Genomic DNA, 516563 nt, shown 5'->3' on the forward strand with positions numbered 1-516563 from the left:
TTGCCAGTGGTTTCTTCCCAAATCAGGAGGTAGGAATGTTTCTATTCCTCTGCTGGTTTCAACAGCAGTGAGTGGTAAGGTAGAGTGAAAATCTATATAGTTGCAAACATTACATAGGCTGTGAAAGACAAGATTAAAATTCAGGATGACCTTGGTAAGCAATGGAAGTCATTTGAAATGGTAAAAGGAAGTTCAGTGATGAGCAGGACAAACTGGGATGCTTAGGGAGCAAAAATTATTTGACAAACACATGGCAGCAAGAGGCATCAGAATTGACAAGGGGGCAATTGCAAAAAGATACTGATGATACTGTGCTTTATTCTTGGACATCGGGATGCTTTGTCTGAGGAAACATGTTCATTTTGTGTCCTACATTTTAAATGAAAATAACTGAAGAAAGCTCAGAGAGGAGCTAAAAAAGTGCTTAGTTTAGAAAAAATTGTTAAGGCTGTAACTCTGAAAGAACTGCTATCTGGTACTCACAAAAGATTTTAAGTGCTACGATGTAATTGTATGCTAAGAGTCTAATGATATATTGATACCAGGAGATCATTACACAAAAGAGCAATAAGAATTTTTAGATTTTTGCTGAGCACAAGGCAAATAGTACCTTTCTTCTCTTGTGTCAGAAAGACTCAGTTATATAGCAAGGATTGTTTTTATTATTTACAGTCATAATTTTTGTTACAGAAGTTACAGAATATCCTGTGTTGGAAAGGACCCCAAAAGGATCATTAAATCCAGCTGTATAGTGAATGGCCAGTATGGGGATTGAACCTACAGCCCTGGCCTTATTAGGATTATGCTCTCAATAGACCAGAACTGGCTATGGGGAGGTTGTAGAATTTGTGTTGCTGAGGAATTAAAGAGTCATCTGTCAAGAATGTTCAAGTTACTGTTAGTCCTGCATCAGTGAAAGGGAACAGACTGGAGACAAGTGTGCCTGGAATGTGACCAACACCTGAATCACCTCGATGTGTCTCTTCACAGAAGGTAGGGGGGCAGTATTATGCAGTGCACAGATTCTGATTTAGCTACTCCAGAGTTAAGTGGGAAGATATTTTTAGGCATTTGACTCTAGCTTATCATGAAGATCTTTGCATTGCTCTCTTATGTTTATCATATTCCCCATTTCACATTCGTGAGGAGCATTTGGCACAGCCCCATCAGCCTTTTTGCAGATTTGCTATGGGCTTGGTGCTGACTGCCTTTTTCTCTAAAGCAAAGGCAGCTGCAGGAGGGCTTGCTTTCATTCCACTCTGCCTTTATCTGCAATATCTTGCTCTCAGATATATCACTGGGGAAACTATTCCAGGTCAAAAGTAAGAGGTTTTTATTATTGGTGTTATTTAGGAATTTTTGCTATTTACTTGCCTTTTGCATACTCCAACAACCTTCAGTTTGGGCAGCATAGAGAGGGATCCTTGTACGTGTGAGTTTCTGACATAAGCAAGCTGCCAAGAGCGTAACACAAAATCTTACTCTTTACTTGTCAGCTTGGGTCACTAAAGCCTTTACAAGACCTTTTTCTTACCAAAGACTTCATTTGACTGTACAGGAAGATATCAGTACAATTCCAATGCCTAGTAGAATGTCATAATGTTGTCTTTGCTGATGCTCAGCGCAGCCTTGGGTTAACACAAGTGTTCTGGGTGTGTGAGAAACGAAGCAGAGTAACAAGATGTGGTGAAGGACCCTCTGGTTGATTCCTCACCAGTTTGTGACCCAGATACGGACGCCCCAGGTGCTTTGAACCCTCCTTTCTGTGCTCCCTTGGGAGCCACTGCAGCGCTGTCGGGAGTCCCGGCTTTCACCTGTGATGCCTACAGGCTCAGGAGACCCGCAGGACGCCTGAGCAAACCAGTTTTGCGCGGTATTTCTTGCACTATTTTTACTCAGAGGGGCCGCAGGAGCGATCCCGGCACGCCGGGAGCCGGGAGCGCTCCTTCGCGCCCAGCCACCGCAGGCCAATGTGGCACCTCTGCAGTCCTCTCCGGGGTGGAGGACCCCTGCCAGGCCACTTCCGACCAAAATCAACTTCTCTTTGCTCTCTGAAGTAGGAGCTGGTTTATTTCAGATGGTGATTACATTTCAGTGGGAGAGCACTTAAGCTAATTGCTCGGCATTGTTAGTTCTGTGCCAACATTCCTCCGAAGCTTTAGTTCAAAGGCCTCTGTTGCAATCAAAAGACTTTGTTGTTTGGCACAGATATACCCGGAGTTCATCAGCTGAAAGAGAATGACTGCATTGTGCGGACGCTGTGAACAGTATTGTCAAGGGAGCAGGTAACCAGGAGTGAGATCTGAGGGTGAGATTTCCTGTCTGGGTTCTGAGGATGAGTAACTGAGGAGCCCTTTTCCTTCAGCTGGTGCTGTACCAAAACGCCATCCACGACCTACCTTCTCATCAGCAAAATTTACTTTATTGCTCAATTTCACATCTTGATAAAAGCAGTGGAGATACTTATATCCAGTTCACTTGTTCAGCTTGATAAGCCATACAGAAGCAGTGAGGCTGTTTCATTTGACTGAATTCCCACTGTTCTGTAAAATGCAAAATATCTGCGAACCCAGTCATTTTGCTATTTACAACACATGCTGTGGCTTTTTGCTCTGAAATATTTTGACATCTGTCAACAAAGGTTAGCGCAGACAATTTCTTGGGAAAATATGTAAGGAGTATGAAATACACAGACCACATACAGAGGGAGTATGGGTGGAAAGACTTTCTAGAAAGACCATAGTCCATGAATCTTTGTAGAGAAAACAATGAGAAAATAGTTAAAAGTGTGCGTTTTTCCGATTTTCCCTCTTCTATTAAAATACAATTTACTTATTGTGGTGGGCTTTTTCTACTAAAACATAGCTTCCCTGTGGACCATGCCTTGTAAGTGCATTTGGTAATGTGTTCATCTGTACGTGTGTATTTAAACACAGATGTTTCAACATATAGCACCTCTTTGACTGATGACTTCCTCTTCCATCCAGGTAAAATCTGAAGTTCTTTTCAATCTTTAAAACGGATTGGAGAGCCTTTTTGCTGGCATGTGTAATTGCTTTGCCCATTTTTACAGGGAAGCTGTTTAGCATGCAGCTATGTTGCACAGTAGTTTAGAATCCTAGAGCCAAATGAAATTATGGTAGGAGTTTTTAGCAGACAGGCTGTAATTATTCAGTTTGGAATTTGACCAGAGTGAAATAGAAGCTTGCCTACCAATAAACATACTTCAAGTACCACGTTTTTGAAGTTTTTAAACAAAGAAGCTTGCTTGAATGGCGTAAGTGCAAGATGGGAATCAGAAAATCTGTGCTGCTGTGGCATACATTTAGGACCTATACTGGGAATTATTTAAGATCTCCCTCACCCTTTTTTGTTTGTTTGTTTGTTTTTGTTTTTATTTTTGTATTCCATCAGAAAACAACAATGGAGTGGGGCCTTACTTGTTCTATTCATTTTTACCCTGTATTACCTTGGAAATGATGATGAGGTTGGCAGGAGTATCTTTTAACTTGTTTTATTTGGTGCTTACTGGGTTTTCACCTGTGACTCCAGAGTGGCCTTGTCTCTACTAATTTATTACTGTGGCAAGGACGATTGTGAGAGTGTTTGTCTGGAGTGACTCCGCCCTGTGGAATTGTCTATAATTTCAGCAATTATTTCATTTTCAAAGTAGGATTGACATTACTTTTTTGTTTCAACAGAGTATTTTCCCATGGCAAGTTAGCCTATGGTGGCTGTGAGCAGCTCCGTGTAGACAACCTGCTTGCTTAGGATTTTCCTATTGTCTCGCAGATCTGCTTGTAAACCTCTAGGAAGAACGAACGGTGTAAGGCAGCTAACTGTGGAACAGCAATCCAAAGCAATGTTTCAACTCTGAAAAAACATGTGAAAGTGAGGTTTTGTTTTCCTGTTGAAGTTTTGACCACAATTTTTGCACCAATATGCTTCACATGATTTTTGAAACATTCAAATTTTGTTGTCCATTACTTAGTCTGTTAGTTTTGGCTTATGCAAGAAAGGGAGAGAGATTCAGCAATGCACAGGATGAACCAATGTACATGCATATACTTGTAGTGAGGCAGGGCAGAGGTGACAAAAGATTGATTTGCTCAGAGCTGACCTCAATTACTGGTCTGCTGCGCGGCATATTCTGGGCTAATTTTGCCATAAGTGTCATGGCATGTGAAAATGGCAGTATGGGATGGATGAAGTGACACCATGGTATGCAGGTTTGGATAACTAATGGGAAGATATGAAAGAGTGAAGAGTGTACAGAGGCAAACCCTCTAGCCACTCAGGCTCAGCATCTGGATATATTTCAAAAAACCTCTGGAACTCAGTAAAGGTGAAGCACTTGAAACTATACTCAGCATAATTAGTTTTGTGAAAAAAATCAAATGCTTTTCTAAATTATTGGTATTTATTGCAAATCTTACCATGTTAGAAGGATTGGATCTTCACTGGTATTGTCTTCATTCATGAATCTCCCTGGAGACAGGCTCAGGAGGTGTCAGGACACAGGCAACAGCTCTCTATCCATGCATTGTGCTGTAGTCAGGCTTAGCACAGGAGCTCCCTCTGATGCTACCTTCTCTGTGATGAGAGTCTTCTGAATCATCTAGAGAAAAGCATAAATTCTAGCCGTGGACTTAATGTAAATGAGTCAAAACCAGTCCTGATAAGATGGAGCAGATTTATAACTTTTGTGAAGTGGAACAAACTTGTGATGTTGGAGCCACACAGCTAAAAACACACTTGAATTCTTGTAGTCACCCTGAGAACATACCATACACACTTTCACACAAACAAAAAACTAGACATATAACCTTTTCCCCTTGAATTTCTTCATTTTTCCCTACTATTTCACAAACTAGCTCTGTTTTCATTACAGACAAAGAATGTTGTGAATTTATCACTCAGCTCAGCAAATTGTCATTCTTGTGCTGCTTTCAACTTAGTACTTCTGCTTTTTATTTTAATGGGATATTATGTAAGGTTGAATTCTGGTCTTGGTTACTGTGGTAGATTTCCGAAGGCTTGCCACTGGCTGCAGCTTGCATTCACAGATAATCAGGCAGCATTGTGCTTCTAAATTTTAAATTTGACCACCCAGACTCAGATGTCTGATTTTATCAGTTAAAGAAACTACATAATTCACATTTGCTGTCCAAGTGGTAGCAACAGTAGCTCCCCAAAGTATTGGCTGAGGGAAGACTGGGCTTCACACAGCTGAGCACTGATTTACTTTGCCATATATCCCACTATTCTCTTGGACTGCATAACAGTGTCTAGCCACCCTGTCTGTTCTTAAAGCTTTTTAAGATCTGTGTTGCTGGTATTAATTCTGTTTATATTTACAGCACAACTGGGTCTTCTATTTGCTTAAAGCAGTAAGAAAGCAATAGTCTATCTGTTAAAAAGGAACACACAGTACAAAGAGTTCAGCTGCTGCTTGAAACATTCCAATTATCAGAAGTGCTGCTAATTTAGGTAGGCAATAAATACATCAATTGAGAATATTTATGAAGGCTTGTTTGGGCAGATGGACAAAGACAATAAGAGAATGGTATTTCCTTACTACATAAGGAGCTGGTGGTTATCACATGCCAGTTTGGCAGGTATTTACATTTCCTTTCAGCATTTACATTTAGATCTCTAAGTTAGGGGCCTTGACCTGGTTTTGTCTCATTCAATTTAAGCATTTAACTAAGCTGGGCTAGTCAAATCAGAGGTGTCCTTGTTCAATTAAACAATCAAAGTGAGGATAGGGAATGGGGGGGTGAGCTGGGGAAAGTGAAAGGAAAAGGGATAGGGAAAGGAAAGGAAAGGAAAGGAAAGGAAAGGAAAGGAAAGGAAAGGAAAGGAAAGGAAAGGAAAGGAAAGGAAAGGAAAGGAAAGGAAAGGAAAGGAAAGGAAAGGAAAGGAAAGGAAAAGAAAGGAAAGGAAAGGAAAGGAAAGGAAAGGAAAGGAAAGGAAAGGAGTTGTAGGAGAGGGAGAGAAACCCTTCTGAGAAAAAGCTTTTGAAACCCTACAATCCAAGTTGCCTTCTGGAGAAGAGATGCCTAATTCTCTACTGATCACGGTGATTTAGTTAAGTAAGTGCCTGAAGTCATGTGGAGCATATTTACATCGTCTGGTAGAGTAGCCCTCTCTGTCTACTTACTAAACGTGTAAAATGGTCTCCTAACTTAGTAGTTTGGAACCTGATGATGAAAGGAAGTTGCATGAATAATCCTCTCCAGGATTACCATTAACTGGTAAGGGGGAAATTGTTTTGAGGGTTATCCTCACCTCTAGGCTGTTTGGCCCAGGGGAAGAAAAATGTGGTAGATTTTGGACTTCCTGATCCCAGTCCTGTTCTTTCATTAAAAGGACCTTCATATGGCTTAGGAGAGGTAATTATGAGAAAAGCACTCTTAAACCACATGTGTGTGATTCAGGTTCATCTACTTGGAGAGGCCTTCCCACTGTGAGCCGGTACAACCAGAGTAACCTGCAAAGCAGTAGGAAACACATTTTCTGCTGCTTCATAGTTACCTACACGGGATACCTTCCGGGACAAGAAGTTCAAGGAAGTCTTGTGTGTCTGATCATCCTTCCATTATTATTTCCAAAATGGTGTATCTCGTTGCAAAATATTATTGGTCACAATAAAAGCTAAATCAGGCCACAGAACCCTCAGCACTATGTTATTCCTAAGATATCAAATGCTCTTTCATAGGAGTCAATTGGCAAAAGAACTTTCAGTGCTGCCCAAGGGTTTAAAATCAACCTTGCTTAGATAACATTGCGATTTCATTATGGCCTTTTGTAGATGCATTGAGTTTGACTATAACAGTTCTATCCTTCCATCACCATATATTTTTGGACAAATCATCCTTATTCTGCCTGTGATTTTTCTTTTTCTCCACAGGCAAATCTGGTGTTGTCCAGCATTCCTATTCTTCATTAACCACCCTCATAACAGCTCCATCAACCAAGCTGTACAACATGGTACATCTCCCAATCCAGCTTCTGTTTTGGAAGGCTGCAGATACTCAGAAGATGTACACACTCTATACACACTGTTATGCCATTAAATACAATTTTATTCTATCTTTCTCACATTGGTTTTCTAAATAAAAAGCCCACTTTCACTTAACCTGGAGAAAGGTCATGAAGAGATGATTTATAATGTAATTTATGAATGTTTATAAAGTTCTGCTCTTAGTACTCAGGGGAAGGGTACTGTCAATTTACTGTACTCTAGTTGATAGTCTACAGGCCAGATTTGGTCTGTGGTGTGCTTCCATCTGAGCAGAGAAGATGACTGTTCTTTTTTCTTTAGTGCCAAATTGAATGTTTTCAGTCCTCCACCCTTTCTTTCTCAGATTTGGGAAAAAAACCTACCCTATGCAAAGGTTTCACTCAAGTTGTTAACAATATCTGTCCTGAGGATGAAATAAACTACAAACCCCTAAACCTTAAAAAGTCTTAGCAAATGATTTTGCTCTCTTCCCCATTACTCATGTGATGGGCTGAAACTGAAGTTGAAGGAAATGGAAATGAGAGTCAGGATTGTGCAGAAATTGAGTGCAGTGAGTGATTCAAAAGGAAAATGGATTAGGCTCAGATTTTGTTTTGACAGTATTTTAGGTAAAATTTTGATTTAATGGGGATTACAAGAACATTGACTTTCTGTTCCTTGTGTTGTCTTAACACAATGTCAAAGAAAGCAATCACAAAGTTGCCTCATGAACAAAGGCTGGTATAAAATGCAGAAGTCATCATTTGTTCAAGTGAAAGTTAATTCAGAAACAATTTCTGGTATTTTTGTTTCTCTCTTGGGTAGTGGTTAGCAACACATTAGAAATGGAGGAGGAATCATTGTACAACTATGCTGAAAAGAGACAACAACCAGTGCAGCTCAAGGCAAACTACATTCAGTGCCATGCAGGCTGATGCATCTTTAACCTCCCTTATTGTTCCTGACACTGTTCACAATCGTATGAATGCCACATGCATGTGACAGCATCACGAATGCACACTTATCTGCAACCTAATTTCTCTAAATCACTTTACAAATCTATTATTACTAGATATATGTGGTTTTTTTCCCCAGTAGTAATTTTCTGGTTATCATTTCAATGTATTCTTTGTCCCAGTTAATAAAAGCCTTGTAAGGGTATGTTAATCTCTATGCGTTAATGCTTTGTGAAAGATACAGGTCTGGTTGTTCTAAAAATTAAGTCTTTTTTTAACTCTGAGAAAGAATAGCAGAAAATGAGTGTTTTGATGTACCAAACGACACAGATCCTGACCTAAAAGGAAGTTCAGACTCATTCCCCCATAAGGCTTTTTTTGACTGAATTCCAGCTGGCAAATATGGGGAGGTTTTTTTTTTAACCTGTCAAGAGTAAATGGCTTGAGACTACTCCTTTACTTCACATAAGCTGCTACTTAGAACTGCCTCAAAATGCATTAAATAACAAACACATGAATGAGCTGGAACAGAGTAGGTGCCCTGGCATGTACTGCAAAACCACATCAGAGATAAAAATGAGGTATCAACAGCAAGCAACTCTCAGGTATGCACTAATTCCCCCCGCCCCCCCAAAAGTTAAAAGTATCATACACTGAATCATAGAATAATAGAATCATAAAATGGAAGGGACTTTAAAGATCATTTAGTTCCAATCCATCTGCCATAGGACACCTTCCACTAGAACAGGTTGCCCAAAGCTCCATCCAGCCTGACCTTGAACCTGGTGTTACATCACACCACCTTTTAAATTGTGGCTTCTTTTTGAATAATATGAATAATGTTCTTGCTCTTTGGCTTTCTTTGCACTAAATGGATTTGTGGTTACAGAGCAGAGGACTCAAAAGCGTATCTACTTGACAAGTAGTTGAAGGAATGGATAAGATCTGAACAACCTTAAGACTCTATATTTTTTTCCACTCAAGATCTCATAGAGTTTCAGACCCTTATCAATACTCTGCTCATATACTCCTAGGAACAGTGATCTGAAAATGGAATAATGCTTAAACCAAAACACTGATAATTGTCATTAAAATTACTTGTCATCATTGGTATTATTTGCTAGGTGAACACTACAGTGCCAATCCACCCCTCAGAGGAAGAGTGCTGCTTGTTACAGAAAGACAGTAGGCTAATTGGGCTTTATGACTCTTTCTCTTGAGCATGTAGTGTTTGATGCACTCACTGATTACTTATTGTTTGTGTTACCTAGATTGGATGGTACACATAATACATGCAACCACCACACTCTAGGCAGCACTGTGTACAAACATTGAATGGTCATAACCAAATCATGCTCAGCCTTCTCTTCAATGCCAGAGTGTGGAGTTTTCCCAGATGGCACATTCTTTGACCAAGAACTCTCTATGCTGATCACCAGCAGATGTGGGAGGGAGTTTTTTAAGTAAAGGCTGTGGGATCAAGCCAACAGTACTCACAGGAGAGCTGGAACCAGCTGGAAATATGCTGCCTTTCACTGGTTAGCATGGCTACCTCCTCACTTCTTCAGTCTCTTTGAGTCTCACCTTCCCACAGTCCATTCTTCTTTCCCTGTTGCTCAGTCATCCTATGCTGTCCTTCCTTTCCCATTTTCAGCTGTGGGATGATATGTATATTTTTTTTATTTCTTTCCTGGGTCCCAATTTTTTCTGTTACTGACTGCTCCAGCCAGCCTTTCCCTGAACTGTATCATTTCAGACGTTCCTTGCAAGTCTCTGGTTTGCCATCATTCTCTTTCTAGTTTACGCACTCTTAGTTTTATGCTTCCTTGCTCAAACTGAAAAAAACAAACCATAGAGATGCAAAAATTTTAACTATTATAGCTTCTTACTGTTTGTTTCTGTTTGTGTTTCTGTAATCTTTATCGCTTCTATTTTTTTAGCACAAAGGAAGAACTACATTGAAGATACATAAACTATTTCAGCATTAAATGACTTACAAAAATGTTTATTACTTTGTATAGTCTTCTGACATTCATGGAATCTTAAACAAAATTTCTCAGTCCTTTCTTATATTACATCTGTGTACTTCCCAAGGAAGCAAATAATATTTTCAGTTGATGAAGGTCCTAAGTGAATAACATTTTGTCAAGAACAAGGGGCAATTAAAAAAGTACAAAATTACAGTAGATGGGACTATAAGAAGAGGTAATAATTCAGGGAAATAAGGAAAAGTAGAAGAAGATGCATAAATAAGGTGGCTGCATACTATGTTAGGACAAGCTCACCTAAATGTAAAAGTCTTTAAAAGGTCTCAGTTTCTAGAGGTAAGATTTTTGCTTGGTTTTGCTAGCCTCCCAAAACCCCATCCCAAAACCACATCCCAAAATGTTGGGTGTTTTAGAAAACTTATTTTTTGAATAGACTAAAAATAAAAGAACATACTATTTCACCATTTTTTTCACTGAATTATACCTTATACTTGGTGAAGGCTGTTATAGGAAAAGAGAAAAATTAAAATATTTTATTCAGCCCAGGAAGAATTAATGGTTTAAACTAAAGAGGAAGATTATTTCCTACAAATATCTATCTCATGAAATGTTCAACTTTAATAATGACAACTTTTCACAAAAGCCGGGCTTCTATAGTGGACATGTTCCTACATGTATTTGAAGCTGCAATTGTAGTAGGTGAATGGAAAAAAAGGACTCAGTAAAATATGGCACAAACTTTGCTTTCCAGTCTTGTGTCATATTGTTGAGACCTCTGACTTCCACAGCTGCCTCTTCTCACCTTAGCTGTGAGCCTGAGTCTGTTTTTAACACAAGCAAAACCTTCACAGATGCCAAGCTCAGCAATGAATTTTGAACTTGATGATTTTGCAAGATTTTCTAGTTTGTGTGTTTATAGTAAACTTTTCCCACTCTGTAACATGCTGGTAATTTCTACAAGAAATAACAACAAAAAAAGCACATACCCCATTATGCTTCTAAGGGTACAGTATGGTATGTCAAGAAGTGTCATCTCACACCGTACAATCTTCTTTTAGTAAACTTAGATGATTAGGAAGGATTCAGCAAGAAATGAAATTAGATTGTCAAACTGATTTCATAAACAGGAAACAAAAGTGCAAATACATTAAGTGAGGTTATTTTTGCCTGCTTTCAATGATCCATAGAAAAGTAACATGTTATCAGTGATTTGATTTCCTGACCTATTTTGTAAGATTTTACAGGAAGCTTCTGTAGATGCTGAATCATATTCTTTCAGATGAAATTGTTGGTTTTTTTTTTCTGTGTGCATAAATACTGAAGTATGGTAATCATGTACACACACAAAGGCTGAATCAACTCCAATCTATGGCAAACTTAGTAATGCAAGATCTGGCCCTTGGCTATTGGTAGAAATGTCTACAGTGACGGTGTTATAAGCAAAAGGGAGCAAAAGCTTTGGCAGAGTCTAATATAATAGCTGTTTTTATTCTTCTCCTGATAAAGCTTCTCCTGTCCTGGGATGGAAACTGCTGCCCCTTACCTCACATCTGCCCAAAATCTGATAATTCCAACCTTCATGCCTAACTTTAGCTTTAGTGATATGATTTTCTGTAAGATTATTTCTGAGAAAGAAGGACTCATTATTTTACTGTAGAAAAGTTAAATACAGAAAATTTGAGTAGCTTCTTCACAGGCCCAAAGGGAGTTTATTTTAGCGCAGATGTTTGAAGCTAGGCTAGTGCTTTAAATACTAGGTCACTGCTGGACTCCTGCTTGCCACATATCCACAGCTGTGTGGGTTGAAGAAATCACTGTATTTTTCCCCTGGAGCAGTGTATGACAGTAATATCCAGACTTATACACGAGGCAGGAAACTAACAAAAATCTACTGAAGCCATAGCATAACAGGCAAAATTAATAATTTAAAAAAAGGGAACATCTCTTAAATTTCTGTCTATTACAGTAATATAAGGTACTGCTTAGAGCAAGAATTAACACTGGATATGATAGGAATTAAAGATAGCATTGGAAATGCAATTCGCAAGTAGATTGTGTATCATGACAGTACAGTACTCTTCCACCTTTCCAATGGTCCTTTCTAGAAGAATCTACACAAACCAGTTCATTCACTCAGCAGTCTTCTCAGGGAAAAATTCATAGGCTGGCCTTGCTGTCTGTCAAACACCTCAAGAGCTCCAATATAAGTACCTTGTAATCTATTTTTAATTACAAAAGAATAAATAAATAAATAAAGCCTTCTTTCACACCACTCAGCCCTTCAGAGTCAAGTTCTTATCTTTCCTGGCAAAGCCAGAAGTTATCTGTCTCCCCATTTTCTGATGCAGAAGTCTAGAATTCAGAAGCTTGAACTTGGTTGTCTGGGCTGTGTCCTGATCCCTGTCTGTAGTTTCTTTAAGAAGGACCCTCTGCTCTTCTAGAGCTATGTAAGGTTGATGGACTCCCATATGTCATCCGGGTCATCATATAGACTCTTCTGCAAACACAGTCTTCTACGACCCATTTGGAAGGCTTCATAGGATATTTGTCTAATCCATCACCACAAAATGTGTACCAGGGCACTACAACAAATCACAAACAACAAACAAAACAATAACAATAACAATAACAACAAAAAATAAAGCAAATTGTTCAAGTGCTGCAACAATGGATCAGATACAGAGCATGAAAAGATTCTAAACCAGAAAGGTAAGCTGTGTGTTTCCATTACTTGACTGCTGCCTCGGCTATATTTTTCTTGGTTTTTTTCCTTCTGTAAATAGAAGGATGCTACTAACATATATCTCATTCTGGTTTATGACCTAGCAGGGAAAGTCAGCTCTAACAATTTATAGCTCAAAAGCAGAATATTTTTTGCATGTGGTTCTGTTATGTTGATTATCTGTGGTATAAGAACCATAAATCAATATCTAGTAAAGCTTAAAACATTTCAAGTTTAACAATTAAACATTATTTCCCTCTTCAAGAAACCAAAATATGTCAGAAATTCCTCTGCATCGGATCTCCAAGGCATTCAAGTTTAACATCAATAAACATAGAGGAATGTCTTCAGTTTAGACATTCTGATTTATATAGCTTTATGTACATGCATGCATATGGGTTTGCGTGTATATATATTCAAAATAGGAACACAGTCTCATTTTGCTTTATTGGCATCTATAACGGAAGATAATTGCCAGGGAAAAAAGATAAGGTAACAGTGTGAAACAAAATGTAAAGACTATAAGCTTTGAAAATATATAATTTCTGGTAAGGTCATTTTAGATTAGAAGAGACAGTGTACCTTCCCAAACTCTCCGGAGGTTCAGTGTAAAACAAATCATTTCCATGGATCCACCAGGCAATTAACAATTCCATAATGTCATCTCTCCAACATGGTTACGTGTGTAAAGTCTGAATGTATTTACAGAGCAGTCACGAAGATGAGACCACATCGCCTGCTGGTGTGAAAGGAGCAAAGACAGCTACCAGCTCATGTTCTAGGCTCCTGAAGCAAGCTCACAGAGCAGATCAGATGATACAAAGACATATCTTGCAATGTCTTCTAGGACATCACTTTTTGCTTTGCTTGCCCCCAGAGAGCAAAGAGCTTGACATAACATGTAAATGATAGGTTACATATGATTTAAGCATATACTTAGGTGAGAATGTGAGATAAAAAATCAATTTGGCAATTGATTTTATGTTTCAAAATACATTTAGCTTTTACAAGGAGAAAGAAGGTTTCCTGGAAGACAAGCAAATGTGTTATATTTGTAATAAATTCTGCATTCTTTACCCAGAAAGTATTCACAGCCTTGCAGAACAGGTCATAGGTCAGCAACGGATCTTAATGGACAAGAACTCTAAAATAATATGCTTACGAGGAGGGTGGCTGCCATTTCCATCTATTTACCTCTTTGCTAGCCTGGAAAATAACACTTTTCTTTTTCAGGCTTTCTTGGCTTTTACAAATGCTCTAGTAAACACTGAATGACAACTTCAAGCTGTTTACCAAGAATAGCCAAATGGTTGGCATAATGGTGGCTGTCACAACAGTGGGAAGTACTGTATTACCTTATTATTTCTGTTAATAAACTCATGTCCTCTTAAAAGAAAACAGCAGTACAAGAAGAGAAATCAGCAGAAAAATATGTAAAATAATACATGTTATTACCTAAAAAAGGCTAACACCAAACTGTAAACCCTGCAGTTAATCAGGTGATTGAATGTGAGTAAAATCAGAAACCATAAGAGCAAACAAACAAAAACCCCAAACCAATTAGATCAACATCAGCATTTTGTAGAAACATTTCTGATGACCTGAGGAAATGTTGTCTCTACGGAGTTAGTTGCTACAAAAATGCTGTGTTGGTACTGTGGAAATGCTCCCATGTTACTTGTGCTCTCACTAGTCTGGAAAAATAAAGAAATTAATATTATCTGTAGGATATTCTACAAAGAAAGAATGCTTCTTTTCAATATGTGTGTGAGTTATTACCAAAGCTTTATAAAATAAATAATAGGTATTGATAGAAAGTTGGGCATTGATCTCAGGCATGAACTTAATGAAGAAGCACAAGGAAATATTCCAGCTTTGTGGAGAAATAAGTATGAAAACCTGTTTGGACTACCTAGTTTTGCTGCTGAGGCCAGATAACAAGCCATGAACAGCAGCCATGGCAATGTCACTATAAGAGACAGAGAATTTTAGGTTTAGCTCTTGATCATATCCTGGAGAGCCAGGATATGAAACTGAGGAGACAGAGAGAGAGAGGGAGAACAGAGTGCAGAGCTCCACAGCCACAGATATTCAAGTAACAGCAGGAGATTTTGGAAGCCTGCTAATATTAGAAGATAAATGACATAAATTATAAGGAAGCTGAAATCCTGTAGTGACGATTCATATTTTTTTCTGCTACAAAGCTGAGATATGCTCTAATACATTACCACATTTCAGATTCTAATAAAAGCTATGGTTTCTGTGGTTTCAAATCTCGTGGTTCCACTTCCCCATTTCTAATTCATTTTGAACATATTCCGGATTTCCGGAATATGTAGGATGTGCCTACCACACTAAAGCTTGCAAAGAGATAGGAAGAAGAGAGGAAGGTATGTTTGCATTAAGCAGCACTAAGAACATTTGAGGCACTTGAGGAAATGTGCTCATTTTCTGGGAAGTGGTGAAGAAGAAGGTCTCAGCATTATTCAGTGCAGGAAGAGTACAAGTCTGGTAAAGGGAATCATTACAGATTTGGGACCTCTTGGCTCCCCAGGCCTAAGCCACATCCCTGCCTCATGCTGGGGCAATGATGTCGTTGTCAGCCATTGGTGTCTGACAGGGAACGGCCGGGAACTCCTCACACAGCCCCTGATCTGGACAGCTGGAGGAGCATTATTCAAAAAGACAGGAGTGTGTCCCAGCTGGTCCTCTAGACACAGTTTGAAGTGCCAGGCAACAGTTACAGCCGAATGAGCTCTCTGTCTGGCAATATCAGGAGTGCTCTGCTGATATCCCAAAAATATTTCAATCATCCTTCTTGGAAGAGAAATTACAAAATTGCACTGAAATACAGCTTGACTGACAAATGTCAGCATTCAGCTCAATAGATGCAAACTTCATAAACTATGTCCACCAGAAAAATGTCGTTGTATCCCAAGTCATTGTTTTTGCAAATGGAGATCAAGAGAGACTGCATATCTATGTATATGCCTCACCTACACATTTACAGGCATTTCAATATTATGCTGAAACCTCATGTGTAAGAGCAACAAAGAGGGGAAATCCATATGAGAAACAGCAACAGATGTATGGCAGGATTTATCTCACCTATCTTTAGACATCCAGAGTGTAGGCGTTTCCATCTGAGCTAGCCAGCCTGTGCTCCTTTTATAGTCAGTGGAAAGAAATAGGCATTTTCAGGGTCTGATTTGTCTGCTTTATTTTAGATCACATCTACATTACAATGAGATGAGATGTGATGCATCCTAGAAATGCCATTTTCTTTCTATAGACTCTGAAAGGACTTTGAGGCATCTAATTTAAACATAGATTTGAATGCTGGCTAAACGAAGAACTAAAAAGCCCCTCTTTTTTTTTTTTTTTTTTTTTTAGGGATTTTTTAAATGCTAGCCTTGTTTCCTGTTCAGTTATCACATGGTGCCATAAAACAGTGCTGTTCACAAGCAAGTGATGAGGCCAATGAGGCCAGAACTGTCTTAAACCATGTTGCTACAGAACTATTTTGTTCCTGAAACTGAACAGTGATGTTAATCCCACACAGTGTTTTTAAACCTTTAGAAAATGAAGATTGACTAGATTAACTAATCAAACAAGGCAGAGGTTTATTTAGCTCAATATGCACAGATCTGGTCAATCTACACCACGGTTACCCATGACATGGGAGTGGTTATCCAACTGACCAGCAGACCCCAAGGGCCGAATATCTGGTGTGGTTATTGGGTTTACATGGCCAGGCTTTGGCAGCAGGGGGGATACAGCAGTGGTTTCTGTGAGAAAGTGCCAGAAGTTTCCTTTGTGTCTGGCAGAGCCAATCCCCAGCAGCTCCAAAGGTGGACATGCCACTGGCCAAGGCCAGGCCAACTAGAAGTGGTGATAATGCCTCTGAGGTAACATTTAAGAAGAATTAAAAAAAATGCTATTGCACAGTTGTAATTGCAGCCAGTGAAGACTGGAGTGAGAACATGTGAGATGAACAACCATGCACACACCAAGGTCAGTGAAGAAGGAGGGGCAGGAGGTGCTCCAGCTACCAGAGCCAAGATTCCCCTGCAGCCCATGGTGCAGACCATGGTGAGGCAGCTGTGACCCTGCAGCCCATGGGGGAGCCCCACACAGGAGCAGGTGAGTGCCTAGAGGAGGCTAAGGTCCTGTGGGAGACCCACAGAGAGATGGCTCCATTCTGGAGCAGCCTGTCCTTAAAGGACCGCACCCCATGGGAGAGTGACCCATGCAGCAGCAGTCTGAGGGGTGCTGTTTCCCGTGGGGTGGACACACATTGCAGCAGTTTGCAGAGAGGTATTGCACATGAGATGGACCCACACTGGAGAAATTCATGGAGAGCTGTCTCCCATGGGAGGGACCCCACGGTGCAGCAGTTGAATGATGACTCCTCTCCCTGAGCAGCAGGAAAAACAAAGTGTGATGAATTGACCATAACTCCCATTCCCATCTGACTGAACCATTCCCCTCTCCCTGTGTTGTTGGGGTAGGCAGTAGAGCTGGGAAGGAGGGAGGGGTGGGGGGAAGGTGTTTTTCAGATCTCATTTTACTTCTCTTTATCCTGCTCTGATTGATACATTCAATTAATATCTCAATCTCAACCCATGAACCCTTTGTTATACTTTCTCTCCCTTATCCAGCTGCCGAGGGGAGGAGTGAGAGGCCTTAGTGGGTGTCTGGCATCCAGCCAGTGTCAACTCACTACACCTAGAGTGGAATGGGTATATCTGGCTAATATATACATTGGCTCTTAAGGACTGTGTTTCTAACAGTGATAGCCATGGGTGTAAAACATCTGAGAAAAAAAAGAAAAAAAATCTTATCTCTAATAACTCTGATTTTAAGACAGAACCATGTGACTCTTCCCACATCCATGTATTATGAGAGATGACTATGAGAAACTTCCTGTACATTTCAATGTGTCCTTAGAAAAGTTTTGCTGTAGGAGGATTAAAGTGTCCATTTAATCACCTTCTGCTTTCTTGTGTGTTTTTGTTTGTCCTCTCTCAGGAAGAGTTTTGATACACTTTCTTGTTCCGACAGGCAAGGTATATGCTTGCCCACTGAATGCCCTTCCTGCCCGGCTCATCCAGCCCCATCCATCAGCTGATCTGGGATACCCGGAGCAGTACAAAGTTGGTTTGCTGCAGCATGAGCCTCATGGTTCTTCTCTTACAATCTGTATTGTGAGGCAGATACAGGAGCTCATTTCCTTTAAGCTTCTTACTTTAGCTGATTTACTAATCTGATTTCTAAATTAAATATATGACAATGTGTGTGTTGTAGCAATCTAATTGCAGAACTAGAGAAACACAAGAAAATTCTCATTATTCAATACTTTTATTCACATTCTCACACATGAAAGTCTACTTTTCCATTGATACATTTTCCTACCTTTCATTATCAATAATTCAATGCCCAAGTTATTTATAGAATTATGGGATGTTTTGTGTTCAAATGTGCCTTTAAAGATCATCTGGTTTCAACCCTGGTGAGAGAAAGACCAGGGTGTGAGCCTAAAGCAGAGAAAGAACAAAGTTTGGGCCACAAATTATCTCTTGATGGCAAGTCATTTTAAGAGGATTATTTTTTCTGGTTTCTCTCAGTTTTGTCTCCTCTTTCTTGTAGTAGGAGCTGATGCCACAGCAGCTGGGCACATTTTTTAACATGACTTCCCTGTAAAATAGACTTCTGAAAAGATTAATCTTAAAAGCATCATTTACCCCGTACTCCCTCCAACAGCACCCTGGATCTGCCGTAATAAAACTATGTAAGTCCAGCCTGATTTTCCAGGTCCATGATTAGTAAGGCCGAAGTCCTTCTAGTAAACCCACCCAGCCATCATTTTACCTGTAAACTGAGCACATCTTAGAACTGAATGCAGAGAAACCAATGATGGAGAGTAACTGCAGGTTCCTACAATGTTGGATTACAAGATCATTTTACTTTCTACCACACCTGAAATAGTTTTTGTTTTAACAGCATAATTTAAAACTTGCTTGAGGTGCATCAAGTGAATAATAGACTGGCAGCCAAAATATGCCAAAGGTATTAAAATTTACATTAAACAGAGATTTGCAGGAAGCTCTGGACTATAAAATCTTTCAGATTAAAGTGAGAGTCTGGGCTGAAAAGTGTGTATGAGAAAATGAAATACAGCACCTGTTTGATGTTTACTCTAGAGATTTAGAATTTTCACTATAGCTTTGTTCTTTCTTCTGCTGCAAAGCTTTCTCAGGTACAGAGGAATTATTTGGTTTTCTTTGCTTTCCTTTAGCCTATTATTAATTCAGTGTTAAATGTAGGGATTGTTCTGTCATCTGAATTTTTGTTGGTGTTTGTGTGTACTATTTACAACTATTATATACTTATTAGCACCTTGGTTAGGTGCTAATAATCAAGTATCATGATCAGGTTCCAGTCTCTGCCTGGGAGACCTCATATTTAAACAGACAACATAGACATAGGGAAATCAGAAACATAAGAAAATGAAATAATTTTCCTAATGTCTGGCAAGTGGGGGCAAGAGGGCCAGAGCAGGAATAACAATCAGGATATCTGACCCCAGCTCCAAGTCTCATTCAATGAAAAATACAGTCTTCTGAGGATATTTAACAAGAAATAGTCCCTGACCAAAACAGTTACAATCTAAGCACAATATGAAAAAAACCAACTTGTAGGTTGGAAGGAAACACTAAGGCTGCAGTGTTATGCATTGACCAGCAATTTGCTTAGGGTGGTCTTTCCTGCTGTATCCTATAATTTCTTATTCTTTTCCTTCTCCCATCCTCTTCCGACATCCTGACCACCTGGTGGCACAGTGTGTCCCACTCCCTTGGGATCTTCTCACCTTCCAGGAGAGCAATACAGTCTGCCAGGAGGGCAGAGCTCTGTTTTCCATGGACACCTTCCAGGCAGGAGGGTGAATGAACTGCCTCACTGAGAGGCAGAGATGGTGCAAGAGACATGGGCAAAATAAACCTTCAGCAGAAGAGCCTAGAAAGGCCAGCAGCTGAAAGCTGTTAGAGCAACTCTGTCTTCCCTGTCAAACAGCACCCAAGTGATGGCATTAATTAATTTTTACTTCTCCAGTATTACTATTATTAATGAAGATTGCTATTGCCACTACTCAGGAGAGCAATGAGAATGCCCAGAAGTCTTTTCCAACATCTATCATCAGTCTTGCAGAAATCCCTTCCTTGCTAACAATTGTCACTGCTTGTGATGTTGTGAGCAAGAAAAATACCAGACTTTACTTTCCAGTCCCAGGTGAGCTTTGTAGAGATGCAAGATCATTAAATCACTTTGTGAATGGAGCCTGTTTGATTCCAAAGTCATTCATATATGCTTTCATTAAACCACAAAGTATGATTGGTACAATCTTTCAAAGTTTAGTATTTCTATAGATATCTGCAACTATTATGAAGGATTCTATGCAGAGGGAAACCCATGAACAAAACAATGGACATTTACTAGTTTGGATAATTATCAGTGTTGTTGTTGTGCTCAGATTAAACTTGTTGCTCAAGACAGTAACAGTAAAAACTGTCCTGCTTAGAAGGCAACTGAGAAACTTTATTGAAGTGACAAACTGTGACAGCTAAGGAAATAGGCTTTTATGCACAGGGAAACAAGTGTTAAAGTCAAAACCACACAAGGCTTATTAAAATCGTGTTGAGTGTTGGCAGTGAATAAGTGCAGATGGCTTTCTGAAAGCAGCTTCCTGATGGTTAAAAGAATTGGAAATAAAAACAAAACAAAAAACAATTAACAAATTGCCCTCATTGTTGAGGTAGAGATGGGGGAAGATGGACAAAAGAAATTACTGAGTGTCAGGGCAAATTTGCTAACTGGCAATGATGTTGCTTAAAAATTAAGTAGGTGAATGCACATTTAAAAGTTCTCAGCTGTCAGCTGCCAGGAATGAAAGTCTCACATCTGGCTAATAAAATGGATTTTTTTCTTGATTGCTTAGTTTCCAGTGGTGCTAGCTAAAGATGCAAAGCTTTAAAAGAAAGAAAAAGAAGGTCTTATCCCTGAGGACTATTTTCTGTAACACAGAAAAACATTAATCTTCCTGTGTCTATGCCATATCCTCTGGTATTTCCCTGTACATTTCATTGCATCCATAGGAGGATTAGTGTACCTGTTTAGAGGCCTTCCGTTTTCTTTTGTTTTGGTTCTTGGCCCTATCGTCTAGGGAGATTTTTGATACACTCTATTGCACAAGCCAGTGAGGAACATACTGTTCCTGTACCTGCTGAAGGTTCTTGCCGCCCTGCCTGCCTGGCACCTTCCATCAGCTGATCTGTGATACCTGGAACAGTGGAAAGCTGACATGCTCTGGTTACCCTGTGGCTTCCAGATAAAGTTGTGGGGCAGGGAGGATAAGGAGCACTGGGTTGAGAAAGTAGGGTAAAGGGTGGAAAGAGAAGAAAAAAAAGGGAAGAAAAAAAAGGGCTGAGATTCTGAGAAGGTGCAGAAAAATATGAGATCAAGATTGTAACACTGGGATGAAGGTCCTGGCTTAAAACTGAAGGATGTGTGGTAAATAAATATAGATAGATGACATTGTCTATCAGATATTTTGATAATTCCTATTCCAATTTATGATTCCCAGTGATATAACATTTAAAAGCTTATGACAGGTGATCTGATTCTTCTTTCAGTTACATGAAATAGCTCCACCCCCCCCTCAGTCCTGGCATATTCTTTATTCTTTTGTGCCCAAACAGTTCACTCTGACAGCCTATTTATCACTCTTGAGACTCCGAAGTCAGGGTATTGCAAGTCCCAGAGTTGTCAATAAACTCACTCATGTATCTATGAACTACTTTTTGTTTCCTCTCACAGGCTCAGGCATTCACTATTGACTTAATACCATTTTGACAGTACTTTTTAGTGAGGTTAGAAGTTGAACAGTTTTACTGCTGTTGGGCTGCAGCCAATGATGCTTCCATCTCAGCTGGGAGATAAAAAACCCAGAAAGTATAATAAATGTGTTTTTACTTCATTTTTCTATGTCAATCACAGCTGTTACAATTACAGAATAGCACAAGGCCACACAGCCTTCTGGGCCACATGTGACTCACAAAGAGCTCCAGTATGACTCCCAGGCTGGGGATGCATTTCATAACCAAAGGTTATACTCATGTAATCTCTGTCTCAGGCAGGAAGAGAGTTGAAGGAACTGCTGAAACTCAGATAGAAGGTTTGTAGTTGTAGCTTGGATGGGCACAGTTGTTGTGATGCAAACGTGCTTTACAGGGAGTCCAGAGCTGCAGTGCAGTTTATCTTGATTTTGGTCTGGATTCATACTTCTTGGCTTAGAGCTTAGTAAGTGAACAAGAATTTTTTGTACCTCATCTGCTTGCTGGAGAAAGGTAGGGACACTTAGGGGGCTGTGGAGTCCATTTATGCGCTGAATTATTGCTTAGTAAGGTGACTATAGATACAAGCCCTAGGCCTGAGCAGATATGAAGCATGACAGCATTAACGGGACACTGCTACCTTTAATTATTAGACATCTTTAGTGATGAAGAATGCTGTGATAAAACCCAGTGAAAGTAAAGACTTCAGTGTGTCAAGGAAGCATTGAGCATACCATTGTCTTTCATAACATAACACAAATATTAGATGGATTTTTGTAACATGTTGACCATCAAAGGTGTAATTAGTAAACATTACCAGCTTCAGGGTCATCTTTCACAGTCCCACTTCTGACTCAGGAATTGTTGATATGACAGTCAGCCACTTCAGTAAAGCTGGAAAAGACATCGAGGATCCGTGTGCATGTAAAAAGAAGAAAGAAGACTCTCACAGACTATTAGGTCTTCATTCTTTTCTCTACATTACAGTACTCTTACACCCAGTTGGTTCATTCACATGAAATTAATTTCTTTACACACAGTCAGTGATTTGATACTCTTGAAAAACAAGGGATATGATATCAGCAGCTGAAGGTGAATGGTGCCTGTCCTGAGAATCTCCAAAAAGTCCTGATGAACAGAAGATATCCTTTTGCAAGATGTTGGAAGCTAAAGAAACTGAAGGACAAAACTCTGTCAGAGTGCCCAACTGTGTCAAGACACCCTTCGCACAAAATTCTGCACTGAGTAAAGGAAAGTCACGAATGAGCCTCAGCATGCTCGCTGTCAAACTCAAGGCAGTGACAAGATTGGGAAACAGACAGAGAATGCCAGTCAAAGAGCAGGAGGAATGGTAAACAAATGAGACCACACAACAGTAGCCTAAAGCAGAGAGGTGAGGACTTCCCTGACTGGTAACATAGCTATCAATCACTTCAGCTGGCATACAAACTCCCCTGATGCCCATTTTTTTAAGGTCTGGCCCCCATTTGGAGATTTCTGAGGCTGCTTTTTAGGGAGGAGTGGGACTGTGACAGATGCCCACCTCCATTCAGGCTCTGGTGAGACGCTAGATCACAGTACTGGAAGGATACTTTGGAAGTATCCAGCTCCAGACCATCAAATAGGCCAGGTAAATATTAAGGAGACTGTAGCTCTGTAAACATTGCCCTATACAGCACAGCCGAGGTGAATAATGTGATATTGTTGTATCCACACAACTATGTATCCTTGTTTTCCACATTAGGTTCTCTAGTCTCATTGACGCTTGATGTATTACCCACTGTTCCCATGCTAGTGTTTATTACGTTTCCCTTTTCCTTGTGATAAAGCTCTGTGGTTTAACACTTTGGATCAAGTGACTGAGGGATGTCAGATATGGTTCAAGAGTCCCTTAACCACACTGCTGTTTTCTAGATTTGTGTGTGAGAATTGAAGCTAGTTTTGCCTAGAGAGTGGTATCCCCAGGGGAGAAGAAAACACCTGCTTGATGCCCTGGGAAACGCCTTTCTAGGTACAGTAATCAAGAGGCTCACTCATGCTCCCTCCCAAGCATGCAAATCATTACTAAAAAGTTCCTCATTCTGTGTATTACCATAGGTTGATTTTTGGTGCAGGAATTTTAATATTCCTATCATTCTCCCCTATTGCACCCTTCCCTCAGACCCCGCTTTAACTCCTCCCCACACTGGGATGCATAAACCCCCCTGTCTGACCCTGGACCCTGCCTTTTGCCTTTGGCCTCTTGTTACTGCCTTTTACAGTTCACTCCATATACAGTGTATGCCTTCTTGTTTGTTATTTTGCCATTTTTAAATTCCATTTCTGGACAATTGGATCAAGGCTGCCTCTCTCTATCAAGTCACCATCAGGGCAGAGTCCTGAGGAAACTCAAAGGGGTCTGATCGTCTGGGCTTGGACCCCCAGGAGTTTCACCTAAGTTTTGAGAAGCCCTTACTTTCAATACGTAATCCTCTCCCTTGCTTAGCTGTTTCTTGCAGAGTAATTACGTAAACATGTCTTGAGAATCTGCCAGGGTGTAATGTCTCTTTTGTTGTGCTTCTTGAGATAGCAGAATTAAGCAGGAATATAATAAACTTCTTATTTAATATTCTATTACACCTCATAAAAACAATACCATCTTGGGCATAACAAGAATGGTAACTATTGAATTTTATTAAGTTGTTTGGCAGCTAAGAAACCAACAACTCTCCCTAGATTTTAGATGCAGGTTTTGAAGAGAATTTAGATGAATATCCTTTATGATTTGCCAGAAGGGGCAGAATGGGTGCTGTGTAGCGATGATGAAAATGAGTAGCTTAATCATTAGCTACTACAATTCACATCTGGTTTAGGTACATAACCTAAAGTCAGTGGCATTTTAAGCTACTTCACTGGCTGTGAACTGCAGCAGTTAAAAATCTGATTCATGATCCCTGGTGGATTATTCTGTGACAGCTACTGCTCCAGCTATTGGGGGGAGGTCACCTCTCTAGCCGGTTGAAGCTAAATATGACAAAGAAAATAAATCAAAGCTGTAAGGCATTATCTCATTTGGAGAGAGCTTTTTTGTAAGGCTTTCTGTTATGCAATAAGCCTTGTGCATACCTTGCAGCAGTTTGCTAGGCTCCATTCAGTATCAGCCACTCAGCATTCAGTGTTTCTTTTGCATCCTGCTGATCAAATTTGAGTGTTATAAAAGTTTCATCCAGCTCCAGGTAGGTGTATATGTCTTGTGTTCCTAGTGAATGAAAGTGTCTGTGGCTTTCACCCATGCCTGTCTACCTTGTTGACTTCCATCATTGTTCAAAACATGTGACTTACTTCTGAACACACAGTTTATTCAAAGAAAATTGGCAGAGCTAGTTGAAGTATACTTGCTGAGGATTTTGGTCTTGGTATACACGTTGTATATTCTACCTCTAATATCTGTAATAATTAACATACATTCAAATAGCTAAAACAGCAAGCTCTAAGGTGAGTGTATCTCTTGATATCAAACATGCATCTGTGCTGACTGGATCACCAGAACCCCAAATGTTTTCCTCCCAAGCACAGCTTTCCCTTCTCTTCCTTCTTTGAAGCATTCTAATTCAGTGTTACCAGTTTTAATGACTGACTTGCTTTTGCCACATAGAATTTCAATTTCTAGCTAAATCTTGCAGAAGTCACTGGTATCTGTGATCTGAAAGTCTGCTTTTCAGTACACATTGGATATCTCGATTATGTCCACATTTCTCAAAGACTGATAGTGTATATTCTCTGGCCCCTCTGAAAAGAAGAAAAAAGAGCAACTACTGGCATTTGTAATTTTTATTGCATAATTTGCTCCGAAACTGAAATATATATGGCTCTTTAGGTCTTCGTGTGTTTTTGTAGTGCACAAGCACCTGCCAGCTTGCTTTTATTCATTGCTTCAGGTCAGAGTGCCTCGGAGGGCAGTTCAGTTCATCTAACTGAATCCTTGGAGTAATTAATCCAGGTTCTTTTAAAGTCAGTTTTAAGAAAAAACACTTCCAATGTATGATTCAGTTCATCCTAATATAGATATCCAAAATAGGTCAAGTGTATGCATTCTAGAAATGCCTGAAGTTAGAAAAGCTGAATCTCTTCCCAGGTGTCCCAAGAACTGCAGTCAACTGCAATTCTGCCAGAGGGACTTCTATTTATTTCCCTGGTGTTGCTGATCATAACACTTGGTGTCATTGCTCTCTGTTGCAAATTCCTCAAAGCTGTCTCCACATTAATACACTGGAATGCGATGCATCCATTTGGATTTCCATGAATTTTAACAGCCCCTATTGCTGGTTAAACTGATATTCTTCCTATGTAAATTGATTCCTAACCATGCTCCCAAGCATCTATAACTACCTGATACTATGCAATATTAAGCAATGTACCCATTCACTTCTGTAATTCCTGTCTTTGGCAACAATAACACAGAGCAGGCAGGTCATGTTTAATTTAGCTGAAAGCACATGAGAACAGTGCTTAAGTATACGTCAATATGCAGAGTAACTAAGCGCAGTTTAGCTAAGTTTAGCAGTAATGCTTCCTTTTCTCACTCACTTTATTATTTCTATATATTTTTCCTCATATCAAAATGACAGGTATGAGACAATAGTGTGGTTGGTGAATTGTTTTTAACATTTGTTTTTAACAATTTTTTTATTTCCTGAGCAAATTATGTTTGGGAGATATCCCAGTCTTCATATGGAACTAGCTACAAGAATGCTGCAGTATATTACCAGGACACATTTAATGTATAAATTACTTGTTCCCCATATAGTTTAAATATGTTCATAATTAATTTATTTCAGTGGGGTTTTCTGTATCTGTAATATTAGGCATTCTTCTCCTTGGGACTCTGTCTCCCTGGTGTAGGCTGTTTTAAATCAGTGTAGCCATGGCCTGTGATGTTCCAAACAGGGAAGCTGCATCAGAAAACTGCCAGTTTCCCCTGGACTATTCTGGTAAATGTACAGCCACATTCAGACAATCTGTGGAAGATATTTATACCTCTGAGAAAAAACACTGACTCACTTTACTTATACTGCAATGACTCTTAGGCTGTAACCCAACTTACTACCAACTGAAAGCTGCACCCTTTCTCAGGGAACAGCACAAGAACTGCTCCATGTTTTTCCAGAACCCATTGAATGGCTCAAGAACCTTGGACTGAATTTAAAACTCTGCTTACAGTTTTCAATATCCAAGTAATGGTGCATATAATTTTAACTAGCCTTTGCTGTTTGCCATTCCATTTTGAAATCTGTAATGTTATGGAAGTCTTTGTAACCTGCTGGCATATTCACTAATGCCTCATTGCCTATTCATTATTTAGTTTTTGGTTTGCTCTGTGCTTCTGCCTTGTCTTTGCATTTCTGATACAGCATTCAGGCATTATTTTTTTCCTCTGCTGATAGTGTGCTCTCTCATCAAACCTTTCCCAAAAGTATTTTCCCTATATTTAGCCATGCAGCATCTGCCATCCTCTCTTTCTCTTTTTGTGTTTATAATATAGACAGCAATACCAAAACAATGCTTACTATTCATGATGCAGTGGTGTGTAGCATTGAGCAAGAGCTGCTTCATGTTTTGTAGGTAAATGGTCACAGCTTGATATCTCTGGGCAAATATTTAGATTCCTTGTGTAGCTCTGAGAGGGGAAGATGGGGAATTTTTACTTCTCCTTTGTAGAAGAAAAGTCTTATTTACAGTATCTTCGGATTCTCTCCCTTATTAAGGAAATATATGTATTTTCCTTCCTCTATCCTTTTATGCTTATATATTAAAAAACCGAGGCAGAAAATAAAGGCAAGATTTCTCCATTTAAATTAGCATTTTGATTTGAAGTGGTACAACAGTTCTGAAGAGAAATATCTGATCACCATCACTTGCTGTACTGCTTTAGTTTGCAAAGCCAGGCTGGTGTGTGTCAGCTAGAGCACTTTTAGAGAAAACTAACCACGAAAGTCTGCTTGAGATCTCTATCTAATGGAATCAGCACTGCAATGGGAACCCAAAGATCAAAACTGATTTATAAGTCTTAGGACAGCCTTAAGTCACAGGGATGTTTGGAACATTTGGTTATGAATGTAGTCATCTCTGTCCAAAACCTTGTAACATGTAGCCGCGTTGGTCACTGCATTAACTGCTTTGATCTACTAATCTTCTTCTATTGTGATAAATTATTTGGTGATACAGATAAATCTTGGGCTGTTTAAAAAGACAATAAAATAAATATGATCAACATGGCCTCAACTTCGCTTGTACTATGTTAGTATTTGTACTTGCTAACAAACAAGTTAAAAAAATCCATTAGAAACAATCTCCTCCAGCTGTGGTCTGAGAACATTGATTTTGAAACTAGAAAGTTTCGAATCAGATGGTTGCATGTGGACTTCCCACAAAAATGTTCTAACTTTTAGGACTGCTGTGATCAATTTCACTCGAAATGCTCTTGGTTATTACAGCTAGCAGCACATATCCTAGCAAAGCTAATCAATAAGCACTAACATGCAGATTAATACCATCCTCTGTCAGGCAGTTAGAAAGTTAATGTATTTGCAGAACAGGACTCTGGGAGTGAAAAAAAAAGAAAAAGTACTAGTTTATTGATTGTGCTCCTCTGACCCATTTCCTATACTTTTTTAATCCATTTGTCACAATGCAGCTGGGATAACCATACACATGGCTGCGCACCATCCCATAGCAAACTAACAGCTCTGCACTTAATAAATTTGACTTAATAAAATATTAACACCAGAAGCTTGTAACCTAATCAGATATAATACCAATATTTAGAGAGATACTCAACATACTTTGTCAACAAGGGCTAGCCACAAGCTAGATTGGAATGTTTTGCCTTCAGTGGTTATAATGGCAAATGTGTTCCATTACAGAATTTTTGAAATGGAAAAAGGAATTTGTTTTGTTTACTGTTTTCATTGTTCAAGGAGATAAAACCATTTTTACTGAAAATGAGAACAAATGGACCTTTAGACAGGCTCTTTTTGTTACCACTGGAAGCTCTCTGGAAAAATGAGTTTCATCTTTGCTTCCATCTTCATCCACATGAAATAAATTCCATTGGAACGGGAAAAATACAGATATAAAGTAGTATTTTTTTCCTGATACTAGAAGCCTTTAATGCCCTTTATGTCCTTGATGACCCTTAATTAACTTAGGCAAAGGAGATTAATTCTGACCCTTTACAGAAATACAGACAATACTATCCTCCATATGAAACTGAGAGACAAGAAATGTGTTTTCAAAGCAATGGTACAAGAATTGAATTAAATTAAATTGGAGAAGAATGTGAATACTGACTTCTCAATTTTCTGAGGAGCTAACAGAATTCCTGAGGAATTTAAGAATGCCTGTCATCTATAGCAAAGATATAAACTGGGTCAGTCAAATGAACTCTCTTGACAGCATGGAAAAAAATGACCTCTCAGGAGAAACCGTTTTGTTTATGTTGTCCAAGGATGAAGTCTGCTCATTCTAAATCACCTATACTCCTTCTAAACTGCTATTTTAATTGTGCAAATGGAGCTTTGTACTAGAAAATATGATAACTGGATAAGAAGCTATGCTTATTAATGCTTTCTATCCCAGAATGAATAGATTGGACATATAAAAGACTGTAAATGGATATGATATTTGGATTTCAACCTCTAATCCCTAATCTCTATTATTTTCAGTATGACTGGCTCATAACCCATGAACCACAGTTTGCCTACTGCAGGTATTGTGTTTAATATAAAGATAAGATTTAGAATTCTTGCTGCTTTTGAAGATGATGTAAAAAGTGTTTCGGATTCACTGAAAAAAAAGCAGACAGGAAAAGCTGAAGAAATGTACTGAAAGGAGTTTCACTAAGATTAGCTGTTACAGTGCTATGAATATGTTGCAGTCACATCTCTGATAGGAGTCTGGCTGCAGGCAGTCGTGTTTTTCTGAGGCTGTAAAGAACTACCTCTGAAATTAAGCCAGTATCTTCTCTACCTTCCACAACAGGAGAGATAAGGTGCCTAACCTTGCTTATTTGCACTAGAAAGCTTGTTAACTGGCCACAACTGGAACAAGTAAAGCTGGTTGTGCCTTAAAATGTAACAGGTGACAGGTCAAATAGACCTGGACACAGCCAGGCCAGACATTCATAAGTTGTGGGACACCTGGGTCAGAGTCAATTGGCAAAAATTAAGCATTTGGTGCTGCCTGTGCATATCCTGCCCTGCCTCCAGTGAAGGTCTCATTTTAGACCCGTCATGCTGTCAGTGCGACAGAAGAGAATAGAACAGAATCAATAGAATAGTACAGAATAGAATAGAACAGAATACAATCATTTCAGTTGGAAGGGCCTACAATGATCACCTGGTTCACTGACACATCTTGGTTGCCTTAGGGAATCTCAAGATGGCATGATGTGAGTGAGTCTGCTAAGCAGCAGATTCCTGAGCCTAGTATCCAAACAGCACCAGGCACTCCTGAAGTTAAGTAATTAGTTTTATTACATTGAGCCAGTAAGGTGCCCACCCAAAGAAGTTCTAAACCCAAAATGGTGCTTTGGCTGTTCAGTGTCAATTATGTCTGGGAATAAAGACATGGTATTTGGAACTTTCAGATGCAATAGGTTAACTTTGAAGACAGAAGGATGGATTGAAGATCTTGATGTTCTGTTACATGCTTATAACTAATGTCTGAATAAAAGTTATCTTTTCTCAGAGAGTTGGGCCTACTTGCAACTTTTGTGCTAACTAAATCAAAAAGAAATGGCAGAACTTCATAAAATAATGGGATGGAGAAGAAAAAAAAAGGATGAGTGAAGATCCTCCAGGAAAACTGAAGTACAAAGAATGATCATGACTGGCCTTTGTTCAGAAGAAGAACTTCGTTAGTTTGTAATAGAAAACTGGAAACTCTCATTTTTAAGGCTTTGCTTGGGCTAACTTCTTTCCTATATTGAAGAACTAGCAGTGATGTACAAACATGGTGATTTCTCAGATCTTTCTTAACTGACAGAAAGCACAAATATGGAGGGTCCTGTGAATAAGGAGGAAGCATGTGATGAATACTGGAATTGTGAAACAAGAGTTCAAAGTGAAATCACCATTACCCTATTAAACCCTAGACCCTGTGAGTTCTTAGAACAGACTTTTACTTTTCATGTTGACATATTTGTCTGCAAAACTATTCCTGGCATTATAGAATTCTAGAATCATTTAGGTTGGAAAAGACTTTTAAGATCCCTGAGTTGACCTGTAGGACTAACACCGCCAAGTCCACCATGAGACTGTGTCCCTAAATGCCACATCTACAAAGCTTTTAATTATATCCAGAGATGGTGACTCAGCCACTTCACTGGGCAGCCTGTTCCTATGTTCAATAACTATTTGGTGAAGATTCAATCTAAACTTCTCCTGGTGCAACTTGAGGCCATTTCTTTTTTTCTATTACTTGTTACTTGGGAAAAAAGACTGACCCCAACCTGGCTTCAGCCTCTTTTCAGGTAGTTGTGGAGAATGAATAAGGTCTTCTCTGAACCTCAAACCAACCCCAGCTCCCTCAGCTCCTTATAGGACTTGTTCTCCAGACCATTCTCCAGCTTTGCTGCACTTTTTTGGATGCATTATAATTTAAATGGCAATATATCTGAGTGATATCAAGGCTAATGTTCTCTAGGGTGTTCTCTAGTGGCAACAAGATATGGACAGATTTTATCAGGTATCCGTACTCCTGCTCATCTTAAGGTGAATTAATATTACTCAGTTTGGTTTCTTTGCCAGTAGATGTATTTATCTAGCCATCTGATCTTAAAAACTGTGATGTCCATTGCTGTGTAAACATGACTCATAGTACGGATTTTTAATTTTGACTTGATGTTGCTATTTAATTTTTTCTTATTCATGCTTCTATCTTTTGAAGTCTGACTTCCACCATAAAAGAACTTCACATGACAGAAGTGCTGAATCAACAGACATTGCTCCCCAATCCCAAACCTGTAACAAACTGGCAGTTTATAGTAATAATTTGTTAGAAATATAGTAATACTTTCCATTTTCCCATTTAAATCCTTATTTTCCTAGATAAAAGATTTCCCATCATACTGCAAAGAATTTTTACAGCTTGCTGGTTTTTATTCAATTTACATTATTTTTCCTCTGTTTGCTATTTTTATACTCGAATAAGCAACTGTGTTCTACTTTAAAAGAAAGTAGGAAGTGCAAAGTGAGAGCCACATCAGCAAGTACAAAATAAGATCGTGCTGGCACGGCTGGCTTGTGTTTTTTGACTTGTCTGCAAGTCAGTCTGCTGGGACACAGGGAAAACAACACCCTTAAAATCTATCTGCATAAAACACAGGTGACTAACTTTCTAAGTAGGAAGCAGATACCGGATCTGTTGAAATCAGTGGGAGGCTGGGTCCTGAAATATCCTCATGCATCTGTTACTTAAGGATATATTTAGACAGCATAAGTTCTACCTATATCCAAATGTCTTGTCAGCAGAGGAATGTTTCAAATTCACTCACATATTATTATAAGAGCTAGACAAGGTACCAATTGATATGGAACTTTAGACACAAGAATTTAGAATTTAAGCTCATGAACTGTGGAGACCCTGCTATTTCCATGGCACGGATACCTATAGGGTATTCGTTTTCAGTGACTCAATTATCTATCTCCGCATAAAGCAGCAGTCTTTGGATACAGATGATCAGCTGAAGGAGATCTGCATTACAATTCTGTTAGAGGAAAGTGTGTTTTAAGGTAGAGCTGAGCTGAATCTGCAATTCCAGTAAGAAGGCTCCAGGAATTAAAAACCTGTAGAAAGATTTCAAATACTAGTGCAGGGAGATCTGGTAAGGGAAGCCATGAAATTTCGGAAGCTCAAGTAACACAAAACTACTAATGCAAGCTGAGTCAGTTAAGGTAAGTCTTGAGAAAGAAGCTGAAACCAGTAATTCTAGGACTGTTCCAGAACTAAAACTGGGGGCCCCCATCCTCAAAAAGTTTTAGCCAACTACCCAAACCCTCATTATGTATTTGTCTTCATGCTGACAGTTCATTCTGAGGTAAGGTTCACAGTGAGAGGGACTCAAAAGCAGTACTAGAGTACATGGGGATTCTCCCTAAATCAGACATTTAATTAGCTGGTTTATGGGCAAAGAAAAAAAAAAAAAAAGTATTTATAGGCAAAATTGTATAAACCCATAAAAAATGGGGAATCTTCCCACTTTCTCCATGAGAGGTGAACATTCTGTTTTCAGCCTTGTATGCACAGTCTGTGGGAAATAAATGATGTGTCAGTACTCAAATGTGCCAAGAGAATGCTGATATATTGTGTATTTCACTCTCAATTATCCATGGACTCTTTATCCATGTTGCCAATTAACCATGTCATGGATGTAAGAAAATGGAGCTGGCTCTCTGCACAGCTGGTTGGTTTTGGCTTTGATTACTCAGGTGCAGTTGAAGCATTTAATCTGTTTTTATGTGGTATAAACCCAATACCAAAAACTCACATAAACCTGATCTGCTACATGCAGACTTGGTGTGGGTGTCTCTTTTTTCTATCATCTTCTGTGAAGTGCCAATTCTCATCTGGATTGGCTTTGGTCAAATTGGAATTCTTAGCTCCTGTTCAGAGCTGATACTACTGGACCTAAGAGTAGTTTCGCAAAACCTTACAGCCTCCGATTTTGAGAGGGCTTGTCAGAGTGAACTCCGAAGCATGACAGTGCTAGGGCAAATCTGATGATGTGTCTGAGTTGAGAAGCCTCCCTGAGACAGCAGCACTGGAGAGTGGAGTTCACATGCACCAAGTTCATATGCCTGGGTAGAGCCACCAGAATACATCAGTTAAATGCTTCCCAGGTTGCACGGTCTGGGGTGACCCCAGACTCTGCTTCTGTGACAGAAAGTTTTTGTAATTTTATTTGGTAACAGAGTGACCAAACAAAGTCCTTATTTAATGGAAAACATTAAAGCCACAGTATAAGCTAACATGAGTCACTTCAGATTGTCTTCAGATACTCTGCTTGGCTCCTCTCACTTTTCATTGCTCTCTGTTTGTTGTTAGTATAAGCCAAATAACTTCAATTTTCCTATATCAGCAAAAGTCTCAATTCTGTCTGTGTTCAGCTAAAATAAGCTTCTTACTTCTCAGCCTTCTGTCCTCTCTTCAGTTGGGGAATATGGGACAGATTTATTTCCGGGGTCATTGGCACTGTATGTGAGGCATATACTTGGCAGCATAGTTGCTAGTATATCATCCATGATGAGTATATTCTCTCTCTTTCTTTCCCTAGCAGGTGGCTGTTCCAGGCTGTCCATTTTCATGCCTACACAGTAGTGCTTTCTCCCTCATTTGAAATCAAAGACTCAGTGACAGCAGGGCTGAGTCTTGAAGTTTATGTTCATTAGAATGGACCCTTTCAGTCCTTCCTCTGTGCTGTAAGAGGCTGGTGCCACAGCGTGCTATGAGCAGAGCTGCTGAGGTGAATGCATGGAATAGATTATTTGGAGGGAAGAATGACACAACTGCAAGTTTTTGTAGAGCTGTAGCAATTGCATAGATCTTTTTTTTTTGGTTTTCAATCAGCTTAATTTGAGGAAAATTCCATAGAAAAAGGTACTAAATGCAAGCTCAGGAAATGATCCCATACTCTTTTCCTATTTTTTAGAGAGAATGGAAGCTCCAGTCCTCCATTTTATAAAACAAGGTAAAGTTCCCATGAATATTTCTTTCAGAGACTGACTAGAGTCCTAGCAGCTGTTGGATAACTACCAAGAGGGTAGCTTGTTCTGGAGGCCAGCTCTTCCTCACTGATTCCTTCCTCTGTCCCCTCCCTCAGCAAGGGTAATCATGCCTGCAGGAAAATTGATCAGATCCAGTCTGCCTGGATCTGGATCCTTCAGGGAATTTTTATGGCAGCAATCAACTTCTTCTCTGCAGCCAAATGTCTTCTGTCCATAGCTGGAAGATACTACTTTTGATTGCAGAGTCATTTAGCCAGTTTATGTGACTGAAATTATTGATGGCTGACAAAAGAAAGAAAGGATGAGTATGACCACATAGGAAACTTCACAATCATAATGATTCTACAGAGAGCGTGGGCCAAGGCATCCCAGATTTGTACTTACACTATTCGGCTCAAAGCTCCAAAAACTTGTCTCTTGACAGAGATTTCCTACATAGAAGGAGAACTGATTAATGCATAAAAGTTTAGGACTCAGGCTTCCAGACAAGATACTGTGTTTCAGTGGCTTACTGTGCTGAAGTGAGCTGCGGTAACTGTGTGAATGCTGCTGAAGCTGTATGACTTCACATACCACTTTGGCAATGCAGGCTGGCTGCCTTGTATGCCTGCTGAGCAGAAGTTGTTAGGCCACAGAAACCTGATCAGGAGTAACTTGGTGCAATTATTACTAAGTTTTCAGTTGACATTATGGATCAGATTCCTTCTATTTTTTAAAGTAAAAATGTGAAATTGACTTGGTGCACAACATCTGACATGAGGAAGAGAAGGCAGGAAAGACACATTGTCTTCTCTGAACTGAGCTGGTCTAAAGTTCAAGTCTGAGGAACTATTTGTGTGGCACAGATGCTTTCAGGACCGACTGTTTTTCATCAAAAACTGTTGGAGATTTGGAGAGTTATAAATAGCACCTACTTCATTAGCCAAGACCTCAAAGACTTCAAGCACAGGTGCAGGGATTTCTACAGGGATAAGAGAGGAAAGATGACTCTCAGAGAAACTGCTGTGTCCTTGAGAGTGAAAAATGACAGGTCTTTCCTTTTCTTTTTTTTTTGCTGCTGAATAGAATATAACACATAAACTGATATAGGCCACAGAAAAAGAATTAAAATAGATCAAAAGTTGATTCTAGTATTACATCCTTGGATTACGCTTAGTTTTGAAATTATTTGAACAGAAGCTACTGTTAAATTGCTAACATCTTGTGAAAATGTGTGATCATTGGCTCCCATAAACAGTGGGAAAAATGGATTAATGGAAAGTATGGTAACTGATCAGAACGTTAATAATCTCTGTGCCTTGTACATTAGACCACAAGACAGTTAAAAAAAATTATCTCTTTCATGAACATCTGTTACCAGTCAAGCAAATGCTAACAGCAGTAAGCAGCCTTTCTTTCATCCTGTGCAGAGGTTCATCATTACACATCCACAAGTTCAAAATGAAGGTCAGACTGGAAAGGTGAGAAACTGAGAGTTTTACAGCACATACTCCAAAAAAACCCCAAGGTTATAGCTCTGAGCTCTCCTCCTGAGTACCACTCTGATCCACAGCTTGCAGAGATGTTGTCTTTGTAGTACAAGCAGGAAGAGACAGCATAGCAACAAAAACATAACAGCGTCTGAGCAATGGTTTTAATGAAGAAGAGGACAATAACAAGACTTCAGCTACTGGCAACAGAAGAGGAAAATAGAACAGACAAGGAGCTTTTTAGCTTTGAGAATTTGAACTTTCTTTTTTTCTGTCTGAACTGAAACTTTTAAACATCTATTGAAGCCTATCAGTATGTCATAAGTTATTAAAAATAAGTCAGTCATTGAAACCTATAATAAATGAAATGTTTTGACTAAGAATATTACACATGTATCTGAAGATGGGGACCTATGCAAAAATAGGTCAAGATTCTTATGGTATTAAATAGATTGAGATTTTTATAGCCCTGAGATGTAATTTAGAATTGTAGTTATTTCATATCTGCACAGCTCTATCCAGATGCCTGAAAATTTGTGACACAAGGGCTATGCTATTTTTATGTTTATACAGTTTTTTCCTCTGTTTGTGGTCAGAAAGCTAAGCAAAAATAATTTCTTTAACACATATATCTGAAATTAAGATCGAGTTATTTTTTAGAATCCTTCACATCAAGACTCTCAGCCTTAGATCTATTATCAATAAAGCTCACTTCCCTATATAGTCATGTCCCTAATATCTAGAAATATCAGATAAAAAACATGTCTAAACATATCAAAAAAGCTCATAATTTTGGGAGTGATGCTGGTAGACTGGATATGTGAATTAAAATAAATCTTGAAGGTATTGTGTGAAACAACTAACTGGACTTGGCAGAAAGGAAACCACATTGCAGTGATGAATGACAAAGCAAGTAAATATTTCAGCTGAATCACTTAGGTTATGGTGTTAGTACAATAAACTTAATTTAAAATTGTTTGTTTGTTTGTTTGTTTATGCTTTTTACCTGCATTGTTGTTTTGTACTCCTTTGGGATTTCCATCATAATGGTCAGAATACTTCAACTCTCTGAAAATTCACTGACTTATAAGAATTGGAAAGCTGCATTAAATTCCATTAGAATCCACTTAAAACTAAGTTACATTTTTGACAGGAAAAAAAGAAGAGGAAAGGGGAAAAGAATTTGGGAGGTTACATTCACTCAGGCACTTCTGGATAGTTGCATAACATAATGAAATTCAAATGCTATGTAAAACTAAGTATGATTTATTTTGTCCCTTGCTAATCTTCTGAAAGTTAGGTCATCTACACACATACATTCACATATATTTCGTGCCCAATGCAAGTCCCTCTTGCAGCTCTATTTATAGCTCTGTTTCTAAGATCTGAAGCAACTTGGTAGAATTTCTCTCACACTATGAGCTTGTCATTCTGCAACACAGTTGATCAGTACAGTACATAGTACTCAAAGTTACAAAATTTATTTGGTGACCTTAAGATTTTTCTGTTTATTTTTCTGGAAGTACTTCCTGTTATGTCTTAGGTTCTTAGCCCTCTCTGTGCAAACAAATCAGAGGCCTCAGCTGATTAGCTAGGCATCTCAGTTCATATCCTCCCAATCACAAAGTTCTTCCCATTTATAGCACAAAAATTTTGTTATCGCTCTGTAGCTGCAGCATTTAGAAACATCAACTGCTATTCAATTACTGTTTTAAAAAAGTCTTCAAGGTTGTCTGATGTTGCATAAAAACAGGATACTTCTCTGTATGGCAGAGGCTTCCCCATTCTGCATCACTAATCAAGTTCTTAGAAAAAAACTCCTAAGTTTTTCTTTCCTTCAACTTCTATAAGAAATTATACCTTTCATTTTGCATTCTGAAGTACTGTCATAGATGAAAACTGATGATACTTCATGTAGTTTTCATAGTTTTCTAAGAAACTGAGATGGTTATGATTTCTTTTTGGTTTATTAAAATTTATATAAATGGGGTTTTCTTCTTGTAATTTGCCAAAACTTATTCTGCCACATTCTCCCTTTAAATGTCCTATGTTTGAAGACATCATTTTACTCTAGTACTCTTCTCTCTGTCACCACAGTTCTGCATTCCTTGTGGACTCTTCTTCCTTCTGATCTTTTCCACAGTACTTGTTATGTTATCCTTCTGCTTTCTGATCTTGCCATACTTTTGCTTTTTTTTCACATGGACTTGAAAACTTCAGTAACTACCATGAAATTTTAAATTACTGAATGTATTCTTCAACCAAGATACCCACCTAATGGGACACTTGTGTAACTTGTTCCAGCATGAAAGATAATTAATTTATTCTTCCAGCTTTACCAGAAGTGTCTATAATATTACAGTTTCATCTAATTTATATTCTTACTAAACGCTTCCTTACAAGCAACACATTTTCTGCTGGATCTGCTCAAATCTACAATTTCTTAGCCAGGACTCTTGAGTAATGAAAACCTGCATCTTCACTATGATTTTAAAAGGCTTCAGTTCTGTATTCTCTCTGTCCTATCTTGGAGTCATGTTTCCTTCTCCTCCTCAGCATCTTGGAAATTGTGGTGTTTCTTTATGAGACCAGATGACCGCCGATGGCAAAAGGAAAGAGCCTGCTCTTTGTCCGGGGGCGGGGGGCGGAAATATTGCTTTATTTGCCCAGGAGCTAGTTTTAGCTCCTTTCCCGTCCATGCCAGCAGCAGAGGGAAAGCAAGCCCCCTCGTCCCAGGGCTTTTTCCCTGGGGGGGATGGGCCCAGAGGCAGGGACAAGCCACTGCCCAATCAGGGATAAAGTGGGAGTGGAACAGAGTTGGGTTACATTCCAGTGTGGGGGATGGATGGGGCGGAGCAGAGACAAACCACGTGATACAGTAAAAGGGGAGCAGGGAAAAAACATTACAAATCCGATGAAATCCAATATAAACCAAATTAATGCATTACAACAGGAAATAATTTATATTTCCCTTGGCCTCTCAGTCCTGGCCTTTTTTTGTTTTAGTGAAAACAGTTTTTCTTTTTTCATTGCCATCTTGCCTTTTCTGTTCATTTTCTAGTGGAGCAAGTCTGTGTATCAAACTCTCTTGCTCTTGCCCCTGTCCCCATGATCTTATGTTACCTCCTTCACTTATTTCTATACTTCAGATTTTGCCAAATACAGGTTTGAAAATCTGAAGTTTGTGCTTCGGGGGTTCTTCCTACAGTCAGACTCAGGTATGAGTTGATCACTGCCTACATTGTAGCACTCGGGTCTTCTCTGGGAGTCCCATCCATTTATACTTCATGAGTTAACAGACACCATGAAGGTTCCACGGATGGACAGTGTAGATGCTAAACTCCCCACATCCAGTAATCCTGATGGTCTCAGCAAAACTTAAAATTTTTGTGGCTAAATGCTTTGCCACATGTCACCCTGGTTTTTCTGAGTTTTTTTAAAGCCTTTTGATTGTTCATAAAATGGAGTCAGACTTTTTAGCTACTGTACAATATTAGGAGCAGTTTCTACCTTTTCCCACACACGTAATATAAACAAATCCTTTGTTTTTCATTCTCTGTCCTTTGTTTGCATATTTCTAACCTGAAAGCAATTGTAACTGACAGTTGGTCTGGCCATTTGGCTAGGAGGTGAAAACTCCAGAAGCCAATCCACAGCCAGACCCACAAATGTATAAAAAGTAAGAAATAAACAGGCAGAGGGGCTCTGGGTTTGGCTCAGCCTTGAGCTCGCTCGGAAGAACCCTCTGCCCTGCGAAAATTTCTCATCTCCGTGTGATTGCTTTGTGTATCCTGGTCACGGCCACCATTACTGTCTTTTCCTTATAGGATTAATATTATAGGATTAATATTTCTTAGTCCATCACAAACACCTTTGCTCAAATCTACACACAAACTAAAACAATCATCTCCCCAAATGCGTATCTTTCCCATGATTTAAAGTTCACTGCTTTAAAGAAACAAAAAAAACCTTCTTCTGGTTTAGCCTTCATGCTTCCATCTTCATGCCTGTATAAGCTTTTGTCTAGGTCAATGCTGTCAGCTCACTGAAACTCAGCAGTTAGCTATTTTTTCAGCCGTGATCAGTCAAAAGCAGGAAGATCTCTTAACGCCAGCTGCAATGCCTAATTCTTACTCATGAAAGAAAGTTGTGATGTGGGAAGCTGGGTATATTAAAAAACAAAACAAAACAAAACAAACAAACAAACAAGCCAAAATAAAAACAAAAAAAACCCCAACCAAACAAAAAACACCCAGAAAAGAGAGGTTTAAGCATATTACCTGAGAGGGACAAAAGCCAGCAAGTGAATAAAAAGCAAAATAGTCTGAAATATTCTACTAATTCAATCATAACATTTCCAAAACTGTCTAGTGGTGAATAATCTTTCATAAATTAATGAGAACATTAGAGTGTGGATTTTTGGCACAAGGATTTTTAATATTTTTTCTTATTTTTTAAGCCACTAAATTTAATGTTCCAGTTCCCATAATTTTTTTTTTCTTTTTTTTTTTTGTGGTAGATCAGTGAGTTTTTAGGTGGAAGCTGAAGCTTTGGTTGGATTATAATCACTGCTGTTTGCCTTATGTAAGCAAAAACATGCAAATACATTTTTGTAAAGGCAAAAGTACATTACATACCAATGTCACTATCTTTTTGCTGAACTCCAGAGATTTTATTACTGCATCATTTTTCAGCTATGATATATATCAAAAGAGCTCTGGGTGTCCTCTGACAGAACAACTACATGGATCATTTTCATTATTCTATTTCCTTTTATGCCCAAACTCCCTAATCCTCTCTTTTGTAGTGCCACCACAACCTGCATCCCCTTTGGCAAAAGAGGAAACAAAGGAATCTCCATATACTTACTTCACAATTGATTTTTTTTTTTTTTTCCCCAGAGCAGAACTCTGCTTTTCTAAGGACTCTCCCATCACCTATCTCCTTTTTTCCTCTTATATGGAAGATCATTAATTATCTTCAGTTACCTTTAAACACTGTGTGTGGATGCACTTCCTTAGAACACAGGGGAATTTTTGGTTTTAATCCAAAGTGAAAAGCAAGAGGACAGACAAATTCCCTCTTCAGAGCCCTCCTGGAAAGTTCTGGCACGTTTTCAACTTTTTGTCTTTAGCTAAACACAAAATGACCATAAATGATATTGCTAGTTTGTCTTTTCATCTTTATCAACTGTCATAGTTTTAATTTCAAACTGGGCAGAAACACTAATTAATGTAGTGGTTTCACATTCACTAAATTTTAGTCTTGGTACTTACTCTTTCCGTGGGAGAGAGACTAGGAGAAAAACAAAGCAGGCTCAACCTTAAAATTAACAAATAGTTTTATTAACATACACTAAAAGAATAGAAAAAAGAAAGTTGGAAAAAAACTAAAATAGAATGAAACTTCAAAAACACTCTTCCCTCCCCTTACAAACTGTTCACTTTCTTACAAAGCAACATAAAGAGACAAAACTTGTAATTTTCAGTCAGTTTCACTATCTGACAATAGTCTTTCATCAATTCATTAGGGGAAGAGTATCCTTTTGAGTCATGGATCCCACTGACAACTTAGAACAGTTCTCTTGTAGGTTTTAAGCTGTCACAAAACCAACCGCCTGGAGAAACCTGCCTTTGTGACCCTCCCAGGAGCAGTTTCCCAAGCTGCTTATGGGTCATGGGTCTTAGACTTTTGCATGCTGGGGTGTCACTTTTTAAAGATTAATAACTCTGAAACAAAGGATTCTTCACCTCAAGGTACAGAGATATCTTCTCACTTCTTCACTGGCACAGAGAGCTTCTCATCTTTATCTCTGTTCAAGCATCTTATAGGATTAATATTACTTAGTCCATCACAAACACCTTTGCTCAAATCTACACACAAATTAAAACAATCATCTCCCCAAATACATATCTTTCCCATGATTTAAAGGAATTATCTAAATATAGAGTTCATTTCCATGGCTCAAGTAAGAATAGAACAACCAACTCTTCAACCCTCTGTCCCAATAGTCTTTTCACTCTTGCTCTACTGACTTCATGCTGTTGTTCTTTATGTTCACTCTGTCTCTTTTTACTCTCTCAGAGAAGGGCTAAGCTCTGGAAGCTTCATATTGCTACAAAAGAATTAAATCTGCTCGCAGTCTTTGTTTCTCCCTCTGTAGCTCATGGTGTTAGATGTTCAAGGCCGAGCTCATGAGGGAGGAAGAACTCACAGAAACATCAGAGATCAGAGCACTCAGGCAGTCCAGAATCACAAAAAAAACCAGGCAGGATCATAAATGCCTTCTCAGCCACCCCTCAGTGTAAATCGGGGTGGCCTCAGCCCAAATGGTGCCCATAGCTCTCATCAGGGGCCCAGCAGAGATTTCTCCCTGCTCTAGAATAGTCTGAAGAAAGCAGCTGTTGCAAAAGAGCAACTTCTCCTTCCTTCTCCCCTTCACCCGGGAGCCGATGGAATCCGGCCAGGCCTCAGGCCAGATCCCCCCCAAAAGGGGGGAGCCGCAGGCCCAGCTCGATGTTACCTGTCTCTCTCTGGCCAACGGAAAGAAGAAAAAGGACCCACCTACAGGAAATTCACAGCGTTTTATATGTTACTTCCCAAAGTCGCAGCTGACAATTTCAGTGGTTAGAACAGAAGCCAATATTCCAACTAACCCTCTGATAGGTCTCTGTCTCTTCCAAAGCAATTCCCAGGTCCTGACCTGGACAATTATTCTACATTCTTCTATAACTAGAAAACCAAACTGTACTGACCCATGACATCAACTTTTTGCTTATAAGAATAGAAATATTCCTTCCTCCCAAGAGTATTGTTTTTTACAGCTCAAGACAAATACAAGTTTAGGATTATGAAATCCCTCAGAGGAGTAATATGACTGCAACAAATGTCATGAAGGAAGATGAATAACAAAACCAAATGAATGGATTCAACCATTTCAAAAGGCACTTTCAGCTTGATCTCGGGTAGGAATGGTAACATATTGTTTTGTCAGGAAAACTACCAGAAGTCATAGTAGGCTAGGGATAAATCTTTCTGCAATTTGGGTGCAATTTGGGGGTTCATTACTTAAATGAAATGACACCAGTGTATGTAACTGGAAGAATCAGTATGTTAGAGTATCTTTCAAATAGTAGCTTAATAGAACTGGAAATATTATGTGGAGAGAAGACAGGATGTATCAAAGACATGACAATGACATCAGATTTATTTAATTAATTGCTCCTTTGGTTTATTCTGCTTTGGGGTTTTGTTTGTTTCTTTGTTTAAATTTTGTTTTATTTTACTTTGTTTTATTTGGAATTTTTTAATATGTGGTAGAGTCTCAGGAAAACCATTTAGAGGATTAGATGATTCATTATATTGCTGTTTCCAGAGCCCTCTAAGTTTCTTGCATCCAGCAAGAAATAGGAGGAATTGAAGGGCAGAATGACCAGCATTTGCAACAAAGAAATACTACCAAAAGATGCTGCAGATTATTACTTTCTTTACTCCTGAAGAGATGACCTGTTGTCCAGTCATGGCAGCTGCAAAGAGATGCAATCATTCATTTAGCTCTAAACTCAAATGCTTCTGTGTTGCTGTGTGTTATTTGGTTTCATATTGTATTTCATTTTTATATTGGGTTTTATAATGGTTTCTTCCATACCCCGCCATTCCCCTGGAAAATGTATTATCCCGAAGTTTGTCCCTGCCCATCTCCCACATTGTCCCCTTCCTGGAACATAATCCAACCCTGTTTCACTCCCACCTTATCCCTGATTGGGTAGTGGCTTGCCCCCAGCTTTAGCCCCTTCCCTGGATATAAGCTGAAGCCGCATGTGGTTCAGCCTCTTGGTTCAGGGGGTGGGAAGGGCTCCTGGGAAGGGTTCCTGACCCAGGCTGGGGCAGCACCACAGAACAAAGACTGAATAAAGCCCTGGTTTCACCCTCGGATCAAGTGCAGACCTCCTTCCTTTGCCATCTATGGGGTGTTGCTCCCTCTGCTAAGGGAAAGGTTCTCAGCTGCTCCTGGGTTTTGGGACCCTGAGGAAATCCTTCCAACTGCGGTTTGTCCCTCGAGCTAGCTGGGTGAGAACGGAGCCATGAGAAAGACAAGCATGTCCTCAGGCACATGATGTATTTGTTGGGGTTGTCCTGTCCAGGATGGGGATCCTTGTGTATCCCTTCCAACTAAGGATATTTTATGATTCTATGCCAAAACTAAGTGTATGGCTATGAAATGGATTTTAGAGGTATAACATTCCTTTAGGTATTCTAGGGCTCCAAAGAAGTCCAAGAAGTAGGTACTGTTGCAAAGCAAAAACATGGGAGAGTTGCAAAATGCCTTCTTTCTTCAGCAGAATATCCATGAAGCCCTGCTCAGCATGTACAACTGCCTCTAACTGGGGTACAAGTCCCTGTAATGAATAAGTGCTATAAAAATCCAGTCTTACATCATTGATACCAGAAGGTACAATTCAGCTAGACTGATTGTAGCTCAGAAAGTAAAGGCCAGACTGAGACTCAGATATCTATTCATATCAAAATGAATAGATATTCAAAGAAAGTACTGGACAAAAAGCTGGTCATATGCTCTGTATGATGGAGGTTCCATGGCAGAGTATGCATATTTCTTTCAGGTACTTTTGCACATGAACTGTTGATGCTCAGTTTTTTTTTCTGCATAACTGCTTGGAAACGTCCCAGACTGCTTGATAAAGCCCAGATGGTAACCAGATGGCTACATGTGACTCTTTGGAAATGCTGCTACAGACGGGGACTAAGAAACTGAAGTAAGACTTACAAATACCTCCTTCTCTTTTCCATGACTTCCATTAATAGGGAGAGAATATTACAATACTATATCCCCTCTGGTAAATAATGTCAGATGTTGTGGGCATTTGCAGATCGTTTTCCCATTTTAGGAAAAGCAATTAAAAAAAGGCTGACCCAGAGTCAAGGCATTTTCCAATGATGACTAGTTTACTTACTTTATCTATCCTACAGTGCCAAACATGGGACAGTTTAAAGTTGAAATTACTATGAAAATCCATAAATATTACACAATCTTCAAGAATACAGCAAAATCTGCTCTAGCTACTTCCTTTCTAAGAGCTCTTCCTTAGATCAATTTAGCAGCTACCACTCTGTTTCCTAAAGGGAGAGGTACACTCTCGCATCCCTAACAGATGACATACAGCCTGTACTCGTCTTTAAATCACCCCACTCTTTTCTAAACATAACAGAAAACTCTCTTATTATACAGATTTAGCATAACCTGTAATACCATACATCATTCTCTGTCTCTCCCACATTGTTCTAGTTTGCTGTTAATGAAAATAAGCTGATGTGAAGATTTAAAGATACAAATGGGGCCTGGAGTATTTAAGCATAGTTAGTCTAATATTGCTACAATGTCACGGAGAGTTAACATATCCCACTTTCTACCTTCATGGAAGTGCTATGCTTTTACATGAATTTCTTTTGGGAAATTCCTCATAGGGATTTATTTGGCTCCAGATGGATTGTGTCTGCTCACTCTATAAATAATTTCCTAGTGTTGGTCAGTGATTTACTGTAAAGTTTCTGCTTTACCCTCATTTTACCCCTTCTGGTTTACCCTAGTGCAATCATCCCTTCTGTGTGATAAAACACAGTAACATATCTTCATAATGATACCTGACAAGAACTTTTCAATATATCAGAGCTCATGGTACCAAAGCTTCTTGGCATCAAACTCTATGTAATCAGTGAGTAATAAATTAAATAATTTTCATCTCTATAGGCAAAGCACACGCTATGCTGGTTTGTAGCTAAGCACATTAGATATTTATTGGGACAAAAACAATTAGATAATGCATGTAATTTGATAGGAAAATATTCATGCATAACTTGTAAGACAAAGAAGTAAATGGATAGAAGGGATACATCTGTGGTGGTAAATACATTTAAAGGCAGGAAATATTACCACTCAGAATCAGAACAAAGATGTTCTTTTAAAATATCATAGTTGTCATTTTGATGTGAGAAGCCTCTCATTGCAATTACATTCATTGCAGCTGAAAGATTTGATAGGAATTCTCCAGGATCTAGTTTATGCTAATATTTTTCTGATTTGGTATTTTTAACTGTTAATGAACGTCTGTCAGAAGGCTCATTATTTCACCATTACTCTATTTTAAATAAGAAAAAATTAATTTCAGAGTGATTTTTTCACTCTTCTGGAATATTTACTCTCTGGGTGTTCTTCATTGCCCACCGTTCTGTGCTTCAAACTGTTCAGTCTTATTGAACAGAATGCAATAAAATGAATAGAGAAGAGCCAGCGGCGCTCTGGAAAGTCTCCACTGAAGGGTTTGTTTTATGCTTTCATGCTGCCATCTTGAGTACAAATATTAAAACTACACTTATTATGCACCCAAATAACCAAGGCCTTTGCTTTCTTCTCGTCTTGAGTGCTTGAATGCGGGTTTCAAATATGTCCAAATTAAATCAACTGTGCACTTTATATGCAGTGAGTGTAGGTAACCAGGTCATTTGTGATACCAAAACATCATATTGAATGAACAGAAACTGGTACCAGACATTAGGATGTTTGTTTGCCGTATTTGTTTTCACCAAAACCCAGGAAATACAATATTTAAGCATTATTTGTTTTCTTTTTCAACATAAAAAATTTCTGTAGGTCTCCGAACTCCAGGAATGTGACGAGAGAATACTGGTTGGTAAGTACTGAACATTCATTCCACCTTATTTTCACAATCTCACATTTTACATAACACTCTGTTCTGGTCCTTATCTGTCCCTTTCATCAAGAATTGAAGATTAACCCCACAATATCTAGCTTCCATTGTCCAAATTGGTTCATGATTTTGAGACTAACATGACCTAATTCTCAGGAAGTTTTTAACCACTTGCTCTGCCTTCCTGCTACCTTCAGGACAGCCAGAATGCTGGCTGAGGAGGCTGAGATGGTGGCTTAGTTAATTACTGCTTATAATCTGAATCTTGTTGCTCATAAGGGCCCATTGAAGTAGTTGATCCTGTGTTTACAAGGACTCTTTCAGTGTAGCATGATAATGGTGGTTCATTGATAGATGTATATAAGCATAAAGGCTTACAGTTCTTATTTCTCAAATGCCTGGCTGATGTGTATCACCTGACATACATGAATCAAGATCTTCAGAGATTTCCAGCTCTAAAATAGGAATAAGGCCTATATTCTCTATGGTTATAGTGATTTAATAAAGCTTTTTGCCCTTCAAGAAGCAGTATTCATAAACAGATAATCCCTTTCAGGAAAAAAACAAAAATCAAACAACTTAGCTATATTAAAGGAAAGGCTTGTGTACAAGGAAAAGCCATATTTTAGGACTGAAAAGAATAGAAGATTTCACCTGGCAAGATCCCTGTTTTTTTCCAGCCAAATATAATGAGGGCTTTTAGAGAATGATTGTGTTTTGTGGTCATTCTGACTTTGTAATAGAGAATAGATGAACAGATATATTTTCTTCATCAGTTCTTCTTTGCTTAAGTGATACACAAAACTCAAAATTATATTCCTGTCTGCCTATTTTATGTGTGATTGTGCTTGAGGCAGGCACAAAACTATGATTAGACTTTACACATATAATCAGACAATACTTGACTGAGTGGGCAGAAGAGACAGATAGATTATATAATTATATCCTTACCCTTATATATCCTTATCACCAAAAAGAAAATAAGAATAGAAAAGTAATTTGATTACAGGTACCATAGGGACCATTGAAAAAGCTTCCCAAAAGAAGATCACAGGCATTGTCCTAAAAATATGTGGTGTCAGGTTCACAGCAATGGGTCAGATTTAGGCACATTTCACTGTACCTCAGAATCTGTGGCACACCTTCAAATACTCTTGTCATTAATCCTTTAATTTCAAAACCACCTATCTTTTTTTCATTTTCCTACTTTTTTTTTTTTTTTTTTTCTGCTAAAAGTTTACTTAAAAGTAAACCAATTCTCTCAAATGCCTGTACTCGAGAGTCCAAAGAAGATAAAGATGCTTAGAAATGGAATGTGAAGGAAGTGGTATAATTAAATCTAAGGAAGAAAAATCAAATGGATCAAATGAAGACTGTCAAAATAGTCTTCCACTGTGTAAAACAGATTTTTGTAGAGAATATAATAAAAATAAAATAATTTTTATTCTACTGACACAACCAACTAGTAATAAAGCACAGGAGCCCAAGAATGCTATGAAGTCTCCAGCATCTGGATAAAAGAATCCCTCCTAACCCTTTCTCTTATCTAATTCTGTGATGTCTAGTTGAGGACACACCAAACTCAGTAATTTTCAGACCATTTGATTTACTATCCAGCAATTTAAGTTTGGACAAAACGTTAAGTTGTCCGTATATAAATGCATTGCATGTGCGTGGCAGGTTTTGGCAGGGGCAGGCCATAGGTGTGAGAAGCTGCTGGAAGCTTCCCACACGTCCAACAGAACCAAGAGGCTCCAAAACAGACCTGCTGGATGAGGCTGAGGCCTTCAGCACCTCAGGGATAACAGAGCTAAGGGAGGGAAAAAACCCACCTGCTCAGCTACAGCTGGAGAGAGGAGTGAGAATATGTGAGAGAAACTGCCCTGCAGACACCAAGGTCAGTGAAGAAAGAGGGGCAGGAGGTGCTCCAGGCACCGGAGCTGAGATTCCCCTGCAGCCCGTGGTGCAGCCCATGGTGAGGCAGCTTTGACCCTGCAGCCCATGGAGGAGCACGGGGAACAGAAATCCACCTGTAGCCCCTGGAGGCCCCAACACCAGAGCAGCTGGATGACCAAAGGAGTCTGTGACACACAAGAAAAGCCTGTGATGGAGCAGGCTCCTGTCAAGTTCTTTGGACCAATGGAGAGAGAAGCCCACAGTGGAGCAGGTTTGCCAGCAGGATTTGTGATGCCATGGTGGGGTTCATCCTGGAGCAGTCTGCCCCTGAAAGACTGCAACTTGTGGGAGGGACCCACACCGGAGCAGTTCAGGAAGAACAGCAGCCCATGGGAAAGACTCACATTGGAGAAGATCACGGAGTCTGTTTCCTCCTGGAGGAGGAAAGGAAGGTGAAATATCCTCCCCTAGAGGAGGAAGGAGCAGCAGAGACACAACGTGTGATGAACTGACCACAGCTCATGTTCCCTTGTCGCCGTCTGCTGCTGCAGGGGAAGAGATAGGCAACTCAGGAATAAAATTAAACCTGGAAAGAAGAGAGGGGTGAGGAGAAAGTGTTTTAGTTTTATTTCTTATTATCCTATTCTGATTTGATTGGTAATAGATTTTCTCCCTTTTGCTCATGACTGTAATTGATGAGTGATCTCTTCCTGTTCTAACCTTGACCCATAAACCTTCTGCTATATTTTCCCTCCCCATACAGCTGAAGAGGCAAGTGACAGAACAGCTTTGATGGACACCTGGCAACCAGCAAGGGTCAACCCAAACCTTAGAATGAAGGGAGGAGGTGCAATTCAAGAGGAAGGTTAGAGATGTCCATTTAAATAATCTATATATCTGTTTTCAGCATGAGCTGCAAATTCAAACCCGAACATTAAGGTCAAATTAGTGAAACATCAGGAGGAGTGTGTAATCTGCACTGAAAACAGTGGCAATTTCCTCTCTGCTGAGAGTTGGTGAGAAAGAGAATCCAGCTAACCCCCAAGAAAACTGCCAGGCTGTGTAGGATCAAGTCAAGGCCTAGACTTCTACTTAAACATAGTGACTCCTAAGTGACCCAACAAAGCTGCTACAAAGATTCTTTCATAATATTTTTCCCCTGTGGAAAGACAGAGGCTTGGAAGTTTTGGAAAGGGCAGTCACATTAAGACACACTGTCTGAAATGTTCTGAATTACTTTGCTCAGTATTATTCATTTCCAAGAGTAAAAGAGCAGTATCACACGTTACCAAGTAAAAAGGAAAATGGAGCTAACAAAACCCAAACACTAAGCAGTATCCAAATCCTTCAAACAGAGGGGAGCAAGGGAATAATGCTCTACAGGGCACCAATGGGTAGACTTCCATAGGGAAATAAATAAATAAATAAATAAATAAATAAACACACAAATATTCAAGCCATAAGTGTCTGCAGGAAATCATGGAAAGGTCAGTGGTGAAAATGCAGGTAGACATGATTTGAGATTGCATTATCTGCTCTTTATTGATATGCTCTTAACTTTCATTTTTGATGTGGAAATGGATATAGATAATGGGGAAGTGAAAAAGAACAATAATTTTAAAAATCACCTGTCTAATTAGGCTATATGCAATTCAAATATTGTTTTATATGAAACTAGTTTACTTAGAAGTAGTTATCTTTCTTTACAAATATGAGGAATAAGCTCGCTGGTGTTTTTGCTCGAAGAACAATGTTTTCCGAATCTGTCATAGGAGAGGAGCTGCCAAACACGAATGCTTTCTTGAGGTAAAGTCTCATGTGGCGTTGAAGAGCCGCTCGATTCCTGGAGACCCGGTAGCGCTGCTCCGGGCTCGCCTCTCGCTGTGCTGCGGCGCACGGACACTTGGTGGCGCTGTTGTACCCGAGGAGAAGCAGCTGCGGCTCTGCGGCGGCGCCGCGGCGGGAGAGCCGCGAGTCCCCGGGCTCCTTCGCCTCACGGCTGGCGCTGCTCTGATCAATACGCTGACCAACACTCATGCTACAGACCCCGCTGGAACACGGAACAGTTTAGGCTTAGTTTGAAGTCGTTTAACAAATCCACTACCAGGAGTGCAACCCCAGTCAGCTGGACGTGGCTTCAGATTAGGGCATCTCAGGTATCGTAGTGCACTGGTAACTGATGCTTAAAAAAGTGCAGGTCCTGGGAGAAGCAGCTCCTGTAAAATCTCACTGGAAATTGCTTCTTCTCTGTGTCTAGTCTGCAAGATGACAAGATCCATAACTTTTCTAAGTCATTGCCACCCTGCTAAGATTTTTTTCACATTGGGGAGTAAAGAAAGTGAGCAATGATTTAAAGCAGAACACACAGGTACTCAAACGGCCACCTCTGGTGTTTTGCATAATATCTACTATGTTCTTGTGTTGCGATCCCAGTCTGCACATGCACAGAGGTCAGACGCAGGTGTCTGAACGTTTATGGATGCTCTGTCTTCCACTGAACCGATCTCCACTTCCTCCTAGGGGGTCTAATGCTCCATCTCGTCTGCTTCTGCTGGTCATGCTGAGTGTAACCTCAACATTGGTTTAAACAGATCTAGCTGCAAGTTGCTGCCAAAATGGGATGTTCTACCCTTGTTATTAGTTGTGCACTTGTGTGCAAGCTGACAAGTAAAATAGTGTTCATTAACCGTGCTGTGTAGGTGAATGGTTATTCAGAAGTTTAATAAAAAATGTTATTTGGTTCTGGTGCATACAGAAGCATTTTATATTCTCACAAAGGACTTTTCTGTTCATACCTTTTTCAGACAAGATGGCCTGAGGAATAATAGAATCAAAGAATGGTTTGGGTTGGAAGGGACCTTAAAAATCATCTAGGTCCAACAACCCTGCCAAGAGCAGGGACACTTTTCACTAAACTGTGTTGCTCAAAGCCCCATCCCACCCAGGCATGACCTGGTCCAGGGATAGGATGTCAACAACTTCTCTGGGATATCTGTTCCAGTACCTCACCATTCTATTTTTCCCAATATCAAATCTTAATCTACTTTCTTTCAGAGGTAGAGGTCAGAGGACATCTCAAGTTGCAGTGTCGGGGAGCATGGAAATACTTCAGTGAATACCTTTCCAGGTTAAACTATCATGGGAATATATTAAGAGTGGGGCATTTAGCCATCAGGCAGGGACAGGAGCTGATGCTTGGCAGGATGTCTCCATAGATACTTGACTCTGGTCCTCTGTTCAGCATTAACTGCCAGTCTCTCAGCACCCAAGTCAGCCAATACATTTTAACTGCAGCCAATATGTTTTGACTTAACCGGAGAACCTTATTGAATGCATGTTCTCACTCTTTGTTGAAGAAATGTGGTGAGCGTAAGGTATAGGAGGTTATGTATGACAGGAAGAACAAGAGTCTCAAGTTTTATAAGACAGCTGATGTCTTATTTGTGGAGACCGGAAGTAAAGACTATTAATATAATAGTACATTGCTAAAGGTACTATTAGATACTATTAGATACTAAAAGTACTATTAGATTAGGTACTATTTAGGATCAAAATGTGCTGCCGAGTTCTTTGCAACGTGCAAATAGAACTCTGCCTACCGCCAGTATATTGGTTTTGCAATTGTAGCAAGGGAAAACATTTGCAAGGACTGATAGATACTGCACCCAAAGGCATCGGAGTATTGAGTTTACACGGACTCTGGATTAGTTAATCAGCCAGTGCTGTCTGAGGGCAGATTGAACTCAAGGTATTTTACTCTGACCTATAAGCATAATTAACAATTAAACAGGAAGGCAACCATCCAAATATGGAGCTTTATCAACATCCTCATCCTATGCACATTAGACAGGACTGCAGGAGTAGAAATGCCTGTGAAATTACTCTTATCTGGCATAAACCATAATATTGCACTGCTAATGTAGGCACTGAATTATTTTTGAATTAAAAAATATTATTTATATTTCCTCCCTTAAGGATCACTAATCATGATTTGAAATGAAACATTTATGAATGTTTGAGGAGTATCTGCATTCACCAACAATTTTCAGCGTGCTCAAGGGTTTATGACAAAACAACTCATGTGTTTCTTGGCAATCAGAATGTAGTGCAAGGTAAATGATGAAATTGATATTTATGGCTTGAGAGTAGAGCAGTAGAGCCTTTGACCAGTCAGATCTGAACTGGCTGATATATTGATTTGTTTCAGTCACATTGGTTATTATAAAAACTAGATTAGGAGTCTGACCCATAGAAACTTCCATATTTGCAGAATGTTTTAACATCCCAAAATGAAAATAATTTTTTTCACACTAATTAGTAAATTGTCAGTGAAAAAAATAGAAGTAATCCAATTTTGGTTAGCAACTTCACAAGTCATCATTAATATGTAAATGAATATGAGCAAAAAGGTACCTGGTTTATTTCACCAGCAGTTCAATTGCTGGTATATTGCCCCTAATCAGAGCTCTAGACCTGAGCAGGTATGAATACCCTCTGCATTTAATATGTAATTGTTAGTAAGGCCTGGACTACGGTTGTCAGACTAAAGCTTAATCCAGGTAAAAGTGAAGATAAAGTGAAATTGTGACAAGATAATGAAAAATCTGGAAAGAATTTATATGATTTTATGATATAGCAGTATATTACTTTTTTTGAATACTAAGTGGAGTTTTGGTCATTCTTAGATGGCTTTAGATGACAAAAGATTCTCTTAAGACCTCTTTCTAACTTCCTGGCTACTTTTGGAGTAAATTATATTCCATAATATGTTGTAATTAAAGCAAACCCAAGAAATACTGCGGGCTGTTTAGTCAGAAAGTCTGTGATTTACTAAACTGGATCTTTTGTTTGAGGGCACATTTAAATTACTTTAAATATTTTTCTGTACCAAAAGCTGCAGTTGTGAGGTAGAGCTAGCACCAGATTTGTTGGCAGGTCAGACTTTTAACCTCTTTCTGCACTAGCCAAACACAGAGTTTATATGCCCCATCAATTTCAATCTGCAATTCCTACAGTGTTGTGTGTTGTGTAGTAGGTCTGTATTGTAAAACACAACTCTTGTGAATGGTGTGGTTTACACTTTCAGTCTTAAACTGTAGCCAGTTAAATTTTCACACATTGCCAAAAGAAGCCACCACAATGGAAATAAATTCCCAGCAGCAGCACCCTATATAGACAAGATTGCCTTTGCTGCTTTAAGCACAAATAAACTTCCATAGTAGACACTTTAATTTACTGGAGTCCAATATCTAATTCTAGCAGCAGCCACTAGGAAATATTTCAAGGCATCAAGAATCCCATTTTGTGAATTACTGCAGAGAAAGAAAGTAAACTTGTAGTCCAAATTCTTTTAGAGACTTTCCCTCAGAGAATGCCTTATTGTCCAGAGGGCAGTCAGGGAATCAAACAATCAAACTAAAAACCAAAGAGCACCCAAGGGAGACAGAAAGGGAATACCCTTCCTAACCCCACTTCCCCTTTCTTTTATAATCCATCCCCCAACTATCAGGACAGACCTCTGGGTCCTAGCAACCCTCTACAAACCGAATGCTGTTACCCTCTATGTTGCCCAGAGAGGAAGTTTCTTTTCAATTGTAAAGATCCTTTACAGTCATTAACTTTTTTAGCTTTCCTATAATTCTATTATTGGATTTAGATAAAAATACTCTCTTTATTTAAATCTAATGAGCATAAAAAGCTCATTTTCCTCAATCTGCTTTCTTTTGTTCACATCACTAAACCTTTTTTTCAGGCTTGACTTGATCCCACCTGACTCTTTTCCCACCTTTCCTTTAAACCCCTTCCTGACCAGGGCTTTGCAATGAAGACAGAAAATAAGTAATGGATAATAAAAACCCTCTGATCAGTTACATAAATGTCGAGTTTTACAGCTTATGAGGAAATGGTTCCATGTACTACAAAGTTTGTACAGAAATATTTGCAGCATCAATGACATTGGTGATTTAGTAGATTGCTGGGGAAAAAAACAATACAGCAACCTTTTTCTTTAATTTGACCTAGCTGTGTCTAGAGCCTTTACTTATTGTATACTTGGAAAGAAAAGGAGTGTTTTTTTTTTTTTTAAATTAAAAAATATAGAGGGGAAAAAAAAAAAAAAGTAAATCATCCTCAATTTATTGGCATAGAGTATCTCTTCATTATTAGCTAAGTAAATATACCCAAATGTAAGTATATAAGTACAGGGCCAGGACTCCTTCTGCCCTTATATTAAAAAGATTTTCAGTTCTATTGCTATAAAATGGACTGAAATTCTTCTGAAGATAAACTACAAGTGTGTGAATACTAATTAATAATTACAGTAAGTGTAGTTTAATATCATAATAATGAAATGCACAAACCACAGCTGTCAAGATTAGGTAATAAGTGAGAGGTTCCATTGGCATGTTTTCTTGTGCCATTGCCCTGGTTTAGCCTTTACTTAGGTTTCCAGCAGATTTCTCTAGCTCTCCTTTTCTTTCTGTTATATTGGATTTTTCCCTTGCCCCCATCTGTGGATGAAAAGCAGTCTCAGAAAGATGCCTGCTTAGCCCCAGGTTAGAGCTGCAACTCTCATCTGCAGAAACAGAAATCCCTCAAAAGACACTGCCAGGAAATTGGAGCTGTTATCAGCACTGATGTTTCACCTCCCCAGATGTACGACTTGCTGGTGGCTGTTTCCTTCAGCTGCTGGCCTTGCTAGACAGGGCTCAGCATATAGCACACATCATATAACACCGGATTCCGTGATTCTGTGATTTACAATTCATTTGATTTTGCTGATGGGTTTAAATTTGGTCAAGAAACAAGGGGCGGTGAAGCTGCATGCCCCAAGACCCCAACGGCTCTGTGGTGCCAAACAGAGGCAGCAGCAGCTGGCTTTGCTCACATTGGTCTCTTGGACAGAGTAAGAAAGACATGGAGAGAGGAAAGGGCAAACCTCTCATGATTTCAATTCTCCCAGAGGTGCAGGAAGGTGGCTGCCCTTTTATGTAAAGCAGTTTGCAAAAAGGCCAGGACCAGGTGATGAGGGCTGTCAATGTGCCCTGGTGGTATCAGCCTCAGTGCAAACCGTAGGTTGTTGCTACCCCATAAAAGCTTTATCAGGCAGTTGAATTAAAAGGTATGTAAACAGCTGAGTAAACAGCTGTAGTGGCAAGGAGAGGCTGTAGGCTTTCCTTCCCTGTAGACCCCTAGTTAGAAAAATCTCAATTTCTTAAATGACAACCCTCTCACAGCAGCTTTACCTTTGTTACAGTATATTGCTTTATTGGGGGGCAGGGCTGCACCTCCCTTTCCAAAATCTGTTTGAGTTTATGCTTTAGGCTGGTTTTTGAAAAACAAAAGATAGATTTCAGAAAGTGTTTAGGCCTTCTTTCATTTAATTACCAAAAAATCCCACAAAAACCCAAACAACAACAACAACAACAAAGAAAAAAAACCCAACCAAACAAACACCAACCCAAACCAAAACCAACAAAAAAGCCAACCCCAAAACCCCAACAAAAGAAACAACTAATGTTCTCAACCCCAACAAAAGAAACAACTAATGTTCTCACAAGGAGAGTTTATCACAGATTTCAAGAGAAAGCAGAGGCAGGACAAGTGTAAATGCTTCTGAAAACCTGTATGAATATTCTGGTACTTGCTGCATGTGTCTGCCCTGCACCATTCAGGGGATGTTCACACTCAGGGCTGCTGTCTCTGTAAGAAAAGTGAGAAATAATGGGAGCACCTGAAACTATATTGATGCAGTGACAAAGCATGGAGTGTCATTTCCTTGTGCCTGAGATCTGTCAGCCAGAACTGCAGCTGGGGAAAGATCTGTTGTCCAATCTTATACAATAAAATCCAATTTCACTTTGGAAATTGCTCCATTTTAGAAAGCTTGGAGAACAGATTTTTTGTTATATGCTTGCAGCAGCTGGGTGTTTTTTCCCAAATTACCCTGGCCTGTAGAAAATGGTACTGAATGTGTGTGAAGGGTAAGTCATATGTGTCCAGACCTTCTGCGTCTGTATTTGATGTATGCCTATACAGATTGAATCAGCACCATGAACACAGACTCTGGCTGGAATGGCTCATTGCTGACACATGTCAGGAAAGAATTCTCCGTATACTTTTCAACTGATGTGGTTGAGACTTCTTTAAACTTGTGTAGGGAAATCCAATGTCTTCCCCAAATGTTCTGAGTAAGCACAAACCAGTGTCTTCCCAGTGTTACAGATACTCTTTGCTGCTATTCATTTCATCCTGCCTAAATAAATGGCTTTCTCTGTGAAGCTTTTATAGGCTGGAAGTTTACTGATGGCAAAGATCTGGAAACAAAAATACTATTTAGGTTAAGTTTTTGCTAGTTTAAGGTGGGAGGGGCATGGAGAAGTTAATTTATTTATGTGGGAGCATACACAATCTTCAGTTATGGTGTATATTTCCAGAGACCTAGGTAAAACCTGGGGAAAAAAAAGTAAAATGCAGTCCCTTTGCATTTACAAGGTCCGTGAATCGTAATGCTTAGTCTTGTATGCCTGGACATGTGCTTTCGCAGGTTGATTGAGCCCTTTGAAGTGTTATTGCTACTGCTGGCTAAAGCTGAGCTTCACCTGTTGCCCTCAACGCAGTGAGATGTCAGCTGAATCCTTCTTTGGCCCCACCTTGCCTCTTTGGTAGCGTCCTGTGGTCCACAAGAACTTCCTGGGTAAGAAAGGGTGTAAGGGAAATAATTCAGGAAATACCTAGACATTTGACTTCCTTTCATTTTTCATGTTGAAAACCAGATGTGCTAAGAAGCTCACTCCAGTGATGAAGGTTGCAGTATGGCAAATAAGACACTGCCTGAAGAGTTGGAAAGGATCTTGTGCTGCCCCAATGGAGCCTCTGGAAAAGTGGGTGGCTGGCTGAAAGCAGCCTCAAATATTACCATACATTTCTCTAGGGGTGTTGAAATAAGGAGTTAGTGCAAAGCAGCAAATATAATGAAATTCATACCAACTCTTGAATTCTGCCAACTATCCTATGTAAAGAGGTCCCAAGATTATTACATATAAAGTTCAAAGAATAGGTCATAAGAAGTTGTTACAATGTAAAATGTGCCCAAAGGATGTATTCTATCACCATCTACATGAAATGTTGAAACTGAGTTGTGCACCACTGTTTCCCATGCCTCCTCCCTCCAGACTATCTTCTGTTAATGGCCCATCAATGCCTTCCTGCATGACTCATAGGTAACTCCCTCCAGGAGCTATCTCTGTTTAATGGACAATCAAGGACTCATTGCATGACTCATAAAATGATATCAGCCCATTGTGAGATGCTCCGCCCAGGGGGAGGAGCCAAGCATTCCCACCGGGATATAATCTGGCATCTGGGACAGCACAGGCAGCCTTACCCACTGGATTCCCAGAGGACAAGAGCTACCAGACCTTTCTGCAGGAACACTGCTTCAACAAGACCACTTCATCTGGACTGCTACCACCACAGTTTCAGGTTGTATTCTGACTCTGTCAGTGATCTTTTGTACCATTGCATGTGTTTTATTTTATTTTACTTTTTTTTCTTCCTCTCCTATTAAATTGTTTTTTCTGACTTGGAGTCTCTTGCTGGTTTTGCCTCCAAGCCAGCACAGAAGTATAAGCACCAAAAAATGTTTGACTGATTCCCATGTCTAATTAAATCATTGGTGGATAAAACTGCCCTGTCTGTAACCTCAGCTAAAGAAAGAAAAAACCAAACTGGGGAAAAAAAGCCCCCCAAAACAGCAAAACAAAGATTTTTTCTTTTAAAATACTGCCTATTTTCTGTTCAGTCAATGAGAAGAACATAGAAATTTATCACAATCTTGTAAAACAGACAGGTGAAATTGAGGTAGATACTGCCCCAGACTGGTGAATCAAAATCAAAAGCTGTTGTGTGACCAAAGTGCTGGTAAGTCATCTTTTTGTTTCTTGCTCCTAGAAATAGAAAGAAGTTTTTCTAAGGAGTGTCTGCATAAATTCTTTCAGATGCTTAGTTCAGTACCAGTTCTGGTAATTACCAGTACTGTGGTTTTCATGGATGACATGAGGAGCAGAAGTGTGTTACTTCTTTCTAATGGAAACTTCTCATTTAATTTTTCCATCCACATAAAATTGGTGCTTTAAATTTTTGTGCTGTCCTCTAAGAACCTGGGGAAGTACCAGCTGTTAAATGCATGTAGCTGTGCCTGAAATTAGGTACTCTGTGGGAGCTTTGCAAATATGGTCGCTTCTTTTGGCCAGAGGAGTCAAAAGCCATCACTACCTTTGTTAGAGAAGAGTTGAGTCAAGAAATACGTCTATAAATTGTAATACATTTACGATAAGTTTCCAGAAAAAGATTATTGAAAAAACAAATTCAAAGCTGCAGAAATTATCCTCACAATTCTCAACAATCACATGTGTTCAAGAAGTATTTAAGTGAAATATTTAAGGAAGTACAACTGAGGGACTGAGGCAGAAAGATTTAAACTGATTTTGTTGGCCCCACCTGTGAAGCAAGAACTGTTCACAGATTAGCTAGTACACTACCAGGCCTCATTGTGCTGGATTTTTTTGCAATTTTGCTTCCAAATTTGACATCTTCATAAGAGGATTAAGTAATGGGTGGATAGTGGGGTGGAGAATAATAGGATTAGGATAGGGAAAAGACAATCCTTTTCTGCAGTCTGTTATAATGGAAGAAGTGCAGCTGTAATCTCTCACCTTATTTTAGCTCTATTTCATCATATTCCTTTTTCTGCTTAACTGGTGCAGTGATTTTTTGATTCTGCTAAAGCACCATCCATTCTCTGCTCATCCTCCTTTTACCTTATCAGTTTGCCTTGTGTTTTGCGCAATATATTTCCAGGAGAACCCCAAATGGCATATTCCAACTCCCAGGTTGACTGAACACATTTGTCTCAGGCCATTTTAACACAGCAGTCAAGAAAGACAAGGAAGTACCAGAGAGTCCATCAGAGGGCTATGAAGATGATCAGGTGTCCTGGTTCCTTCCCATGTCAGTGTAAGAGGGTGTGACCAAGACACTGTGTTATTATCACCTTACATAATTGCCAGAGGTGGGGAAAAGGGACTCCCACTCTCGCTTCCAGGAGGAAGGACATCCCTTTCTGGTGGAGCAAAGCGTGGTGGGTTGGAGAACCCATCAGCCATGGTTCATTGTCTCGGGGTCATGCTGTGTGGGGTTGGGCTTGGTGAGCATTTTTCACATAAATCATCTTCTAGCCGTACACTTCTTGAGTTAGTACTGATGGTCTCACTGTTTATTTTCTTGTCTCATGGCTGTTTCCAGTAAGCTGTTCTTGTGTCCACCTGTGATCTCTGTTTTTCGTCTTTCCCATTGAAGGGGGGAGGGGAACAGCCTATAGTTGTCTTTTTAATGGGAGTAACGAATTGGGGAATACCATTCCTAAATCATGACATTAGACCTCTTTATGAGGAAAGACTGAGGGAGTTTGGCTTTAAGTTTAGCCTAGGGAAGAGATGACTGAGAGGGAACCTTATCAATGTACACAAATATCTTCAGGGGAGGTGTCAAGAGGATGGAGCCAGGCTTTTTTCAGTGGTGCTCAGTGACAGTACGAGGGACAAGAGGCACAAACTGAAACACAGGAGATTCCATTGGAATATGAGGAAAAGTTTATTTACTTTGAGAGTAACAGGGTTCTGGAAGAGGCGGCCCAGAAGGACTGTGAAATCTCTTTCTCTGCAGTTATTCAAAACCCTCCTGGATGTGATCCTGTACAGACTGCTCTAGGTGCTTCAGCAGGGAGCTTGAACTATGTGACCTCCACAGGTCCTTCCCGAGCTCAAGCATTCTTTGATTCTATTGTCTCTGGATATTATTTCCTGCTACCCTGGGCTGGAAGCTTTTCTCTGAAATCTTCTGAACAACATGGTAAACATACAAATGGTGAAATCAAAACAAGATTTGGAAGTGGACGTGAGTGTTCAGTGATAAATATATTGTGTCTGTTAATAAGATTACCAACAATTACTGATATCTTACACATCAAAATGTTTGTTTGTGAAACTCTAAGATGCTTATTTCTCTGCTGCAGGTTTATCTGAAAAAAAGTGTTCTTATGACTTAATTTCTGCTAGAAGAAGGATTAATTTCTGATTGTTAATACTGAGGGAAAACTATATAATGTTGTTACAAATCTTTCACTGACAGGGATTTCACTAATGAGAGACTTACGAAAACCCAGTCTAAGGAAATAACAGCACTTATAAACCTTGAAATCTAATATTCTCACACTGAAAACAGCAAAGGAAAGAAAAAAAGAAAGTGCACCTGTGGGACAGATATTAAGTGTCTCAAGCTCAGACTGAGTTTAATGCTTAAAGGCTTTGGATCCTGGAAGAGTGTGAAACAACTGTGAAAATTGTTTGGTCTGAACCATTTTTTTCCTGTATGACATTATAATTCCACAGATTTTGATGAAGTTATTCCAGATTTGCATAAATGTGATGTTAGAACGTGGCCTATAACTATCCATTCTTCGGTATTCTGTTATTCAGATTGAAAATACGGCAGTTTAAACTGGATTGAACTGATTAGAAATGTCTGTAACTCATATGAATGGGAGTAAATTAGGTAGAAACTTGAAACTGCTGAGATCAGTAAAGTTCTGGTTGACTTCAGTCTGTTCCAAACACACAAAATAGAAACAATTTCAATATGCAAGAAAAACACACCTCTGTAGAAGATGCATTGGCTAGTAAAGGCTAGCCAAGACTGTATTTCAGCATGGACACACTCGCTGCTGCAAAGTGGGGTTTTTAGAGGTGGTCCAAGGTAATGATCTCTGCAGGTGACGTAATTGGGAGCTGTGTTTTGTTTCCAGATTAGGCAGCCTCCTCTGGGAATATTTACAGCCTGATTCAGTTAACGGGACTTCATTGTTGGGAATTAAGGAGTGATTAGACACTTCCAGGACTAGGCAAAAAATCCTAAGCATGTGCTTAAAGATCTTTATGTCTAAAATAGATATTGTCATAGAAAATTGGATACCTAAAAGTGTTTCTGGATCTAGTCATGAGTACCTGATTCTACAAACCTAGTGTAATAATCCATCTCTTATGGGAAAGATGTATCTGTGATAAATATTAATTGAAGTTATTTTTTGAGGACAAAGCAGCTCATTTAAAGTAGTTTTCTATATATCACTCTGTACAAAGTCCCAAACACTTAATTTTGACTGATTTTGACTTCTGGCATTTATTTCCATTGAGTAGGTGAAATTATATGCATATGTATACATCTGACAGGTTTTTAACAGCTCAAACTGTGTCTCTAATTGCATATGTATTATTTTGCAGTCTAACTGCATGCTTTTTTAAAAAATGGACACCCTTGAAATACATAACTAATTTTACATTAACTTTTGCTCTTTTTCCTAAGATTACAAATAATGGCTTTCATAATTATGAATTAAAACAAAGTTTGTATGCTAGTGAATTAATATTTACAAATCTACATTTATTACACAGATTGTTGAGGCCTTTTGTCTCAGCTGGGGCTATTTCTGTCTTCACAGGAACACTTTCTTGCTGCATGGTATTTATTACTGACACTACACAAACATTCCATAAAATAGAAGTAAACAAATACAACAGCTATATTAAAAGGGTACTGCTCAAGTATCTAAACCCCATTGAAAGTGGCAAACAAAAGCATCCAGTCAGCTCCATCCTACAGCAGATGAGTATAATATTAGTTGCAGATGCTCAGCTTTTCAGCGTCTCTCTCAGCCTGATGTGTCCTTTAAGAGGCAATGGCACACATTGCTGCACATGTTCAGTTGCTCTACCTTTGTGCTGCAGTTCTTTACTCTGTAAAATGTTCTTCTCAGTACACAAAAGCAGCTGCTGAAGAAACCGTTTCAGACCGAGGGTGAGAGAACTGATGGCAGGATCACTAAGCCAACTCCAGTAGAGACTGAGAGAACGAGACGGTGCAGAGACACCAAAGGAGCTTCCGTGAAAAACAAAAATATCAGCATTATTGCCTGTCATCGAACCCCAGGTGAGATTGAAAAGCCACTAGAGCCTTTTTGGCTGTAGATCTATGGACTTGAATTATGCGTGACTCAAAATGGTTCACCTTAGATTAAGAAAAAAAGATATTTTGCAGAAATTATACCAAAAGCTTTTTCTATATTTTTTGCTTCATTAGTGATGATTTTTTACCCTAGAAAAAAAATAGTCATGGAGGGACTTATCTGTATCTTTTGAAAGTTTCAGTGCTCAATGTTTTATTAATTAAATAAAAATTCCAATTGACAGAGACTCCAGGAATGTCTATAGCTGGCTAAATTATCCAAGTACTACATCAGTGCCTCCTGAAAATGGTGGCAGAAAGCCAAATGGACAAAAATGGATGCTTGGCTACTTAATTTACTTACGTTAAAAAACATTTTACTGTAATCATTTGTAGTGAGTGATTTACCCTGGAAGAGCCCCAAAAGCTTCATGTGAAACATGCACAGCTATTTCTGTTACTGCTTTATTTCACGCAAGAAATTTTGCATTGCTCTAGCCATGCAGCGATCTGTAAAGGGAACCTACTCTGATACAGTTTGAAAAGTGCATTTTGTACTTGGCTCTCCCTTTGATCGAATTAATCTGGTCTTTTTTGTAGTTCTAAATGAGGCCTATGGGCTGACAATGTAGCTGTTTAAAGGGGATTTTAGGGGATAATAGCCAATGCAAATAGTGCCATGAGAATGGCAACTTGCTTTTGCACTTTCAATCACATAATAACAGCAAAGAAAGCTTTTAAAATGAATTGAAATTTTGTGGCTTGCCATCTGGGATTATTTGGGGAAACAGTTCTGAATACTATGGTTGTGTAAAAGAATGGTACTATAGGACACTCTTAAGCTGACATGTTTCAGATGGCACCCTTATGCTAACTGCTGCAAAGTTGGCTAGCATTTTTTTTTTTATTATTTTCTTTCTTCTGGATTATCTGCAAAAAATTCCCTTTGCTGGTATTTGGGGCTGAAAAACTTTTCTATTGTTAAAGAATTCAATTCAAACCCCTTGCAGCTGCTGATCCCTTTATTGTTCCAAACTTTATGTATACGCGTCTCAGATGAATGTAGCCAAGCCTTTTAGTGCTTTAATAGGTGTCTGTATAAAGGTCATTTATTCTGCAGTACTTGTTTTAACAAAAGTTTATACACAAACAACAACTACAGCTAAAACATTCACATTAATCAATGCTCTTTGCAGTGTAAAATGCAGAGAGAAAAAGCCTAAGTGGAGAAAGTATGTCCAAACATGAGAACTCTTTCTGTGTTTAACTCTGAAGCAGCATGTATTTTAGACTCCATCATCAAAAAATGACAGAAAAATAGTTTCAACACTATTCTGAGCAAGTGTTGATAATTCCAGAATTTTCAGGACAAGTGTAGTTTTGATGAGGTCATGAGGTCACTGAAAGTTATAATACACAGGAACTAGAGGACATGTGGTGTGTATATATATATATCTATGTATGTATGTATGACTTCTCCTTTCCAATTAGTTTTGGAACTGCACTTTAGGCTAGCCAGCACCTTGACATTTCAGTTGGCATGGTTGCCGTCTTTTCTCTTCCTATTCCTTTTGTCTTATCTCCAACTGGCTGCCCTTATGAATGGTCCTTGAGGAATTAGGGTGCGTATCAGATGTTTCAGATGAGAAGAACTGAGTACACTTCTCTGGCACAGAAGATTTTTCTTTTTATAGAAATATTAAAATACCATCTGTAAGTTTTAGGAATGTAGGTCATGTCCATGGAGAGTTTCAGTTTGAGGTTATGACAGATGTTGGATGGTAAATTAAATATTTGGCTCCAAGTCTGTAAATCAACTTGGTTCCATCGACTTCCCTGGAGTTAGTTCTGCTGACACACATGTAATGAGATCAGATTTTGACTATCTAACTACTCAGTTGAGCTCAGCAAAATATAAATCCATCCGTGAGATGAGGGATGAGGCTTGTCAGGAAAATAATGTGCAAGCTATGGTGGGGACACATGAAGAGTAGGACTAGAGAAGCCCAGCTGCTCGATCTCCGATAGAAGAAAATATAAGAAAAAATAGAGAAAGCTGTATTTCCTTGTTTGTTGTCTAGTATTTTTTCATCGTTCTTTGGAATAATAGATTTTTGCTCTGATCTCTTAATATGGGATTTTTAAATGTATAACAATGAACTTACTAGTGTTGCTATTAGGGTCATTAGTGTATACCACTCCACAAGTCTGCGTCAAGATTTATACATGGATTGCAGTTACTCTGTACTAAAAACTTAAAAATCAATTGTTACAGCAGAGGTTTGTGAAAAAATTACATGTATTCCACTGTGCTGATCATTTGATCCACTGCTGTGGGCTCTGCTAGATAGGTGACGACTGCTCTGTCAAGGATTGTAGTGAGACTGCCCTATGTCTCCCGTCTCAGATTTCAAGCTAGCACAGCTCAGCTGCTCTAAAATGGTACCTCTGCCACAGAGACAGGCTGCCACATGACTTGAGAGAGTGTCACTTCCACTTTGCAGCCATTTAAAAGTAGGTAGAAAGTTCAGTGTTGGGAAAGTTGTACTGTGTGCCTCTGAGCCAAGACTGTTAATCTCGTGGATAACTACGTACTGCTCTAGCAGAAGCTTCCAGGTGGTCTTCAAATCAGCCACACGTATAAATGTATTGTAATAATCCCGTTTGGCAGCAGCACAGACACAGCTAACTGCGGCTAGGTCCTCATCCAAGCAAAATGACTGCAATTTTGCCAGAGAAGACAAGGTGCCAATGCACTTGACTAGCGTGATGACTGGTCAAAATCCCATATCAGAAAATGCAAATCCTTCTTTCTTTGGCAGGTAAATCCTATTGCTAAAAATATTCTAAATATTTCATAATAACAGCACAGTGATTCTGTGGGAGAGATACAGTGTAGCCACTGCAGAATCCACTACAGGAATAGCAGGATGGATAGGGAATGCCATTATCAGAAGGGAGGGAAAAATTTCCTTCTTACAGTAAATATAGCCTTAATAAGACTATAAAACATAAGGAACTAATAAATAAACCCAAGCAGAATGTGCTGTCAGTCACAGAGGCATGTTTCCTATATGAGAAAGAGATTTTTCTGCTAAGTTCATTCCACCCTGAAAGGTGAGGAGCAGTGGGCGGTGTCCATTACGGAAGAAGGAGACCACTAATCAGCTGCTTGGCTGATCAGTGCTCTGTTGCACTGAGCAATAGCAGGCGCTGGGCAGCGAAGCTGCTGCTGCGTGCAGAAACTCTGGGAAGGCAGCACCTTGCACCAGCTTCTTGAGGACATTCTAAACGAGGTTGTTTTGCCTGAGAACAGGAAGAAATCCAACACTATGCTTTAGGTTGACATGATCATGCCATTTGATAAACATTATTCATCTATTTTAAGTCAGGCAATGGCTCCATCAACACTGTTAATGATATTCATTGTTCTGGATAGCTTAATATAAGAGTATCCGCAAGATAATCTGATTTTTCTGAAAAAGGTTAGATGTTTGTAGGGTACTATTATGCCTGTATCAGGTCCAGTTTAATAAAATGAGGAATCAGTCAAATATCTAAATGGCTTTTGTAATGCATCTGCAGCCAAGCCTTTAGCTGGTTAATATCCTTTTACCTTGTACTTCAAATTGCAGACCTGATCTTATGAATCTCAGATAATCACTCTTCAAATTTTTCCCCCTGCTTTTTAAGAAATTCTCTTGCTTCAATTTCTACCGTAACCATGACTGCAAAGTATGTGCAAAATAGGTGTTTGCATCAAATTAGTGATTAATATTGCATGATGCAGCAGTGTAAGGACAAAATGCATTTCTGTTACCCCTGAACCACACCTATAGTCCTTCAGCTTGCTTCTCACTAAATCATCTATAAGAGGCTTTGTAGCAACAAAAACCCAATATTGACATTTAATATTATATTCTGAAATAATGATTCTGACTTAAAGGCTGGAGTGACCACTAACAAAAACAAACAAACAATGACAACAACAACAACAACAACAAGCATGGATCATGAAGAAAGCTGTTCATTGATCAAAAGTTTAAAATAAGTCAGAAACATGAGTTTACTGATTGGTGACAGGCAACTTTTTGATTTGCTGGACCATCTACAGCAAGGAAGTTACATTCCTGTGTATCAACTCACACGACATTCTTAATCTTTGAATGCACTCTATTCTTCCTGATGCAGCAAAGCTAGTAATTATAATATAAAAATAGCTAAATACTCAGGATATATATAATTATTTTGTCACTCACAACTCAATTATTTTAGTTCAATATGAACTATGCGTTTTGCATTTAATACAGTACTTGCATAATTCCTTTACCAAAACCCCATAACCTCAAATTCAAAACCCTGTGGTAGTAAATGTGATGAAAATGTGGTGAACTCTTACACAAAATCACAGAATCACAGAATGCCTAGTTTGGAAGAAACCTTCAAGATCATCAAGTCCAACCCATCTCTAATACCTCTACTAGATCATGGCATCAAGTGCCACATCCAGTCTTTTTCTAAACACATCCAGGGATGGTGACTCCACCACCTCCCCAGGCAGACTATTCCAGACTTTATCACTCTTTCTGTGAAAAACTTTTTCCTAATGTCCAACCTGTATTTCCCTTGACGCAGCCTGAGACTGTGTCCTCTCGTTCCGTCAGTTGCTGCCTGGAAAAAGAGACCAACCCCCAGCTGTCTACAACCACCCTTCAGGCAGTTGTAGAGAGTGATAAGGTCACCTCTGAGTCTCCTTTTCTCCAGGCTAAACAACCCCAGCTCCCTCTGTCGTTCTTCATATGGCTTGTGTTCCAAGTTCTTCACCAGCCTCGTTGCCCTCCTCTGGATGCAGTCAAGCATCTCAACGTCCTTCCTAAACTGAGGGGCCCAGAACTGGACACAGCACTCGAGGTGTGGCCTCACCAGTGCCGAGTACAGGGGAAGAATGACCTCCCTGCTCCTGCTGGCCACACTATTCTTGATACAGACCAGGTGCCATTGGCCCTCTTGGCCACCTGGGCACACTGCTGGCTCATGGTCAGCTGCTGTCACCAGCACCCCCAGGTCCCTTTCCTCCTGGGCACTGTCCAGCCACACCGTCCCCAGCCTATAACGCTGCAGGGGGTTATTGTGGCCAAAGTGCAGGACTCGGCACTTGGACTTATTAAACTTCATCTTACTGGACCCTGCCCATCCATCCAACCATTCCAGATCTCTCTGCAGAGCCCTCCTACCTTCTAACAGATTGACACACGCTCTTAGCCGAGTGTCATCCACAAATATACTAATCAAAGATTCAATACCCTCATCCATGTCATCAATAAAAATATTGAACAGAGCTGGCCCCAGCACAGACTCCTGAGGGACACCACTGGTGACTGGCACCAGCTGGATGCAGCACCATTCACCACCACTCTCCAGCCAGTTCCTAACCCAGTGAGGAGTGCTCCTGCCCAAGCCACGGGCTGCCAGCTTAATCCAGGAGTGTGCTGTGGGAAACAGTGCCAAAAGCCTTGCTGAAGTCCAAATAGACAACATCCACAGCCCTTCCTGCAACCACCAGGTGGGTCACCTGGTCATAAAAGGAGATTGGGTTGGTCAAACATGACCTACCTCTCCTAAACCCGTGCTGGCTGGGTCTGAGGCCCTGGCCATCCTGTAAGTGCTACATGAAGATCAGTATAAACTATCCCAAGATACTATATTCAGTATCTTGCCAGGTACTGAGGTCAGGCTGACTGGTCTATAATTACCAGGATCCTCCCACCCATCTTTTTTGTGAATGGCCAGCTTCCAGTCATCTGGAACCTTGACAGTGCACCAGAACTGGTGGTAAATGATGGAGAGTGGCTTCACAAGTTCATCTGCCAGCTCCCTCATCACCCTGGGATGGATCCCACCTGGGCCCATAGATTTATGGATATCCAAGCATCTCAGAAATTCTCTGACTGCCTCCTCTTGGATAATGGGGGGACCATTCTGTTCCCTGACACCATCAACCAACCCAAGAGAACAGTCGTCTTGAAGGAAAGTTGTCTTCCCACTGAAAACTGAGGCAAAGAATGCATTAAGCACTTCTGCCTTCTCCTCATCTGCAGTTACTATGTTCCCTCCCTCATCCAACAGAGAACAAAGGTTGGCCTTACCTTTCCTTTTACCATTAATATATTTGTAGAAACATTTTTTATTATCCCTTGCAGAAGTCACCATTTAAATTTCAAACTGAGCTTTGGCCTTCCTAATTTTTTTCCTACATGCTCTAGCAGCCCCCCTAAATACTTTCTGGGAGACCTGACCCTCCTTCCAAAAATGGTACATCCTCCTTTTATTCCCAAGTTCCTCCAAAACCTCCTTGACCATCCAGGCTGGATGTTTATCTCGTTGACTCATCTTTCGGCACACAGGGACAGTCTGTTCCTGTGCCCTCAAAATCTCTGTTTTGAAGCATGCCCAGCTTTCCTGAACTCCTTTGTTTTTAAGGGCTGCTTCCCAAGGAACTCTCTGAATAAGTCTCCTAAACAGGCCAAAGTCTGCCTTCTGGAAATCCAGTGTAAGAGTCTTATTGGTGTTCCTCCTGATTTCACCAAATATGGAGAACTCAATAATTTCATTATCACTCTGCCCCAGTCGGCCTCCAACCACCACATCTCCCACCAGTCCATCTTTATTTGCAAACAACAGATCTAAGATAGTCCTTCCCCTGGTGGGCTCACCCACCAGCTGCAACAAAAAGTTGTCCTCCATGCACTCTAAAAATTTCCTGGACTGCCTCTTTTCTGCAGCATTATGTTTCCAGCAGATGTCTGGCAGGTTGAAGTCACTGACAAGAACAGGGGCTGATGATCCTGAAACATTCTCCAGCTGCTTATAGAATAAGTTGTCCACCTCTTCCTCCTGGGTGGGCGGACTATAACAGATTCCCAGTAGGATGTCAGCCTTGTTGGCTTTCCCCTTAATTCTTACCCATAGGTATGTAACTTACACCAATTTGTTTGTAGTATTTTGGAGGAGTTGACAGGCTGTGCAAGAACTGCAGAAGTGCTGGGACTTAATAGTGTCACTGGTTTAATCTCCAGATTCTCTGATTAGATCTGTAGATAAATTATGGTTGTAGCTGTTTCACAAATATGTAGGAATACATGCTCTCAGAACTGATGAGTGTAAAACTCTGCTAATGTTGTCAGTGTGTGTGAGGGTGTTTTCTCAGCACATAGTCCACTAGTACTTTTCAAGGGAGATGTTACCAGCTGGGTGGAGATTTTTCAGTCTTTCCCCAGTTTCATTTGAAATGTTTATTCTCCTGTCAATAAAGCTTTTTTTTTTTTTTGTTTTAATAGGCAAGGTGAAAGTAACAGAGAGTTTAAAGTTACTGACTCCTGTGATTTGGTGCAGGAATGCCATGTTCCCTTGTGGCTCAGAGCATCATGCTGGATCCATATTAATCAGAATATACTTCCAGTAAAGACATAAACCACAAAAGTGCTTACGCCATTTCTCTCTCACCCTTCTACCTAACAAAACTCAGCATTTTCTTTGTCTCATGTATCATTCACAGATACTATACTCCAGAACTCTGAAACAGACTGAACCACAACAAAGAAAGTCTTATTTTAAGTCTTAATTACCTTGAATTCAGGTGAATCTTAGCCATTTTGTGCTTCCTATCTCAGACACAAATGACTGGCACAGACAATTACCTCAGAATAAATCATGACATAGCTGGGAGGGGAAGAGCCCTGTGAGATAATCAGGCTTAGATATTACACTGAATACACTTCAGTTTGGCTAATCATGGTCTGCCAATCTAACTTGCTTTCTGCAGATTTGAATATCTAGGATGATCCTATCCCTTGTTTTCTTTCCTGTAAACACTGGCATAACAGTAGTGCACAAAGCACATAGTTGAGTTAGTAAAGTGTTGAAGAGATGCAGTAATGTTCTTTGATCAAGACATCATTCCTCAGAACAAAGAAGGGCACACAGGTCACGGGGAGAATGCTGAAGCCCATACATGGCACAAACTGGGAACTGGAACATTTTTTGAACTCTTCTTTACATTGGAAGAGGAAATGTTTTTTAATGTGCTGAAGGCTGAAATATTTAATTGTTGAAAAGGAGCCTACCAATCACCAGACAAGTAAAGACGAGACTATTGTGACCTTGAATGACTACAGGATATGCTGCCAGTTCAGTTTAGTGTTCAATTTGTTGCTGATGTTGCTTCTTTCCAAAAATGCTGGAAGCATTCAGTAGAAAACACAGGGCACATACTGAAATATTGCTTCTTAGGTCTGCAGGAGTTTAGATGGCTGTTACTAATGTGCCACTTTGCTTTGCTAAATACACTCTGGAACAGGGTCATGAAAGTTGGCTTTGTCATTAGATGCTGAACTTGGAAAGCCTCAGTTCTCTAACCACAGATCTTTGTTCTGGAGTGTAATTATAGTAGCTGATTATAGTAGTAAGTCTTTGTTATCTGTGAGGGAAACCAGTAGGGTGGTAGAGAAGCTTGTTGTTATGCTAAAAAGCAAGCAGATCCAGTTGCCTCTTGGTTTATTTGTTTTTCTGTAAATCTTGTCTCCTCTTGTAGTAATTCCTCATAAACAAAGCTTAGCCCACTGTTAGCATAGGAGGAATGCTGCAGTACAACTTCACTCTTCACTCATCTCATTTTTTTGCAGGAAGGGAGAAATGGAAAAGATACCACATTGCTAGTTTGTTCTTAGACAGCTTTCATTGAAGCTGCTCTTGTCCTGAAGACTGGTATTTCATTTCCAGCTTACATCTTACCCTTAGAGCGATCCAGATGGAAAAGCCTCTGTGTTTAAATTACACCGAGTCTATCAGTGCTTTGCAGGATACACTGCTTACTCTGGCTGACATGCAGATCTGAGGTAAGTCTCTAGACATGCAGATGTGCTGGTGTGTATTTATTTGTTAGGATAATGCTGCACATGGTCACCAGCAGATATGGATATCTACTTCCAGAAAGACTGGGCATCAAATATTCACTCTTTGTCTCACATTTAGTTTTTCATATCCAGGTGACTTACACGTGGAGATGTAGGTGTATTAACTTAGATTGAACTCTTGGATCTTCTGAAAATGTAGGACTGTAAAGATGCTGTCTGTCACAGTTTGGCACGCTTGTCACCAACAGGTGTCAGTGTAGTAGTGTGTTTTTATTGCCCGGGGTCTGCTTCTGCTCTGCTTTGCCAGAGTAGCTTTGCTTCAGATGCTTCGGTAACACACCACACACACTCATGCACATATGGCTTTGGCACATCCTGTCCTCAAGAACTGCTACAAAAAGGAGTACTTTTTTCCTGGTTGTGCATGGTAATGAAGGCTATTTGAAGAATGTTTCATACTGAAGGTTGAAAAAACTAAAAAACTAAAAAAACCCTAAATTTTACAAAGCTCATCTAGTGATACAGTAATAGATAGTGACAGTGTTTGGGAAGCGAAAGGAAGGATATAAAGCACTGTAAGTCTAGTTGATGGCAAAGAAATTTGCAGTACTGGCAGCTACTCCCTTCTTAAATAAGTGTTAATTATCTATAGTCCCTTGGTTTGATCCATCAAAGGAAAATGGTTAAGTATGTTTATGGAAATGCTTTAATATGCTTTAAGATGTTTATGGAAAGAAAACTTTTCCTTCTTTTCTGTACAGCAACAAGTAAATATACATATTTTTCTTTTATTGATAGTGACAAGAAGAATATAGTCAAAGAGTGAAATTAAGGCTACGTGTGACAGGACTAAGATTTGCTGGATCATTTTCAAACATTAAAGCAAAAATATTTTAATTAAAGATCTGCATTCACAGTTAAGCCCATAGATAACAGATTTATAAAGAGTCTAGATCTCTTCCTCACAAATATTCACCTTACTGAGTCTTCATACAACTCATAGAGCCTGTGGTTTGTACCAGAAACCTGGTTTGGTACGTACATTTCTGCAAGACAAGAGCAGGTAAATTCCCATATTAGCTAAGCAGAACAGCTCAGCATCTATTTCTGTCCAGAGACCTGCGGAATTCACACACTGGGTCTTGATATGTCACCCTGCCTGGCAGGGATGTTCTGAGCATATCTAGCCCACAGTGGCGTCACTGAAAACAAGAGATAAGAGATTTCTGTTTTATCTTCTTTCATTTTCAGGGACAAAAGAATTTTCTCCTTACTTCAGCATCATATTGAGACACCTTTCCTCATTTTTAATCCCATCTGCTATGACCTATCAAGCATTAAACAACCTTCTGTCTGGATGAGTGAGGGTTCTATTCATTTTTCAAGCTTTATTACTTGCTGAGGGTATCGTTCTGAAAAAGAAATTGAAACCCAAAACGTGGGGACAGATTTCTTTAGGATATTAAAGACTGACTTTGGAAAATCCTAGGTGTGGTAAAAAATTGGGAAGTTTCATTTGGTGTTGTGCATAAAGGCAATATTTTTTGGTGCTATAATTTTGTGAACCTGGGGAGTGTGAAAGCTATATATAAGAGAGTGTGTGACTCAGAAAAAGAAAAAATAAAAATGTTTATGTGTAATAGATTATAATCTGAGAAATGATTCATTTGTCACTAAGTCTTCCTGATTTATGCAGTTGTGTGATGCAGGACTGTCAGTCTCAGTTGTTCAAATACTAGAAGCTGAGCTCCCAAAGCCTTGTCTTAAAATTGTGATTTAAAAGATAATGGTTTTGTCGTGCTTTTAAGCCCAGCTGGAGATGAAACACCATGCAGCTGCTCACTCACTCCCCCTTTTCCTCCCACCCTGGTGGAATGGGGAGGAGAATCAAAGTAAACCTTTTATGTTGCGATAAGAACAATTTATTAATTGAAAATAAAGTAAAATACAGTAATAAATGTAAATAATAATGATAATAAAAAGGAAAAAGTTTGCTCACAACCCACTGACTGATCCCTGACCTCCTTCCTGAACCCAGACTGGCCACACTTGAGGGTAACAGGGTAACTCCCCCGGTTTATATTCTGGGCATGATGGTCTAGGGTGTTGAATATCATTTTGGTCAGTTAGGATCACCTGTCCCACAGTGCAGCTATGCTTCCTCCCAGGTTGTTTTTTTTATTTGCATGTCTCCTCACTGACAGAGCATGAGACAAGGAAAAAAAAAGTGCTCAACTTAGAATAAAGATGAATTAGCAAAACCCCAAAACATCAATGTGTTATCAGCAACATTCCCACTATAAATCCAAAACATAGCACTGTAACAGCTTGTGACAAGAAATTTACCCTAGCTGAAGCCAGGACAGAATTATATTAGCTAAGTTATTAAAGCTTTTCTTTGTCTTTTTGAAAAAACATGATTAAAACAGCACAGTGCAAAGCAGAAAAGAAACCTTATTTCCCTCCAGAAGTGCATAAATGCACAAGAGTAAGATGGTGGACATCTAGTTAAAATTGCCTTTTTCAGGAAAACTATCATATTTGGGAACTAAGTAATTACTACTGCCCAAGAGTTACCTGCTGCAATGTGCTGACTAGCTGCTGAATACAATAGTTATAAGGAAGTAAAAAGCACCTGATAGTTAAATGTAACAAAACATGTAAATACTACATGTGCAGAGTGCACTGTTGTGTTGGCTGCTTGGAAGGGAAAGGTAGACATCCTGTTGCATGTTTGTGTAAAGTAAATGAATAAATAACTCTGAATCAGTGCTACAGAACATGTGAAAAACCTGAACTAGAGAACATAAGTTGATAGCAAAGGATTTTTATTACATTGTTTAGTGTAGATGCTTGTGAATAAATATGTGAAATAAGCAGGTTTATATTGCTACTGCTGATGCAGAGCATATTTGCATTGTATGCATTAAAGAAACCATTCAACAGAAGTTAGCTCATGAGAGTTTAACACTGTTGCTAAGTTTAGCAAGAAATCAGTCACAGAAATGCTGGCTTTGTGACACACCTGCAAGTGTCTTACTGAGCTTATATAATGGCAGCTGTTGCTGTTTTATGTTGTTGATAGAGGCGAAGTCAGGGTTGAACTAAGCCCAGTATCAGAGTTGCTCTGGCTTAGGTGATAATCACAAAGCTTATGCAGCGGGTGGACCCTCGCCAGCAACTGAGAACCCACTAACCTGTTGTTCACTCCCCTTTCCCCCTAGTATGAGGAGAAATTAGACACTGAAAATACTCACTAATTGAGATGAAAACAATATAAGAGTTGAAGCAAAATCTGAATATGCAAGGAAAGAAAAAAAAGGCTTTTATACATTACTTTTCAGTGCTTGGAAAGCAGAAACTCAGCATGTGTAGCACCATAAATACGTCACCCCTTGTCTTTCCTTGAGATTTTGTTGCTGAAAACAATTTCATGTAGGATCGACTATCCCTTTGGCCAACTCAGGTTGGCTGTCCTGGCTTAGTCCCCTCTCTGCTTCTCTACTTACCAGTAGCCAATTCACGGTGCAGGAGGTGTTCAGCCAAAAGTGGGACACTGTTGTGTCATCGACGCTGGTTTAGTCAGAGATCCAAAATGCACCAGCATATAGGCTGCTATGAAGACAGATAACTCTATCACAGCCAGACCCAATATAGATTATTAAGACAGAAAATGTGGAACATGATTAATTAGAAATGTGTCATCATTTCTCCCCCTGCCTCCCCCTCCCCTTATTGTCTGCTGCTTAAAAAAGTAGTGGTCTGGAGAAAAAAAAGCATGTTCCTCATCAAAACCTGTCACACTTCTCTTACAGAAAGTGACAGAGGGTCGTATATTGGTTTGTTGTAGCAAGACATCCTGTTTGCAGTCATCTAAATTCTTTCTGCAATATCACATGTCACAGCTCTTCTGAAGAAGAATAGTAATTCCAAAGGACATGCTGAAGCAAATTAAGCAGGAGTGTAGGTTCAACTTTAATAAAAATGATGGCAACAGTGCTTGCAGTGTGTCACATTTTATGCGGTGTATGAAAGAAAATCAAATGCCATCCATAACCCCAGTCTTAATCATGTCACTAGAAGTTACAGACACAAACTTGCATAAGCTTAGCGAAAGTAAAATGCATCAGTTACTTTATTATATTAGTATAAAAGATGATTGGCATGACATTAATTATTTTTATAAATGATTCACATTAAAACAAAAAATGTTTTGATGGCTCTGCTGGGAAATGGAATATGATGTTATTGCCAGTGTAACGTGAGGGACTAAATTTCCTTTCTCAGAGTTGGCTGTGCCACCTAGGGCTTCCCTGATGGCACAGTACTCACCATAGCCTTGCCCTGTTCCTAGAGTCTACCATTGGGCCTTCCTCCCCAACATGTACCATTGGGTATATGTTCCTCTGAGGTTTTAAAATTCATCCTCCAAACAGAAACAGAGCTGATCGCCTGAAATTCACATTCTAGAAAACATTTTCCTTTTTTTCTCATATTAGCAATTAAATTAACTAGTTAGAATTCACGTGAAGACACAAGATCACAAGGCAATTTGCCGATTGGTGGTTCCTGGCCCCTGACATCATTGAAGTTTCAAACTTACAGTGAGGTCTGTGAAGCGCTGCTTCTTAAAGCAGAGATCACCTCCCTCACAATAACCCTCAAGTGTCTAAACAGTGTCTCCTGAAACCAGAACTCTCTGGATGTGAGTAGCCAGGAGCTTTGTGCTTTCACAGACACCTCCTTCAAGGTGCTACCCATGAGAGTTAGAGTGGTTCTGTGGGTAATTGCCTTTGGGATCAGTGCAATGCATTCCTAACTCCTGTTCTGTTGTGTCCACATGCTGGCCTTGAATGATGTCAAGTAGAGACCCTGATCTGTCCCCTTCATCTAGCTCTGTTTGAAAAGCTGCCAGGTCACAGCATTGTTTCTGGTCAGCAATCTGTTAATGTGAACTAGTTTGATTTTTATTTCTTGTTTTAGCTACCTTAAAAAGGTTGTAATCAGCTACTTCGGCCAGGTAAAAATTAAATGAAACATAGAGGTGAAGATAATAGATCAAAGGCAAAATGAGCTGGCTGCAGAGGAGTACAAGGGAAAAGGCAAGAAATTAACTTTAAATGTCAAGGGCAATGCCCTGAAAGGAGGATTTTAAAGTCTTTCAAGATAACAGTTTAAAATAACTCAGAATCATTGCTAGTGAGGGGCAGTAAGCAGTTGCTAGATAATACCTCTAAGTCCAGCACTGGGCACAGAAACCATGGCTTAACCCCCGTTCAGTTGCAGAGTCTACCTTTCAGCACCCAAAGCCTCCACCAAAACCTTTTTCTTCTCTTACCTGCTGACATTGAATCTAAATGTTTTTAATGGCTAGGCTGCTGAATCTGCAATGTCAGTGGTGGTGCTCCAAAGGCAATACTACACATGCAGCTCTCAGAGCAAGCACAGCTCACCTGCTAATTGCAAGAATGCAAAAGGTCATTGGATGTGCGTTATATGAACAAGAGTGATGTGAAACATGAAGCTGAGGTGCTAGGAAATGAGCTATATTCCAAACAGTCTAAACTGAAATTTGTACTGGCACAAATTCAAGTAAGTAGAGTTAATGCAACTGAAGAAATAACTGTTCATTCTCCAGTAAGTTACTTCTCTTCACAATTCACTGACCATGAGCTTTTAGTCTATTATAGTGGCAAGAAAAATGGTTTATTTAAATTTAAATGCAATCCTTATAGATTAAACTGTCACCTGAATAGGTCACAGCCTTTAGAGACTTTCATCAGATGAGATATATTTTAAAGATTAATTTTCTTGCTGAAAGAAGGTAACGGTACTACTATTTTAAAAACCTAGTTATAATTGAGATGCTTTCTTTCCTATGTATCTTGGTTAATATCATTTTCTTGACAAGTCTTTTCATCTTGACTATTTTTAGAGTGTATAATCCTCTGTAAGTCATGCAATAACTTTCTTTTCATGGCTAAAGATTGTGACATAACAAACTAGATACTGTGCCTTTAATGTCCATAATCTGATGAAACATATGCTTTGAAGCAGAGAGCTGCTAATTAAAAATGCAGAATAGAAAAAATAAATTAACCTGAGAACCAAAAAAACCCTTCTTCACTTATAAGGAAATAAAAGCTTTTTTTTTCTACAATAAAACATTTTTTTCTACCATAATCAAATATTTTTCAAAAGGAGGAAAGCCAGGAGGCAGACATAACAAGTTCCCAGATAAAAAGTGCTCAAGCTCACAAGATGTCACCAGAGCTTTTCTTGAGACTTTCTTTTCTTTTCGTGATGAAATTGGAATACATGATTCTCCCTTTAATTTTGCTGGGCATGTATTTTAGCTTAAAGAACAGAATCTGAAGGGAAATCAGTCTTGTGGTACATAAAAGATAAATTGTAAAATAAGTGATAAGGAAAGGAGGAAAGCATTCTCCATATTCATTGGAGATAAGAAATACCCATAAATGCTAGCAAGGGAAATTTGGATTTAGCATGGAGAAATTTTTAGCAGTCAGAACAAATAAACCCTCAGAAAGCTGGCCAAAGGCACTTGTGGTGTTAGGAATTTTTAAGTATGGGCTAGGTAAGAGGTTTAAAGAAGTTAAACAAAATTTTAAAGACTAGGTTCAACAGTTGTAAGAAATTATTTTGATGCAGTTCATTCTGCTGAAAGAACTAAGTTGAGTAGGTGGCCAATTTGAGTCTAAAATTATTTGTTGAAAACACTTCCAGACAGGCCTGTTCTGTCTACTGCTTTGCCCTTCCAGGACAAGACTTAATCAGAGGTGCATTTTCTCCAGGCTAAGGACTGGCCCTGGAAATCCCTGTCTCCCTAAAAAAAGGCAAAATGGGGATATTTTTGTGCTATGTCTTTGACCCAAGAGAGCTCAGCAAAATGTAAACCAGAATATGGGACAGAGTTATAAAGAAATGTGTTTAATCTATAATGTATTATAGGTTAAACCTACCAAAATTAAATATGTTTAACCTGTACTGCATTATTTCTTTGAGTCTGAGAATTTGCACTGTAGGAAAGAAAATGGTCTTTGTCTCTCACCTTTGATTCTGCACAACCAACTTGCATGTTTGGGTATTGAGAAATAGAGTCACCCACAATGTGAAAATTTTCAGCATCAAAATTTTGCTTTACTTTTTTGTTGCTATGACTTTTAGAGGAATAGGAGACCTTGGAGCCTGGTAGCCCAAGAGCTGAACATCTGTGGTTTTTTCTGAACTTTTGTGTACTCATAGTGAGGAACAGAAAGTTCAGTGAGCTAAAACTCCTGTCTACTCCCTCTGAGGATATTTTTTGAGCAAATGAAAATAAAAGTTACAGCAGTTTGAACATTCCTTGACTTAAATGACTTCCTTTTCTCCAGGCTGAGATTTGCTGCTTGTGAATTTACTCTTCCTGGGCAGGTGGTGTGATTGCATGGAGCAGAATAAATCATACCATGGGAGTGTAAACCTCAATTTCATCTTTTCTGTGAGGCTGCCAACAGTTCAATTTTAGCAATGATCTTGCCACTGGTAGATGACTTAGTTGAAACACACTCCCAGAATTTTTCTGGAGAATAATATGGAAGTGAGGTAAATTCTACTTTTTTGTATTACTTTTCCTTAGTCTTCTAAGGCTAACTGTTCATTCCTTGGTAGCTTGGTGCTGAATTTATTTTTCTTTTTCTAATGACATTATTCTAGGTATTACTCCTACTCTTATCACACATGGATAATTCTGGAAAAGAAAATGAGAAAAGGAAAAGGACAATTGAAAAAAAAATTATCCTCATAGACAATAGATTTTTCCTTGTGATACCATAATCATATTAAGTCTGGTTCCTTTCTTGGGCTTCACCCACATTTCTGATTTTCTTTGACGAAGACCTAAGATCTGTCTTGCTTCAAGGAGAAAGGGTTTTAATTTTAAATTCAAACATTTAACTTTGAAAATAATGCAAACTTAAAAATGCATATTTTCCCGCTTTCAGAAATTTTACAAACTTTCCATTCCTAAATGTAGGGTACATCATGTACTCTTGAAGAAGATGGCACCTGAAAGCATAAAAAAAAATTTGTAGGAGGTAAAAACTATATAATTTTAATTGTCAAAGCACTGCATTTGCGTGCTTCAGGATTTATCTGTGTCTACAGTGTACAGAAGGTGAGTGCAGGGAAAACAGATCATTGCCCATATATTTTCACATTATTTATATGCCTTTTTTCACTTAAAATTTAGCATTTGATTTCAACAAATATCTTAGATTTAATCCATAAATATATGTTGAAAGTAAAGGGTGGAAAAAATTACAAATTTTTTGTTGCTGCTGCCTTGGGATTATTCCCTGTAGTCTTGTAAAGGCAGGAATGTTCATAGAAATGTTGTTAGAGAACATCTGATCAATCTATGTTTTGAATTTGTACGTAAATCTTCACATCACATCCTGGATTCTAAGAACAATATTCGCACTTGCACGAGTCAGATCCAATCACACACGATCTACATAAGCAATGAAATCTAATTGAAGCTTTTAAAATTGCAGATGTTGATATGATCTGCTTGCAGGAATCTTCAGAGCAAATCTGGTTCATCTAATTATCCACTGTGTGACTCTGAGCAACAAATATATAATTAAAGAAACTGCAAGCTACTCTTCAATAAGTCTTGAACAGAAACAAGATTGATCTGTCCAGCTATTCACAATGTATTTGTTCAGCTGTAATTGAAGTGGTATCTGCAGAGGTTCCTTGCAGCAAATTATATCACCCCTTGCCTGCTAGCTTTATTAATGTGAAACTTCTAATATTTAGCATGTCCAGAGAAGGGCATCAAAGCCAATGAAGGGTCTAGAGAGTAAGTCATGTGAGGAGTGGCTGAGGGAGCTGTGGGTGTTTAGCCTGGAGAAAAGGAGGCTGAAGGGAGACCTTATTGCTTTCTACAACTGCCCTAAAGGATATTGTAGGAAGGGAGGTGTTGGTCTCTTCTCCCGGGCAACAAGTGACAGGACAGGAGGAAATGGCCTGAAGCTGTGCCAGAGGAGGTTCAGATCAGACATCAGGAGGACTTCACTGAAACAATGGTCTGGCATTGAAATAGGCTGCCCAGAGAGGCAGCGGAGTCACCATTCCTAGTAGTGATGACTGGACATGTAAATTATTGCTATGGTTTAGTTGACATGGTGGGTGTGTTTGGTCAAAGGTTTGGTCAAAGGAACTAAATGATCTTGGATTTTTTTCCAACCTAAATGATTCCATGATTCTGTGATCTCCTAATGTCTACAGAATGTTGAAGCCGAGGCTGGGGTCTCAGGTGTTGTGGCTGTGATGGAGATGTGCAGAAAAGTTGGCCATGTCTATTGCTGCACAGCTTTTTGTGTCCATAAACACAAATAGAGTTTATGTTCAGTGACAGATTATCAGGCCTTTCTACAGTGTGCGCTTCACTATTACAAAGATTATGAAGGTTCTTCTCCTTGAAATGTTTTCATATTTCCTTTTTTGATTCTTTAATTATGTTATATATTTAGCACAGGCATATGGGAAGTTCTTGTGCTTTTAACAGGTGATTTATGAGCAATAAGTCCAATCTTTGAGATCTTCAGGCCTGGATGGCATGCTCAGCACACTTGGGCCATGTGGATCCACTTCTGTAGGGATCCGTATGTAGGTTGTTTCATTCTTGGTTCCTGAATGTTCTAGGTCTGTCAGCAGGAGTAAATCTGCTCCAGCTCCAAATGATGGAGTTGGTGTGGGCCCTATCAACTTTTTGACATTTTCTATCATATCAGAAATGCACTTCATGCTTTCATATTTCACTCTAGTGGTATTCATTCTGGCTGATAAAAGTTTAGATCAGATAACCATATAATTTTCTTCTTATTTCAAGATAACATACATCAACTTGTTTTCTCATTGCTCTCCTTGGTTATATGGTCTGGCATCATGATCTGAAGCCTGGTATTTACCTTCGTTATTTCTGCCCGGTAATTCCCAATTATTTTTATTGTGCCACCATTTGAATGAAAGTTACATTACCCTGAGAAGACAAGAGGCTACCCAGGTTGGCAGTAGAAGACATTACTAATTCTGAAAACTCTGAGTTGTCCTAGGTGCAGGTGCCCAGTCTTTGGCCATAGGGGCTGTGGAGTGATGTTTGTGAGGAGAGGCGGTGGCTGTGCTGTGATGGACACAGTTTCAGGTGCCTCCAACTGATTCATGCATGGCACAGCTGAGCCTCTCAGCCATACTGGCAGTGTCTCTGGAAAAATGTGTTTTAAAAAGGGGAAAACACTTTGTGGCAATGAGGAGTGAGGGGAAAAGTGTGATGTACGGCCCTATGACATCATGGTCAAAGAAGGAGGAGGGAAGGAAGTCCTTCAGGTGCTGGAGTACTTTGCAGCCTGTGGAGGAACACTGTGGAGCAGGTGGATATTTCCTGAAGGAATGCATCTTCTGGAGAGCCCACATGGGAGTAGACATTTCTGAAGGAGCCCCTCAGAAGGACCTACATTGAAACGGGAAAAGTGTGAGGAATAAGGATTGGCAAAGAGGAGCTGTTCAGGATTGACTGCGACCAGAGCCCCCAATTCTCCATTTCTCTGTGCAGCTTGAAGGTTAAGATGGATGGAAGAATTGGGAATAAAGGAATGAAACTGGACATAGGAAAAAGGTATGGGTGGGGGGTAAGGTGCTGGTTTAATTTTTTTTTCTAATCAAATCAAACTTAATTGGCAATAAACTAAATTTCCCCCAAGTAAAATGTTACTTGGTAAGTGATCTCTCTGTCCTTATATAGACTCATAAAGCTTCTTTTTTCCACTTATTTTCTTCCCTTGTCCTGCTGAGAAGGAGGAGGCTGAGAGCATATGGATGAGTGTTTGTTAGGCAGCCCAAGTCAACTCACCACACACGTAACTTCATGAAGCCAAAGAACTTGCAATTATTTATATATAATATAAGGGGTTTTAGATAAGTAACACTGAGAGTAAAATGATGACTGCTATTTTCAAAATATAAAAAAATATTCATACATCTAGAATCTCCTATGGATTGGATGGATCGTCCAGGTTTTCACTTTCCACTATATTCTACCTCTTGAGTTATCAGAGGTCTTCAAATTTATAATGCTACTTATAAAAGAATTGCAAATTGTTACTGTATGAATCCCTCCTCCCCTGGTCCTACCAATGATTATTTGAGGATCCGCTTTCAAATTAAAAAAACAGTTGGCAAACAAAGGCATGCATTTCCACTATAAAATCTACGTGACTTTTCTTCATTGAATATTGCAACACGGGGTTTGCTGCATTCTACTGACAAGAAAATTTCCATGTTGAAAATCTCCCTATGATGTCAACAAAAGCAAGAACTATGAAGAAAGATTTGTTTTCCTGGTGCAGGAAAGTAAAAGAAAGCAGGAACAAGAGACCAGGTCCGTTAACTCTGAATACTGAGTCAAGGTATTTTAAGAACAACTGCTGTAGGCCTAATTCATGAGGTAGGTGGTCCATTCTTTAATCTGTATGGCACTTTTTTTTAATGTTTGTAATTCTTGATTTCTATTTCTGTTTCTCGTTTTAGATACCTTTTGTAATAAAGAAGAAAGGAATGGGAAAGTGAGGAGATGCATGACCGCCCTGTGAAAAACACATTTGGGAAAGGAGGAAGAGAAATCCTGAGCCTGCTGGAGACTTGAACATATATAACATGAATATGTAATTTCATATGATTTATGCCAACTAAGCAACAATTAGTAAGGTCTTCTCTTCAAATAGTGAAAAACTTGATGACACATCATAGACTTTTAAAATATGCTACAGGGCTACCACAGAAATATGTAACTTATGTGATATGTTACATATGTAATATGTAGTATATTTAATATGCAGTCCTCACAAAGACTGATTTAAACAACAGTTTTACAGATCTAGTATTCCAGTGGTAGAAGTAGCATAATTGCAGGTATAAATAATGGAAGTATTGGCCTTGAAACTTTTATTTCAAAGCTTTATTGTTCTTTTGGACATGGAATCTTTCATTAAAAAATTAAATCCTACCTGACTGACTTCCTTTTATTTTGCGCCAAGGCCATTTTTGGATAGAATTACAAATGCTTCTCTGTGTGGTTTATTAATTAAAGGGCTGGAGGATATGTGACAAAAGACATGCTTTATAAAAAAGCTAATTGTTCATATTCAGAAATATAAAGTATGATATAGTATAAGCTTATTGTCAGAAATGCAAAGTACCACTGAATCTTTCCCTCTGGAGTCTGAAAAATGCTACAGTTTAATAAAAAGCTCATCAGTTGAGAAGGTGGGATACAGGCTGTTACAAATAATGTAATTCTGCTTTTTCACTCAGCCTGCAAACTCCTTAGTGTGACACCAGTAGTGGCTTTGTTCATATTAAACTGAAGCCATTTATACTGTAAGGAAGAATTCTTACCTCTGGTGAACTGCTGCAGACAGCTCATCCTACTGGAGCTAGGGAAACTGATCAGATTCGCACACAGGGTGTACCTAGCTCCTAGTTTAACTAACTTTCCATGACTAAGCATTTCATTTGGTTTTAGTCCTGCGAGTCATGTTAAAGCTTCTAAACAGTAAAGCCTATGAATAATGTTTAAAAAAATCTCTAATAAAAAATATTATCCTTTGGAAGAAAGGTTTTACTCAAAATTTACACGCTGTTTATAATACACACTATTTACACGGTGTTTATAATCACTAGTGAATTCCCACCCCACCTTTCCTTGGTAACACCAAATCATCCTTGTCACTTAGGTTTGGGAAACAGTCTGGATGGACTCTTGAGAGGCATTACAGTCCTTAGATTTGTAATGATTATCATCAATAGCACTGAGGTAAAAATGTTGACAACTTGTGTCAAAACAGTTGAGTGATGCTGTAGCTGTACCTTTGTGCTGCTGTATAAATAGAAGGGATGTCGAGAGACGTGCTCATTGTTTTATATACTATAGATGTTGTCTGTGCACATTTGAGAAGTATTTATGACAAATATTGGTATTTAATAGTCCCTGATACTTCCCTATGTGGCCCTTTCTCTTTTTAAATTCAGGAATGTAGTGTACAGCTCTATATTGATAAAGAACGCAGGATTAAGAGTATCTTAGCTGTGGTATATGTATTTACAGATGTGCTCCCTAAAGCTGTCAGCTCTCCCTGTATTTATTTCATAAAAGAAGTTCCACAGTGCTAGAGGAAATGGAATTTAAGGGTGGAAATGTCTCATATGTTTAAAAAAATTAATTGAGTTTTTCTTCATATTCAGAATGAGGGATAGCAATTTGGATACTGTGCAGGATTATTTTCTGTAAATCTCTTGCAATAGTGGCTTTTCAAAGGATGTTGACATTTTTCAAAAATTAAAGATAATACAATCCAAGGAGACCTAAAGTTTTATGAAAGCTTTCTTACCTGGGAGTTGAACAGGGGCTAAACTGCCCTAGGAACACAATATGTTTTGTCCACAATACACCACAACAAATATCTTTAGGAGATGCATGTTTTTCAGAAATACAGCACCAAATCAGATAATAATCCTTAAAAATTGTGCAATCACGTAAAAAAAAATATACATATGACTGGCTCGAATTCAGCTGGGAATTTATATGAGAAGTAAACATAAACTTGTACAGGATTCAGTGTAAGAACACATTATATAATTTTGAAGAGCTATAATATCCTGTATCTTTCAAAATGTTACAGTTCCATTTGCACAGAATAAAAGCACAGAGCGTTATAAGCTTTACGTATGCTTATTTTATGCAAACAGCTTTTTGAGAATAGCATTTCTATGTTAGATTGATCTTAAAAATTAGACAGGACTATCTACAGATAGACCTGAGATGTAGGTGCTAGTAAATCAAAAGTAAATCAAAATTACTGTTGAAGAAGTAATTTGGGGATTTTTTCAGGTAAAATCAGTGAAGGGCCTTTCAGTAAGGAACTACTAAGAAAACCCTTTAAAGATACTAAAGATATTTTCCTAGATGAGAGCAGCAAGCATGTGTGCTGGTTTTGTCTGGGATAGAGTTAATTTTCTCCGAGTATGTAGTATGAGGCTGTGGTTAGGATTTGTGCTGGAAAGAGTGTTGATAACACAGGAATGTTTTTCTGTTTTTTATCGCTGAGCAGAGCTTACACAGAGTCAAGGCCTTTTTCTGCTGCTCACCCAGCCCCACCAGCAAGGAGGCTGGGCATGCAGAGGGAGCTGGGAGGGGGCACAGCCGGGCCAGGTGATCCCAATTGACCCAAGATATTTTCCAGCCCGTGGTGTCACGCTCAGCATACAGAGCTGGGGGGAGAAGAAAGAAGGAGAGGACGTTTGAAGTGATGTTATTTGTCTCCCCAAGTAATCACTAGGTGTCATGGAGCCGCGCTTCCTGGGAATGGCCCGACACCTGCCTGCCCATGGGAAGCAGTGAATGAATTCCTTGTTTTGCTTTGTGTGCAGCTTTTGCTTCACCTATTAAACTGTCTTTATCTCAACACACAAGCTTCCTCACTTTCACCCTCCTGATTGAGTCCCCCACCCCACTGGGGGAGTGAGTGAGGGGCTGCGTGGGGCTCAGCTGCCAGCTGGGTTAAACCACGCCACAGCGGAATACATCAAGACCTGGCAATGCTAAGTGTAAGAGTTTATGCTCCATAAATTTCAAATTATGCTTGACTTCTCAGTCCTGATTCATGGACTCATATGGAAGGTGTCCTTTTGGCTTCCACCAGAGAATGACTTTGGCTCCTGCAGTGGATATACACAAAATGTGGCCAGCTGGCCTGGAGTCATGTTGTGTCTCATATTGTCTGAGCCCTGCACATTGCACACTGTGGTAGGGGAAAAGAGGCTGCTTGCAGACAGAAACAATCAGTGGATTGTCTTTGAACTTCAGGCCCTTTCTTGCAGAATGGAAAACATTTTTTTGATTCTCATTGCAATTAGAAAGCATTGAAGAAACTCAGCACCTCATACAGTGTATTATGAGAAATTGCAAGAGAAATTTTATAAATTAAAGTAGTAAACGAGAAGTTAGCATGGAACATGTAGAGTATTTCTCAGGTACCTCCTATGGCTAAGCTGGTCTCTTTCTCCCTGTCTCTAGGTTTGCTTGGATTCCAGGTTCTTCCCTTTATTGGAGCCATTGGCAGGAGCCATCCAGGCCAATGCATCCTCTCCCCTACACATCTTGCTGACACTTTGTTTTCTCCACTGTCCTTGTACAAATCAGGATACCAGATGTATCTGTGGTGACATCCCTCCTCCGGTGAAGGAAATTCTAAGGTCTAAACAAATCCTTCAAACTGTGGCTATATATTAATATACCAGGTTGCAGCAAAAGATAACAATTTTTATTAGATCAATAAATAAAATTTAATACAAATTGATTGGAAATACCCAGGCATTTTTTCAAAATCAAAGGAGGATGACACTTCACTCTACACTTTAGAGACTCTTTTTTATGTTTAGGATGTCACAACTATTGTTTCTGCTTCTTGCTCTCTATGCCTACTACTATAATGTCTTCTACACTTGAAACAATCCTAACATGACCTGCTTATGATCTAGACTGAACTTTAAAAAATTACATAGGTTTCAGAAGGTACATATATCACACACAGAATATATGTTGTGCTAATTCTTGATATTAGGTAAATTTAATCAGATATTCATTACATTTGTTTGAAAACCTCAAGACTCTAAATACAGCCACAAAGGGGCAGCAGACATTTGTATTCAAATGTTAGGATGCTCATATGCTTTCCTCGCCAGTTCTGTTTCCTGTTTAAGAAAACAACTCCAACAATCTGGGGAAATTGTGAGGCTAGGCTTTTCTTTTGGGAAACAATCTCCACTTTCTTCCTGAAAATATGCATACTTGCAGGCAAAACCCTTTATTTTTTTAGTGCTTTTTTCAGCCAATTTTTTCAAGGAGGTATTAGGAGGAGATGCCTAATATTCAAGTCTAGACCTATTATGTTACCCCCTTATCTTTTGATTTTCAGAGATAAGGTTAAAAGAACACACAAGAAATTACTGATCCTCACTAAGATTGCTAGCTTTTGTTGTTTCTGCGCTAAAGGGTTCAAACAAGAGCTCTGAAAACACCTGGAACAAGCAATTTCCCCTATGGCAGATAGTTTTTACTATTGATCAGATTGAATGGCAGTTCTAATATAAGCCTTTTACAATGCAAAAAAACATAACAAAACCCCACATTTCTGAACAACACTGCCTATTTGCTGATTTTCAGAAACTTGCAGATATTTTGGTAAACATCTTGCACACAGATACACATGAAATTTAATTTTTATTATGTGCTTTCTGTAATTTTTATGGTGATTTTTTTGTTTTGCTGTAGAAACTTCTATTTTCATTAGTGGGCATGCAACTAAGAGGTAATTTTAAAGAATTTTAGAGAATTGTACCTCCATTTAAAAACAGTAGTGTATGTACAGTTGTATATGGAAGTATCAGTAGTCTAACTTGATAGGATCTTATCATAAACCTCAAGTAGTATAGCAGCTTGCATGTCCTTTTATGAAAGAGAACCACTCGAAATAGCAGTCCTGCAATTTTTTTTAAAATGTGATTTATTACAAATTTTGTGTTGCAGTTACAGACCTCTGAATAAAAGCACCCTGGAATTTTAGTCTTTAATTTTCTGTATTTTTTCCAGAATGTGACTATATAAGGTAAAATTATCACATTTATTCCCTCAGATATGCATATTTCTCCAAAGTTAAAAGGAAATACATTCAGTTTATTTTTAATGATCTGAATATTGTGAAAAACTTTCAGTTACCATATTTACAGAAAATTGTTCAGTTGTTTTTTCTCCTGGGTAACTCAGAAATATGTAAAATGCAATTCTTCAAACTTTTCCTGTACAAAAGTTCTGAGCTGAATTATGAGGTTTACTGAATTTAAACTGATGTGCAAACCCCTTCAAACTCTGTGTTTCCAATACCTGCATCTAACACATTCCACGCACTCAGTATGTAGTTTTCTACTAATATCTTCAGATTTTGATTCTGCAGGCACTGATACCCACATATTGATGCATGACAGAATCATATCTGTGCACAGAGAGGCAAATAGTAAGCTTATTACTGTGCCTGAGCAGCTTGGCTGGTAGAGTTCTTGTAGGAGGTACTGCTCTTCTCTTAGCATCAGAATTACAGCATAGGTGTTTCCCCAACAGCTTGAACTGTCCTCATTTTTCTGTTCTCCATATATATCCTTTCCAAGCTGGGAAAAAAGAAAGACTTACTAAGAAGGACTTTCACTCTGTTTAAATTCTGAGGATGCTGACAAAGATACTGATAAAAGGAAGCAAAGATTCCTTTTCCAATAGCCAGCTGTGCTGAAGGTTGTTTCTGACTTTTTCCCCTCTATTTTTTTAATACAAAAATTACACTACTCTTCCAATGTGATATTGTACCACAAATTAAAAGACAATGAAAATTCACACGATGCATTTCCCCTGACCTGCTTCAGAAGGTTTGTTTTAAGGTTTATTTTTGCTGAAAGAGTCAGTTCAGGTTAACTTTCTTCTTCCAGGCAGCTTACCTACTCTGAGTAAGGAGCAGTGACCTACACCAGCTTGTTAAAGTAAGAGTCATCACATTTTGTGATGATGCAACTAAAAACAATCATTTGATTAGCAGCTCAAAAATCTTAGCAGATGGATTCAACTAGCCCCTGCTGGTCCAGCTCCAGTACGTGCATTCATATGGACTGACTGTGCGCCTATTCCTCTGCAGTATATCCATGAAATGATTTCCCACGCTATGCTGGTTTCTCACTTGTGCTGCGATTAGGATTTTTTGGTTCTCATGGTAAAACAGACTAGTGCATTGAATAGCTGTGCTTCCTGCCAAATTGTATTTCAATTACATCAGTGAAACAGTCCGGTTCTCCACACAGCCTTACAAAACATTGGGTCAGCACAACGAAGATGGTAAATAAATGTCTAAGGCTGGTGAAAATGATTCTGCAAGGCCTCATTGCTGCAAGAAAAAGGTGCATGCGGTCAAGATCTAAATGAACATTAAGAACATCAAAAAGCTGCCAGTCAAATCCCATCAAGGTTATGGCACTAATGGACACATACATTGATGTATAAAAATGGAGCAAATCACATTTGTGGCAGCTGCTTAAAATAAAGCTGTGCATCTGAAAGCATGAGGAATAAACTGTCTGTGTATTTAGAGGCATACAATTAAAACATCACAAAATTACCTCTGATTTATCCAAAGGTACATTTGTCACTCCTAAAGCAGGGCCATATTGCTTCTAGAGGTGGAATCTTGCTTGTGGCTTTTAAAAATTTGGACAGCTAAAAATACTAGTTAACCCATTCACATGTTTATGGCTTCTGCTGGATCTGTGGAGGGTGCATTCACTGTAGGAATCTAAACTACTGTTAAGGTAGCCTAGCCCAGGTGCTTTCATTTCTCAGGGAATTCAGCTAGTGATTCTGTGGAAGCTATTCAGCTAAATGCATATCCAGCAATTTTTGCTATTATTGTTAATACATGAATAAGCATCTAACAAAAGGAGAAATCACTTGCAGGTAAAAATAAATGGGGGAGAAGAGGCCCTCAGAAATGGAGGGATAAAGGAAATATTACAGAAAACTATGAAGGAAGTACAAGTGACTCCATATATTATGACTTGTGAAGAAACTTTAATACTCACTTAAAATACTTCCAATGAAGGAATTCAGTTCGAAGCCCACAGTTCTTATGCATTGGTATTCAGAATGAGTAGAACCAGAGGAGAGGTTTGCACAGACAGAACTACAGTGGTAATAGAGGATCTCACAGGCCTAAAAAAATTGGGGTAAGAACAGGAGCATGCTTTCTGCAAATGCATATTGGTCACGAGTAGGACATGCAAGTGGGCTCACTAGCTTGAGGACCTCTGCTGAATCAGAAATGGTAAAAACGGTGCTAGTGTAGATGATGTGCATTTGTTACTGAATCACTTGACATCCTCTCAGTTAATATATACATGCTGTTTACCAAATGGCTTGGATAAAAAGATTTTATTGTGTCTTGTTAATAACCTATTCAAACATTTGTTGTTAATTGCTTAATGTTTGTGAAAAACAGATTTTTTGTTACTGTGCCACAATATATTTGTAACTTTACTTTTATGCTAGCATATCAGTTATGAAGAACATTTTTTTGCCTATAACAAGTTCTTACCAGGAACAGCAATTTCTCAGACACTGCCATGAGCAAAACTCCCTTTCTGTAGCTGCTAAGAAACAGTTAATAACTAGGGGCACTAAAAGCATCACAAAATCCAAATGTTTGGAATTTAGATAAGACTCATGAATACTGCCTTACTAAATGCCATGCCACATTTATGACTTCAGGGCAAAATATATGAACATCAGACAATGCGGACATATTAATTAATGCTAATTACATCTCTGCAGTACAGATGGATTCTATTCTCCTGACATGAGTATGTAATATGTTTGGCATAAATGTCAGTTAACATATTTATGCAGAAAAAAGTCTGTAGTTTGCAAATACACAATCAGCTGTCTTTTAATTGTGAAGACATTTTGTGCTACAGCCCATACACGTTGACCTGTAATGTGAACAGTGCAGATCTTCACCATCAATGGCTCCGGCGAATCCTTGGGCTTTTTGCTGTTCCTGCTCTGTGACTACTAGTCACATGCAATATAGGCATGTGCATCCAACACAGCCTCCTCTGTGTCACATAGCTGAGGATGGAGGAGAGGAAAGGTTTTCTCCTTTAAAATCCACTCTGAAATCCACACCTGGTACACATACTAAGAGTAACTCAGCACTACTTCTATTGATCTGAGTGTATGTTCCTATACTATAGGCACAGCTCTTTGTGCCAGCTGGTTATACTCAGTGGTGTGGAGAGGAGGTGGGATTTCTGCCTCCATTCCTCTCCATCCCTCTGGACTTCTGAGCATCACCATTACTAACCTAAACACAGAACCACAGAATCATACCGCAGTTTGTGTTGGAAGGGTCATTTGGAGGTCATCTAATCTAACACTCCATGCAGTAAGCCAGGGACATCTTTGGTTAGATGAAGTCATTCAGAGCTCTGTCCAACAGGACCTTGAATGTTTCTAGGAATGGGACCTCTACCACCTCTCTGGGCAACCAGTTCCAGGGCTTCATCATATAAAATGTCTGAATAAACCTTCTTAAAGTCTAAAACAATTTCCCCCTGTCCACTTGCTACAGGCCATACTTAAAAGTCTGTCCCCATCTTTTAAGCCACATTTTAGTACTAAAAGGCTGCAATAAGATCTTCCCCAAATCTTCTCTCTAGGCAGAATAACCCCCATTCCCTCAGCCTTCCTACATACAGGAGGTGTTCAGCCTATGTCCTGATGTTCTTCCTGATGTCCTTCATTGTAGGAGAGGTATTCCATCCCTCTGTTCAGTTTTATGGCCTCCGCTGGACTCAGTCCAACAGGTCGGTGTCCTTCCTGTGCTGGGGACCCCAGAGCCGGATGCAGCACTGCAGGTGCGGTGTCACCAGAGCAGAGGGACAGAATCACTTCCCTTGCCCTGCTGGTCACGCTGCTTTTGATGCAGCAGCCCAGGACACTGTTGGCTTTCTGGGCTGCGAGTGCTCATTGCCAGGTTGTGTCCGGCCTCTCATCCACCAGTACCTCCCAGTTCTTCTCAGCAGGGCGGTTCTCAATCCCTCTACCCCCAGCTTGTATTGATATTGGGGCTTGCCCTGACCCACATGCAGGATCTTCCACTTGCCCTTGTTCAATCTCATAAGGTTCAGATGGACTCGCTTTTGGAGCTTGTTCTCTCTGGATGGCACCCCATCCTTTGGGAGTGTCAGCTGCATCACTCAGCTAAACGTCATCTGTTCAGTGGATCTGTCTGTTCAGAGGATCAGGGCCTGTAGATTTTTGCAGCTGGTACAGTAATTTTCATGCAGATACAGTGCAGTTAAAAGGTACCTGAAAATGAATTTAAATAAAGGCCAAGCAAAACAAAGGCCATTTTTACACTTTACTCATATTTTCCATGGTTTGGGATTAGGCGGCTACTTACCATGTCACTGAGGGAACTGACCTTCACCATTCTTCCAAGTCCTACCATAAGAGCATATTCTAATTGTCCAAGCTAGTGCACACCAAAGAGAAACACCTTGTTCATGAGGCAGAGGCAACGGGTTCTTGTCCCTCATACACCACCTCCCTCCTCAGCTCCTTGTTAGGTCACTCCAAAGTTCTTGCATAGTCCTGGAATTTGTCTAAAGATTTCCAGTGGGGAAACACCACTTCCCAGCTCAGTGAAAGAAGACAAAGAGGCAAAACCTCATGGGATTAGGGAAGTTCCTGCCTCTGTAATGATGGGGTAAATGCAGCGCCTCCCATTGCTCCAATATTATTGTCTGAAGTTTTCCAGCTTATAACATCCAAGTTTTATTTCTCTATCACATTGCAAGTATTAACTGCTCAGGCTCAAATTCTTAAATTTTGTTGCCTAAGACTGACTAATAAAAATCTTACATTATCAGAGGAAGAAACCTTTTGTTACAGGTGTTCCTTCAAGCCCTTGGTGTGGTGAGAAACAAAACCAGGATAATTATTGCTGTAACCTAATTCAGACCCATTCTGCAATGCAATGGAATCCTTAGCTGTTATTACATCTTGCCTGTCAGTCATCCCCGAGTTCTACAAGCATTGTTACTCAGCCACTCTTGGCTTTCAGTTTAAGGAATCCAAAAGTTTGGTTATTCTTGCAGTAAATGGTAGAGAATAAATAATCAGCAGTGGGAAACAGTGCAGGAAAGAGAAAGAAGGAGAAACTGAACTGGTCTGATGGGCCAATCTTAGGAAGTTACTTTTGCTTTCTCTCTCTGTCACATAATTAAATCTTATCCAAGGCTTCTCTTATCTTACACAATCATCAATTTTGCATTTGCTTTCTGGATATTGGACTTGAAACACTGCAATTTCATTTGAGAGAGTGCCCATAGCAACCTCTGAAATTAACAAATGCACTTAAAAATTAATGAAGTCAGTATTCTGCTGCTTACACTACAAAATCACATCAGAGAGTCTCAAAATGACTAGTGAAAATTAGTAAGCACCTTTGACCTTAATGTCTCTGTATGTTTAATAGTTGGTAAAAGGAGAGTAGTAATCTCTAATCTCATTTGTGAAAATAAATGTTTGAGAAGTATTCAACTGCTATACTGCTATTATACTGGTATATGTATGGTATTATGGAAGAAAGAAAATTATTAATTCAGAGCAGGAATTGAATTTGGTACAATAAATAGGGCACAAATTACACTGCACAAGGAGGAGAAAACAGTTTATTGGAGAATTGGTTGTTAAAAGAGCTCAGTGCATTACAGGCACTGAGTGCACACGAGCTTTGCAACTTCATTGTTCTGCAAATGTAGTTTTTATGTTTAATATCTTCAGCAGTAGTCTGTAGTACTTCTAGCAGAATTAAGCTCAGGGTTTTAGAAGATGATATTTAGAATCTAATTTTTAAGAGTAGAATAATTTTAGGTTACAGAAATGATGGAAGATAATTTTATGACCTGTTTTACTGTATGGAAAATGCTATTTTATACTGTAAAAACAATTTCTGAAATCTCTCTTATTGTCTGTATTTTAGAGTTTTGTGATCTGTGCAGAAAACCAAAGGTATTCCTTTCTCTTAAAAATAATTTTCTGAAAATTTTCTTAGTTTCAGCTACAGAGACTTGAAAGTGGAATTACAATAATAGGTGAGAAAAAGTTAAACAGCCACAAAGCAAAGGAGCATTTTTGTTTCTATTTGTTTATCTTACTTTTTTAATCTTATTATTTACTAATCCCCATTTTCATAGCTCCAATAACAAAAACAGACTTCAGGGGAAGGTTTGATGCCTTTTTACATCCTCTGTATTCTACAGCAGGATCAGAGAACACCAGGACTGATATTTATATTACTAGTGTTATAAATAAATCGACCAGATTCGATGTATCAAAAATTTAGAATTTTATTGTGAGACAAAATATCAGTCTCAGAAAGCCACAATTAAAAGGACAGCGTCGAGCCCGGGATCACCGCTGGGTGAACACGGATATCAGTCTCTGCCAGCCTGGTATCCCCCCAAGTTCACAATTTTGGTCTCCAGCCACCTTTTTTTATACACTAGATCGTGGAGTGAAGTCCGAGATTCTGACGTTATCCTCTCCGAGGTGTCTTCATTAATTATGCAAGTCCCGGTATCGGGAGTCTGAATGGACCGGTAGGGTGGAACAATGCAGCTGATGGCCGAGCCCGGGTGTGTCGTGGATATGTTAATTTCGGCGGAGACGAGTAGAGATATCCATCTGAAGTGATTATCTTGGTCTCCGGACTTGTATCTCCGTTTTCCGTTGTCCTTTGTCTCTTTTCAGGGATTCCCAGCAGCGATAGTTTCAAGGCCCCCTCTCTGGTAATTCCAATCATACTTTCCTCGTGTCCCTCCTGTGCTTCCCAAGCTGAGGAAATTTTTCCATTTTGGTTTCTACATTTTACCTTTACCTATGTTAGTTTGAGCACATCTTTAACACTCATATTTATACAGTTAACATTTACCCTTTATAATTTGATAACACGAGTTAACTTTAACACATATATTACACTAGTCTGTCAAAATCACATAAAATTAAACAATAACAAATGTAGTTAAAAACATTTCAGGACTAACAGGGAGAAAACACAATAAAAATATTTATTACCTTTGAGAATCAATGGGAAAGAGTGGCTTTGAGTAGATGTATACAGATACACTTTTCCTGGGCATACATGAAAAGAATCAGAGGCCTGCATGGGACAGCTCTTTAAGAATACTGTGTTTCAGTGGTTACAGGGTTTGCTACTGCAGCCAAGGAACGAAGGAAGGGGTGCCATAAAACCATATGGGTCATCTACAAGAATTCTAAATGAAAGATTTATTTTTTTAAAAGGGGTGAAAACATTAGGGTTAAATAAACCCAGCTTCAGAGAATCAAAGAGAAAACAGTCAAAGACCTTGATCATAGCTACCTGCATCAAGGGAACAAATTACAAAAAACTTTAAACCTCTTCTGGCACAACAGTATCACTGCCAATCACCAAAAAGCATAAACAGCATGTATAATCAAGGAACATTAAGCATGTCAAAGGATTATGTACATTGAGAGGGATGACTATAAAAGAAGTCCTGCTAATTCCCTAGTATGGAGATAGTGATGGAGATCACTTCAAGGTGAAATGATAAAAAGTTTCATGTTTGATGGCTCATTTCTGATACTGATGCAGTTAGCCTTGATTACTCTTGGTCTAATTGATCCCTTGTAGCTATTTTGCCCTCATTTGCTGCATCTGGGCTTATTCTAAGGGGAAGCATGAAGTGACACAGATCTCTGAACTCTGTTGTAGTTCAATGTGCTAGTAGAGTATGTGTCTTCCTACTTTTGTTTCTAGGAGGTGACTTTGTCCCAAGCCATCTGAAGGTTTTGTCCAATTATGAAGATATATGACTTTAGAAACACTTTGAAATATAACAGGTATGGAGCTGTTATCCACCCAATAGTTCTGCACCAAAATATAACCTTGTGGGCTTAAATGACAGTTTGTAAAACTGACATGGCTCGTACAGGCCTTTAATCTGCAGGCAGGTCTGAGTGAATAGATGCTTGTTCTTTTGAATAATAGTCAAGATTGTAATATATATGGATAATTTGTTTTTTTTAAGATTTTCAGAAAGCAGGGAATACCTTTGAAAAACTCATCCCCTTTAAGGGCCTTGCATCCAAATGAAATAGCTGATATTGAAGATTCTAGGTCACCTCAGGTTTTCTTCTGCGAAAGAAGGCAGGAGATGCATTTCCTCCTCAGATGAAATGTAGGGCTTGCTTCTGCTGCTGGACTTTTGTACCCTTATGTTTGCTGATACAAGTAATAGGAAGTAGACTCCTGGAGCCTCCTGTGTGCTCTTCTCTAGTGATCCACAACGCACAAAAAATTCTACCTGTTCCAGTGTGCATGTGTGGGCATACAGAACATTGTGAATACCAGCTTGCTGTGTTCTCAAAACCCAGTCAGTATTTCATTTGCAAGCAAGCATTTAATTAAATGTGGACACAGGTTTTAGAGCTTTCTGGAAGAAAAAATCTGGTGCCTGTTCAGGACCTCCTTGCCTGCTCAGGCTCTGCCTGCATGGGCTGGCTCAGCCCTGGGCAGAGAAGAATGTTCCCCTGTGGAATCACAGTGCCAAGAGAGTGCAGGGTCTGCTGTGGTACAACCACAGACGGCAGTTGCCAGGGTCAGGGATAAAGAAACACATATGAATCTTTGTCATCTTGGCTCTTCGTTCCTTGCCTCATCCTCAACCCTAACCTTAGAGCACAAATGCTCCCAACACATTGCACTAAATTTAAATAAAGGAGTATTTCTCCCCCAAGCATGATTAAGCAAAATATTTGGGCAACTTGACCTGAGCTTTTTACCAAAGGAAAAAATATTTGCTGAGAGAATACATTGAATCAGGGGATGGTATTGAGCTTAGTATAACATGCTCAATTGTTACATATCATGCTTTTAAAAATAAATAAGTAAAAAGAAATTTGAAATTGTCCTTATAAAAATGAGAACAAATTACCACTGGCTGTTTGAAAAATGAGCTAGGCAAATGTGACAAAACACAGGGAATAACACTAAACAGTAAGTGTCAAACCAATGGAGAGGAATTTGACTGTGAGAAACAATTGCTGAGCATGTAAATAAAATTATAGATGATTAGAGATGGAGTGAGAAAGAAAATAAATATACGCAAAGACAGCGTGAATAGCTGCATGCCAGCGTGCAGTAAAAATAATATAAATTGATCACACACATTTCAGACAAGCCATTCCTCAAATGTCAGAAAAAAAAAAGAATCTAATGAATGTAGAACGCATATAGCCCACTTACTGCATTCAAACTGTAAAGATATGAGTCTAACTGATGTCTTAAAACACAAGGATGATAGAGATGCTACACATCCTTAGGCAATCTACATCAGTATTTGGAATCTTCATGTTAAAAAATCCTCTGTGTGGTCTAGCTCAAATCTTCTTTGCAGCAACTTTCTACATTTTATTCTTCATTCTTTCTAGGTCATTCTTATGACCTAGTAAACATTTTTTCTTCCTTCTTTGATTCTACCTAATACATATTGAAAATTTTCAGTATACATAAAAGATCTACAATGCTTTTCATGTTTCTTATAGGTCACATTCCTTAGACTATTTTTATGCTTACAGGTTTTTCTTTTTCCTGGATAATTTTGCTTGAAACACAATGCCAAAACCTGGCCAGTTTTGCAGCTAGTGATTTACCAAAGTTGAAGAGAAACATTCCTTCAAATTCATGTCTTTACTTCACCATTTGATACTTTCCATTTTCTCTCTGACATTTTTGACACTTGCTCTGCTTGGCATATACTGTAACCCGAAGAATCTTTTCTGCAGGACGTCTGTGTAGAATATCACAAGCATTTCATAAGAACCTGTGGCCTTTTGTGCTTGTCTGAAAGGCAGTACAACCCAGAACCATATTCAAAACTGAAGCCAGAATGCAAAACTGCTAAGAAAAGTGTAACAGTAATCCTACTTGTTATGTCTTCTCAGTCAAAGAGCTTCCTGGACTGAAGGCCATAATATTTTAGAGCTACAAATGGAGTTTTCTGCATCCATTTATCCATCAATCCATCACTTTTGGAACTCATTTCTCCTTTTAGTTTCCAGAGTATTCCAAAGTATGTGACAATGAGACCCACAATTTACTTATGTAATATATTAAGATTTTGTAATGTTTACATTGCTCCCTGATACTTTCCTTGAGGGCTTGATAGTTTTTGTGAGCTTAGAAATAATTAATAAACACACCTTATTAATCTTATTCAAACTATTTACAGTTTTATAGTTCTATATCATATCCCTCTCTATCTTCTCTAATCCTGGAAAGTCTTGGCACTATTTCGTCTCCCTTGTACAGACGAGACATTGAAAACTGATATAGTCATGGACAAAAACCCTCTAACTAATTAAAGTTAGAAAGTGGTATGTTTATCCACTGGCAGACAGCACAGGAGTCATCTCCAAAAGGTGTGGCCGCCCTGAACAAGGTTCTTTGCTCTCTATTTATTTTCTGAGACCTTACACACAATACATATGCATAACCCCAGCACCTCCCATCCCCGCTCTGTATTAAAATGAGGCTATCAGTCCTTCATGCATGCCCAGTTCTCTTGAATTGGGTCGGTGGTCTCAAATTGGGTCAGTGGTCTCAAAGGATGAAGTCAGGAGAGTCTTCATCAGGTCTCTGTGACCCTCTGGAATGATCCAAGGTCCCCTGCTTCGTGATTGATTGATACCAAGTCCAGGTGCTGACATTGTTCTTAGTGGTTTCAATCTGCTCTTATGACGGTTCACTTACTCCACTTTTTCTATAAACAAGCTCATAATATTACAGTTAGCTCTAGCTTGGGCATCTAATAATCATTAACCTACCATTTACTAATCTAACTTACATCTTGAGCAATATAAATTGCTTCTAACCCTTAGCTAAAATCTTAACTCTTTAAAATCATGTTTCACAGAAGCTGCTGCTTTTCTCAGTAACTGTCCCTTTTTTTTTTTTTTTTTTTTATATTATTAAAAAAAAAATCTAATACCTCTTTTCAAAACACCTTATACGTATGGAGTGTTCAAAAGGAGGACCAGGATGAGCTGACAGTGATAAATGTGATTTTCTGTTTTGTTCTCCCTACATCTAGTAATTTCTAACATTCTCTTTATTGCTTTTCCCCCACCTCTAGCAGTTTTGAATCTCTGTCTGAAAGATAATAGATACCACACTTTGAGACAGCTGTTATATATTTATAATTAAGGTATTTTTACCTCATGCGCATGTTATTATACCTGTCACAATTTTGTTTGGTTTCTTTTCACTGAACAGACCTTCAGTATTTTGAGATCTCTGTAGATTTCTTTGCAGTCAGTTTTATGTTTGTCTAGCATGCATAATACCTCATCATCTGAAAATTTTGTTCTTTCACAATTCCCTCCTTTTCTATATGGTTATGACTATTTTACACACCAAATATTTCAACTCAGATTCTTAGGGGGATCTCCTCTCACAGTTTCTTCTCATTGTAAAATCTGATTATTTAACTTTATTATCATTATTATTACTATTACTATTACTATTACTATTACTATTACTATTACTATTACTATTATTATTATTATTATCTTATGTATAACACTGTAAGTTATTTAGGCACCTTGGATATCTATGAAAAAAAATTTAAACAGATGACAGGTATCTTATTTCCTTCAGAGATCTGTAACAGATGGTAAAGCATGACTCCCAAACAGAAGTTCTGCTGGTTGTCTGTCAGTACATTGCATTTATCTATGTATCTACTTGTATAATATTTAATTAAACAGGCTGATTCAAACCACAGGTTATATATTTCAATACTACTGCTCAGCAATATCATGTTTGAATTTCTTTGAAACTCTGGGTTGATAACCATCTTGTCCTTTTTAGTTAGAATAGTTAAGTGGTTTGTTCTAAACACTTTTTTGTTAATATTTGAATTGAGACAGTTCCTCAAATTAATCACTCAAAGAGGGGTGCTAAGAAGTGATGTGACCTTCTCTTCAGTGAAAACTGATGTAAAGTATTAGTTTAGCTTTTTCTGATATTGTTTATGTTTGTTTAGTGCTTGCTGTAACAGATCTGTTACACTAATGGTCTGGTCAGCTGCTTCTTTTCAATGTGGTTAAGATGGCTGTGAACATTTATCTAGAGCTTCAAAATAGTATTTTTTTACTTTTCTGTGATTATACCTTTAGCATCATAGAGATTCTTCATCTTGTTTTTTTCTCCCTCTTTTGGACATGACTACATTTTTAAGTTATTTCTGTATTTTAGTATCTTTCTTTGGAATTGAATCACAGGAGTGTTACTTTAGTTTGGCTTTTAATGCTTTTGATGTCATTCTAGTAGTGGGTATTTACTGACATTTGGTGGCTAGCATGATATTTTCATAGTCTCCAATCCAATGTAAACTTTTTATAACTTCTTCCTTCAAATTTTTCTTTACTTTTAAAAATTAGAATGTTACTGTTGTAGAAGTCTTGTCTCATTTTCTCCGTAGCCTTTACAATCTCCAGATAGGCTATTCACTCCTGATTGCTGGAAATCTTAACAGCATGACAGCAGATAATTGAAGACTGTCATTATTATAATTTTTGACGTCAGTTATAATTTCTTCATCAGTTTGTGGTAATTGTTACCAGTCTGGTAATATGATAGACTGCAGCACTAATATTGTACTTCTTTTTGGGAATATAATTCATAGAGGTTTATATACACACATACTCTGTAGCATTCTTTCCTAATTCCTCAGCATTATTTATTGATTACTAATGCCTGCATGCCACTCACACAGTGTCTATTCTTAGCCGAGAGTGGAATTTCATATTTCCAAACTTGAAATACGCCTAGTGTCAAGAGGATGGAGCCAGGTTCTTCTCAATGGTGCCAAGCAATAAAACAGGCAACAGGCAGAAACGTCTGCACAGTAAGTCCCACCTGAACACGAGGAGCAACTTATCTACTGTGTGGGTGATTGACCATTGGAACAGATTGACCTCTCCTCCCAGAGAGGTTGTGGAGTCTCCCTCACTGGATATACTCAAGACACAATCCTGTGCCATTCTGGGATGAGCTGCTTTACCAGGAAGGCTAGAGCAGATGAACTACCGTGGTCCCTTCCAACATGACCCATTCTGTGATTCTGTGGTTCTTTTTGTGGACTGCTCTTTGAATAAATCAAAATAATTTTCAATTCTCATGCTGACCTTCTGCATGCTTGCAGATCCTTTAACTTGAAATCATCTATAAATTGAACAAACACACCCAGTTATGAATAAACATATTTAATGGCATTCAACCAGGACGGAGTTTTAAAATATTTTTCTAGTTTGATAGCAAATCACTGATATATTCTCTTTGCATGTGGTTTTCTAATCACATTAGTTTGCCTATGAATGAGAATCCCACATAAATAAACATCAAAAGCCTTCCTGAAATCCTGCTAGATTCCACTTCTCAGTTTCTTGAGGCCTATTGCTCATTAAGAAGGAAATGAGGTGACCTGTTAAGATTAGCACTCGTCAGGTATAAGTTGGCTTTTACATATCCCCTTTATATTCTAAATGCTTAATAATAGTGTCTTTCACTACTTGCTTCATTTTCTAGGGGGAACCAAAAGTAAACTGTCAGGTTTGTTAAATTCTTCTCATCTTTTCCTCTTTTTAAAAATATAAATAGTGAGTTTACGCTATTCCAGTGCTTGTATCTTATAATACCGAATGAATTAACATCAATAATGAATTAATATAATCCAACTATTCTTTTTCTGAGCAATAGCCCAGGGCTACCACAATCCTCTATGGGCTTGTTCCTTTGCACATAACAAACTGAACTCACTAGCTGTCTAGGATGAAGTCTGTGCTACACAGTCTAAGCAGCAGTACAAACTGTAAGACAAAAATGTTTACCAGACTAGTGATAAGACCAAATTCACATGGTTTTCATAACCATTCTCTAATATCTATACTACTTAATACTATAGGATTACTAACTCTGAGTTGTTCAAGGAGATATGTTACAAAGTAAATGACAACTCACCTGAGAGGCAGCTGGCATGGTGCTTGGACAATATATTTTCAGTGGCAAATTAAGTATCACATATTAAGTTAGCTTGAAGGAAATAACAGAAAAGCTTGCCAGCTGATGAATAAAAAATTTTCTTTAACACATTAACTTTTTCTTTAACACATTAAAAAATACAATTAGTAGAAGTTGCAGGATAAGAAGTTTTAACAAGAGTCATGATTAACAAAATATCCTCTGCCAACCTCAGTTCAGTTCAGTTTAATTAGCAAAAATTTCATTCATTCAAGTACTGCCAAAATATGGAAGAGAAACCCAGTAGGTCAGCATCAGAGCAGATCTGTCCTGCTCATTACAGGGATTGATTCTCTGTTTGTGGTTTGATTCCTTGGGACTATTTGTCATTGCCATCCATATTCAACTTGAATGGAGGTTGCTGAAATATATTGACACTGATATAACTGCTCTCTTTTATTGCTGAATAGCATTTATGGGAATATACTGAATAATATACTGAATACTATTTATGTAATCACTTAATAATCTTCTGATTCCTGATCTTTTAGTGCATATCTGTCTTACACATTTGTGGATTTTGAACACTGAAATAGGAGCAGCCTTGTCTCACAATCTTGTCTGTCACATTTGCTGCACATTTTCTTTTACCCAGAATTGTGTTGTGCCTTGTATGTCCCAATTTGTACCTTTAGTTAACTGTGTTGTGCATTGGACTTCCCATTTGTACCTTTAGGTTATTGTCATTGACTTTATTTTGATGAATGTGTCCTTTATTTTGGACCATAAGTCCAAATTAGGCATATCATGTTCTGCCATCCAAGAAGCAAATCTAATTTGCAGTGCAAATGTAAACTGCATTTAGCTTTAATGTAGTAGCAATCAACAGGCTGTCTATTTAATTTTCCTTTTCTACAGGTTTCGCTTCCCTTCCTAAGGAAGCAAAATTTATTCTGTTGCACATTCTGTCAGTGTAAATCTTGCAACAAGCTTTGGAACCTTGAAAATTTCGACTGGTTTTGACAGTGCTCAAGGTCTCAATGTTACAACATTCCCACAAACTGAGTAGAGCCAGGCAGAGTGCAGAAACCCAATCAGTCTCCCACTGAGGGCAGAGCAGCACCACAATTTATTTACATAGATATTTTCTGCCTTAGAAAGTGTAGACTAGCTCATTAGCTGCCTATCACCAGTTTCTCTAGGCTATGAACCTTCCATTTTTCTTTCAGTTCATTCTGTGATTTATCATCTGTAGTCCTTTTTATGAAACAGTAATTTTATGCTGATTGGGTCAATTGTACATTGCATTTCTACAAATACTTGTTCTTGGTAATTTTTACGGTATTATTTCTGAAATTGAGCTTGCAGCTTTTTTTGTTGTTTTTTTTTTTTTGTTGTTTGTTTTTGTTTTCATGGCTTGTCCTCAGACATCTTGAAATATTTGTGTATGTTCCTTGATGTGCAGTAATATCTTGCAAGTTTGCTGCTGGAATCATAGTATCTCAATGTTTGAAAGGTTCCTATTGCTCTGCAATATAGGACTTGATTTACATAATGACACATATATAAAAGAGCTTACAAAAATACTTGCTTCCTTTTCAATAGAAATGTTCTTATGTCTGGATTTTCTAAGCACTTTTGCTCTGATTACACCCAGGATCTGGATGTTTATGTTTATGCTTCCTTGGTTTTACTACAAAACCTAAGAAAATGGTCAGCAAACAGGAGATAATCTCATTGCAAGTCATAGAACCCCAGGAAACCTGGCTTAACTAATTCTATTGCTTGTTCTTTCTTTCTTGACTTCCTATTTCTTTCTCTCCTTTTCTGCTATGCTTCTTGCATTCAGTCTTGCTTGCCTGCATTACTTTTAAGCTACTGCACTTTACTGCATCCTTTCATTCTGAATCTTTCCTGTGCCTTCCTTCTCCCTTCTTCTCATGAATCTCTGTCATTCTCCCTTTCTTTGCCTAAGCCTCCTTCCAGATATATTTCTCTCACCCTCCTATTTCTCTCACCGCTCACTCTACTGCTTCCCTCCCCATGCTATATCCACACAACTGTGTGCAGACATGCACCACATATGTACACACAGAGAAAGAGAAGTCCTTGTCCACTTTACTGCAGGACTTTCCCCTCACCAGCACATTTTGAGCTAAGTCTAGGAACATGGTCCTTTATATTTTCCTCTGAAAGACTTAGAAATTCTTACATCTTCCCTTTACGCCTGTCTCTTCTGTCTAGATCCTTTGTCACTACCTACATAAGAAAGAGACAGCTGGCAACACTTTAAACCTCACTAGATTCATAATTAGGAGTAAGTTTTTAATACACTGTTTGGTAGAGAACATCCACCTTGTGAATCAGCATGCTAGACCAGGTCTGCATTGGCCTCAATTTGCTTATCCAGATGCATTATCCTCCATTTCCTAGTGCACATCACAAAGCCTTAGAATATATATGCCTCAATTAAATTAGTTTTTGAAAGCATGAGACTCATTTTGTTGCATATCTGTATGTATTTTGTATTAATCAGATTAATCAAGGATGAGAACATGAATTAAATTAACTTTATGTTCACTCTGCAGGAAGAGTGTACAGGAAAAAATCACTGGACTGGAAGAAAACAACGTGGTAAGAAGATGCAAATTCGTTATATAATACTGTAAGCAAATCATTCATTTTTCTTTATATATTTTACCAGATTAATTATTTTGTTTTGTAAACTATCTGTCCTGTGAGAAACATTTTTTTTTTAACCTAGCAAGGCAGGCAAGCAGAAAGGTGAGAATATTTACACAGAATAATGCCTTTCTTAAGGAAAAGTATGTAAGATGAATTATTTTAAAGTGGGAAGTCATTACTTGTTAGTGATCTATGAGAAGGAAAGAATACTTGAACTTGGCTTGTTGAAATTGAGTTCCCAACAGCACAATTGCCAAATCCAACAAAACACCCAAACTATGTCATCAATTCAGTCAGACCTTTTCTTCCCTGTCTCTTGTAGGACAGGGTTACTGACCACACTGATCTGATGATGCAGAACGTATACTTGGGGCAGTACAATGGTCATTTCTTGTCACCTCTGTTGTTTCCATATGCACAGATTTTTTCTCAAAAAGAGGATTTACTCTGTATGCTCTCTAACTCTCCTGCCAGAAGGTGAAGCACTGAAATGAGTAGGCTGGATTCCAGCCCCCAAGCAGCCTTGCTGATGACTGAACCACCACATCATACTTTCCACAGAACTGCTGTAATCACAAGCTAAATACTTTTAGGCCAGAAAATTTTTCTTGCCTCTGTGTGAAGCTGTGTCACTGTGCAACCAGGAATCAGAGCTGAAGGGTGTAAAGGGAAAACAACAGAATAGGTTGAATCCACGATCAAATGATGACAAGGACCTCCAGGGGAGAGATGCAATGCAAATTGTTCCCCTTGCTAAACTTTATAGTTGTGCACCAGAAAGCACAGAAGGGAACTAGACCTCATGAGAAGTCTAATTAATTATGAGTTTTAATAACTTTGTAAATAAATGAATTATGGGTAAGACAATGCACAAAGCAGGGGGGTTTTTCATCCCAAAAGGGTAATGAAGCTTTATGTTAATTGGGGAACAGAGCATGAAGATGCAGCTGCTTGTTAGACTGGAATACACATTGACTAAGATTCAGAATTATTCTAGCCCAGGGATTTTCTGTAAGATACTGTCAAGGCTAAGATATAAGAATAGTGAAAACATTGCAATTATGCAAATGTGGATTTGATGCAAATATAACTGAATTTAATTTTCAGATTTCGCCAAAAACATGAGGCATGTAAGTATGCACAGTTTAAATACTGTAAGCAAGTTGCATTGGATTATAAAATCATATCATGATAACCAGGTCACATAATTTCATTTGTAGAAAACTTTTAATGTACTTTTTCGAGGTGACTGATACAGGAAAAAGCAACACAGAATTGCCTGAGTGATCTCATCTTTATCTGCAAGTTAATATATCTGTGCTCTAAAGACTAGTTGATTAATTTCCTATTAATGCATCTTTGTATATAAATAAATAATCAGCATTGGGAATTTCAGCTGGAACTCAATATTGTTTTTCCCCTTCCTCAAGTTAAGCTCACTCTCAATGCTATCAGGTTGTCTTTGTTAATTTCACTACAGTTCTCCATCTCTTGAATTCCTGATTTAACTGTGACTTGTGCTTAAAAGGGGTCTCTAACTTGTAGTTTAGGATTTTGAAATCAAGGTGTTCTACTTCCTTGGCAAGTGTTCTACCCATTTGGCCATCATGGTCAGACTCTAAAAGAGGAGCCTTAATGTGCCCAAATGAATCATAGAATCATAGAATATGCTGAGTTGGAAGGGACCCATCAGGTTGATTGAGTCTAAATCCAATCTCTGCATAGGACACCCCAAGAATCACATCATCTGTCTGAGGGTGTTGGCCAAACACTTCTTGAACTTTGTCAGTCTTGGTGTTGTGGCCACTTCCCTAGGAGCCTGTTCCAGTGCCCAACCACTCTCTTGGTGAAAAACTTCCCTGATATCCAACCTAAATCTCCTCCAACTCAGCTTCATGCCATCCTCTCAAGTCCTGTTCACTATTTACAAGAGTGAAGAGATCAGCGTCTGTCCGTCCACTTCCCTTCATGAGCTTGTTGAAGACCACAATGAGGACACCCCTCAGTCTCCTCCAGGCTGAACAGACCAAGAGGTCTCAGCAGCTCATCTGGCTTCCCCCTCAGAACCTTCACCATCCTTGAGCCCCACTTTGGATGCTCTCTGATAACTAAGCATATTTTTTTAAATGTGGTGCCCAAAACTGCCCCCAGCCCTGGAGGTGAGGCTGCCCCAGTGCAGAGCAGAGCAGGACAATCCCCTCCCTTGCCCAGCTGGTGATGCTGTGCCTGATGCACCCCAGGACACAGTTGGCCCTCCTGGCTGCCAGGGCACTGCTGACTCATTCAATTTGCATCGACCAGGACCCCCAGGTCCCTTTCTGTGGCACTGCTCCCCAGCCTCCTGTTCCTGTTCCCCAGCCCATGCACACAACCAGAATTGCCCTCTCTCAGGTGCAGATTCCAGCACTCACGCTTGTTAAACTTCATACAGTTGCTGATTGTCCATCTCTCTTAATTTGTTGAGGTCTCTCTGCAGGGTCTCTCTGCCCTTCAAGGAGTCTGAATTTCTCTCAGGCTTCTACATCTAAAATTTGTTTAATATGGAGTTTCTGAATATACAGTTTTCATGAGATGCTTTCAGCAAGGGCATTATATGAAGCCACATCAAATCAGTAAATATACTAAGAGTGATATATTAAGGAATGCTGGAATATCTGTATTTGCAGTGAAACACTTTATGAATATGATTTGTGATACTTCTTGATTAGCACATATTACACATGAGATCCTTCAGGGTTAATGCAACTTTACCTTCACCTCTGCAGAAATGAACTCTGTTCAGTGCAGCATTAATTCAATCCGACTTACAATTATTTTCTCCTGGGAAAAATGACTGTGAAACCAGGTGCTTCATTCAAAATGCATCCCAAATACAGAAAAAATGTTAGTGGTCATAGCATATGAGGAAAAGTTTAGTAATAAAATCTTACAGCTCTTAGACGTATAAACAGATGGCAAGGCATCTCAGCAGCTGTTACTACCAGCCCTTTGGCAAGACAAAACCTCTCAGTGGATACTAAACCTACTATCACAACTGTTTGAGACAATGCTTCAATATCCTCTACCAAAAACATACCTCCCTTGCTAGAATACTTAATATATTTTGGAAGCACAATCCAGTAACTAAGAGAAATTGTTCTGAATTTTGCATTTTTCAAACTCATACTCACAACTGAGAAACAATTAAAAAATAATTTGATCATCAGATTGTAACAGAAGCCTTAGTTCAAAACTTCTCACCAGCTCCCATCATCTAGAACACAATGAATAAATAAAGATTCTGCTTCAAACTCTGCTGGTTATGTGGAGAACATTAGCCAGAGAATGAAAGCTAAACTCAAATGCTTTCCCTTATAATGTATTTTATGCCTAGAATTTACATGAAATGGATCAAAAGTATTTTCATCCTAACCATTATTAAATGCATCCTGTACATTTTACACTGTATTGCATTTCACTGTGAATTTCCATGTTCCCAGGATACAAGCTAATTATGGATTGTATGAAGAATTATGCATTGTCCTAAAAATCTTTTTCACTTTCATTGAATCCTATCTCTATAAAACAAAAAGAAAGTTATTATAAATTTCAATTATTGTTCATATTTTACAGAGGAATATTCTGTTTTTCTAAGTCAGGCAACATCATACGGTTGTTCTTTTTTTACACAATGAAACTCAAATTGGATCCAAGTTCCAGTTTGACCTCTTGGATGAACAGCTGCAGCAGTGTGTTGTGAAGTGAACTTTACTGCAATCTTTGCTACCCTCATCCAAATTCGTCTTATTCAATGGCCAGCTACTGGCTGAAAGGACTCCACTCTGCAAGCACCCTCCTGAAGGCACCTTTGGCTAGGTCAGGTGGAACTACCGGGCAGCATTTATCAGTCCCAGAGACAGTTTGCACTTGACTGGCTGACTGGTCAAAATTTGGGTGTGGTTGTTTACCCATGTTACTAATTAGTTACATTGTAAACTACAGGAGGAGTTAACAGCAATATAGAGATTAGGGTCTTTCACCCACAAACAGGTTACAAGCTAAATTACTAAAATTTACACATGCATCCAACGCCCATTTAAGGTCTTCAGTGTGGAACACAAAAGTGATGAAAATGCATTTAAGATAGAAATAAGATTTCAGTTGCTGTTTAGCCATCTTCCAAAAACATGCATTTCCACCTCCTAAAAAATACATCATTAGAGAACTTGACCTTACTTGAAATTTCTAAAATTGAAGACGGGGAAGGCAGAAAGGTACCTTTTGTATAACCCACGTCATGGTCTTTTATAATGAAATGAGTGGCTGAAACCAGGGACTCTCTGACATACAGAACAGGATTGCTCTATGAGGACACCTTGAACAAGCTGGAGAACATCCTGGCAGGATAAAGCCTTGCACCCAGGGCAAAAAGCCCCTAGCAACGGTATAGGCTGAGGACAGTCTAATGAGACAGCAGCCCAGCAAAAAGAACCTGTGGGTCCCAGTTAAGCGAAATGAGGGTCAACACTGTAGCTTTCGGTAATTAAGCTAAACACCAATACTGCGCCACATCAACATCAAAGCCGGAGATGATTATTCTCAACTCTCCGTTTCAGGGGCCACATCTGCAACACTGTGTCCAGTTTGGGCTCCTAAGTATGCAAGGAATACTTAGAAGATGACAGGTATCCAGAAGAAGGTAGTCAACGTGGTTCCGGGGTTGAAGCATGTGACAGAGGGAGATTCTTTACCTTGAAGAGAACATTGAGAGGACATAATTTCAATGCTTCAGTGAATGGGAGGTTATTAAGAAGGAGGAACTTCTCATTTTTTTGAAGGTGAATAGGAAAAGGACAAGAAAGAATGGCCACTGACATTGTCTAGATGCCAGTTGCCCTCCAAAGCTGCTCCATCCCTTCCCTCCTCAACTGGACAGGAGAAGGAAAATATAATGCAATCTCATGAGCTAAGGATGAGGAGAGATCTGTCACTGTTGCGGCAAAACAGACCCAGCTTGGAGAAATCAATTGAGCACAATCAAAATTAGAATTGGATAATGAGAAGTAAAATGAATTTTAAAAACACATTTTCCCCACTTCTCCCTCCTTCCAGGGATTAACTTTATTCCCAAATCTTTACCTCTGACCCCCCGTGGTGCACGGGGACAGGTGATCATTGTTATAGTCAGTTCATCACATTATTTCTGCTGCTGCTTCCTTCTCAGGGAGATGAGTCCTTCCCAGAGGCTGCAGTTCTTCCTGAACTGCTTCAGTGTGGGTCCTTTTTTAAAATGGAGGGGAAAACCTTCAGGAACAAACTGTCCCAGCATGGGTACCCCCATGGGATCACAAGTCCTGCCAGCAAATCTGCTGTAGCGTGGGCTCCTTTCTCCACAGACCACAGGTCCTGCCAGGAACCTGCCCCAGGGTGAGCTTTCCACAGGGTCACAGACTCCTTTGGTCGTCCAGCTGCTCTGGTGTTGGGGCCTCCAGGGGCTACAGGTGGATTTCTGTTCCCCGTGCTCCTCCATGGGCTGCAGGGTCACAGCTGCCTCACCATGGGCTGCACCACGGGCTGCAGGGGAATTTCAGCTCCGGTGCCTGGAGCACCTCCTGCCCCTCTTTCTTCACGGACCTTGGTGTCTGCAGGGCAGTTTCTCTCATGTATTCTCACTCCTCTCTTCTCTGGCCACAATTACTTCTGTGCAGTAGCTTTTTGTTTTCCTTAAACATGTTATCACAGAGATTTTACTACCATCATTGACTGACTCTGCCTTGGCCAGTGGTGGGTCCATCATGGATCTGGCTGGCATTTGCTCTGCAACATGAGGGAAGCTTCTGGAAGCTTCTCAGACAAGCCACTCTTATAGGCCAGTCACTACCAAAATCTTGCCATGCAAGCACTATATAGGCCATAAGTTGTAAAAAGAGAAACTTTCATTGGATTAGAAGAAGGAAAAAAGATCCTGTTGAGAGTGCCTAAACACAGAAACCCAAATACCAAAAAATTCTAAATTTCCATTGCTGGCTTATGATTTGCTGGTTTTTGATTTTTCCTTTCTCACTTTTTGATCACTGAGTAAAATTATATTGGTGACAAGGCCACCAATGTTCATAGTAAATGTTCAAGATGCAAAGTTAAACAGCTACAACTCTACTATTTCAATATTTCTAGTGCAGTGCCATCAGTGAGAATGTAAGATGATCTTTGAGCCTGATTCCCACATCTGGAAGGTAGGGAATGTTAATTCTCTAAGTTCAATACTTCTCAGGCAAGTACAACAGTCAGTAGGCTGTTTTGCAGAACTGGAGCTGACAGTTGTGTTCCTTGCACTTTGCTACCCGTGAGCTCTACAGTTTTACCCCAGTTCTCTCTATATGGGCTGAACACAACTGCATGGCTGGTAGAGATTATGACTCTTCCACTGTGTGCCTAAAACACAGCAGAGCTCAGGATGTAGCTAAACTCAAGGTGAGAGCACTTCTGGACATACACAATGACCTGTGTTTGGCTGTCTGACACAAAGGTTTCAATTGACTTCTGCTGTACTTCAGAGTTAAGATGCTATTTGGCACTCAGCTGTTTGAATTGTTCTCTGACACTTAAGGGGCTTCCAGTTTATTAACCAAAATCCAAATGCAGCTGATGGAGTTTGAATTTGGTCTCATGTTGCGTTGGAAAAAGAAGAGTTATTGATTAAATCAATGTCTATATTTTAACAGAAGACATTATTGTGTACAAATTGATGGCCACAGATGGTAAGCTCTCCCCATGTCTGATATGAGAAAGTGTGAGACATCTTACTCTTGAACAGACTGTAATGTGACTTGGAACTTTGTCTGAAACCATCAGTCCTCTCTCTATTAAGTGATGCTATTACAATCCAGAGCTTGACAGATTGTTTCTGTGTTAGTATCATCACTTGGCATTTTTCCAGTAATGATGTGCTTATTCCTGACATTCCTTATAGATTTTTCTTCAACGACAGAAGTTTTTCCTTAAGTGTATGAAGACCTAGTCTTACTTTTTCCTTCGGCAAAAGCCAAGTACCACCTTCTCAACAACCCGAGGTGCCTACAGAAGCACACTAAGAGCACGGGACTAAGCAGGACCCTGCAGAAACGTATCCGGAGCCACCGGCTGCCCTGCCACTCACTGCATTGCACCGAAGTCCTGTGGCCGGTATTTGCTACAGAGATCATACAATTCTCTTTCAGAACACGAGTTTTTCCTTCAGGTGTTCAAAACATTAATCTATCTTTTTCCTTGGTAGGTCTGTTAGAACAAGTGGTGGTTTGGGTCATATTTTTTCACACTGTAATGGCACAGACCAGGCTAAAAGGGGGCAGAAATGCCAGCTCCAGGGACGTTGGCTGCTCCCACTTGTGTCCGGGCACCGGTGCCGTCAGGGCAGCGCTGCGCATCACGGCGTGCTCGGCGGTCAGCGCGGGCCTTTCTCCCCGCCGGGACAAAGGCGGCGCCGGTTCCCGGCCGGCGGGTCGGTCCTGTGGCAGGCGCCGCGCCTCAGCCCGCCCGGGGCTCCTGCGCTGTCCCGCCACAGCCCCGCGGGCCGGTCGGTCCCGGCCGCCCCCGGCCCGTCCCGCGGCCGCCGCCCGGCACCTGTGCGGCCGGGCCGGGGAGCGGCGAGCGCGGCGCCTGCGCACTGGGCGGGCGCTCGCCGCCAGGACCGCAGTCACTTCCTGCCCCCGTGCCCATCCGGCTCCGGGGTCAGCGGCCGCCGCTCTGGCGGGACGGGGGCGAATAAAGTTAAATTCGGGGAGGGGGAAGCCGCTCGTCCTCTCCAGGTAGGGCCGGCCCGCAGCACCCGCCCGTCGCGCCCGCCCCGTCGTCGGCGCCCGCTGTCACCTGCGGCCGCGCGCCCCTCCCGCCCGGGCTGCGCGTGGCGGGCGGCGCGCGCCCCGCTCCGGCTCCGGCAGCGCCGCGTGAGCGCCCGGCCCGGCGGCGGGCGCGCTGCAGCCCGGGGCCGTCGGGGACGCGGCTTTCCCCGCGGGCATCCGGGAACGCCGTCCCATCGGCGGGGCCGCGGGACGAGGCTGCGAGGTGGGGGACGGAACGCGGCGGGGCCGCCCGCGGAGGGGGCGCGGGGCCGTGCGGCCGGGCCGGGCTCGGTGGGGAGGGCGGCGGCCGGGGGCTCTCCCCGCCGGCCGAGGCGCAGGTGGCGGCGGGGCGGGAGCGGGGCCGTGCTCGCCGCGGCCGTTGCAGAGCGCGTCGTGAGACCTGCCGAAAACAATGGGAACTTTCTCCTGCGCCAGCGGTGCCGCTGCCTCCGGCCTGCCTGGCCCTGCTGCCCTAGGAAGTGGGTGTGCGGGGTTGGCGCGCTCCTCAGCCGCCTGTGCTTCGGCGGTGACAGCTAATTTGCTTATTTTAGCAGAAAAGAGCTGCTGGATGTAGAAGGAAAGTAGGTCGTGCGCACGGAAAATGCCTCTAAGGGACAAGTGTTGTCAGACTGACCACCATCACCATGGATGCTGTGAACCAGGTGTGTGATGCTTCGGCTGTTTTGCGTATCTCCTCCATTAAAAGTTTGCAGAAACTGTTGTGAAGGTTGGGTATGTATATCATTAGCGTCGGCTCTAGGTATAAAAAGTTTCAGAATTTTGTTTGGAAATGGTGGGTTTTTTTTGTATCCTTGAGCTGTTGCCTTAAAATCATTTCAGGAAGAGAATATTTTGCATCCTGGATGTAGGATAATCCTCAGGCATTACAAGGGCATTGTATGCAGTGACCAGAGGAAGGCAAGGAGTTGTGTAAAACAACTGGCCATTTCGTTTCCAAAAAGTGCAGTTTTCACAGGGTTTTTTGTAAAATGGTGTTTCTGGCAATCATTTGCATTTGTTGTTTATATTTTTACTCTGTCTTCTCTGGTGAACTCTGGTGAACTTGAAGATCTTAGTCTAAGAGGAGAAAAACCCCCACCAAGTCCTACAGCAACCCTTTACATTCCATGCCTGAGTGATATGAAAGATGCCATCAGTGGAAACTGTAATGAATATTTTGAAGGTTCAGACAACCTATTAGATGTTTTTGATATTATTCTGCTTTCACTTACATTTTTGAAAGAAAGCTGCTATTTGGATGCTTTCGCTTTTGTTTTCAGAAGAAAGGCATCGGTTTGGGGAATTAACAGATGTAAGTGTGAGCAGAGTGACTTTGATTATGCCCCTTTTTAGTGCAATGTAATTTGAGAGTAGATATTGTTCAGTTAGTAGAAACATTTTTTTGTGTTGACGGTGAAATGGTTTTGAGTTGTTCTAATGCTTTAAAGAAACAAAAATATTTTTCTTGCCTGACAAATTAACAGTGATGTGTTACGTCTCTTTCACCTGTGTTAACTCTGCTTGATGTCAGTAGGTGTTGTACATGCATATTAGAGGCTGTAAACAAAATGTTTTGTTTTGAAGTGTAGGGAGTAGGCTAGTAGACTACAATATGTCATTGTGTTAGAGATCCCCAAATAATTAGCTGATTTGTCATGGTTGTTATGGGTTTGTATATATAATAGTGTATTATGGGACCAGGATAGTTGTGTGGAGTGTTCATTCTGTTGTCCTTCTTTTCAGTGCTTTGTTTCCTGATATTCTTTTCAGCTAGAATTTATTTATAACCTTTTATCTTTTAGCTCAGTGTTCCTGTCATAATTTGTTTGGTCTTTTTGCACTTATTATCTCTAAATAGTTTTATACTATGCCTCAACTGGCCTTTATTAAAAATAAATTTCTTAGAGATCTCAGTGCCTCATTTAGAAATGAAAACCTTAAAATGGGGTTAAAATCAAACCAAATGGTTAAGTGGGAGACAGTTTATGAAGTGCAAGGATGGCTGTTTAGTCAATAAGAAATATAGAAGAAGACCTAACTAATGATTTTGCAAACGCATGCTTCAAGAAGTGTTCTTATTCCTGTAAATCTGGGGTTCGCTCTGGACAAAGCTTAATTGCCTTATCTATATATAGCAGTGGAGTGCTATTAATTTTCACATGCATAAATACTGTATATTGGAATGGCTAAAAATTCTGATGAATATATATTTTAGTTTCAATAGCTTTTGCAAAGAATATGATGTGGAATGAAACATCAGAAAGAAAGTATTCTCTCAGCAGTTTATTTGAACCTGAAGAGTTTATTGAATGTAGTTTTCATGGTTAAAAACATTATGATAGGGTTTTTTTAGTGTGTATGTTGTGTAGCTATGCTTGTGCTTTTTTTTCATGATCATTGCTACTTTAAATCTGGCTTCAGTGTTTAGGTCCGTATTGGCAACACTGAAGTCATGTAGTCTGCTGTGAAGTATTTGGTAATGCTGGTAATACAGTATTTGGTAATGCTCTTTTGTCCGTGTCGTTTGGTTTTAACTTTGGGAGTCAAGTAGATTGTTCTGGGGAGTTACTTTAATTGGTGGACATTTCTAGTGAGTTAGTTTGGTATTATATATTTATCACCTGAGTGTTTTCTAATGGTTTATTATCCTTTTATATATTTCAGCGCATCTGTTGGAACCTGGTGATCCTCCATTATTGCAGCAGCCTCTGCAAACATCAAAATCTGGTATTCAGCAAATCATTGAGTGTTTTCGATCAGGTAGGAAACCATACCTGACCCTTAAGAAGTTCATTATCTTGTTAAAAGAGTTATGTTTATTCAATGTATGGAAAAAACCAGCACCCGACTTTATGCATATTTGCAAAATATTTGTAGATTTTTTGAATTAGGTGTTCCTTTTAATAAGGTTTTTCATAGAAAGTAATGAAGATACAGATCTTGCTGTATAGTTGTCCTTCAAAAACCTTAAAAATTAAGTTTGTTGTTCTGTTTGTGTCATTTCTGCTGCTATTATTAATGAGTTTATCATAAAACTCCTGAGGTGAAGAAATAACTTTATCTTGGATGTCTTAAATTGCTTTATCATATTACTCTTAAAGTGTTCCTTGATTGATTTTGGAAGTTGCAATACATAGCAATGGACAGCTAAGCGTTTGGGGAGGCATGCCAGGGATGATTGAAACCTTCAATGTTTTGAAGCTGTTTCTACACTTCCGATGTGGCAAACCAAACATTTTATTTTCACAACTCTTGGTCTTAAGTGCTATTATCTATGTGTTCCTAGATTTTTTCACATAGAGCTTTTAAGTATATGAAATATGTCACGTATAAAATCACTGCTGCTGCACAATGAGATGCAGGCCTGGTCTGAACCTTGTAAAAGGGCACAGTATTTAAGTTGTCCACTAATGTTTCAATAACTTAATACAAAAGCAGGGTGTGAGATTATTCATTAGTAACCTTTCTGAGTTTGCTTGAGATTGCTTGAGGCCTCACATATGCGTGACAGGCTTCTTTTGCTTGAGGCAGATTAATGGAACATCTACTGGTAATAGCATAAGCTAGTTGCAGGTACTTTGTCGCTGAGCTACTTCCAGATCCTCACCAGCAGGTGTTAAACTGATAGTTTACTTTGATATCATCAGTCACCTGCATCAGGGAGGTTGGACAGAAGACAGAAGGACTTAGAGATTTTTCTGGTTAGTTTTGAACAAGGAACATTTCATTCTGGGAAGAGAGTATTTGATCCTTGTGGTGAAGGAATTGAAGTTTAAGACAGAGTATTGTACATAACCGTTTGAGTAATTTTATCAAAAGCTTCTGTCATTCAAAGCATTAAGATTAAAAAGTGAATTTGAATCTATTTTTTTTTCTAAAAAAGAAACTACTTGCAAAAGGCATAAATTTAGGTTTTTCTGATAGAGATATTTATGACTGGTGTTCTCTTCTGATTTCTTATGACTTTGATGTTATTCTAACATCAACATTTACAAATATTAACAGAATTTGACAAGGTATCACCTGCATTACCATCACAATATACAAGTAGATGTAACTACAAAATAGAGAAGACTTACTGAAGTCTTCTCCAGTAAACTGGAGGCAGCATATGCTGGCAGAAGATTGACTTTTTGCCACAATCTGCAGTTGAAGAATAAGGAGATAATTTTTTTTCCTCTGCCTGCTGTGTCCACAAAGCCAGTGGATGTTTTAATTTTTTTTTTGCTGTTTCCAGAAGTTTCTGAATGTCTGCAGTTTAATTTGTAAGGACCAACTATTTTTCTTTACTCCTACCTTTGAAAAGTTTCACAGATGCATGAGGATGATTTGAAGCCAGAGTACCATGACTACCATGTCATATAGTATGATCTCCAATGTGTCACAAATCCTTTGATCTCATCTAGTAATTCTTAAATCCAGTCATTTGTATTGGACAAAACCATTTCAGTCCTGAATGGGAAACTGAATACCAATATAACGGGAGAGAATGAGGAACTTGTATGACCCTTGTTTGGGTAACAGTGGAGATGTTTGTTTTCTTTTTTTTTTTTTTTTTTTTCTTTCTTTTGAGACTTGAGGTTAGTTGTTAGGGCATGCATGGAATTTTATCTACATGGAGCATCTTCAGTTTTGTTCAGCTGGATTTTCCTTATATGCAGAAATTCAAATATTGGTAGGTGAGATCTGAGTAAATAACTTGCTTTTGGGGAGAACTCTGTACAATTTTTATTTGTTGCTATATCTAAATATTTGTCCAGCAGTCTGTTTGTAAAAATGCAGGTCAAATGAAGGTGAGTAAGTAACACTCAAAGATCAGTGGATATGGCTTGGGAAGGCACAGGAGCAGACAGAAACTGTGGTAGCCTCAGGTGGTCAAGTTTGGATACCATTTTTAAGGAAATGTTGAAGAAGACACTGTGCTTTGCTGAAACTCAGATTTAAAAGGCTTTATAGTACTACTATTGCACCAAGAAATAAGTTTTCTTGGGAAGGCCTGTTTGTATTGAAGAACTAATGCCCATTGTGGAATTATTAATATTTGAATGATTTTAATTTAGAAAATAGTTCTGCAGTGTGACTCTGAGTTTGATCTTTGAAAGGAATTCTTAAGAGAAATGTGATGGGATGACAGAACACTTGACCTTGTAGTTCAGCTTGGAGAATGTCTTGCAGCTGCTGTTCCATAGGTGTTTGGTATTATTTATTCATGGTCCAAGTTTGTTATATATTTGCTTGTTTGATTAGTTTTGAGTAATTAAATTCTAAGAAAAAGCAAGACAGATAAAGTAGCTGAATTTTGTTAGTGCTCCTTTCTAATTTGGGCTGGGTGGGTAAGGATCATTTAGTAATCTATTGCTAATTTTAGGCTTTACATTCGTAATTTTCATGAGATGAGAAATGAAGGAGTAAGTTTGAAGTGTAAAAAAATGACAAGAGTTGGAATACTTCAACAATGCTAGATCTAACTATCTTTGTATACAATGTGTGATAGTCTGGGAAGCTGGCATATTTTATCACAGTCTCTATGTTTTAATAAAGATCTTTCAGATTTAAGTTGTACATATTTTCCTTTCATCAGGCTGAAAATATGCCTACGTTTCTACTATCTTGCCTAAGTGTCATCATCTTGGACTTGGGTCAGATATCCACATGTAGTAACATTTTTTGACTTGTTAGTTGTTCTCTTTGGTCTATTTTATGCTTTAGTTTTTACCTTACCAGGTGCCATTTCTGTGTGAAATAGCTGTTTGTTTCGTGTTTTCTTCGCACTGTAGGATAACCCTAAAAAAGAAATACTACAGGCTTCTTTAAATGCTCTAGGTGCTTATTCTTTCCTGTTGGGCAGTTGTATTGCAACAACCAAGTACCATAGTAGTAAGAACTGTTTCTTAGTGTTAGGTGTTAGTTTTGATTGTAAATGATTGCACTTTCACTGTAAAATATAATGTGTGTAACCCTTGAGGGGTTTTTTTTCATCCTAGTCTTGTCTTCATAGTGAAATTTGAAACATGTATCATAAACTTACAGTCCAAATGAAGTTGCATTAACAAAAGATAAAATGCTGTTATAATTATTCATGGTCTAAAATATTTCCACTTTTGTGGGATGATGTGAATTAAGAGATGAATATAAAGCCTTCCTTAAGTGTAATATTTCTTTTATTACAGGAACAAAACAACTTAAACATATCTTGTTAAAAGATGTGGACACCATTTTTGAGTGTAAATTGTGCCGGAGTCTCTTCAGAGGATTACCAAATTTAATTACTCATAAGAAGTTTTATTGTCCTCCAAGTCTTCAGATGGATGATAGTAAGTCTTACTGATTTAAGTGTTTAATAAACCTATGTGAAGTTGAAAAACTTTCCTTTCTTTACCATTTACGCAAACATACCTGAAACAAAAATGCAAAAAAAAGAGGTGGATCTAAATTTCTGTAATAACATATGTAGATGACTTTTATGTTATTGAAGGAGCTATAGCAATGACTTTATGTGACTTAACAACCAGGAGCCATGCCAATATCATAGTTAGATAGCTAGTTTATACATCTAGACTTTTAATTAAGCATCACTCTTAACACTTTCTGTTCCTTCTTCCCCTTTTTCTTTCCCATCTGTCCTTTACTGTGAAAGATGCCAAAAGCATGTCAAAAGACTGGGAAACTAATCTTGTGGGAAGCAGTGGTTCTTACAGGGTGTTTCAGTTTTAGGCTATCATAGCTCTGATGGACTTTGACTGCTCCTGTGAAGTGACCTGGGTCAATATTCTTAATATTATTTATATTCTCCTGTACTGAGGAAGGCCTTACAATGCTTGTGTCATGGATGCAGTCTTTTGGTCTTAGTCAGTATGAAACACAGACTAAATGTTCACCCTTTTATTTAAGGATCTGTGCTTGAGTGATGCTGTCTCTTCTCCTCTGCTTCACTTCACTGTATGCTGCTTTAACATATTCTATGTGATCATGAATAGCCCAACATCTTTGTAGAAAATAAACTTTATTATTAAAAGAGGTACCTTAAATTGGAGGTGAGGAAAAAGCCAAGAACTATATTTTTTATGGAAAAAGAAATTGGTTATAATGTCATTCCTGTGATGACTTTTTGTTAATCTGAGTAAAGGTAGTGTCAGCTGAAAGGAGAAGGTGAAAAGGCTGATACTGTCACCTTCTTTAAATGAGCTTGCCTGGCTAGCTGGAGAGTCACAGAGCTTCTCTGTGAGAGGGTGTTTCAAAGCAAAGCTAGAAGTGCATGTGACCTTGGATGCAACAGTTTCTAAGCAAAGTAAGGTTACCCTGAGGAAAGACTTCATCTCCAGTTCCTGGCATTCTAGCCTTCATTTAACTTTCTGATTAACTTTGATATGTTAATATGAAATATCATGTAAGTAACATACAAATAAAATAACTTCCATTGTTTACTATGAGAGGTGCAAATAAAAGGAATAATACTACTCTCTCTGAATTAGACTGTATAAGTACTTGTGCTTTATATAAAATTGAGTTTAGTAATTGAAGTAAGTGGGAGTTTTTTCAATAAGTAAAAGATAGTGAACAAGAGGCAGGAATAAAAGTTCAGCACACCATGGTGAAAAGTTCATGCACTCAGTATAGTCATGAAGTAGTCTTAAATGATGCTATGAAATAGGAAGGACTTTTTACTCATGGTAAAAATTATATAGGTAGGCTTATTTGAAACTGACTGTAAAAGCTGTTAAAAATTCAGTGTTAAAAAACGGGTTTGGAGCAACAAAACAGCCTATTTTTTGTACTAACACTTTCCATGTATTGCTGGGTGTGTGGAAGGAATAACTCTGACTGTGGGTTTTTAATTAGCTGTTACCAGGACTCACATCTTTAAAATTATCCACAGTAATTTGAACTGTGTCATCTCAGTGCCTCACCTTTTTGCTGTAGGACCCTGGCTTCCTAGTTGTGCCATTGCAGATGCTTTGAGTGTCACACTGGGAACTAGAGCACTGAAATAATTTGGCATTTCAAAAGAGAGTATTACTGAGACCTGTAAAATATTATCTGCTTATATCTTCAGGTTACACAGATGTTTCATTCTTTGGTAAGGATTGTTCAGAATTCAGAGAGAAGAGCTTATTTCCAGAATTAGGTTTCTTTATTAAGAGTGCCTGTGTCCCACAGTAGGAAAATCGGTTTTTAATGATACTTCAGGCTTAGTTGTACACCTGCAGAACAAGCTCAGTCGAACAATGTTGTTTTTGCAATTGATACAGGTTTTTAAAGACCAGCTTAATTCCAGTCATACAAATTTTTAGTTCAGGTGGCTTTCACATTAGCACGCCAGGAGGGTTATTTCCGATGTTGGCCTTTAATAAAAAGGCAACTTGTAATGATTACTCAAAGCCTTTGAGTGTTCAGAGAGTACAAAAGAGGATTTGTGGAAATTTGGTGACTGAATTCATGTAGCAGTTAAAAGCTACTTTGAAATTTAAATACTTGGAATTTACCAAATCATTAAAAAAATGCCTTTTCCTCTTTTCACAGACCTCCCAGATACAAAAGATAAGCAGAGTCAAGCCATAAATGACCTTCTTGAAGCAATCTATCCAAGGGTAGATAAACAAGAATATATCATTACATTAGAACCTATAGAAAGTAATCAAAATGCTGTATTTCAATATGTGTCAAGGACTGATAGCCCAGATGAGAGCACAGAAAGTAGCCATACCCTCGATCAAACTCCAATACAAATACAGGAACCCAGCACTGAGCAACCCAAGGCTGTTTCAGCTCCAGCCCCAGTCCCATCTGGGGAGACTGTAGAATTACCTCCTGCTGATCCTGTTACAAACAAGGTGATACCTACTCCTGAAGAACAGCCACCAGCAGTAAATCCTGACTTGGACTCTCTGGATAATTCTGATTATGGCCACCAGTTGATTTGTTGCCTCTGTAGGAAGGAATTTCATTCAAGACGCAGTGTACGCCGGCACATTCGAAAAGTACACAAAAAAAAAGATGGAAGAGCTAAAGAAGTACATAGAAACAAAAAAGAAACTAAACCAGTGCTCTGCGAAAGGACGAAATAAGAATGTTCTTGTAACATTAGGCAGAAGTTGTCCTGTGTGTTATAAATCATTTGCCACAAAAGCCAATGTAAGAAGGCATTTTGATGAAGTTCATAGAGGATTAAGAAGGGATTCCATTACTCCTGATATAGCTACAAAGCCTGGGCAACCTTTGTTCTTGGATACAGTTTCTGCTAAAAAATCTTTTAAGACCAGAAAACAAAAGTCGTCTTCAAAGGCTGAATACAATTTAAGTGCATGCAAATGCCTTCTGTGCAAGAGAAAATATAGTTCACAAATAATGCTGAAAAGGCATATGCAAATTGTTCACAAGATAACTCTTTCTGGAAAGAACTCTAAAAGAGAGAAAGGACCCAACAATACTACCAATGGCACAGAAATAAAAGTTGAACCAGCAGATTCTGTAGAACCTTCACCCCCTTCCATTGCGCTTTCTCCACAGAATGAATTAAAGGGAACAAATCATTCAAATGAGAAAAAGAACACACCATCAGCACAGAAAAATAAGGTCAAACAGGACTCTGAAAACCCTAAATCAACTTCTAAATCAACCAGTAAATCAACTTGCAAATCAACCACTAAATCAACCCCTAAATCAACCAATGCATCTGCTGCAGGTGGCCAGCAAAAATCCAGGAAGCCAAAACTTTCAGCTGGCTTTGACTTCAAGCAGCTTTACTGTAAACTCTGTAAGCGCCAATTTACTTCTAAACAGAATTTAACAAAACACATTGAGTTACACACAGATGGAAATAATATTTATGTTAAATACTACAGGTGTCCACTCTGCTCTTACGAAACACGTCGCAAGCGTGATGTGATAAGACACATAACTGTGGTGCATAAAAAGTCGCCTCGCTACCTTGGGAAAATAACTGCAAGTTTAGAAATAAGAGCAATAAAGAAGCCAATTGATCTTGTTCTAAATAAGGTGACAAAAAGAGGCTCTCAGAGGGATGAAACAAAACAGATTGGTTCAAAACAGGATGTCACCTCTAATTCTCCCAATAAAAAGTATGAAGGAGCTGATGTTGGCATTGAAGTGAAAGTAACAAAAAACTTTTCTCTGCACCGATGCAATAAATGTGGGAAAGCATTTGCCAGAAAAGCTTTTCTAGAACATCATAAGAAAACCCACAAAGCAAACGTATCTCATTCACCTGAAGAAAGTAAAACCAAAGGCAGAAGTACAAGATCTAAAGCTGTTGTCTGGTGAGGAAAAAGAAAGTGTTTTGTCATGGGTTTTTTTGTTTTTCTTTTGGTTGTTTTTTTTTTTTTTTTTTTTTTTTTTTTCTTTTTTTCTTTTTTTTTTTAAGAAAACCCCAACAATACCACTGCATTTCTTTTGCTGTTGTTGATTTTTTGCCGAAAACATGCCTTCCCATAGATTTTATGGTTTAGTGGCTTAAATGCAAAAGTAGATGTCGAAATGTGTTTTTGGTTTTTTTTTATCATTTTGGAAAAGTGTTTAAACTTGTCATTGTAGAAAGATGGAATGTAGATTAAAGTGTACTAAGTCAATTCTTTAAACTGTCGTAAGGCATCTCTTGTAATCAAGCTAATATGCGTACATTTTAAAAATAGTAATTTTTTTAAATTAACAATAACTTTGGTGTGAATAACTTAACTCAATTAACTTTGCTGTGGCTGCTTGAAGAAGTATTAAAAGTACTAAAGTAAAGATGATAACAGAAAAAAATCTCTGTGAACTTACTGGAATTAGCACTTGTGAATTTAAATTTTTGTTTTAATGAGTATTGCTTACACACTGTCAAGAAAAGTGCATAGAACAAATTTCTTTTGTGTAATTTGGTTGCTTAGTCACTTTGATGTAAAATCATTATGGGTTAGGCGCCTGCAAATACTTTTGAAGTCATCAAATTTAGAGTTTCATTCTTTTAATGCTTATTTTTATAAGGCCAGGTTTGGAGACTTGTGGTCATTTAGTTTTTTTAATTGTTAAAATCTTATCAAAGTTTTTTGCTTTAAGCATCTATTTGTATTGAAGTCTGGCCTAGAATTTTCTAAGCTTCTGCTTATGTGGTACTCTGGGAACTTTCTACACTTGGAGGGGTTGTATTTGTAGTTACTCAGTTTTCCATAGCCTTCATGTTAAAGATGGTCTATTTTTTGAGGACCTTTTTAAAAAGAAAATATTTGTGTGCAGTCACTTTGTATATTAAAATGACCAACTGATTGCTGAAGGTTGGGGATTGTACAAAAATATGATGAAGAGAGACTGTAGTGATACTTGCAGGAGTATTTAACATCCTTATTCAGAATCATCTTTCTAGCATATTTGGTAAAAAGAAAACTTAAGTATATGTGCCTTGTTCTATATTTCAACTCTGAAATGCTATTTTCCGGGAGGTGATTTGATTTGAGTTAAGCTTTCACAGTGAATAGCCACCTACTTAATGTTAAATTGTCATTTTGTGACTTTCTAATAAATCCTGACCAAATTAGGCAGAACTTCAAAAATGAACTGAGTCAAACCCTGAATTATGCTGAATTCTAGAGGGGACGTGACTGCTGCATTTTGAATAAGAATTAAAAATTTAACCTTATAAATTATTTGTGTTACGTAGTTTAAAACAGAATTATATGGGTAAACTCAAAGTATTAATTTATTCCCATTTCTCTTCAGATAGGTTCAAGTGATGTTCGGAAAGGTTGAAGTTCATTTGAATGAAAAAGACTTTAGTTTGTTGTTGGAACTGCTAATTCTTGATAAGGGTACTATCATAAGCTGGTTTTTTTCTTATGTTAATAATCATTCTGACTGCTTGTAGGACAGTACCACTTCCCAACACACTGAAGTAGCTGAAGTGAAAAGCACATGCTTCTAAATTAGCAGTTTTCTCTATGCAGTTGTAGTTTGACCCAGTATAGAACAAGCTTCCTGAAATTGAAAAAGAGTGTACCAGAGACAAGTTAATGAGCAGCAGCTTTGGAAGAAGGTGGTTTTTCTGCATTTAGGAAATCTTCAGAAAACTCACCGTGCATACTGGTCCTCCCTGGTCATGATAATTGATGGACAGCTCAAACTTTGATGTGATATCCTACTTTGGTAAATTCTGTGTTATATACTGTTTTAAATTTATTACAAATGAATGTATGAGAGCAAACAGTGTAGTCTTTATTGGCTGAATTCTACTAATTTTTAGTATTTGCCATAAATTCAGTTTGTTCATATTGACTAATTTTGCAGTTCAAGGACAGTCTGAATTTCACTGTGCTGAATTTGCTTCAAAGACCTCAATTCTATTTCTGTATGTGGTTCATAGGAAAAATTTGGAAGGTTCATAGAAAAATCTAGGAAGTTTACAAGAATATCCACATTCCTCTATTCTTTAATTTTTTAAAAAAAATATACACAAGCACTTTAATGATAGTTGCAGTTTATTTTTTCAGTTTATTTTCAAAAGATCAACACACTAATATTAATATGAAGGTAGTGAATGCTTGCTGATGTATTATAGACAATCTGTGCACAACCACTTACAATGTTAGCTTATTTCATTAAATGTTAATAAAAAAGGGAGGATAGTTTGGGAGAAACTCAAAAACTATTTTCTCTCAAAATCGTGAATGACCACTATGGGTAGCACTTGACTTTGTGTAATTGGAAAATGTTTTAGATACCTTTTCTTAACCTTTTAATCAAGATTGTAGTAAAACATTTGCATGCCTACCATTATGAAGGTCTTGGCAGGTTTCATGCAATCATGGGGGTTTGTTTGTTTGTTTGTTTTGTTTGCTTTGTGGGGTTTTTTTTTGGTGGATTTTTGTTTCTTTGTTTGGGGTTTTTTGTTTGTTTATTTTTTATTTTTTACTTTTTAGAAAATATTTTGTTTAGTGATTTGTGTCAAATTGCTACAATTTGAAAGGTATTGTACATCAGAAGAAATACCATGTTTTTTATATTGGCTCACTCCCTTACTTAGGGAGGTGCCTCATGTTCATATATACTTTTTTTGTATAAAATATATCTAAATGTTGATCACAAGATCAGGAGTAAAAATGCTTTTATGGATAGAGAACTGTTTGGCCCTGTTAGTGCATTGCACTAAAAATACTGTGAATGGGAACTAAGATTGTAGCTTTGCTCAAAATGTTCTATATTGAATGTACATGCTTTTGTTTGGATAAATGTACTGTATTTGATGGAAAATAAAGCAGACTGGAAATGATTTTTAAGTGGGCATAAACAAAAAGATGATGTGTTTGTAAACTTGGGATATCTCACTCCACAATTGGAAATTACATTGTTTGCATTTTGTAAAGTTTTATTTGTTGATCATTGAAGCTAGTAGTTTGTAATATTCTGTTGTAAATTTTTTTTTTTTTAAATTAAAAACTTGGCACTTGTGGAGTGAACACTTCACACTGGTGGTCAACCCTTGCTGTATTTTTGAAAAACACTGCTCATACTGGCCTTTTGTTCCTTATAAAGGTATCTTTTTCTTCCTGTTGTTACCCTTTTAGAACAAAATATTGAGGAAGATAGGATATCCTGAGGGGTTTCTTTTTTTTTTTTTTTTTTTTAAAAAAACCAAGAAAATAGGATTACCTCGTTTTCCATTGGAAAGAACATTGATGGCTGCTGAAGGTTCCTTGTTTTCATGGTTAGATATAAAAAGGAAGTGCCATAACCATTGTTTATACTTTTATACAAGAAGACATTAGGCTATTAATGTAAGTGCATTTTAAGTCATGTTCCTGAGTGCCTGCAGGTTAAGATTGGGAAGTTAAAATGCAAACATAGGGATAGAATAACTGTTCATTTCTCAATTTATCCTTGTGGTTTCTGCTGTCCTGGGTAAGTGTCTGCATCTTGAAATACATGAAGATAAAGTTACTCCTATATCAAAGGTATGTTTCTGCTCACCAGCACACTGGATATGAGTTTTTAATTAAGATGCAGTCTTGCATCACTGATGGGACACATTGGTTTGGCTCATTTCACTTACACTAGCCAAAGACAAATGTAGCCTCTTTTAGTGGACATTCAGAATTAATGCTGAGTCTTGTTGAAAGAGTTTTTTATTTAGAGTGAATGTGAGATACTTTACAGAAAACTTTTGGGATGAACCAAACATTTTGTATGCAAGTCTGTCTTTTTTTTTGAAGTGATACATGTCTTCTAATTCTGTCACTTCAGGGACATTTCCCAACAAGGGAATGTCACTGATGTCGTGGCACCAGGCTTGCTAAAGTCTAATACGCTGATGTGTGTCTCAGAATCATCTTTTCTTTAATTGTATCAGCTGAGGTTGTTGGTCTTCCTGGTTTTACTTTATTGGTCTTTATTTCTAGAGTGGTTTCTGGTTTTATGTTTTACCTGTCTTTTCTGTCTGAAATGTTAGGTTTCTTTGTAAGATGTCTGAAATGTTAGTCTTGAAGTCTTTGTAGTGCTTGGTTTCTTCTGTTCTGTAGGAGAATAAAGAAGTCTAGCTTAGATGGTTGATGGTCATTACCACCATTTGTTTTTGATTGGATTCTCTTGGGATGAATTTAAATCTACTGTGTGAAAGATTTGTGTAACTGGTCAGGTGCTTGAAGTACTTAGAAAATGAGGTCAGTTCTGAGTGGTGGCTGAAAGAATTGTGGGTGGGTATTTTACATCATTCCCTTTTGCTTAACAGTAAGGTACAACAGTTGCTTAACCAAAGGTAGAGCAGTGTGTTGTTTGGAGCATGATGGGTAGAGAAGAATGGGCCCTCAATGGTTTTATTAATGGAGAAGCTGTGGTGTTTGTACTAATGAGGAGACTTGCAAGAGGGACTCCTGTCTGGATGTAAATGGTCTCTGCTCATCTTGAAAAGGGCAGCAGAAGGGAAGCTTTAGTTCCCTTTTCTAGGGAGCTTGCTTCACAGTATCCGTCAGTTACAGTGTTAAAGTAGTAATTTCATAGACACAAAGTGGAATGTAGACTGAAAATCTAGTTGTTTGTGTTCATTCATTCATTTGGGTGTTATCAAGATACTGGTAATCTTAATAGAAATGTATACTTGAAATAATGTCTCAAATTAGGAAACAGTATCATTGACGTTGAAAGAATTAGTGGGAAATGATCACCTGAGCCTTTGATAGCATGGAGACCAAATAAATTTTTCTGCAAAACAGATGAAACTATATTTTGTTTCACCACATTGCCATGAACAGTACTGTCATGGTTGTTTCAAAGTCTGGATGGGGGAGGAGAATGTGCTTTTTCAACTTGCTGTAATATTACTCTTCAGAAGCAGATGTTACGGTGTTTTTGCCTCAGTTACAGATAGGATTGAGGTTCTCTGTGTCAATAATCCACTGCACTAAATTTGTTAGTATCCGATAATACTGGTATTTTTTGTTTTGATGCTTTCCTGCTGTTTCAGTCTAAGGCAATGCGGATGTACCTGGTCCGTGTTCTCAGCACAAGCTTATCCACTGCTAGCTGGTTCAGCTGCCTTGGCTGAGCTGGATTTGCTCTTTCACGCTGCTTAGGTGCTTTGAGCCTGAGAATCAGTTCCTTTATTAGGGGTGAAACTGTCTGCTTTGATGATCTTCTACCGCTGCTGCTGTTATCTGAAAGAGTTGAGTGGGCTAGGTGGCAAAGCAGAGACCAAAAAGCACAGGGTTTGCAGCAGATCTTATGTGCACGTGTGCTTACATTTTTTTCACTCTGTTGCTCAGATGTTTTCTTCTCCAGGATGTTGTGGTTTTACAGTTCTCAGCTTGTGACTTTCTGCAGCAGACAAAGGGATTGTTTGAAGTTACTGTCTTGTGGCAAGGCAGGTGGTGTGAATCTCAGACTGAAATGTGTAAATTGTAATCAATTTCCTTCATAATGTACATCTAGATTTCAACTGCTACTTGCTCTTTAAAGAAACAACTACCTAGGAATGAACAGGCCTAAAATTGGAGGCATCATCCTTTAAAACTGTGTAAAACTGGATTTTCCATCAAAAATATATTTATTACTTTGACAGATAAGGAGATCAATAATTTGTCTAGGTATAAAAGTGGTAATAGATTTACAAATTCAGTGAGACATTTCTCTGCAGGGTGTCAAACTCATAGTAGATTAGGTGGTGGCTAGGTTGACAAGGATTAGGATCGGATGTCTGTGCTGATCCAGAGTACTTGTTTCCATTAGTATAAGCGAGGAAAGCAAGGTGCATGACTTTGTTGGCCATGCTCAGAACACAACAGATTGTGACTTTGGTCTTACTTATTAAATGTCTGTACATAAATATTGCTATTTGCTTCCTCAAGGAACACTTGCATATGTGAACAAATTAGGCATTGTAAAAATGGTATTTGATGCTGAAAACATCGGGACTGGTTTCCTAAGTGTCAATAATGTCCTGAAGCTCGGGCTGGAATTGGTTCACTTTGTGTAAGTCACTGTTTTTGTAGTATAGCAACATATAAACACCTCATCAATTGTACTTCATCTAGCATTTGCTATTCTGAGTTACTGTTTAATTATCATTATTTCATGATTTTAACTCCAGAATTTGCTTTCCTGCTATTCGAGGTGATACTGGAGATAATCCACTAAGAAGAGTTATATTCAAATTTTTGTTTTCAGTAAGCTGTCTTTCAGATTAGAGTTACCTTATCTAGGTGCGGTGGTAGGATGTTTGCTTTCCTTGTTTTCTCTCCCTGTAAATGTTAAGGTAAGTAACTGAGAGCAGCAATGCAGAGTAAGGTACTTGCTTATGTTTTGACTGAGACTTTCAGAAAGAGATTTCGTCTTGTTGAAATGTACTGAGAAATGTGGAGGATGCCTTTGAAACGCGTGAGTGCCTGCTCAGCTGTGGACTGACCCACAATGGTTGGAAATGGCCAGCACACTTATTAGCATTCTTGGCTTCAGAACAGACTAAGACATGTCTGCATCTTGAGGAGCAGAAAAAAAAAGGTTTTATATCTTGGAGCTAATTTTCTCATCTTAGTAGATTGTTTGCCTACACTAGTATAATGCAGGGCAATAGAATCCAAAAGTAGTAGAATTCCTAACATATTTTTAAACATTTTTGAGGGATAAGGCTTAATATGTGAGCAAGGTTCTGTTAAAGAAGGAAAGGATAAAAATATGTCACTTTGATAGCTACATTAGCACAGCTACAAGTCAGTTTTCTTATTCTTTCATAAAAAGCCTCTTTCCTTGTGGAAGGTGCTTGCTGTCATTTTTGTTTCCATTACTCACCTGTGTAGTTCCCAGTTCAGTTTTTAATATTTTACTGTACGGCTGTGGTTGAATTATCTCGAATTACCTATCATGTTAGCTTCTTTAAATCCTTAATTTTTGAAGTATAATTTTTTGCTTGTTTCTGTTTTGAAAGCTGTTTTAAAAACTCTTGGCATTTAATATTGTTGGGTCAGTTTTTTTGTTTGTTTGTTTTTTTTTCCGTGGAGTATGGGGTAATCCAAACACAACCGATTTGGGCATTCAGATTTTGGTTATGGAGTCTTCTAGAAGGTGATTTTGTAAAAGATAAGAAGGGATCCAGACAGGAACAATGTGAATCCTCTTATATTTATGCCTTTAAAAATAGATTAGAGAAACAACTGCCAGAAGTAATATTTCTCTCCTTGCACTAGGCACCTGATAAATGGCTTGAGAACTTCATGCCCTGTCTAGCTCTATTTTCTCACTATTTCTGTGTGCTTGAATTAGAAGTGAAGTGTTTATTTTTCTCTTATGGTCCTTTTACATTTTTTTTTTCTTTTTCATTTGCAGTGTGGTGTTCGTGGATTGTTTTCTCCTTAGTCATTAAATTGTTGTTTGGAGAGGTTGAAGGTAACATATAACTAAATTCAAATCATTAACCAAATCCTGATTTCCCTGCTCATAAGGGGCTTGCTGCCTTTGGAGCTACACTTTCTAACTTTGGAGCAAAAAAAAAGAAATAAAAAAAAAAAATCAATAAATAAAATTAATAAGAGTAACAAGGTAACTATGGCAAGACTCATGAAAGCACTTGAGGCTGCTGCTTTTGTATTGAACTGCATTATACTAGGTGCATTTGAGAGGAACAGGGTAATTCCTACAGCATTCACTGCCTTAAAAAACAGTTCTTGTATTTGCCTTGGTATAAAGAGTGAAATGCTTTGGGTGAGTGTTTTGCGTGTGGACAGGAAGGGCAGTAGGGCTATAGTTATTATTAGGCTGTGACTGTACCCCGCCATAATGCCACATCCTCCTCCCTGGAACAGGGAGACTTTGGAAGAGGAGTCAGAAGACCATGAGCCTGGAAGAAATCTCACCTTTGGAGTGATGGATGCGAGTGGAGCCACAGAAGGAAAATCTCTCTGTGGGGGCAGCTCAGGTTTGGTGAGGAATAAGGCTTTTCAGGTCTACGCTGGCTTTTGAGGAAGAGAGCCTGAATACCGGTCGGGGGTCAGTGCCAAGGAAACCCACCAATGCCTGGAGCACGCCTTGGTCCTTTTCTGGGATGGAAAGGGTGAGGTGGGCAGTCACCCTGCGCCGCCTGAGCTGCTGCTGCTGCTGTTCTGACTGTGGGAGAACAGCGTTATAACAGACGGGTGATTTCAGTTAGTATGGCGGCTGTTTTCCGTGGAGGCCTTTCCGTGTGCGCGCCTGCCGATGCTGGGTGTGGGGCGCAGCGGCCGCCAGGTGGCAGCAGGCGGCCGGGGCCCGCCGGGCCCGCGCGTGCTCCCAGAGCGGCCCCTTGGCGGAAGCACAGCCTCAGGAAAACAGGTGGGCGTTCAGAAAGCGAAGATAGGCTGCTGTGGAAGGTTGGCCTTAGGCCTTTGACGCGGGAAGGAGTCATTAATCTGTAGGCAGTTCCTAGGTTGTGACATTTGAAATTCTTCAATGATGTTTGTAAGGACGCGGACTTAAGGTTTGCTTGATTGCACTTGCTCTTTGTCCCCAAGGCTCTGGAATAGGTGGGGACAATACATTGTAGCAGAGTTAGGTGTAATCTACCAAGATGCTCTCTCAAAATTAGCACATCGAAAACCTGTGCAGCTCAACAGCACTTAAGATCCTTTTTTGTTACTTAGTCCCTTACTGAATATCAAGAGAGGAATTGTAATTTTCCAATGTCTTTCACCTTCTTTAAGCTTCATTTAACCTACCTTTATATTTAAAAAGCAAAATGCTGAACACAAAATTACCTCCAGCTTTTAAAATGCAGAAACTTTATCTTGGGAATGGTGGAAGACATATTGTAAAAAGAAATTTCTGCACTGTTACGTTATTTAGCATCTGTTAACATGTTATTTTCAGACCTGAAATCCCGTTCTATTCCCAGACTCACTGTTTGGAAAGGAGAAACATGGGCCATGTCTACAGATAGATACCATCTCTTTTATACTTTTGGTATAGACAACCACCTAATTTCAAGTTAACGCTGCTTCTGCCAAAAGAAAGAGAATAATATTACTTGAAAAGCAGTTAATGTGTTTTCCAAATGAGCATTTGTGTGGTTCTGGTGTATTATTTTTTCTTGAGGTGGTGGTGGATGCTGTTATTGTTGCTGTTTTTTTGTTTGTTTGTTCTTCTTCAGAATGGAAAATACCTCACTATCTCATATTCTGACCAGTAACTGCAGGGAATACAGTGCTACATTGGTAGCTATAATGGGGCATATAAAGGTCAGTATACAGTAGAGTGACTATTCTGTGTCTTGGATGATGGCTAAAGCCAGTAGTGCCACATCAGAGCCCCTCTCGAAAAAGCTGTGAAAACAGCTTCTAATTCTACCTTTAAAGAAATGTGTATGTGAACTAATTAAAACATCTGCAGTGAACTGTTTTTTCTGGTCCTACACAGTCAAATCAGACCTCTTCAGGATATACATGATTTAGTGTGAGGTGGCAGTCTGTTGTCTGTGGACCCATTTACATGTGCAAGCATTCTGTAGCCCTTTGTGTCAGATTTATTGGGTTCACACTTAGTACAGTTTAATGTTTATGTGAAATTATGAGTTTGCTGCAAATGAGCTCTCTGCAGTGATTATATCTGCAATTCTGAACATCCAGAAGTCCTGAATGCCTAAACTGCACACCAAAACTTAGTACTGCATGAGTACTGTGAGAGTGCATTGAATCAAAGGGGAGGCTGCCTAGCTCACTGGTGTCATGATCACTCTAGGACCCAGCTTCTCCTGTGCTGCTCCCTGGGGTATTCCTGCAGTACCCCAGCTCTTCACAGCACCTGCAACGAATGCAATATCTTAGCCAGCTTCCTTGACACCGTGACCCTTTCCAAGAAAAAGGAAAGCTTTTTTGTGTTATTTGCTAATCCCAGGAATGCCTTTCCTCTTTTGGCCTTTTGTTTATGTTTGCTTGGAGACAGCCCCTTTCAACCAGGTCATATCTATTGCTCTTTTTATAGCAACATTGCTTGAAGGCATGCAGGTAGCTCAAGCTTCATCTCCATAAAGAGTATGCTCCAAGCTCAGAAGAATTTTAGATCATTCAATCCTCATATCCATCCCTTCTTTGTTCCTGTGCAGCTGATACAACTACAGCATACACCCAGCAACCAGATGTCTCTAACAGACATTTGACGGCATAGCAAGGTGTTTGAGTTGCATCAATGCTAGATTAGTTCATTGTTTTCTCACTGCAGTCTATGTATTCTTAAGGTGAGTGAAATGCTACCAGTACCACCGTGAACTTTCAGTCCTTTCTGTTCGCTTGGGATTTTCAGATCTTTCTGTTTTAGCTGAAAACAGCAGTTGAGTACTATCTATCTTACAGATAAGTGGTACCCTGCAATTTTTAACAAAGACTACACTATTCCATTAAATTCTGTTTTGTCTGAAAAGAGAATTGATATGAGAATAAGCTCTTCTTTTGGGGCTATTGTGATTATGGTGATATCAGTTGTAATATCAGTGATGGCCAGAGAGAATGATTAGGGAGAAGCTATTCATCCAACATACAGACTATTTTTGTCTGCTGCGGAGATGAACTAACAGGATGCTGCACCTGCCAGATTGACTGTCATGTTTTCATTGTCAGCTGATCCACTAGATTAGTCACTGTCCTTAAGGAACTGTTAGGTTTTGATGATCCCTGAGAAGCTTTGTGGTGTCAGCTTTCCCTCCAGTCACTGAGAGCACATGTGCCGTGGTGAGGTGCACAAGAGCGCCAGTTTTTGGATGTGGTCTGTCATGGAGCTACAGGCAGATAAATCCACCCAAGGTGTTTCAGGAGCGATACAATATGCTCGTCAGTGTGGTTCACATTTGCATCTTTCAATCAAAATGCATTTTCAAGTAGATCTGATATGTAATGTAGTGTCAGTGCTCATGACAGGACCTTTGACAACTCTAGCAGTACATGTCAATGGACCTGGGACCCCCTGAAACTTACTGACCTTCTAATGAGTTCATACCTCTCTTTTTTGACCCTTCCTAATCCTGTAGTAACCTCTGCAAGGGAAGACTTCAGATACATGCCAACTTTTGTGCGGACAGAAGTAAGCCAGTTAAGATGCATTGCAGTTTATCATAGGGCAAAAGGCCTGGCTGTATGAGTAAGTTGAGACTTCCACCTCCATCTGATTGTGCTGGAATATAGCTTGTTAGATGCACTTAGTCAGAATTGTGCAACTTTTATGGCTTTTAAATAATGCTCCAGTGCTAGAAATCTGTATGAGAAGATAATATGTTACAAACCCAGCGTTACCCTAAGATAAGAGAGTCAAAGAGGATGATCATTTTGGCAGAGTTGTCCTGTAGTCTTTTTTTCAGAAAGATGCCAAGCATCTCCCTATGAGACGTAGCACTTACTATGAAGACTGATAGAGGGAAAGATACTTGGCTAGAGATGTCAAGAATAAAACGTTAGTGTCTTTTATATATGCCTTTTGCTATCATGATAAGCTAAGGGTTTCAATTCAATTTAGATTTCAACCTTTCCTTGATTTTGTGCTTAATATTTACTTTTGTCTCCATACATGTGTAATTTAGAGTTGAGGGTGGAAAGGACCATTATGATCAGGTAATCTGACCTGAGCAGAGTCCATAGGCTTTTGCCTAAGCTTGTGCCTACGTTACAGTTATCCCCTCTGGCTGCCTTCCGACAGGTTACTGAAAAAGATCTCCAGTTGCAATTTAATATTAACCTTCTGTTGCTCATTCTCTCCTTCTCTCCCCTCCTTTGGTTATATCCTGTGTTACTTGTCTCCTGCTCCTTTTGGCAATTTCTATCATGCTTCATACAGATGGAGCCCCTTTAATCTTTAGTTAATTGCTTTCCTGTTCTTCTGATAAAGCCTGAAGACTCCTTTTTCAGTAAAGGAAAAAGAATTTTGTGTTAATTAGCCTCTGCATATGGTTAGAGAAAAAATACTAATGTTTTTGTGTGGTGGGACAGTAGGAGTCTAGAATCTAATCTGTGCTGTATGTCAAGGATTCATGAAGCTGTTACATACCATAATTAATTTCAACTTTTATTTTTCATAGCAGGAGCTGTGCTTTCATTATAACCTGAGAAATGAGAACTAGTTTTTTTAAAATAGTGACCCAGCTTTAGAAGAAACTGTTTTTTGATTTCTGATCCAATTATCTGCTTGATACCTAGTGTCCCTGCCTGCTGAAATAATAATAATCTAAAAAAAACCCACTTTGAATTATCACTTTTCTCCATGAGAGCTACACATGGAGTCTGCAATGCTGCCTCTTGAACATATTTAAGGTTTACTGAGCTGTGATGCTTGGGAAGTATCTTGCCCAGCTGTCTCCTGTTGTATTACCCCATGAGACTAGACGACCGCCGATGGCAAAAGTAAAAGAGTCTGCTCTCTCTCACGGGGTGGGATTTTACAGCTTTTATTCTCGAGTCCTGCCCTGCTTGGCTGGAGCCCGTTCTGATGGCTCGCCGGTGCCAGAGAGAGCTCAGCCCCGCCCCACCCCGCCGTGGCTTTTTCCCCAGGGGACGGGCCCAGAGGCACCACCCAGTCAGGGAGAAGCGGGAGGGAAACAGGGTTGGGTTACATTTCAGTGTGGGGGAGGGGTACTGCTGGGCAAGGACAGATCGCATGATACATAGAAAAAACATTACAAATCCGATGAAATATAAACCCAATTGATGCATTACAACAGTCCCCCCATTTTATGTTTCAATGACAAGCAATAGAGTGTCAGGACTCCTAAAGGTGGTCCTAAATTCCCTATTTGGTCAGCAAAAGTGGGTGGTTTTGGCGGCTTTTAGAGAAATCTTTGTCCTAAGTTTGGACATTTAAGTCATCCACAAAGTGCAGTCAGACACCTTTCCAGACAGGCAACACAGCGATGCGGAGTTGGGACATAATTTTACCAAGTGAAAATAGATGTTTAATTGGAGAACAAGACTGCTTAGTGTAATGCACAGGAGTGGTGATTAGACTTTATATTCTTTATATGTTAGGAAAATTAGAGGCTTAGGTTTTCCTTGAAATAATTGTTCAGAGTCTCAGAAGAAAACCCCAAGTTTTTGATGTAATCTTTTCCCGTAAGTGGGAGCCAGTAGGTATTTCACAGGCAGGCTGGGTTTTTGAAGTGTGCAAAACTTGCTTATAAATGCTAGATCCTTGTTTTATCACTTAATTTACATAACCACCATATGGCAACAGTCCATCTACCACATACTGGCTGTAACTAATTTTAACATTATTATTCATTTTTTTTTCCAACAACAGAAGGAAAGAACTTCAGCCATTTGGAATTGTATACATTACCTAACGTGTAGTAAAATGGTGTGTTCTTCCTTAGATGAGATGCAGTCTCATCATTGCAGAGCTGAAAACTGGAAAACAGAACACACAGAGCTGTAATATAGGACTAATTCCTGAATCATTTCTGAGTCTTTAAAGACAATTTGTTTTGATTAAGGTTTCTCTGCTTACCCATTGGTAATGTGATGGAGATGATCTGTTGAGTAAAGTGGTGCAACTTGCAAATAGTTGTCTGAATAGGGGATTGATAATGGAGAAAAATGACTGAAAGCAGCGGAGATGTTGAGCTGAATATTCAGTCTGTCTCCTGGAAAAAGCAGAAGAGAGCTGGCCAAGGTCTAGATTAGCTGACTGATCTATAAGATGTAGTTTCCTAGCCAAATCATTAAGCCTTGAAAGGTAGCTATTAATCATCCATAAAGGCTTTTGTGTCCTCTCTAGAGCATTGCTCAGGGAAAGCAGAGACAGCCCGGGCACGTGCCCAGGGTACTGGAGAGGGGAGGCAGCTGCTCCGGACCAGGTACAGCCTATGTGCTGATCTGGGGAAGGTGAGAAACAGGAACTCAACAAGACATAGTTATTTAATCTGTGGAAGAGGCTAGCTGGTCATAATGAAGAGATTGCTTTTAAAGATGCAGGATGTTAACTCTTTTTCTGACAGTATTTAGGCAAGGTGAGAATGATGGGGGTGCAAGGAAGATGTGGAATCTATGGTAAGGTCAGTTGACTTTTTCGAGGAAGGTTTGTCTGGCCTCCTTCTCAGGCAGTTCATTCTTACATTTTGTTACTCTTGCCAGCAGAAAATTCTCTTGGCTTGAGGTGGAAACCTTGCTGTTAAAATCTAAGCCTGTTACTTTTTTCCTTCTCCTGGATGAATGTAGGAAACTAACTGCTCAATCTCTCCCTGCAGCAGTGTTTTATGTGCTCGGGTGCTGCTAGCATGTCATGTTTTAGTCCTAAGTCGTTTGGAGTCAAAAATTCACTGCTCTGTGTTTCCTCCAGGGTTGTGTTTCCTGGAACTGTTCTTGCAACTCTCCCATGCATTCCTTCCAGTTGGCCCACTTGGATTTTTACTTACTTATTTATTTTTGTGTTGTGAGAACAAGACAGTATCACAGCTATGTCTTGCAGGGCAGAGAGCTTTTACAGATTTTGTGTTCTGTATTCTGGCTCATGCATAATTCTGTTGGTCCCTTAAGTAACCTGTTATAGCTTGATGTTGACTTCTATTTGGATTCTCTTTTATATCATTCAAGGTCCTTTTCTACACAACTGATTTCTAATTGGCTGTGTCATGTTCCGTATTTACGTGGTTCATTTGCTCTGACAATATCTTGAACTTGTCCCTGTTGGGGTGCATTCTGTTTTCCCTGGACATTATTTCCTTCTTTTGTCTGCAATATTTTTTCCTTTGCAGTAGGTTCATTTTCTTCTAGGTTCTTGCCATCTGTAAATTTAATATGCACTCTCTGAATCATGGAGTAAATGCAGTGTGTTGCAGCCAGGACAGAACCCTAGTGAACCCTATGTAACACATCCTTCTGTTCTGATGCTTGCTCATACATAGCAATGCTCTGGGAGAAAAAGCAAACCTAGATTCCTAATTTGAGAATTTTTTGGCCACATGACTATAATTTTTACTTTCTCCTGGCTTTATGTATTTTATTAATGACATTCCCTCTACTTAATTTTGGGAAATATGTGTAACAGTAAGGTCATCGAAAACAATACAGAAGTTGAAAACTGTGACTTGCTATTGCCTGTTGTTCAGATCTTTTTGCAGAGGAAATATTGGCTGATATACTGGAAGAAAAGGAAAGAAAGACTGTGATGATGTACTTCCCCCACCCCCAGCCCCCCAGACTATAATGTCCTTTTTGAGGTACAATTTATCTCAGCTGGCAGCAGGCCCTGCAAACTTAAATGAAGACAAACTTTGGGATTAAAGAAAAAGGCAGTTGTGACTCTTTTTTTGGTATAAACTAATAAAATCAGAGCTGTACCAACAACTGTGTTTACAGCATTGGCCCATTCTAACTTTTGCTTTTCATGGGGAGATGAGAGGTATTAGAAACTACTTTTTAAGAAGCACTTCTCATTTCCATGCTGAGGGTTAAGAAGGAGTTGAGCATTTATGCTATTTTTTTTTTTTTAAATACAATTTTTCAGGACACACTTTTTTTTACTATTTCCAATTGCAGTGGAACATTTTTCTCCATCTTTTGTCACTTGTCTTGGGTGTTCTCATGTCATCTCATGCAAGCAATACCTGTCTCACTGCTCTGAGACTCAGTATCACAATCACTGATGGACTCAGTTTAGGATGACTGAGTTGCCTGGATGATGGGAAGGAAAGACCATCTTGTGTAGTTGTCTTACTCTGTTTTTTCTTTTGCTACCAGCAATGTCATGATTCCCAGCTTTCCTTTATCCTTCATTTCACTTTTGACTGCTCTTTGCTTTTCCTCCTCATTCTCTTTTGTCTGTTCTCTTTTGCACCTGTCTTCCCTGCAGGAGGACATTTGGTGTGTGGGGAGGTGAGGAGGCCTGTTACCAGTCAAAATATCTTGTAATTTTCCGCTCCTTTACTTGTTTCACACTTCCTGCTCCACTTCTGACAGCAGTGAAGCTTCCCAGTGTGAAAGTCTCCCTCCTTGCTATCATGGTGGGGACAGCACTAAGGGCAGTCATCTTTCCATCCCTGATGGGACTCTGCATCAGGCACTCTCTTTTTTTAATATTATGTTGTATTCTAACTAAAGTTAGGCTAAAGTTGATTTTTTTTTTTTTTTTTTTAAATTTCAAACAAGGCAAACTTCATTTGAATAAAAACTAGAAAATTAAGTTTCTACATTGAGCAAATTTAGAACTCTTACAAAAGGCAAACATGAACTTAGAAAATCCCAACAGTTTCTGTTCTTTCGGGTTAGTCCTTGCTTTAACCGATTCAGTAACTTCCTGAGTTATGGCAAACTCTATCCAGGCTCCTCATGCCTGGAAAGTTCTTTTTGTTCTTCCCTGAGCTGGCAGGCTCCTTGGTGCTCCTTGGCATGTTCTCTTTCCATTGCTTCATCTGTTGCCTTAAGCATCCCGTAATCACAATGAGCAACTCTCCAAAGATGTTCTTCCCTCCTAAATTCTGGCTGATGCTGTGTTTTCAAAAGAAAGTAACAAGAACTTAGAAGCTGTAAATAGGAAAGAAGCTATCCCACAGCATTTGGGCAAGAGGGATTGTCTTGAGCATTGGTGAGTGCATGGGGAAGGAGTAGATGAACAGGGCATGTATGCTTACCGTTGTTTTGTTAGAAGAAAACTCCTGATAAAATAAGATAAATGTAAAGGAGGATGCTGAATACCATTACTCATCTGGGATTTTGGTAGAGGACCTTTACAGTTAAATCAGAGTATAGTTTTATTTAAGTGTCCCTAGTGACTATGATGTCATTATTTATTTATGCCAGTGCCCACACTTAGCTGACCACTTTCTACTTTCAGGAAAAGACAGTCCCTGGCCTGAGAAATTGCAGTCTAAGGCTGGAGAGAGGTGAATATGTACAGATTAGCTATATTTGTTGAATTCCTAATAAATCAGGATGTCTGCTTATCTGATACTAATGGAAAAATATTGCTTTTGATTGATCTATATGATCTAAGAAGAGGTTTTTTTTAACCTAGATTAAGAAAGATTTTTTTTATACTGTAATGCAATTTGATGATTTGATTTGTATTTACTTATGGGTCTGCTTTCCTGAAACATGAGTTATGCAAAGATTAGCAATGTGCTAAAATGTGTATCTTAATCTGAAGCTCTGAGGTAAAGCCATTATTGCTATGGATTTAAGAGGAAAAATTTATCAGGTAGGTGTGATATTTAAAAAAGCTAAGGTTGCAGTTACACTTGCAGAAAGACTGACTGGCAGGAAGGAAAACGAAGGTGCTGGTGATTTGTATGGAAGAGGTCTTTCTTGTGATGTCAATTGTTCAGTGTTTTGAGAAGAGGGTGTGTTTTGGTTCTTACCCTTTTAGATCTCTGCACTTCAGGTTTTAGCTTTTCCTCTGCTTCCCCAGAGACATTATTGAGTTGTGAACTGAAATATTTTCAGCCATTGGGTCCTGTTCAGACAAGTTTCTATATAATCTGATTTATTACCATTAAAAAAATCTGCTGATCTTTTGATCTTTTTTTCTAACACTTGCATAGAAAGGTTAGGTTAGGTTTGCCCATAGTATGGTAGGTGGTATGGCTGTGCTTGTTTCACAGTATCTCCTTCTGTGCATATCATGTCTTGTCTTCTGTGAGTGCTTCACACTGCAGACCATGGCCCTTTTCCTCCCTGTCAGACCCTTTGATGAGTGATGTTCATTCTTGCAAACGTGTATTGGTTACAGAAGGCAGCTGCCTAAGCACAGCAGCGACTTGGGTGCTGCTTTTTTTCTTTTCCTGTGCTCATAGGCTTAAACCCAGCAGCTGTGAGAACCTCCTGCGCAGTATGAGCTGCAGGACATCCCTGCAGAAATTCAGTAGAGTCCCATGTTTGTAACTGAGCTGCAAGCATGCCTTCTAGGAAAGTATGTCATCTGAGAGGCTGCAAAAAATTACTGACTTACAGTAAACCCAGTTTAGTTGTTCCAATGGGTAATAAATATTCCCTTAATTTTAATTAGAATTCCTTTGGCTAGTGATTTTCATGTTAGGTTTTCTTGTACTTCTGTTGGTCTAATAAGCTAAGAAAAGATACAAACCCTTGTTTTCAAACTGTATTTTTAAGAAATGCAATTCTGGAACCTTCTTGTGGTTTATTTATAGCATTTCTTGGCTTTCTATATTCTTAAATACTGACATTGGACTCAGGTTCCAATATCTGAATAACAATCTCAGCTGACGAGTTATAGATTTTCAGAAATTCTCTCTCCTAAAACAGAATAGAAAGAGAAGACATTGACTATTTCTATAACTATAGGTTCAAAAGTAATCTTACAGAAAACTTGAGACATTTCATTACAGTTTGACTTTAAATAGGTTTTATTTTTAAAAAATTTAATATGATGTGATGTCACCAAGGATGCAAAAAGCATATTACATTTAAAACCAGATAATGTATATTTAAAAACACAAGAGAGGTGTCATGAAAATCAAAACATCTCCATCTTCTGTTCTAAAATTCTTATTTAAACTTCATCTCTGATAATGTTGAATTTTCTGATGAAGAGTATCAGGAAAAAAATCCCAATTTGCTGATATCAATTGGGCGGTATGCAATTGTCCTACTTGTAACAGATTCATTCTTATTTACACATCTGAAGATCATATTATCCCTCATAATCACAGAGTCATGTTATGAGCTTTTTTTTTCATTGGCGGTTTCCCTTAAACCAGAGTTCTTCTCTAAGTCATTGATTTACAGGATACTGCTCTTCCAGATCTGGATGTTTGACCTATATTCTTTGTTTGAAGGAAACCAACACTTCAAGAATCAAAGCCTCTCTGTGGAACTAACTCATTCTTATAATTTCTGACATGCTGCTGGAGTTTGTGCACTAGTTGCAGCGACTCTTTTGTATTCAGTTCAATAATAAAGGTATTTCTTTTAGTTGAGCCAAGAATAGAAACTCTGTGCAACACCATTTGATATATTTCTGTTTAGAAATGTACAAACCAAATTTTCAGTTGAAATCCACTTTATATTCAAGAATCTCCAAGTGGGTGATGAACTAGATACTCATATGGAGTTTTTAATCTTTTTTTCCTAGAACTCTATACTTGTTTTTAAACAGGGCCTTCACCATGAGGTAAAACAGTTTGTCAAAGCCTGTTATGTCAGTATAATTTACTTTATCACTTACACTTCTAATCTCTTGCAGTAATGATATTTGTGTGACAAAGCCCATTCTATATAATTCTTACTGAATGACCTTAATTTTGCTACCATACTCATGGCAAATGACCTCCCTATCAGCCTTCCATCATTTTGTGAGTCATCAATACCAGTCTATTCTTTTGGGTCATCCCTTTTAACCTTCTTAATATCTAATTAGCTGGTTGCCGTTTTTCCTTCTTTCCACATTATACCAATATTTCTTAAAAATCAATATTAATCTTCTCCCCAGCTTTCTTGTTTTTTGAAGAAACTCAAGGACAAGGCTCTTCTAGCTCCTGTGAAATGCTGAGGCTCTCTGAACCATTCACATATCCTATTCTCAGATGTTGGGAGGCTGTTTGACCTAAAGTTGTGTTACACCTGGACATACACAATGGAGAAAGGTGTTTCAGGTGAAACTTTATACTTGTTTGACTGTAATTTGGAGAAACAGGTTAGACTGAAACCCCTGTAAAGTCTCAGAGTGGTCGTGGTGAGACCTTACATGTTTGCCTCTCATGTTTGATGACAGGTGCTGGACAGAAGGGTAAAGCAGCATTAAAGGCAGCGTGTGGTAAGTTCCTGAGCATGGCCCCAAGTTGGGAAACAAGAACTGTCCTGTGTCCCAGCTCACTCTGCCATGCCTGTTCTGTGGGACTTTGTGTACCTTGCAGGTAACAAACTTGCTGCTTCCTTTTCTGAAAAACAGAGGATGGCATCTGTGCTTGTTTGTTATATATCAAATAGCTTAAAATTTTATAAATAATTTTGCAAACAATTTTACAGTTTAAAAATTGTAAAGTTGTATGTCTACCTCTTCAGTATGGTTAGGCTTCTGAGCTACAGCCTACTACCTCAGCTACTGTAGGAAAATAGGGAAAACATGCAGTCACTAAATGTGTGTGCCTGCTTGGAGAACCTGGTTGAGTATTCTTTCACAACAAAGGCATGAAGACAGTAGGGGAGAGGAATTTCCTTTACTTTGAGTTTTAATAAACTTTTTGATACTTTTCCGCCTTAAATTTCATTTGACCCACTGCAGCAAGGACCTTTGCTGTGGTAAATTAAGGTATACTCACTGTCACCTGTAATTTGAAATTGGTAAGAAGATGACACTAAAAAGATAAGTAGCTGATGGCCCTATTAGACTCAAGTACCAGAATGGATATGTTATTATATAAAAGCCAAACATTTACAGCATGAAGTCAGCACATGGGAGAAATGTACAATAATTTTCCAGTTTTCTTACTGTTTCTATGAGCCATATATATACAGGCTTCTTAATCTCCTCTGGCCGGAGGAACTGGACTTGTGACTTGTAAAAACTACAAACAAGAAAGTCTGTTAAGTAAAACAAACCCATTTTTAGTCACAAGTATCTGAATTGATTGTAGTGTCATTTATTGCACATGACAAAGCGTGATTGCCCAGATAAAGATTGTATGCTATGCTTTGGACTTCAGAATGTGCATAAAATGTTGTCTTTACAATGCCCAGGATTTAAATGTTCAGATCTTCAAATGTTCAGTATTCCTGAAGCACATGGGATTAAATCATTATTTTAGTAAACTGATCCTCTTGAAGACCACAGAAAAAAAAAGCCTTAAGCTAGTTGGCCAAGTTTCTATTGATTTCCAGCTGGCAAGTTGATATCATCTCCTTCTTCCTGCTTACATAATGCAGTTGCTAAAAAATGCTTGCTTTCTGTTTTATGATTGAATTTGATTTCTCTGAGAGTCTGTTGTAGCAAATGTGTGCAATATCAGTCTTCATGACATTAAAAAAAAAATTCAATTTTCTATGTATAAAATCAGATATAATTTCATCTTTGACTTCACTACATCTAATGCATATCTTTGAAAGAAATGTGAGATCCTTTTGATACTTTGAGGGCAATAGTATGCAAAGCCATCACTGTCACACTCAATTTCAACTTGTTTTCTTATACTCTAGTCTTCCGCAGCCCATTTTGTATCAGCTCTGGAACTGTGTGTGTTGTCTGGCTTGGGAATATTGGGAATATATTTGCTGTGACTACACTTGCCATGGGGTTTGCCAAGCTAAACAGAAATTGGCAAAAGCCTTCTCCATCCTGTGCCCAAAACAAACAGCCTGCTGTGGTAAGCACTTAAGTCATGTCATTGTTTAGATGCTTATTTTGCTTACAAATCTCATTGGATGGGCTTTCACTCTAAAACTAGTAGATTTTCTCGGAAGGACCCATGAACAGATTTCTCTGTCCGTACAGCTGTAAAGCAGTGTATGGTCTGATTGACCTTAAAAAGAGAGTGAATTTGGAGGCAGCCACATCTAACTTTATTCTATTCCCACTTCCCACAGGCTTCACAATGTGCAGCTGCAGAACTAGATCTGTGCTTTGGTGTGGAATGTTTTCCATAACATTTTATTAATGTAATAGAATATATAGGTGAACTCATGAACTGGTTGTCACCTCTAACTAATTGGTGTTTACTGCTGCTGACACTATCTTCTCAGTGTGCCAAAATCAAAAAGCAAGGAAAAAGTTTGCTCTTCCTAATGTGGGATTTGGTTATTATATAGGTTTATTTTAATTGCTAAAACCTTGGTCACCTCTTTCCATTTAAGGTGCTACAGTCTACCTGCTGGCCTCTTGCTGCCACTCCAGAGAAGTGAATGTCTCCCATGTGGCCAGTGATGATCTCCCATCTGCACCCTCCTTGGACAGGACAAACATTCCTAAACACCTTTTGCAGTTGAATAAATGGACTGAGCTCTTGGTGCCTTTTATCCAAACATCCTGCCCAATGGCTGCTTAACCTTGAAGGTTTCTAAATGTCTTCAGAGATCTTCATCTACTCAGTCTGCTATGCTGCCTCCCTACCAAAGCTTCAGTGGATCCCAAAAGTAGGCAGAAGAGCATGCAAAATCCCTTTAAATGAGCCTGCCTGGCTCACTGCCAAAACTGTGTCAAATCCTAGTGATAATTATATGTAAAGTGTTTCTAATGGATGTCTTATACCTGTAGCACTCACCCAGGAGGCAGAGACATGCACTGGATTCTCCTCCACCTGAGGGACTTCAGGTTCACAGCACCTCTGCTGTAGCAAAGCACTGTAGCCATGGGGCAGCCTGAAGTCTCCTGGTGAAACCAGGAGGGTGTGGCTCAGCAGCCTCCTAAGGATTTAGTTGAGAAGAGGCAGGATGCAGTGGAATGGGGGGAGTAGGGTTCTCACTGCTGTTCAGGAGTCTTCTTCCCACTGAGTGACCTATATCAAGTTATGGAAGGAACTCAGGTGTCTGACTCTGAATTTCATTCTGGAAGTCAGCCTAAAAGTGAGGTGTTGGCACCTCTAAATCTTTCACTGGGTCTAAACCAAAAAGGTAGAAAAAATATCTGAACAGGTCTTCTATACTTCTAGTGATTTCATAGGTATCTTTGCAATTGTTCACCCTGTAATGTTGATGGGTAAATGTCAGTGCTGACAGCTCTTGTGATTTGGACCATAACTCCTGTGAAATATGTGACCATTTGTAAAGACCTGGAAGGTGGATGAAAACCAGGATGCACTGTTTCCATTAAAAAAATAAAATAAAAATAAATTTTTCTTTAGTTGGTATAAAAACCCTGAGAATTTGTCTTCAGTGGAAAGCTGAGGCCCAGAAGATAAATATGACTCCAAGTGTAATAAATGACCAACATTCCTAATTTCAGCTAATACAACTCTGAGCCCTGACATGACTTTTTGATTGAATTGTAGCTGCAGAACTGAACCTGGCAGAGTTATAGAACAGTCTGCTGAACATTAGAAGCGGTAACTGGATGGCGTGGGTATCGGACTGATCAGGCTCGAAAACAAGAAATCTCTCAGGTCATCCCCAAATAGATCAATTATTCATTCACCTGGCATTACAGATCACTTAATCATATATAAACTACTGTCTAGAAAACTTTTAAATGAGGCTTTATTACAAGCCTATAAGGCCTGTTAACATTTTCAACTCTAAGAGAATATTTCAGGATGATTTTTGCAAGGAGTTAACGTCCACAGAAAAGTTTTCTGCTTTTTCCCACACTGTTTTGCATAATTTTCATTTCATGCTTTTTTCTACTGAAGAATTGTTGTGTTACATGGCATATACAGGCACTGTGATATCAAATAACAATGCATCAGGATCCAGTAGTCTTGTACCAAGTATGTCCTCAATAGCTGCTGATGACTGCATAACTTTTAAATTTCAAAAAATTGGAAAACCCCTCTAGTCTTTATGCAAGCAAGTAGTATCAGCCGATTAAAACATGTTCTTTTAGCAAAGCCATTTCTCAGAGCAAGGTTGTTAATGGATGCGAATGTGATAACCTGGGGCTTAAGTTTTTAATAAGTTGCATGTGTTCTAAATACTCATTGAAGGCAGTGATATTTTGAAGGGGTGATTGTTAAGAAAAAAATCTTTAAGCAAACATCAAATGTATGAGCGGAAAAAATCTGAATGTCTTTATTAGCTGTTCATTTAATCCCAAAATTAAAATTGGCTCCACTGAGAATGAGCTTTGAAAATTACCTACATTATCCAAATTAACTTCTCTGGAGATTTTAAATTTAATTGTAAAAGCATATTATTAATTGGAAAATACCAGATTAATTTTTTTTTTTTTTTTTAGCAAATGTGGATATATTTTAGTCTTAACTTCCTTTCAGTCAATTAAACTCTTTTAGTGGCAGATGTGACAACTTTATATATTTCAGTTCAGAAGCGTTTCAGAATCCCAGTGAGGTGTGCTTGAGTCAAACGTTCCTCCTCAAGGCTGCTGTTATGAGTGTTAAGCATTAAAATCCTTTTTATCCAGTAGCTAGTTCATGAGATACAGCTGTATTGCACTGAGAAACCTGGACCAAATGGATCCTCTTCTGGGAATCTTCTAAAGAATATAGATGTGTTGTACACCAGCACAAGCTTGCTTCAATTTCAGATTCCTTTCTGGAAGGTGTTGTGCAAGATTTTCATGGCCCCTGTGGGCTTGCAGGAAGAAACACTCATGTGCTGAATTAGGGCAAAACCCTGTTTCCAATTAAGTTTTGTGTCGGTGTTTCCTTTCCTCAGAGTATGAGGCAGCAGAGCTCCTCTATTTCAGCTGTGTGAGTATGAATATATCTGTGCTGACAGTGATCTAGATTAGGCAGAGGCTGGATTTAGGTGGAAGTGGTCAGATAAGATGCCCACACTGGCACAGACACTTAGGCTGTGTAATCAGGGCACTCACAGCTCACCTGCACAGTGACAGCCCCAATACCCACTGAGTCCCTCTTGCTGGAATGTGCTCCCTGCACTGAGAGGATGGGTGTTCCCCATGTATGGTCCTGGGTGGTGGTGTGAGACTGCTTTCCTCTTCCTTCTCAAGCTCCTGGAGGAGAGACAGGCCTTTCACACGAAGAGGCAGAGAGCAGGAGCATCTGAGCTCTCTGTTCTGAGGTTATGGATGGGGACACTGAGGGCAATGAGGTCTAGTCTAAAGCTAATGCCCCCCTTTTTAGTCTCCTGAGACTCCCTCTGTAGTGAATGGAGAGAGACTATGACATCTATGAATCCATTTACCACCTCTTAAAGTCACCTGTTTCAGGATGGAGTGGTGATGAAGTTGGTCTGGAGAGGACTATTTCTCCTCCTGTTTCTTAAAAAAAGCTTAGGGTTACTGTTATATGCCTAATGCAATGGGGCACATGAATCTTGGCTCCTGAACTTCCTGGAGGATCACTTTCAAGCTCCAAAACTTGTCACAGATCACGGTGTACTATTCAGCTTAGTGATAAATACATTTACCATCTCATCACCTGTGACCCCAGCCTGAAAACCACTGGTGTAACCATCACGTGCCAGTTAGATGTTGTAAAACCAGTTATTTTGTAATATGGACAAGCTCATTCAATGTGTGCTAAACCTACTGAAGTTTATTTTTGCTCATTGCTTCATGTGTTTGAAATTTCAAACAAGAGTCTGTGCTACAGTTTTAAAATCTCATAAATAATTAAGATACATTAACATTCTTAGCATATTTTAATCCAATCTTATTGCATTTTAAAATGAGCATGAAGCATTGCATGTTGCAGTGCTAATTTTGTAGAAGTGTAACCAGATTTTAGTGAGTACAGTTTACACTTATACTGGAATACAGTACATGTCCAGGGGAAAAAAAATTTTAAAAAAAAAGTAATTTTTAAGTCTTTGACTTGTAAATCCATTGAAATTAAATGATTAATAGTGTTTCTGTTGATCAACAAACTAGTGTTTTTATAAACCATCATGTACTGTTTATATGGTTTCCCCTCTGATATTGGGAAATAGAAGTGGCAGAAGTGATTTGCAGCAATTTCTTCTATGGGCTCTCATCCAACACTTAGCAATAGTGCTTATGTGGATCTATCCTCACAAACAAAATATTGATATAGTAAAAGTTTTTTTTTCTTTTTTTAAAAATTTTATTTCTGATTTAGAATGAATACAAGATTTTAAATTTTTCTGTGAAGCAAAAATAATGAAAAGAGATGCTAAAGACTCCTCAGTATATAATTATTACAAGACAAAATATCTCTCCTGGCCTGAAACTGGTTTAAATCTTTATTATTTTCTCAATGTTTATGGAGCATATCTGCAACTGAAGGGAACGGGGGCATTATCACTGCAGCCTCCTGAGCTGCTTGAGCAAGAGACAGAATATTGCCCCCACTCAGCACATCTGTTTGGGCTCTTTCTTGAACACACTCTCTGCCCCAGTGGGTGTTTTTTGACCTCAAGCAGGAGACTGCACTAGAGAGGGAGAAAAGATGTGTAGAGCAAGTCATTTAGCACAACAGGAGCAGATCCTCAGTGTGGGCACTAGGGCCCTGCGTCCACACAGTCCTTGCTCCAGGGGCATCACCTGGGACTAGGACTGGTCTGGTGATGAGATCTGGCTGTCCAATGGAGCTGGGGCATAGCTCGTGTTTTGGCTTCATCCGAGAGGTTGATCCTGTTGGTTTGGTCCAGGACAGCTCTGTGGTCCAATCTGAGAGGTGTGAGCAGTGGTGGAAAAGAGGCTTGCATCAAAATAACAGTGCTAAGCTAAGATGCAAATATAGACATGGGCAATGAAACCCATCCTGCTGCATGTTTGAAATTAGGGCATTTTCTTGATGTCAGGGAGTGCTGGTTTCAATCGTTGGGTGCAAGGAGTCAGGAAAAGGATGCCTTTGTGTGCTTCTGTCATGACAAATGAATAGCGTAGCTACAGGGCTGAAGCTCCCATCAGTTTCTCCTCTTATGTAACTCTAGCCCTTTATTTGCAAATTTCCTTTTTTTTAAAGTGTTGAATACAAAATAAAAAAACCAAAACAAAATAGCAAACAACCCAAACCAACAAAACCAATAGAGCAGTGTAATAGCACTTAGGGTAAGAAATATAATGAAGAAGAAATATTTTCTGTCTGATCCCCAGTTATTTATTTTATGTTTATGTCATTCATTGCTTATTTCATCTTACTTCAAATGTTCCAGCATTTCTAATTTAGTCTGCCAAATAAGATTTAGATTATGGACTTTCCAACTAGATCATCCTCAGTCTAAATACAGAGATACTATGTTCCCAGAGGGATGTTTTATTTCATTAAAGCTCTCTTGGCTAGATATTTGAATTAATTCTTCTACTGAGGGAAAGAGCTTCAGTTTGAGTTCAAAAGCTTTTTCCTCAATTTTACCTGTTTTACTGGGCAATAGGCCCAGTATTTTTGTAGTAACACTCTTGTGGGCATTGAGAGTTAATACTGAGGGGAGGCACAAGGCAATATGGGAGAAGCAGCTAGAGACATGAATAAATACACAATTTTTTTGTCAAGTTTTACAAGTATAGTTGCTGTAGTAGTTGTATTTCACGCTGAAACAGCTCTATGCCATTCCTGTTCCTGCTGAACAAAACCAATGAGTAGTATTTAAGAACTGGAAATGCTTCTGCTGCAGAAGCATTATCAGTGTTTGGTACAATACTCACCTAATTATACCAATAGTGGTTACCTGTCTTCAAGTCAGAGTTAAGCAATGAAGCACAGGAAAATAAATCATTAACCCTAATACCAATGACATGACTAAGCGGCTTTTAGATATCCTAGTTTATTTTTTTAATACAAGAAAATGCCATTATCATAAGAGTTCATTACAACTGGTCTGTCTTGATTGAACTACTAGCATTCACTGTTTTGTACTTAAAGTTTAAACAATGTTTAAAACAAAGTTTAAACAAAGTTTAAACAAGTTTTATTAAGATGACCTGATCACTGACAAATTAATGCAATTTCCAAATTAGAAATGCAGAGCAGAACACTGGATGCATGTTGTGTCACTGTACACTTCATCTTCCTCTCAACAACATTGATAGCGAGTTTGTTGGTTTAGTTGCACAGAACCTACAGCAAATACGGTTACGCACAAGTTTTCTGATCCTCCAGTGTATTAAAAAAGCTCTGCTTTCAGTCTATAAACACAAGATAGAATTGTGTACGTTATATGCAGCTGGTAACTATTAAATGAAGTATGAAACTTCCCTGTGAAACATGCCATGCATCATGCTAGCCTTTAATTAGTTACGAGGTCTAGCTCTCATAGCTTCAGTGCAGTCTTTCTGCTCTGGCCCTCAGGGCAATACTGGGACAGTTTTCAAGACTGTAACCTCAATCTGGCACGGGCTATATTTATCTGAGCAAGCCACATGGGCCTGCACATGTCTACAGAGCAAAATATTTGGTGCTGATGAGTTGATGTCCACATCACACCTGGGTCACCTCAGATTAGCTCTAGCTTGGTCTGCCAGTGATTGCAATGCTTTGGGTGCAGTCCTGGAGTGCAACTTCAGCTTCTGTATTTCCTTGAGAGGACTCTAGTCCATGAGCCCTTAGACTGCTCTGTTACATTAACCAAAGCGCATCATAAGAAGGGACGACTGGAAGGTTTACTTCAAAAGTGGGCTCATGATGAAGAGTTTGTGTTAATGTGAACTCCCCCACAAAGTACTGTGTGGATGTAAAAAGTCATCACGTGTGAATCTTGCACGGCATCTTAACTACATCTTATTCATGTAAAGGTCAGCAAAAAACTGAACCCTGACTTTTTTTCACAGGCAATTAATTAAAATTATTGCTTAATTTTGTACCAATTAAGTTTTAGGAAAAAAAAAAGCAGAATTCTTTTCTTATAAATATACAACTTCTTAATAAATACATTTTCTTGCTAAATATTTTCCACTTTTAAATACTTAGCACCGAGTTGATTGAATTCCATTTGATGAAGACCATTTTGAATATTTGTCAGCAACTCACAGCGGGAAGGGTAGAGGAAGGACTCATTAATGCTGGAACATTAGCTACCACCAGAACAGACACAATGAGAAGCTAGTCATGAACAGGTGGTTTGTGCTCTCAGACCCTGAGCGTGACGTGTTTGACTGTCCACACCTTCCCATGCTCCAGTGGTGGATATTCTTCACTTTGCTTTGATCCTCTACACTGCAGACATTTGCATCTGAGCCAGTTGTTTAGACTCTTTTTATAGTTTATGGAGAGAAAAAGACATTTCTGAGGCAGATTTACATGTTCTATTTAGATGTCTATGCTAATATCAGGTGACTCACTGCCTGGAAATGAGCTATTTCTTTCAATTTCCATATTTTTCTTTTACACGGGGAGCCTAGAGAAATGTTTTAAATACAGAAGTTTACATCTTAAATGTTTGAGAATCTCTCCTGAAGACCTGTGTACTTTTCCCAAGAAAAGTCAACTCTGAGAACCCAAAAATGTATTTATATGATTCTTGCAGAAAGAATTCAAGAGAAATTGGCTAATAGGGCATGCTCATGGGCTTATTCTGATGGATCTGGGCACATGAAGTGACATCATAATGTACCTAACATCAACCTTGTGAATTTGCATATCCACTCAGAGAATAGCTTCAGGCCAAATGCTGGGCTGGGCACATATCTGCTGTCTATATGGACACTATGTGGAAGCAGTGGTTTTAGGGGAATTCTCAGAGCCTCATCAAAAATGCTCTCCCTGCTGCATGAGGGTGGGTCTTGCAACATATAAACTTATATTTGAAAAAAGGATTTTTTGCTTCAGTTGAATCTTCATGATTTTGATGATTCCTAGAGCTACAATTCTGTTGCTTTTGCAACATGAAAAGAAATGGCTGTGCAAAATAACGCCTTGAAGTCTAGACAATGGATTAATGGTTTGTTTTCTGGTTGTCTAATAGGCAGTATTAAAAGTAGAATCAAGGTTTACTTTATATCAAGCCTTGAGTATTTTTTTAAATCTAGGGAGTACACAGAGATTTTGTACACTTAGTTTGTAAAAGTCTTCTGCCAGATTCTGCTGTCCACGAAAATGATAGGAATACCAGAATTGAAAATTAGCTATTTCCGTGCATTACTAACTGAGAGGATTTTGCCAAAAGCCAACAAGGAGGCTGGAACAAGGCAGAGCCTGACCAGCTCCACTTGCCTTTTGGCAAATGACATTGTATGCAAATAACTTATTTGGAAGGGTATATATATTTTTTTTTTACAGTTATGTAAAATAGCTGTATCCATCTGCTGTCATTTAAGAGGAAAGGTTATGGCTCATATGTTGAAAAGGCAATGTGGCTTGGCTTTCTGATTTATAAACCTTTTTTGTACCTCACCTCAAAGATCTCAGCATTTCAAAGGCTGGTGAAGTAATCACTATATATAGCTTTTTATCAGTTTTTCTAAAGTGGCTTACAGTGAAAGGCACTCTTAAACTTGATTTCATGTTTCCTTTACTGAAGGAAAAAATGAAAGACTAGGGATTTAGAGGCAGCTGAATTTAGTACCTCTATAGACACTTAATCAATGTAAAACCATACAGTCATTATACTAGAGGACATGCTAGTGGAGATTGTCCCCATTATAACAGTGTAAGAATGGATAACTCCCTTTGGGGATGTTGTAATTTTTAGTTAATTAGCATCAAGTCTCTTCTCTTTAGGAAATGTTTTGCTTCACAACCCTCATTGCTGATTTCAGTGTTCTGGCTGGTGTGGGAGAGTATTTTACAGACTCATCATGCACTTGTATTTTGGAAACACTGTATTTGATTCATAAAGATGTTATATCTTTCACTTAAATGTAGTATGTGTCCACCATTTTGACTTCCAGATGTGTCTCCTTCATATTTCAGTCACGAGGCAAATTCTTATACTGTGCCTGAAGAAAATCTGTCAAATATTATGACATGTTTGGGATAGACGTGTCACTGTCATCCTCTAGCTCTGTGCAGAAAAAGGAGATGTAAGAGAATATGACACAAGACTGACCAGTATACAAATAAGGGCCAAGAGCTCTACTTTGCTCCCATGGCTTTGGCAGCCAGTGATTGAGGCAACTCAGACATGATGCAATGGTGTGACCCTGGATGACGCTGCTGAGGAGAGAGCTTTTTGAGAAAGCTGTAAGAAATCTCCTTTGGGCTCCCCAGAGCTTTTTTAAGCCCTGATATTCCTTCTTTGCCGTTCACAGAGCTGTTTCAGCCATGCTTGTGCCTTGCCATGTACCCCTCTAATGAAGATTCTGATTTTCCAGGTTGGCTTCCTGGCTTGACCTCAGACTTGCCTCAGCATTGGGACTTGTCTAGCAATCTCTGGGATGTTCTGACTTCGGTTGCTGCCACCAAATCTGCTCTGCTCTGCTCCATAGTTTGGCTGTGGTGGGACTTAGTGTTCTGCTGTTTCACCATTTACCAAACAGTGTTCATGTGTTGCTCCTTCCAGCAGAACAATGGCTTCCAACTGTTAAAATCCTCTAGCATACTGGAATTTGTTAGACAGATTTGGAAATTAGAAACTAAAAATATTCTAATTCTGAAAATATCTTGCCTGGAAACCAGGTTGCTTTTCCTACATGATGGCTATCTTTCTTTTTAAAATTTAAGCTTTTACATCTCCTGTTCACTGCTAAAACATTTATATAAAATAAGCCACAGTTGGGGCCTTCTAAAGGTATATTCTATTTAACAGATGGTTGCACACTGTCTTTGGCCTCTAGATAATGCTTTCTGAAATAGTTTCTGATGTGAAATGCCTTTCCACCACCTTTTCTTTTTTCTCCACATAATATAATTTGTAAAAAAAATTAGTCTTAAAGAAGTACATTCAAAGCACCCAAGTTTCAAGTTATTTTCTTTAATGATTATGTTTCTTGAAAAATTCAAACACGCTTTTTCTGCAGCATCTTGTATCTCAGAACCCAGTAATATCCACTATCACTTTAATGGAAGTCAATGACTTTGTGGTTCTGTGTTCTTCAATGGCTATTAATCAGCAGGCTTTTGCTGAAGAGTGATTATTCAAGAGGTTTTATTGCCTTTGTGGTTTAATTCCCATGTTTGAATAAATCAGAAAGTCACATTTCTCACCTAAGTAACAACAAAAACCTCATCCAGAACTCGGAGTGTCTTGCTTCACAGCATTTCAAAGTTAAAAAAAATCAGTTCCATTTGAATGTCATTAAAAACTTTACTGGTGATTTTAGTTATGGAAGAGGCCTTTGGAACATGAGTTACTTTGCTGAAATCACTGCTTGGATACACAGAGGTTCAACATCTTCTGTGGAAGAGAGAAAGAGGCACAGAGATGGACTTATGCATTTGGTTTTGCTTGTCTTTAAAGAGATGTTTACAGTAAGCATTTATTCCAGGCAGTAGTTAAACCTGCAGCCTCTCAGGCTGTGCCTCTATGATCCATTTTAGCATGGCTCTGCCAGTCTCATAACATGTCAGATGCTGCCTATGATGGTCAGGAGTTCACAAATAATAATAAAAAAAGATAATTTAAGATCTCCTTTATGACAGCTTGGTCTCCAGAACTGGATTTCTTGCCTTCTAAGTCACTTGTGCAAGTAGTAGTTGTCACCAGCCCTGACATTAGCCTTCTGTGCAAACGGACATTAGCTACTGTTGGGTTTGAATCAGAAGGAATCCCGCTCAGAGAATCATGGACGTGTTTCACCTTTCTCCTGTGTCATCTATCCTCATGGAATGGCCATTTTCATGTGAAGCTTCTTATTATCTTCCCTTGCCCTCAATTAATTTTCTCTGTTTGCATTTAGTTAAAACACAGCAAGCTTCAGTTATGCATTTATTTATCATACTCCCACCAAAAAGTCATCGTGATACTCACTGTAAATATATGTAAAAGATATACCCTCAATGCCCTCAAAATGGTGCTATAGAAAAGATGTAGCTAGAAGAAATAGGGAGAGGCATCAGGTTACATTCAGGTTGGTGACCAAGTTGGAAGCACATTGGAGGTTTCTGTACCCCAGTCTTTTGACCTCAGCCTGTTGCTCCAACTGTAAGATTAACACAAGAGTTCAGGCATCACCTGTGCTCTCAGGACATCACTTGGTTTTGCTTCGCTGAACTTTCTGTTAAGCTGCTGGAGAGGCAAAATATAGATGCACTTGGAAATTTGTTTATCCAACACTGATGATAACTCACACATGGCTAATTTTCCTGATGGGAGTAAAGGAGGATATCTGCTTTTAAATGGAGTTTTGTTTATGGTTGAACATCAGGACGTAGAGTCACCTATATGACTATACTCCTGATTTTTGAGATGGCGCATTGAAACAACATGTCCTCCATCTTCTGTCATAGAAGGTTTTGAGAAAAAACAAATGCAAACATGAGATAATATATCCTGCCTAAGACCTGGCTGTTTTCCCAGTGCCATTTTGCAATTTTAAAAGACATTTTCCATAAGAGAAGATACAGGCTTGAACGACTAGCATTGTCTGAGTCCCGTGGTTTGCCTGAGGCAGACCTTTAACATAAACACAAGCAGTAACACACAACAAAGATGATCATGGAAGCATTGGTTGGACATATTTGAGCACTCTTGGAATTCCTCCTTCCAGCAGTGATGTTCTAGGTAAGTGAGACAGCCTTGGGCAAAGCAAAGAAAAATGCTATTCCTTTTACGGAAAGTAGTTCAGACTAGCGTGAAATGGGAAGATGGAAAAGATCCGGTTGATGTCAGTAGCCTGACGAACCGGCCATCCTGCCCGTGGGGTTTGGAGCCCCGTCCTACTGCCGGGGCCGGGGGCTGGGCCGGCGCCGCGGCTGCAGTTGCGGGCAGCGCCCTCGAGGTGGAACCTTCTCACCGAGGCTGAGCGGCGCTCCCGGGCGGGCGGCGCGGCCCCGCCGGGGCTGCGCTCCCGGGGCCGGCCCGGGCACTCCCGCCTGCGGCGTGGGGCATCCCTGTGCGATGGTCGTGTGGTGGGCAGAGCCTTTAGGAGCCGAGCAAACTTCCAGAGCCTTCCGGCGAGGTGCTCCCAGCTGTGTTCCTTACCCTCTGGGATGGCCGTGGCTCCGCGCTACCGAAACCTCCCTGGTGTCGGGGGATAAATGGGAACTCCGCCATCCGGCATCCGAGCTGCGAGCCAAAACCGGGGACGGGACAAAGAGCGTCGGGAAACTTATTCTGTGTCATCGATCCTATGGTGGGGGACACGACTCCGCCGCCCGCGGAAGGCGGGATGTGGAAGGAGGCTCCGCACCCTGGGGGAGACCGCATTAGACAGACCTGGCCAGCGCCGGTGACCCCCTTTTTGTCCCCCTCCATGTTCCCGCTCCCCCACCGCCACAGCCTCAGCCTTTACTGGCTTCCGCTGCCCAGAAATCCCGCGGCACGCGTTTGCCGGGCACCGCGCCCCGGGCGGAGCGGGTGTGCCGCGGAGGGCGGTGCCGACCGCGGGCGGGCGGGCCCGGAGCCGCAGCCCGCGGCCGGCTGGGGATTCGCGCGGAGCCGTGCCGTGCCGTGCCGTGCCGTGCCCTGTCCGGTCCTGTCCTGCCGCGGAGCGTCTCCTCCTTCAGCACCAAGAACAGCTACAAGTGTGGCTAGGAGCCAGCCGAGCCAGCCGAGCCGAGCCGAGCCCCGCCGGGCTGAGCTGTTCCGTGCCGTGCCCGTCCCGCCAGAGCAGCGGTAAGCACCGGCGGCGTGGTGCCGCTGCCGCCGGCAGCCGGAGGCTCCCAACCGTGGGCTCCTGGCGCGGAGCGCTCCGCCGGCGCGGGGGGCCGGGCCGGGGGCCGGGCCGGGGGCGGGAGTGTTTTCCTGCTTGGCTGTGAACGGCTCGGCCGGGCCGGTGCGTGCGTCCGCCGCTGCGACTGAGCGGCAAGGCAGCGCAGGGTTGGTATAGTCACGGGGGCTGAGCCACTGACCCCAAAAAGTTACCTCGTGGATTGTGGTGGTGTTGGAGGATTATTATTATTATTATTATTATTACTACTACTACTACTACTACTACTATTATTATTATTACTACTATTATTATTATTATTATTATTATTATTATTTAGGCGAGGGGAGGAGAAGTGAGGAAGGAGTCAGTGGAGCAGGTTCGGCTTGGCTGTTCGCGAGTGTGAAACAGTGCGACTGAAAGCGCTCTCCTGGATACCTGTCCCAGGCAGAGCTCTCCCATATTAAGCTGACGCTGCTGAAGGAAGCTGTCTGAGACGAGGCTTGTACAGAAATTCTCATGCTATTCCCGATCGACACCGAGTATAATTCCAGGGACCTCCACAGTAACATGGATATGCAACTCTTTTCGATCAAGGTATTGTGTATGTGTGTGTCGTCTTTACTTTTAATTTTAAGCAGACAGGAGAAGGCAAATAATGCGCGTTTTGCCTCAGTTCAGATTTTGGGCTGGGAATCCCGGGCAATCCTCTCCGCCTGCTTCGTGGCGCCGGGAGCTTTTATTTTTTTTTGGCGTTAATTATTTATCATTTTTATTGTCGATATCCTCCCCCAATCAGATCTAACGAAAGAGATCCCGGACACGGTGCCGTCACAGCAGAGAGCAAAAAGGGAGAATCTCGGAGCCCCCGAGCAGTGAGGTCTCCCCCTGGCCGTCTTAGCCGAGTCCTCTCCCACCCTCAGGGGAGGGAGGCACAGGGATTTCCCCCGCACTCCCCGCCACCTTGTTCACGTTTCGCTGGCCAGGAGGGAAGAGGGCTCTGCCGCCGCTCGGGGGGCACGGGCCAGCCCTGCCCGCCGCAGCCAAATTCTCCGGGGCAAGGGTCGGGCGAGGTGCCGGCAGCCCGCCCATACCTTGCCGAGTGGGCTCCGCTTCCTTGGCTCCGCCGGGGACATCCCCTCGTCCTTGGGGAGAGAAGGGGCAGGAGGATCCCCGCCGAGCTCCGGGGGCTTATTCCCCCGAGGAAGAAGGCGAGAGGCTGTACTGGCACGAGGCAAGGCTTAATTGTCCTCGGCGTGGAGCGGCATCCCCAGCGCTGGCATGTGCTCGTTGCAGGAATGCGAAGTGTTGGCAGGTGAATGTATGACACGGTTAAAAAATCGAAACCAAACAAACCAAGCAACAACAACAAAACCCAGAGAAATAGGAAAACCAAACACAAAACCCATACAAAGCAACTCAAGTTAAAAAAAAAAAAAAAAAAAAAAAAATCAGTGACCCAAAGTGCGTGGAAATCCGGCGTTGGTGTTTTGGAGTTCGCGACCTTCCGACCTCTGGGACCAGGGATTCATTAAAAGAGACTTAGGTTTGCATCGAGGGCGGAGCAGAAGCGCATTAAAGCTGACCAGTTGATATAAGGAGAGGAAGGAATCACCGGCGGCTGGAAGTAAAAGGCGACGCTTGATTTTGCGTCGCCGCTGACGGAGGTGCAGCGCTCCCGGCCGGGGACCAGGGCTCGGAGGGGCCCGGCGGAGCCCTGGCTGCAGCCGGGAGATCCGCATGTGCCCTCCGTCCCCCGCCCACGGGCCGCCTCGGCTGCAAGGCCGCGACGGGCGGCAGCTCAGACCCGTCCTACGGCCGCTCGCTGGAAGGAGCGAGGCTGCGAGGAGAGAGCCGCTGTGCCGGAATCCCTCCACAGCACAAGCCAGCCGGGGTACGGATAAGCCTGGAAAGAGACAAAAAATAATAAATCGCTCGGCTAAGTAAAGTAGAGAACAATAGGGGGCTCCCTTCACGGGAGAAGCGCAGCAGCGATGGGCGATGGTCGCGGAGTTGCGCGGGGAGAGCCGGCTCGCCCAGCCCGGGGGCGCTCCCCGGGCCCCTCCGCTGGGCGGGGCCGGCCTGGCTGCGGTAGCGCTTCCTCGGGCCGGGAAAGGTGCCGAGCACGCGATGAGCCGGGAGAGCACGGAGGAGCCGCGCTGAAAGCCGGTGCGTGGCCGGCTGTCGGCTCCCGGCGGTGCGCGCCGGAGGCGGGCGGAGAGGGGCGGCGGGGCAGAGAGCGGCGCGGAGCGCTGTGCGGAGCGCTGTGCGGAGCGCCGGGCGCGGTGCCGTGCGCGGTGCGGTGCAGGGTCCGCGGAGTTAGCCGCTGTGTGCGGTGAGGAGGGCGCGGGTGCGGTTCGCGGAGTGCTGTTCGGAGTGCTGTGGGGAACGCACGGGCGCCGTGCGCCGGAGAGCGGGCTACGGAGAGCGGGATGCGGAGAGCTGCTCGCCGGGGGCGCTCGCCCGGGGGACTCGCCCGCTCGCTGGGGCTGCCGCCGGGGTCGGGCGTGGACACAGTGCGGGACTTTTCCTGCAAGGCGCCCCGGGACGATTTCGGCGGACCGGCTGCGTTTCTGGGGGGCAGAGCCGTTCTTGCAGAGCACCGGACTGCACCAGCAGCGCGTGTTCTGAACACAGCTGCGCGGACTGGGGAGCGGGAGTCTAGTGGGAAGAGGGTCAAATGAAAGCAGAAACAACAGAGAAAGCTGTTGTTATTGGGTGTCTGGGAAAATCTTGATCATCATTTGCTAGCCCAGAGGTGAAACCTTTTCTGAAGGTGCTAATACTGATGGGGTTCATTAAGTTTTAAATCCAGCCAAGGGCAGAGGAAAATATTCAATGAAGTTTCCTTTTTAAAAATTGTAGGCTCCTCTTAGTCTCATCCCAGCAGAAGGACCTGTGTTGCATTTTCACACAGTAGCTTGTTTGGTAAATGGTTATTTGCAGAGTAGGGAGTGGAGGCAGGTGTCCTGGGGTGTTTGAAAAGGGGCTGTTCAGGCTGAGGGTACATATCAGACTTCACAGGGAAGAAATAGTTCCTGTAAACGAGATGCTGAGAGTGATTCGCCTTGAAGTCCTGATTATTGTGTAAAGGTTACCTCTGTGGCAGGGGCACAGCAAACCATTACAGAAGAGCTGAGGTAGATAAGACTGCTCACATCAGTGAAGAATTCTCTTGCAAGTTAGGAGTTGCAATGTCAAGGCCAAAGGTTTTCCAAATTCCCCTTTGTTGTCAGCAAAACCCATTAATCTTCTATATGTGTTGGGCTACTGTGTGCAGGTGGCAACTCTTTACCTGTTCTGTGTGGAAATTCAGCTATTTGCTTGTTGTGGAATGCTGACCAGGAGAAAGAAGCAACTTTTGTGAACATTGAAATGAACGTTAGTAAGAGAATTCTTTCATATTTCAGAGGTTTCAGTAGTAAAACATCAAAATAATCAAATTTGGTTTTGTTTTTGATTTTTTTTCCTCCTCAGAACTTAATAATGGAAACTGCCATTGTTTTGTTTTCATTCAGTGAAACTAGATCAGTTTTGTATCTACTGGACAATCTGATCTTTTGTGAATGGGTTTTCACTCTAGAACTCCTCGTATCTTAATTTACATAATATTTGCTTTGTTTTATCTTAGTGCAGTTCTAACCATGCTTTAAATACAATAACACATTAGTTTCTTTGGCTTGAACAAAATTTTAAACATTTTTTCTGAGGTATTTTTTCTCCTCACTTGATAGCTTGTTTTGTCCCTCAGTGAAGGGTTCATATATGCCTGTCTAGCAGTGTCAGCTCTAAAATGTCCATCCTGCCTATGCTGCAGAGAGTATTCCTTGCTCCTGCTGCTGTCTGTAAATGTGAGATTTTTAAAAACCGTACTTCCTGATGAACATATTGAGTCTTTCTACATGTTTTCAGCGAAAACTTCAATGCCAGCTGAAGAGGGCTCTTTCAGCAACCTTGTTAAAGAAATAGAAACATTTCCTGTGTTTATTTAAGTATTTATCTGTCACTCAACTCATTATTTGGACCTTTTCATTAACATAAAGAGGTTCCATAATGAGCCTGTCGTTTAGTGCAATGAATCTGTGGTTGGAGCAATGACTGGTCTGGGTTCATTCTGATGCACTGGTTCTGGCAGTATGGTACAAAAATACACAACCTTGAGCACCAAATATCTGATAAAGCTGAATGATTTTATGAAGGAAGTAATTTCAGAACCAGACGCTACATGCAGAAGTTTCTATCACCCCTGTCTTGCAGTACTCCGCCTCCTTAGATTTAAAAATAAATATATATTCTAGCAGAACAAGTGGAGGTTTGTACTGAAATACTGACTTTAAAAATAGCAATATGTTCTGCTAATGCCAGATATTTTAAATGAAATAAACCCAAGAAAAACATGTATTGCAAGGTGACTGGAAGAGACGCTTTGTGGTGCACTTACTCTCGAACTGTGCTGGGGAAATATATGAATTTCTTCTCTGAACTCAAGTTTCTAATGAACACCAACTACTACAGTGGGGAACCTGGTAAATCAAGAATATATTTGCATTAATTCAATCTTTTATGGTCATTTGGAAATGGACAGCATTTTATTTCAAATGAAATCTCTGCACATGAGAAAAGTTCATTCAGGCTTTGTAGCCCAGAGGCCTGTGCTTTTTCACTAAAATTCATTGATAAAAATGGAATTAATTTAGATCATATGCTTTCTGCTTAGCTACACAGACTTGAAATGTTCTGTAAAAGGTAATGTTAATCAATATATAAAAAGCAGTGTGCCACGAATAAATTAGGCAGTATAATAGAAGCTTTTATTTCTTAGGTAACATTAAAAAAGGACTAAAAGGTCTTAAATTTTTAAAAAGAACACTTTAAAATTTTATTTCTGTTTTATAGACAAGCAGTGGACACTTGCAGCTAAGAAACATACTTTTTCAGGAAACCATGCAAGCTGAGGCAAAGCAATTAATGCTTAGGAAGACTATAATGTTGAAAAATGCTAATTATCAATTCATTTGATTTTCAGTCAGTTCGAGATAAAGTATTAGACTGATGACTTTGGGCTCACTGTAGCTTCTCTATTGTTAGAATTTGGGTTGCAATAGCTGAATTCATCACTATTTGTTTGCATGAACACTGACACTTGCTTTAATTTCTGGGCATTCTTTGGCCATTCTTTGTAAGGAATTAACCTGCAGCTGAGAAAGAGAGAAAGCATCATTTTTTTCCTTCAGGAATATTTTCCCTTTTTCAGTGGTACTTTCTTGTTCTCCATATAGTGTTAAATAAGAGTAACCTTATCTTTTATTCCCTTAGTGAATTTCTCCCTGCCTGGTTTGTACATACATCCATGGACTAATGAGTTCATTGTGGAACCATACAACAAATTGCTTCCATACCTATTTTAGGTCTACTCTTTCCTATTTTGAAAAAAAAGCTGTGTTTTTTCTACTAAGGCAATCAAAATAACAGATAATTGTGGCTAGTTAGTAGTTCAATCTTTTCTCTATAGTGTGGACCATATGAGAAACATCCCATGGGCCTGGATCACATCACACTGTAGTGTGAGTCAAGTTGTTCAGTTTGTGAACAGCTCTGAGTTTGGCTCACAGGGCTGAAGCCTAGGCAGCTTTGTAACCAGTGTGCCTAAAAAGAACCAAGGGAGAATTATGGGATTATCACAAAACAGCACAGATTTTATAACACTTGGATTGAACCCTGAGCCAAATTCAAGCAAATCTAAATGCCAAGAGGCACGAAAAGTCCTGTGTGCTGTTCTCAATTGCAGTGATTTTATTCATACCCATCAAATGTTTCATTTTCAACTGGTTCTATTACCAGATCACAGTGAGATAGTTTAGCATTCAGTAAAAGACTTCCCATTGTGAATTTTTTTCTAGGGTCTTCAAATAGCCATCATTTGAAGACTCTACTTCAATTTTTGTGAGCTTAGTGTTTTCATGTAAGGAAGTCATTTAACAAAATTAATGTAAAAAGAGGATTATCAATTTAAAGCATTATCAAAGTGCATTTTGAGTTTTGTTACCACATGATACATAAAAGTTTTGTGGTTTTGTCTGTAGTTGTCTTTCAGTGTGGCCATGTTTTTGGTAGGAACCAGTCAAACCACTAAGGACAAAGTAGATATTTACAGATGAGCCTGATGCCTGGGTTTTCTGTACTGGCAGTGGTATAGGCACTTGTTAAGTGTGATCAATTTCATGGTAAGTAAAACTTTTGTAAAGAAAAGGATAAGGTAAAATGTGCCCTAGGATGTCCACTGCTCTCCAGAGCCTGTAACAGATGTATTGAGAGACTGGTTCAGCTGCAATTGCCCACAGTGTGCCTATCTAGTATCAGGCAAAACAACTTCTCCCTTTCTTGTCCTCAGAGGTTAAAAAATTTATACAGGTATGTATAATTTTGTTAAGAATTGAAATAAATAAATGCCTTCACTTGAGAATTAAAGTGTGGGCAATTAGGAGATACTTATAACAGTCAGTCAGGTGTTTAGATATGTAGGCTGAAATCCTCATCTCGTTAGAATCAGTGGGATCTCTCCAAATGTCAGTGCAGGCACAACATTGTTCCTACTTAATGCGGTCCAAATGCAAGCAGAAAATAGAGACCTTGTTTATATTAAACCTCAGCTCAAGTCAAATGTTGGAAAAGGAATGTTGGATGTTCAGCTGGTTTCCTAACATAATATATTGTTCTCTTTTTACTTGAGAAATCAGCTACCTTTTCATAAAAATAATTTAGTGTTAGATGTGATCTTGAAGGAGATTTAGATATATAGTTATCCCCTCCCCGCCCCTGCCAAGTGAATTCCATTGGAGAAATAATCAGTTTAACATCCAAATGAATTGAATGTGCTTGTACTGCATTGGCTGAAGGGTGTACTTAAATTCAGGCACCCTGATTACTCCATTGTCATAAATGAGACCTCTCCAGGAGTGAGAGTGTAAGTGATTATTGCACTTCTGTCGGCTGGAGGTGAATAATAAAGTTGAACAGAATAATGGAGGGAAACAGAAAATACAGTGTGTTATGGATCAGCTCTGTTTCTGGGTGTCACGCAACATGAAGGTAAATATGAGTTACGGTTCAGGATCTGAACACCAAGCTAAGTTTAGTTCCCCTGATTCGGCTGTTGCTCTGCTGGCATCATCAATTTCCTGGCTTATAGTATAGTGCAGCCAGGTGTTCAAATTCACTGAAGGCCAAGATTTGCTAACTTAAAGAACATTGGAAGTAAAACTTAGGTGACGTAACTGCTGTTCAAAAGTAAATATACTCTCTGACAAGTATAAAACTGCTGAAGTAAATGGTATTTCTCACTGTTTTTTAAATTTTTTTTTTTTTTTTTTCAGAAGTACCTCAGCTGTAGGGCAAAATACAAGGACATAAGCTACTGACCTCCTTTTAGCATCAGGACCACATACCACCCTACTTCTCACCATCAATTAAGAGCAACTGAAAAACCGCCTCAGAAAAGCTGGTCAACCTGTTCCATCAGTGGGCACCTTTTGTAAAACACATTTTATGTACTTCTGCTGAGATCTTTTTTTCTACCGACCTACCGCATGGTTCTATATTACTTACTGGGCACTGATGGTAGCCCCCAGAAAGTGCAGTTTCAAACGGTCAGCCTCATCCTTTAGCAAGAAGAAAACCTGGATACTGGATAGCAACAACGTCTTCAGAGAAAATGGTATACGAAGGCAAACGATTGGTTTCCTGCCATTGTTTCTTCCTGTTAACAGCCAAATTCTACTGGATACTCACTCTGATGCAAAGAACTCATGGCCAGGAATATGCCCACTCCATTCGACTGGATGGGGACATCATCTTGGGAGGACTGTTCCCCGTTCATGCAAAAGGGGATAGAGGGGTGCCTTGTGGGGAGCTCAAGAAGGAGAAGGGGATCCACAGACTAGAGGCAATGCTGTATGCAGTTGATCAGATTAATAAAGACCCTGATCTTCTTGCTAATATCACCTTAGGTGTCCGTATCCTTGATACGTGTTCCAGGGACACTTATGCATTGGAGCAGTCCTTAACATTTGTGCAAGCATTGATAGAAAAAGATGGTTCAGACGTGAAGTGTGCAAATGGCGACCCACCAATTTTCACTAAGCCAGACAAGATATCAGGTGTGATAGGTGCTGCAGCAAGTTCTGTGTCCATTATGGTTGCAAATATTTTAAGGCTCTTCAAGGTAAGTAACATTTACTGTCTTTAAGTGAAGTGGTTGAGTTGTCATATTTTCAGAAAAGAAAGGACACTTTTCACATTCAAAAATCTGAAATGGCTGGTTTGCTCTTTCAAAGCAAAGGAGGGAAAAATACCTAAAAGCAGCATTTTCAGACCCTACTTTAAGGTGCCAAGTGCTTATCTTAAAGTTCTGAGCAATCTGTGCACATTTTAACTCTTTAGGGATTTGTATCCCTACTTTTATACTACTAAAATTTGTTCCATGTTGAGCATTTAAGCTCATCACGTCTGGGTTGGGATTGATTTCCCAAATTCCCATGAGAATGAAAAGTAAGATTTTAACACAAAATTTTTGGAGGACCAGGTCATTTCCTTACATAGAAAGATATGTCAGTAACATTGATGTGCATGTCTAGCCAAATGCAATGTACTGTAATATCTTTGATTTTCTTGAAATTTTGCCTCCTCCATATTTTCTGCAAGGTGAAATTTTTTCCAGACTTTGTTATCACTTTGTGAGAGATTATTTTTAGGCAACAGTTCTAGTGGCATTTGTTTCCAAATACTTCATGAAGTCAGACATTCTAGATAATGGAAAAGTAAACATGCCACTTTTAAATTTGCTAAGTTAGATGGGAAGATGAACACATTCTAATCAATCAACTTGTATGGAAATGATCAGGCAGCAGATATTTAATTTTTAATCCTTTGCAACAGCAAACAGATGACGGTAAGTTGAGCACTGTTTTCTATGTGCAGGACAATTGTAACTTTCGTCTGGATTAGTGTTCTACCACCCACTGTTCTTTTCATCCATTCAGAGATCTTGCCTTATTTCATACAACTTTACAATCACCAAAACCCACTGAAAGACCATTTCTTTGACTTTGGTGCAGAAGATTCTGTTAATATTTAATATTGCTGTTATGTAGTTTGAAAAGTGTTGCACTTGCTTTCTAGTTGCTGTAACTGAGATTGATTAGTAGTAGAGAAAGATTGGCCTTTTTTTATGGTTTCTCAGCAAAGTGCATTTCAGCCATTTGAATGGAGATTTTAGTCCTTCCCTTTGGTTCTTCCTCGAAGGAAATAATGATGGATTTACAGTTCATTGGAGGAGCAAAGTGACTTCTGTGTTGTGGTCAGGTGTTCCTTTCAGTCTCAAAACTGATGCTTAGCTGCAGTTACTGCACAGGCTTGAGAGTAGTGGACTAGTTCTAGCCATATGTTTTACTTATGTGAATCAAGTACACAAGACTGAGTTAAGACTTATAAAATGTTCCATATGGAGAGCGCCTCTGGAGTTGTTGTGCCTGGCGGGGAGGTTTATCTGTCCTGGGAACCATCAGGCATGTTGCAGGAGGCGTCTATTTTTCAGTTTGCATCCTTTTTAAAAATTGCGTTAAGCTATTAAATAATGCATATTTCTGAAATAATGGTAGATGGAATGGTCACTTTAATACCCATTGTGATGCAGGGCCACACAGACTACAACTTACACCCAGCTGAGTTGAATAGGGTTCTATAGACTGATTTAAGAAACTAAGCCTGGTAAGACATGCATTAAGTGTGAATTAAGAGCAGCAAGAAGGAAAGAGGCCTATGAATTGTCTAAGATAGCGGCAATTTGTCTTCTGAAACCTTGACAGCTACCTCCTGATTTACATTATGCAATAAGATTGCAAATAACATTCTACTGCAGTCTTAATCAATAGAGGGTCATGTGATATCCCCTCTGGGGAAAGATCTTATTTACCCATTTAATTGATGTAACACAGCTGCTGGCAAAATGAGGAGACATCTCTTCTAGTTTTAAATATAGATCCTGTACAAATATTCTTTAAAAAAAAAAAAAAAAAAAAAAAAGCCAATTATACCCTTTTACATCTGATGATGGACCAGCATGTGAAATCTGTTTTTACACTTTCCTCTCAGAAGTGAATCTCTTAATGAGTAGAGGCTTCTGGATAAGGCTCTGGGTGAAAAGCACCATAGAAACTACTCACAATGGTTATAGTCAAGAGGATTAGGAAATTGAGGGTAATTTTCCAGAAACTTAGATGTATTGGGGTGTGTATATGACCAAAGACAGGCTGAAATTCTCAGCTGATGCATGCCCACGGCTTTCTAACTGAGGACCTGGACCTTGGCCTGTGCGCATAGAGGCTCCAGGCATGAAATTGTGTTTACTGTATCTTGGTATGTGTCAAGGTGGGACACTCAGCTGGGGTAAATGTCTGTACTTTCACTGAAGTCAGCAATCACCGTCATGCAATTGTCTGTTTCCATTTTTTCCAGGATGAGTGTGATTCATCCATATTTCTGTTTAACAGTACTATTTAAAAAGTTGAACCTGTAATTTGAAGTTCAATATTGCTTTAATACCTTCTCCAAAGTTCCTAAATATAAGAACTACATATTTTTGAGAACATTATTTTCTGGCAAAATTTTAATTTGTAACGAAATTGTGAGAAGTATATCTCTCAATGTGAATACACAAAGATAGCCTAAGAAGTCCTACTCTCAGCAGCCTAAAATTTTATGCTGCTATTTTTCTTTTTCTTGCATTTTTTTCCTTTCTTTTATTGATTTTACAACAGAAAACATACAGGTCAATAGTTCTATCTGATGATCTGATCGATAGCATAAACTGATAGTAAATGTATTCTTTTATCTAAGTGTTTCCGTGAGAAGAGGGGAGAGAGGCCACCACAGGAAATGACCTCTATCTATAGCCTTTCATGATCAAATGGCTTGCATTGAGTTCTTCTCTCTCCTTTCTCCTTCTGTGAATTTCGAGGCCTTGCTGCTTAACAGGTGATTTTACCCTTGGTAGGTCCAAAACATTAAGGTACAAATTTGGACAGACTAAATTTTACCAGTTGATGGTTTTAGACTTTCTAGAGGCACTTTACATACAGGAAACACTGGAGCATGGAATTTATTGTGTGAAAGTGGACCTGTTCTTCCTTGATTATCATCAGGTTGTTGGTTTTTGCCATAATTTTAAGTTGGTTTTTTTCAGGAAACACCAGGAGTGGGCTGCTTCACAGAGAGAACAGAGACAGGAGACCATAGACTGGTAGGATCTATTGAGGAGGTGGCTGTTTCAGTTAAGCAGCTCTCACTGTCACAAAGAAAACCTTTATATTGACTCAGTCTGTCAAAATATTACTCTTACATCCTTCCTTATACTTGTTTTACAGAAATTCTGTTTTCCTATAGGTTGCTTACGCATGGCTAGACGGGAACTTTTATCTGTTTTGTGTGACACTTATGAGCATCTGGGTGGTTTCCCAGGGCCCCCAAACTCAGCCTGGAGGAAACGAGAGACTATGTATCTTAGCTCACTTCATGTCTTGTGCTCCCTGTATTCAAAGCTTCTACTTGTTTAATGTCTGAATAACTTATGTGAATGGTTAAAATCTGCTGGAAAAAGAGAGGTGTTTGTTTATGCTTGTGTCCTCACATCTAAACCCCACATACTATTTCTGAACTCCTTGGTACACTCCATCTGTCACCTTCACACATCTTCTAGCTGGTGTCGCACTAGGAGCAGCCTAGGGATGATGGTTTGCATGCAAATTGGGATGGGTGGACAGTATGCTTCGTGAATTGTGATCTCAAGCTTTTATGTATATATTTATTTACACGTGTATAAGGCCAAATATTCATCAACAGCTTTACTCCTTCCTTGCTTTACTTTGCTTTGCCTGGCCTTTCCTTGTCTCGCCTTCTGTTTTCACCAGTTCTCCCAAGGCTAAATTACTTATTTCCTCTTTGTGGTCAAATTTACTTTTTGCTGCAGAGCTGTAATCTACTTTAATAGGTGCTGTCTGAAGGGACTAATATTTGCTTCATGCACATTTGCCTTATATATTTCATACACGTTTACCTCAAGAGAAGTACAAGTACAAATGACATTACGGAGTAACACTTTCACCTTTATGGCAACCATCCAAAATACAAGAGATAGTTTCTTTCAGTCAATCTAGAAGTGAATATATTAGTTCCACTAGCATTTTGCTTATTCACTTTGATTGTTTCATAGCCTCATTTTGGATTTTAGTGTATATCTTTGCCTGGTAGCTTTGCACAGCTACTAGGGCTATACTTGGATGATGCTATTTTTATGCTTAGTTGCAGGTCTTTTTATGTTTGGCTGCCATTTGGCACTTCTGCTGCCTTGTGTTCTAGACCTGCATAGAGCAGCAGACAGGCCTCCCAGAAATGAGGGCATTACCATAGTATAGAGCCTTATCTCACTGAACTTCATAAATTCAGGGCTTCAAATTTAAATTGTGGCAATGGAGTACATCTCATGAAAGGAATATGATGTAAATAAAATGTGCTAACATTTTACCACCTAATTTCAGAGAGCACAAACATATTTTTGTGAGGCAACCTGAGGCACACACAGATCCTGATCTAGACTCTATATCTACAGAAGTACTTGCACCTCATGAGCATTATAGACTTCAAAGGCTCTAGGAAGACGCAGGAGTCAGTCTGTTCCATGTGTGACTGCGGGGCTTTTCCATTATGGAAAAGCTGTATTATGTACTTTAAAGAAGTAAAGAAGAGGCTCAAGAATTTTACCTAACATATTGGTACTCTAATAAAAAATGCACTGCACTGGTTGAAATACATCCATTTTCTGTTCACTGTGTACTGCTACATGTGTCAATATTTTCCACTGCTTACCATTTGAAATGTGTAATAGGAAGATTTTTTCCCTGGTAGTTATAACATATGTGGAAAATTTTGTGTGAAGTGTGAAGAAAAATTGTTGCATGTAGGGAGAAGATGACTAAAACATTTTGAAATAGGTCTCAAGATGAACATATTTATTTTACTTTTGTTCTAGATAATATTTGCACTTTCTGAATAATTTTTAATTATAAAACAAGCCAAAACATCCCTTTTGATTTTACAGTGCTTTTTTGTAGCTTTGTACTTGCATATATCTGTTTAGTGCCTGAGCATCTTGTCTTGTTATTGGCTGGAAAATGCTTTTATTAAAATTATATTTTTTTCATAATTGAACTTCTTTTACATAGAAGAAACATTAATCTCTCTTTATATTTCCATGGCAGTAGACACTTAATTATGCAGAAAACCCCTTTTAACTCAACCATGATGCTTCTGTCAGTACTAGGTTAAATGTATGTGGTCAAGAGAGGCAAATACCAGGTCAACACCAAGATGAAATTATAGGTACAAGAGGTACTTTGCTAGCATCAATAATGAAACAGTTGCCATTTTTTTAGTTGCAGCCAGAGGAAATAATAGGCTTTCAGATTCTGTGAAAACTGCTAGCACTGATTAGCATCAGATTTTATTTGTGCTAAGCTGCCTGAGGCAAGAGAGTACAAAACCAACTCAAATGCATTCATTCAGTATTTTACAGTATATTAGTATATTTTTACAGTATATTATTTCCTTAAATATTCCTCTAAAAGTTTAAGGATTTTGGTTTCTCACATTCCTAGATGGAATTATAACCTGTGGTTAGAGCAAAAGGGTAATCTGCTTTTCTGTGTTATTTTCATTTGTTTGTCATTGGTTTGCTACAAGGCTTGAGAAGCATTTTCTGACCTTTTTGTTCTTTTTTGTCATTTTGATTTGTTTGTGTTTAAGCATTCCACAGAAACAATCAGAAGCATGATCAATATTAGTTAAATATTTGTGGTGTCACCCCTGCTTTTGTAGGCATGTTGAAAGTGTCTAAAATGTTGAGGGTTTTACTTCATTCCATAAGTACACTACATGAGCACATTACAAAGAGAGTGGAGCTGTTAAAGACCAACAATCTGATTTTCTTTCTACTTCCCTGAGGGCAGGGAATATATATCTCTATATATATCTACACGGTTCCCTCACATGAAGGAAACTGCATATGCAGAGAAAATGATTTCACCCTTTCATGGCTGAGGCCAGGTGACACAGGCACTCCACACCCATATCACATACTCCTTTATTCCCTCAAATCATGGGTCTGCATGCAAATGACCAGGAGGGGACGATTCCTGACCCATGATGACTTCTGAAGCCTGTCAGAAAATTGGGAGACTTGGCTGGCAGAGGTAATGGCCGAGTTATAGACTGTCCTGACCGTCTGACAGTGCAGGCAGCTGAGCTATTGCTCAGAGATGTGCTCTGAAAGAATGTGATTTACCAGCATAGACATTGCTGCTGATTTCTCAGGACAGAACTCCTCTGCTCCTACGTCACATGGAAGGGAAGCCAAGACACTGCAAGGATCATTGACGCTTTTTCAGTGCTTTACTACAGCAATGTTAGTTTTATTAGCTGCAGTGAGAACCAAATTAAGATGACTTTTCCCCCCTGGTGTTTAATTGTTTCAGTACAGTAGCAGTTGGGCAATATGAATAGTCCTGCATTCTGACTGTCATCAGAAAACAGGCACTATTGTGTTACAGCCAAGTGCTAGATTTTGTGTTTACTTATTTCCTTTCTCATTATTTTCCCTAAAGCATATTGTGCTTTTAGGATTAAACTGGTTTAGAGTGCTTAAATGTATATCCTTGTGCTTCCAAGCATTTATCAGAGAAAAGTAGTCATCAGAACAAAAGTCTTATTGGAGGACACTAGTTCCACAGGAATGAATTAAATAGCCAAGAGCAAAAAACTCCTCTGGGTTGGAACCTATATGTACTCCCAGCAAGATATTATGTCCCCTATCTCTCTGACAGAACAATTAAGCATTTAAGTGAGGCCTTAAATTAGGAGGCTGTTGGCCCTTGGTTGTCTGTGTTCTCAATAGAAAGAATAAAACGCTTTCAGAAGGGGGCTGGGTTGATACCTGCTTGTACTTGCATCAGATTGAACCTCTCCTCACTGGAAGGCTTTGGAAACCTTTGATGGAAGTGATAGAAGGTTCTATAAGATGATTTCAAACACCTGCAAGGGTGGTGCCAGTTTCTTGAATCCGTCCTCACTTTCCTTTGGAAGGAATTTTACTCATTTGCTTTTCTCTTTCTTTTGCCACACGTTTATTTCTTTCTCTACTTTAATTAAGAAGAGCTACTTTTTGACCGCTGTTGCCAGTATTTTTCAAGTGACTATTTCATTCCATAGTTTTCAAAGAAAATTTTTTTCACACATGCTGAATAAGCAAGACTTGACTGAGTCTCGGTTTCTGCAGGTTGTGAGGATGAGTGTGTCAGCAGGGGGAAGAGCTGTAAATTAGGAAACATGAGAAGGACCTGTCTGTGGGGATAACAGGAAAAAAGAGAAATGCTTGTTGAAGGATCGAACTCTAAAGGGACATGGGTCTCTATATTTTTTTATCTCCCTGTAGGATTTCTTGTCTGGCACTTCAGATAGATACTGGGCTCTAACTCTTCTCTGGAGTAAACTATTTCTGGTAGCAATGCTGAGATATTCCATGGTATTGAGAGATCTCTCTTCCTATTTTATTTCTTCTACAGCTTGTGACTGTGGGACATGAGCAAAAGTGATTTCTCTGAGCAGAAATAATTCATCTTTTGAGTTTTGGCTTATGGTTTTTCACTAAAGGTGCCTCCAGCATTTAGTTATGTAGCAACGGTATTTGTAGAGGCAGAATCTCTGTTCCCTCTTCACTAGTGCATTTTGCACATGGCTCTTCTAGAAATTGGAAAGTAGCAAAAGTATGATAGCCCATTTTGGGTATCATACTATGAAAAGTGCCTAACAATTTCCATAAGATTTTTACTTTGAGAGTGGCTTTTTTACATTTAAAATGCCATTGCAATTGTCTTCCAGGCAGGGCACAATTTTGTTAAGCACATCTATTTCATTACAGGAGCACTGATCCCCTGAAGTGATGGTTATTCTTATTCAGATAAAATTTATTTGTTTTTTGCTTGCAAAATGCTGTGAAATATTAAGGTCTTCATGAAAACTTATGACCACGGTTTTACTTAGGTAATTCATTGGAGAAGCTATCGACCCTACAATGGTTCTCTAGGCCTGACACTTCGGAAACAAAACCTGGGAAATGAACTGAAGAAAGGGATGGTTTTCTTGCCATTCTGGTTTCTTCGCTGGGTACCAGGCATATGCTTTGGTTCTATGAGTTGTGCTGAAACACAGAAAGTGTCCTAGATGAGCTGACTTCCTTGAGGGCTGCCACCTAGACAAGAACTTACCAGTCTAGAAGGTGTGTAGTATAAATGTACGTGAGGTTGCGGGTCTCCAGACTAACCTGCCTATTTGGATGACATGTAAATGGACTATTAAAGTGGAACATGTTGAAATTCAGTGCTAGATTAAGACAATATATATTGGCTAGTAATAGAAAGGAGAGAATATATAGCATACACGTGTACTTTTGTAAAGGATGTTTGCTATGTTGTTATATTACTGTAAGTTCATTGGCTGTGGACCACATAGTCCAAACAACCTTTCAAGACAGTGCTGTGGGAGAAGAGAATATATCTTGGCCATCTGAGACAGGAACAAATTTATCATTAGGAGCAGCATCAAAAAACCTGGGGAATTCAGACTGTGCTCACTGCTATGGTGTCTGGGATCAAACCACAACTACAGAAAGAGATAAATAGGCTGTCAGGGATGGTATCATGCACTGAATGGAAAGTGCAAAGGCCTTCGAATCCCAAGACTGTGGATGTCTTGCTGAAGGAGCATGACTTGTTTTAGGATTCAAATTGCTGGCTTCTGTGTTCATGAGATGCAGACAAGTAGTGTAAGTAGCTATGTTTTTCTGTAGCTGAGTGGATAGGACCTACTTGTTGAATTCTGCTTGCTCAAAAGGGAAATGGAGTCTGATTTTTGTGTGACTTAGTCTTGCTTATGTGAGGAAGAATCTCTGAGAGAGCAGTGAATTCCAGAGAAGCCAGTGAATGATACCACTCTTTAACTCAGTTTATCCAGAGGCAAATAATGTCCTATGTCCATTAAAATATTGTGTCATCACTGTTAGTAGGCTTTGTATTTGAGTAGGGTTTGTCCAGCACCCACATAGAAAAAGTGAACATGGGTCCTCTATTGCTTCATGTAATTTTCAGATATGATCATGTTGATGTACTGTTGGTAGCAGTCTGAAAATAGATAGGGACATGCTCAATTAAAAGAGATTTTTCTTTTTTTTTTAATATGAGACAATAATGATCTTGGGGAAGATGGCCATTTGATCTCCACAGACATGCCTCTCCAAGTAATAGTTTTATAATATGGATAAACTACAACACTAAAACTCTAAATTCCATTCATAGAGGAGCAGTAGAGCACAGACATACATAGCTAGAGCTAGGATATTTTTTCAGGAATGAAAATATGGGTTGATTATTGCCAAAAAAATATTGCCAAGAAATACTCTCTTATATGTTGTCTAAAGTTTAATCCAGTTGTGTATGATGAGAAAAGTGCCAATTTTCCTAGCTTTCTGAAAATTAGGCTGGATAGAAGTATAAAAACATACATTTTTTTATAGCAGTAGGAAAATGATCTAGGTAAAACAGCCAGTGTTTTCCACTCCTAAATTTGATGGTTCTGCTTGCTGTTTTTGCACAACAAAGCACAGGATTTAAAAGTTACCAGCTGCAATATTTGCTTTCCAAAGTGTGAAGAGAACATGTATTGTCCTGAGGATTAAAGGGCTGATTCTCTTTGTGCTCAGTTCAGACAGAACTGAAGGGTTTGTAATGAAAGTAAAAGCTATTAAAAAGCATGAAATATGAGAGAAAAATAATGTGTTTATGTCTTCTTTGTTGGATAGGATTCGATGATACCCTTAGAAAGTTTTGTGTAAACACTTGTCTTATTAACTAGCATTTCTTTTGTGCATGTTGCAAACACTTCCACTTGCAAATCCTAAGTGCAGTCAGAGCTGTTGTTTCAACCTGCTGGGAACTGTTTTGCCAAATACCACCTGAACGACAAAAACTTATCATCTGTGAGCTAGTTCACATCTCCAACTAAACAACATTTTGGAAACTGCATGTGTAGGATATTAGACACAGCACAGAAAAAAATAATATTTCTAGTGTCAGTTTTGGTGACTGGAATAAGACTGGATGGTAGCTGTGCTGTATATGGGAGCATGAAATCTTGCAGCTGGAACAGATGCTGAGAGTGCCCTACATGACTCAAGGTATGATTTCCTGCCATTCCTGCCAAGTTTCAAAGCTTGTGGGTTTTTGTTGTTGTTGTTTTGTTTTTCCTCTCCTAATTTCTATTTTTGGGCTGAATAGCAAAGAACTTGTGCTTTGGGAATGAAGATTCACCTTTCTAGTTATATTTATTTTGTTGTGCCTTTACATACACATCAAATAATTTTTCTGGCCTGCAAGAAAGAGTGAGACGAAAGACGTAAAAAGTTGGTGAGAATGCAGGGTATTTTTGGTATGGATCACATAATCACTTGGCTCAACGGCAAGCTGCACAGCTTTGTGTGAGTGTGACAGACTTCCCTTGCTGTGTGGTACTGCTCGTTGAAGCCTTACGTCCTTTGTCTCGCTTCAGTACAGTTTTTCTCTGTGACCTTGGGCAAGGCACACAGCAGCGAATCCTCAGCCTGATGGATGATGCCTGTGGAGCTGAGTGCCCAGAGGCTCTGGAGGACTGATGTCCAGAGCTCACTGCCCCTGCTGCCCTGGTCAGAGCACTTCTGTGGCTGAAGGGATTTGTGAATATGAAGCCTCCTTGATAATCAGATATAAGAGTGAGGGGTGGGGGCATATAAGTACTTCAGATAGCTAGTCCTTAACAAGGGATTCTAACAAGGGATTCCTTGTATCCTCTTACACAGTTCCCTCCCCTGGGTTTTGCTATGAAAGGAGATTATCCAAGTCACAGTATGATTTAAATATGCAAGTCATCAGTCTCAGGAGCAAGTGGTGAAGCCTGCCTGAGCTGTACTCAGAGGCTGTACATCCCCCTTAGGAAACGATGACAGTCAAAGAAAGAGAGATCCAGAGTCAGGAAAAGGTATTTGGACTATTGCCCAATAATATTAAAATTGTTAAAATTCGTATCTGAAACCTATTTTAGAGTGATTGGGAAAAAAGAGGAATGTCTATCATTCTTATGACAAAGCATGACATTAAGTCATGTGGGATTAAAGAAAATTAAGATAGGTGAGTGTGCAAATGTATGTTCTACTAAGCTGAGACAACTTCTTGTGTTCCTAAATGTTTGGGAAGAGAAGCAATCAAAACAGTTTGTAAAAGACTTGTTAGTTGAACATTATGCCAGTATGTTTCTTGGTATCTCAAGAACCCTTTTTTTTTTTATTTTGATTTTTCATGATGATTTCATTAGAAGTTTGTTTGCTTTTCTCTAAATTGAGTAAAGGTCCCTAAGAAAAGGCAACTTCTGTCAGCTCAGTGGTGAATAACTGCCTCATCTATTTACCAGGAGTTAAGAGAAGATTTCACACCTTTTAGAAAAGGTGATTACTAATTTTAAATTTCCTCCTTTTCAGTTGTTTTTAATCTACCCAAAGCATGCATGCAATATTGTGAGCAAGGCTCTGCAAATAGTTAGCTGGACTGGAAATAAACATTCATTTTATTCTGAACCAAAATGATCATGTTTTAGTGAAGCTTGGGGGCTTCTTTTTTGGGTTGGGCTTTAATTTCTTTTTTTGCTTCTTTGCTTTCTTTCTGTTTTGGAGATTTGATAATGTAAAATAAAAGTGATAGTTTTGAAATGTCAGTCTTGGGTACCCTTCATTAAGTGCTGGTGCTCCTCTTACCACACTGTTTACTTGTGACTTAAACAAGGTTCTTGGGCAAATTCTTTTGGGTTCAGGGATGGAAATAAAACATAACTTAGGAGATAGGATAGCTCAAATCTTGTCCCCGCAGTCACAGACAAGATTGCTTTATGGTAAAATTATGAGTTTTGGACAAAGAACTCTGCAGAAACAGAGCTGCCTGGGCATGCTGTATATAATCAACTTCTGCCCTGTGACTTTGTGCAAGAACAAGTCCTATCTCACCAGTCTGCTGTGTGCAGGACTTTCCCTGGAGAGCTTTAATTTCAGAGCTGCTTGTTAAACCAGGTCTCTAATGGTGCATCTTCTTGAAAACTCTTGCCTGATCTTCTGCCTCTAGACAGCTGGATGCATGGGAATGTTGCTGTTGCCAGATGCTGTCTATTCACTGATGATAAGCTTTTGCAATGGGAAAATTTTACTTCATCTATGCTAAAGTTCATTAAATGTTCATTAGAGTAATGATTTGAACTTAGCTATTCCCATTCCTCACTGAATACTGGACTATACTGTGAATTACTCTCAGGCGGGTCCAATGGAAGTTTAATTGTTTGTGAAAACATGAACAGCTTCAGCAGCAGAGACTTTCGTGTCCAGAACCCTTATAACTCAATAGTTAGTTGTTCCCAACTGAGTACTTTAACCACCAGGCTATAAAGTATAATTCAGGCAGCTACTGCAGCATCATTTTTCCTTTTGGCACATACTTTTGCATTGAGAGGATAAAGTACAAAAAACAAACAAACAAACAAACAAAAAAACCCACAACCCAAAACAAACAAACAACAACAACAACAAAAAACAAACAAAAAACCCCCATGATGACAGAGACCAGAACTAAAGGAAAATCTTTTAAGAAGTCCTGATAAATGCCATGGGGAGACCTAAGAGTAAAGCACATTTGGATATAAAACATTCCTTTATATGCTTTAGCCATGAATTGCCAAGATTTCTCTTAAAGACTAAGCTTGAAAATCTTGGCCAAAGCAGTAACACAAAATTCATCTCACTCCCTTTTTCAGCTGCCCAGCTGAACACAGATCTCAAGGACAGACTCTCATATTCATATGAACCACTGAATTGTCCCATGAGTCTGAAGTGGACTTCTGGAATATCTATGTTTGCTAGCCATAGCTGAAGATGCAGTGGTTTTCAAAGACTGGGAGTTTCTAACCACCTCCTGCTACACAGTGCTGATCGTCTCAGTTCTCAACTGTCTAAATGCCAAGCAGCTCCTTCAGTATTTAGGGCTGATATCTCTGCAGTGCAAAACCCTTGCCATGAACTGTCTTATTTACTTACTTCATAAAATGTACATGGTTTTTATTCTTGACATACAGGCTTGTAATTACTTTTGTTTTGTTTTACATGTAGGACTTTATAGAAAGAGTTTAGAAATTTTTGTTTTGAATAGAGAATATTGGAGGACACTCCCACAGCAGCTGTTGTTATTAATATTTGTCATTCTTTCATTCTTCAGACTGCTGTGAATATTGTAGTTACTATAGTTATTTAGGCAGACTGATTCATAACAATAAATAATGTATTTAGTTTCACAGTTCCTATTTGTGGCAGTGCTCCAGATTCCTCCCTATAAAATGCTACAGACCATTACAATATTGAAACACACAGAAAAGGAATCATAATAATAATGCAAAACAGAAAAATAAAACAAATAATTGGGCTATGTTGGAAGCTATTTTTTTTTTCCCCAAATCTACCCTACTAGTTTTTCTAAACAGTGATTGGCATTCCTTAACTGAAGGCTCAGGATGTGGAGAGGTCAGGAGGAGGCAAGGACAGCATACAGCCAATATTTCTGCAAGTCCTAATTAAATAATACAGCAGTAGAATTTATTTGGGACAGTTTTCAGATCCACTGACTTAAAAATAATGAAGTTATGGAGTTGGATATCTATATGAATCTTCCTGATCTTATTAAAATATTCTATTCTAAACACTAAGGGTGAAAAAAGTGAAAAAAAAAATTATACACATACTTATTCCCACTTTTTAAGAGCCGAATTCTGCTCTATCTGCACCATGTCACATGCCAAGGAGAACAAAACATGAAGGCAAGAACTGAGAACTGAGTGCAGGCAGTGCTCTGCAGTGCCAGCTGCCACCCCTGGGCACTGTACCAGGGCACCTGAGGACATGAGAAATGCAATATCACTAGATCGAAGTTTTGATACATTTGGACAAATAGAACTGCCCTATGCCTCAAACCACCTTATGCACATGCTAATACTAACATAAAATTTTACCTGGCAATGAATGTATCAAATAGGGTCCTTTGCTTTTACAAAAACCAGCCATGGGTGATCTTTGATGTGCTGCAGTAGCCTACCCTGAGCCAATGAGATAAAAATCATCCACGCTGCCTACAGTGGCAGGTTGTCCTTTGTGCCAGGAAAGGCTGTGGCAGCTGAGCACTGACTTTGCAGGATGCACATCTCAGTACCCTCAGCCAAGGGTTCTCTTGTGGGTATAGGCTCAATTTCCATCCACCGCAATGGGAATGTCTGAGGCTGGTGTGACTCACTGAAATTTAGTGCAAAATGATAGGTGAAGATTCCTCTTCCTTTGATTACTGCTGGAAAGCATTACAGAACTGTGTAAATTTAGAAGCATTTATTGTTACCTTAAGAAAAAGTGAAAGGAATACTTAGGTCTTTTCATCACAAGGGCTAGTGTAGAACTTTGGTGTGGATGGTGATCATGTGAACGACTTAAAATTTTCTCTAACAAACCTTGATAGTAATACTGCAAAATGCAGCTACAGACCTGTCTTAGAAAATCTTAAGAGTATTTAATATATTCTTTAGCAAAGGATTATCAAGTAAGCACCAGTGGAAAAGCAAAGTTAATAAAATTCTGCTGCTGATAAAACCAAAAGTAACATTACTTCTATGTATCTTTGATCATTTTACAGTGCTACATGTGGGGTTTTTTTTGAAAATGATTTAACTTGCCGCAAATGATGTCTGAACTGGCCATCTATCACTGCACAGTTTGTCTGCAGTGCTTGGGAATTTAACACACAGAATGACAAGTGTAATTACATGCTTGTGAAACATATGCCATAATTTATGGATATTAAGCAAGTATAAACAAGAGATCAAATCCTAGTGTAAGCAGTCATCCAAGAAATCATCTTGACATTTATTTCATTAAAATCTTTCTTTCAGTATGACAGGCAGATCGTACCTGAGTTGCACTCACAGCACATCTGCAGATACTTGCAAATTATTGCATGTTTGCAAAGCAAGGGATCAGATACATGCATGCAACTAACATTTAATTTTCAGTTACATTTTGCACACATAGCTATGTATGTGTTTATCATGCTTATTATTATCATCATCACTGTTATTACTATTATTAATCTCCCACAGGTGATTAATATACAGGACTTAAATAGCAACAGCCCTTTTCACCTGCTTACACTGTGTGTTAACATTCACTATAATTTAAATTAGAAAACTGAATAAAAAAGACTCAAGCCCTAGAGAGCTGGTGGTTTGTTCACTTGAGATCCTGCTAGGAGGAGAAGCAGAAAGAGGAGTGAGACGTGCTGGGTGCAGTGTCTCCAAAAGGTTGGTGCTGTAGATGTTAGGCATATTCACAGGTGTAGGAGTGTACTCCCTGCATGGGAGCAGGCTGGGCACTCAGACTCCCAGCTGGGGTCTTCAACACCCTCTGGCTTACTGCAGTGCTTAGAAGGCAGTGGGGTTGCTAATATTGTGTAGATTGCAAAATTGGTTTTTATTTCCTGTTGTCAGGCAATGTCTTTGTCTGCCTTACCCCTCCTGCTAAGTGATGCTTTATTCCATGAGCTATTCCAGGGAACTAGAATAAGCCAATATTTTGAAAAGGAGGAAAAAAGAAGGCAAATCTGGCAACCAGTCCCTGCCAGGGGCAAAATAACATAACTGATAAAAACCAGTATTAATGTACAATGAAATGTCTTGAATGCCAGCCCACATGGAGAGATGGAAAATAGGTCTTGCCAAATAAACTTCAATGTCTTTTTAGCAAGACTTTGAGTTGTAAAGGTAACAGCATTGACTTCTATAAAATCTCAGAATCACATGTCTTTCTGTGAAGTACCTTAAACATACTTTATTTAATAAGATCATCATAATTATATATATCTATATATATTTTCAATTTTATTCCTTTACATTGATAGTAAATTAGGTAGCTTGGGGTTTATTTTGATAAGCTTATGCTTGGGGATGGGAAGGAAGGTCCATAGAGAAAAGTCCTTTGCTAGCTGATATTACTCTTATGCCAATGCCTGTTTCTCTGAAGGAAATATTTTCTTACCAGGTTGCCAGTGCCCCTCTATAGCCACTCTGGGCACTCCTTTCCTGATTATGAGCCAGAAACTGAAGAGTTGTTGCAGCCAGTTTTCCTTGAACCTTTTTACTTATCCAGTGTGTTTCTAAGGTTTTCAAGGAATACCTGTGAGACATAAGCAGAGCATGCTGGTGGGAGCCGAAATCTTTGTATTAGCCAGAAGGTCTCTGATGGCCTTCAAGTGAAATGAGCAAATGGGGGGAAGAAGGAGAGAACATGTGAAAGGCAAGAAAATGAGACAGTGTCAGGGCAGAAACCTACAGAGAAAATTACAGCAAATATACCTGATCTCTGTTGGTTGTGCTATCTTACATTCCTGCTATCAGCCTGGCAAGATGATACCAGTTGCATAATTTGAATGTATTGTTTGCTTCTTAGTTCAGTCTCCCAAACTATTTCAAGGTATGCACACTGAGACAGAAGAAATAGAATTGGTGGGTCAAGATTATTCAGGTTATGTATACTGCAATATAAAATTCTATCTCTGTAACTGAAATGAAAGTGATTTAGTAAATACTGACTTGATCCAGAAGTGGCTAAATTTGTCCTGTAGCCAAGTCTTATCAAAATCATGGTATTAGGGGAACAGCTACTGCTTAACTTGTGCTCCAGTCCTAGTGATCAGCAGTACGTGCAAAGTTGTAAAAGACTAGTCTGGAAGAATATTTGAAAATCAGTAATAGAATCGCAGAATATATTCTTGCAATTCAGTGGATAGAAGGCAAAATTGTCAGGGCTTGGTACTGTTGTACTATTGCAGCAGAAGGCTACGGACAGAACACACATCTGTTTCAGCCTGCAACCACCATGTGAGCAGTACTAACTTACTACTGCATTATTGTGGCCTGCAGGGTCCCAAGCCAGAAGACTATTTAAAAGATTAATTGGATGGAAAGCATTCAGCACCTGAAATCTATCTCTGCTGCTTGACTTTCAGATAAAGTCTCAAGCTTCTTTGCACTTGAAATGTCTTTTCAGGCTGGAAAGCCTCCATTTCCTCAGATGGACAGAAAGTATGCTTATTTATAATTGTGCTGGCTTGAAGGCAAAACCAGCGAGAGACTCCAAGTCAGAAAAAAAAAAAAAAAAGTGAAATAAAATAAAACACACGCAATAGTACAAAAGATCACTGACAGAGTCAGAATACAACCTGAAACCGTGCTGGTAGCAGCCCAGATGAAGCGGTCTTGTTGAAGCAGTGTTCCCACAGAAAGGTCTGGTAGCTCTTGTCCTCCGGGAATTCAGTGGGTAAGGCTGCCTGTGCTGTTCCAAATCCCAGATTATATCCAGGTGGGAATGCTTGGCTCCTCCCCCTGGGCAAAGCATCTCACAATGGGCTGATATCATTTTATCAGTCTTGTAATGGGTCCTTGATTGCCCATTAAACAGAGATAGCTCCTGGAGGGAGTTATCTATGAGTCATGCAGCAGGGCATTGATGGGCCATTAACAGAAGATAGTCTGGAGGGAGGGGCCAAGGGAAACACTGCCCAACCTAGCTTCAACAGCTCATATAGATGGTGATAGAATGCATACTGTGGGCACATCTTACATTGTAACCTAGGACAATAATGAAACATAATATTATAAAGGATGTAATGGAATCCAAGATAGAAACTCCCACTCTTAATGTTTTCTTCACCACACTTAAAGTCTTGAACAGTTGTACTAGGTATCAGAAAGTTATTTGTCCTGAAATTTTCTACATTTATTGGATGTTTTCAAGAATTTTTCCTGAAAAGGGTATTAACATCTCATTTGGTTATTTATTTCACCTGGGAGGTTTCTGGTACATGCAAGGTGATGGGGAGATAGGAGATTGTTTGAAGTAATCATAGTCCCTCCACAACTTTCTTTTGCAAAGGAACGAGTAATATTAATGTGGCTGTCTTAGTCCATTCCCTGTAAGATAATACCAGCCTTTTTCCAGTACCATGAACCTTATTGGAACAAACAAAATTTGCTTTGGGAATCCCTTGCTTTACAGGGTCTACTCATTATTCTTTAGCTGTTCTCCTAAAAGCTGTTGGGCTTTAAAGCATTTTACACCACTCTGAAACTGCCTGCAGAGCAATCAAGCATGGTGTAATTTGCCACCAGGCTCATTTCTTTTTTGGCTCGTTGAGATCTTTCTCAGCTACACCTGTGCTATGCCTCAGTATTACTTTTAAGAAGTCCATGATGTGAGTCCTGGATTCATCTCTGTATGCCACAATTTGGGTCTCACTGCAACCACAAGCATGACAGTGATCCAGTGATTGTGTTCAGAACATCATCCCGTATTTAAGAAGACTCAGAGGCACTGGTGTATGATAGGCTTTTAAATCTTTTTTGTTCAGCTAAAACAATGTTTAGACTTCATGGTAAAAAAAACATTGAGACTGTTAGCTAAAGAGGAGATTGGTCACAGACAAGCATTCCTGTGTGCTCGGGGACCTGCTTTTGCTCTTGTGCAAATCTTGGCAGTCAAAAATTTCCAGACTTGCTGCTTCAGACATGCAGTTCATTTTTTTTTTTCCTTTTCAGTTCAAAAAATTAAAGAAGCTAGGAATTAAATTTGAATTTAAAAAAAAATCAAATACATACTGCAGTATCCATTCAAATTTGCTCTTGCGCTGTTTACTAAGAGAACACAAAAAAATGTTCTGTTCAACTTTTCTCATAAGCCAAAGAAGCATATAAGTCTTTATTACCTCCGTACCAACTTTTCCTATCTCTGATCTTCTGTATGGCTTTTAATATTTGCTTATTTCATAGGACCCATTTGAATAGCTTGAGCAGCAGAACCTCACGTGTGATTTTTTTTTCCCTAAGTTTTAAAAATGAACCAAAAAATACTGTCTGTTTCGTTTGCTCATGGAAATTTATACAGAGAAATGTACGTGACTAATAAATTAGCAGTCTGTGGTCCAGAGAGAAATGGAAAATTGCAGCATTAAATCAATTTTATGTGATAACCTAACAAAACAACAGATTGTTTGGGGTACTTGAGGTAACCACCTTTCCCTGATAATATATGATTTTCAGTAGCACTGAGCAGCACATCCTTCATCAGCTTTATAGTGAAAATTTCTGACAGTAGCAGGTGAGGAATTAGTTTTGAGGATGATGTCCTTCTGGTGGCTCATGCTGAGAATGATATTATTTATATTAACTGGCAAAATAGCCTGGCAGCACACAGGCAATTACCTCAATTTTATGTTTAGTGCTCTTCTCATAAATCTGTGTAATGATGGCATCTCTGTTATGAGCTTACATTAACTTACTGGTTACAGTAATTCTGTTGAAACAAGTAAATGTCCACTCTGTGATGAAGATACTACAATTACGGTATTCCAAATGAGCAATTGCTTGAGCTATATATATAAGAAGAACAGATCAGGACTTTATGAAAGGAAACATTAATTGCACAATTAGGTAGAGATTTGGTAGTGATTTTTCTTGCATATATGTGAATTTTGTTCTCTGTAAGGACTTTTTTCTCAAGAAGGCAGTGTTGTTAATTTCTTTTTTGGCTGCATCCTGTCCTCCAAAGTTGTGTTTAAAGTCATTAATGGAGGTGAAGCAAAATGCAGTATGTCCCCTTGGTATTACCATAACCCCTTTATTCCCCATACTAGGTTAGTCTGAGATGATCTGTTGAGATGCAAAGACAGAAGTGGTGCTGATTATCGTGCTCTTTCATGAGGTATTAGTTACTGCCAAAGAAAGACCTCTGATTTGTCCCAATATGCTACCGTAAGAGGAACTGCAGGTGTTTTCTGGGTGATTTGTGTTTGCTATGAAGCTGGAATTTATGAGAGTTGGTATGCAAAGTGTTAGAACAAGTAGTTACTGGAGTCATCTTCCAAGTAAAATTAACTATGTACTTTGTCAGCTAATATTTGTGCTATTTTCTTACAATATATTGAAATAGTTTATTGGGCATCATGACCAGATGGGAAATGGGTATCCTTGTATCCTTTCAATTATTCCCGTATTAGTTAATTGAGAGGAACTTAAGCTTCAGGTGTCTTAGGGGAAAAGTTAAGTTCCAAAAATATTTTCTTCTTCCACGAACATGAGAAATTTATCTTAATGTGTTGACCTTGGCTGTGCATACTTAAAGTAGATCCATTAAGGTAAAATTAACTTATGAATTACCCAATCTGATAGAAAACCTGACCTGCTAAGTACCTGCAAAAAATTCATTCAGGTATTTTTTGTCCAGAGTGCTATATTTGGTGGTGAGTGCTTCATTTTATGACGATAACTGCTTGGGCTGAGCTGTCAAAAGATTTTTAACAGAAAACATTAGAAAAATTTAGAAACCATAATTGCAGGCATTTGACCTACAATTCAAATTTGGCCAAAGCCATTGCAGAATGAAGCAATGAAGTCAGATTTGCTACAGGCAGAGGGTGAGACAGGCTACTTAAAGACCCTCTGCCTAGACTGAAAAGTGGTGGCAGTCATTTACTTGTGACTGCTTCTGAACGGATGGTTTCTGTGCTCTTGAGACAAATTTTTAAGTGTGGCATTTGAGCAATACTGCAGTTCATGGGATACTAACAATGGGAAAGGTTTGGAGTTGCACACTTTTCATGAGCAAACTCATTTTTTTTCTTGCCAGTATCCTCAGGTATCTTTCTGGTTTAACTGCTCAGTAACAGCCCTATTAGGATGAACTTCTGGCTTGATGCAGTAAGGGCATCTGGTGTGGCTGGGAATGCTCTGTCATCACCAAGGGTTGTGCTAAAGGAGTTGGCAGCTCTGAAGTATTGTGGGAGCCTCAGGTATTCAAACATGTGAAAGGAATTTGAAAGTTTTTGCTTTCATCTTCTCTCAGCCTTATAGTTCCCATGATGGCTTTGGAAAAGGTACAAACCAAAGAAGCTGCCCTCTTTTAGAGGAATGGGTATTATTAGGGATTTTGGCTATCACATGTGTCCAAGACTGAAATTCTAGCTGTTATCATTCACTTTCTGGGTGGCAGCTGGCAGATCAGTGAATATCACAGGGCCATGCTAAAGGATATGGTCTGCATTTTCTGGGTGAGGTAGCTTCAGACACGGAGAGGGGTGAGAAAAGATGAAAATGGTGACACTGGTGTAGCAGTAAAGAAGAGGAAACAAATTTAAATCCACACATCTTAGAAAACAGGATAATTTTTGGTTTACTCCTGTCTGATAATAATAATAATAATAATAAAAATGATAATATTATGACTGCAATTTCAATAGGAGAAGTGTCACTGTGTCAAATGACATAGCTTAGAAATGAAAGTTACTGATGTCTTTGACATGAGCAAAGTTTTACCTTAAAGGATACCCTTTTGAAAATAGATTTATCTCTGTAAAAGCTGAAAAGCAAATTTAATATCCTACAGCATTCAGAGATACTGTGAGGTTATTACAGTAACTTGTTTATCATTTCATCGAGAAATGTTATTCACTGAACTGTCTGGGCCTCTTCTTGTCAAAGGAATTTGTCTCTGAAACAGAAGCACAATGGGACTCTGCAAGCTCTGCTTTATGTAATGTCTGGTTCTTCTCTGGTTTTATTTCTGTTATGCTTTTCTCCCTAATCAAATGAAGAAGTCTTCCTACCCTGAAACCCTTGCCCATAAAAGATCACTTGATAACCTTAAGCCTTCCATAGTAGTCAAATGACTGGTTTGCACCTGCATTACTGCATGTGATTTGAAAAGTTGCTGCATTTTCTACTGTTGATGTGCCTAGAGTCTGCCAGTCTTACAAATGAAGTTTGTTTTTAAACTTTTTTCTTTTTTTGACAATCATATTTTCTGGGAAACACCAATGCAGGGACAAAATAAAGGGAAAAGTAGATTGTAGGCAAGTGTTCTTTAGCTTAAGACATTGTACAAATAAGACATGTTACTAGATTCCTGTAAATGCCTGACATCTATTTTGGAGCTATATTAAATTGCATTAGCATCATTATTACATTCACCCTTGCCAACATGTCTGATTGCTGCAGCACAAAAGCCCGGACTGGAGACAGACAGTACTAGGAAACAATAAGTAAAAGGTGAAATAAAAAGGGAGTATTGTCTGGAGTAGCAGTTGCCAAGCTGGAGAAGGGAATGCTTTTGAGCTGAGGATGGCATTGAAAGATAAGCAGGTGAATCTTCACACATGAAAAGTAGAGCAAGAAATGTATTCCTTCCAAATAGCATAATTGCTTCCAATTTTCAAATCTGTGAGATCCTAAAAAACTATCTGAAGTGGAAAAAATAGAGAATTGGAAGGGGTAGCTATGCAGTTTGACTCTCAGAAATGACTCAGAGTTATACAAGGCTTTCCAGAAGAAACTAAGATAACTTGAAAAATAGATTCGAGACAAAGGGAGCTAAAAAATAAATAAGACACATATAAAATTAAATGTGACCTAAAAAGACTCAGGGGATTGAAGTCCTTTCTTAATATTGCCTTTTGAAAGAAATGGAAAGAAAAGGTAGGCTTGGCAATTAGAAGACATTAGAGATCATGTAACAACAGCTACTGTTAAAAAAACCCAAACAGATTTGGGAATGCTTGGAAAATGCAAATAGAGACAAATCAATCATTAAAGGTGATGCTTAATCACTGACACTCTCTAAATGCCTGACCAGTTACAAAGACCATTAGCAACAGGGATTGCACCAGAGACTCAGGAAAAGAAAAGACACTGCCCAGTACCAGGACAGAAAAATAAAAGGGGTGAGTGACAATAGCAACTACTATCCAGTAAGGACAGCAAATAGATAAAGTGTGCTATGTGATAAAGCTATAGAAAAGAACAGGGTAATTTCATTGTGCTCTCACGAAAGGATCACAACACGGAGGACAGAAACGGCAGTTTATGTCAAAATTCTGTATGATCTTTCACCTATATTTTTCTTACTCTGTGAACAAATTAGAGCAACATTTCTAAGGTGAACAACAGAAATTACTGTTGTCTGAAGAAATCATTCTTAGGAAAGATTTAAAGAGCTAAAATAGTAAGGCAGTTATACAGTGACTGAGAGAAGAAAATGAAGCAAAAAATGACTACTTGGAAAATTTGAACACTGAGATGAAAGACTGAGCTATGTCACCTTACAGGAGCTTATAAGGTCACAGAACATTACCATGGATCTCTTTGTCCTGGCTGAGAAACAGATAAGGAAATTCCATAAATCTCATCAATCCCTGCTTTCAGTAGGTCAGATCTGTCAACATTTAGTTCAGCTTAACCAGCAAATAATATCATAGGCTTCTGGAAATCAGGATTAAGCATAAATCCTGATGGTGAATGAAACTGGATGATCTTACTCCTTTGTAAAATATGTACAAAATTGGTTTGGACTATTTTGTCTCTGTTTTTCTGCCTTTATATTTTTATCTTTGTTCTCTGTGTCAGTAGCTCACACCTATACAGAAAAGTATGGTGCCCTGGACGGCCAGGTTATTCCCTAGTTAAGACTGAACACAGCTTGTAGCTGTTGAATGAAGCCAAAATTGTGCTCTGGGACTTGCTGTGGTTTCTACCATGTAGATGATTGTATGCCAGGAAAAATCCATCCCTAGCCTTGTTATGTTTATTCCAAAAGCTGCAAAAAGACTGTTAAGTAAGAGAAACTGGCATAATAGCATCCAGACTTTGGATGGTGCTTGAGCACCCTTTGTGTCATGTAACTGGTTGACTCTTGGGGAACAAAAGAAGGAATTTGTGGGTGTTTCTGAGTGAAAGAAAAGAAATTATATGTGTGATTAGGTCAGATAGATCTACATATGGATGGGGTTCATGTTTTCAGCTTTTAGAAAGCTGCTGGGAAATCCATATGGACTCCCCAAAGGGAGACACTTTCTGTCTCATTCCTACTGAGACTCTCAGTGAAGACTGTTGTATCTCTACTGTGCAGCAGATCTGCAATTTCCAGATTAAATGTCTAAAAAACTATTTAGTGGTCTGTAAAGTTTAAGAGATTTTGTAATGACAGCTTCACAAAGGCAGTTGTTGATCTTGGCACAACTACAGCCTGATACAATGAAGCTAGGCATTAGTAAGCTTTTTTACGATGTCTCATGAAATCCTAATTTTCATGCTAATTCGAATAGTTTTTTGACATGAGTAATAAATATAGTTAAATAATAATAACAAGAATAATGTAATCAGTGATAATAAATAGATAAAATAATTATAGATAAAAATGTTTTTGAAAACTCATAATATATATAAATAAATATAATACATATATTTTTTATAAATATGCATAATTAGGGGTAATTATCTAGTAGTAGGCCTGAGATATTATGAAAATGAGCATGAAAATGAGGAAAATTAGGCTTCTTTCCCTAGTTTTCAAAATTTAATGGATTCCAGTTCAGGGAAATAATACTGGTATTCTTTGTGATGCAACGCAAAAGACTGACAAGATTAAATACCTTGGAAGCCACAAGGATGGAACAGAAAGCGAATCTGATGAGTGACTGCAGTGTTGGAAAAGAGCAAAAGCAACGTGTACAACATGAGACTAAACAGCATCAAATAACCCGGGAGTATGATGTCTCCTTTTCTGGTCCTGTTTCAGCAGTGCGGCTGGCAGCCTTTCCAGCCACGTTGTCTTCACAAGAGACTTGCACACACAGAAGCCCCAGTTAGGAAACAGGAGAAATCATAGAAACAGAAGGCTGATCAACTTGAAATTAACTTTTACAAGAGTTTATAGGCCTGAATAGTGTGTGTCAAAAAAGTCAGTCACAGCAGGCTGCGTTGAAATTGGTTGGCTGCAGCAGTAATTCCAAGAAGGCCTGTGACTGAATCCATGTCATGGGATGAGATTTTGGCCCTTTTTCTTTATCAGCAGGGAAGATAAGATTCCACGAACTACATATTTGCAGAAAAATGATTCTGAATGATTTAGGGTGGTCTTAGAGTTTATAACAAGCAATTAAATGAAATTAAGTAAATAATCTTTGACCTTGACTACCTTTATTTTTTCTGCAATGTTTTCTGAGACCAGTTGGCCTTCTGAGAAAGGAATATGTCATATCTCATGTGACATCTAACCTGGACTGAGCAAAGTGGCAGAAAATGCCCTTTAAAAGATAATCCTGTCCTGACAGATGGATGGACTAGATAGATAGTCATAGTAATACTTTTATTGATATATGATCTGCTTAAAACAGATAATAGCTCTTTTTGTTTTTAATTTATCCAAGTCTTACAGTTCAATATAATACAGCTCTTGAAGTAGCAGAGGATTGCCCAGGCAATCCTGAGGACAGAATTAGGCCCTCTTATTCTATCCTGCTTCTTTTGCTTAGTTTAGGCATCTGTCTCAGTGTTTACAGTGCTTAAATTCAATTATATTCATGTACTTCTCAGCCTGGACATAAGAATTGTCTGAAAGCACTAGGACCAGAACCGATCAATTTTTAATCAATTTTAAGAGATAAAAATGCATTCAAAAGTTTGGCAGTGAGCTAAAATATCAGTGTTTCAATGAAACCCAAATTTCTTTTAAAATGTTTCAGTATCTGAAAATAGCTGACATGGGCTAATTTATTTGTAATATTTAAGCCTTTAAACTGCACCAGATATTTGCTCATTGTCAGTCTCTTAGAAAAGTTTTGTCTGTTTCTCACAGATGGGATATATATGTCAGTAGCAGATCAGAGAACAAAAATGTGCATCATGACGTGAGGGAAAGGAACTGTTGGCTCTGCACTTCTTTTGGTTGAATGATCCAGCAAACAGAGATGTGGTTGAAACATGAAGTCTGGAAGACTCTTAGAGCTGATCAGCTTTGCTCTGAGGTTGTTCACCTTGCTAGTAAAGCTTTTATTGGAAATAAATGTGTATTATACACTTGAGATTAAAGAAAGAAATTAGAAAGTGCAGTTCTGAGTATTTGCAGATGCATAATTACATTAATTGCATTAATTTCTTCTTTTTTTTTTTTAAAAAAATCAGAATACATTTTCTTGAATTGTTGGATGAATGTCACAGCAGAAAGGATCTAAATTTACATGGTCTTAAGAAGTTAAATCTTAAGAAGTTAATTCTTAAGCAGCTAATGTCTAAGCTTTTTAAGTTTCCTAATCAGAGTGGCTGTAGACTCTGTATATAATGAAAAAAAACCGAAGGAAAATGTGAATAGAAACCTTTCTATTGATCCCACCAAATTCCAGTAAGGGAGGGAAGAAATCCTAATTCTCAATTGTTTGAGGAGTCTTAGCCAGCAGTTTACATAGCCTTTGGCTTATAAGCAGTAATACTTTTAAAAAAAATATTCAGATGACATTTGAACCTTGGATTCTAAAATCTCACTCCATCGTTCCCTCAGAGTGTTCTCTTCATAAACTTTTCAAACTGAATGTTGTATCTTGTGTTTTTATGGTGTTGCCATTGTAGACAAACCATCTGCATGCAGCTGGATTGTCTTCAACTGAGACTTCGTCTGTCCAGCTAAATAAGGTAGCTCATTTTGAGATGCCTGTGAGAGAACTTGGAAATTTAAGGAGAAGTGATGCCATCTCTAAGTAGATAACCTAAACCAGGGACCTCAGCTAACCTCTTCTACACTAAGTAATGTAACAGCTACTTGTGGGAGTGTATGGGTGATGTAACTAGGGTATCTACATCCACATGGTGTGGAATGGACTCAGCACCGCTGAAAGAGGAGTATGGCCTGTTAAAAGGTGCCAGGCTGCTCTGGAAATTGGCTTATCTTTTGAAGTTTTAAAACAATCTTATGAGAGCTCCTTTGGAGTCCTTATGAGTAATATTTAGAACAAAACAAAATTATCTTTGGGTGTAACAGCACCTGTTTGTGATGCTCCGTTTTTAAGAAAATCCATTTAAACCGAGGGGCAAACTGTCTGGCCCGATGAACCTGCTAAACCCTGCCTTTGCTGCAATATGTTGAGAAGGAGAATGTTACCTGAGATAAACTCAGCCAGCTGGTACTGCAGCAGCTGCGAGGGCTTTGGCTGTGCCCCCCGCACACCCCGCAGCCATTGCCCATCTCAGCCACACCAGCACACAGCCCCTTGTTAAAGCCCCATCTCGCCTTTGCTGTTCCAGATGAAATTCCTGTTTCCCTGGGAGATTTTCCTGATGCAATGCTCAGGGTCCTGCTGATGTGTGCAGTTCTGTTCTGCTGAGTCTTCCCTAGCACAAGCATCTCACACAGCTTTAAAGCAGAAGGCAGTCTTTTTTTACCACAAGGCAAAGATTTAACACTACTTTGCAAAGAAATTCCCAGAGCAAAACTTATGTGATGTGGATGGGATCACAGTCATAATTTTAAGGGTATTTTAAGCTCCTGCTGTTATTTACTGTAAGAAGCATGCCCATACAGGATCAGATCACAAAAGAAAAAAAAAAAAAATTAAAGGATTTTTGCAATTACTTATAAGCTTGCGGAAAATATTTCAAAAATGGCTGTATTTATATTTAAAAACTAACTATAATTGGGAAGAAAGATAAAAAATAGTGTTTCTCAAAATGATCTCTATGTATATCTGCTGTGGGTAACATTTAAAAAAGAGGCACTGCTCCCATTTTTGGAAGATACATGCTTATGTTTTAGCATGACCCCCATAAATTTTAAATAGTTGTTCATTCATTTCTTAATTTCAGGACAAGTAGGAGAAATAATTACAATTTTTAAAACTGCATTGATTTTTATTAAAATGGTTGTGGTTTCACAACCATTCCATAACATCTACTCCAATGTCAATATTCCAGAAACCCCAGATACTGGATCACATCCTAAAGTGCTTGATTACTATTTTTATTCACTGCAATCAATAGGAATGTTGCTTGCACTTAGGACTTTGTTGGCATAACTAGAATAAAGCATATTTGATTGCTGAGAATGACAGAAGGAAACCATCTAAGTTGTTTAGCTGTAAAATTTAAAAGTGTTTTCCAAATTGCAATAAGCTTATCATTCTCTAATGAAATGAATAGCACTACGAGATGACAATTGTTATATTTCAGGATATACTTGGAAAAAAGATTATTCATTTGTTGGAGGCAATATAATATTCATAATTTTTATCTGATACTGTCATCCTGTGTTTGTTGTTAGCCTTTGTAATTGTTCTTTTAAAAGGTAATTACATTCCTAGAAATTGAGATTTACTTTACATATGTCACATTTTAGAACACTTGGACAAAAACAAACCACAGGATGATACCTCACATCTCTAATTGGTACAGTATATGAAGTTTAATGCTTTGATACTTGAGCTTAGATAAAGTGGACAGGTTTTGGTACAAGAATGGTTTGGTTAATAAAACCGTACTTAAATAGGTAGGAAGAACAGCTTAAGTTTACAAGTGGTGGGAACACAGAAGTCAGTTGTGCAACACAAAGAGTGTCTTCTGGCATAAATAAGTAACTGCTTATGTGAATAAGCATTAAGACTGGAGGATAAAGATCTTACCCTTTCTTTAAGGAAGGAGTTCTCTGTCCTGTTTCTATCTCCTTTAAGAACTCAATAAAGCCACCTGATGAATTAGAAGGACCATAACCTTTACTTTGTCTTGCTTAATTTGTCTCCTTTATAACACAAGCAGCTTCCTAGATGATTAATTTTCTGTATTTGCTCTGTTTTGGCTAGGATTCTCTCTGTCTTTTTTTTTTTTTTTTTTTTTTTTAATCCCCCTTTCTTTGTTCAGCTGCCATTTCTAGTCTTTGCTTAAAATGGTGCTAAAAATCTGTAATTACAGTGATGGAATGAAGTTAAAAGAAAAGGTAATGAAATGAAAGTATTAATTGTCAAGAAAGTTGGTGGACTAAACCAGCCTCTAAGCAGGAACCTTTAAATTTCCTGTGGATAAAATGAATGTATGTTGTTAAACTCACTCTTGGATACAGATTCCCTAGGAGTTTTCTAGGTGCAGGAGTGGTGCTTAGAAAAACTGGGGACATAAAAGGGTGGTTGGGAGTCCCACTTTCTGCACTGAGCCCTAGAGATGCACTCAGCTGCGGTGGGACCTGTTCAGGTGGGCTGTGAGACAAGTGAGAGGTGCTTTGTGTCGACAGAACAGTTGTGACTTTTAACAAGGAGCCAACCTAAAGAGTCTGTCTTGCTAAAGTGTCTGTGAAATGGTGAGCAACCACGACATCAACAGATGCTTGGTGAAGATCACAGAGCTCGTATTAAAGATTGCTTGAAGCTTTCTAGTATATGATATGGTGGTCAGTAGTGTGCTGTGCTATGTGTTGTACCAGTCTTTGCTAACACAAAGGCAGAGCATGCGTGGGGGCAGTCTGTGCGACAGAAAGCAATGTCCTTTCTGAACCCACTCATGTGCCACATGGACAGAATGTGCATATGCCCTCGGTAGAGTGAAGGAGTTATATTTCTCTCTTCCTGTAGCACAATAACTTCCTCTTCTCACCCCAGCATCCCAGGCACCACTGGCCCTTGCTTGTGGATGGACTGCAGGAAACCTGCGTGGTTGTTCCCCGTACAAGAACCACTGTTAGACTGGCTGTGTTCCTTGAGTTTGTACTTCACGTCCACCTGTAGGGCTGTCGAGAAAAAGCAGCATTCTCAGACACAGATATAATATTGCATTACTATGTTTAAATGCTATGTTTAAACTACTGTTGATAGAGGTGATTAGGTGCTGAAAATGAGCTTTGCTCCAGACACTAAATTAAGGTAGATAGTACATTTCATGGGTGTATGTTCATACAAGTTGAATTTGAACTAGAGAAAACTCTGGTAAGGGGAGAAAAAGTGCATCTAGATTAAGGATTTGATAAGAGCCTCTATCCTGAAACTATGAAAGACAGGACAATATTATTCTCTATTTATATCAATATCAATAAAATTAGCGTCCTTTAAGATTTTTCATTGTACATATGGCATAGTGATTATTGTCCCTATATACCCTGCTTAAATTTTGATGCTTTAAAAATGCCATTTTGGCCACCAGAGGGCAATGATTTCTTCCATTCCTCAACACTAGAAGCAATCTATTTCGATCGAGAGTCAGATGTTAATATAACTCCCTGACATTTTTGAGCTTTGTAGTATGTGCACTTTCACCTCCAAGTTCAAAACTGGCTGCTGTTTGTAGTGACTCAGATTTCTTCACTTGTGATAGTTAATTAGTGTATGTGAAGTAACTATAGTCATTTCAATTTTTTTAGATGTCTACAACACGGAAGTGATAGTTGGCCCCTGTTCTGGCAGGGCATTTAAGATCAAATGAAAACATTGATGGGAAAAGTAGGCAAAATATAACATTAAAAATAGCCTCTCAACACTCAAGGATTAAAAGTGTGTGTATGTTCCTTGGGTCTCCTTTATCCCTAGGACTTACATTTATTTATCTGTCTATCTACACACAACCATCTTGTCTTCAGACTGAATAGTTATAATTTTTTACGAAAAACCGTAGTAAAATTATTTTCATTTTTGACGGCTTAATGCAAATTAGTTTGATTAAGATTTATCCCTATTATGCTACCCATTGATTTATTTTTTCTAACTGGCTTTTGAGACATTGTCATAGCTTAAGATTAAAATTTCAGCAAACTAAGAAGTTTTTCAGGAAAGAACTATTGAAGGATATTACCTCTGTCTTGTAAACATGCCAAAATGAAGATTAATTAGACAAGCTGCCTTAGGATTTATGATTTTTTTTTTTGCCACAAACCTCACTGAGATACCAATGAATAACTAGGGTCAGGAGACTTGCAGCCTTTTCAGGTTTTTAAATTATTTTGGGTGAAGACCAAAGCATGCACGACTGAGGGATTCATCTTGACCACTGTTTATTCTTCTAGGCCTGTTTTGCAGAGTTTCTGAGTGGTCAGCTGTCCCATTGTGGTGACCAGGCTTCCACAAATCAGACCACTTGTTTGAAGTGGAACACATAGATAGATGTCCTTTGACACAGATCCTTAGTATTTTGATGGAATGATGAACTTGAGATATGTGGAATCGATATAAATAGGACTAGCATGCCCCTGCTGTTTGTATTTGCACCATCTACTAGGACCTCTAGACAGAGGAGTGTGTCTAGCTTTAGAAAGCTTTAGCATCTGTTTCAGAGCAGATGCTCAGCATCATGTGCTACCCAAATTAGCTGGCCACCAGCCTCAACCTTGCTGGAGTCAGGTCCTGTCCTAATATATGAAAGAACAATCCTTTGCAGTAGAAACTCTTGCTGAGTGACCTGTGGATTTGTTAATTACAAATCAAGCTGAGCTGTCACATGAACCTTCTGTTCTGGAGTTCAAAGCCATAAAGTTTTCACTTAGGAAGTACTCATTGCAGCTAACATACTTTATGAGATCCTTTATAGGTATTATTCCTAAAAAACCATCAGTGATACCAAGAGAGGTTTGGAAGAGTATTTGTTGTATAGAAGCATAACTGATTGCTAAAAAGAAAGAAAAGATTAATCATTTAGACTGATTTTGTGACTTACCAAACAGAGTAGTTTGTAGCTGACATGTAAGGTTTGTAGTCTTTAGCCTTCTTTGATAGCTCATTTGTTACCTTGAGACTCAAGTTCGCATAAGACTGATTGGGTCATCCTCAGCCAGACTGTGTGCCCAGTCTCAGGGCACATGGATTTAATTTTATGCAGTGGGATTCATAAATTTTCCCTCTAGCACTAGCCTTGTTCTTGCAGCGGAAAGTTAATGAAGGAGTAATGAACACTTCACAAGTATTTTGAAGGGAAATCCCCAAATGCTGGGAAATCTCTTCCAGGAATGTAGCTGTTTTCCTGCTTTCATGAACACCCTGTGATGCTGGAGTACTAAACACCAGTGCCCTGGTGTCATGGGTTAGTACAGTTTTGTTTCTACTTATGGAGAAATGTAGAATGTATTTCCGGGTCAGGACCTAGGAATTGCTTTAGAAAGGACAGGGACCTATCAGAAGGTTAGTTGGAATATTGACATCTGTTTTGACCACTGAAAAATGTCGGTTATGACTTTGGGAAGTACTATATAAAACTCCTTGATTTCCTGCAGGTCAATCCTTTTCCCTTTGGCCAGAGAAAGAGACAGGTAACATTGACTTGGGCCTGCTGCTCCCCGCCTTTTTGGGGGGAGCTGGCCTGAGTCCTGGCTGGATTCCATCGGCTCCCAGATGGGGTGGGGGAAGGAGAGGTTGCTGCTTTGCAACAGCTACTTTCTCCAAAGTTCCCTGGAGCAGGGAGAGATCTCTGCCGGGCCCCTGATACCAGCTAGAGGCCTGGCTGAGCCGGGGCCCACCCCAGTTTAAACTGAGGGGTGTGCATAAAAGGCATTTCTGACCCTTTTTTTTTTTTTTTTCTTTTTTTTTAAATTCTGAACTGCCCAGGTTCTCTGATCTCTGATCTTTCTGTATGAGTTCTTCCCCCAACACCACCCCCCGCCCAACAGCAGAGGCTTGAACATCTAACACCATGAGCTGCAGCGAGAGAGGAAAAGACCCTGGGCAGATTTAACCCTTTCCTGGCAACATGAGGCTTCCAAAGCCTAACCCTTTCCTGAGAGAGAAAAGAAAAGGGACAGAGTGGACATAGAGAAGAAACTGCATGGAGTCAGCGGAGCGAGAGTGAAAAGAATATTGGGACAGGGGAGTGAGGAGTTTGTCATTCCATCTCTTTTGAGCCATGGAAAGGAACTCTTATATTTAGATTATCCCTTTAGATCATGGGAAAGTTATGCATTTGGGGAGATGATTGTTTAGATTTGTGTGTGGATTTGAGCAAAGGTATTTGTGATGGACTAAGTGATATTAATCCATAAGATGCTTGAACAGAGATAGATAGAGATAGAGATAGAGATAGAGATAGAGATAGAGATAGAGATAGAGATAGAGATAGAGATGAGATAGAGATAGAGATGAGAAGTCCTCTGCGCCAGTGAAGAAGTGAGAAGATATTGCTGTTCCTTGAGATGAAGAGTCCTTTGCCTTTGGAGTTATTCATCTTTAAAAGCTGACACCCCAGCATGTAAGAGTCCAAGACCCATGACCCATAAGCAGCTTGGGAACCTGATAATGGGAGGAGTCACAAGGGCAGGGTTCTCCGGGTGGCTGTTTTTGTGACAGTTAAAAAACCCACAAGAGAACTGTTCTGGGTTGTCAGTGGGATCCATGACTCTAAGAGAGACTCTTCTCCTAAAGAATTGATGAAAGACTATTTTCAAATGGTGAAACTAACTGAAAATCACGGGTTTTGTCTCTTTATGTTGTTTTGTAGGAAAGTTAACAGTTCGTAGGGGGAGGGAAGAGTGTTTTTGGAGTTTCATTCTGTTTTGTATTTTTCCAGCTTTCTTTTTCCATTCTTTTAGTGTGTATTAATAAAACTATTTGTTAATTTTTAAGCTTGAGCCTGCTTTGCTTTTCTCCTAGTCTCTCACTCTAGAAAAAGAATGAGCACTAAGACCACTACACTAAACTTAGCAACCAGAATTTGGCAAATGTGAAACAACTACACCTGGAAAGAGTCTCCTGCAAAGGAGGCAGGCAGAGAACAGAAAGGTCTGTGAGCACCAGAGATTATGACAGATTAAATTCTGAAATATCCCAGTTTGTGTCACTCTTTCCTGGGTATGGGACCCAGTGGGATTACAAGCATGAAAAATGGGCCACCACAAGTCTGTCTTAACGTGGTCAGAACTGTCCACATATTTTTTTTCATCTTTAGTAGTTGCAAGGCCTCTGGCATGGTTGTCAAGCATTGGAACAGGCTGCCCAGGGAAGTGGTTGAGTCGCCACCCCTGGGGTTATTTACAAGATGTGTAGATGTTGTGCTTAGGGATATGGATTTAGTGCTGGACTTGGCAGTGCTGTGTTAACAATTTGAATTGGTAATCTCATAGGTCTTTTCCAGCATAAATAATTCTGTGATTCTATGGGGCAAAGCCATTTCAACACATTAGAGTGTGGTCCTTCGGGCAATGGGGAGTGCCACTTTCATGACACAAAAGGAGCCACTGCAAAGGCAATTTGATTGTAACTGGGTGGAGTGAGATGATGCTGCATTTGTTTTTATGGATTTATTTCACCAATGATAATGTCAAGCAAAATAAATATAGTAAGAGCTACCTTCCTGAGCTGCACCCTACTAGACAACCTACTGACTCCACCTCTCCTCTTTGCCAGTGCCCTGGTGCTGAGTGGCAAGGGCACACCTTAAAGTACCTGGCCTGTGTTTAAACCTAGCCACGCTGATTACACTTGAGTTCAGCAGGTACTAGAAGTGTAAGTACACCAGTGCCTAAATTAGTCTTTCTGGGGGTGGGCTTACATTCTGTAACAAAAAAGGAGCAGATTAAAATAAATCAGTGTAAAGAAGTAGATTCAGAATAGTAACTATGCATTAGTATTCTAGATGCTTACTTTTAAAATCTTAAAGTTTTTCTCTAGAAAGAAAAACACAGAAACCCTCATGCATTCCTGGAATTTTAAATGAAACTAAATTAACTGAAATCTGAACTAAAATCTGTTTTCAATAATTGATGATGCCAAGAAACCATGGTACCTTGATGTTATCCCCACTATCTCTTTGGTGGATAGGCATGAGAACTGTAATTTTTTCAGTCTTGTGAAAAAGAGATTTGCTATGTTTACAAGTTAGCCTTTATCAAGGATAAAATGACAGTTTTTATTTCTTTTGAATGCAAGAAATGAATGAAAGAGCAATTCTATAAGTGATTTCTTGAACATTTTTCCAGTATTATATAAGAAGTCACAATTTCCTAATAGGATATTATTTGGTATGTTTATACAATACATATAGAATAGACCCTTTAAATAAATTAATATCATTATTACTATGGTCTAATGTTCAAAGTGAGAAAAAGGTTTCTCAAGTGAGGCAATTCCTATTGCTTTTTGAAAGAATCAAAAGGAGATACCTCATTAGTTTATGAGTCATAATGTTGACTACATCTAATTAGATATCTGGTTTGAGTGAGCACCATAATCTGATATTGACTGCAATTTTATTTTGATTGACAAATGATTCACTTGTTACAAAATAATAATAAAAAACTCCACAGAGATAAAATGGGATAAAATGAGTACTACATCAACATTTGGATACTAGCAACTACTTCTTGCCTGGAATTTTGTGATGAGCATTTCCGTTTTTTCTTTGAAAATTATAAATAGTTGAATCAAATTTTTTAATGCAAGTGTATAGTTTCAATAAAACTCTAATCTGGAAAATTTCCAGATCTATTAAGCAGTTTCTGTGCTTATAAACACATATAACTCTCAGATAGATCCCAAACCCAACTGAACACTTTTTGGTTCTGAGATAGACATTTAAATTTTGATTTTACACTTTTCAGAAACATCTCCTATGTTAAAATATAGATTTATTTTTGGTGTAAAAACTGGGTGTGCTGCATGCTGCAGAACAGAAAATATTTTGAAATCTTGAAATTATTGTTGGGGTAGAGAAACCTTTTCCCCACCCAGCTCTCATAGCACCTAGTTCTAAACTATTTGAATAAACCTGTGTCTAAAAATACTGTATTCATGGTCTTTAGTATTGTAAAGTGCCTTCCTTAGGGGTTTTTTTTTGTAATTACCTTCAAGTGTCATCAGTGATACTTCTATTTGCAAAGATCTCTGTGCATATAATTTCTTCCTTGTATTTATGCACTAACAACAGAAAAGAATGGCGCAATATATATATAGAAATGCAAATAGTCAATGACCATGTAAGAACAACATACTTTGGAGTGGCATTAAGAAATAAGAGTGTTTTAAAAGCTGATGTTACAAATCAAAGTTCCTTGCATTCTGAGAATAAATGCTGTTTTCCCGAACAGAGTCATTAAAGTTAATAACAAACTATTTCACAATATGTTCTTACGGAACACATACTTCAAATGACAAAGAAAATTTTAGACAAGCATAAAAATACTTAAAGGATTAGGCATGCAGGTTGGAAAGCTGGATTGGTGTTTGAAATATAAGGGGAATTTGTACAGTTGCATTCTGGCAGGATTTGGGAAACAGGATCTGGCCTCAGGTCTAAACTATGATGTGACCAGATATTCCAGGCTTTCAGCATGTATTAACATTTTCAATACTATGTGCAGAAAATTCCATGTATCGAATATATTCAGACTGATCATTAAACAGATACGCAAGCACTTTCGTAGAAAAGTTGTGAAAAAGCCTAATCTTTTGTGAAGTTGTACTCCTTTCCCCACCCTACCTTTTTCTGCAATGCTAAAAAGTTAGTGTTGCAATGATCTTTATATCATAGTGACGATTGTGAAGATGTAAGGAATCTGAAAGAGAGGAAATTGATCTTATAGCTAGAAAGTTGTCCATTTTCTAGCCCTAAAGGATTTAATACAAAAAGCAGGACTACTAATTTTAGTTACGGCAGAATGCTTGCAACATGATCAATCTACTTTAAAAAAATGACATTTTCTGAGTATCTGTACAGCATGTTTATCTGCCTATGTGCTCTGATCTCCTTATTCTACGCTCTAGTAAATACGGTCACTTCCTACTTTTTGCTTTTTCACTCTGAGGTAGCACCCACAGGGACTAAAAAGGCTGTTCTGAAGAGATGTACCTGCAGAAAGCGGATAGTGAGAGATTAAATAGATTAGTGAGGAAGAGGGGAACTACAGTATTCTTGTTTGTTGTGAGTATATGATTTCAGATTTCTGTGGCACAAGAATTTCTTAACAGATATACTTGTACCAGTTAACACAGTGAATGTGAAAAACAAGACCAAATTTCAATGCTAGTGTAATGTCAGGGTTTTTCAGATAACTATATACTCCTCAGAAGAAGCTGTCTCTCAGGCAGGCAGAGCTCAGGGTTACATCCACATTTGTAATCACATATGCAAATCCTTACAGTAAGATTGGTTGATGAGGAGTAATTTGCATAATTCCAGCATGATTATTTCTCAGTAACTTTATCACACATAAATCCCTTAGTTCTGACAGTTATTTGTCACTATTACCTAATCAGAGTATAAATATTTGTAATAACTGTGATTGTGGAAATCTCTGGCTTTATAATCATTGGGATACAGGCAGTAATTTGTTCTGGTTTTTATTTTTATTGGTTAGAGACAGTGAGCTCATCCCACTGCTGTGCTGCGCCTTGCTGTGATGAAAGCCTGGCTTTGGGCACTCTGAGAGAGAGAGCACAGGTTTTGTCAAGAGAGTCATTGCCTTTCAGAAGCATTTTACCAAAAGCATTTTGCTAGAGGCATTCTGCTTAGCAGCAGATTTGTCTAGGGAGGCATTCCCTGGAAGAATTTCCCTTGCAGGGACTTGTCTGTAGAACTGTTCCCCTGAGGCTTTTTTCCCAAGCAGAAAGAGTTATTTATGTCATAATTCAAATGTTTTAACAACTTAATATTTTTTGTATTTTTTAATATATTTTATTATATATGTCAATATAAAACAGTCTAGATTTAGTCTTAAACCATTGGATGTAATATATGTCACAAACAGTTTCTCCAACTACCTTTTCAATAACGGTATGCTAGCTACAGAAATGGCCACTTCAGCTTCCCACATCTTTCATTTAGAGCAAATTTACTGCTACCTTCTCACTCTCCAAACGGCATGTACAGATATGAAAAGATATGAAAATAACACCCAGACTTGTTCTACCCTCAATTCGCATACACAGTACTCATTTCTGCTGATGGGAGTCTTACATAGGGTCCAAGCAGGAAGATACCGTAATACATTTAGTTCTTTCAGGCAAAAGAAAAAAATTAAATTCATAGTATCATTTTGGGCTTCTGATTTATCTTGAAAATGATCTGGGTGAAATGTTTGGTTGCATTTTGCAGATTCTAGAAACTCGTCTGTCACATTTTAGTGAATATGAAACATCTTTGCTGTGTTTTTACCATTTGATGCTTTGCAAAATTGTGTATACATGCGATGACAATTGTTAAGCAAAGCTTGGAAGTGAAATGTGCACCTGCTATATTTCCTTACCGACTGCCTTTACAGAGCCTTAATCCACTGATTCCTACAGACTCACTCTTTACTTACACCATTTCAAATGAAGAGTTACAGAACGCTTTCAGAATAGGAAATAGGCCATTTCTTTTGTGGCTTCTGGATCACCTGAAATAGCTTAAAGGGGCAAATCTTTCCTGTATTGAAATATGTGAAGTCCAGGAGAGGACCCATGTGCTTAGAATCAGGTAACTCCTACAAGTGCCTAGTCTTTCCTGGACTGGACTCCTAAGAGTTTTTGACTCAGGTCTTTGAAGCAGTTAAATGTAGATAATGCTTTAATTTGGGAGACAAAGTACAGCTAAAAGTAAGGTAATTCTCTTTTCAGTGTGCTGTATGGGAGTTATGTTTTAGACAGCTGCATCTTTTCATTGCTGCACAGTATTTACCACTTTCCCAAGATGCTCTTGCCCTATTTTCTGAAGTTTTCCTTGAAGTACTACTGATTTTCTTTGGCCTTTAATATTATGCATTATAAATATGATTTGCTTAGAAGTTTGTAATGCCTTTTTATCAGTGGTTGGTATGACTTGTGCAGCTGTTCTGCAATTACATACTATGGAGCTGAGCAGAAACTTTAAGACATGAAGCATTTCTACGGAAGTTTGGTAATTGAAAAAGCCTGGCTAAAAAGTGAAACCTCAAATACTGGAAAATGAAAATAGACTTGTCTCTGAAAATGTTATGATGATTTTGAATGTCACTGGCATTTGAAGGAATATCCACAAGGAGAGTGCTAGGCTCAGCACCGATTTAAATCATGTTCTCTCCAGCAGAGAAAATTAGTTTTAAATGTCATCTGTTTAATTGTTTGTTATGCCTAATTAAAAATGGTAATTTATTTATTTGTAACATAGTTAGTATGTTGCTTTATTAAAGAAATTACAGAAGTTTGATTTCTAATTCTACAAAGACTGAGGGTTTGTTAAAGTATGTATTTTGATATATTTTCCTTTGGAAAAAAATTGAAACCATTTTGTTAATATAGAATTCTACCATTCTTGAAAAATGCATAATGGGCAAAGGGAACATTATATCTTAGTGAGATTATTCTTGCTTTATAGACACTAAGCATATAACAAGTAAATGCTCTTTCTTACCTGAAGAAATATTTAGCAATCAGACCCCTGGCTTATTTTCACAATGGCTTAGCCAAAGAGCTTTTGTTGTGGTCTAGGACACACGGCACAAGGGAAGGCTCATCATGCTGAGGAGGCTGGAGCTGAAGTGGCACTTGTGCTGGATGGTAGCTGTGTATGATGATGTTGGAAAGCAAAATAAATCTGACACTATGTATTCTGGAGGAAGAGGTAAATCCTCATGAAAATTAAAAAAAAAAAATTCAATAGCTTTTTAATGTAGCAGTATTTAAAGAAATAAATTGATTATATGAGATGGATTTTTTTACAAAGAACATCTTCAAAATGATGGGGAAAGGGCAGAAATACAGAATGGTTTTTCATCCCTTTGCTGCAGTGAAATTGACCTTTTCTTTTCTTTTCTTTTCTTTTCTTTTCTTTTCTTTTCTTTTCTTTTCTTTTCTTTTCTTTTCTTTTCTTTTCTTTTCTTTTCTTTTCTTTTCTTTTCTTTTCTTTTCTTTTCTTTTCTTTTCTTTTCTTTTCTTTTCTTTTCTTTTCTTTTCTTTTCTTTTCTTTCTTTTTTTTCCTTCAAATAAATAAAGAGTGTGTTGCTAAAATATATTGAGTTTTCTGTATGGTGGAGGCTGTCATCCTCAGTAAGATACTGTATATGAAACAGAGAAGGAAGATGTGTCATCTTTCACATTCCTTTAGGATGTGGTCTTTAGGGGTAGTGCTGCCCCTCACTTATGGGAGAACGCCATGTTCCTCTGGGAACTGAACCTTAGCAGAGAGAGGTACACACGTGCCTAATGTTATTTTACTGCCCATGTTACAATATCAAAATCAGGATGCATGAGAAGCCAAGAAGTTCCTTGGCATTTTGCTAGTGAGGAATGCCATGGGGGCTGCAGAGACAGTTAACCTTTTCACCCACAGGAAGTGGACCTCACTTTTGGCTCTGGTCTATTCCTACGCTATGTGCATGTGCATATATGTATATTTTAAGTAATCATGGATGTTTGTTTCTTGGTTCAATGCAAATTTCCCTTTTCATGCTGTCACAGAATACTATTCTAGCCTGTACAGTTGGAAGCCTCTTTATTTACTATGAAATCTTCATGTGTGTTTGATTTTTAAGGTTCAGCAATATTTTGTAAATCTCCTTTATAATTTTCATGATTTACTGCATGAAATTCTATATGCTTTCTTTTCTGCACAGGAAGTAATAGAGAAAGGAACCCCAAAATCTGACTGTGCAGCTACAATTCCTAAGGTAGCAACAAAATCTGCATAGGTTAAGGTCCTTGCATGTTTTCAGTGACTGTGTTATATTTACTTTCCTTTGTCAGGACAAATCAAAGGATTAAAATTAGGTCAGATGATGCCTACTTCTATATTTATATAAGAATCGAGGTAAATATTTGCTGCTTCTTTGGTACACAGAAATATACCCAAATAATATTGAGTCTGTGACTTTAATCTAATCTCTGCAGTTACTGGAGACCTATTTGTCTCCAAGTAGGAGGTTGATTAGTCCATTTAAATGTGAATTGCACTACGGAGGTTCCTGTCTCCCTTCATGAACTACAGAGAGTCCAGTCACCAGTAAGGTAGGATAAGCCAGGCTCCTAATGGAGAGGTACTCCCCGGGCAGCGTGTTGCACTGTCTGACTGTCTTCTTATGGTGTGAAAGTTTCTCCTGATGTTAGTCTGCACCTTTATTGTTTCAGCTTTTTGTCGGGTGTCTTTCACACTGTCACCTCATGGCTGGGTAGTCTGGCTGTGTCTTCTGCTGCTGAAGGACTGGTGTTTACTTCCTCTTGAGCCAGCTCTGCTTCAAGCTGAATAATCCCTCAACCTCTCCTGACAGAACAAGGATTTCAGCTCCCAAACATTTTGGCAGCCTTTTGCTGAACTTGTACCTGGGGACCCAACACTTGGCACAGTGTGCATCATCGTTCACCCTGATGAATGGAAAGTGATAATCCCTTCTGTGTCCTGCTCCTGTTACTATAGCCCAGGATATTTCTCGTGCTCTTTGCTGCCAGGGTGCTGCTGTCTCATGCTGCTATCCTCAAGGATCTTTTCTGCAGAGCCTCTCCCCCTGCATCAGTTTCTGGCCTGCATCATTGCAGGGACCATTTCCTTCCTAAATGCAGGGATTTGCTTTTCCCCTTGTTAAACTTCATAAGGATCCTTTTAGCCTGTTCCTCAAACCTCTATAGGCCCTTTCATATGACAGCCCCGTCCTGCAGTGCATCCACTGTTTCCCCCAGTTTGGTGTGGAAATACACTCCACTGTCTCAAAAACCTGCAGTTCACTGGTGAGCAGGTTAAGCAGGATGAATTCCAGAATAGACTCCTGTGGTAGTAAACTTTTAAACCAGCCTCCAGATGGGAGTATGGCTCCTTAGTCGTGACTCTTCCCAGATAGTCTGACCGCCATTTTTACCTATCCATTTGTTCGCCATCAGATTGTAAGGCTGTAACTTGGACACAAGAATACCGTATGAGACAGAGTCAAAAACTAAAGCCAAGGTAAATGACATCTCTTGCTCTATCCTTAACTACAGACCCCATCACTATACTCTAGAGAGATAGCAGGGTGGTCTGGCATGATTTGTTTTTAAACTATTGTTCCTGGCCCCTCCATCCTCCTCCTCCTGTGTATTGCCTTTTAATCTTTCTATGACATAAGTTCCCTCTTCAGTCACGCAGGTTTTCTGATAAAATTCCTGAATATTCTGGAGGACTGCTCTTGCGCTAGTAGGGAGAGCAGGTCTGACAGACCTGACAACTTCCCTAAACTCCTTTACTTTTCAGACCTGCCATAAGATCACACCTGACAGTTTCCTGAGTAAGTTAAAGTCTGCTGACCTGAAGTCTAGACTCTGAACTCTGCTGTTTTACAGTGGATAGCGAGTACAGTCCAGCAAAGTTTTGCAGTTATTTGTTGTATTCAACATTAAATATCTACATCTTATTTCTAGACCTAATGTTTTTTTAATTTCCTTATTTTAGCTACTGGATCATGTAATAATTTTATTTTTATTTATAAGGAAATAAGTTTTCTGTTCAGTGGAAGAAACATATATTAGACTCAAATCACCTCTTGATCTTTAGTTGTTGAATTCACTCTTATCTCAGCTGCAAGGCACTATCATTAAGAAGCAGCTGTACTAACAGGTGACTCATACAAGAAGGTGCAAATTATCTCAGATATAGGAATCTTTCCCTCAAGCAGATATAATGAAGTATTAGAGCAGGGATGGTTTTAGAAAGCTGCTGTGGCTGTAGTCAGTTGAGGGAGGGAGCTTCGGTTTCTATTTTGTTACTGTTTGTGTTAACAGTAAAAATCAAAACTCAGGGAGTCAGTAAGTTTGGACTCCATGAAACATCTGTTGACTAATCAGAGAAAGTATTGCAGGCTCTACCTTCCAACTGTTCTTTAGATTTACTATTTGCAGTCAATAAAAAGGAGAATATATTTTTTCACATTCTGAGAGAGAGTTCAGTATTTACCATGTTGCTTTTTGCAATCTAAACAGATAAACCAAATTAATCTGCTCTGACTATACACTGAAAATTTATTATTAACTGGTAAGTTTGAGCGTGTTTATTTTTTTCTTAGATTTCATTTCTACAGCAAGTATGAGCCAAGATGTGGAAATTATTGTAGTGTGAGAAGAATCTCAAGTGCTTCCTATTTCTCTACAATATGTAGGCGTGGATATAGAATTTTTTTTAAAAAAAATATGTGTGAGAAGATCACATTTCTGATCATTTGTTTTATTTTGATTCTTTAACTGCTGCTTTCAGGTGAAGTTCAACATCTGTGAAAAGCTTCCTTGACCTTAATAAACATTTAAATAGTAAAATTAAATAGTTTGAGACCTGAACATCTTATTCTCTGTAGAATATAGGAAAATGGCATTATTTTGTTTTATATCTTCTAAAACTATAGTAAGGAGAGGTTAATCCTTATGTCATATGAGAGCCTGATTCTTAATTATCTTTCTGGAAGTTTATTCTCTAGAGCTGAGGCTTCCACAGTCTATGATGAAATGGTAGCATGAGGACAACTCAGTCATTCCCGTGCAGAAAGGATTCTTCGGCCTTTTTCATTATGTGACCCAGATGCATCCAAACTGAAACAGAGGTCAGAAGAGGGCTTTTCTGTTTGTTTCTTTTCTTTCAGGAAAAAGATATGAAAATAACACTAATAATAGCAATGATTTGTGGTTTGAAGCGAGCAGTCATCTTGTGGGAGGGGGGAAATAAAAATCACTATGTGGAAAAGTGGTAGCATATAGTATGGTTGGTCTAGCTCCTGGGCAGAGATTCAAATAATCTCCTGTCTAGCCAGTGGTTGCAGAGCTTTTTTTGCGCCCCTATAACATAGTCCATAAGATTTAAGGTGATGCACTTAGTGCACTTACCTGTGCACGTAGTGACTCATTCTCACTGATACATCCCTGACTAGAAGAACGTGTCCTAGAAGTGCTGTCTTCTTTCTGTTGCTGCAGATTTGAGGTGCTCCACATGTTCCCCAGAGCATATCTCTTCTGTGTGCATCCAATCCCACAGGGCTGGATGGAGGGGCAACAGCACTACCACCCTCCCCGAAGTGCAGCAGCTCAGAGGGAGTTTTCATTCTCAGGGTACTAAGAAAAATGCAAAGCCTTTGCCTGCTCTCCATAGGGTGAGCCGTGCAGCTCCAGCTGGCCGTGGCGCTGCGGCTGTGCTCTGCCTCCAGTCAGGCAGTGCTGGGATGCAGGACCATGTGCTGTCCCCACCTGTGGTTCTCCAGTTGCTGGCTAGCAGGGCAGAGGCCTGGGTTTCTGCAGCTGGCTGCCTGTCTGTGAATCAGGTTTTGCTCTGCAGCTGGCTGCAGAACAGAGCAGGCTCTGGAGACTCCAGCACTGAGGCTTGTGTCCACCAGGCTGTGCAGAGGATTAGATCTGAAGGTGCCCTTTGCTTTGACACTAGGGTGGTAGAGGGGATCTGGAGCTATTGGCTTCCAGCATAGGCACTGGAAGTACTTCTGCTTTTGTTCTTGCATATTTTGCACGAAAGTTTCCTCTGTGCATGCAGAAGTTCGTTTGAAACAATTCACTCTTTGTTAGAGTCTGATTGTTGTGACACTTGTGTATATAAAGTTAAAATTTTTCTCTCTCAAGTGAAATTTTGTTAATTATTGGCTCAGCTGTTTCAAGTGAGTGGAAAGACTATCTGCTATAAAATTTAAAAAATGTAAAAGAAAAAATGCTCAGAGATAAGGAACTGATTCATGTACAAACATGTAGAAAATAACTTATTCCCCTTGTACAGGGAATTCTATCAGACAGAAATTCTCTTATTCTGCTGGGGAGTGAAATTGCCATTCTTTAGAGATCTGACAGAGAAGATTTGCAGGTTCATTTTGAAACTGCATAATACAACTGTATCCCTTAATTGTTTTCATAGCTCTGAAGAGTTATATTTGGACTATCAAGCCCAGATAGAAAAAGTAAGACCTCACAGAACACTTTTACATGCCTAAAGGGGCACTTGGGCATCTCTGTGATTTATAAAGATGTTTTTGGATCTGTGAAACTTCTGCTGTCTGGCCAGTGATGTTCTCTTATTCCCTGGCTGTGTTTCCCCATGGGGGCTGTCACATTGTCAGTCACCTTATTTTCTACATATCTGGCAAATATTTTATTCAATTTCAAACATACCTCAAGAAATCCAGGCCAGATCCTGGCACCTGCACCAGGTCAAATATACTATGGAGCTCTGCAATTCTGCACTTGTCTTCCAGCTTTTTGTAACCAATCCATGCAGGGCCTTGCTACCATGGGAAGGTGAGAGAGTCCCTCCTATCTCAGTCTGGCCAGTGTCTCAGTATTAGAGCAATCCTTTGGGAGATCTGGTTCTGGCTGTATGCATGCTAAAGGTGACATAAAAGCCTTGTTTCACACTTTGGCTTTTGCTAAAACTCTGTGTATTGGAAGAATATTTCCTCTATAGTGTAGAGGAAAAGTACTTCATGATCTCCCATTAGCCCTACACAGAAGAAATGCACCTCAAGCGAAGATGTGAGTGTATAAATGTGGACTTAGTGGCAACCAACATTTCATAATCGAGTTGTAAATATTATTCTCATATCCAGACTTCTTTTTGGAAAAGATATCTGAACCACTCCAACATGTTGAAGATAATTTTGGGCTACAAAAGTAATATGATTTTGCACACATCTCTTGCTTAGTATTTTGACTGGCTAGCTCAGTAAATATAATATGAATCCCATTCCACGGTAATGAACTTCTGCTATGTAAGCAACCCACACGTTGACAGAACCCAAAAATTCTCTTTCAATGAAAGTCACTGCTTTGTAGCCCTTGTGATTAAAAAGTAAGATCTACACACTGTGAAAGAGAAGACAGACCACACACATCAAAAACAAATGCTTCAAAGTTGCGTGGGTTGTGGTTGGTTTGTTGTTTTTTGTTTTTTTTTTTCTCTCCCTCATTGAAAGAGATGTAGATGACATTGATATTCCATGGGAAAAAAAAATGTGTTGATATCTTTCAGTTGGCAATTTTAAACCAATTCTTCCAGTGCCTGTAACTGGATAGGTGACACTGATATGTAGAAATATATTTCTGAAGCAATTTCAGTGAGTAGATAGAAATGGAATTGTGTCAGGCTCAGCACAGGCTGGTATTCCCACACCACTTGTTGTCAGGAGCATCCACTCAGGCTTTTGATGTCTCCAATGTTTATTCAATGCACTTGACACTTTTAAATCTAGTTTAGTGTGATTTTGCTTTTGATGGGGTCTTTTAACATATGCAGCAACAGACTGAGGGAGGACAATTTCAAAATAAAAGATGTTCACTCAGCATAAGCTGCTGTAGTGTTCAGAAGTGGTACAGTGGCGCTCTAGTCCCTAATACAAATCATTTGTGCACAGTATACAAGAGATTTCCAAAAACTACACTGATGCACTGCATACAATAGCTGCAGACTGAAGCACTGTCAGGAAAGCATGGGGTTATCTTCAGAAGATCTGTACTAAAGCTGGGTTTAAATAGAGGTGTTTTGCATCAATCATAAATCTTCAACAGCTGATGAGTATTAAGTTTCCCAATATTTGGGCAGAACAGAACCAATTGGTTTCTTATTCTGCTAAAGAAGACACAGTTCTGTGAAATACATTGTGGGCTGATATGGGTATTTCAACCATTTTAGGTGGGGGAAAAAAGTTTATGTGCAGCCCCAGGGCAAAGGTTTACTTGGATGCCAACAAACACTGCCTGGCCATGCTGAATGGCAAGGGTGAGCTGATCCTTGCAGGTGGGAAGGCAGGCAGGAGAGATTTTCTCACAGCACTGGAAAGTGGTTATCAGCAAGCTCTGACTACTGACATGCTGTCAGAAATGTGAGTTGTTACTGGGATTGCTGAAATGGGAAAAAAAATTGTGTGTGGGAGCTTTTGAACTTATTGAAAGCTCCTCAGGCTCTCTTCTTTCATCATCCTGCTGAGCTGCTGAAGTAGGATGTTGATGGTGTGGCCAGACTTACAGGATCGAGTTAACTGGGGAGGACTTTTAAGAACCTTCAAAAGGACTTACGTATCATTCTGTATGTGGACTTAGAGATATTGGAGAATCATAGCTAGGGAGGAAATCTCCATTGCACTAGCCAGGAAGGCTAAGGCTGACATACTCAAACAAGGCTGTATGGTGGTGATAACAGGAAACTGATTTCTAGTTAAATTGCAATGAATAAAAATAGGGAAAAGGAGAATTTGCAGAAATTGTGAAATGCTCATCCAATATAGGCTTTTTTCCTACATCAAATAATGCTTTTGCTGACTTTGTGGACATAGTCCCAATGCAGTCGGAGAGCAGCAATATCTATAGTGGGAAAGGAAGCCTTACTCAGTAGATGAGAGTGAGGAGTGACCCTGTCCAGCTATATTTTACAGAAGACGAGTTCCCCTTTGCCCTTTCCACTGACTATCTCTGAACATGAGCTGCCAAAGAAGAGAAGCAGAGCTCAAACTGAATATCTAAATCACTCTTTAGGAACCAACTACTTCTACTTTTCATTCTGAGTTCAATCAAGTTGTGGTTGAGGGAGTGAGAAGAGGTAGGGAAAACAAGGAAGAGGGATATCTGGGAAGAAGGTGTTCATGTAGAGAAAAGAGAGAGAGCACCCTGAAGGGGGCAGGAGGGAACTAGAGGCTGTTGAAATGTCTGAGGAAAAAAAGTAAGACTGAGATATTAGGAAAAAGGAGAAAATGTCAGGTCTATATACCTATATATATAAATAGGTTGTCATGGGTTAGTACAGTTTAGTTTTTTAGTTATAAAAGAATGTAAAATAATTCTCCAGGTCAGGACCTCGGAATTGCTTTGGAAGAGACAGAGACCTATTAGATGGTTAGTTAGAATATTGACATCTATTCTGACCACTGAAATTGTTAGCTACGACTTTGGGAAGTACTATATAAAACTCCTTGATTTCCTGTAGGTGGGTCCTTTTTCTTCTTTCCTTTGGCCAGAGAGAGACAGGTAACATCGAGCTGGGCCTGCTGCTCCCCCCTTTTGGGTGGGAGCTGGCCTGAGGCCTGGCCGGATTCCATCGGCTCCCGGGTGGAGGGGCAGGGGGAAGGAGAGGTTGTTGCTTTGTAACAGCTACTTTCTTCAAATTTCCTTAAAGCAGTGAAAAATCTCTGCTAAGCCCCTGATGGGAGCTATGGGCACCATTTAGGCCGAGGCCACCCCAATTTACACCGAGGTGGGCTGAGAATGCATTTATGATCTTGCTTGGGGTCTTTTTGTGATTCTGGACTGCCTGAGTGCTCCAGTCTCTAATGTTTCTGCGTGAGTTTTTTCCTTATCAGCTCGGCCTTGAACATCTAACATTACGAGCTACAGAGAGTGAGAGACAAAGACTCCGAGCAGATTTAACTCTTTCCTAGCAACACGAAGCTTCCAGAGCTTGGCCCTTTTCTGAGAGAGTAAGAAAGGGCAGAGTGAACATAAAGAACAACAGCATGAAGTCAGTAGAGCAAGAGTGAAAAGACTATTGGAACAGAGGGTTGAAAAGTTAGTTGTTCTATTCTTACTTGAGCCATGGAAATGAACTCTATATTTAAGTTATTCCTTTAAATCATGGGAAAGATACGCATTTGGGGAGATGATTGTTTTGTGTGTAGATTTAAGCAAAGGTGTTTGTGATGAACTAAGTAATATCCTATAAGATGCTTAAACAGAGATAAAGATGAGAAGCATGAGAAGCCCCTTGCACCAGTGAAATGAGAAGATATCTCTGTACCTTGAAGTGAAGAATCCTTTGCTTTGAAGTTATTCATCTTTAAAAAGTGACACCCCAATATGCAAAAGTCTAAGACCCATGACCCATAAGCAGCTTGGGAAACTGCTCCTGGGAGGGTCACAAAGGCAGGTTTTCTCTGGGCAGTTGTTTTTGTGACAGTTTAAAACGCACAAGAGAACTGTTCTAAGTTGTCAGTGGGATCCATGACTCAAAAAGATACTCTTCCCCTAAAGAATTGATGAAAGACTATTATCAAATTATGAAACTGACTAAAAATTACAAGTTTTGTTTCTTTATGTTGTTTTGTAAAAAAGTAAACAGTTTTTAAGGGGAGGGAAAAGTGTTTTTTAAAGTTTCATTCCATTTTAGCTTTTTCCAACTTTCTGTTTTTCTATTCTTTTAGTGTATATCAATAAACTATTTGTTAATTTTGAAGTTGAGCCTGCTTTATTTTTCTCCTAGTCTCTCTCTCACAAAAAGAATAAGTACCAAGACCAAAATTTAGTAAACGTAAAACCACTACATTAATTAGTGTTTCTGCCCAGTTAAAATTAAACTATAACAAGGTTCAATAAGAAATAGCACTATTTTAAAAAAATAGTCCTCCATATTCTAATTATCTCCTTTAAATGGAGAATATATTGCTGTACAGGTAAGAAACTTCTGACTTCTGCAAGGTTTTCTTCAAGCGATCTTATTCCCCTTAGGCTGTACTTTTCTTAAAGCTCATCTTGTTCAACTTGAGTCAATAACAATATCAGTTTAGAAATAAAATTTGGGTAGCCTCCTCAATGGGGAAGTATATGATGCCTTAAGTTTAGCTTTCATGTATATGTTAGCATCATATAAACCACTGGTTACTCTAAAAGAAAGAAAAAGGGCTCAACATATGGAATACATGTGTATATGTATATTATACATACATAAAGTACTTTTATATAAAAATATAAAAATTTCTTCTGAATTCCTGACTTTTATAACATACATTACTTTTTGGAAACTTTACTTACGGCTGCTGACAGGGTCGAAACGTGGTGGATAAGTTCAGACTTCAAAGGTATCTCTTATACCTCTGACCATGGGCACAGCCTCCTTGTGTTGTGATCTGTTTGTGCGTGTTGAGTATAATTTGTAAGGCTGTACCTATCCTATCAGAATGACCAAATTTATGAAATATAGGTATTTGTGAAAGTTGACTTGTTTTGCTAATCTTAGCAGTGTTTGTGCTGCTATGCCTCTTTGGCTGTGGAGCAGTCTCCAGAGAACCATGTCCATCATCAAGACCCAAAGTCTGTCTGCAGGATACCTTGGTGGAAATGGTGGGTACTGAGTTACAGTATGTACTTGGACATGCAGGTTTCAAAATAGATTTTTGGTCGGGGTAGAGAACAAGGCATGTTTTTGTACTTTGTACAATGTACTTCTGAGCCCGAATTATTTTTTCTAGTCTAATTGGGAGTTATTCTTTTGAACAATCCCCAGATGGTGGATAATGCAGTCACATTTGCTCTTCTCTGTTGCAAGCCTAGGATTTTCAAAAGGGACAAGTAAGACTAGCCTCTTGACAGCCAGGTTGTACTTTGGAAGAGTTAATACATTGACACTGTTAGGTACAAGGAAAGAAAGCACTAGGTTACCCCTTCTGTCTGAATCATTTTTATCACATAATTAAACTAATCAGTATTTTTGCTTTGTTTTCCTCCCCCCCTACTTAATTTTCCTCCATAAATGTTTTGCTTTTTTTTTTTTTTTTTTCAATATTTCTACTGGTAGCAACTGGACTTAGCATTTCACTGTGGTAACACAGGAAATATTGAACTTTTTTGAAATCTCTAGGGACTGGCTGATGGTTTATAAGTATAAGGTTAAAAATTCAAGGTAAAATGGGCTGATGTTTTATAAATTTAAGGTTAAAAACTCAGGTAAAATTGTTTATCAGCCAAGTCTGATTGTTTTAACAATGAAATAAAATCCATCTGCACACAAAAAGCAGCGATACTTTTAATTTGCCTTCTTCTAAGTCTGTAGTATATGGGTTTAAGATAATACTTTATAATCCCATATGAATTGTGTGTGCTGTGAAAGGAATCCATAGCTATGGTGACTCATAGGGATTTTCTTAATGCATTCTGATATGTGATATCCAAGTCCTTAGCATGGGACAGAGAGGTTACTGGAAAGCTGGGCGTTCTCAGTCATAGCTGAAGTATAGGCAGTGTACTGCAGAACACGTGAAAGCAGCCACTAAAGCACTGCACGTATCTGTCTGGCCAGCTGACCCTGTTTACCTATCTTCACGGTGTCTACAATGGTGGAGAGAGCTGTCAAGAATACAAAATTTACTTTTTCCCCCCATGATATTTTTTGATTGCTTGTATCTCATGATGTTGAGGTGGCAGCATGGATAGAAAAAGGGTCTCACTACTGCTCAGGCAGTGGTGCAAGCTGGAGTGGCCTTGCAGCTGTAAAAAGTGAATGGAAAGATCAGAGCTGTTCCTTTAGCAGAGCATCCCGTCTTGCATCCTGCTGAGAGCACTCTCCCCTTCACAGAATCATTAAGGTTGGAAAAGACCTCTGAGGTCACTGAGTGTGACCTTTGATCACCACCCAGTCAACGAGAGCATAGCACTAAGTGCCACATTGTTGTGTCTTGAACACCCCAGGGATGGTGACTCCAATGCTTTTCCTATCTTCCTGTATCTCATAGTTCCTTCCATGGTGATGGTCTCCACAATCAGAAAAATTTCCATGGATGAAGCATGTCTCCATGGGCAAGCCTCTGAAATTGCTTGCTGTGCTCTGTATGGCATGAATTATCAAGTGAATGTAAAGAAAACCTGATTTTGGCTAAGGGATCCTCTTAGGTATCCCAAAGGTAAATTTGTTACTGCTAAATAATAAAAAGTTGGCTTTCCTAGTTCAGACTGGAAGGAAAGCATATTTTTGTATATTTTTCTCAAACTCATCAAAAGAGATTAGAGTTCCAGACACTGACATGACAAGCTCTAATGAGGAAAGTAGAGCTAGAAAAACTGAAATACCAGAGTTCACTCTGTGCTCAGCAGAGTCTGACACAAGTCTAATATATTGATACACATAATTAAGTGTGGATTTCCCCGACAAGTAGAAAGGGAATTTTAATAGTTTAAGAAGTCCCTAAAGCTATCTGACTATCCTTGGCTTTCTGTTTGATCTGATGATTGGAGAACAGAAGGTTCTGTACAGGAAGAGCTACCAGCAATTCCCAAGCTCAAGGTCCCCTCCATCCCCCCTCGTGGTTTGATATCAGTATGAATATTTCTCATTTGATCTGCTGCTTCTTCCGTTTATAATTCAGTGCTTGGACCTCAGCTGGGCTTAAAATATTTAGAAAGAGCCTGCCTAAAGATGGTGGATAATTTCATGTGCAACTCCTTAACCTGGAGAGGAAAACGCCAGGATTTAAAATGATGTGGAAATACTGATACAGAACTCCCATACTGAGAAAATGCCATTGTTTATCAATAGACTCTCTTGCACAGAATACTGATGACAATTTAAGCTGTCCTTTGATGGATTCTCATCCTTCTGGAGCTACACAGCATTGCACAGTATGACAAGATGTACTTCAGTTGTAAAAATGTTCCTAATGCATAAATATTCTTTTAATGTTTTGCCCTAAAGTGCACTCCATACTTTCTGCTGTGGTGAATATATTTTGTAGATGCTGCATCTATTGTGGGATTTGAGATTGGGATATCATATTATTACTATTTTCTATAGTATCCCTTGTGTAAAATTAAAAGTAATGACTTCTAATGAGTCTCTGACCTTCTTCAACCCTCTGGAATGAACCTAATCAAATTTAAACACTTTTTATTATGTACTTTATATTATACACATTCTTCCTTTGTCACATCCTGTTCTATCAGAGCAGAACGATAGGTCATAAGCTGAAATACACTTGCTGTAGCATGTCTTGTTAGACTTTGTGAAAGATGCTTTCTGGCAGGTGGTGATGCAATGAAGCTTTAGCAGTTTTTCAGCCCATTATCTGACAGTATATAATTACATGTATTAGCCGTAAAAAATTACTTAGGGTAATTCAGTTTATTCAGACTACTGTAGTTGCTAGTCCATTTGACCACCAGCAATATCCTCAGAAATAAGTATGAAAGATAATAACTGTGTTTGTAATGGAGAGGAAAAAAAAGAGAAAATCAGTAATGAAAGCAGATTTGCATCTTTTATTTTACCCCCCTATTTCCACTGGGCTAACAATTGCGTCTGTCCCTGCAATTTTTTACATACCAGACTAGCTTCTGGTGGTTGCAGAAATAGTGTTTTTGGCAACAAATGGAGCTGCATTGATCCTCATTTATGTTTTTTCATGAAAATATCAGTGCTGATCACTGAAGTTGTATTCTGTTCAGGAATATGTCTTCAGAAGGTAACTTCAGAAGGTAACTGGCAGCAGTGAAAGACCGATAGAAGGAAAAAAAGCAAAATAATCTACCTGTTTCATCTCGGAAGTGTTTAGGTTGATAGATCCCTTTTCTTTCTGTATTTGGGGCAAAAAAGTTTGCTATGTTGCATTTTATCACAAAACCCCATATCTTTGCACAAAACCCCATATCTTTGCACAAAACCTGTACAAGTGTATGTGGAACATCCAAAATATTTCAAGTGACCTGTCGGTTACCTCCTCATCATTAGGTATGAATTATAAGCCTCCTTAACAGGAACTGATATGATATTTACTGCAAATAGAATAACTTGGAATAATTCAAATGCATTTAAAAAAATCCTGTCTACCAAGTAAAATCATCTAATGACAGCTTTCTGATTATACTTTTCTTCTTTCTGTTTCCACAGCTTTTTAAATTCTACTAAACCTTTTTGAACTACATGCATTTTAAATTTTATTCATCTGGGTGGAAAACATACTTATGTTTTCTTGCTTTTGCTCAAATTAATATCAATATATTTTTTGGGGGAGATGTAGAAATCTGTGGTAATTCCTGAACAAAATGCATTGCTTGCCACATGATATATATCGTCATTGAGGGTCTTTAACATCCAGGGAGAATGTATTAATGTAAATAAATATAGATTAGAATTGCTCAAGTTTATAAATATAAATGAATACACGAATTTATCTGCTGGGAAAATATATTGCTGTAGATCACTCGTAGTCACAGTAAAATCCATGGAACAAGGCTGATTCAGAAAACTTCGTATGTTGAAACTTTTCCATAACATCCGCTCTAGTAGAATTGATTTGTAGCTGGTGGAGTTGTCAAGGCGTCACCCTGCTCAGTTTCTCTGAGCATTGGATGGCCCTCTCACATCTCCAAAGGCTTTACTGAGTCTTAATGTGTTAGGTCTTCACAGGGCGATTTAATATTGGTTTATTCTGAAATTAATGAAGTGAGGTAGCTAATGATGGCATGGGTGACCTCTCCAGTGTTTGCATAGAGGGAAGGATAAAGACGTCATAGGAGGAAGTTGAATGTAAGGCGTTGTAATAATCATGTGTAGCCAAAGTGAGTGGGATTGTGAGATTCAGTGGAAGACAGGTAGCTGTTTCCACTAGTGTTCTACATAGTGTTTAGAGCTGTTGAATTAATATCCCAGACTCCCTTTATAGTCAGTGGAGAGAAATGTTCCAGGGTGCATTTCACCTTCTCCTATAGTTAGTCATAAAAGACATTTTCAGTATCGTTTGGTGTACATTAAGATGTTATTAAGCTTTATCAAACTCTTTTGAATCTTGAATGTCCTTCATGAATTACTTTGGCATTACTGTGTTGCAGGCTGACATTTTTCAGAAGCAAAAGCAAACTAAGATGGTACTCTGGCTGACGGCAATTTAAAAATGTCACTAATAGCCTGAGTATGGTCACCTCTGCTCTCCTCCTGTAACTGTTCAATATCTAGGCCCTGAGGGTTCATTTCACTGCTGTGAATTTTTTGTACTCAGAAAGAACTCTTTCTTGCTGTACAGAAGAGGGAATAAAAATCTTGAAGAGATAGGGCCATTAATGATTAATGATAGACATTTAAAATTCAAAAAATCATCAAGTTGAAAACATGTTTCCACAGTCAAATTTTATTCCAAGTACTTTAACTCCTTTGCAAGCTGTATTAGTTGGTGGTAAAATGCCAGTTGATATTGAGTAGCCATTAACTTAAATTTTATTGACTTCGGTTTTTCAGTTGCAATTATTACTATTTTTAATGTACTATTGCTAATATGCCTCAAAAACAAACAAACAAACAAAAAAGACGGCTCAGTGATGAGAGAATGGAAAAGAGAAATAAAATGCCATTTGATATATTAAACTTAGTAGTGATAGGACTGAGTGGGTAGTGAAACTGAAGATGTGAGTGATTTAAGCCCATTACTCTGGGTGACTGTACAACGTAGTTACTGCTGTGAGTGTAACTCATAATGTCTAATTTTTAAAATCGATAGTGATTCCTTTCTCAAGTATTTTTCCGTATGAGCTTTGCTCATTTCACTGTCTGCTATTTTGTTCCCAAATCATGCTTTCAGCTGGAAGACTGTGTAAAGGAAGATGGCATATTAAATGGCCAGCTGATGCATTACATTGTCAAATGTAGCATGCAAGTGGATTTGAAAGCTCAGTAAAAAGGTTCCTGTGAAATTTTGCCTTAAACTTGGAGAGCATGTAATTCAAAAGAAAGCATGCTAAAAACTGCCTGCTTCGGTGAAGACCCTCTCCTGGAATGGCACAACTAGGTCATGTTTTCCCTCCGTAATCCTCAGTGCAACTCTTATGTGTTTTAGGGTTTGGACAGCAACACTGGACCCCTGTCTTGGTTTGAAAAGACAGGTATCTTCTAGAGAGAGGTGGGGCCCCTCTAGGAATGGGGAATTCCAATCCCTTCCCTCCAGGTTATTATAATTTGGAAGATTAAAAAAAAAAAAAAAAAAAAAAAAATCAGTCAGAGCTATGGGGGAAGGAATAACAGTCCTTTACTACTAAATATAACAGGACAGACAAACAACAACAGCAATTATAATAATAATAAACAGAACGAAGAACCCCGAGGGGCTTTGTCTCAGAAGTCCCAGGCAGTCTGATTCCTTGGGATCCCAAGAGCACCAAGCCAAAACGGTGGAAACTCTGGCGCTGATGGCTGGAAACGGCGGGGTGTCCCCAGCAGGCAGGGGGGTGTCCCGGCAGGTGAAGTGAGCAGTGCTGGAGAAGCCACGGCGGCTGGACCCGGGCTGACCCAAAACCCAGCAGGGCAGCGAAGAGCTCCCAATTCCTGGGCGCTCCAACAGATGATAGAATTCTCAGGACCGAACCCCTCCGTTAACCGTGGAATCCACACAGACACCAGTCGCTTGCCCGACCGTCCTCCTCCCGGAAAACCGAGAGCCGAAGAAAAGAACCCCCACCCTCAGCTCCCGGGAGCCTTTTTCCTCCCCCTAAACTAAGTGATCTACTTCTTTTGTACGGGTTAAGCACCCTTTAACTATCAGTATTTAGTCTCCTAGCAACTTACGGGGGGAAAAATTCCACAGGAAAACTTAACCCCCAACAACCCCCCAAACAGATCCATAGGAATGTTCCTCTATGGATAGTCCTGGATTCAGGAGTAGTGGGTGGTTTTTGTTTTCAGTGTATGAGGAGCTGAAAGTGGTTTACCGCTTGGCTGAAATAAATGGAAAATTCCATTAGCTTTGTCTTTGACACTCCTGGAGTTGTCCACGCTTCCTCTATAAGGGAGTACAATCTGTTTTGTAGTAATGCTTGGTGCTTATCTTGTGCTGATGTCATTCCTCCTTTGAAGAGTGCCACAGTCATGCTTGTGGATGGTCACTTCTGAAAGCACCTGCTCCATCTTCTCTAATCCTCTGGGATGGGGAGAACATTAGAGACAGATTTTAAATCAGCTGGGAGATGTATACAGATAGATGCATGTGAAACAGACTCTTCTGGACTGCTGATTTTGGCTTGAATGTATCTTCAAAGATTAGGTGTTCTGCTTAGTTACCAGCAATTTTTTTTGTGTGTGTGTGTTTGGGTTTAGTTTTGGGGATTTTTGTTTGTTTTTCTCCAAATTGTTTTATTTTTTAAGCATGCTGAATAGTTTTCTGATGTCAGTGACTGAACAACAGCATGAAATGAAACCACCACTGACTTAAGATTAAAGGACTAAGGGAACATGAATAGTTTCAGCAGTAATTCAGTAAATATCAGGGTTAAGACACAAAACTAAAACTGGGTGTAACTTTAAAACATCACACTAAATATTTTTTGTTTTCAACATTTAATAGCTTAATGTTTAAAAATAATAAAAATAAGGCTTCTATGAATTAATCTATATAATAATTTCAAAGACTTCAAGTCTATCACCCGCTAGAAGTTGAATTTATCAGCAGGTTATAGGTTAATGGGAGACAGTGGCCAAACCAGTGTAGGAAGGAATAGAAAAATCATATCAATGAACAGTCAAACATGAATGCTTTTAGCAACTGTCAGTGAACGTGACAGATGTTGTGCAAGAACCAATTCAAATGTGGTTATATAATCAATTTTTTTTCCCAAAAGAGAAGGAAATACACAATTAACACATACATCACTTAAATACAATGTAAATGTTACAGGTATTGTATTTGATTTTGAAAAATTAGATTGAGAAATCTGGAATGAGAAATAAAGCTTCTTTGTAGGTTTCTTTCAAAATGCAAGTGTATGTCTCAAGAGACCAGTGGAACTTAAAGTAGAAATACAGTCTGTATTTAGGGAGTTTTAAAAACACATATTACTGAATTGATAGAGCATAGCAGTTCCCTAGCTTAGGCAGCGTTATGCTCCATCTTGTAAAATGTACTTGGGGAAATGTAAAATGCTTTACTAAACCTACAGTCCATAACTAGAGTTGTTACATTTTAATGTATATATTTTTCATTCATGGATTATTGAACTAAATCCAAAGAATTTGACCTCATGGCAAAAAATTACTTAAGTCTCACGCTGAGTCTTTTCACTTCCTATGTAACAGGAGCATAAACCAAATTCTCAAATTTTAAAGATATTTTTCAGGGCTCCCCTGTAAAAAATTGTACATTTAAAAGCAGGAAAGGAAGGAAGTGACTATTTACTTTTGCATAAACTGCTTTCAAAAAAAGAAGTCCATGAAGCATTTCTCGGTGGGAGTTCTGCAATTCTGGGGAGAAAATTCTTGAATGTGATGTTGTTTATACCATGATGGATATATAGAAAAAGAAATGAGGAAAATAATTATATATTTCATTGCAAGAACTGTTTTTATTCTTCATTCTTAAGGTTGGTTTGCTATGTAGAGAGTATCTTTCTCCCTACTTTGGCATGGCATATTGTTCTTTCCTGCTAGTGAAAAGCTAGCAGATGTTATAAAACAGTGGTGATTTAAGCTTACTGGTGTGCCCAGTGATTTCTGAGTATTGTGTTTGTTTTGTATTTGCTTTCTGTTTTTTTCCACTGTTATTAGAAATAACTCTAGGGAAGAAGTTGAACTGCAAAGAGCGAAGGAATATGTTTTCTCTGCCTTTTCCAGTGCTCTAAAGAAGTGATGTTCGTAGCACATAAAATATCACTTTTGATCTGAAACATCTCATTGCTGTGGTTGAACTAACAATTCTCCAACAAACGCACATCTAGGATTTGTTATTCATCTCATGCCTGAAGAAAAACAAACTGAGAGAGTTAATGAATATAAGTCTGTGGCCTAGGCTTCAAGATTTTCACTGCCAAAGTACCAGTCTAAAAGATTTCTTACTGGTGTTGATTGTGTTGACTATTAATGAAATAGCTTTCAGCAAAGGAGCAATGACATAATATTTGTGAAATGGAACACCAAGGAGCAAAATGAGTAAAATCACAAAGGTTGTCTTTATTGTTTTTACATCTGTTAAATATAAAAGAAAAAAAAAAGGAAAAAAAAAAAAAAAAAGAGACTGTTTTAGAGAGTAGTAGAATAATAAGTTTAGAAAGGCAATGATATGTGGTCTAAATATGCATAACTGTATTGTTGCAGGCCAAAAGTATTTTGTCTGTAAAGAGGTAAAGATGTTTCAAACACTTTCTGAAAGAAAGGGAATTTATACAAGGCAAGTTTTGTAAGAACAATTTATCTTTTAGTTTTACTTGGTGTATTTTTTCTTTGTTAGTAATATTGATTTCCATGAAATATAAGCTCTAACTTTTTCTGTGATCCTCCCTCTCCTCTCCTTTTTTTTTCTGTGCTCTTCAGTTCTTATTATAACAACATATCAGATTTTTATTCTGAGGCATTTCCATGTGTAGAAAATTTGTTAAAGAAGAATACAGCCAAGATACTTAAGAGTTTATTTTGTCAGTTTCTGACTGAGAAATGATTGTGCTAACTCTTACGCAATTAACTGTTTATTCAGGCTGTACGAATTTATCTGCACTGTCTGTGCAGGTTTGGTTTATGAACAGACCCTTTGAATTCCTTCCATTTGCCCCAAATCCCTTTTTTTTAGTTTGTACTGATGAGGAAGACAACGTAACAGTTGCACTGAAACCTTCTACTCGAACATCTAATATGACAGACAGTATTTACCAGAACACCTCTTGCCTGGCGCTCCTCAATTTGGCTCTCAACAGAATCAGCTTAGGAACTGCATTTAGATTGCTTGAAAACTGTTACATGTTTTGTGACATTAATTAAGCACCTCTTATAGTATAGATCACAATGCAATGCAATTTTTGGAGTATCTTTTATTTCAAGCTAATGACTGTTTAATCAGATTTTCTATTTTAAATAAGAAGATCATTCTCCTGATAAGTTAGCATAGATGCTAAGTAATTTTCTTGCACCAAAAATATTTATTAAAATAAGTGAGTATTACTTACAATGTCTCTTCTGGATGTTGCTGAACCATCTGTATAAGACAAGAATTAACAGAAACCACTCTTGATTTTTTTTTCTTAAGATAATAATAATGTATTTTAAAATATGTTCCAGTTACTTAGGTTTGTTTCTACTAAGAATGTTGAGGTGTTTTCTGCAAAATTTACCATCCTTGTAACCTTTCTTTTTCTGTATATGGATATTATATACAGGTAATTTTTTTAAGTGTGGGGTTTTTTCATCAGATAGCTTTTGCTATTAAATACATAGCCTTCATGTTCTTAAATCATGCACAATGAACTATTAAAACTGGAAAATGAAAAACCTGTGGCAGAGAAAGCTTGAAAAATAGTTATAAAATGGGAAGAGACATTTTTATGTACATACATAAAACACAGAAATGGAAATAATCCACATTTTACTTGTCAAATTTCAAGAATCACAGTCTTCATAAGTGACCTTTTCATTTTCTGTAGTAATAGTAAGAATTCTTCCTTTTTCTTTTCCCTCCTTTTTTTTTACTTCACTTGTTTCTATTAGGGCCAGAATAAAAAAAGTTGTTACATTTACATGTCAAGAATCATGACATCTGGAGGAAGGTTGAATGCATTATTTCTTGCTGAGTGGGTTACACGATAAGGCTTGACTGACGTTATACAAAATCCAAGATGCTTTTTGATCAGCTGATTTAATTAAAACAAGATATTTGGTTCTGCACAATGCCTGTGTATAATCTATTACAAGCTTTTCAAACGTACAAGTATGTACTGTAAAATGTGATTAGATTGGCTTGCATGACTTGTTGTTCTGTTTGCAGATACCTCAAATCAGCTATGCATCTACAGCTCCAGAACTGAGCGATAACACCAGGTATGACTACTTCTCTCGAGTGGTCCCACCAGACTCCTACCAAGCACAGGCCATGGTTGACATCGTGATGGCCCTCGGGTGGAACTATGTCTCAACACTGGCTTCCGAAGGCAACTACGGAGAGAGTGGTGTGGAGGCGTTCACCCAGATCTCCAGGGAAATTGGTGAGTGTATGTTTATCAGGTCTGGTATTTATAGCTGCTGAGTTGCAGAGCATCGCTGAGTTCTGATTAGGTGTATGCAGCCTGATCAGAACACCCATGGGTGTGTTACCAGGACTCAAGGGGGTGATATTGCTTCCTGCACGTCTGCAAAGGTGGCAATTCTGGCAGCAATTTAAGAAGAGAGGCAATATCTATATATCTATATATCTATATATCTATATATCTATATATCTATATATCTATCTATATATCTATATATCTATATATATATCTATATATCTATATATCTATATATCTATATATCTATAATCTTGACCCTTTTGAAAAGGGGCAGCTTCTTGATGACTTAGGGGCAAAAAACAACCAGATGCTGAACTACAGCCAGGTTTGAGGAGATGAAATTTTTGATTCAGCTTAGGAAAATTACGGTCCATAGCTTTGGTGATAGCTTTTTCCGTGTTTCAATGCAGATGAACCTAGAGGTTTTAATTTTGATGAATTTTGAAAACGACAAAACCCTTCCACTCTGAAGTAAAAGATAAAACCTTGCCATTTTTCCTTCATAATAAAATGTGCTGTACAAATACAGAGAGACATGCACTATGAGAAGTATGTTTAAATCCTGTTGATGCTTTGAAATTTTTTTTCACACTTCCTAGTTTTTTCTGCCCTGAAAATAAATGGCTGTTTCTCAGGAGCAGTAGTTTTTGGACACCAAGGAATAAGATGATGAGTAGCAGGTGGTTTGAAAGAGGGTGGAATTGGTCTTTCACCAAGTACAGCATTAAATAACAAACAGCCCCTCACCACCCCAAACAATTTTCCTGTCCTTCCTCAGAAAGCCTGGGTTAATCTACTAGATTTGACTTTCAGGGAATTTACATATAAACTCCAGTTCTTTGAATCAGCTTGTGTGGGAAAATATGCTAATATCTCCCATTTTCACTAAATGCATGTGAATATAGAGAGCATCTTTATCATAAAGGAAGGCACACATGTGTTTCAGGTGCTTATGCTTGAACCATAAAGGTAAGTGATTACTTGCAAGAACCTGGTTGTAGAATGAACCTACAGCCGTTCTTGACATTAGGGAACCAGTGTATGTAATATGCTCACTCATTTAACTGATAAATGTTTCCAGCTTCTGATAAGCTGTCAGCTCCTAGGTGTCTTCATGGGAGAGCCAAAGCTGTCTACTGTACATTGCTTTGTTCTGGGGTTAGCAAAGGCATGTATAATTCTTTCACAATTCATATCTAAAAGAAATGGTTCACCTATTGCAAATAGATTGGCTTCCCCAAACACTCACTGAATTCATTGGCTGAAAAAGCATTTTTTCTTGAAACCACCTGCAACACAGCTAGTTCTGAGTTCTGAAAGAAAACAAATAAAATACAAGACTTTTTACTGTTTCCCATTTCCAGGGATATGAAAGAACTTCAGATGGGTGTAAACAAAAACCGTAATTACCTTATAATCACAATTACTTGAGTTTGTGTCAGCAGGATCTTCATTGATACTAGAATAACAAAGAACATTGTAATTTGATAAATAATTAACAAGAATAAGATAAATTAAATAATGATTATTAATAGGATTGTAAATCCAAAGCAGTTAAAATCCTGAATTGGTGTCCTTAACATTACAAGATCTGTGTAACACCAAGAAGTTGTGATTAGTGGTTTGCTTTTTTTTCCCCCTTGTGATTTATGTTTTCTATTAGAACACTTGGGTTTTGGCAACATCTGTGCTTCCAGCAACTTACCAATTACTGTGGGTATCAGGGACTCTAATGGTTCTGAAGAAGGAAAGCAGAGGGAGGCAGGACAGACAAGTGGTTTTTATTTCCTAGAAAAATACTCAGGTGAACAATCAGGTAAATCATATGTAACCACAGGGACATGATTGATAACCAGTGCAGAATTGTCAAGAACAAATAGTATCAAATTCATCTAATAATTTTCTCTGACAGGATAATAGCTTATAGCTGGAGAAAAAAGCACTTGATGTGTCACATATCTCAAATTTTGTACTGTTATCTCAATTGTCACACACAGTATTCTCCTGAGCAATTTTGGCAATTGTGATCTAGGTGTAAATAGGCTGGATGCAGACCTATTTAGAAAACTTTTCTCAGACGCAAATTAGCAATGATGTCTGTTTAAATGAAAGAATGTGTTGTGTTTCATTTGGCAGTTGTTTAAGCTGGAACAGGTAGTAGCCAATATTTTCATGTTTAACCAGATGGACTTGGAATGAAGATTATAGGCGGTTACTTTAAGGTCAGAAAGGTCAGAAGGATTAAGACTAGGACTAGGAGCATATCTAGAAGAAATTAAGGGTTCCAAATCTGAAAACATTGTCTGGAAAAGGACAAATTTAAGACACCAACAAGGCATTTGGCTTCTGCAAGAAGGATCTGTAAAATGTGGAGTTCAAACAGACTGGTCAGTAAATACTATTTAAAAAAATGTTACAGGGTTGATAGTAAGTTGTAGCCTGTATTCCTCATGTTTTAATGCAATGTGCAGGTGGACATACAGCCTGTAAAAAATTTTTTGTAGTCCTCCAATTTGTTTGTCAGTTGTGGAACATCATTTTGACTCAGTACAGGTTCTGTGCCTCACTTCAGAAAAGGTGAAACTTCTCAAGCAAGAACAAAGAAAAGTCTCAAAAAGTTAGTCTGTGAAGAACAGCTGAGCAGGGAGGCTTAGTTCACCTGAAGAACAGTTAACTAAAGAGGTGATAGAAAACCATGTTTTCAAATTGGCTTTTGCAGAAAGGTAGGGGACAACTTGTTTATCCAAATACAGTGCATGTAAACAGAAATAATGGAATTAATCTCTAGGATGATTCTGTCTAGGTTTGGAGAAAGCCCTTTTTAATGTTTAAGACATTAAGTATTATACCAGCTTGCTTGTGGACATTTTGGAACCTCCATTGATAAGGAACCTCGAGAATGCATTAGACAAACACCTGCCCAGTGATTATGTAAGTGTACTTAGCTCTTGCTTGGGGCTGGGAGGTGGAATGGATGATTTCTTAATGTCCCTTCCAGCCTGATCCTATTATCCACTGTCTTCAGACTTTTTATCTGAGCCATGGGGCTGGAAATGCTTTTAAAATGGAAACTGAATAGCATCTAACTATGAGGTCTGAGACTATAGTCTATGCAGGTTTACAAAAATCATCACATAGTATAAGAGTGCACGCAACAGCAAAACTTGCCAGGTCTATGTCAATAAACTGTGTGTTAAGAGAACCTAATTGGGACGCTGTGCCTCTTGTGCAGCTGGCATACAAACTTACAGGACAGCTCAACTTGCTAAGTACTTTATATCCTGCTTAGGATAAGTAGCCAACAACTGGAAGCAAAATGAATACAAAGATCAGCATAATGAAAAGAAAAAAAATAGGGGAAAGGAAGTGAAAAATACTGATATATTAATTTCTGAAAAAAAAAATAAAATTAGTGTATGAGAGGACATGTGAGATAGTAGATTTGAAAATATAAATAGGAAAGCTTATTTCTTTGGTTTATTATTTGTATTGTTTTTTAAAGGAGAGGTGAAAATGGGCTAAGGTTTTACCTAATTTTAATAGGTTAATTTAATGTACACATTTAATATAATTTTAACCCTTTGTTTCTAATTTCTGTTCAGCTTCTATTTCTTGATCAGTAATAGAAGCAAAAGGAAGAAACAGGCTCCCAAATGAAATGTGGAATACTGAAAAGGTCAAAGTGATGCCACCCTGACATGTCACCAAATATATTACATATCAAAATCTGCTCTCATTTTAATGACAAAGATCTTGTCTGGGACAAAGCAGAACTGGAAATTAAATATTTTACATGACACCATTTGGAAGGAGATGATTCCAACTCATTCTTCCATGCATTGTTTGAGGACAATGATTAAATTTACAGAATTTTCTACTCCCATTAAAAAGTTAATTATACCACTGTAATCATTTTGACATCATGATCAAATCATTTTGGTACATTGACCAAAGGAATTAATTCAAATTCATTGCTTAAGAGTTTAAGCATTAAACTGGGACTTGATTCACTGATACAAACTAAAATGGGGAAAAAAAGGAAGCACATTTTACCGAGTCTTCATTAAACTGTCATGCTAAATATTAGTCTTCTATTTACTTTCTGTTCATTATCTTTGACCAAATAAATGTTGGAAAGTTTCTGATCCAACTCTTTTTTAATGGTTTATTTCACCTGTTATTAGAAACCAAATTAATTTACCATTAGAGAGAAAATTATGTGATGCTTTTCTCTTTTATTTTTCTTCCCCAAAATACAAAAGCACTTAATTCAGACAAATCTCTGATTTCAGCATACATTCTCAGTGCAACGTTTGTACAGGAAAATGTAACAAATCTACAAATAATATATGAAATGCTATAAGACAGATTTTATTCACCACTATTGGTCAACTGCTGATAGGTACTCTTAAAATAAGAGGTAAAAATGATTAAGGCAGGTAGTGAAGCCAATCATTAAGTGAGAAACTTCAGCACTGCTTGCCCCTTTTTGCTTGGAAGTTGATTTTGCATGTCTTGACAGAGGCGTAAAGAAGGCAGCAAAGAGCATTTAATCAAAGAGCATTTTTAAAATCTTTGACTGGTCAAAATAACAGCTTCATAGTAGCTTTATTCCAGAAGAGAATGATACACTTTACATCAGGGTGTGACCTTGAATACATATTTTCAGGAACAAGGTTCTATAGTTTTACCTACTCCTTTTATACTGGTACATTGCAGTTAGCAGCATTTTTCCGAGAAGCGACTACAGTTACTTTATGATCTTTCATAATATTGTATCACTATAGTGACAATGAAATTTATCTATTAATGGTAACGTATGCATGTGCTGAATGAATGCTAGAGTGGTTTTGTTTGTTTCAGACTTCAACACAGGTAGATATAATTTGTTTACATAGAGAATGGTCTCTGCATCTATTTGACATTGTTCTTAAATCACGTGTGTCTTTTGTTAGTTCTTTCAGGGTGTTTGCAGTTGTGCATTGTACCTCAGCTTTTATCCAAATTATTGGTTTACATCTTCACAGAAGAATCACAGAATAGTTAGGGTTAGAAGTGATTCTGAGAGTCATCTAGTCCAACCCCCTTCCAAAGCAGGGTTTCCTAGAGCAGGTTATAGAGGAATATGTCCAAGTGGGTTTTGAATGTCTCCAGAGAGGCAGAATTACCTTTCATAATTTTTGGACTTCAAATTTTCAGTGGAGAAAGTGTAAGACTATTGGGAAGTGGGGAGGGAGCTTTGAGCAGGAAAATAAAACTTAAGGGGTGTAACATTTCCTTTCTACTTAATCTTTGATTTATGATTTAGAAATAAGATGGTTGCTGTTAAGATTAGTTCACATTTCCTGCAGTAATCTCTGCATATGTTTGATATAAAGCTAAAGCTATTTGTATTTTGTTAAGTAAGATGAATGGACTTCTCCCACACCCCCAAGATAGTGTTTAATAGAAGATTAAATATCTTGCAACATGAAGATGAAAGAAATACAACACATAAAATGTAACCTTTTCCCTAGAGATATTTCTGCTTTAAAGTCTGTTTTCAGGCATAACAAATTAATTTTCACAACTAATAATAGTCTAACACACCCTCGCTTAGGGTAAACAGTTTAATTCAATTTTAAGTTTTATTTTCATATTTATGCAGATAAAATTCTATCGATAGCACTGTATTTCAAGCTGCAAGCTGTAATTAATAATAACACTGTATAATTGGCTACAGGAACTTCAAAGTAATGTTGAAAAATTACAAAATCAGATGGTAGGTGTATTAATATTGCAAAAGCTTGAAAATTACTCCAGCAGTTTTTAATATTTGTACCAATTAGTACCTGATAAAGAACAGTATAATTTCTAGGGATTTAAGATGAAGGAATATTTTAATTTCTCTCAGTGGTGTTAATCAATGTGATATTCTTAAGCTATAATTTTTTTTTTTTTTTTGCTATAGTTTTAGGGAGATATCTCAGAACAGGAAGCATACTTTCTGTGTATGCTCTCTGACCCTCCAGTAATTGTAGGGAGACTTTAATACTCTTGAGATATTTCTTCTCCAGTCAATTAGTTAAGGCACTTTTAAAATGTCCTATAGTAAGCTCACTAGCTGTAGTACCCTAAGTGCTACAGAAGTCTCTGTAGTAGGACTTTTTTCTTCCTTTTGCTTCATGTCAACACCAGATGTTTGCATTGGTTGTGAACACATATTTAAAGAGTAATAAAGATGTCCAAGAAAATTTATTCCATCAGTGCTTTTAGTGCTATGACTTATTTGTAGTCATTTTAAACCTCTTAACTTAGTCATGATAACTTATTCATTTTTTTAAAATGTATAATACAAACAAAATTATAAATGTGGTGATGCTAATTTTAAGAAAGCAGTCTTATTAGATTAAAAATTAGAGCCTACAAAAATATTTTTGGTGAAATATAGCATGAAATGCCCATACCTTTTCATCAAGAAAAGTGTTTTTTCAAATGAGGGACACTTTCTTCTTCGCAGACTGGAAAGTCTTAGTGTCTATAAGCTGAAATCAGTAGTTTTACAGAAACCATTTCAAATGAGATCTAAAGTGTGCATTTTAATACTAGATGTGAAAGCACATCTTAAAAGTACTACGGCATAGCTGTATATTTATTTGAGGTTTAAATCATTAGGTAAAATCTTTCTAAAAGGAAAGGCCAAATTTAGAAATCATTGCTTAAACTGTAGTCTATACTATGCTTGAGACATTTATGATTATGAAGGATCTTTTCTGGCCATATAAGCTTATTAAAATTTCTGAAATAAAAAGGAAGATAAACATATAGGTTTTAATGTGTAATCTGATCATTGGGATGACAGGAATAGAATTTCTCAAGTGTTGCTCTTCTGTGTATTGGTATGTATTACCATTGAGCCCGCAGCTCTTTGTGACTTTTTTTTGCTAGAAGGACTCCCAGAGCGGACAATTCACACATCATTAAAAAACTCATGTGAAAGCAAAGTTAGGAAATGTCTAAATCAAAATATAGTCATTCTAGTTGTTTATGACCAAATTTCACACAATCCCATTAACAGGAATGGGATTTTAGCTCAGTTAATACCAGTGGATTTTCTTGTGTTAAGCAAAAGTATTTGTAAAGTGGATACTAGAAGGATAATCATCAAGGATGCCCAAGAGGATTTGTGGTCTAAATAAAGCTACCCATGCTTTGTTTTTGTATTACGATTTTTTTTTGTGGTGAAAGACAGAGGAGAACTATTGGAAAAAAAAAAAAAATTGACAGCATATTTTCATGGTAGTTGTGCTTAATTGTTTAAAAATAAATTTTAAAAAATCTCTTAGTAAGTTCCAGAAGCTTTACAGATTTTACCATAAGTGAGATTTTCCCCCTCTTTTTTCAAGAACTGAATTCCTCTGTCTTTTTTTTTTTTTTTTTTTTTTTTTAACATAGACTTCTTTTGTTGTCACTTCTACAGAATCTTGTTTTCACACAAGATTCAGCCAAGCACCTTCTGAATTGCAGTGGTGTGAATGAATCAGGGATCAAACAGGCAGACTGTGGCAAAGTGTTGATCAGAGCCTGTGTGAGTGAACTTTGCCAACATTTAATTGTTTTGCTTTCCCGGCATGCACAGACTTTTGTAAGAAAAGCCTGTATTTAAGGGCACCATCTGAGAAAAACTGACAGGAAGGACCATAGTGACGTGGACTTGGGCTGTACTTACACAATTCTTTTGTTAACATGTCAAAGGGTTCACAGCATTTGAATTATAGTCTTGGTTGTGCTCCTGTCAGGAAGAACTGTTTCTGATATCAGAGAATATTCTGAGTTGGAAGGGACCCACAGGGATGACCAAATCCATTTCTTGAGTGAATGGCCCATGCAGGGATTGAACCTTCACAACCTTGGTGTTATTAGCATCATACTCTCACAGGCTGAGCCAATCTCAGGATCTTCTGTGGTCTATTATCTATCTAATTCATGTTAAGAAGGTGCACCTGATAAAGAAAAAAAATGTTGAGTCTCTTGAGTTTTCTGAGAAAATTTCTCTCATCTCTCTTTATGTTTTTTTGTCTTGAAATTGTTTCTATTAGATTTAAATATTTAGCATTTTTTTAGGCTTTGCTTTCTACCTGGAGAACTGTAAATTTTAAAAACGGTGTCAGCATTGCCTCATGATTGATATTAGCAATATACTCTTAGTATCAGCTCTTTTGTGATCTGTAGCTGCAGTTAAAACAGTGAAGCACTGGAACTCTCAGACTGAGCCAGACACTGTAAGCCGATATCTTGTCTCCAGTGGTGGCCTCAATACATGGAACAGAAAGAACCAAAGCCTTACTTAGTCACTGGCAGAAACACTTATCCAAGGAACATTCTGTAACCCCAGGTATTTAGTGGCTGATACCTAGATTTCCTGAAGCTTGAAAATTTATATCCATTAAAATTTCTTTCTGTTACCATTTTAATCTCACTTGTTAAATATTCTCTTGTTTGGATGCTACAAATGATATTCAGGCGAATCCAGTTAACCTCCTTCATAGTGTGTCTTCTTACTTAACTCTGGGTTATAAGATATGAAGTAATTGCAGTTTAATGGTTTCTGTTGTCACTTCCGGGACCCTTTATTTCATTTATATGTCTGTTCAGCTGTGTAGCCATGACTGAACACTCAAAGTAAAGCTTTACTGTTGATTTATGTAGTGTCACTGTAATCTCATTTTTTATTCTTAGCCCCAATCTTTATGCATCCGGACAAATTGTAAGCTTTTTCTGCTGGCTGCTGGGTATCAAGCAAATTATTTCCAAAAGCAGTCTGTTCTGACACTCAAAGTTTATTAACAAATGACAACAGCTGATTTAGAACCCAATGATGTGTGTGAACAATTCCAGGTATTTCTGCCAGCCTGTTCTCCACTGTATTTGTCAATAGTCAATATTTTTCTATTACATACTTGTTTATGTATCTTTGTGAACACTTTGTCTCTTCTTTCTGCTCTTGTTTATTTCAAATAATTTTATACCATTTTCAAAATTTCCAATCTTTCTATTCAATACACTCCCTCTCCTTTTGAAGTGAATTGTGTTATACAAATCAAACCCTAGTAGGCATTTCTAGAGCACATGTTTATTAACCTTTTCCAGTGCTGAGTTTTGGCTGTTTCTTTCTATTCCTTCCACTCATTGTTTTTGATCCTTGGGAGTCCCTTCCCTCTCCCCACTCCCCAATTTCTAACTGTTAATACAAAAGTCTTCTGAAAACTGCATTGTGAATGTTAATATTTTTTATGCAAAGCTAATATATCAGCTTTGGTAATAACTGCTGTTACATGCCACCTAAGTACTAAGAACAGAATGCTGAGAGCTTTAAGTTTACCCTATGAATGCATCTTGTACAGCTGTATGCCCCTCCTGAATGCATTTATTCTTCAAGGTGCTTTAAACTATGTGAGATCATATCTGCTACTGAGCCTGTGGTGCTGGGAGTTTGAGGGTGGCAGTTTGTAACTTTGTTAAGTTGAATTTTTGTTATCGTCCAGCTGCACATGCAGCCACTGACCGAGTCACGTAGCCCATGGTCTTTCAGATATTAGATTAGCCCTGAATGAAACTTGGAATTTCTCTTTCTTCAGAACTCTTGACAACTGTTAGTTTATGAATTGAGACAGAGGGAAATTGCATTATGATTTTTGTACAAGCTTCTCTATTACAGCTGAAGCATATTTTGTTCAGATTTCATTATAATTTTATTTTTGAAAGCTATAAAATGAAACAGAAAATGAATGTTTCATCTGATGGCTTTGCAATTATGCCTTCTGATATTAAAAAGAAAAAATGAACAAATGCAACTGAGACATCGTTTTCAAGTTTTTTCAACAACTTTTTCTGAATGGTAATATCTATGAGTAAAAAATAATCATAAACATTAATGCTACCCAATAATTACCTTTCCTTCCTTCCATAAGCTAAATGTTGTTAATATATGGTGTATGTGCATGGTATATAGTCTACATTTGTGGACAGTCCTATGGTTATCTGGGAAATTGTTAAAGCAGAAAGCAGATACTGCTTTTTTTTTTTTTTTTTTTTTCCTGAGGAGAAAGCAAAATGAGAAAACAACTATTCATCATTCCATGTTTATGTAATAGATATGTGACTTTATGCTCATTGTTATTTACTGTACTGTGATATATCCACCTCAGTAGTAGGTAGATGATAGTAGGTGATGCCACTATCTTTCTTCCTTTATATTATGATAAATTTAACGTGTTCTGGGCTTTACCAGTGGGATTTTCACTTCTCATTTTACATCTTTATGACTTTCCCTACTTGTTCTACTGTTTGTGTTGTCACTGGCTGCTGTTTGTAATATGCCACGCTGTGACTGTGATACGCAAAGCAATCACATGGAGTCAAGAGATTTTTGCCGGGCAGAGAGTTCCTCCGAGCCAGCTCAAGGCTGAGCCAAGGCGGAGAACTAGGCGGAGAGCCCCTCTGCCTGTTTATTTCTTACTTTTTATACATTTGTGGGTCTGGCAATGGATTGGCTTTTGGAGATATCACCTCCCAGCCGAATGGCCAGACCAATTGTCAGTTACAATTGTTTTCAGGTTAGAAATATGTAAACAAAGGACAGAGAATGAAAAACAAAGGATTTGTTTATGTTACATGTGTGAGAAAAAGTGAAAACTGCTCCTAATATTGTACAGTAGCTAAAAGGTCTGACTCCATTTTATGAACAATCAAAAGGCTTTTAAAAACTCAGAAAAACCAGAGTGACACCACGCTTATACGATATTCTTGAGCTTTGCTCTTCTGAATTATGTAGAAGCATTGACTGAGTTGAATGTTGCAATGCTGACAGTGTTCTTCCAAGATTAAATGCAAAGAATGTCTGATTGTATATGTCAGAGATATTCTTGTCTTCATTTTCCTTATTTTCTTTCTGTTGTTGAAGAGCAGGGGCCCGTATTGTGCCCTGAGTCACAGTAAACATGTGCCTACTATTAAACATGCAGAAAAAAGTAATAGCAGTTTGCTACTAAACATGCAGTGGGGTAGCTTAACAGTAACAGCTCTCTCTTGGATGTTCAGACTGGGGTAACCCTTCAGATACAAGTCATTCCCTCAATTCTATTGCCTAATGAACTTTTCACAGAGTATCAGAGAATTCTGTTTGAAGAACAGTATTTCAAAGAATTGCTCTTATTTGTTTCAGAAAAAACAGGCATATGTGTATGCCTCACTAATATTCGGAAAGACTCTGCATTGATTTTTTTTTTTTTTTTTTCTGGTATAAATGCATGATTTTTATGCAAATTGCAAGTTATGTTACCACCACTTTAAACTGGGATGGCAGAAATATGCATATTGTGAAAACTCACAACTTAATATAATTTTTTTCTCTTGCCAGAAAACTAAGTGTTTCTTAGGTCTTCTCAAGGACACAGTTTTGTATGATGAAAAAAGAGTTGTTTATTCCTCTACTTTCTTAAATATATAATGATTAGAGACTTTCCATCACTTTCTAGAAGAAACTGAAAGAGAACTAATTGTTTAAAATGCTGACATTCTAAAAAACCTGCCAGTCTGTCTTTAATATTCTTCATAAAAGCAGGATATTTTGACTAGACAATTAATCAAGAGAATGAGTTACAAAACAATACCTTTGAGTAGCACAGGTGTCATGCAGATAAATCTCTGTGTTGCTGTGTCCGTACGCATCCCAAAAATTTCATGTCACCTCCATTCGGAGCATACTCCACAGTAGCATACAGGAATGCAATTGCCCTTCGCATGCCTTCGTAAGTCATCGTCTCCTTGGGATGCTTGCTGAAGTGCTGTGATTGGGTTGTCATAGAGAGAGGAACAAAATTTCAACCTCCTTGCAAATGCAAAAACAAGGGGGTGTAGTTTTCAAAACTGAGGACCGAGTCCATTGGAATGCATGCATCTGTATAATTTGTTGATGTTAGAGGAGGGATGGAGGGCTAAAAAACCCCAAAATATCTCAACTCCTTGGTGAATTCTACAAACATTTATGCTGGAAATGTTTAACTTTGATTAAGTGATCCATGAGAACTGTATGATGTCATTAATCCCAAGGACGTTAATGCTCTCTAAGTTAAGATCAACCGCACCTGTTTGCAGGAGTACCAAGTCGAGATCTGTTTTCTTTTAAAAATGGGAACAAAAGGTCTGAACTAAACTTACAGTGAAGTTCTTTATTTTTTGTAGTGATTCCTATTTTCCTTTTAACCTATTTTCCTTTATTTTGAGGGTGGGTGTCTATTTATCTTCTGCATGGACCCCTTCCTTTGATACAGCATGCAAATCCTGGAGTATCTTAAGCCCCAAAACAATGAGAGAGAATGGTATTTTGTAGTCCCAAGAAATAAGCAACCACCATTTTATAACAGTTTAAGCTGAAGTTTTGTAGGAGTACCTACATTCTACTGTGCTTTCACAGTAGAATGGGAGGCTCTATAACTCATTAGAGCCTGCCCAGGTCTTTGGTGACTACGCAGAGTTCCCATGGATAAGGGGGATAAAGCACAAACTGAGCCCCTTTTTGCTGCTGTGTTCAGATGATAGCCAGATGAAGGCAGTACATCTGCATGCACTCTGCCGTGTGCATTGTCATCCATTCTGCTGGTGTATTGGATTTGCTGTGAGATGCATTACAACATTTGCTAGGGCCAGTAAATTGAGTTATAGGATTGTAATTATTTTACCTAATATGGTAATGCACTTAACAAAGTGTAAATAATCATGCCGCTCAACTTATAAGGATTGTCAAACCTCATAATTAATTACATTATATTGTGGTATTTTTATGGATTAAATGATTTCAAAGCTTATTCAGGAGGTAGAAATATTAATAACCTTTGATTAAAATATTTTGATTAGTTAATGTTTTTGATTTTTTTTCACAGAATCATTAGCTTTGTAAACGACAATGCCCCTTTCACAGAAGTGAAATGTTAGAGACAACCTGAAGATATTCTTTCTATTGCTAAAATGCATGCAAAATATATGTTGCTTTCTTTTTTTTTTTTTTCCCCTCCAGTTAAGTGCCAAGAACTCGGTTCAACAATTAAAAAGTAAGCTACAGAATGATATTGGTGGCTTAAGTTTTTACAGACTTAGTTATGAACTTTTTTTTGTAGTTAATGTTAATTTCATTGTTAAATTCCTTAATTGTTTTGATATTTTAGTCAGATGTACATGAATTAGCAGTGACGACTATACAGAGGCTTTTAAAGCCATGGAGCTTTGAGGATGCTTTTCTTCCTATGTGGACCTAGGTAGACTCTAAACTCTAGGTCAGCTGGGGAGAGGAGGATTTCATGTGATGGCAATGTTCAGTTGAGATGCAGAATGATTTTTCGAAGAGAGAGCAATGGTAATGGCCAGATTTTCACAATAATGTCCATGAAATTGTAAGTTTCATTAACTAAGGTCGGTTTAACTGAATTTAGTTATCTGATCTTTCTTTGTCTTTCTGTGATAATTTCAAAGGAGACGGCTTTTTGGAAGAGGACATTTGAATGTGTTCAGGAAATGTGTTAGTGATGGAAGAGCATCAGTTCCCATATGTACACTTGCCACAGGCATTTAAAACTTGTGACAAGCCCCTCTGGGCTACCTACACGTCGGGTGCCTCTCAGGAGGAATGGTGAAAGGCATTCAAGGACTTCTATGCTGGCTGGAGAATCACTTTCTGTTTCCTTCTAAATAAATCTCTCTGCTCATTTGTTATTTGTTATACAGGCATAGAATACCTTGTGTAAGAAAAAGATTATGTACAGGGTTAAATGGTAGAATACATAGTGTTATATGCTTTTTTTCGCTTAGTCCAATTACATAGTTTACACAGAAGAAAACAGGGCAAATGAAAAGTGAAGGAAGGGAAAGAACATAAAGATAAATAATGCTTAGTGAATATCTTTTGTTATCTGTTATCAACTTTAAGTTTACATTATGTTCAGTGTAATCAAGTGCTTAACAAAATACAGTTATGTTTTGTTAGGAAGTGATAGTCTAGGCAGTGCAATATATTGCTGAACATGGAAGTAAGCCCCTGAATTCTGTCCAGTCTGGTTTAACTTATGCATGGGAAGAGAAGGAAAACAAAGCAAGATGCAAGACAGGACCTGAGCAGTTTATAAAGAGGACTGTTCAATGCATTTGCTTGAGACAGAGTGGAATCAGACTCAGAAACCCAGATGATCCTTTTGCACAGTCTCTTGGTCTTAGGATTTTCTCATGCTCAGGGATAGAAAAGTGGTGCTGGCTCAAAGCTTGAAAGTTGAGTTCTGGTTCCCTCTGCCTCCTCAAATCATCCTAACTTGCTCAAGCAAGTTATCACTTCTTTAGGAAGGCATTTTGATTGATGACTCTGTAATTTGATTCCATTTTTAATGGATTTATTCCAATGAAACACAAGTCTTGAGTAAATGTTTCTTTCTGCTGTACCTCACTCTCTTAAATAACAGAAATTAAATACATCTACAAACATTTTTTTCACTCCAATTTTGAGATACGATTTTCCAATCCAATTAAAAATGTGCACCTTTTAGCTTGGAGAGTGTGTTTTATACTAAATCATGGTTTCAGTTAGAAGAGGTTGCTCTTGAAGTAGTTGTAGCTTTATGGACTATCATGCAAATCATATGTGACTGCTTTTTTTGAATTCTGGTTAATTAGTTAAAAAACTCCATAAAACAATAAAAAGGTTAATGCAATACCAAACATTCACCTGTGCAACTGAGCTTGAATCTTAGTTATCTGTGCAAAAGCTCCTTTCCTATCTCCAAAGGAGAGGAATCCCAGTGTTACAAGATCTTCATGATTCAATTTTTAGCAGACTGCGCCGTGTGCAGTTGAGAGCATGGTGAGAAAGTTTATACAGTGCTGTTGCTTTTGCTTACCCAACATTATTATTTCTTTGCTTCTACAATCAGTGAATTTCCCACTATTCTAATTCATTCCTTTCCATTCATGTGAATAAATGGATTTTAGATAATTAAGCAATTGAAATGAGACTGACACCACTAAAATATAGAATGATGAGACACCAAGATTAGCCTCAGCCCCTCTTCAATTATTTTCTCCATCAACATTTTATTCTTACTGAAAGCATTGTTCACTGCTAACTTGAAAAAAAATAAAGCAGTCATCCTATCACAGAGGCAGTGTGAGGAGGTGGAGGGCAAGAACCTGTAATTTTTGTATTGAAGTAATTCTAATACCACTGAATCTGTAGGAATAAGATAATGGATATAAAAATGCTCAAATGGCATGCATTTGTCTTATCTTTTGCATTTAATGTAACTTCATTATAAAGCCTAACATTAGGTTTAATCTCTTGATTATTGATTGATGTTAGGCATCAAGGGGAACAAAATTATTGAAGTAAAACAATGTTTGGAAGGCAGAAACAAACCTGGTATTTGTCCATTTCAGACTTATGAAAAGAAAGGCAGTAAAGGTATCTTGTGGAATTTCACTATTTTTGTACATTAAACTAGTTGCCAGAAAATAGTTACTTTTGATTACTTTTAGATGCAACATCCTGTGCTGTGTTTTCGAATAACTGCATGGTCCTTGCTTTTTCAGGTTTTGTTATTGATTTTGTTCAGTGGCAGAACTTAGGGTATGAATATATACACATTTGTGGTGGCAGTGGGGAGTAGAATGAGTGGTCCTTGTATATAAGTAGAGACAGAGATCAAAGTCCCAAAGCTGTTGGCAGAGTACTAGGTAAAACAAAAGCATTACAGATGCTCTATGCTACCACAGGATGTGGGGGGAGAAGCTTTAACTTCTCATAACTTGCTCATTATAGCCTTGCAGATTAAGAAAGAAAGGGAAAGGGAAAACAAGAGATTCAGTTGCTTGATGATAAAGAAGAATTAATGATGAATAATAGATAATTAATTCTGCAATATGACATGAGGTCAGAGCCCCAGATGGCCTTCCAGTTGTTGTTTTTTCCAACTTAACTCTTAGATGTCCAAATTAATTCCTTTGAAAGTTCCTGCTTGAGGCTTCTGGTTGCAAGCATGCCATGTCCTCAACACTTCAAAAATACTCAGAGAAGTCTGAAACAGTGATCGGGAGTTTGATTTACATCATTTGGTGCTGTGATCATCTATGGGGTTACTCTAGCACCAGTGGATGCTGATTTTTGGAGATGTGTGAGTGACCTTCTCAGGCTACTGCAGCCAGAGACTACCTGTCCAGGAGGGTGCTTTTACCTGTAGGGTTACACACATGCACACTCACAGAAGGCGCAAAACCTAAAAGTTATCTGGGGAAATTAGTTCAAGTGGTGCCCTTTAATTTGGAATCTCTAAGATTGACAGTAGCAGGTGTGCAGGCTTAGACCCACAATCTCAGATATACAAACGGAAAAACAATTTCTGTAAATTCGGAACCTCATTTGGCAGAAAATAAAATACAAGAATATGAACCTAAAGATTTTATTTTCTCATAGCATACCTTAAAAATAGGTGCTTTTTAAGAAGGATTTCCACTATGAACAAAGTATCATGTCTGTATTCAGTCCTTTGGTAATTTAGCAGCTCTTAATTTCATCAAACAGGAGTTTTCCAGGATTACTTGTGGCAAAGGAATTACCCAAAATGTGGAAGATCATCCAATTACAGTTTAAAGAAATTTACAATAAAGACAATTAACTGAACGTAGAAGTCTCTGAGAGAATCAGGAAAAGAGCATTAAAAAGTGTGACAGGGGTTGTGTGAGAACAAGACCTTCTCTTATGTCTGTGATTAAAACAACGGGAATTATACCTCATGTTTATTTTAGCAGTTAAAGTAATTGAGGTCCCTGGTGTTGGGACACATGCTTGCCTTCCTTTCTTCCTTCTTTTGCCTCTTTTCCCCCATTTCTCACTCAATTTTGCTATGAGAAGACCCCATACTTATGTGGAAAACTGACGTTTGGTTAAAATGAAGTGGTTTTAGATGTATACATGTTAACAAAAAGGGATCAGTGGTCTGCTGCAGAAGGAGGGAGGTATAGTAGGACAATAAAATCTTCCTCTGCATTTTTCTATTGACTTCCTAAATTCTTTAGCGAGTCAATTTAAGTGGACTGAGAAGTCCCCATTTGGATCCAGAAACTTAAAATTTCAGTCAGACAGTGCCTAATTTGATCTTCCCATTAACAGGATTGTATTTCATCCCATGTGTATTCTGTGACAATAGAAGAGCTATTATAGGAAGGAAATCAGGGGGTTTTGAGCAATCCCTTATTGAATATTGCAAAATGTGTACACCATTTAGTTTAAGGGATGTGGTAGCAAATACCTGAATTTTTCTTGTAAAAGCATTCAGCAAAATTTAATTACGATTAAAGTAATTATCTAGAATTCGCAAAACATAAGAGCCTTAATGCACCTGAATGGCATCTAATAAAAGGTCCAGAAATCTCAGGTGTCTGTTTGTATCAAATGCATTTTGCAGGAAAAAAACCAAAAAACAACAACAACAAACTTCTAAGGTTTTATATATGTAGATATATATAGAAATTGATCCACCAGCATTTCCTAGACCGTGAAGTGTAGTTGGGCCATTTTATTTAATAGCCATTTATCAATCCATGTTTCCTAAATTTATTAATTTTTTGTAGGAGACTGAGCATATAAAAGGCTTTGGGATTTTCTAAGCTTCAAACATCTCTGATTCTAAAATGAAAAACTAAGAGTTTCAATGAGCAGGGCCATAATGTAGTCTTGTTAACTATGGCTTAATATGTTATGGTTGAATTGGGTGAGAACTTTGATTAAAGTTTTGTCTGTTGTTGGAGCATTTGAAGTGACTGTCCTGTGTGGATGCTATGGTGTCTACCAAAAACTGAGATTAGCCTTTCCCCAAGGGAGATCACTTAACTGAATCTCGTCTCTAATCAGCCTTTGTGCTTTCACAAAAGATGAATGTACTTAATAAGCTTTTGGACCTCTGCCTCTCTGTCAAATTTGGCAAAACTGTGAAAAAAGCAAGAGGTAGACCTCTTGCAATATGCCAGAAAAAGGGTACCTTGATCCACTGAGAATACCAAAGCCTTACTGTACTTACTGTATAGGTTTTGTTTCTTTAGGAAAAAAATGAAGACAAAAATACCTGGAATGTGTAAAGCACGCTGTTAATGTGGTTAGAACTTGGTCTGGGGTTTTAAATGAATGGCCTCTTACTTACTTCTGAAATTAGGGCTCTTGCAGTAAGTAATGTTTTTTTCTCTCTTAGTAATTATTGGAAATAAAAAGAGGAAAAAAGTTCCTTTCCAAAATTATTTCCCTCCTTGCTATCCCTCTCCTGCCCAAGAGAAAAATAAAGGCTTCAAGTAAAGGCTTTTATTTTTGGTGATTTATACATTGTTTATGAGACACCATCAGTACCTACAACTTTCATGCATGGCAATATTTACCCTCATATAGTATTTGTAGCATTTAGATCTCAGTGTGGCATACTGCTAAGATCATAGTAACTGTAAGTACTGTGTGTGGTAAATGTCAAGATTTTAATTGCACCTAAGCCATAGGCTTCTTATTGCTTTTTTGGAGAGAGCACATAATGAGCATTTCCCCAGGATGTATGTGATGAAGGGATTCATCAACATAGTTTACCTGCTGCTGCTCTAAGAGTAGAGTGGTTAGTGTAGCTTTAGGCTGCAAAAAGCAGATTCTGAGAAAAAAAAAGGAGAAAGGTGTTTCTGTGATAGTGTCTCTCCTACATACACAGCAATTTAATATCACCACAGTTAAATAAATTGTCAGTGCCATAATGTGTTTTTTGCCTAGGTACTGCCTAACCTTTGTACGATATAAATAAAGAGGCCATTGTCAAAGACTGCAGACGGAAACAAATAGTGAAGAGTATTAACTCTTCACTATTTTCAGCTGGTTTAAGAGTGTTTTCTTCAGCTGTGAACAGAAATTAGTTCTTAGTATGCAAGTCTGACTTGGTCCATCACATTTATGACATTTGTGGGCATTTTTCACAAAGATGTAGACAGCCCAAGATGTGTTCCTGCGTGTGCACCGTGACACGGTCCTAGAGAACGACCCGTGTCTCTGAGCCCAGAGCACACTGCTGTGACGCTGCTGTCAACAGAGCGAACGGACGGGCTCTCGTTTGGAAATCCACAGACTGTTTATTCAGGAACACAAACAGGGAACAGCAAAGGGGTCCTGGGATGAGAATAGCTCCAAGTAGGTTCAGGGACGAGAACAGGATTGGGCTGAGTGCACAGGGGTATATACAAGACAAAAGAGGTGGATCTGAGGGTCAAGGGCCAATAGGGATAAAGGGAAGTGGTGCAGAGGAGTGGCTGGAACTGAGGGGAATCAATAGGATAACAGGGGTGGAGTACTGCAGCAAAATTAGGCCAATACAGGTTAAGGGAGGGAAGAACATTCTGGAAAGGATATGTAAATGGTAAACGGGGCTGAACAGGGTGACATCAACCAACTAACCCATAATGTAATAGAACTTATAAAGCTATTAAGATATTAATATCATAATATAATGTAAGTGCAATATATATTATATATTGTATATAATGTATATTATAATATTTATAATAGATTAGTATAATTAATATATTAACATATTATCATATGGCTGCAAGGGCCCATAGGAGGGAGGCTTTTGTCACCATAACCTTGAGGGCTGTTTCTCCCTGTTTGCATTGGTCCCTCCAGGGCTGAGGCATAACTACCATGGTAGCAGGCCCCTGGGCCTCCACAGAGACCTGCCTGGGGAACCGGCTGATTTGGACTAGGGCAGCTAAAAGGTCTCAGTGATGTGCTAAGCACAAGCTTCCACATCAGTTCATCCACTGTAGTTATCAATGCCCAAGATGCATTCATTATGAGGGTGTGCTTGAGGTGGAGTTGCAGCAGGTTCAATGCTATCTCCTTCCTCTGGCACCACAAATTAGAAGAGACAACCGTCTTTTATCTGAGTCATTTTTACAGCACCCTTCTCTGACTTCTCCTTAATTCTCCAGCACCAGAGAGTGTAATTGTTTTCCTCAGGTTTGATCTTGTCTTATGCAAATATTTATTGAGGGGCTAAAGTGCTTAACCCTCTTCTCCTTCACATTTGACCAGGATGTGCTGTCCAGTGTTCCTCTGGTAGCAGTTTATACATGTAGCCTCAGCTCCTCCAAAGCAAGGTTCTGAGTATTGAGCTGTGGACCACTAGTGTATTATGTTGTGTTTGCTCCTTGCTGTGACACAACATAAGGAGAAAGAGGTGGGTCTTCTCCCTCAAGGGTGTTTCTCTCCCTGCATATATCTCCCAATTATGTGAATAGAGAGCTGCAGGTTAGCTCTGGATGTAAAAAAAACCAAAACAAAACCCAGACCTGAACCTCAGCACAAAGATGCCCTAGAATTCAAATTTGCTGCTGTGCTGTTGAAAAAATTTTCCCTGTAAGCTCTCAAGCCCTGTCAGTGGGTTTTAGGTATTAATTACAGAAGCAAGATTGCTCTGTAAGAGTTTTATATTCTGTTGCATTGTGGGAATTGCTGTAATGCTTGGCTATTATTTCTTCAGCTTCCTTTTTTTTTGAAAGTGTTTGGAGGCAGGCCTTAAACTTTTGGTTGTTATTGAATGAGGGCCCAAAGTGATGTTCAGTGAATCTGTTGCCAGACAGTTTGCTGTCACTGGGAATAGGCTTGAGGACTCATCCAATTCCATCTAATATCATGTTCCTGTGCACTCGAGCGTAGTGTCCTCTGAATGACAGAGAGATATAGCAAAGCTGTTCTTTTCTAGGCAAGCTTAGATTTTCCAGCTTTGTTAGGATTTCTCAGGAGAATTAGTCTATTATAGGTGACTAAAGAAATACTTATGTTGGTCCTATTTTCAAGTTAGTGTTTCATGAGATTTTTCATAACATTTAAGTGATAGTATTACTCTTTTTCCAGAACTCTTCATTGCATTATACATCATCTGACTGTATTAAAAAAAAAAAAAAACAAAAAAACAAAAAAACAAAAACCAAAAAAACCCCTGAAATTTGTAAGTTGATGAAATTAATGCTTGAATTAGTCCCACAGCAAAATCAGTTGTTGTAGAAAGAAAAAAAAAATCTTAAATTCTTTATACCATAGGAGAAGAGGAAGAGCTGGTTTGGATTTACATCCATTATTCTGCCCAGTGACTTCCGCACACTGTGTTGTGTTAGGCACTCATGTTCAATTATGGAAATGATGCATTAGAAGAAGCTCTTTTTAATAAAATGCGTGGAAGTCATGAAGGAAACAGGCTGATGATCACTGTAAGGTGACAGATGGAGGGAGAATAAACAATTCAGAAGTAACATAATGGTATTCTGTGGGTTATCATTGGAATCTGGGTCATAGACAGACTGTCTAGTATACATATTTGAATAGGCTTTGAAAGTACTTCTTGCTGTTGACTGCATTAGGTTCCCAAGGCATGACAGCACTGAAGAAATTGGACAGACAACTTGGATATGTCTGTCTCTGTGTAGACCAGCAAGTATATCCTTTTCAGAAGCTAGTAGAAAACAGAGCTGCAGTATAAAAATAGGTATTGCTCAGTTTAATTAAGAATAGTTTTTGAGGCTCAGCTGTCTGGGTGATTTTTTCAGACTAATTATTCTGGTAGCGTAAAGAACAAGAGACAAAATGCATTCTTGTGCTGTTCTGAACTAGATACAAGCATCTCTCACAGTCACTCTCTAGAAAGCAACATGTGATCAAAAGGGCCTTCTGAGCCTTATTGAAATGAGAGGAGAAAATTGATATCTAAAAGCCTTTCTCAGCTTGTCATGATGGGATCCAAGCATGGCATTGTGTTAAAAGGCACATTCTGTAACTGCCTCTTAAAGGCAGCATGGCAAATGTTAATAATGATATCCCCTGACTTGCTAACTGGAGAAGAGCAGGCATGTGACATTCATTTTCCTTCCTGCAGAGGCACATAATATTATGTGCAGAATCACCTATTGCTTTCTTTTGGATCATGACCTCTTGATGACAGCAAGAATGACCTAACTCAACACTGGAGTTTAGGTTATCTGACATAATGAAATGGGCCATACTGGAAACATTTTCTCTCAAAGCTTGCTGAAAATAATCTGTTCCATCTGCCTGCTGAAACTCTGATGCTCTGATATTTTCAGTGAGAGCAACTCATTTTCAATCTGCCTGTCAAGAAATATTCATGAAAAATAATTGGAAACCCCAGTTTTGAAACATGAGTCTAAGAACTGCACACTAATTGTGTCAGTTTTCAAGCATGAGATAAAATTCAGTGAATAAATGATTCATCATTAATTACTGCCATTTCATGGGCACTCAGAGTATGATAGGGATGTAAAAACCTTTGCCCAAAAATCATCTGATAATAAAGAATGTGTCCGTGATGATTGCATGAATATTAGATATAGGCCTCATCAGCGATGCAGTAGTAACATTTATTTTTGTGAGAGGTTTGTTATTAGGCTTTTTTCAATCTAAAACTCACAGTTATTCTCTCAAGTCAATGCTCTTTTTACCTCATCCAGTCTTTGGCTTCTTCTAATGTGCCCACCTGTTCTTTCAAATTCCTTCCTGAGACATTTCTGCAATTCTGCAAGGAGTTTGTGCCTTCAGAACCAAGGCAATGTGGCTGAAGGTATTATCATTTTTGTGGATGTGGGAGAAGAATGGGTTTTGCAGAATTATGTGATACTACGGTTGTGTGTCCAACATTACAAAATAATTAATATAGTTATCTTTTTTAAATAACATTATTGGAACATTTTCTGTGTCTTTGTAGAGATTGATTTATTTACCATTATATAATTAATTGAAAGATTCCTGCCAGTAATGAAGGTCCTTGAAGTCTCTGCATTCATGTAAAGTGGTCTCAGGGCCCTTCCCTGACAGCCAGTACCAGGTTACAGAACAGAAATGTCGCAAATTCCAATATTTCACTGTCTTTAATGGTACTGTCATTTGAAAAAAAAAAAAAAAAAAGAAGGAAAAACTACATGCACTTCAAACGTGTACCACACTATCATTAAATTTTGTTGTTAGTGATTACAACAGACAGTGCATGCAGTGATGCCATGTGTAGCAGCTGTCACACGATATCATTGGGAACAAATTTTCCTTTGACTGTAGAACATGAACTGCAACTAAAGAAAATGTGGAGCTAAGTATATGGAAAAATACAAACTGGGATCTATTTGGACAGTCCTTTCTGGCAGTCAAAGGAATTGCACACCTGTAGGTATCTTTTAATTCAAACTGAGATTGCTTTCTGAATATACTATATACAGTTGATTTACAGCTTTATAATCTGTTATGGCAGTCCCTGGAACAATTCAGTAATGAAGTAGAACTGGTTGGGTTATAGACTAAAATGAAAAAAGTTACATTTTCTATGTTTTAAATCCTAGTCTTTCGGTTTAAATATGCAATTAAGATATAAAGAACAAATGGAGACAATGTATTAAATCTGTGTTGAGACAGCTAAACTGAACCATAAAAAAGACAATGGAAGAAGGTGTCATGGTTAAAGAACTACAAGTCTTCATGGGAGTGAATTTTAAGAGTTACTGAAGACTGTTGGATTGTGTAAAACTGAGGTCAGCCAGGGTGCCCATCTGTCAGGCCCACTGGGATGACCACAGAGCACAGTAATAACCCAAAGGCTTATCTGCAGCTCTGTTTGTTGGTCACTGAGCCAATCTCTTGCCTACTAAATTTGAAGAATATCTTTTCATCAGAGGAATCAGTATGTAGAGCATATTCATGTTTTCTCTTCTTTTGCCTAACTGGGAGCCATTCTTCCATTGCTTGCATAAGTCAGAAATGTTACAAGGTAATAAGTAACTTTGTACATTTTTTTCTGAATTAAAAAAAATTTAGATCTTTTGATGATTATTGGGCTGTATCAGGGTAATAAATATAGACCTAACTACAAAGCCCTCCCCGCCCCCCCGCCCCCCCCCCCCCCCATTTGTTTTTTTTTTTCCCGTTAACTTCTGGATTATGGAGCCCCTGGCTGGTGTGATGATACTTAGACTCTGGAGGCAATCCATCTGGGCCTTTTGAGTAGGACTGTGAGGAGACAATCATCTTGCCTTTGTATCTCTGTTTCTTCTATTGGCTCATAACAAAATGAAGCTTCCAGCCCTTTGGTTTACTGAGAATATTTACATTCTTACTGTTTACTCAGAGGAAAAAGCAGCAACACCCTTGCGTGTAGGAAATAGTAGTGGTATTGATATTTGTGGTCGTATAAGGCTTTTAGAAATTGCAACTAATCACAGATAAGTTCTGTCTGTTGTAGTTCATGTTTTTCCAAGCTGCAAAGCAAAAGCCAGGGTTTCAAACTATACTTTAAATATTGTGAAGTTTTGATAATACTGAACAAATAGTCTTTCTTTGAGATGAGAAAAATCTGTAAATGAGAACAAAACACTCTTACAGTTACTGAAAATGGGGACTTGAAAGTGACAAAATTGAAATAATGGTGAAAGCCCTAATATTTGCAAGAAAATTCCTTAAATTCTCTGAAGAACAGACTGTACATATGTTCTTACAGTATGTCACCTGTTGATAGGGTAATTGTTCTTTTGAAGATAGTCTCCCCAAAACCAAATTGCAAGAAGATGCAGATTAAAATGTGAGGAGGTGAAGTATGTACTGAAGACTTCACTAAATACAAAATCTTCATACAGTGGTCTTCGTGAAAGCCTAAAATTAATTCTGTCATTAATTAAATTCATTAGTCCTTTTTTAAAATTTACTTGATTTCTTAAAATCTATTTGAGATAACCCTGTGATATATGTTTATTTTAAATTTTTAATTTTTTTTTATTATTGCTAAGACTATTTTAAACAAGAGAGCTATAAAAGCAGGCAGATAAACAATGAACAAAGGCTGCAAAGATTCTGTCTGACAGAAAAACATATCCTGAAACCTAAGGGATTTTTTATTTCAGTTTTATTTGTTGTAGTATGTTACAGGAAGCTACAAAGATATGAATTACTGAACAACATGAAAAGTTAGTCACAAATGGTTTCAAAAAGCAAAAAATTTGCGGCTGTCTAAGCATGAGGTTACCAGTCTAGCTCAAGTGGAAGTTTTTCCATTTGGAGTGCCTTCTGTTACTCCTGGCTGTAGATCTTTAAAGTGACACACAAAAATTAAACACAGATAGTGCTTTTAAGTTTCCTGAAGCAAAACCAATTGATAATCTGTTTTAAAACTATCTTCTCTTCAAAAAGGGACTTTTAAAAGGGACTCTTCAAAAAGGGACTTTTAATATTTTCTGAAGTATTGTGATTTATTATGTTTCATGATCATATATGGGGCTTCCTCCCTTCTGAAAAGTTTTTGTCTTTTTAAGTGGTAGAAATTTTCCTGTAAGAGAGCTAATTTTTACATTTCCATAATGAAGATACTTCAGGAGTGGAACCTGCCATGTTTTAATAATTACAACACCTAAAGCAATGATTTTGGGGGGAAAGATAACATAACTCTTGGGATGGGAAAACAATTCATGAAGCAATGGGAGAGGTGCTATAGCAAAAAGGTAAAAGTTGACCAAACTACTTCTTAAATAGGTAACCTAATGGCATATATTCAAGCATATATCAGAAGTATAAAATAAAAACTACTTGTTGAAAGAGGATAGTGTTATTTCTGAGGTCGAGCAACATCTTTAGTAAAAAACAAAGAATAAGAGGAAGTTTTTAAAGGTCTAAGGTAAAAAAAACCTCTGACCTTTTGGATACATGACTACTGCAAGTGATGCAATTTACATGGCAGTGAACTGGGAGCAGAGTGATAGATCTATTAAAAGCTGAGAAAAGAAAAAAGGACAAAATGATTCTGTCTTCCTTAATATTTGGGAGTTTTGTTAATTTTGTTACTTTGGCTTCACTTTTGCCAAAAACTGAAAAGAACTTGCAGCAGTGACATGAGAAATGAGTTGTTGTGGGTATCAAGAGTGTCTGTATTGGATAAAGGCAGTTTTTACATTGCAAAAAGAGGAAAAGATGCCTTACATAATATGAATATTTAACAGGTCTGTTTCCCAAGGGACATATTTTGTCTGTTCCAATAGCATATACCATGCCCTTGGTCATCCTGATGTTTAGAGAGTACTTGGGAGTAGCAGGAACAGCAGTAGACCAAGCTGACAGTAGACGAAGACCTCTCTGTATATTCCTTTTCTCGATACTCTCATCACAGACATATTAACAGAAACATCTTCTGCATATCTTTCTGGAGCAGACCTGATGTCTGGAAGTGCCACAACCTGTCTTGCCTGTAGATAAAAGTCTTTGTGTGATAGAGAAACCTACTATCTCAGCCCACTGACCGTTCATTCCAGTGCTGGTAAAAGGCTACTCTGGATGCACTGAGCAGTGAAAACTGCTGTTTTCGTTTGACAGAGTGTGTATTTACTCGCATGGGCTGTCTTGTCCTGTTAGTCTCACTGCCTGTCCTTCCTCTTGTTATTTCCCTTCCCTCATTGTCCTTCCCTACCCTTTAGCTTTCTCCTTTGAACTTTACTTTTTCCTCCTAACCAGCATACCAAAGGCAGTTGATATGCCACTAGCTCTTTTGTATGACATATAAATTCTCCACGGCTTTTTTGGCTCAGGGGTTGACAAGGCAGATAGTTTGTCCAAAGTATACAGTAAGATGATACAATGCTGTAGATGTTACCAAAATGTAAATAATCACTTGAATAATAATTCCTCTACTTCATGTCTAAAGGTCAGAAAGCTGTGATCGTTGTGAATGCACAAGACTTCTGTCTGGGTCCTGATATTAAATTCCAAAATTAAATAATATCTATAATAGAAAACAATATGAAAACAGGATGACAGTGACAAAGTTATAGAGATAGTGTTGTTTTTTGTCTCATTGGTGTTCCTAGCAGAAGGACGGGTGTTGTAGTTGGACCCCCCTGCAATTAAGTCCTACACAGCTCCTTGCTTACTCCCCCAACCCTGCAGCAGGATGGGGGTAGATAATTGGAAGAATAAATGTGAAAAGACTTGTGGGTTGACATGAAGACAGTTTAATAGGTAAAGCAAATGTTATGCACACAAGCAGAGCAGAACAATGAATTAATTCACCACTTCTTATGAGTGGGCAGGTGTTCAGCCATACCCAGGAAAGCAGGGCACCATCACAGGTAACAGTAACTTGGGAAGGTAAATGTTACTGGTCCAAACATCCTTCATTTTCTTCTTCTTCACCCAGCTCTAAATGCTAGGCATGACACCATATGGTAGGGAATAAGTTTTGGGTAAATTGGGGTCAGCTTCCTGCCTATGTTTCCTCCCATGCCCTTATGCATCCCCAGGCTACTTACTGGTGAGCTGGGGTGAGAAGCAGAGAAGGTCTTGACACTGTGTAAGCACTGCTCAGGAGTAACAAAAGCATCCCTGTGTTATCAATACCGTTCTCAGCAAAAATCTAAAACATAGTCTCATACTATAGAAAAACCCCCTATATCCTAGTCAGAATCAGCACATGGGGTAAGAAATGAAGCTGCCTATATATATAGTGAGGAAAACTTTATCTTGAGCATTTTCAAGTGTAAGTCTATGTGGTATGTGCAGTAGAACAGGTAGGCAGGCAGAGTGGTGTTCACCTGTTATAATTTAAGGTTTCAAGCACTGTGTATTTATGATGGTATTTGCTATAATGATCTGCCTCATATTCAGCTTAGAAAGATGAAGGCAGTTTCAGAAACCAATTTATTTAATTTAGCTTAAATATTTGAAAGGGAATGAGATTAGCACCACTCTGGTAGGGGCTAATTTCTGCCCAATGATGATAAACAGTGCCTGAATGGCTACTTTGTATTCTATTATCTAACTTTTAGACATTGAAATTTCAGTGATGCTGCTGTCATTTGTGATTATCTGATTTATATATACTTTTAGAAAAGAGACAAAATATTCAGGCCTAAGGATAGTGGAACATTTTGACAGTTTGTTTTTGCTCCCTATACAGTCTCGTTCCACTCATACTGCTTCACAGCACAATGAAAATTAAGGGCAATGAGGTCTACATGGAACAATCACATGAGTGCCTCTTGGCACTAACAGATGTTCAGTAGTGATTCTGATTTTGATTTGCTTAGGATGCACTCTTCTGCTTTCTACAGCTGTCTGCCCAACCTTACTGCTGTACAGTAGAGCACCCGTAAGAAAGGGAAGAGAAAGGGTTGTGTTTCTGCGTGTCAGTAACCTCTAGGGTACAATGACACCATATCAATAAATTTCTGATAAATATGCATCGTATCTCTATTTTATCTCTGTAGTGGTGTAACCATAGCACAAACACATATTATTTGGCAGAGAAGAAGGGTGGTCTAATGCAGTGATCTCCAGAGCGGAGTTTGCACACCACAGAGGGGTGTGCAAACCAACCTGCTGGGGCGAAGAAAGATTTCTTAATTTTTTTTTTTAGTATTAATAAAATAAAAAAATAAACCCCCCAAACCAAATGTAACACCAGTGTTGTATTTTATCTTTAACTTACCTTTTTAAAAGTTTTGTTTCTGGGTATTTTTATAATAATAATACAATATTATTAATAATAGTAATAGATGATATATATGCACAACACAAATGTACATGTACATGTAGTACACATATATTGTCTATAAATAAATATATATTGGTGTGTGCGCTTGAACATTTTTTACTGATAAAGGGGCATGTTCAAAAAATCTTGGAGACTACTGGTGTAGTGGATATGAAAATATTTAAAATTTGAAAGCAAGATTTGCTAGAGGATGTCTGTCAGAGCCCTTCATGGTGTTTTTGATGGTTTTGTGAAACTAAAGAGTTCTGTTCTGCTGATCTCATTAGCTGTAGAAATTGTCTCCTGTTTATTCGAAGTAAACACGACCTTGAGCAATGTATTCTCAAGGTGACAGACTGGTCTTCACTTAGTGAAAAACACTATGGCCTCCAATGGACTCTAGAGGGAGAAGAAGGTAGGCACATCAAAGCAGGGGTTTTAAAATATGTTTAAAGTGTGAATCATGAAGAAACAGACCTGCTAAGGAGTCCCTGTTATGAGGTTTTAAAGGTAACAATACAGTCATCTTATTGGCAGGGTTGCCTGTGGGACAGATGAAATTGATTGGGAGGCCACATATGCTTCTGTCATTTCAGACAGGCAGGCTTGCATACAAATTTTGCCAGTGGTTTTTATCTTTTTCTTTGTGGATTTAAGCTGAGGATAAAATCTGATATGTCACCTTTTTATCACATTGTGGGTTATCACAAATTATTTGTATTTCAAATTTGGGAACTAGAATCATGCTGAGGTCAAATAGGCTAGTAAAGGACAATAGGAAGTGATGTGTGTAGTTCTTCTTACATGTCAGAAGTTGTCAAGAAAGATCCGCAAAGCATCTTGGAGAAAGAATAAGAAGGGTATCCACAGTGGTGCTGTGAAGTGTGGTAAGTTGTCACTGAGCTATTTGTGAGTTTGCCTGTGTAGGAGGAGTTGTCCTGTTTAGGCAGCAGCAGAGCCTATCAGTCTCAGTTTCCTACCAGGATAACTGTCAACCATGTTGTGTAACTTTCCAATCTTCTAGTGTCGGAAGAGACTGAACTTCTTGTAACAAAGGACTATGTACCTTCATACTGTTTTTTTCACTGTAATTATAACATTTTTAGAGCAGTTTGGGATCTTTGAATGGAGTTTGCAGGACTGGTTTTCAGTTCGGAGAATCTGAATTTTCAAATGAAGCCTTTAATAGTGATAGAATTTAACATATCTGAAATTCCTCAGAGATCTGAAATTCTCAGAGTTCCTTTATGTGTCAGTCATTAGTTTTGTTTATTCCTTTGGAGTTTTTGTTTTTGAAGAATAGCTATAAAAGAACTGCTTTCGTCATGTGGGACAGTGTCTGTCTTTTATCAATAATCTAATGTTTAAAGCTACAGGATGTTGATGTGACTCAGGAGCCATTTTCTTAGAATGATGGACATTACTCTTGGGTTGTACTTGGAAACTGAAAACATCTGACAACTTTCCTTAGGTTACTTCTGCAAATTTCCCAGCTCTGTCTCAAGATTTGAATGATGAAATTCCTCCTGGGAGAGTTGTGATCTTTCCAGCAAGAGTCTCCATTTTTGTAATTTCATCATTTACAAGATGTCACTTTAGGTAAATGCACATTAACAAATTATGAGGGGACATAAATTTAATGCATCACTTACAATACTACAGCATCTGCCTGGATATGTACTTCTCTCCTAATGTGATGTAACGTCTCTCCAGAGCATGTATGTGATTATCTGTTGTAGAGGAGTGGAAAATATTTTTTAACATTAATGTACCAGCATATCTGATTCTAATTTGTCTGTGTTGCAGTTCCATAGATAACCAAATGACATGTACAGTCCAAACCAGTCCTTTTGTATGGAATTGGTTTTTTATACTACTCTAACTCCTTTGGTTTTGTCATGATGGCTTGGTTTGCATTGTAATTTTTGCCTGGCACAGTTCTCTTCTTGAAGAGAGAAACACTCATTCTCCTTCTGCTTCTGTACTGGGAAGCCTTGATAGCATCTGTGTGAGAATATGTAGATAGATAGCACCAAAAAAAAATGGGGATCAAAGACTGTGAAAGGAAACTTAAAAATGCGTAAAACACACATTGAAACAAGGGCTAACAAAATTCATTGCTGTTCTGAGTTCTGTTGGAGGGTATTTAGGACATACACCTGGTTGAAGTGTTTCTGGCTTCCATTTGCAAGTGTGCTCAGGGATCTCACATTTCATATTAACACATTTAACCCAGGTATAAAATATACTGTGTAAAAAGAAGTGATGGAAGATATGATTAGTGTCATCTGGGAAGCAAAGTGCATCATAACTTACCAGTGGTCTTTGTTCAGTTTGTTCTGAGCCCCTTCCAAGTCATCCAAACCCAAGAAAGATCTTAATATATTTTAATGACCTTTAGGTGTAATCAAGAGGCTGGTTTTCTTGTGTTGTTTCATAAGAATGAAGTCTTGGTTTGTTTTTTTTTTTCCTATCTTAATTCTATGAGCTAGTTTTAGTTCTTTTTACAACTATTAACTCCTAAAGGCTTCGATAAAAGGTTCCTCACATATTGCTCACTGTATTGATGAACAGAGAAGGTCCCTGTCCAAAGGCTTCATAGTATATAGAAACAGGATGTGAATTATTATAAATGGAGGCCAGATAAATTATGATAATGAATATTGGGAAACATAATCACTGTCACTGCACTTCAGTTCTTTAATTTTAGTTAAATGTAGTTAGATAATAGTTTCTACTGATATTTGCATTGATAATCAACATATAATTTCACAGGATTAGTAGCAAAAGTAAATGTTGAGAAGGTCCTCCACAGGGAAGTGGGAGAAAGTGATCTGTTTTCTTGCCTTATGGAGAAGTAAAAAATATAATAAAACTTGACTGAAGCATTTCTTTTTAGAGGGGGCTTTTTAAAATGAACAGCAAAATTTGGATGTCTTGCTGTAGTTGAGAAATTGAAAAATATTCTGTGCCCTACTTTTTTCAGAAGGTACAGACTGTCACTGTCTTAGTTTGAACCTGCCCAGAAAAAATGCTGCCAGTTTTTTTGCTCGTTACTGAAGTCTCAGGATGATCTGAATAACAACAAGGGTCTTGCAGTGGAAATTTGTAATGAAACTCTAGGTCTGATTGATTTTTGTGTTGCACTATAAGACAAAAATTGATATATGATTTTCTGTAGAAAATTTTAAAGTTTTAATACTGAAAAATAATTTCTTTTCACCAAGTTCAGAAAGGAAATCACAAGTAAATAAAGAGAAAGAATTACCTTGTTTGTTCAAGTTGCAGAAAAGTTAGAAAAGTAAAGCTTGAAATCAAAATTGCTTTTCCATAGAGATTTGTCAAGGTAATACTTTTGATTATAATATCACCACATCAAGAAACAACTTAAAAACCTCAATCTAGTAAATCTGTTTCTGAGTAGGTTGATTTTGGATTTTTTTTTTTTTTTTTTTTTTTAATTGTGTAAGAATGCATGTTTCCAAAAATACAAGGTTTTGACAGTCCAAAAGTAAAATACTCAGAATTTATTTTACAACAGTAAGAAATTGACTGATTTTACATTGCAACTACAGCTGGTCTTTATGGAAATGAGCATGAAATAACTATGTTTTTTACAGAATGCGTTCTGTATTTCATGGTATTAAATAGGATTCTGTATAACTTCTGAATTCTAAGTAGGAAGGTTCCAGAGATGAAGGGGCTGTCTGGCCTCAGCAGTTGGTCCTCTAATTCCCTGCTGTTACTTCAGAAGCCTGTGGGTTTCTGATGTGGCTTTCTCAGCTTCTTGCGTACTCGGTGCTGTGCCTGACATGACCTGGTGAGAGGGACAGTGTCACAGTGCAGCCTTAGTGTGGGCTGAACTCATCTGGGTCTGTAAACTACTGGAACACTCCCACTGTTTTTTTGCAATTCAAAAAGGTGACATTGGTGGCAAGTGACTTTCTAATCCCTCTCTATGCCTTTGAAACATGTCTTTCTGTTCCTCGCTAATGGAATCATCTTTATTTTACCAGGAAAGAACAAGAAAACGGTAATTATACATACACATACTCTGTGGTCTTCTTCATGTAAAACCACTGAGGAAGTGTTTCACAGAACTGTACTGGCCAGATCCTAGAGAGGATTTAAAGAATGGGCAGAAAATAGGATTGATTATATCTGGGGAAAAAACCATCCCAAACAACAGGAAGGAGATTGATGGAAATCAATAATGTTGAAAAGCAGACCTATGGGCAATAATAGACAATTAGATGTAAGTTTGTTGTGAAATATGGCAGTAAAAAATCAAAGCAGTTTAGATTTGAGGTATCTCAGCTAGAACAGGAGGTGACAATGCCCCTTTCTGAGAGCTGCTAGCACTACAGTTAGAAAAAATGTTACAATTCTGGGCACTTTGGAACTAGAAAGACACTAAAAAATCAAGAAAGTGACATGGGTAGCCAACAAGGTCTCTAGGAACCCAACACTGTTACCTTGGGAAGGAACACTAAAGACAGGAATTTGTTTTTGGTTAATGCAACTGGAAAATTTGGACTTTATTTGTGCTGGTTATGGTGGCTGTTAGAGGTGTTTCCCCATCCCCCCAAAATAGATTTCTAGATACTGAAAAAAAAAAGATTGATATAACAAAATCTTTAGTTTTATCAAAATAGAATTTTTAAATTTTCTCCATTTATTGTTTCTTTATACTTTAATTTTGTTAAGTCATATATATTATTACTACATTAACAGAAATTGTGTTGATATGTGGTATTTTTATTTGTTACCTTACCATTTTTTATTCTGTGCAGTGATTTCCTGTTATCAGAAAAATGGCAGAATTCAGTGGCTGAAAGAAAGGTATTTAGTGGTATTTAGGTATTTTTGTGTAGGTCATTTTGCCTCCAGCTGTGACTCCCAAAAGACACAGGCAGAGTCGGTACCTCAGGTGCTGCTGTGCCCATAGGACAGGAGGCATTTGCAGCCCCTAAAACAGCTCTGGTTGTCCATTTTTGTATTGAATCTGAATTCAATAGAATTTAATAAAATAATTTCAATTTATTCATATTTTTTTCCTAATTTCTGTTCTTAAAGAAGATGGTAAAAAGAACCCTCTCCAAAGAGCAGAATTTGTCTCTATTTCTGATAGAAATGTAAAGAATCATATAAAGGTACAGAAAGTAAATAAAGGTTAAGAATGAAACATAGAATCACAGAAGGTTGTTTAGGATGTCTGCATTGAGAAGTATTTTGGTGACTGTTAGGATAGCTTTAGAGATTGCCTACCTTCCTGAAGTATCAACCTGCATGTTAGCTGCTCAGCCATCACATGGACGAAATACGGGAATTAAATGACTGTTTAATGTTTCACCTGATACTTCTATGAGAGGCTTACAGCATGCCAGCCAAAGCAGACTTCAAAGGTGCATTTACTACTGCTTCAAGGTGACCATGGGAGCCATAAATAGGTCTGAAGTAGGGATGTCCCACTGCTGAGCATACACATGCTCAAGAGGGATGTAATTTTAGAAATTACAGGAGGGAGTTTTGACTTCTCTGTACACTTAGAGGACTTGTTGTAAGAGCCCAAGCAAACTGTTTTTCTTGGTTATTCTTGAGGTATTTGTACTGGAGATATTAAGTCTAAAGTATCTGTATTTCAAGGTAAGATGATACAGGATAGTCTGGATCTTGCTCAAAGGGAGAGAGAAGATGAGGCTGGACACCTCATCTAGACACCCTTGTTTTTCACTTGTGAAAAATCTGGAATATTGTCCACTGATTCTTTGACAAGCATTTCTGGGTGACTGGAAGTGGCCGCCCTACTGCTATATCTCTAATACTCTAACATGTTAAAAGGTTAGAGATTGTAACTGTTGCCAGGAACTTAGTGATAAAGATGGGAATTAAAGGATTTTATGTGCACAGACACAATATGACATCTTTTCCCTTTTCCTTCCAACCCATCTCCCATATAAGATAGTCAATTTCAGAACATAGGTTTTATGGAAAACCCTTCAAAAGCAGCAAGATAGCATCAACAAAGAAAAATGTTCTGAGAAATTAATGAACTACTGAGAAAAAAATTGTTTTCTTTCTCTCTCTGTATGTAACTTATGTCCACTTGAATTCTCTATGTGAGTGTACCCTCAAATGTTTTGTCCTCTTTTCTTTAAAGGGAATTAAAGTTGATCCAGATTTTTTTTTTTTTTTGTGCCTGAAGGAATGGTAGTAAATGAAATATTAGCAGCATATAAACTTGTTTTCTTGAAAATCTTACGGCAAATGATTATAATAGAAGTTATTTAAACTAAATAGCAGTGAAATGTGTGCTTTGCATAAAAGGAGACATATCTGCTAAATATCTTTAACAGAAAAATATTTCTCCAGCCAACGAATCTTTCCATGGGTGAAGACTGGGGAAGAGGAATAAACTATGATGAAAACAGAAATGTCTTCACCAATTTTGCTTCATGAAATGCTATTAATGCAAGGAAGAAATATTCCCATTGATTTAAAAAACATAAAAAAAGCATCAAGATGTATGATTAGTTGTGACAAGGTGCCCAACTGAACCATAAAATGCAAAGGGTTTTATAACAAAATGGAATGTTACTCTATTTCAAAAGTTTTCATGTACATGAAAGCAACTGGAAAAGCAGTTGTTTTGTTATGTTTATATGTTTGGTAATGTGAAACATGAGCTGTTTATATAAACAGACTGTACAATTGTCGTGATTTAATCCGAGCCAAGAACTATGCACCAATGAGCTGCTCACTCCTTTCCCCCCAGTGGGATGTGGAACAGAATCAGGAGGGTAAGAATGTGAAAACACATGGATTGAGATAAAGACAGTTTAAAAGGTAAAGCACACACAAGCTATACAAAAGAAAGAATTTATTCACCACTTCCCATGGGCAGGCGTTCAGCCATCTCTAGGAAAGCTGGGACCTATCACATGCAACTGTTCCTTGGAAAGACCTAATTCCAAATGTCCCACTCACTTTCTTCTTCTTCCCCCAACCTTATCTGAGCTGAGCATGATGCCATGCGGTCTGAAATATCCCTCAATTCAGGTGGGGTCAGCTGTGCTGGCTCTTTCCCCACTCAACTTCTTGTACACTCCCAGCCTCCCCACCAGTGGGGAGGAGGCCAGAAAACGCCTTGACTCTGTGTAAGCTCTGTTCTACAATGAAAGAAGCATCTCTGCATTATCAATGTTTTAATCACAAATCCAAAGCATCTCCATACTATGAAGCTTGTTAACTCTATCCCAGCCAAACCCAGCACAGCAGTATGGAAAGATGAATATGATTTTACTTACAATGTTTCACAATCTGTTGTATTACTTACAATTTATTCACAATCTGTTCATATAATTTTATGTAACTACACCAGATTTAAGATCTGCAATGCAGCATACAATTATTTAAGGTGATGTTAAGATCACTCAGCATCATCAACTCCCACTGACATCTTCTCAGCTTCAGGAAGCTTCTCAGCTTCAGGAAAAACTGTAAAATGCTATATGTCACTAGTCAGGATCACTGTGATGAGCAAGACTAGGAAGATGTTGAGAAACATAGGTTTTTTTGGAAGTTTTATCATTACTTTTTATCTTATTTGAATAAAACCAAACAAAATGGTATTTGCTTAATAAATTCTCCATTTCTATGTCTTTCCAATTTTGTTGCGATTGAACAAATAGTCTGGGATGGAAGACATGTTTGTAGAAGGTAGGAAAATCTATGTCTCCCTGCACGTGCACATTTAGTAGCTCTTAATTCAAGCTCTTAGCTTGAACAGCATTTAAGCAACACTTTAGGTTCCTCAAAATGAGTAGACTTGTATGTAGTACTTCCCCACGAGACTAGACAACCACCGAAGGCAAAAGTAAAAGAGTCTGCTCTCTGGCTTTGGGTGGGATTTTACAGCTTTTATTCTCAAGTCCTGCCCTGCTTGGCTGGAACCATCCCGATGGCTTGCCGGTGCCAGAGAGAGCTCCCCATTCCCATGTTGTGGGTTTTTCCCCAGGGGGCAGGGCCCAGAGGCACCACCCAATAAGGGAGAAGTGGGAGGGAAAGAGTTAGGTTACAGCTGAGTAAGGACAACCCACAATACAGATTACAGATAATGCATTACAACACTTGTATCTTTAAAGAATTAAAATAGGAATCCAGAATTGGGAGAGCTTGTCAGGCAACCTCTTTTGCCAAATCTAATTCAACCGTTTTCACTTGATGAAATGATCAAAGGTGTTTTCCTGCGGTGATGTCATTGTTTTGATCAGTTTAATAATCTGATATATAAAAGGTGATTAATAATCTCTTATATAAAAGGTTTATAGTAGATAACCTTGACCCTCCAGTGTGATTGCTTAAGCTTAATTGTCAAATTCCGCAGAGATGTTTCCATTCTGTGTGTATGTTTTTGCACATAAACACATACACATAGCATAAGCATTTGGAGATATTTGAGTGTGTGGATGTTGCAAGGACATTTTTCAAAAATACCAATCCCGACTTGAACTTGGAATTTTCATTTCAATAATGATGAATTTAAAGACTTTTTTGAGTCAGAAAAAGTACCAGAATGATCTGTCTTTTTAATAAACTGTGCGAAATTGAGTAAGGGTCTGGAGAGACAGTTTCGTGTTCTAGTTGTTTTTATGTTTGATGTTGCCTTTTGCATCTCACAGTGAGTCTCTTTTGGACAAACCCCAACTCCTTTCTCATCTAGCTCTGCAGAGCCAAGAGTGCAGACAGTGCCACAGAACTGTGGTACTACTCGATGGATGTCTTGTCACATGAAATAGACAGCACGTGGAGGTAGGATGGGGAAAGGAGGATCCTGTGGTCTAACTTCCGTTATCTTACTTAGACAAGGCGCAAGGCTAATCTGTTCAGGTGGCCTATGAAGTCTGGAGAAAAAATCTGGTGTCTTCTGGAAGGTCTTCTGTCTTCAGTATGGAGAGTTTAGCCTCCTAGATAGAAGCATTACGCTGGTATGTAAACTCAGACATTATGGAAGGTGTACAGCGTATAACTGAAAGGGCTATAACCTACTTAATTAATTCAATGAATGAGCTATTGAAAACTTGTTATGAAGTCCCTGTGCATGATTTGGACAGAAGCAGAGATGTATTTCCCGTGTATAAATATAAAATATTAAGGTTGAGGTGGGCAGGACTTGTTGGGTAGCGAGCTGTTCATGTTTATAGGTAATGCAAAGAATAATGAAATGGTAAAATAAAGTAAATTATAGAATGTTCAGAACAAGTTAAACTAATGAACAATATTGATCAAACAGAAAAGATGTATGCACCTTATCTACATTATTTTGAGGCCTTTAAATGCAGGGTAGTATAAGAAGAAAAATATCCAGTAAGGAGCTTCGGCTAGCTGGGTTAAAGGCATCATTAGGTATATAAATGAAGTATTAGAATAGCAAACAGATATTTCCTCTATATGTGCTAGTGAGACTAATATTGAAATAGTGTATTCAGTTTTGAGATCTGCAGTTAAAATAGATGATTCAGAGAAAGAAAATGTTTAAGAGCTGGAAAGTATATCTTATGATGGGAAGCATAAGGAGCTCACTGAAGAGAAGGTCAAGAGGTGATTTGAACTAGTCTGTGTGTGTCTTTTCAGGGAGTGAAGATATCCTTTGCTGAACAAAACCCTTTGCATTATTTAATAACTAAAACAGTGTTGTAGAAATTCAGGAAGGCTTTTTTTTTAAATCAGTGTTATTATCTAAGATATGAAAAGTACAGCAGATATAAAATAATTCCACTGCTGAATAGTATCAGCCATATCTGGAATTTTTTTTACTGAATGCTGAACACTGCAAGTAGTGTGGTAACTGTTGTGCAAAAAGATGATTTTTTTCATCTGGGAATTCAGAAGCTAAGCCGCGTACAAAAGAAAATAGAATTCACCATTTCAACCTCACGTTACAAGTTTAAACTGGAAACTTCTGAGTGATGTAGAGTATACTGTGCAGGAGATAATACCAGGTGTTAATAAGTTCTAGATTTTATTTTTTTTAATAAAAGAGTCACATCTCAGAATAGGAACTAAAGGAAAAAGGTCATATAAACTTTTCATTTTACAAAACATTCAACACTGCTGAAAGAGGAGAGAGATCAGACATGAAAGACTTTCTGATCAAGTAGATTCTCTAAATAAACTGCTACCCACTCTCCAGTTTCCAGTAAGAGGCCAGAATGCTGCTTCCATCCAGAATTTCCTCAAGTACCCTGCCAGATGGGGGCATAACGTGGGGAACCTCCAAACAAAATATCAATGTGACTTGACAAGAAATTGACAACATAATTTCTTTCTATTGACACAATTTCTATTCAGGGATATTTGAATAAAGAAGTGGTGCTTTAATATCCTACCAGGTATTAACTTTCCAGACAGGAAGTGTTGTATTTGGTCACATATTGTGGCAGCAGAATCTATCCTGGACATACTTAAATGCAAGGAAAAAGAAAACTCCTCAAGAGGTGGAAAAGGAAACAATTAAGCACTAGATAAGTGGAAAGAATTGGCATACTTTGAAGATGCTGTAAACTAGGTTCTCATTGCTTTGATACCTGTGCTCATGGGAACAATTTCTTGTGTCTTTACTTCCTGTATGAGTGTTAGGGAAGGGAAAATTGGATTCATTGTGTATAGCCCATGGAGTTCCTGTCCTATCTCCTTGAATGAAGATCTCCAGTGACATGCAGACCATGTTTACATGTACAGCTTTGGACAGTTGTGCTCGTGTTCCATCTGCGCCCTCAGACAGCTGAAGGCAAGCCAGCAGCATGTGTTATCATAGTACTAATCCTAAAATGGTTACCAGGTAACATGTTTCTGTAAGTTTTGGGCTGGAGCTGGCCTGTATCCAGCCAGCTCAGACCTAAAGTGAACAAGTAAGTGCATTTGCTTCTGTGGATATGCTTGTACAGTCACACAGGATTTTGTGCATTCCCAGGAAGTTCATGTATTTTGCTTTCCATCTGTTGTTGAATTTAGGGGGAAAAGGTAGGGCAGGGAAAAAAAAAAGAAGTCATTCACTGATATTGCACTGAGAGTAACTCAGGTATTCCTAAACTTTTTATTTTTGTGCATTACACTTGATGTTAAGTATGGAGCATTACACTTGATGTTAAGTAATGGTGCATTTTATCTCACCAGCAGCTCTTTATCATTCTTTCTTTTACTTAGTGGAGGAGGAGAGATCAATAAGCCCCTGGTTATCTTAGATTGTCAATGGGCGGCAAATTTCTAGCTCAAAATATTTCAAAAGATGTTCTTGGAGATGGAACTTGAGTATGTGCACATAAAGGCTGCAGAATTTGTTTCATTTTCTTTTTAAAAATGCCTCTTGGTAGGGTTTCCTCAACTAAGGCTAATAGAATTGGTGAGGGGAAAAAGAGGCAGTTTAATCCAGGCACATAACACAGCTGCTAGCTTTTTTCTTCTCTAATGTGTGGACGCAGAGTAGTTTTTCTCTAGCCAGCTCTAAAGTCTGACCTCCTGTGAGAAATTATGGCTTTTGGCCTTCGGTCTCTTCTGATCATCAGCTGTCACAACTGGGCCCTGTTGATGACCCTAAAGTGGTTCTCAAGGTAGGAAAAGAGGGTTTTTTAATGGTGTATGAGAAAGGCAACCAAATAACTGTGCATTATGTGAGCTGGCTTAAAATCTTCACATACCCATCCATGAAGGTAAAAAGGGTCATCGCAGGAAGCAGCAAAGTGGAAAGAAAACCATCTGAGTGTCAACTGCTAAACCTCCTGTTCCAAAAAGAAGGAGAGACTGGGCCAGATTGTGGGAAACTGTAAAGTCCTTGACTTGGGGTCAGCACTGCTTAGCAACAACTAAAACATCAGTGTGTCCTCAATATTTATTGTTATATTAAAACCAAAATGCAGCACTGTACCAGCTACTAGGAAGAAGTTGACTCTCATGGCCAAAACCAGGTCAATACACATTTCATGTATTTTCTGTCACAACATGAGAAAATATGAAAGATCTTGTCAGAGAAGATAGAAGTATTACAAGACTTAGGTTAACATACTAACTCATGCTAAAATATCCCAATTAAGGGAAGTTAATATCCCCATTGTGAAAGTCATTGCCAATGAATGTTACTGGACCTAAATGTGTTCACTGGGAGACATCCTGATTAAGCAGATCTCCTCAGTGTATATCCTAATTAAATAGTGCATCTAATAATAGGTATTGCAACAGGTCACTGGCTGAGTGACAGGATATTCCTCCTGAGCAGGAAGCTTGAAATCAGGTTTATTCATTTATTATGAACCACTGAGAACAGGAAAAAAACCCCGTACTATATAATGATTTCTGAACTTCTCAGAAAATGTTCCAGTTTCTTTATCGCATTCCATGCATTCATAGAACTTCATAAAGAAAATAGAGAGAAACTTCTAAATTAGTAATTAATTATGTAATAGATTAGTAATAGCAATTTCAGCCAAAAAGATTGACATGAATTGGTGGATCAGCAATAACAGACATGGTTGTCAATGGGTGGGTGGAAAATACTGATTTTACCGACACTACATGTTGGGAAAGGTTGAATAGGTGACACATCTTAGGTAGTAAATTATTGATTTAATGTATTTTTAGAAGTTCAAGGTAAAAAATCATGGAAGAAAGTTCAGAGCAGGATATAAGGAAATCTCTGTGTTTTGTAACTTTCACGGGATGTCACAACTGTCTGTTACTGCCAGCTCCTGAGTACTGAGGGAGACAATGATCCAGATACTACCAGAAGGCTGAGTGCCCTCTGGTAGTACCTGGATCATTGCCACCAGGAGCAGCATCAGCCCCAGCGATCTGGGGAGAGGTCTCCAAGAGTCCCTCAGGGATTTTGCAGAATCCCCTTTCCTTTCCTATACTCCTGAGCAAACCAAAGTCAAACCTAATATCAAAGACCTGCTGGTGGGGGAGTTGTTTAAAAAATCTCTTTTTTCTATGCTGTGATACCTGATTGCTTTGAGTTTTCTCTTTGTAAAGAGTTAATTATATTAGATGAAATTTTAATGATCTTGGTCTTTTTGAGTCTGAGAGATGTAAATTCTTTTTTATAACCCTGTAATAAGGAGAAATTCTTGATAGCTCCACTCAAGGCTCTACCTCATGAGGAGGTAGCAGTGGCTGTCTCTTCACATTTCCAGAGCTCACACTTGGAACAGTTGTCTAGAAAACGAGCAAGTGGAAACAGGAGGAAAGAGAGAAGGTAGAAATTGTAAAAGCGTTTCAAAGACAGAGTGGTGATGGAAAAAAATTGAAAAAAGAAATCAAATACTGAAATATAGAAGTATTTTTTAGTAAAACATCTCCAAAACTGTAACAAAATGAATGATGAACAATTGACAAAAACAAACAAACAAACAAAACAACCCAAAACCCCCTTCCAGCATTGATCATACTACTGCAAGCATTAGAAATTACTGAAAAATTAAGGAATCCTTAGTAAAGTGCATGTTTGCAAATGAAAGCAGCTCCATTCTGCTAGAGTTCCTTGCCATAGTTTGCAGAACTTGAAAAAGCAATAGTTTCCATTCCTCATCTGGCTACACCTTTTTTTTTTAATTCCAGATTTTTTTAATTCCATCTTCTTCAAGCTACTTATGATTTTGATATTTTCTGCTTGTCCCGAAAGCTCTAAAATTGTTTGAGTCTAGCTTTTCCACAGTACTATTTTTAGGTTTTAAGGATCATACCTAGCTATCTTTAATCTTTTTATCGTAAAACAGTCTTTTTAATGTGCTCAGGAACAAAGTTTCAGAGTGTTACTTGTTTCATTCTTATCCATTAGCTGAACTGTACACCTTCAGCATTTTAATGAATTATATAGCATAACCTATTGTATTGTTGTTTTACAGAAGCTGTTGTGTTTTAGTTGTTTCTTCTAGTTTACTCTTTTACCGGGCAAGATGAAGTAAGCTGTTAATGATGTCCAAGGAGTTCCCCTTTTAGCTGACATGAAAAAGTAATGTCCTCATTGTCCTGATTGATATGATTACATACTACACAGGGTGGGGAGCAAGGTGAAGTTTGCACTGTTGATTCATGTTTGATCCTCTGCTGAGAAATATATTTAACATTACAGTGAATAAAAAATACAATTGAAGAGGTATGGGTTAAAGTCTATTAAAATACCATTTTCTAGGAAAGTGAGTTTGTGGGTATAGTGTGCAATTAAGCTGAGAAAATTCAAAGGATAGAGTAGAGTATAAGCTTTCTTACACTTTTAGCCTGCAGAGATCAGCAGAAAATCTTTGTATGCTTTTCTTTTTTCCCCCTGAAAGAACAGAATTTTATGCTTAGTATAGAAGAACCTACTGTAGCTCACAATATGATGAGGCATTCCCTGAAATACTCTTAATGTAAGTGATGCTAGTTTGAGAATCAACAGAACATCTTTATTAGAGTATTTAAAGTAGTCAAATTAATTTGAATCTTTGATCAACTCATCGTTAATCTGATCATTTCTCTAATAGAAAATCTAACATTTTATTATAGAGGCTTACATTAAAGTATTAAATACCAGAGCATTTTACTGATCTTTTCCATGTGGCTTTGAAGGTTGGAAACCTTGCTTCTTTTATAACTGTCATCAGAGAACTTAGCTTCCTTGTCCCCATAAAGCAGGCAATTTGTCCATTAATCTTTTTTTAAGCACAGAGGTTAGATGTCTTTTCTTTTTAATCTTACAGACTACTTTGTAAGCTGAAAATAGAGTTAGAATTTGATTACAGCAGCTTTTAAGTGACAGGGGCTAGGGGAGACTAAAAGAAATTATTCTTTGCCAAATAATTCTCAGTGAAATATTCTAAAGTGAAGAAAGAACAAAGAAAAAGGGGTGTGTGACATGTGAGAAGGGGAGGTTTCCCTCACTCTTTGTTTGGGGAGATTTATCTGATCCTTAGTGTTTAACTGAAATGGAGTTTCAGTACCCCAGGAAAGCTGGAAGAGACCCTTGTGTCTAACCAGTGTGTGATGGGGACCCTTCAGTGTGCAGTCCTGCTGCATTGGAGGGTGGTTTGACTGACTGAGGGAAAAACACCAACAACAGAAGGGAGGCTCCTCAGCAGGTCTTCCTTTTATTTGGGTATATTCCCTGCTGTAGGCGGCTGCTGGCGCCTGTGAGGGACTCACGCCAATGGTTTGTGGAATAGCACTCTTTATTAATATAAAATTGTGACAGGTTAAGGCTCAAGGATTGTTGGTGATAGTACTAAGTGCAAAAACATACTCAAAACAATCCACAGTAAGCTCTAATCCCCAAAAGGTATTCAGCACACGTAACGTAGTTCTTAGCCAATAGACATCCCCATGGGGCACAGGACAGGTTCAGCACATCAGCTGATCCCAGCAGTTACCATGGAGTCTTCCTGACCTTTCCCCCATTCTTGAATTATTTTCATACTATTTCTTTAGGTTTAGGTGGAGCTTCAGTGACTCTAGTCATGCACACCTTTGTTATTGGTTGGTGTAAAATTCTCTCCCTTCACTTTTAAAGATACAATCATAAAGAATATAGAGCACATGCCCAGCGAGGGTCGGTTGTACCATGGAGATGGGTGATGTTGGGATGGAGGTGTGTGTTAATACTACCATTAGGCTTTTAATGATACAAGTTCATGTGAGGAGCATGATTCCACCACAGCTGTTGGCTCAGGACAGCAGCAGGACAGCTTCCCTTCCCCTCTCTCCCCTGGCTGACCGGTGTTACACCGTTTATCAGCTGCAGGCTACCATCGAGTTCCTCTCCCTGCAAGGATTTCAACAGTGCCTGGCCATGATTTCTCCACTCTGCTCCAGCCTCCATTCAATGCCCCTTAGAACGTGCTCCCGGTTGCAGATTGTGTATGTGGGGAATCATTGTGGAATAGGTTTCAAGCAGGCGAACCACATTCCATCCAGGAAACAGCATCTATCTTTTATCCTATAATTTCCATACCATTATAACTTCTGTTATAGGATGCAAATGTAACTTTTCAGTTTCCTCTAATTGTATCCCCATTCATCTTTTCACGGTGTGGGAGGGGGTTACAACTTCTTTGTGGATGGACTTTTTTGTCTGTCCAGAGAAAAACTTTGCAAGGTGTGTGCTGTTAAACACAGCAATGTCATACCAAGTTGCATTCTGCTAGCGGGACAAAAGAGCACAATCACTTTTCCCTGCTCCTTGGAGGCCTCATTCAGCTGCTGCTGGGCCAGCTGGGAGGGTTATAAGCCCTGCAATGAGGGTCGTTCTCCACTGCATCCATTTGTGTAACAAACTCAATTGTTCATGGTATCATGTCCTGACCATAGTTTACTCAGGTTGAGCTTAGCTAGTGCAGGTAGTAGTAAATAGCATTACTGGAGTTATGACTACAGAAGGTTTTGTAGCTTGGATCATGCCTTTGGGTTGGGTTGTTATGGTGCCACTGCACAAATAACTGTACTGGCAGGTCAGAAATGCAGTATAGATATAAGGGGTGAATGTGGGGATGACTGCACATGGTGGTCCTCTTTGCTGGAGGGGAGCAAGCTATGTGATTGCTGCTGTGGTGCTTTGACTCCCTGGAACATAGATCCAGATTTCTTTGGGTTACTTCTCCTGGATATGTGTGTGCTTTTAAGGTTTTTCTTATCTTACTAAATTTCAAATGTTTCTGATATCAAAATATGTAGCTAATGGTATGAAGATAATTCTTGGAGAAATTGAAGCTATGAGTACAGCAGATATATCTAGGTCACTTTGCTATATGTCAGTGGCATTTTCATTAATATTTTAATGAGATCTTGTTATAATGAATGAGAATAATATGTTTTCTTTATAATCCTTTTCACCTAAGCCATGTGACTCATACCTTATATGAGTTTTAAATCCCATCTGGGCAAGAAAATAAAAGTGAATGTCTCATCAATTGTACAGCTGGTTATATTGGATGCTTTTTCTTTCCCCTGCATGGTCCTACTCTCTACTTAAGAAGTATCAGTTCCTGAGGGGTGTGCTTTTTGTTAACATGTGTTTAAAGAAAGAAGTAGGTTCTAGAGATAAGTTCAAACAGTAATTTAGATGATAGTATAAACTTTTTAGCCCAATGTTAGAACTTCACATTTTTCATGCTCCTTGCACATTCTAGAATGTCTGGGGTAGAAAGGACTACACAAGAAGTTACTTAGTCCATCTCACCCACAGCAAGATTGACAAGACCTTTTGAGGGAAATTTTTGTTCATGCTCTTAGACATTTCCAGTGACAGGTGTGTCATAGCATCCCTAAGCACCCTGCTTGAGTGTTCTAAGTGCCCTGGTTCTCTGGATGATTTTCCTGTTTCTAACCTGAATCTTTCTTGCTGCAATTTAATCTCATTACTTTGTGTTCTTTATACCATGGGTGTAGAGAACATACTGTCTCTTGTGTAAGGTATCTCATCTCATATAACATTGCATTTCATGTGTCACTTAGCACTGTGAATTAGCAGATAGGTGTAAGCTTTTTATGTATGACTAATTTGATTGGAGGATTATTGGTTTAAATGTCAGAAGGAAAAAACAGTTGGCAAGATATCTGCTAAAACCAGGAGACTTACATGGACATTTAATGATAAGAAATGCTAGTAGAAATGTAAGATACTGCTGTTTGACAGACGTCTGCATGATAAAAAAATGCTATTAAGAGTATCTTGTACTTGACCCAAATAATTTGCTAGGAGCAGGAGAGAGTCAATACAAATATCCAGTCATGAAGGGAAAGAGAATTTGTATTTTTTTTTTGTTTGTTTGTTTTTATTGTTATTACAACCACTAAAGATGTGTCACCAATAAGTAGCCAATGTTGAGAAAACAAATTAATATATCTGTATTTGATTATTGTTGAGATGTTCAGACATAAATTGTTCTACTATAACCTGGATCAAGTTGTCTTTCATTGTGTATTTCCAACAGTGAAAGTACTTTTACCAGAATCATAATGAAAATTTGCCATTTCTGATGTGAGCGTAGTTGAGCTATTTGGCACTGGTGATGTAAAAACTTCTTTCTAGTGATTTCAAAAATATCAGTAAGATGATTTCCCTATACTGCTTCTTAGTTGTTCAAGGGCTATAGAACCCATTGTAGGCAGACAGTGAACCCTGCCAATCTCTGGAACAGATTTTAAAGAAACAGCAATTGATAGCACAGAGAAGATTAAATAATGTGTTCCAAGAGTTGCCTTCCCTTCCAGTCATGGTGCTAAAACATGCTTCATCACAACTTGACTTGCACAGTGGAGCTTCTGTTACCTGTGAGGAATAAAAGTAACTAGTTTATTTTAAAGTCTGGTGAAGGGATGGCTTTTGGCACTTTTGCTCTTAATGCGAGATTTTCAGGAGGCATTGTGGATCTCACAGTTGTGTTCAAAGATAAAAGATCAATTATAGGATTGTATCATATTGTATCATTAGGAATTTTTTTCTTTTTTTTTTTAATAGAGAATTCTACAGCATTTCTGTTCTGCAGAGCAGTTATGAAGCTGAAAGGTTGTTCATTAAGAACCATCGGTCCATTTCTGCAAACTGCTGTAATTTTTTTAGCTCTACCATGCAGCTTCACAGTAGTTTTCCTGAGAAAGCTGAAAATAGTTTGCAGAGATATTTCTTGTGCTATTTCTGTTTTTTCTGCTGATGTGACATACTGCTTTGATGTCCCCTGCTACATAACAACTTAATGTCATCTGCAATGACTTCACAGTGCAGAGAAAATATGGAAGTTTGCAATTGTTTACCTGCTGTGCATACTTGATGGAAAGTTTGCACTGGGTTAACTCATTCTGTTTGTCATGGCTTCCATTAATCTGAGATGCACTTTGCAGCTGTGTTGGCAGCACTTCAAACAAGTGAGATTCAGACCTCTGTAGTACAAAATGAAATACTGAATTTCTGCTAATAATATAAAATTAAAAAATAGTGTAACCTTCATTAGTACATTTCCAGCATGCATTTTATGGAGGAAAAAAATATATCCCGAAGCATTTTGCAAAAATGCCACTTATTATGATACCTGTGTGGGTGCTCTCACCTTGGAAAGGTGATAAAGCCAGTATATATTAACAATGAGGGAATCTTTCTGCTATGCAGCTCGTTTTAATACAGTGCTGACAAATGTATTCAACATATTTTCATGCTGTCCTATATTTAGTGAGCCTCTGTAGTATTTGCAACCAGGAGCTGTATGCCTTTAGATATTCTGTGGAGAAAAGAATGGAAAATATGAAAGCAGAGAAAAAGACTTTTTTTTTTTTTTTTTTTTTTAAATAGAATTTCTTAATGGAACCAAAACAATTCTGTGCTGGTAAGTGGAGCAAATAAAAGTGATGTGATACAGAAAGATTGTTCTGGTCTCTCTTGTGCATTTGCCTTTTTAATTAAAACAAGTTAACAACTATGTACTATTTAAAGCTTTTCTGCACATGCCACAGGGCTTTCAGTGTCCTGTCATGATGAATCATCATGTATTAAAACATTGCTATGTCAGACAGACTTCACTGTTTTGTGATAGTGTTGATTCAGCAAATGTAAGATTTGGGGTCAAGCAGTAGGGTACCATGAAAATATAAACCAACTCATTTCAGAGGTGCAGTGCCATCTTAATGACATGAGCAGCTGGCAGAATGGCCTTGCATTCAAAATATGAGGGGTAGGTAGTCACTCAGTCCTCCTGTTAATCCTGACTCACACCTTAATAGGTCTCATGTCATTCAGCTGTTGGTGAAGACTGTGTTCTCAAAATAAGGAGCAAAACTAATTATTTCAAGAATCAATGTGTATTGTACATGTATTAGGAACAGAAATGTGTTGACATTCTTCAAGACATGCTGTTGGCATTACCTACCTCTTTTTTACGTATAACTCTATGGTGTTAAGGGAACAAATGAGTAAAATCTTGAGATATGCCTAGACAGCTCTAGTTGTGGTACTTAATGCTACCCCACTGCAGTGAATGTTCTTGTAGATCAATAGATAAACTGTGGCCTAATAATTCATAAATGCCAGAGTATGGGTGCATGTTGAAATAATATAAACTCTGTGCTCAGTTTTGGACACTGTAATTGACATCCCCGTTATATGACACGGGTACAGCAGAACCTGTCTTTATGTGTCTTTTGCAGCGCTCTCATTGAATGATTTAGTGTAATTACCATCATCTGTGTAATCAGTGGGAGTTTTATGTAAATAAGAGAGAGATTGAAATGGACACATAGCAGAGTGAAAAAACACAATTTTCTTTGATGAATTATGTGATAAAGGTTGAATTGCTCTGCTTGCAAGTCTGAATTTTCCTTCAAAAGTGCTACATAGTACACCATGAGTACCCATACAGAGACTTCAAACCAACCACCAAAATCAATGTTGTGATCAAAGCAGAAGTGTGTCTTGTATGTTAGCCTATAACAAGGCCAACAAATTACATGGCAGAGTACAATGAAAACAAACAAACAAACAAACCCCAAAAAACCCAAACAGACCAAAAAGCACCTAGAGATATCTTTATGACTTTCTTGCATGAATAGTATCATGGCCTCTATTTTTCCTGACTTTGACTTAGCTGGTTAAGCAAAGCAGAAACATTGCTGTTTTTCTTTATGCAGCACAGCTGCTGAAAGGACTGCATGATTTTCTGTTAAAGATCACACATGCTTCCAGAACTCTTAAAAAAATTAAATAAACTGATAAATAAACATGGCCACTCATAGTCACTCACTTTTAGAGCAGACGTGCATAGAAAGAAGCTGGTGTATACAGCTGCTGTGTTTACCAAGTGTGATTAAAAATGCAGTAAAAAAGCAGTCCTTCCTGGAAATTTCCTCAGAACAGTTGCATCATTAAATATCTGTTTGTTTAGCTCACATGCTTCCCTCAAAACAATTTTAGCTTAAAAATTTCTGAGTGAATGTTACAGACTTATGCCTAGCTTCTTGTTGGACTTTACCATTGTAAATTTTTGGGTTTTATAATCTCTGATTTTGGGACCGAGTCAGTAAGTGGACTTCCTCCCTCTTAGAAATAACTGGTTCCTGAAAAAATGGGCCCCATGAAAAGTACTGCTTCACTACTGCTATTAGCAGTAAAAATGATGGGCACATAAGTTTCACTGAGCAGATGCACTATCTGCTCACAGTAAGCAAATATCAGCTTCAACCCCAAATTTAGATAAGAAATTTAAATTTCTTGATAACCAGACATATTGTGTTTATCTGTCTAGTCTCAGCTCCTGTCATTACTGTATTTCAGATAAAAAGAAGCATGTGCTTCCCATGTAAATAAGAGATTAATGGCAGGTTTTCAGTTTTGAAGATCTTCTTCAATTTGTAATAGCAGTCAAAGGGCTCCTGCAATTTGACTTCTTAATATAGCTTTTCCTCTCCCTCTTGTTCTTCCATTTCCTCCCCTTACAAATTGAGTACAAGTATCTATGGTTTGTACCCAGCTAAGAGCTCTTCTCCAGATACACTTGTATTGAATGCAGTTTTTCTAGAAGAGATTAGTCTCAGCATATGGCTGGAATGTATGAGTTCCTTCCCATCATATTTAGCAATCCTGGGTTTTTTTTGGCATTAATCTAAGTGTTATTTTCCTGTAAGGAATGTTTCTTTCTTTCCTTCTTCCGTCTCCATCACAAATAATCTTATATTCCTATGCATTTTACTTAATTCTTGATTTAAAAGATAATGTGATTTGTGCAGAGGGTGAAATACTAATTATAAAAGTTTTTCATTAATAAATGCTCAGTCTTCAGGAATATTCAGATTAATAACCAAATCCCAATATTTCAAGAGCTATTCCACTGATAGCACTTGCTATTAGTCCTGTTAATGATGATTTTTTATTTGGAATAACAAAGCCAGTAGTTTTGCTCCCAAATTAAAGCACATTGGCAGATTTTCTGGGCGCAAGCTGTAGTTTTATTGAATTGCTTATGATATTTTGAATACTCCTTTTGCATGAGGTTGAGTCTGCAACACAATCTGTTCTCAGAGAGAGATACATTAAAATCTGCCTCTCTTTTCTCAGAATGGGAAGACATTAACAGGTATAGAAGGCTGCATACTTTATTGCCAGTTCACATGGCAACCAGTTAAAACAAAACAAAAGAAAAATCCCACACCTGAACATAACATAAACTGAAGGAATGAAAAAGGAATTTAGTGTCTATCTTGAGGGATAGTCTGTCCTTCTCTGCCACTTTATTCTGCTGCTGTATAGCATGGAAATATTTCTGAATGTGAAAATATTTTTTAGCTGACAGGAATAATATTCAATTGACCTATCCTTGTAGTAATAATGGAAATACTCAGTTTTGGAAAATTAGGAAAATAATAAAGCTTAAACAAATCTTGCAAGGCTGCTTCACATTTCTCAATGGGATTATTAAAAGTGAGAAGAAAGAGTCTGTACTGCAGTCACAGCAGAGAGCTTCTCATCATTTACAGTCCAGGGGCAGAACAATCAGGAGAAATGTAGAAAATTAACTAAGCTGTAATTGAACCTATTTGAGATTTGAAATACATGCTGAAAATATTAACAGGAAAATCCCTTGTACTTTATTCATGTGTGAATATGGTTGGTGGTACAGTAAGTAAGAATAAATTGTTTAGAAAAATTCAAACTCTGTATTTTAGCTGCAAACACTTTCCCCTGCTGGCAGGAGCTAAAATTAGAGTAGTTACATTTATATTGTTATATAAATGCACATTTTGCAATGACTGCAGATGCTGCCTGTCCTTGCAGCAGCTCAAAGAGACATCAGTAGGTGCATAAGATGGTTAAGGGAGCTTGCATATATTATGTGAATTCCAGTCAATATTTCAGAATTATTCTATAGTTAGGAAAATTGCTTTATTGTGAATATTTCTTGGCAAATATTTATCTACATTTACTGACAAGTTTTCCAATATATACTCTTCAGCCTCAGGACAATACTTAAATTTTAGTGACTGTCATTGACCAAAAATGAATACACTTTGTCAGTCTGCAGGAAGAGGATGGAATCTGACCAAACACAGAATAAAAAGGCCAAGCCTTTTATATATAAACTCCCAGGATCACCTGGGAAACCTGTCACAAACCACTGCAGGTAAGAAGAGAGGAACTCTGTGTACTTGGCTTAACTGTTGGTCTTGCTAAGGTGAGCTGGATGGAAAAGGCTCCAGGGTCGAGAAGTATCTCAAGATGCACTGAAATGTCATGAAGATACTTACGGTACAGCTTAAAAGGATGAGAAGCTCTGCATGTTTGCAAGACTTACCCATCTCCAGAATCATGTATTTTTCATATTTATATAGTGAACAGTTTTGGTTTTAACTCTAGGTGTTGAATACCTCCAGTGTGACATGGTTAGGTTGAGGAATAGCTCTCCTATCTTTTTGGCATGCAAACTGGGGAGACAACTGGCTGGTGGACTTGAGGGATAATCTGTAATGTTAGCACAGGGACACAAGCAGGGAGATTATTGTCAGGCAAGTCTTGCTGGATGAGCCCTGGAAACACTTGAGGAGGGAGCAGTCTGGTGGAAATCATGTGAAGCAGAGCTTGATCAAACCAGTGATGGAGCTGGCTAGTGAAACTACAAATGCTGCAAGCTTGAATGGCTCTAAAAGGTAAAGCTTTGTGGACTATTCATGATTTTTGCTAGTATTTATTTGGCAGCCAAGAGGGTCAGAAATAGTCAGTAACTTGTATTTCTCTGTGAACATTTGTGTTATCTCCACACCTCATCATCCCGTTTTCTGTAGAGAGCAAGGGACATTTACAAGTACTTGTTTACAGTACTTTCCAGCAGCATTTTCCAAAGTATTCACTCATAGCTTTACCCTGCTTGAGTAGTATTTTCTGATAGGACAAACATCCTGTGTCTCATGAATAACTAAGCTCAGTGGGGTGGGAGGGTGAGTCTGTAGCTCTGTGATTCACCTGGGAGAGAAGAGGCTTTGATCTTGGCTTTTTCTCAGCTTACCTCAACGTGCATGCATCTGGGCCAAACTGCATAAGCCTTGTTTGAATGTGCACTGGGGAATGCAGGGGGCTGAAGCAGGTCGGGCTTATTATGCTGTGTTGTTATGGTGTTTGCACACAAGAATTGGCCAAGAAAAGGCATTGTGAGAACAATAAGCAAACCTCTGTAAACATTGGTTGTCTTTGCAAACTGCGGCAAGTGGGAATGTCAAATTGCTCTCGTTCCGCTTTGAGTTCAGCTCATCTCCAAAACAGTGAATTCTCATCTGAATTACCTTGATCTACATGTGAGACAGACGGATGTCTTGCGTCTCACAGTCTCATTGGATTCTCTGTGTTTGAAGTCCCAATTGTCCTCCTTTTTGAGACTTGCTCTTATTCCAGGAATAGGAAAATATGTTCTGAGCAAAAAGTATTTGGTTTTTTTTTGTTAGTTTGTTTGTCTGGTTTCAGTTGTAGTTGGGCTTTTTTTTTTCAGTGGGAGGAGGGGAGAGAGGAGATGTGTTATGATTTGTTTTTTGGTTTGGTTTGATTTTTCTGGTGTTTGTTTGGGCTTGATAGGAGAAATACCCTAAGCCTTGAGTTTCAAAATAGTTTTTGATTTAAAGCTGATGGATTATCAACAGATGTAGGTTTCAGTGTTTTCCTGACCAATATTCAGGTGCTATTCACTCACCATTACAGACTTCAGCATGATTAGCACGCAACCCTAACAACATTCAGGATGCTCCTTGCTTGATCTGATCTCTTGCAGCTCTGCTTAAATGGAAAGGATATCCTTTTACAAGGTCAAAAACAGTTTTTCACCTTTCTTATGTAAACTTTAATATGCAGAGAAGGTCACTCTTCTCAATACCACCCACACTCAACAGAACTAAGCCTTAAGTGAATGCTTATTTAGCCTAGTAACTGAAGCTGAGCCAATACAGGAGTACATGAAAAAACCCCTGTGATTTGTGTCTCTAAAGATGAAGAAAATAGACTGCAAAGCTTTTCTTTTAAGATTACACGGTATATCTGATGTTACACTGACTTATTTAAATAGTATTTCTTTTTTTAATAAAACTCTCTAATGGTGATGCAAAGCATAAGAACTGAAAGTGCTTAGAGAAATTAGCTATTCCTGTTGGATCACAATTTTACATTTTCTTCAAAGATGTATAAAATAGTTTTTCTAAAGCAGCTGGGCATTATTTTTGGTATGCTGAGTACGGGATATATAAGGTTATTTGATTGCTGGCTTTCTCACACATTGTAATCCTTAAATAATGGTGTGTTTGTATGACTGACTGTACTTTAGATTGCTTATTAATGACTAAATTTGCATGTACTCTGTTGTTGTTTAACCCCAGGAGCAACTAAGCTCCACAGAGCTGCTCACTCCCTCCCAGTCCCAGCAGGGCAGGTGGAAGTGAATTGAAAAGGTATAAGTGAGAAAAGTCTTGGGTTGAAATAAGAACAGTTTAATTATTTTTATAATAATGGTAATAGTAATGAAAAGAAAAATAATAAAGACACAGGAATAAAACCCCCAAAAGACAAGTGATATGAATGGAAACAATAGCTCAGCACCAACTGACTGATGCCCAGCCAGTCTCTGAGCAGTGGCCCCTCAGCCAAATTCCCCCTAGTTTTACTGCTGAGCATGATGCCATATGGTCTGGAATACCCTTGGGTCAGCTGGGATCAGCTGTCCCAGTTGTGTTGCTTTCCACCTTCTTATGCATCCCTGGCCTCCTCGCTGGCAGGACAGTATGAAAATGCATAAACTCTATGTAATAGAGTCTTCAATAGCTAAAATAACTCTGTATTATCAATCCTGTTTTCAGCAGAAAACGAAAACACAGCCCCTGGTAGCTACTATGAAAGAAATTAACTCCATCCAACCCAAAACTAACACACTCAAATGTGTTTTAATTATGTTTCCCTGTAGGTCAGACTACAGTATCAAACTATATAAGCCTTTCATGGGTTTTTTGTTTAATTAGCAGAGGCAAAGTCTTTAGCACAAATAGATTACAATTCCCAGTACTAGATGAGACTGCTTTAGAACAACAGCATGCTTTTCTTTTGTTTGACATCCCCTTCTCCTCAATGTTTTTCTAATCCTATTATTTCCTTTCTTCAGAGCTACAGAATACAGTAGTTGCATCCCTGAGAGGAAAGGACAGGCTGACAAGATGACTTGCTGCTTTTGCTGTGTTGATAGGTTGTTTAAATCCTACATTTGTAATGCAGATGGAAATAGTTTCTGAGCAAAAGCTGATTAAAGAATTTAGTAATAATTTTGTATTCAAAAGAAATTGCTTACTTAAGCAAAATGAAAATACTGATGGGGCCCAAGTGGTTAATCAAAGCTCCTCACCAACCCTCTCAAAAACCAAAAGCAAACCACAAAAAAATCATAAAAGCCTTGCCAGATACAAGACCCTCAAATGACCAGTTTCATGGTGAAGTAACTAAACTTTACTAACTTAGCATGAGGAAAAAGGATTTTAGAATACTGATGCCGTGGGATCACATAGCATTTAAGAGACTCAAACTTCAGTTCTATAAAGGCAAACAATCCAGTGAGTCAGTGTGCAAAAACATTTTCTTCCTTCCTTTTCTGTTGTTATACATATGCAGAGATTGTGGATGTGAATGAGATCCTCAACTGCTAGTTAGAGCTGAGCCCTTCTATACTCTTGACCTTTTGGAAACTTTGGGCATAGAGTCTAAATCCTACATTGATATTTTGATTATTTGAGTTCGACCTGATTTCAGTATGGGGATAAGAGAATTGCAGCCAGATATGAGTGTGAACTCTTATTAGCCCAGACAATGATCTGTCTTCTAAGCTCTTTTTGCAATGCTGTCTGCTCTCCACTAACTCATCAGTAAATTATTGAATTCAGTCTGTTTTCTTGAGTTTTCTGTGGCCTTCCTTTCTTGCCAGTTACTGTGAATTTATAAGCTTTTGTAATAAAGATATGTTCTTTAATATATTGCCTTTGCTTATTTAGAGTCATCCTCTGAAATGCCCCACGGGGAGCTGTAATTTCAGTTCACTTTCTAGAAACAGAAATCTGAGTATCCTGTTAAAAGTGAAAGTTTAACGCTGGAGGCAATCTGTGAATTTTAGGCTAACAAGCTGGATGTATGACTTCAACTGCAAAATACGTATGAAGAAGTCTAAATTGAATAACATACTACAAAATCAAAGGAAAAACAGAAGAGTATAGACTCCTTTGGGTAGCAACAGAGATACAATTTTATACATAGCTTTTTGATATTTTGGCTGACTGTTAAATACAGATAAGCTGCATACTAATCCCAGTGCTTTCTTCTGGGGAGGCAGTCGTCAGACAGCATCCACCAGTCAGTAACAAAGCAGCAGACATGCAGCGTGCCAGCACCTGAACTAAAAAGCAGCTGTGACGGTGTCAGTGGCAGAGCCATTGTTTGATGTAGCAGCCAACAGCAGCTCAGTGCCTCCCAGGAGAGCAGGTGAAACTGAATTTGTTCCACCAGAGACGACAGAACAGCCCTGGCCAAAGTCATGCTTCTCTTGGCATGGGCAGGAGTGGAGGAGGAGGAAGTGAATCGGGAGGCAGAGAAAGACCCAGGGAAGTAGCCGCGTTTCTCATGCTGGGGGCTGTGGGAGGCAGAGGACAGCAATCCCATATGCTCAGAGGGGTCCAGCTCTGTCCTCCAGCCTGACCCTTCCCCTTAACACCCCCCAACACCCACACACACTCCCTTTCCCCGGGGTGCAGCAGCCGCAGTGCGGTCCAGGCTGGTCTCAGTAGGCAGCAGGACCGCAGGCAGTGCGTCATCCCTGGCTGCCTCCTGCTCTCTTCTGTGACCTGCCTCACTTGCTGGTCTCTGCCCTCTTAGCAGTGCTTCTGTCACCTGGCCTGAAATGCACATGCCTGAGGTGTGCTAACAGAGCTGAGGAGACTGTGCCCATAAAAATTAATATTTTGGAATTAAAAGCACCCTGTATAGGTAGTTGAATGTTTGCTGTTTAAGATACTCTGGTATCTTAAATCCATATGGTATTGATCCTTTACCTACCTCTGATGGTGATAAGTATTTATTTCTGTCACAGATGAAAAGCTTTTGGGATGGAGATGTGCCTGAGGAAACATGAGAGATGAATAGCAGAGCAGTGAACTGAATCCGGGTCACAGCTTGGCTCCCTAGCCAGGAGCACGGCCTTTGTTTGCTTGCAGCATCACAAGTTTTCCTGGGTCTGCAGTGAAGGACTACGGTTCTCTTTTACTGCTTATAGTGCTGACTTGAGCTCTGGGAACATCTCTCAACTCTGTGTACGTTCCTGATTGGAGAAATAGTGGGCACTGATTGATCAGGATGGATGATCCCATGCAAAAAGTGGCTTAGATCTCTCTTAAAACCTCTGGGCTTTATTTCTCTCGCTAAATCTACTGAAATAATACTCTCTCTTTCACACCTAATTAAGAAGCTTCTAATTACTAGCCTAACCATGGTCATATCTCATTTTCTTCATGTCTTAACATTATAATTTATGTAAATAGCTCTTTTGTCTTGCAATTTTTTTCTGTCACTTCTGAGAGAACCAGGTTACCATAGTAGGACTGGATGTGAGTATAACTCAGTGCAGAACTTCATCCTGAGTATTTTTTTGCAACTGTTCTGCAGAATTTGTGTAGACAGAGATCTGAGGTACCTCAAAATATTAATTAGGATATCCTATCAGCTTCACCCTTTGGTAGGTAAGTGTTTTACCATTTCATGGAGTGTGGTCAAATGCAGCATTATTGTATCTCCCTCTTGAGAGGCCTTCCATATTTGGCTTTAATGTGCTGGGTTTTAAAATATGTAACCTAGAAGCATAACAGAGTATGAGATTGAATATAATTTTGTACCTGATTTTATGTTTATTTCTGTAGTACATGACCTTCTAAGGTCACTGATTGGGAGTTTGGGTAGATTTTTTTGGCTGCCTCCAAATTCAACATCCAGAAAAATGTCTTAAAATAAGAAGAACCTGACATTAGAAAACTCTTAAAAAGCTTTGTTAACTTTTGCAGGTGAACTACCATCTATCTTGTCTTTCCATCTTCTAATTTAAAAACATCTTGATGAATATAATCAAATTCTTTCATGCCATTATTTGATTCTGAGATGGCAGTGAGATTGCATTACTATTTCCATCTTCAACCAGTCTAAAAAAGTTTTATTCACAATTGTGTTATCAAACATATCTGTATTGACAATCAAGGAACTAAGTTGATTGACACCATCCAGAGTTTATTCCCATTTTGCCTAAACAATACCAGTGCAGGACTTTGCTAGAAACTTAAAGAACTTCTCCCCAGTTTAGGTTGTGATTGGTACAGTACAGCCCTCCAAGAGTGTGGCTGTCATGCAGTAATCATGCATTTGAAGAATTATTAGACCACTCTAAACACTTTCAACCTGTGTTATTTGGCTATTTTGACAATGTCAAAACCCTGGAATTGTTTAGACTTCCTTTTAATGACTGTAGACCAGACTACGATGACTGTAGACCATAGACTGTAATCTGTGCCCAGATAGTTGCTCATTATAAAATGCAACCCTGGTAATGAGAAGGGAGTATAATACATTGAATACATAAACCTCTAAAATATTTTTGGCTATTGTTGTTGGTGTTGGGGTCTTACAAGTTTAACCTTCTGATACCAGCAGGACTTACCTTAAATTTAAGAGTATCTCAGAGGAGAAAATGTTAAAACAATCTTTATGCCATCAGATACAGTATTATTGTAATAAAGATTTTAAATATAAACTATATTATGCATTACAAAACTATATAGTCAGTACAGTTTGTAAGGTCTTTTGAAAGAAAAATATTTGATTTCTTCTGAATTATAAGTTTAACCCTCTGGCTGTTTGTATTCAAGAAATAGTAATGTAATATAAGCATATCTGGATCCTGGTTTGGCTTCTACATATGCCTGTAGGTGCAAAAGAATTTCAAACAATTGAAATGAAGAAGCAGTATAATGAGGAGATTCTCCTAAATTATGCAGTGCTAATACTCTCGCTCCCAGGATTTTGTGTTGTAAGAAGTTTGCCAACTGTGCTAAAGTAAAATGGGATGATTGAGGGAGATGTGAATGGGGGTGAAACTTTCCCAGAAGAAACCTAAAAAATAGGGTAGGGTGAAGAAAATAAAGTGAAACACAATTTTTTTGGATGTACAATTAAACTGTCCCAGGAGCTGTTTTTCATGGTGTATGATGATCACTTGTCTAAATCCTGATGCAGATTCATCTGAAATGTGTGAGAGTTTAGCATGCATAAGAGAGACAAGATTTAGCCCCATATGGCTTTTCCCTGTGATCTTCAAAGGTCAATTTTGTATTGCTGAGCCAGTATTGAATAAGTCCCCAATTAATTAGGAAGAGAAAACACTTCTGCTCAGAAAAAAGGTGCATCTGCTCAGTGTTACTTTTTTGCAGTAGAGAAATTAATGACCGCAAACATAACAATGTTTTGTGTTCCATTCCCTCTGTCCTTACCGAACAGCAATAACGCAAGATACACCTTCACTAGCTATTCTGACAATTTCATCATCTATCCTCCCTGAATAACAATAATAATAGATATAAGCCTTGCATGAACTGAACTTTGTTTTCTTTGGTAAAAAGAAATTGGATTATCCTTTGCTTTTTGTATAACATCTTTCCTGTAAACTACATTCCAAAAGATATCCTAGAGGAAGGGCAGCAAAAAAAAAAAAAAAAAAAAAGGCGCAAAAAGCAAAATAATGAATACTAGCTATAGACAAGAGAGAAAATGCAATCTAAAAAGAAATTGTATGTTAATGAGATTGGATTTCAATTTCACATGACAGAAAAGACATTCACACCTAGAAATAATAACACTAAGTGAAGAAGCAGAGAGACCTGTGTTAAATGAACTGAGGAAAAAGTGAACTAATAATACCTTTCGCTGAATTTGCTATATGAATAATTAAGCAAAACCCCTTTGAAATCCCAAAACCCAGCTCACCAGTACCTTTCTGCAATTTTGCAATGCTCAGGTGGTTTCTGTGGTGGGATGGAACAAGCCTGGGAAAACTGAGGTTTTGTTTTTGTTGTTGCTTTATTTTTAAATTCAGATGAAGACACCATTTTACTAAGATTTTTATTGTGGATACTATATTTCACTTCTATAGCATCAGAAATTAACAAAACTTTAGCCTGCTTGGTCTACAAGTAAAATAGGTCTACAAGTAAAAATCTTTTTTTTTCTACAGACAGAGAAAGAAGAGGACATGGTTCTTGAGAGTTGCTTATGGGTCAGCTAGAAACACATCCTCAGTGTTTTGACTGGAATGACACGACAAAACAATTTCTTCCACCACAGATAGCTCTCCCAATTGGTTTTGCATGTCACATGAGTCAAAGAGAAGGTTGTTAGCAGATATATTTTGCATTTAAAAAGCTGAGAATTTGCATTTTGTTTGTGTCAGACTGCAGAATTTGGACTTTAATAAAGCCTCTACAGGAATCCTCTTGCACTGCAAGTCAACTTGAAGCAATGCCCTGAACAATAAAAGCTGTAAATTTAAGACCCATTCAGCAGGAGACTGATGTGCACATTACTTCAAATGTATTCAGAATCCCACAGATGCTTCCAGTGCTTGCATGTTCACATGCTGGGAAAAGATCAAATAAGGAAGTCAGTTTGAGATTTATGATAATACGGGTACTGCAGACTTCAGAAGGAGTGGTGCAATGTGTCCTTAATATTATGCTTAAATTCTCTGGAAGAAAATACTGTGAGGTATTGTGTGTAATCAAGGCCTTTGGTTTTCCTTGACCCACAAAATGTGTAGGGACAAGTAGAGGAGATCCAGGTGGATTAAAAGATAACATTTGCGGTTGAACTGAGCTCAGCTGGCTGCCATAGCTAATGTGATTTACATTAACCATAGGTATTTTAAAGAAAGGGATTCTAAGTCCTTTAGGAGGCATTTTCTGAAAAGATTTGACTGCAATAGGATTTTATTAATTATTATTATACAAACTGTTGCTCAAAGAATAATAAAAAAAAATGTTGAGCAAATGCTGAGATGGACTGAATTTCGAATCAGTGGAGTCCTTGGGTTTTTGTCTTTTCTTTTGTATGCTGTATACTTGCCAAGAACACATGGATAAAAAATGAGTTCCTAAGCACAAATCATTTGTATGTGTGTTATAATGATGAATCAAAGTTAATTTGATTCATGTGGCATTTTTCCACACACCTACTCATCTCGAGGAAGAAGGAGAAACGAATCTGCCTTTCCACCTACATAACAACACAAGGCGCCTGAACTTAGGTAAAATAAGCTCCTAGTTGATATAGCTGCTTGGATAGATATATTTATCATGTTCTAAGTAAATGTGAAAGAAATGCCAAAGAAAGAATTTGCTGTCCCAAGGATGAGTTCAGAAATACAAAATGTCAATACCTCTCCTTGTACTTTCCTTTCACTTATCATCGGCAGGCTGATACTGGATTTTTAGTAAAAAAAGTAACCAACTAACTTTTGTTTGTAATTTGTCCTCATACTAGGAACTTTTTTGCTATTATTATTAATTGTTCTAAACCACAGTGAACCTAAAGAAGGGTCTTTGAACCTCCTTTCTTTAAAGTACAGCTCTGTGACAAATGCTTTCTTATTTAACAGATTTTTTTGATTGAAGTTCAGATGGTAGGACTTTGCCCTAACTTTAGAGAGCTATAGTTGCACACTGTATACCAATGAGGCAGAGTAGTTGCTTGTAAAGTAAGTGGGCATCTCAAACACAAGGATATTTCAGAAATCAAATCATGCTGCTTCATTCTGAAAGCACAGTTTTCTTAAATACCATGCAAGAATCACAATTAATCAAACAACCATTCTGTGTCTGTGCAGCATTTATTTAATTTTTTTCTCTTATTGGGCAGAGCTTAATTTACTGTCACAGAAGATCTTCCTGATTTAAGTTATCAAGCAGTTTATGCTGATGGACTTGTTAAACCAAACTTTTCTTATTCCTTCTCTCAGAGGAATCTCGGCTTTGGAGAAAGGGGAAGTAGAGGTAAGTAGAAGGCTGCAGACACAGTCTCCAACCTTGACCCACCTGGACAAGGTGGATTTTCTGGCTCTGGACAGGATTGGGATGCTTGCAAGGCAGGTCGCCTGCCACTCTGGTGTGTGGCTTCTGAGGAGGCAGGGAGGAGGCCAGCGTACGGCTGTCACTCCTGACACCTCAGGCTGCCCCTGTGCTCTGTCTTGCTGGAAGTTCATGCTTGTCCCTTCATGAGGAACTGACACCAGCTCATTTTGATGCTGATGAAATGATCAGGACCTGCTTCGAGCCCTCTCACCCATAAAAGCCAGCTGGAGCAGTTACTGAGTGGCTGTTGGATGCAAGGGAGTGATGAGAACAAATTCCCTGCATTATTTATTGCATTTAAAATTGCAAAAACTATTTTTTTTCTCCAAGAAGTGATGGGAAACAAGAAGAGTGGATGCTTCTACTTCTAATGGCCAAGCCTTCACAGTTCATTGTGCTGCACTCTGGGTCTGGATTGTGCTTTTCATGATATTGAGTGAAAGGCTCTTATGTTACTGTGTGCATTCACTTTGGAGTCTCATGGAAACTTTAAAGCACTTTCTCCTTTCCTTTATTTTTATTCCTTTCCCACTGTATGAAGTTGAACCTATTTAACAGAAGCATGACACAAGCCAAAGTGGAAGAAACTTATAGATGAAGAGTTTTGTGAGGCATATTCACTGAAAAATTCTTACAAAAATGTAATGATGTTAAATGATAAGGTACTTGGACAGCAATTTGTGCTTAAGCAAATGCAAAGCACCTTTTAATTAAAAGGCCGATCAGAATAATGATCACTTTAGAGACAGTTAAATCTGATGACTTGTAAAAACTGTTTTATCAGTGGTTGGAGTGAGCAAAGGGTTTTGCTTATTCCAACATTTTTTCAGAAGCATATTAATAACAAGGTAGATAATTTAACCATTCTATATTTAAAAAGGATTTTTCTTTATCTTTGTTTACTGCAAGCCTTGGATAAATTTGATCAATACAGTTTTAGATATTGCACATAAGAGTCCATGTGAAAATGAGGGAAGAAGATAATTTATGCTTTCAAATGTAGATGTATTTCAGGGTGGTATATAAAGTATGAAAGTGATATGCAGAGGCTTTGCCTTGCTCACTTGAAACAAGATGGTCATTTCATACCTTAAGGAAAACCGGTGTAGAAAATAGAATAAAACAAAGACGTAAGTAGGCTAGGAAACACATTTTAAATCCTAAAAAATATCATCATCTAATTCAATTGACATCTGACTATGTGAACTGTACTGAGAGCAGTCTGGACTGAGAAAGATTTCTGTGGATGTCACTTGAGCAAGGGTGGTAGACAGGGAGCTGGTTTCACAAAGATACAGGCAAAGAAATTGTGATACCGTATTTTTTCCAGTTTACAACTGAATGGATGGTTTGATGGAAGGTACTTAACATTTAATTGTATTCTCTTCAAAATAATCTGTCTGTGAGAAAAGTTTCTTCCTAAACCTATAAATTACAAGTTGGGTTATGCCCTGGAGTATGAGAGTTTACTGCTCTATGAAATTGTTTTTGTTCTATCTACTGTAGCATAGTTTGTTCTCATTTTTCATATAAATATCTAATGAACATTCCAAACTATGAAAAATTAAACCCTTTCAGTGACTTTAGAGGGAGCTACACAGTATGAAATAGGACTTCTAGAAGCAAACTTAATGAAATCAGTAACCAGTTGTGTCTTGTTAAATTTATTGTTATAAATACAATTATTTTTAGATGCATGGAAAGGATTTTTTCAGCATCTAATATGAGAACTTTACTTTAAAACACTGCAGTTACTGTATAGGTACAAATAGAAACAGATGTAGGAAATCACCATATTTGAATATATAGCAAGAAGGGGTTTCAGTACGTACCAGATAACTGTTAGGCTACTGGGAAAAAATCACTAAGAAAATATATCTGGGATTATTCTGTAATTAGTACTTTGAGTCATTCATAAAACAAATAAATTTCTCTTGATTCCATAGAACTGAATTGCTTGTCAAATATATCTGGTCCTTGATTTCAGTTGTCCTAGAAACTAAAGAACTTGTTACTTCAGAAAGAGTTTTATGCAGCCTTTAGAGATGTGCGTATATGCCTGTATGTTCAAATTCTTGCATATGCTGTTTTTCTTGGCCACTTTTCTGGGGTCCATGAAAAAAATCTGCAGACGCACATATGGGGATATAAAAATATATCTACTGTTTTAGATACTAGAATATTCTGGGAAGCTGCATAGAAATGTATCTAAATATACTTGGCAGATCTGTTCCTAAAAGAGGGGGGAAAGTGATGGATATATATGATGAATAAGACCACCAGCTTAACAAGAAGGCAAAGCTGCAAAGTACATGCAATGTTGAGAAGACTTTGCCATGGCATTAGGATCAAACTATGTTTCTAAGAGCTTAAGACTGTAATAATGCAAAAAGTAAAAGGAATATTGATTGTAAAATTTAGGCTTATTGTTGTTGAGGGAACCCCTGGATTATCTAATATAGCTTTTACTTATGTTCAGGGAGACTAAGTGTATTAATTAAGAAAAATTCAAGCAAGGGCTTTTGATGAGCGTAAGGGCACCTTCTCTCAAAAAACCCTTGAGCTGGAGATTATTGAAGGCTAGAACAATGTTGGCACATATGTTTATTCTTCCACTCTCCCACTATGAGTCATAGCCAGAAAAAGCACCATCAGGGAGGATGAGCCTTTGGTCAGACCCATAACGGCTGTTCTCCAGTAGAGATTCCCTTGCAACTGGAAATCCAGTGAGCTCAGTTATCAAAATTTAATTAAATGACAGCTGGCAGGGAATTTTCAGCCACAAGTGTGTGAAAGAAAAAGAAAGACTATTCGAAGTAAAAATATGGAACTAAATCTTTCGGCAGAGATTCAAAGAAGTATCCTTTCCTGTCATATATACAATTTTATTAGAAGGAAAGAATTTTGTCCATTCTAGACCTTAATCGTCACCATAATAATATTATAATAATAGGCCTTTTCCCTAGTCTCTTCAGTGACAAAATGCACAAAGCATTTATTCTTTGAATTCTTCCTTTTTCATTATTAATTGTCAACAAAGTGTGTAGAGGTGATTGCTGCCCATATGTAGTCTGAGAAGCCATGGTGAGAGTTTACATCTCTTTGTGAAGATTCTGTGAAATCAGCCGAGGAATGAATTTGTGTTCGAATTCCACTGCCCAGGGACATGCTCTTTTCCTGTAATGAACACGGCTTATTTCTGACAGAGTATTGGTATCCATCTCTTAGTGGGGTGGAACTCTGCATACCCAAACTTACATTACCGTAATTTTTTTCCAGTTGCATCCTGTCTGTGAAAACTGATTTTTCGTGAGTCATTTAAGTCCCACTGTCCTGGTTGATGCTTGGAAAGGATGACCTGGCTTTGTAGGCAGAGTATCTAAGGAGAACTGAAGAGAGAATTTGACAAATATCCTGAAAATAGGTTGAAGGTGCTCAGTGGGAAAATACCAGGAGTCTGGGGTGTAACTAAAATATTTTCTTATCCCCTCCATTGTTAGTCACTAGATTTAGCACTTGAGAGAAGCTGTGATTCTTCCTGGCTAGCTCTGATAATAAAATCCAAGTTATCTATTAAGACGTGATCTTGATAATTTCTCAGAACTTACAACTTCAGAAGGCAGCTCTATGTGCATGTCCTTGTGTTAGTTTTTGATAGGTCCTTGCCTGTTAATTTCACTGCTTCTGTCTCAGGCACCTAGACTGACTGTAAATTCTCCAATGCCACAGGCATAATTTCACTGTCTAGTTAAAAAAAAAAAAAAAAAAAAAAAAAAAAAAAAAAAAAAAAAATCTGCTGTCTTTGATTTTAAATCAGACTCTCATTGTGTCCTGGTTGAGCTTGGCATGCAACTTGGAAGAAAGCATAACAACACTGTGAGAGCAGGAATTCAATTTAGGAAGTCCCATGTGGGATTGCCTCTGGACTTCAGTCATCTGCAGCATTGCCCTTCAGCTTCTAAAGGACTAACCTGAATCTAACAGCCACACAGATGGTTAAAGGTGATTTCTAGGATATTAGTATACTATTGTCCAATAAAAAATCAGCATCAAAAGAAGCCAATCAATAGGTAATTCTATTGCACATAGTTTTGTGCTTTAATGTCCTTTCTCCAGGATTTTACAATGAAGACTTGCTGCTGGAATCTCTTTAGGTTCATGACAGATGAATTTCCTTCTTTAAGTACTTTTGGCCTTGACTACAGTTACGGTGGCAAGGAGACTAAGCTTTCCTGTTCTGTTTCACATGTGACAGCACAGGACAGTATCTTTCTTGTGGGACAGGGGGAGGCATGGTATGAAACAGACATAGGCTCTGTGAAGCACTGTAATTCTTTTGCAGTATTTTCATCCAGAGGGAGTTTCCAGAGAATAACACTGTATTGTGGATGTATTTTTCAGAGATAGGAGACTAAAAGGGAAGCTGAAGATCTTTAGAGTCCCTTTTCTGGTCCTCTTCTCCCTACCAACTGTACCAACTGTACCAACTGTACCACTGTACCATGCTTCATGTTTTTCTTCCTATGAAACAGATGAATAGTAGGTCAAGTAAGTAGAAGTTTTACAGGAGAGGAAAAATTGTGAAAGTCTGAGTGGAAAATGTCTAGACTTTGGTTACTAGGATAGCTATGCACATAGTTGATAAAAACCTGCCAATGACTAGTTTATGTATCAAGTAAAATTGTCATTGTGGAAAGGCCTAGCTCAGGCTAAACATTTTACAGTTTTACAGATGAGTTATATTTAGACAGTGACATCCTTATGCATTCACCCAAGGAGCCCAAATCTGAATCCTGTCTTGCAGATTGTACACAAATGTCTGGTAGGTGTTCCAGCAGACCTCATGTGCACTTGCCACTGCGTGGAAATGCATGAGCACAGCAAGGTCACTGTCCCTGACTTGTCTTTTTGTAAACAGATATTCTACACATTGGCTTGGGTGTCTTAAACTAGTATATGTATATAATGTTCTTTTCATCATTGGAATTAAATTTATTTTCAGACAAGCTATCAGAAGTGGTATTCTGCAGTTAATATCTTCTTTTTTTTCATCCCATATTCCTTTTATTTTTATGTTTTGGCTACTCTGTTCTAAAATAACTAGTCCCTCTGCAAGAAACAAGCCCAAGAAAAAAGAGGGCAGAAGTTATTTGTGCTCTTCAGAGCTATCTTTTGCTTTTTACCATTTGTTGTGGTTTAACCTCAGCTGGCAGCTAAGCCCTGCACAGCCTCTTGCTCATTCTGTCTCGCAGCAGGATGGGAGAGAGAATCAGAAGAGTAGAAGTGAGAAAACTCATGGGTTGAGATAAAGACAGTTTAAAAGGTAAGGTAAAAGCCATGCACACAAGCATAGCAAAGCAAGGAATTAATTCACCACTTCCCATGGGCAGGCAGGTGTTCAGGCATCCCCAGGAGGGCAGAGCCCCATCACATATAACAGTGACTTGGGAAGAAAAACACCATCACTCCAAATGTCCCGCCCCTTTTTTCTCCCCCTCAGCTCTACATGTTGAGCATGACATGATATGGTCTAAAATACCCCTTTGGTCCTTTGGGGTGAACTGTGCCTTCCCAACTCCTTTTATACCCCCCGACCTCTTGCTGGTGGTGTTGGGGAGTGAGGCAGGGAAGTCCTCGGCTCTGAGTAAGCACCACTCAGCAATAATGAAAGCATCCCTGTGTTATCAACATTATTTTTCTCCTAAATCTAAAACAAGCACTGTACAGTCTACTACAAAGAAATTTAACTCTATCCCAGCCAAAACCTGCATACAGTTGAAACTGATTTCCTACTTTTCCATCTTTCCATCACTGAAGACTTTCTAAGTGGTAGGGAAGGGATACTATCTCTTCAAACATTGAATCCAGTGGAACTTTGTACATCTTTGGCTGATGGTGATCTTTCTAATATAGAGAAAAACATTCTCAAAGTTGTGGTATTTTGGATGCTAACTGAAAAAAGATTATGAAAAAGAAATAATTTTAATACTTAAATTTCTAGTAACTTTTACTGAATTCTTTTGGGATTTGAAAATATGCATTTGAATGGAAAATTTCAATGCAAACTCTCATAGTAGGTTTATTATTAAGGGTTGGGAAGACCCTTGTTGCTTTACTTTTTCTTACAGCAGAAATATGTATTTCACTGGGGAAACGTATTTAAATATGAAGAGCAAGAAAGTTCTTTGGAAGTCTGGAGAATAAAGGATTTGTTCCTATTGCTTTTTTTTTTCCACTCCAAAACTTGACAGTGATTAATCATAAAGCATTGCAAACAAAGGTGTATTATTATTTTAGCAGTAGGCATTTGCCAAAGATTTTGTTTTAGGATCAGCACTATTATTTGTGCATTGCATTGAACAATGAGTGACTGTAGCACATATCTCCAGTCCTTATTTGCTTTGTTATCTTCTCTTTGTCTTCTATGTTGTCTTCATTTTTTAATCCTCACTTGCTACTTTTGTCAAAAAAATATAGAATGGATTTTTTGTTACTGCAAGGTGGAGTTTCTTTCTCATGAGTCCTTGGGGTTAATCGTATATGTTTATTCAAGATATAACCCAGAGTACATTTAAGTACCTTCATTTTCCCCATTACATCTTTCGACAGATTTGATGGGCATTACATTTAAGAATTATTTAATTTTTAAATCATGCATTTCTGTATTATAATATGTGAGATATAAGTGCTCCATGAGTAATAGATTTTTGTCTGGTATAATTTTATATATATATAAAACGGTTACATGTGATGAATGATCTCAAATTGCTGAAATGGCGTGATCAGATGAGTAGTGTGGACAGAGAAAAATCCTTCAGGCCCTTGATGAGATAGTTTGTTGTTCAAAGGTCTGTATGGAGAAGACTAGATGCACACTGAAATAGGCTTTTATTTCATCTTGTATTAACAGCAAATAGTGCCCACTATTGTGCAATGCTCATAAAAGCAATCTTGTACTTGCTGACTCTATTTTTTGTGTCATTGTCGGCATATGTTTTTGTCTTATTCTCTAAAAAATGTGGTGGATGTATCACACCTTGTATTAGAAGGGGGTGAAATGCAGACATCTTTTGTCAGTTACTCTATATCATGAATACATAATATGTGACAAAGCAACCACTTCTTTCCATTCCTTTCAAAGCTAACAGTGATTTACCATAGTACAGGTATTATTTGCATGAAAAGAGTTAGATGTGGAGTACTCTAATATTAAATCAGATGGAAATAAACCTTTAGAGCACTTGCAAGTTTTCGTCTCTGGTAAAACGAAGAAGGGTGCTGCTCTGTGGGAAGCATTGAACTGTGGTCCAACCACTTCCTAGTGTTTGATGTGCTTTCCATGTCTTAAGTCTTTCTTCCATTTGATACCAACATTAGTACAAATATCTAGACTTCCATACTGTTAATTCTGAACAGAATTGCATCCATTCGTCTGATGTCACCAAGCAGCTCGGCTGGGGTTGAGTGAGATCCGTGTATTCTAGCTGTGTGGGACTTTCCAAGTTTGGACTAGAAGAACAAAACCTCTTCTTCCCACTGGCTGCCATTCTTTCCAGGGGATTTTACATTAGCTGGGCACTTGCATGGAAAGAGCAGGTTTTTCTCTTTCTCTCTGTGTGGATAGCAGCTTTCTTGCCATGTTATTCTGATGTTGATTCTATGTAGAGACTTTGTTCCTTTCATGATGTTAGTGAAAATGAAGCCATGTTTCTAGCATCTGAAGAAAGGATAAGGTAGGGTTAAATCCTGTCCTAGTAGAGCTATTGACAGACTACATAACATTTGATTTTGTTTGCTGGTCCTTTCTCAATAAGGCAAGTGCATCCCCACTGTTACAGAAATAGTTTATCAGATAACTCATCAGACCTCCTATCCAGAATCCGTAGTATGTGTCTGCTGTATCATTTACAAAGTAGGATTAATCCAGAAGATTAATTTGATATTTGTGTCCTCAAACAAAAAACATGTGAGTAATTAGATATTTAATAAAAGTAAATACTGCTGTATTTCTGCAATTTATTTTATATATTAAGGAACCTTTCCTGACTGGCCGTCCTAGAGCTTCTCTGGCAGTCTCTGTCAGACCACCTGAGCTAGGTCTGAAACATCTTTGCATCTCCAGGATGTCCTGCTTCACTCCCTGTGCTCACTCCACAGTCAGACAAGGATTCCTTACCTTTTATATTTTGAGTGCCCAGTCACCTGGCAGTGACACAGGTCCCCATGCCCTTTGTTGTGCAAAAGGTTGGCACCAGTTCACTGCCTCTTGCCTCAGGCTCCTGCTCCCCAGAGCTCAACCTGAATCTCTCTCTGCAGCTGCTTGCTGAGCCACCTGCACTGATGCATGTACATAGTATCTTTTGTCTAAGAACAGGCAAGTACCTTTTCAGCATTTATAATACTCCCAAATTAAAACCATTCCAGTGCTTTTTCTCTTCTCCCAATGTATCTACGTTTGTTACTCTGGTTTTTCTGAGTTTCTTTATTAGCCTTTTGATTTTCATAGATGGAGTCAGATCTTTTAGTTACTGTAGAATATTACAGAAGTTTTCTACCTTTCCCACACAAATAATATAAACAAATCCTTTGTTTTTCATTCTCTGTCCTTTGTTTGCATATTTCTAACCTGAAAACAATTGTAACTGACAATTTGGCTGGCCACTGAGGCTGAGGGGTGGAAACCCCAAAAAGCCAATCTTCTGCTAGACCCACAAATGTATAAAAAGTAAAAAATAGACAAAAGGGTTTTCTTCTCTCCGCTCTCTCAGCTGGGAGCTGGATCAGAAGAACCTCTGCAAAAATCTCTTGTCTGCGTGTGATTTCTTTGTGTGTCTCGGTGACATACGTTGTTGATACATACCTTACATGCCCGTGTTCCATTTGGAATCTCTCTTTGATTGCATGCATAGGTCTTCTGAACCCTTTCCAGTGGCTTCCTTTAACTATAAATTCTCAAGCCTCTTGCAGCTTTCTGAGGATGTCTCTGGGTTAGTCATTTTTGTCCTAAGGCTTTTTTTTTTTCTCTAGACCTTTATGAATTCAGTTAATCCTTTATCCCAACATGCTTCAGGAAATGACCAATTAGCTGATCTGCTCACTCCTGAACTTCTTCTCAAGAGACATTTTACCACTTGTTATTAAATGCATAGAAACAGAAGGCTCTTGGTATTAAATGCATAGGGACAGTGCAGCAAACTTTCTTAAATCTACAGGATCTGTATGGCCAGCTTGAATGCAGATACATTTTTAAAAATAAGGTAGACTTCTATAAGTTTATATATCTGGACAGCTACAGAATCACTAACTCCTTCATTTTACTGCTGTGTTACAGAAGTAGTATTGCTGATTCTTAATATCACTGTATTTTCAACTGGTGTAAAGAAACATAAAGACCTGAAGCAATATATATGATTTAGTTTTATTCTCTAATTTTTTTATTACCCACAATGGTAAGAATCAGCAGATAAACTTCCTTAATATTTTTAGATCCTAATTGTGTTTTTACCCAAGTGTCCAGCTCTCAGAGCTTTGAAGTCAGATAAATAGGTACTAACATCAAGTTGATATATATAGATATATGAATTTTGAAAATGTAACTTGCAGCCTAGATACTTAATGAAATAAAGCCAGTCTTCCTAATTTTTAATATAACTTGATAACAAAACTTGATAATATACAGGTTATTGTGTTTGGAAGAATGAGGGAGGTGGATATTTCTTTTTTGAGTTGTTTGCAAACTGAAGTAAAAAACATTAAAATTAAATTTATTAAGAGGAACTTTTTTTCAGTAAAGATGATTATAAAGAATTTCAGAAACTTTTACAGCAGTGTGGGACACCCTTCTTGCCTTATATTCTTGCTTTTTTTAACTATGTACCTTTCAGCTCACATGGAAACCACTTGATCCAGACATTAGAGGGTAGCATTCTTTGATGTACTACACATGCAATCACTCAGAAATTGTATTTCTGTTCTATTGAAAATTCTGATACTAAAAAGAAGTTAAAACAAATACTGAAATTTGCTTTGTGATATTTCAGAAATACACAAAGTAAAACATTTATTTGTCAAGTATTTAATTGCTTTGTCTTAGTAGTGTTGACGCTATTTTGTATTGAGTTAAAAAAAATAACACGTTCAAAACTCTCCTTAAAAATAGCCCCATTTTATCTTAATGTTTTAATATTTCTAAGATAAGAAATTCAACCAAGTCATATCATACTTTATAATATTTTCAAACAAGTGCAAAGTATATAATTTTTAATGAAACTGCCTTTCCAAAAGCTGTTAGGCCATTGAAAAATATTCCGATCACCCTTAAGTGGAAGAGACCAAGGTAGATGGTGACAGTTGTCCCTTAGGCCTGAAAAATGTTTTTACTTTTAGTCTAATTGATGAACAGAGCTCGTCATATATGATGTTATCTCTGTAAGATGATCGTGACTTAGAAGGAAACTTCAGCTTGTTCCTGCGTGGCTGAAGTCATCATGGCTCCTGATGAAAAGTTCCATGAAAGTAGACAAGATCACTTGAGCACCAGGTTGCAAGTGGGCACTTGAATACTGTTAGCAAGGGCTTAACTTCAGTGGAGGCTGTGTAGAGAATTTGTGCAGTAAACACCATTTTATCTCTGTGTACCTCCATTTTGTTGTAGGAGACTGTGAACCTATATAATATTTCCTTTCTTGGCATTAGATTTGCCTACAAGATTCCCTGTCAGAAGTGACCACTTCTTGATTTTCCTCGCAGTTTTCTGTGTATAATTTCATGTTGAGAAAAACACAGAATTATCTTTTTCCAGTTTCAGAAAAAGAATTAGCTGACAGTCGTTTTTTGAGGCTTTTTAAAAAATTTCTAAGTTGAGGATTTTTTTTTGAATGTCACACTTAAGCTCAAACATCACTAGTCTAACTCAGACCTATCTTAATTAAAGTTAAGTAATTCTTTATATTCAACCATTTTGATAGTTCAAATTATGATAAAATAAATATTGGATGAATAGAGATAACCGAATCTAAATAAGTCATACCTAATTTTAAGAATAATTTCCTGATATTGAACTTTAGGGCTACTGAAATACATGAAGAAAGATAAAAATCGATTTTGCTACATATCTTCTTGAAGCTAAGAAAAAGCAGAAGGGATTTCTTCTTCTTCTTCTTCTTCTTCTTCTTCTTCTTCTTCTTCTTCTTCTTCTTCTTCTTCTTCTTTCTTCTTCTTCTTCTTTCTTCTTCTTCTTCTTTCTTCTTCTTCTTCTTCTTCATACAAGAAAACTGGGATTATTTTATGACCACAAAGAAGAAGAATGTCTTCACAAACCAGACCAAGAAGTTTCAGGAAGAGAACATTAATCACAGCTGCTATTTTTCTTCAAAGGCATCATTAAAAGTTGGGTTCCTCTGCCTGTGTACCGTATTTCAGTTCGAAGGAGGTGACTGAATACAATCACTGAACACCATTATAGCATTAAGAAGCATGCAAGGGAGAAGTAGGATAGCAGCCTACTGTTAAAATCAGGCAACCCAGGACAACTTAACTGAAAACAGTCTTTTATACCACCAGTAAAATATTTAAAATAAACAAGGTGAGGAATGGAATAAAAAATGATAAACTAAAGAGGCCTGCAGGGAGCAAAGTATCCTAAAATAAAAAAGATTATATTTATTTAGAAATAAATGTTTTAACAAAATTTAGTCCTACTTGTGGTGGACTTTCTTTTCTTGCCTACACATATTTATAAGGAATGCTATAAACTCCTGTGTCATCTTCACAATCTTCTATGAACAATTGTGGATTGAGACTTGGGACCTCTACTTGTAGGTGAACTGATGATTTTTATGCCTGAACCTTCTCTGGAATTTCTTTGAATTGGCTATTAGCATCTCAACTACCCAGAATATTAAATCAAAATCTTTGCAACTAGTCAGGCCCATTAATATGGAGCATTGTAGAGAAATGGAGGAAAGAATTAGGGCCACATTTAAGCAAATTTACTTTTAGAGAAAAATATTTTAGGTAACCATATTCCAGGATTTGAGTTAATGAGGTTTTTTTGAATGGCTGGGTGATTTTTACCCATTCATAAATATCACTACAGATTTTTCTTTTAGCCTTTTGCTTTCAAGGCTGTGAAAGTTGGCTTTTATTTACATAAATAGCACTAAAAGTCAAAGGATAAAAACTGTGTTTTTTGGTGTTTTTTTTTCTTTTTTTTTCCAAATTGGAAAAAATAAATCTGTAGGTCTGGAAATGGTTGGATTATTCTTTGCAGCTATTTTCCATCAGATACTGGTGTTAACAGAATCACTAGTGCTACATTTGGAAGTGTTTCTTCTGGGAGAAAAAACAATAAATAAAAAACAGAAAGACAATGTTTTACTTTTCAGAATGGAAGTGCAAAATAGCAGATCTCTCCTATTTCATGTCCCCCCAGAAACTGACTCTGATGACTGAAGCCAGTAGCCAGTGGTCTCATGTAGTGGCAGAGCTGGATTATTCTCTCTTCTTCTATTTTAGAATTAACATCTGCTTCCACCACAGTGTAAGGATCTGTGTGAGCACATGTGCTTTTGAGATATGCATGGCTGTATGCCTGTGAGCACATGTTGGAATGTGAAAAACAGGTTCAAGAGGAGTGGGTGAATTGTATTTATGAGAATGTTGTGTGTTCATTCATGGTCTTGCTTAATGCTTTTTTTTTTTTTTTTTTTTTTTTTTTTTTTTTTTTTTTCCCCAAAAAGAATTAATAAATATAAAACCCAATAATAAACCCTTTGATAAAAAGCCTTTTAAAAAACACTATAAAAAAGAGAGACTTTGATCTAACAGCTGTTAGTTTTGAGTAGAAAAGCTCATAATTTTACCTGACATGTTAGTGAAAAAGCATCGTCAACCAGCTTGTGCAATAAAAAAAAAATCTTTGTCATAAATATTAAAGGATTTTTAGGAGACACAGTTTTACTTAAGTGAAGGAAATAAGGTGCCAATATATGGGTTTGAAATGCAGAATGTTTTTGTCTGTTCAAAGGTTATAATAAAACTTCTCATCCTCCATTGGATTTAAGTATACTGGATATTTAGTGCCACTTTTGTCAATTCAGAATAATTTCCTGTTTATATTACTTATTTAAAAAGTTATTTTCTTTCTATTACCTCACATAAAAAATACTGCCACTGTTGGCTGAAGAATTAACTGCCTTTGCAGAAGTGAATTTTTTTGCTGAGGTATTTGGTGATCTTCTGGGGAAATGAAAAGCCACAAAAGTTTGGTTTGTATCTGTAGTGCAGATAGTTTGTGACTACAACAAAAGAGGTGCACTGGAATTGGATTTTATTTAACCAAATCTGGACATAAATAGCAGGTAAGACACCATGGCATTGGCTTTGGTGGAAGCACAGGGCATGCTGAATGCTCAGATTCTCACTTGTTAAGCTAAGCTACCCTGAAGTCTGCACAGTGGCATCAGTGAGAGTATCATTTCTTGGGTAGTTAGGTAAAGGTAGCTCTGTGAAAAATCCATGGCTGCATTCAGACCTCCCAGCATCAGCCCTTTGGCATTAAGGAAACATTTAATTTTGAATTATTTCTTGAGAAATTTTATCTTCAACTTGTAATTATATCTTCCTAGATGTCACTCCCTCTTGACTCATACTCTAGAGTATTTTTAAGAGAATCTAGGGACACACAAGAGGATGGCAGGTTGGTTTTAGATTAAATAATTGCTAGAAGTGGCTGATTATCAACACCAGTAAGTTCCATACAGAACAGTCACTTACCTTGTTTTTCTTTAACATTCTGATTTCTTACCATCCAAGTTCAAGAAATAATGAGCTCTGCTTAAAAAGAATGTCTTGCTAGATTCACTAAGTGAAAAAAATTATTCTGACTTTTGTCAACAGAACTAGAGTTTGGAGCATCTTGTAGTTTTTAGTATCTTCAATAATATTCATGTTGATCTAGGTTCCTGGCAATTGGGACAGTCTTTCCAATAACTGAGGCTAGATTTTCCAGACTTTCAATATAGCCAGTGGAAGGACTGGAAGAGGAGGAGAAATGCACTTGTGTGTTCTTCCTTATGTTCTTGTGTGTCACGTCATATTGTGGGAAGCGCGCAGTCTTGTGTCAGACAGAGGCTCTGTCTGCCTGCAGCAGTGCCCTGTGGGTCTCAAAGGAGTTTCTTGTTGAGGCTTCTTCTGAATCTCTGACATGTGTTCCCCAACTTGGGATAGGAACTTACCTGCCTTCACATATTTTTGTAATGTCTTTTGGAAAGTTTCCACAGACCTACATTAAATTTTTTTTGGCCTAATGACCAGTGACCTATAACCCATAGTAAAAAAGGACATGTGATCGTAAAGGCAGCTGAGAAATTCCTCCCAGGTAGGACTGGATCCCAGATATGGCCTGGCTGTTTTTCTTGAGCATTTTCAGGAACAATGTGATTTGTGATGAAGCTCTCACAAAATAATCAACTTGCAATGCTGTGTACTGAGTCGGGTGAGGTACACATCATTATGCTAACAAATAGATTGTCAAAGTGCATAGCTTTATCCCTTCCCTATTACAATGGTAAGACTATTTATATTTATGTGGGGAAATAATTTAGAGGGTAAAATGGTTCTGAGTAGTACAGCTGAGGTCCCAGCAGTGATCACTTGAAATGAGAACTGTCTTCAACTTTCTTGATACAAAACCAGGGAACATTCTTATATATCCTATTTAGCTGATCCATAATGTAGTGCTGAATCCTAGCTGGGGTGGGAGACAATTCAGTCCTTGTATTTGCATGGAGCTTCAGCATTCAGTCTTCTTTTCAGGAAATTAATCTTTTTGTACAGGTTTTCTACCAAGTCTGCTTGCTATTTTCCAAATACACTTTCAATATCTTCTGACACACAAGTTCATATAGTCAAGTATTTAATGGTTTATGATCAGCATGGCATCTTGTGACTTCAAAAACCACACAGGCAAAAATCAGTATTCATTATTATAAATGTTATTATGTTTACCTACTAAAATTATGAGGGTACTACCTATCCATTTTTTTTTTTCAATTTATCTCATAGTTGTGAGACCACCAAAAAAAGAGTTATTTAACCACTGTACTGGCAATATATTCAAATATCTCAATATCTCACTTTTTGGTGTTTTTTTGTTTTTTTTTTTTTTGACAGTGATAACCTCTGTTCCCACAGGCTCTGTTATACAGAGTACCTGTAAGCAAAGCAAGCTCAGCCTGGAACAATTTCTTTTAAGATGTGATTTTTATCTCAATGCAAATAAAAAAACCTGTTGTAGAGCATGTCTGATTATGTCTCTGTTTTAAAAACATGAATTTCCAGCTGTAAACGTGGTGTGGAGTGGCTGGACTGAGCCTTATCAGGAATAAGGCAAGTCCTGCTGTGAGCCTGATTTCCAGCTCCCACCTCTGCTCTCCTTCCCTTTATCATCCCCTTGCCCCAGGTGCTGGGTATGACACTTCATAGCTGTTGGACGGAAGACAAATGGATACTTGTCATCACTGACACAAGGTAGTTCATACTGACTGTTTTATTCCTCCAATCAAGCTCTGGGCTGACTGAGGACAACCTTGGCTTTACAAATCTGAAAACAGGTGGAAGAGGCTTAGCAGAATTTGGTGGTAAGACTTTATTTTCCTCCACAGTAGCCAAAGAGCTGCGTTCTTTCAGCGTCCTCTTAATGTCTTTGAAATGTGTGATAGATGTAAACACTTAATTTCATCTCCTGTGTCATATATGAATTAGGGAATGGATACCATAGTAGTAAGTACAATTACTGATGTCTGTTTGTAATAGCTACCTGAAATGAGTCTGTGTGGCTGACTCCCTCCTTTACTAAATAACTTTTAGCGCAGAACTCTCTGAAGCCTCATCATAGGTCCTTTTAATTGATGGGGCTTAAGCATATAATTTTCTTTTCAGTAAGAGGAAAGTTAGCTCTCATTTTCTTTTACAAATGTTAGATTTATCATCATTTTAGCCAAGGGAAATTCAGACCAATGTGGTTTTTTTCAAGTACCTTCCCAGACAACAAAGGATCTTAGAAACCACCAACAGAGACAAGCAATCATCACACCAAATCAGTCAGAAATGCTGACGGAGTGAAACACAATTTGTTCTTATAATTCAGAGCCATAGATTCCCTTGAGACCTTAGATGTCTGAACCATCTGCCCTTTGTCACCTCTGCAGCAAATGGTAAATCCATTGGTATCACGTATGAGACATCTGTTCTCAACCCCTATTTATTCTTGATTTGGGGGAATTTCTCTTTTGTTCACACTTTATAAGATTAATCCTAAATACTGGCCTTAAACTTGTCCTTTTAGTACCTCTGCAACCTCTTTTGGAGGAATAATTATTCCTTATATAGTTTGCTGGCTCATAGGAATCGTTTTCCTAGGCAGTTATCTCTCTGTGTCTGGGCACTTAGCCCAGGCTGTAGATTTCAAAGGCAGCAGGATGCCAAGAGGTTAGACACTGTAAGGTTGTGAATACCTTTGTGCATCCAGCAATTCATCATTAGCTGAAAATTGATATCCTGTTATGTGTTTGAGCAACAGTTGTATACGAAATATATAGGTAAGGATGTATACAAAGTGTTTTGTGAGCTGGAGGTAGCCTACACAATTAATTATAAATGTAGCAACAAGGCTGAAGTGCATTTTATTTTGTTCCTGGTAGTACTTAACACATTCTTCAATGCAGAGATGCCAAGATACACCATACAATCATGACTGAACTTGCTGCTGAAATGATGGAATGATGTTTCTTCTACACTATTTTCACAGAAAATAACTTTTTTAGATACTGCAGTTCTTCACTCTTGATATCCACAAACTGTAGATGGATGTACTTGGTTTATTATATGTATGCATTTTGTAATATTTGCATTTGATTTTTATGTGGGTAGAATGATTTTTTTTTTTCCTTAAGGGCCATTGCATGGGTAGAAGTAGTTGAAAAATGCACTTACAAAATGTGTGAGGTAACAAATTATTCCTTTATATCATTTTTAGGATCTGTTTTACTTTTTGTGTTGAATGACTTTGGGGGACAGCTGAGAGCTTGGCTTTTTTTTTTTTTTTTCCCCCAGCATTTATTTTTTTAACAGTGAATTGCTTGTTGTTAAATTTACAGGATATCTGCTAAATATTTCTCTTACATTTCTGCCCTGGTACTTAAGAAAGAAAGCAAAGGACTTTGAAGTGTCTATTGCTCTAGCCTAATATCAGCTTAGATAATTGGTTAAAGCTTTTCACAGTAAAGTGTCTGTCTTTTTGTTACTGGATTTTCAAAAATACCTGGTAAATGTAAGGATCATCTGCTATAAAGGCTTACTTGTTATATTGGCAAATTAGTTGTCCATCATGGGAAAACAGGATATTTGTAAAAATGTGAAGAAATTTGTTGCTATAAAAAGGTTCTATATTACATTTTATAGCAGATAAGAGTAAATTATTTGTATTATTGTACTATTTATGGATGGCAAATACCTATATACAAACAATTTTTTTGTTAGAAATGGCAGGTATTCTGACTTGTAAGTATTATTTCTCTCATATAAAGCAGAGAAGAATTCAGGACAAGCCTGCACTACAGAATGAATTTCTCAATCGAATAAAATAATAATGCCACAGCCCAAGTAATTGATGCATAAATGAAAAAGGTGATATGCTTGCCTGTAACTAAAACTGGGTGATGTAATTTGAAAGTTGTTTTTACACTGGCAGTTGATAACTCCGTGCTTCATTTATGCCATGTCTAAACTTTATTCAAACTTAGGATTTGCCTGTTCAGAGAACTATTTAAGTCAATGAAATTCTGCAAAGGCAGTACAAAATCTGATAATGAATTCCCAGCATTTTCTAAATATTAGAATAGAATAGAATAGAATAGAATGGAATAGAATAGAATAGAATAGCATAGCATAGCATAGCATAGCATAGCATAGCATAGCATAGAATAGAATAGAATAGAATAGAATAGAATATTTCACATGATTATATAGTCCAACTGCCTGACCAAATCAAGGCTGACGAAAGAGTTAAAACAGGTCATAAAATACATTGTCTCAGTGCCTCTTAATCACTGCCAGATTTGGGGCATCTTTGAACCATTCCTACTATTTTTTTTTTTTTTTAATAAAGTAAATAAAAATGCTTTTAGACATACCTTTATTTTGTTTCTTTTGCTTAAAGATTAAATACATTAAACTTAAAAAAGCTTACACAAGGGACCTTGGTAACACCTTCATGTAAATATGCATGCCAAGCTTCACCTGGCTAGACCCTTGTTTTTGTTCAAATCCTATCACTAAAGGTATGCATCAACCTAATTTGTGAAGAACTTTGGAAAACCAGAATTCTAACATTTGGATAGGAGGGACAAGATGGATGAGAAAGATTGATAGCCTCCCCATACAGACCACAGCCTTCCAACTGTGACTTCAGTAGACTGCATGTAATGCAAAGAAAAGTATGTGTCTCAAATGATCTTATACTTCAGAAGATAAATACCAGCGTTCATTAAAAATAGAATACCTCTTTTAAAACTCATTAAAAATAGAACATCTCTTTTTAAACATGTTCTTATTCACACTGAAGACTGTTGTAATGCATTAATTGGGTTTATATTGTGTTTTATCGGATTTGTAATCTGTATCATGTAGTTTTTCCTTACTCATCTGTAACCTAACTCTTCACTGCCACTTCTCCCTGATTGGGTGATGTCTTGTCCCTGTCTCTGGGCCCTGCCCCCCTGGGAAAAAGCCCCCGGATGGGCGGGGCCGGGGTCTCTCTGGCACCAGCGAGCGATTGGGACAGGCTCCAACCAAGCAGGGCAGGAGTCAAGAATAAAAGCTGTAATACCCACCCAATGAGAGAGAGCAGACTCTTTTACTTTTGCCATCAGCGGCCGTCTAGTCTTGTGGGGAAATACTACAACTGGTGCCCAACATGGGGCTCGAAGCCACAAAAGGTTCCCAAAAAGCGGGAAGAACCAATCAGGGAGAAGTGGCAGTGGAAGAGTTAGGTTACAGATGAGTAAGGAAAAACTACATGATACAGATTCCAAATCCGATAAAACACAATACAAACCCAATTAATGCATTACAAGAGAAGACAATCTTCAGTGTAGAAGTATTTAGATCTAGGGATGCCAAATGTGCAATTTGCTTGCATATGTCTAGTAACTTGTCACTTTTGGTCAGAGCTAAATTTTTTCTCTTTTTCTTAATTTTCTGGGTTTGTTAGTGATTAGATTCCCCACAACAGGCTCTTATGGTTGGAATAACAACATTCAAGAAGAAACATTGGTGGGTATTAGATGTGGTATTGAAAATCAGGCAACAGTTCTTAGAGAACAAATAATTAAAATAAGAAATCATCAAAAATCAGAAAGATCACCTGTGGAATTGGGAAACTGGTAGCAATATGGACTCAGTGGTTCATGAAATAGGCTCAAGGAATTTTTCTCTTGCATGCTCAAGCACAGGTAACCGTGTTGTAATTGGAGAGTAGAGATTACCTGAACTGGTCTATGAAAGCTATCAGAAATCACTAAGTTTCTGTAGAAATCAGCCCTTATTACTTGACAGGTATAGTATATAGATTTCAAGCAATACCCTGTGTCAGGAAGAAACATAAATATCATCTCTGAGTTTGTGTTCATTTGCTGATTAGTAATTTAGAATATTCAATGACAGCTTCTTAAATAATTAAGACAACTCAAATTTAAGAATGTCATAATAACAATTAAAAGTGATCTGTATGTATTCTCTGCTACATACTCTCTGCTGACAAAGCAGAGGTGTGTGACTGTTCCCGGTACTGAAGAGCCACATCATAAACATATGGTGACTGTGAAACTGTGGATCCACAATACAATGCACTGCTGTGGCAAGGTTGGATTCTCAGTTGCTGTCGATTAGGTAGGTCTGGGCTGTCAATTAGGTAGGTCTGGGGAACTTGGTCTAGTTGAGCCAGAGTGTGGTGCTTGACAACAGGCCTCAGAATGTTGTTTAAAACTGTGCTTGAAGTATAAAGTAACAGGTAATTGTTTTATAGTCTTTAGTGCAGCAATTAGTGTGTAAGCCTGTACAAAACATGTTTCAAAACACACAGATAATGTTCCTTTTGGCTTTGCTGTTGTATCTCAGATGCACCTTGCATTCTCTGCTTGCCTGGTTAGCTAAAAATTATTTCAAGTGTGGATATTTACCATGTTAAAATTCTTTTTTTATCCTTTTAATTTTTCCTAGGAGGTGTTTGCATTGCTCAGTCACTCAAAATCCCTCGGGAACCAAGACCAGGAGAATTTGAAAAGATCATTAAGCGCTTGTTGGAAACTCCAAATGCTCGAGCAGTGATCATGTTTGCCAACGAAGATGACATTAGGTGCCTGTTTCCTAATTTTGTCTTTTGAAGATGTTCGTCTTCACAAAGATGTTTGTTTGGCTGGTGGAAAATAGACTAACAAAGAAGTTTCAGATTCAATACTATGTAAAAATTATTTGAAATCTGATTATAAGAAATTGAGTCATAATTATAGAGTGTGCTGGTCCTTTATTCTGTGTAGTTCCAGACTTCTCCTAGCTCCTAGGAGTGCAGTGCCAATAGATAGTTATTTGGTGACTGAAAAGGAAGAAACCAATAAGAATGCTAAAGATGAAACAAATTAACTTGTATATTTCTATATCTTGAGTTCATTACAGCTGTTGTTGAATATAACTTAGACTGTGAAAACTATAGAATAATTAGTTATTTTAAGCTTATGCATAACCAAAATAAATGCTGGGTTTCTCAAGTTCTTTGTAAATGGAATGTGTTTAATTGGCCATTTGTTGTTTGTTTGCAGGAGAGTACTGGAAGCAGCCAAAAAAGCTAATCAGTCTGGACATTTCCTCTGGATTGGCTCAGACAGCTGGGGGTCAAAAATTTCACCAGTCCAGCAGCAGGAAGAGATTGCAGAAGGAGCAGTAACCATTCTACCCAAAAGAACATCCATAGATGGTAATGACACAAACCTTTCATTTTCTGTCAAAGTTCAAGTAATTTAGGTCTCTTTAAAAATAATTTAAAAATCATGTAGTCCTTGGGGAATTCAGGAAAAACTTTCCAACCGAGTTAGCTGAGTTGGCCTGATCCAACAATAATTTAATATATCTGTTGAGATGAGGAGATGCTAAATCAACAATTACGCAATCTTGTAATTTTCAAATGATGATGGGACTTGGAGTTAAGAGCTTCTCAACCATAGCCTGGTCATTCTTTGGGACAAATAAGAAGAGTATTGGATGAATGATAATGAATAATTGGATGAATGATAATTATTCTCTGGGGAGGAAATTGATCTGTGCCCTGCTTTCCACTCCTAAACTTACTTTAAGAAGCTACTGTATTAAGAAAGATTCTTACCCGGTGGATGAAGTGGAAGTTGGTTTGCAGTACCTTATTCCTGTGAGGGTACTGGATATAGTAACATCTCTTAGTGTCTGGGTAAGTGTACTAAACTGGTAACTAATTAGGAAAAATGAACACTATTGATGTTACATAGAGAATTTAGCCACAGGGAAATACTTGCAAGGAGCTAATCCAGATGGGATGTGTTAATCATGATTTCATTAAGACAGCTGGATTGCAGGGGTAAGGCTGCAATCAGGTTTAAGTAGAAATCTTCAGTGTCTCAACTGGTGTCACTAACTCTATAAATTGAAGCATAATTATAGGCGTCTTGGATGTTTTCTTGTTCAACAAAGGGGTACCACATGATTTTATGTGGCCTTGAAATGAAATCAAATCCTTAGATGCTACTATACTCATAAAATAGTTTGTGCCTAAAGCTTTTTCTCTTTCTTATATTTATAAAAAATCTGATATTGCATTTAAATTACTATTTTTATAGTATCATATAGTATCATATTTTAATGCTTCTTTCACTTTTCTTCAATGTAGGATTTGATAGATATTTTCGGAGCAGAACACTTGCTAACAATCGAAGAAATGTCTGGTTTGCAGAATTTTGGGAGGAGAATTTTGGATGCAAGTTAGGATCGCATGGAAAAAGAAATAGCAATATCAAGAAATGCACAGGTAACTGTGAAAGTAAAAAAAAAAATCTATAAATTGTTTATAGGAGTTCAGGAAAGGATCTTCTTTCTTTTCATCACTTTTCTCTCTCCCTTCAATTCTCCAGTGCATATTGCTGAGTTGTAAGAAAAGTGTGACATTTTTTCTTAAACCTGAAGGAAAAATTCATGGACAATGTATGAGAAATTTAATAGATAATTTGCACAAATACTATGATGGTACAGATTTTATTAAGGACCAGTGACAGTGGTTCAATTCCATTTATGTTTTCAATGACCTCCTCTCTCACCTCATCTGTAGTTGTCAATATGATTTTTTTAGCAAGTGTGTGCATCACGGTAATTTTCATATTGTTAACCCTGAAGTATATACAGTGAAAATTAAATTCCTCTTTAAACTATTGAGGTCTTGATGAAAGGTCAAGTCTTGAACTCCTTATTAGTTTACAAAATGTGTTTGAGGCTGGAGGAAAAAGCAAATCAATATGTTCTTATTACTTGTCCCCATGTGTAAAAGAAGGATCCTATATCATATTATAAAACTGAAAGCCTCTATAAAGTTCGAGCAGAAACTTGAAGTAATTGTCACTAGTTTTTGCAAACCTGCTTGCTCAGGCATCATACCCAGATGCAATTGTCATGACACCTAACACAGCAGACACATCCGCAGCTGACTTTGATCTTCTCTGTGAGATGTTCTTTTCTTTCTGTTACTTGAAAAGTTTAATACAACGGTGTTGCTTTCTGTGGCTATAGCAGATTTCTTGTGTTACTTTTTGTGTAGACACTTTTACCTAGTGTCAGGTCTCCTTGTTTCATTTCCTTAATTACTGCCACCACTGCCAGCATTGCTGGTTGTGACCACCATCTCTGTGGGCAGTGTCAGCAGCAGTACACAATTTTGCTGCACTACATATATAATTTGTCTGTGATGTACCTTGATTTTCCTGGCGGTCTCTTCTTCCGCAAAATAATTTCCACATGGATCATGAACTTTTTTGCACTTGCTGTTCCAAGATTTTTGGCTGGTTGCTGACACTTTCATGTAGCCTTTGTTGTAAGCGTGCCCTTCCAAACTTTCTGCATGCCAGCACCCCATATCTCCTGGGCTTGCCAAACAGAAGCACTGTGAAGGCTCCAAGAACATGCATTCCTGTCCTTTCTGGACCATCAGATTTCTTGTATGTGTATTGTGGCATCAATTCAAACATTTACAGCACTGGGCTTTACAAGTCACAGGTACAACTCTCACAGAGCCATGCATTCACTCTGTCTTTTCAGCAATGCCTTGTCTTCTCCCTTTTACCACATATTTCACAAAAAAAGGGTAATATTCAGTTCCTCGCTGAGCTAAATGATAAATCATTACTCTAATCCTTTACTCCTTGACTTTGATTCATATAGCAGTAAATCATGGCTGGGTAGTTACCCACGTCTGGAAAGGGATTGTTTTGTTACTATTATTTTAAGTGGATTTTTTTTTTTTTTTTTTTTAAGTTCTTCAGGTGGAATGACTGGTGTATGTGTTGTAGTTTAGGAAGCTCTAAATGTTATCACAGATGGTTGTATGACTTATCTCAGCTTCATCACATCTGTCAAATTGAATTACCAAGTGAAAAATAGCGTATGAAATGCATAGGCTGTATCTTGAGCCAAAAAAATTTTCTAATGTGAAACAGATATCTGTATATTTTATGAAAAAATTATGGTATGTTCTCTGAACTTGAAAATGGAAAGAAAATATATTTTCTGGGCCCAGAAAGTTAACATGATACCAAGGGATGGGACAAAGACATGGCTGATCCCATATGACAGTCACACATGTGTTTTAACTGGCAGGGGAAAAAAGAGTGAATTCTGCAAAGTACCTTTGAGTGATAGGACTCTTCAGTAAAACCACTTAAAAGTGGCTTGCCACAGTAAAAGAAATCCCCATTCAACAGAAGCAGATCTGACATGAACTGGCAATTCATACAATCCCTGTGCTTATCTAAGTCAAATTTAAAGGGCTGGGTAACAAAAGTACCTAAAATACATTCATTTTAAGTAAACCAAATCAAGAGATGGTGCTGTTGGTAATAAGTTCAAAATAAACCTCCTGTGATTTAAGGAAAATGAGAAGTAGAAAATGGGGGAATGACCAATTCCAATTTGGACTCAGAGAATCGCAAATAATATCTTGACACACCCCAGTTCATTTGTCAGGGCCTCTCATGCATGAAAGAGAGGCAGAAATGAAATCCTAGCTAGTTCTTCATACCACAGCCCTCAAACCAGTTGAGTGTGTACTATGATCTTCTATCTCTGCTAAAAATTAAATATCCCACCCATGAATGTATTTTTTCCTTGAGAGACCAAAAGCATTTCCTCATGGCTAAGTCTGCTCTGTAACAATGGGAGAAAGTGAAAAAAATGAATGAATCCCCAAATTTCAATAAGAATATAAGACCTGTTACATTTAGTTGTTTTTAACTTAGTGTTGAAAGCCTTGAACCTCAGCCTATCCCCATTGCCATTTCTCCTTGAAGTGGGTTTTCTCTGATGTTTTATGTGTAGTTTCTCAGTCCTGATTTTCAGCTCAGTTCTTAAAAGGCACGTACAGGTGGCCAAGCACAGGAACAGGCTGCCCAGAGAGGCTGTGAAGTCTCCCTCACTGGAAACGTTCAAGAACGATCTGGACACAATCCTGTGCCATGTGCTCTGGGATGACCCTGCCTGAGCAGGGAGGTTGGACCAGATGTCCCACTGTGCTCCCTCCCAGCCTTACCCATTCTGTGAGTTTGTGCTTCTGTATTCCCATCTCTAGTGCAGAACTTGAAGACTGAGCATAAAAACACCCTTTATTCTAATTTTCCTGCATTTTCATCTGGGCACTGCAGAAAATAAGATTCTCTTTGTGTTTTGCCCACGAGTCCAATTTGTAAATCATGTCATTCTCTGTATAGGTGTTCAAGAGGTGTCTGGATGTGGCACTTTGGGATACGATTTAGAGGCGATTATGGTGGTGCCAGGTTGACAGCTGGTCTAGAGGATCCTGAAGGTCTCTTCCAACCTTGATGATTCTGTGATGTTGTGATGTCAGTAGGCAGTAGTAAACTGAAAGAAATGCAAAAGCTCGAGATACAGACACAATCTGAAAATGTCTGTCTCCAATGATATTAAAAGGCAAATTGATAGGTATAAAGTTTTCTCAGGGTTGAGATGTATTTTATTATGCCTTCCTTACTTTTCTTTACCTTACATAGGAGGTACTTGAATCTTTTTCTCATATAACATTTGTAGTTCCCAACAACACAACTGATATCCCTCTTCTCTATTTAGCCAAGTTTTTAATAGCTTTAATTTTTTGCTACCTGCAGTGAGGATGCTACTAACCTAATCCAATTTCAAGCTTTTTTTTTTTTCCTATGAAGAAAATACTTAATAGTGAAAAATCTTTCTTTTCCATGTAAAGTCAAGAGTCTTTTAAGCACTGGAAGTCTGAAAGGAATTTCTCTTCCTTTAAGGTTAGGGATTACACAGGGGCATAAGCCTTCTTACTTTCTTCTGTTCTCATTCATTACTTACTGACTGTTGCAGTCTAGCGTTGTAATAACTTGAACAGTTTATTTGAATTTTAAAATCCCGTTTATTTGTGGTTGCTGTTGCTTCTTATTCCTAAAAGATTTTGTACTCTAGAGATACATAAAGTAATAAGTTTCTTTTTCATTTGCCTCTTTGTTTCTTTTCTGATTTTTGCCATTTTATGGAAAGCAATGATTCACCTAAACTTTGAAAAAGTAATTTTTTTGCCACTATTGATTTGCAGCTAGCTCTGTGTGTTTCTGAATGTGAGTGTAGATCAATCAAATCCTCAATATTAGAATAGTTCATTGAAAAATATTAGAGATTTCTTGTTCTGACTTTTCTAGAATTAAAAAAAAAATCAAATTGGGCCATTAACTTAGTAAGCATGAAACAATAATTCAATGACTACCCTTAAACTACTTTACTTGAGGAAGAAGAAAAGCATTTGCAGAGAAAACTCGTTTGTCATTAGACAAAATGGAAAAAAAGGAGCGCTATCAAGATTAAACCATATAGACATTACAAGAAGCCGTACTTTATTCAAGGTGTGGATCTTCTATATTCAATAAAAACATCTTTAGTGAGACATCATCCTTTCAGGGATCTTCAGTAGTCTTTCTCTAGCACTGGGTTCTCTGTGGGGAGGAGAAGTGAGGAGATGTAAAGGTTTTCCCTCTCCCTGTGCCCCAGCTGAAACCTGTAAAGGCAGAGACAGTATTCATTCATCCTTTGATTCCTGTCGATTCTTCAGCAGGAAGGGCTTGCATGGTGGTTGCAGGAGATGGCAGAGACTCTATGCCTCTTGCTCTACTTTAAATTTAAAATCCTCATATGGAGTTTTTCCATACCCTCAGCTTCCCTGTTGACTCTACCAGTGGACCAGGTTTTAGTAGTTGAAGATTTAGCATTACTTAGAAATACTGTGAATGGGCCAGACTTGTTCTTGGCTTCAACTCTTAGTTGTTGAGCTATTACTTGTCTGTTCCACCTTAATGTAAATGTCTATATTGTGTTTTTCTTAAGAAGGCTACCAAAGGATGAATACAAATATTAAAAAAAATCAAAGATATTGCAGAATACTCTTTCAAAAATTTAATTGAATAGAGGACAGTTAACAAAATCACTCTTTCAGAAAAGCAAAACAGTGATAGTAAAAGAAAGCAGCATTAATGATGAAGTGTAAAGAGGGAAGGGTAAGAACTTAATGACAACTACTTAGATTTACTTCTATTAACCTCACAGACAGCTGATATTTGATTTCAAGCTAACAAAAATTTCTGAAATCCTCTTTTTGTATTTGTATGTATATGTTTGTGTGTGCTTATGCAAGTAGATATGTGTTTGTGTTTGTATGTTTAAGCAGACAGAAATGCAACTTGAAATGATGTTTCTTACTATATCATGTTTGAATGAGAAAAATCATAGCTTCAGCTTCAAATCTGACAAAAGAAGTCACAATTCCGTTGAGATTTGTTCTGGATTTTGCCCAAAGAATCCTTTGAAGGCAACCATTATGGTCTTTGAACAGAGAAAAGGGGTTCTTTAATGAAACACCAATTAAATGTGTTGCTTTCATAAAACCTCAACAAAAATGTTAATTATAAATTTTCTTGATGTACATCCCCACAGAAGCAGTCTGCCCTGTTTTGTATGGTTAGAATTCTAACTACTCTGCAAACCTAATCAGCCTTTAACTGCCTGTAACATCTGACTCTGCTGCTAAAAATAAAGATGGAAGAGTTTCCAAAAGTATAGAGACCTGTGTCAATTAATCTAATTTCAGTTTGCTCTATTAAAATGAGCTGTTTGTTTCACTGAAAAAAAATCATGGTGCAGTATAATAAAAACCATGCATACCCAGGAAGTTTGCAGAAATATTATTTATTTTCTTAACTAACCTCTTTGAAATTGCAGTTTCCCCTAAAAATATTAAAAGAAAGAAGTAAATTTACTCAGGTGTGTATGCAGTCACATTCTGAAAAGTTTATAGAGCAGATTGAAAACTAGAATGTGGATCTTTTAGAGACATAATGACTTGCTATTTTGTTTGAGTAATGGTTCCACTGCCATTGAATCACTCCTAAAGCAGTTTCTTTTCTTGATGAGACCTACAGAAAATTAAGAAAACCAGAGTAGATGCAGTTGAGATACATGAACTTGGCACAATTCTCTAGAGGCTCTTTTAGAGTACACAGAAATAGCTGTTGCTCTCCCTCTTTGTGATTTGTGAGTTGTAACTAGGATGTTTAGGCATAAGAGATAGAAAGGGAAATCTTCTTCTTTCTATTCTTTTGTTGTTGTTTTCAATTTTGTTGGTTCCCATTTGAAAAGTATCTTCTGTACAAATGCAAAATAATTTCAAAAAATTTATTTTTTATTTCTAAAATGTTTATTGCGATTTTGTGTGAGTACAGTAATCTCACATAAAAATCATGGTAGTTGGATTTGCACTACAGGCAGTAGCTGAGCTGACTGTTGAATCTTTGCTACCAGTCACATCAACTGGACACAAAAGACTTTGAGGGAATAGGTAGTCACTTGCAAAATAAACTTTTGATGCAAAAGTTCTCACAAAACTGTATTTTCTCTATTAATTAGTACTTGATTTACAGGATATAAGCAATTTAAAAAATGAGAAAGAGCAAAGTAAATGGTAAAACAAAGGAAATTATTTATCTTTCTATTGTAATATCTTTCCTGATTAATTATGTTTGATATTAAAATATATTTCAACTTATTTTGATCTTAGATACCACCAATACAAGAAGTAAACCTATATATTTTAATAATTATATTAATTTTATAATGTAATTAGTGAGGGTAAACAAAGTTATTTTATCATTTCATCAAGTAACAACGGAAATACCTAGGATTGCTTTTATATCATGAGCATTTTCAATACATTGAGTAATTATTCACCCATGAAATGTCCTTGTTCATAAGTGATTGCTCATTTTTTGTGGAAGGGAGTTCAGACTGTTCACCTGTAAACAGATGTAGATGCTTTTAAATCTACCAAGTAGAATTTTATTGCTGAAGTAGTCCCTGCAAAACCAATGGGACATACACAATGAACTTTAATATAATTCAGGGTAGGAAAGGAGGTCAGAATTTGGCTTTCAATGGTCAAGTGTAGCCATTAAATGTACCAATTATAGTTCAGTATTTCCAGAATATTTTTCATATCCAATATTTGAGTTAGGTTGTTTTGTATGAAGGGCTCTTATAAAAGGTCAGGTAGAAGCAGAGGTGTCCTTAATTTGTGTTAAAATCAGGATACAGGGGAAAAATATTTGTTATATTGAGCTTACATTGGTTTAACTGCATGACTGAGCATAATGATTTGGACTCTGAACTAATGCATGTTTAGGGCTTACAGGCTTGCACTTGGAGGGAGCTCATGAGAAAGGATTTACTTAATTCTCCAACTTCTGGTCAGCCACCTCCATATGTCTCAGTAAACTGCTTAGACTGGTATGACTTACCCTGTGAGGATGCCTATGTCTCTTTGCAGATTGCAAATAGTCCTAGATGACTAAATTGGATCAGGTGTCCCACTTCTAGATTGCTCAAATCAACTGAAAAGGCTTCCATTTCATGGTTGCACTGATCATCGCTTTTTCAATAAAGCAGTCTTCCTTCCCAGTTCCTGTAAGATCCCGTTGATAAGCCTAATGTATGTTTATCGTAATTATGACTGCATTAATTAAATGTTTAGAGATAATTTAGCATTCTTACAGGTACTTTCACACATAGAAACAGAAGGGCAGTCAATACATGACAGTCCTCCGTAAACAGATTATCAGAAAATATTCCTCAGATCTGAACATGTGACCGTTTGCTTATTGATCATACCACAGATTTCAAGGAAGCAATATCCTGTGGACTTACGCAAAAATATTTTTAAATGATTTGTTGAAAAATATTTACATTTCTGTTTTATGTTTAGGTTTTGCTTAAAAATTAAATATTTAATTATTCTGGCCAAAGTCCTTTTATGCTGTGAAGAGATGATACCAGGAGACTGAGAAATTAAGGATTTAAAATCTTTAATGAATCTACATAATGTATGTGATCTGTCACACAGACAAATACAGCTGGTGTTGTGATCTCGAATACCCTGTGGAAAATAAAGTACTTTCAGTTTATTAAAGCAATACTGTGGAATGAGGTGTGCTTCCTTCAGTGCTATCTTTGGTAGTATCAGTAGACAATGGGTTTTTTAATGCTCTGGGGTTTTTCTACTCTGACTTCAGCATTTACTTAAGTTTTGGCAACCAAGAATGGTCTTAGTTGATTTTTTACTTTGTTAAAATGTAAAACAGTGAAAGGGAAAGTCTATGCACTATATACATTCCACCTGTCCCCACAAAATTAGAAGATCCAAATACCTTAAAAGCTCTGCAGTGATGGGGCAGGTGGTGTGCTGAGGTCATGCTCTTCAGGGTTCTCTTGCTACCAATCTGTTCTTTACTTTTCCATGTGCTTGAATATAATATATTTGGGCCAGAGAGTGAATTATTCAGATTTTGTTGTTGAACAGTCTTTTCTCTTCTATTCTTTCAAACAAAGAAGAAGAAAAGAGAGGGAGCATTTGCACATCATAAACCTGCTTGTAGGAGTCCTCTGGAATTTAAGTGCCACATAAGCATTGTTTGCCTCAGAAAATACAGGCACTTTTTCACTCTTAGTGTTGGATTCTGACTATTGGTAGACTTTTTCCTGAGTACTCTAGAAAGAACAGTTCTTCAAAAACTCTCAGGGAGATCAACAATTATTCTCTCATGAAATGAACAAATAATTTCCAGCACCAGAAGCACTTCAAGGTAACTTTTTAAATTGACTGTGGCTTTTACAACTACAGCAAACAAGAAACAAATTCATTTTATTCCTTTTAAATTTTGAAAAATTGACTAGGTCTCTAAAAGTGGCAGTTTTAGGAGCATTCTAAGTGCTGGCTTGAAGAGTGATAGCATAATCTCTGCAATTCACAGAACCACTGTGAACATTGTATTAGAATCACAGAATCATTAAGATTGGAAAATACTACCAGTATCATTGAGTCCAACCTTTAACCAAACACCACCACGTCCAGTTGTTTCATTTCCAAAAATGACCTTTTATATTGCATATAAAAATCTGAATTTTTTTAAGGTCACTTTCCATTTTATCTGAAATTTTACTCTTTTTTTTTTTTTTTTTTTTTTTTTTTTTTTTTTTTTTTTTTTCTCCCGCCTCTGTGAAATAATCTTACATGTAATTTATGATGATAATAACGGAAACAGGGTTTGAAACACTAGACCAAAGATTTTGCAACTTGGTTTCATAAAGATAAAACACAAAGTATGTATAGTGGCCAGATCTTTAATGCTGTACATGACTGTTGCTTTTTTGAGATGAAGAGTTATAAGATTTGAGAGGATATGGCCCCTCAAATGAGAGTAATAACTTGATCATTTGTGGAAATCACAGAGCTGTCAGTAATCAAACTCTGAGTAGGATAAGAAAAGCTTTAAAAGGAATGATCTACATTGCTACCTTGCTTTTCACTCCAGAAGACACGAATTACATCTTATGAGTAGGGTGAAAATAAGCAGAGCTTTGTAGTAAAGTAGAACAGAACCTTGAAATAGAGACAAGAAGTTATAAAATACTATGAAAAGGGTAACCAACCAAGAATTTCATCTCAGCAATACTATATTCTGAAATTTTCTTGTATCAATGAAAGCAAAATTGTTTGTGAGAGTGAACTACAATGCACATTACTCTTTTGGTCTGCTGTTATGTGGTTCTGTTTTCCACAGTGTATGTATATAAAAATATATATGTATATTTATTTTTTTTTTCACATTTAACATGAATATCTCTTCTGAAGAAAAAAAAAAAAAAAAAAAAAAAAAAAAAAAAAAAAAAAAGAATTAAAACTTCCTGTAACCTCCTTCACTATACTATTGAATCATTTTGGCTTTTGCTTTCGGAGACTTTAACATCAATGCTTTATATTTACTTCCAGTAATGTATGTGATATTATAAAAAAGGAATTGTGTTTTTAGAATATGAATGGTGGTTTTACCATCTTCCTCATCTTTTTACAATGCTTCTTAAATAATAATTGTAAAAATTCCTATATTAATAGGATTATTTATATAGAATTTAAAAATATTATTTAAGGTTATACATATTGGTTTATATATTTATTTTTTATTCAATTTTAGAAAGGTGCATCTGAGCATTCATTGCTTGTTATTACAAAGGTGCTCATTTGTAGTCATATTTCAAACTGTGTCTAGAGCGTTCATCCTCATAAAGACCTGCATACTTTCTCTTCTTGGGGTTCTCTGTTCTTGTTGGTCATTTACAAGATGCTTCATTATTGTATCTATTTGCCTGAAATGTGGCTATATGAGATTTCAAATTTTCATATTTTCATGATGTTCAAGTCCTTAGTAACTCATTTTGTTATAGCTCAGTTTATTGATTCATTTACCATCCAGTTTATGATTTTGTTAGTTTTTTTTCTCAAAGTTCTCCTTTATTAAAAAAAACCCCAAACCCCCAAGTTTTTAATGCTAGTTTAGAGCAATACTTATTTCATTGTGAGGAATTGATTACATTATGATCAAGCATTTTGGGTGTAATTATGCATTCAAATAAACAACTGTGCAATATTTAGAAATACAGCTCCAGTCATGCAAGGTAGGCTGTGGAGGCCACTTATGCATCTGTGCAGGACTGCACAGAACTCAGTAGCATTTCACATAAGGACCTTATGAATGATTATGACTACCTCAACAATGTCTTAAATGTATTTTCTACCCATGTGGAAATGATCCATAGCCAGTTCCACAAGGAAATAGTAATTTTAAGTGCTTGTTCTTGTGATACCTCCCTAGAGAGCAGGGAGTTATTGGAACAAATGCATTATTAAAACTTTTCATTGGTCATATGTTCTTCAGCTTTGTATGTGACTGACTCTCTGATCAAATGATGATGATATAACCCTATTCTTTGGGTTTTGACATTCATACAGACCTACTCCCTTGAATATTCAATTTTTAAATATTAACATGGTTTGCAGCATGCATGTGCATATGCAGTATGCATTAATCTTCTGCAAGAAATTTCCTTTCCCTTAAACCCTATCTGTATACAGGTCCACAGAGGATGCTTTCGGAGCAAAATCTTTTGCCTTTCCCAACGCCCTCCCCTATCTCTAATCTTTGTGTTACTGATATCCAATTTATAATAGAAAGTGAGAGGCACAGGACTGAGGAAGTTAGTTGCCATGTCATAGAAAGCAGCCTGGAGAAAGGGAACCTGAATCTGTGGGAGCTGCCCTTAGGGCTGGACCTCTTTGTGTTGGCAAGCACTGGTAAGCCACAGGAGAATTGTCCCCAGTCCCCTCTCCCTCGTTCCTCGTCTTAGGTGAAGGAAAGCATTTAAAGTGACTGCTGCTACACATTAAGAGCCTATTTTGGAAACCAGGAAAAAATGTAATTAGGGTCAAAACCTTTATTCTTAATTTATTATGCAGAAAATCCTCTTGAGAAGCAGGACTGCAAAGAAGATCAATATTATTTTAAAAAGGATTTTGGCATTTGGAATTGAAATTAAAACAGTCCATTTTACAATTCAAAGAAAAGAGAATTAAACCTTATTCCATCCAATGGAAATACTATAGTGTGTTATCTAACATAAAAATCAAATGCATGTAACCAAAAGTTTCAAACTGGCTCAGTTCTAAAATGCAAAAGTCCCATTTTCAACATAGTCCTGGTTTTATCTACCATTTCCATACAACCCAAATGTTGCTAAGTATTTTATAAAGTATATTTACTGTAATGGAACTACATTCTAGAGTGAAGTGTAACTCTGTAACAAACCCTCCCCATAAGTCTATAGTTTAAGAGGAGAACAAAAATGCTTGATTTGGGACACAGAAAAAAAAAAAAAATCAGAGCAGTGTATAATAGTTTATTGTGTACAGTACATGCACAAACAGTAAATATTTATCTAGCACACAGTTGATAGAGACAGTAATGATAGTATGTATGAAATTCATGCTGATTATGATGAATTACACAGATAAAAACATTGACATTGATGTCTAGTAATTTTCCATGTCCCTGGACAATGGTTTTATCCTTCTATAGGGCTATTTTTCAGCAGAAACTATCTAAATTGGGCATTTGACCTCTTCCTCAAAATCAAACATATGATTCCAGAAGTAGAATGTCACGTGTGAGCTGGGTAAACTCACCACTTAACAGTTATGTATTTCCTGAAACCCAGCTAGATCAATTCCTACAAGAGAATGAAACACTGTAAATAATACAAATTTAGTGCTCCTGTAGAACTTTTTTATTTTAAACATTTCCAAAAACTAGAATATTTATGCCTCTTCTTTTATATTGGTCTGTTATCCCTTGGGGAAAAACAAACCAAAACAAAACAAAAAAACACCCAACCAACCAACAACAACAACAACAACAACCAAAAAAAAACCAAAAAAAAACCCCAAAACAAAAACAAAAAAAACCCCAAAAAAACACAAAAAAACCAAACCAAAAAACCACCAAAAAAACAACCCAAAAAATCAACAGGATGAAAACTTTAATGAGTTACTGCACACGTATCATATGGTTGGGTTATTCAGCTTTTTTAAATGACTAATTTTTGGCAGTATGATGACATCAGAAATGGAACATATTTGGTTCCTGATGAGTTATTGTTCAAGAAACATGTGATTTCCTTGGTTTGTTTTGAATTCAAAATGCATTGGTAATTGTGGAAATCTCATCTTTAACATTAGCTTTCCTAGTTCAGAAGATTTCTTAATGTCCTCTCCTGTTTGAGGGGACTATTGTGGTCAAAGATTCATAGAATTGTTAAGATTGGAAAAAACCTCTAAGATCATCTAGTCCATCACTGCCATGTTCACCACTAAACCAGGTGCATGTTCTTCTGACATTTATTAAAACCAAGCCCCTCTTTTTGATTGATAGACTTTTCTTGGCCAGGTGTTAAAGCAGGTAATTTTTAACTTTGCAGTATTCATGCCATACAACAGACAAATTCTCGGTTACTGAGGTAAGAATGCACTCAGCTATGTGGACCCAGATACCACTCCAGCTGTGAAATTATGTGAGCTGGCAGGGGAGGGGAAGCATCTGGTGACTGTGGAGACTGAATGCTTTTCAGGGCTCAAAACAAAGCAGTCTTCAGTCAGTCAGAGGATATTTTACTTTTTGTTAGGCCATGTGCAATCTTTGAGATTTTTTGTTACTGAAATGTGCATTGTATTCACACCATGAGGTTTCACTGCCACTTGTAATTGATAATTTAGGTACAGAAATGTTCCATAAATTAACAACTGGTAATTAAAATACAGACAGATTAGTAATATAGGCTGTGAGAAATATGCTATGCGAAGTTAGGTCCATTCATACTTTTCAAAATGGAAAGAGAAAAAAAGGAGAAGAAATGTTACTTCTATCCTGTCCCAAATCACGTATTGCCTACCCGCTTGATTGTTTATCTGTTGCATGCAGTGGTTTGTTCATTGTACTACCCCATAAAAAGCTTTTAGACCTGTAGATGATGCCTGGCCTATCTTCTTCCACTTCTCTTGGCCTAAATCACTTACATAAATTGACCTTTGTGAGGTGACTCTGAAATGAATTTCCTCTTTTAAAGGTTAAATATTTTCAACAGAACTCAATTGTGATGAAGCTTAAAGGACTTGCATGGAGATAGCAGCCTGAGCCTCGTGTGGTTGTGTATCATACCTCATACTTCCTAGCATTTTAGCCTTGGGTAGTGGATCTATCCCTGGTTTTACCTTATTTGCAGCACGTTGCTTCATAGTACTTCAAATTATTCTAATTGCAAGGGGAAAGCAATGATTTTCAAACTTGCCCTTTGCAGTTAGAAAAACCCATTCGGAGAACAGAGGACGTGCAATTCATAACACAGGTGCTGAACTTTTCCTTTGAGATGAGAGTGTTTGAGTACAACTCTGAAAGAAACTGAAATTCTGGCACCATAGCACTCAAAGCTGTGTACAAGACATAAATGCAGAGAATTCTGACAATGAAGGAGGAACTCCAAACAACATCAGAGTTTGATGCCTGAAGCAGAATTTGCTAATTTACCTCAACTGTGAAACAGAGAATTGCTGGCCTGAGAACAGATGGAGAGAATTATATGCATTTCACTGTGAGAAAGGGAGAAAGAATTTTATATTTATATTGTCTGCTTATTTAATGGTTTAATTTCTTTGTTATTTTTATATCTTTTCTGCTTGCACCATAATCCGTTCTTCCTCCTTTTCATTTAATTTCATCTGTCGAGTTAATTGAGCTATGTCAAATCACTCTGTAGAAGCAACTTTTGGATTAGCCCATTTGTTAGGTTATAGAGTATAACAGTTAGGTACATTCAGGTAGGCTTGAAAAGGAACAAATAGCATGAGTTTTCACAGCAGCTATTCAGTGTGACACTCCTATGTGTAAGAATAGTTTTGACTTTTCTCACTTACAGATGCCGGTAGTTTTTGTGCCAACTGATCCCCAGTTGAGACTTTCTGTACAGCTTGAATGCATGACTTGTTTCCATTAGCGCTGTCAGGGTGTTTAAAATCAACTTGCAATTTTGTTTCACCTACCTGGTGACTCCGTGGTAGAATGTATTAATAAAAGTTTAGAAATAATGATGGTGTTTACCCTTGAATTTAGAAGACTTTAAGGATGTACCTTAATAGTGTCACAGAACTGGTGCAGGTTCACACAGGAATAGATTTATTTCTTGTGCTCTGTTAAATTTCCTGTGGAATGCTGAGTGCATTAGGATCCATGGTAACCAAGCCTGCTGCAGCACTGTATTTCTGTGCTGTTGATAATGCAAGTCCATCTAATTAGCACCAAATGTCAGGGTACTAAGAGGAGCAGGTGGCACCATTTGTATCTGAAGTAAATACAAACACAGTATTTATGTGCAAAACCAGGCAAAATAAAGCCTTTATAAAGTCTGTTATAGATGGTTTGTGTGATTAATAAGGTCTGAGAGAGAAAAGATAATTATAAACTGTGACCCATGAATGGAACTGATAATTTCAAGTCCAGGCTGAACCAAGTACTACTGATAGAAAATATTTTAGTCTTGAGCCCTTGAAGAAGTAAGATCTATTACTTTAGGAATACAGGCTGTAATATTTGGCATTTTTAAAGTCCATGGTTCATTCGCAGTTCATGTTATGTTTTAAAAGTTGATGTGAATAATGACAATTGTGAGAAAAAAGAAGGTGGAGAATTTTAATAACCTTGATTTTCATGAAGAATTAGAGACTGCAAACAAGACCTCTCATGCAATGTCTTTAGGCGACTTTAAGGACCTAAACCTCTGTGTGACTCATAATATACATAAAGACAGTGTGCATAGGTCTGAAGTGAAAAGAAACTGCTATTGATCTGTCTAGATGCCTTTATAGACATAAAGAAAGGCAAATGCCTCCAGAAATCTAACAAAACTCATTGTCGGGAGGTGCTTTACACTGTTGTCAAACAAGGAATACATCTTCAGGAGAGAGGCAACTTATGGACTCCAGTAAAAACTTAACTATAATCCATAAAAAACTTGATTGTAACCCGTGTTTATCCCACAAAGTATTGCAAGGCCAGGAGCAGGAATGGAACTGAAGATGCATTTCTACCTCAGAAATACTGTTTCTCCCTTCTCAGGTGTCAGTTTTTGCCAGGAACAAAACTAGTCCTGGAGGCTGCAGGACTCTCTTGTGTCTCATACCTGATCCTGTCATAAGCAACTTGATTTCCAGGGTGGGACCCCCATGGGTGGGACCTTCCCCTGGTGCAGCCGGAATGCCAGATGCCAGCACAGAGGTAAACTGGTGCCTGGGAACCACTTTTATTAGCTCTATGGAAATTTAGAAGGTGAAGAACTGAAAGGTATGGAGGCCTTTACATGTTTGATTCACACTTTGCAAATTTCGCCTATGATGACTACATTGTCAGCCTGATTGCAAACACTAAACTTCATTTTTATGCTATATCAGTCTAATTAATCATCTCATACACAAATATTCACTAAAATAAAAGATACCATCTATATTAACATTTTAAGCTTTTTCTGAAATAGCTCAGTGAATCTGGCAACTGATAGATAAATAAGATTTGCAATTCCACTCATACTATGAAAATACTGTGCTTTTTTCCATATTACAATTTAATTAAAATATGTGCTATCTATTAACACTTTATTAAATGTATTTTATTCCCTTCCATTTACAAATTAGATATTTAGTCTTCCTTTTCCTTTTCTTTTTTACTTTTTGCATTAAAAGCAATTTGATGTAGAGACAGAAAAGAAAGGAAAAATGCTTTATCATATTTTGTGAAAACCCCAGAACCTGAAACATAATAATTGTGAGAGGGTGAACATTTAAGGAGAGATAATTAAGTAAAATTAGCTTCTAGCAGGTTTGGAAGTACAGAACATACTGTACAGAGAAAAAAAATAAATAAACTTCCAGATGAAAATAACACCCAAACATATCCAGAAAAGATTAAGAGACTAGGGTAAGTAATAAAGAAAGAATATAAAAGGCAACATTTCCAAAAATAATAACATACTCCTCCTTGCAGCTATAAAGGAGAGCAAAAGAGCCAAACAGCACAAGGGGAAAAATGTAACTGGGCTTAAAAAAGCAAATAAAGCTATTTTTTTAATGCTAAAAGTTCTCATCATGAAACAAATATTTCAATTCAAAGCAATTGCAGAAAGCCATCAGATCCTTAAAAATAATATCCAGAAATATAATCTTCAGTACAAAATATCAATTGGTTAAAAAGGAAAATAAATACAGCTAATTTTTTACATCAGCATAGCACATTCCAATCATGTTGTCTTACTCATCACCTTTGCAGGGTAGCTGGCAGAAATGTAAGACTTGTTCTGCTCTGGAGCAGTTAGGGAGAGAGCAGTGTTGTAGGTCACAGTCTTTGTTCTCTTTTTCGTTACTTTGGAAAAACCTATAAAACCTGCTGCTGGTTGAAATTTCTCATGGCATTTCCAGTTTGTTGATAAAATCTGGGACTTCAAGTGACAGCCTCCAACTGTCCCAGTACCTTCATAAGTTTCTGAGTCCAGAAAAACCCTACTTTATTAAGAGTGAAGATACCAGTGACTGACAGCACCTTGCCTCTTTGTGAAGGACTATTTCCTGCTTCTTGCAATATGAGGCAATTCTATTTGCATAAAGTAAATGAGGTTCTTACATCCTTCGAAAGGAAAGCTCCTGTTCCTACTGAAGTCAAATTCTGAGGCTGTCCAAAGTCATTGTCTTGCTACAGAGAAGTGTTAAAAGACAATGAACAACAGTGGCCTTCTTGACTCAGAGAAACAGTATTTCCAACTTGTTTTGCCCTACAGCACCCTTGGAAACTTACAGAGAACACATGATCGCTCTTTGGACAAGATTGCTGATATGACTGGGTTTCTGTAGTCAGTCTTAATGTAAATGCCCATCCCTCCAGCCCTGAAGAAGCCAATGATATGTTGATTTTCAAAACAATAAGTATGATAAGTTGTCATGCAACTGTGTGCTAATTTCACAGAGGCCAGATCAGTCACTGGAAATAACTGTGATAAATACGCTCTCCTACTCACTTTATCGCAGGTGTACATGGAGGAACGTGGCTGAGCAGCAGGCAAGAAGTGCTCACGCTGCTACAGCACCAGTATCATGGTACCAGCAAGCAGTGGGGAAACTGCTTTTATTCTCTGGGGACAACTGAACATGGTTAGAGGGTGAGTGAGATAGGATAGGTGGGGAACAATAAATGTCATGAGCAGGGATGCTGCTGCACAAGTACAGGCTGAGAAGCTCCTGAGGGGAGCACGGAGCTGGCAGAAATCTACAGGAGGGCTTGCAGAAATGTCCCCAAAGGAAGGGGGAACTTGACGGGGACCCTGCGAAGACCACAGAAAATTTGCTGCAGTTCAGGAAGCTGATAAAAATTGTTGACCTAGAAAACAAGAATGGAAGTACCTACTTTGTGAGGTACAGTGAATAAGGGAAAGATTTGTTTGCAAACCCTTTTATTTTACTCTGTCTCACCATATTATATTTAACTGAACATGCAAAAGTCACTTGTTTTAGCATGTGTTTTAATAAATCATTGATGCCACAAGCTATTTTAGTGTCTTTAGTCTGGTCACTTTTACGGGAAGAATACAGTGGTTTCAGCTTCAGAGTTATGGCCAGCTGAGAGCCTGTCACAATAATTTTTCAGTCACTCTCTCTCCTGTCCTGCTCACTTGCACAAGGGCAAAAAGCAATGGCTTTGCAGAACCTATTAGCCTCTTCTGCACTGCTTTAGTACACTGCCTAAAGAAATAAAAGGAGCTCTTTATGACTCTCAGTATTTATTTGGGTTTTACTGTGCAGAAATACAACCATCAGGCTTTTAAATGGATAAGAATAAACTTAACTGCATGCAAAGTCACATAAAGAGATCTTAGCAGGAATGTAAAAATGTTTAGAGATTCTCATTGATATGTGTCTGTTCTTTGAATTAGATGAATGCAGACTCTGAATATTAAAAATGTCTAAACTGTAGAAGATAATGGCCATTTTTTAGTGTCAGTGGAAATCCCTGATCTGTCATCCCTGTGAAAAAACCACAAATGTGGTTTAGATCACAGATCCATCAAATTATTCAAAAGCAAATTACTTTATTAAAAAAAAAAATAAATCTTAGCAACTCCTGAAATCTAAGTTGAGAATCTACAATGTTCACAAAATTTGAGGAAAAGAGGAAAAGCTGGATCCCAAACCTGTCATTTGTGCTTCTAGCATTTCATGTGCCGATTCTTTGAAGATTTCATAGTGAATTCAAATGTATGAATCTAATAACAGGCATGTCACTTGGTCCTACTGTGCTGAAAGTGGTCCTTCCTGCACAGAAGTCTGAAACAGGCAGTATGTTCACACTTATGTAGTAGATAGAAAACCTCAAGGTTTTTTAGAAAGAGGGAGCAGAAGCTTCATTTACAGTGCAAGGGAGAGAACTTGTGTCAGGGGAGGTTTAGGGTGGATATTAGAAAAAATTCTTCCCTTGATGGTGGTTGGGCACTGAACAGCTGCCCAAGGAAGTGATCACAGCACTGGTCTGACAGTACTCAATGCTCTCAGGCACTTGGTGTGATTCCTGGGGATGGTCCTGTGTACGACCAGGATCTGGGCTCCATGACCCCTGTGGGTCCCTTTCAACTCAGCATATTCTGTGATTCTGTGAAATCAGCATTTTTATAATCCATCTCCTAAGGGAAATGAGAGATATTGAGCCTGGAACTCTCTCTGTTCAGTAGAGTTAACTGTACTGGAACGCCAAGTGGCTAGCAAATCAGTCTCTAAAAAAATGCCACAGTTCTTTAATGGCAATGGTGTTTGCATCTGAAGATCCTGTGACTATAATTTAGATGCCTATCATTGGCAAGCAGTTCTTCACCTGAGATCTTGGAATCACACAGCCCTCTGCCCTTGCAAAGACTGTAAGTAGCTAAGATGGTCCTTGTAGAAGGGTTGATTCATATAAGCTGAGGGCAGCAGTTGGGTACTCAGTGTAGACTGAGTTTTCACTAAGCCTTGTTCCTCACAACTATTTTTTTCATATAAATCTTGACTGCTTGTCCTGGTGATAAAAAGCCCAAAAGGGTTGAAAGACAAAGAAGGGAGAGTATCTCTGATGAAAGATGATTTCTTTAGAGAAGGGTCTGTCCCGAGCAGACCTGGGCTGCAGGCAGCAGGTTTGCAGGCTTAACTTCCTCAATAAGACACTGAAGTGGTACAGTGGTCAAAGAAGATTAGCCAAGGGAAGCAGAATTTCAAGAGTAGGTGGCAGATTTGTTCCAAAGTCTCACCATTGATATAGATGCACAAGTTAATAACTAGGAGTGAAACAGTCAGCTGACTGTTAAGACCTGAGAATGTTTTATGTATTTTGTATTTGCCATTTTCAAAATTTTATTTCCTACTCTTAATGAAGTATCTTAAACTTTCCATTGCTAAATGAAAGCTAAATCATAACTAGTTGTAGAAGTTATCTAACACTGAGACCTTTGCTACTCAAGGAGCAATGGAAGTTTAAGAGTGCCACAGCGTGTGTGCTTGCTCTTCTTGTGATTTCTGAGGGGTCTCAGGAGTTGGCAATTCTATTCTTAGAAAGCTGTGGGAGTCAGTTTGAAGTCTAATAATACCAATGGAGAGGAATTGCCCTGAGTGGATCAGTATAAACAGTGCACAGAGGAACACAATTTCTGATCCAGGGATTAAATCACGGGCATCAAACATTTCTTTCAGTAGATTGATATCTGTGTCATCCCTGTCATGTCATGTACACAACGTAGCAATACGAAAGAATTGAGGTAGAAAGGATGAGTGGAAGCAATAGATGAATTTCTCACTTAAGCAGGCACTGACAAACACTATGTACCTGTCTTCTGGAGGAAAGCTGGAATAATTTAAGAGTGTGAAGATTTTAAAGCATTTTAGAGTAGATTTTGTGTTTTTTAAATAGACCAAGAAATAATTGATTTTAAAATACACAGCTATGAGAAATCTCCAAAGAAACAAATAAAACTAGGAAATTAAAGCATGTTTTTAAAAATATTTATTTAGTTCCACTAAAAGGACAGGGAGAAAAGAGAACACTTTCTTCAGTTTTTACTAAGAGTACCTAAGGTAGGAATCCAATTGATAAACCCTTGCAGAAGAGGATTCAAATATCTGATGGCTTAAAGACTAAACTGGGTAATGTAAACAGTAATTAAAGAAGTACTGTAACAGACCATATAGAATGAATTATAGAATAGTGACTATATTCTTTGCATAAGAATTTTGTCCTAAATGGGTTCTGTTAAAAAGCACTTTCACCTGTTTACTTTCACCTATAAATAGTAACTGTGACATGGATACAGAGTACAGTATTTACATAGAATGACTTTTAATGTGCCACAGCACAAAAGCAGTCATTTGTGCCAAGATTTTTTTTCTCATTCTATCTCCAGAATATTATGTTCTTATTTTATTATTAAGTTCTGTTATTATGTTCTTACTCTGTTTCATTAATATTATTTCTGTTAACTGTGTGTCTAAAGGGCGCATGAAGAATTCATTTTCAAACAATTTTTACCTGCCTACGGGTTACTGTAACCTTCTACGTCCCATTAACAATAGCCTTTATAGTCCCTTTTCTTGAAGACAGTATGGCTACTTCTGCAGCTTTTGAAGCACAGCTCTGTGTATCGTTGATTTTCTGCAATACTGCTTGAAAGATGGAAATGTCAATCTGGACAACAGCTAATGAACTGAGTGTTCAGTAGTTCATCACACTGGTTTTATCAGAAGTCATTTAGCTACAAATTTGAAATAATTATTTTTGGTAGCATGAGATCACTTGCCTTCTCTGACAGAAGAACTGAAAGTAGTCAGAATGGCAACTGACACTGGAAGGGGCAAATCTAACCGTGAGTCGCAAAGTGTTCTGTGAAAAAAACCCAAGCGCCATCGTGGATGAATTTGTGATGAATCTGATCTCTGCAGCTTTGGCCCCTGTGAAGACTGAGAGACATCTGGTCATCAGCAGTTGTGAGTTACTCCTGTTGGGTGGATTTTTTGTTTGATGATAATTTAAACATGTACATGTTATTTTAAGTGATGGGGAACCCTTCACAGCTTGTCAGTGCTTGTGTGGGAGTCCTGTTCCACCTCGGGCACGCAGGAGAACAGGATTTGGTTCAGTGCTAAGCAACTGTGCCTGAAGAGGGAAACACAACACCTTGAGTACTGTGAGGTGCTTGTTCTTTTCCTCAGGAGAGGGGAGTTTTTTTATTTTTCTAGATAAGAGGTTTAGCAAAGCATTGTCCAGACCACATGAATTATCTCTGTGTGTCCATCAGCAGCGACTGCAGCTGGGAGTGTCCTCCTGAGTCCAGGCACCAGAGCAGCTGCTCCAGCTCCCCCTCATGCTTGTGAGCAGTGTCTCAGCTCTTGCTAGATCCTGCCTAGAAAGAGAGGAAAAGGTCAGACAGAGGTGATTTGGTGCTGTGCATTCATGATCCCATCATGAAAATATCCAGAGTGGCTGCAAGCAGGAGTGTGTGAGAAAAGGATGACATTGTACTCAACTGATCTCCAGAAATATTTTGCTTTGAGGTTTCTGTTGCACTTCTTTAGGGGAATGCTTGTTGTTCACATCCTTTTCTACTGACAGAATGTATCTTACTCAATACCAAGACTGATATGATTCCTAATGGGACAATATCATTATCTTCCTAAATGAATAAGCAGATTCTGTGTATCATGTCAGTTTTATGGCCACAGCATATCATTGGAAGACTACAGAATCCATCTTATACATGATTACCAGAAAACGAGGTAATTGAACTGAAATTTTGTTTGAGGTGCCTTAATCAAAATACAAAAATATGATTGTCTTGCTATGTTTACCTGACATTTTTCATAATTTCATTTGGAAAACAGACACTGATTTCACACAGTGTAAAAATGTTTGTATTAGAAAAGCTTGGCAAGCCTAGCTAAAAGAAAGCACACTAAGAGAAAATTCTACTTTAAAAGAGGGTGTTCCATGCACTTTCTTGTGCACTGAGGCCTGATGTTGAACATTTTCTCATTTTATAAGTTGTATGCTTTATGGATAATTATCAAAAGGCATTTTTCATATAAAAGTCATTCTTCCCAAGACCTACAATGTTTTTACTATGTAGAAATATAAAAATATACATCAAAGGCATTGACCTTACATTATACTGTTTTCTGTTCTGTGGTATGGCAGTAATCCTCAATTACTCATAACAATCAGAAAAAATATCTATGTAAGATAAAAGCTCAGAAGAGATCTCATGGGTCACTGATTTAAATTCCTGGTAAATACAGACTCTTAAATCACAGAATCTAATTTATGAATTTGATGGTTTGTTTTCAACTATAAAGTTTCCTCCATCTCTCTGTTTTGCCTGATCTGGGAAAATGGGATGTTGGAATGCTCCAAACACAGCTCTCCTGGACAAAGACAATATATTTTCAATTTTCTATATTTTATTTTATGGCACATGACACATGCACTCCTTGCTTCATGGGAGTGTTCTCCTCCAGGTGCAAGACCTTGCACTTCAAATGAGTCAGAGCACAAGAATCATAAACTTTAGGAATGGACAATACTAATTTCTTTTTTTTAAAATCTAAAATTCTGGAACAAATTTCCTGTGAGTTTTTGACATCAAAAATATTATGTTTATTTTGCTGATGAATGAGAAAATTCTTAGAAAAGGTGTCAGTGACTATTAGATTTTTATTTTCTTATTCTTTTTTAGGCATTTTATTTAAGTAAACAAATCATGACATTGTAGTGCAAATTATGCAACTGCACTACCATAGAAGGGATTTATCCCCCCAATTCACTTTAGGAAAGAATTGCCCTTAGACATATAGTCACCGGGATAAGAAAAGATTTTTTTTTCTATGTTTGATGTTCAGAACAAGGAGGGATGCTACTACACCAACATGGATTTGAATGTGATTAATGGAGAGGGATGCAGCTCCTTTCTTCAAATTAACAGTGGCACATTCAGGGCTCGAATTTGTTCTCAAGTGATGTAGATACAATTGTGCAGGTACAGAGCCACTCCATTCACATCATTGCTGCCTATTCCTGCTCATGATGCTACTGTCGTGTTTGTTGATTCGTGTTTTCTCTCACCATTGAATGTTTTGAAAAATGTGATCACTATAGTCATTTCCTCTTACAAGTCATTATTCTTCTGCTTTTATTTCCTTTAGCTACATGGGCTTTTTTTATGCCTCTACCCCTTCAATTTTTATATTTCCTTCATCCTGCCTGAACTTTCTGTATTCCTGGTTTTATTATAGCTTTAGGACTGTCTAGGTTGTGTAGATAGTAAATGTGCATTGGCAAAGAAATAGAAGGGGAGGGGGGGTGTATGTATGTATGTCTGTATGTATGAGGAAAAATGTGCTACAAAATCAAGATCATTCAGAATAGTGCTTCTAACTGCATTTGTGATTGTGAAATAGAAGAAGATGTGACGTAAGTCAGCAAGAATTGAAGAACAGGATTCAGGGTGTTAGATAATACAGGACACCAAACCTCACCTTTGCTTGCTTCCCTTTCCTTGTGTGTGACTCTGCTCTTTCCATTATGACTGATTTCAGTGCTATAGCTTAAATTCATTGGAGTTATCTGCATATATGGATATTAATTAATCCTCATTTCTGTTTTTAAGCTCTTACCAGTGAAAGTCTCTTTTAAAATGGAAGTTGAGACTCTCAACTCAATGTTATTCCCAAAGTTGGTGCCTTAACCAACTTTTAGCTGTAAAAGCTAATCTGGTCCTGCTTGACATAGTCTTGTTTTGTCTTTTGTGTTTGCTTTTTTCTTCAATAAGATAGTTCTATTTTGACATGTAGATGATTTGCAAAGCATGAAAAAGCCTTTGCTACAATTTAATTTGTGTTGGTTCATACATTTTAATTATGCACCCCTTAGCTCATAAATATGAGAACTTTTAAATGAGAGTTATCTTAGCAGAGCTTTGTTGTTGGATTTTGTTTGGGTTATGTTTTGCCTTTTTAAAAATAAGGTTAAATAATTACCAGGATTTTGAAAATTTACATAACTGCTGCTTTTTTTTCATTTTATATTTTCTTGTTGCTATGGCTTAACTTTTTTCAGCCTGCAATGTTTATTTTTACATTTGAGGCAAGCTTTTCATCTATTGTGGTGTGCACCTGATACAATAAACAATAAGTCAAAGGAATACATTTCTTCCCTTAGAATTCAGTTGTCTTATGCTGGAAATTCTGATCTGTAAATATATGCAGGAATTATACTGTGTTTATCACTGGCAAGAGTCTTTCAGACATAGCAACCGCTCGTCTTCTTAATGATAATTCCCGCTTATAAGCACACTCACAGCAGGTTGGGGGATATTTACAGCTCTGCATTTTTATGATCTCTATAGTCACCTAAATGAGCAAGTTTAATTCTCTGAACTAAATAGGACTGTTACAGGAATGAAATTCCTCTCTGGAAAACTGTCAGAGATTTGGTACTGCCCCTAATACAGTGTGTTTGCCTTCTTTTTCTGACTCAAACACTTTTGAGCAATTCACGTTCTTTCTGCTCTCATCCTTCTGTCTAATTTTCCTTCTTTAAGCATTTTTTTGTGTGTGTGTGTTTTTGTTTGTTTGTTTGTTTACTTAATTTCAAAAGAAGGTGGTTTTCCAGGAGATTTTTCAAATGTTTAACATATGCTTATGGAAGTGCAGGGACACCTGAGATACCAGCCCACCAAGAAGTGGGGACAATATACCAATATTACTCCAGCACTGTGTGCTAGATAACAAACTCTAATAAATTCGAGGTCATATCCCAGGTGAAAACCTGGAGATTAAATACTGTACAGCAAGGAGCAACAGCACCACCACCAGGTGTTCAAAGAAAAGAGCAGTTTTAGAATATTCAACCTTGAAGATGGAGCAAAATGGAAGAAGATATCAATGGACAGCTCTGGCTCATTCCTGCACTCAGCATTGTAATCAGCTATTGCTGCTTTTGGCAGCTGATTGTGCTTATAGCTATTGCAGATTTCTAAGTGAGCTGTTTTTAAACATTAGGATCATGTATATTCCTCTTTCTGGGCATGAACATGGTTATATTAGGAGGCTGAGCATTTTGCTGGGCATATGAGGATTTTCAAAGGGATATATCACTTTCTGAGATCCTTTCTTAAAATTATTTATTGTGACTCTGAGTATTTTGTACGAGTTTAAAGTTCTAATGCTGTCTGGAATGTCACAGCAATAATATAATCTGAAAAAAACCCCCAAAACAGTTTAACAGTAGAAACAGGTTCTAAGATATAAAGCATCCCTCTTAGTAAAGCACGTGGCATTATTTCCTCAGTTCTAACAAGCCATGAATCAGAATGGAAGAATTCATATAATTTAAACTCTGATGCAGATTTACAACCAATAATTTCAAATGTTTAAATAGCACAGAAATCCATTACAACATCTAGAACTACAGTACTCAAGAGTTTCTCACTCTGTCAGCTTTATCCTTGCTGCTATTCTGTTTGCTCTTCAGTCTCTCAGTACAGTTTTATTTCTTTCTTCTTCCACTACATCTGCTACAATCCATCTCACATTAACTTATTTCTCCTTTTCTCTTCTCCTCTTTACCATCCTGCTAATGCCTCTCTTCATTCCAGCAGTCTTTCTACTGATGAAATGACTGGCAGATTTTTTCCCTGAATGCTCCAGACTAATCTGATCTGCACAGCCAGCTATCATCAGTATGCTCTCAAGTACTGCATGCTGCGTGCCAATGTGTAATCTGTGCAAAAATACCATTTTGTTTTATGTTTTATATAGACTAGAGAGTAGAAAAAGGCAAAGGATTCTCAGAGATCTGCCAATTTCACTGAAACAGTCTTAATAACTGAATGCTTTCTGGACTTGATTTCATTGCATTTGCTCTTTTTTTCAAAAGTTTTTGTAACTGTCACACTTTGGGGGGCACAGAGGTTCCCCTAACACACAAAGTTGCAGAAAGAGCCCATTTCTCTCCTCCCCCCATCCTCTTGAAGTTTATGTTTCGGAAAGCGAAATGCAAAGATTCAAAGTACTTTGGTAAAAGTGCTACTGTTATCCATCACCAACAGCATCTCTGCAACACTACATGTTTGACCTTCAGATACTGCAGCTTTCAGGATTTAACTGAAACCATATTGTTTTTATTTCTTCTTCTTCTCCTTTTTTTTTTTTTTTTTTTCCCTGCAAACTACCATAATTTCCTGGACCTTGGATTATTATTATTTTTTTTTAATATTTATCTTTATTTCTTTTTAATTTGATGTTTGAACTTATGTTATTACATGCTAATATAAAAGTGACACAGTGAATGTTTTACAGGGCCTCTACTGAAATGACAGATTAGATGCTTAAGGGAGCAGGATAGATTCATGGAGTTATCAAAATTACTTTTATTTGTCCTATTTATTAAAAAAATACACCTGGTAATTCAACTTCTCTGTTGTGACTCAGTCTTTTCAACATCTATTTCCATGCATTTGTTGGAGAAACTACAATTTCCATTCTTCATGAAGGTGGACCAGACACATTTAAAATCATACTTGATAGCTCTGTAATTTGTGGCTGAATTTCTTGGAGCTGCCTTTGAGACCTGAATATCCAATTTCCAGCAGAATGAATGGTCATGAACCTTCTCTAAAACTGCCTGTAGTTTTACAGGTGCCAGTCTGTAGGAGTGAGAAGACTAAACAATCTGAATTTTCAGAGCAAATTTATGGTTCTTGAAAGGAAAGACACCACTGTGAGGTTGATTTAATATTTTTTCTGTTATCCATATCTTTGGACAGATTAGTGAGGTGATTGATGGAAAAGGGCTATATGTCAATTTGGTTTATGAAGTATCTTCATTGATGTGCAATTTCTCTGATTAAAAAAAAAAAAAAAAAGAGACAAAATATTACAGGGGGTGGGGTTTTTTTACAGGTCTGCTCAAAAATGCCTAGAATTATACTAATGTGTTGCCAAAGTATTTTTGTTATACAGTATTTTGTGCCCAAAATAACTTCAGCTTTTGAATCAGCACAATGTCATCTTACAGCTTTGTATCACAACAGTAGTGATAATATAATTGAAATAGAATTCTCCCTTAAGGAGAGGTGCTCACTTAAAAATCCAGTCTTGCATTAGATCAAGAGAAGATAAATAGTAAAAGTGCAAAGAGCCTCTCCTTCAGATACAAGTCTCAGGTGCAGTTGTGATCTGGCAGAGATGTGAAAAAGCTGCCAAGTTCCGTCTTTTCCCATTCAAATGGCATGTTAGCCGAACCCCATAGAGCCTCAGCAAGTTATGCATATGCTGAAGATGACTTAAAAATAAAAGACTTGGCATCCAGATGGGTCTGTAATTTACAAAACTTGATTGCTGCATGTTTATTAAGAATTTGAAACTCCATACAGAACTTTAATAAATTAGTAATTAATGATAATCAATGCCATTTGGTAAAAACAGGGTTCTCTGATCTTAGAGTGAGTCAGAACAGGAGGTACAATGTTATTTTTTGCTGTCTACTAATAAAAGAATATTAGTGAGAAAAGTACTTTGTTTAACATTTAAGTGGGGTAAAAATTGAATTGTGTTGAAAAGGACTAATTCTCGATCTACTCTGCAGCTCACCCCCGAGAACAGCGTAAGGCTGACACATTTGCTACCAACATGTCTACTCTCGATAATTCCTTTACTATTAGCTCTCCTACACACTCAGCAGAGATGGTTCTAGAATCATCACAGTTTTCAGTTGCCACACTTAATGTGTTTCCTTCTTCCATAATCATAGAAAAATTAGAAATTCCTTTGAGATGAGTAATAAACATTACTAGTCAGTGTGCTTGGTATGGTTAACAGCTTAGTTAATTGTTTTGATTAGCTCTGGGTCTTTGCAAAGAAAGTGAATAATATCTCTGCATAGCACTTCATTTAACTTTGACAGCATATTCTCATATCAGTGTTCAGAGTAATTTAGCTAAGTGTGTCTGAGCTTCTTTCTCCCTCTATCAAAGCTAAATAGATAGCACTAGAATTACTGCAAGAGCTTTTGTCTGCCTCAGGTACCATCACTGCTCTGCAATTGAAAGCAGCCATAAACTCATCTCAGCTGGCTCCTTATGGGTTCATCCTACAGAATCTGTAGGATTCCACTGAGACAACACTATTTTACCTCAGATGAAAACTTGGGGAAGGTGAAGTTTTCATGGGTTACTTCTCATTCTCTGGGAGAAAACAACAGCAACTTTGTTTGCTGACCAATGCTTTTGGGAGACCAGAGAAGCTGTAGGGGTTTATGGGAGTACCTCAGCTCCTGGGGATCTAAGCCATGGTTTTTTTAATTGTCTTCTTTTTGCCATAGTTTGTGTCAGTTTGAATAAGCCATGCAGGATGGGAATAGAGAGGAAAGGAATGAAAAAAATCAGCACTTCAATGCACTAAAAAGCTATGTGCTTAGCACTCAGCTTGTTTCTAAATGTAGTACGAATACAATGACTTTTACAGGTCTGGAATCATTACACAGAATCCTCTCATAAAAAGGCAGGTTAATGAGACTGTCCTTCTGCTAAAAGTCCTTATTCCCCTGGGAGAGTACCCAGGGAAGCAGAATGCAAATGTGTGTATATATATACACATATGATGTATGTATACATATACTTACTACAGCATTCAGAGTACCATGGCTGAATTATCTAGACCACTGAATCTCAAACAAGCTTGTTAGTGAGGAAGGTGGGATATTCTGAGGATATGTCAGATACCATAGAGGGTTTATGATGACTGCTGCAACCATAATTCAGCTTAGCCTCTTTTCCTCTGCTCTTTGCTGATTTTCCATGTTCCTGTAAGTCTGTCTAAGTCTGTGGAAGTAATGAAATAGGGACAGTGTAATTGCTTTCCTTAAACATCTTCTCTTGTCCGTGAACTTGAGATGAATCCAAACCAGTAATAGATGTAATAGCCTTGTGGAGTAAAGAGAGGTGAATTGAAATGCCTCCCACCTGAAGAACACCCTGTGTGTTTCTCCTGATTGGATAGAGTGGATACACTCAGCCCTGTATCATTGATATCTATAATGCATTCTTGGCTCATTCTGGTCTTGCAAAGGAAAACACTAGTTTATTTATGCTGTAACTTTGATTCATTATCAAGTCAGAAGGAAATACAGAGAAATTTATTTGGCTGTGTAAAATTTGTGGTTTTTTCCAGTATTTAGCTCTTCATTCCTAATCTTTTTGCTTCCCTGTACCCTTCACAATCTCTGAAATATGTGCCTCATTAAAAACTACAAAAGAAGCTAATATTGTGGTATAGATGAGAAAGAGCCATGATACTTTCTTTTTGACAATCATATTTTCCAAATCTCAAGTGAAAATGAAGCATAGTATGCTTCACATGACACTCCATCATTAAATAAGGAAGTCCTAATGAAAATAATTGAGCAATGGTTGCCCTTTCTGTGTCACTTTTGTATGGCCCATTAATTCTGGCAAGTCTGTGTAAGAGTCACTATTATCAACTTCACAAAGATAATCAAGCATTAATCTTAAATCAGTAGTTCATTATTTTAAAACTCATTTTATTACTAGTGGGTTGACTTATATGATTTAATAGGGTGCTTCTTGGTTTTAATGAGTGAGAAATTTTACTTTAGAACTGAGTGAAATGAGAGATCTGTCAATATATTTTAAAAATGTTACTCTTAAGCCTTAATAATTAGGAATTACTCTAAGAGAAAAAAAATCTTTCCCTGTTTCATTTTGAAATGGAGAAATAGTATCCCTGTTGAACGTGTTATTCACGATATGTCATCTAAAGAGCTGGACTTGTTTATTTTACTGAATTTGTCAGAAGTGTGTCCTACAAAGGCTAGCTAAAGTACAGCTACCAAATCACCTAAACTCGGGAATTCTACTACTGATGCAGTGTACTGAAGTGTACTTGATAGAGTTTAAGTCACTGCAGGTGTCATGCAGTATGTAGATATGACTGAAGTCTTGCATAATTTTGTTTTCAAAAATTCTTCCTAGTAAGGACCAAATTTTGCTCATTCTGAAGCTAGACAACTTTGGGATCAAATTTTCTGCCAGCCTTATGAGATTTTTGGCCCTCTTATGGCTAGTTATAACCACATATTTCACTGGGCAACTTGAAAATCTTAAACTTTAAAGGTGACATGATATTAGTGTTATTGTATTTCCCTGAAACTGTATGACAGATATGTACTTAGAGACCTTGGAAGCAAAATTTCTAAAATTTGCAAAGCCGTGTTTATTAGGGCTTAATGTAAACCACTGTCCATATTTGAAGTATTTTATCACTTTCTTCTTTTGAGGCATAAGGTCAGATATCTTGATGAAATTTTTCTGACAGGTTGATAAAGTTGTAGGCTTCTGATGAAGGACACTATTTAGCAGACTGCATAAGGATCTAAAAGCTTCTGGCTCGTGTGCTCACCAGCTATCAAGGATTTCCCCACTCGTACCAAGAAACAGGCTCTTAGATTTAAAAAAATGAGGACTTTGAAATGAAGCGAAATGCCAGGTCTTTCTGTCCTGCTCAGAAAATAAACTTGTGTTAGTAATACATTATATCTGTCTTACAAAATTTACAGCTTAATTAACGAGAGTGTTTTTAGGACTTCACTAACAAGAATGTAATCAGAAAATATCTATTAAAAGGCAAACCCAAGCAATCCTTTGGAATTGAAAGATCTAAAAGATTTCCTGTTTTCTGTGAAGCAATCAAGCATTACTTCCATAGTTAAATGAATCAATGTCTCTCTCAGCAGTGTAGTATTTATACCAAGAACCAAAATGTAAATTAGTTGAATCCATTTTCATTGTCCAAAGTACCAGAAAAGTGAAAAGTAAAAGCTTGAATGAAAACATATAGTCAGAACTGGGAACTTATATATTTATTTTTAAAATCTTTGTATTGTGCATAAAATATTCTAATAAATATTTACTGCATTTGCATTCAATGCAGCTTGGATAATCAATATTCTACAAGAAGCATAGTTATATAATGCATTGCAAAGAAATTATAAATACAGGTGACTTACAGTGGATGAAGATTCACCCCTGGTATTGTATATAAATGTATTGTATCTATACAGAAACAAACCTTTACAACATTTAACAGTGTTGGAAAACCACAAAGCACATTTTTAAGAATTTCTAGTCCTTTTCATTAGAATAGGTTATTTTTCATGCACACCCAGAATACATCTGAATATATATTTTAGTGAAGAAAAGACCTTGTTTGCTGATAGTGTTCCATTTTTATCAGAACACACAGTATATTAGATTCACGTAGTTTTTCTTCATTCTAGACTATGATCCATCATTTAATTCAAGTGTTTGTATGCTTAAGCTTATTCTGTCCCTAAGAGGGAAATTAATCTTCCAGGCAATGAGGAGTGACCTGGTAACCCCAGAGAGCAGGGAAGTTGACACTAACCAGTTGAGACTAGTAGTAATCTCATGCTGTGCAGAAGGTCTAAGTGAACAGTCTGCAAGGTTAATGTGTTAGTACTTCAAGATGATGTCCTAGGGAAAAAAAAGTAGATAATTAACTCACCCAGAGCCAAAGGCTATTTTGTGTTCCTACTGTCATTTATGATGATAGAGATAGACTAAACACTTTCTGTTTTGAGAGTCTGTGCTCTGGTGAATTATAAAGGCTCAGATCAGAACAGTGCTTGCCTGTGAACTGAATGCAGTTAAACAGCAGTGGAGCAGAGGGGTGTCCTGAAACTCTTACCTGGTGACCTGTTTTTGTCTCTTGGTAGCAAATGTTAATGCATTACTTTCCTAGCATCATGGGACAATGCACAACAAATGTCCAGTTTATATTATTATCTATATTAATAATTGTATCTACAGACAAGTTGTGGTTGCATGCTGGGATGAATATGTTATGGTAAATTAGATTACTTTTTTTTTGTAAAAGAATGAATGGTTAAGCTCTTTAAAGAAAGACTACAGTTGTTCTTTAAGGAGTGTCTAAAACAAAGAGAAATAAACTATTAAGATGCCTTGATGGTACTAATAAGGATGTTAAAATTAAAAAAAAAAAAAAAAAAAAATTCACAGTCCTCATTGATTTCCCTCTCTTGAATACTGAGTTGTTTCAGGAACAGCTATCAGCAGTGGAGGCTTAAAAAAAGAGGTGAATCTTGTGAATAATTTTATTCAGTGTGTGCGTGATGTTGCCAACGGAGATTCTGAGTGATGTAGAAATTAAAAGCTATCAATATTCTTCTAACATCAGGATCATCAGGTCGATTTACTGATAGACACAATTATTTTTGAGTTAGCAATTGAGAACTGTGGCTTGAAAAAAAATTAGCCTTATCTCAATCCCATGAAACCAGAAGTGATGCCAATGAGTCTACAAAAACAGTCACATCCTAATAGCGTGGGGGGACTGATGGGACTATTAAGAAGAGTCATGAATCTTTTTACCACAGTTCTCATCTATACATCAAGTCTGTGTTTCAAAGAAGGCTTCCTCAGCCATAGCTCTCCTTTGCTGGCAGATTCACATATACCCTTTGGTTTTGACTAGAGGATTAATACAGTGTGCTTTCTGCAGACTGGTTGTTCAGAAAACATTTTTGAAGATCAAATCCTGAAAAAGGATTGGCTAGGTATGTTTGGTAACACTCAGGGAGAGTTTTAACTAAATACAAGCCCTTGCATTTACTAATTTTGTGCATTGCATTCTAAGATCTTTGTTACTTTGAACCAGACCAATTTTACAAGTCCACTTGAAGTTATTTCAGATATGGTGGGAATTTATTTTAAATGAATGGATTTAAACTACAGTGCTTCCATTGTCTCTATTTAGCTGCCTTCCTTATGTAGCCATCCTAAATGACTATATGCATTTCTGCCTGCAAACTTTCTGAAGGAAGTAAGGGCAAGATAGCACCAAATATGAGCTAGGCAAAGTCAAGTGTTGTTTGGACACTTGTTCATGCCTCCCCAACCCAGCAGTCTGGAGAGACAAGCTGAGAGTTATGGGAATCAGTGGATTCAGCTGAAAATATGTGAAGTCATTTGTGGTTATGGCAAATGCTGCTTTCATCCTTTTCATCTGTTGGGGACAGTCTTAGGAACAAGCTTAGTGTTTTAGAGCTCTGCAGGATTTTGATCCTTCTCTTTCTGACTTTCTGTGGTAAAAAGTGGCTCATCTTGGGGCAGCAAAAATTGGTTCTTACCTATTGTGTAGGCAAGAGTATTTTGGTTTTGCTTGGTTGTCTTGAACTAGCTTTTCACACTGGCGTGTCACGTGTCACAGCTATTCAAACATTTTTCTTCAAAAGCAGCAAGCATTCAGTCACTGATGTCTGGTCTCCTGAAGTGATTAAATGCAAATACCTTGTTCAGTACAATGCCAGGCCTGTTTAGTCATTTTGTAATGGTGGTTGTATTGTTTATGCACAGCCTGACACTCATACATTTTCCGTGTCATGTTGACACATGTATATTTTGAGTATGAGCTGACGCTTCCTTACTCACCTTTCTTGCCATCATTCTTATCACAACTAGCTATACTTTTGTTTCTATGAGCAAATAACATCTCAACAATTATTTCCAGAAACCTTGAGGAATGTTAAATACATCTCAGATTCCGCCACTACATATGCAAAGCTGATTTTTTAATTTGTGAGACATTTATTATTGGATAACCTGTTTCATAAAATAATTTCCACAAAAAATGCATAGTAAAGATATTGTTCAAAGACTCTGAGGCTTAAAAAAAAGCTTAATAAAATCTACTCCTCCCAGGCAAGGCAAAGAGAAAAAGTAAACAAATAATCAGTATATATGATTCACTCTATTTGTGTGCATATATATAATGTACATTTAATTTTCATCTTTTTGAGAAGGGATAAGTCTATCATAGATTATAGTGCCATTTTTATCTTTATATCTTTGTATTTCTAAGAATGATTTTTCTTTACAGTGGTGGAAAAATGTGAAAGAAAGCTGACTATATCCTGGTTTTCCAGTCACCAGAATAACTAGTTTTAATGCTGTCTATCTAGAGTACATTTTGATTGCTTTTATTTTTACATTGAATACTGATGATAACTAATAAATATATCATTAATAAAAAATAAATCAATAGGTTTATTAACTTGAAAGAAGCAAATAATCATTCAGCTATCACTGTTTTCTGTAAATATTTTTGGCCAACTCTTCCACTGATAGATGTGGAATGGCATCACTGGGATGTTTTCCTTCAGTGTCCTAGCAAATAATATGTATAAATCAATGGAGAAAATAGAATTCTGAAAATGTTCCTTTAATCAGAAGGACCTACTTATAAAGTTCCTGACCCTCTTTGCTTGACAAAGTTGTCTCAAAGTCAAGGCACTGAGAGGTTGAAATCATAATAAAAGATAACTGGATGCCTTTTTCCGCTTAAGAAGCTGTGATGTATGTTTATTAATGAACTTTATTAAAAATATTTTATTTTTGATTTTCTAGTGAATTATTTCTCATGCACAGTATGGAATCACTTTGTCCTCATGCCTTGCCTTAAAATAAATAAATAAATAAATAAATAAATAAATAAATAAATAAATAAATAAATAAATATGTCATTCTCCAAGAAGCTTTTTTTTTAGTAAACCAGCTTCACCACAGCATTACCTCTGGCTTGTGTCACTGATGAAGAGAGCTGCAGCCTTAGAAATACAGATTTCCAATTCCATAAGGGCAATGAAGATAAAAAGCCTGAAGAGAACACAGATTTATAGCATAGAGCGAGGCACTACTTTCTATCTGTTTCTTTATGTGTTGCCTTGTTTGTGGGGCCATAATTACATACTGATTGCTGCCAGAAAAAAAGATTCTCTTCATGCTGAATGGTAATTACTGTACTACTGTGTTTTACTCCCATCCTTTTCTTTTGCTCTTTCTGACTGTTATCAGCTCTACTTTAGGTTTTAACATGGCTTTTGGGAAACATAAATTTCAAAATATTGTTTACATTCCTTAAAACGATGGTCATCTTGTGAATTATGTATCAGTTAGTATATATTACTAACTAATTAACTTAGTGTAACTATGCATGTACCCATGAGACTGGAGAATGTTGAAATGAAAGGCTGACTGCAGCTTCCTTGAGCTACGTGATATAGGTTGTGTTTCAATTTCTATCCCTTCAGGTCACTTCTCTTTGATTAAATTAAGAGAATCGTTCTCCTGTAAGGAAGCAATAAATGTACCCTAAAAGAAAACAGTGCAATTTGTCTTAAAAAAATTATTTTCTTTACCTCTCTGACATTCTCACATTGCGCGAGATTTTGAGACAAAATTGGAGGGACTGTAAATCACCCTTATTCAATTGACTTCCATTGGAACTGAGCTGATTTAGGCCAGCAGAAGAGGTCAGTGCTAAAAGCTGTGAATGCTTTCAGTCATGAAACAAGTCACTTGCAGATCATTAGGATGGCTTAAAAAGGATCTTACCAAAGTACATTCTGGCTTTTTTCTTTCTGTTCTTTGTAACTTCGGTATCCACTGAGGTGATAGTGAGTGAGCTCTCTACTGATGAAAATGTTTGAATTTAAAAAGAGACCAGAGATCTCACCACCACATTCCATCAATAAAATTTTTCCTCTGTCACAGAATTCCAGTCTCATGGGACTGAACGTAAAAGTCAGTCATACAACTCTTGCACTAAGTGGTATGGAAGTCACAATGAAAGGCAGCCAAACTAGCAAAACTAAATGCAGTGTACCCCTATCTACGTAACACATCCTTAAAGATATAGATATCTTACCTGGTGAGGTCAAATACAACAATAGTTTTTAAATGTTAATTCACATGGTCTTCTCTTTGCTTTGAACTGTTCTTTATCACCTAAGGACTGAGAGAGTAATCAACATAAGTCCCCACAACTCCATCTGTTGCAGATTTCCACATGCTTGTCTGCAAGAGCGTGTGCACCTGTACATGTGCATATGCACATAGGCACTTGAGATTGTTCAGTAGCATTGGCTAAGACATTTCTGGTGCAGTGGTACCTTAATAGTGGATCATAGGATATTTCAGGTTGGAAAGAACTTCAGGAGGTCTCTCGTCCAACCTCATGCTCAAAACAGGATGCAAATTTCCATCCAGACTTCAGCCACACACAGGGTCAGCGTGAGGTTGGATCTGGGTGAGATAGGACTTTATCCAGTTAGATTTTGAAAACCTCTGGGGATTGGGAGAAACTGAATATTTTCTATGGAAAGCCCATTCTGTGGTCTGAGCAACCAGAAATAACCTTTTACCAGTGTAATGCTCTGGTTTCAAGTTATTCCCATAATGTCCCACGATCGTTGTTCATCTCCCTGTTTGGATCTGCTCTTTGAGGGACTTGACCTACCTTCTCTAGGCTGGCCAAATCCTTATCCTTCATCCTTTCCTCACAGGACATGTGATTCATCCCTAGGAATATCCTGATGGCTGTCTGCTGAGCTTGCTCCAGTTTATTGATGTATTCTTGTATAGAAGAGCTTGAAACACATTTACACAGCTAATGTATTGGTAAAACACTTAAATGATATGGGGAATTTTCCCATCAGTCTGCACACTAAAGGTTATGATACAAACTATAAGAATGAGGTGAAATTATATAGGCTTGGTAAAGTGAGTTCAAACCGCACTTGGTAAAATGGAACATGAACGGCACAAGATTATGGCATTCTGCAGAGGAGTTTGGATTTTTTCAAAAGTAAATACATAACTGTAAAATATGGTGTAAGAAAGTAGATGGAAAAATTTTAGTTTTGTTCAGGACCAGCCTTAGGTTGGACTTTTTGACCAGCCTTAGGTTCCTAAAATAAGCTTATGACAATATAATGGTTAACACAGGTGGTCTTTTTTTTTTTTTTTTTTTTTTTTTTTTTTTTTTTTTTTTTTTTAATTTTAGTAGCAGAATACCTAAAAATTCCTGTCCTTCTCATTTGATTTCTGAGTTCATGAAAACAGCCAAGCAGGTCCTCCCTGTCTCAGTATTACAGTGACATGCATACTTGATTGAAGATCTGCTTTTTTGGGGTACGTATTGCCAGCAGGCTTAGCATACGGTTAAAAGATTGTACACTGAATTGCAAGACTGAAGCCTTACTGTGCTGATAGCTGTTCATACGAGGGGACTTGCTAATTAAGGTATGCAAAATATGGCAATGTGGGTGCTTCCTATCAAGAAGTATTGTGTTTTAACGATGCTTTGCATGTTATTATTATTATTGTTGTTGTTGTTGGTTTTGTTGTTATTACCATTACTACTATTAGTACTATTACTACTATTGCTACTATTGCTATCATTACTATTATTACCATTATTACCATTATTACCATTATTACCATTATTATTACCATTATTATTACTATTATTATTAGTGTGCTAGCACCTAAAAAGGAGAGATTTGATTGATGAAAAAGTGCTTAATTACTAGCATTTTTAAGCGGAAGATGAGTATCAACCAGGTGCTAAACCAAGTGTGAATTTGGTGGACTTGGATTTGTTGGATTCATCCCCTGTGAGGAATTAAACTTGTTTGTACCGTGAATTTTTGATGGCCTTTGGGAGAGGGTAAAGCCCCACAGATTCTCAAGATGGCTTTGGTTTTAGTTTTGTGAAATACATACCTCAGATATTTTGGTAGAGTATTGAAATTTGAAGGTATTTATGTATCTAAACACATTTTTTACTACTTCTTAAATTAGACCCCTAGAGTGTACTGTGGGGACCTTTTCTGGGTGTTTGTTGCTTAGTCACAGGCATCTTGTTCAGCACCATCTAATTTAGCATGTCTCAGCCAAAGTAATGCTCAGTTTTGCTGCAAAAGTCCTGACAGCATATCAATTTCCCTCCAACTCCAAAACACCATCTCTAGAGAAGCCTCTTTTCCCTCTTCAGCTCTTTATAGATAACTGTCCCGATCCATACAGGGGGAGCAAGTAGAGTAAATTGATTCTTTTTATCCAAAAGGGACAGGGCTGCCCATAAGGGAGCTTTCCTTTGCCTTGATTACTGTCACTGTTTTGCCCTGGTGAGGACAGGATACATGCAGCTGTACAAGTGCTGCCAATGGAGTGTGTACAGCCAACCTGCTCAAGGAGCAAGCATCTATAATGTCCCTAATTTAGCAATTTTACCAATGAAGCCAATCAGTTCTAATTAGTTTGTGATTAAAGAACTAGCTATCTTCTAGGCTATGTGAAGAGTACTTGGTAAACTGTCTTCCAGTTTTATACTGAAATCCCCTTCCAGAAGGCAATCGTCCATGTCCTGTTCATGCCATCAAGCAGCCCATTAACTAGCTTCTTAGTTCTAATTGATGGTGCTTTTATTTTCATCAGGTCCTGAAAAAAACCACCTTTAATTAGACTAGTGAGGAAATTACATCTTTTCACCTGTGGAAAATCATGTGTTTTAGCAATTGTAGAAAAATATGTTTCACCATCTCCAGTAAATCACATAGGTTTACTTTGACAGTAATACATGATAAAATTATGGCCTATAACAATCCAAAGTTCTTGAACCTGTGTTTTCCATTTTGACTGTCAAAAATTACCTCTTCTCATACAGTAAAATATGAAACAAAAAAAGTTTTCTATTTTATACAACCATGTAGCATCTTTCCTACTGGCTGCACATAGTGAAATCTACTATTTCTTTTCCTCACCATATCTGACTTCTTGCCGTGTGATGGGTTCATTAAAATCGAACAGAGAAGGAAGAGACAGTGGATAGGGCAAATGCAGAAGTTAATGCAACATTTTCTTCAGCTCTTAATATTGAAAAATGTTATTATTGAATCTTTTATGTGCTTAAATTCATAGTTGTTCCTTTGCTGTGAAAAGTATGCTTTCATTGCCTTCCTTTTTCAATTGCAGTTGAAAATTCTCCCACTGCTCCTTCCTGAAAAAAACCACTCTTTTTTCACATAAAAATCCTGTCATGAATACTTCTATCTTGTCTAGCTCTAGACATTTCCTCATGGAAGTTTGATACTGTGAAAGCCAGCAGCAACATAAAGTGAAATTATTTTAAGATTCATTATTACATTTATTTTCCATTTTACACTGGTTTTTATTACATTGGTCTTGAATTTTTTTTACATACTTGTCTCCTTAGAAGCAACTTGGAGAGCTGTGAATTAATTCAAATGTAACATATAGCTATTGTCAGTCCTTGCAACAATCGTAGGAAAACAGAACTTAATTTTTTCTTATTCTAATAGCAGCTGACTAAATGGTAGATAGTATGTGAGATACTGTTTTAAACTAGCATACATACTTATCTTGCACTAGTTCTCTAGTAGTAAACTATGTAGTTTAAGTTATTTACTCAAGAAAGTCTGTTCAAGAAAGCACTTCAGCTTGTTTTCCTAAATGTTTATTTTTGAAGAGTGTGATTTCTTTGGGAAAAAAAAAAGCTTTTCTTTAGATTAGACAATTAGCTCTTAGATCACTACAGCCGCATGAGGTGCATCCTACCACAGCAACTAACTGCAAATATACAGAGCTGATGAAAGCTCCCTTCCAGGAGCAAGCAAAATTATTCAGTACTTCATGTGAATCATGACATCAAAACACTCAGTCTGAGTGGGAATTCACAGTACATTCCAAATCTATATTTAAATTCTCTGCATCAAAAAGCTATCAAATATTCATTCCAGAAATGGCCCTGTTAGGATGTGGCTGCCCCTTAGCTTGCAGACTTCAAGCCAAGCTAGAACAGACATCCAGCCCACATTACCTTCATGATAATTCAGCCCAGCACTCTGATATCAGAAAAGGCACTTTTACATAAAGCTCCGTCCATTGAAGGAGCTCCAGCTGAAGAGGCCCTCAATTTCTACAGTATCTATAGGTGATGAAAAGGGCACAAAAAAAATCTCAATCTGCTACTTTGATAAATAGCCGACTAAAAGCAGTTTGCAACTTAAGAAAATTGCTTAAAACTCTGTTTAGTAGTAGTTAATAGGATTAGCTTAGGTGTTGCAATATTTTTGGTGCAGCTTTACTCTTTAGTCTCCAGAGAGATTCATAATAGTGGCCACAAATGCTTCAGGAAGTGATGTGTTTGGATACCTCATTTTCTGTATATACTTTCAAAAAGTCCTTTCTTGCAAGAAAGTCCTTTCCTAAGCATAATTTCAATCAAAACTAAAAATAGTACTTCTGAGGACAAAAGTCCCTTCAGTTGCTTGTCTGGACCTAAAATTTGAAAGCTCTCATGGTCAACAAACAGAAGGATTTTTGTGCATACTGCTGTATCTGCTGAAAGTATTCTGAATTTAAATGCCAGCCGAAAATGAATAATTTCAGTTGCTTGTACTGAATCTTTACTCTTGCTGATAGCCTTTGCTGTAGGCTTTGGAATTATACACTGAAGTCTGCATAGAATTGCTTGCAGCCTATGGGGTTTTAAAATGGTACCAGTTATTTTAACCTATGTGCCTGGACAAGTTACACCAACAGTTTCTCCCGCAGTTAGAAATTCCCATGGGTAATTTTGTTAGAAAATGTAGATCCTACCTACATACTTACCTCGAGATATAATTTGTTTCAAACTTGAGAAATTCAGCAAAATATTTGGTTGCAAATTCATGCTAACACGAATACTGACAGTATTCTGAGGGAGAAATAAAGCACATCAAGTTTGAGCAACATTTAAAATGTTTTTGCTGAGGTAGTCCTTAGTTCTTTGGGTTAGTGAACACTAAGCAAGTTATTTTCCTTTATCTTCATGTTATTTTTTTCAGAAATAACAAAACTAAAACTTTTGAAATGGTTTCATTATGAAAAATGCAACTCATATTTAAACACTTTTCATGTACTGTTTTGATTTGGTGAAAAATCAGTAAAGCAACACTTCATATTCAAAAATCAAGCTGATAAATTTTGAGGTTTTTGCTTAGAATTTAAGGAATGTTAATGGTAAAACTCATCATTTTAGATTTGAAACAGAATTTCATGTGTTACTACATATTGATATATGTACAATAAAATCCTAAATGTGACAACTATATATATTGACCTTTGCATTCAATTTTTCTTTTATAAGTAAAGAAAGATAGATATAATTAGAGGATTTTAAGAAGTGTGATACTCTAATAAGATAGAAACAACTGCCTAATATTAATATGTACTAAATCTAGTTATATAGAGGAATGAAAGAGACAGTGGATCATGAATACTTCTGAATGATATATGGACAAAATTTGCAGAAGTATAAGAGTTGAGCAAAACTGATAAATCTCTGATTTCAGTGTCTTTCCTAAAAAAAAAAACAAAAAAAACCAGAGGAAGCAAGAGGGGAATAACTGATATGTAAATGACCATGTAAATATTTAGGGGACTTTCAGAATACATATAAATATTATATAGAAATCTTTGCAAAAGTTGGCTGTGGTTTGCTCTCTGGCTTAAACCTGGACAAAATCTAATGATACCTATTGTGATGTCAGATTTATTAATTACTCTGCATCCTTGCTTAGTAATGAAATATCCCTTTTATTTAGACTTCCAAAGTTTCTTTCTCTTTTTCTACAGGTATTTTCTGCTCTCAGATTGTCAGACACATTGTAGTCAGCAAGTGAACCAGTATAGGTGAAGAGATCTCTACTTTTGTAGTTTCAAAGCCGCAATCTGTTTATAGCAAGGAAATATAACTTTTGAAAATGTTATACCCAGTATCAAGTTCTGTTCGTACTAAATGTTATGTTCCAACATGGGCAATTACATACACACTGACTAGCATGTGTCAGAAATAAATATTGCTTATTCCACTGTATTCTTTTATACAAATTTCCTTTTAAATGCATGGTGTGGTTCTTAATGTGGTTGGCTAAGGAGACAACATATCATATGGTGCCCTCTTCTTATTTTAATGCAGACATTAGTGTTCAGCTTAACATATTCATCATAGCAAATCTTGGTTCAGCAAGATAATTTACATAACACAGTCACTGTTAGATGTAGCAGACTTGGTTTTTAAATGTATGAGAATTCTGAGTGCCTGTGCTCCCCAACTCTGTACACTGTTTCAAGGAGCTATAATTAAGCAATATTAAGGCATTAATTAGGAAAAGGAAATTTTTCACTCTGATAAAAACATTCATACTGTTGTTAGGGACTCTCTTTCCTAAATAAGGAAATAGAGAATCTCCTTTTAGCAATGCAACCTTAGTTTGCTTTCCTAAGAGAAAACACTAGTAAGTCTGACATATAGTAATAGAAAACATTCCAATATAACTCTGATTATAGTTTTATTCCACTTTGGTATATATTACTGTGCATTTGTTAGAAGTGTTTTGCTGAAACAAGTGTCCGATTTACTGTGAAAGTCAGGAAAAAGATTATAATATCTCCAATGAAAAATGTTTGTGGGCAGGCCAAGAATTTTTTAGATGCTTCAGTTACATGATGCAGCAAAAAGAAAAGTTAGTTTTTCATTATGATGGTGTTAAAGTGAAAATTATTGGAGCATATTCACTTAATGTGAAATACTCTTTTTGCTATTTTGTATTTAAAAAGTGTTTAAGATATGTGAAGATTCAGCCCAGTTCTGAATAGGAAATTATTTTAAATATCTTGTATAATTCTAGGAATTGAATTTTTTTTTTCCTTAGACTTTTTCTAATTGGTCTTGCTGTCTTGTAGGGTTTTTTAAATTTTGTTTTGTTGTTTTTTTTTGTGAGTAAGTGTAAAGAGGAATAACCCCCAAAAAATTACATCAAGGGACAATTCACTAAATCAGAAATCCACATCCATCAGTTGCTGGAGAACAGTAGACAGTTAAACTGCTTCATTTCACTGTCTCTGCTTCTACGTTCTCAATTTGCTTTTTGGAATGGCTGAGAAAATTGATATAATCCTTGGCTTCCCCTCTGAACTGCTTCCTAAACTGACACCACACTATTACAGAGAAGCCGCAGGTTTTGTGAGGCTCTCTGCAAACTAAGTCATGCATCACTGTTACCATACAGCTATTAGAAAACCAACTCCCCCACCATAAACGTATATCATGCCCTTAAGTTTCAGTAACAGAAGATGATGATCTGCATTATTTGTTCAGGGAGATCAAACTCTATAATGTGTGAGGAAAACAGCTGAATAACCAGGAAGACTTGAATAGGAGCAACATATGCTCCTGGTGCTTCCTGCTGAGCCTGCTGAAATGGCTTAGTTACAGATGCCAGCTTTCTATGGAAAAAACCCCTTGCTGTAAAGGTGGGGAGTTCTAACCAATTCTGACAAATAGAGGATCATCACGCCTGAGCTGAAGAGTGGGAGACCACTTACAAATGACTCTGTTTTAGTTGTGATTGGGATTGGCCCACAGAAACGACCAACTGAACATAATACTTTTCTTTGACTTAGTTTGCTTCCAAATGCAGCTTAAGTATGGGGATAAATAATTTAGCAGTAAGTAAAAAATGTTAATTGCAACTGTGGAATAAAAAATATGTTACTCAATATCCAAAATCCAGACTTGTCGAAACAGAAGTTTGGAAATACACCCAAACTCTTGCAGAGATGGTCCAACAGTCTTTGAGCAGTAACTCAGCACAAGCGTATATAAAAAAGGCTGATAAAGAGAAGCAAATGGAATAAAAGCTGCTCACGACAAAACATTCTAAGACCATTTTAATTTTTTCTCCCCTCTTCCACATTACTTGTCCTCCCACCATTATCCCAGAAAGATTTCTCCCCTTATTCAAAGCACAGTCCATGAAAGATTTGTTTCCTGGCACATATGAGAGGGGAGAAAGCCACAAAAGAGTGGGAGGGGATTGTGGAAAGGAGGGAGGAATACAGGCTCTAGATAAAGATCTTTCCTTGCTGGTGAGAATGCCACAGTTACGAGATTCTTGGCCCTCCTTGTCACTGCTAAACAAACTCTTCTCACTGGCTAAAGGACAAAACAGTCCAGTCTAATACTTTATTTTGTTGTTGTTGTTGTTGGGTTTTTTTTTGTTGTTGTTAGTTTTTTTTGTTTGGTTGGTTGGTTTGTTTTTTTTTTTTTTTACATTTTACTTTCCCCAATAAATATTGATTTTGTCCAAGGTTACCAAATGTAAGGGTAAGATACATAAATCAAACAATAGCCAGTGGTTCAAAATAGCATAAAGGTCTATAGCTGGCAGTTGAGTTTGTAAAGTAGACATAGACTATGTCCATTTTTATTATTAGTCCATTAATAATATTCCATTGCTAGATGTATCAATAATCACACAGAAAAATCTCAAGTATAACATTTTTAGGTTAGTAAAGTAAAAGATCTTGCTATAACAGATGAAGATGAAAAAGTAGTTTCCATTCTAAGTGAAAGACTATGACACATTGCAACAGGCAAAAGTTTTTAAAAAGAACTTTTCTGTAATTTCTACCTGAGAGTTTTCAGAGAGGAAAGCTAGAAGTTTTATGAGTTTTACCTTGGATTTTTATGAGAGTTTGAGAATTAGTACCACAAAACAATGGAAGAAAGCTTACACTGAGCCATTATTTGAACTGAGAATGACAAGTGATCTGTGCACTTTTGTTCCAATCAGTTCTGAATATTGAGAAAACAGTAATGAAGGAGATTGATGAAGAAAAAATGACCATTGACTAGAGGTTATGCGACAATACCTGAAGCATCCTATTTCCTATGTGGAGCTCCAGCTTTGTGTTCATACTATCTTGTTTGCAGTATTTTCCTAACCTTGGAACATGAAGATTTGATGAATATTTTGTCAATATGAGGATACTATTCCTCTGCATTTCCATACCAGCTCTCTCTACTCTTCTAAATTATGGAGTCCTTCTCCTGGGACCAAAGCTCCCAGTGCCCAAAACCTTTCTCAAACTCTACACCAACACAACATTGTTCCAATTTGAAGCTCTAACCAGCTGTTGTACACAAAATCCTTGACTTCAGCCTTTTGTTTTCAAGTAACATAAATTAAGATTTTAACTAGATACATGGGATGCAATCTAAAAAATATCAAAATAATCATGCATTTTTGCATAAATTGCTTTCAATAATACCAAATGGAAAGTGATTTGTGAGAGAGAAGGAATGGAATTGCTCTGAAATGTTGGGAGAACTAGCGATTTCCAGAAATGAGGCAGTTAAAAAAATGTATGGTTTTCCCTCTATGTCACAAGTTACAAGACAGGTATATCCATTTGCTTTATTTAGAATTTTTAATATTCTTAAGTTTTCCTATTGTCATGGCCTTATATGTGTGCAGAAATTATTTCAACATGTGCCTTAAGAATAAGTTCTCTAAAACTTGGATGATTTATGCAACATTTATCACCCACCAGACTACTGTCTGGTGAGATCAGCAACTTAAGTTTTGATTGTTTAAGATGGTTGTTTCTATCTCACAGGTGATATCATCACCCATGTATGAACTCATTACCTCAGCTATCTTACATTAATCTTTATTTACTTTTTGCATGATCTTAAGTTTTTTATGAAGATACATTTTAATTTATTGTCGTAAAGGCCTAACTTATCTTGATTACATTCCCTGAAATCTCTTGATTCCCAATTAATTGCTGTAGAATTGACAATACCACCTGCTTCACCTTCTTCCCCCTCAATGCCTATCCACTTAATCCATGTTTCCCCTTCCTACTGTTAATGCTCCTTATCTTCCCCTGTCATAGCTGAGCTACACCGTCCTGAGCAGGATACACACTTCTGCCTGCAGCATAAGAAATACAGCATGAAAAAGGGAAAGGATGTGCAGGTATGGAGGCAATACCTCCAGTAACAGTCCAGCTGGTGACTCTTGCTCAGGAGTTGCAAAAGTAGCAGTAACAACTCTTTCACATTTACAGGCTTTGTGGGATCATTCTTGTGGTTTGCTTTAGTGTTCCCAAAAGAGGTTTCCAATGGATTGATCTAGGAACGGCTGACATTTCCTGGGCTAGTGTCATTGCTCTCCTAGATCTTCTCATGCCCAAGATCAGTACTTATGTACTGATATGTACATTTTCTTCATTGGCTGGAGAAACATGCAAACATATCAGGTTTGCACTTCTCAACAGTTGGACTGGGAGACCTGCTGGAATACACCATGGCACATTTCCCTGGATTTCTGTTGTTTTGGAAGAGATGGTCAGGAACTGGTGAGCCCAGTTCTCGGTTCTTGACGCACTGTCAGACCATGGGTCTGACAACTGCAGGTTCGAGGACTGGGAATACTTTCTCATGCTTTTTGAAAATGACACAGCTTAAACAATTTTTCCAGATGAAAAACTTCAGGATAAGAAATTGAAGTGATCATTAAAGAAGCATTAAAACCTTTATTTTATGAGGTACAAATTTTTATGTTCCTTCAAGTCACCAATGTGTATAGAAACATGCCTTGTAGAGCTGAGAGTCAAGCTATAAATGAAACAATTATTACTTGGCATACAAGTCTGAAGAAAAATTATAATCATGTCTTCCAATCAAGTAATATTATAACCGTAGGAGCTGACCATATTTATGGCTTAGACAATATGCATAATTTTATTACTATATATCAACATCTCTTCTGAGCGGTGCAGCGTAACTTAAGTTGATGTATTCTTGTCAGCCTTATAAATTGTTAGTTTAGATGCTTAAGAATTCCAGAAAGAGAAAATGAAAAGAAAACTCAAGAAGAAAAAGAACATAAACCCATTTGCTGTGCTTTTTAGCTATGCAGAGCGCAAAGACTCCTCTTGCCTATTGCCTTCTGGGTTTGACTGATTTAAAGATGATAATTCTGTGATGGTCCTTACCCCTTTATATGTATAGGAACACATTCAATCCCAATAAATGGGTTTGAGTTTTTTTCTCTGTAATTTATATGGTAAATTGGTAAATGGTAACATATCTGTGAAGAGTAAAGGTAAAATCTTATGCCGTGGAAGAAATTTGTGCAAAAATGTTTTATATGCATTTATACTACAGTATAACATAGGGAAGAATAAAACTCTTTTTTTCCCATTTTAAAATCTACATCGCTTAGTACAATATACTTTCTTAAGTGTTTGCAACCTTTAGCATTTTATGACTTAGAATTTATTACAGAAAATATTTCCACTCTGTTTTTCACCAACTCCCCAACAATCATACATCCATTTATGTGATGGGAATTTTATTTATCTTGGCAATAAAAGTAAATCTCCTTTTAACTCCTCCTGTCCTGACCATCCTTTTTAGAGAACGTGGAAGCCCTGGGAGTGCATCCAGTTTACTCACTGCTCTGTGTCTGCAGCAGTTCTGTAAACTCTGTCCTTCACATGTCCCACAGACCTTAACAAGGCAGGAACAATTAAAGTGGAGAGCATGGGCTCTATCTGTCATTTGCTGTTGGAAGGTAATTTCCGAATGTCTAGGCAATGCACTGCAGCATTTCAGCATTTTCAAGGAAAGATTTTTCCTGTTTATTTGCCGTACAGTTGCATTATTCACTAATAATTTGCCATTCATTAGAGAACATGTCTTTAAGTGTCTGTAAAGCTACTTGTACAAATCACAAAAATGATCTCTGCCTTCTTCTTCAAATGGTTTTTAGCTTTTCAAGAAGTAGTGATTTTATTTTTTTAAGCTAATCCCTGAGGAGAAATAACAGCACACCATGATTTTTCAAGACTGTCTATTGCTTCCAGTGCTCAGGGGTGTTTAAAGCACAAACCACTACTGCTTGTCAGATTACAGATTCGTTCATATGTTATTACTGTAGTGCAAGATGGAGGTACTGAAGTGCAGCAGACGAACAAAAGAAAGGTCTCTGAGTATGCTCCCTGGCTTTTTTCCCCTGTCATATGGGCTTGCATACTTGGTCTAAAGAAAGATCTTGTGTCCAGTATATTTTCAGGCACAAACAGTGCACTTTATAAATTTGGACTCAGCAAATTTGATATCTTGGTCTGATAAAATCCCATGTTTAGATATAAAAAAGAAACAACAACAAAAAAGATAGAGATTTAATTTTTTTAAAAAAATTATGCATAAAATTTTGTCTCATTTCTAAATAACCTTAAATAATATGATTGGATTATTTTCAAATTGAATGAGTTGATAACTTGGTAGATAACCTAGGTGTCTATTCTGTTCACTGAGGCAAGAGGAAATTGACAGTAGATTTCAGCAGGGCAAATTTCACATCAAGATTTGCCAATCATTTTTCCCTGGAAAATGAAGATTTGAACCTTTGAAATCAGCTTCTGCACTTCTATAAAGGACATGAGATTTCATGTTGATTCTTTACTTAAAGTATAATTTTTCTGAGCTTTATTTTTAATAATTCCACTAAATAATACCACCTATTAACTTAAAACTTCCTTTGTACTTGGACATAGAAGATGAATTTGGGCAATTCCTGCAGAATAAAAATTATATGATGTATTGATTTACTCTTTGTTCCTTCTGAAGGATAAATGTCCCTGTAGGAAACAGCAAAGAGTACATGGTTCTCAACATGAAGCATAATTCACTAGTAAATACAGAAAAATATCTTACAATAAGCACTTTTCACTATGGAGACAGATGGTCACATCGCTTGGCAAGCATTCAGCTTTTTTCCCTGAGATGTTTAAATAATGTTTATCAAACAATAGACAGGGATAAAAATCAAGATAGCTTTAAATTTATCTAAAAAAGAATGGCAGGCTGCTCTAGAACTGTCTTATTATAAATAACAATAAACAACTCTTATATGAAAATCAATAAGGTGGAAAGAGAATTTTTCTACTAGATTGTAGAAATACATATATCTACCTATATTTTTCTTGTAATGAAATGTTCTGTCCTCTTTCCCAGCCTGGAAATCAACATACTGTTTACATACCTGGCAGAGGTGTACAACGATTAGAGGCTAAACCAGATGGCCGTATTTTTCCTTGTCTTGTTTATTTAGGTGATGGATAGATGAATGCCGACTTTACCTATCAATCCATCTGTAATTATTTACGTTCCAGTATGAAATTTTGCATGCAAATGCTCATGCAGGTACACACTTGTGCACACACAAGTAGAAGTAAACTCTTTCTCTTTCTTCTGCAGGCTTGGAAAGAATTGCGAGAGATTCAGCTTACGAACAAGAAGGAAAAGTTCAGTTTGTCATTGATGCAGTATATTCCATGGCCTATGCTCTCCACAACATGCATAAAGATCTCTGTCCTGGATATATTGGTCTGTGCCCAAGGATGAGCACAACTGATGGTAAAGAACTACTTAGCTATATCCGGGCAGTAAATTTTAATGGTAAGTCACATGTACTCAATTTTTGCCCCTCTCTTCTTTAAATGTTCCATAAGTGACAAGTTGGGTTTTATTCTTTATGTAGGATACTTTAAGGCACAGCAGAAAACAGGATTAGAAGCAGTTATCATTTAATCAGAAATGTGAGTTTTCCCACCTGCTCTGAAACCTCCAGTGTATTTTTCATCTTAACATTTTTCATCCTAACATCAAGCTGCTCCCAAAAGAGGCAGATGTTAAAAATATAAATCTGTTGATCAAAATATTCCAGTGAAAAGCTACTATTATGGAAACAAATTGAGGACTTGTACAGTCTTATTGACAGAGTAAAATTATTTGACAGTGGTTGCTTATGTGTTTGCAAGAGAAAGAATTAAAAAATACCCTTTTGAAAATCTCCTTCTAGAATTTATTAATATTTTCCTTACATAAGCAAATAATGAAATTACTTTAATTTTACATATTTAAATTTCAATTAAAACACTCATTAGCAGTTCCAACGTTTTTTCCATTTCATTGTTTTTGACTCAATAATTTAATGAGCTTTAACACGATATGTATTTTTAAACAACACTACATAATATTCTGTGGAGCTGGGATCTGCCTGCTGGGGAAATGTAGTTACAGGTGCTTATGCTGTTAACAGTAGAAGCCAATAAATAGATATAAATTTTATATATATATATATATATATATATATATATATATATATATATATATATATATAAATTTCATTCCAAGTCATAATTATTTTAGAAAATATTTGCCATTATTTTACAATGAAATAGAGTGACATACTTTCCTCTGTTTTGGTTGAGTTTTCTCCTTGCTTGGTGGTAATTTGTGCACTACACATTCCTTTTAACTATGCAGAGAAGAGCGCTCTCTATCACAATTTATTCCAATGACCTCAGCTGCAAGCACTTTTGAAAAAAGCACAAGGTCATTTTGAATTTAACTTCTGAGTGGCAGCTTTTTTTTGCTTTAGGTAATACACCAGACCGTTTGGTTGGTACAAATGTTGGTTATAGTTCACAGGTTTTTTCTTCCTATGCAATTTTCATGTAAAGGGAATCCCTACCTCCAGGAAGATAAAGTTAAAAGTCTAAATGATTCTTTAGTGATTTTAAAGAACACTAGTATGGAACATAGTATATTGCTGGAAAATGGGAAATATTGTGATGATGACAAAGGTAGGCAGCATATTGTAAGGTTTGCAGCGATAATTACCTGCATTTCCAGTAGATGTTTTTCTGGGTCTGTGTTGTTAAAGCACAAAGAGATCTATTTTCATTTGGTGAGCATGAAAGTTTAGCATAATAAGATAAGGTATACATTTTTATATGAAAGCTTCCACTCCCTGGATAATTATACTTCATCAATGCCTGTCATAATTTCTGTTGCCGACTCTAAGTACGGCAATTAAAGGAGATGAAAGCATTCTGGACACTAACAAAAATGTATTTGATTTTGAAACAGTGATTTACTGAAAGTGAGTTCAAAAAAAAAAAAAAAAGAAGGAAGAAAAAGAAACATTTGTTTGAGGTTAATTTCCTGTCCCATGGGATATGTTAAATATTCCCTATACTAGGCAATTTCAAATTATATACCAGTGTAATAATTTTTTTGGTGCATTATATGCCCAAACGTTTTATTTTCTGAGTCATGCATTCAGAGGCATTAGAAGAAGATGTCTTAAAAACTTTGCCATTTCCTATTGGTCCACAATTCCTGTTCTTCAGGGCAGCACTACTGCTGTGTCTGACAGAGGTGAATATTTTACGTAGGTTACAAGACTTTCTGAGCTGGGAGTAAACAGTAATGCTGTGTGTTAGTTTTGATGTGTATCCTAGTCTCAATCAGTAATAATCTCTTATATTAAAAATTAACTGATAAATGAAAGGAAAACCCTGGCTTTCTTAGCCCTTCGAGATACCATTCTTCTACCCTAGCAATCACAGGATCACAGCCCATCTCAAGCTGTCAAGGACCTCCACCTACTCCAGCCTGCTGCCTAATTCAGGATCAGCATAATCTAGTTATGACCCACCAGGTTTTAAATATATACAGGGGTGTAAAATCCTCCAAAATTCTCTCTGAGTAGTCAATTACAATATATAATCATATTCACAGTTTAAAAAAAAAAAAAAGTATCAAGAAGTAACTGGTAGTTTTGAGACAGGGAGTTTTTCTTTTTCTTCAATATTAATTTTCCCACATGATCCTACCCTTATCCATATTAAACCAACTTTTCACCTCACTATAGCCCTCTTCACTCATGTAGTAGTGAGTAGGTTCAAGTCCAGTTAATACACTTAAACATTCAACTTAGTGGTTTTCACCTCACAAAGTGTGATCTGTATTCTGAAGGACCTATGTCTGCCTTATGGACGGTATTTGCAGGGGTAAGAAAACACAAATATTTCTGTTTATTGGAATAACGGATTTGCTTTGGATTGCAAGAAATTACTTTGAATGGTATTTATTTTTGTTTACTTAGTTTATTTTAATTTACAAATTATGAAGATTTGTTTCCCTGAAGGATTCATCTGTGTAATATTCCACGACAACTTTATGACTGAAGGGTGATCTTAACCACCGGTGCACATCGTACTGATTGGATTGATAAGAAGTTTTTTTCTGCTTAGATATTCTTTCACTTGTATGCTAAATGCAGAAAATCTCATAGTTCATCATAAATTTAAATGAGATAGAACTTGATTGGTAATAGAAATAAATTTATTTCTACACAAGATGTGACTTACCGCTGACTGTAGATTCCTGTTTTATTGTTGCCTGTGTCTGTGAATGGTGTCTAGACTCAATTCATTTTCATTTATAAAAGGCATTTAAACATTAATTTAACAGGAAAAGAAACTTCTAACATGTAGTACAGCTTATTACTGTGTACATCTAAAGAGTTTTTACATGGAAATAGAAAAGCAGGGTTCTGAGATATGGCACACTTAGTACCTTGGATTCCTGATGGTTACTTTTAGTAGACCATAGCCAGCCCATCTGTTTCTTTGATCAATGAATATTTAGACCTTTTGAAAGTTACATGGTTCTATTTATCTTCCTTTTTCCCAGGCAAAAAGTGAATATTATCATTTAAGATGTTCTTATTTTAATAAGTTGCCACATTTGAAAGATTTTTCCTATCACTCTTTGTATCTAAATGAGATATTTATGCAAAACTGGTGTTTTGTATTTAACGTTTTGTAAAGAGAAGAGTTTTCCTGTTAATTAGGTTTATAAAGGGTGATATGCACAATAGTGTAATTGTGGCACGTTTCAATGTGTTCTCCCATCACATTACTCTAGTGTTCTCATTCTATTTAACTCATTATTCTGTCTACAAAACAAGCAGGTGTTTTATAAGAGTTTTTACCTTGGCATGTGCTGAGTGCTTAATGAGAAGTTTCTGTTGAGTTCAACATAAGTGCTCATCAGTTAACAGGAACAGGACTTGAGCATGCATTTGCAGTGGATGGAAGTGTTTCAAAGGTGGTTTTGTTTTGATTTTAAGAAAAAGATTTACCGTTGTACTTCCTTCCAGGCAAAGAATTGCACCATGGATACAGTGTTATTTCCTGGATGGGAATAAAACCGTCTCTTCCCACCAACTCTCTTGTGTGTGTGTCTCCTCTCAAACCCTCTCTCTATAAGCAGGGTATGGTAGATATTTTTTGCCTACCTTTAGTCATACATTTGTATTTATATTTACATTTACACATTTTAGAACTTTTAGGAATAAATGTAACCCTGTAACAAAATATATTTACAGATGTTACAGTATGAGTTTTACACTTATAAAGGTAAGGGCAGCACTTGACCTCTACTGATACTTGAAAAGAGACATCTTATTTACTTTGCTGGGCTGTTTATCCTGGGGAATAATTGGGATACTTGGTAATTTGACTTTTTTAATGAAAACAGGGAAAATTGAGAATGCAGCAGAGAGTAGGTGTAAGCACTGACTCCCCTCTGCCATCAATGCTTAGGTAAATGTTGTCTGCTTCTTCAGGAGGTCACTGCAGCATCACTTCCCTCTCCTGGTGAAGAAAAGTCTTAAAATACATTCTAAGTGTGCAACCTTTTCCTTGGTCTTCTCCGGACAAAGTACAGCAACTGTGTTGCTTTCTTGGATTTTGTGACAAATCTACAATAACACTGGAACAGGCTGCTTAAAAAAGTTATGGAATCTCAATCCTTGGAGACACGCAGGACCTGGTTTGACACAGGCAGCCTCATCTAGATGACCCTGCTCTAAGGAGAGGGCTTGAACCAGATGATTTCCAGAGTTTCCTGCTCACCTCAGTCTTGTCATGATTATATAAAATTATCTGGACTTGAAAGAAAAAAAGTATTATCACCTAACCCTGCTTTACTATCTTACTTTATTCTTCTGGAACTAATTTCATACTCTGAGTGGATGAGAAAGCCTTTCTGTTATTTGTTTTTTAGATCTGTTAATTTAATGCCTTTGAGAAAAGATTAATTTTGGCTGAACACAGAGAGACACACTGCAGTATTAACCCCATTTAAAAAGGGAACATAAAAAATTCATCCTGAAAGGGCAGAATAATACCAGAGAATGAGAATAAAATAACAGAAGCTAGGAGGAGGCTAACTCAAAATAAAGTGTCATCTAAAATAAAAATAAATGATCACTCTACATTGTAATATTATTTTTCTGAGAAAACAGCATCTACACAGAACATTTAAAGAAACCCCAGAAGAATGAGATTTCTCATAAAGAATTTTGAACCCTCTAGAGAATCATTATTGTGGAATCAGCCGTTTACAAAATTAATCTTCGTCTGCTATCTTTTGAAGTTGCTAAGACATCAATCTATGCAAAACTCTCCTGACTTAATATTCTGCTCAGACTGTTTTAAATTTTTTTTTTCAAGAAAGCTGACATCTCTCTATTCTTTCACTGAGTACAAAATTTGCATTCTCAAATCATTATTTATCATTAAAACAGAAGCTTTAAAATGGTACACTTTCAGGCTGATAAGTTTTTGACACTTTTTGAGGCATTAAGCACAATAGAACTAAATGTCCCACTTAAAATGTACTGGTGATATGCTCCTCACTCAGGTTTTTAAAATTCCTCCTCTCAAGTCTACAACTACCCACAGAGAGAAAAAAAAAAAAAAAAAAAAAAAAAAACAAAAAAAAAAAACACAAACCAACTTTAAAAAATAGTTTAAATTGGGCATGTCTTGCATCTTTTTTGCAAGTTATGAGTTCTTATAGGCAGCTCATAATTTATAACTTTTTACTGTCAAAAACACTTAGGATCATAGGTTGCCACTGGTATCATATTCTGATAGGGTCAAAAAACTATCTAAGTGTAATATGAGATAATAGCAGATGGGTAGATCAGATATGGACAAATAACAATGAGTTGGGAAGGGCTGAACTCTGCTGACCTTGCTAGGACTCACTGTGGTAGCAAATCTAGTTTCATTAATCTGTACTGTGCTAAGAAAAAATTGAGACAGCTCTCAGCTGCAGAAGTGGGAGTGGCAGGGGGAACTCTGCTAGAGTTTTATTAATATCTGTGATTCTTTTCTGTCATACCTGCATCACATATCATAATTCTATGTAATGTTTTTAGAAATCTTGGTGGTACAGAGAAATGTTTGAAAACGTGGCTAAAGCTTAAACAAGCATGGACCTGAATTCATAAAATTCAATTCAAAATTCTTTTCATGTACTTTTGTCACAGTTTCACGGGTGTCTGATTTGGTTTGCAAATGCATTAGGGACTATGGCACACCACTTTTAACAAAGAATCCTGGTGTCTAGTTTCCCAAGCCTTTACTTTACATGAATTAAAGACTTTTTACTGGTTTTAACTTATTATTGGGAATTATCAGGGAATGATTTAAAATAAATTCTGCTTTGGTATGCTAATTATTTGAATGTAATTAATCCAGGTGGCTGTACAAGAAACTAAAATTGCAGAGTGATCTGAATTACTCTTAATGGATTTAAGTAATGTATGGCCATAATGTAAGCAGGTGCAGCAAGCAGAACTTGGAGCTGCTGTGATTCTGAGATACTTCACAAATCCGTGTGATTAAAATCAGTGATTATGAAAATTCTTGGTGTGAAATTAGAATGTAGAACCTAAAAGGAAATGCAATTTATAGCTGTGCTTTTTCTTATGTACAGATCTTAAGTACTGATTAATTGAGCAATATATATGCTCCACATACAAAATTCATGATGGGGAACTTGACTGAGGTCAATTCTGTTTTGAGAAACAAGGTCTAATTCATAAGATATTTTAATAATTAATATGTAAGGGATGGTGATAAAGGATTTACTCTCATTACTCAATGGAAATTGATTTGCATCTCCTGATAGGTAAGGATATCCAGATATATCCTTTCTAATATGATCAAGTGAAAAATTCAGGCTGTAGCAAAGAGGTAGAACAAATTAACCCTTGTCATTTCAAGAAAAGAAGTATCTGAATGCAAAGAAATTGTGGGGTTTTACTTTTTAGTCTGTGTAAGAAAGATCACAGTTTCAGTTCTGTAGCATTTTTAAGTCCTTCAGATATCCTTACCTTTATTAACAGGAAGAAGGCCTGACACATGTTTTGAGGAAAACAATACCTTGGAAAGCTCTTGAACTTGAATGTTTAAATTTAAAATCTCTTGTTAAATCTATCAAATCAAATGAGAATGTTAGCACAAATTTCTAAATTTCTCACTTGTTGATTTATGACCTCTTTGGTAATACAGGTGTTCTGCAAGCCATCAGGACAGATGTGAGAGGAAATGGATCAGTTTTAATACCTCTGTAACTGAATAATATGAGCCTTTTTTATTTTCCTACAATGTTTACTTAAAAATGAAATAAGATACATTAGAAAGAACATAGAAGAAAAAAGGGAAAAAAAATGTTAATGGCACTTGATAGTATAAATTAGCTGCATTTATAATTCATTTATGTAAAAAGTGATCTATCTAGTAGTGGCCTGTAAATGACAAACTCAAAAAAATAGAGTAATTCTTTAGGAGGGTCAGTGTCAGTGAAATTATCTTGACAAATCTTACATTCTAATATAAAGAGAAAAAAACCCAGTTTACTTATATTAAGAGGAATGGCAGTGAAATCATGTAAGCTAAATACTGTAGCATATGAATTACAGTGAGGAGAGAATAATTTTAAAATTACTGACATCATCATATAGCACTGTTTAGTTTTTCTGCTCTAGGGATATATACTTAGCAGAAATGAACCAAGTTCAGGTGTAAAATCAAAGGAGTACTGGATTCAAGAGCAAGTTAGATGTGTTAGACTCTGTTACCAGATATGACCTTAGGCAAAAACAGGGAGAATCTGAGGAAACTCAGCAAGGCATTCAAGAGGAAAGAGACAGGATTCGGTTCATCCCTTACAGGCCAACTGGTTTCCCTGTTTCAGTAGCTGGGGAATTCCAATGTGTCTTCTTCATACAACTGGGGAAGGCTGGTACCTCTCAAGGCTACCAGAGAGATCCTGTTTGCATCTTTTAGGCACCATAGACACTCATCTACTTCTGCATGTTTTCTGCAGTCAGCTGCGAGCCAGAGGTTTTCTCAATGGCTGATTAAAGCATATCTAATAGTATGAAATATTATGTGGAAGACAGTGTATCTTAGAAGGTTCTCTAAGTCAGCAAAGGAATTATTTATTATTTCTGAGGATTAAGGTATCCAATAATTTTGGATAGCACATTATGTTTTATGTTGAAATGATTGGACCTAAAATTTTCTGTCTGTTCCTGCATTACTTTGTTGCACTTGCAATTCTGGGTATAGGCTAACTATGTATCTCCTTGTAACATTTTCCCACGTTTTAACTTAAAACAACTAAGGATTCAGAGTTGCTCGAGACATTTGTAATTAGAGTTTACCAATACAACAACTAATAAAGAAGTATAAAATTGATCTATTCAGGTTAAATTAATGAAGGAAAAATGTTCTTAGAGGATGATTGCAATAATTTTATCTTTAATCTGTGATCTTGTCCTACAAGAACAATCACATTCAAATATCACAGCAGACAGAAATTGATTCTAGTTACGACTGTTCAGAAGTTTCCAGTGCTTGGAAGAATTAAAACCCAATGAGCCAACCTGAATTCTGTGAGATCGTGATTATTTAACTGATTTAAATTGACTCACCCTTTTTATTTCACATTCTGAAATGTGAAATTCTTCCCTCTAGGAAGCAGATTCAAGCAGTCCCACCCCCAACTGGTTCAGGAGGTAAATATTCTTTGAAAGAAGTGGAAAAAAAATATTTATTTAACAAGCAAAGTATTCAAAAGCATGAGAAAATGAATAATATTAAACAATGGAATCTCTCACTGTTCTGAAGAGACGACAAATTCAGAAAATTCTTGCCATGGATGTAGCTCGGCTCGCTCAGTCTCTTATCAGTCCCTCTGGTGCTGGAAAATGACACATCCTGGGCCCCAGTGGGACACAGGTGTGAGCTCCCAGTGTTTTTCTGGGTTTTCAGTCCAGAGCAGGGCTGATCAGTTCCAAGAAAAAGAAAAGCCACAGTCTGGAGGACTTCTCTGCTTCAGCTAGTTAAAAACTAACTAAAAGCAGATGAGAGCTCTCTCCTACTGTGTGTGCTGCACTGAGAGAGAGATGAAAGTCTTTTCGCTGTGTTTTTGAATACAGCTGCAAAAAAATTCCACTGTTTTTTCTTCTCCCCACCTTTTGCTCTCAAATCTAATCTTAAAAGCATAGGATTCAATATCTAGCATAAGCAAAACAGATGATTGGGGATGCAAACGTCATAAAATCGCACTAAGACACACAGTAAGAGATAGTCCTTGACATTCACTAGATGAGTATTTCCCTGGGAGCTGTGTTTTTCAGTGGAAAGACAAAGGAGTTCGTGCCTGCTTGTGGCAGGCAGAGGATAGAGTTTGTACAAATGTAGTGGAAAGGAAGTAGGTATATATCACCCACTTACTGTACTCTGCTGCCTGCTCAGAACGTCTCTTTTTTTCCAAGGTTTGCCATACATATACTCATCAAGCTCTTTATGATGAGGAAAAAAGAGGAAAAATCTGTATTCTATAGAGACATAAGCGATAGATTTCTTTCTTTTGACTGTAAGGCCAAGGAAACATACAATCACAGAAGACACATTATTTCTCACCCTGAGCTCCAGCTGGATCAATGTTTGCTTTTCCTGTGTAATTGCTCCAATACAGCTCGATCCTGATTTGAGAGAAAAAAATATATTGGCAGTGTTTCTGTGTCACACATAATCACATTTTATAAATATATCCCTAGGTACCATCAAGTCACAACTCATAATATGGCCAGCTATGGTAGCTGTGTCCCACTTTTTATTATTACGCATTTTGAGGGAAGGCAAAAATGATACATGGAACCTCAAGTCATCATCTGCATGCAGGATGTGCAGCTACAGGGCAGTTAGAGTCCTCAAAACATGCAAAACTGTGAAAACTTGAAAGGCTTATTAGTGCAGTCTCTGGTGTGGTTCTTCCAAGTCCTACCCAGAGATCTGAAGAGAAAGCCTCAGGATATTAGAGTCCACTGCTTATCATGTTAGAGAATTACAACTAAAGGTGTTTGAAAATAACCCTTATATTGACATACAGCCACTGTGGGAAGGCTTTTAAAAGCTACAGGTTTTGATAGTTACAAATTGTGGTATTGATCCTCCTTTATGCATGGACTAATTGCAGCTCAAACACTGATAATTTTTTCTGTTCGTCACTTTCACCATTTCTTGCCAGCAGGGGATATTGTTTATGGACAATGTGTTTAGGCAGGGTTTCTTTCTTACCCGGGCATAAAATGAACGTGGTTTTAATAAGTTTCTTATTTTAATAAGTGAAATCTTCTAAACCTTGTATAGTGAAACATAAAATTCTGAGGAATGTGTAAAATAAAGAAAGTAATGTTCAAACAGATATTCCTAGACCTAAGTTGTTAATTCAAGTTCCTAATGCATACATCAATTTGCACAGCAAATATGAAGGGATAGGGTGTGGTTTAGTTATAGTGCTATTAGTGAATTTTTGTGTGGTACACAGACACAACTGGCTGTTGTTTTTGGGCAGGGCTCCCTTGTGCCAGGATGCTGCCATGACAGCAGAGCTGAGAGTTGCCTCCCTCATCATCCAGAATCCCTGTGAGTTTGTAGTTGCATTTCTCTTGATTTTTGTCCAGAGGGGACAACTCGGATCAGAGAAATAGGCAAAGAATAAGTGTGGCCCTCCCTCTTGGATCCAAGCTGCAATGTGGGTGAAGAAGAAGCTGTGTGCCTCACTGGTTGGGCTAAGGAGCCTCTGAAAAGGGAGTGTAAATGCTGGTACTTCAGTAACTTAGAGATGCAAGTTGCAAACTTAGATAATTAAATACAACTCGGATCTTGGTTACTAAGACAGTCATTTGGAGTCCAGCCCTTCTTATTGTTCCTTGCCTTGTAAAAATGTCATCCTGTTTTATATAGATGATTTTTAGATTGTGAAGTCCTTGGAGTCTGTGATAACATGGACCTTGTAAATGTTCATGTACAGTGGCTAAAAGTGATCAAACAAGGGAATAATTATCATGGAGTTCAGTGTCTTCAGAGATTACAGATAGATCTTTTATTAAGGATCATATATGAAAAATTAATACAGATCTATCTACCTTTATTTTCTTGATTTTGTATGTCCTTCTGCCATTTCTAAAGTTGTAAAGATGGCTATAATTCTCTTAGATTTTCTTCCTTGCTACTGCTATAATTGCTTCTTTGTCCTCCCCCAGAGATCCCTCTGTCAGAATCAATAACAACCAGATCAATGAAAAAAAATTCTGAAAAAGTAAATCTTTTATATTCATGGTCCTGACTTGATAATGGCTTCTAATGGAGTATTAAATAGGTATGAACACACATCTTGGTATGAACTGCTGGACAGATATGTAACAAGAGGGTTTCTGAGTAGGGAAATGTTGAAGGATGATGAAACCTGACAATAATAGAAGATTGTGGAAAAAGCACTGAGGGTGAGAACAAATGAGCGTGACTCCTATAGAAGAGGGTCACAAGCCTGTGCCTGAACCATAAGATTTGTTGCTAGAAATGGCAAGCAATAAGGTTAGGCACAGAAAAACAGAAGGGCTTATAACTTCAGCAGATTGACACACTACAAATATTGAACAGCACATAGATTAGAGACAAAGACTACTTATATGGTATTGCTTTTTTTGGTTTTCCCCCATGAGAAATAACAGAAACAGTACAGACACATGATGATATAGGTGGTAAAAGGTGCAGTTTTTCTTAGCATTGTGAAAGGTCACAGCAAAACTGCTATGAGGTATTGGGTTTGCCTTACTTTGTGTGTGACATGCAACTAAATAATGTGGAAGAGGGGACAAGTATAGAAATGGAATAATACAGGAACATAGAGACTTTAGCTATTCAAATAGCCAAACAGTGTAGGAATAGAATTCAATTTGTTTCACATTATATGTGATGAACACAGCTGCCTACACATGAACTGGTTGATTACAGAGCTCTTAGAGTGAATGGCGAGAAAGTAATTTAGTGGGCTATGGTTTGCCTTATCATTGAATTCTCTAAAATATGCCAGATGAATTGCTCTGTATAGATGCCTCCAAACACAACAGAAAAAAAATCTATAAAATCTGTGAGTTTTAGTTATCTATTTCAAAAAACAGGTCAGAGGACTGCAATACTATTCTGGGGTTTTTTTTGGAGAAAACAATGAGCTGGAGGATAGAAGCTAGGAATAAAGAGATGAGTTTTTATTGTAGATCACCTGAAAGATGTCTACAAAATAAAAAAAGAAATGGCAGGAACTTAGAATATGTGCAAAGCTCATAAAATAGCACTTCTTTGCAGAGAGATATTAATCTAATTATCAGTAACAAATGTAGTAATAATAACCAAAAATTATTTATCAATAAAATTAGACTATTATTTTCTGTCTGCTTGAAAAGCAATCCATATGGAATTCTTCCTTGCATGCATAGAGACTGTACAGATATAAACAAATGCTAAAATCACCCTACAGACAAAACTATTAATCTTAAAGAATATGGTTTAAATGCAACTTGTGAAACAAGATTTTCAATTATAACAGTAGGAAAACACCTTTAAAACTGAAAATAATCTGTCATTTACGGAGCTTACAAAGGGAAAGGAAGATGAAAAAACAGTTTAGGAAAAATAAAATTAAAATTGGTCATAAAAAACCTACCAAAACTGGTAGGAAGAAATGGTGGATAAAAAAAGATGTAAATGCAGACATTTGTGTGTCTGTAATACATTCAGAAAAATAATTCTGACAGTAAGTGACAAGGGTTGACAAGGCTGCAGAACTGAACATTAAACAGTAAAAAAGTGCTTGGGAGCAAGCAACAGTACTTACAAAGCCCTTTATTGTTTGGAACTTAAGCAAACTGGAGAGGTTACCAGGGGAAAAGGACTGAGTGTGGTAGAAATCTTTTCCTTAATTCTGGAGGCTCTGGGGAACCCAATGAGATAATGTTATTTTTCAGTTGTCATTTGTCAACAGTCTGCTAAGAAAGGGAGGAACTTTTATAATCATGGCTAGAGAAATTAGATGGGAAAAAGAATTACATTATTCATTGTTCTGTAGCATTCACCCTTTCCATCTTTACAGCATCTGTCCGCAAAGTGCATAATGACCAAGCATTTCCAAAAAAGAATGTGGTGTATTCTAATATAAGCAGGAGTGAAAAAGAAATGAGAATGAAAATGTATACAGAAAGCTGGATGCTAGATTTAGAAGAGATTAATTAAAACATTTAATGACAGGTTGTCTTTCATGGCTTTATATGATGGTCCATTCAGGGATCTGAGGAGCTCTACATAAAATCATGGAAAGATTTAGTGCTCTGGCATTGTAATAAGGACGGTCTATGTAATAAGACTGGAGAAAAGTTTCCATAATATAGTGTATCCCAATGTAATTATATTAGAGATAAAAATAATCTTATTACATTAGGAAGGTAGATTATAAATCCTTAATTTGCCTGAAGGGGAAGAGCCTGAAGGGGAAGGCAGGACTCAGTGTGAGATTTATCTGAACTGTTGCACATTTTCTCTTCTCTTGTTTCCAGAAACAGTGGCACTCTGTACTCTTAGCAAAGTTCGTGTTTGTAGCCTGTAAATGCCTCAGGATATGTATATAATCTTATCTCAGTCCCCAAGATTACCCAAATTCTGCCATGTGGTGTTTGATCTCATTCCAGGTTACCTGTGTATCCCATCTATATTCATGCTATTATTACATTTCTTTAGTGCATATATGTCCCAAAAGAATATTTTTTTGCCCCTTGAGGACATAGTCACTGGTGAAAACAATAAAATTTTCCAAAATAGACTCTGAAGAGCTCCACAGGGAACATGTCAGTACCAGGACACTCAGCACAACCCATTTGATCTCCTTCTTGATCCACTTTATACTCTGGCTTCTCATCCCCATCTTTTCAATTTTAATCAGTCATCTCCTATGGAAAACATTTCTGAAATCCGGAGAGATTGCATCTGTCAGGCCTTCCATGTAAATAAGTAAATAACGTCTGTCAAAGGAAGACACCAGGACTTTTGGCATGATCCATTTCTGAAAAATTTATGTAGCTTTTATCTTTATTTGCATTTCTGTCTGTTTTGTCTACAGAGATTTCTATATGGGTAGAATAACTATTGATCATGAAAATGTAGCCTGAAAAAACACATCAATAAAGTATAAAAAGAGGAATTAAGAATCTGTTTGAAGAAATAAGATATTTACTCGTAGATAAGTGATTTTGGCACAAACCTCATTCTAGGTTTTGTGTGTTCAGAGCTGCCTCTTGAGGATATCATGGAATTGTTTTGGGAATCCAGTCAAACAATATGTCAAGAAACCTGACCTCAGTGATTTTTTTCAGAGGACAGCAGGCAATAAACAAGGTTTTCTGAAGCACTAATTTCAGAGCTGACTCTGCCTGTTGGAAAACTGGATTTAACTAGTGGTATCTGGAGACATGTTAATGAATTTCAGATTAACACAAGTGCTAAACCTACTGCCATAATTAAGAAAGGCTGCCAATCACTGCCTCGTTTGCACTGGCACAATTTATTCTGTAGACTTCTGTTGCAATATTAGCATCTAGCGAGGACAGCAATTAATTACTAAATGGATCCTAAAAGAGCAGTTCACAGGAGCGAGAAAAATTACTAACAGAAGAATTTTGCTGCCCATTCCACTGTGTATATCCTAAAGTTACATATTTTTGTCCAATTTTCCACATTTACCTGTCCAATCTCATTCTGAAGCATGTTTTTAAAAAGTAGCACTTCCAAAAAAAAAGTGTCTCTAAAAATTAAAATTACTAATGTTAATTTCTGGGAATATTTTGTGCACTATCACAGAATCATAGAATCCTTAAGCCTAGAAAAGATCTCCATCTGTAACATAAAAGATCTGTGGAATTGTAACAAAGGTTTTCACTCTCTCTGTGTTGCATGCATTTTTTTTCTTAATTTCATCGGACCTCTTACAGGTATTTTCTGCTTCTTTCTCTATTGGCTCAACTGAAACTGCAAGAGTCATTGTAAACTTCATTTGGCTGGGATATTATCTATGTTTTATACGCTTTCAAAATTGGAAGAAAATCACTTATTAGTTTCTATTTATAATCTAGAGATGCATTTTAACAGAGAGATTTGTTTCTATTTACACATATCTGCAGCTATTTAGTTTATTATTCAATCTTACTTACTTCTAAAGAGAAAGTATTATAAATTTCCATGCCAGAATAAACACAAAGAATCACGCATATCAAGAGGGCCTTGACTGCAGGTGCAATTTTTTTAAATGCCTGACCCTTTATTAATTCCTCCAACATAAAGCTATTGAGGGCTGAGCTCCTGAAGCCTTTTCATCAGACAGCAATTAATAATATGAGTGTTTCATGGGTCATCTTCCATTCTCATTCAGAACTGTGCAGTCTGCTTTGTACAGATTCACACATAAGAAAATACATGCATAGAATCACAGTATTCCTTTGTTTTTAAGGATGAGGCTCATGAAACACATTAGATTGATTTTTCATATACTCCTTGTTTGGTATTTACTTGCAGGGAATGTGTCATCGAAAAGCATTGCCTGTGGCTCTTTTACACCTCTCCTGGTTTGGCAGTGCAGCCAAATGGTTGCAAATATCATGTCATTGGGATTGATCATTTGCAACTTTCTGAAAGTGTGGGATCACTAGATCTCAGAAGCAGCTACTGCTCATAAAACCAGGCTGGTCCTCTGGAGATGTCTAGTGCACCCCTCCATGCTCAGTAGACTGAGCTACAGCAGCAGCTTGCTCAGGTCTGCATCCAGTTGAATGTGGAATATCTCTAGGAATGGAGACTACTCAACCTCTCAGAGCAACCTATTCCACTGTTTGGCTTCTTGCACACTAAAAAACTTTTGGTTGTTGTTGTTGTTGTTAAATGCTTAAACATAGCTTGCTCTGGTTTGGTATATGCTTGTGGGGGTTTTAGCTTTTATTCTCTTTTGCGGGAGGGAGAGATTAGGTGAAAAAAAAAAAAACCTAAAGCAGGCTTAAGCTTAAAAATGAACAAAAATAGTTTTATTAACATATACTAAAAGAATGAAAAAGAAAAAGATTTGAGAAAAGAAAAAAAACCCTTCAACTAAAACAGAATGACACTTTAAAACACTTCTTTCCTCTTACAAACTATTAACTTTCTTATTGAACAACATTGAAAGACACAATTTAGGATTTTTCAGTCAGTTTCACTATTTAGACATAACTATTCATTACTCTAGGAGAACTCTTCCTAAGATCGTTTATGAAGATGTTTGCTACTGCAGACTGTGATGTTTTATTAGCAAAGCTTCTCAGTGTATTTGGGTACAATTTACAAATACTTCTAGTCTAAAATTATCTTTGTCTCAAAGGCTGAGACCTCATTTTAACTCAGAAGCGGGGGGCTTTAAAGTTCCCAAATAAATCTCAATTACATCAGTCCTTACTTTTGATTAGAATAGTATACTACCCAATGATACTAAGATGCTGCAAAAAACAGTTCATTTCTCCATAATTTTCCTTAGGAAAGTCTGGTTAAAAATATCCACTTCTTCAACCCTATTCTAATATTATTAGTTCTTTTACTTCCAATCTGACTGACTTCACGTAGCGTCTATTTCTATGTACTTTCTGGTTTTCTTTCTTCTTTCTCTCAAGGAAGAGTTGTGATTTAAAAATTCTGTGTTGTTAGTGAAGGATTATATCCGCTTAGGCCTGCAAGGGCCACATGCACTCTGGGCTGTAGGAGCTGAAGAAAAATGCTGATGGAAGAAGCTGGTAGATGTCCTTTTTTCCACCCCTTGGTCTCGTCTAAAGCGGCTCGGCTCGGAGTTGTTCTGAAGCTGCAGGCTTTATTTCTCTGCTGCCAGCGGGGATTAAGCTGGGCCGTGTTTTGGCCCTTTCTTCCGTGGTCGGAGCACGTGGCCAGCACTGCCGAGCTGCAGCTGCCCCTCTCCCCTGCCGGCAGCAGGGAAAGGGGCTCAGACAGCCCAGGCCCTCCCTGTGCGGGCAGCGGCCCTCAGAGCCCCGGCCAGGCCCGGCCCGGCCGCCCATAATGTTACCTCATGGCTGCTTCCAAAGTGAGAGAGAGGGCGGTCAGCAGCAGATTAGTTTTAAATATCCCTTCCAAAGTCGAATCGACATTTCCCATTGGTCAACTTAGCTGCCAGTATTTCAGCCAGCTTTTTGATAGGTTCCTGTGCTTCCCACCCCCCCCTTCACCCCACTCCACAGTCAGGGCAGGGAAAAACATTTTACATTTCTCTATAACCAGAAAACAAAATTGTGCCAACCCATGATAATGCTCATTGCCTCTTGTCCTGTCTCTAGACATGACTGAGAAGATTCTGCTTCCACCTAATAAGATATTTATACACACTGATATAAGATTCACTTCTCAAGCATTCCCTTCTCCAGGCTGAAAATCTCAGCTTTCTCAGTTTCTTCTTGCATAAAAGATGCTCCTTTACCATCTTTGTGGCATTTTATAGTACTCACTCCGGTATGTGTCTCTTACTGTCGAGCCCAGAACTGGACACAGTGCTCAAGCTGTGGTCTCACCAGTGCTCAGGAGACAGGAAGGATCACCTCCTCAACATGTTGCTTAGACTCAGCACGTCATCTGCTACCTCCACACTGACCCTTTTGCATCAGAGAAGAAGCTTTTTTTCCTGCATTTATTGTCTCTGGCTTGGACATGCTGCAAGTCTCCATTTCTGCACCAAATAAGCACAGATCTTTCTTGCCCCTATTTTGTAACAGTTCCCCTCTGCTTGGTAGATGCCCCCTTGGTAAGGGGCCTGTGGAGATGCATCATCATCCCTTGGGAGCTTGGTATTTTATTATGCTGGGGTAGCTACTCTGGTGTGTGCTGGGGACATGGCTGTCATCATGGCAGTGGGACATCACTCCTGTCCCACTGCTGGCACACAAATACTCTCCTCAGCAGCAGGGTTTCCAGAAGGCTTCTGTGCATCATCTGCAGAAAACGCTTCTCTGGGAACTTCATGCTAGGCTGGCCCTTAAACCCACTTGTTCCAGCACCTGCTGAACCAATACTGTCTCTCCTTGCTCAAAGTTCAAAGCACCCTTTGATTATGAATACCCTTATTACAAGCTTCTGGAAGACACAGGCCCCATGGCTGCTTTTTCCTGATGAAGCAGGTGCCCTGACATTCCTCCAGGAGTTCCCAGAAATCCCTGGCTCTCCCAGAAGGACTTCACAGACTGTATAAAAGCAGAACCCAAAAACCACAGAACAACCTGTTATGTCTGATGACTGCTTCTGTTGGCTCTGTTTTCCTTGTTCCTTTGCCTGTTTTTTTTTTTTCCCCCCTGAAAACAGATGAAAAAAGAAAGTGGTATCGCTTTTTGTATCTGGTTTAAGACTCTTCTGTGTTACTGAAGCATTTGAGTTTTGCATGTATATGAAGACATGGTAATTATTGCCTCTAGAAATTACAGGACATTGCTAAATGGACTTTTACTTACATGGAAAAAAACTAGCTAATTCTTCTTTACTCTCAATAGTACACTTATTGACAAGGATAGAGGTCTTATGCTACAGGAACAACCAGTTAATATACATAAAGATATTCAGATTTTTACCTATTATATATTGCTGATGAAATGCTGAGACCCAGCAGTGCTGGTATAAAATATTATTGTTGTGCTGTCCTTGAGTGGTAGAGTGGTATCATGGTAATTTATTTCACCTGGTAAATCTCTTAATGATCTTGAAGAAAAATTAATTTCAATCTTTTCTTGAGGAATACCAAATAACATATAGTCAGATTTAAAAATCCAGGTTATAACCTTACATTTAAGCAAACACTTAAGAATATTCTTAAGGCATAAAATTGTAGTTAACAAGCAAGCCATCTATTCATTCACTCAATTTAGTGATATTATCCCCGTAAAGTTATGCATGTGTCTTAACTGGATGGTTAGTGGCCACCTTAACAGAATTGTACGTAGTACTCAGCTGGCAGAAATGTGATTAAGATGCACTATAAGCATGATAATAACTACTTTTGACACCAAATAGACATAAATTTGACAATATAAGAGGTTTTCTGAAGGCAATGATCTGAACATTTTTTCTTTCAGGAAGTTTAAGGAACAAAAGAGATGTATAAACAGCAGAGATGACGCATAAGTTGTAGAGATCATTATATGATTTCAATTGACAAACACATAACCTTTTTTAAAAAAAATGTATCATCTGCTCCATATTTACAAATAAAGAACTTTATTCAGAGTTAAAATTATGCCCTTTTATTAACTTGTTTGAGGTTCTGAAATGACAAACACTGATCACTGAACAGAATTGCGCTCATTTGCTATTAAAGGACAATGAGGTTTCCAGAGTCAGAACCATCAAAAGCAGGAAGAAAGAGTAGAGAGCCCAGTGAAAGAGGGAAAAAGAAGGGAAAGAGGGCAAAAGAGGGAAAGGGAAAGCAGCAGCTGTAAATCGCTGTTGCTGCTTTGAACAGCCTGTCTTATGTCTCCTTACCTACTGCAAATCTGGCACTGGCAGTGCAGTGAAAACTTGACAGTTTCAGATGTTCTTGGATATTTTGTCAGTCGCCGTTATCTGCAGGCTTGAGGGGTTCATCTTTGAGAAGAGGACATGGCTCTGTTGAAAGAGAGAAAATCAAACTGGTATCTTCATAATGCTCAATATTTGTTCTGGTTATATAAATACTTAATAACAATGTTTATGAAAGAGTCACTTAAACCCATTAAAAAATATAAAGATGACCAAAAAAGTGGCATAATTAAATTTAGAATTCCTATTGATTTCAGATGTATGATTTTCAGCCTTGAGTTCTAATGCTAAACCAAATCACTTCTTGCGCAGACTTGCATATTTCCCTTGGGCTCAACTCAGACATAGAAGCGTTTGAGTTAGCAGTCTGGTTATGACTGAAATCTCATTCAGAATCACTTTTAAAACTTGTCAGACAGGTTTCTGCAGGTTATGATGTGAGAAGTGGAATATTTCTGTTTCCCTTCCAGCCACATAATATTGTGAGTTTCTGAATATTTAAAACTGAAAGAAAAAAGAGGGTTTGGGTTGTGGTTGGTGTTTTGGCTCTTTTTATATCGGTTGGTTGGTTTGGGGATTTATTTTTGCTTGTTTGATTTTTCTTGTTTGTTTCTCTCATTTTAATGGAATTAGTATTACAGTACATTAAGTAGTAATTTGTGAATGTAAGTCCAAGGCAGAATGATATTTTTAACTGCTTTACTAGAAGCCTGTTATAAGTTACTTTAAATTCACATCATTACTCCTCACATCTATATTTAAAATTCAGACACTCATTTCATGATTTTTATAGTTTCAGACCTTGAGTAAATGCTCTGGTCAAGTTTCACAAGCCAAGCCTAATTTATCAGCTAATTTTAAACTCAAATTCACAGGGGACAAAAATAAGAATTTTTGCTTTCTTATTATTCCTATCTTCTAATATTTTTGATACATCATATTGCCCCTCAGTCTCTTCTCTGGACCTTACCAGCCTGCTTCCTTTAACCACTTACTGAAGGTTTTCTTTTCTTAATGTCTCCTCTGGGGCTTCTCTTGTTCTATATTTTTCCTAAAATGCTGTTCTCAAAATTGGACATAATATCCCACTGAAGGTCCTGCTAGTATCGGATGGAAGAGTGTTTAAAAATAATCTTTATAAATTTAAAAATTCAACTTTTACATAAAATGTTGTCATGTTCATCTTGTGACACTGCCACCGGTACTAATGGGATACTACTGCTCTCTGTCAGTTGTTTCTCTTCTGCAATGAACTGGTAAATTTTTCTACTGCGAAATGCAGAACTTGCCCTTATTTGTACCTAATTTTCTTCAGACTTCAATCTGTTGAGATTATTTTGAAACAATGCATTTGCAGCTCTCTCAGCATGGTTTCTGTCAACTTCTAGATGTAATAACCCTACTTTTGATTTCTTTATTGAAACTATTAAAGAATGTAATGAATGCACTCAGACCCCTGTGGAACAGTACTGCAAACCCTTGTCCAGCCTGACAATGAACTGTTAATAGCAACACTCACTGATTCCATTCAAGGAATGTTTCCCCAGTTTGCTTATCAAAAGTCATGAGAGAGAATATCCAGCAGCTTTCTGAAGAGAAGCACAAAGACGATGTGACTGCTTTTTCTGTATCCAAAAGGCCTATTATGCCATCATAAGGAAAAAAATTATTTTGACATGACTTGTTCTTGATGAATCCACTGTCACTGTTACTCATCTTCACAACTTTCTTATCTTGTAAGTGCTCAAACAGTGTTTGACTTTTTGTTCTACCACTTTTTAGGAACTGAAATTGAACTAATTTGCCTTGAATTTCATGGCTCTTCTCTCCTTCTCTCACTTTAAAAAAAAATGAGAACTATGTTTATCTAATTCCATTTTTCTTGAATTTTATCTTCCCTCTGTCCTTATTAAGAATTGTCTTTTAATGAGGAAATGTGTAATTTATTGTAAATTATTGAAATTTGCTAAGATCATTAAAATCTGTGAGAGCTGACATTATTATGTCAAAAATCATCATTCCTTTGTAGTTGTATAAAATGTACCCTTAAGAAATGTGGGTCAAACTTGGAGGCATGAACTAATGTCTCTCTTCTGTACAGCACACTGCTATATATGATAAAATATTTGGAAAATCTAGAATTGTTTTAGAACAATTATATTTAGAACAATATAATATTTAGGAGAAATCTAAGAATCATGATAATATGAATCAGATATAGTGAAAAGTCCAAAATGCTTAAAACTTGCAATATTAAGAATGACATTTAAGATGTGATCTTTAAAAAGGCAGAAACATTTGCTGTTCTCATAAAACTATAATCAATTTGCTTTTTGTGACCAACAGTTTTGAAACTGTTCCATGAGAAAACTTTTTTTTCAGTCCTTTCCAGAAAATTTCAGTGCTAATTTGCTTTTTATATTCCCTACAGAGAACTTCCAGAATATTCATATTTAAGGCTGATAAGTGGATAATGCAGGATAATCAAAGACCCAGCAATGGCCAGCTGGTCCCTATGAACTCTTGTTTTTTTATGGCATCTAAGAAAAATAAATAATATTTCTTGAATAAAATGTATTTTTTAATGGAGGAAGTAGTCTAAAATTTAATTATTTGATAACATTAAGAGAATAAAATTAAAATAGTAAATTTATTCTTCAGTAATTAAAACAGAAAACAAGGCAAAGTTGGTAACAGAAATTCTGAGAGTACACTGAGTTAGCACATGAGTGAAATGATGGACACCCCACCAGTGGATCTCTACAGTGTTCTCAGGTACTGTTTGGAACCATATTCACTGCAATATTTCAAGTGGAATTTAGTAGGAATGAAAAATAAGATTTCAACCACCCTTTTCTTTCCTTGCTGTGGAACATTACTCCTTTTCAACAGTGATGCTCAACGGTATTTTGAGACAAATTGAGATAATGCTAAATGATCATATGAATTCATTCCATTACAAATCTGTCTAGTTTAAAAAGTCAACCAGCCAACCAACTAAACAACCAACCAACCAAAATATTTTTCTTTAATAATGAACATCTGTTTATTCTAAATCTCATTTTATTCTGAATTTCCTTATTAGTTGCTTTTCACTATTGCAAGTGCTGATTTTTTTTTTTAATATATTTATTGTGGTTGAAAATGAGAAAATGAAATGCAAAAAAGAAAAAAGAGATATTATTATTATTCATATATTATTATAGATCATTATTAAAATTATTACTAACTGTTATAATAAATTTGTGAGATTAAAATAATTAAAATTAATAACTTCGTCAGAAACATACATTACATTACATATTCTGGACCTTTCTCACTTGGGAATTTAATACAGGAGATCAGTGCACGTACCTGTGTGAGGAGGGGTGGAGGGGTGAGGGTGGGTGGGGTGGGGGAAGTGAAGTAGCATATTAACAGTACTCAAGATAACTGAAGTTTTCTATTTATTTGAATCATGTTTGTCTAGGATTTCACATAAGTGTACAACATCTGAGCTTTTAGAGTGTTTTCAATGTGAATTAGTATGACTGGGTTTTTTGTGAAACCTTCCATGTGAAATGTTTGCTAGTCTGTCACCCTGATATAACTGATGCACTAGGAACAGAAACTGAGGACCATTGCAATATACAATAGATTGTCTTTAAATACCTTTCTATTTCCGTATCTCATTTTCAACCTATTAGTTTTCTCTAAAAGTCATAAACCTTCTATCTCTGCAAAGAGAGAATGGCATGTGTCTCTCTCTCCCAGAGCCCCAGCTCCGTTTTTGCCTCGGCTAGCTTGAGAGAGAATCCATGCCAGGAGGGAATTTTTTCTCTCAGGGTCTTAAAGATCCCAGAGGCTGCAAACCTTTCTTTAGAGAGAGCAGGCAAAAGGAGAGAGTCTGCTCTTTGTCTGGGGTGGGAATCACAGCTTTATTCTGGGATCCTGGCCCCGCAGGATCCAGAGCTCAGTCCAGTCCCCGTCCCAAGAGAGATTTCCACGTGGTCCCAGGGCTTTTTCCCAGTTGGGACAGGGCCAGAGGCAGGGACAAGCCACTTCCCAACCAGGGACAAGGTGGGAGTGGAACAGAGTTGGGTTACATTCCAGTGTGGGGGATGGGTGGGGAGAAAGAGCAGGGACAAACCTTGTGATAAGTGGTGGTACTGAAGAAACCATTACAAAACCCAATATAAAATTAAATACAATATAAACCCAAATAATGCACAACAACAGGAGAATTAAAAAGAAAACAGAAAGGAATGAAACCTGGCTTAATTGCTGGGCTAAAAATTGCTTCAGATAGATTTTGGCGCTGAAAATTATTCTTAGATGGATGTTTTAGGAGACTCTGCTCATGTATTTTCTGATTTTTTTGACAGAATTATTAAAATGAAGTAACATATTGGATTTCTGTAGGAAGCAAGTTATGATAGGTACACTTTTACTGTTCAGCTGCTATCACCATTAATAATTTTCTTAACTGCCTTTTATGCTGTGCATTTTCACAGGATTTGCTGCATTTGTACTCCAAAAAAATGCTAGTTTGCTGGAAATGTACATTGATGAGATTTTTAATGCTTTTGTCTCAAGCAAAAATTAATATGTAAGTTTTTGCATATACTCATCACCAAAATCACATGTGTAAAAATAATAAAACTCAATCCTTTAATGGTTTTACTTACTTGTTCCATTCCTATTTAGAACATTTAAAAGTGGTGCAAAATGAAACATGTTTTGGAGGGATTAGAAGCATGTGGTCAGTATGCATGCCAGGGTTTAATCTCCCTAAAGGTTTAAAAAACAGTGATAAAAGCCAAATCCACTTTCTGCTAAAGCTAACAAATAAACAAGAAGGAATATATCAAGAGGAGGAATAACCCTATTTTTTCTAACAATAAATGGCTTTGTATACTAGTAAGAAGACCTGTTAGAATGCTGGAGATGAGGAGGGATTAGCATCAATTTGTGTTTTAGCACTGCAGGAGGCTCCTAATTCTAGGGCAGCTCCTGTCAGATTCAACCTGGCAAGCCAAGGACTGAAGTATTTTTTCCTACCTAATTCATACCAAGTGGCAGAGGAAATGTAAATATAAGCAGAAGAAAAGTGTACCCTCAACACTGAGTCAGCATCAGACCTGTTTTTAAATGTCAATTTCTTCCTGCTCACATTGATGCATGTTTTGTTCTTTCATTGCCATGAAAATTATTTCTCAATAAATTTTATATTCTATGTATGAATTGAGTCTTTGAAAACCGATATAGTCATGGACAAAGACCCTCTAACTAATTAAAGTTAGAAAGTGGTATGTTTATTCACCGGCGGGCGGCACGGGAGTCATCTCCAAAAGGCGTGGCCACCCCCAACAAGGCTCTTTGCTCTCTATTAATTTTCCAAGATCTTACACGCAATACATAGGCATAACCCCAGCACCTCCCATCCCCGCTTTGTATTAAAATGAGGCTATCAGTCCTTCACGCGTGCGCAATTCTTCTCTTGAATTGGGTCGGTGGTCTCAAATTGGGTCAGTGGTCTCAAAGGATGAAGGCAGGAGAGTCTTCATCAGGTCTCTGTGACCCTCTGGCACTGTCCAAGGTCCCCTGCTTCGTGATTGATTGATACCAAGTCCAGGTGCTGGCCATTGTTCTTAGTGGTTTCAATCTGTTCTTATGACGGTTCACTTACTCCACTTCTTCTATAAACAATCTCATAATATAACAGTTAGCTCTAGCTTGGGCATCTAATAATCATTAACCTACCATTTACTAATCTAACTTACATCTTAAGATGATCAATATAAATTGCTTCTAACCCTTAGCTAAAATCTTAACTCTTAAAAGTCATGTATCAGAATCTTCACCAAAACAGTATTTTCTCCTGTTTGTCTGATTCTGGCTAGTCAAAACAGGCTTCTCCTTTGAATCATTTGTGGCCTATCTGATACAGCTGTGTCTTTTGAGAGGAAATTATAAATGCAAGGAAGAAGAATTATAAACGCAAATACACCAGTTATGTGCCACAAAAATAGTGCTGTATTGATAGTTCCAAAACTTCTGCTGATCTCTCTCTTCTTTGGCTTCTGGGTAGAGTTTTATCTGAAGAATAAACAACCTACAAACTTTCAGTCTATGCTAGCTCTTCTATTATTCTGAGAATAATGAGACAAGGTTTGCATATTTTAAAAATAACTCATTAATTAGATGTGTCAGGTTCAATACAGAGTCTCAAATAGACAGATATGGATAAGAACCCTTAGGCTCCTGTTTTAGAACAGGAGTTTCTTCCTTTTACAAGACCTTTCAGTGTTTAGCAATAAAACATCAATCCTTACCTAACCTTACTATGAAAAATGTTAGTTCTATTTCCCCAGGATGTTTTAGTATAGTCATTTCACAGTAAATGCAGATGGGTAAAAATAATAGAAGGGCATGGGATGAGAAAAAAATCTTAGATAAAAAAAACCAAAAAACCAACAAACCTTTTTTACTGGAATGTGTGAGGCCTTGGTTCAGAGAATGACTTGAATTGGTGATGTACTGTGATCCTATAACACTCAACCTCTCTATCTTGCTTAAAATTATCTTTAAAATGATTCCATTTTGTGACAAATGTGAACGCTGGAATCTAAAATATTATCATAAAATTAATAAAGTTTTAGCCAAGCTTACTGTCAGAGGTTTAACTCCTCAATGCTATAGCAGAGACTATGCTCAGGTCAGTATAGCTCCAGGAGAACTTTGATTAAATTAGCCATTTGCCTGGTATTTGGCAGAAGGGTGTTCTCTCTAAGAGTTACCCTTTTTACTCTTCAAAATACTCTGGCACTGCATTAATGCTATATTAGAAGTCTTAGTACAATTTTGAAGGTGATCAGTTTGATCAGTGCTGATAGTTGTATTGGTGAAGGAAGTCTTTATTCCTTGCCCCCTAACTCCTCACCCAATCTAAATTAGTAAATATAGAATGCAGTTGTTTCTCTTCTGAGTTTTATAGAAAATTAAATTCTAATGAAATATTAATTGCTAAAGATGTGCAACACTTAATTGTGTTTGCATAGCAATAATGTAGTTCATCTTCATTATATAAAAACTTTGAAAGAAGGAACAACGTATATTTTGTTTTGAGGAGATGAAACTAAAGTTTTCTGGTGTTCAGCTGTATGTTTTTGAGATGCCTCATGTAATTTATGTCACACTGTATAAAAGAACAACTATAATGCAAATGGATATCATCATTGTCTTAAATTCAGAAATACAACATGACAGAAAATATCTGAAACAGTCTTGGGGTGGGGGGAATCAATTATCTTGCTCCAATTTAGAAAGCTGCTTTTCTGGTCTTGTATGAGGGATGTGAATTGCCCAAGCATTCCTTTAACATTTCAGTGGTTATGTGTGACTGATGTTATGCTATCACAATTCTGTACTTCTCATAACATACTTTTAATTTTTTTATGTTTTCTGTTTGAACATTTAGCTCCAAATTCTCATCCATCTGTGCGGAGTTGTGCATTGTGCATGATTTGTGTACTAGAAATCTTCATTTATGTAATGATGTTAATACTTGGAAGAGACAATTTGCTTCTCAGGCTGCAAATGGTATTTGCAGATTGAACAGAACACAGTTTTCATAGTGATTTATAAAATTCTTACTTGTTTGGTTTTTTGGCTTGATTTTCATGGTCTGTCTCCTCACTGTTTTTCTAAAGCTGCCTCTTGTTGCTTAAAAATGCCTGTCTGTTTGGGGGTTTTTTTTGCATTTGCAGAACTCACACTTGAGACCAATGTGTGTTGCTCAGAGGGCACATACTCAAGTTTGCACGTGCTTGTAAATATTTTTTGTTTGCATAAGTGCATCCCACAAAATCTGTCCTTTTAAATATAGAAACTGATATTTGAGCATCCATTTTCTTTAGAGGCCTTTAGCAACGAGTGGGTAACTGCACTTTCAATATAGAAAATCCAGAGATTTCCCTCATAAACATTATGGATTATCAAGGCTAATAGATTTGGTAGTGAAAAAAAAAAAAAAAAAAAAATCATTTAACTGATTTGTTTCCAAACTAAACATTTCACCCATTTTTTTCCCCTGAGCCTATAAACATATAACTGGCCTAATTTTGATAATGAAAATCTAAACTTGAAGTGGTATTATTCAAGTCAAGGGTGTGATCTAGATTTTCAAGATGTCATATGTATTACATATGACCATTTATCTTCAAGAGACATTAAATTAATTGCATTTTTTTTAATCAATCTTCTTCTCCTTTATGTTTGAAGAAGCCCTTGGGCAGAATTTTCTGTTGTCAAGTCACAGAGTTAATTGCTGTCATTAATTCACCACACAGAAAGTAAAAGCCTGGTGTCACAGATAGGAAAAAGGATTTCAGCAGTGTCATTAATAAGCATTTTAAAAAACAAACTGAAATATGTAATAGCCATTGATTGAATAGATAGCATAAATAATGAAGAAACAGATATTATAAACTGGTGTTAAGTATGTCAATGAAGATAATTTTATGAATGATTCATCATCTGGGACTGAGGTTTAAATTCTCCAAACTAGAAATCTCTGAAGAAAACTCAGTCATCTCACAATTTCCTTGAATTTTTTTTCAGGCATGAGAATGTATTTTACCTCAGCATCTTCTTGCTGAAAAGCTGTACTCACTTTTTACTGACATATTGTTGGTACGACAGTATGCTAGCACAAAGTTTTGCTGGTGGCTTAGGGAGGTCACTCTTGCAGTTAGCAATCCACAGTGAAGATGTGAAGTAGCCGCTGATGCCAAAACCTCTCTCAGTGGGCTTTGTTTAAGCTGAGGCAGACATGAAAATGTGTATAGACTTATTTGTGCGCTGACACCAGCATAAAACAAAAATACAGTTATTGAAATCAATATGGTTATAGCAACATTTTTTCAGTGCTGCTTGTTAAAGGATTGTAATGCCTGACCTTGTCCTATTTCTGCCTGTGATTTCAATGAGAACAATGCTTGCACAAAACTAATTTACTTGTTTGCTGTGTGATCTATTTATATACTGTGTATAAGGCTACAATTTATTAAATACTGCCGAGGTTTCCAAGATACGGAGTTCTATGGAGAAAGGTATGATAAGCTATCATAATTACTTTTACTTTCCTCATCTATGTGATGTCAGAAAAGCTCAGAAAATAGATGGATAAATATTTTTTTCATAGCAATGGACATCTTGTACACAGAAATACCCCAGTTGTTGTGCAATCAGTATAAATTTGCTATGGTCTCTGATATGCAAATTAAAGACTATTTTGATAGATGCATTTTTTTACTCATAGTGGCAACAACTTCAATGATCTAAGACCCTACTTGATGCCAAATCAAGGAATTTATAGTGATATAAATTCTGGAAGTCCTTTGCACCAAGTAGATGCCAGGTGATTCACTTCTTTCACTGTTTCAGACTCCTTGATAATGAGGAAAATTACTTACCAATCATAGTTAGTTCTTCTGAAGTTATGACAGTTTATCTGAAAATATAAGGTTTGATACACTCCTTTGGCCATCACAGTGAGTTTAAACAATGGCAATATGAGCCATGTTATTTCAGTTTTTCTGTTTCTTCCTAACTCCTAGTAAGAATCCTCTTGTTTTCTGAAGGCTGCTTCCTTGCTGAAATGATACCTTAAACAACATTAAAATCAGCATCAACAGTTGTTTGCAGTCACGATTTTTTCTGTCTTCTAGAGGTAACGTTCTCTTTATCTGAATTCTACCTCCCAGTAATAAAGTAATGTGTATGCTGGACAACTCTGCTTAAATGAGTAAAATTATATAAATATTCTGGGAATTTTTAAATAATGCAGGATTAATAAAGATGGCATTTACACTGGCAACTGTGATATAGTTTCGTTATGGGTGGATATTCTGCTATGGCTCTTTCATATACTGATATCCAAGGCAGTATTGAAAACAGAGGAATGAAATTTTGAGTGTTATGAAAAGAAATAAGTATGTGGATAGTGTACATAAGCAGTGGATATCTGCCTTTATGATGTCAACGTGAAATAAAATAGTAATTGTAAACTTATGGACAATGTTTATTCTACTATCACTGTGGTTTTCCTTTATCAGGTTCTAAATACTGTAAGGTCATTCCTCAAGAGGTTGTTTACTGTATTCTTCTAGTACTGTCAGTGTTTAAAAGTCTGGCAATCCTACAATCTTTTCCAAGCAGGTTGTTTGTTGTGGAGGGTGTTTTTTTTGTTTTTTTTTTTTTTTTTTTTAACAAATACCACAACATATAAATCATCCTTCTCTTTTCTCCCAGCCTGCTTTGACAACCTTTTACTACTGGAGTCATAAGAAATAATACCTGGAATACAGGTACTACTCTGGACAGGCAGTGCATGTTTTTGGTTTTTAAATGCACATATTTAAGTTGCTTCCCCTGAAAAATATGCTAATATTCTGTTATTGAATAATTAACTCCTTAAATTTGTTTTGAAAACCCACTGTGCCATTACTATCACTTGGATGTCAAACCTTTCATTACTACCAGCCAGCAAGAACATCTTAATGGCCTGCTTAAGATAGGGCCTTGAAAACTTGTTTTTGCATGGCAAATTTTGAGTCAGAATTAGTTTTACTTTTATCCTAAGCAGAGAAACTATGAGAGATGTTTATGTATAAAAATACTAATAAGAATGAGCGAACAGGGGAAGTTAGAAGTTTAGAAAATAAGAGCTCACGGTTGAAATAAAGTTTTAACTTTGGACAATCTAGATTTATTTTCTTGTACAAGTTAGTTCAACATGTCATTGAAATTAACTGAAATTTTTATTAAAGACTGAAACTTATCCTTTTCTCTAGTTAAGTGAGGTCAGGAAGTAAAACTGCAGTACTCCTTTATGGGATTCAGGTTACATTGTGCTGTACTTTTCATTGACAATTCAGTTGAAGATTCAGCATAAATGTGAGATCAATTTTCTTACATGCCACTTTTACAAAATTAAATAACAAAAGAAATTCTGGAGGGAAAAAAAGATCAAACAGAAGTTAATATATGTTCTGATAGACAGAGGAGGTATCAAAAGCACAGCATTGCTCTCTCTTAAGGCTGCTCTGGCTCCCTTCTGGGAAGCTCATGTCAAAGCTAATGGAATTCTGTCCTAAGGGCCTCCTGTGCTGAGTCTCTCTGTCTCTCTGCTGCTTTAGCCAGGGCCCTCATGAGCTATACAGAATTGATGAAGAAAAACAGTGAGAGAAGCCTCCAGGGAAACAGAGGGAGCAACAGCATAGAGCTCAGTTTACATTATTTCATTTCTTGCTTAAACATTTGAGGTTTTTATCGATATAAATTTGATAGGAGATCTTGTTTAAAAATAAATGTATTAATATGTTATACTTGTATTTTTCTGGGTCTGCTAAATGGCTGATATAAAATATGTGTTCATGTGTTCTGTAATGATTTAAGACCTAATTATGTAGTTATCCTCCTACAATCAGAGTTCAATGAAGTGCTCAATTTCATAGCTCCTTTTTGTAAAAATGACTTGTAATGTGGAAAAATCTCATAAAATTCTTTGGCAATCACACTTGCCAGTTAAATCAATGTCAATAATGCATGGTTGGTGTAATATTTCTTACAGCAATTAATGGAGCATACTTCTCTTACTCACTTGTGCTTAGCTTATGATCAGACTTTCTTTGTGTCTGTACACACCCACTCACCATACTTTATAAACAGGTATAACAATTTCTCATAGATACATACACACACACACATATATAAATTTATTATATACATAAGATACGGTAGTTCACTAGTCTCTAAAAGTTCTAGTTCAGAGCTTTATCAAACAATGGTTTTCAGTTTTCTGCACAGATTGGGAATCTGGATCTTATAAACTAGCCTTGCAGCTCATACCTTTTGACTATTTTTTGAAGTTTGGAAATTCTGTGGGAATATTACCCCAAACTTTTTTTTAAACACACAGCAAGGGAAAGTATCCAGTTATTCTGCTGACTGGCAGCTTTGAGGTTGGGATAGTTATTGGCTGTTAAAATACATCACAAAACATGCACTCCTGAAATGCTGTAATCTAAGCTTTCTTTTTAAAAGCAGTCTGGGAGCTAACCTTTGCTTGTATCCTAAAGGAATTAGGATGCTGTGCCTTCTTAATAAGTTTTTACAAATATTTAAGTTATTGCCTTCATAGGGAAGACATTTTCAGTGCATCTGGAGAAAACAGATAAAGTGAGATCTATTAGAGCAGTACACCCATCCTGAATTTCATGTTCAGTTGATCTGACTTTTATATTTATTACTACATTTTATCCAGGAAAGCCATAATCCTTAAAACTGTAAAAATCACCATAAGAAAAAAAAAGAAAAGGAAAAAAAAAAAAAAAAAGAGGTAGAGTGCAATTCAGCATTTTAATAAATGATGGGCTAAACCACATCTTGCTCACTTTTATATAATCTCAAAGTGAAATCTAATTTTAATTTATGGATGTGTACAGTAGAAATACATGGGCGCTGAAAAACAGACCTGTGACTACTAGTCAAGTTGAATGCAACAAAACTAAGAGAGTGTAAGGGGTGAACACTGGCTAGATGCCACACTCCCACCAAAGCCCGTCTATTACTCCTCTCTGCAGTTGGACAGGTTAGAGAAAATAAAAGGGTTCATGGGTCAAGATAAAGACTGGAAGAAATTACTCATCAAACATCATACTGGGCAAAATGAACTTGAATTAGAGATATTAGATGAATGTTTTGCTAACAAAATTGGAGCAGGATAATAAGAAGTAAAAGCAGACCTTCAAAACACCTTCCCCCCAACCTTCCCTCTTTCCCAGCTCTATCTCCTCCCTGCCAGCGACACAGGGAGAGGGGAATGGGAGTTATGGTCAGTTCATCACACTTTGTTTTTCCTGCTGCTCAGGGAGAGGAGTCATCATTCAACTGCTGCACCACGGGGTCCCTCCCATGGGAGACAGCTCTCCATGAACTTGCCTAATGTGAGTCCATCTCACGAGCAGCAGCTCCCTGTGAACTGCTGCAACGTGAGTTCATCACAGGGGAAACAGCATCCCTCAGACTGCTGCTGCATGGGTCACTCTTCCATGGGGTGCAGTCCTTTAAGGACAGGCTGCTCCAGCATGGGCTTCTCTTTCCATGGACCTTCCACAGGTTCACAGCCTCCTCTCAGGTTTCCACCTGCTCCAGCATGAGTTTCCTCCATAGGCTGCAGGTAGATCTCTGCATCGCCATGGATCTCCATGGGCTGCAGGAACACAGCTGATTCTCCTTGTCTGCACTGTGAGTGATAAAAGAATCTTTGCTGTGGGGCCTGGATCATCTCCTCCCCTTCCTTCTGCGCTGACCTGGGTGTGTGCAGAGTTGGAACCTCTCACAGGTTCTCACTCTGCTTTTCTCTGGCCAAAATTACAACTGTGCAATAACATTTTTTTTTCTACTTCTTCTTAAATCTGTTATCACAGAGGTCTCACCACTATTTCTAACTGGCCCAGCCTTTGACCAGCAGCATTTCCATCTTTGGAGCCACCAAGGAATGGCTCTGCTGGAAATGAAGGAAGCTTCTGGCAACTTCTCACAGAGGCCACCCCTGTATCTCCCCCACTACCAAAGTTTGGCCATGCAAATCCGATACAGAGACCTGAATGAAGCAGTTGCTGTTGGACATAACTTCCACTGTCAATTATCTTGGCAATTACAACTGGCTGGTGATTTGCTGGAAGGGTTGCATTGCCCTTCCAGGAAAATCTCCTGTACAAAATGTAATTTCATAAGAAATTCTGGAGACGCAGTGTTGCAGTCATTTGATTGCCTGCTCCTTTTAGCATCTGTAGTTTTTTGCAACGTATAGTGAGAATATGCATATGTATACTGCAGCACCAATTGTCTTTAATTACTATTATGTTTTTAATAGGAAAATTTGCCTTTTGACTCAAAAAATATTTGTGGGCCCCAAATATCTCTTCTTACACTGAAAAATAACTTTGGCTTTCATAAGCAAAGTAAATATCGGGGGAAATCTGCTAAATTGGAAAAGAAAAATGGATAGCAACCATGAAATTGAGATTTGTCATTAATGATTACCAAGACTTGAATTTTTCGCATTGTGATAACTACTGCTATACATAATGAAGGAAAGTCTTTAACTGATAAGGAGTTTGCTCAGTTCAAAATACCCTCTTGGAATTAAATCCTATAAAAAGAAATCAGAAAATATAGTATGCTTGAACCTTATCATCCTGAATGGAAGATCTCTTTTTCATTTGCAGAAAAGAAAATTAATTTGAATAATTCAACTTAGCTTTTTATTTCAAAAGTAGATTAATTTTTATCATTTTCAGGTTGGATTTTTTTTGCCTACAGAAAATTAGCCATGATGTACATTTAATGAGGTTTTTTAAAAAATTATTTTGCATATCGTACATATTTAAGGCATCAGTTTAATTTCACCTAACTTTAACTGCAAAACAGAACATTCAGTTTAATTTAGCCATTTAGAATATTTCAACAACTTATCAAAAATTTAGGAAATTTCAGAGTGGTATTTGCCCACTTGTATTAAAACCAATTTTAGAATAACATGAATCATGCTGGCTATCTCTTTCCACTTTACATATAACAATTAAAAATAGCTAAGTGAAGTGACAAATCCTACCTATACTGATTGAGTCCATGCTCCCTTAACTAATTCCTCATATGCCATACAGATAAAAATGCCTCTTCTGCCCAGCAGACACATATGTGAGGCAGGTTTGTTCAAAGGCTTTCCTTTGATAATTTCTTACTTAGGCTGTAATGGATATGACATTTTTAATCACTCAATAAGTGATCCTGTTTGCTTTTCCAAATAACTTTCAAATGAATCAGTAGATTGCATTGTTTTTTACTAATTTAATTTTCTTTACACATTATATTATCTGGTTAAAGAAAATGTTATTCTATTGACACTCCCTTGCTGCAAGTACAGATAAAATATGTAAAGCTAAGCTAGTTTATATTTCACAGGAAAATGCATAAGTGTGGGCAAATCTAATCATGCTTGAAGGAGTTTTTGGCTATGCTCTAACAGAATCAAAAGTATCTAAGCAGTCACCTTGGGCATTGAACAGGTGTTTCTGTATTTGCCCCCTTTCAGTATTTGCTCTTCTATTATGCATCAGTGGAATCATTACACTGCATTTTGGTATGGCTAACAGCACTTTTCAAGCAAGCAAACTAATGAGTTCATTAAAATTTTTGCACTATGCTTATGGTATAAAAAGACCCATTTCTCTCACTTTACCAGGGCATTAATCAATTAGTAATTTTGCTTCATTGTTAACATTGCCTAACGATTTATCAGCTTCTGTACACTTAAGAAAAAAAATTACAAAAAGTAAGCAAATTAGATTACCCCAATTTCTTTGATGGTCTTATCTGTGATTTTTTTCATTCTAGACTGTTTTTTTAATCAAAAATCCATACAGATATTATTAATGAATATAAAAATTTGTCCTAAGGGGTGAGGAACCAGAAAACAATTTAGGACATGGGGCAGATAATCATCTGAATCTCAGTTAATTGGACAGAAATTTGGTGAGGAAACAAATGTCATTCCGAGTGTATAAATAACAGAATGAAAAGTGTAATTAAAATTACTGTCTTTGGCATTTTAGCATTATCACTGAAAGTCATTATCCATTTCTAGTCTTCATTGTTTAAAAATGGTGTTCGCATATTGCAGACATTCAAAAAAGTGCAAGATTTTAGCAAGCACTGTGTACAATGAGAAAGTTGAGAACTTTTATCTAATGAAAAGTTAAGAGGTCTTTTGTATTTTTTCTTGTCTCATGAAGAAAAAAACCCTGATAAAGAAGAACTTCATTTTATTGTAATCTTGCAAACATGGCAGTTTGTGAATGCTGAAGTTAGACCAGCTGACACTAGAAATATTGTTATATTTTTAGAGTGTGTAATTGCTTATAAGCTCCTAATTGCAAGAAAAAAAAGTTAACTTGGAAAACAAGCAGGTAAAAGCTGAAAATGGGGCAGAAAAAGAAAGGAGAATGTCTCCATAGGTGAAGAGGGGAGAAGCTGATCTTGAGGAGACATCAGCAGAGTTTGTTAGAAACTCGTAGATACGACATGTGGGGACAGAATGGGTAGACTACAAAGGACTTGCCTGCTTGGTAGGAGAGAAGGTGCATTGTGCTCTGCTTGGTTGGACAGGGTGGGGAGAGCAGGGGCACTTTCCCACCACTTGAATTCCTTAAACAAAAACAGGCTTCTGCCTAAGGAGCATGCTCCGATCAATAATTATTGATTTGAGTCAGGAATCACATGTTCAAGTATTCTGGCACTTGTCAGGGAGGATGTCACTCCTCTTTTACTACTTGTTACTCAGGGCCACTTTCAAGATATCTTCCTTTTCGTGCACTGTGTTCATCTGCTGAGTGGATGTTTATAGCTCTTCCAGCTCTCTGTAGTGTGTATTTCTAAAGGAATTTTTGTTAAAGACACTTACAGAATGTTCCTCAGTGGCGTACACTTTCAGTGGAAAGTTGCTCAAGTAGAAGACAATGATAATGAAAACAGGTACAATTTCACTCCTTATGTTTTTAGACAACATATTTTCAGTAGGATATCCTTAGCTAAAAGAATAGGATGGAGTGCATCCTATGACATTACATCTCAAGCTTGGTAAATCACTCAATAGCTGGATTCCAGCTAGGAAATAGGTTTCCATTGCTATAAATTAAAGGTGAATTCACTTAACTAGATTAACTCAATTATGAGAAGATTAAGAATGGCTTAGGCATTCATTTGTTCATTTCCATTCATCAGCAGTTGAATTAAGTTTGTAGGAAGTCTGCTGTGTATAAGATAAATCCATTACCATTTTACTCATTTATTCTTCAATTCAATTTGTTGTTTTTTTTTAATGCAAACTAAGGTAAATCAAAGTTTGAGCTTAAAGTTACTTCCATGTAGTAAAAATGTGAGCCCAACAAAGTGTGTCCCTGCATCTTGATTTGAGACACCAAAGTGCAACTTAATGGGTCTTGAGTGTTTTAAATAAATTAGGCAAGCCAAATCCCTCCTTTCAGTGGGCTTACATTTTGCCTCTTGAATCCTTTCTGAAAGGGCTATTTCAGACTCATGAATATTTAGCCTGAGTGACAGGTATTTTAGTGCTAAAATGCCCCTTATATCATAAGTTCTGTACCTTGCAGAATGGCCAGAGAGATGACAGGAATGTGGGAAAGTTGGCAATTGCCTAACTTCCTTGGGTAGAAATCTAGGTGTGTTAAAAATGTGTCAGTTTTCATGGGAATATTCGTGGGCCACCTGCTCTAATATAAGACATAAAATGAAAGCAAAGTACCTAACCATGATACAGCTGAGATATGCAGATATGTTCAGCATGAACAAGGGAAAGTGTATGCTAGTATCTCCCCTGGTATTTTCACTCTGCCTGTTTTATAGGTACTTTCTGGAGATAAAGATATTTTCAATAATATATTAAAGCCTCACAGTTTAATGTCTTGTACTTCTGAAATTTTAATATTTGCCAGGTGAACAGAAAATTAAGTAAGGAGCAAGCATGAGTAAGAAAACCCCAAAACAATGGGTATTTGTTTTGGGGTACTAACAGAAGGACAGCAAAAAAATTTATTAGCTAATTTTTTGTATGTTAATGATTTGTCAGGTTAGTGTCTGATGTGTACTTTGAATTATATTGAGCAAAAGTCTTTCATGAACTTTCATGAACTGCATCTTCAATCTGTTCAATGTGTATGAGAAATGTCTTGGTATATTAGTTAAACTTTCAACAGTTTTAGCTAATGTTTCATAAAAGAGAATGCTTAAAGCACTCGCCTCAATTTTGAATTGTAAATTTTAACTTATTTCTTAAAATTTCTTAATAAAAATTATAAATTCTGCATATTATTTGCGGTGGTGAAACAGCAGCTTCTCTATTTCTGTAAAAAAAAGTCAATTGAAAACAAAATAAAACAATGAAACATAAAACAAATGAAAGCAAAAAGACTTTAAAAGGCTGAGAATAATTTTATTGGCAATATTCTTTACTGAAGCCTTCTCTCTTCCCTTTCACCCAAAAACTTTTGGCTTTGGCGACATGATTTGTCTTTTAGAACATAAATATTTGTAAAAGGATGGGAGTATATATTGTATAATTCTGTCCTCATTTCTACAACTGTCTAATGAAGAATGAAGACAGTTGGCTTGTCTGGAATAAAATCAATGTGAGTACAAAATTAATACAAAAATGTGGAGCTATCCAGCATAATTTCAAATATTTGTTTTTAAGCAATTTGTATTATCCTAAGTGTATAGTGAAATTTTCTACCCTACTGTTTTGCCTTCCTTTTATAGTTACTTCAAACTTTATTGTAAAACAGGCAGTGTTTCTTTACTTGTTTTTCAGTCTGTAGCAAATATTTTTTAATTTGTGTTCCCTTGGAAGCATGCAAAAAATGTTCACCAAAAATCATGGCTTTCATTTTTAAATAGCAAACATTTATCTGTTCTTAGAAAAGAAAATAAAATAAGGTAAAAAAAGGGAGAACCATTTCACCAAGATAAACTTCTTCTGATAACAAGTTTGAGATGGAGAGCTAGATGTGAAAAAATAACTGTATTTGACTTTTCTCTTTCAGTGAACTTGGCATTGTCCACAGACTGGAGTTGTTATGAAATCACATTTTGCTACCCTGTCATGATAGACTATGCTGCCAAATGAGAAACAGCTCCTTATTAGAAACTGGTTTATCACAAATTCTGTATTCAGACAAACTTCTGATGGAAGATAATAGCTTTATCAGTTTCATTTATCCATTATAACAAATTTGGGGGAAAAAAACCAACCAACCAACCATCCAAAACCCCAAACAAACAAACAAACAAAAAAAACCCAACCCCACAACTCTTCCAAACTCTCGAACATGTGTTGTATCACAGTACATTTTTTTGATAGTTTGTCTATTCTTTCTGTTTCTGCTCACATTGCATTTGGTTCAGCTATGGTTTAAAGCCATCTCTCATCTATATACAGATCAACAAACAGGGATATTAGTCACCATAGCATAGGCACATAAATATCAGTCATTTCCATGTACATATGGATTCACTTTCCTCTTCTCTGCACTGAACATGAAGTTCATTCTCATCTCAGTATAAAGCTCTTTGTCCTTTAAAGCTCCAGGAAAGAGTGTTTATTCTTTTCCATGCTGTTGACATTACCAGGAAAAAAAAAATCATTAGCTTACTTGGCAATCCCTGGAAAACAGCCTAAATAGTGCTGCTTTGTCCCTTCTTATACCCAGAGATAAATTCCACAGGGTGTCTTTGAAACTGTGCTCAGTAACCAATAGAATGTCTTTGTAGCACTGTGTCCTTTTGCAGGGAGAAAATATGCAGTAAATTTTTACAAACCATCATGTTGAATTTTGAAGCCTGTCTAACTAGGATATATTTTATTGGCCTTTTTGTGAGATTTTTATGTGCCTGTTTCTGAAATTTGATATTAAATATGCTGACATTAAAAGATAATATCAGGGAAAAGCTTTTTTTTTATTTGCACTTGAAGAATTGTACCTGGAAATAATAACATTTTATTTATTTTTTTTTATTTTGATGATTATTATATATTTTCTACATTTGATAATTCATTACATATGAACCAAACACTAAAACACCAGGAAAACCACACCCTTGGATTTCTCAATTTAGAAAGAAATTCTGAATTTATCATGGAATCATAGAATGGCCTGTCCTGGAAAGGACCATAACGATCATCCAGTTCCATTTCCCCTGCCACGGGCAGGGACACTTGTTGCTAGAACAGTACTCAACCTGACCGTGAGAACTGCCAGGGAGGAGGCATTCACAGCTTCTCCAGACTACTTTTTTCAGTGCCTCACCAGCATCACAGGGAGCATATTCTTTCTAATCTCTAATCTAAATCTATCCACTTTCAGTTTAAAGCCATTCCTCTTGTGCTGTCACATGCCCTTGTTAAATGTTCTCCAGCTCTCTTGTTGGCCCCTTTAAGTACTGGAAGGTTCCAGTTAGGTCTCCCTGGAGCCTTTTCTTCTCCAGGCTGAGCAATCCCTCAGTCTGTCTTCAACAGGAGAGGTGCACTGTCCCTCTGAACATCTTCATGGCCTGCTCTGGACTTGCTTCACTCCAACAGACCCATGTCATTTTTGTGTTTTCTTACGGTGAAAAGGGATTTGTTTGAGTAACTCCTATTACATTGTGCAACACCAGGAGAGCGAAAATACATGAATTCCTTTTTACGTTTTGTAGAATATGGTACACGTGGGACATTAATATGAAGTGGGTTAGTGTCATAGGTCCTAACAGCTTTCACATTCAATAATACATTCCTTGAGTACTATAAGAAGGCCAGAAAAATGGCCTCCATGGAATTTCATATCTCTGAACACCAATTTCTGTGTACTAACTTCTGACAAAATTTCACACAAATTGCCTAATGATTCTAAAATTTGTAATAAATAAATAGCTGGTGTGTAGATGTGTGTAGTTCAAGAAAGCTTCCAAAGCTTATTCCAAGTTTAGTGCAGCCTTTTGCATTTTGGTTTGGTCTAGAAATCTCGAGCATGTGAGGATGAGATTTGTTTGCTTGCTTTCTGAGGTGCATCCAATCTTAAATAGATTTATTTTTCTTTAAATATACATAGTTTTATACTAACTTATGTTATCTTAATAAAACACTTTTTAAAAAATTCATAAACCTTTTAGATTTCCACTGAAAAAAACAAAACTGAAAATTTCCAGTGAAAAGCCACAAAAAGATTTTCATTGAAAAAGAGTTTTGGTTGATAGTTTTCTTAATAAAAGTATTTTTCTTTAAATCTATTATTAGGTTTTGGTATGAAAGGTAATTTGATGGGTATTCCTTTATCTTTAAAGATATTTACCATAGGAATAAAAATAATCAAGAAATAATAGAAAATATGAAGTGAACAAAAATATCCTAAGTTCAAATATGGTCATTGTTTGAATTGTGCTGTTAAACTCAGAGACCTTTAAACTTAGAATATATTACTAAAGAGTGTTTTTTTTCTCATCCCGATATAAAGCAATTCTGCAGAAGAATATTTCATTTTGTACTTTAACATGTACATTATACAACAATTCACAGAAAAAAAAGCTGAAATTTGTTCAGCAGATGTAAATGGCAAAAATTCCTTATTTGCCAGTAAAATTTTTGATGTGAAAGAAATAAACAGTTTATATGAACACTTAGGGAATATTTAGATAATCAGAATGTGATTAATTAAATAGGACTTTGAGTCATATCACAGGTGAGCTGTATTGCTGCAGGTGTTCAAGACTGTTTTCCTATATTGCCATGCATCACTGATTAGATTTAGGTCACTGTATTAGGAAATTATCATTATAGACTTAGATGGATACTGTGATGCTCTCTTCATGGTGTTTTGAATCATTATCCTGCTCTTCTAAATGTTCTTCATTACTTCAGATTCTCAGTCCTGGAACAGATGGTATACAGGTGGATTTTACCTCCCATGCATAGCCTTACTGCAGTAAATTAGGATCTTCTTTTATAGAGCTTACAGTAACCATGGGGAGTCTCTAAAAAAAAGTTTGAAGCTTTTTTAATATGTTGGATTATATCTATAAAGGAAATCTCAATGACTAGACTTTTCTAAGTGCCGTTTTACAAAATAGGTTTGCGGAGGTTTTTTGTTTGTTTTGTTTTGTTTTGTCTTGGTTTTGAATTTTATTTGTTTTTGTTGTTGATTTGGTTTGGTTTATTTGTTTGTTTTTGTTTTTTTTAAATTTTTATTTTTAACTTCAATAGTTTAACCTCTGGACACAATTTATAAAATATGATACTGTGAATATATTGTTTTCTGGACAGATTTTTCAAAAGGTTACGAGTCATCTATCAGAAATTATTGTCTTTGCTTTTCTCAATAAACATGATTATTTTCATTCAAATGAGTCCATCAGAATATCAGGTAGTGGAAATCAGTTTAGATGGATGTGTTTCAGGAGAATATTTCTCAAGAAAGCAACTCACCATGATTTTGGTTATTACCTGCATTTATACTTGTATTTATTCAATAACACTTTATGAAGCTGAGCTCTACCCCACAACATGATTTTGTTCATCCTAAAGAAACCAGTGACAAGAAATTAGAGCAAAAAAGCAGTGCAATGACCACAATAGGATTTTACAACATTAAAACAAAAAATGTCTTTGTGAGAAAGAGTGGAAAAAGATGGATAGAAGGCAAAACATGAACTATCATCAAGCAGGTATGAGGTAGGATCTTGCATAAACATCAGGTGAGATCACTCCATCTGAAGCTTGGCATGTGAGTGCAAATACGCTCGCTGCAAGCAGAAAGGTGAACAAAGGTGAAAATTCTCAGTCTGGCACCTGTATACCTGGAAGATTCACACTGGTTACAATAAAAATAAACATGTAAACTGTGCAGAACTGCATCTAATGCTTTCAGAGAGCAGAGTCTGGGTTAGATTGCAGCACTGTGACATGTATGTGCCTCACCCTGACCCCACGTGGTGCTGAGAAAGCTCTGCTGGTTGTGGAGATTGTGCTGCCAGGGTACAATGAGCTATACTGAGTGGGTGTGTTGGCACCTCTGAAGATGCCCAGGGATACTTTCCTCCAGGCTTTCCTGCCTAGATGAGTTGGAACAATCAGCTACAAAATGACCTAATACTTCCTTGGACTGTAGAAATAGAAAAAATTCAGATGAGTTTCAAGGAAACAGGATTTATGTGCTTTTTTTTTTTTTTTTAATTTAACTAATGTTTGCAACTACACGTTTCATACATCAACTTATCCTCAAAAGAAATAAATCTGAAAGGGCTCCAGATAACTGCGGAAATGGAATTAAGAATCTGAAATAGCTTTGAAATATTTTCCTAAATTAAAAATCATACTTTTTTTTCTAATTTTATTGGAATTTTGATGAGTGATAAAGCCATTGTTTCAGTGGGGGTATGATATGGGCATAGAAAGCAATATTTGAGTGGACTGAAGTGTTGGAATTTTTACTTTAAGAGAAAGCAGCAGAAATCAGACAGGGTGTGGTAATGGTGAAGTATTCTTTCTCTTAGGTAGGATCTTTTTTTGAAGAGATTCTTGTTACTCAGGCAGTTTCTTTAAGATCAGCATCTAGAGCCTTTGTAAGTATTTGGAATGGAATTAGTCTGCAAATCATCTTTTTATGAAATCATTCAATGGGATTAAAAATCTCAAATACAGCTTATGTAGAGTGGTAGCTGTAGTTTACACAATGGGATCATCAAATCCTAGATCTTCTTCTCTTAGGACTTAATACTGCCTTGTAAATAGACAGATATAGCTGCGAAGGAAACTTGTTCAAGTTGTAGCAATTAGCACAGGCTGTGTCTCATTGCAGTTGCTCAGGTTATAGTAAGCAGAGAGTCCCACTATCACATCTTTTACCGTGTTTTTAATCACACCTGGCTTTGGACTTTTTTGTTTTGTTTTGTTTTGTTTTGTTTTTGGTTTTGTAAGGGTATTCGTTCTGCTCTGAAGACTGCAGAGACAATATTGATTTTTACTCTTATGGGCTACAGAAGTCCAACTTTCTTACAGGGAAACAGCAAAAGGAAATGAGAGTCTATACGAGGCCCTTTCCAGTTTATGTCTGCCAGGTACCTAGTGCAATAACAAATTAGTACAGCATTTCCTCTACCCACCTGCAAGAATGATTATTTTATGCAGGAAGAGCTACAATTAGCAAATTAGGGGTTTTATGTGGTCTTTGAAGCAATGGGAGCAGTTAAATCTTCATATTGCATCATAGTTATCGGTGAGAACGCTAGGTTTACTGACTTAAAAGATTTGACTTGTGTGTGATGGTAAGTAAGCACACAGTGCTCTTTTCTGTGGCTATTAGTAGAGACTTCAAAAGCTATTAAAACTCTGTTTGTGTTAAATACCTGAGAAACTATGGCTACATGAGTTCCAACAACTGCATGGAATCTATCACTGAATCTAGGTACTAAATTTTAGATTATGAATTATCTTTAAATGCCATGATCTTAGATTTTGGATACCCAGGCATAATCAAATAAAGTTGATAACCCGATCAAAACTACCTTCAAGTCAGTCCTAGAAGCTGATTTTTGATATTCTGAATAGCACCAGAAGCGAGATGCTCTTTTTCTTTCCTACACTTTTAACTTCTGTTTTTGTATGAGTCTTTTTCTCAACCTAGTATTGCTGGGTTCAGCCTGCTTGCCAGGCATGTCTTTTGCCAGCTCAAGGTGTGTGATTTCATCTCTTGGCAATTCAACAGGTCCCTGCACTCCATGAGCTTCCGATAGGCTGACATTTAAATCAGATAAAAACAATGCCTTTGTGGCAAGCAGGTCATCAGGACAATGTCATTACTATGGTTGAGTATGTGTTCAAAGGAGAACAGTGTCTGGTGTGCCCAAATGTAAAAATAGTATCCTTTTAAGGACTTCAAACCAAACCAGCATATTAAATATTAAAAACCTTGGTAACTGTTGCAAAAGAAAAAAAAAAAAAAAGTGGATGCATGTTTTTATATCACTCTCATTGTACAGTGATAAACTAGAAAGATTTATTTTGGAAATTTTGAGCCAAACAACACATCTATAAAAGTTATCTCTTGGGTTTGAGATTTTTTTTTTAAACTTTTGTGTTTCCTTCCATAATGAAAATCAGTTGCAAACCTAATTTAATTAGCTAGATAAACAGAATTTAACTGTCTTCCTTATGATATTGAAGAAAGAAATCAGTATTTTTTGATGTATATGAGTTTTAGTCATTACATATTTAACTTATATAGGAAAGATAATGCCAAGATTTGAAGGATATCTAATGTTATCATTTTTCATCATATCATTTACTATAAGTAAGCATCCCCATGCCATGAGCACAAATGTCTTGAACAAGGCCCCCAAAGGAGCCTTTAAAATTTAAGATTAAAAATACTTTTTGAGAATTTCTTTCGCACCATCTGGGTTTTTTTGATTAGGAGTTTGGCTGCATGGTTCTGAGGATTCAGAATTTTTTAAAGCAAGCAAAAAAGTTCTCTCACATTGCATGATTTTAGTATCTGGGATCCAAAATGAAGTTTTTTGAGACTAGCCATAAATTTCAGTAATACTAAAAATGTTAGTAGATATTATTTCTGCTGACAGTTCTTAGAATGTGAATTTCTCATGCCAGTAGAGGAGATTGAGATGTGCAGCCTCAAGTTTTTCTGCATTAAAAATATGGCCTGTGTTCCATAATATTAATGCAGAACAGTACCTGTAAAAATACCTTACTGAACACTCATCACCAGTCTCCTTGAATGGAGAAAGTAGCTGTTCAGAGAATATATTGTTCTTCTAATGAAGACTTGTTTTCCTGTTAAAAAATTGTCCTCATTTATCTTCAATAAAAGTAAATTACTTGCCCAGTTATCAACAGCTTCAAATATCATCCATTTAAACAGGTGAAGAACCTTGTATCCTAGGCAAGAGTCAGTGAAAAAGTCCAGTTATATTCCTTCACAACAACCATAAATGTGTATAATTAGTATAGATATTGGTATATAACCTTCTGAAAATTTAATACTGAAAGATTCTGTGGAACGACCTCCCAGATAGTCAGTAGCAGGGTCTACCTCTAAAGCAGGGTCTTCTAAAAGTGGGAAGCATGGGAGTGAGTATATAGGTTATAGGTGTTTTAAGGTGCTTCCAAATTTAAGTCAGTTTTTCTGTAAAACTGTGACCCATAAACAGATTGTAAAACACTGTAAAGTGAAATTACTTCTTTAATATTTTATAGCATTAATATAGTTTGTGTCTTTGGAGATTAGTAGCTTTACAATTGCCTTAAAATAACCATGGCAACAGAGTAAATTTTCAGTGGACATCAGTTGCTCACTAATGGTTGTTGTAATTACAAAGAAACAAGATAGCAAAACCCTATAAATTACTTATCCTTTGATTGCAGTGTATTAATTATTGCTGTGCAGACTTGAAGGACTCAGGAATTTCAAGCATTTTTTCCTTGCACATCAGGCTGCTCTAACTGCTTTGTAGTTTCCCTCCTTCTGGCACAAGGTAATACTTTAATGAATAACGTACCATTTGTTGTGAATTGTGTTAGATGGTTTTGCATTCTAGAAACATCAGAGAATGGGACATGACAAGGTCATAAGGCTGAAATAACATTACCTTTTATACTTTGAAAAATTTAAAACTGTGATTCAGACAGTGATGTTTCTGCTTGATGCCTCTCTCCAAATTTTTTGTGGTAATTGAAGCGTGACCTGCAGTTCTGTGTGTGTGTATGTGTGTGCAGTTGTGTGACAGTTCGTTTTTGATGCAGACCACACAAAAGAAATCAAGCTACAAAATGGTTTATGGCTATTTAACAGTTCCTCTTCAGAGCTTTGTCCTCACTAAATGTCAGACTTTAGGCCCCAGCTGGAAGGAAGGTTGTTTTTCAACCCTGACAACTCATAGAAATCAATATTAGGAAATGCCCTGATATACTTTTAACCTGTTTAATTATTTTAATTAATATACAGCTGATTGCAGTCAAGGAAAAACAGGAAATAGCTCAATGCCAAATAGGATCTTGTTCACCAAGATGAACTATCCTCATGGGTGACTTGAAAGTATGTTGGTCATAATAAGCTGCATGTGAAGTTTGCTTAGCAAGAGAAGAAAATGGCATTTGTGTTTCAGGTGTCTGTTAACTAAATGTTAAAGGACTAATGTCTGTTACATAATGACAATCCCAATGAAACAATGTTAAGGATGCAGATGTGTCTTGTTTGAGAAATCTTAAATTATTAATGTGCTTTCAAAATATTCTTATAGCTAATTGCTTTTGGCTGTGGGTTTGTACCTTGGGTGTTGGATTTTTTTGGTAAACTAACTACACTTCGTATAAGTCTTAAGTAGGAAATTATTTAGTTCCTTAATTCTCTCTGCAGTCCATTATTTCAACTATGATTATGTGACACTGATTTTGTTTGCTTGTTTTCTGTTCATTTTTATTCTAGCAATGTATCATATATGGAAAAATAATGAAGGCTTAGAAAAGAAATAACAGAATCCTAAGATGCCAGTAATGATATCTGAGAACTATGGCCATGGTGTAGGACTTCCAAGAGGCTGGAGACAGAGGAGCAAAATCACAAGCTCTCTTGGAGTTTTCCAAGAGCAATCCTTGTATTGGGGATGAAGCTTGTTAGCTGGACTATTTCCCATTTTGATGACATTTTTACAATTACTCTAAGGATGGTTATCTGTACTCACCAGGATGCTGCCTCACTCCCCAGGCAGCTGTTACCTGAGGGAAAGAACTTTTATTTGCTTTTCACTGGCCTCAGGAACCTATTAATACAGAGGAGATGCTTGAGGGGCTGGACAAACTCTAAAACCATTTGTCCAAAAGCACCTAGAAATATAGATGGCTCTTCAGATGCTCATTTTTTCTGCAGACAGCCCTTGCAGCCTAACTTGTTCCTGCACATCACAGTCAGAACTGATTCCTATAGTTGTGTGTGGCTTTCTTTGATCAGCTTCCTTGTATGAGCCCCACTACCTTTTAGGCACAGCTTTCACTAGCTCCACATTTCCTCTCTCTCATGTGGTTCCATAGCAGAGGGATTCTTCTGGAGTGGAAAGGGAAGAAATCTTTCTTTCTGAGACTGTACAGGCACTTGTGAGTTACGAGTATTAACTAAGTTGTCTCCTTATCTGAAACACTTTATCTTAGTGTCTTGTGACTTCTGAAATTCACAGAGGTATGGATGTATCTGCTTGGCATGTTTTCATCCTGGCATGAAGTAAATACTCAGACTGGAGTTTGAAGCGGGACAGCTGTAACTCCTCTCTGCCTTCTCACATTCAGTACTTGCAAGCTGATGAGAAAAGACTGGTATCATCTGAAAGACGCTCTGTCAATCGTCAGCCTGATAGGCTCTTACCTGAAACATGACCAAAAAATGTGACTGAGGTCAGCAGTGCTGAAATAAGTACATCTTTCTGGGACAAGTAAAACAAAACAACAAAACCAGAACAACCTTCCCCCTCACCCCCCCAAAAAATAAAAGCAAGCAGGGTTGAAGCACAACAAAACCCTTAGCAAACAGTGCCACACAGCAGAAAAAATGGAACAATTAGCATAAGGAGGATCCTCAGTATCTCATGACAGTTAGTGGTAAAGGGTGCATCAAGCTCTTCATGCCATGTAGTTCTCAAATATGTCTTGGTGAGTTCTTGTATACACTGAGTTAAACTGATGATTTATGGTCAGAAGACAATTATTCTCTGCTTCCTAGGAGTATAGTAATTAAAGTTTTAGGTTAAAAAGTTTCAGAATATCTTGTGCATTCCTGAATGTCCTCAATCTCTTCTGATCTCTTTGAATGGATTTATATGACTCTAGCTTCTTGAAAGAAGTGTTTTTGCCAGGAGAATCATGACATCATAAATAAATTATATGAAAACTCTTTCAGTCTGGGAATATATTGTTCCCATAACATGGTTGTGTTGCTGGGGTCTGCAGGTGATCCTGATTTAATAGAGAAATTCATGTCTAATTAAAGTGTATTCATTTTGGTAATACTAAAAAAAAATTACTTGTGGTTGTATTTGTGGAAGATTCCTCACACTTTCACTCCCACTTATGTCCCAGCCTATGTGCCAGATACTTTTTTGTTTGTTTGTTTTGTTGGTTTTTGTTTGGTGTCTTTTGTTGTTGTTGTTGTTTTTGTTTTTGTTTTTGGTGGAAAATCATAACCATGAACTTTTCTCAAAAGGACTACAAGAAATCTGCTTCCTACTACTTGTGCTGCAAAATATATTTAAAAAGAAAGAATGCCCAACCACAACATTTAAAACCAATGTAGCTGATAACATTAAAATTCATCAAAATGTGTCTTGCCAAAGAGCATTTGATACTATCCAGTCTATAATACCGTGCAAACTAAACTTTATGCATCTATTCACACATTTTTCTCTGAGAAATCTAACCACCCGCTTATAACTTCCTCTTTTGGTACAAGCTGTTAGCTTGTACTAGATAATGTCATATCACCCTGCTACTATTTTAGTATGTTACTAGAGTAGTATTTATCTCTCAGCTGAATTTTATACCATGTGTTGATCTTTCGGGGATTGAGTGATCTGTTCCCATTGCATACAATATCCGTTCCCTGAGCCTGTCGGCTTTTTTGACTTGCTAGATTCTTTAGCTGTAGAACTGAATCTATCTTCTTTGGCACACAATGTATGCTGTAGATTTTAAGATGAAACCCGTCTCTATGGATTTTTTGAGTACAGAATAAAAAAGAGCCTGTATTCTTTCAAGTATGCTGGTATCACTGAGCTTTTTGACTACATGTATGAAACAGCAAGATTTTTGTCTCACTCTCTCCCTCCTCTCTCCTCCTGAAAACCCCCTCCCACGAGTGGACAGAGCTGTCTCTTTTCCAGAGGTGAAAGGAACAAAGCTAAGGTGACAGGGGAGGTTCAAAGGGGGCCTTTTTCTGTTCTTCAGTAGCTCCTTCCCCATCAAAATCTCTTTCATCACATTATTTTCCTAGGATTGATGGATGCTTCTGACAAGGCTGCAGTGATAATTCCTGCCTTGCTGTAGCACCTACCTGTGGAGCAGCCCATCTACATCTCCTACCCCTCCCTGTTAGCAGTGGAGTAGGGAAGGTCATTCACATAGCATTGCCTCACCACTGGGAGGAGAGGTCAAAGCATAGCCTTGTTGAGCAGAGAATGGGCTGAGTCCAGACTGGGAGATACAAAACTTCCTTTCCAGTTCTGGTGTCTACCGATTTTAATTCTTTATCTGGCAAAATTCACCATTTAATCTGTGATACAGTCATATTACAAGTACACATATTTTATGATAGAAGACTCAAGGCACTGTGAGGAGAGGAGCTAGGGTTCTGTGGTTTTATATTCTGGGTTGAGTTATTTGTTAGAGGGTAAGAGCAAAAATTTCACCACTGTAGTATATTTGCTGAGAGTGGCCAATAGCAGATGCTGCGGGAGAGAATGTAGGGAACAAGGAAAATGTAGATGATTTTTTCTCCTGCATATTCTTCTTGAAGCTGTAGCTGAAGGACTGAATGAACCAGTTTGCATTTAGATCACTGCTTTTAATAACCACTGTTACACCAACCAATTAATGATGGGGCAAATTGCTTTTTACTACTCCTATACTGTTGATGGCTAGAATTCCGTCTTATCTCTGAATTTTATTAATTTCAGGGTAAGTTTTATGATGCATGTCTCTGTGCTTAATGTGGGAATAAACTAATAATTCTGTAAGGAAAAAAGCTCTACTTGTTATTTGTTATTTTAAATACCATGTACCTATGGTACTTGCCCTTGATTATGTTACACAAGAGTGGAATGAACTGTTCCTTTCACAGAAATACACCATTTTAATTTTTCACTATGCTGAGGACCAAGACATCAAATAAATTATACACTTCTCTGCAAAATCACAGCTAAGTTCTTGTCCATCAGCTTCAAAAATGTAAAGTTGTACTGCCTCACCTGGAATTGACTTATATCAGTTTATTTGAATGCCAAATTTTTTACTTTCTCTATAAGCCTTGTAAAGGGTAGCACCATACATTGTATTACATACGTCTCAAATCTGTATATAATTCATTCATATATAATTCATTTTAGCACTCCTAGTTTCTCTTTCATTCTATTTTATGCATTCATACATGAACAGCCAGAATTTGCCCTGTGGTAAGTTAGATAAATTGCCTAAACATGAGCATCTAATGCCATTTAAGATACCCCAGGGTATCCATCTGGCCTCCAGCTGCTGCCTCAGAAAGGCACAGATTCTCTCTCATATGCATATTCTGCATATCTGTGTGGATGTATCCAATATCTTAGGATATTTAAAATGTCAGTAAAGGTCTGTGTTTACTGCAACTGGATGAAATCCTGTTTTATTGTCCTAATCTTGAACTGAGACATGTAGAGTAAGCACAAAAAGAAGTATTTTCTTATTTTGAATAGGTGTGAGACAATCATCATTTCTTATTTTAGTAACCATGTTGCTCATTGTTGAAAAATGTCTGCTGTATGGAGATTGAGCAGATAACAGCTTAATTTATCACAAACCTCACATAGCTTGGTAACTGCATATTCTTTCTCTGATAGCCTGATATTCACAAATTAACTTTTGCTGTTTCTGATTAGTTAATAATTTTCAGTGGATTTGTTTCCTTTTTTGTTTTGTTTTGTTTTGTTTTGTATTAAATGTTATAACAGTCTGTATTTACTCTTTCCATTTATTCCATTTCAACCTTCTATTTAATTTGTCTCATTGACATCTTGTTTAAATTACAAATGCATTTTTCTTTTCTCAGAACTCTCAGTATTGAAAGTTCAAAAGGGTATTCCCCCTCTTTTTATTTTCTTGAGAATAATTTAATTTGTGTACATCTCTGTAGTACTTTTTTCCTTTAAAAAAGAAAAAAAAAGCTGCTTAGAATGAAATGATCATTAAAAAGCTCTGAACCCTTAACTCTAGTACTTTAAACTATTTGCATGAATTGATGAAGTAAGAGTAGATCCAGAGTTGATCAGGAGGAGTCTTTCCATAAAGCTGAATGCTAAGAGATGGTGCATTCTGAAGTTCTGATACACAATAGTTAATTGTATTTTAGTGCATTACATAACTGCTTGACTTCCATTCTCCTAAGAATACACTTGAATCCAGGCTTACTTCTTTAGATTCATAGCAGATAAAGTAGTTTGTGTGGAACAGCTCAAAGGATGAAGACTCAGCTTAATATTTTAATATTCAGATTAAAAAAAAAATCAATCCATAGACATATTATTTCAGAAATAAAAGGTTTGTATCTGACTGACATCAAGCTTTAGAATGAAAACAACTCCACTAGAGTTGGAATATTCTGTAAATGACAGTTATGAGACTTATCAGCTCAACCACTTTTCTACACTTTTGTCAAGGTACTGAAGTAACAAAACCTCATAAAGAAATTTTTATAAAGATTTTCATATGAGAAGAATCCAAATGTGTTGTTTAAAAGATTTTTTTTAGGCTCAGCGCTGTTTTTAAGGCTCAGCACTGTTCTTAATTTAAGAACTTTTATATATTAATCACTTTTATATGCACTTGGCCTATACTACACATGTATTAGTGGTTTACGAGTCAATCCACTTCTTTTCCACGTCCTGAAATGTAAAGAGAATTTCACTGGAAGGCATTGGCCAAGTGCACACTGTAACCTCACAGGGATCTAACATTACAGTCTGCAGTACAAGAGGAGATATTTTAGAATCATGTGAAATGTAACTTGACAAAGTAGGCACATGAAGGATTAGGTAGTTACTAAACAGCATCTCAAGAATATCAAAGTACATGTTTAAAGATTTCTTCAGAAGAATGTGAATTTTCAAGTCCAATGCACACAACAGTTGTTTATCAGAAAGGATCCTCCTTGATATCCATGTAAGGCATTGAAAATTCAAAAGGGCCCATCACAGCCTTGAATCTGATTTAAAAACCTCATGCAATTTACCATTTTTTCCTCTCTAAATAACTGTTCTGGCTAGTTTAACCTGCATTTTGAGAGGCTTATAAACAGCTGTGGTCACAGAGACATTCTGAAATGTCTACCTGAAGTGCTAGTTCAACACCTAGGGTTGTTTAAGGCCGGTTGCTGCAAAGTAGGAAGGAGAAGGGACAATTTCTTTCAGTACCAAAGAATTTCTTTACACCTAAAAATTGCAAACATGTCCTGAAAAGAGAAGAGATATTTACAAAACAGATCTCAAAATAAATTGGTAACTATGTCTTTATATTAAAAAGCCCCAGCTCAACCCAACCCAACCTAACCTGACCAAGTTTGGCATGGAAGAGAGATGAAGGATGTAAAAGCTCATACAATTTTCCATAGTTAGCCAAACTTATTATGTAGTCTGGAAATTCTCTTTTAGACATCCATAATAAATTAAAAATTTAGCTAAAATGGTGACAGGTTGAAAACAATTACCTGAGTAATTTGTGAGTTAAAATTACAAATGGCAACATAACCAGATATAGAATAAAATGTGGAAATGCCCAAAGTCATAGTCCCCTCACTTCTCTTTAGGTATTTTATTAAATGCTCTAAAAATGTTAAAAAATTTAAATCAGTGAAATTGTTTTTACAAAAGGAGCCTACTTTCTATTTTCTCCGGTGCTCTGCACTAACGTTGTAGGAATATTTATCCTAAGAAAAAGTAACATTTTGGATTACAATGAATGTGGTTCCCAAATGAAGTTATCTAAGTTTATTCTCTAATATAAATGCCCTATTCTAGAACTGTTTGTTGTGGTTTCCCAGAGTACTTTTTATCTAGGCTGGAATTTATGTAGTCCTGGCTCACTACCTCTGGTGTTTGTCATATTCTATGTTATTTTCTCTCCACAGTATATTAAATTTAAGTTTAACAGGCAAACTTCAATGTTCAATAAGAGGAGCATTTAAATGTTCTCTGTCTTAAACTATAATGCACTTCCCTGCAATGGTAATGATAGAATATATGTGGCAGTACTAGATATCAAGAACGCTCAGTTCTGCATGTCTGGTTGTCAGAAAAAGAGACACCTGTATACTCCCATGGCATTGTTAGAGCACTGTATACTGAATCTGGGTTTTCCTCCTTACATGAGAGTAGTTGTTTTGGTCAGCTACAGTGTTTCTCCACATGATTTATTATCTGATCTCTATACAGTATTAAACAGTATCCTCACTGCTGATGCACTGATCATTCACCAGGGCATATTTTTCTTCAGATGAGATTAACATTTTTTAAGAATACTAATTAACCCTCGGTAGTTTGTTTATAGCCTTGGGGCTATACACTTACACTGTCTTACACTTTCATTCTGTCCTTACGCTTTTAAGACTCCTGCTACCATCTTGCATTTATTATTTTGGGAACCACTGGTCAAATCCACAGGTTTTCTTCAAATGCCTTTGACTTTGCTTTCCTGATTATGCACCTAATGGTTTATTAGCACAATCCAGTCATGCATACCTCCTAGTTATAGTTCATTAAATGTTTCATTCCACAATGGAATATGAATATAATAAGACATGGATTAAAGCAATAGTCTCCTTGTTAACGGAATATAACAGTTATGGCAGCATTGCTAAAACGCAATCAAATATACTTTAGAGCAGTTACTGTGATTGTTACTGTACTTTCTATAATCTGCTCTTTAATAAAGGGACAGTGTTTTTTTTTTCTCGGCGTTAGGGAGTGTACATCTTCTGTGACTTATTCCAGCTTTTAGCAAGCCTGATTTTATTAACTTGACGAAGGTTGTTTGACTTTTGACACGTGAGAAAAATCTTGGTGGACTCATTTGGGGAGGCTGCTGAATTTAGCAAGTTGCTATGTCCTGTTGACTGGGTGCACAGCAGGAGATGCTGTTGTGCTCTAGCTGAGAACAGCACTACGCCAAAAAAGAAACACGGTTCTAATTTGGGCTAGTCAGTCTCTTTGTACGTGTGTTGTGGTTTAACCCCTGCAGCTGAACATCACACAGACTCACTGCCTCCCCCACAACCAGGGTCGGGGAGAGAACTGGAAGGGTAAAATTGAGAAAACAGGTGGGTTGAGGTAAAGACAGTTCAATAGGTGAAGCAAAAGCTGCACACATAAGTAAAGCAAAAGGACTTTGTTGTAATGCATTAATTAGGTTTACATTTCATTGGATTTGCAATGGTTTTTCTACGTATGTGTCCTATGATCTGCCCATCCCCCACACTGAAATGTAATCCAGCCCTGTTCCCGCCCACTTCTCCCTGATTGTGTGGTGCCTCTGGGCCCTGCCCCCTGGGCCCGGCCCCCCCCCGGGGGAAAAAGCCCCGAAGGGGCAGGGGCCAGCTCTCCCTGGCACCGGTGAGCCATCGGGAGAGTCCAGCTAAGCAGAGCAGGACTTGAGAATGAAAGCTGTAAAATCCCGTCTGAAGCCAGGGAGCAGACTCTGTTACTTTTGCCATCGGCGGCCATCGAGTCTCGTGGGGAAAACTACAGAACTTCATTCACCCCATGCTATGGGCAGGCAGGTGTTCAGTCATCCCCAGGAAAGCAGGGCTCCATCACACATATGATGTGTGATGCAGAGCCCTGCTGAATGTGATGGCATTAAGAGTGACTTAAAGCCATCTCTCCAAATGTCCCCTTCTCCCTTCTTGTCCGGCTTTATATGCTGAACATTATGTTATATGGTGGAGAATATCCCTTGGGTCAGTTGGGGTCAGCTGTCCTTGTTGTGTCCCCTCCCAACTCCTTGTGCATCCCCAGCCTCCCTAGTGGTGGAGTCGGTTGAAAAGCAGAAAACACCTTGGGTCTCTGTAAGTACCGCTCAGATAAAGCTAAAACATCCCTGTGTTTATCAACAGTTTTCAGCACAAATCCAAATCAGAGCTCTGCTATGAAGAAAATTAACTTTAAACACTCTGCTATGAAGAAAATTAACTTTATCCCAACCAAAACCACCCCAAGATATTTCTAGCACCAGTCATATATTATAAGTTCACATTCTTATTGCTGAGCATAATAATGTTTTAAGTTCTTGTTGGTCTTAAGGGATACCAAGGACATTTCCTGTCTGTTCATAAAAATGACAGTTTTTCTGTGAGGTCTTCAAATGCTGCTGAATGGAACGATGAATTGTGTTGTTACTACAGAGCAAAGTTTTGAAGGCTACCTCCATAACTATGTACCAACAACAGCTGAGTATGTGTTTATTGTGCAGAAGAAATTTATTGCATCAACCTGCTGTGAAGAATAATTTTTTTGCTTGAAAGTTTGTAGACTGGGATTTTTCTTCCTTTTTATTCTGTCAAAAGAATTGGGAACAAAGCATGAAGAGCTTACCAAAATTTTCTCTTGAGTCTCTTCTATCTTCATGGGGTCTTAAGTCTTTACCACACATAATTTTTGACACTCTTCTTCCATGGTTGCTCACATTCAATTTTTGCAGCCGGAATTTTCCTGGCAGAACTGTGAAATGGGTACAGTATTTAATGTGCCACTTGTCACTCTGAAAACACTGTTTATTTTACTGGATATCAATTTTATATGAAAGCTGCTATACAAAATAAAATACTTTAGAGAACAAAATATTTTATGGAAGGGAGACAGACAGACATACAAGAAGAATTTATGTTGAAATCCTGGAGTGTGTAAACTACTCCCACTTCTACTAGCTTACTTCTGCTTGATAGGTATCCAGAAATTCAAGTGGTGTTTTTTTTGTTTGGTTGTTTGTTTGTTTGTTTGTTGTTTGTGGGGTTTTTTTGTGGTTGTTGTGTTGTTTTTTTTTTTTTCCCCTCCATTCTATGGAAACCATTCAGAGTGGACCTAGTGCCTCTAGGTGATACATTAACATGTGTTATAGTGTAGGAATTTACTATGAACTGGCTAGCTATTTTCTTGGATGTTCACATGGAGAAACATGAAAACATTGTGGGGGCATTTTGTGGTGTTTTGAGTTTTCCCCCTAGTAAAGAAAAAAATTTCAACTCCAGTCACTGAAATAGAACATTAGCATACTTGAATTTTTCTTCAATGGACCTCAGCTATAAATATGATTCACTTATACATAAAAATTCAGGGAAGGAGTGTAGTTTTTGAAAAGTCTGCAGGAGTACAGGTCCTTGATGTCACCTTGAGGGAATCCATCAAAATGTGTTCTAATTTGGCTGGTCTGGTTGCCAAGGTAGATGTGTAGTTTTCAATCTTTGAACATTTTGTTGATTGAAGTAAGAACAGTGTCAATTTATAACTTTTGACAGGTTCAGCAATGGCTTTTTTGTCAGGCAGTGCCATGTATAGAGAGAGCAAGTACAGCTGATGTACTTAATTTATTTTATTAAAATACTTTTGCATAGCTGATCAGTGCTAGAAACAGAATACTAACTGTGACAATTTAAACATTTGCATCTCAAGGTCTTTTATGAGTATTGGTTCCTTAGTGTATGATAATAATATTTTTGTGCTTAATTTATAATGTAGTTCGTTACAAGATTGCTATTTTTTGTCTACTGCCAAGCATACGCATCATAAAGTGAAATTGTCTTTCTTCATGTCAAAAGAATTTTCTTCATTTCTGTTTTATCCTAGAATTTTCTAATGTTCTATAATACACACACAAACCAGTCCCAACCAAACAACCAAACAACCAGAGAAAAAAGACTGCAAAAGATTATATTTTAAAATTATTTTCATAGAAACATAGGTTAGTTTTTTGATGATGTTAATAACATACATTTTGTCTTTGTGAGGTTTTTGAATTTATTATCATACAATGCTTGCATTATGAAGAACCTGTTAAATTTCTAATTAGTATTTTTTCTTTAATGTATATTTTTTAAAATGCTTTAAAGGTATTTATTGCTTCTTAATATTTTTTTCAGGGAGTGCTGGAACACCTGTTGTTTTCAATGAAAATGGAGATGCTCCTGGACGCTATGATATTTTTCAGTATCAAATCACCAACAAGAGCACAGAATACAAAGTAATTGGTCAGTGGAGTAATCAACTTCATCTAAATGTAAGTACACTGTTTCCCTTAGTATTGTCCTGCTGAAACTGGCTGCTCATGGCTTGGATGGGCACACTGTTCATTGCATAAAAATCTGGCTGGAGGGCCAAACAATACAGAGATGACAGCACGTGGAGTTACATCCAGTTAACAGCTGGTAACAAGTGGTGTTCTCCTGGGCTTGGTACTGGGGCAATGTCCTTATCAACGATATGGACAAGGTGATCAAGTGCACCCTCAGTAAGTTTGCAGATGAGACCCAAGCTGAGCAGGCTCTGCTGGAGAGTAGGAAGGCTCTGCAGAGTACTCTGGTCAGGCTGGACTGATTGCCATGGCCATTTGCATGAGGTCCTTGGGTCACAACAACCCCAGGCAGCACTATAATCTGGAGACAAAGTGGCTGAAAAACTACCCAACGGAAAAGGTCCAGGAAAGGTTGGTTGACATAGCTGATTAGGAGCCAGAGTGTGCTCAGGTGGCCAAGAAGGCCAGTGGCATCTTGGCTGTATCAGAAATAGTGAGGCCAGCGGGGCCAGGGCAGTGATTTTCCCTCTGTACTTGGTGCTGGAGCGGCTGCAGCTGATAGAATCGTAGAATTAAGGTTGGCATAAACCTCTAAGGTCATTGAGTCCAGCCAGCAATCAAACACTGCTAAGACCACCACTAAACCACATCCCTAAGGCCACATCTACAAGTCATTTAAGTATCTTCAGGGATGATGATTCTATTACTTCCCTGGGGAGCATATTCCACTGCTTGACCACCCTTATAGTGGAAGAACTTTTTTCTTATTATGAAATCTAAACCTGTCCTCACACAACTTGAAACCATTTCCCCCTGTTCTATCACTCGTTACCTGGGAGAAAAGACTGGCCTCCACCGGTCTGCAATCTTCTTTCAGGTAGTTGTAGAGAGTGATAAGGTTCCCCTTGAATACTGCAAGACATTGAGGTGCTGGGGCATGTCCAGAAAAGGGCAATGAAGCTAGTGAAGGGTCTGGAACAGAACCTCTTGTGAGGAGTGGCTAAGGGAGCTGGACTTGGTTATTCTTTTAGGTAGAAAAGGAACTTTAGAGGAGAACTTACTGCTCTCTACAACTACCTGAAAGAAAGCAGTGATAGGACAGAGGAAATTACAGAAGTTGCACCAGAGGAGGTTTAGATCAGGCATTAGAAAAAATTTCTTCATTGAAAGGGTGATCAAGCATTGGAACAGGTGGTGACAGTGGTCACCATCCCTGGGAGTATTTAAAAGATATGTAGATGTGGCCTTTAGGGACACGGTTTAGTGGTGGACTTGGCTATGTTAGGCCAATGGTTGGACTTGATGGTCTTATATGTCTTTTCAACCTAAATGATTCTATAGTTCTACCAATTTGATTATAATACTGACATTGGAGAATAGTCATTTGAGTATTAAATTAATTTAAATTCTTAAAAAACCTATTTATTCTCTGTCAATTAGCAGAACAAAACACTTCCTCTCTGTTCTTGAGGAGGCAGTAAAAGATAACACAATAGCCTGAACCAAATTCTTTATATTTTCAAGTCAGATGGGTTGTGTGGTCATCAGCTCCTTCAGATGATATTTTCAAATAATTTTATATCTGTTTTTTCTCAGAGTGATTAATAAGTTAGGAAGGGAAAAAATAAGTCTTCCTTTAAAAAAAGGTGTCAGACGAAATGATGCGGACAGGTAAATTGGCCAGGTATTTCAAATAATATGAGAGGATGGAAAAATTTCATAAAAGACAAGTTTGGATTTTAACCCCTTCTGATTTAGATAATACATTGGGATGATGAACTACTGTAATAAAAATATTCCTTGAATAAAAATGGAGACTTTGGTGTTTTTCTATATGAATAACTAGGATTTGTATTGTCCCTTATTACTTCATAGCAGAAGGAATAAAACCACATAATTTCCCCATCCTTAGATGGTGTTTTTAATTGCTGTCTTAATGTGTTTTGCAAGTTTTGGGGTAGTTAAGTTCCATCCGTGTATGAAAATATATTTGGGTTGAAAATTGCCATCCCAACAACATTCAGAAGATATCTTACATTGTATTTGCATTACAGATAGGCACCAAAGTTTAATTTGATAAATTTTGGGGTCTAATGCACTTTTTTTCTGTAAGAAGGTGTCTTCATGCAAAGAGAGAAAAAGAAAACTGAAGATAATCTCTTTCCTTATTAAGTATGCAATATATTTGTGCTAGCTATTTGGGTGCCTCTGCAAATGTGTAATATCAATGTTGTTTTGCTAAAGGCTGATGAGAAGGACAGCAGCATGAATTGATGATTAAACGCACCAAAACGAGTCTATGCAGTGAATTCAATCAAACCACAAAAAGAAGGTTTCAGGTATCTCTGGTTTTCCATGTGAAAGGCTCCTGATGAGGAGTAACAAAGACAGTGTAGGAAATATATACAAATTATTCTCCTGTTCAGACTATTTTGCAATAATTATCAGAGTGCTATCCACAATAACACATAAGATTTCTCCTCATTTTCATCCACAGCTGTTAAACCACTTTAGCATATCTACAATTTAATATCTGTAAGTACTTGTCAGGGACTCATTTATTTAGTTATTCTGCCCAAATGAAAAAAATCTTACCAACAGAAGCTGTGTGTTTCAGATAGTGTGGCAGTGTAATTTCCCTTCACTAACCTGTATGTTGAAAAGCATGAAAGGAAAAAAAAAGGTTTAAAATGTTTAACATTAAACATTAATTCCCAGAAAACACTACAGTTAGTTCCTTTTCTATTATATATAAATAATGTATGGCAAATATATTATATAATATATCTATAGCTAATATATACTATACTATATATATAGTATATAGATAATATATAGTTATATCCATACCTATTATGGAATATCCATAACTATTATGGAATACATTCCAGATTTTTATAATTGCTACATTTTCCTGAAAAGTTAGTGTTTATTAAATGAACTCGAAAACTGATACATTTTGTACAAATGCTAGTACTAACATAACAGTTATATAGTAATATCTAAAAGTTACTTAAAAATTTGCTTCAATTTTAGTTCCATTATGATCTACCTTTTTCTATCACCCCCTCGACTTCTAAATTTTTCATTAGGCCTGTAGTTTTTCAATGCAGTTATTTCTGCCTCATGTATATGTACATGGAGGTACTCTGATATATGATTGGATTGATGGGTACTCATGCTACTGAAACCGTGCCACGCTAACCACATTGACCACAAATCTAAGAGGAAAGGATTTATCTTAGAATGCCCCTCATTAACTCTCACTGGTTAAGGATGTGTTAGAATGTTGTTTGGCTCTCTTTTTTCACCGCCATGAGCTCACATGCTGGATACAGCTGGTTGCTCAAACTCTCAGGCAAGCTCTGTCTAGTATGTGGAGTTGTGAAGAGATGAGTGGGCTGGCACAGGGCCCTGCAGTGCAAGCTTCTGCTCCCAGCCTTGTGTTAGGGTCCTGCTCTTGGTCCATCACCCCCTGCTCACACGGGCCAGGATGCAAGCAGGCCCACAGAGCTCTCTCTCTTCCTGTTTCTACATTCACTAAACTCTTAGCAGGTGTTGATGGCAGTTATGACAGATGATGATCTGCTGTGGCAAAGCTGTTGCCTCCTCTCACTAGACAAAATATATTAAAACCAAGTAATCTTTTTGAATGATTGTCAATACTCCAGATCATCATATTGCAAATTAGGAAGTGCTTTTGATTGCCAATGAATCATAGGGAACACAGTGGATGTTTTCATTAGTTTCTGTGAAAACATCTATATTTATTGGAAGTGAAGCAGTGTTAAGATGGCAGAGCAATTTCTACCCTGCTGCTCTTTAAAGGAGTTGTTTTTAAAATATAATACTTTCTCCCCTGCATCCTTTCTCCTCTAGTTTCCTTTTATTGAAGACACGTGTATGATTTTTAGTGAATATTTGTAAGCTAGATAACCTGCATAGATACCTCTACCCTGGTTTTAACAAATATTTCTATCTCAAATTGTGTGGTAACATGTTGTAGCTGTGATGTGTTTATCATTATGTTCATCTATACAGCTGGTATTGTGCTTCAGAAAATTTATAGTTTTTATTCATCTGTTTATTTTCCCTGTCAGAAAAATAAATCATGAAAGTATCAGATTTTTAGTACAGTTCAACCCTTGGAACAATTAATGTAAGACAATCTGGAACATATTTCCCATCTAAATAACTAGTCGAAAGGTTTCCCTTTTCTATTTCTTACCTTCTCATTCCCCCAACTTTTCCATTACCCTTTTCCTTAAGATGCTCTTTGCTAATTTATATCAGGTTTTGGCTGCAGGTTTGTTGTTTGGTCTGTGGTTTCTCACCTGATAACCAGTTCCACTCTCTCTCTGGCCCCTCACCACCCTCAGGATTCAGGGTTGTCCTGCTGATGTCTCTGGCTCCTCAAAGTTTCACTGACTCTGCAGGGTCCTTGTCAAGCTTCAGACTTGTTCCTTTCTCGTTGCAGTGCTGGTTTTCCCTTTGGGCAGGAAGCTCTGTCTCTGGCTGGATAAAGCCTCTGTATCACGCTCCCTAAGGGGCTCTTTCTCAGCAGGCTTCACCAGCTGCAGAGACCCTCCCAGCTCTGATGCTGCTTTCTTAATGGAGGCTTCAGTAACATTAATGCTCTCCTTTAGGTTAACTGACCTTTTAAATTTCCTCTGAAGCAACTATAGCTTCCAGACAGAGGCATTTCATGGCTACTGATCAGTGCTACTCTTGTAATTCCTACAAAACAAACACATGCTTGACAATGCTGATAGAGTAGATAAATTAAATTAAGAAACAATAATGATCTTCCAAATTTAAATTTTTTGCATTATTCTTGAGTTTGAATAAGGTATCTCAGTATTTGAAAGACACAAGCAAATATTTAGAATTGTCCAACAATAATCTCAAAGAATCTGATTGTCTGATGATTCTGACCATGTAAATTTACACCTCTTTTAGTTAAGTCCTTTTACTCTCCAAGATTTCCTGACTTTAAGTGATATTAATGTACTGGAACTTTAAGTGATATTAATGTACTGGAAACAACCAGACCCTTAAAACTTTTACTATGATTTTAAAGAAAGAAATAATTGCTTTAGAAAATCTGCTCATTGACAATACATTAACTGTCAGTGTTTTCTGTTGTTTACTTTCTTTAAAAAAAAAAAAAATCCATTTTTTATAATGAATAAAAATCCAGGCAATGGTAGCTGTTTCTGCAAAAGTTATGTTTTATTCATATTGCAACAGTATTTTGCATACCAGGTCACACGTAAAAGTTCTCTACAAATGTGTGGGTTTAGCAAAACTGAGCTCTCAACCATATAATATCTGTACAAGGAAAGTGTTAGAAACAAGCTTGCTTGTCCTTGCACTTATGATTTGAATTCAAGTTCTTTTTCAGATTAATAATGAATTCACCCTTAGAAACTGTGTTCTGTATTGCATGTGCTGTTTTAAGGGCTAGACCGAGATGTCAACTGGTGGCTTTCATCAGTGGCAGTAGATAGAAATAGTCCCAGTTCTAAAGTTTTAATAATGAGCTACTGAGTTCCTCTCCTTAGAAACCCATTCAATTTGTTCTGATTCATTTCTGAATATCTTTTTTTTTTTTTTTTAATCCTCTTAAAAATGCTCTATTTTTAAGTTAAATACCAGTTGGAAAAAGAAAATTTGAAATGTTAAAGAATTTTAAAAATCTAATATTTGACTTAAAAAAAATTAAATACAGTTTGAAACAACCTCAGATTACATTTCAAATTTATACATTTTGTTCTACAAAAATCTGTGTTTAAAGATGCCAAAATGAAAAAATATGTAGATCTAAATCCATATTCTTCCAAGTCAATGATTTTGTTTGATGAGTCTTCAGGCAGACACAATTATTGGTGATTTCAAAATCACACATTTAGCTGATGCAGTTAAAATGCTCCAGTGGATATCAATTGACATGACAGTATTCCATAAGAAAATTCTAAAGCAAATAAAACCCCTGCATGTTTCCTTGGAGCTGTTCAAGGCTAGGTCGGATGGGGTTCTGAGCAACCTGGTCTAGTGAAAGGTGATCCTGCCCACAGCAGAGGGTTTGGAACTAGATGTTCTTTCAGGTTGCTTTGAACCCAGGCCTTTCTCTGGTTCTATGTTTCAAGTGAAAACAGTGAAGTTTAAAGACAGAATTCACTTGTATTTGTTTTGTTGTTTGGTTTGGGATTTTTGTGTGTTTTGTTTTGGTTTTTTTTTCTCCAGAGCACAAGAGTTCTGTTAAAATTAACATTCTCTTAGAAATAATAATATGCATAAGTTTTCAGATTCATGGAGTGTATGCACTGAGGGTATAAATGACTCAGGGGCATCCATTTTTTAATAATGATCATGATTTATGATGAAAACTATAAATTAAAATTACACTGATGTGATGAACTGTCAGAGAGACAGCCAGAACCATCGTCAGCCTTAAGCGCAGTGATTGGTGAACTAGTAAAAATTGGGAACCTCACACTAACAGTGAGCTTCCCTTCAGGCAGCCAGATCATAAAGAGATTTGAATCAGTATTTGATTTCTTTTCTTTTCTAAGCTTCATGTCTTGTATCGAATACTGAAGGAAGCCATCAACACTGAAATTAGTCAATTATTTTTGGAAGTTACAGATTCAAAATGCATTAGTTCCCTTTCTTATGACATGGTAAAAGAAAATGGCTCAAAAAACTTCTGATGTTTTCCGGAACTGCATTAAATAAATTTCAAGCTTTGCTGTAGGCCACTCTATTTCATTAGGGAAGTCAGAAAGCCTCTTTTTTCCTGTGGTAGCTATTATATAATTGATAGATGTTTTTAAAATGCTGAACCTAAGCCCTGTGTTTAACAAAAGAACACAGTACAGTGAAATACACAACAAAAGCGCTTAGTGCTCTATAAACAAAATATGACAATCATATGGCCTGCAGGGTGTTCTGCCTGCATGTAATCGGGCAGTAGAGTTCAAAATTTCATTCTAATAAACTCATCTGACTGAAAATTGTTGATGCTGGCTTAAAAGTAAAACTCAGTGAGACAAGCAAAAATGTTTTAGGTTCTTCTACTCTTCTCAAAATTATACTGCTATCTCCCTTTATTCTACAAAAGCCTGAAAATAGAAACTATTATGGTTTTTAGACTAGTTAGGTTTCACAAAACTAGTCCTGATCTTAGCACTGGTCAAGTGATACGACTCAGGATTTGTTCTTCCCTACTGTTAGGGAATATGGAAATTCATAGAGCCAATGTGAAAATTGTATCTACTAAGGACCAATTCTAGATTAAAAAGAAAAGTCAAAAGTAGGCTACAGTAGATGAGAAGTGGATACAAGACAAAAAATACAAGAAACATGGAATAAAATTGGGATTTTATGATATAGAAAGGTTATGGGTTGTATTGATATAAAAAGCTTTGTAATGGAAATAGGCCGAATACACATGGTAAAAGAGCACTGAATGATTTTAAGTGCCCATATTAGACAGAAACTATTTTAGACATGACTGAAAATCAAAACAAAACTGAGATTCAAGAACCAATGACCTTAGAAGAACCCAGGAAGAATGACAACTTGTCTTCCTTCTGAAGTTTTTTACTTCTTTGGTCACAATAATCTTTTTTCCCCTCTCAATGAAATAGACTTCTTGATTGACTTTCTAGAGAAAAGCAAACAAATAAACAAAAAATAAAATGGATAAAAGATAGCTGCTGAGAAAATACCCTGAAATTTGATAACCATTTTTTCTTCATTAGAATGATAGTAAATTGCCAGTGCAACACTCTCTGCTTGAGAGTTAGGATGTATACTGACTTTTATTTCACCTTGTCAGGGTAAGTGAAAGTCAGGTTCCTCAAATGAAACATGAAGTTGCAGTTGTATGTCCGGCTGTGAATTTGTCACAGGATTTTTGAGTGGATAGTATTTTATAGCTTTTTGTGTTCATTCTTTGTAAAAGTGGTATGATTAGAATGAATTGTTTTTTGGAATAGCCATAACCAACAGGACCAAGAGTATTCCTGTTTTTTCAACAAACCAGAAAGAAATAACAAGCATTGAATTTATGTTTTAAAATATTCTTTTTTTCTTTCACAGTAAAAAAAGTGTGTGGTGATGGAACAATAAAAAATCAGGAGCTTTTAAATGAATTCTGGAGAGTTTGCATTCATATTTGGGACTTCAGAGCAGGGTTAGCTACTCCCCTGCTACAAGCTAATGTGAGTTTTTGCATTGACAAACAGCTGCTTGGCATAGCAGGTAGTTTCAGCAAGTCTGCAGTGAATTGCTTTGTGAGGTTCCAGTGTAAAACAGAATATGAGTATGTTTCTTCTCCAGTCTCTTCCCCACTTTTCCTTCCTCCCCACCCCAAAATTTAAATATGTCTTGTAATTTGAAAATTGAGCTGCCATGTAAACCTTGAAGCAAATTGTTTAAAAGTCTTTAAAAGCAAAAATTGTAGACTAAATGATTAAATTAGTTATTGTTCATTTGTGTTACACAATGGAAGTCAACCACTCAATTAAAAATCATTAAATGGAAAATGAAAAAGGCCTTCATTAGTTATTATATGATGAAAGAGAATAACCAGCAGTTAGCAGAACATTACTGTATGATTTTTTTGTTTGTTTTGCTGCAATTCTCTTCATCTTGCACTAATATTATTTTAATTACTTTAGGATAGTCATCTAATATTTATCCATGACTTTTCATCCTGATAAACCCCCAAACACTATTTTAAAAAAAGAAAAAAAAAGGGGGAATTAATTATTTTCTGAATATCTGAAATGGTATCACTAGATTTAGTGGTGATGTTCATACATCTTAAGACAGGGAATGAAGAATGCGTAGCTAATTTAATTGTATCTTCAGCTCGCAGTAAACAGATTTAGTGTTGGCTATGTCAATAAGATGTGCTGGAAATTTCTGGGTTGAAGAAGGAGGGTTGCAGTGCTCTTTCTGGTAACAGCAGAAACTGAACTCCCCTTTTATGGAAAACTTAGGCATAAAATTAAACATTAGCTTTGGAATGGTTAACTGATTTGCATCACCAGAGGCCATTGCAGCAAGGAACTCCTAGACTTGTGATGTAATTAATCTGTACACTTCCTCAGTGTTGTGAGCTCCTTAGCAGAAATGTGACTTCACTTTGAAAAGTAAAGTAGCTGGAGACAGTCCAGCTGCAAGCAATTATAATGATCAGCCATCTAAAAGTATGCCTTTAGGGAAAGACTGAGCAAACTAGGGTTGTTTAGTCTGAAGAAAACTGCACTGAGGGAGGTTATGTTAATCTCTTCCAATACAGAAAGGATTATTCAGGAAAAGAACAAACTGTTAGACATAGTTAATTTGGCTATTAGGAGAAGTAGTGGTTTTGAATTACATTGAGAGATATCTAGTGCAGACATGCTGGAAGATTCTAAGGATGAGGATAACTGGGCTGCCCTGGGAGGGTGGACAATCTCCAGCACTGTGGGCTGGTTGGAGCAGGTGAGCTGTAAATATTGATTTTATATAAATGATTCAGATATGGGGCCAACACTTCTAAAGGTTTTTGACTTTCATTTATTTGGTGGGTTTGACCAGCTAATAATCCCCCCAAGAGGCAATGTCCTGTATCCCTTGAGCAAATGCTAGGAGGAGTCCCAAGCAATGGGACTCCTACACTTGGTTTTGTGAGTGAATACAAGACCGTCTATGTCTTTAGCAAGAGCTCTAGAAGAGAGCCATGAAAGATTTAGTGAGTTATAAATCTGGTTACTTATCTAGGATCTTCTTTTGCTTCAGGTTGTGCATCACTTAATGGATAAGGACAACTTCTCTACCAGTTTTCCATTCACATATAGGACTCCAATCTGGACTTCTTTCTTGCATGCTAGATGCTTAATATATTCCAAACTGATTTAAGTTCCCTTATGTGGGAAACAGTTTATTATCGCAGCAGCGGTGATTTCTTTTACTAAGACCTTCTTACCCTAACACTTAGAGAAACAGTCTCCTTGTAAACAAAAGCAATTTACCATACAATATTTAAAATTAATCATTAATTATGCAAGACATAGGAAAAGTAGGATCATTACAATTTCTTGCTTACTTTATTCTTGTAAATGGATTTTCCTAAATAGGTGTTCTGTAAAATCACAAAAGACAGCCTAAAGAATTAACTGCCAAGAGAGTACATTAACATTTTTTTATTTTCCTATTTATTTAGCCTAATTATGATATTTTTTATCTGTTCTCAAAATATTTAGTACCTGAAATCTGCCTTTGTGTTACAGAGGACAGCTAAAGGGATCTCAAGAGACTCCCTAGCCCTTGGATAAAGTTAACATCCCTATACTTATGTTGTTTTAAACGTGAAGACTTTTTCAGCTTCTGAAGGCACTGTCTTTCATTTTTTAGCTACTCATCTCTCTAAGGTCTCTTATAAATACTGAACTTTACTCCTTATTGCTGTAATTTAAGACCATAGCTTATTTTATTCAGTGTACATCATGCACATCCTCATCCTTTTCACGTATTTGAAGACTGTTGTTTTACCTCCTAGGCTACATTATTTCTTCAGGCTATACAACAGGAATTTGTTCAATTTAGTCACATAGATCATGTTTTCTAGATGTGCTTTAAATCTTTGCAGATTTCCTCTGGACTCCACATTTGATTCTTCTTCAAAGGGAAGCACAATGACCTAACCTTCAGAAAGTGTTCTGACTGCAATCTCATTAGTGCAGAGGACAGGAGAAACATCTTTTCATGTAGTCATGAAAGAGTGGAAAGCAGAGGGGGAAGACTTGTATCTATTTGGATTTATCAGGCATTTGCCCCTTTTGCAACCATATGACATTGGTTCAGTATATCACAGTCTACAAGAGCCCTGAGATCTCTTTTTCTTCTGAAGATCTGCTACCTTTGTTCTTCCTGACCCATAATGTACTGCTAGCTGTCCCTGTTAAACTGCATGCTGCATTTTTTCAGACTCTGCAGTATCATTTGAAACAAGTTTTTTGACCTTTTCCAGTGCTACTGCCCAAATCTGAATCACCATATACTCTGTTTTATGATCCAGACAAAATGCATGGTTATTAAAATATTGAATAATAACAGACTAACAATAGACCTTTCTAGACCACACCCAGTGCTAAGCCTTCCCTTCTGACAGTAAATCAACTATGAATTTTATCTTTCCTCAGCTTTCTGATATAGTTTGCACCTAGCCCTTAGGGGCTAAATCTGTTTCACTAGGTTGCTTATGACTGAGAGTGTAATTTGAGATGTTGTCAAAAATCTTTCTAATGTTAAGATAAATGATACCTGGCTGCTTGTCTCTGGCTGCTTGTCTCTCATGCCCATTGCCTGTTACCCTGTCATTGAGGGAAATGTGACAGCTCATTGATGACAGATCCCTTTTGGCTGTTACTTGTTTTTTTTTTCTCTGGTTTTTTGAAATGTATTTGCTTATTTCTTTCAGGATTTTTCTTGGAATCCAAGTCAAAATGAAAGATTGATAATTCCCTAGCTTCTTAATTCCCTCACTTTTCAGAATGTAAGCACTAGGTTTTCCATTTGCAAATCCTCCATACTTCCCATTAAGTCTCAAGGGCTTTTTATCTACTCAGATCTGTAAATATTATAAAATAAATACCCCTCTTTTCAGCCCATAGGAAACCCCATAACCTTCTCTCATTTTGAAAATCCTCATCTTTATTTCTTTAGTAAGAAGTATTTTTGGGGTTTGGTTTGGGTATTTCCACCCCCCCCAACTAAACATGCTTTGTGGCATTTTCTCTAGCTTAAACTTCTTCCTCAATGCTTTTGTTCCTGCCAGATCACTAGGTCTCTCTGCAGAATTTTAAATTTAATTATTGACTCTTCATTCTAAGTAACAGCACAAACTTGGCAGCAAAAGCTTTTCCCCTGCTGCTGGAAATCTCAGTAAAAAATACAGTCTGTGTTCTGCCTGTTCTGAGGTAGTTCAGACTTTCATGCGTTTTGTGTATGTGGTTTTGATACCGGTCTGGAACTGTGTTTAAAGGACTAGTGTGATTTCTTTTGTTTATGTAGTGCTGAATATTCAAAATCTTTAGCATGAAAAAATCTGACTCTTCATGAAGAAGAGCCGGAAAATAAGATATGTGCCATTAAAGTGGGAAACCATCTTAGAGTCCTGGTGTTCAGGAGTTCAAAGTATTTCAGGATATAATGAACTACAGCTTTTCTTTTCTAAAAACAGGTTGGACAAATGTGTCAGGAATAGTTTTGGTGTAGTGCCTCTTCTTTTTGGAGACAAGTAAATAAATTTGATCCCTATATTTCAGCTGAGTCTGTCTGTTCCTCTGTCAGAGTCAATGAAGGTTGCTGACATGAGGACAACTTTTCCCAAGATTTCAGGTGCTTCACTTTGCTGAAACATTTTTTAGGAGCTAAGATGTACAGGATATTTCAGCTCTGTTTTATGTTACTCTTTGAGAGGTCACTGAGGAAGCCAATGCCTTTGTGCTGTCTTAGTGTTGCTTATGCTTGGATGGGAAGTTCAGTAAATAGATATAAAATTGCTCTGATTTCTTCTTCTCTCTGATTTCTTTTGATGAGTTACCTCATTAAAAATCTTTTTTTGGCAATTTTTTCCCTCAAAAAGCCCCTGTTTGACAGTATGAGATGGCTGCTGACTATTATGCTGATCTGTGTTGCCTAATTAGTTTTTAGGATGGTCTGTTCTGTATTGTGCCAATATTCTGCTCTCCTTTATCTTACAGTTTGACTGTGAATTCTTTGGGGTCAAGACCGTATTTTTTTCTTGTAGAATTGTATAGCCCTTAGTGCAATCGACATTTTGGTCTGTGATCAGTGTGGGAATAAAAACAATATATTATCTGTATGTTGGTATTAATTTGCAGGAAGTGTTGCGCACAATGGAATTTAGAAGCATTCATCTTTCAGTTGCACATGCACAGCGCCTTTTGGTCTGATCAAGAAATAGGAAGGAGATTAAACCATTTAAAAATAGTGGGGGAGTATTAAAACTAAAACTTATCAGCATCTTTTTCTTCATATTGAACTGAGGCTTTTTGTGATTGGCTAATTTCTAGTTTTAAATTAATTAAAGATAACAAAAACTGTGATAGGTCATCCCCTTAAGAAATAATAACTTGTTAGCATAACAATACTAAACTTCAGCTGAACTATATCATCTGAAGGTCTAGCCCAGTACATTTGTTTCACCTGGCCCATCATGAAGGCATTTGAGGACAACAGGTCTTGTTTTGATAAACTCACCTTTAACCAATACAATAATTAAAATCATGCCATGGTGAATATTTTTCACGAAGTGATGGGATTTATGAAATGTTAGTCTTAACATTAAAAAAAAAAAAATCTATATTAAATGTCTTTAAAATCAAATGGTAGCTGTGCTGAACCCCTTGTGTTCCTTTTGTCTATGCTGAGCTGTAAAGTGGGGAAGAATCTGAGGACCATTGAGGCTGAAAGGCACTGAGACAGATTAGAGGGAAATACAGTAGCTACGGAGCACTGGGCTAGGGACAAGCCAGCTCTTACTTAGGTAACTGTAGCTAAAAGAACTGGGTTTGGGAGGGAGCATGTTTGTAATGGGTATTAAAACTTTCATCAAGAAATGCAGCTAAGCTATTAAACTAGGGCCTTGGGCAGAACTGAGGAGATTCTCCAGGCACAAAGAAAGTGATGTTAAAATACTTTTTGCTAGAACTATGTTCCTTTTCTTTTCTCAAAGCACTAAATTTTTAAGGTAAGCTTGCAGGCTATTTCTGCATGATCAACTGCAGGAAGAAAAAAAGTACTTCAAGCATTATGATTCGCATGGCCTTGGTGCTAGAGCTGATCAAAACCAATCAGCTGACAAAAAGTGTGATGGCAGAAGATTTCCTCTCAAAAGCCCATTTATTTCAAATCTAAGTGTGACAAGTTTTTGGGGAATTTAATTAGTTTGGTTTTAATTTGTGTGTTTGTAAACATAGACTCACAGAATCATCTAAGTTGGAAAAGACCTCTGAGATCATGAAGTCCAACCTATGACATAACACCATCTTGTCAACTAGACCATGGCACTTAGTGCCACATCCGGTTTTCTCAAGCACCTGTTTAATTATATATGCAAAATTATGGCACAGTCTGCTTTTGGTAGCACATAATGACTTGAATCCCTGTGTGTTCATCATGAGTTTTAGTTATAAATGCTCTTCAAGTGCCTGTCAGGGACATGTAAGGGCAGCAAGGACCTCTAGGTAAGGATATGCAATAGAGATTCTTAATGTGAAACTGGTCTGCATAAAGAATAACTTTGGAAACCTGGCTTTCAGTCTGATACATTGGTACTAATTAAATATATTTAAAATATAGAAATTAGACTACTGAAAGAGCTTTCAAAACATCTGAAGTCTACCAATGTCTTCTAGAATAGGATATTTCTGTGGTAGTGTGTTTTGGTTTATTTGATTTGGGATAATATTTTGTCTCCTTTGTAAATAAAGGGGCTGTCTTCAGAAGTGCTTGAAAATTAATTGTGGTTCATACTTTCATTAAAGAAAAAAAAAAAAAAAAGGCACATATCAAATAGAAGTGCCTACTAGATTTCTGTAAAATTTCATTTGGTGGTTACACAGTGAAGTAACAGTGGCTGTTTATTTGATGACCTGCTAATCATTGCATTTTGTGCTGTCTACTCCCCGAGGCATTTGAGAATAAAATGATTACTCCCAAGTATTCCACCCACATTAATGTTTCTTGTTTGGCAGATTGATGATGATATTACGCTGCAGTTCCTCCTACCTTTGTACCAAGTATCTGCTAGGTAAGCAATTCTGAAAGAATCAGAAGAAACTAAATTATGGAAGAAGTAAAAGTAAAAACAAACAAACAAAAACCCCACAAACAAACAAACAAAAAAAACCCCACAAAACAAACAAATGGGAAAAAAAACCCAAACCCAAAACAACAAAAAAACCCAACAAAACAAGCCAAAACCAACTTAAAAAAAAAAAAAAAAAAAGTAAGATAGATCCCAAGCCATATAAAGACTAGCATTTTAAGACTGTATAGCCCTAATAAACACTCTCTATATATTGTGATACCATGGTAGGATAATTCCCCATTTTAGGTTAACACTGTGTTCCTCTACAGAAGTATTCAGCAGTCATGAATTATATTACTTAGTTAGTAGGGTTGGTTTCATTAAGTTAAAATTACAGTATCACTAAATAATATATTTGCATTAATAAAGCAAGGCAAGTATTTAAACTTTCCTATTTACGAACATAAGAAACTTTATTTTTTTCATAGCATTCTTTTCAATTTTTGTATGCTGCCTTAGAGCATCCTTCCCTATAATTATTTTTCCCTATCTGAGAATAACTTGTTAATATGTTCGGAGCATTAAAAATACATTATCTTTATTTTAGTAATTCCTGAGATTGGTGATACTGCAGTTCTGAAAACTGGTGATGACAAGAAAGATTATGACATGCTGAGAAAGCACAGAATTATGATAAGGTTTTTGGTATTGATTCTTTGAAAGATACATTGCTCAGTTGTAAAAGTAAAAGTTGTTTTAGTCAAATTTTATAAACCATAAGTAATCGTTAGGCAAAAACCCTTGTAAACCTGAGGGATGGATATCAGTTATATCTGCTCTTGAACTTTTTACCCACATTTTCAACTAAAGTGTCTTCACTCCTGTATGCATGACAGCTTCTTCCAGTGGACTGAAAAGCTGAGATTCAAGAAGGTTCAATAATTTGCCCAAGGTCATGGACTCAGGCTATATCATAGCCATATAGGCTGTGTCTTGGCTTAGAGACAAAAGGCATACTGCTAATAATATCTCCTTCCTGCCTTCCCACCTGTAGTCTGTCATCATCAAGATGGCCACAGCACTCAGGAGTGCTTCTTTAAAAACTTCAGAGGGCTCCAAGTATCAGTACTTTGTTATCTAAAAGTCTTTCATACCTTTTCTATGTTGCAGTCCCATGAGTCACTCCACACAGCTATGGCTGTTTATCTCCTTCTTCTACCTTCCTTCTGCGCTTTCAGCTTGCTGCTTCCCATCGCTAGCACAGCCACCTTACCCTGTCTGTCCCTCACACGGCCTCCTGTCTCTTCCTCCTCATAGCACAGCCAACAGACTCCAACTGACTCCTCTTCCAGCTAATTCACTATTTTATCACACCCATAGCTGTGAGGGCAAGGCTGTTCCCACTCTTTGATAAGTAGCACAGCTGCAATGTATGGGGCAAGATTGCCTTTAGCACTATCTCTGTCTTCCCACAGTAGTCCAGAACATTTAAATCATACTTGTATAAAAATAATTGTACATACATGCATGTAAGTAGTATATAAATATTCAAATGTAAACATTCAAATAAAAATGATGTTAAATTTAACTGTTTTTCCTTTAAGAAAACTGTGACAAAGGTAAGGTTTCCTCTTTGTTTGCCTAGGAGGAGATTTGGGCAGTTGGATTTACAGTTAGGAGAAATCAGCTTCCATCTGAATTTTTAAACCAACCTGTACTGTGATACTAAAGAAAAAGATAAAAAATTATTTGTCCTGTGGCAGTCAGACTGATCCTTTAATTCTCATCAAACTTCTCAGAGTCCTTCTCAAACTGCTATTAGACTGCATTAGTTTTCAACCACTACATGGTAAAACCAAAGATATAATTCCATGTTCTTTTGCAGAACTCTTGGAATATCTATACCTAAAATCCAGAAAAAGACATTTCAGTTAGGGTGAATGATGCAAATAATTTACAGTAATTGTGGCATATTTGGTAATGATAGTGATCTTATACTGGCATGGCAATGTGGAGTAATTCTTGATTTTGTTTTATTTTAATATAAATTGTATTTTTTGTCATTGACTTATTTCCCTTCTGCACATGCCTGTTTAAATAGTTGTAAATTTAGTCTGTAGGTATACCCAGATTTTCTCTAGTGGGATACATCAGTTTGGCAGACAGAATGCAATGAACATTATATTTAGACTCATAATGAATTCCTTTAGTTGAACCAGTTTAATTTTGGATTTTAATGGTTCAGATGACTTGCTTGGACAAGGTACATTACAGACTTAAAATTTTACTGTGAGAATACAAAATAAGACAATTTTAAAATCTAAATACTCGATGAAACTCCCTTAATTCATTCACTTGCTCTGCTCCTATTAAGGACTTTTTTGTCAGAAGGTAAATACTTCCAGGAACTTGAGAAAAAAAAAAAGAAAAAATCCTAGTGATAGTTGGAGGTGATATTTCAGTTCTTTGTCATTATTATAGCTAAGAATCTGAATCTCTATTTAAAGTTCTTTGAATTTATATGCAAGACTCCTGATGCTTTTGAAAGTCTTGGCTGACTACAAAATAAGATGTCTGTCTGCTCCCACAACTCTTATAATTCCCACTTGCATTACTCTATCCAGAACTCACATAATTCCATTTGTTACAATAAGACAATTAATCATTCATTTTTCATTTTTAAATGAATACCTGACTCTCAGATTTAAAAGAAAAATGAAAATTCTTTCAAGAGATAATATTGCATAATCAGAAACATTTAAATATTACCCAAGCTATGTGCTCTGAAGAACCCTCTGACTGTTGTCTAGGTGTCTTTGTATTGTTCATGGGTTGCTGAATTAAGTACGTGATAAGTTTCTCCACAATAATTAAGAACAGGAAACAGAGTGTTTTTGTACATACATATTGGACACATAATTCTGAAATTATATTTAAACTATTAATAGCATTATTTATTAGTCTCCTCCAGTTGCTGAGGGCATTGCAAAAAGGAACGTGTTGCCTGTTTATTGGAAAAATGTGGGTTCCAGGAATGTGAATGTGCTATTTGTACTGTATCATGTCAATCTTGTATTCTTTTAGCCGAGTTCTCACATCATTAATTTTTTAGCTCTATTACTAGATATTAGAGGGAATTGTGTTTGTAATGTTCATGAAGGACAGAGGTGTTTATTTGGTTTTCAATGAAATGGCAATTTGTCTGTATTTTAATGGTTTAGTGAACTGTGAATCTTAATGCTGTGCATTAAAGAAAATTGCAGCCCCATCAGGAAAATATCTCATGTAGAGACACTTTTTATGTCCACTGAAATAGCAATGAAGCCATTCTCTTTCTGTCTAATAATGCATTTCACAGAAAATGAATGCACAACTTACAGACATGCTGTCAAAGTATTTCAGATGTTTTCACTCTGGTAAGTATTGGAATAGGTAGGAAATGGTACCACATTTTAGGACAATGTGAGGTATTTCATGATAGCACGTCAACCTAACAGACACTTTCCAAATTCAGAGAAGCTATTTAAATAAAATTGAGATAATGTTTAAAACATTGCTAATAATAGATACAGAGCTGGGCTATCCTAGTCCAGCTGAGCTACATGATGTCAGAAATGAACTTTGCTGTGTAATATACTGTAGTGAACCAGATCTAGAAGACGTCACATGAAAATGAGGTGACAAAATAAGTCTTCCAGAAACCATGGCTACTTAACAATTTGAGACCTTCTCAGCCTTGGTAGGGTCTGAGCATAATGCTGTAGAATTAGACATTTTACAGCATAATGCTGTAGAATTAGACAAAAGAATGCTGTAGACTCAGACATTTTAATCAGTAAGAACTGTAGAGAGCTGTAGAGATGCAGAACTTAATCCTTTTTCAACATCAAAAACCACCTTCTTTTCTGTGTTTCTTTTGTCTGACTTTGGCCTCTTTGACAGTTTCTTTCCCCCATGAGAATCTTCTTTAAGAAATATATACCTAAAGCTGAGAACCCTTAAAGTTAGTTTTGTAGCATTTAAATTTGTGGATCACTTTAGGGCAAGTTTTTCTAAGTATTTATATTGTAAAATCTGCAGATGGAAGCACAGTGAGGTTTTCAAAAGCAGTTAAACAGACAAGGCACTTAACTCTCATTTAAATTAATTAACTATATTGAGCAAGTTCCCCTTGGCACTTTTGAAAGTTCCACTGCTAAGTGTTTATATCTGCATAAAAAATTATGATTTTCTGAAGAGGATGAGCATCCACCAACTCCCTTTAAAGCTTGACTATTGCAGGTTTTCAGTAGTTCTGGAAATTATAATTGTCCCTTGTTCCGTGTTCCCAAATGATCCTCCTTTGTTTTGTAGTTTCTTAACTGTTCCTGCTGTCATTAATTGTATAAAGTTAATCTCAGCGCACAAGTAACATCAATAATACTAGGTCATAAAGAGAGAAGAGCAATGACATGGGTGAATCTTCTGCACAAGTTCAAGAAATGAATCTCTGATACATTTCAGTGAAAAAACTCTTAGAGATTTAAGACTATTGTAATTATGTTTTGTACTGCATTTACTTATTACTTTTATCTTAGGTGAAATAATAGCTCAAAAATACATTACAGGCAAAGACTACTGCAGGTTGTGGACAACTGGGAGTGAACCAGATGATCAGAATTAGCATGGCTTTGCAGTTATTAAGGTCTGCATATACAGAAATCCTTAACAGATCTGTACAAGTGTAATAAAAGCACAGTGCTCACTCTGAGACAGAATTTCCCCTGCCCTATCCTCTGCTTCTACTACAGTGTAATGGTTTTAATTTAATAAAACCAGGCAGAAACACTAAATAATGTAGGGATTTTAGTGTTAATATTTTTGTGGGAGGGAGAGATTAGGAGAAAAATAAACAAAGCAGGCTTAAGCTTAAAAATGAACAAAAAATGGTTTTATTAACACACACTAAAAAAATAGAAAAAAAACCCTAAAACAGAATGAAACTTTAAAAAACACTCTTCTTTCCTCTTACAAACTATTAACTTTCTTATTGAACAACATACTAAGACACAATTCAGGATTTTCATTCAGTTTCACTACTTAGACATAACTACACATTATTTTAGGAGAAGAGTCCTTCTAAGATCTTTTATGAAGATGTTTGCTCACACACACATCCGCTGCTGCCCGGAGTTTTCGCAGACTGTGATGTTCTATCTGCAGAGCTTAGTGTATCTGGGGTATTATTTACGAATACTTCTTATCTAAAATTATCTTTGTCTCAAAAGGCTGAGACCTTTTTGACCCAGGAGCAGGGTTTTCAAAGTTCCCAATAAATCTCTATTACACTAGTCCTTAATTTTGATTAGAATAGCATTCTACCCAAATAATACTAAGAATGCTGCAAAGAACAGTTCATTTCTTCATAATTTACCTTAGAAGTGTCCGGTTAAAAATGTCCACTTCTTCAATCCTATTCCAATATTATTAGTTCTTTTGCTTCTTATCGAACTGACTTCATGTAGTGTCTGTCCCATATACCTTCTGTTTTTCTTTCTTCTTTCTTTCGAGGAAGAATTGTGCTTTAAAAGTTCTGTGCTGCTAAGAAAGGGTTACGTTTACTCGGGCTTGCAAAAAGCCACGTGCACACGCCGGGCTGGTACAAGAAACCGGCAAACGTCCTTTTTTCCACCCCTCGGTCTCATCCAGGGTGGTCCAGCTCAGAGCCATCACCAGGCCGCAAAGAAAGGCTTCACCTGAGCTGCTTTCATGTGGGCAGCAGTTCTCAGAGGCTCGGCAAGGCCCAGCTCAGCCGCCCAGAGGCAGAAGGGCCCGACCTAGGCCTCCCCTCCCGCTGCATGCGGGCAGCAGTTCTCAGAAGCCTGGCCGGGCCCGGCCCAGCCGGCAATAGGCGGCCAACCTGGGCTCCCCCCACTCTCCATGCAGGCAGCAGCTCCTGAAAGCCCAGCCGGGCCCGGCCCGTCCGCCCAGAGGGGCAGCAGGGCCCGGCCCGGCCCGGGCCTGGACCACCTTGTTACCTCATGGCCGATCACTGAAGCAAGAGAGCGGGCGGTCAGCTGCAGATAAGTTTTAAATGTTCCTTCCAAAGTCACACTGACAGTTCTCATTGATCAGCTTAGCTGTCAATATCCCAGCCTGCTTTCTGATAGGTCCTTGTCCTCCTCCCCCCAACCTACACCACGGTTAGGGCAGGGAAAAAACATTTTACATTTCTCTATATCTAGAAAACAAAATTGTGCTAACCTATGATATACAGTATTGTCTAAATAGCAGTCTGAGGATATACACACATCAGCATTTTGGTTTCAAACAAGAGTCAGTTTGTGAAATTAATCTACTAATTATTCCCAGTTAGCACACTCACTCGTTGTGGAGCGGGTCTTGGGCTACGTGAACTGGGTTGCTTTTGGCTGAAATGAAAACAGAATATGCTTTTCAGAAGGACAGATCATCTTCATTAATGATTAGCACTGTTCAGTCCACTGAACTACGTCAAAATTAGCTCAATACAGCCTTCTTCTGCAGACTAATTTCAAATACAGACCAATGTGAACATCAAGTCCTCAGAATTAAGTTTTGCTCTGCCGATTAGTTCTTGCTAGAGGGGCACATTGCTTGTTAATGTATCTATAAACTCATATGTCAGATAGTTGTGTTCATGGGAGAATCCCATCCTTCCACAAACTTCCAGGGTTTTCATCCTACAATACCAGAATTTTCTCAGATATTCAAGTATTTTGAAGGGATTTTCTATTTCAAACATTGGCCAATGTTTCTTGGGACTATATCTCCTCTTTCTTCTTAAAAAGAAAATGAAATAAAAAACTAATGAGCAAGAACTCATAACATTTTTTAAACTAAGTCACCCTAAATGTGGGTTTTTTTTCCTTAGAAAATTAATCCAGACAATCCAGATTTTAAAACATAGAATTTATACATTGTACAATCCACCTCCCCCAGCCACTCATTCTGGTTATTTTCTACATTGATTAAGAACTTTTTATTCTTTAAGATTCTGTTTGTGTTTGACTTTTTCTATTGCTAACCAGTCAATAGTGGTTATATTCATTGTTAATTTATTAGGCAAAAAAACCCCAAAACAAAAACAAACCCAGTGAGTTTTTCAACATTCATAACTTTATATAATTTTATATGCTAGAAATGATATCTTTTTTAGTTTGTGTCAGCTGTGTCAGAGTGAAAAACATATATGACTCTTCACCAGTTAGCTTCAGAAGTAGAAATTTATTATTGGTTGTTGCTAATGTGAACTGTAACCTAAGGCACTTTAATGTTTTGCAAACCACTAAGAGATTTTAAGCATGTTTTTAGTCAATTAAAATACTGCCAAGACGAAAGTATGTAAAATAATAAAGAGCTGTAAAATTAAGGGATTTTCTTTTTTTAATTTTTAATTTTAATTTTTTTAGTAAGTTAGAAGCTCTAAAAGACAAAATTCTCTGTACATATCTAAGCTATTGATTCACAATATAGTAGATGTGACCTTAGGATGCTTAATGCCAGATAAGAATCACTGTAGCCTCATAGTATTAAATACTGATCTGGTATAAACTCTCCTTGCTAATTCAAATGTGTTTAAAAATTGGACACCTAAGCTTTATCCTGTCAGGCTTTCTGCGCCCTGAGATATTTCCTGTTCATGCCATTTTAAGTTTATGCTGGATAAGGTGTTGTCTGCTCTCCTGGTGTTTCTGTAATGTGTGCTGTAATCTACCCAATATGTAGTACTGTGGTTTTCTGAGTCATCCGAAATTTATCCACAGGTCTGGATTAATGACCATGGCCTACGGTTGTCCCCATTATTGTAGTGCGTGACTAAATCACAAGCCTTGTATTTATTCTCCTAGCAACAATGTGAAGGCAAATTGTCTTTACTATCATGCTGATTTCATCATAGCATGTTCTTTCTCACGTCGAGTAGATGAAACAATAGGGGGTCATGTGGGCTTTTAGGATTTCAGTGATTAAAACTGAGACTGTAATAGAGGTGATTTCTTTCTTAGTGTATCCAGTGCTCTGCTAGAGCTCTGTCAAAACTGTTTCATCCTTGTGCTTTTTAGGAAGTTAATTATTTAAATTAATTTTTTTTTTCCCATAGTCACCAGAGGATGTATTTTGCATAGTCATTACAATCCTTGATATAAAATCTGGTTTACTTCTGGGTATTCAGGATCCATTCCCACTGAAATCCTTGAGGGTTCTCAGGGCTGGTTTTATGAGTGATTCTTGTCTCCTTGTTACTCTGTGGTCCCTTGGTGTGGAGAACAGCATCAAAGTCCTGCACAGAAGAGAGGAGGAGTCTGGCTGTTTGTTGCTGCTTTATTCACCCTGTACAGTGCTGTGACTGGTGTTCTGGCTCTCTGGGGAAGGCAAATAAGGCCAGCAATGCTACATTGTGGTTTCTTCTCAAGTCTGTTGAAAAATTGCTGAAAAAAATAAACTTTAAAGGCCAAAATTACTGCTTTTTAGAAGCTGTCCTAATTCTGTCCTCCTCCAGAAGGAACTGAAAACATTGCTGCTGTTTCACTTATGAATAAAGCTTCCAAATGAAACAAAAGTGCTAAGTACTTAATAGGAAAGAACACGGAAAGTTCTTTGTCCTCGAGTGCTCATCGCCTCACAAAGGAATGAAAGGTGGGGCCTGGAGCAACAAGGAGTGGTTCTGGTACCCACAAGGGGCTCTGCTCTGCCCACAGCTCTGCTTTGCTCATGGTGACCTCTGCAGAACAGGGCTTTAATAAGGATGGGCCAAGGACAGCTGGTACCAAACTGAGTGATAATTTTAAGCAGAAAATTCTTTAATCCAAGAGTTCCCTATTCAGATTTCATTTGCAGGACATGCAGGAAGAATACATAAAGTATATTTTGCTAATGTGCTGCTGTGAAGAAAGCTAGGATTTCTAAAACAAGATTGCATTGTTCTGTGGTACAAAAGGATCCCTGGACTTATTTATACCAGGAGAACCAAAGCAGTAGTCATGACATCTTTTTTGTTTTATTATTCAGAAAGCAGTGTATACTTATTTTAATCTTCTAGAAATGTAAACACAACACTTTTGAGCATTTCAATGCTTTGAAGGTGGAAAAGTATAAAATACCCACATTCGTGGAAGGGGTAGCATCACAGACCTTTCTTTTCTGGCACTCTGTTCTGGCAGGGCTGATGTATGGAGATTTTAAGCTATTTCTTTACTGTACCAGAAATTGCTCCAAAGCTCACTCTGAAAAGGGACTTATTTTGTAATTAAATGTTTGAGAACTACTGATATTTATATTTTCATGTAATTAACTTTTTACAGCACTGCATATGGGGCTTTTTGCTTTTAAACTAGCCTGGAGTCAATAAATATCTTTAGAGATGTCAATTTGGTCAGCAGTAAAGAGGTAAATAGAAACTAATGACACTCATCAAGCCTGTGGCATGAATGATTTATTGGACACAATCATTTAACACTTTTTTAAAGTCAGTGCAAGGGAAAGAAACAGGTTTCTTATTATGGTAAACTGCATTTGTGCTGTCAGCATGTAGTGATTTATGACAAACCTGCGGCCAGGATTAGGATATTATAAATGAAGGAAAATAGAAGTCTCATTAATTTTTTATACCCACAGGTAGAAGACATGCAGTGGGCTAACAGAGAACACACTCATCCAGCATCTGTCTGCAGCCTGCCCTGTAAAGCTGGGGAAAGAAAGAAAACGGTGAAGGGAGTGCCCTGCTGCTGGCACTGTGAGCGCTGTGAGGGATACCACTACCAGGTGGATGAATTCAACTGTGAACTCTGTCCCATTAATAAAAGACCAAATGCCAACCGTACGGATTGCCAGCTTATCCCTATAATCAAACTGGAGTGGCATTCTCCTTGGGCCATCGTGCCTGTCTTCATAGCTATTCTTGGTATAATTGCCACCACCTTTGTGATTGTGACATTTGTCCGGTACAACGACACACCGATCGTCAGGGCCTCTGGGCGGGAGCTCAGTTATGTGCTCCTGACTGGGATTTTTCTCTGTTACTCCATTACTTTTTTAATGATTGCAGCTCCTGATACAGTGGTCTGCTCATTTCGAAGGATCTTTTTAGGACTTGGCATGTGTTTCAGCTATGCTGCGTTGCTTACCAAAACAAATAGGATTCACAGAATATTTGAACAAGGTAAAAAATCTGTCACAGCTCCCAAATTTATTAGTCCAGCTTCTCAGCTGGTGATCACTTTCAGCCTCATATCCTTGCAGCTTATTGGAGTCTTCATCTGGTTTGCTATCGATCCACCACATACCATTGTAGACTATGGAGAACAGAGGACACTTGAACCAGAAAATGCCAGAGGAGTTCTCAAATGTGACATTTCAGATCTTTCTCTCATTTGTTCCCTTGGATATAGTATTCTCTTGATGGTCACATGCACTGTTTATGCTATTAAAACAAGAGGGGTTCCAGAGACCTTCAATGAAGCAAAACCCATTGGATTTACTATGTACACAACCTGCATAATCTGGTTAGCTTTTATTCCAATCTTTTTTGGTACGGCTCAATCAGCAGAGAAGGTAAGTGATGATATGTTTACATATCAAAAAACTATTTTTTTTCTATTTTCATCTCTCAATAATTGCAGCACGAAAACATTTTCACTCATGAATGTGTAACTCTGAATGGCAAAAAGCTGTCAGAATTCACAGACAATAAAGTGCATGTTTCAAAAGGTAGGTTTCCTATATATTAACACAAGAAAGTGATTGTTGTGTGACTGGCATGCAAATGTTGACAATTTCTCAATATAACCTTAAATGACTGTTTCTTCCAATGTTTGTTATTGCCCTTCAGTGATGCTGTGGCCTGTTACATGAAGCACTATCAATCTTTGTTATCACCCACAGATCTGATAGAACTGGTTGCATTCCACAAATCTAAGAAGATCAACTTACATTTGTCAAAAATAATGAAGAAAAATGCTGGGGAGAATGAAAAGAATTACTTTTGTCTCTGTTTGACACACTAAACTTTAAAAAAATTTAGAAGAACCAAAAATAGAATAGGAGGAAATGAATGGTGAATGAAGTGTGTGTAAATTCATATAAGGCATAATTCACTAATTATTATATCAATGCAAAAAGAAAACACTTTCCTGATAATTTAATAAGAAATGAAATTATTCATACTTGTGTAACCTTCCCCATGAGACTAGATGGCCGCCGAAGGTAATGGAAGAGTCTTGATTCTTTGACTTTGGTGGGATATTTCTGCTTTTATTCTTATGTCCTGCTCAGCCTTGAGACCCTACCCGATGGAAAGCCCATGCCAGAGAGTGCTGGGCCCCCCCCCCCCCCGCCGTGGCATTTTCCCCCAGGGGGCAGGGCCCATAGGAGAGACCCAGAGGCCTCGCCCAATCAGTGTTCCTGATGGGAGAAACAGGATTAGGTTACATCTCAGTGCGGGGGATGTGCACTGCTGGGCAGGGACAGATAGAAAAGAACATTACAAATATAAACCCAATTAATGCATTACAACATACTTGGATTCAAAACATGTCAGACATGTAACTCTCAGTTTTATTGGGAAGGCAGAGGCAAATGTCGATTGTGTGAGTATTTACTGATGTGACAGTGGTGAAAATGACAAGTTAGGCAGGGAAAAGCAGTAATACTAGCACCAATCTTCAAAACTGCAAATATCTGATATATGGAAAATCTAAAAATAAGAAATTAAAGTCAACACTTTCACATAAATTCTTGTCTTTCCTTCTAGCAGGTGTTTTGTATAATGTTTTCAAACATCCATTTTAATTTAATTGCAAAAGTCAGCATGTGTTCACTTATAATTGTGCAAAGGCTTGACAGGTCTCTAGTTTAGAGGGCACCCTTGTCTGTGGAATTAAAGAACAATTCTGTATACCGTGATGATCAGAAGGATTGTATGGGGCAGAGAGTGTGGCAGAAAAAACATTTTCTTCACTAAAAATTGAAGCAGCCTTACTGAATTGGATCAGGCTTATTTTCATGGCTTTTTGGATTAAGCTGGGGAAGTGAGTACCAAGGTAATGGCTTATCTCAGACAAAGTTAAAAAATCCCATTTGGCATAGGAAAACATGTTTAGGTAAACTGTTTCTAAATTCTGACTTTTTTGTATTTGTAGGCTAAAGTCGCAAAAATGTTTTGATGTATAAATGTGTGGTACTTTTATCAGCAATCACGTTTGTGACAAGTACTTGAACCAAAAGAATTGAGTCTTGAAACAGGAAATATTTCTCTGCTGGTAACCATGCAGTGAATTCAATTTACACCATTGGTTCACCTCGGCTTGTAGTAAAGGATGGTTTGGTTTCAACCTTTAAAGACAAGATTAATGAATAACTCTTTTGCATTTCTATTTTGAAACCTAAGACTGAACACACAAATGATGCTAAATCACACAGCTTCTAACACTAAATTTCACTGTTAATTGCCATTTTTTTTCTTTCTAAATGGTTTGTTTTTCTTCCCTCTTCTTTATGGAGAGAAAAAATGCTAATACAGTAGATCTGTAATTCAAATAATTCTTTTCAAAGTGCTTCTTCTTTTTGCTGCAAATAAAAACATGCTTCCACACAGAGTCTTATAGATGTATTCATAACAGTTTACATATTCCATAAAATTAAAATGCTTCTCTGAATGGGATAAAAATATCTTACTGCACACATATGCATGGTCTGAGTAAACTTATAGTTTCTCAGTTAATACATAACACCGTAGGAAGCAATTTAAAAACAAGCTATTGTGTTCTAGAATATTTTATTTGAAATTTGATATTATAATCTTTTTGGAGGATGAAATGAATGTAAAACTTACATGGACTTTTTTGTTGCTTAATCATGTTGCAGTTATTATAGAATCCTTATTTTTTTTTTTTTTTTTTTTTTTTTTTTCGTATCTCGAGCTTTCTCAAAGGGAACAGAGCAATAAAAGCTGGGGATTTTAAAGTGCTGTTTTAAAGCTATATTTTACTTATAAAATGTTGACAGTAATAAATTTATCATGGTATTTGTTATTTGCCAGGAGTATTTCCAGTTACTAACTTTAGATACACTTCTGTTTGAATAACGAGTAGTTAAAACTTTTCCAAAATGTTTTGAGTTTTCCTAGACATTAGCAGTGCTACAATAATAGCAGAAGTAACTAAACATTTCTTGAAAAAGAGGTGGTACTTACTTTAGTACTCAATTAACACTAATTAAACAACAAACCTACTGAGCAGCTTTTATTTCACTGTCAGTACCCCTGAAGAAAAAAAAAGAGAAAAAAAAAGTACCATCAATGCTGAAAATTAATATATAGAGCCAAAACTCAAAGCTCACCCCTTAAATTTGTTGGCCTTGGGCATCAATTCCCAAAAGTATGTTTCCTAAGAAATTCTGTATAAAGTCTAGAGGAGTATAAGCCTGTAGAGTCAGCACAAGTCCATAAATTCAGCGTTGGCATCAATCAAACTTCAAATATGCATGATGAAGGTAATTTAAATAAGCATAAGTACTTATATGCAGACAGACTACTAATCTTGATGATATGTTCTTGCTAAGAGGCGCAGAATGGGAAACTGCTCTCTTTCTTCTGTGCTCATGAAGAATTTTGGGTCTTTGGCTGGGGAATGCAGCTGAGTTAAATGCCTGAATTTGCATGCAGTGACATATCCATAAGAAAAAAACGTAGTTAAAGTTAAGGTAACTTGACAAGATGTAATGGGAATATGTTGATTTCTAGTCTTGACATTTGTTACATTTTTAGCAGTTCTTTATAACAAATGCTGTTTCTTTTAATTTGTATTATCTCAGTTTACATGTAAGTTTGAAATTAATATAAAATTTAAAAACTACTATATATTATTGACAAAATTAAATATATATATATGGATAATTAAAGAAATGTTAAAGTACCAATGCAAAATAACCTGGCATAATTCAAGCTGGTGATTTGTATTGATTTCCACATTTACTAATCTGTCCTTATTTTCAAGCAGCAGAATATAAATGCGCTATGGTATTAAACATGCTATTTTGAGAATGTAATTCTTACAGATGTCCTGCAGGGAAAATATGAACACTGACTTTAGGTCCTGTGGGTGTTTGGTTGTTGTTTTGTTTTGTTTTGTTTTGTTTGTTTGTTTGTTTGTTTTGGTTTTTTTTTGTTTTGTTTTTTGGGGGGGTGTTTGTTTTGGTTTGTTTTGTTTTTTGGGTTTTTTGTGTGTGTGTGTGTTTTGTGTTTTGGTTTTGTTGTTGTTGTTGTGGGTTTTTGGGGTTTGGGTGTTTTTTTTGGTGGTGGTGGTGGTGGTGTTTGGGTTTTTTTTTAATTTTTATTTTATTATTATTATTTTGTCTAGTTCATTATTTGGTCCATTCATGTTCATGCCTGTTTTGACAGCTCCTTCTTTATGAAAGGAACATACTACAAAAAATTAAATTATTCCAGTGTGTCATTAAACTGAATGAAAAATGGCCCCCTAAGACATAAACCATTAATTTTCTAACATTTACATTAATGTCAGTGAGGTACTTTAGATGCAAAGGAAAGAAATTGTGTGAGAAAGCTTTCTGTGAATATAGCTTTCCTCTATGTCATGCACACGAATACAGCAAAAAACTGGAAATACTGGAATCATCTGGGATAGAGATGTCTAAAATGTCATAATGACCAGAATACTTCTGAAAAATATATTGAATAACTGAGTGATTAAAACAGGTGTTTCAATTCCTGTGTAGAATTAGGTTAAAATGGCAGATTGCACTAAAACCTTCTGAGGATAGATGGCTATCTTAAGTACAACCCAATTTAATAAAATTAACTTTGTAAATTTCCTTCCTTTTAGCATTTTTGACAGGTGGATAAATCATGTTTACTCACAGATTACTATCACACATCATTGTTATCAGACATAATTTATTACATTAATCTGGAAATACTTTGCTTGAATGAGAAGATGAATACTTGTTCCCCATACTGTGAGAGAAGAGATGTTTCACTTTCTGCTAAGAAAAGGCCACAAAAAAGACTGAATAATTTCTTCCTTCTCCTCCAACTGGAAACAATTACAGCGTGTAATCTAACAAGGCAGATAAATTTTAATGTGTTTCCAATTATTCTGACAAGTCTGACCTCTCTTTTCATGACCGCAGTATAGACAAATTGTAATTTTATAACAGAAATTTTCCCATAAATTATTATTCTTATGATCTTACTATTCCAGCTGTTTTCATGCTGGATTTATTGTTCAGTGGATCTTATGCTTATATGTCTGTTTGTTAGTAACACTAAAAGAAGTTAGAAACAGTACTAAAAGTATTCCACTATTAGTTTGACTTGTAAATTGCTACTGTATTGTCTAGATAAGGAACTTCAGTTCTCACTGGGATGAAGAAGTAGTTCCATCTGTGTAGTAATATATGTTCATTAGCTTAAAGCAAACAACTACTAATTATAGTTCAGAGAGAGACTTCTTACTTCTCCCATATTTAAAAAAAAAATTATACAAATCATCTTTTGTGTGTGCGTGTTTATGGAATGAATTCACGATTAAATGTATTCCTGTGACTGCCAGAAACCAGCATCTTAACAATTCCTCAGACTGTGTTAATGAAGGGCACAGCACTGAGCTTGTTCTTCAGTACAAGGCATTCTTTTCTAATCCTGGTGATATTTAGAGATCTAGCACTGCAAGTAGTCCATGCAATACACATCATAGTAAAAAGTCCAGAAAGTTAACTTATAAATTTAGCATTTCTTTCATTTCATGAATAATGTTTGCCTTGATTAAACTAGAATCTTGCTGCCAACACTTTGCATAGCATGAGGTTTAATCTGAGGGATATTTGAAACAGTTTCTCATTTTCCTTATTACAGGAGCAGGAGTTAGGAGACTGCTGAAGTGATACACTCCACATTCAGCAGTTTATCATTGTTAAAAACTCCTTTTCTGCACTCCTAATGGTTTTTTATTCAGAATCTTTAGAATATGGGAGTACTTGCAAGATTGTGAAAAAAAATATCAGTACTTGAATTTTTGTATGTCTAAAGTACGAGATTCCTAAGGAGCAGCTCAGAAAACTGGACTTGTTTAGCTTGCTTGTACAACTTACACTAGCAAGTAGAGTGTTGTTTTTTTTCCCAGGTAGCAAGTGATAGGACAAGAGAAAATTGCCTCAGGTTGTGGCTGGGCAGATTTAGGTTGGATGTTAGGAAAAATTTCTTCACTGAAAGGGTGGTCAATCATTGAACAGGGATGTGGTGGAGTCACTGTCCCTGGAAGTGCTTAAAAGATATGGATGTGGCACTTAGGGATGTGGTTTAGGGGTGGACTTGGCAGTCATTAGGATTGGATGAGGTTAGAGGTCTTTTCCAACCTAAATGACTGTATTATTCTGTCTTGGAACAGAAAAATAATTAAAATTCACCAGATTATCTGATAGAAATATCCCTCCCTCTCACTGGAAATCATGTTAAGAATGGAGAAACATTTTGTCCTTCTCATTTCATGTTTTTTCAAAGGTAAAATTTCATGAGCTAAATTATTTCTATGCTTCATAATTTCCTCCAGCTTTTGACCTAATCCTTGGCAGAAATTTGTTGTTCTACTGTAGAAGCAGAGTGTTGAAAAAGATGTGAACAAGAGTGTGACCAAATTGCAATTTTTTGCCCTATCCTCTTCTGCTCCCCTTCTGTCTGAGAAGAAGTTCCTTGCTCTTTGTTTACCTCTGAGGCAGCATGTTGCCCTCCAGCTGGAAGATACTCAGTGCACTGCAGGCCATGGTCGTTGTTGGGTCCACCCACTGGCTGAACAATCAATTTCAGCAGCCTGCAGATGTGTTTTCCCTCCCAGCCTCCCATGAGCTGGTGTTGGAGGAAAAAGGAGTACTCACACTTCTCCTGGGTGGCAGCATCAACTGCAAAAGGTAACTGTGGTGAGAAACCAGTTAAATATAGAGATCCTCTTTTCTTTCAAAAGTTGCCTTGTGGGAATCCATTCCAAAAGTGATTTCTTAGAAAAAGAATGTGATTCTATTTTTCTTTTATTTCAAGTTTATTAGTTGATAAGTGAGACAGAACTGATGAATTAGGTAATTTAAAGTATTGTAGGCATTTTCAAAGCTTTTTTTCACTTTCAATCTTTTCTGTCCTTGTAAGTTTAAATTGAAATTTGGAAGCAGAGCAGTTCTAATATTTAAAGAACATAATTTCACAAGTTTTAAACAGTTTCCGTTTCTTAAACTGAGAAATGTCTGGACTGTTGACTGTAACATAAGCCTTGTATTAAAAAAAAAAACAAAAAAAAAAAAAAAAAAAAAAAAAAAACAAAACAACAACAACAAAAAAACAACAAACCACTTATGAAAAGATTTTTGATGAGTTTTCAGGCCAAGTACTTTTTTAGAAAATACTACTTTTTAAAATTTCTAGCCCGTTTAGATTTTATTGTTATTTAGCAGAGTGTGTATCTGAGTTTCAGCAAGCCTTCTTGCTGAATGATTGTTCTTGTTGAAAGTTAATGCATATGTCATTTTCTAGACTGGACTTTATTGTTTTAACATATGCATATTACCCTTAGAGTGAGATTTCATTTCCCTGTTTACTTTTATATTAATGAAGCTACAAGGATTTTGACTATGTACGCTGAGCACTGATTTTAATTACAGAATCACAGAATGAACAAGGTTGGAAAAGACTTTTAAGATCATCTAGTCCAACCTATGATATGTTTTCTAGGATGTATCACAAAGACAGACAACACCAGCTCCTCCAAGAAAAAGTGGAGTATTTAGAAAAATATATTTTTTATTTTTTAGGCCAGTGAGATGCTTACGTGTGCACCTGAGGGCTGCAAACCCTTTTCATTTCTGCATAGCTGCATGTCTGTTCCAGCATGAGCATTGAGCTGGCATACCTAGTTGTGTACATGGAAAAGATGTGCACCTGCCACATAATGGAAAACACTGGCATTTTGCTTGTCTGACATACTTGCTTCTGGCCCCATCATGAATGATGGCTTTTCTCCCAAAGTCAGGAATGAGCTGCCAGAAAAATTAAATTTGCCTGTGATCAGCTTCCTACCCCATCCTGGGGAATGTCAGAGAGTTGCTAACATGTAGATGAAAACGGAATTGCATGCTAAAGAACTTTAAACAGATCTTTTTGGCTACTTGCTGGCTTCTGTGATAAGCAATTGACCCTAACTGAGAAACAGAAACAATTTCGTGAAGAACAGATAGCTTAAAAACTCATCAATTTTTTTTAAAAAAAAAAAAAAAAAAAGATCAATAATAATGAGAAACAGTTTGTGATAGACCAGAAATGTTTCATAAAGATAATCTTGAAAAAATTATACCTTAGCTACTGTATTTTTAGGAATCAGATTCACCTCAAAAAATATTGATCTTTTGGCTCTAATTTCTTCAGAGACAAAATCTGGTTGTCTTTAACAAGTGTAGTTTAAGATAAATCCTTCCAGCATTTAAAAAAATTTAGGTTTTTAGGGCACTGTAGGGGCTGGTTTAATTTGCATAAAGTAAAACCAGTGATAACACAAACCATATGGAAAACATATTTAAGCAAATTTATCACTTACTGAAAAATGTTTGTAAGTAGACAGGAAGAGGGATTTTTTTCAACTAAGAATGAATTGATAAACCCACGGGGGGGGGGGGGGGGGGGGCGGGGGGAAGCTATGGGTAAGAGAAAGTTAATTGGACCTATCTCTAACACTTATACTCTTGATAAGAGAAATAGAAAATCTTTAAATAGAACACTGTCTAGAAGTTGTGCTGGAACTATTTCTGGGATGCTCTTGGGAAACCATGATCTTGCTAGCTCTTGCCAAGTTGGAAGCAGTACATTAGGAGCCTTTGTTATAGCTTTAACAAGGCTTTTACCTTACTGAAAGCAATTAAACACATGTATGAAAGAAGAAACAAACTAAGAAGGCTCTTAGCTTGACTCTGAGTAGATATTCAGCTTGTCTTTCTAATCTCCTCCTACAAGAATTCCAATTTTGCATAGGACTCATACCAATATCAATATTTTGATCTTCCTGATAGGATAAAATGCTGTGGACTGTAAGTTGTCATGCATAGGTTTAGCGTAAATAGCAATGCTTATGCAGGCTCATCACATACCACATCTTGAACTTGGCACCAGTTCCCCGTCACACCAGTAAACTGATCCCCATTAGGTGATCAGCACCTAGTGAAAGCCACATTGCCTTGTATTTCCTTTAAACAAACAACATTTTGAAGCACAATTATGGTGACTCAACTAAAGTGTTTGCTAGGCACAGTAGGTTGAAGTATGTTTCAGCCCCTCATGACCCTTCTGTTAAAGAATTAGTACAGCTGAGAAGATGACAGTAAATCAGACAACCTATCAAAATACAAGATCCAGACAAAAAAAATCTAATGAGATATGAACCCAGTAAAATCTGTAACAGAATTGATAAATTCAATAAAATTCTAAAATTTTATGGAAGGGACAGTGAATTTTAAATTTATGTCTCATATAGATAGAAATAACCAGGAAGAAGAAATTATGGAAGTTTGATTTCACTATGACTAGTGAGTTTTGTGCTTACTCTTAAAACACAAATCTATTATGGGATAACTATTTCATTAGACTGTTAATACTGAATATGCATGTGAGTGTGTGTGTACAATATTTATTTTCACTTAACTATAAGCTCTCTCTTGCATGAAATGAGAATAGCTAGTATAGAAATCCCAGCAAAACCAATAATTTTAATACATATGTAATAAATTTCTATTTAAAAACCAAAATATATCTTTAATTTGTAATATAAACCTGTTTTTTTAAGTTTATCTTTCAGTTTACAGTGAACCTTCCTGACGGAATGAAATGACAATAGAGAGATCCATGTAAGCTCATCCAAGAGAGTCAAAATTTAACTGTAGTAGAACATAGTATCTTTTTTTAGCAATCCAAGTAAAAATAGATTAATTTTGAAACATCTTCTTAAGTTCAGACATTAATTTTCAGTGTGTACATAGATTTTGAATTTTTCTTTTCCTAAAATGGTGCTTTCCAGACTTGAGAGTGACTTCATAATCAGTCAATTTACCAGAAACATGACTCTAGTAGAATGGTCTAACGATTGTTTTCGTGGTGATTACCAAGGTCTTGTTCATTTGATATTGTGAAGCAAATGGATGGGATTGAAGTGGTGTTATCAGGCTCATTGATGGAACTGGTGACACAACATCTGCATAAATCTATTTTCTACAGAAAGCATCCTTATTTCTACAATTGTACAGTAAGAATAACTGAACAATGAAGGGAAGAAAGGCAAAGTACTTGATTTTCTGTTTTTTAACTCCACTGAATTTAGATGGAATAGATTAAGAGCAGGCATTCACAGGTGTGGTGAATGCCATTCATTCAGGTACTGCAAAACACTTCCCAATTACAAAACAACAATTTCAGAAGGAGATTAGAAGAGAAGAGGGGAACTATTTACAAGATGGTGTTCAATGGAAAATAAAGGAAAAGATTTTTAGCTCTGATGCTGAGGAACACAGTACATCTTGCAAATGTCTTTTCTAGAAAGTTAGAAGTCATAATTGAATGAGGTATAGCAGAAGAGCTCACAGCAGGCAAAGCATCTATCTCCAAATCTAGTCATCAAAAAGACACAGACAAACCAACGTGGCATGATGCCCAAAACTGCTTTACAAATAGTCTCTATAAGGGAATTGTTTGCACCATATGTTTTCTTTAAGAACTGATCTACTGAAAGGGTGCTTTAGACTATGTTCTTCTGGAACACATCACCTCCTATCCTTTTGAGGCATCACACTGCATAAAATTTTATTGATCTACAAAGATCACATACTTCCATCACAGCTTCCAGATTCCAAGTCAGAAATTTCTCTTCTATTTCTCCAAACTGTTTGCCTTGTCAATGAGGCTTATAATTTCTTTGTTTCCAACCACCACCAAAGATATAACCTTTGTCCTTTTCAACTTTCCATTTTTTGCTGTTTAAATTATCTCTTGTTTCCCTGCTTGTTTACTTGATAGTTTGTCCAAGGTACAGCAGTCATTGCAGCCAGTGCTGCTTTTCTTTCTGTGTCCCAATATCTTATATCCTTACCAACTTATATTCAAATTCCTAATTCCTTTCTGTGTGACTTAGGACTTAAATTCTCAGCTTATCGGTGTGTCTCTTCCTCCTCTCCCTCACTGACATAGATGATGGCATTTTTTTATTGGTGTTTGCTACTTCCACTCTTAAATTTAGATGGTTTTACAAACACTTCCTCCTCCCCTCCCCTCCCCTCCCCTCCCCTCCCCTCCCCTCCCCTCCCCTCCCCTCCCCTTTCCTCCCCTCTCCTCCCCTCCCCTCCCCTCCCGCTAATTTTCTCAACTTTGTCCAAGTGCCTCTTCTTTTGTTTAGTGCTCTGCTTCTGAAAGGTTCTGGTAAAGCCACAATCAAGTGAGTGAAAGTTTTGCCAGTGATGTCAAGAAACATTTATGCCTGTGCTGTTCCTTTAATACTTTATCTGTACTTTATCTTTATCCCATTTATGTTTCAAGCTACTAAAAGCTTTTCTAAAGGGATCTGTATTAGTTGGAATTTTGTGCATCTGTGTTATATAAGAATATAGCTGTGGACTTTGACATATTTTTCATTTTTTATCTAAAATGTAAGTAATATTTCGACTTGGCTTAAAATTGAGCTGGCTATCCTGTATTTTTGTGTAATTTTAATATAAAGCCCATTTGTATTTGAATTCTCCTGCATACAAGGAGAAGGCATAAATAATACATTACAGACAGTTCTGGTTTAAGTACCTAAAACAGAGAAAGTGTTAAGTACATTATGTCCTTAAACATTGCTTTAGCAGAGAACCTTTTAAGCATAAGAGAGGCATAAAAGGAGGGGAGAAATATGTGGTGTACTTCCTCCTATCTTCTAGGCAGAGATGTAACAAGCAATCTGGTTGACTGACTGTGTCTTTGGGGTTTTTTGGAGGTTTTTTTGGCTTTTCTCTTTCTACCCATGTAGCTCTGTATGGTTAGGTTGCCACGTAGCTTGCCAGAGGGCTGGGTTAGAGGGAAGCACTGTTAGCTGGCATTGCTCCAGCTGCACTTGCTTTGAGAAGGTGGTTCAGACCCAGACATTTTAGGATTGGACTAAATTAATTTCCTCTCAAGGTCACCAGAATATATGAGGAAATGTCAAAACTGCAGTTGAGCAAGCCTCTTCTGTATGACGTAAGTTAATGTGGTTTCTACACCTCGCTGCTGGAAGAAGTTATTTGTGTTTCAAAGCAGTGACAGGAGGCTGAAGATCTACTCAACAGAATTTATTTTTAATTGCAATGAAGAGATTTTTAAGTGCTGTCAGTCTCATCTTATAGAGTGGGCTAATACCTTGCAGAGCACTGTTTGACTATAAGCCTAATTAGTAATTTCTATTTCCTCTACATGAGTGAAATAAAGGCTTTTGTAAAATTATACTAGACTTCTTACCTATTGAATGAAAGGATTAAGCCTGATTTTAATTGTCATCTGAATATTAATATAAGTTCTTTGGGCCTCTTTGCTTGTGTTTGAGCACAGGCATTCCTCTTAAAGTTGTTGTGCACACATGTTGACAGAAGACTAGACCCCTACAGTTGTAGTTGAAACCACCAGCACCTCTCCAACACATGTAATGCCTGAGAGCTAGTGTCAAGACCTATTTTTTACTGCAGTTAATACTACCATGCTGTTTAAAATGACAGAGTGTAAGCAAGTAACTTAGATCTAACCTGTCAGGTTAGCCAGCAGTGATGTGATTCTGAGCAACAGAGTGCTTATTTTCTCAGTGATTTTTCCTTTTTTATTCTAACTTTTTCAGCACTGGTAAACAATACTCTCTTCCTCCTACGAAGCCATCCACTTGAGTGAAGTATATTTTACAGAGGCCCCAAATTCTATGCCTTATTGACTTGTTGAAATCACTTTTTCAATATATTCACAGCTCATCTCTCTTTTTTCTTCCCTTAACCAAGGCCTATTTCACTTATTTTCAAGAATCACACTCTCTTTCCTTAGGCGGTTTAAGTGTGCATGCTTTCTTACTCAGGTGATAACTGTATTTTCCTCACAATCTAATTAAGTGTGTGAGTAATATCTGTGTTAAAAAAGAAAGAGAAAAAAGAAAAGAAAGCCCTCTGTTACATCTTAGAAACTTCAAATACTTAGAATTGTCAAAAAACATTAATGAAACTAGAGTACACGTAATTTCCAAAGGTGGGCCCTTGTTGTCCTGTTTCTTCACTTCCACAAGTCTCCTCCTGATACAATCTATTAAAAATATACTTGTCTGCAGTTTCAGATATCATGTCTGCTTATTTCAGATGAGTAAACAGCTGTCTAACAGGAAATGTAGCTGTTTCATAGATAGAGAACTGTTGTTGAGGAAATATTTTAAAAAACAGGTTGTGTTTAGTGAGTCATTATAGTTGGAGAGAACCTTAACAAAAGGAGCTAGTTTTCTTGGAAAGGCTAAAAGTCTAATATTTTCATATGCCCAAGATATTCTGCTATAAATTCAGCCATCTAGTACTTGATTTCCTAATTCTTAAAATTTTGTGCCTACTAGATATATACCGTTCGTGCAATGTCCAGCTCCTTTGGATTGTTTACCTGTGCTCAATATGCAAAAATGACATATTTCCTTGTCTTTGTTTTGATATATCCAATTACCTTCTAAGATTACTGAACAATTTTGAGAGGAAACAAAGTATTCAGTAGTTGCTCTGGAAAGTTTGTGGAGGCAGCAGATTTCTGTTTTCACTGAACAACCTTCCTGGACTTTTTTCAAATGAGTGACTAGCTAAAGATTGTTATGAGAGGTCTCCTAGAACTGCACAGGGAGAATGTTTTAGTACTGGCTTTCTTTTTTATTCCTGTGTTCTGATTTGGTTATGCAAATGAGGAGAAAGTAGCTGTCAGTAGATGGAAAACTACGTGTGGAAATATTGAATTAATTTTCAGCAAATGGTGTTTGGATTACTTATAAAATTAATTAAGGTGAGCAGGACATTTGATGGAGTCATTGTCCTAAAAGTTTGCCTCTTAGACAGACTTTTACATGATTGCTGTACAATGTTGCTGCTTTGTACATAAATCTCTTTTTTTATTTTTTTTTTATAGCATGTGAATGCTAGGTTAGTGGTCTTCACCTCTATTGCCAGTATTCTTACAAGTCCAGGCGCAAAGCTCTACTTTCAAATTTCAGTTTAATTAATAGTTTTTGATGTTGGTTTAAGGTATGTTAAGCCACTTTTTTGACTGTCTATGGAAAAATATAATTCAACAATGCTCTGTAGTGAGTTTATGTATCTACTCTTCTGGGAAATATGAGACCAAGTTCCTCCATTCTCAAGAATGGTTATGAGGCAAAACAACAAAATCTTAACAACATTTATGATGTAAAAGGATGCCACCACCTCTTCTGGCTCTCATAGCTCTATTTGATTTAATTTGTTTTTCTTTCAAAGGCCTGAAAAGAAAATATATTATGCAGTGATAAATAAAATACTTATTAATTAAAAATGGTTAACACTATTGATTTGTTTTTTCTGTGAACAAAACCAAAATAAATCCATCTGATTCAATCCCAATCAAATTTTAAATGATAGTTTATTTGCCAAATCAGAGGTAAAAAATTGCCATTGACTTAAGTTTGTTATGTTACATCCTTTTTTCATGGAGTGCTGTACACAATATTCTACACCAGCCCTAGGGGAAACACAGCCTTCAGCTACAGCTGCTTGTAAATGGGAACTGATGACTAACATAGAAAGATTACACAGCTCCTTTCCCAGGAGATAAAGGATATTTCAGGATATCTCCACTGAAATTGTTGCTGCCCTCGAATCTGTTAGTGACATTAAGAAGTGTGACAATAGTCTTTGTTCCTGGTGGGTCCACGCAGAATTCAGTGCAGTCCTCTCTAAAGCTGCTGGCACCCAAGGCAGTTCTTGTTTGCCTGCAGTTCTGCCTGGCATTCCCACACATTCAATGCCTACATTCCTCAACAATTTGATATAGCTTCATGATCAAAAATCCAGATGTAACTGAATATAAAAATACAGAATGGGTGCTCAGCTGTAGTGGACGCTGAAGGAGTTCTACTGTGGTAGGAGTTTTGTCTATTCAATGGATAAGTGTTTTACTTCTATAATGAGTACAGGACCTGAATGCATAGGAGTAAGAGGCCAAACTCTTGAGCCCTAATGCACATCACTGTGATATGTTAAACACCCATAAAGTGTGGAGGTAGATCCCAAAACAACTTTAATCCTGCATATACACAGATAAGCCTTCACATATTTGTCAGAAACCAAGAATCTAATGATATTTTTTTTAAAAAAAAGTGCATAATTTTTTAGTGCTAGAAAAAAAATAAGGGATAAAATAGAATATAGTAGTAGAATAGAACTGTGGGGGTTTTTTGCATCACCATTTTTTCCTTCTTATTGGTTTTCCATTATATGGCATTGCTGGTAGCATTTATGAGCTCCTGAAAAGCTTTTATGAGCTTTTACATTTTTGTTCCCCATCTGTTTTTTGAAGCCCTACTTTATGAGAGGGATCTGATCAATCATTCCATACAAAAAAATAATATAATGAAACTAAACACCACCACCTCATCCACAATCATTAGGTAGCTATGGTTATAAAAAAGATTGCTTCCTATAGAATCACATCTTCATTTCTTCATATCTTCATCCTGAAGTTTAAAATTTGTATTCTCTGCAGCTAAAAAATTATGCATCTGTAAACATGCTGTGATTTTCCACTTGCATAGCAACAGTATACTTTTTAAGTGGAGACAACAAATGCTCAATTATTTGTGATTACTCCAAGATGCTTTCATCTGATAATGCAAACCACTGTGTTTAATACCTTTCAAATGCATAATGTATGACTTTTCATCTTAGTGGAAGCTTTTAGGTTTTATGCAGTTCATGAAATTTCCTAAACTGACATAATTGTTGTGGCACCAACAGTTTAAAAGGTACCTCTTCTTTTAGAATCCTCCTAATCTACAGAGGGCCTGTTCTGACAGAAAAGTGCTGTGTGGTTTGCAGACAGACTGCTTAGTTACTGCCTTGGAAGTAAAATGGGGACAGTTTCCTTCCCTCACTTGACCTTTCTTCTGGCTGTGTCTGTCTCACAAAGGTTTTATTTTGTCTTAAAGGGCTGTGTCCTGGTTTCAGCTAGGGTTAATTTCTTCTCAGTAGCTGTGGTTTTTAAAAAATATTGAAAATGTAAAATTACTGTAGGAAAACCAGTTTGCAGTATATTTCAAGAGAAAAGATACATGAGATACCCCCCCCCCCCCCCCCCCCCCCCCCCCGCTTAATGGTCACGTGGTATTTGTACAGAGTTGATGGACAGAGCTCAGTGAATAAAAGAATACAAGATCACAGTGACCCCCTTATAAGAGAGCCAGATAATGCAGTTTCCTTATGGCAATATTTGTTCTCCAGACAAATAAGCTGGGATTTATTTGACAGCAGGCAGACATGTAGGGTATGTGAACATAGTCACCCTAGGCTTCTAGACAATATGCTGAGTTCCACGTCCAGGTCCTTACCAGAAACTGCATTTGGAATGACCAGAGAAATGTCAGTGTCCACCTGCCGATGGCTTGTCTATCACTTTTTACATTTACAAATCCAGTATTTATCAAACATTGTGTCTCTGAACATGCAGTGTTTTGGAGCTTTCAAATATTAAAATGAATGTTCCAATAGCACAGAAGCTACCCTTTTATATCTGCTAAAATATTCAATATACAGTAATTATCTGGGATTCAAAATATATATATATGAATTGGAGTAATTATACTAATAGGACTTCAGTTGTCTGAAACAGTGACCTTTAGACAAGCAAACACTTACTAAATTGTACAATAATTTTATTAACTATCTTAGCTATGCCAATTTTTTAACATTTGTGTAAGTCATAAGCATCAACTCTGTAGCTTCTATTTTTTTATAGAGAACATTACTGTGGCTGTTGATTCCCACCCCCACCCCCCCCCCCACCCCCCCCCCCCCCCCCGGAAAAAATGTTTTAAGGAATATTTCAATTTTTTTCCTTTTTTGATTATCAGAAGACATATGATTTGGCGTGATGTCCAGAAGGCATTATTATGTCTTTGCATGTCCCTGCTGTTCTGTATTACTTTGCTATCATAAGATATATTTTTTGGTAGTTTATTCCACACCCAGTTTCAGTCAATCATATTTGCACACATATAATCTGTCCCTTTAAAATCTTGTTTTTATTGCCAGATCCTTTAACCTGTAACTTATGATAGTTTCTACCTCTTAGTTATCTGACTTTTTAGCATTGACAAGAAAGAAAAATAGACATTAAAAAGAAAATGAAATAATGGAAGAACTCCAGTGGCAGAAACATGAGTAAGCTTTGGCAGATCACCTGGAAGGTATTTTGTTGTCAGAGGGTGATGGTAGAAGGAATAGTTTTATTACCTGTATATTCAGAAGGGCCTGACTGCTGCAGAGACACAGGGTTTTGAAGGAATGAAAATTACGGTACTTTTCACCCCTAAAGGCATTGACAGAGAACTCTCACTGTGTAGTACTTGTAAGAAAATAAAATGCTGAAATGACGGCCAACTTGAAAGGTTTTCACTGAGAAGAAAGGAGACAGTTGTGATTTTAAAGTACACTGGTAGCCACGTTTGAGAGTTCAAAGAGTTTTGTAATAACATAACACCACTATTCTGTTGAAACTTTGAGATTCAGAATGTTCTGAGGTAAACTTTTTCTTTATTGCTTTATTTAAATTGATTTCAATGTTCAGTTAATTGGTGCAAATAAAAACTTTTATATTCACACTCCCTTCAGTCATGTAATCAGTGCCATCAAAATCTTTAATGTTTTCCAGAATTACAAATAATAAATTTCAGAATCTTCATATATAACTTCATAAACCCTAATTAAAGGGGTATATGTAGTTAGCTAGCAGTTATCTAGGCATATGTAGCTAGTTAAGCCTTACTTTGTACTTCTGTTTGTCTGATTTTCAGCTTATCTTTCTGAATAGAAGCAAAAATATGCATAGACCTAGATTATTTATTTGAGGGAGGAAGTATTGTTTGTGGGATCATTTATAAAGTATTAGCAGCCTAAAACATAAGCCCACAAATATAATGTGTAAATTCATTTACTCTGAACAGAACTGCACTTTTATTTGTGTTTCATGGACCTCTATATAGTGATAAAGATCATCTGATCTTATATGATCCATATTTTGGAATAAAGCCCTAAGTCTATTATGAAGAAAGAAAATGTCTGAATCAACTCCGCCCATAGATTAGGAACAATGACTTTTTCAAACATTTTATTGCTTTATAAACTGTGCTGATAAACTAAGAAAGAAAGCTCTTTTTGGTCCACTTAAAAAAGAGATTTGGTTTTTAAGACTGAAGTGGTACAGAGATACGTTAATGTAAAAATACCTAGAGATGACATATTAAACTATGGATTCCCTTAGATCTCTTCTGCTCCCAGAAACTTTCTTTACACACTCCTAAAAATGGTGGCAAGGAGTTTACTGTTTCCTCAGAAAACAGAGGTAAGATTTATAGGCTTCAGCATCTGCCATTGCAGGTTCATTTGTCCTGAACGAGGATACAAAGGTAAAATGCGCCACATTGTCTGACTAGTGATCTGTTTTTTATTTTTGGAAGACAAGTGCACATCATGTAATTTTAAGGGCATTGGTTGAGTTGCACTCTCACAAGTGATAGCAAAACTACAGCCATTCCCTTATCTCATCCCTTTTGGTATCAGCACTACATGTACCCCTGTATTGGGGATCATCAATAATCCATATGATGAAGTCAAGAAAGAAGGATGGTCATGACTTGATTTGTGCTTCAGTCAAAGCTGTCTGTCATGAAATGTGGTGCAAACAGTGTAGACCTGAACACCCAGCACTTAAATGCTGCATCTGAAATGCTGAAATTAGGGCAGGTCATATGTTGGCAAAGTGAGATTACAACGTGATAGTCTATCATTACAAAAATTCAGGAGTGTGTGGTTGATGGGTTGCAAACTTTCACAGACAGAATACTTGTTAAAGAATCCACTAATTGCCTGAAATGTGTTCCAGAGGGTGATGGTCATGTGGAGATCAGTCTTTCAAACAGAATGGTCTGTCACTGACTAGGTTCTTGCAATGTCATTGTCAGCTGGTTTAGATAAGGCTTCCTGAACTTTTTTTTCTGGATTCACCTCTTCAGCAAGTTCATGAGATTTTTCCCATTTTGAAAGGCTGATTTTGGGCTGCTTGGGAACTGATGACTAAGTATGCTGCACGTCTACAAAAACAGAGCCCTGCTTATTGAGCTACATCGCTATTATATGTAAAGTACTAACCTGAATTTCACCCTCATGCAACAAATGAATTTGAATTCCATAGAACTTGCCACACTGTTAAATATTTTCCAATATTTTTGGCCACTCTCTGTAAAATGCATGTGAATAAGGCACTGAAAGCAAAAAAAGGAGCCAAGCACTGCAGCTAAAAGTTACATAATGTGTTGTGTTAAAAATCCTCAAATTCATTTTCCTGCCCTGTTGGGCCAAGATGAAGAAGCACATATGGTGAGGAAAGCCACTTGCTGTTGGGAGATTTCTGCATTCCCTCTGCACAGGGAGGAACAATTTAGCCTCATCCCTCACTCTCTTCTGTTAATCTGGCACAAATCAAATGCAAGAGACAGAGCGTAAATGTGGATAAGTGAGAAGATTCAATTTCCTGTCTCATGTGACTAAACGTTTCTTGTTAAGTGTCAGATTTAGAGCTGAGTAAACAGTGGAATAATATATTTATGGTTCCATTTATACAATTCGGCTTGGGATTCAGTAAGCATTCTCCCTGCTTTCTTATATTTCTGTTACAACTACAGAAACTGCAGTTTTGCTTGGAGTATATACATGGAGACTAAATGGGCTTCCAAGCCCTCTTCAGCATTCCTGCTTTTTTGTAGATTTTGTATTTTCATATGAGTGGAGGAAAATTATAAGTAATATCAATAAAAAGTGGATTAATGCAAAATATCTGCAACACATCAAATAAAAGAAGGTTTCTGTATGTAAAAGCAATAGAAAAATTACTTGTGAAGACAAAAATTATATACTGTGTATTTCCTCAATATTATGTACAAGAGCTCATCACTTGAGAGCAAATGCCTCATGGACACTTTTGACTAGCCTTCGAACATACCTTGGGAATATTCAAGGAGTAAAAGCCAGGGGCTGCCATTGATTAGGGTGAACAACGCTGGCCAAGGAAGGCTGAGAATGGTGCCAGAAATAGCAACTGATTGGCAAGAGAAAGGGTCTGCAAAATTTTCTAAACATTGTATCTGATTTAGATTTCACTCTCCTTTTTGCCTTTTAAAGGTAGGAACGCAGCTAATATAAACTCTAGGGTTCCTATTTACAGCCCAAAAGAAGCAAAAAAGGTGTTGTTGCAAGGATTGGGGGGAAAGGCTGTGGAAATTATTTTTAATCTTCTAAGTGTTCCCATACTTTCTGTCTCCTATTATATCCTCCATTCTAAAGTACTCTTAGCTTTCACCTGAACAGTCTCAGGGCATTAATAATGACTTCATTCAGTGCTACTGTTGGCAAAAAATTGGGCCATCCAATCAGGGAAGGCAGTGAAGGAAGGATACTATGCCAGGCAACCCATCAGGTAATAACAATCTAAAAATGCATTCTGAGAAAAAAGCAGAAGTGGTTACAAGGTAGGACAGAGGGAAACAGTGTCCTGAGCTAAGGGTTCAGTCAGAAAGGGTCACAAGGGAGACAAGGGCTAGGATTACTTGTGGCTATTGGAGGATTTGTGTAGCTGGTAAATAACAGGGCTTTCCTTTTCATAGATATTTAATCATGCACTATATAACATTTTACCTATTAGTGAAGCTCAGTAGATGGAATATGATGGGCTTAATAGCTATATATATTTTAGTTAGGGTTGTCATGGGTCATCTGTTAGTTCCATACAAAATATTGCCTGGTACTATAATAGTCTGTCACAAACACAATTTACACAAACAACTTCTGCATCAAAACAATGGTGTGCTAAATTTTACTGGACTGTTCTTACTCCAGGCCAGATTACTTATACAGTTATAAAGCTAAATAATGTATAAAATAACTGCATGCATCTTACTGCATCATGTTTATTCTTTCTTTGTTATTCAAGATTTTCAAAAGCATGAAAAAATAAATCCATTACTTTTGGAAAATTAATATTGTAAATGCCTGAAATACAGGCTGGATTTACTAACCATTGATAAAATAGCAGCCACAACTAATTGGTTCTCCAGATTTATATCAATGATTGATGGAAATACAATAAAATCAGTGAGTTTAACATAGGGATTAGTGAGGTTCTGCCAGACAGTATGGAAAGTATATGCAGTTGTATATATATAAAAAAATATTTAGAGTTTACGTATGACTAGCCCTAGTTATCTTATTTTCACCACAAATTATTATTAAAAAAAAAAAAAAAAAAAAAAAAAGAAAAGAAAAAAAGTTGGTTCAGCCAACTTTTACGTAGAAGTGGAGTTCTTAAACTGAAAGCTAAAGAAGAGACAAACACGCTGTGGTGTGAGCTACACCTGATACACCTGACAAGATATTATAGGATATTATCCCTCCACTGGAGAAAAAAACCTATGAATAGTGCAATATAGGAAAATATTCAGATAAAGACCGTGACATTTCTCGTCAAACAACTAGAAGAAACATTTCCTGTGAGCTGTTTGTTTTTGACCAAATCAAACAGAAGTCTGTGGTCCTTAAGCATACTTTTTTAAAATCTTCCAGGACATCTTAGTAAGTTAAATATCTTATAGATGGAAGTTGTTGTTAGCTGCCATTTTGATCATTAACAGTAGTATTCTTAGGCCATGTCTACAAAGAATTGCTGACATATCTGGGCAGAAAATAATGTTAACCAGCCTACATTCACATATGAAACCTGACTAATATAGTTCCACTGGCAAAATCCCAATGTGTGGTTATGCCAAAAGAGGAAAGCTAATGTTAGTTTTGCATCTGTCGTTCAGTGAGGTGATGTAACTGTGCTGGCAGGGGAGTATCTCTTTTTGGCATACATTGAGGGGATTTGACAGCACAGCCCCAGCAGACTGGCTAGAGGTGGAGGCTTTTTAGTTCAGACAAGCACTAAATTTTTAATGGAAAAATGAGTGATCTGTCAAGATAAAGTATTTAAATCAGAATAGTTCAAGAAAGCAGTTAAGGGAACTAACAAGGTCTTTTGCCTGGCCACCATTTTGCAGGCTGCATTCCAGCCCATTGAATCAGGTTCACGGAAAGCAAAGCAAATTGATCATCTCATTAGTTTAAAAGAAAAAAAGTGATGATCTCTGTGTCTAGATGCATTGGAACCATAACTAACAAACCTAGTGATGGCTCTTTTTACTTTTAATGGCAGAAAATCACTATCTAGTGACTGGAAATTGCATGGTCATGTTCTCTTTGACATGCAACTGTGTAGAAATTGCTTTTCTGCTGTGGACTCCAGGACGGTGTGGATGAATGTAGAAGAGAGATCTCTGAAGTTGGGTTTTAGAAGATGAGGTTTATTGTAAGGGATGTGAGGCCTTGCTCTGAGCTGCCAGGTGCAGCTCATGGCAAGGGCTAGGGAGGTGGGGGAAGGGAGAGGTAGGGAGAGGAAATTCCAAGAGAGGAAAGTCCTTGGGGAAGGGTGCCAGGCAAAGAGCGAAGAGAGCAACCCATCCTTGAAACCCCCTTATCCAGGGTGGGCTGGAACAGGACTTGTGCCAATGGGGTTACAGATACTTGATACTTCAGGGGAGGGTTACAGGTGTGGGATGAACCATACATTGGACAGAACATTCCATTTGACCTCTGGGTCTGGCTGCAGGTGACCTTCATCTGGTCACATAACTGTTTTCCTAGACATCCAGTAGCTAGGACATCTCAAACATCAAAACTTACTTTCAATTCTATCTCACTTACAAGTTTCACATTCTCAGAATCTAAGCAATCATATTTATAGGGCTTTCTGGCCTCATCCTCCCCAACACAACTGCTCTTTGTAATTTTGTTATACAAGGTAGATATGAATTATACTTTAAGAGCAGGAAAAAAAAATGTTGTAAGGAAGAAGAAGGAAAACTATCTTTTAGTTCTTTCACTTAATTAAGTTGGTTTTCCTCCAGAGATGGAATGTCCTATTTAATCATTACAGCAGCTGGGCAACAACAATCTGAACATACAGGAATATAAACCAAAGGGATTTTCTGTTTAAAACATTGGCAACATCTTAGAACATACAATCTGTTGAATTCTGAGTTGGCTTTGAGCAATGGATATGTGGTACTGAACAAAAGAATTCATATCAATAAATAATGTTTATAAAATTCTTTGAGGACTTGAAACCCTTAATTTATGTAAAGTATTCAATTGAGATATACCATAAAAATAAAGATAATTAATCAAACTCATCAGAATCCCATGTATTTTACACAGGTTTCATCATATTTCATTATCTTACTTTGAATACTAATTTATAATAACAATTATTTTAAAAATTGCTATGTAGGTTACTTAAATATGCATAATTAACAAATTGAATGCAATTAAAGCAAATTAAAATATGGTCATTATCTCAGTCTTCTTTATTTGTTCAAGAAGACAGAAAGAAGGTCAAAATGTCAAGCATATACCAAAGAGACAAAGAAAGAAAAGTATTAATAAAGTCATTTGATTGTTCAGTAACACCACTCATTTTTTAAATTTCAGATAATTCAGCAATATGTGTTAATAACTACTACTACTCCTCCTCCTATAGACCTGTGAAGTAATACCTAATTATAGCTACTATTATTATCTAATTTGTGGTGACACCTTTTCTTTTCCCATTTTCAGATAAGTAACTACATAGTATTCAATTTCAAGAACACTTTTGAAAGCTAAAAGCATTTAGCTATATCAACAAGTCAATTTGTCTCATTTTGGTCCCTGGAAAAATCATTGAGCAAGCCCTCTCAGAACAAATTTCTGGTCTGAAGGAGAAGAACTTTACTGAAAATAGTCATCATACCTAACCAATCTGATTGCCTTCTTCAGTGGGATGTAGGTGTTTGTGGATGAGGGGAAAGGTGGGGATGTTGTTTACCTTGATTTTAGCAAGACTTTTTACGCTGTATCCTGCAATATTTTGGTACCTAAGTTTAGGATCTTATAGTCTTGGTACATGTGCATCAGATAGGTAAGTGTCAGTTTGGATAAAAGGGATCAGAGGGTCATGGATCTATGTCATGCTCTATTTGAAGGCCACAGGAGGTCTGTTCTGGGACTCGTTTAACATCTTTACCAGTAGCTAAATTGCAGGTGGTGACAAATTGGAGTATAACTGCTGATTTGCTAGAGGAAACTATTGTCATACAAAGACTGGATGGAGGAATGAACTAACAAGAAACCACATAAAATTAACAAGGCATGATGCAAAGTTTGGCACATGGAAAGCTAGAGACCTTGCAATGGTACAGCGTGAAAACTGAATGACCGGGTAGAAATTCTGTAGAAAAGGCCATGGAAGCCTCACAGACACCAAACTGAGCATGGATTAACAGACCCCTGATCACAAACAAGGCCATCAGCCTCCTGGGCTCTGTTAACAGAAGCAGATAGGCAAATTGAGGGAAAGGATTGCCTCCTTCTATCTAGTCCTCATTAGGAGACATCTGAAATACTTTACTCCCAGTACCTCCTAAGATGACAGCAATAGACTAAAGCAAATTCAGCACAAGGACCATCATGATTGTTGGTGGCTGAAGCCCTCTCTGTGAGGAGAGACTGATGAAGTTGTGCTTGCTCAGCCTGGTGCAGAGACAGCTTTGGACAGACTGAACAGCAGCCCCCTGTGCCTGTATCTTAGTCGCTGAGTGAATGGAGCCAGTCCCTTCTCAGTGGGGTGGCAGGAGAGCAGGAATCCATGGATATAAATTGAAACAAAAGTAATTTAGTCTAGCTAAAAGGAAAAATGTTTTTTCCCTCTGAAGGCAGTGAGGTTCAAGAGGTTGCCCAGAGAGGCTGCGCAGACTCTCTTCATCCTGGGGGTTTGAGACACCTGTCTGGATAGACGTGAGACACCAGGCACAGCTGACCCAGCTTTGGGGAAAATATTGGACTAGAGACCCAAGGTCCCTTCCACCCTGGACTAACTATGCTTATAAATGAAACAAAGTCCTTTTGGAAAGAATACAATCAAATTATTCAGTTAAATCGATTTGTATACTTGTAAGGTTTTATGGCTTTTCAGCTTGAGGGAAAAATTGGTCTTGATTTGATAGAAAGCTTCTTTTTAGCACTGAGAAGTCTCAAACAAAGGATGAGCCATTTCCTTCCCAGCAGTAATGCTGACACCATACCACAATAGATCATAGTATTGCAGATGTTAAAAAGCTAAGAGACGATTTTACACCAACGTCTCATGGCTCAGGCCAACACATTCCCATGTTTAGAGTTCAAATTTGAACAGCTGGAAACTGATTTAAGGAAACTGAAATCTCTTGGTAGCTATACTTCACATTCTGCTTGAATCTAGGTCTGTTCTGCCCTTGTAGACAACATCTTTTCAGGCTGACAACAAATCTCTCCTAGTCTTGTGGCAGATGTTAGCAGTACTGTACAGGAAGTTTTTCAGAACTGTAAAGGCAAACACAGTGGGTTGTCTTCTCTGTACAGTGTTACCATAGCAAGAACAGAAGGATGTCTGAACATCCCGGTGTGTACATCACCTTGTACAATTAACTGCATTTTTGAGAGTTTGGGTCAATCATAATTCCCCTGAGTATAGTACTGCCAAGGCATATTAGAGTCAGTTCTGAATCAGTCACAAGCCCACCTTGTTGTTGGTTCTGCAGTGCAATTTATGCACGTCTACGGCTGCATGCCTTATAGATACAAGTTTGTATCTTCTGGCATTGCTCCCAGAAAAAATTAAAATGCTAGAGTTTTTATTTCAGGGTTAATATTCTTGACAGGTAAGGATGATGGAGGAAAAGAAAATATTGGATGCTGACATCGAGATATTCTAATGCTGAATCTAGTATGCAGCATTACATATTTTAATTACCTATTGTACCTATTATGCAGTATTACATATTGTAACAGGTAACTGAGATTGTAGCTGCTGAGGGTTAAAATATATAAACAATGTACTCTTTTATTATCTGGGGTAAACTAATTGAAACCTCAGCAGAGAAGGTTGCAGTTAAACTGAAAAAAAAAAAAATCAAAACCAAACCAAACCAAACTAAAAACCCAACCAACCAACCAACCAACCAACCAAAAAACATTAAAAAAAAAAACCCAAACCAAACCAAACAAACAAACCACAAAAAAAAAACAACAAAAAACAAACAAACAAACAAAAAAACCACAAAAAAAAAAAAAAACCACCAAAAAAACAAAACAAAACACCACACCAAAACCCAACAACCCAAAACCCCCTATATTCATTATATCCTGAACATAAAAATAACAAAAAAGAAGGTGAAAGTTGGAAGGATAGTTTTCATGGGCAGGGCAGAGGGGTGGAGGGGGAAGTTGTATATGTCATCACTGTTCTACCTTGTTGCTCTCCTGAGATCCTCTTCTGAGACAGCACAGAGATGGTCCTCTAAGATAATAATGCACATTTCTGTGGGAGTCAGCAGAATCCTGCTTTGCCTTAGGAATCCTCCAGGTAGACAAAGGAGAAATTTAAAGCTTATCAAAATAGCACAGAACAAATCATGTTTAGCATGCAACACAGGTTCATTCAAAAGTCATATTTGAAAACACTTATGTTAAAAGTCTTTTATGGTGGACTTTGAAAGGGGCGTGGGTTAGCTGTGGCACAGAATGTATCGTGTTTAGCATGCAACATACCTACCTTCTGCAATGAAGATAAGAACCTGGTGCCTGCTTCTAAAATCCAGCTCAGGTTAGTGGGTGTCTTTTTCTGCTCCAGAGTGTGTTAGGGAATTCCCGACGGTCTTCTGCAGTGAATAAATATAACAGAAAATCTGTACTGGAGTAATGTCGCAATCAAATATGGAACAAAACAAATCAGAATGACACCAAGGCAAGTTAACACTCAAGTGAGACCTCTAGAGAATAGTAGCAACAGAAAGGAAATAGTTTTCTAGTATGTAGATTTTAAAGTCTAATTTATACTGCAGTTTAGTTAATTGTTTTTTGCTAAAATATCTGAGACAAAAATAATGAAAAATATTTTTATTCATTTGTAACTTTTTATTAATTCATTACTTGGGGTAAAACGGTGTAAATTCTTTGAAGCCAAGGAAGCGGCCATCAGTGGATTCATCTGGCTGCCATTAGATTTATTCTGACATAAGGAATGAACACAGCAAACATTTCTAGATAAGACTAGTAGTTGAGTACAGCCATTGTAAGATTTCTGTTCACAAATTGCAATTGAAATGCTTGCTAAGGGCTGCAGGGACATGTTTGATTGTTTGTTTTTCTTTTTGTCATTCTGTTTTAGCTGCTTCCTGCTCATTACATTGTTCCCATTAGCATAATGTATTGATTGTGTTTGCACAGCTTTTCCTGCCAAAGGCTGCCCTTCAGTAGTACAGCCATTGGGGTAACCAGCTGTTACTTATTTAAGCCTCCATCATTTTGTATGACAGAGTAACTTAATTATGCCCTGCTTGAAGATGCTAAATAAAATTATCTTCTGAGCAAGTGTACTTCACTTAATATTTGTCTCTATCAGGTACTTAAACTCTGACACTTAAGCTATGTGCACTAAATAAGCAAGCACATTTTAAAACAAAACCTGGTAGCAAGTTAATTATTACAGAGTTAGAGGCTGTTTTACAGTATTTCTAGATACAGTCATCTCTTTACCTCAGGTATTATTATGCATATTTAGGAGAGTTCAGGGAAAAAAAAAAAAAAAAAAAAAAAAAAAAAAAAAAAAAAGAGGTAACTTTATGGGGATAGGTAATAGATCTTCAGTAAGCATTGGGAATTTTAAAAAGACAGAAATGTAATACTCCATGTATTTCAAACCTGGACAAGAAAAAAATTCTACTCAGAGATATATCGTAGTTATAAGAACGTGTCAGTCAACATCAATGGCCTTTGTGTTATACAGAACATTTAGTTCTTATTTCAATCCTAGTATTTGAATTAAATTCAGACAATATATTTTTATTTTCATTGGCTATATTTTTTCTTAGTTCACTATAAGGCAGTTTCCTTGCTTTCCCATTTTCATCTCTATACAATAATGCAGATGAAAGTGACAATTTTGGAGTTGCCAACTGGGTCCTTGAGTGTTAAGTGTTCTGAAATGCAGCTCTCATGTTTTCAAAGGGATTATAATTCAAAATGTTTGAATCGACATGAATTTATTTTAAATAGTCTACCTGCCACATTTGTTACTTTTTTAGTTTTAGGGTAAATTCAATCTGCATTCAAAGTAGATACCTGGACACCTAATTAATAACCACTTATATAAAACTTTTTTTTTTTTGTAAAAGTGATAAAAGTTCAAAAATAAAATTATTCTCTAAATTATGCTCCATCTTATCTAGACAGGCTATGCAAGTTAGAATGTATTTGACAAAAGAGAATTTTAATTTTGATGCACTTGAAAGTAATATGAAAGTAATTTGAAGGCTGGAAATCTTATAATAAAGGAGTATTTTTTATCAAATAGAGTTGGAAAAAAGGTTTTGCAGAACACCTAGCTATTGCTCAATAAATATGTATTGGGGGGAAGGGTGTTGTTACTAGAAAAAGCCTGTGGGCTTTATATTGCCATGTTAATGTAGGGGTTTTGAATATATTTTTTAATATCTGGAGTTTATGATGGCTGTGGTAACTAACAATTCTCCAGCAGCGGGGAGAGTACTGCAGAGCTTGCTTCAGCTTGGGTCTGTGAATACTGCACAATCTGGTAACAATCTGACAAACCTGGAACAGCACTCAGTAACAAAGTAACTGCGACTTAATTTCAGACAGAAAGCAGTTAACGGTGCGTATAGACTGAGTTTAGAGGGGAACTCATTTTAAAAAACAGGAAATAAGGACACAGTATTAGAAAATGTGTGAATACAACCTCCTTGGATCCAGCTGGATCCAAAACTAATGGAGGAGGAATACCAGACATCAACATCAAGTTCTTGGGATACTGGCTTTTTAACATAATTTCTCCTTCTTTCTAGTTGTCTTGTGGAGGGCTAAATCTGTTTGTCTTAGGAAACAGAGGAGAAGGGAGCAGGCGTGTATCACTAGGGAAAAGTGATTGATACTCAAAAGTTTATGTGTATACAGATTTAGCTATATTATTAATGAGATTTTCCTGTATAATTTAATATTATGAAACGAAAAGCTAGTATAATTGCAATTGGATTAATATTAAGATTTTCTATGGTTTTCAGTAGGCTGTTAAGTTTTAATTAGACTAACAATAAATTCTTTGCTTAGCATTTTGTCAAGAAGACCTTAATTGTAACACAATATACCATAAAATCCTACTTGTTGGATTTAATAATCCAACATTATGTTGAAAGTTCAATTAATATATAAATAGAAATTAATTTAATTAATCTCATTTCTCAGTTTGTCCACGAAGCACAGTCTTATCCCATTATGGTGTGTGTTTGTTTGTTTGTTTGTTTGTTTTAGTTTGGTTTGGGTTTTGTTTTGTGTTTTGTTTGTTTGTTTGTTTGTTTTTTAAATTATATTTGGAAGGGTTTTTTAGCTTAGATTTACAAAAAATCAGTACTAAATTTCTATTTGATCTTTTGGAGCTCAGTATTCCTAAATAGCAGGACTGACATACACATTACAACAAACATAATAGAGATTAGTCTTTGGTCAATTACTGAAAACTGTGACTCTACTTGCAGTAAGGTTGATGAAAGTTATGGCTCACATGGACTTTAAAAACCATAATAGTGCAATAAATTGTATGCTGTGGTATATGAAAGCTATATGATAGTGTGATATATTATGAGAACTTAAGTGAAGAAGAAAAAAAAAAACAAACCCCACAACAATTTATATACCGATATATTAAATTACTTTGAAAGTCTGCAAGGCAGCACTTAGGATTTCCATGACATCGATATCCTAAGGATGGAGCACAGTGAAGACTCAGACTTTAGTTTCTTACTGGTTTAATAGAATATTGTAATAAATGTTGCAGATGACATAAAGCCAAACATTTATTTAGCTTCAAAAATGTTGCTTATTTACAACAAGCAGAGTGTTTGATAATGCAATCTTCTCCAACTTTTGCCAAAAAAACAGTATAATGTCTGATGCCAGTGTTCTGTGATGTTATCTTTAAAACTGTCTCTGGGGGTTGCACATCAACAGAAAGTTTTTTGAAATTAGCGAATTTGGAGAAGCTAAAGCATCTGAAACTGGCATACTGAAACAAGGGAAGGGAAGAAAAAGAAAAGGAATTAAACCAAGCAAAAAATCTGTTTTTCTACAAAGTTATGCTAAGATATTTCATTTGCCAATAGAAATGACATAGCAGGGACATATTTCACTGGGCCAGATTGCTCAGGGTCCCATCCAACCAGCTCTTGAACACTTCGAGGGATGGGACAGTTACAAATTCTCTGGGCAACCTGTGCCATTGTCTCACCCTCACTGCAGGAAATTTCTTCCTTATGTTCAGTCTAAATCTGTCTTCTTTCAGGATAAGACACTTTCCCTTGTCCTGTCAATATGGGCCTTGGTAAAAAGTCTCTGTCTGTCTTATAACCACCCCTCTCAGTTTCTGTTCCAAAATTCAGGTGGTTTTAGAGTCTTCTTGCCTTCTGCAAAGCTCTGAGCCAGAAACAACAAAGAGACGGAGTCTTCAGGTTCTGATTTTTCAAGGTTGCATGCTTTCTTTATTGTTTCTTATCTTACAATTTTCTCAGTGCCCAACAAAGGTCTGTGCAGCTGCTCGGGCATCTGGCGACTCCCCCGCACTGGGCTGTTGCTGCCTCTTACACTAATTGTTATGTGTTATTTATTTATCATCATTTGCCAATACCTATCACTTATACTAAAAAGGTCATCCCTACTTTGACCCAGTCTCTTTAAACTACTTTGTGCCACCGTCACTGCAGAAAATGGAGTGAGGGAAGAAGAAAGAAGAAGCAGAAGACAACGCCCCAAATCCTCCATCTTGCTCCCATTCACTTCCATACTAAAATCCCAAACCTACTGTTTTTTCACCCTGTGATAAGCTAAACTACTATCTTTCACACTCTTGTGGCTTGCAATCCTTCCCACAGTGCAGGAAGCCTTTCTCATGGACTGGGATCAAAGCCAATGTCCCTCTGGGCTCTGTTCCAGGGTCCCAGACCCCCCTGTCCAGGTCTCTGACCCTCCAGGGCAGCCAAAGGAATGCCCTGGACTCCAACACACCCCCTCACCTCACTCCCCCTTTACAGGCTGAAAAGCCACAGAAAAATATCCTTGGACCCTCCCCTCCTTCTCCTCTCCCCCTTCCCTTCCCCCTCTCCCTCTCCTTATAAATATTGCAGGTAAGGTCAAAATTAGACTTAAGAGGAAAATCTGAAGAGAAATAATTACCATAATTCAGTTTCTGAAATGCAAGTTCCACCAAGACTCCTCCAAGCTTTTATAGCTCCTCTCACATCCAAGTTTTAATGGAAGTTCATACTTTTTAAATGTGGCACACATTTAATTTGAAATCAGTTATTAGAGCTTTCCTTTCTCATAATTTTCTGAAAGCAGCAGAAATTTGAAAATAAAGATTATATATTTTCTCAGGATTTGTTTTCTTCTGTTGTGTGAAGAATCATAGCCTACATTTACCTCTTGAGATAATTATCTTATGAGTGTTGTAAATTCATATTTGTGAGAAAGCTTTCACTTTTCTTCTTTAAGCCTCATTTTAATTATTAGTTTGGTAAGGAATGTTTTTAAAAGGCTAAGAGATATATAAGTACTGTAGCTTCCCATGTTTTCTAACTGAAAAAATGTTTGAAGAAGACTCATTCAGTGAAGCTTATCTTCTGCCTGGAAAATAATCTTATTATATGAGCAAAACAATGACCGACTTGTACCTGTTATGTTTTCCTTCAAAAAATTTTCTTCCCACAGGTAAGATAGAAAAGTATGTTTTGCAGTGAAAGCAATAAAAACCTGTAGGTGTCAGCTTGTGGGGTTCTGCAGAGAAACATGAATCCTTTGGTTAGTTTTTCGCACCTTGCCAGTATTGTTACCTCCTGTTGACATTCTCCTGGTTTCAAATATGTTTCATGTATATTTGTCTGTATCCAGTCTTTTCCTCCTTGCTTTTTGGTGTGGAATCCATTGCATGGCATTTCTTTCTAATTTGTGAACAGGACTGTGAAACAATTTTGTCAGCCAGTCAACTCTTCAGCAAGCAGCTACACACACAAAAGAAATTGTAGTGCATGGCATGTGCATTACTTTAAAAGAAGAAAAGGACTGTCTCTTTTCTAAGCGTTCTATGTTCTGCAGCACAAGGAAGATGGCTATTAATGCTTTCAGTGTTTTCCTGTAAATAAAAAGACTCAAGCTGTCTCTACCACAAAGAAAGAAGGCTCATTTTGTTGTCTTTCCCAATATGAGGGATGCCTGTAGATAGATGATGCATATCTTAATTCATGATGTATCATTTATTTCCTGTATAGAAATTATCTGGTAAAGGTTTCTAGCAGCTGAGAATGAAGGGAAGAGTAGAAGGAGGGAATGAGATCAAAAAAAACTATAGGGAAACAAAGCTTGCTGCAGTTCTGTCCTTATAATATGAAACTAGCTGAAGCAGCTGAGAAGATTCACATAAGAGACATATAGAATTTGATAACAAGGATAAAGGAGAAATTAAATCATAATTCAATCTTCTGCTCTATTACTAGCAATGTGGGATATGTTCAAGAGTGCCTGTGTTTATGTCTCAGCAGGATGGTTCAAACACCAGTGTTTGATACCATGGCTATTGCTCTATCCTATGGAGGAAGAGGCTTCTAAAGGGCAAATTGTATAGAATTAGCCAATGAGAGTCATTAGACCAGCTGCGTCTTTTCAAACATCCGTTTCTCTTTGGGCTGCAAGTAACTGAGTTGAGTCTATGCAAGGCACACTCATAGTTTGAGATGTACCAAGACTTCCCTCAGTGGTTTAGCACTTCACTCACTGCTGGACTTTTTAATCTGTGCTACAATTACCAGGAGCTGGAGACCTTGCGCCAAAGTGGAAAACAGATTATATTTACTCAAGACATCACAATAGCCATATGTCCTGCCTTTTCAGCATATACTATTAAAACCAGATTAGACAGCAGACTGAGTGAGATTCTGCTCTCAATTTGACTTATTAAAACTGAGTAGAAGAGAAAAATTGTCGCAGTGTCCCTCGCGCTCGGTTGGCGCAGCTCCCAGGCTAGCTCAGTACACGCACTGCGGCTAACGCGTGTTGAGGTTGGGGTGGCAGGCTGGGCAAGCCAGCTCCTCCCTGTGGGGCCTTGACTCCCCACACCAGCGACGGGCTTTGGTGTCGGCACGACCGCGGCGGCAGATAAAGAGTCGACACTCTCTGTCAGGGTGACAGGATGGTTTATTGGAGGGGAGACCAGCAAGGAGCTCCGCCTCAGTCAGCTGCTGCCCAGAGAGAGCCCTGAGCAGAGATGTGCAACAACTTTTAAGCGGGGGTGGAAGTAGGGGTGGCGACAACGGGTCAGCCAATGAGGGAGCAAAGGGGTGTAACAGGGGGTGTCAACCTTGGAACAGGGATCCAATCACAAGAAGGAGGTCAGGGATTTCCCAGGCACCCGCCAATCACTCGACGCCTCCCCTGGATCTTTCCAGAAGCCAGGGAGGGGCCTTAGAGTGATGGACAGGGCGCCCAAGGGGGGAGGGAAAGGATTGACAGGGGCAGGAGAGGGAGAGGGATGATTGACAAGAAACGAACTCTTACATAACAACTCATTGGGGGAGGAACTATCACAAAGAACAGGGGGGTACAACGGAACATACCAACACAGAAACCTGTATAAATTTTACATAAAACAAATAAACTGTGCACCGCCACAAAAAATAAATAGCATGAGAAAATCAATAGTTCTGGAGAGAGTCCAAATATTGTCTTATATGTAAAAATAAGGGAGGACTCAAAACAAGGAAGCAGTCTGGACAAGGTCGTGACATAACTAGTTTTTTTTTCTTTAGTGAAAGTAGTTGCTTTGTGTTGAACTTGGCCTCAGCAAATACCAAACTGATGGGACACTACTGGGGACTTGGGGGATTATTTTATTTCAAAGCAGTGAGGGGTAGCTGAGAGGCAGTCATTTAGCTACCTGCACTGGGACAATTCAGTGTATACACCTGCTTTCATACATAGAATTTTTTTCAAGTTACCAAGGAGAAAATTCAATTTCAAGTACTCTCAAACTGGAGAACTCATTAGAGTATCTGTGTTTTACTAAAAACATGTTTCATTAGCCCAATGTTTCCTATGTAGGATTTCAGGTTTCAAAGTAGAAAGAGATACATAGTCCTACAATCAATGGCCATTGTCTATTTTACCTGCTGAGTTAGGATAATCCAAGAGCTGTACTACCAAGCTTGTAGGACGCTTCAGATGAGGAAAGGGTCTAGGTCACTTGTGGGATAGATAAATCATGTGTCTAAGCAGGGATCTAAATCTTTTGCACAAGGGACTGTCTATTGTGACAAATCCTTTGTCAATTGTAGAGGTTAAAATTGTACATAAAAAGTTTTGTGTCAGTTCTGGGGTGGGGTTGGGGTGGAGGATGGAGACAGGAAGGTATTTAGGTCTCAAGTATTTCCCGTAGTTTAAAGGGTGTTTTTCCTTGCACTACCATGATTCTAGTTTTGTAACATATCCTCTGACTGTCAAGAACAAGGAGCACAGATATAGCAGTCTTTGTTACATTTGTGAAAGGCATTATGGGACAAAAAGTTTGTAGTTCAGAGGGGATTTTGGTGTGAGGAGTGCTGAAATTCATTTCTGTGTAGCTATGAATCATTGTAAAAAAGGGATCTTTATTCTCCTGTAACTTTGAGTGAGCTACCACTGTGTGAGACACACTAAAAATTATTCAGACTTTATATCTTATTAAACTGAACTACTTTTGTTGCTCCTTGATTTTTAGAGCATCTAATTCTGTAAAAGTTACAGGTAGTTATGTTCCCAGAATAATAAAAGTACCCAGAATGCACAGCCATAAAACATCATCACCCTCTTGTCAGGAATAAAACAAGGTAAAGTCAGAGAAAAGTCAAACCAAGTGTGTATGGTATCCAGTTTGCTAGGCTTGGGCCTCATTGACTGCGCGAATGGGGATTCCAAAGACAGGAAGAATTAAATGCAAGAGATATTTCTGTCCTATAATTAGTCTCTCAGATTGCAAATGGCTACTTGAAAAAGTAGTTGGGCTTGTTGAGATAGGACAAGGGTTAATGGTTTTAAAGTAAAAGAGGGTTGATTCAGACTAGTACTAAGGATTTTTTTATGATGGAGATGGTGAAGCACTGGAACAGTGTAGCCAGAGAGGTGATAAATGCTCCATGCCTGGAAACATTCAAGATAGGTGCTCTGAGCAAACTGATCTAGTTGAAGATATCCCTGCTCACTGGAGGGGGGCTGAACTAGAGGACCTTTAAAAGTCACTTCCAACCCAAACTATTCTATGATTACAGTAGGAAAAGGAATCAGACTCAAGCAGTCATGGACAATTCAGCCTCCAGCTGAGTATGCAGTTGCATTAGCCTATAAAATCAGATAGATGTACACACACACACACAATGTGTGTATGTGAGGACATGTTCAAAGCCTTTCCCTCGAGGTCTAGCAAGTGTCTGGAAACTCTTCTTTCTCACTAGCTTTATTAAAGAGTAAGTAGTAAGAGGGATTCATGAAAAAGAGTATCCCTAAGTCTGAAGCTCTTTAAAGGCTATATTCACTATCTGAAAACTGTCCTGTCTGAAAACTCCCAGTTCACCCTACTGTTGATTTTTCAATAATTATAGTGGCTGGTTCAAAAACACAGCAGTCATTGGAAATAAACCTCACTGCATTTGAACTGTAATTGACAATATGAAACTAATTGTGATTTGGATTTTTTAAAATAGGCTGTTGTGCTGGTCATCAGTTAAGTCCACAGAAAATTAGATGTAATGACATATGTCACAAAAAATACCTCTGCTGAGACCCATGGGATCTTAATTTTTCAGTGTATGATGAGGTTCAGGGTTGTTTCACTTACATAGCTTAGCTGAATGTAAGCCTTCAAGCTGACATTGACATACTCTTTAGTATTTGTAAGACCTTGGCACTGTGGCACCTCTTATTGCTAGAAAGATCATTGAGATCTACTACGATGTATAGATTTGTTAATGTTACTAATAAAGTAATGCATGCAATTTATCCTGTAACATTTGGAGCTTTAACCTTTTTATCATGTCACTCTTACACTGAACCATGAGAGAAAGACAAGTCTTAGAACTTGAGTACTTTAATAAGAAATAAAAACCTCAAAATATATTTAAATGCCAGGGGCTGTTACAGAATGCATGGGTGAGGCATAGGTAGCACGTAACTGCCATGACTCAGTTTTAAAAGATGGTAAAGCTTCAAAAGGAATTTTTATGCTTAATGCAACTTTCATACATAATACAGTTCTTAAAATGTATTCTTTATGATGATTTCAGTTGTGAAAATCCCATTAGGAAATATATTCATGTTTGGGAACCAAAATACTTTTGCTTTTAGACACTGATTAATTCAATGCTTAACTCTAAAAGCCACTGCTGTACCAGATTTTCTGGAGATCAGTCAATTTGGTTCAGGGAGAAACAGACGTCTTCGTGCTGCCTGCATGTGAACATGCATCTGCACAGTGATCCTTCCACAGGAACCTGAATAAACCTCTATACTAATGTGATCATGTAATGTTTTCATGAGAAATGCTCATGCATAATGTAGCTCTGCTTTCAGGCACATCACTGTCATTTTGGAGATTGAAAGGAATGGAATTATTTCACCAGTGTGAGAAAAGAGTATATTACTCCCTCAAGTACTGAATTGATGTATGATTGAAATGAAGGAAGGTGTTGCTTCTGTAACTTTCCTCAGCACAACAGAAAGACAGTCCAGACTGTCTTTTCAGGCTGGTGCTATGCCTGAAAGCAGGTTGATCTTTTTACAAATTTTGAAGTATTTTTAGTGTTTTCTTGAAGAGCAGATTGGGCTACCCTTCTTTTTATGGTGGTATTTGGCATAGTATTTGTATTTCTGTGCAATTATACAGTTACTCTATAAGGTCATTCAGAGTCCATGTTTTTTTCTTACCTAAGACTGCTTTAAGTGAGAGAGCACAGTTTATTTGTGATCTCTAAGGAGAAAGTATCTAATGGAAAAACTTTGTTGGCTGAAAGACATTAAAAATGTTTGACTATAATAGTGCACAACAGTTTATTATATCTCAACTTTTCTGCCAAAAGCCAAGTCACCCAAGGGCACTTCATAAAAAATGATGATCTGAAGCTGACATTGCAGACAGACTTACCACCTTATCTTCAGGTTAATGTGATAGTGTTAGCCAGTGCTTAAAATCATACCTGACAACACTGTCACTGAATCATCTGCCAAGGCACTGAGCACATTTAACTTCAGTATCTTTTTCAGTATAAAAAGGATTACTGAGAGATTCCCTACATAAACAGAACTGTAAAGTATTTTTTGTTTGTTCATAATTTAGCTAATAAAAAATAATTTCCTAAGGAAAAATAAATGTTGACCAGAGCTACAATTAGTATTGCTAATATACTAGCTGAATACTTCTTCAAATAAAAATTTCTATCTGCTGTTCTTATGGAGTGATCATTGTCATTTTCTTTTATGCTATTGTGGAAGACCAGAATTACCTTCTTTTTGTAGGTGATAATAAAAACCAGACAGACTCACTCTGAAATGCCAGATTTTCCCTTTGTATCTATAGGGAACTGAGGTCTTCTGTGAGGAAATTTCATGGTTCTTCAATTTTCTGATTTCTTAGTCAGGACCATGACATATTAATAACTTAATTGTGTGACAACAGAGCATTGTGATTACAATTCAAAAGTAGGATGGAAAAACAGCAAACAAACAAACAAACAAACAAACTCCCCAACACACCCAGGAATATTCAAGCATTACTGTGGGTAACTAATTTTTTTTCCAGCTTGAAACTCACAGGCTATATAAAAGATTCTATTAGATTCTGCATTATGCTGCTGTCAGCTGAGCCATGCTGCACACACTGTTGAATCACCGTGTGGCATATTGGTGTAGAGGCTTCTGTCTGGTAAAATAGATGACACAAGGCTAACTCTATTGTCATTCCTGTTTTCTTGTCCAGAAATACGTGGTGGTGGGTTTTTTTGTTCATTTGTTTGGGTTTTGTTTGTTTGTTTGTTTGGGTTTTTTTTCCTAAAAATGCATTTGCTGCAACATCTTTGTTACTTTTATGAGAACAAAATTTCATGAATATTATGTTGTTACTACCACCTACTCTTAAGGTTATAAACCCAACAGGAAACAACCATACTCAGCTATAATTAAAAACAACCAAAGCCAAGGGTCCTTTTGATGTTCCCTTCACACCTAGTACTTTTAAGATAACTACTTTGTTTTCCTTCTTATATTAAATCAATATAACAGTGATTTTTATGTTGTTGTTTCTTTCCTTCCCTAGATGTACATCCAGACAACAACTCTTACTATCTCCATGAGTTTAAGTGCTTCTGTGTCTCTGGGCATGCTCTACATGCCCAAGGTTTATATTATCATTTTTCATCCAGAGCAGAATGTTCAAAAACGGAAGCGGAGTTTCAAGGCTGTAGTGACAGCTGCTACAATGCAAAGCAAACTGACACAAAAAGGAAATGACAGACCAAATGGCGAAGTCAAGACTGAACTCTGTGAAAGTCTTGAAACCAACAGTAAGTCATCTGTAGACTTGGTCAAGAGTGGCAGCACATCTTAATAGATGTACGTTCACAAGAATGCACTTTCTTTTGATAATAAATATTTTTGTTGCTTGTTCTGCATGAATCCAGAAATGTGTCAGAATTCATGTACTTCTGAATGCAGGAATGTCTAGAGTTGTTTCAAAGAAATTGATTTTCACAGGAGGCTAATAGGAAAAAAAAAAGCACAAGCAGATTTTGAAATGCCACATCTTTTAAAAAAATGTTTGTTTTAGCTAGTGCTATTTTGATGTGTTGTACATTGCTGTACCAGTGGTATGTCCTGACAGTTCATGAGGTGTATTTATGATCATCATTGTATATTCAAAACTCAAAAGCTGTTGAAAAAAATCTATAATGAAAACAGCTAACATGGTTTTTATTTTGCAGTCAGATATGGAAGTGAAAATAATACTTTTTACCTTTCTACCTTAATATTTGTTGAATTGTACATTTATCACAACTCATGAGTAACATTTTCCAGTAAAATGCTTCCCATCCAGGTTTTTGTTCTGGTCTTACTCATCTTGGTACAAAATCATAATTTGTATGAAGCTTAATCATTACATGTTCTGATATACTGTAGGTTTTTAATGGGAAAAACAATTCTTTCCCATGTCAGGAAAGTCCTTGAATCTAGCTACATCTCTAAGTTGGTCTGGTAAAGAAGAAAACAGAGGTTACCGCTCCCATTCCACCACATGACATATCATTTTATAAACTGGACTTCATAATAACAATAATAATCAAATATGAGCAAAACCTTATACCCAGTGCTTAGAAATGGAGAATTGTTTTCTATTGAGAAGTTAGATGTCACATTAGATGGGCAGCAGCTGAGACAGCTAAGTTCTTCAGTCATTTTACTGCAAATGACATATTTTATCTTTAATTTTTATTGCTTTTGGTTGATATTAGTGTTTAAATAGTACTGGTTTGGTTCAGCACATTGAGACAAGGGAGTACCAAGTTTTCATTAAAATATTGTACTTATTTCTGAAAAATAAACCCTCCAGTGAAATCTATTAGAGTTTGCCAGATTGAAGACTATATAAAAGTAGTTCCATAACTCTACCATACTATAGTTGCTGATGCATGGAGGATACTGAGTACAAACTGTTTTACTGAAAAACCTCATGACCCTTCATAATGTGTAAAACTGCTAGAGTGAGCTATGGGATTATACAGCTTCAGATTATGACATGTAACAAAAGACAAACAAGAAAGGCACAGAAATTCTTTGTGGATCAAAGAATAGAATAGGAATATGAAAGACTCAGTAATTTTGCAGCTCTTCAGAAGTCACCAAAAGAAAACTCAGAAGGAAAAGAGACAGGGATTTGCTGAGTGTGCAGAATTATAAACTTCCAAGGAGAGGTTAAAGCAGGGTTTTCACAGTAGGGTGAGAAAGAGTGTTTTATAAGAAAATCTTGGGTATCTGATGTTTATCTACCATACCTAATTAAGAAATGCTGTGACTGTTATTCCTTAAACTATGATTATGCATGATTCATAGGAACAGGTGCTACTGGAAGGAAGTCTGCTTCTCCAGTAGTGCATGTATGTAGGGTAATGCTTATTTACTGTGCTCTAAACAGGAATTTAACAGTAACACATCTATATAATTCTGAGCTCACTAGAAGTATATCCTGACTAGGTTTTCATCCAACATAATGCTTCATGGGAAAAAATTCAGTCAAGTCATTTGCACTCCAGAAAGCTCTCCCTATGTAATTGGGTTCTAGCTCAAGACGGGTTTCCCTCTTCCCTGAAATAATTGTCAAAGCTTTTGAAGGTTTCTGTGAATTTTAAGTGCACAATGTGTCCTTTTCACTGTGTCACTTGTAAAAAGTTCTCGACACCACAAAATTTCTTCTTGCACTGACTCTATGTGAGATAGATATTTCTTTTCAGTGATAGCATATGAAAATAATTGCAAAATATCAGTCTACTCCTGTTATACCAGAAGTGGACAGTGAATGTTTCTCCCATTTGCCAAGCACAAATACTAGTAATGACAGCAATGCTCATAACTAGGTGAGAAAAGGATGAGATAGTCACATTATCCCTTCTGCTTCCCATCCAGAGACAACTCTGCTCTATCTAGTTTGTCCTAGCACACATTATTCTATGTTGTCTTCCACATGAATACGTTCATGGGTTTATTTGTGGGAATAGGTCCATATTCCATGGCAAACAAGGTGTTTCTGGGAAACAGGATTAAAAAACCCATTCAGGTGCAGTTAAAGAAGGCAATGACAAGTACATTAAATGAATATAGGTCAGATTATAGTAATCATTCTACATTGCTTTAGATCCTCTTTTATTTTCTTCTTCTTCTTCTTCTTTTTGTTTCATTCCAACAGCAAAGTAGTAACTTGAACTGTAAAAGAGTGTTTATTCTCAGAAACATTTTGAGCCAAGTCAGTTACTTTTTCTGGCCATCTAGGCTTGCCAAATGTAGTTCATGTTTTTATCATGAAATGCTAACAGTCTTAAAGAGGAGGACGCCAGCTGCTGAAGCTGTCGGGTTCCCAGACATGAACTCTAGACTTATTCCACAGAAATATAAAGACACATGCAATATTTATAATGTAAAAATACCACAAATGTTATTTGGAGATGACATTAGTTTTAATATGTTTCAAACTATTCTCCATATCAAATTCCTGTGCTATAATTTTTTGAAGTAGCAACACTCAGAACTCCACTGGATAAATTTTTTTTCTTGATCAACTCTAGATTAATTCTTTCAAAATTGTTTGTTCTCAGATACACAACAAAGTTACAATTTACAAAGTTACAAAGTTACAAAGCAATTTTACAATTCTATCTCAGCTGAGGTATAGTAACTACTATTTTTGTATTTTTTATTGTATTCTTGCAAATGTCCTCACATAATTCAGCTTACTGAGTTGTGATAAATCTGATTATGTTACATTGCTGTGGGCTAAAAACATGCACATGCAAAGTTATCACAGAACTCAACTCAGCTCATATAGAATAATGTAGTAATCTAACTTAACCTGATCATGTATCTGACCCTACTTTCAGGGAAAGGGGGAAAAATAAGCTCTGATCTTTCTGTCCTTTTGTTCCCAAGTATGCAGAGTTTCCAGATGTGCATTTATCTGTTATTTATTAGCTGGGAAAAAAAATCCTTCTGTGCTTGAAGATCTTGGTGCCATTTCATCAGTCCTGCATTATTTTGAGTAGGAACTTAGCAGGCCAAGAGAAAAAATAGAATCCTCTCAGAAATCCAGCTGTGGGAGCATGAGAGTTCAGACGGGAGCAGTACATCCCATTTGAAAGATCTGAAAGATGTAGATGAGGCTATATTTGCTTCAAGTGTCCCAATACATGCAAATAAAGCTATTTCATGTTGGCGTTTGAATATTGTGATCAGCTATGAGAAAGACTTGCTTTGTGTGCCAAAAGAGGTCCTTTCATGAATTAGCTTTTTGCAGACACAAAGTACTGGAACTACCTGTGCAAGTGAAAGTAAGAAAGATTACATTTTGCAGCTTTTGATTGATTATTCATCCTTATATATACATTCTTAGAGAAAAAAAAGAATGGTCAGGTTCTGTTGTGTCTTTAAAAAAAATGGAAAATGCAGTATTAGATTCAAATTGTTAAAAAAATCTAAGAAAACATGACAAAAATCCAGAAGTAAACTTATTTATGCTATCCACTATTAATTTGCATCGATTTTAGTGATCCTTTATTTAGTTTAATCTATGATACAGAAGACAGAAGCTTTCATTTTTCAGTTTCTGTAGTCTGTTCTTCACAAATCATCAGATTGGTGGGCTAAATTTAGGAGTTAGCATGAAGAATGCTTTTCCTATCTATCTTGGTTGTTCTCACCAGACTATATAGAAAAAAGAAAGAAATTGAAGAAAGTTATGGAAATAGAAAATTTGAATCTATAGACCAGGCAACGTTTTTGCTCTTGCACCACCACAATCCTGCCAGTTGAAATCTTCGCTATCATAAGCAGAACATGTCTGTAGCAGATGGAATATAAAACATATTTAGAAAGTAAATTTCCTCTTTATGCAGTGTAACATAGACCTTATTATAGAGAAATAAAGAGACTCAGTCCCCCAGCAGTCTGTTTTTCCATGTACCCAATTGATTTAAAATTAGAAAACTAACTATGAGACCTTGTGTAACCACAGTCCTCCTCCAACCATTGCATTAACCTTGAGCGATATGACTAGGGTCATATTTTTATAGAATATTTTTTATAATTCTTAATAGCAAAGATGTACGGGCTAGAACCTGAAACAAACTTTCATAAAAGATTCCTAGCTGTTTGGTTTTGCTATAGTAAAGCTGTTTAATTCTCTCCACATATTGCCTCATTCTGAACAAGGAGTATCAGCTTTGATCAAAAGAAGATATGATCAGCTGACCATCAACATAAGGAGACCTTAATTTTCTTCAAATAATATGTTCTGTCAGGACTATCTGCTCAGTTTCTCTAATTTGGAGAGGGTTAACCTTTGTTCCTTTCAAGGAGCATAAGTCTCCTAGGTGGACAAACCACCACTAACTGCAAAGTTGTCTTCAAACAGTAGAAGAGAAAGAAAAATCCAATCTATAAAGTAAAAAATGTCTATATGGAATTCAGACAAAATAGAACCAGGTGTTGAAATTCCGTGTGGATATACTGACCACTCATAATTTTTCCTTTCTATTGACCTCTGCTTTCCCAAGTCATAAACAAAATTAGTGGTCATGAACACAGAAATTGAGTTCCAGTTTATACACTGCTTATATACATCCTTAAACATTCTTTATTCCATGAACATGGACCATATTTTTTGGAAATATAGTAGGACACTGTCTGGGTTCAAATGCTAAACATGGTTTTTTTCCTCCTCTTTTGATTCTAAAAGTCCTGAACTTTCTTTTTTGTTGTTGTTTGTTTTTGGTTTTTTTGATTTACAGCCTCCTCTACCAAGACAACTTATGTCAGTTACAGCAATCAGACAAACTGAGCAGGGATGAAATTCACTGGAAGACCTGCAGGACTGGAACTTGCAAACATAGACTTTACCACCACCAGAATTCAGTCTTGAAAATATCAGTAGACTGCATTCAAATCAATAGTCAGTCTCCTAAAGAACAAAGGTTAAACAAAAGCAAAAGGCAAAAAAAGACAGGGGAAGGAAAAGTCCAGTTTTATAACATAGAGACAGAGTGTCAAGCTTCTGAACTGTTCACTCACAAAAGGAAGCAAATCACAAAAGGAAAACAAATGTCACCTTGTGAGAAAAAAAAAAAAAAAAAAAAAAAAGCTGTTGAAATAAATCATGTCTGATGTTATATTTGTAAGTACTTTTTTGTGATTGTGACAATTTCCTTTCCTGTCCTACATTGTTCAACTCGTAAAAGAAGATGAGTTTGTTTCTCGTGATGGCTGACTGAATTAAGTCCTGGGTTATGCTAAAATAAATGCAATGGTCAATGCATGCTAATTTTTATACAAAATAATTTATTTCTAATAATAAAGGAATGTTTTGCAAATGTTGAGACTTGTTTTGTTGCAGTTTTAAGGAAGAAGAGTCCTTATACTGTTGTCTATTGTTTGTTTAGAATGTGCAGTAAAGGTGGGTGTACAAATAAAATAATAATCATGGCATCAGAAGAATGCAGTGTAAACTCTAAGCATGTGTGTATGTGTGCGTGTATGTGTGCACCTGTGTGTGTACATACGTGCATGCCTGCCTGCATGCGTGTGTGTGTGTGTGTGTGTACTCGGCAGTGTGTGAATTTATTTGTTCAAAGCTTTGTGAATATATTTTCTAATGGAAGGATTTTTTCCCCTCTTCTCACCCTCAAAGTAAGTTCATTTTATATGTTTGTAAGGTAAAGGAGTCCTGATAGTAGTTATTTTGTATGATTGTGTTATATTTTTGAGTCTCCACTAATAATTTTGATCCTTTTCATTTCTGGAACTTACAGTTTGTAAAACTTTATGACAGCTAGACTGGATTAAGCTGAAAGTCTCTTCAGCCTAGTACCCTGTCTCTGACAGGAGAATGTAGCAGATGCATATCTCAATAAAGGTGACTTTGAAATAACAGAAGAGAAATCAGTGGAGAATTTGGAAAGCAGTAGCCTAGTGAATATATGTACTATTGCCTTATAAACACAAATCAAAGAAATAAATGCCAATCTACAATCTAATAATCTTCTCATCTTCTAATTCCCATAATTTTGTGAGGTTATCAACAACTATGCAAAGAGAAAGAGAAAAAGAAAAACACATATCTATCATGTTATTGAACCCCTCAAAAAAACCCCCAAAAAACCCCAAACGGGTAGGGGCTGTCTCCTTTGTTACTACACTTGTCATGGATGTTCTGTAAGACCTTTCCACTCCATCCAGTACTTACCATTAATCAAGTCAATGGGTCTTCACGTGCAGCTGATCGTTGAATGTTGTCTCCAGACTTAGCCTGGATGGCCCCTTGTGATTTTATCCTCACAGTTTAATTTTCAATACGCAACAAAAAAATTTTCAAATACTTTGAAACATCTATACCTCTTCACTTAAGCATAACCTTATGCATTTGAAAAAGCAGTACATGGGAATTGCACTTAAAGCACGTTTAATATACACATAAACATATGTTACATATGCATAAAGATTGGTATATGATATATAAATGTCTTGCAGTTTCAAAATAGTCTGAAGAAAATGTTACTGTGAACAGATTTGCCAGGATCAATATACATTTTCTTTTGGTTGAACAGTAGGTTAAAAATGGATTGTAAATTAGTTTGTGCGTTTTCTGTGTAATTCTGTCTGAAACATGGAGTATATTAAGGCTATAAGTCCCACTGGCATTAATGTAACTAATCAGATAAATGAGAACACTGTATGAATTACAGAGCAGCCCTGGTCTACAGGCTTCACTTCAATAGGGTGTTTATGCGCAGTTTGTGAATAGTCCACTCAGATTTCACATTCATGCAGTAGCTGAGATCATGAAGTTTAATAACTAAACTTTTGTTTAGGTACAGTATTTTTTTCCATCTAAATGATTGTGTCTGGTTCCGTCCCGCACCGGGCGGGAGGTGGCCTCCGGCTAGCTTGGGTCAACACAGCCACAGAAGGTCCCAGTTCGTTTCGGCTTCTCGGCTTAGCAGCTGGACCCAATAGTATCCTGACAGCCAACAGCAGCAGAAGAGAAAAGGCTGGCTCTCAGCGGAGCAGGTTAAAAGATGTTTATTAGCTCAAGAGCTGAGGAGCAGGGAGGCTCAGAGCTCCGAGCTGAGAGCTGAGAGGCTGAGCGGCTGAGAGGCTGAGAGAGTTTTTTCCTCCCTCCTACCCCCTATAAGCGGGGGAGGGGTTCCAGGGAGGGTACCACAAGACAACAAATCAGGGGATTCAGGGGGTAACAAGGTGTGCCCACCCCCAAGCCTTGGACCACTAAAATCCAGAGCTAAAGGAATTCCCCCCAGGGGGCCTATCGCCTGAAGCCCTCTCCCTGAGATTTCACAACCTGGGAGGGCTCCTCAAAGTGATAGACAAGCTGCCCCAGAGAGGGGGGTTGGGGCAGAGGGGATGTTACAAGTCAGGTGAGGAGTGGGAGGACTGACACAAAACACCTTATTATACAGACAGCACAAAAGGGATACAGAATTGCGGATACAGTGAAATGAACCATAACATAAGCTTCTTATAAAAACCTAATAAAACAGTTCTGCACCACCACAAATGATAAAAAACTTTACAAAGTTAGAGTTTAGTTCTCTTCATGAAGAAGCAGGCTATTCAATTGCTATTACTGATAATTTGTGTGTGATTATACTGAAGCAACTCCATCAGAGCACACAACTTTGTTTTACTGACAGCAGGAACAAGTCCTTAATATTGTTTTGTGACTGCAAGATAGACATAATGAGATCTGAATTACACTGTATCAGGTCAATGAACCAGGAATCAAGCAGAACTAATAGAGAATACTTTAACTGTTCTATGGAAAGAGTAATGAGCCACTGCATCTAAAATCCCCTTTCCCAGAAATGCCCAAATAATTTCCACAGAAAGGTAGAAATTATTAAAATGGTGCAGGGAGCAGGCTTTGGTTTAAAAATGTACATAAATGATTGAGTAGATTTCACTATCACATCAGCCATTAAATAAAATGATAGCTTATTATGCTTTCAATTAACTTATATGCCATAATGTGGCATAATTAGGAAATCACATATTCTGGTTGAATTTTGAAGGGCAAAATTCAATGTCAAAAGAGGGAAACATTACTTTTCTCTGTTTTGGTAGTATCTAATCTAATGGAACCTTTAGCACTTGTGATACTGCAATTATTTGCATCCAGAAAACACCTTTTACATGTGTGTTTAATTTGCTGTGGATTATTACCCCTTGCAGTCTAAATGTGAAAAGGTCATTTCCCAGCAAGAAGTCTTTTTTTCAGACTTTCTCCTGAAATTTCAGTAGCTAATAGGAGAGCAAGATATGTGTATTACTAATCCTAATTCTGCTTCCTGGGAAAGTAAATTATTGTTATTAATGGGCTACAGCAAATACAGGAAGGAACAGATCTCACCTGTGGACGGCATCCTATTCTTCTGAATATATGTAAATTGTATTGTCTCCTACTTAGCTTAAAATTTAGCTGCTTTCTTGGCTTAAATTTATGAGTAAGATCATGAGAACTGAAAAATATTTTGGTGGAAATAATCTGTTGCATTTTTGCAATGAAAATAAGCTGGCTGAAGTGAAAGACAAATTATTCTGGAAACATTTTGGTTGCGATAAAGAAAATTGGAAACCTTACTAATGAGTATATTAAAAGTCAGGAACTTAATATTTTAGGTGGTACAGCAGCAGGGAAGAGAAAACAGCATTGTCTCTAAAGCTGAAACACTGTTGGAAGTACAGTAGGATGCACAATATCCTTAATGACAAACCAAACTCCTGTTTGTCTTAAACAAATACCTTGTCTCTTGGTAGAAGTGGAGTAATATGAAACACAGAGGAGCATGGACATGAAAGAAGAAAAAAGAACAGTGACAGAATCACAGTGTCTAAAACCCTTCCATAAGCAGCACAAAATATTGAAAAGTGCCACTGTCAGAGGATTGTGTCAGCTCCAGACACTGACCTCTGTAAAGGGCACTCTCCATCCCCAGAGTGGGTGTTCATCTTACATACTCCATAGAACTGCAGTGAGAAAAGATGACAAAATAATCAACGGAAGCCATCAGACTTAATGTTGGATGTGGTAGCAAATAACAAACTAGACTCATTTTTCTTTAAAATCCAAGCAAATATTGTGATGGTGCCCAAGGAATATGCACATCTTCTGCAAAGGCCTGCAAATACTGGTATGTTAACACTTTTTTCCACAAAGTGTAAGCTGTGATCAAAGGTTGCAACATAGCAAATAAGACAAGCAACTGTCTTTCCACCAAAGAGTTAGATCATTCTCTTGTCAATGACTGATTCAGTGCCAGGATTTCAGAAAAACTCTGGAGATTTCCTGGTCCATCATAACCTTCCCAAGAAGGAACCAGATTATATTTTCCAAAATAAGGGGAAAATATCACTGTAAAACTGAAAATTTTTTACTTAAATTTAAATTTCCAGGTCACCAATATATTGAACAACACAGCAAGTGTACTAACTTCATCCTCATCTCAGAGGAAGGAAAATAAAAGTTTCATGGGTGATATCACTTCCTGCTTCATGCACAGGTGTCTTCAAAGTTCTTTGAAAAAGTGACAAGCCAAAGTTCAGCATTATTCTGCAAAATTTTTTCTGCAAGATCGGTATCAATAAGAAGTGCTATATACAGTGCTACTTTAAAAGCCTTTTTTTTTGCTTCCTGGTTACCTGATACAGCATTTGCTCTGTTTCTGGAAGCCTACTGTACTCCCCAAGTTAGCTGCAGTGTCTTTACTGTCCGTGATCATGATCACATCAATATCAAAGAAGTATGACCTTTAATAAAATAAACTATATTCACTTACAAGTTTTTTCTCTCCTAATCTTGCTTGAAAGTTGATGAACTTTTCAACAGATAATGGTTTGATTTATGACTGGTCACAATCTTTCTTCAACATAGCTTCTATTTTCTGTCTTACTCTTAAGAGATTTTTATTCAAGTACTGGCTTTGGTAAAATGGAAGAAAACATATCAATAGAGTAAATCCATGTCAAGGAAAGGACAAATATGAGGAATGAGAGGGTGAAAACTGCTTAAAGAAGGCAACACAACTCTGGAGAACTGATTTCTTTATTTTGAGGAACAGAATGATCATTCATATTTAAAGACAGTTTCCATAGGCTGCAGCTGGAAGTCTTCTTTAGTGACTGTCTGCTTAGAAAATCTTATCGACTGGATTAGATCTTGAATGGTATTTTTTTTGATGTAATTTTAATAAAAATAAAAAGAAAGAAAGAGAGTGAACAGGTGAAAATGAAGGTTGGAGATGCATAAGATATATTGAACTGACAAATTTTTGAGAACTTGCCTGTTACAAGAAGAGTAAAAATTAAATAATTAAAATAGTAAATGAGATGAACCTATTAATACTTCTATTTACCTATCCATTTCTTTACCTCTTTCACATATTACAGGCTGTAAAGAGTACCTCAATATTACTTTTTTACTCTTTTTAAATCAGAAGTTCGGTTTTTACTGTGTGCATAATTCTGGGAGGATACAGAGTAGTAAATATAACTGTTTTCATATACTCTATCCCAGCTCCACATAGTTTTTCATCAGAAGTGCTAAACATTTCTGAAAAAAAATATGTTATTTATTTCTTCATTTCCATGGTTCCTACACTTACCTGAAAATACAGAAGGAGTTGCAATCATTTTGATATAGAGGTTATCATTTCTGGTGAGAGCTTCCATCCTTTGTCATTGTTTGCAGTGTGACACTGAACAAGGAATGACAGAAAGATTAGTTTTGTATGAAATTCAGGATATTCTTCACTGAATGACAGCTATGGAGCACACAATTTGCAAGATAAAATAACAATAATGTGATTATTTCAAATGCCAGACTGAGGATTCTTTATAAATTACTGTCTAAAGCACTGAAAGTTTAGGATAAATGTCTGAAAGTATGTTCTAGAGATAGTTTCAAAAGTCTGTGTATCAGAACCTGTTGTTTCACTTAAGAAAAATGAGCTGTTCCTTCAAGAGACAGACCACACATAAAACCAGAAAAGAGAGAAACAATAGTACTGGCAACACCATCAACATTGCAGGCGAAAGAAAGGAACCACTTGGTTTTTTTAGAAATTCTGATTAATTCAATGAATTTTAGTTAGGTATGTTGCTTTGCCATGAAACCAGAAATGAGATAGTACAGATAATATGCTAATGACCATGCTTTCTGCTTGTTTTACACACAGAGCAGAGCTACACATACTTAAAGTCCTATGACTTCCTCTATTTTTTTTTTTCTTGAAAGAATCATGCTCATGATCCTCTTGTAATAAGTTTCATTAAAATACATCACATTTTCCCCTAAAGAACAAGAAAAGACAGGTGTGTCCATTTGAGGGAAGTAATATTGTTGAGGCAGGTCCTTGCACTTTTTCCATCACTGTATCCTACTGTATCCTATCTCTTAGCACCAAGACACCTGACACAGCTCACAACCTATGTTTGATGAGGTTTTCCTTGAAAGCCAGGTTTTCCCTTAGCAGCACTTAGTGACAGCAGAATGTTTTTTGTGGTAGGAAAACATCACTGAAACGATTTCCCATGTGGGTGAATTTCCCATACATATGGAGTCAGAGATCAAAGCAAGATTTTTTCTGGAGAGCAAAAGTGTAATGTCAGCTTTCCTGCCTGGAACAGTGGAGTTGAACTACCAGCTGCCAGGGCCAAAGGGCTGGTGTGCTACTGATGCAAATGGGACTCACAGCTCTCTGGTGAGGGGAAACCACACAAGTCATCAGAAAATATTTCCATAATGTGGGACTTGCAGCACATCCTGACCCAACATGTAGATGTTAGCATTTATCAGGTAAAGTGACAATAACTGGTAGATTATGAGTTTTCTTTAATGGGATAATGAAATTTCCAATAGAAAAGCCCCTCTAGCCTCAAAGGGGAGTTTATGAAGGTAACTTTCCAACAAATGAACTCACAATTACTTGTAGACACTAAACTGAAGAGACTGGTATCAAGTTGTTATCATTGTTCAGCAATGTCTTCACTCATATCTGTTTTCCAATGAATTGGACACAGCATCATATTTGTAGTACACAGCCAGGATTGCAAATTTTACATTGGGCAGATTGAGTCAGACTTTCATAAAGGAAGGCAAAAATGTGAAAATTTAGGTTGACTGACATACAAGGTATCCCTGCTTTCTATTCTGATATAAAATGCAACTAACAATGTTCTGACATGAAAAGACATCAAAGTATTCAGTAAGCCAGGTCTTCATTTAAAAATTATATGAATCTACAGTGGTAGTATCCTGGGGAAAAAAAACAAAACAAAAAAAACAAAAAAAAAACAAAAAAAAAAAAAAAAAAAAAAAAAAAAAAAAAAAAACCAAAAAAAACCAAAAAAAAACACCACAAAGTCTCCTGCAGTAAGATAAAACAAATTATTCAATTCAACATTCTGTGAAATTATTAGAATATCCTACAAAGAATTGCTGGCTGTTGTCATTTTGTACATGGTAATTTCCATATTTTATTTAAAATACTGCTGGACCTGATGAATATTTTAATCACAATAAAATAGCAATTTTTTTTTTTTAATCAGCAAGTGGCAGTACTGATATTAACAGAAGATCATAAGCAAAGACAGAAGTGGATCCATATGGAGCTGAAAAATTTCAGCCAGGTATTTCCCTGTGTATAAGGATCAAGATAAATCAGCATGAGCAAGTCAGCCCTCAGAGACCTCCAAGAGAAGATGAGTTTAGAGATATCAGAAGCTGGTTCTTGCTTTCAGTATGAGTCTCCATCACCACTTCAAAATGTCTTGTTGTTGCAACAAGTACCCAGTCTGCATGCTCAGAAGCTGACCAAAACTCATAAATCCAAAGAATCTGTTCTAGAAAATACAGTCTATAAGAAGTTGAAGAGGAGCTTCAAATAAAGCCTGTACTGTTCATACCATTGAAATGTACCTTTTAACTTTTTGATGTAGATGCTCATGGTTGGAATACTTTGGCAAGATGATATATTCTAATTATTAGAAATTATTATTATTATTATTATTATTAACATTAATCTGTATTTCATCAGCACTTTTTATACATTGTTTTTGTACTTCATCAGCAGTACCTGAAGAAGGTACAGAAAGTGCATCCAGAGAAGCACAACTGGTGAGTTATTGTTAACAATAATTGTAGCAGTACTGAGACCCTCAGATCATTTCCCATTATTCATCACTGCTGTAGTGTGTCAATTTCTGAGGCTAATCTGTAATTTTACTTGATTTTGGAAGCATTCTAGTCTGCAACTAAGACACAATGGATTTGCAAATCTCCCTATGCATGAGTCATAGAAAACAGGAAAGAAGTGATTGGCAAACAGCAGCTCCATTCCATAACAGTGCTATCTGCTTAGCTTGGCTGGGACCAGAAACTCCAAGACAACCCAGGACTAAAGAATTTCTCCAAAGAAATAATATATGGTTGGGCTAGAGGTGTCTGTCTGTCTGCCTGCCTTTTCTTTAGAACAACATAGGCTTGTCAGGCCACAGTGACCTATTTGCAGCAGGCTTTCAACTGACCTTGTCACTGTAGCCTGTATTTTGATAACGTAAACCACTAACTTTTAACTACAATATGCAACAGGAGGCTTAGGGACTGAAGACTTTTCATCAGTTCCTTCAGGAACTTATTCCTATTCAGAACTCCAGTCTCCCCCAGGGAGCCATTAAATGTAATTGTTTTTTGGATGGCTTCAGTGATTTTGCTTTAATAGAAATGCCCGCTAGGATGCTCTATGTACTTATAATTTCTTCCATGAAAAATTCTTTGTAGTTTATGCTTGGAGTTTGCTTTTTTTTTTAGAAGCTTATTTCTAGAAGCTAAGAAAATTGAAACTTTTTATTCTATGTATATGTCATTTTTTTGATTATGATTTACTGAGAATTCTTCTATAGATGGGAACATGTTTCCCAGACAGCAAATAACTTTATCATTTATGAACAACTGAATTTTTCTCTCTGTGGAGCTAATCCAAGGCTTTCTGTAAGATACTGGTGTGTCCTGAGAGATGAGGGCATCTAGTTCTACCTGAAATGTCCAGGATACAAATTTAATAGGAAGGGTATAATTTCCAGGTCACTAAATTATCAGTATCTAAAAAAATATACCTGGATGTTACAATAGCTTGCCTGCCACATACAGATCCTGAAGTGGTATTTTCTGAAAAGTTGGGAAATAGAAAGAGAATGAATACCTGGGAGCTGTGATGGAGGTTATGACTTGGGCAGAGTGCTTGGTACCTGTATCAGTGCCAGAGAGTTGCTGTTGCTGTTGCTTTGAGGTAAATGCACAAAGCAAGTTGTTACAGTGCTGCAATCAAAGGATCACATTGAAAATTAAAAACCACTGAAGCCCAGTTCAAACCAGCCTAAAACTTGTTTTTAAACGACTATGAACTGGAGTGAAGCTCTTCACTGAGAACAAACTGAAGCTAAACCTGCAGTATTTCTCCAGTATTATAGTTCAGCTAAGAACGTGATGATTCCAAGGGCAGACGGCTTGGGTGCTTTCTCTATGTGTATACGCACTTCTCTTCATAAGGAAAACCTTTCTCAAGCAAACATTTGCATAGATGTTCCTTTACCAATGTTGTGGTTTTAATATGTAATAAATGAACTAGTTCAGTAATCCAAATCTTACCAAGAAACTGTAAAATAGAGTTCAACTCTCAAATAATTGCATTTTTTCAGTTGCACTGACAAAATTGAAATATAATTTGTTCAGTAAAAATAGATACTTGTAGACTGAGAGGCATCCAGAGAGCAAATCTGGTGCAGACAGATATTTCCAATGTGAATACAGTTATCTTTAATTTATATAGAACTTGTCTGAGAAAAAAAAAAAAATTCTTTAGAAGAGAATAAGATACTCTTTCAGTAAATGGAGCAGCTTAAGGATAAGAAAATGATACTATAATTAAGCTGAATGACAAAATGATGGCTAAAAATATAAAGCTTGTAAATCATAGATAAGAAAATCTTAAATTTGACAAGAATTTTGATGATAGAACAAAATTCAAAAAATTGATTCAATTTTCAGGCCTAAAATGTGTGTTAATGTATCACAACTGTGATGAACTAAAAATGCCATTGGGCATAAAAGTTACACAAAATGTATAAATTATAAAAATGCATAATGAACTAAAAAAACCCCAAAGTTCCCCATTGTGTATAGAGGTTTTCTTTATGAAGGTGATTATCTGCAATTAGATCTTAAGTCTCACAGCTGTTACACAATGAATTACCCACCTTTGCCACAACCTCTTTGTTATAATTCTGTTTAAAATGTTGATGAAAATTCTGTATAAATGTTTCTTTAACAATAAAGATGAAAACCGTCATATAAAATAATGATAATTACAATAGCACAACCACATGCTTCTTAGTAATCTACATTTACTTAGAGATATTTTCTGCTAAATATTTTCTTAAAAGCTTCATTTTAGCATTTTTTTTCTGTTCAGTTATATTAAAATTCATGGTACAATGGAATACTCTATACACTTTCCAACATCATGTAGTCCACTTTCCTGAATTATCTCAGAAAACTGGGGACCTAGAAGTTCTAGAAAGCACCAATTTGAACACAAGGCAAAGAGGACAGAACCAAGATCTTTTCAGTGGTGACCAGTGAAAGAAGCAGAAGCGATGAGCATAAACTGAAACAGAGCAGGCTCCCTCTGAGCACCAGGAAACACATTTTTTTGTTTTTTCCTGGGAAGGTGACTAAGCACCGATGCAAGTTGCCCAGGGAGGTTTTGAAGCCTCAGAGATCTTCTAGCACTGTGTTCCTGGCCAACTAGCCAAGGGTGGCCTTCCTTGAGCAAAGGGCTGAATCAGATCAACCCCAGAGGTGCCTGCTAACCTCAGCTATTCAGTGGTTCTGTGATTCTGCAAAACATAACCCATTAAATTTTTATAAACCTCTTTCAACACAAAAACAACCTTTTAAAGGCCAAACAATTGAATACATAGACAGGTACTGGGAAAAATCAATGTAGTTTCACATGTACAAATGTGATGGGCTTATTCCTGGGAAAAAAAATCTTGTAAATATCTTTAAGCTTAGAAGATATTTGTAAAATTTTGGAAAATTTTCTGTTAAAATCCTTCTTTTTTATTGGAAAGATATAAACAGATAAACAAATATCTGGTGGCTTAAGACCGGTTTAAGTCTCTGGACTTTATCTCAGTTTTTACTTCAAGGTTTTGCTCAGGAATATTGTGATGAAATAATAAATTGAATCATGGAAGAGAATTTTTCTTACAAAGTAGGAAAGTGGCATATATTCTGCAGAAATTCATGTTCTAAAAGTAATATTAAAATTCCACCAATAAAAATACATATCAGCAAGATTTATGGCTGTAGATAAGCATGGAAGCACAAGCTCATATACAGCTAATATCAGTAACAGACTGACATAAAATTGTTCAGGTTAAAAGCTGGGATTGTAATAGACCTCGATCTTGTGGGATTTTACCAAAATAAAATTGAGTAACCAATGAAATTTTCTTTCTTCTTCTTCATATGCCAATTTTATTTATTTATTTATTTACTTACTTTCTTATTAATCTGAAGTAACTACAAAATCTTTAGAAACCTTGAAGGATCATAATCTGAATAGCTTTCATATGTGGAAGAAAAGCCTTTAAGAATGGAATCAGCTAATTGGGTGATAGGGGATAAAAGTGACCACGAAAAGCAGTAAATGTGTTAAGGAAAATAAATCAATAGTGTCAACTAGTTATATCTATATGTACATAACTTCAAAGAGAGAAGCTGTTCCACTCAAGGCAGTAGGAGATGCACACTTACCTGTATGCTTGTACATTTTACTGTACTACAGAAACAGATACCTCATCAAGAACATGCTCATGTATTTGAGATGTCCATGTCCATAATGCAAAGTGAAGAAAGGCACAGTGCAACTGTATCTTGGACATATCACAGAGATTAGAATACTACCTTGGGTTGTTGCTTGTCTCTATCAGAGCCGCTGGCTCCATTTTGCTCAGGCTAGCCCGAGACTGCAACCAGACAGGAAAACTCCCCTGGGTCCTAGAAACCAGAGGAGTGGCAAAGTGGCAAAAATTCCCCCTTATCACGGGAGAGACATCGATGACAGGGGAAAGGAGTCAGACTTGGTCAGAGGGCAAAGTCCAAGGTCTTTATTCCGTCCTGATCGGACGCCTGCCTCAGTTCAGCTGCTCAGGCCAAGTCCTGGCCCGGCCTCGTGTTCCAGGCTTACATACAGGGGAAGGGCTAAACGAGGGGACAAACCAACACCCAGTGAGGGATAAGGTGGGAGTGGAACAGGGTTGGAAGGACATTCAAAGAAACCAATGGGAACATAAAGGGAGGAACCTCCTCTGCTCTTGCCCTATCATTTGATGTCCTTACCGAACTCTCCAGAAGCTGGGAGGAACAGCTGAATGACAGACAGGGCCCATAGGAGGGGACTGGGAGGAGTGACAGGGAAGAGGGGTAGGGACAAACCTTGGAATAAAACACTTTCCAGGAGAACAGGGGAGTACAGAACAAACCATAATACACAATAATAATACACAAAACCCAATATAAAAATACGTAACATAAAATACAGTATGAAAACAACGCAATGCAACATTGGGTCTTTAAAGACTTATGCTAACTTTGCTTTATTGAAGGTATCATGAGCTGTTAAAACCTAGAAACCCTTGTGGAACTATCTGCTGAATAGAATGGACAGAGCCATGTATTTTTTTATTTTACATGGATGTAACCAAGGCAAAAATGTAAAAGCTGTAAGACATTCTAATGCTGTAGCAAGTGGGGCCCTATAAATATGCTTCTGACCAATCAAGGAAACTCACTTAAAAGAGGCAGCAGAATTATTTCTCTATTCGGTATAATAGCTGAAGTCAAAAGCTTGCCCAAAGCAGGAAAAATTGCAATATGTTTTCCAGTACCATAGAAGATATGCTTGAATACTCAAATTATAAAGCTTGAACTTGACAGAAATTAAATTATTTATCGCAGATTCTTTGTTATGTTGGTTGCACTGATAATACTTATTTCTCTACTGAATAGGAATCCCTTTCTCCTTTCTCTTCTGGGCAGGTAGGTACTTGTGATTTCTCTTTGGTGATAGGAAGTGAGTCAAGCTTATTTCTAAAGTTTTTGACATGTGTTCTGTGAACATCTACAAAGGTGTTCATTTAAAAAAAACCCAAATAGTTAATTGCCTGTCTAGCTGGCATACAACATTGTTGAAGGTTAAGTTTCCTGTAGAATTTTTTCCCCCTCATAAGTTGCTCGGAGACTAAATACTAGTAGTTAAAGGGTGCTTGACCCGGACAAAAGGGAGTGGATCACTTAGTTTTGGGGGAGGAAAAAAGCTCCCGAAGAGCTGGGGGGGGGGGGGGGGGGGGCGGGCTTGCTGCTCTCAGCTTCCGGGGAGCACGGTCAGGCGACTGCTGGCTGCCTGGAGTCCACAGCTAACAGAGGAGTCTGGTCCTGGGAATTCTATCATCTGTTGGAGCGCCCAGGAATTCGGAGTTTCTTTGCTGCCCTGCTGGATTTTGGGTCAGCCCGGGTCCAGCCGCTGCGGGTTCTCCAGCACTGCTCACTTCGCCTGCCAGGGCACCCCCCTGCCTGCCGAGGACAATCCACCGCTTCCAGCCATCAGCGCCGGAGCTTCCACCATTTGCCCTCGGGGTTCTTAGTTCTGTTTTACTATTATTATAATTGCTGTTGTTGTTTGTCTGTCCTGTTATATTTACTAGTAAAGGACTGTTATTCCTTTCCCCATAGCTCTGACTGAAAAGTTTTTTTTAATCTTCCAAATTATAATAACACGGAAGAAAGGATTTAAGTCCTCATTCCTAGAGAGGCCTGCCTCTCCTTAGCAGACACCTGTCTTTTAAAACCAGGACAAACATACAGCTGAATTTGTACATTTTAATGTCTCAAGCCCTTAAGAATATTAAAAATATTATAAATTTATATGAGAAAATAGTAATAAGTGTGTCATTTAATTTAAAATTACTAGGTTAAAATCTTGAATAAACTGTTAAAGGAATCAGTTCCTGTGACCTCAAGACTATTGATATAGCTTTAACTTGCTTGTTCTCTATCACATTTTAATTAATCTGTTCCTAATTCAATTCTTATTTTGGCAGAAGAGCTGAACATCTGGGAATACAAGTGGTTTCTTTTTCTTGTAAACCTAAGTAGCTGTCGACGAGAGCATGATACTAAAAGGGTACAGGAGATAATTTATCCAAATCAAACACCAACAAAAATTCTATGTACAATCTTTTATACACAGGCAAGACACTACATAATCTTGATAATAATCACAGCTAGGAAATAAAGGTACAAAACCCCACATTATAATTTGCAATGAACTAGACTCATGCAAGTCTGTAAGCATTGATTAACCATGCAATGAAATTGTATATAATGAGAGTCACTTTAGGCTTTTGTCTCTGCAGAAGAATCTAGAAACCAAAATCAGCTGCACAGATTCCTCAAGAACAGAACTGGGAGAGTGTCACTGAATGGGTCTTTTAAGAAACAGGGTCCTGTGGGGGAACATGATTACTTACATTAACTAGTAGGAAATGCATCAGACAAGATGGTCACCAAAATCCTTATCAGCAGCATGGAACCTTTCAGCTGCCAGTGATTTACAGCTCTGGCCTCTCATCAGACACACATTTTTAGGAATCTAAGATACAGAAATCTAGTTAGCATTAATCTTTCTGGGAGACATGAGAGGAAGATGTCAGTGCTGAGGTACTCACATTATTAATGAAGTAAGGATCCTGTCTTTGGAAGCACTCCATTCCACAGTGCCTCTTCACACAGTGTAACAACTTCTAAGCTATGGAGAGCTATGAATATAAGGGTAGGGAGAAGACAGACAGAAGCATGATAAGCTTCTGAAGTACTTCACAATGAAGAAAATAATGATAGATTTGTTGAGTATCAGAGAGGAAATACTCTATGGAATGCCTCAAGTCAAACAAAAGCAGCCACACATGTAACCAAAAGACAGCTCTATGGAGCATCCTTTTGCACCCCTACTGGGATATTGAGACAATCAATTGCTTCTATAAGCATTGCCGGTACACCAATGTGTGCAGTACGGGGAGCAAACAGGAGGAGCTAGAGAGGTCTGTGCAGTCTTGGGCTTGGGTCCTGTTGATTTTACAGACATATGGTGGAGTAACTCCTGTACCTGGAATGTTGCCATGAAGGACTAGAGTCTCTTTAGAAGAGACAGGATATGAAGGCAAAGTGGTGGACTTGCCCTCTGTGTGAGACACCACTTGAAATATCAAGCTCTGTCTTGGGATGTCTGATGACTGAGCTGAGATCTGACATATTAAGATAAAAGGGCAGACTGGTAAGGGTGACTTTGTTATGGGTATATTCTACAGGCCGCCTGAGCAGGAGGAGGGAATGGATGAGGCCTTCTGGAGGCAGCTTGAGGCAGCCTCGCAGTAGCAGTTCTTGTGGGGGATGTTTACCCTGGAATCTGCTGGAGAATCCACACAGCAAAGCACTAACTGTCCAGGAGGATCCTGGAAAGCATTGATGACAGCTTTCTGACACAGGTGGTGGAAGATCCCACAAGTAATGGTGTACTGCTCAACCTCATACTAACAAACAGGCCCTGTTTGAGGTGTAAAGGTTGGGGGAATCCTAAATTGTAATGACCATTGTGGCTGTGCCCCTCCACGCCAGGCAGGTGTTGGCCCCGGCTGGCTCAGATCTGCACAGCGGCCGAAGCGTTCCGGTCGAGGTTGCAAGCCGGCAACCTTTGCCTGTGGGACTCGGCTCCTCACCGGCGGCTGGCCTTAATTGTGTCGTGACTGCGGCGGTGGACGAAAGGTGACTCTCTACTAGGCAGGTTTAATGACAGTTTATTACAGTCTGAGCGGCGGGAGCTCCGCCACCCTTCCAACTGCCCAGCCAGAGAGCCTTTTGAATTTCCCTCCCCGAACTTATAAACGGGTGTAGCAGGATTTTTGGAGACAGACACAGAGAGGCCTGACAGTGCTGGGAAAGTTCTGATGTTTTAGCACTGTCAAGGGCGATGAGCCTGAGAACCAGGACACTGAGCCTGAGAACCAGCTTTTTCCCTCAACAAAGTGTAAACAGGTAACTGCAAAGGAATGCTTATGCAGATAACACTAGCCAATAGCGAGTAGTAAAATGCCGTGTGGACAGCTTGTGCACAAGAATGATATATGTATAAAAGAACCCTGTGTACCCTCAATAAATGGAGCATTCACCACTACTTCTGTGAAGAAGGTGTTTGACTCTGGCTGTTCCCCGTGTTTTTGTTTTTGTTTTCATTTTGTTTTTCTTTCTTTTCAAAAACCACCTTCAAACGGGGGAGGACTCAGGGGTGGCAACAACAGGTTAGCATATCAGGGAATTCCAGGGGATAACAGGGGGTGTCCACTTCTAAACCTTGGACCACTCACCAAAGGGGAAAAGGGGATTTCCCAGGCACCAGCCTATCACTCGACGCCTCTCCTGGGAAATTCCAGAGTCCCGGGAGGGGACAGACAGGATGCCCCAGAGCAGGGGGGAGAGGGGATTGACAAGGATAGGTGGGGGGGTGGGACAATTGACATGAAGCAACTTGCTATACAGCAAACTCAAAGGGGAGGAACCGTTACAGAACAGGGGGCACAGTGGAATGAACCATAACATAAAACTTCTTATAAAACTTGTTTAAACAATTCTTGTACCGCCACAGACCATGAGATTGTGGAGTTCAGTACTGGGCAAGGAGGAAGCAAGGTCGCAAGTAAGATGTAACCATGAACTTCAGGATAGTTAACTTTGGTGTTGTCAGGGATCTTCTTGGAAGAATCCTACAAGAAGAAGCAGTGTTGGGAAGCTACATCCAAGAGAATTGATTGATATTGATAAGTTGGTTGATAAGGTCACTTTCTCCAAGCTCAATAATAATAATTTGCCCATTCTGATAAGCAAAAAGTCAGGCTAAGGAGTCAAGAGTAATGACTAACCCAGCAGTTAATCTTCTCTGGGGCACATGTTGTCACTCTTGGAGTTGGTCCCATGCAGGGACAGAATCTGGATACAATGATCCTTGTGAGACCCTTCCAAATCAGCATGTTCTGTAATCTGGTATGTGTGCTAGGGAGTAAGTAATTGTTTTATACTAACGAATTGTTTTATACAGTGATGAAGAGTTATTTAATGAAGAGGGATCTTGAAAGTATGAATTTTTGTCATCTCAGAAACTATTTTCACAATATATCCTGTATTGCCTTCTTCTTATTCAGCTTGTTAACTGTTTTGGGATAGAAAATCTTTCTTCTGTACTTGCCCAGTATCAACCATACTTAACATTTTAACTCTCAGGTTCAGTCCCTCAGTACTATTTCCACATCAAAAAGAAATGGATACTATTAGGTCATAAATCCCTACAAGCTCTTTGTCTCCTCCTTACAGAACTAGAATTGGAACACAGATGAAGGCCAAACCAGAGTCATTTGAACTGGCATCAATCCAAAACCAATATAGGAATCAAAGCAAGACATCACTGATCCAAAATACATCTGATGAGAAGTATATATCAAGGGGAAGAAAGAATATGGTTCACAATATGGGTAATATTCTTCGGTGAAATGCAATACCAAGTCGCTGAACATGAACTGCACAAGAGAAATCTATTAGAAATGTGTATTTGAGGAAAAAGAAATGTTTTATTCTAATGTGAAAAGGGTAGTTAGGTCATGGAATATGTAATATCTAAATCAGAATTACAGAGAATTATATTAACAAAAAAAGGACATAATTTTAATCATTTCTTTTTATGACCATCTTAGATAATGTGCTGGACTGATAACTGAAAAATCTGAGTGGTATGGACCCTTTGCCTATGTTTAGAGAAAAGAAAGGAATTCTATCAAAAAATCAAAATAATTTAAAATTATGTTTCTTTTTCATAATGAAAAAATTGACAAAACTAATGCCACTGAAAACTAATCAGAAACTTGAAGAACATATATGCACTGAATCTCTGCTACAGAAAGGGACTGTTCCTGCAAAAAATTTAGATCCCTCTTTTGATGGCTATTTGAATAGTACAATGTGAAATAAGAAAAACAAATATCAAAATCAAGTTGCTCTATCCCAGTTTCTGAAGCATCACGTCTGATTGCTATACTTATAAAAGAAACTGAAGGAGGTTTTCAAGTTAGCCAGACAAAATTTCTTTCTGTTTTCCCTGATACCTGTAAATGGCAAAGCTAATATATTTTGTTGAGAAAATAGCATATCCATGTGCAGAATAGTAATTCATATATAATGTCCTTTATTTAGAGGGTTATGAGATATGGCAGATGGAAACTAAGAGCTGTGTAAAAGATTTCTGGAACTGATCTGTTGTAGTCACACCATGTTATGAAATGAAAGAAAGTTGGAGGATAACAGCGTCTCTGTATCAATTCAACATATGCCTTTCTAAATTATGTAAGCTAAACTTTTCATTTTTTAAATTTTTCCTGCTGTAAACTCAGACATGCTTCTTCTTTAATTTCTCTCTGAGAGAAAGTATGAATAAAGACATATATACATATATATACATATATGCATATATACATATATGCATGCATACATATATACATATATACATATGAAAGTCTTCTTTTCACATGCCAGATTAAGTAGTAATCTGATATTGACATCAAATCTTTTTCTATCCAACAGGATGAGCTTCAATCATGCAGCAACAGTCTGAAATTAACAAGCTGGGAGGAAATTGTGAAAGGAAAAAAAAATATATTCTGTGTGTGGTAGATTAGATCTACACAGAAGTGATTAAAAGGGAGAATGGAAAACATACCAGTTCAACAGAGAAGGCCAGAAACCTGAATTGAAACAGGGTGGCATGTTGAAGGTGATAAGTAGATTCAATTGAGCTAAAAATAACAAAGTAGAGAAGTATCAAAACAGATTTAATATTTTAATTATATCACATGTCTCAGTAACAGTATGGAAATAAATATGGATTATATGTAGGAACGACAAAACTAGGATACTGCTATTTTGTGGGTTATACAATAAAAAGAGATGGTTAGTCAGCCCAGTAAGAAGAATCTTAGTGATTAAAATTAAATGATGTTCTATCATCATAAGTCTAATGTTATAAAGCATGGATCCTATCAACAGGACAAATGGCTAGTTGAGTTCTATCGTCAGCATTATTTGCTGTTATATTAATAGATTAATGGATTACCCATCAAGCAAGGGTTATGTAGTCTGACCTTCTGTGAAGGAAAGAACTTTCTTAAATTAATTCCAGTTTGAACAAGGACAAGTCCTCTGGAAAAATGAAATAAAATCTTATCTCCACTTAAAAAATCTGAGTGATGATAAATCTAGCACTCCTCTCAGTAATATATTCCAAAGGTCAATATCTTCACCATGATTTTTTTTTTTTTTTTTTTTTTTTCCCCTCCTAACCGGAATATATTTCTATTCTACTTTCTGCTTAGATGTGCTGGCACACCATCTTTGGTCTCTTTGTGACTACTTATAGGCTGTAATGGCCTTTTAACCTCTTCTTGTGAAGCTAAAGTCTGGAGTCTTTCACAATGTGTCTTTTAATTACTCTGTTAATCATTCCTGCAATTCTGCCATGAACAAAGTATTATCTTGACTATTCTTGAATGGAGGCAGCAGATACAACAGAAGCTGTGGAAATCATTGTCTTAGTGACAAACGCATAGACTAAACTTGAACTGCTAAAGGTGTGCTATCCTGGAGTTACTCCAGGCCTCAAAGCCAAGAGATTCTCCTGTGTCTGTATGAGTGATGAACCCTTCATCATGGAGTGCTGTTACACTGCATTGGACTAAAGCATCTTCCGGGTTTCCTGTGGTACACCCTTGGCCTCAGGGTGATACTCCAGTGCTTGAAAATTAGTATGGTTACACTGGCTTTCAGAAGTGACGTTTTTGTGTTTCAGGTATAACATTAAACATACGTAGAATGTAGCTACCTATTTTCCTTTCATGAAGGAAATATGAAGAATCAGAGTCAGCCTTATAGGTTAAGGCAGGGTGAAGTAGGCATTCCTTTTTCTCCTACACAGAATAGTCCCTGGAGCAAAGTAATGAGAGTTCTACATCTGCATTACATCCAAAAGCAACCAGTTGGTTTGTTTCAAAAGAGGATTAATGAATGAACGAAGTTACATATAGAGTGGACCAAGGAATCAGACCCCTGGGAACTAAACCATTTGACATGGAAAACACATTCCCAAGCTCCTGCCATTTATGCCTGTTCCTGAGTGTGCAAAAATGGTATTGGTCTGTTTGCCCAGACAGAAGCTCCACTAAAAATTTTAAATACTAATGCTTCTCTAACCAGCATCTCACACACTGCCAGTAGACCCTAGAGAACAGTTTAGTCTTTTATTGAGAAAACTGATATTCTGTATTAAAGCCTATAGCTATTTGTCTAATGGAAAAATTGGCCTAGAACATTTTCCAGTTGTTGTTAAATGTATGGGTCCAGAGTGTTAGCCTGAGATTTTTGAAGTAAGGTAAGATAGAAGAGCAGGTACATTTTACTTTTTCTCATTTTATTCCCAATAATGAACACAAGTGTTATTTCTGAGCTGAAAACTATCTACCTCATTCAGAATTAATATTCTTAAGCCTTCCTCCTTAAAGGTAGAAGATGCTAAAAGCAGAGTCAAATCCTTGAGCTCTGTATATTTTAAGACTATATTATAATAACATTTATTTAGCTTTTATCACAGAATGTTTATATTTATTTTATTGTCATTTAGCATAACATTTTCAATCTTCTAAGAATTTCAGTAATGTTATTACATCTTCTGGTAAGTCATAGGATACTCAGGGCTATGAGAGTCTACTATAGTTCATTGAGAGACCACATAAAGAAACCAAACACAGAAAATACTGGTTTACAGCAGTAAAATATTCTAGCCACTTGAAAATTAAAGCACATGGGGTCCTATGTCAACTTACGTGACAAGAGCTGATGTATATTCCAAGGATGCCACAATCCAGCTGTGTATTGACGAGGGGTCAGAAAGCTGTATTTCCTTCAACTTCATCAAAGGCTAAAATAATTTTGTGATGAACCTGCTACTGCTCCCTATCTGATGAACTCAGAAGAGAAGCATTTAGAGGAGGTCTTGTCTCTCAGAAAAGAAAAAAATTGACAGCAATGTGCCCCCACCATAGCTGCAGGATTTTGGACTACAAGCAATCCATTAACTATGCACATCAAATAAAGAATTTCATCATTTTGAACATCTAGAATGAAATTACCTCCATACTACTGTCTGTCTCCAGAGCAAGAATTTTTTCCTTCTGCGGCAGCTTTTGTGTATTCCCTCACCTGTACAGCAATGAAAGTACATATTTGAGGTTTGTATTTGGATTTAGACTACTTACAGATGTCTCCTTGTTTGATTTTACACCTGATGTTCATCACTTCAGTGCAAATTGCCTCATCTGCTTGTTTACTACTGCTTTTTAATTTTGCTTACTACAAAACTGGGCTCTCAGTTTTAAGGACTTCCACATTATCAGCAGGTTTGATTTGTTTCCTGTAGTACTGCTCTGTAGGTCATTTGTGTTATTTGAAAGTAACACAGGCTCAAAGAGCTACACCTAGTAAGTTCAATTACCACTAAACCAAGTTAGACACAATTTCTATTTTTTGCCCTGTTTGCATTTTATAACTTGGACCTTCAAGCCCTCTTTCCATTTGTAGTCTGTCCATGCTTTGCCAGAAATGAACAGTAGAGCTGTGATACTGTTAAATTCTCAGAAAATGATGTGTCAGAAGAATTTGCCTACTGAAGGAGGGAAACCTTTCACCCATATATTACAGATTATTGGGTAATTAATGATAAAATACAGAAATATACTTTTATGTGATCAGTTTAGTAAGTTTTCTTCCCTTAGTCACTAGTGATCGTATCTTCTGATTTAATAGTGAGTATATTTTGCCTTAGGGCTTGAAAAATCAATGTTCTGCAGTATTTTCCTCTTTCTGGCATTAAACTCTGAATTTTTAGTAAATTTATGTGGTTTTAGCATTTGATTTGAATATATTAAAGACATTTTCTTGGTCTGAACCCTTGACTAGAAAGTATTGATATTTCAAAGCATTAGCTGTTCACTGTCATACTCTTTGATGAAAATATGTCATAAGGCAGATCCTATGCTCACATAGTAAGAATGGGTTATTTCCATACAATTTTATCTTTTTTTTATTCTATTTTTCTCTTCTTGCACTATTTACGTTGCAAAAATTATGTCCTTCTATGCAACTGAGTGAAAGCGCTTTCCCTTAAATGTACTAAGATACGTAAAGTATACATACACCCATAGAAAAGGGTCACATACAATTTCATAATGCATGCTTTATTCCTCACTTGACCTCCTGCGGGCTGATCAGGAGCTTTACAGAAGAAAAATGCAGATTTTTGTATCAAAATGTCTCACATGGATGTTAGATATACATAAAATCCTGTATTGAAAGGTTTTGTTTCTTTCTCTACCTTATTCTTCTGTTAAAAAACAGCTCTTCACTAAAAGCATCTATTCCTCCATTACCTTTTTCTTTCATTTATGGAGAAAAAAATGCAGCCCTGTTTAGTAAGACTATTTAAATAAAAGGTTTAATGACAAATCCACTCACTGCATTTGACAGAGGTCTTCCCTGCAATCTTCCTAGTTTAGAAATAAAATTACCCAGTCATATATAGGTTCCTAGAATAAATTTATTTCTTTTAGTTTAAAGACTATCCAAAGTCCTGGTACCTATCAAAAGGTTTGGGTTCTGTGAGGGTTTTTTGGTCATTATTTTTTATTTTCTATATTTTCTGTTTGGGTTTTATATGTATATATCCTAGCAAATCTTTTTCCTGCTTTTACTTTCCTTCTTGCTCTGCCTGATGACTTTTTCATACCATTTTCCCTTTACAGAGCACATCCCGTTGCCTTGAAGTATGATACAATTGTGTCTGCCCTCCACAGATTTCTGCTTGTCAGTTGGTGCAAATACTGATCAATGCTCCATGTTATCTGGCTGGATTTCTTTCTCAGGATGATAAAATACAACAAAATCCATTCCACTAAGGAATCCAGAGTGGTGTATGAGGCACTATGCCCTGTTCAGACCATCCTTTTGTACCTCCTGGACTGAGCTCTGATCCTTGAGTGAAGCCAGTTCCATATGCTTGCTGTCACACACCACGTCATGCGGGAAGGAGGTGGCTCCTACATCCTCCCTCATGGTGCCAAGTGCCTGTACAGGGCAATTTATGGTGTTTGCATGCATATCAGTGAGTTGCTGAGACCCAGTCAGAGGGAAACAACTGGCACAGTATGAGATTTGGGTAAATGCCTCCGCTGCTTCAGCAGCTTAGACAGGACCTATTCCATCCCCATCAGAATGCAAAATCTTTTCTTGGGACTCTTAGTGAGTTAGAGGTGGGGTTTATACAACAGCTTAAATGTTAGTCCACATTGCAGCTTTTAATTGGTTTAAATACAAAGCAATAAGGTAACACAAGAGGGTGTAAGTTTCACCTGTTGAAATGAGGATACTGATGCTTCCGAGACCAGGGAGAGACCCTGCAGGAGGAACCTGCTGTAAAGTGACCAGCTATAGGCTATATACTGTTGGCTACTGCTTGCCCAAACTCTATAATCCAGATGAAGGATACCAATGATATTTAAATGTGAACTGAAAATTCTGTCTGCCTTTCCACATGCTCTGTATGAGATCTCTGTTCTCTATATAATGTAATTTCATGCTTATTAAGAAGTAACCAAACATACTCATCTGACAGATGAAATGACTACTTCATTGTCTACCAACGTTCTTGCTTCACTATCTTAGAGTGTATTTTTTCTTTCATTCTATAACACAATAAATATAGTTTTTAAGAGGCATTTTATTTTTAACATCTGTAGTTTACAGGATTTCTGTGATAAATTAGTTACTTACATTATCCTGTCTTGCCTACAATACAGCTGAGGCTGGTACTTAGATCTATGAAAATACTAATGGTGCGAAGATGGAAGAAAATCTCATAAACCATGTTATGATGTATCTAGCACTGTGGGAGTAGGCTTCCTGTTGCACATTCTCTCATTGTAACATTTAATCTCATCTTCTGTCAAAAAGACATGCTGGCAAAAATATCTTGACCTAAAAAGCTATCCTAATCAAAACAGCAAGGCAAGAAACCTCATGTCAGTGGGCCAGAACTAGGTCTACAGAAGCCGTAAACCTTGTCAGAAGTCTCTCTCTTCGTGAGCACCACTGAGAGTGCTCATGGGTCAGAGCAGCCAGCTGAGGGAAGGGGTGCTGACAGCTCAAAAGTCAGTTCTTACAGACTTTGGTAGCAAGGGACCCCTATGGTGGCAACTAAAGCTTCCCTTGTCACCACAATGAACAGGGAGAATAGAACAACAGATAGTACTGTCACCCACTTATGGTGTGACTGACGTGTGACTATGACATACCAGCAACTACAGGACATATCATATTAACTCTACATCTGCCCAGGTGAACTTACAATTATGTGTGACCTGATTTTACAGACAAATATATGGGACCACTCTTATGAGTTTATTTGTATATGGCCTGTACACCAACTGCATCCTGGCCCTTATCAAAAATAGTGTGGCCAGGATCAGGGAAGGGATTCTCTCACTCTGCGCAACACTGCTGAGGTCATGTCTCGAGTATGAGGCCAGTTCCAGGTCCCTCATGGCAAGAAGGACATTGTGGTGCTGGAGCCTGTCCAGAGAAGGGCAATGGAGCTGGTGAAAAGTTTGGACACAAATCCTATGAGGAGCAGCTGAGGAAGCTGGAACTGTTTAGCCTGGAGAAGGCTCTTATTGCTTTCTACGACTCCTTGAAAGGAGGTTGTAGCTGGGTGGGAGTCGGACTCTTCTTGCAGGCGACCAGTAATAGCACAAAAAGACTTAGTCTTAAAGCTCTACCAGAGGAGGTTTAAGTTGGAGATTAGGAAGAATTTCCTCATAGGAAGGGTAGGAATGGACTGCCCAGGGTGGTGGTGGAGTCACCATCCCTACATGAGTTTAAGGAATGTCTGGATGTGGCAATTAGTGCCATTGTTTAATTGACATGATGGTATGAGATCATAGTTCGGACTCAATGATTTCAGTGCTTTTTCCAACCAAAACGATTCTGTGATTCTGTGGTTTGTGGTTCACGTGTCAGAGTCATTTTCTGTCTTCCTCTCTACTCCTGGGCTCCCATCCATCACTCAAGATGACATGCAAAACTTATTCTTCTATGATTTGGAGGTTTTATCATATCCACCAGGGACAGCCAACTTTCTCTTCTATTTTTTCCTGCTTCTTGCAGCCTTCCCCACTCCCTACCATGTGGTTTATATAACAACATGGGTTAAATGAAATGGAGGTATTTTTGCAAGGTAAGTTTTTCTCTCTTCTGTACCTTGCTGCTCTGTGGACTGTTGTTTCAGATCCTACAACATGGTTTGAATAATACTATTTCCTACTGATTAGGTGGGATTGTGATGTGGGGCAAAGACTCTTAGCGAATGCAAGTCTACATGCAGTCTATGATAAGCAGCATGGACATGTTGTACTGAGCAGAAGTTAGCATGTTTAGAGGAACATGTAGTTGCAGAATCTGTGTTTCATACAAAACATTCAGCAGGAGTGGCCAACAGGACCTATAAACCCCTTCAGAGCTCATAGTCAGCACACCATGTTTGGCAAGTATAGCTTAATTCCGTCCCCTGTTTCCTGTAAGTGGGAGAATTGAATTTGCTGATTGAATATCCTGTTTCCCTGCAGATTGTTATAATAGCCAACATGCAATATGAAAAGAAGAATGCAGAGAGATAGCTATAGACTTTTTTTTTTTTTTTTTTCCCTGCAGGTGAGAATAACTTGCCCTGAGGTGGATAATAGAGTTTCTGTCCTTACCTGTTTGCCCTCCTTAAGTAGCTTTAGACCTGGCACAATTAAGTGAACAGGAATTTTGTTCATGGATTTAGCTATTAGGAGAAGTGGAGTTTCTGAGGTCAGATTGGCGCAGCTCACCTATATTGGTTGATTTTAAAATGCTTGGCTATAAACTTCTTGGCACCTGTTTCATAGGCAGCCCTGTCAACAAACAGGACCAAAGAAATCCAATACTAATTTTATGCAAATAAGCAGATACTTTCTTTGCTGGGGGCACTGGGGACATGGAGGATAGCTCTTCTGAAACATGTCACACTCAACAAACAAAACCCACCCCTTTTATACACTTTTTCTGCTAAATCATCATTACATAAGTTCTTTTACATACTATGCATACTATGCCCATTCTTCAACCTTTATATTGATTGGTTCCAATAATTAATAACTTCATCAATATTCTTTTAAAACAATCATTGGCTATTTCTTCTGAGGTCTATGGATTGGTATCCTTGATATAAAAATCAAGATAAGAAGGGTAATGTGTTTCCAAGCAGCAAAGCCAGTGAGCGTGATGATCCCCATAGCTTTTTAACTGACGCATAAAGGTGCAGTAACTTCTTACAAGGCTCTAAGGTTACACCTTCCAAACACAGCACTCCTGATATTTCTAGGACTGATACTTCACAGTTTTCTACTTATAATCATAGCTCATAATCATAAATCATTTTTATTATTTGATCAATTATTTGATCTGTCAGCAGACAGAGAAATGAACAGAGATGAGTTGCAGTCTAGTCAGTCTTCAGAAAGCAAACTTTCAGACTCATAAGGTAAAGCTTTAGCTTCCCCCACGGGCTCTTCAGGAAGGCAGGAGATCCCATTGTACTCCAGGGCCACTTTGGCTTTGAAGCATTTAATATTTCACTTGTTTATTGGTGTCTCTGACCTTGAAAATGATGCAATTTCTAACTACAGTTGACTACAGATACCCTTGTCATTTATTATATTGTGAAAATTCCTCTGACATGAGTGACTCCATGAAACTGTGCTACACAATTTTGATCAGGGTCCCAACCCACATTAATACACATAAAATAATAAAAATAATGACCTTTATTAATTTGGGTCACCTCTAATTACATTTTAACTCTCTCTATTTTATGAAACAAAATAGAAATTGTTTTTACTTTCTTAAAAAAAAATGAATTGTATACACTTTTGGAGAAGAAAATATAAAGCTTCTGCTTCTTATGCTTCTTCATTGTTCTGAATGCTAGCCTTTACATAATTTCATAAGGTACCAAAATACTTATAGCATGAATGATGTTTCAGGTTCAGAAGGTTCAGAACACAATCAATCCCATGTTTCTTCATTTTTTTCCATTTTGAATTTTGAAGGGTAGTGCTGATGACATTTTTACTTAGAAAATAAATAGTTCCTAAACAAAGACAATGGCTAAAATTTACAAACAAGCAATAAAGGAGATGATATGCAGTCAGTTTAGAAACAAACACATAAATGTTTGCAATTGTTTCAATAAAGGTTTTGAATATTTTAAATTACACAGGGATCTGTAATTTTATCCTTGTTTGAGATTGTTGAAAGTATTTGGAATTTGTGTTCCTAACTATGCTTTTTATTTCATCACAGTAGCTACCTGCTGCACTCTAGCAAATATTTAGTATTTTTCATAGTAGTAACTGATCCAAAATTCATTATAATCACACATATTTTTAAAGTATATTTGTGTTTAAGCTGAACTCTCATAATTTTTAATTTTTATGAAAAAGAAATTTTTAAACTGAAAAGAAGTATCAGAGTTCACAGGAGAAAGTCAAAACAAACAAACAAAAAAATTGTCAGTCTTCAATTTTTGTACCAAAAAAAAAAAAAAGAAGAAAAAGAAAAAGATTTGTGTGTCTTTCATTGAACATTTTTTTAATGAGGAAATGGACTATGCAGTTGGCTAAAAACATACAGCTTGTGAGGTGTATCTGGAAATGCCAGGGTCAGTGTTCATTGTCCCAAGTGACCAGATATCTTCCCTGACTAAGGAAATTATGGGATGGCAAAAAAAGCTGAAGGCTCTGCCCCAAGGGCTCTGCTCTTCCCTGTGTATCAGCAACAAACAGAGTAACCAGCATCAAAGGCCATTGTTTTCAAAGGAAGAACCAGACAACCCTGAAAAGGTGAACAGATTATTGAAGTCAACTATTTATGAAACTAGAGTTCTCCTAATGGCACAAAAGGGCTGAAGCTTGCTTTACCCTTTTACTTCTCAGGATAATTACTTGTACCTGGAACTCAGTGAGCCCATATCTGTTGCACTGCTAACTGTGGAGTCAAGTGTGAAATGTCAAAGGATGGGAGGTTGGAGTTCATTAAATTACCTCCCAGTTTATCATCTGCTCTACAGCTCTGTGAGGCAGTTTAGTTTATTTGACAGTCTGACCTTTCTGTTAAAATAGGTTGGCCTGCCATGGAGATGGTCTTCTGGGGCTTTTGAGGCCAGAAATATTTTGTGCTTAGTAAGACACTTTAAGATCCTTGAAGTTAAAACTTCTATTTGTAGTCATTCAGATTACTTTTAGCTGTCATTTACCTCTGGCATTTATCCTTGCTTGTCCAGCCTTGCTGAATTCTTTCTTGATTATTTTTTTAAAATCATTTCTTGTCCAGATAACTTCCTGAAGAACAATCAGGATCAGACATGGAAAAGTGCTATGCCTTTAGGCAGTTTCTCTTTTTTACTTCTTTTCCCAGTCTGGGAATCAATCAAGATGTGCACGCCTTCCCTACCCTTTAAATAAAGTACTCAGTAGAGCTTCCAGTACCTTCTCAAAGAGCTTAATTCACCATTTTCAAACTCAAGAGTAATACCTTGCATGTGTAACTTATATCTGGTTTCTGAGATAGATACATAGACATAGACATAGACATAGACATAGACATAGACAACTTTTTAAAGGCTCCGTTTCTTTGCTTGCTTTTTAAAAAAAACCTTGGCAAATGCCCTTGCTCTATACTGCATTTTTACAACAATCTACTTCACTAGGAAAGGCAGAAAAAAAAAGAAAAAACACAAAAACTTGCAAAATAAGGAGCACACAGTACAACACATAAAAAATAAGAACAACAATAATTAAAATGTGGTCCATGTCGTTCCTAACTAGCATCAAGTGTCAGAAATTGCAAGCAGTCCAATCACATTTAGAAATAATTAGTGGGAGCTCTGTAGTAAATTAACATAATAAATAACATTATAATTACAGGAATTATACATACAATTACTATGAAACAATCAACATTAACAAGAGACATTTGTTACTGCATTTGCATTTACATAATTCACAGTTGCATCGCTCACTGAAAGTTATCTCAAGACAAATGGCAGCTAACCAGTATTAGAAAATATCAAATCAGTGTTGGGATACTGGGCAGCCACGGTGGTGTTGAACGACTGGTTTTTCCCTAGTGAATGGTTAATTCACCAAAAGACACTCTATCAAACAAAGAGTTTAGCGTGTCTCGAAGTTGCTGGGATTGAAGCTGTAGTATTTCATGCTTCTCATACAGTATTTCAGAAAGCAGCACATTTGCTCAATTTACAATAAAATAAAAAAAAAGTTACATTTTTAATGAATACTTCAACCAACCCCACCTACCTTACCCAAAAGCATCCTACCTTGTCCTGCTCTTCTTTTTCTGTGCAGGGGTTGAGTTAGTGGCTGCAACATCTCTGTTGGATCTATGGAGGCATGGTTTTTCTGCTTTCTGTAAACAATTTTAACGTATAAAGTTGGAACTCAGTTTTTCTACTAGTGTGTTCTAATCACCAGGATAATTCACTGCTCCATATGAGACATCTCACCCATTGAAATTTTCTGAAAATTTTCTGAAAAATTCTGAAATTTTCACCTAATTTGAAATTTTCTGAAAAGAAAGACAAGTTGTTCACCAGAGGAAAAGGATCAGTTCAAATTTCTTCTTCCTCTGATGCAGGAGAAGGAACAGAATATATTTTTTCTTACATTCTCTCTCTATTTGCTAGTAAAATGGGTTGAGTATTATGAGACATAAAACCCATAATAATCTCTTCATGGAGTTTTATCTGTTCTAGGAAATACTTAAATAGTCATTCTGACACCTGTAGGAAGCTGGCTGGAACCTTGTATATATTACTGGCATTTAAATAAAATTCTCATTTCCTATCTCTCAGCAACACATTTTATTTATTCAAGGCTTATGTATCTTCAATTTTCATTCAGTTCTCTAGTTATGTTGAAATTTTTATGATTTCAAGACACTAAATCTAAAAGAATATACTGGAATTCAGCAGAGGCAAACAGGGTCACCTGTAGGTTGTTTGCTTCTATCTGTAATGAAGTTCTAGAGATGTATAGGACTTCATGCCAAAAGCTGTAGAAGTAAGATTAGGTTTTCAGTTCATTATGCATTTAAACTCATAATTAAAATGTTGTCCATATTTCAATTTGTAATGAAAGAAGAAATTGTGATTAAGAAGAAATAAAATAGTTACATCCATGGAAAGACAAAAGGCTTCTGTGTATTTTCTATAAAACACAGTAACCTTATTGTCAACTCTGAATTTTTGCACTGGGGAATTTATATTAAATATAAAATATATTAAATGTGATCAGAGAGTACCAACTTAGTGTTGATGGAATTGAAAATGAATTTTCCCACTTTGAGAGGAAGTCAATATATGTTTTCAATTATATGAACGAGTAATATGCTGGTGCCCCTTAATAATAGGATCACACATCAAAAATTAGCATGCTATGCTGAATTGCATTGGCCACAATTGGAAATGCTCAAATGGTTTCTATTGTTACAATAGCAGTCTTGTATTGTAACCTAATAGTTAAAAACATGTATTATTGGGTCTATTGGCTTTGTGGAACTTTCACTACCTGCTTTAGCCAGGATCCTCGCACTGAAAACAATCCACCTCAGAATCCCTTAAACCACCCTCTGCAGGAACTTACTCCAACCTAATGGTAAAGGCTGCAGAGAATGCCTTAGCAAATGGATAATTTAGATGGCAAAGACTGAGTGGTGTCCATGCTTATCCCCAT

The 516563-nt window shown here is 37.6% G+C and overlaps 2 protein-coding genes and 1 long non-coding RNA gene across 7 annotated transcripts; all 3 read left to right on the plus strand.

Annotated features, from left to right (window-relative positions):
• Positions 1-112555: 112555 nt before the first annotated feature.
• Positions 112556-130526, plus strand: ZNF800 (zinc finger protein 800). The gene is given in 7 exon segments (XM_040063091.2): positions 112556-112640; positions 113225-113335; positions 115338-115433; positions 118844-118987; positions 121194-121657; positions 121659-122950; positions 130473-130526. Coding segments are annotated over 6 exon segments (2094 nt in total). The 5' UTR covers positions 112556-112640; positions 113225-113274; the 3' UTR covers positions 130510-130526.
• A 26579-nt stretch (positions 130527-157105) lies between these two features.
• GRM8 (glutamate metabotropic receptor 8) lies at positions 157106-485764 on the plus strand. Of its 5 annotated transcripts, none has more exons than XM_040062862.2 (12): positions 157106-157288; positions 157663-157919; positions 164696-165543; positions 225715-225931; positions 308035-308170; positions 308631-308785; positions 309728-309865; positions 359183-359383; positions 416094-416230; positions 440712-441647; positions 479953-480199; positions 485186-485764. In XM_040062862.2, exons 3-12 carry the CDS (start codon positions 165034-165036, stop codon positions 485233-485235), a joined length of 2727 nt encoding a protein of 908 aa, XP_039918796.1. In that variant the 5' UTR covers positions 157106-157288; positions 157663-157919; positions 164696-165033; the 3' UTR covers positions 485236-485764. The 5 variants fall into 5 exon arrangements, 4 of the variants coding, with proteins under 4 accessions (XP_039918796.1, XP_039918799.1, XP_039918798.1 ...); XR_005700607.2 differs by having other exon boundaries at positions 157163-157288; positions 480059-480199; XM_040062865.2 differs by having other exon boundaries at positions 157163-157288; positions 479953-480248.
• LOC120752176 (uncharacterized) lies at positions 208042-209688 on the plus strand. The gene is made up of 3 exons (XR_005700608.1): positions 208042-208292; positions 208717-208851; positions 209219-209688. It is a non-coding gene; the product is annotated as an uncharacterized LOC120752176 (long non-coding RNA).
• Positions 485765-516563: the final 30799 nt, after the last annotated feature.

The sequence above is a fragment of the Hirundo rustica genome, chromosome 4 (assembly GCF_015227805.2).
Source record: "Hirundo rustica isolate bHirRus1 chromosome 4, bHirRus1.pri.v3, whole genome shotgun sequence".
Classification (NCBI taxonomy): domain Eukaryota; kingdom Metazoa; phylum Chordata; class Aves; order Passeriformes; family Hirundinidae; genus Hirundo; species Hirundo rustica.

Excerpts from the sequence above, each read along its gene's own strand:
- GRM8 (XM_040062862.2), top strand. The coding sequence starts at position 165,034 with ATGGTATACGAAGGCAAACGATTGGTTTCCTGCCATTGTTTCTTCCTG. Across the intron at positions 309,866-359,182 it reads CAATATCAAGAAATGCACAG|GCTTGGAAAGAATTGCGAGA; the intron begins GTAACTGTGAAA and ends TTTCTTCTGCAG. Across the intron at positions 359,384-416,093 it reads CCGGGCAGTAAATTTTAATG|GGAGTGCTGGAACACCTGTT; the intron begins GTAAGTCACATG and ends TATTTTTTTCAG.